The sequence below is a fragment of the Cricetulus griseus genome, chromosome 5, assembly GCF_003668045.3.
Source record: "Cricetulus griseus strain 17A/GY chromosome 5, alternate assembly CriGri-PICRH-1.0, whole genome shotgun sequence".
Lineage (NCBI taxonomy): Eukaryota > Metazoa > Chordata > Mammalia > Rodentia > Cricetidae > Cricetulus > Cricetulus griseus.
The window spans coordinates 124,886,313-125,463,028 of NC_048598.1; the positions used below are offsets into that span (position 1 = coordinate 124,886,313).

Here is a 576,716-nt window from a genome sequence, read left to right on the forward strand (position 1 = left end):
TTCAAGACTCTACAATTTTATCATTATCTTTGAAACCCTTAACCATGGACATTATGTCTTATTTTTGTGCTAGTAAAAGAGGTTTCATAAATCAATTAGTTGCCTAAGAGCTTTTTTCTTTTACTGAAACAGGCTCTTGATATATAGCCAAGGCTGGCCTTGAACCTGCAATCCTTAACTTTCCCTAGTGTTAAAAAAAAGAAAAATAACATGTGCCACCACAACTGACTTTTGCTTACTCATCTTTAATTGTATGAACTATATATAATATAATTTAAAAGCAGAATGCTCACCGAGTAAGAGAAGTTGTAAAACCACAAATCCATTTCTAAGCTAAGAATATTAAATGGTTGCTATCATATAGAATGAAAAGTTCCACTGTCTGTAACTAGCATCATTTCATCCAGTTTAGGTCAGTATCTTTCAACTAATTGTCCTTAATAAATATTTACTCCTTAGTAAAAAGTACAGTGAGCACTCCTATGTAATAAGCATTGTGCTATAGGGATAGAAACAGCTGCTAGTATATCCTGGAGCAATCCACAGTAGGTGGGGAGAGTGACAAGGTATACACTACAGTAAGAAAGCAAGGCAGATGAAATCAAGGGATCAGAAAGATAAGGTCCCTGTCTAGAGGAGCTTTGCTAAGTAGCTGGGGGGGAAGGGTGGGGACACAGAATAAACAGCAGTCAGAATACCTACAATAATGGGAAAGTAGGTAGGAATTTACAGTTTGTTAGACTGGAGGAATAAGTTCAAGAGATTTATTGTACAAAATAGTGACTATAATTAATCATCTATGGTATACTTGAAAACAGTACATTTTAAGTTTCTCACCACAAAAAAAAGCATCTGAGGAAATGCTAATTAGCTCAGTTTATCCATTCTGTAAATGTATACATATTTGAAAACATGTTATATATCTCAGTTATATGCCATTTTCATCAATTAAATTTAAAGTAAAAATTAGACATTGCATTAATCACTTTTTACCACTGTCTTATAGTTTCAGTCCATGGCTACTTATTGCGCTGGTTTGGGGGTCCATACTCATGGATGTGGGAACATGTAGTGAAGCAAAGCAGCTCATGTCATGTAGGACAGGAGACAGAATAAGAGAAGGTAAACAAGGGGATGTCTTTTAAATGTGCACACCCTACCTCCTAATAGCCTGTTCAACTGTGATGTCTGCTCGATCCATTAATCCATTGATGAAGTTGATCTCTTCTGGGGGGGGGGGTGTTAGGATTTGAGAGGGACACTGAGGAAGAATGTTCTTTCATGTAAGAGGTTTATTAGAGCTGTTAACGCTATGGACAGACAGCAATGCCATGACAGAGTCTCTGAGATGTCAGACTCAAGCCACAGGTGAGGCAAATGGCATGACAGCAGCTCTGATGAGAGTTTGGGAGGGAAGGGGGCGAGGCACAATGGGGGTCAGAGGAAGGAGGAGGATTCATAGCACTGTTTGCAGTTACAATGTTTTTGATTCTCAGGTGGCTGGGAGGGGAGGGAGCCTGCATTCCAGGGATGGAATTAGTGACTGTGCTTATGTAGGGGAAGTGAGATTCCAGTAGCTCTCTGATGCCTGGCAGCCTGAGCCTTTAAAACTTCTTTGAGGAAGTGGGAATTGAATTAGGATGTCTGCTTTTCTCCAGGACTCAGGGCACCTGGGGAGTCTATTAGGGAGTTAGGGATTCACAGACAGACCAGGAGGGGAGGCCGGGGAGGGGGTAAGAAAAGAAGCTACTGCAGGACCTGATTAGCCCTTAGCTCAAAACCTAACACCTCCTAGATCCAACCATCTCTTAATTGTACCCAACCAGCTGGGGTCAACACAAGACCGTTTTTGGGAGGGACAGTTCAGATTTAAAACACAACAGACATTAGCCCTTTGTCTAAATTTGAATGACAAGTACACGGACAATAGAAGTCTGGGTTTATTATAAGAACAAAGATGAGAAATAACCCCAGGATAAGGTGTTCAATATTTAGAATATAAGTCATTCATCACACTTTCATTTAGACATTTCTTAGTGGCCCTGTGCAAGCTGAGGACATTTAGCTAAATAAAGCATGTCCCGTGAGAAATTTTATTCTGGAGAGAGGAAGTAGGTAAATTTGGAACTTTGAAATTTTTCTGATGAAGCTATCTACATTCAAGACTAAATTTCAAAACAGCAAGTCAAGTCTGTTCTTAAAAGAGATTTGCAAAATTACATATTTTCCTCATAAATTTCTCAATCAAATGTGTTTCATTTGCAAGAAAAATATCAGCTACTGCTTTAGCTCATGTTAATATGTGAATGTCTGTGATTAGATCTAAGTAATATATGACGTGAACCCTCTTTTATTTGTGAACTCATTTTTGATTGAAATTTAATTCCATAACTGCTTCAAACAGCTTTTGTGTCTGGGGTAGTGGTGTGGCCTAGGATCACAGCTATTTGGGAAGTCAAGGAGAGGAGATCACTTGAACCCAGAAGTTAACACCAGCCTGGGTAAGGCAGACAAGCAAAACCCCAAACAATGCCCAGCTAGTTGCTGACTGAAAGCTTTCTTAGTTAGTGTGAGACTCTCCTGTCCTATCCCCAGCAGTAGGACTGTGATAAGAGAGTTGGGACAAAAAAAGCTACATGTGACAGAAAGCAGTTTTCTGAAGATCATACCCCATCCTTAGCCTGACATCATCTATGAATAGGGTTTATGTGAAACAAAGCCCCAAAATGCAAACAAGAGGAAGCAGGACAACAAAAAGACAGGCTCTGGTCAGATGCTTTCCAGGCCCTTTCCTCTGCTCACTAGCCCACCTCATTTGTAGGAATGCTTTTTGCTTTCTTAGTAAACCTATTTCTGTTCCACACCTAACTAGAAAGGCAGGATTTTTTCTCTGACTGCTTTTGGTGGCTACAAGGATTGCCACCTAACCAGTGCTATGCTTTTCCCTTAAATCCAAACAAAATTCTCCTTGAGCTCCCTTTGAGTCAATTTCTAAATTCTTTCATTAATGAGACTAAGAATCCCAAAAGGGAGCCCTGTTTCCCTGGTAATAATAACAACAAAAACAAAACCCATTATTTGTCCATGCTTTATCAATATTTCCAATCTTAGCTACTTTGTTAGACAATGGGTATGTTTGGAACTTCATCTGAGATTGACATTTTCTCTATTTTCTTCTTTGAGTTTTGTTTTGTTTTGTTTTTTTACTATTTTATGACTGATCATTAAGATCTTCAAGATGAACTGGATGCTATAATAGCTGGATGCATTGTTCCTTCACAGACCCCAGGTCTAACTCTGTGACATGTGTTTTTTAGGTGTCTCATTTGCCTGGCCCAGGTAGTATTTTGTCCTAGCCTTGACATTCCAGCAATACTTCCTCTGGAGCTTGGCTGGGTAGCCACATTTGCATGTTGGCTTTTGAAGGTGGTAGGCCTTAAAGCCACAATGGCAGCATGTAGTGCATCTGATTGCCACGTTTTCCAAATGATGACGTTGTCCATTCCTCTTCTTGCTTCTGCAGCTAAGAACAGGAATTCTCTGCACTCATTAAACAGTTGTTCTCTTCCTGTCTCATGGGCACATTGTCTTCTCCAATGATAAGTTTTGGGGTGTCCTAGAGTTCTGACATTGAACAGTTCACTTCTCTCTGGTTTTGAATTACAGCTATACTATTCACCATCCAATCAGAAGAAAGTCATTTAATTTCTCTGAGATAAAATGAATGTGTAAAAAAAAAATGGACTCTTCTATACTGGTTATGAAGATTAAGTGAATTTATGTAACCAGTCTTTCTCTGTCCTACCTGCCAGCTCCCAGCTCCCAAATAACCCCAGAGACTTCTTATCATGAAAGTTTGACCTTAGCTTAGGCTTGTTCCTAACTAATTCTTATAACTTAAGTTAACCCATATCTTTTAATCTATGTTTTTATATGGCTCGGTTACCTTTACTCTGTATTTCCCATCCTGATTCCTCTGGATCCAGCTGGTGACTCTGCCTTTCTTCTTTCTGAAGATCTCTCTGGCCCCAGAAGCCCTGCCTAACCTCTTGTTGTCTAGCTATTGGCCATTCGGCTCTTTATTAAACCAATCACAGTGACACATCTTCACACAGTGTAAAGGAATATTCCAAAACAAATTTATATATGTCAAATGCTTAGAGCAGTGCCCAGATGCTGTGCATTATTTGTTTTTGTTGTTAGTATCGTGTTCTGTGTGTTACTGAGGATCAAAAGACAAGGCTGTGTGCATAGGCAATTGCTCTACCACTGAGCTACATCCCTGGCTTTACCATCATGTTATTATTTACTCCCTCGATGTCATCTAATCTCATTCTATCTAAACACACTAAACTTGTAAACTTAAAATATACCTGTAGCCTGGAATTCTACTTTAAGCTGCGATCATATATTCAATTGACAGCTCAGTATCTGCAGTTGAATTCTAACTAGCATTGAAGATTTAATGTGAAAATTATCATCTTGCCTTGTGTCCATTTGTTCAGGCATTCTTTCACATGTACATAAAATCAGTCATGAGATTTTGTTATATCTACCTTCAGAAGATACTCACCCCAAACTAGGAAGATGGCTCAGGGGTAAAGGTGTTTACCACCAACCTTGACACCCCGAGTTTGACCTCTGGAATATATATGGTAGGAGGAGAGGACCAGCTACCACAAAGTTGTCCCCCAACCTCCACATGTTCAGTGTCACATATATGCAAGAGCAGCATGCACATACACAAATAAATATGTAAGTAAATACATTTTAAAAAAGCTGTCCAACCCTGGTGTTTCCAGTGTACTCCAAGCTGTCATCCTTTGCTTGGATTACTACAGTAGCCTCCTTCCCATTGGTATTTTCTCTTCTAGTATAGCTGCCAGTAAGGCAAATAATGAAGTCAAGTCACTCTGCTGCTCAGCACTCTCTGGGTCAATATGATCTTTATTTTCCTGACCTCAGCTCAGCTGTTACTACCGGTTCCCTTTCTCATTCCACATCAAACACAGCCCCCAATGCTCCTCCTGTTCCAACAGCTTCTGTTTCAAAGCTTTTGCATTTGATGTTTCTTGTGCTTGAAGTAGTCTCCACAAGGCTGCTTTACTTCATTTAGGTCTCATTTCAGACATTCTCAGTGGGGTCTGTTACATACTAGATAAACAATCTCCTAGGTAGGACTTTCTTTTTAGTAACCCCACTACTCTGTTTTTCACACTAATTCACCACCTGACGGAGTATATATATTATCTCATCTCTTCAAACTAGACTAGTAGCCTCTATAAAGACAAAGACTTTATTTTATTATTATCTAGTTTTAGATTTCTATATGTCTATTACAGTATCTGATACATAGATAGTACTTAACAAATATTTGCTGAGTAGATATGAATGAATGACTTGGATATGAGTAGGTAGAGTAGAGATGATGACTCAGAGGCAAACTTCAGTTTTGTCATGTGTTTAGCTTATGATTATCTCATTTCATAAGAAAACTCTGCATGAGGGTCTCCTGCTTCTTCCATTCAAGTGGCAGGAGGTAGATAGGGTAGACAGTGGCAGATAAAGAAAACTATGTGTACTTTCCTACCTCATTACTATGCTTCATGGGTTACTATAGCTACTATAATTCCCTATTTATAGTAATTTATAATTCCCAAGAATTAGAAACCAAAAAGTCCCTTCCAAAGACAGAATAGATGACTAATTACTTGCACTTAGCTTTAGTTCCAGAACTTCTGCAAGTTTCTGACAAACTAAGATATCTTGTTTCTAATATATAACAGCTCTTAAGGCTTACAGTGTAAAGGTTCAACAGTCTGCTGTCATGAAACAGACTAAGGGAAGTCAGGCTAACAGTGAATTTTGGTGGAAATTACAGCCCAGGTATAAGAAGTCAATCTACCTAGAACTCATTAAAATCTGTCAGTGGATGCTGATAGCAGACTTTATAAACTTCTCACAGGAAGGCCTAACCTTCCCATGTGAGAGACCCTAGAAGGATTGTAGTAGGTATTGGCCCTCCCCAGGTTTTTATAAGTGAGTTGGTGGAGTGGGAGACCAGAAACATCCAAGTGGTTCCCTGTAGAGCTATTCCTAGAGCCACTCAGAAAAAAAAGGACACCCTTTCCTCTTTCCAGACTAAATTTTAGAGGAATGTTTCAAAGCATACTTGGTATGTTAAACTATTCAAATCAAATAGATGTAAACAATGTGTAGCTCCTGCTGGGGCTTAACTAAACAAGTACTTAGAGAAAGCTTTTAGGCCTCATGGGTCCTGGGTAACATTTTAAGCAAACACAGGAAAGCAGACAGTCTCTCAGCCCATTCTTTCATCTCAGGTCAGGGCATCCAAGAGCAGAAAACAATTTGGCAACAGCAGTGAAAATACATTAACCACCCGTCTCTGTTCCTTTTAGATTATATATGTGTGTATATATGACTACACACAAAATCTTGGTAAAAATGGATGAATTTGCTTTAATGAAGACATGGACAGTCAGCATTATTTCATAAAGCATCTGAAGTGCCCTGTGTACAAAATACAGACAGCACAAGGCATGGCAGTAAAATTAGGGGTAAAATTTAGTAAAATTAGATTTTGTGACTCATTATTTTAGTCAAATGTAATCTGTTTGTGTGGGTCAGGAAACTGGAAGCAAGTTTACTGGGTGGCTCTGGTTTATGGCCTCTCCTGAGGTTGTAAGTCAGGGTGGCAGCTGAGACAGTAGTCATCTGGAGGCATGGCTGAGACTTATGGGAGTCTTTCAAGAAGGCTCACTCTCATGGCTGTTTACTATGGGCACCATTTCCTAGTCACTTGGCTCTCTCTTTGGGTGGAAACACCTGTCTCACTCCAAAACAAAGGATCCAGGGGAGTGACTAGAGCAGAAACCATGGACCCTTTTATGATTTAGTCTCCTAAGCCAGTCATTAAATCTTGCCCATAGTCAAGAGAAAAGGATAGACCCTGTCATTGAGGAAATATCAAGTATTTGTGACCATATTTGGGGCTTGTGGTTGGTTGGTCATCTGGTTTGACTTGTTTTTATATTTTGTACTTGCTAGACAAAATTTACCACTAAGCTGCATCCCCAGTCCTGAGGAATATTATTTTATCTGTGACCTTGGAACATTTTACTCCCCTCTGAGCAAGTAACCACTTGGGATTATATAGATAAGATCAAATGATAGCAGGCCATTATCACAGCCCATATTCATGTAAATAACTTATATGTTTCTATTCCAAACTCCACCCAACTGTTGACTATGAGTCTTGCAGAAAATCCTTATCATTCCTTTCTCATGAGTAATATAGGAAAATGCACACTCCCATGACAGGATTACTTTACACCCATTGCTAAGCATTTTTGATATGGCACTTTCTCAAGAGGTATCATAAGTCCAAGTAACATTTAAACCTGAAAATTCAAAATTCAGTTGCCTCTGTCTTCAGATTTCATCTCCAGATTGCTTCAGTGGGCTTGTTTGGCCCCAGTTTTCCTTCCAGAAGTTGTTTCTTGTTTTGTTTTGTTTTTTTAGCTGTAGAGACTGTTTTCTAAACTATGCATTTCTGATGTTGTGATATGTTTAAAGGAATAAGGGTCCCCCCAAGTAAATCTCTCCTTTGAGACAGAATATTTTTTTTCTGGTCTGATAAGGTCTATTTTAACTTTGAAAGTTAAAACACAATCTTGTGAAAATATAAAACATGTAAGTTCATATATTAACAAATGGTTATATTATGAAGAATAATAGTAAATGAAAGAAAAACATATCAAAGAAGTGACTAAAAATAAAGACCAATGAGACAGAATATTTCTATACTGTGTTGATACATTCCTAGACTCAAGTGATCTAAATGCTAGGATTTTGATAATATGTATATGAGGCTTTTGCCTACATGTCTGTCTGTGCACCACATGTGTGCTTGTTGCCTGCAGAGGCCCTAAGAGTTATTGGATCTCCCCTGGGACTAGATTATGGATAGCTTTGAATCACCATGTGGATTCTGAGAACTAAACCTGTGTTTCCTAGAAGAGCAGCAAGTGCTCTTAACTGTTGAGCCATTTCCCTATTCCCTCTGATAAAAATTCTTATGCTAATTCAAAAATAAAAATAAAAACAGCAAAAATGCATTGATTACATAGTACATAGCTTCTGTAGCTCTTCATTGGCAGGCTATTGGGGAAAAGCTGAAACCTGAGACTGGGAACTGACCCATTCCTCCCTGCATGCTAGCAGTATTTCCAGGAGTGGACTGGATAAGCAAGCACTCTTTCTGTGTCACAGACACTTGTGACAGTACAGTGAGATGTATTATTAAGAGCAAGAAGATTTGGGTACAGGTGTATTTTTGTCTTTTAAGCCTAATAAAACTGTAGACACAAATTTCTGTTCTGCACAGTCCTGGAGCCATTTAGTTCCAAATAAACACACAGAGGCTTATACTAATTACAAACTGTTTGGCCATTGGCTCGGGCTTCTTATTGGATAACTCTCTTTTAATTATTATCTCAATTCTATTAATCTGTGTATCGCTACACGGTCTTACCAGTGATGCCTGGGCTTCTTGCTTTCTCAGCAGCTACATGGCATCTCCCTTGAGACTCTCTCTCTGCATTTCTCTCCCTAGCATTCTCTTAGTCTGGTAACCTCACCTGTACTTCCTGCCTGGCTACATCCTGCTTTCTTTATACAGCTTTGTTTATCAACCAATAAGAGAAACATATATTCACAGCATACAGAAGGACATCACCCATTATAAAAGTATGTTAGCTTTCTATTTAGTGATTCTGGGGATTGGACTTAGTGCCTCGGGCATGCAAGACTCTACCACTGATTTTATATGTGTGTGTGTGCACTTTTGTTTTAGTCACTATAACAAAATAAATGAAAACACAAACTCTTTGGCTCATGGTTTCAGCCTATAGATCAGGCTAGCCTCGAACTCACAGGATCTGCCTGCCTCTGCCTCCTGAGTGCTGGAACTAAAAGGTGTGTGTCACCACCACCCTGCTCTAAAATATTTTTATTGAAAAATATATACATGGATATAACAGCCACTTCAGTCAAAAGGTAGGATAGTTCTGTGTCTTCCAAAACTTCCCTGTATATCTTTCCAGTCATTTCCCTCCTAGTCAACTGTGCCCCAGATAGCTACTGACCTATCTCTAAATGAGTTGTTTCCAAATCTTTTAAATCACACTGTGTATTCTTTTACTATCTGGCTTCTTTCATTTAACATTACTGTGTTGAAGTATTTATTACTAGTTTATTTCTTTTGGTTGCCAAGTGGTATTGCTGTATGGACATACCACAATTTGTTTAACTACTCATCTGTTGATGGGTAATTGGGTTGTTTCCAAGTTTTTTCTATTATGAATGCACCACTGTGATGATCATTTGTTATATAGGCCTTGATTTAACCTTATGTTATGAACATGCTTTTCATTTTTCTTTGCTCATCTGATAAGAATGTCTTGGCTTTGTAAGACTCTTCTGAACCTTTTTCTAATGTGTCTGTACACCAGTCTTTTGAAGGACTCTCATTAGTTAGTAATAACCAGTCATAGTTGAGACTGTCTTCCCTAGTTTGTCACATACCATCTATATCACATAAAATGCAAAAAAAGAAAACGCTTATAAAGAAGTCATTTCCACATTGCAAAGTGTTTATGTGTACTTTAGATTTTAGCACATCCCCAGTAGTAGTCTCTTCTTGATTTCATGGAAGTCTTTTTCCTTATGTGGAGGTGAGAAAGAAATTCTTCCCATCTTTGGAGCATCAGGTAAAGGAAGACAAATCCCCTGGGCTGTGAGCCAAGAAAATAGGTAAAGGATTTTTCTCTAGAGGATGACTGTTAAATGGAAACGTACATGAGTTTGTGAATTACAATTTTCTTTTAGCTTGGCTACAGACCTCTTCTTGTTCAAATGCTGTTTCCACTATTTTCTGGGTATACCTTGAGCACATATCTTCCAAGCTTCATTTCACCATCTGTAACCAAGGGAAACAAGAGTGCTCAATGGATTCCTGTGCAGATTAACTGAGTTAGTGCACAAAAATCATGCTGTAGTGTGACCAGCAGGTTTTAGAACATAATTAAGTGGTAACTGTATTGTGTAAGAGTGTTTTGCTTGCATGTATGTATATGTATGTGTGTTGCATGCATGTCTGGTGTCCATGGAGGCGAGAGGGGTGTCAGATCTCCTGGAACTGAAGTTATAAATGGCTATGAGTTTCTGTGTGGGTGCAAGAACTCAGCAAGTACCCTGAACTGCAGAGCCATGTGTCCAGCCCCTAAGTGGAAACTTTAAAAAATACAAACCATTCTTCAGATCTGCTTCTCCTCTTTGGCTTTGGGGTTGTGGACATTATAGTGAGGGTCTGCAATGCCAGGATGGGCAAGCGCTCTACCACTGACCTCCATGCCCAGCCTTATAGTTTCCTTTAAATGGGATTTCTTAAAAATCAGGTTGAAAATTACACTCAGTAAATTGTCACTTAGTATCATGTATTGCCAAATTATGAATTCAATAAATACTATCTAGCACCAAGTATTCAACTAGATCACAAATATGTATAGAACACAGTCTTCACTATCAGTGATACCAAAACACCCAACATAGAGGGGCTAGTATAATAGTGATAAAAGTAAAACCACAGTAGAACAACTTTTCCTAACAAGCTTGTAAACTGAGTTTATAAATTGAAATCCTTATCATTTGCATAGCTCTTTATTTAATGCTTTTTGAACTTCTTTTAAAATACATATCCACAAACAAGAAGAAAAATACACATCTAAAATAGCATTTTAGAAATTAGATTGGCAGAGAGGGAGGTTTGATGAGCAAAGGGGTTAAGACCAGGCTGGAGAAACCCACAGAAACAGCTGACCTAAACAAGGTGGAGCTCATGGACCCCAGACTGGGAAACCAGCATTGGACTAACCCAGACCCCCTGAATGTGGGTGTCAGGAGGCCTGGGCAATCTATGGGGCCTCTGGGAGTGGATCAGGACTTTGGGAGCCCATTCCCCATGGGGGGATACTCTCTCAGCCTAGACACACGGCGGGGGGCGGTAAGAGGGGGCCTTGGTGGGCTCCAAATGATATGACACTTTGAAGATCCCTCATAGAAGGCCTTACCCCACCCTGAGGAGCAGAAAGGGGATGGGATAGGGGGTTGGTGGGAGGCAAGGGAGGAGGAGAGGGAGAGGGAACTGGGATTGACATGTAAAACAAGCGTGTTTCTAATTTAAATTTTAAAAAAGGGGAAAAAAAGAAATTAGATAGGCATGGCTTTGCATTCTGAGTGATTAGTATAGCCTTTATTGCTGTTTTCCTCTTGAAGAGATTTTTCTGACTTGGGCTTTGCTTTTAGTTTAGTAGTGTGTCCTGATCTGACAAAAACCACAAGTCAGTTTATTTCAAAGGTCTGAAATGCAAAATGTATACTTACATAAAATGCCCTAAATAGTTTTACTCTTAAGTGAAAGGTTAAAAATTAATTCAAAGAAAATTAATTCAAAGAAACAATTAAAAGATAAAATTAGAACTGTAAATACAACTTAGTTGTTGAGAGCAATTGCTGCTCTCCCACAGGACCTGAGTTCAGTTCCTGGCACCCACATGGTGACTTCTAATTATACATTATATATTATATAGTACTCTACTTCCAGGGACTCTGATGACTCTATCCAACCTCCAAAGGCATGTACATAGTGCACATACATGCGGCCAAAACACTCACACACATAATAAGTAAGTCTAAAAAAATATTAAAATGAAAAATAAAACTAAGGGCTTGGGATATAGATGAGTAGTAGAGGACTTATGAGTAAGGCCCTGGGCTCGTCTCCAAGTGCCACTAAAAGTAAATCAGTGTTTATAATGAAGCTTTTCTTCATAACACAAAAAAGGAAAGGTGTCTGCATAGACAAGATGGCTCAGGTAGAGGTGCCTGCTGGCAAGCCTGACAACCTGAGTTCTGTCCCTGGGACCTGTACAGGGTAAAGAGAGAAACAGCTTCCAAGTAGCAGCAGCAGTGTGTAATTCTCTCCAGTGCTTCCCCCAAAGCCCCCTCTGCTCTGCCTCCTGTGGCTGCTGCCATCAGGCCTATGGTAAGAGTCTGGAGAAGAAGCCACAACAAACCCCTCCCTCCACATTTCTGTTCTCTCTTTATTGGCAACTTCACCTCTTTTGTTACAATAGACATAATGAGATTCATGTTAAGAGTCAACTTATTAAGATTTTCGGAAAGTGTCATGTCTGCCACTTAAATCTACATAGTCTTATCATATTAAAAACTCACCTCTGAGACATATAACAGGCCCTTCCACTGATTGTGACTTTGTCTGTTTTACTTGGCTTATGTACACTCCCCCTGAGAAAGGGGGAGACAGATGAGGTACAGGTTGAAGAAATTAGAAGAGGATTTGATATGAAGGCAGAGAGCCAGAGGGGAAGAGGAGCAGGAGTGAGGGAAAGTAGAAGAGATATCATCAGAGGAAACGTGGGAAAGAAGGAAGCCAAAGATGAGAGAGAGAAGGGCACACAAGGAGAAAACTTAATTTGGGTCTCAAATTCAAACGATGTCCTAACCACCTTGCCAAGTGTCTATGTTCTCTCCAGTGGAGCTCACTGTTGGGTCACAAACCTGGTCCCTTCTGGGGCTTTCCCTCCCTTTTCCTTTTTCGTTCAGGTTTCACAAGCAGTGGCCGCTTAGAACTTGATTTGTAATATTGAACAGGAAGATGGAAAAGTAGTAGGCGGTGTGGGAAGGAAACAGGATTTCATATATGATTTCCCTCTCATGTCTCCAACCTTTATCTTTGATCTCACTTTTTTTTTTTTTTTCATGTAGGAAAAAATACTGTGGCTCCAGAGAAAAGCCTGCCATCTGGGCTCACTACAAAGGAATCAGAAAAAGTTGAGGAGAAGGGAGCCTTGAAAGGTAAGAAATGAAAAGTCAAGAAAGGAGAGATGGACTCAGGTCCAGAGCGACAGGTCTAGCTTGAGGTCTGCCTTGTCTGTCATTCCACGGCCTTGTGTATAGAAACGGTGCATTCCAAGTGCCACGTTGCATCAAACATTGTGAAGAAGAGAAGGTAACCCTTCAGCTGCAGAGGCATGTGGGAGATGAATCGGGTGTCTGTCCTCGCCTACCTCTGCCTGGGAGCTGGGAACGAGAATCAGACAAGTTCAAATGGGATTTATTTTCCTTCTTTGGACAGCATTATTATTCTGGCTTTATCTAGAAATTAGAATTACAGATACGTTTTTAGCCTTTGTTCAGCCTGAATTTAATAGAATGAGGGTTTGGGATGCGGTTGTCTTTGCTTTCTTGAGGTACAGAGTATTATTAACAAATGGTAAGAGTGTGTGTGGAAGGGGAAAACATGAGTTAGAGGAGAGTGAAAAGGGGGAAAGAAATGCTAATCAGGGGGAAAACTGAAAAACTATATAAGCCTGAGGAAGAAAAATGGGAAGACATGGGAGAGGAGAGAAGAAAGCAGTGGGAAAGCACGTGAGAGAAAACAAACAGGAAAACAGTTAATGTTCTGCAGCGACCTGCATGCCATACTGTAAACTGTGCCATGCTGTGACTCAGCAAGCTCCAGGGGGGGACTTTTGATACTCCTTTGTGGGATCTGTGGTTAGATCCTGGTGTCCCAGACACCCACTTCAAGCTGCCTGCTAGCTCTACAGAAATGGGCCATCAGCAGCACAAAATTATCAGCTTTTAGAAAAATAACCTTCACAATGCCCTCCTCAGCCCAACGGCCCAACCATACACACAGAGATAGATAAATGGCATATTCAGGTAATGGAGAAAGTACTAGATAAAGCCTGGGGGTTCTGACTCAACATCAGCATTCAATTGCCTTTCTTCAGCGCTTCTCTCCGTATTCCCTGTGGCTCCCTCTCCCAGATTGTTTCATGGATTTACATGTCCTTGCCATGCTGTCTCCCAAATTGTCATTCTTGTTCTTTGTCTCTTTTGTTCACATATGTAGACTGAGAATAATTCTCTCTTCGTGAGCACATACGTGGGTGGTGGGTGTACATGTATCTGCATGTATGTGAGCACCTGTGTACATGTGGAGACCAGAGGACAACCTCAGGTGTCTCCTCACGACCTGTGTATCTTGATTTTTGAGACATGGTTTCTCAGGGCCTGGGGCTTTCAGATTCAGCTAAGCTGATCAGTGCCCCCCCCCCCCTCAGGATCCTCATGCTCTATGTGGTGCTATACTATATCAGGCTACAGAGGTAGCTCTCTGGTTAAGAACACCGACTGCTCTTCTCAGAGGACCTGCCTTCAGTTCCCAGCACTTGATGGATCATAACTGGAACTCCAGTTACCCTCTTCTGACATTGCCTAGTATCAGGCACACATACATGGTGCACATATACGCATGCAAACAAAACATTCATACACATAAAATAAAATAAGCAAATTTTCTTTTAAAAAGTTGTATCTACCATATAATCTTCTTTTCTTTCCTTTTTTGGTAGAACAGACTCAAGTATGACCATAAATGTCTTTAAATATTTTTTTAAGTATTTTTCCTCTCCACTTAAATCGAGTTAAATAGTCCTCTGTGTTCTTTCCATAATATTCTTTATGAGTGTAATGTAGCTGAGGCTTAGTTCAGCTCACAGGTTAGAGAATGGCTTAGAGGTGAGTCCCCAAAGCGCAAAGTTTCCATATCGGCCTATATGACAACTGCCTTGTCAAATGCTTGTTGTTGAAAGTTAAAGATTCCTTAAGACATGGGAATGTGTTAAGAAAAAATTCCCAAGAATTCAATAATGTCACTCCACAGTAAGTGTTAGGCTGAAGACATAAATGGGAAGAGCAGAGGAACAAGTGATTTTTAATTTACCAAAAATGATCCCCATACAGATCTGCAAGGATGTGAGGTCATGTTACTGCTGTGGGTTGGACTCCATCCGTAGGGCTCTCCTCAGAGTGGTTCATGCCTGATCAGACTCAGGGAACTAGGGAGTCAGAGTGACCGGCACACCTGGGAGAGTCTCTCCAGGGTGGAGTGTTTAGAACGGGCAGGCATCAGAAAGTCCAGCTGGAACCCTTTGTTCTACTGTTCTAAGAACCTGGGTGACTCCTCTACTGAAGATCACAATAAAACATGTCTTGGAATTTGTTCCTTACCTGAAGTGTCTGAATCAGTGCTTGTGCTCCTGTAAAAATAAACAACACATTTCAAGGAGCTGCCACCGTGACCACAAATATTGACACAAGAATGGCCGGGTCTGAGATCACTAGTCATTTTCCAAATGCTTCAGGAGTAGCAATGAACCTCCCTTAGCAAACCTAGACTGTTAGTGATTATACCGGAGTAAGATTGTTTATTTACATTCTATTCAATTCAAAAAGCCACAAGATCGAATTGTATGTAATAGCATAAAGTCTTCTGGCATCTCCACTGGCCGCTGCTCAGCCTTCTCTTGGAGTGTGAGAGATTTCCCTACCCACGGAATTGTAGAGGCGGTTATGACTCATGCGAGGGGTCAGGCAAATGCATTCACTTCAGGCTCTACAATGGATCTTTCAGTAATAATTCTCTGGAGTTTGCCAAAATAGGTCTGGTGCCAATAGGTCTGGTGATTTAAAGGCTGAGGTTAACGATTAAAAACTGCCAAGAGACTGGACAATACGAAGAGAATGTGCCTTACAAAACAGGTACAAATTAAAATGAGGCCAATGATCCTGGTCAAAGCAAAGGGTCACAGCATCACTGTTTTCTCTGTAACAAGGTAAATTTGTGACAGTGGAGAAAAGCCTAGTTCCCTCATCCTTATCCCATATGGATTTAAATTACTTACTTTGCATTTTAAACAGTAGTGACCAGAGAGGCACAATACTCAGCAAGGTCATGTGTGGCTTTTTAACATTTTTGTATTCCAAAGCAAACAATTTTATAAAGTGTCCCTGAAATTAATGGTCTTAGGAAAGAAAAATAACACATAGAATATATTCATCAACCTCACCTTCCTGGCTAAAATCTAAAAATACCCCTGGAATACAGGATAGATGACTTCCATCCTGTTCTTAAAATCTTACATCTTTCTTTTGTAATTAACATTCTTGATGGCCAACGCCTTTAATCCCAGTACTCGGGAGGCAGAGGCAGGCGGATCTCTGTGAGTTCGAGGCCAGCCTGGTCTCCAGAGTGAGTGCCAGGATAGGCTCCAAAGCTACACAGAGAAACCCTGTCTCGAAAAACCAAAAAGAAAAAAAAAATAAAATCTCGAAATAGAGGCTAGCTACTAATTATGTTCCCAGTGCAAAACACCATGGTATACCAAAAATATTCCCCATACAAATATGTCCCCATGGCACAGACCTCAAGAGGATTACTTAGAATAGCAATTTAGTTTTGTTTTTATTTTCTTATTTATTTCTTCCTAGTAGTTAGTATATTAATGGTATCGGGAGCTAAGTGTAAAGCCTTAAAGAATTTAATTTGCCAAATTACAATATGCTTGTATCGTTATTTTGCTGCTTATGTATGAATTCATATCATTTCTAATGATCATATAGTGAAACTAACATAGCCTAGCACCTATTAAGTGCATTTCTTCCTGTTACCTTTGTAGATTTTATTAAAAACAATAACAACAAAAAGCCAAGAGGGCTGGTGAGATGTTCAAAGGGTAAAGGCACCTGCTTCTGAGCCTGAAAACCTGAATTTGATCTCCAGATCCCACATGGCAGAAGGAGAGAACCAATTCTCACAAGTTGTCCTCTGACCTCCACACAAGCATCCTGACACATTCATTTCACACCCCACCCCCACTAAATGAATAAATAAAATGCAAAAATCATCTAAAAATAAAAATAATGCTGGGTGTGGTGACACAGGTCCTCGATCCAGCACTTGAGAGACAGAGGTAGGTGGATCTCTCTTGAGTTCAGAGCTGCATGGTTTACATAGCAAGCCACAAGCTAGCTAGGTGTCTTATATGTTGCTGTGAAAAGACATCATGATTACAGCAACTCTTACATAAAAAAAAGTCAGGCGTTGGTGGCACATGCCTTTAATCCCAGCACTTGGGAGGCAGAGGCAGGCAGATCTCTGAGTTCGAGGCCAGCCTGGTCTCCAGAGCGAGTGCCAGGATAGGCTCCAAAGCTACACAGAGAAACCCTGTCTTGAAAAAAAAAAGCATTTAATTGGGGTGGCAGCTTAGAGTTTCAGAGATTCAGTCCATTATCCATTATCATCATGGGAGCGTGGTGATATAAAGGCAGATGTGGTGCTTGCTATATTTTGACTTGCAGGCAACAGGAAGTGGACTGAGACACTGGGAGGTAACCTGGGCATAGGAAACCTCAAAGCCCACCTCCACAGCGAAACACTTCCTCTAACAAGGCCATACCTACTCCCAACAAAGCCACACCTCCTAGAAATACGTCTCCTCCCTATGAGATTATGAGGGCCAATTATATTCAAACCACCACACCAGCGTTACATAGTGAGACCCTGTCTCAAGCCAGCAAACAAACAAAACTACCAGAACAAAACAATTAAGAGTTGGGGATGCTTGAATTTGTTGTGAGTTCGAGGCCAGCCTGGTCTCTAGATCAAGTGCCAGGATAGGCTCCAAAGCTACACAGAAAAACCCTGCCTCGAAAAAAAAAAAAAAAAAGTTGGGGATGCACTTCAAGGTAGAGCCCTTCCCTAACATGTACAAGGCCTTAGTTTCAATTCCTTGAACTGAAGAGAAAAAGCACTTAAGAGCTAATAGCTAATATAGGGAACTAGAGAATTGGCTCAGCAGTGTATATTACTCTTCCTGAGGTCCTGAGTTCAGCTCATAACACTCCAAGGGACCCAGTACCTTCTGCTGGTCTCCATGGCATCCATGGCAACTGCACTCACTTGTACACAAACCCACACACATACATGCCCAGAATCTAATGCTGGGGGAGCTTTTAGAGAAATGAAATGATTATGAACATACATTCATCAAAACCTATAGAACTTTATATTATGAAGTATGAACCTCTATGTTATAAACTGTAAACTACAGCCACTTAATAACAACACATCAGCATTGGCACATTGATTATAACATGCCAAGTAACTGAGGAAACTGGAGTGTGCAAGGGAAGTGACTGTGGTTGTAGCTGCTAATTCATTCTATACACTGAAAGCTGCACTACCAAGTAAAGCCTGTCAATCAATTGTTCTAGACATGCAACAGTTTCATGGCAAAAAGGCAAATGAAGAGATGCTGGCCTAACAGCCTCACGAGGTTAGAGTTTAATTTATGGTTTCTGTAGATTAGTGCCTGGGAATAGCTGTGTTGTCAGAGTGGAATAAAATAGAAGGGTGACATTAGAGTGCCTGGGCCTGACCAATAATTATTTAGGACAAATCTGCTAAATTGGATGGATTCGTTTATATCATTGAAGGAAGGCATCCTAGGTTTTCTGTTAAGCCCACACTGGTGTATAGGGGTGGATGCTCTGTTCCCCACTGGCTGGCACTGCTTCTATCCTGCATCTTGTATTCCTGTCTTCCTTCTCTGTTTCTGTTTTTTTTTTTTTTTTTCTGAGACAGGGTTTCTCTGTATTGCTTTGGAGGCCATACTGGAACTAGCTCTTGTAGACCAAGCTGGTCTCAAACTCAGAGAGATCCGCCTGCCTCTGCCTCCCGAGGGCTGGGATTAAAGGCGTGCCCTACCACCACCTGGCTCCTTCCCTGTATATGATGGATAGTTTCTGTTTCTCTCTCCTTTATTACCTCTTCCTCCTGTTTATTGTTTATTGTTTATTTTGTTTTGCTTTAAGCTTTTCCCCTTTTTCCTCTAGCACATCAGGTTTGCCAGTAGCCTTTCAGCAGTAAATTCCAGGCTGACCTGAGTTGCATATTGACATTTTGTGAAAAAAAAAACAAAAACAAAAACAAAAAAAAACAAAAACAAACCATTGTTTTTAAGGGTAAAGTTGTAGCTTAGTGGCTTGCCTAGCAAGGAGACCCTATAATCAGTCCCCATTACCTAGGTGGTAGGACACACACATCAGTAGTCTAGGGACATTTATCTGTTTTAGTTGCTTTTCCACCTCTGATACTAAGTAGAAAATTTCCTGTGGATGATAATAGCAATAGCCAAAGTAAGCCGTTAAGTATGTACAGCTAGCTCCTAGCTTTGGAGAATTCCTACAAAGAGATTCCTGAGTTTGAGTTGACAGTTTTTCCTTTGGGTATAAAATACACATACATACCCCCACCCACACACTAAACAAATGCAATTAAAGAAATTAAAAACTCAAATAATTAGTAAAGTTGCTAAGAGACCTATACCCATGAACATGGAATTATGAAGTCTTCAAGATGGGAAGCATTCTTCAGTGGTAGTGTCCTGTTAGTGTGTATGTGAACCTCTTGGTTCAATCCACAGCACTCCTTCCCACAAATTAGCATTACAGTGTTTAACATTTGTAACAGATTCAAACTGATCTGAATTCAAAAAAGCATGGAGAGGCAAAAAGAAGTGTTAGTCAAAGGTCTACTCTGTACCAACAAAAATCAGATGGAAAAATAAATTATTTTTAACACTAAAATAAGCTAGAAGAAAAGGAAATTATATCATTGCCCCAGTTATACAAGAGAGTTCCTTTTTTGTTGTTGTTGTTCTTGGAACAACAAAAATAATTTTCAGTGTCAAAGTATGATTCATTTGCTTTGTGATATTTATCAGGCACCTTTTATACATTAAGAACAAGAGATAAACAGTGAAAAATAATCAAGTCCCTGTCATTTGAAGTGCTTTATTCCAGTGGAGGAGATAGATTATAAACAAACAAAATATACTATGCCAGCTAGGTTGTGCTGTGATTAAATCTGGGATGATGAGAGCTACAGAGGGAGACAAAGTAGTGATTTGAGGAAGGCGAAAAAGAAAAAGCGTGGAGGGCGGTACATTAGAGCAGACAACTAAAGTATAAAGCCCTGAGAGAACAGAGTTCCAAGCTGCCTAATAATTACAAATATCTGTCTGCCAAATAAACCATTTTAAACACACACACACATAGTATGCATATATACATACATAAGAACAAAATGGGAAAAGAAAAATGGATTATCTTTCTAAGTAACTGAAATTCACAAAATTTCCAATTGAATTATCAAGACAGAAACAGTAAGTTGACTCCAGGAGACAGTCACAAGCTTCAAAAGTATGTTTTGGGCCTGCAAGATGGCTTAGTCCTATTACAGCCCTTGCTACCAACGCTGATGACTTCAGTTTGATCCTTGGGACCTACAAGATGGAAGGAGAGAACTTGTAAAAGTATCCTCTGACTTCTGTGCATGTGCATACAAACACAGGACAGCCGGGCGTTGGTGGCACACGCCTTTAATCCCAGCACTCGGGAGGCAGAGGCAGGTGGATCTCTGAGTTCGAGGCCAGCCTGGTCTTCAGAGCAAGTGTCGGGACAGGCTCCAAAGCTTCACAGAGAAACCCTGTCTCGAAAACCAAAACCAGAACCAGAACTAAAACCAAAACCAAAACAAACAAAAAAACCCACAGGACAAATAAACAAATGCGAAAAACAACTGGAAAACGGTGTTAAGTAGTCTCCAGTTTCTTCTCATCCATGTCTGTCACACTCATGCTGTCTTCATATGTGGTGGGGAACTTTACTGCAACCAGATAATGAACCAACTGACTGACCATCTACACAACAAATCATTATCCCTTCACTTGTAGAAATACATGCCAAAGTAACAACCCAAAGAGGGGAAGTAATTTATTGGAACATAGTGTTTCATAGTTAAAACCTACAGGTAATCCACTTGACCACGGAAGAAGGGCTAATCAGGAAGCAGTCTGCTTTAGTACACAAGAGATGCTCACCAGGAAAGGCAAGCACACAGAACTAAGGAGGACTTACAAGCTAAAAGAGAAAATCCAAAGACGAATACACAGCAGGGTTTTATTTTACAGCAGGAAGCCACAGTTTGAACATAACTGATCATTATAGGAATTGGTATTTGCTATAGCTATTGATAAGTATTTATTTTCTTTTTTAAAGATTTGTTTATTTTCCTAATTATGTATATGTGGGGAGGGGGTGAGGGTTTGTACACATGTGAATGCAGCTATCCTCAGAGTCTAGGAGAGGGCATTGGACAAGGTCTCACTACGTAGCCCTGGCTAGCTTGTATAGACCAGGCTGGCTACTAACTCACAAAGATTTGCCTGTGTTTATTCCCACATGCAGGGATAAAAAGTGTGTACCACCGTCTCTGGCAATTAAACATGCTATTACTGTTTTTTGTTTGCTTGTTTCTTTTTTTGAGATAGGGTTTCTCTGTAGCTTTGGAGCCTGTCCTGGAACTCACTCTGCAGACTAGGCTGGACTCTAACTCACAGGGATTCGCCTGACTCTGTCTCTTGAGTGCTGGGATTAAAGGTGTGTGCCACCACTGCCTGGAGCTATTATATTTTTTATATTTTTTTGTTTTATTACAATTGATAGAACTTCTTATAAAGTATACAGATATATTAATGGAAGCATTCTTAATTTGATTTAAATTTTAAGCAGAACACATTTAGAATTAACTTTTTAAATTAAGTTTTATTATTACTATTGTGTGTATATATGTTGTGTGTATGAGAGTCTATATGATGTATGTGTGAGTGTGGGTACACTTGTGCCATTGTGCATGCGTGCGTGCGTGCGTGTGTGTGTGTGTGTGTGTGTGTGACTATGTGAGTAGATCAGAGATCATTTTCAGGTCTCTCTTTGCTTCAGGAAATCTGACTTGTGCTATCAGGCTTGTATAGCAAGCACTTTTATTTGCTGAGCCATCTCGCTGACCCTAGAATTTCTTTATTAAAAAAAATTGTTAGGTATAGTGGTGTTGTTTGTGCTCCTAATACAAATTGGCTATGGTTTGAAGTAAATAACTTTATCATGATCCCGGGACACTCACTATTAAATAGGTGTTTTCTGTTATCAAGAATATAAATTTTTCAGTGTGGCCAAATGTCATGACCATTCTTTCTGTATTTGTGTGACTAATATTAAGTTTCCGCAGGTTTACGTTAAACTTGCTACATTTTGCCTACCAAGATTCCAAGACATGAGAAATCTTAGATCTTTATTATCACAAGTAGAATTAATTTGGAATAATATGTATTATGTTGTTTTTGTCTGGCTTAGAAAAAGCGAACTACAGTTTTAAGAAATAATTTTTTTATAATTCTATAAGAAAAATGGCATAAACCAAAGATAATTCATAGTTAAAAATAAAACTGTCTAGTAAAATTTAGAAAGTGCCTTTTTTCTTTAATGAGAACTTTGATAACTCGTATTTCTTCAAGTTCTTAATTTCAGATCACTTAAGTTCACCACTTTACATTTTTATTAACAGTCATCAATTTATTGTCTCCAAGTTTTGTTTTGTTTTGTTGAGATAGGGTTTTGTAGACATTTCCAAGTTTTAAAAAAATTATTTAATAATTTTAGTTTTTCAAGACAGTGTTTCTCTGTGTAGCCTTAGCTGTCCTGGAACTCACTCTGTAGACCAGGCTGGCCTCGAATTCCCAGAGATCTGCCTGCCTCTGCCTCTCAAGTGCTGGGATTAAAGCGTGCACCACTACTGCAGGGCTGTGATACTTTTAAGTTTTCAGTTTATTTCTTTTCCAAAAAGTAGCCATTCCAATAGTTTACTACTTTGTTCTTTTTGAAAAATGATAAATCTCTAATACTTCAAATTACTTAATAAATTCTAGTTGATTTCATTCCTAAGTTCATTTTTCTTTTCCTGTGTATGTGTGTATAGTATATACAATTTCTTCCCCCACCCTGTGCTGAGGATCAAACCTAGGGTCTCGTGTGTGCTAAGTAAGTAGTCCACCACCACTGGGCTTCCCTCCCAATTCTTCTTTTAATATATTTATTTAATAGGTAGACAGAATTGCATTCCTCATTTTTATTTTTACTAATGTAAGTTATTTGTTTAAGGCAGAGTCTAACTATGCTCCCCAGGCTGGTCTGGAACTCGTGAGCTGAAGAGGCTCTCTTGCCTTAGCCTCAGGAGTAGCTGGGATTACGGGCATGGGCTGCCAGCTAATGAAGCTGTTAGCTAAATCTTTTGAAGTGTTACCCTAGAATGACTGTATTAACTTGTACCTTTGTACCACTGTACACTTGTACCTTTGCTGTACAAGTATTAAAGCAATGAAAATAGTTTTCTCATAGTATTAGAAGTACAGAGATGTGTAAGGGATATATAGAACCTCTGTAGAAGAAAATGTAGCTAAGTATAGAGATGAAAATACCCGCAGTCTTTCTAGAAGTAAACACTCCTGCTCTAGAATGTGGACCCTGTGCTTCTCTTCATTTTCTAAAATGCATGCTTTTGGCATTTGGCCAACAGCCGGAATACAGGCCACACAACCTAAGAAGCTGGTGTGGAAATTAAAATAAACCAAGGCTGTCTCAAATATGGTTGGCTAAGAGGTGCCTGTGTCATCATCCCGTCAGTTTGCATTGGTCTGAGAGTCTTCAGAGACAAATGCCTGAGTTACAGGGAAGCAAACACACATTTGTATACGTAGTGAACACCCTCCAATGCCCACAGTATTTCCCCATGCTACTGACCTGGATTCTGTAGCCTTGAGACTGTAGTTTGGAAGGTCAGTCATCGTTTCTTTTGTGCTTTCATGACTCATTACTTTGCTTATGCTTTCCTCACTTTTTATAGGAGTCAAAGTAGTCTGAAAACATTTTTCACCTTGGAAAGTGAGTGTTAAGTTTGAGATGGTGACACGTTTGGGAGATTCTCTGAACTCGTTCTTACTTTTCATGTCTCGTAGACACCCATGCTTCAGGATGTTTTCCTTGAGAAATGACAAGCAAGAGCAAATCAGATAGCAGAAGGACACTGTGTAGAAGCAGATTGTGTATGGAGCAGTTTCTAGTCACTTCATCCATACTTACTGAGTGTTCACAGGGAACCATGGCAGGCTCCACTGCATCCTAATGCAGAACATTCAGTTCAGAGTGCTACACACCATTATCACCTCACACAACATGATTAGTGTCTAGTCACAACACTCATCTTTGAATTACTGGGTAGGGAAGGAAGGTTTTCTAGAAATACCTTGATATCTACTCTTCAGTCAGGCTGCTCTTTGGAGCATCTAGTAGGTGATGCGGACTTGGGGCTCGTAATAATAATAATAATAATACTGTTTTTTTAAGAACTACAACCTAGTCTAAAATGCAATTCTCTAAAATCTCTCCTCTGCTTTTAATGGCCATCCTGTCACATACCACGTTCTCCAGTGACCTTACCAGAATGTCTCATGTGGGCCTCAGTGCCATCAGTCAACGAACTCTATACCTGTGTCTCAACGTTCTTCATATCTGTTCTTCCTTCATGGTCACCACCTGGTCCATTCTAGTACTGTTGAGTCTAGTGACACATGCCTGCACTTCCAGCACAGGGAAAACTGAGGCCGGCAGATTGCAAATTCAAGGACAGCCTTGGCTACTATAGCAAGATCATGTCTCAAAAAACAAAAATCAAACAAAGCACAACCCAAAGCATTTCCTTGAGAATAATGCAGTGACCTTAGTTCCTAAAGAGAAAGCTTCACTTTTTTCTTACAATAAAAGCAATGTGTATCTATTCTAGACTAAGATCCTATAAGGAGAATCTGGCTAAGAATGCCAGCTGCTCCTCCAAGAGGACACAGGTTCAATTCCCAGCACCCACATGTAGTTCACAGCCATCTGTAATTCCAATCCCTGGAGATCCAATGCTTTCTTCTGCCTCTGCAGGTACTGCTCACATGTGGTGTATGGATATACATGCAAGTAAAACATCCATACACATAAAAAAAATCCTCTGAGGAACAGAGTGAAAGTGAGGAAATGTTTCCTTGTGTGGTGACCCTGCCCAGATACAATGTTTCCTCTGGCACACTTAATCCCCATCCTACCATAATGATATATTTTATATAGATCTGCTTTGAGGTCATTTTGAAGTTGTCACTTACATTTCTAGTCTAACATTTTATCTTTTATTGTTATTATTATAGCACTAAGGATTGCATTTCAGGTCATATGCACACTGTTCTTTGCTTTACCACTGAATTGTATTCCTACTTTTCATTTTGACATAAAGTCTCACCAAGTTCTCAGGCTGGCCTGGAACTCATTCTGTGGTTCACACAGACCTTGGACTCCTGTCAGGTGCTTTTGCCATCAGGCCTGGCTGATTATCATCAATTTTCTACCTGTCATTAAAAACTGAAAAATTGAATATATCCTATTTTAAAAGTACGTACCTATAGCAGAGGAAACAGAATTCAGAAGAGTAAGTAAGGTATAAACTGCACGTATTTTCTCAACAGAGACAAACTGTTATTCATAGTACGTGTTGTTTCTTTTGTATGTATGTGCGGTGCATGTGTGTTTAAGTACATGTCCATGTATGTGAACATGTGCACACATGTGCTTGTGGAGGCCAGAAGTCCACATGGGCATCTTGCCTCTCTCCATCTTATGCTTTGAGGCATCGTTTCTCTATGGGACTTGAAGTACTGACTAGCCTGGACTGGCTCCTCAGGGCTGGCATTTCAGGTGTGTGCCAGCATGCCAGCTTTTGATGTAGGTACTGGGGATGAGATCCAGGTCCTCATGCTTGTGCTGCAAGTGATTTACTATCTGAGCATCTCCCCAGCCCCATTTTCCTTTAGAGTGTTAACTGTGAACTTTCACTTCTAAGAGATTATTACCCCCTCTTTTTACTCAATTGTATAAAGTGAATATCTTTTAGGTCAAGAAACATTTTTGGGACAATTTTAACAAGCACACAACACTAATTCGTCTAGTAGAGTTTTGCCATGAGCTTGACATACTTTGGGAGCCCCTAAACAAGATGAATATGACACTTGCTTTTTGTAGTTATAACTTTGCTTGGCTGTTCTTGGCAGGAGTTTCCAGTGGTTCTCAACCTGTGGGTTGTGACCCCTCAGGGTCAAACAAATCCTTTCACTGGGGTCACATGAGATAGCCTACATATCAGATATTTACAATTCATAACAGGAGCAAAATTACAGTTATGAAATAGCAACAAAAATAACTTTATGGTTTGGGGTCAGCACTACATGAGGAACTGTATTAAAGGGTTGCAATGTAGGAAGGTTGAGAACCGCTGGGTTAGACTGTTCTCATACTTTCATTACTTTGTTATTATAGGCATGAGGTGGATATGGGGTGATTAACATCTTTGTGTGTGTAGGGCTGTGGGTTGAACCCAAGGCCTTATGTGCACCAAGCACATATGGACGGATGGTATTACCCATGATTCGCATCTTTGTAGCTAAACTCTTCATTCCTGTTAGAGGGTGCCTGTGGAGGCTTAAAGGGTATCACATCCCCTGGAGGTGGAGATGTAGGCAGTTGTGAGCTTAGGATGTGGGTGCTGGGAACTGAACTAGGGTCCTGTGGAAGAGCAGGAAGTGCTCTCTATTGCTGAGCCATTTAGTTAGCTGGCTATATCGTCAATGTGTAAAACACTCAGTCCTTAATTCAGTTTGCTAAGTCCCCACTTCCTCATGTGGCTGTATAGTTCTGTGTTCTTTTTTTCTTTTTGTAGTCCATGACTTTTTCTAAAGTCAATAACTTTTTTATTTTCTGATTTCTGTCCTCAGATTTTCTTATTGAAGCTTCAGCCCATCCTCATATTCAAATCATAAAATAGCCATTATATTATATTAATATTCTCATTTTAGGTTGTTGTGTAGGTTTAGCAATTTAGCCAGTCATATATAGAATACCCAGAAGGTTAAGATTCTAACCCAGGACTTCTGATTCTAACCCTGAGGTTCTTTCCGTCACACCACTGCTTTCTGATACTGGAGTAAGTTTGATGTAAGGATGGTCATTATTTCAGGTAATATTTTATGACATACCAGGCTCAGGGGTTGAGTCCTTTGTTAAAATAGTGTTACTCAGAATTGGCTCCACAGCATTTTTATCATCACTGTTAACTGAGAACTTGGTTACAGTTCCCATGCTTGATCATTGAATAATTAAAGTCTCATCTGGCAGTGGTGATGCAGGCCTTTAATCCTAGTACTTGGGATGCAGCAGCAGGTGGATCTCTGAGTTTGAGGCCATCCAGATCTACAAAATGGGTTCCAGGACAGGCTCCAAAGCTACACATAAACCCTGTCTTGAGAAACAAAACAAACAAGCAATCAAAAAGGATGAAAGTCTCCTACAGCACATACCTTTTCCTCTCGCTTGGCCTTTATTATGTCGTCGTTTTCAAATACTACTGTGACCCCTGAGATGTTTGTGGCCTCTTTGTCTTCCATGAGTTCTGTGACTTCTGTGACAATTTTTATATCTGGAACATCTGTGTCCTCATATTCTGGACTATCAGTGACATCAGTGACATCTGTGATATCGGTGACATCTGTAAATTCTGACAATTCTGTGCTTTCAGCGATGCTAGCAGAATATATGCGAGTGTTTGGGTTTATGGCCTGTAGCTCTTCGAAAGCTGTGATGTCCATGATGTCCATCGAGCCTGTGATGTCTGTGCTGTTTGTGATTTCTGAGAGGCTCGAAACCTCTGACACTTTGGAAGTTCTTGTTTTCTCCCGATTCAAGAGGGTGATGAGGTCCACCCACTGAGAAAATACGATATCCTGTTTATATACAGGAGCACAGAGCTGTAAATAGTAGGCTCGGCCACTTATCAGCTTTACTTTGAGTCTCAAGTTCTTAGCACTGTGCACAGAAAGAGTCACAAACTGCAGTGGAAGAAACCTACAAATAAATGGAAATGTAATGTCATCTGAAGACCTAGCTGGAGACCTATAAAAAGACTTTTCCAGTTTGGAGAAAGAGTCTTGCATCCCAGATTGTTGTGGGTGGGAGCTCCTGAGAGACATCTCATCTTACTAAATGATCAGAACATCATTTTACTAAATGTTCAGAACATCATTTATCATGAGAAACTGCCCATCCTAATGATAATTAATCCTGAAAAGTTAAGGCTTAGGGCTGGCAAGATGGCTTGCCAGGCAAAGGTGCCCACAGCCAAGTTTGATGACCTAAGTTCAATCCCTGGGACCCATATGTAAAGGACAGACTGATTTCACAAACTTGTCTTCCAACATTGGGCTTGCAGATGTGTGCATGCACACACACACACACACACACACACACACACACACACACACACACACACAAATAAAAAATGTAATCAAAGTTGAGTTTTAGACATCTAGGAATTGAAATGAAAACTACATTGAGATTTCATATTATCCCAGTCAGAATGGTTACTAGCATGAAGATAACAGGTGCTGCAATGATGTAGGAAGAAAATGGAAAGCATTATATAGTATTGGTAGGAGTGTAAGTTAGTATAGCTACTATGGAAATCAGCATGGAGGTTCCTTAAAGAAGCTAAAACTATAACTGTCATGCTGCAGCAACATCACTCCTAGTTGTGTACATCCAAAGGAATCTAAGTGGTCATGCAAGAGGGATACTTGCTTACTCATGGTTTTCAGGGCACTGGTCATGACAGGCAAGTTACGGAATCGGACCGGGGACCATGAACATTAGGTAGAAAAAGAAAAAAAAACATACACATAATAGAGCATTACTCATCCATAAAGAATAATGAAATGTTACTTGCATGAAAATGTCTAAAGCTAGAGATCATGTTCAGTGAAATAAGCCAGAATCAGAATGACAAATATAACATGTCTTCTCTCATGAGGAATCTGGATGTTTACAAAGAAGGTGACGAGATAAAGCACTTACTGTGTAAGCCTGATGGCCTGCTTTTCCACTTTTAGAATTCAGTACAAGAATCTGTAATCCTAGCTTGTCCTTACTGGGGAGGAGGTGAAGACAGGAAAATTTCTGGAAGCTCCTGGATTAGCTAATCTGGAGTACACAGCAGTGAACAAGAGAGACCATGTTTCTAGCAAGGTAGAATGTTGATGACTGACACCTGAGGTGGTCTGCTGACCTCCTCATGTATGCCATGACACACATGCACACACACACATGCACAAGTAACAAGTATGCATGCACACACACACACAATTACACAAATATAAAAGACAAGAAAGTAAAAGGAGAGTATATGCGATGAAGCCCAATGGGATGGGGTTGGGGGACAAAGGAGGGTAAAGAAGGATGAATATGGTCAATGTACTTAATACACATATATGAAAATATCATACAATAAATATATAGTGATAAAAGTATCTAAAAGTGAGATGGAAAGCTACTTGATCAAGATCATAGACCAAGTTAGTGGATGAGATGAGGCCAGAACAAATCCTGATAAAGGGAGGCTGCTGTGGGGCAAACTTTAGAGAGACTCTGCTGAGTCTTCAGTCCTCGTTACTGTAGTCTTTTTTCCCCATCTTAATTGTTAGTTGTCATAAACCATTTTTCTCTTGATGCTCTTAGAGACACTCCTGCATCACTTGTGAAAGTAATGCACTTGAAATGCTCCTTTGGAACCCTGGCCATCAGCATTTCCACTTCCAGCTGTGTGGGGATATGGTGCTCTCTCCTGTCCTTGTGACTTACCTAGTGAGCACCAGATTCTCTGTAGAGGAAGATGCCAGGAGGCTTTTAAAGATGGGTTCTGATTCTTTTCGAGCCTCTGGTGTCAGATGTGCCAACAGCATCACATTCGGGGTCTTGAGGATGGGATTGGAAGAACAGATGCCTACTGTCACCCAGTTTGCTCGGTTATGCAGATAAATAGATTCACCTTTCCTATTGACCTGAATGCAGAGAACAGGAAAGAAGTCTCTTGATAAAAGGCATGGCTCTAGCACCTTTGCTTGCCAGAGCAGTATAAGGGAGGCCAGAGGACAAGAGGGGAGTGAGTCATGGTGCCTCCATTCCATGACTTGTTCATGATTTGGAGATAGCACAATGACTAGCCACAGTCTCTGGTTTGTGGGGTCTCCTAGGGAGGACCAGTGCTAGCAACTGAGGTAACTATCAGTACTTCAGGGTACTGTGGAGCTGTGGCTTGGGGATTGACTTAGGAACGTAGCTGGTCATGTGCTCGCTTGCACACATTTAGCAGTTAGTTCAAGTGAGCAAGCACTCTGGGTGCTCTCTAAGATGCTCTTCTCCCCACTCACTTGGAACTCCAGAATCAGGAAATCATGTAAGATTAATTTCAATTCTTAGCACTTTCCAGGTTGTTGTTTATTTATGTGGGCACTAGAGAATGAACCCAGGGCATTGTGCATGTTACCCAAGGGCTCTACCATTGATCTCATCTCCTGCCTCAGATGCTTGTCTTTATAATATAGGTCTAGGAGCTACAGAGAGCTCAGTTGTTAAGAACCTGCTGCTTTCGTAGAGAATCTGGGTTCAGTTACCAGCATCTACAAGGTGGCTCACAACTGTCTGTAGGCACATACATGGTGCACAAACACCTGCAGGCAAGCCACTCATATACATAAAATATACAATTTTTAAAATTAAAGCAAAACTCTAAGAAATTATCTGAATACCTACTGTGATGGTATGTTCTAAAAATCATTTTGTTTAACAAGATTATGTTAGCATGACAATTATGGTAGAATTTGCACAGAATTCTTGCCTTCGAGTTTGTTGGGAACATCTGAAGTGAATTTTCCTGTAACACTAATTTTCCCCCTTAATATCACAGTGTCCCCTTAGCACATTAAAAATTCTCCTCTCAACCTTTCACTGTCTGAGAAAATGAAATATGGAAGCTTCTAGAACTTAATTGAGAGTGCAAGTGCTATTTACCTGAATAAAATTGCTCTCCAGTATGGGAGGAGATATAAAAGGGGCATACTCTCCTCCATCCAGTATATTCTTAAGATGCCCTAGACCATGAGACTGTGGGATCCAGAGAGGTTCTTGCTCTTCCACTGCCTTCCTGTTCTTCTTCATCATGCTGACATGAAACGTCAGAGACGTGAGATAATGGAAAACAAACTGATGAATACACAAAGAAGGTCATATTTACACAGCCTCTTTTCGTTATTACTGAGTTGGTTTTTATCAAAACCCGTAATAGGCTTGACTCCACTCCAGGCATTGTAGGCACATGTACATCAGCAGCTTATACTTTAGGGGTGATTGACAGTAAACAAACAGAAAAGTTGTCTGCTAGTACAGACACCAGTCATAGAACAGGATGGGTGTGTGGCTGGCAATCCTTACTAGGGTGGGAAGGAAGGTAAGGAGACTTCAACATATGCCTTCTACCCCAAACTATTATTTCCTATCTTCCCAATTATTTAATCATGGAGGGATTTCATGTCCTTTTGTGTAAAGGTATAAAAACTGCATTAAACACCTCACCATGACTGAGCTTTAGCTTTTGTTAGGGGGCAAATGGGATACCTATCTAATTCTTGACAGTTCATTCTCAGTTACATAACTCAGGTTTACCTTCTCTGAAGATAGCTTCAACAGAAAACAGTGATGCTATGCCTCTGATTTCACCCTTTGTCTATCAAAAATGATTGTAGGAAGGGAAGAAACAGAACCCCCAAATTTGTGTACATACATTCAAGAGATTATTCTTTCTACCAAATATGCTTTCTGTATGGAATACAGAAATACATGCAGAAGGTCAAAAGCTAAAAGATACTAACCATTGCTGGTCATAAAGCAAATATAAGTCACAAGTACAGTCATTTCTCAGAGACCCCTTTCTTCAGAGTCCAAGAAGAATGGTAAATCCTAAGTCTGTCTCCAAACTTTCCGTCTGGGCTGGGCCTCTCATAAGCACATGGCCTTGGGCACGGCAAACTTTGCAACTCCATTTTTTAGGATAGTTTTCCCTGTCAGAATTTCTACTGTTAACTCAGTGGGCTCCTTTTGTAGTTTCTTAAAGTATGTTCACAGAGAGGATAAAATCAGTCAAGATGAACAAGAGAGTGAAGATACTGAAAGACTGAAATAGCCCAGCGACATTAGCTCCTGAGATATGGCCCCAGCGCATCAGTCCATAGAAGCTAAACTATAAAAAACAATGAGACTCTCAAAAAAGTATATTCACAAAAGAAAAAAAAAAGCAGACAGCCACCATCATCACTCAAAACAGAGATGATGAGAAATAATCATTTAAAATTAGTGCGCCTATGGCTAGGCAATAAAGATTTTGCATGCCCTGTATCATTTAATTATTTATTTTGTATTATAATCATAGACCACACAGCTAAGGCTTAGAAATGGATAGTAAATTTGCCATCATCACACAGTTTGTACCTAATAAACTAGGATTCAGACCCTCATATCCTGACTAGAGGTGCTCATGGCTGTTGCCCCGAGTCAACCCTGTTCTTCTGTGCTTGGGAAGTTATGTGTGGGAGTTGGAAAGAGTGAGAGACCTTGGGATAATGGGTAGAAAGGAGAACAGGAACAAAAGGCATAGAAAACATCTCTTTTCCTTCCGATTCCTTCTCTTCCTAAACAGCTTGGTCCAGATGCATTGGTGGGGCAGAGAGAGGTCAGAGAAGAGGTGGGCATGCACCCCAAATAAAGCCCAAGGAAAGCAGCACAGTTCCCTATGTTCACTGTCCCCACCTGTCAGCGCAGGCTGTCATATCATTTCATATGTCTCCTATCTAGAAAAGTTGGTCAAGGTTCTGGTGAGTCAGCTCAGCGGGTAAAGGCATGGCAACCTGAGTTTCAGAACCCACACGGTAGAAGGAGAGAACCAATTCCTACTAGTTGTCCTCTGCCTTCCATCATATAAATAAATAATAAAAATTTTAAACTTTATCACTGTAGATTTATCTTGTCACATGGAACCTCAGAAGAAAGGGAGAAGAGAGCTTGGAGAGAGTAGTAGGTGGAAGAAGATGGGGAGAGAACAGGAGGAGGGAAGGTCAAGAGCAATGTGACCATGCAACCGTCCATGATCTCATCTGTCTTACCTCAAGGCCAAGCCAACTCCTGTGTTGGAAATGAAGTTTGTAGCTCACTTCAGTTTGAACTTCCTCCTTTTCATGATGCTTTTGTCAGAGAAACAAATACAGAAAATAAAACACACAGAGGAAGCTAATTTCATTTCTTTTTTAAAAAGGATTTATTTATTTTTATGTACATTGGTGTTGTGCTTGAATGTATGTCTGTATGAGGGTGCCAGATCCCTTGGAACTGGAGTTACAGACAGTTGGTAGCTACCATGTGGGTGCTGTGAATTGAACCCAGGTCCTTTGGAAGAGTAGCAAGTGCTCTTAACCGAGGAGCCATCTCTCCAGCCTGCTAATTTCATTTCTCTACCTTCAATTTCATATGTTGAGGTCTAAGCTTTAGAGTCTCGTAACTGCCAGATGGATTTTTATGGTTTGGATGTTAAGTGCCCTCAATGGGATCATGTGATACAGGCTTAAAAATTGGACCATGAGAGAGCTTCAGTGTAATCAGTGGGTCAATCTGCCAGTAGATTTATAATTTGATGTCATCACTGTGAAGTCATGGCAATTTTCAGAAGTTGGGCCAACTAGATGGAGTAGATCACAGGGGATATGTTAGGGAGCTATAGCTTGTCTTGGGGATCATTTGTCTTTTTTCTCTTTTTCTTGTTCTTTTTTCTTCTCCAACCACCATGAAAGGGGAGTATCTTCACTGTTATTACTGCCCTGTCTGGGTGTCATCAGAATGTTCTGTTTGAATCCAGCAGCTGCTGCTGTTTCTAATTCTAATGTCTTCTTTGCATGTGTGTGCATATGTGTTATACACTTATGTATGTGTTCATGTATGCATGAGAAGATATGTACATATAACAGGGTTTCTCACTGAAGGTGAAGCTCATTGACTCAGCTACACCATCCGGCCAACAAGCATTAGGATCTTCCTGTCTGGCTCCCTGGGATAACAGGTACATGGCACTCACTGCACCTGGCTTTTTACATGTGTTCTGGGGATCTGAACTCAGGTCTTCATGCTTGTGTGGCAGGTACTTTACTGACTAATTCATATTCCTGGCCACCTCATCATGGTCTTATGCAATTGGAACCCAAACTAATAATTGGTTTGAAACTGCTTCTATGGCCAAAGAAGCTATAAAGTAACAAGACAAAGGAAGTAATACAGACTATGCTATTAGGTTGTACTTAGCTGCTATTGAAATTGTGTTGCTGTGCTTACTTGAAGTTTTTTTTTTTTATTGACAACTTCTATTAAGATTAAGAAAGCCCAGTACAAAAGTAGAAGAACTTATCTCAGACTTGGAAGGGCTCAGAGTAAGTGAGGTAGCTTATCTGTTATAGAGGCTGATGACCTACCTGAGTTGATTCCTTCGACCCTTCCACATGGTAGAAGGCAAGAGTAGACACTCAAAAGTTATCTTCTGACTCTTACATGCACACCATGTATGTGTGCCCACGATGTACCACATACACACATGCAACACACATTAAATAAATAAAACATAAATAAATAAAACATTTGGATAGCACAGAAGAGCAACAAATATATATGTGGTAGGAAAATTAAAAGTAAGCATTGGATTGTGTAAGTACATTTTTCTTTTTTTCTTTTAGTGGCTCATAGTATTTTATAGTATCTTAAACTTGAAATTAAGTACTCAATTCTTGCTCATTTAGAGCTGGATGACAGAGTACACATCTTTGAAACAAAGTAATTTCAAGGAAGTAAAAGCATCACTGGTTAGAGGTATGTCTTATGTTTGTAGATACTTAATCAGTAGATACCACCTTGCCACTAGGACTAGGAATGTCCCTTCCCAGTGCAGTCACTGTGGCCTCTAGGATGACCTTAATTTAAGAAGAGAAGCTGTGTAGATGGCTTGATGGGTAAGTGTCCTTGCTGTACAATCCCTAGCACCTGTGTTAAAGCTGGCCATGGTGTATAATTATAACCTGAGACAGAAGAGTCCCAGAGATTTCTGGCTAACCAGCCTAGACACAATGGCAAGCTTCTGATTCAGTGAAAAACCCTGTCTTACAGGACAAGGCAAAAAGAACTAGAGGAAGACACCTGACTCCCCTCTAACTTCTGCATGTGCATACATAGGCATAGGCATCGCTACACCCATGTGCATCTAACACACACACACACACACACACACACACACACACACACACACACACACACCTAAAGCAAAAGTGCAAAATAACTTAAGAGCAATCCCACGTGAGAAATGGGTATATCTGGGAATTCAGGCCATAGAGAGAGAAGAGAGGAAAGAAGGATGGGGAGGCAGCCATGAGTGAACCTTGCCTTCCTTCATCTTTCTTGAATCTTCAAACAAATGTGAGGTCAGCTAAAGAGCAGGAAATGTGCCAGCCTCTTTTATCATCTTTAATGTGAAGTATTTTGTTTTTTGTGAAAGTTTGTGCTGAAATTACTTTGACACTTTTGGGTTAGTTATTGAATTTTGAGTAGATTTAAAAATCTTTATTTTATTCTTATTTGTTTGTTTTTGTTTTGATTTTTGAGACAGGGTTTCTCTGTGTAACAGCCCTAGCTGTCCTGGAACTCCCTTTGTAGACCAGGTTAGCCTTGAATTTACAGAGATCAACCTACCTGTCTTCCAAGTTCTGGGATTAAAGGTGTGTGCTACTACCACCTGGCTTATTCTTAATTAAAATGTAATTATATGATTTCCTCCTCCCCCCCCAATCCCTCCCATAGGCCCTCACTCTCAAATTAGTATCCTTTCTTCTTCTTTTTTTAAAATCTTTTTTCTTTTGGTTTTTTGTTTTTTGAGACAGGGTTTCTTTGTGTAGCTTTGTAGACCAGGCTGGGCTTGAACTCACAGAGATCCACCTGCCTCTGCCTCCTGAGTGATGGGATTAAAGGCATGTGCCACCACCTCCTGGCCTAGTATCCTTTCTTTATTATTGTTACACAGATATGAACTACAAATATATGAGTAAATAAATTTATCAAGTTGAGTCCATTTAAGTGTTACTTGTATATACATGTTTATTGTATATGGCTGACCACATGGTATTGGATATCCAATTAGATTATCCAATAGTCTGGGGAAGACTGTCTCTCTCTCTCTCTCAGCCATCATTAATGGCCTGCAGCTCTTTGTGTAGGAGTGGGGCTCCATGAGATTTCCTACAGCCAGATTGGCATGTCCACTAATATTGTCATTGTTCGGTCTTGTTTAGAAGAAAGGCATGCTGTTGAGATTTCATGGGTGTAGCTTCCCCGTCATATCCAGAAGACACAATTTCATAGCTGCTATGACATAGCAGCTTTCCTGGTCTTCTGGTTCTTATATTCTTTCTACTCCCTCTTCCATGATGCTTCCTGAACATTAGGTGTAAGGGTTGTGCTGTACATGTATCAACTGAGGTGGGGATGGGCACCCCATGGCCAGTTGTGCTGCCCATTTTGACCAGTTGTGGTTTCCTGTAATGGAAGCTGCTGAAAAACAGCAACTTCCTGGATGAGGTGTGAGAGATACACTGATCTGAGGATAGAAGGATAAGCATTTACAATGTGGTTAAGAATTATGCTCATTTAGGAAAGTGGCAGTAGCAGGTTCTCCTTGGAGATTTACTAGCCCTGGGTAATTTGCTATGTTTCCAATACCAGCCATGATTTCCTTCCTGTTGATTAGGCCTTAAAGTCTAATTAGACAGCTAGCTGTTAATTTCCACCTAGATATTAGTGCCTCTATTGTAACTTTAGGGATATCTTGCCATGCTGGTCATTGTTGTGGCTCATAGGCACCATAAGCTGTGTAATACTATTGTTTTCCTCCCTTGGAAGGTTACATATATAGTACCTACTGGCCCTATGAAAATTAGTCCTGGGGCGGGGTGGGGGTTGGATCAGGTCCAGCTCGAATTCCCTGAGTCCTGTATCTGAAGTGCTTGGTGTCTTCAGCAATAGGGACTTACTTCAACTTTTGGGAGGCAACCAAGGCAATAGCAACAGTCTACATTATTTTAGGAGATTCTTGGATTCCCCAGACCAACAACTGGTAAGGAGATTATCATATCCAGTACTGGGGTTTTTGTTAGTCCATAGTGCATTATTATCCTTCAAGACATGACTTCATAATACAAACACACACACACACACACACACACACACACACACACACACACCGTGTATTGTGTGTATTTTATGTAAATATGATCCCGCTACATAATTTTCAAACATCCCTAGTATTTTTAATTAAATTTTAATTAAAAGTTTTAATTAAATTTTAATTAAAATTTAGATTTTATGTATATGAGTGTTTTGCCTACATGCATGCATATGTACCATGTACATGTCTGATGCCTATAAAAGTGAGAAGAGGGCATTGGATCTCCTGGACCTGGGGTTCTGAGGCACAGTGTTGAGTCCTGGCAAATGAACCCAGGTCTTCTGCAAGAGCAATAAGAGCTCTTAACTACCAAATCATTTCTCCAGTTAATATTTTGACTAGTGTTACTGCTAACTGTGATTTGATATTATCTGCAACCTGTATTCTCCAACCTCTTCAGTGAATCTAATAAGATGACAGAGGATGGTCTGTGAAGGCAGTCTTGGCCCTCTCTCCAATACTAGTGAACACTATCAATGGTTCATTAAACCACTAAATGGATTATTTAATAGCTTCTCTCAATACCAGGAAATGTATCGAGATTTTGGCCTCTAGTTTTACATATAGGTCTTTACTTAATTACACATATATAATGAAATTTCCCTATAACATTAAACAATAAAAAGTAGCAGTTACCAATCACAGTGTGGAGCTGTTTGGAGCATCATAATCTCTTTTAAGATGGTCCCAATATAATGGTACCTATTGGTTAAAATGATGACTAAGAAGTGATTTTTTCTTAAAGAGTAGCAAATGGGTTCAGGGTACCACTCCCATAAATTCCCTGTACTCTGTTCTGCTTCCTTGTAGTGGGGTTACCTTGAAAAAAAAAAAAAAAAGCCTGACAGCTTAGCTATAGCTCTTTTCAAGTGTTAATTGATTTGGGTGATTCAAAATAATTTTTTTTTTTTTGTAGTTGGCTATGGTGGTGTGATCCTGGTACTACTGAGAGGGTGCAGAGGGAACATGAGTACCTGGTCAGCCTGGACTTCAGTGAGACTTTGTTAAAACTACTAAAAAGTCCCGATTTTTTGGGGTTAAATGTTTATGACAGTTTTGTTTTCATAATTATTTTTATTTTATTATTGTTTTTGAGGTATGGTCTCACCACATTGCTAATCTCCTGAACTGATTAATGTATATATATATAATGTAACTCTAATATATTTGTGTTAAGTAATGTGTAACTAAAACAGAAACACAGCAGGTGACCAGAGGTCATTGTGGGTGCTTCATGGATGTGCAGATGCATTTGTTGTTCTAGGGTTGTGTCTACTATGTGTGGTGGTGCATGTCTGTAGCCCCAGTACTTGGAAGGTGGAGGTAGGAGAATCAGAAATGTAATGTCACCCTCAACCATACAACAAGTTTGAGGTCAGCCTGGGCTACATGAAACTGCCTCAAAAACCCCTAACTCTACTCAAAACAAAAGCACAACAGAATTGTGTATTTTTTCAATTATAGTTTATATCTTTCTGACAATTTATGGCTTTTCCTAAGCCTACCTAATGTCCTGCGCATTGCCTTAATCATCAAGAGGCAGAGAAGTATTGCAGGCCAGGGCTTCTGCAGCATTGCAGCAACATGAAGGAATCCAGTCCCTAACTGTTCTGTCACTATTACATCCTCTACATGAGTGGTTCTCAACATTCCTAATGCTGCGACCTTTTAATACAGTTCTTCATGACGTGGTGACCCCGCCATAAAATTATTTTTGTTGCTACTTCATAACTGTAATTTTGCTGCTATTATGAATTGTAAAGTGAGTATCTTTGGAGAGAGAGCTGCAGAGGGGTTTCGACCACTCACATTTCTGTCTTCCAGTTCCAGTTGAATGGAGATCCCTTCAACAGCTCTGTTCATCGGCCTGTACTTTTCTACACAACTGCAGTATCATTTTCAGCTGAAAAGCATTGCTGGATATATTTGGTAAAAGAGTTTCCATGTTGAATCCAGTCACAGGCCAGAAACCATTGGCAGTCATGTAAGTGGAACGGCAGTGTGTCTTGGCACCAGCCAGGATGGAGCTGCTTCAGCTTTGTATTACAGGGATTCACTATCAAGGATGACCAAGCCCAGAAGGGCTAAGGACAGTATGAACAGGGGTATGTTCACGCTGTGCTGATGCTGTTTTCCTAGGAGTGAATGCAATCAGCTGGAACATTTGGAAATGTGGCAGCGTGGGTGTTAATGGAACAGTGCAGAGGGAGTGTGAGAGGCTTAGGGACCAGAATGGAAGTATGTTTCGGTTGGGTTTTCTGACTGCATAATACACTAAGATGCCCACACATATTTGATATTGTCTGTAAACACTCTTTGCTCACCATTCCCAATACCATCTTTTCCCTCCAATATTTAAAAATCATCATCAAACATAGCAAAGTTTAAAGAATTCTATAGACCTGGCTTTTTTCTTTTATTGTACTATTTCTTATATTTAATTACACAGTAGTTCTTTTTATTTTGTTTTTGTTTTTCAAGACAGGGTTTAGGGTTCCTCTGTGGCTTTGGAGGCTGTCCTGGAACTAGCTCTTGTAGACCATGCTGGTCTCAAACTCACAGAGATCCGCCTACCTCTGCCTCCCGAGTGCTGAGATTATAGGCATGAGCCACTGCTGCCCCACCACACAGTAGTTCTTCAATGGTAGCCTTTGTCTATTACTCATTAAAACTGCTCTTTGGTACACCTGATGGCTCTGGACTCCTGACGGTCCCACTCCAGCCCCCCGAGTATCTGGGACTATATGTGTGCATCACCAAACTCAGCCCCTGTCATTTTTAATGCACTACTAGGCATATTTTTTAGGCCAGGCCCATCACAGTTCTAGTTTGCAGTTTGGGTTGCAGCTCCAAGAAGTTCTGACTGCAGTAGCCTCTTCTTTTCTCTGTGGTGCTGCCCTCTCTGCTTTTCAGCTTCAAAAGCCAGATCCTGTATTATGGATCTCCTCTTCCACTCCAGTAATTACAAGTGAGTCTTCTAATGAACTTACTCTATTCTAGTCTCAGTCACCAATGGAAGGAAGTTGGAATGGTGTTTGAAAAACTCAAATTTAAAAGCACGCTTTCATTTCAAATGTAAGGTCAATGAGGGTCGTGTGCATTTACGTGTATGCAAGTACATGTGCAAGTGTGCACAACTGCATGAGAGCGTGTGTGTGTGTGTGTGTGTGTGTGTGTGTGTGTGTGTGTGTGTGTGTGTGTGTGTGTGCGCGCGCGCGCGCGCATGTGCATGCATGTGCATGTATAGTCCAGAGGACAATCTTGGGTGTTCTTCAGATGCCATCCGCTTTTTTTTTTGTGGGGATAAAGCCTCTCATTGGCTCAGAACTTGTCAAGCAGGTGAGGCTGCTGATCAGTTAGCCCCAGGGTTCCACTTCCCAGTGCTAGGATTACAAACAGGCACTGCTGCATCCATCTGATTAAGATGTGGGCTCCAGGGATTGGACTCAACTCCTACTGTATCGACTGAGCTATCTCCACAGGCCCAGTGAGTTCATTTTAAGTTCAGTCACCAGCTATTAGGTCTCTAAGGTTTTGTTTTTATTTTTGGTTTTTTTTTTTTGTTCTAGTTAAGGTACAAAAAAAAAAAAAAAAAAAAAAAAAAAAAAAAAGAAACCAAGGAAAAGAGGAAGATGGAAAGAAAGACCCTCCAGCCTCAGATAGCCAGTATTAATCAAACTACACATTGCTCTCTTCTTGAGGCTCACATGGAGGTTGCTGTAACCAGCACACACTTACGTAGAAGCAAGGTTGAAATAGGTCTCCGGAAACCTCCTGGCTGTGGAACAGGAGACTTGTTTCCGAGCAGCACGTCTCTGCTTCTCTTCTCACATTTCTTCAGCAGAAGGTGTTTCTGTGTGCTGGACAGGCCACCAGTCACTTGGTGAAAGGCTGCCGGGCATTGTTCTGCCCCTCCTGCATCACAATGTGCTGACATGGCTCTGAAGTAAGAAGGGCGCTGGGGAGCAGCCAAAAGATCAACCAGCCAGCCCTGAGATGATGACCAAGAAGCCATCCCGATGATAGTGGGACTGGAAAAGATACAATAAAAATCAAAAAGACATCATTTATCATTCAGCTGCCCTATATTCGGGTTTTCAGAAACCTCAAAGGCATTTTGAGTCTCAATGAAGAGAAAGCTTCAAGTTGTGGTTCATACCTGTAATTCCAGTGCTTATGAGGCAGAGGCAGGAGGATTGCTAGGAGTCTGAAGCAAGCCTAGGCTACACAGTAAGTTTGAAGCCTGCCTGTACTATAGTGAGATCCCATCAAAAACAAAAACAAAAAACAAACAAAAAAACCCCAAATAAAACAAAAGCAATATAAAACAAACCAAGCCAGGCGTTGGTGGCGCATGCCTTTAATCCCAGCACTCGGGAGGCAGAGGCAGAGGCAGGTGGATCTCTGTGAGTTCGAGGCCAGCCTGGTCTCCAGAGCGAGTGCCAGGATAGGCTCCAAAGCTACACAGAAAAACCCTGTCTTGAAAAACCAAAAACCAAAACAAACCAAAACAAAACCATGAAACAAACAAACAAAAGCAAGCGACTCCTATCCCCACCAAAGCAAAACCAAGAAACAAAAACTCCACAGCTTCACAAAAGGTAACATTTCTCCACGGCAACAGTGCTTAGAAGCAGCTGAGGATCAGGTGTACAGCCTGGTTATTTTACCTTTTTTCTCCATCTGCTGTATTCTGGGCACACCATCAGTGGGCACTCAGTAGTTGTTACTACTAAGTAGTAGAGTTACTAACAGAAATAAACACCATCTCCCTTTGTCTAGAGAACATGGTGAAGTTGTTTGTCTTTGCCCTCTGTTTGGGAGATTCTCTACATCCTGTCACACTTTAATGTTTGGTCATGTGCTGGGTATATACACCTTCTTGGTACCTTCTTTGTTGCTCATGAAGATGCCAGCTGAATATACATGCTAAGAGAGGAGCCGCTACCTGGGCAAATTTACTTCACTCGGTCCCTATGTCCCATGTTTAAGATCCAAGTGCTTAATTTTGGCAGGGTCCAAACATTTATTTGGCAGAATAAACATGAAGTGTCTGAGTGATACTAAGATGAGCCAGTAACTGGCTCTGGAGACCAGGGGTGGATGTGCTGGCATCAGGAAGCCTCTCCAAAAGCAGAGATGAGGGCCATCCTTTGTTAGGATGTGTAAGGGCACAGGCTCTGGGAGCAGGGGATCATCTAACTAGTAGTTTTCACAGAAAAGCAGTCTCTATGGAGGCCCAAACAGGTGCCCTGTTATTTTTGCCTTGAATGCTCTGTTGCATTTTTTTTTAATGCTGTGTCATTTTCAGATGGATAATTGTCTTTTCAATAGGATCTTGCTATGGAGTCCAGGTGGGCCTCATACTTGCAGCAATTTGTTGCCTCAGCCTCCAGAGTGCTGGGATTACAGGGAGCTGCTGCCATGTCTGGCTCCAATGGAAACACTTTCCCTCCATTCATAGCTCTAGTATGCCACCCATTCCTCACACAGCCTACTCATTTCATGATCACCACTTACCAATGATCCTGTTCTGGATCATTTTTTGCATATATCTGATTTCCTTGTTGTTGATGACATTAATTTTGAAGGAGCTGGATGAAGTCCTTTGTTATTACTTTCATATTTTTTGAGGTTAAAATATATCAAGAGAAAAATATAATTTAATGGTATGATTTGAATATTTACCTATAGCTATAATGTTTTAACATGCACAAAATGTATTTATGACTCTGTATAAGTCTGGATTTGAAGCACCTGGTCAAAGAAAGATGTATGACCTCCTAGTTCTCTGCCTTTGCCCTTCCTCTGCCTGGAGTCCTCTCAACTGTGTTCTCAGCTTGGCACAGGAAAATTTCTTCCTATGTTCTGACCCTGGCTCCTGGAGAAGCTGTGTATCACTAGTTCCATTGGTCAATTTAGGGTTGAGCACCTGCTCCTGACAGGGCCAACTCATTCTAGGCTACAAGATGAACAGATTGACTCAATGTGATGCAGCCATAGAATGGTGCCTGGAGGACTCGGGGAGCATGGGTGAGAGGCACTTTGTTCAGTGTGATGCTTTCGGGAAAGGGCAATGCCTGAGCTAGAACTTGCTTATTTCCCTTTGCTTTTCCCATTTTCTCTTTTTTGTGGTGCAGGAGGGCAAACCCAGGGCCTTGTGCATGGCAGACAAGGGCTCTGCCACTGAGACACATCTCTAATCCCCACAAGAAACATTGAAAGAGTAATCAGTCTGGACAAAGGCAGGAGGCATCAAATGACTTGGGATTTGAGGGAGCAACTGCTTGCAGAATAGCTTGGTGTGTCAGAGAAAAACCCTGAAGCTGGGGAAGTGTTGCAGAGAGTTTTGAATGCTCTAAACGGATCCTGGGGTCATCAGCTATAGAGGTCTTCCTGAAAGGTAGTCTATGTAGGGACATGTAGTGGGGTTTGGTCACTCCAATAGCAATGTAAAAGGAAGGTCTGAGGAGAGCAGTTCTGCAAGCTGAGACCTAGGTACTGGTGGAGGGAAAGAAAAGGAGGGGTTAATTTGGGAACTGTGAGGAGCATCAGAATTTGGTGACTCACTGAAGGTGTGGGGGCTGAGAAAGAAGCAAGATGACTCAAGTTTCAGCTCTGCAATACAGGGTTCGCGTTGGTGCCTTTAACCAGGGAACAAAATGTGAGTAGAGGAACAGGCATGGGTCAGAACGCACGGTTTGTCTGCAATAACCTTTGCTCAGTTTGAGGCCTGCATTCAGCTGGTGTTTCCTTTTAACTGGCAGGGTCTTCAGGTGCCACAGGCAGGAGATGGATTGAGTACGAGCCCCAAATCCTCACACTGTGGTGGCAGTCAGTGCCATGTGGTGCCGATCTGTATTTCAAAATACTCCCCCATCCCTCTTGCATTGAGGGCTTCCTTCCTGAAGCTGTATTCATTTTGTCCTTTCCTGTCTGAGCTCTCCTCCCCCACCTTCTCACGTGGGGCTTAATGTTATTTTCCAGAAATCTCAAATGTCACCTGTCTGGAGAATTCTTTGTCTGTCACTAGGTGAACAAGGCCCTCTCAGCTCCAAATCTGTCTTGGCTACTCCCTGTGGTGTGCTGGAGCTCTCTGCAAACTCCACTGCTTTCTCCAGCTGGTTTTGTTAGACTCCACAATAGGTGACATTAGACTAGAAGGAACTTGGGAATCAGTAGGAGGGAGAAGGGACTCGTGTTCCTTCCTGTTGCCTTCTGTCAGTGTCACCATGACAACGGCAATGGCCTGTACTATGTGATATATTATTTTATTCTGACTTCTTGCACTGTCCAAACCTGCAGCTGTGGTAAATTCTCTCCCTGGTGTACTGAGCCCTGTAGAGTCGTCTAAGGTCTGAGTTTCTAGATCTAATCAGCTTAAGCCCTTAGAAGCTACCCCCAGCTCTAGTTTTTGTAGTTATTTCCTCTTGCCATTAGCTCTGATATCTGTTTCTTTTGTGCTTTCCCAGGTAACCAACATACAGTTTTTGCTCTCCTACTGTCTCCCTGCGGGATTACCAACTGTGGCTTCTGCCTTTTGTAAAATGTCTGCATCTTGACTGTCCTACAGAACCTGATGTAGGACTACATTCACTTTTCTAACCAACTACTGCATTGTCTATTCTTTTGTCTGTCTCATACTTTGCCTTTGTTACAGGTTATCAGGAAGGTCTCTTTAATTCTCATATCCGTGGTGCCTACCACGAGCTTGACATCTTATATGAATTTAGCTGATGTTTCTTAAATGAACTGAGTTATTATAAAAGATTACATACATGAGCCAGGTATGGTGGCACACACTTGTAATCCTAGTGCTCAGAGGCAGGAAGAAGCAGGAGCAATACCTCAAGCCTGAGGCTAGCCTGGTCTAATAGTAAGTTCCCAGCCAGGCAGGGCTACACAGGAAGACTGTGTTTTAAAAACAAATGGACAAAACAAAGGAAAACAAAGAAAAAGGCCAGATTTGAGCAATTCTTTTTTAAATCTTTCAGCTTTAGGCTAATTTATCAGTGAACTCTATAGCAATGTAATTTCTCAAGAGACTTACCAAATGAAAAAAAGAAATAAAAAGGCCAGGAAAGGACTTGACTGCTCCTAGGTATGGAGGAGAGAAAGATAAGAGGGAGAACATAGCTAGGGGCAGGGGCATCTGGGAGAGTCCAGAGTGGACATGACCAGGCTTGGCTGTGCCATGTGGGAGAGAATGGGAGGTTCCGGGAGACGGGAAAGAGGGAACCAGGTGCTGCAGCCAGGAGGCCCAATGGTACAAAGAAGCACCAAATGTCTGAATTACATAGGGAAGACTAGGCAGGTCCCCTAGACTGGACAGTTTAGGGTAAAGGGCAGGGTATGCCAGCCTCCTGGGCCCTGTAACAGGCAGGGACTGAGGGATTGCCTGTAGAACATGGAGGCCAGGTCTACTTTGGTATGTTAAATAGGCACCTCAGTCATTTGTCCCAGGTTTGAAACCTAACACTTAATTCTAAGCAGGTTAGAATACAGTATTTTGTTTAGTTCTAGAATGATCATCAGTGGAATAACAGGGCAGTTTGCTTTGATTCTGTATGGACATGGACCACTATGTTCTATAACTGACGGTGAGAACGCTTACCTTGGTAATGTTTCTTGAAGATCACGGGCTGCAAAGTTTGTTTGTTAGCCAAGAATTTAAAGAATGGAAGTCATCCAAAGAATCCACTTGCAACATTACTTAACAACATTTACTTGGAAAACAATCTGTTTATGTTCTATTTTCCATTGTGTGCCATGGTTTACAAAACCAAAGCATAGAGCCCCCAAGTCTGGCTAACTTCTGTACAGCTATAAGAAACTGAAAGTATTATCTAGCCTTTTATTTAAGTTTAGATTACTAGGAAAAAGAAAAGTTAAATATGGTGTATATGCTTAATTCTTAGATAGTTTTGGTAAAATAAATGTGAATAGATTAAATGACAGTGATCAATAGATTAAACAGAGTAAAACAGAACTGTTTCATTGCTCCATAACTTTCAAACTTCCCTGTAGCCAGTCCAAATGTCATATCTTCCCCATTGTCTAATTGAAAAAAAAAAAGCTTTTCTTTTCCAGTTTGTTTTGGCTACAAGGGTCCTTCAACTCAGCCCTTCTTTCATTTTCTTCCTCCATTTTGAAACCTGTTAGGTTTTTACATGTTCACAGCTGATGTTTTTCTTTACTTAAAACCCACTTTCAGTGTCATCAGTTTGAAGTATCATGTCTTCTCACACATAGGTTCCAAAGCATTTATATTCAATTTGTTTTTTATTGACTATTGTTTTCAATGTCACTTTGAAATTCTGTTCTTACAGCTCATAAATGACTATTTAGTTAATAAGTATTCTATTTTTTTCAGTTTCATTCATATTCTTGGTACTTCATTTTTGTTATTTCTTTTGCACCTGACAGTCAGTTCTCTTCCCTTGAGATTCTGTCTTGGTTCAAGAGACGCTGCTTCCCTCCTGATATCTTCTACAAATATTTTTCACTCCAGTCTTCCTCCAATTCCCTGTGGCCCTGTCTGCTGACTTATTGTCAATTCATCCTCGTGGGTGGTTTATATGAATGAGTTCCGGAGTTGTATCCAGCCTGTATGTTTTTGAACTCCTAACCAGAACTTCTAAATGCTCCTCCACAAAATGTACTTTTCTGATTTTCTCATTAGTTGTTTAACATTTTTCGACTGAAGACTTGGTTTCATTTCTCCTTTCTCTGGCTTCCTCTTCAGCCCCTCTGGCCAGCAGTGCCTCATCTCATCCAAACTGGGCTCTTCTATCTCCCTCTAGTTGAACCAGATCTTGGACCTTCCACCTAAAAGTTCAGTTCATATCATATGTCCTTGATCAAGATTCTCTAACAGCTTTGCCCCTAGAATAAATCCAGATGCTTTCACTTGGTATTCAAGAACTGTAGTCTGAGTCTTAGATGTTACACCCCCATTTGCCCCTATCTCATACCAACCCGTTTCCATATTTCAGTGGACTTGAGTCATGGTTGCAGTTTTGAACCTTGTTCTTTTAGGTGCTAGCTGTGTGACTATGGACACATATCTGCCCTGGTCTCTCTATCTGGAATAAGAATCACAGGGGTGTTGTGAAAGACAACAGGAAGGCTTTCAACAATACCCGGCATACAGTAAGTGCTACTTGATGTTTTACTGCACATATTTAGTAAGGCCTACACATGGGGGCCTCCATATGCCATAAACTCTAAGGATTGGGGACTTGGAACGAGCTCTGGAGCTCTTTAACTAAGACTAAGTATGGTGTTTGTCAGTTTGCACACTCTATCATGCATTATGAAACACACAATATAGTTCCTTGCATAGCTTTTGTTTTCTCCCTGATGGGAGTACAGGTGCAGTTGTGTCATTTGATTTGTTTCTGTGAGTAGTAGTATGGTATATTTTGTAGCTACACACATAGTAGTGCTTATTTCTGAGATGAACTATGTGTATTCATTGAACCTTTTAACTCTTTTCTTCAGCTGTACACATAGAAAAAAAAACAGAATATTTTACTTTAATGCCCAATATAAAATGTCATTAAAAGTATACATTGAAAAGTTTCTGCACTCCGATAAGCCTCTTTGCCAATGCAGCAATCCAAATCAGACCAAATCAAAACAAATTAGAAAAAGCTCCCGATGGCTTTCCAGTCCCCCAGAGAGGAGACAGGAAAGAGAGACCAGAAAAATACCCATCTATTTTCTGGGCTTTCTGAGATGCAGCAGGGTTTGGATGGAAATAGGGGAGAGGAGTTGGGGTGAAGCTTCCACCATAATACACATTTTGCCATTGTGCTGTGCTACTTTGTTTCTTAGTCTATTTTACTAAGCATACTCTACAGAACATAGTCTTCCTGTTAATATCAATTGAAAAAATACCTTGAAGATTTTGTTAAAAGAAACATCCTAGCCAGGTAGTGGTGGTACACACATTGAATTCCAGTACTCAGGAGGCAGAAGCAGGCATATCTCTGAGTTTGAGGCTAGCCTGATCTACAGAGAGAGGTCTAGGCCTGCCAGGGCTACACAGAGAAACCCTGTCTGGAAAAACCAAACCAAACCAAACCAAACCAAACCAAACCAAACCAAACCAAACCAAACCAAACCAAACCAAACCAAACCAAAGAAAAAGTGAAGGGGAGCCATCCTAGAGCGTGTTTCCAAGGGGCACCACACCTCCACATTTCTGTTTTCTTTCAAACATGATTTAAAAATTTCTAACATCAGCTGTGGTGTCGCACACACTCTCAATCCCGTCACTTGGTTGGCAGAGGCAGGTGAATCTTGTTCCAGGACAACCAGGGCTATAGAGTGAGACCCAGCCACAAGAAACAAAACAAACACAAAAATTCCAGGCACTCATCTGAAGGTTTGATTTATAACTTATTTTTTCCCTTCTTTTCAAAGAGCTGTACATATCCAAAGTTGGTACCCAAAAGAAGAATATTCTACTAAGTAATAAAGTATCTTTCCTTTAGCTAAGCTTACTGTTTATCCAGCCATCACCAGTAAAAACAGCAGTTGGGAAGTTCTCTTACTTACTAACAGACCCCAATGCTATTTTTTTTTTTTTAAACAGTACAGTAAGATGCAATGTTTTACCAACCCACAATGTAAGCCTCTGTACTGTGAGCTATCTTAAGTATTCTTTTACCGAGGCAGAGTTCTGTCAGGGTGGAGTATGGAGTAACTATCTTCTCTTTCTAAATAACAAGGCCAGCACAATACATTTTAAATAATGACCAAGGATTTTTTTTTTATTCATTAAGTTTCAGTATCATTACAGAAAATGTTATGGTACAGAGTTGTTTAACATTATTTTGTTTTTGCTTTTGATTTCCACATGAATGCTGGTAACACTAATATCTGTACAAGATCAGTCTTTGATTTTATTTTATTTTTGTTCTGTACAATTTTAAATGTGTTGGTTAAAAAGGCTGTCAGCACTTAAGGAAGCATTTTCCCCCAGTTTGTTTGTTCAAATAAAAGGTATCCAGTTACTGCCTGCGAGTACTGTGCCACGAGGCTGCTAGGGTGAGAACTTCCCTGGGTGCTCAGCAGGGATGGTTCTTGCGGCAGGGCAGGGCCTCCGCGCAGTCACTCCTCTTTTGGCACTGTGCACATAAACACGAGATACATGATAAAGAACAAGCAAAAGCTCTCTGTAAAGCAGTTATGAAGCATACTAAGAAGGGAAATCCAAGTGTTGCCTACACTAGTATAAATAAGCAGACAGCCTTGATTAAGAGCATAAGTAGTTGTATTTAAAGATGAGAAAAACACAAGTTCTGCAGGCACCTACCGCTGTCTACTAAAAGCTATCGCTATCAGACCTAGCATTGAACACACAAAGCAATTTGCAAGAAAGGAAAATTTTGCTTTGATATAATCAGAATAGAGTTGTCTGTTAAGATTTATTCTTAGGTGTTTTTTTTTTCTTTAAAAGGTATTTAAATTCATTTGAAATATAGTTCAAGATGTTGACTATACAGATCAACTTTTATCCAGATCAGAAAAACTAGCTGTGCCGTTGCATATTACAGGATACAGTCAATGATATGTGGACATGCATCAAAGCTTTCTCCTGTTGGTGACCATCATAGCCGTCCAATGACCATGACATCCACCACCTCGCCCTTGTGGAGTTCCACGTACTGTTCTGTCTTTGGAGGTAGCATCAATAATCCATTGGCGCTGCGCATGCTCATCAGACGGCTGCTCATCTGATTACCTGGAATGAAATACTCTCATTACTGCAGCACAGGCATCAGGAACTACACGTGGAGAGGCCAGCAAATGGAGCGCAGGGCTCCAAGGAAGAGATGACCAGTCTTCCCAGCACCTTTTCCAGGTGAAATGCACGTCCTAGATCCTCCACCTTCTCATCAAAACTTTAAAAACAAATGTTAGATATTTTTTAAAGAATAAAATAGTGCTTTATAGCCATTCAAAATGCCACAAAAATTCTCACTTCAGGGTGAATTTATATTTGTATAAAAATAAAGCCTTTTAGAAACTTAAGGATAACAATAATAGCAGCTACCATTAGGTGCTTTATGGTCATTTTATGAACTCTTACAAGATGCAAAAGCTCTGAGGTGCGCTGCCTAGGGTCTTGCTAATTAGGCAGGTGGCCAGCTTGTATGCAGAACTCTGTGATGACAAAGGCTCATGAACTGAATCACTGTTCACAGTGGATGTTTGCAGTTGATACAGAGTCTTTTTTTTTTTTTAAAAAAAGGTAACAGTTTTTGTGGAACTGCATCAAAATTTGGGCAAAATATGACAAGAAAAGTTGGGGACAAAGGTTTAAAGTTGAAAGCTCTCTAACTTCAGAGTTAGACCTCTGAATTATCAACATGGCTTTGTCCTTGAAGTTTACCAGTACCTAGGATGTAGTAGGTTCCATAAAGATCAGACTGTAAATTTGGTTTTCTCCTCACATTTCAGGATAACACAGCTATTGTGCACGTCTTTCCTAACCACCAGTCATGTTCAGAGGGCTGCTTGAACTAATCAAAATATGTAGTTCTATTTGTATATTTCAAATGCTTATCTAGAAAATATGGCTCATTGAGATAAAGAAACATTAAGAATAACTTATTTCATCTAACCCCTCAAAAAGAGAAGTGCACAACTATTCATTCCATTATGGCCAAGGAAAAGACATGATTGACATAGTTGTTACTGTGGTTTGTTTTCGAAGTGCACAGGCCCCTGTGTGGGTGTACAGATATGAATGACTGACCTGTACTCTGGGCCCAGGGCAGTGGTTCTTGGTGATGCCAAGTCAGTATACACCGGTGGTATTCTGGGCGAGGGTCCAGTTTTACATCACACGACAACTACAGCATAAAGAGGCAAAGAAATTTAACTTGGTTATCTAATCAGTTCTCAGGACTACAGAGCATATAGTGAGCCTGGATAGATAATATCCTTGTCATTCTACTATTTCTCTCATTGCCATCTTGTTTTTTAATACAGAAAGTCCAGAGGCTGACTGTTATTGTAAAGAAGTAAGAATGCTAGGAAGTCAGTGTTCATATGGGGGAAAGGACAGATGGAAAAGGTAAAGTCTATTATTATGGGTTGTAATGATCCTAGACATATGAAATGAGAAATTGAAGCAATTATTTTACTATTGAAAGGAAAAGAGGTAGATTTAATAAACAAATTCAATAACTAACCATCCACCAGTATTCACTGTCGATTTAATATGTGCTAGGCATTATTCAACTACCCATTTATAGAACTATTTTCAGTGTATAAGGAATAGGCTTTTTTATGTTGCTGATATTTTCTTTGCTGGTAGCATAGCTTCCTATTGCTCCTAAATTGTTTTGTGCTTTCCTCTTAGTTTTTCTCTCTGTGTGTGGTCTCCAGTGCTAAAATGCAGGAGCCACTTATATGGCTGCTTTGCAGCCAATTTTAAAAAAAGAGATGGTAGATGTTAAAGTGAAATAAATGTAAGGATTCCTACAAGCTTTGCAGTGTTGGATAAGCATGTGTCTCTTGGAACAATATGGATTTTTCCTGCTTCCTCAGGTTACAAGTGTGAATACAGTAAATTCTCCATTACTGGGTTGGCTGTGTAAATCTGTATGGACTTTGACTTTTTGATCTGATCATAATTTGTTTTCATTCACGGTGGCCTTCCTGCCCCTTCTTCCTTCCTCTCCCTCCATCTCTCTGTTTCTTACTTTGCCTACAATTCTGTGATTACTGAAAGGAAGCTCCATTTGGGGGAGGGGAGGACACTATGCCTGGCCAGGTGATTTTAAGTGATATTTTAGGGAAATAAGATGCTTTTATCTTCTTTCATTCACAAATCTCCAGTACTAACAGTATCAGTGTTAGGACTGCTGATGGACTAGATTTTCAAAAAAATTTTTATTTTACATATATGTGTCTGTGTGCACATGCAAGTGCCACAGCATTCATGTTGGGGTCAGAGGTCAACTTTCAGGAAGCCAGGTTTATCCCACCAAATGGGTCCTAGGGGTTGAACTCAGGTTGTGAGGCGTGGCAGCATGAGCCTTTAACCTGCTGAGCTATCTTGTCAGTTGTTTTAGGTGTTCTTTGTTTGTGTTGTTTTTTTGAGACAGGGTTTCTCTGTGTAGCCCTGGCTGTCCTGGAACTCACTCTGTAGACCAGGCAGCCTTAAACTCAGAGATCTGCCTGCCTTTGCCTCCTGAGTGCTGGAATTAATGGTGTGTGCTGGCATTTTAGATGTTTTTACACTATGCATCCTGAATAATATTTTATCACTATTTCTTCTTTTGTGTTTTTTCATTTTTAAAAATAATTTATTTTTATTTCATGCACATTCGTGTTTTGTCTGTGTGAAAGTGTCAGATCTTCTGAAACTAGAAGTACAGGCAGTTAGAGCTGTCATGTGAATGCTGGGAATTGAATCTGTGTCCTCTGGAAGAACAACCACTTGCTCTTAACCACAGAGCCATTTCTCCAACCCCTCTTCTGTGTTTTATGTTCCTTTGGTCAACTAATCATAGAACTGTGTCATAGGTAAATTACTTTAAAACTTTTGAAAAGTAATAGCTTGGTTCTATAGGTTATGATGTCAAGAAAGTCAATCGTTAGTAACACAGAAAAATGTATAACTGGTTGAGCAGTAAGTTAAATCTGTAGTAGAGAAAGGGACTCTTACTGTAGTGTTTAGCCCTTGTCTGACTAATGCTGTTCTAAACAGCACATTCGCCTTCTCCTCCTCAAGTGCCACAGTCTTTTAGTACTTTGATTGCCCCTCTTGAATTTTTTGAAGAGCCAGCACATACAAGCAAGCAGGTTAACTTCTGTCCTCAATGGACTTCACTGGGGAAACAATCTCACCTCTTACTCCATACAGGTCTAGTGTGTGGTACAGGCTGTTTTCTGTTTGCTGGTTTGTTCTTAGGACCCACTAGATATTTGAAGACTTGCTCTCTGGATTCTTTTAAATACTTTTAAAGTTTAAAACATTTTATTTATTTTTATGTGTATGAGTGCTTTGCCTGTGTATGTCTGTATGCCATGTATATACAATGCCTGAGGAGAAGGCCAGAAGAGGGCATCAGATCCCCTAGGACTTAAGTGACAGAAAGTTGTGAGCTGCATGTGGGTGCTGGAAATTGAATCTTGGTCCTCTGGTAGAGCAGCTAGTACTTCTGAGCCATCCTCTTTATATTTGAGGGACATAAGAGTGAATGTTCCCTTCTACTTTCCATCACAAAGGAGAGAATATTAATACATTTATGAGAAAACAAATCTAAAATTATAGGCATCTATTTTGGGCAGTTAGTAATTGTTATCAGGCTTCCATTTTGGTTTCTGGTGATTAGAAACCAAATAGGAAACATTACCCTGGCTTTGATGATAGTTGGCCGAGGATCCAAGATACCCTGCATCTTTCTCAGTGCAGGTACAACAAAGAGGTTGCAGGTGACCACAGCTGATACAGGATTCCCTGAAAGTCAACCAAATAGTTATTTATATTACACCGTGTAAAGATGTGTTAGACAATTACATCTGTCTATACAGTCAGGTATGACAGGACGTGATAGAAGTGAATGATCATTTATCTACTTCTGAATCACACTGAACCTAGAAGAATGACAGAACAGAGGGATGGTTAACCACATCTACAGAGGGTAAGAACTGAACCTTCTGGTCTTCATGAAAACACAAAGAGGTCTGATATTCAGCTTTTAGAAACCATTTATACTTTCCTGAGAGCCTTGCACTGAAACCTTGATGTGCATGTGTGTGCGTCTGTGTGGGCAAAGAGGCAAACACACATACTTTTACACTGAGCACCAACTCAATTTTAATAAGTTAAAATATAGACATGGAACTTTATCCATAGCCATCTTTATTCAGACACACCAAATGACTCAAGCTGTAAAAACTTTAAGATGAATAAGATGGTGTGAACTGTAACTTTAACTCCCACAAGAAAGCTCTGTGCTCAGTGTACCTGAGGAACAGGGCCTTGTTGACTAAAGCTGAGTGAGGACACAGGATTAGGTCCTAATGGAATAGAACCACTGTCCTTGTAGAAAGCAGAAGAGGCAGCAGAAGTATGCATGTCAGAGGCAAGGCCATGGGACTCACAGGCAGATGACTGCAGAGCAGAGAAGGCAGCAGAGAGCAGCATTGTTGCCACCTTGAGTTTTGGATTTCTGGGCCTTACAACTGTGAGGAAACTGTGTGCATCAACCTTTGGTGCATATCTGTTTATAATCATTATATTTTATTCATGGATTGTTCTCTTTATTCACATGTACTAATTTCCTTTATCTTTTGTCTTTTTAAAATTTAAATTTATGTTATTCTATGTGCTTTTAAGTACCAGAGGAGGTCATCACAGGGCACTGGATCACCTGACAAGGGTGCTAGCTACTGCATCCAGGTTCTTTGGGAGAGCAGCAAGAGATCTTAACTGCTGAGCCACCTCTCTAGACTAGGACCTTGTTTTTTGTTTTGTTTTTTCTAGACAGGGTTTGTCTGGGTAGCCCTGCCTTTCCTGGAACTCTCACTGTAGACCAGGCTAGCCTTGAACTCATAGAGATCCACTTGTCTTTGTCTCCTGAGTACTGGGATTAAAGGCGTGAACCACCACCACCTGGCTCAAAGGTTTAATTTTTAATTTAATTTGTTTTTAGTGTGTGTGTGTGTGTGTGTGTGTGTGTGTGTGTGTGTGTGTGTGTGTGTGTGTGTGTGTATGTATGTCCCATAGCACACAAGTGAAGTTTACAGGACTACTTGTGGGAGTTGGTTCTCTCTCTCCATTATGTGTATCCAGGGAATTCAATTCAGGTACCTTAATGGAGTGAGCCATTTTGTCAGTCCCAATTTCCATGTTTTTATAGTGAATGTGTAACTTTAAAAAGTTAAAAATTGTTATATGTGAAATTAATACATTGGTTATAAGATTGGTGAAAATCTTTAAGTACATGATCTTTAAGAAAGCATAAATACACTCTAGAAATTGAAAATCCTTGGAAGAGGAAGACCTTTGCTATAGGGAAGGTCTGGACATGTGAGTTTGAAAGGATTTTTACTTTTCTGAAGAATTGCTGTTAACAAAATGGGGATTTCAGCAGAACTATTTACAGGATTCTATTTTCTAAGACTAGGTCTTTATAGCCAAGGCTGACCTTGAACCTGTGGTGATCCTCCTGCCTCAGCCCCACCAGAGTTAAAATTGCAGGTATACTTAAAGGAAGTTGTTAAAAAAATAACAAGCAGGTACATAAAATTCTAAACTGCTTTAAAATTTATCAAAATTCACAAAGACTTAAGATGCATGGCTGTAAGTAATAAAAACTGAATTAATGAATTCTCAGAAACTGGACCACCTTGATTTTTCTACAGTTTAACACTCAGGTTTCTGCTTGAATGGGAGTTAGGTGGTAATGCTGATGTCAGACAGGTGACATGTGGATGCTGGCTGAGGTATACCAGGATGCTGGCTGAGGTATACCAGGATCAGTAACTCTACCTCCCTTCCCCAGGCCTTAATCATCCCAAGACCAGAAGCACAGCCGTGCTTGTTTGCATCTAGACAAGGTCTTGTTATGTAGCCCAGGCTGGCCTCATTTCATGATCTTCCTACCTCAGCCACTTGAGTGCTGGAATTACAGATGTGTATTGCCATACCTGGCTATATGTGACCTAGTAGTTTCATGTTTCTAGTTGTGAGGTCTAATTAGACTGCCCACTTATATTTGGCTATCATCTTAGGCTAAGGACTGTGTCCTGGAAGAATATTCTGGTTTGACTAGGTATCAGTCCTGTTTTATAGGTGAAGAACTAGCCTCAGAGTAGGTAAGTGATTTGTCAATTAGTAAGGCTATTTAGATTATAAATCAAGTAATGCTGATTAGAGACTCACCATCTGAGAAGCCTATTTTTTTTTTTTTTTGGTCATTTTTCTAGAAAAAGGAGAAAACAATTTTAATGATTCTTACCTGGTAGTGCAAAAATAATTTTTCTTACACCATCAATATCCAAAGTTGCAAATGTTGTTGGCAAGCTGAAAACAAAGAAGAGTGTACGTGTTTGTGATTGCTATGTAACCGAAGAGGTAAATCTAGTGCTCTCATTTTCTTGTTGAGTGATTCACTTACCACATAAAACTCTTTTCTTGATTTGCCTCTAAACCTTCTTACTCTGAAATCAACTGCTTTAGTATCATCTGTTTTCAAGCATCCAAACTTTCCAATTTTCTGTACCTTACATTTCTTTCTTTTTCTCAGTGCCATAGGAACATATTTCACATTCTGATGTTTTTAAATGTCCACACCCCTCTACTCAATGATGTTTCTAGTGTTTTTGTTGGAAATTTAAAAGTCCTCTTATCAGAAGACTGACTGATGAAGTATTTCTAAGTATCTTTGTTCAAGATGAATATCTCTAACATGAATTATTTTTTAAAGATCTACTATTTTATTTTTTTTGTGTGTTCTTGTGTTTTGCTTACGTATGTAGGCACACAATATGCATACAGTGACTGAGGAGGCACTAGATCCTCTGGAACTGAAATTATGTACGGCTGGGAGCCACCATGTGGGTGCTGGCAACATAACCTGTGTCCCCGTGCTTTAAACAACAGAGGCATCTCTACAGCCCCTCTTATCTTAAAAATGACACTCAGCAATAGACATTTTAAAAAATGCCCTATTTATCAAAGATGCTTTTGAATTATAAATAAACAAAATTCTATGGATAGAACAAAGCTAAAGCAACCTTTCTCAAGATTCTGACATCAACTTTCATGGAAGATTTGAGAGGGGTGCATGGTATGAAGTAGGCAGTTGAGAATAGTGTCTCTCCCTGCCCCCCACAGTCACATAAAATTTTGGCTATGAAATTTGTATATTAATCAAACCTGAGAACACTAAAACTTTCCAAGAGTAAATAATGATGGCTTTTTTTTTTACTGCCAATTTTATAGGTTGACCTTTAATTATTTTTTGTTTTTTCACTTATTTACTGTGGGAGTGTGTGTCACAACTCATGTTTGGAGGTCAGAGGACCGCTTATGGGAGTGCGTTCTCTCCCTCACCCACATGGGTCATGGGGATCAAATTTAGGGTTGGGAGCAAGTGCCTTTACCTGCTGACTCACCTCACTAATTTCTTGGCTTGATCTTTAAAAACAATCATTCAGCCAGGCACTGGTGGTGCACTCCTTAAAGCCCAGTACTCAGGAGGCAGAGGCAGGTGGAACTCTGAGTTTGAGGCCAGCCTGGTCTACAGAGCAAGTTCCAGGACAGCCAGTCTGTTACACAGAGAAACCCTGTCTCAAAAGACCAAAAAACAAGAAACAACAACAACAAAAAAAACCAAAAAAAAAAAGAAAAAAGAAAAGAAAAAAACCCAAACAAAAACCAAAAAAAATCCCAAACCAAAACACAAACAAAACTATCAAAACAAACAAAAAACACAAAACAAAAACAAAAAACAAAACAAATCCCTGCTCATTTACTCACTACTGTTTACTATGATATAGTAACAGTAGCATTCTGGATGACTTATAGCTATATTAATCTGTTATAATACAGTGATGCCATATTTGGGTCATAAGGACACTGGGTTGTTTTATAAAGTCTAATTTCAAGTTGCTATGTTCTCATGCTTCTCACCTCTGATCTTCCATACTTGTAGAGTTCTATCATCAATAATGACAGTATCATTTATTATTATTTAAGGGTAATATATATGTATCACACTCATTATTTCATTTAAGTCTCATAGCAATAGCAATAGATGACATTTGCCATTGTATCTAGTAGATAAGAAAACTGAAACTAAGAGATATTAAAAATTTGGCTCAATCTTACATAGCTACTAAGATTCTGTAAAAATAAAGATTTTTTTTGAACCAAGATCATTTTAACTTAAAGGTTCATGTTGGAAAAAGTCAGCATGGGATAATCTATAATAGAGTTAGTACTTAGACTTTGGGACCTCCTTTTTTTCCTGATTCTTTGCTGTGTCCTAGAACAAGATTAGGTAGGCATGGTTTTTACTGTTTGACAATAACCATGGCAGATCTGAATAATGTTTGACTAAGTATTTTTTCCTTTGTATTTTTTTTAAAGATTTATTTATTATGTATACATTGTTCCTCCTGCATGTATCCCTGCAGGCCAGAAGTGGGCACCAGATCTCATTGTAGATGGTTGTGAGCCACCATGTGGGTTCTGGGAATTGAACTCAGGACCTCTGGAAGAGCAACCAGTGCTCTTAAACTCTGAGCCATCTCTCCTGCCCCTCCTTTGTATTTTTAAGATATCCCTCCTCCGTGTGTGTGTGTGTGTGTGTGTGTGTGTGTGTGTGTGTGTGTGTGTGTGTTGTGTGTGTGTGTGTGCATGTGGAGGCCAGAGGTTGGCAGTAACTGTCTTCTTCTAAGCTCTCCATCTAGTTTTTGAGGAAGTAGCTGACTAATTGGCATCCTTCTGTCTCTACTTCCCGCCAACATTTGGTGTGTTGCTAGGGATCTCAGGTCAGGTCGTCATGCCCTGTGGCAAGCACTTTATTGACTGAGCAGCTCCTCAGTTGCCTAAGTATACTCTTCTTTAAAATCAAAGACATAATTGTATTTGGAATGTACTATATGTGGAAAAGGCAAAGGTAACTTATTTGATTTTGTGTTTCTTTTTGTTCATCAAGAAGTAGAACAAATTACCTAGAAGTTCTTTTTACATTTAGTTAAGTATAAGAATTTGGCCAGTTAAAGGAAGATCACTTAAATTTCCAAGCCACTCTGTTGTAGCAAAGTAGCTCATGGATAATTGTATTTAAAGCCAAAATCAAGTATAAGGGCCCTTTAAATTTTCTTTTACACCCTAAGAGGTAATTTCTCCAAAGGAACTCACTTAAAAAAGATCGTATTTAAGCCAGGCGGTGGTGGTGCATGCCTTTAATCCCAGCACTCAGGAAGCAGAGGCAGGTGGATCTCTGTGAGTTTGAGGCCAGCCTGGTCTCCAGAGAGAGTACCAGGACAGGCTTCCAAACAATATAGAGAAACCCTGTCTCAGAATAACCAAAAAAAAAAAAAAAAATCGTATTTACAACAGAACATTTTACTCTTAGGCTTTACTATCACAAGGATCTTGTTGTTGGCAGTGTGTTAGCTCTGGAAAGCCATTTTCTTGGAATCCAACACATACTGATTATTCTGAAATCAGAATTAACAGAATTTATATATTGACTGAGGACTTTACAGGGAGAAGAAGAAACATGAGGAACTGAAGCACTCCTAAAGTTGAGAGTTGTAAACACAGAACTAAAGAGTATAAAAATCACCACCACAAGCTGTGTTTAACACCACAGATAACACACAAATATATGTCTGTGCACCATGTGCCTGCCTTGTGTCTGTAGAGGCCAGAAGAAGGTGTTGGGTTCTCCTAGAGCCAGAGTTAGATGCTTGTGAACTGCCATGTAGGTGTTGGGAACCTGCATGAACAGTGTGTGCCCTTAACGGCTGAGGCATTCTTCTAGCCCCTTCAGGGCTTAATCTTAGCTTTGTACTAAATGAGGCTAAACTATGAAGGCAAAGCCTAATCCTTGTCTTAGAACTGAAACCAATACTGAAAAAACCTTGGGGATGTCAGAAGAGCAGGCTGATATTTGGGGAACTGGTTCAAAAATGTGCTTTATTTCCCACAGCTTACAACAATGTTAAGCTCCTATGCCACTCTTTCTTGTGATTCATACAAGTCCCTATCAGAATATAATCTTGAACTAAAGCATTGTTACTGTTTTCTGTGACATCTTGGACATGTGCCATAACACTCTTCTATACACTGAGGTATGAACAGGTATTCAGACGTACTGAGTGTAAGGGATGTAAGAGGACAGCTGTCCTGCTTGAAGACCAAATGTGTTTTATTAACACTACTATTGGACATTCTTTGAAGATTTACAGTCGTCTAGGACCTTCTCCCACCAGTCCCTTCTTGAGGGTTATTAGTGTTTAGGAAATGTGAAAATCTTCCTGTATGGTTATTTTACTTTCTTCTTGGAAAGGATGGGAGTTACTGTTAAATACCATTATGAAGTAATTATGTAAAGCAATTGAGTCTGGACATAGGTCTCTACAGGTAGCAGATAGAAAAACATGTTTAGTAATAACCCAAGGAAGAATCGTTCTATCTACTAGACAAGGAAAAGTAACGTAGTTTCTCCAACAAGTCAATGGCAGAAATCAAAACCAAAACCAAAACCCACCAAGGCCGGGCATTGGTGGAGCACGCCTTTAATCCCAGCACTGGGGAGGCAGAAGCAGGTGGATCTCTGTGAGTTAGAGGCCAGCCTGGTCTACAGAGGGAGTTCCAGGACAGCCTCCAAAGCCACAGAGAAACCCCGTCTCAAAAAAAGAAAAAACAAACCAAAAAACCCACAACAATAACAACAACAACGAAAAACCAACCAAATCACTCCCCATCCCACAAATCTAAAAACAAAAAGTTTAGAGATTTAATAACTAAGTGTGAAATGAGTGTACTTTAATCCTAAATTAGAACATTTATTAAAAAGCATTCTTTCTCTTGACATTTGGGAGACTTTGGTATTGATTAGGATATTAGGTAATATGAAAAATTATTTTTGTTAGATATGACAATATTGTTGTATTTATATAGGTCAATGTTCTTGTTCTTCTGATTTAAGAAAATGACATGATGTCTAGAATTAGCTTTAAAACAATCTGGCTCCGCCAGGCAGTGGTAGCGCACACCTTTAATCCCAGCACTCGGGAGGCAGAGTCAGGTGGATCTCTGTAGTTCGAGACCAGCCTGGTCTACAAGAGCTAGTTCCAGGACAGCCTCCAAAGCCACAGAGAAACCCTGTCTCAGAAAACCAAAAAATAAAAAAATGAAAAAATAATTTTTTTTTTTTTTAAAAAAGGGCATTGGTGGCGCATGCCTTTAATCCCAGCACTTGGGAGGCAGAGTCAGGTGGATCTCTGTGAGTTAGAGGCCAGCCTGGTCTCCAGAGAGAGTGCCAGGTTAGCTTCCAAAGCTACACAGAGAAACCCTGTCTCGAAAACAAACAAGCAAACAAAAACAAAACAAAAAACAAAACAAAACAAAACAAAAACCCCAATCTGGCTCCACCCCGCCCCCCCCAAGAGGTTGGGGAATTGACAAAGCAGATAGATATAAATGCATGCTGGTAGTTACTGACTTCAGTAATGGACATGTGTATGGGTTCATTGTTTTCTACTTCCATGTATATTTGAGAAATTTCATGCTAAACTATTTTTACAAACAGTGAAGGTGTAGGGAGAGAGAGAAAAGAACTAGACATGGTAATTAAAAAGGAAACAAAGTTAGAAAATTGCTTTGCTTTGTTTATAACAAACTCATTGATTCATAAGATGAAATCTTATTTCATAACATATAATAAGTATTCTAGTACTAAAATATTTTCTTTATTAAAATGAGTAACCCATACTAAAAAGTATAAAAGCAAAGCATTTAAAACTTGACTAGTTAAAGCAACCCAAATAACCTAATATATTAGATAAAATTATTTTCATACCCTGGCTTCATAAAAACCCTGCCAAAATGGATCTGAGCATGAAGATCAATGTCCAGCACCTGCTTGAGATAGTCCTGCAAATATTAAAAACAGTCACTTTATTTTCAAGCATTTTAGTATCAGACTTAACACATTAATGAAAATAAAATTGATTTATAGTTGAAAAGAACATCTTTGCTATTTTAATGAAGTTGATATGCTTAATTCAACTAACATTCCTTATTCATTCATTTACTCATTTACTAATTATTTTTTGTGTGCTCTATGTATGCATAGTATCAGTTGAGGCTCAAGGGGATATAACCCAAATAAAAGAGACACTTTCCCTGCCTTGTTAGAAGGTACATTGTAGAGCCAGAGGTGGTGCCATAATACCTATAATCCCAGCATTTGAGAGAAGGAGGAAGCAGGAAGGAGGATTAAGGCCAGCCTGGGCTAGGTAGCAACATGGTCTTAAACACACACACACACACACACACACACACACACACACAAACACTTATAATCTAGTAGAGGAAGCAAGATAATGTAATAACTAGAATAACCATAGTAATGTTTTTATAGTAATGTTTTTACTTGATAGGATTTTGTCTCTGAGATAAAATTTTATGATCAAGAAAGACCATTAATAAGGATGTTTTAATTAGTTATGTTTGGTGTGGCAAGAAGATATGCCCATGGTTATAACAGTGGTACAAATGTTACGGGGTAACCAATTGCTTTCTGATTAGATTTAAGTCATGTTTCATTGGAGGAAACAAATTTTTGGCACTATAAATCTGGCTAACAACCCATGGTTGGGGAACTTACAGGCCCCAAGGTGAACCTACTATTATCTTTCTGCTAAATGAACATAGTATAAAACTGTCCTCTAACTCCACATTACCCACAGATTGGTGCAACCACCAGGCCTCATTAGAGGAGTTTCTTTGTGCATTGAACAGTAGTTAACACAGACACTTGAAACTGGTCAGGGTGCGCTGCAACAGATGGATCATCTGTGTCATACCCACTTCATAAGGCACAGGGACCACTGCACAAGTGGGGGTAGAAAGCTGGTGAAGAGCCAGACATCAGGAAGGACAGTGCCATACAGTGCCTTCTGTACATGACAGGACGGATGCGCTCATGAACTCACAGGTGTTGTGGTAGCCTGCATAAGACCTGAACTCTTAAGATCAAGCCAATCAACAGTATATCACAGAGTGGGGGGTGGATTCATGAGCTCACCTGTAACTGAGAAACTATGGACAACTGATGGTTTCTTGGGGAAGTTGAGTCACCTCCTGGTAGGTCGACTACACTCCCCGAAAGAGTGAGATCCTTTGAGACATGTCAGACCGACTCATCTTCTTTCTGTCTTCCTTCCATCCATTCTTTTTTTTTTTTTTTTTTTTTTAAAGGGGGGATGTGTGTGTCTACAGACGGGTTTCTCTGTGTAGCCCTGGATATCATAAAACTTGTTCTGAAGACCAGGCTGGCCTCCAACTCACAGAGATCAGCCTGCTCTGCCTCCTGAGTGCTGGGATTAAAGATGTGAGCCACCACCACCCAGTTCTAGCTTACTTTCTGAAACTTCAGCATATTTTTGGTTTTTAGGAGAAAGCCTTGATTTTTATTAGTAAACATCATATCTAAGAGTCCTGCATCTTCTAGCACTCTCTTACAGTCCTTTGTCTCCTCAGTCAGTCTTCATACCTACATGGTAAACACTGACTGATGAGGCATCTCTTTCCCTTACCTTAATTTTCAAAGGGATATTTTTCTGGATTTAAGTTCTCTACTGACAGTACATTTTTTTGAACTTGGGAAATGCTATGCAAGTTACTGTTTTCTGGGTTCTATCATTTATGTTTACTTTTGATTAGTAGAGCTCCTGTCTTTTTTTTTTTTAACTAATTTTGAAATATCTTTGACAGGGCTAGGGAGATGGTTCAGGCAGTGAATTAATTGGCAGCTATTGGAGCTTGAGGAACTGAGTTTGTATTCCCAGAACCCACCTAGAAAGCCATGCTTAGTGACACATGCTTCTAATTCTAGCTCTGGTGAGGCAGAGACAGGTAGATCCTTGGAGCTGCTGGCCAGTCAACCTAGTTAAACTGGTAAGCTCCAGGTTCAGTGAGATACCTTACCTAAAAACAAACAAACAAAAGAGATAGAGTGCAAGTGTGCACACACTCAAACACATATACACTTCTGCATTCTCTAAAATACAATTTATGCTCATTTTGTCTTAACTTTATTTATAAATGCTAAGACTCTTTACCATATGTATTTCACCCTGTTCCATATTTTCTATTGTTTTCTTAAACTGTTTTATGGATTACAATTTCTAAAGTTATCATTTTTGTTATTTTTTCTTTAATATGTAACAGCTTTTTAAAGATCCACGTGAGACAATATAAATGTCAGCATCACTTCAATGGCTCCTTTATAAAACTTTCTTCTCTCAACTTTAAGACATTTTGCCAGAAATCTCTGGATAATGATATATTCCTCCAGAAAAGATTTGTTTTCTTTTAGCAACCAGTTGAGGTAAATTCAATTATCCTACTAATCTAGGGGCTGAAATAGTTTTATATTGGGTTTCAGTTTCTCTAAAGGCTGATTCTTTGTTCTTGTTTTTAGAGCACTGCCTTCAAGGTTTTAAAATAAAGCCTGAGATACTTTCCAGATACCCTCTTCCAGGGAAAACCTGGAATGCTTTGCTTTCTTTCTTTCTTTCTTTCTTTCTTTCTTTCTTTCTTTCTTTCTTTCTTTCTTTCTTTCTTCCTCTCTTTCTTTTCCTTCCTTCCTTCCTTCCTTCCTTCCTTCCTTCCTTCCTTCCTTCCTTCCTTCCTTCCTTCCTTCCTTTCCTTTCCTTTCCTTTCCTTCATCCCTCTGTCCCTCACTCCCTTCCTTCCTTTTTTTAAGATAGGATCTCACCATGTAAGCCTGGCTGTTTTGGAACTTGCTGTACAAACCAGGCTCACCCGAAATTTGGAGATACACCTCCTCTGCTACCCAAGTGCTGGGTTAAAGCTGTGCATTGCCATGGCCAACTAAACATTGGCTTCTTAAGAATTATGGAAAACTTGCTTGCTAAATTAGCTTCTCGGTTACTCTTTTATGCTTGGTTTCTGGTCTTTTGTGCCACACCTCCTGTTCCAACACCTTGGGTGATTTGTGTTTTGTTTTGCATTTTTTTTTTTTTTTTTGAGACAAGGTCCTGTTTGTTATCTATTTATATAGTCCGGTTTGGCTTTGAATTCAAGATCCTGTCTCAGCCTCCCCAGTGGTGGAATCACAGGCAGCTGCTACTATATTCAGCTTCAGCAAATGTTCCCAAATGCTTAGTAAGTATCAAGAATTCTGTGTGCTGAGGATATAATGGCCAGACATGGCCTTGAAACAAGGAAACCATATGACATATTTTTACTAGATGAAAACAATCCTTTGCAAACAGATTAACAAAATAAATGCCATTTGTGGTACATGCTACAATGGAACAACCAGGTACTGTGAGAGACTAGGAAGGTGGGCTAGAGAATTAGGAAAGGCCATTGTAGAAGGGGTGGTGATGTACTAACTTAAGATCTGCACAACAAGAGGGATTCAGGCATGCAAAATATTGAGGAAGGAGAGTGAATTAGGTCATTTTGAAAGTAATTTTTCAGGGTTACTAAATAAGCTGAATTCTTCAACAGTTAGTAAGTTAACTAGTAAATAATTGTCAGATACTTAGATAATTGCTATGTAAGATGTAATACTAAATCACTGATTGCTAACTATAGTTTTAAGTTTACAATTTTTTAAATTTTTTTAAAACTTTTTTTAAGACTTTATTTATTTATTATGTATACAACATTCTGCTTCCATGTGTATCTGCACACCAGAAGAGGGTACCAGATCTCATAACGGATGGTTGTGAGCCACCATGTGGTTGCTGGGAATTGAACTCAGGACCTCTGGAAGAGCAGCTGGTGCTCTTAACCTCTGAGCCATCTCTCCAGCCCAGTTAACAAATTTTTAAGAATGTAATTTGCTTATTTTTATATGCTATGGAGAAGTCAAAACTTGACAAGTGAGTTTCATTTACCTTTTTTCATAAAAACCATGCCCAAAGAAAGCCTTACATATAATATCATTTCAGAGTAGAGGGTTGGAAAAAGATTTTCCAATCAAATGGACCAAAGAAGCAAGCTGATACAGCTATCCTAATATATAACAAAATAGACTTTAAACCAAAATTAATCAAAAGAGGTGAAGGATACTTCATACTCATCAAAGGAAAAACCCAACCAAGATGATATCTCAGTTCTGAACATCTATGTCCCAAATACAAGGTCACCCACATTTGTAAAAGAAACATTACAAAACTTAAATCACACATTGAACCCCACACATTAATAGTAGGAGACGTCAATACCCCATTCACACCGATGGATGGGTGATCCAGACAGCAACTAAACAGAAATAATGGAACTAACAGATGTTATGACTTAAATTGACATAACAGGACCTAACTCAAATGGATCTACAGAGTTTTTTACCCAAATACCAAAGAATATAACTTCTCAGCACCTTGTGGAACCTTCTTCAAAACTGACCACCTACTTGGTCATAAAACAAGTCTTTACAGATTAAAAAAAAATGGATAACTCTGTATTTTATCAGAATGCCATAGATAAAAGTTGGAGTTCAACAACAAAACAAAATAAAAAAAGCCTACAAACTAATGGAAACTGAACAACTCTCAACTGAATCACCACTGGGTCAAGGAAGAAATAAAGAAATTAAAGACTTCCTAGAATTCATTGAAAATGAATGCACAACATACCCAAACTTATGGGACACAATGAAAGTGGTACCAAGAGGAAAGTTCATAGCACTAAGTGCCTATATAAAGAATTTGGAGAAATTTCACACAAATAACAGTACACCTGAAAACCCTAGAACAAAAAGAAGCAAATTCAAACTAAAAGAACAGACAGTATGAAATAATCAAACTGAGGGCTGAAATCAATAAAATAGAAAAAAAAAGGCACAATACAAAGAATCAATGAAACAAAGAGTTGGCTCTTTGAAAAAAATAAATAAAATGGACAAACCCTTACCCAAACTAACTAAAAGGCACAGAGAGAATATTCAAAGTAACAAAATCAGAAACAAAAATGGGGACATAACAACAAACACTGAGGAAATGCAGACAATCATTAGGTCACACTTCAAAAACCTGTACTCCACAAAATTGGAAAATCTAAAAGAAATGTAAACATTTCTTGATACCACAGACCAAAATTAAATCAAGATCAGATAAATAATTTAAACAGACCTATAACCCCTAAGGAAATAGAAGCAATCATTAAAAGTCTCCCAACCAAGAAAATCTCAGGGTCAGATAATTTCAGTGAAGAATTCTACCAGACTTTCAAAGAAGAGCTAATACCAGTTATTCCTCAAATTATTCCATGAAATAGAAACAGAAGGAACATTGCCAAATCCTTTTTATGAAGCCACAGTTTCCCTGATAACCAAACCTCATAAAGTCTCAACAAAGAAAGAATTATAAATCAATTTCCCTCATGAACATTGATGCAAAAATACTCAACCACCATGATCAAGTGGGCTTTATCCCAGAGCCCAGAGATGGTTCAATATATGAAAATCTGTCAATGTAATCTGCCAAATAAACAAACTGAAAGAAAAAAGAAAGCACATCTCAAAAAAAAAAAAAAAGCACATCTCATTACATGCTGAAAAAGCTTTTGACAAAATCCAAAACACGTTCATGATAAGTGTTGGAGAGATCATGGATACAAGGAACATACCTAAATATAATAAAAGCAATATACAGCAAGCTGATAGCCAACATCAAATTAAATGGAGAGAAACTCAAAGCAATTCCACTAAAACAAGACAAGGCTGTCCACTCACTCTGTATCTATTCATTATAGTACTCAAAGTTCTAGCTAGAGCAATAGACAACAAAAGGAGATCCAGGGGATAAAAATTAGAAAGGAAGAAGTCAAACTCTTGGTATTTGCAGATGATATGATAGTATAGGTAAGAGACTTCAAAAATTTTTACCAGGGAAACCCTACAGCTGATAAACACCTTTAGCAAAGTGGCTTGGCGTAAGACTAACATCAAAACAACAACAAAACCAACCATTAGCTCTCTTATATATAAATGATAAATAGGCTGAGAAAGAAATCATGGAAACAACACTCTTATGATAGCCACAAACATTATAAAATATCTTGGGGTAACTCTAACCAAACAAGTGAAAAACTTGTATGACAAGAACTTGAAGTCTTTGAAGAAAGAAACTGGAGAAATTATCAGAAGATGGAAAGATCTCCCATGCTCTTGGGTAGGTAGGATTAACATAGTAAAAATGGCCATCTTACCAAAAACAATCTACAGATTCAGTGCAATACCCATCAAAATCAAAGAAAAATTCTTTACAAACCTTGAAAGGATAATACTCAACTTCATATGGGAAAACAAAATAAAACAGGCTAGCCAAAACAATCTTGTACAATAAATGAACTTCCAGAGGCATCCCCATACCTAACTTCCAACTCTACTATAGAATTCCAGTAATGAGAACAGCTTGGCATAATAACAGACAGGTGGACCAATTTTTATCAAATCAAAGACCCTGATATTAACCCACACACCTATGAACACCTGATTTTTGACAAAGAAGCTAAAATTATAAAATGGAAAAAAGAAAGCATCTTCAACAAATGGTGCTGGCATAACTAGATGTCGACATGTAGACGAATCCAAATAGACCCATATCTATCACCATGCACAAAACTCAAGTCCAAATGAATCAGAGACCTCAACATAAAACCAACTACACTGAACCTCACAGAAGAGCAAGTGGAAAGTAACCTTAAATGCATTGGCATAGGAGACCACTTCTTGAATATAATACCAGTTGGACAGACACTGAGAGCAACAATTAATAAATGGGACCTCCTGAAACTGAAAAGCTTCTGTAAAGCAAAGGACCTGATCAACAAGACAAAATGTCAGCTAAAGAATGGCAAAAGATCTTTACCAACCCCACACATGACAGAGGACTGATTTCCAAAATACACAAAGAACTCAAGAAACTAGACATCAAAAGACCAAATAGTCCAAATGAATTCGAGATCAGCCTAGTCTACAAGAGCTAGTTCCAGGACAGCCTCCAAAGCCAAAGAGAAATCCTGTCTTGAACACACGTACACACACACACACACACACACACACACACACACACACACACACACACACACACACAGGGGTAAAGACCTAAACAGAAAACTCTCAAATGGCCAAAAGACACGTAAGGACTTAAGGAAATGCTCAACATCCTTAGCCATCAGAGACATGCAAATCAAAAACAAACAACTCTGACATACCATCTGACACCTGTCAGAATGGCTAAGATCAAAAACTCTAATGACAGCTTATGCTGGAGAGGATGTGGAGTAAGGGGAACACTTCTTCATTGCTGGTGGGAGTGTAAACTTGTACAGCCATTTTTGAAATCAGCGTGGTGTTTTCTCTGAAAATTGGGAATCAATCTACATCAAGACCCAGCAATACTACTATTGGGCATATACCCAAAGGATGCATACTCACACCACAAGGACCTTTGCTCAACTATGTTCATAGCAGCATTATTTGTAATAGCCAGAACCTGGAAACAACCTAGATGCCCCTCAACTGAAGAATGGATAAGGAAAATGTGGCACATTTACACAATGGAGTACTACTCAGTGGTAAAAAAACAGTGACATCTTGAAATTTGCAAGCAAATGGATATAATTAGAAAAAGCCAAAAGCCATTAGACATAAGGCAAAGGACAACTAGCCTACAGGCCACAACCCCAGAGAACAAAGAGGACCCAAAGAGAGACATACATGGATCTGCCTAGGAAGGGGAAAAAGACAAAACCTCCTGAGTAAATTGGGAGCATGGGGGACAGGGAGAAAGATAGAAGGGGAGAGGGAAGGAGGGAAGGGGAGTGGGGAAAAAATGTATAGTTCAATAAAAAAAATTACAAAAAAAACCCCCATACCAAATTAAACCAAACCAAAAGATTAACTCAAAAAAATCAGTAGCCTTCTTATATACAAATGATAAATAAGCTGAGAAAGAAATCAGGGAATCAATACTTTTATGATAGCCCACAAACAATATAAAATATCTTGGGATAACTCTAACCAAGCAAGTGAAAGACCTATATGACAAGAATTTGAAGTCTCTGAAGAAAGAAGCTGGAGAAGAAATCAGAAGATGGAAAGATCTTCCATGCTCATGGATAGGTAGGATTAACATAGTAAAAACGGCCATCTTACTGAAAGCAATCTACAGATCAATACAATCCCCATCAAAATTCCAACACAATTCTTTATAGACTTTTAAAGAATAATATTCAACTTCATATGGGAAAAACAAAAATCCAGGATAGCTAAAACACTCCTGTACAATAAAAGGACTACTGGAGGTATCACTATCTCTGATCTCAAGATCTACTACAGAGCTATAGTAATAAGTCATAGGGGTCAGGGACATTTCAGGAAAACCCACAGAAACTCCTAGCCTGGCTAGGAACTCAGAGTCTGAACCAACAACCAGGGGGCCTGCATGGCCATCTACATTTATGTGACAGTTGTATAGCTTGGTCTATGTTTGGGATGCCTGGCAATCGAAACAGGGAATGTCTTTAATGCTTTGGCTGGCTCTTAGGAACCTATTCCTAAGATAGATTGACTTGCCCAGCCTGAATACAGAGGCAAGTGCTTGGTCTTATGGCAGCTTCATATGTCATCCTTTGCTGATACCCATGGGAGACCTGCCCCGTTCTGAGCAAATACAGAGGAAGAGGGGTGAACTGGGGGCAGGTGGGATTAAGGGAGGTAGGGGAAAGGAGTGGGAGGAGAGGCTTTGGTTGGGATATAAGATAAATTAATAAAAATAAAAGAAAATATGGTTGGTGAGATGGTTTCATCTGGGAGGTCATATTCAAACTGAAGAAAGATGGATCTTTATCTTGGGCATAAATGTAACATATAAAGGAAGTCCTAATGTTGTAAAAGTCAGTGAAAAACAAATGTCTTCAAGGAAAGAGAAAAAAAGCAGTCTACTATTTGGGGGCTTTTCCAGGCTACTCCTGATGTAAGCACCCTGACTGAGCTTTTTTTTTTTTAAAACCCAGCACTTTCTAAAGACTTCATGCTTTCAGCTTTGAGGGGTTCTGAATATGAATGCTAGATGCTTCCCTATTCTAGTTAGCATTAACTGTCACCTTGACACAGCCTCAAATCACCTGGAAAATGAGACTCAGCTGTCTTTCTCAGGTTGATCTGTGAGCATTTCTGTGAGGGACTGTCTTAATTATTAATTGATGTAGGAGGGCCCACCCACAAGGTGGTACTATTCTCTGGATAGGTGATCCTGGGTCTGCAAGCAAGCCAGCAAGCAGCATTCCTTCATGGTTTCTGCTTCAAACTCCTACTTGAGTTCCTGACCCCACTTCCTTGAATGATGGACCCAGAAGTGTAAGCCATTAAATTATTTCTTTCTCTATGTTGCTTTGGGTCAGAGTGTTCTATGACAGTAGCAGAAATCAAATCAAAACACCAAAGCATAGTAGTGGACCACAGTGAAAACATTAAAGTGACCAAATCTCATGAGCCATACCTTTTCCCCCATCGATACCCCTCCTGAGGTGATGATGACATCAGCACGGCTGATACCCTCATTCAAGGCATTGAGTAAGTCATCTGGGCTGTGAAAATAAAGACACATATGTTAACATAAAAAGGAAATAAGCAGCATTAACTGAAACCTAAATGGTGTATAAATCCGAGTTACATTAGTGTGAGTACAATAATGTGCTGTGTGTTAAGTGGGAATCAAATGGGCCTCTAAAATTAGGAGTGTATTACCGTGGAAAAAGGACCTTTGTAAGATGCTGAAGTAGTGGCTACTGGTGCTTAACAGGGCTCATTGTTCAAACAATGCAGTTTAGTGAAGAGTTAATTTCAAAATTCTATAAGATAGGCAGAATAGGAGGGAGTACTGAGGTTGACAGGCATACTGAGATATTCAAGGTTACCATTTTTGAGCTATTTTTCTAAGCGACCATAATATTTATATTGTGAAAGACACATTGTTTGCTGCCATTATTTAAATATATAAATCTTATTTGGATATGCCAAATATTGAACGGTCAAGTGTGATGCCTTATGCCTGTAATCCCAGCACATGGGAGGGAGGCTGAAGCAGGAGGATTGTGTCAAGTTCTAGGCTACTCTGAGATAGAGTGAAGTCCTGTTTCATCTTCCACCCCATTCTCCAAATGCAGATGAAAGGAAAAAATTATATTTAAAGCATGTGAAATATTTTCTCACCATTGTCACTATAGTGACTGTTTATTAAGAAGATTAATTTTCCAATTTCCCGTTGCTTAAACAGACACTTTTTTTTTTTTTTTTTTTCAAGACAGGATTTCTCTGTGTGCACTGGCTGTCCTGGAACTTGCTCTGTAGACCAGGCTCACCTCAAAATCAGAGATCCACCTGCTTCTGCCTCCCAAGTGCTGGGATTAAAGGTGTGCACCACCACTGCCTGGTCCCAGACACATATTTTAAAAGGGCTATCTTCCTTCCTGAACAACTGTATTTTCAATTCAATTTGTATGATAATTACTTACCCTTTAAGGATAATCCTAAATACTCATTTTGATTTGCTCACTTTCTACCCGTTTTCTCTCAAATTATTGAGTACCTATCCACTGTTCTTTTAGACCATTAATGTTACATGAAAACATTACAAAAAGAGTTACATTGTACCAGGTGACCGAAATTAGAGCCATTAACTGAAAGCCTATTATCTTGAAGTCTAGAACCCAGTTTTAGATAAAAATTCATTACATTAAATGAACCTAAAAAAACACAAAACAAAACTTGTGTATGTGTGTGTGTGGGCATGTTCCACATTCTATCTGTAAAATGAGGACAATGACCTTAATTCTTTCCATCATTCAGATTCATTCACACTGCTTCTAAGTACTTGAGGCTAGCTAGGATCCAGTTCAGGTGTAAAATATACCACTCTTTTTTTTTTTCCCTTTATTTTCCTTTATTTTATTTTATTAGTTCTAGTTAGGGACAAGCTTATTTCAAGTCCCTTCTCCCTCTCCCTCCCCTCACCCCCAACCCTCCTCCCCCACCCCCAGCCTACCCCCCACCCCATCCACCCACCACTCCCCAGGCAGGGTAGGGCCCTCAACGGGGGCTCTGCAAAGTCCACCAAGTCTTCCTATGCTGGTCCTGGGCCCTTCCCCATGTGTCCAGGGCCAGAGTGTAACCCTTCACGTGGGATGGGCTCTCAAAGTCCCTTCTTGCACCAGGGAAAAATACTAATCCACCACCAGAGGCTCCCTGGAGTGCAGAGGCCTCCTTATTGACATCCATGTTCAGGGGTCTGGATCAGTCTTGTACTGGCCTCCCTGACAGCATCTGGGGTCGATGTGCTCTCCCTTGTTCAGGTCAACTGTTCCTGTGGGTTTCTCCAACCTGGTACAGACCCCTTCGTTCTTCATTCCTCCCTCTCTTCAACTAAATTCCCGATTTCGGCTCAGTGTATATCTGTGGATGTCTGTCTCTGCTTCCTTCAGCCACTGGGTGAGGGCTCTAGGATGGCATAAAGAGAAGTCATCAATCTCATTTTAGGGGAAGGGCTTTTGGGCTATCTTTTCCACCATTGCCTGGATTGTCAGATCGTGTCATCCTTGTAGGTCTCTGGAGATCTCCCTGGTTCCAGATCTCTTCTCGGACCTATAGTGGCTCCCTCTGATATGGTATCTATCATCCTGTTCTCTTTCCTCTATTCTTCCCCCAACTCAATGTTTCTGCCCCTCCATTTCCTCTCCTCTTCTCCTCTTCTCTTGCTCTTATTGTAGCAGCTCCTTCCCCCCCTCATGCCCCCAATTAGTTCGGGAGTTCATGCCACTTCCATTCCTGGGGACCATTTATCCCTTAGAGTCCTTCATGTTTCCTAGTTTCTTTGGTGAAGAGCATTATAGACTGGTAATCCTTTGCTCTATGTCTAAAATTCATATATCAGTGAGTACATACCATGTTTGTCTTTTTGTGACTGGGTTACCTCACTCAGGATGGTTTCCTCTAGTTCCATCCATTTGCCTGCGAATTTCAAGTTTCCATTGCTTTTTTCTGCTGAGTAGTACTCCATTGTATAGATGTACCACATTTTCTCAATCCATTCTTCAGTTGAGGGGCATCTAGGTTGTTTCCAGGTTCTGGCTATTACAAACAATGCTGCTATGAACATGGTTGAACATATGTCCTTGTTGTATGTACATGCCCTATTTGGGTATATACCCAAGAGAGGAATGGCTGGATCTTGAGGTAGACTGATTCCCATTTTTCTGAGCAACCGCCATACTGATTTCCAGAGTGGTCTTACAAGTTTGCACTCCCACCAGCAATGGAGGAGTGTTCCTTTTTCTCCACATCCTCTCCAGCATAGATTGTCATTGGTATTTTTTATTTTAGCCATTCTGACAGGTGTGAGGTGGTATCTCAGAGTTGTTTTGAGTTGCATTTCTCTGATGGCCAATGATTTTGAGCACTTTCTTAAGTGTCTTTCAGCCATTTCAGATTCCTCTGTTGAGAATTCCCTATTTAGTTCTGCACCCCACTATTTAATTTCATTATTTGGTGTTTTGGTGGCTAGCTTCTTGAGCTCCTTATATATTTTGGAAATCAGTCCTCTGTCATATGTAGGATCAGTGAAGATCTTTTCCCATTCTGTGGGTGGTCGTTTTGTCCTACTGACTGTTTCCTTTGCCTTGCAGAAGCTTCTCAGTTTCAGGAGGTCCCATTTATTAATTGCAGACCTCAGTGTCTGTGCTACTGGCGTAATGTTCAGGAACTGGTCTCCTGTGCCAATTTGTTCAAGGGTAATTCCCACTTTCTCTTCTAGAAGATTCAGTGTGGCTGGATTTATGCTGAGATCTTTGATCCATTTGCACTTAAGTTTTGTGCATGGTGACAGGTATGGATCTATCTGAAATTTTCTGCATGTCCGAATCCAATTGTACCAGCACCATTTGTTGAAGATGCTATCTTTTTTCCATTGTATAGATTTAGCACCTTTGTCAAAAATAAGGTATCCATAGGTGCGTGGGTCAATATCAGGGTTTTCAATTCGATTCCATTGGTCTATCAGTCTATTTTTGTGCCAATACCAAGCTGTTTTCAGAACTATGGCTCTATAGTAGAGCTTGAAGTCAGGGATGGTGATGCCTCCAGAAGATCCTTTATTGTAAAGAGTTGTTTTGGCTATCCTGGGCTTTTTATTTTTCCATATAAAGTTGAGTATTGTTCTTTCAATGTCTGTGAAAAACTGTGTTGGGATTTTGATGGGGATTGCATTGAATCTGTAGATTGCTTTTGGCAGGATTGCCATTTTTACTATGTTAATTCTACCTATCCAAGAGCATGGGAGATCTTTCCATTTTCTGGTATCTTCTTTAATTTCTTTCTTTAAAGTCTCAAAGTTCTTATTGTACAGATCTTTCACTTTTTTGGTTAGTGTTAACCCAAGATATTTTATGTTGCTTGTGGATATTGTGAAAGGTGATGTTTCCCTGATTTCTTTCTCATTGGATTTATCATCTGTATATAGTAGGGCTACTGATTTTTTTGAGTTAATTTTGTATCCTGCTACCTTGCTGAAGGTGTTTATCAGTCGTAGGAGTTCCCTGGTAGAGTTTTTCGGGTCACTAATGTAGACTATCATGTCGTCTGCAAATAGTGAAAGTTTGACTTCATCCTTTCCAATTTGTATCCCTTTGATCCCCTTTTCTTGTCTTACTGCTATAGCCAGAACTTCAAGTACAATATTGAAGAGATATGGAGAGAGTGGACAGCCTTGATTTTAGAGGAAACGCTTTGAGTTTCTCTCCATTTACTTTGATGTTGGCTATTGGTTTGGTGTATATTGCGTTTATCATGTTTAGATATGTTCCTGTTATTCCTGTTCTCTCCAAGATCTTTATCATGAAGGGATGTTGGATTTTGTCAAAGGCTTTTTCAGCATCTAGTGAGATGATCATGTGGTTTTTCTTTTTCAGTTTGTTTATATAGTGGATTACATTGATGGATTTTCGTATGTTGAACCATCCTTGCATCCCTGGGATGAAGCCTACTTGATCATGGTGGATGATTTTTCTGATATGTTCTTGGATTCAGTTGGCCAATATTTTATTGAGTATTTTAGCATCGATGTTCATGAGGAATATCGGTCTGTAGTTCTCTTTCTTAGTCATATCTTTGTGTGGCTTGGGTATGAAAGTGATTGTAGCCTCGTAGAAAGAGTTTGGCAATATCCCATCTGCTTCTATTGTGCAGAACAGTTTGAGTAGTACTGGAATTAGCTCTTTTTTGAATTTCTGGTAGAATTCTACAGTGAAGCCATCTGGCCCTGGGCTTTTTTTGGTTGGGAGGCTTTTGATTATTGCTTCTATCTCATTAGGGGTTATAGGTCGATTTAAACTGTTTATCTGATCTTGATTTAATTTTGGTAAATGATATTTATCCAGAAAGCTGTCCATTTCCTTTAGATTTTCCAATTTTGTGGAATATAGGTTTTCAAAGTATGACCTAAAGATTCTCTGGATTTCCTCAGTGTCCATTGTTATATCCCCCTTTTCATTTCTGATTTTGTTAATTAGCATGCTCTCTCTCTGCCTTTTGGTTAGTTTGGCTAGAGGTTTGTCTATCTTGTTGATCTTCTCAAAGAACCAACTCTTTGTTTCATTGATTCTTTGTACTGTTTTCCTAGTTTCTACTTTGTTGATTTCGGCTCTCAGGTTGATTATTTCCTGGCGTCTACTCCTCCTTGATGTGTTTGCTTCTTTTTGCTCTAAAGCTTTCAGTTGTTCTGTCAATTCTCTAATGTGACTTTCCTCCAGTTTCTTCATGTGAGCACTTAGTGCTATGAACTTCCCTCTTAGCACTGCTTTCAGGGTGTCCCATAAGTTCGGGTATGTTGTGTCTACATTCTCATTAAATTCTAGGAAGTCTTTAATTTCTTTTTTTTATTTCTTCCTCAACCCAGGAATGGTGCAATTGGGTGTTATTCATTTTCCACGCAAATGTAGGTTTTCTGCAATTCGTATTGCTGTTGAATTCTAGCTTTAATGCATGGTGGTCTGATAAGATACAGGGGGTTATTTCAATTCTTTTGTAACTGTGGAGGTTTGCTTTGCTGCCAACTATGTGGTCAATTTTTGAGAAGGTTCCATGTGGCGCTGAGAAGAAGGTATATTCTTTTGTGTTTGGATGAATGTTCTATAGATATCTGTTAAACCCAGTTGTGTCATAACTTCTGTCAGATCCTTTGTTTCTTTGTTAAGTTTCTGTCTAGTGGTTCTGTCCAATGGTGTAAGGAGGGAGTTGAAGTCTCCTACTATAAGTGTGTGTGGTTTGAGCTTTAGTAATGTTTCTTTTACAAATGTGCGTGCTTTTGTATTAGGGGCATAGATGTTCAGGATTGAGACTTCATCATGATGGATTTTTTCTGTGATGAGTATGAAATGCCCTTCTTCATCTCTTTTGATTGCTTTCAATTTAAAGTCTAATTTGTTAGATATTAGGATTGCTACCCTAGCTTGTTTCTTGAGCCCATTTGATTGGAAAATTTTTTCCCATCCTTTTACTCTGAGGTATCGCCTGTCTTTGAAGTTGAGGTGTGTTTCTTGTAAACAGCAGAAGGATGGATTCTGTCTTCGTATCCATTCTGTTAGCCTATATCTTTTTATGGGTAAGTTAAGACCATTGACATTTAGGGATATTAATGTCCATTGTTCATTGGTTCTTCTTTGTTTTGGATTTATTGTTGGTGGTATCATTGCGTGTGGATTTTGCCCTCCTGTTTCTTTTTGTGTTTGGTAAAATTAGATTATCTATTGCCAGTGTTTTTGTGAGTGTAGTTATGTTCGTTGGGTTGGAGTTTTCCTTCCAGAGCCTTCTGTAGTGCTGGATTTGTGGATATGTATTGTTTAAATCTGTTTTTGTCATGGAATATCTTGTTTTCTCCATCTATAGTGATTGAAAGTTTTGCTGGGTACAGTAGTCTGGGTTGACATCCATGCTTCCTTAGTGCTAGTAGGGTATCTATCCAAGACCTTCTGGCTTTCAGAGTTTCCATTGAGAAGTCGGGTGTGATTCTGATTGGTTTGCCTTTATATTTTACTTGGTCTTTTTCCTTTGCTGCTCTTAATATTTTCTCTTTATTCTGTAGATTTGGTGTTTTGATTATTATGTGTGTGTGGGGGGGCGGACTTCTTTTTTGGTCCAGTCTGTTTGGTGTCCTGTAAGCTTCTTGTACTTTCATAGGCATATCCTTCTGTAGGTTGGGGAAGTTTTCTTCTATGATTTTGTTGAATATGTTTTCTGTACCTTTGAGCAGTGTTTCTTCACCTTCTTCTACACCTATTATTCTTAGGTTTGGCCTTTTTACAGTGTCCCATATTTCCTGGATATTTTGTGTTAGGGATTTGTTGGACTTGAGGTTTTCTTTGGTTGATGAATGTATATCCTCTAGCGAGTCTTCAGTAGCTGAGATTCTCTCTTCCATCTCTTGAATTCTGTTGGATATACTTACATCTTTAGTTCCTGATTGTTTATCCAGCCTTTCCATTTCCAGCATGGTCTCATTCTGTGTTTTCTTTATTGTGTCTATTTCAGCTTTCATGCTTTGAACTGTTTCAAGAGCTTCCTTCACTTGCTTGGATGTTTTTTCTTGGCTTTCTTTATATTCGTTAAGAGATTTATTTATTTCTTGAATTTTTTGGTTTGTCTTTTCCTCCAATTTGTTTAATTTTTTGTTTGCTGTTTCTTCTATTTCTTTAAGGGATTTTCTTGTTTCCTCTTTAAAGGTCTCTATCAACTTGCTGAGATAATTTTTGAGGTCCATCTCATCTTCATGCTCAGTGTTGGGCTTTTCAGATCTTGCTGGAGTGGAGTCCCTAGATTCTGGTGGTGTCATATTGGTCTTTCTGTTGTTGAGTGAAATCTTATTCTGTCTTCTCCCCATATCTTCTTTTAGTGGGTGCAACCCACTAAAAGTAGTCTGCAAGTAGTCTGGGATGTCAACCCAGACTACTGTACCCAGCAAAACTTTCAATCACTATAGATGGAGAAAACAAGATATTCCATGACAAAAACAGATTTAAACAATACATATCCACAAATCCAGCACTACAGAAGGCTCTGGAGGGAAAACTCCAACCCTCTTGTGACCCAGTGGTGTGTGGGGGCCAGGAATTCAATGTCCACAACTCTGCATGGTCTTGACGCTCCTGGTAGTCTCCTCACTAGTTCCTAGTTCCTAGGTCGGTCGGCGGAATGGAAGAGTGGGGTGCTAGCAGATTCGGGGTGCAGGAAGCTCCTCCCTGCCTGGGCGAGTCTGGCCCAAGCCCACAGGCTTAGGCGGGGGTGGCGGGTGGGGGTGGTCGGGGTGTATGCTGTTTTGGCCTGGAGTCGGGAGCGGGCAGAGACTCACTCACCTAGTTCCTGGGTCGGTTGGTGGCGGAATGCAAAATGTACCACTCTTAAATTTATACAGGTATCTACTTAAAATATTAAGACTTCCCTAACTCAAAAGGCTGGGGACAACCACCCTTCATAGCTCATAGTCCAGGAAACACAGTCTTTCAATATAGAAGACTGGTACAGCTTGCTACTGGTGCTCTGCTAATTCAAGTTTTCAGGTTTCTTTGTCTGTGTCACTTGTGATCCTCTTTTCTACTATCATTCCATGTCTATCAGTTCCAAATTGCTCTAGAAATTTCTTGTGTCCTGATTGTGAAGAGGACCCTAAGAAGGGCAAAGGCAAATACCAAGAATAGAAATACCAAATGTAATAAAGTCACAAAATAGGTGGCAGATAAGTGCAACATTGAAAACAGTTCCCAGGGAAATAAAAATGCCATGAGACTAGAAAGAGTTAATAGTAACAGCAACAGTGGTGACATTATACAAAATATACAAATTGGTATTTAATTACAACAATGAAAAGGTGTTCTAAAACAATAAACATGGCTGGGAAGTGTAGTTCAGTAGTAGAGCACTTGCCTATTATGTAAGGCCTAGCACTGCAAGAAAGCAAACAAAACTCCCAAACCAAACTGAGTAAAGCCAATGAAATAACCAGGATTGGTGGTATATGCCTATAATCTCACTACTAGGGAGGCTAAGATAGGACCATTGAGAGATCTAGGCTACTTTGAGCTACATAATGAATTTCAAGCCAGTATTGGTAACACACTGAGATCTTCCCATAAGAACAATTTTACAACCAAACATACAAATCCTATGGTTTTTAAAATGTAAAATATAGAGATGAACATGAGAATACTTTTGTTTAAAGACTCAGTTTGTGGTCTAGAAGATTAAGCGGTAGAAATAGTTAAAGGCATTGTATAAATGTATATGAAGAAAGAAGTCATGGAAGAAATAACAAGGAAGAGAACAGAACAAGATGCTGACACAAAGACAAAAGGAATCTTATTGAGGAAGGAACAGACACAGAGGAGGAAGACTTAATTTATTTGAAAATGATGGACATAAATTTAAAAGGCTTTCAAAATCCATTTAGAATTGATGAAAAAACATACACCTAAGCAAGTTCTATTGAAAATTTGGTAATTTCAAGGACAATTTTAAAATCTAACAAGTATTCACACAGAAAGAATTAATTACTAACAAAGGAAAAATACTTTAGGTTTAGACTTATTTTCTATAATACTCTAAAATAGAAAACATTAAATAACCATTACAATATCTCTGAGAAAAAGGTATGCAATGCTGGAGCCTACATCAAGTCTGATGTCATTGACTGGTTGGGATGCAAAAAAAAAAAAAAAAGGTGAAAACACATATACTCAGATAACAAACCATTAGTAATATTCTCGAAAAGTGTGACAGTAAATGCAAGAGTGAAGTAGAAGAGAGGCTTCGGGGAGAAGAAGCTAGAATAGAATTGAGTAGTGAATGCATATCTATCTATTCATACATATTCTGAAAATACATAGCTAAACTGAAATGGATAATGGCCGAATAAACTTGCAAGTTAAGTTTTGTTAAATATGAACTTAAATTATAGAAATTTACTGTAAAGAAAATTTAGTAAATCTAGAAAATTTACAGCATTTAATAAAACATGCCAGCATTACCTAAAGACTGAGGAGTCAGGAGAATGGGAGAAGTAAAAGTATTCTAAAGCTCCCATCTGATTGGTGTAGGTATGCATGGAGGAAATGAGAATGTTTGTAGGAGGAATTCAGTGTTTCCTTTTATATAATAGTGAGTAAAAATATATTGACTATGAGGATCACTATCTGGAAGGGAAACAGCAAAGGGCACTAAATGGCTTGGCTTCCAAAATAGTAAAGGATTAAAAAAACCAGCAAATGGTATCTGGAGCCAAGCAATAACAGAGCCAGGAAAAGACAATAAAGTTGTATAAATAGTAACAAAGTTGAGATGGAAGCAAAAAAAAAATCCTGGTAATCATTTATGTAAACTTTATACAAAGCAAACAATAATCCAAGCATATGCAAGATAGAACTTTAAGTTTGAACCTCAAATTCTATTTTATTGTTAATTATAAGGAAAATACTTCAAGAGATCAAAGACTGAAAATAACTGGCAGACAATACTTCAGTAAATAAGCAAAATTGCAGGCAGAGAAATGCTAACATCAAAGTTAAAACAAGAAAAGAACAGGAGAGGCCACAAGTTACAGTAAGAGATGGATGGAGAAAGCTGTCAGTGTATATAACTCACTGCCCGATCACAAGTTCTTGTTTTATCCAGGCTGAGCGACTACCTAGTCAAATCTGTGCACATGGTAGGCCCTCAGTAAATGTGCCAGATTAATCTCGGTTTTTAAATCAATCTTGCTACAATAGCTTTGGGAATAAACAATTATAATGATATTATAGCAAATAATAGGATCCAAGAATGAAAGAGAACATACCAGTTAATATTTTTATGATGATAAATGACACTTTGAGAGGGAAATAAGTAATGTGAAATAGGATTGTACAATAGAATATCTGGAAGGCCATTATATAAAAGATGGAAGCAGCTTATTTTAGAAGAAAGTGAGATTTGGCTCAGTGTCATGGAAATTCATCCACACTGCAATAATAATAGCATCTAAAAAGAAAATGTGCTGCCTCATAAGATTTTTCTTACTAAAATAATCAAAACAAAAACATATGACTAACTGGAAGAGGTTTTCCTTGATTCTCCATTGAGTGACAGGACTGGATAACATTAGGGGTTTCTTTTAGATCTAAGATATTCTGAGTCAGCCTAGTGTGGTGGCACATGCCTTTAATCCTACCACTTAGGAGGCAGAGGCAGGTGAATCTCTGAGTTTGAGGTTGGCTTGGTCTACAGAGTGAGTTCCAGGACAGCCAGGGCTACATAAAGAAAGCCTGTCTCAAACAACAACAACAAGAACAAGAACAACAAAAAACCAAAAAAACCCACAAACAAGCAAACAAAAACCACCTCCTAAAACAAACCACACACCACACACACACACACACACCCACACCCACACCCACACAGAGAGAGAGAGAGAGAAAGAGAGAGAGAGAGAGAGAGAGAGATTTTGAGTCCATGAGATCACTGAAAATTGCATAAACAATGACTATTTTCTCATATAATATTTACCAGGATGCTTGTGTAGATGTTCCTGTTTTCAAGTGTGTGGGAGTATGCATGTGCACACGAGTGCATGTTGAGTGTGGAGACCTTAAGTTGATGTAGGGTTCTCCCTCTATCACTCTCATTTTTTATATGGAGGAAGGTTCTCTCAATTAAAACCAGAGCTCACTGAATGCCTAGTCTATATCTTCTCTTGAAGATAGCATGCTGGGATTACAAGTGGTCACCAGGTTTTATCGGTTTCTTTAGCTATGACTTCCAGTATTCATGCTTGTGTGGCAAGCACTTCACCCTTGAGCCATGTCCCCAGCCTCCTCTCACTTGGTGAACATCAGAATCATTCACATATTTGACCTAAATGGAGGGGGAGGATTTTAACCTTTTACCTACAGCCATGACATTCATCTTCAACCTTGGAGATGGCAAGCAATATCAATACCACTCTTTCAGTTCTAAATCTCTTCTTAAAGAAGCATAAAAATCAGGCTTTCCTTTACTTAGTTCCATCTTTAAAAATGTGCTATTTATAGTCATAAAATATCATGTGGTATTTTCTCAGACTACAGTAATTGCTATAATATCAGTATAATTGTTTAATTCTAAAGCTACTATGGAGACACTGATTTAAAAGCATAGGTGGAAAAAAGGTACAAGAGAACTATATCTCAAAATAAACCTATCAGTGAATTAATTTGACTTTCTAAAGATTATGTACTAGTCAGTGAAAGGTTCAGGCATTATGCTGGCCTGCCTCTGTTACCTGGCGGAATCCACTCAGGCAGTACCCTGGTCAGCCCAGGGTTCCATGGCAACTAAGTCTACATAAAGGTGTAGAGGACCCCTTTAAAAGACAGATCCCTGCCCACTTACGCTCCTCTCTGTTCTTCCCCTCTTCTCTTCTCCTCTCTCTGCCCCTCAGTCTCTTCTCTCTCCCTTTCTCTCTATGGTGACCGGCCATGGCGGTCAGCCATTAACTCTGTTCCTCTTCTCTCTTAGTCTCTCTACTCGGCCGGGCCTATAATAAACTGGTTAATATGTCTCTTAGTCTCATCTTGCGCCTTTTCAGTCATTTCTAATTTAAGCAAAAGATTAACTGTCAGTTTTTGTGAAGGAAGAATATGCTGTCTAGAGAATATGCCAAGGTTTTGTTCTGCTAACCAACAAATATGATCTCAGTGGGTGCCTGTTTCATTAAAATGCCTTTGCTTCTGAAAGGTTGTCTTTACTACAAGTGATTATAGTCTTGAGTAGCAGAAAATTATTTTTGATTTTCTATGTAGTCTGTTGTAAAATTCAAGACCAAGACAGAGCCATTACCCAAGTTTAGGGTTTATAATTTTCAAGAGCTCAGAATGGGAAAGGGGGTACCCAGAGGGACAGGAAGAGAGGTAAATACAGAAGAAGGTGGGAGGTGGGTAAATGTGGCTAACAGTATCCAAGAGATCTGGTAGGGGAAATGGAAAGAAGGGGAGAAAAGAGTAAAATAATAACAAGGAGGTCTGGAAAAGTCACAAGGAATCATACTATTAACTACCTTAAAAAACAAAACAAAACAAAAACAACAAAAAGCCATGCCAGGCAGTGTGGGGCATGCTTTTAATCCCAGTATGTGGGAGATAGAGGAGGGTGATCTCTGTGAGTTCGAGGGCCAGCCTGGTCTGTAGAGTGAGTTCCAGGATAGCCAGGGCTGTTACACAGAGAAACCCTGTCTTGAAAAGCCAAATACAAATGAAAAACCCAAACAGCAACAAAAAACCTCACTGTAATATACATAATTCTGTATATAAATATGCATATACAGCTTTAACGAGCTTTCTTCATCGGGGCTGAGGGTGATTCCTCCAAGATCCAAAGACTACCCAATGAAACCCTAATACCAGGCACGAGAAGCCCTCTTTTGAGTTGTTGATCAGGACTGTCTGAGAGACTCCCAAAATGTACAGGCTATTGATGCTGCCTGTGGCCCCAGAGGTGGAACATATAGTCCCTATTGTTTAAGATACCATGCACTCCATAACTAGGATCCAGAGACCCCTGTTTGGGAACTGAGCTGAATGCCTCCTTCCTGAGGACTAGCTTTCATGGCAGAACATTACAGAAAACCAAAACCAATCAAAATTACTAATGCATCAAGCAATGTTCCAAAGGAAGGGGGTAACCAACAGACCTGTCTACTTATGACATCTATGAAACACATCAATGACCAGCATGGCTTGATAACCCTATGAAGGCAAGAATGACACATACCTTGACTGTAACCAACAGCTCTCTAATTGGACTTAAGACCCATTCAATAAGAGGAAAACCATGCCTGGTATTAGAAAACTAGCTAAAATACTCAGTGCTACTGAATGCATTTTTATTGGAGGAGAATCTACAATGACTAATTTACTAAACCATTAAAATCCCTAACAATTCATAAACACTTGTCCTTATACCCACAGATAAGTGTAGTCTTTACCCCTCATTAAGGAAACTTCTCTTTGCAGCTGATGGAGACCATTACTGAGAACCAAAACTAATCAAAATACAGAGTTGTGCTAATTTTCAAAGTGGCTGTATGAGTTTGCACTCCCACCAGCAGTAGAGGAGTGTTCCCCTTTCTCCATGTCCTCTCCAGCATAAACTGTCATTGGTGATTTTGATTTTAGCCATTCCGACAGGAGCAAGATGGTATCTCAGAGTTGTTTTGATTTGCATTTCCCTGATGGCTAAGGGCATTGAGCACTTTCTTGAGTGTCTACCAGCCATTTTAGATTTCTTTATTGAGAATCCTCTATTTAGTTCTGTACCCCACTTTTTAATTGGATTATTTGGTGTTTTGGTGACTAGCTTCTTGAGTTCTTTGTATATTTTGGGAATCAGCCCTCTGTCAGATGTGGGGTTTGTGAGTATCTTTTCCCATTCTGTGAGCTGCTGTTTTGTCTTGTTGACTGTGTCCTTTGCCTTACAAAGCTTCTCAGGTTTAGGAGGTCCTATTTATTAATTGTTGATCTTAGTGTCTGTTCTACTGCTGTTATGTTCAGGAAGCGGTCTCCTGTACCAATTTGTTCAAGGGTACCTCACATTTTTTCTTCTAAGAGGTTCAGTGTGACTAGGTTTATATTGAGGTCTTTGATCCATTTGAACTTAAGTTTTTTGCATGGCAATAGATATGGATCTATCGGTAATCAGCATCCAGTTTTGCCAGCACCATTTGTTGAAGATGCTTTCTTTTTTTCCAATGTATAATTTTACCTTCTTTGTCAACAATCAGGTGCCCATAGATGTGTGGGTTCATATCAGGGTTTTCAGTTAGATTCCATCGGTCTACCTGTCTATTTCAGTATGGTCGTTCGTCAGGAAAATGGGAATCAGTCTACCTCAAGATCCAGCAATTCCACTCTTAGGCATATACCCAAAGGTTGCACATTCATACAACAAGGACATCTGTCCAACAACATTCATAGCAGCATTATTTGTAATAGCCAGAACCTGGAAGCAACCTAGATGCCCCTCAATTGAAGAATGGATAAAGAAAATGTGGAACATTTACACAATGGAGTACTACTCAGTGGAAAAAAAAACAATTTAATATTGAAATTCACAGGCAAATGGATGGAACTGGAAGAAACCATCCTGAGTGAGGTAACCCAGTCACAAAAAGACAAACATTGTGTGTACTCTCTTATATATGGATTTTGGACATAGAGCAAAGAATTGACCAGCTTACAATCTACACTGCCAGAGAAGCTAGGAAGCAAGGAGGACCCTAAGAGAGACATACATGATCCCCCGGAGAAGGGAAAAGGAACAAGAACTCCTGAGCAAATTGGGAGCATGGGGGATGGGAAAGGGAGCTAGGAGAAAGAGAGGAGAGAAGAAGAGGGGAAAGGATGCCATGAGGGAGCAGGAAGGTTGTATAGGGGGAAGAATAGAGGAGAGCAAGATAAGAGATATCAAAATAGAGGGAGCCATTATAGGTTTAAAGAGAAATCTGGCACTAGGGAAATGTCCAGAGATCTACAAGGATGACACCAACTAACAATCTAAGCAATAGTAGAGAGGCTACCTTAAGTGAACTTCCCCTATAATGTGATTGATGACTGACTTAAATGCCATCCTAGAGCCTTCATGCAGTAGCTGATGGAAGCAGAAGCAGACACCCACAGCTAAACACTGAGCTGAACTCCTGGAATCCAGTTGCACAGAGGGAGGAGTGATGTGCAAAGGGGTCAAGACCAGGCTGATGAAACCCACAGAAACAGCTGACCTGAACAAGGGGGAGCTCATGGACCCCAGACTGATAACTGGGAAACCAGCATAGGACTGACTTAGACCTACTACCTGACACCCACCACCTGAATGTGGGTGTCATTTAGGAGGCCTTGGAAATCTATGGGGCCTCTGGCAGTGGATCAGTCCTTATACCTAGAATAAAAATGGACTTTGGGAGCCCATTCCACATAGAGGGATACTCTCTCAGCCTAGACATACTGGGAGGGCCTAGGGCCTGCTCCAAATGATATGACAGACTTTGAAGATCCCCATGGAAGGCCTTACCCACCCTGAGGCGCAGAAAGGGGATGGGATAGGGAGTTACTGGGGGGCAGGGGAGGAGGGGAGGGAGAGGGAACTGGGACTGACATGTAAAACAAGCTTATTTCTAATTTAAATTAAAAAATAGAAAAAAAGAGATACCATAATAGGGGGAGCCATTATAGTTTTAAAGAGAAATCTGGCACTCTCTAGTCTAGAGATCTACAAAGATGGCCCCAAATAAGAATCTAACCAATAGTGGAGAGGCTACCTTAAATGCCCTTCCCCTATAATGAGAATGATGACCACCTTAAATGCCATCCTAGGGCCTTCATCCAGTGGCTGATGGAAATAGAAGCAGACACCCATAGCTAAACACTGAGCTGAACTCCTGGAATCCAGTAGTAGAGAGGGAGGAGTGATGAGCAAAGGGGTCAAGACAAGGCTGGAGAAACCCACAGAAACAGCTAACTTGAACAAAGGGGAGCTCATGGACCCCAGACTGATAGCTGGGAAACCAGCATTGGATCAACTTAGACCCCCTGAATGTGGGTGTCAATTAGGAGGCCTGGGCAGTCTATGGGGCCTCTGATAGTATATCAGTATTTATCTCTAGTGTACAAATGGACTTTAGGAGTCCATTCCACATAGAAGGATACTCTCAGCCTAGACACATGGGGAGGGCCTAGGGCCTGCTCCAAATGATATGACAGACTTTGAAGATCCCCCATGGAAGGCCTCACCCTCCCTGAGGAGCAGAAAGGGAATGGGATAGGGGGTTTGGGGGGCAGAGGAGGAGGAAAGGAGGAGAGAAGTGGGATTGACATGTAAAATAAAAGTGTTCTAATTTAAATAAAAAAAAAGAGTTGTGAAGCCCAGTCCTATAAGATATATCTATACAACACCCCCACACCTATGGTTCATGGAACATTGTGGAAGAGGGGGCAGAAAGATTGTAAGAACCAGAAAACCAGGGATTTTGCTGTGACATTGTATCTCCTAGCAATATCAGAAGCTACACCCATCAAGTCTCACCAAAGTGATTGCCCAAATGTGAGCTGAACAAGGATGACACCAAGGAACATGCCAAAATTATTATCATCCAGACAAATGCAAACCTGGCCCTGCCCCTTGGGGACCTGGCAGAGGGGTCACCCCTGCACTCAATGTAGGCAGTACCCTGTCTCTCTACAAAGGTGCAAAGGTCCCTTTAAGAGACAAGCTCTGCCTACTCCCACCTTCTCTTTGTTTTTCTGAGGAGGCAGGTCTCAGTCTCTCCCTCTGTCTTTTTCTCTCTTCTCTCTCCCCTTTCTCCCTTCCTTTCTCTTACTCCCTATCCCTTCCCCCAATAAACTTTCTACATAAGTCCTGCCTGATGACATTGTGTATTTGTTCCTCGCCTTCCACAGAACCCTTCCAAGGTGCCCAATAAACCTTATATCATAAAAAAAGTGAATGGAGAAAAGTTCACAAGGGTTCAACCTTAAGGAACTACAGGCAACTGCACAAAGCTGAGAGTAGAAGAGATGGTCTTCCCCAGGAAATGGTACAATTGGTTGTTCAGTGCCAGTCAGCCCTGAAAACACACATACAAGGAACCTTGTACAGGCCAAGCAGATTATATTTAGGAATATATGCATGTATACATATATGCATGCAATAACCTCTAATGAAAAAAGGGACCATGAATTTGAAGGAGAGCAGAGAGGAAGTAGATTGGAGGGTCTGGAGGAATGAAAAGGAACAGAGATGCTGTAATCATAATATCAATCCTCCCCCAACTTAAAAGGGATCAGTAAGCAAATTAGTTAATATTTAAAAACATTTACTATAAAAATAGAAGAACATCTAATTAGTTATTTTTGTTTGTTAAATCAATAGCAAGTTTTATCATTTTAAGATGAATGAAGATGGCAGATGTAGGAAGTTCTAGGTTTTGTGGATAAAGAATAAACATAGTTAATAAATACCTGAACAACAAAAACAGTTTGGGGCATTACTAATTTCTTCCAAGAGCAAGGATAACTACAAGCATTTTCTGGGCATTAGTTCATATATGGCATAACACATGTACTATGCATAGCTGTTATTTCCACTTTATTTAGTTCCACTAGGTATTTTGGCACTATGGTGTTATAAAGAGAAAAGAAAACATGGCCCAACTTTTAAGTTAACCAGCTACTGCAAACAGCATCTTAAAAATTAAGAAAACACTAGGTGTTGAGGTGCAGGCCTTTAGTCTCAGCACTTTGGGGATATGTAGATAGATCTTTGTGAGTTTTAGGCTAGCCTAGTCTATAGACACAACCTAGTTTATCTTGATAACTTCTGCAAAATGGTGTCAGTTTTATAAGAAATCAATCTACTAATAACCCAATAGTCCAGTGTATACACAGTAAGATTCCATCAAAAAATTAAGAAAATAAGTGAAATAAGTAGTGATAATATTACTGAATGAATCCATATATATTGATTAAAATGAAAATATATATAAGAAATGAAATATATGAGTGAGACATAATCAGAACTGGGTCGAGGGTCATTCGGAAAGTTAGGGTAGTATCAGGTCCAGAAGAACCAGAGCAAATGGCTAACTGTGGTGCCTATTAGCATACTAAAGTGCATGCTGGCCTCCAGGCTCCCTCAGCTTCTCAAATACCTATTACAGAGTCCATGCTGGCATTCTGTCTCTTTCCACTCCACCCCACCCCTAAACATCTCCAGCTCATGGGCTTCCCTTCCCCCAGCTTCTCATTCCCATATAACCCTGCCATTTTGGCAATGTGCTATTTGCACTCACTCTGTCTCCCTCTCCTCTCATGGCAGGATCCTATATCTAGCCATGTTTAGTCTATTACTTTCTCTTTCTGATCCAGCCTCTTCCAGGTGCCTCTGGCTGTACTCTCCCTCATATCTACAATAAAAGCCATCTCATCAACTATACCTTGAAATGGTCATGTTCTCACTCTATGTAGGTAGGAAATTTCTACAGGTATCCATCCTTGAAACAAAACAGCAACTACAACAAGGCTTAAGGACTCAGAAAGGGAGAGGCAATGGCCACTAAAGAAGTCTCCCATCGAGAGTGAGAGGACTATCTTTTAATTAAAAGTATGTTCCTTAAAATGTGAAGAATAATCTTTGTTAGTGAAGAGAAAAATGAAGTTTTTCAATAATGATAAAAATGTGATTCAAAATTTAAAACCATATTTTGAGCAGAAAAGAGTTCATTTCATAAGAAGTAGGCAGTTAATAAGAAGAACCAATTAAACTGAAATCCAAACTCTCCTCGTTGATTAGAAAAGTCCCACTTTAAGGACATTAGGGAAGCATTAAGAAGTTACAAGTGTTTGGTTCACAAATTGGAAGCTGTAAGACACTGGGCTTTGCCCAACTAATCCCAGCACTATTAAGTCTGTCTTGATAGTTTCTGTGGAATGTGCCAGTTTTACAAGAACCCAATTTGCTATCTCAGTACTTGTTAATCTTCCACTTTGTGCTTTGATGTGAAGACACAGCTTTATAAATTGGTGGCTGCAAGGTTGAAATCCAAACAGCAGTCTACAACAGAGCCAAGCAAGCCAGCAGGATTTGAGTGGGGCAGGCTTCTATGAAGCCTTCTTTTCCATAATGGGGGGCATTCTACTTAATTACAGGGATGAATTTCAAGAAGCTGTGTAACTGGGTTGTGTCTTAAACTGAGGTACACACAGTAGAATAGTTAAAATCAGTTTTAAGAATGATATGAACTCGATTAATACTGAACTTTATTCTTTAAATTTAAAGTGATTTGTTTATATGTATGAATGGTTATACTTACATTCGTATCTTCAATAAAAACCTTTCTTCCCCAGAGGCAGACATCCACAGATATACACAGAACTGAACTCTGGAACTTAGTTGCAGAGAGGGACTAATGAAGAGCAAAGGCTGGTGAAACCCACAGAAACAGCTGGCCTGAACGAGGGGGAACACATCAACCCCAGATGCTGTCTGGGAGGCCAGTACAGGACTGATCCAGACCCCTGAACATGGATGTCAATAAGGAGGCCTCTGCACTCTAGGGGGCCCCTGGTGGTGGATTAGTATTTTTCCCTGGTGTAAGAAGGGACTTTGAGAGCCCATCCCACGTGAAGGGATGCACTCTTGCCCTGGACACATGGGGAAGGGCCTAGGCCCAGTCCAGAATGATGTGGTGGACTTTGAGGAGCCCCTGTGGAGGGCCCTCCCCTGCCTGGGGAGTGGAGGGTGGACTGGGTGGGGGGTAGATTGAGGGTGGGGGGAGGGGAGGGAGAGGGAGAAGGGATTGACATGTGAAACAAGCTTGTTCCTAATTTGAACTAATAAAAAAAAAAAAAGAAAAAAAAACCTTTCTTCCCATCATACCTTGGGGCAGTCACGTCCTCACTTTAGAAAGGTGATTCATTAAGATCAGGTAGCTTATATCCATATACAATGCATATTTCCTGGTGACTGAACAGTCTCCCTCAGTCATTAGCTATCTGATATACCGAAGTCATTTTTTTTTCTAAAATAATAACTTACTATATAACTTCTGCTGAAAAAAAAAAGCGCAAGCTTCAACTTCAACTGATTTGGGCAACTCTACCTTGATAGAAAAGCCTTTTAAAACCAAATCTCAAATATTTACCAAATTTATGTGTATTCTTTCTACCCCAGCCTTTGGTTCTAATCAGTCTGGCCAGTTATTGCAAATTTTATGCTTCTTATTTGGATTAACATATCATCTTTTCCTATCCAGATCCTACTCACCCTAAAAATTCTTTATAAAACTTGCTCTGACTACCTAAGCTTAGAGTTGCTACAGCTCTTCTGATATATTTTTATCACATCTTCAAAATTATAGCAAAGAGTTGTGCATTATAAATCTCAAGAAATTTAGATTTCATTTCTGCCTCTGCACTAACTAGCTTTATAATGTCAGGTAAATTTTTTAATATCTCTGGGTTTCAATATTAGACTTTTTAAAGAACAAAACAAAAACTCTAGAAACTCCAATGTATTGGGTTCTATACTATGTGAGAAAAATAGGAAATATATTTTAATATAAACTTATTATTTCTAAATGAACATTCAGAAATAAAGTTACCTCTCAGGTATTTGAAGTCTTTTTTAATTCTCACTTATTAACTCACTATATATATATATATATATATATATATATATATATATAAAATAAAAGGTACACAAAACGAAGGCAAACTTTATAGGCTGAAAAAAATGGCTCCACAGTTAAGAGCACTGGCTGCTCTTCCAGAGGATCCCAGTTTTGTTCCCAGCACCCACACTTCAGCTCACAACTGTCTGTAATTCCAGTCCTCGGGTCTGATGCTCTCTTTAGCTTCCACAGCACTAGGCACACATGCTGTACAAACATACGTGTAGGCTAAACACCCATGCAGATATAAACTAAATAAATAAATGGCAAACTTTAGCTCAATTCAATTTGAACAGTTATTACAACTTACTCTTCTAGATTATATTGATTGTAAAAATCAAGGTAAATAACAAGAGCTGAAAAGTATAATAATACAGAAGGTAAAAATCACACTCAAGCCTTTTTTAATGACAAGAATATAAAGATTACTTTCTACCCTTATCTATATAGCTTAGCATGGTTTTGTGCTTGAAAGCATCCCTGAGCTGTTTCTCACCCAGGGTTCCTCCCATGCCCACTTGTTTCCTTGCTGAGATTCTCTCAGAGGCTTCTATATAACAATATTTGCTTTCATTAGAAAAGGGAATACATAGCAAAAAGAATGAAGAGGCAACCTACACAGAATATCAATAGCTGTACAGTAATGTACCTTGTTTCCCGTGCTAAATTCCTGGGGCAGATTTCCATTAGAATAGCTGTGAATTCTTTCCTCCCACATTCCACCTCTGAGTTCTAAACCATTCATTCTGGGCTTTTTTAATACAGCACTCTAAGACTGAAAAAGTCTGTATTAGCAAAACTCAAACAGCAACCCTGTTCTCAGTTTTATATAAGGTATTGCTACCAAATAGAAGGATATACACTAGGAAGTGGCACATTTCTCTGAATTGCCAATACTGGTTTTATAGTTTGTTGTTTTCAATGTATGCTTTGAGGTTAAATTTAAAATCAACATTACATTACCAGGAAATATCTATCACAAATTTAGTAATGACTCTGCACAATTAAATATCAGCGTTAGGTTGTGGACCCTCTCCGTCTCCCCTCTCCCATCTCAGTCTCTCCTGCTCCTACAACTTTCTCTGAGGCAGAGTTGATAAAGCCCAAGGTGTTCTGTAATGTTTTTGTAGTCTCCCTCCTTGCAACAGGAAGCAAACTCAAATTATAACTTTACTTTCAGTGCCTTGTAACTTCTGGCACGTAGACTAGGTTACCATGATATGGAACTTTATCCTCCCACTCAGAAAATTCTCTTTGTTCTTGGGATCTGAAGGAAAAGTCGTGTCCCTTGAGGGCCCTATCATGGCTTTGATGTTATCTTTCCTAATTGCTCTCCCCCTTCAGGATCTCATCAGCCAGGAGCCTGTAAGTCTCCTAACAAGGGATAATTCATTCATTTCCCACAAACATGCTTTTTAAAAAGTTATTATCTATTAGCACACCAACATAAGAGCCTTTTAAAGGTGTTTTAGCTTTTAAAGTAAGATAATGCCAGAAATATAGTATACCAAGTACCTAAGTACCTTAAAAAATAAAAAATAAAACCAAAACGAAAGCCAAAAGACCCAAAGCTGGCTGCTGTGGGCCAGACACTTGGGATGTTGAGGTAGGATTGGGAATGGGAAGTTTGTGCTACATAGTGTGTGGGGCACACACACGCACGCACACATGCACGTGCACGCTCGATTTCAGGAAAGAACTTTAAAAAGTTCCCCATACAATGTTGATGTCTAAGGTTTGGACTGTGCCCACCTTCCATCTGGGGTGGGTTGATAGTATACCTGCTAGAACACACCTTGTAAAATGATAGAGCAGAGCCTCTTCAAAAGCACACATCTTAAAGAAAGGATCAATGCATGATGGGCTTTCTTCAATGACAAGGTAGTGATAAGGGAGACAGTGATACTGGTGACAGATCCATGGTATCCATCATTCCAGTGGGTTTTATCTTCCCAGGTCAATGTTTAATTATTAAAGCAGTGACAGTTCTGCAGCACAGGAATTCGTGCCTTGTGAAAAGGGCTAAGTAGTAGTGTTGTTTAGTAGTGGGATACTCAGAAAAGAGACTTTTTTTTTTAAATGAGACACATCACTGGAAACCAACAGAAAACATTTACTGAAGATCTGATCTCAATTGACTTGGTAGGCATGGGCAATGTGTTTTAAAGATTGGCAGGTATAGTTAATGTGCCTCCTTTGTAATTAAACAGGTGAAGCTGGAAGAAATATGGGTTACACAAGGATACAAAATTAATGTACAAACCCATGGAAAACAACTGTGCTTAAATGTCAAACAATTAGCTGGGATACCAGCATGGGACTGATCCAGTCCCCAGGAACGTGGGTTTCAGTGAGGAGACCTGGGAAATCTATGGGACCTCCTGTAGAAGTTCAGCACTTATCTCTAGCATAGGTGTGGACTTTGGGAGCCCATTCCACATAGAGGGATATTCCCTGAGCCAAGACACATGGGGGTGGGCCCAGGCCCTATCCCAAAGGATATGATAGACTCTGATGACACCCTATGGAAGGCCTCACCCTCCCTGGGAAGCAGAAAGGATATGTGATAGGTCGAGTGCTAGTTGGGGGAGGGGTGGTAAGGGAGGAGGGGAGGGAGAGGGAACTGGGAATGACATGTAAAACAATCTTGTTTCTAATTAAAATAAAAAAAATCTGAAAAAAAATGTCAAACACTCAGGTAATACTAGTTTTGATAGTCTCTCCTAGGCTTCTCACCTGTATTTCCAATGTCTTGAAATAAAAGTGTGAAAAACAATGACATCAACACCCTTATTTCTACTTGGATAAAGCCAATTACATGAAAAACATATCTCAATTTAACACACCATATCAAGGTAAAATATTTTCCTTTTATAATACCTATTCTAAGAAAATGTTTATTCCTGAAGTTCATATGTACCTCTACAATCCTTAGGCTTCTAAAGAATGTGACCGACGAAAATCACGTTGTTCAATCTATCTCTTTAGCATCAACTCCATCTACTCCAGTAATCTAAAATTTCCTATTTCAGAATAAATAACTTTTTTCAAAAAAAATTGCTATACTTACTTGTCTCCTACAATTCCCAGGTTGATTGTGGGGTAACCATGTTCCTGAATTGTTGCTAGAAGTGTTGACCGATTGCTGTCTCGAATCTTTCCTGGTAAGAGGTCATCTTCAGGATTTAGCAGCTACAAAGTCAAAAAACCATCACTAATTATTTTCTTAGGTCATGTTGCCTATTCTAATGGAAGAAACTAGATGTGAATAAGTTTAGCATTTGGGCATCTATGACAGCACCTGGCATGTAGAGGTTATATGCTCAAAGGAAATTTGAATAAATATTGTAAGTAAAGGAGAATGGTAGTTGAACAGTGGGCCAAATTTAATACTAGCTTTAGCTATAATTTGGCAATAATGTCAAGGATGAACTGGGCTTTCCTAGATACTGATTATTATAAAACTATCTATGTTCTGGCAATACTTATTTTACAATTCATCTTAAAATATTTTTTATGTGTATGGGTGTTTTTGACTGCATGTATGTCTATATGCCATTCGTGTCCTTGGTGACCACTGAGGCCAGAAAAGAGCACTGGATTCCCTGGAACTGGACTTAAGGTGTTTGTGAGCTGCTATGTGGGTACTGGGAGTCAAACCTGAGTCCTCAGGAAGAGCAGCCAGTGCTTTAGTCACCAAGTCATTTCTCCAACCCTCTCCCAATTTATCTGATCATGAGAACATCTGATATTCCCAAGTCTGAAGAGAATAACCATTTGCCTTTTCTCTTTCAAGCTTCCTGGTATGTTTTCTGAAGTATAATCAACAACATTAAAGAAAAACTTCTTAAAGGAACAAATATTTTGTGTTTGAAACACAAACTTAAACAAGGAATACTTAGCTATACCCATCCACAATTCCATTTCTCTGAGTTAATATTTACCAGTGATGTCTATGAAGGAAATTTGTTTTATGTTAGGATGTTTCATTAAGGCTTAGAACAGTAGGAACACCTTTGGATTCAGATTAAATGCAAATTACTCAAATTTTCTCATTTGTAAAATGACTTCATTACAGCCACCTTATAATGTACTTGTCAGAATTCAAGTAACAGTATATGCACATAAATGAAACTATTATATTATTGGTTATATATCAATAATATTAATATATTATCAATACTATAGTATACCATTACCATATAACATTTATTAATAATATTAATTCTTTATATTATGTTTTTTAAAAAAGATTTTATTTATTTATTATGTATACAACATTCTGCTTCCATGGATATCTGCACACCAGAAGAGGGCACCAGATCTCATAATGGATGGTTGCGAGCCACCATGTGGTTGCTGGGAATTGAACTCAGGACCTCTGGAAGAGCAGTCCTATATTATGTTATTAATGCTTCAATAAATGTGATTTTTCTTTCCTCATGATAAGAGTATCTACTTTCCTTTTGGTTCTCAGATTATTACTCTTAGGGGCAATTCACACCAAACCTACTTACAGTGTAAACACAGACTCAGGACCACAAAATACTCATGAAAAGGAGCCCTTAACCCAATACACACACACTGAAGATTAGGTGTAAGTTATATTTTGAGGGCCAGCAAGATGGCTCTCGGTGGGTAAAGGTACTTGCTCAAAGTCTGACAGTCTGAGTTTGATCCTTGGAAGTCATGTACAGGCACAGAAGCGATAGAACTACATGAAGTTGATTTTTACCTTCACAAATACACCATGGCATGCATGTATGTGCTTCAACCCTCCCCAATAATAATAAATAAAGTTAAAAAAAGAGAGGGATACTTCAGTTTCAGAAATATTATAAAAGTTAAAACTTGCTCTATAGACCAGCCTGGCCTCAAACTCACAGAGATCCACCTGCCTCTGCCTCCCAAGCACTGGGTTTAAAGGTGTTTGCCACTACTGCCCAACTAAATTTTTTTTATTCACCACTACTTTCCTCCAATTTCCTCTCATCCTCTTGCTTCTTTTTTCCACCACTGCCCAGCTGAGTGTTTTATTTTTAAGGTACTGAGGATCAAACTCAGGGTCCCCTGTGCTACAGTACTGAGCTTCAACCTCAGACCCAAAGCACTACTTGGTAGTAGACTAAGAAGGAGGCAGACAGCAAGACCACCATCTCAGATACTTTGTCTGTTAATGTGGAACAGCCAGGGCAATAACCACAGTTCCCCTTTAATCTTTCTGATTCATTAGTGATATTATGTACCCAGAGTTTTGATTTTATGTTAAAAAGTAGTGGCTTTGAAGCAATCTCATTACAAAGAGGCTGGAAAAACTCTCTGCCATGTCACCCGGAAGTCTTCCCTTAAACAGTGTACTAATTTACCTTTATCATATGCTATAGGACACTGTAACCCATGTCTACACTTAGTCACTGGCAGAAACTGAGACTGCTATTGCAGTGCTGATATAGATGAATTATCTGATCTCAAGTAGCAAAAGTATTACATTTGTAATTCTATAGAGGCCAAGAACTGCAACTCTTTAACTCTGTTAGTCAGACAAGTTGCTTTAAAAAGAAAACTGCAGGTTTATATTATTATTATTATATTATGGTGTTTTTTATGACTGTTGTATTTTTGAAAACAGTTCCAGAAATAAGAGAATAGTTAGCGATAACTGGAGAACCAGTAGTTTGTAAAATTGACATAATGAAATAATAGCTGGTTAAATGGGGGCAGGGGGATAGATTTGCAGTTCATTTTAAATATTTTTAAAGAAGCATACCAAATTAAATGGAAAGCTAAATATATGAGAATAAACCCACAATTTTCTTCTTTACAATTTAATCCCATCTATCACGTAAATTCCCATTTCATGCTTTTGGTTTCATCAATGATGCTACTAACTCCTTAGCTTTTCAATACTCAACTTTTGGATGTTGATTTTTTCCCTTTAATCTATTCTCTTCCCAAAGACCTCAATGATTAAAACCTTCATTTTTCCTTTTCTTCTTTTCTTTTTCTTTCTTTTTTAAGACAGAGTCTCACTATGTAGTCCAGCTGGGAACTTGCTATGTGGACTAGGCTGTACCTGGCTCTGCCTCTCAAGTGCTAGGATGTATGCCACCACACATGGCTCCATTCTGTTTTATCTCGTTTTCATTCAGTCTACGACTAGCATCTTTACAATTTCATATCAACAGCCCAAGTGTCCACTTCTAGGCATTCAGTATATTCTATCTGAGGTATTTTTAAGCTTTATAAGTTTAAAAATTAGCCTTGCTAATAAACTTTGCTTTTGAGAAATGAAGCAGAAACATGAACTTGTAATACTCTACTATTTCGTGTGTAATAGTTAAACTGTACCAAACCTTGGTGTGCAACTCAAACTATCATAAGTGACAATTTTTTTCTTCTTAGAAGATTTACTCATTTATTTTATGTGAGTGCTCCTCTGCATGTACACCTGCATGCCAGAACAGGACATCAGGTCTCACTATAGATGGCTGTGAGACACCATGTGGTTGCTGGGAATTGAACTCAGGTCCTCTTGAAGAGCCGGTGCTCCAAACCACTGAGCCATTTCTCCAGCCCCAAAAGTGATGGTTGTAAAACACACATTTAGATCTCTGTACTCTGACATAGGATCATGGACAAACTGATTTAATTGTAGCTCTAAGTGGGCTAAAAAGGTGAAAGTTTGTTCCAGCAAGTTACCTGCTTTACAAATTCTTGCCAGTCTCTTCTTGAGCTGTTCTTACTAACATCTCTTTGAGAACCAGCCAACAACCAATTCCAGTTCTCAAAATCATGTATGTACACTGTTGTAGCTGCTTCCTTAGGGATACTGCTGAGATTTTGTAGTAAGTAGAGAAATGTCACCTCAACATTCCCTATTTTGCTATAAAGATGATTTTTGATCTGAAGGCAACTATGAAGCACCAAGTATAAGAGCTCTTTTAGACTAGGTGTGGTGGTGCATACCTGCATTGCAGTGCTTGAGAGCTGGAGGCAGGATGATTAGGAGTTCAAGGTTATCCTCAGCCACATAGAGATTAACTACATGAGATCTTGTCATATAGCTACATTAGCTGGTAATATAGCTAATATGCCCAACCCCAAACACACACACACAAACATGATACGTTAAAAGGAAGGATTTAGGTAAGAAGTCTTGCCACTAAGGTTCTCTTATCGATTATGCTGCACTTCACTCAATTCTCTTAGCCTCACTGCTCAGGGGATATAATCGTTTAAATGCTAAATGTCTCCTCATCGTCTCATATACATTTGGTTCATAGTTGGTAGCACTGTTTGGGGGCATCATGGAACCCTTTCAGAGGCTCAACCTTGCTGGAGGAAGTAAATCACTGGGGGCCAGCTTTGAGGCTTTATAGCTATGCTCCACTTCCTATTTTTTTTTCTGTTTGCTGTGGGTGGATGGAAATGTGATGAGCCAGCTTCTTGTTCCTAGGAATTGCTGGTAAGCCTTTCTTGCCATTATAGACCCTAGCCCTCTAGAACTGTAGGCTAAAAGAAACCTTTTCTTTCTCAAATTCCCTTTGGTCATGATATTTCATGACAGCAATAGAAAAGTAACTAATACAGAGGATTTCCCTATGATGATCGGTTCACTTATTTGGAGTTATATTTATTGGCTGAGCTCCCAAAGTTAGTTATTTTTTTTAATCATCAAATAAAGTTATTGGGGGCATTTTGGTTATTTGATCAAACATGTACCAAAGTTTTCTCTTGGTGAAGAGCTGCTAGGGTATTTATTTGATACTAATAAGCATCTTATCTACAAAATGGCTACATTCATGTCTCTAAGGTTTTTAAAATTAGTTTATAAACCATATATTTTATCTGAGGAACAGGACTGGAGGGAGATTTCCTCTTTATCCATGTGACTGTGAAATTTTAGAGTCCAATGTTGAAAGTTCAATTTGTCTGTTTATATAATGAATTCATGCATTCATCAAACAATGAACTACCTCTAGATGTAACTCTACCTTGTTTGGTCTTGTATTTATCTTTATAAAAGGGATTCTTTCATCAAGGACAAATGCAGTACTTGGAGTACTTTTAACATGACTATAATATTCACACAAAAATACTTTAAGAACAAAGGGGGAAACAATTTTAGATATTCAATGATTAGCATTTTTATTGTTATGCAAAGCTTCAAGAGGAAATCTTGAAAGAAAGGAAAAGTTCTTTTGTTAAATTCTCATGAAGAGAATATCTGTCTTAATTTGTCTAAACGACAAATCCACTTAGTTTATCATTAGAGACCTCCCTCAAATTCTGTTCTTCAGAGATTTAATACTATGGCCTTAATGATTTCATCATGCGCCTAAGAGTCACTTTCTCATACACTGAAATGATTTTGCCTGCTTCTAAGACTTCTGTGTAAGAGGAAGACTATCACTTTTTGAAGTGGTCAGTAACTATTTTCATCTTCCCTGAAAGCAGCAGCTCTTTTATACACCTTCACTTTTCTTTCTCCATTTTCTAGAAAATATATTAGTTCCTCAAACTCTAATTTGATGATACATGAATACTCTAGACTATCCACATCATCCAGATCAACAGATTTCTCTCTCTCTCTCTCTCTCTCTCTCTCTCTCTCTCTCTCTCTCTCTCTCTCTCTCTCTCTCACACACACACACACACAGAGTCAGATTATAAACTCTAATAGAATATATTTTTATTAAAATAGCTTTTACTTATTGCTCTGAAAAAATGTAAAGTTAAGCTAACTCTCTTGGCTACTTGGTTATAAGGTAAGATAAGACAATAAAGAGAAACATTTATAGCTTTTAAACATAATTTAAGGAGTTTAAAATTGATATAATGACTTGGTAAAGTGCCTGAGTGGATCCCTAGCACCCACATTAAACAAACAAACAAACAATCAAACATGTCCCCTCAGCAAAGTTTATAATCCCAGTGCCGGTTGAGCTCTAGTTTCAAAAAGAGAATACACTTAAAACACTTTTTTTTTTTTTTTTGAGAGTGAGAGAGAAAGGGAAAGGGAGAGAATAAGGAGTTGGGTGGGTAGGAAGGCAGGGAGGTATAGCACAAGTTCTTTTCAGTCTTAATAATAAAAACTCGGAGCCAGCTATCAGGGGGTAAAAGTTGAAGGATCAGAGAAGCAGAGCAGCCAACCACTAGAGTTCTTATCTCTACCAATGCTTAGACCAATGGGGGCGATCCTGTCCCAGACTGACATCTCCTCAGACTGCACTGCTCTAGGAATCTCAGACTGCATCTCTCTTTTGTCTCCTCCGGCCTTATAGTCCTCTCTCTGCCCAGCCACATCACCCCTGTCTCCTCCTCTCTAGTGCTGGGATTAAAGGTGTGTGATCACCTTTGTATGAGCACTGTTTCTCTTTTAGACAGATTCAATATCGTGTAGCCCAGGGTGGCCTTAAACTCACAGAGATCTGTTTGCCTCTGTCTCCCAAGTGCTGGGATTAAAGGTGTTTGCCACCACTGCCTGGCCTGCACTCTGAGTTTCAGTCAAGCTTGATTTGTTAGATCATAAACAAATGAGGGAGGGATCTGGGAGGAGCTGGTTGAGGGTAAAGAATATGATCAAAATATATTGTACAAGGAAAATCCACTTCTGGCAGTAACAATGTGAGCAGCCAGGTGTGATGGTCCACAGCTTTAATTATAGCACTTGGGGGTGGGGGTAGGGAGAGAGGCAGATCTCTGAGTTCCTAGGCCAGTCTAATCTACATAGTGAGTTCTAGGCCACCTAGGGCTACATAGTGAGACCCAGTTTCAAAAACAAAACAAAACAAAACAGAACACACAAACAACAACAAACCACAAGTAAAAAAAGTATTTATATTTAATATTGTTTAAAATGCTTAAGATGGTGAATTGTATTTTGAATGTTTCACTACAATTTTCAGTTCAAAAAACACCGATGACATGGGTAAAAAGTAGTTTCATGGAATAGTGACAGCATTGTCAGGAGAGGCAAGTTAGGAGGAGGCATTTTTCATTGGGAAGGCAAAGTTGGAAATATCCAAAGGAAGCTGAAGAGGGAGGCTTGATCTATTTATGTGCAGAGAAATGGGATCACCAAGAGCCCAAATCAGAAGATAAAGGCTGGAAAGGGGTGGGGATCAGCTGCCCTGAGTGTAAAAGTGACATCCCATCTCCTGGACTCCTGCTTTCTAATTTTATGATCTTACATTCTATAGTTATGCTGGAAACTTTCAATGTATATCTGCATATCAAATATTTAATATCACATTTCTAGTAGGATTTCTTTTTTTCCCCCCACAGGTATATAAACTATTAACAGTGAAGGCCCAGGGACTCATTTCTTCTTGGATACACACACAGTACGGCCCCGGCGGCCAGTGGTCTTGGTGTGCTGACCTCAGACACAAAGGCCCCACAAGTGGCACAGCCCCCTGTGGGCTCTAATCTTCTTCAGTTGCTCCAGGTCCTCACACAGTTTGTTGTCTAGCCCATTGGCCAGAACCTGGCTGTACTTCCTGTCCTTCACATCCTTCTGTCTGTTCAAGAACCAGTCTGGGATCTTGTACTGTTGTGGGTTCTGCATGATGGTGATCATGCGTTCCACCTCGTCCTCCATGAGCTCTCCAGCCCTCTTGGTGAGGTCAGTGTTCGCCTTCCTCAACACCACATGAGAACATCTCTGCCCCACACCCTTCATGGCAGCGATGGCAAAGGCTATTTTCTGCCACCCATCAATGTTGGTGTTGAGTACTCTCAAATGTGCTGGAACTTCCCAGGGATCACTAGAGACATGGCGGCGGCACAATCGGTGGCGTGTAGGCCTCCTGTGGAACCTCTAGTGGGATTTCTAATAGATACCTTAATTGTAACATGTTCAAAATACAAGTCCTGGTTTCTACTGCCTAGCCTTTACTAGGTAAACAGCTATCCTTAGGCTTGCTTAGGTAAAAACTTGACTCCCTATATTTTCTGATATTCTACTTTAAATTTCTTATCAAGATATGCCAGGTTTATCTTCAAAATATACTATGGGTCTGGCATGTCTCACCAACTCTCCAATGCACTTCTTTGAAATTTTCTCAGTACATCTCATAGCCTACCTTTTATCCCTTGTCCCTCCTACAGGCTACACCATGTAACAGAACACAGTCAATGCCTTAAGACTCATTCTATTTACTAATATTCTATGCTATTTTTCTACTGTTCCAAGTTGGGCATTGAGATTAAAATGGTGTATGTGCTATCACCTTTCCAACCTCATTTTTCTTTTATACACCTTTTACTTTTCTTACTGCCACATGGACCTTGCTATTCCTCAGATATGATAAATGTGTAACCCACCTCAGGGTCTTCCTTCTGTTGTTCATCTGTTTAGAATAAACCTCTCTCACGTGGCAAGTACTGTAGATACCAAATTTCACTTCAGCAGTCAACCCTAATCACCCTTTCTATAACAGAAGACTTAACCAATCAGGTACAGACAAGAAAATAAAACTCATCTAGGTATTTCAAATAAAAAAGGTGGGAGAAGACTTTTAAATACAAGGGACTGTATTAATAAAAGGTTATAAATGTGCTGCAAAACTTGGAGGCATTATTAAAGACTAGTGACTGCAGAAAGCTGCCTTTGTGTTCAAGGCTGCTGCAAAGTGATGGGCTAAGAGCTGGGCTTCTGCTTCTGCTTTAACCTTCTTTCTATCATCAATGGCCACGTAAATGCACCCAATTAGCAAAACGTAAGTAGAGGCTTAGTGTGGCACAAGCATGAAATCCCAGTGCTCAGGAGACTGAGGCAGGAGGGCTATGAATTTGAGACCAGTATGAACTATATAGTGAGACTCTATCTCAAATATCCAAAAAGCTAGTAACTAGACAGCAGCTGTCAAGAGAGCCCGAGACATTTACTTTACAGACTTTCACAATAATTGTAATAGTTAGGGCTGGTGTTGGATAAGTTTCAACAGACAATAGTGTCTATGGCCATTCTTTATCATTTTTACCCTCTATTTCTATTTGTGCCATTATACTATTTGCTTATTGACTACTTACAGTTAGAATCTCAACTGTGTATGAATATGGAGTTTATCTTTCTTGCCTATCACAGACCTGCTGTATCAGAACACTGCCTGGTACTAGTAGCATAGTAAGTAGGGATGGGTTTGGGAGTAGTGCAAGGCAGTGGAGACAGGTATTTTAAAATTTATTTCAATGTTTTCTTACAGGAATATTATGTATGTTGGACATATATTCTCTCCACCAATAGACTGTTTTATAATTGACATTGTTTAAAATAGCCACTTCAGGGTGATTAATAAAAAGCAAACTGACATTCAGTCCATTTTATTATTGTTTTCATATTTTCTATAGACAGTGCATTCTCTAGTTCTGTTCCCATGGATATTTGTTAAAGATTAAATGTCAGTTTGTTACCAGGCAACATTTCTTCTGTAGTTGCTCTTTGTTTTTGAAACAGGGTCTCATGCAGTCCAGGGTAGTCTCACTCTTCCATGAAAAGTGATTTCTGATACCATGCATGTGGACTGGAAAGTACCAGACATACCTAGTGGGAAGTCTTAACTTTAGGTTCCTCTGTATGGTGACACTTGTACTATTTATTTACTTTATAGACATCTTGGAAACTGCCCAAGCTTATTATAAAAAAATGCTGATTCCTTCATAGAACATGACGTTTCTAGGCAAGGGTATCTCCTGCATTTCTTAGTATGAGTCTTATTTTCTTGTACCTGAGCTTCACTTGCAGAATAAACAGTGTAGCTACAGAAGGTTACTGGGATTGCTATGAGCCATTCTTCTTAGTAGAAAGCTATCAACAACTGGTGGTGCCCTGACTGATGCTGTTTCTTGTTCAATATATTTCTAAGAAAACTGGCTCAAGATTTTTTTTTCCTAAGAATTATTCTTAAATTTAAGAGAGATTCTTACTGGCTGTCCTGAAACTCATTTCATAAACCTGGCCAGCCTCAAACTTGTGTCAGTTCTCCTGCCTCTGCCGCCACACATGGTCTGGATGTCCATGGGATTCATACTTCATACATGCAAGACAAATGCTCTACCAGTTAGCAATACCTCTCAGCCCTGGAATCTGAGTGTATAACACACACACACACACACACACACACACACACACACCTCTCAGCCCTGGAATCTGAGTGTATAACACACACACACACAGACACACACACACACACACACGAACACACAATGTCAGAGGTTAAGAATGTATACTTATACTCACTCATATGTGGATTTTAGACATAGAGTAAAGGATTACCAGCCTACAATCCACACTGCCAGAGAAACTAGTAAACAAGGAGGACCCGAAAAGATACAAACATTGTCCCCCGGAGAAGGGGAAAGGGTCACGGTCCCCTGAGCAAACTGAGAGCATGGGAAGAGGGGGGAGGGAGCTACGAGAATGAGAAGGGAAGAAGAGGAAGGATGCAGAGGTCATGAGGGAGCAGAAAGGTTGAGTCAGGTGAAGAATAGAAGAAAGGGTATGTGATAGGTAGGGTTTTAGTTGGGGGGTGGGTGGTAGGGAAGGACAGGAGGGAGAAGGGAACTGGGATTGTCATGTAAATCAATCTTGTTTCTAATTCAAATAAAAAATGATTAAAAAAAGAATATATACTTATAATCACTTAATAGTACTGCCTAAATTTTAACATGTACATTTTTTGAAATAAATGACAGTTAATAATTCTATTTATTTCATTCTGTCATAATTCCTGCATCCTTAATAAGGTTATAGCTTCATAAAACACTGGGCAGGTTTTAAATAGATGCACAGATATTTTGTGTGACATTCTTAAATTTATTTATTTTTTATTTTATATGTGTGGGTGTTTTGTCTTCATGTATATCTGTGAGCCATGTGCATGCAGTGCAATGCTCGTGGAGGCCAGAAGAGGGCACTGCATCCCCTTGAACTGGAGTTATAAACAGTCCTCAGCTACTGTGCAGCTTCTGGGAAATAAACCTGGGTCTAAGGTGGCAATCTCTCCAGCCTCTTGTATGATATTCTTTAGGATGCCAAAGCAACTGTCTTGCTTGTCTCTGAAGGCATCCATATTGTATCACATTAGATTCAAGAAGAGTACAAAGAGAAATGCAAATTTTAATGATCATGAGACTCCATTTCACCCCAGTCTGACTGGAACCATCACGAAAACAAATGTCGACAACTGCTGGCAAAAGATGTAGGGAAAGAACAAACTATTCATTGTTTCTTGGATGGTAACTGGTGAAGCCACCATGGAAATCAGTTTCAAAAAACTGAAAATAGAACTATGTAATCCAGCTCTACCATTTACCTGAAGGACCAAATCAGCACACCACAGACATACTTGCATAGCCATTTGTTGTTGTTGCTGTACTATTCATAATAGCTAAGAATTGGAGACAGCCTACATTTCCATCAATAAAGAAAATGTGGTACACAGACAAATTAGATCTTTTTCAGACATAAATATGTTTATGTTGGTGGTAATAAAAAATAGTAAAGGCCAAGAAACTATGAAGAGGCCCATGAGAATGGGAAAAAAAAAAGCTTTTAGAAGAGAAGGAGAAGAACATAAGAGAGAAAAGCAGGAGGAGGAAGAATAAAATGAATACAGCGGGGAAAGGAGGGCTAGGGAATCACCCGAAATGTAAAATGAATGAAAACAGTATATGAGAACAAGTTCCTTTGTAAGCTAATTTAAAAACATCTGCACAAAAAAGCAATCCTGATATCTGTATAAAGTGGATGGGACAGGGAATATTATGTAAAGTAAAACAAAATTCAAGTCCAGAAAGAAAAATACTGAATATTTATCTCATATGTGGAGAATATTTGCATGTACACACACACGCGCGCGTGTGTGTGTGTGTGTGTGTGTGTGTGTGTGTGTGTGTGTGTGTGTGTGTGTGATTTTTGTAGAACACGGACCATGATAAGGGAGGAAAAGATCTTAAGTAGGGTTAGGGAAATGAAATATATTTGACATAAAAGCAGAACAGCTGACTTGAACAAGAGGGAGCTCATGGACCCCAGACTGATAGCAGGGAAACCAGCATTGGACCGACTTAGACTCCCTGAATGTGGATGTCAGGAGGCCTGGTTAATCTATGGGGCCTCTGGTAGTGGATCAGTATTTATCCCTAGTATACAAATGGACTTTGGGAGCCCCCTCCTCACAGAGGGATTCTCTCTCAGCCTAGGCACACGGGGGAGGGTCTAGGCCCTGCTCCAAATGATATGACAGACTCTGATGATCCCTCATGGAAGACCTCACCTTCCCTGGGGCGCAGAGAGAAAATGGGATAGGGATAGGGAGGTTGGTGAGGGGCAGGGGAGGAAGGGAGGGAGAGGGAACTGGGATTGACATGTAAAAGAAGCTTGTTTCTAATTTAAGGTTGGTCTAATTACAATTATAAAAATAAAAAAAAAGAAGACAGTAAGACCCCCACAAGGATTGACATGACATGAGGATCCATTTTGAATAGCATACCACTAGAGATGCTTCACTTGAGACCCAAACAAACCCTCAAACCAAACCAAATCAAAAAAGGGTTATCAAACCCTCTAATGATCAAAATTCACACAGAACTTTAAGAAGACAGGAAAGCCATGATACCTATTTCATTCATTTACTTCCTAGGATGGTGGCCTACCATTTGATAACAAGATACAGTTTGTTATCTACAGTTTGCAGCTAACCTTTATTTATATAAGAATGGGGAAGTCTCTATTTTTTTTTTTTTTACCTCATTCCCTGTTGACATGACAGCGACCACAGGAAACTTATTAACTTCAACCTCTGTGACACCCACAGTTGCAAGGAGACCAATCTCTGAAGGGCCCATATGGGTTCCTTTGGCCAAAACGCACTCCCCTCTTTTAATGTCATGGCCGATAGGTCTGAAAGTCAAAGCAGAACCATAAGCATTATGGTTAAGATGAACATTTTCTCAACTCAGGGGGAAACTTTAGTATCAGAGAGAGGAGACAATCAGGGGAGAAAAAAGTTCAGAAATGAGTCAGGAGCCCAATAATGAAGAGGTTCTAAGAAGTTATATCACACTACATAAGACAGAATAGGAATTATATTTATGATTGCTAAACAAGAATATGTTACATCTGAAAGTTACATTATATTTTTTATATTTTTCTTTTTATTGTAGTTATAGTTAAAATTACCAATTTCAAACATCTTTGATAACAAGGCAAAGATTTGTATGAAAATATCTAGCAGCATTAACAGAGATTCATAGCTGGTTAGCTCTGTGATAAGAATGGTGTTAATAAGGTTAGTTAGAGTGATTTCCACGTAGACACCTTAGATTGGTCCAGATCTGAGATCACTTTCCTTGGTATACACACCTTAGCCTCCTGCCATAAAGCTGCTGGAAGCATAGCTTTGCTACAATGGGATGCTAGGCAAATTAGTATTGATGGAATTTTGGTAAACATTTTCTACTGTAACAAAAATAACTCAAACTATGCATAATATTTTTTGTAGGAGAGAAACTTCATCTTTACATGCAAGAAATAGCAAATTATTATATTACTAAGGATGGTTGAGGAGGGTGTTACTATTAACTACTTGTATAAATACCCTATCATCTCTATTCCAATTTCTGGATAATCTAGGAGTTGGGACTGAGTAATTTTGGATCAGCTAGAGGTAGAGTTAACTGTGGGTATATGTACATATAACTTAATTTTTTTCTTATTTTGATAGTTTTATTCAACTTTACTATTTTCATTTAAATTGCACATGGGATATAAAATTCAGAAAATTCATTTTGTTTCTTGTTAAAGCTTGAGAAACAATGGCTAGTTGACAAAGCTTTGGTTTTATAATAATCATGTTCTCCTGAGTTTATGATCATGTAGAAACACAGTAGGCTGTACATTGTGTATATCTGAACTTACCGGATATCTTGACCTGGCCGAGCCTGCACCAAAATTCGCACTTCAAGTTCTTCAGTACCCTATAATTAGAACAGGTCATGCAACTTCAAATAATACAGTCTAATAGAATTTCTAGTCAATAGGAATGAGCTTCTCAGATACTTTATCATCAGACAGGCCCAGAATATATACAAATACAGAAGAACAGAAAACCACTTGCTAACTCTCTGAAAAATTAGGTTTTGTGCCAATAAATAAATATTTCCTCCAATTTTCATGGTTTGAAAACTATATCCTAATTTCAGTGAAGGACTTATAGCATAGAAGCAGATTTCTGTAACTTCATGGTAACCATCAATTTTACATTCATGGGCTGTAAATAATATTGTGACACTGGAATTGTGTCTTGTCATCTTATAGTTGGAGGATGTGTGTGTTCTGGATTTCAATGCAGGCATCCCTGATGCTAATAATAAATCTCTGCTTGGACAGTTTTAAAAGCAGGCAATGTGATCTTTATGCCAAAAATTGAATTTTATACATGAGGGAAGATAATCTCCAGACCAAGAAAGGTGGTCATCTCAGCTTGGTTGTATTTTACTATTTACTTAATCTATAAGAATATATATTATTTTTTGCTGGGTGGTGGTGGCACATGCCTTTAATCCCAGTACTCGGGAGGCAGAGGCAGGTGGATCTCTTTGTTAGAGGATAGCCTAGTCTACAGAGGACAGTAGGACTATAAAGAGAAACCCTATTGTAAACAAAGACAAAAAACCCAAAACAAAACCACGCAAACAAATCAAAAAGGAAAAAAATAATATGTGTTATTTTTAATCTCTACTTCAGAGTATAATTCCTAGAGCTTCACAAAATGGGTATAATTACCATTCAATAAAACTATAAAAAATTGTAACTTTCTTAGTTTTATTCATGACTAATAGTCTGTTTTAAAAGAAAATTATGTGTAGGAGTTCTTTGTCTGGATGTATGTATCTGTACCACGTGGGCCTGGTGCTCACGCTCAGAACAGGGTGTTGGATGCCCTGAACCTGGAGTTACTGACAATTGTGAGCCACCATGTGTGTGCTGGAAAACAAACTTGAGTACTCTGCAAGAACAAGAAGTACTCTTACTTACTGAACTATTTCCAGCCTATGCTGCTTATATTTCTGCCAACTTGACCTAAGCTAGGGTCAGTCACCTGGGAAGAGAAAAACCTCAACTAAGAAAATGCTTCCACCTGTAGGCAAGCTTGTGAGGCATTTTCTTGCTGAATAATTGATGTAGGAGGGCCCAGCTTACTGTGGGTGGTGCCAGCCCTGGGCATGTGGAGCAAGCAGGCAGAGCAAGCCATGAGAAGCAAGCCAGCACACAGAGTTCCTCCATGGCCTCTGCTTTAGTTCCTGCTTCCAGGTTCCTGCTTTGAGTGCTGCCCTGGTACAGTAGGACTGTGATCTGTAAGCTGAGATAAACCCTTTCTTCTTCAAGCTGCTTCTGCATGGTGTTTATCACAGCAATAGAAACATAGCCAAGGCAAGCCCCAGTAGTCTGGTTTTAATAACTGCTATTAGTTTCATTGAGAAAACAATCTAGTTAGGTCCTGCAAATGTCCTTTATTTGAGCCAATGCAGATGGAATCGACACAAATTCAACATTTCTAGACTTCTGTTTGAAGAAACAGCTTTTCCCTGAACAGAAAACCAGTGGTAAAAGGTCATTTGGTTCAAGAACTTGCCCAAATATTCTCTGCTAAAGTCCTATATATTTAATTTATATTCTAAGAACACCTTCACACTTTATCAGAAGTTATTTTCAATGGCAAGAATTCAATGCCAACTATTAATATCACTGTTCTTTTACCGTGAATAATTTCTTTGTTTGCATGTGAAAATTCTCATGTTTAGCATGGTTCAAATTCTACTGTAATAATAGCATAAAAGTCCCTCCATGTCAAAATATTTTCATTCTTTAAGGCAGTTTATTTACTGGAGACCTGCATATTACGATGTAAGATCCCCATACCAAAATAACATCATTAATACCCCCTCCCCAAATCCCAGGTTAATCTTATGAACACTGAAGACACTGAGTATGATCTCTAACCCTGCCACAGGAATCTGTTAGTGACTTACATCATCTGATTCCCTGATTAGTTCGGTATCTTCCACTTGCACTACTGCATCAGCACCACAGGGGATTGGAGCACCTGTTGTAACCCGCATCACTTGTCCTGGCATTACTGTCTGAGTTGGCTGGAAATACAAACATAAATGACAGTTGGTTATTTAGTTGCTGCACAGGAAAATACTCAGAGGATATATTAGTCTTATAGTTTTTTGTTTGTTTGTTTGTTTTGTTTTTCAAGACAGGAATTCTCGGGGCTGGAGAGATGGCTCAGAGGTTAAGAGCACTCACTGCCTGCTCTTCCAAAGGTCCTGAGTTCAATTCCCAGCAACCACATGGTGGCTCACAACCATCTGTAATGAGATTTGGTGCTGAACACTGTTCACATAATAAATAAATCTTTAAGAAAAAAAAAAGACAGGAATTCTCTGTGTAGCCTTGGTTGTCCTGGATCAAGACTGGCCTTGAACTCACAGAGATGCTCCTGAGTGCTGGGATTAAAGGGGTACGTCGCCATTGCCCAGCTGAAAACTGTTAAGAGTTTTTCTCAGGGCCATACCCATAATGCAGCTGTTCACAAACAACTGAATCACAACTAAGTCTGCAACTTGATTTAAGCTGACTTTATTTATACTTCAAAGTACTTACTTGGAGTCCTGTTTTGAAGAACTGCCACTTATATTTTCCTTATTGCTTCTCATTCAAATAATATGAATGTCAATGTAAAGTTATTTTAAAGTCTGAAAAAATTCTAGGTCACAGGAGATTGTGAATGACAAATATGAAAACCCATCATTTTAGTAATTGGATGAAGTTCTGTTGTTTAACAAATATGATACTTCACTAAGTAAAGTTTTTGGTCAAATCAAGGTGATTAGGAAAGCCATCTTAATTATTTCACTTGAAAAATTTCCTAGAACTCAGTATTTCACTTATCAGTTAATAAAAGTCTAAAATGTAGACTTAAACGACTTAAAAACATCTCAAGCATCCCAGTGCTTGTAATAATCTGGATAAAATATTGTTTTTAAATTCAAAAAAGAAATTTTAATTTCTGAAGCTTAAAATTTTTAAAATTACATCTACTTATTTTATATTTGCATGTCCACCATAATATATGTGTACAAATAAGAGGACAACTAGTGAAGTTGATCTTATTGTCTAAATCCTTGTACAGATGGTGTGTACAAGAGAGACCTGACTGGGAAATGATGCAGAATGCAGAAAGTATGTCTCTGCCTTATCCGTCTGATAGGCTGAACAGGCTTCAAGAGTCACCTGTCAGAGGCCATGATTTAGGGCAGAATAGAAGAAAGAAGGCATCACATTACCTTTACAAGAAAATCCTGAGATAACATAAAAACTGTTTAAGAATATTTTAGATTTATTGATTTTATGTATATGAGTGTTTTGCCTGTATGTATGTATGTATGTATGTATGTATGTATGTATGTATGTATGTATGTATGTATGTATGTATGTATGTATGTATGTTCACCATGAGAGGAGCTGTTGTTCCTAAAGGTTAGAAGAGGGCATTTGATACCTTGGAATTAGAATTACAGTTGGTTGTAAGCCTCTGTGGGTGCAGAGAACTAAGCCTGGGTCCTCTGTAAGAACAGTAAGTGCTCTTAATTGCTGAGCCATCCCTGTAGTCCCATGTCATGTGCTTCTTAACACACACACACACACACACACACACACACACACACACACACACACACACACACACCATGCATATGCAAACCTTAGACAAAGATTAAGGAAAACTATCCCACTACCAGAAGTATAAAGTACTTTATAATAAGATCAGTAAGAAGTTAGACTAAAAGGGGAATTGTAGGGGAAGCTTGTAGCCAGCCCCTAAGAAGGCGTGGCTACAGCTTCCCCTACAAGAAGTTATAGTAAGAACATGTCTAAATGTTCTATATTAGACTGTATAGTAAGAAAAGCCTTAAAAAGTCTGTATTATTATCATCACAAAAATACTACAAAGTAGCTAATATTTTTTGAACTCTTAAATTCTCTCTAGATAAAATATTAATTATATATTCTGGAATTTATGTTCAACCAAGGCAAAAATTTATTTACTTGGTTTGCCTCTGCAGATCACACCATTGTTTTGTAAACTCTGCTCCTGCCCAGAAGGCTGACCTCTGTGAACTATTTTAATCAGGTTCCCATCACTTTGGTGGCTGGATAAGGTTTAGCCAGTGGAACTAGTCCACAAGAGATTAGATAGTAGGAGGGGAAGAGAAACAGGGTTGTCATTCCCTTTGATCTTATGGCAGGTTGGTGGTGGTTAGGGCATCATTACTAACAGAAGTCCACATCTCCTTTGGGATCCTGTATCATAGCTATGAATCTCTCCAAGCTGAGGTACTATTGTCTCCTTTTTCTCCTTTCAACATAGAGGTAGTAATGGAATGTCACTGTAGCTATCTAGCTTCTTGGTGCCTTACATCCTTTTTGTGGTTCCTCTTTACTCTGCCCATAATGTGGAAACAATTCCACATTAATCTTTACAACCTCTCCTTTCTAGACATATTCTCTATTATCCCAAGGTCTAGGAAGTGATTGACATACAGTTGGTGGTCTAATAAATATTTCTAGAACAGAGAAATGAATATGTGTTATAATAAGAATTTGATGAACTATGCATTGTTTATTGGTGTATACCTTCAGTGTTCTCCCTGTCACTAAAGAGATAACTATGATAACATCTAGCCCAAGTTACATGCTTTAAATCCCTTTACTCTAATTTCAATAAGACATTCTAATATTGTTCAGAATTGTTACATATTCATGTAACTTTCTACCAAAATAATGCATAGGACTTAAAGTGAAAAGTTAGGGCTACTGTCTTTTAAAAGCTGTTTTTCAATTCTAGATACTACTTTTAATCTGGGCCATCTTTTTATTAATTCTTTGAGAATTTTGTACAATATATTTATCATATTCATTCTCCCCCCAACTCAAGTCTTCCCACATCCTTCCCCAGCTTTCTACCCATTCAACTTGATTTCACACTTCCCCATCAAATATAGTTTGTGTTACTTGACTACTCAGGGTAAGGGGTTTACCTTGAGTCATCTGATATACCAGGATCACATCACTGAAGAAAACTGACTTGACTTTCTCTGTTCCAGCAGCACTCAGATACCAACAGCTCCTCAGGTAGGGGTGAAACTTCACCTCCCTACCCCCATTGGGATTTTTATTAGTCTTGAACTTGTGCAGGGGTTTTCATGGTGTCATAACTGCTTTGAGTTTGTATGTGCACCTGTCTTGTAGTGTCTGGAGAATGCTGTTTCCAGAGGTCCTCCACTACCTGTGCCTTTTATAATCTTTCCACTCCTCTTCTACCTAGATCTCAGAGATTCAAGAAGTGTAACATAGAAATTATGAGACAGGTCTTGGTACATTATATATGAGTATTTAATAGCATATTCATTTTTGATAAAACTGTTTTCATGTGAGATATGTGTATTTTGTAAGAGGGGTTAGTGCCCAAACTATCTTCTGGGCCTGAGGAACACCAATATTTCAAATAGGTCTACAGAGAATTCCTTGCTATAAAATTTACAGTAGAAAATAAATTCTAATATAAATTGCAGGGCTCTTGCTTCTTTTAAAATTTATTATTTTATTCTAAGTGTATGGGTATTTGCTTGCAAAGGCCAGAAGGCAGATACCCCAGACCTGAAGGTACAGACAGTGGAGAACTGCTGTCTGGGTGCTGGGAATCAAATCCAAGTCCTCTGGAAGAATAGGCAGTGCTCTTAACCTGTGAGCCATCTCTCTAACCTACTCTAACCTACTCTCTAAGCTATTGAATCTGAAACTTAACTGTGTTAACCTTAGTTTACTTGGGCTCTATGCACTACATCAGTAAACTTACTTTAAGTTCTATTGCAATTGAATCTCTAATTTTCTTTATTATTATCATGTGTATATGATGTGTATGTGTGTGAATCAGAGGACAACTTTCAGGAGTTGGTTCTCTCTTTTGTTGTAGATTCTGGAGATCAAATTCAGTTTGTCATGCTTGTGTGACAAGTGTTGTTACCAGCTAAGTCATCTGGGTGGCCCTCTAATTTTCTTTTATTTTTGGCTTAAATGAAGATATATATGCATGTATTATGTGTGCATAAAATTTTATTTATTTAATTAATTTTTTTGAGATAGAGTTTCTTGTATGGCCCTGGCTGTCCTGGAACTCACTCTGTAGACCAGGCTGGCCTCGAACTCACAGATCTGACTGTCTCTGCCTCCCAAGTGCTGGGATTAAAGGTGTGTGCCATCACTGCCTGGCTAACTCAAGATATTTTTAATGTTGTTATTAAGTAGCTTTTAAAATACTGTTTTTATTTATTTATTTTATTTATTTATTTATTTTTTTGATTTAGAAAATTGTTGTATAGCCCAGGCTAACCTAGATCTTACAGTGCTCCTGTATAGTCTCGGTGCATGCTGGGATTGTAGGAGTGCCACCAGCCCTGTCAAAAATTTGGCTGTTCTCTAAGATCATAAATTCTAAATGGCAGGAAAAAGATTCTTTTTTTCTCCATTTTTTATTTAAATTAGAAACAAGATTGTTTCACATGTCAATCTCAGTTCCCTCTGCCTTTTCTCCTCCCCTGCCTCCCACTAACACCCTACCTATCCCATAACCTTTCTGCTCCCCAGGAAAGGTAAGGCCTTCCATGGGGGATCTTCAGAGTCTGCCATATCCTTTTCGATAGGGCCTAGGCCCTCCCCTGTGTGTCTAGGCTCAGGGAGTATTCCTCTATGTGGAATGGGCTCCCAACGTCCATTCCTATGCTAGGGATAAGTACTGATCTATTACAAGAGGCCCCAAAGATTCCCAAGGCCTCCTCACTGACTTCCACGTTCATGGGGTCTTGATCAGTCCCATGCTGGTATCCCAGCTATCAGTCTGGGGTCTATGAGCTCCCGGTTGTTCAGGTCATCTGTTTCTGTGGGTTTCTCCAGCCTGGTCTTGACCCCTTTGCTCATCACTCCTCCCTCTCTGCAAATGGATTCCAGTTCAGTTCAGTGTTTATCTGTGGGTGTCTGCTTCTGCTTCCACCAGCTGCTGGATGAAAGCTCTAGGATGCCATATAAGGCAGTCATCAATCTCATTATCAGGGAGGGCATTTAAGGTAGCCTCTTCACTGTTGCTTAGATTGTTAGTTGGGGTCATCCTTGTAGCTTTCTGGACATTTCCCTAGTGCCAGATTTCTCTTTAAACCTATAATGGCTCCCTCTACTATGGTATCTCTTATCTTGCTCTCCTCTATTCTTAGGAAAAAAGATTCTTATCAGCTTACATTGTATTAAACCCAATGTTAAAGATATGATTGGATATATAGAAACATATATCTACTTAGATCAGACAATAAAAGTGACATGTGAAGAAGTCAACTACAACGGTACATTCTAGTGATGTGTGACATGTTTTCTTTAGTTTCTAAAGGTGAGCAGGTATTCTTTCTTACTTAAATTGAAACTTCCTAGGTGCTTCCTATATATACAGTAAAAACAGTTAAAATCTTGGCTTTTTATTACTGGAGTTACTGAGTTCTCATTCTTTGGAAATCTAATGACAATATTTTATAACACAGTATTTTCTCTGAAAGCATCCAGTGCTAATTGTTGGGAGAAACTATTAGTGATTTAAAGTTACATATTTTAAAGCACTAAGAAGTGATCTTATAAATCACTAACAAATAGGGTGAAAGAGGTTTAGAGACCCTTAATCTTCTATGTTGTAGCTAACAAAAACCATCTGTGGGTCTCTGAGTAAATAGTTCATGCCTTTTTTTTTTTTTTTGTATATATAGTTGTGGCTGGTTTGGAATTTACTATGCTGTCCAGGCTGACCTTGAGCTTGCAGTGATTCTCCTAGGTGCTGGAATTATAGGCATAAATGGCCAGGCCAGGCACCTCTGGATTTTTGACCTATACTGCTCTCTGCCTAGAAAGTTTCAATGTTATTCTCCTAAGCATCTACTGTTAAAATGTTCAATTTTCTTCTGCACTCCAGCATGTTTGACTGATACCATTAGTTTAATAACTAATATACTGTATGCTATTTAGTTGTTTATATTGCCTCCTCAAGAGAAGAAATTATGTCTTAATGTAAGTTATATGCTAGACTGTAGCACCTGCTAATCATGTCTGTGCTGGATAAAGGAATGCTGAGTAGACTCAATTGAAGATCAGTCAAATATTTCTTGAACACTCATTTTGTGGCTTTACTATAAAAATGGATGTTTTATATATTTATATCTAATAGAAATATGTGCTAAGTGATCAAATAAAGTAATAAAAGAGTCAAAGGGAGATGACTCATTGGGTAAAGTGCTTAATGTACAAGTATGAGACCCCGAGTTTGAATTCACAGAACCTATGAAAAAGCTAGCACAGTAGCATGTACTTGTAATCCCAGTGCTCTATGGTGAGATGGGAAGTGATATAACAGAATTCCCAAAGGTTCAAAGACTAGCTATCTGTGCACACATAGCCGTGAGTAACAAAGAGACTGTCTGAACAATGTGGAAGGTGAGGTTGTCTTCTGACTTGACTATGCACTGTGGCATTATGTATGTACCTACACACCCACATCCACACCCACACCCACACCCACTCATCCACACAGGCCTACCTGTTTTTTTTTTTCCTAAGTAGTATGTGAAACTAAAATAGCAATAAATAATTTTTAAAAAGGTGTCAGTTTTGGTAAAAACTATTGCTATGTCTTCTTTTCTTTCTTGGCTTATCATGCCATTTTAGAAGTACCTAAAATAGACAGGGGTTAAGGTAATATATAGAAGAATGATGCCAACAGTAGCACCCTGGCTTCCTTATTTAAACATCCAAACATTGAGGTACATGTAGTTCTAGCCAGAAAATCAAAATTTGTAGGAAGAATAATCACTCAATCATAGGGCTAGAGAATGCCTATAAGGTATGCCTGTGGAGGATATAACAAAATTATTCATTATACCACATGGATGTAAATTCTTTAAGTAATGGTTCACATAGGACCTTTCTTTTATCCCTTTGATAGTCTTCTGACTAATCCTTCTTTAAGACTTCCACAATGCTGATATTGGAAACTTAGAATTGGATGCCCAAAGTCTGTAAAGCAGAAATCTGCAGTGTCTTTCAGGTTTATGAATCTCACCTGTTCACCAGCTTGGGATTCCCCAATGATGAAACGATCTCCTGGACCATCAGCAGCTGTGAGATGAACAGAGTCAAGAATAAATATCAGCATGGACTTAACGCAAGGAGCAAGAACCTAGTACTGAGCTTCTAAGACTTCATTAAATTATGTTCTGGAAAGTAGAATGTATTTATGATGGCCTTCTTACTACTGGTTTGATCTTTGGTATCCAATAGATTCCAAGCATCAGCAGAAGTGGATCTATTTGCACCCTTTTTGACATCACTGGAGAAGGTCTTCGTGTGATGCCATCCTTTCCACACTTAGGCTTTCTAACATGAGGCTCATTTGTCTTATCCTTTCAGATGGCATGATCCTACCCATGTACTTATTCATAATAATAAGTGAACATTCATGGATATATGAACACATCACTTTGCATATTCAAACTTCTCCAATCTTTTGTAACCATTTTTACTTAATATTTTCTTACTTATTTAAAATAAAATCAGAAGATCAACAGATGAGAAATAATGCATCATAGTTTCCACTTAGTATCTTCAGTGCTGGAACCAGGGACTTGCCATGCCAGGCAAGTGCTTGAATACTGAGTTACACTCCCATTTCTGGCTACTTATTTTTTACTTTTAGAGTATTTATTTATTTATTTATTTATTTATTTTCTGACAGGATCTCACTGTTTGGCCCTAGATGGGCGGAGATGTGCTATGCAGACCAGCAATGCTCCTATATCTGCCTTCCACTTACTGGGATTATAGACATGTACCACATGCCAGGCAAAATTACTTAAAAAAATCGTTTGAGTATGTATGTGCATTTGTGTGTGCAAATGCAAGCATATGTGTGCCATAGTGAAAATGTGGATGTCAGAGGACAACCTTTCCTACTCCCTTATTTAAGAGTGTCTCTGTCATTTTCTTGCTATATATGGTGGACTAGCTGGTCCTTGAGCTTCTGTTTCCTCCTCCTATCCTCTTGTGGAAGCTTTGGGATTATAGATACTCATGTTTGATTTCTGAGGATTTGAGCTCAGGTTCTCAAGTGTACTTGGCAAGCATGTTTACCTACTGAGCTTTTTTCCTAGTTTTTAAAGCCATTTATTCTTAAATTGGAAAAAATTTTTCCAAGATTAGGACTTAAAAACACACACACAGACACACACACACAAAACCCCAAAGCTTTTCATCCGGGTGGCGGTGGCACATGCCTGTAGTCTCAGCACTCAGGAGGCAGAGTCAGGCAGACCTATCTATGGATTCAAGGTCAGCCTGGTCTCTGGAGTGAGTTCCAGGACAGCCAGAGCTACACAGAGAAACCCTGTCTCAAAAATCCAAATGAACCAACTTGTCTTGTTTAGTCTCATACATTCCTTCTTTAGTGCCTGACACATATACACATATACACGTATAGTAAGGTAATGAATGGGAAAAAAAATTCTTTTTTTTTTTTTTTCCAGACAGGGGTTCTCTGTGGCTTTGGAGGCTGACCTGGAACTAGTTCTCATAGACCTGGCTGGTCTCGAACTCACAGAGATCCACCTGCCTCTGCCTCCCGAGTGCTGGGATTAAAGGTGTGCTTCACCACCACCCGGTGGAAAAAAATTCTTAAGCTATGCCACTTTTTCTTGATACATTATTTGGGTTTCAGGTTAATACTACTGGCAATGAGTTTTATGACTACTACTGTTACTTTCATGTCATTGATATAGCAAGGGGGTTTGAGGCCTATGCATGGAAAAAGATAATATATTTTATATGAATATTCAATTATATTTGTAATTAACAGTGATAACATTTTCCATTTTAAAGGAGAAATAGAGACTCATTTTAGTCTTTCCTTCCTTCTCTCCATGTTGCCCATCCTTTATAAGAACTCACTCTGTAGTATAAGCTGGCCTGTAATTCAGCATGTAGTGTGGTGATATCTTGCTTGTACAAATAAAGCCTTCTCAGGGTCAGAGAATGGAGCTTGCCACTAGCTAACCATAGAGGTCTGGAGGTGTGTAGAGACAGACAGGAAGTGAGATAGCTGGGTGGAAACAGGAGATAAGCAGGGAGAAACAGGAATTTGTTCTCTTGTCTGTTGAGATGCTAAGGAGGTAATGTGTGACCTTTTTTATTAGTCTATTTTTCATTTTTATCTTTTAATTTTGTTTTTTTTTTTTGATACAGGATTTCTATGTAAATTTGGCTGTCCTCATACTCACTCTGATAACCAGGCTGGTCTTGAAATCACAGAGATGCGCCTGCCTCCGTCTCGCCTCTCAAGTGCTGGGATTAAAAGTGTGTGCCACCATGCCCAGCTATTCTATTTCTTTTTTAAGCACTTTCTCTATCCTTTTATTCTCTCCCTACGTATATTTTTAGACACACTACAAACTGTTTAGAGGTTTCTTTCCTCTGAATTTGTCTTTACTGTATATTTCTATCTTTTTCTGACCACATGAATTTTTAATCTGCTAAACTGTTTGGCTAGGATTAAATTGGAGGTTGTGGCTGCTGGCTGCACCAAGTTAAGCTTTCCAACATGGTGGGGGTACATTTACCACCAGCTCTGGGAGCTGTGCTCACTGCTTCAACTCTGGTCTATGCGACAATCAACCAGCTTGTAGCATACTGCCATAAACTGTTTTTGTCTGTATGAGTGAATGCTAAATCACCCACGCAGCATGCTGTGAGGCTTAGAGATGGCCTCTGTGTACTGACTGTGGTGGGAATCCGTTATGCTGTGCTCAAGCCTGTGCTCTGTACCGTGGCCTGCATGAGACTGAAACTAGGAAGCTCACTGAAGCACCATTTTATGTGGAAATTCTTGCCAAACGGCTGGGTTCCACAGCCGTTCAGTCCCAAGTAAACACAAAGGCTTATATTAATTATAAACTATTTGACCAATGGCTCAGGCTTCTTATTGGCTAGCTCTTTCTTAATTATTAACCCATTTCTATTAATTTGTGTATCTCCACATGGTCTTGGCTTACTGGTGATGCCCAGACCTCTCATTCCCTTGGCAGCTACATTAAGTCTCCCTCACAACTCACCCTCTGTCTTATATTCCCAGAATTCTCCTAGTCTGGTAGCCCCATGTATTCTTCCTGTGTGGCTACATCCTGCTTGTCCATTGGCCAAAACAGCTTTATTCATCAACCAATAAGAGAAACATATTCACAGCATACAGAAGGACATCCCCCATCATCTCCGCTTTTCTGTCTAAATAAAAAGGAAGGCATTAACTTTAATATAGTAAAATTATATATAACAAAACAGTTATCAAGCAAGATCTATAGTTAACAATATTTAGTCCACTACCATTTGGCAAAATTTAAAGAAAATATACTATCTTTGTGAGTCTAAAAGTTTCATATGTAACTTTATCTTTTATCATAACTAAGGAAAACCATAACCATAACTATCTCTCTTCAACTCCATCAAAGTCCCCAGAAGGATAATATATAAACTCTAAAATTGGCAGAGACATCTCATTGCCTGGAAAGTCATCCAAAAGACTAGCTTAGTTGGTACAGAATGAGACGATTAATCTCAGGGTAATGGGTTCGAGCCCCACATTGAGTGCCAAAATGTAAAAGGAGTTCTCAATTGGTCTAAGTAATAAAAAAAAAAAAACACAGAGTCAGATATAGAGGAAAATGCTGAGAGATCACAGAGAAAGAGCAAGCCATGGCCACACCTTACCTCTTTAGCATCTCAACAGACAAGAGAGCAAGTTCCTGTTTCTCCCTGCTTATCTCCTGTTTCTGCTCAGCTATCTCATTTCCTTTCTGTCTGTATAGACCTCCAGATTCCAATGGTTAGCTAGTGGCAAGCTCCATTCTCTGACCCTCAGACAGGCTTTATTTGTATAGGCAAGATACCACCACAATGTAGCCCACAGAGTTCTTGAGCTTGTAATGGTCCCATCTCTACCTTCAGAGTGCTTAGACTACAATCATGTATTATCATGCTTATTTGTTTCTTTAAGTACAAGGTAGTATTTTTTTCTAAAGACTTACACAAAATATTGTTTGAGTCACTTTCTTTTACAGTTGACTTTGTTACTTTGATGTAGAGATGGACAAAAATTAACACTGGATCCTCTTTTTAGTCCATGTTGTGTCTTGTCCATTATAAATATTATCTCAGTGAATAAATTCATGTACTTTTGTATTTTTTTGGAAACCCACAATATGAAATTAGAAAAGTTTTCCAGAAATGATATTTTCATAATGACACTTTTATAAATTAATTAAAAAACCTTTTAACACCAGGAAATTTGAAGGCAAATGGATAGAACTAGAAAAAAAAATCTTGCTGAGTGAGGTAGCCCAGACCAAGAAAGACAAACTAGGTATGTACTCACTTATAAATGGATACTAGCTATAAAATAATGGATAACCATGTTGCAATCCCCAGACACAGAGAGGCTAGGTAACAATGAGAGTTAATGAGGGGACACCTGGATCTCCCTGGGAAGGGGAAATAAACGAGATTTTGTGAGTGGACTGAGAGAAGGTGAGGATGGGAACTTGAGGGATGGGGTTGGAGGGTAGATGGAAGAGGAAAAGTACTTAAAGGGGTTACATTTTGGCATCAGGGAGAAACCTGGCCGAAGGGAATCTCCAAGTATTACCCCAGCTGGGAATCTTAATTCCTAGCAATAGTGGATATCTAGCCTGAACTGGACATCTCCTGTGACCAGGCAATACTTCAAGTGGAGGGGGTGGGAAACCAAACCAGCCATATAACCTTCTATCTACAGTCTGTCCTGTCTACAAGATATGCTGGGGTAAGGTTGGCCTAGAGATTGAGGGAGTGGCCAACCAATGACTGGTCTAGCCTGCAACCCATGCCACCCCTGACACTGCCTGGAGCACCAGGTCCTACAGTCTGGATGACACAGAAACCTAGGATAGAACCAAACATGATTGGAGGAAAAAAATCAATGTAATGATGTCTGTTATTCTACTATACACATCGATTGATGCCTAGCCTAACTGTCAAAAGAGAGGCTTATTCCAGCAACTGATGGGGATAAGCTTTCCAGAGCCAAACATTAGGTGGAGCTCAGGAAATCCTTCATAACAGGGAGGAAGGATTGTAGGAGCTAGAGGGGTCAAGGACATCACAAGAAAACTCACAGAATCAACCTGGGCTCATAGGGGTTCAACAGAGACTGAACCGACAACCTGGGAGTCTGTATGGGATTGAACTAGGCATATATGCTACAGTTGTGTAGCTTGGTCCTCTTATGGGACTCCTAACAGTGGGAACAGGGGCTGTCTCCAACTCTTTTACTAGCTTATGAGGCCCTTCTTCCTTCTATTGGGTCACCTTGCCCAGCCTTAATACATGGGGAGGTTCTTAAGTCTTACTGTAACTTGATAAACCATGTTTTTGTTGATACTCAAGGGAAACCTGCCCTTTAGAACTGAGTAGTAGATTGGGGGTTTGGGAACAGAAGGGATGTAGAGGGGAGGAACTGGGAGGAGACGAGGGTGAGGAAACTGACAGGGCTGCAAAATAAATAATAAAAATAATATGCATACCAAACCCCTTTTAAACAATTTAACAAACAAGCAAAAATCATTAATTCAAGAATTATCAACATTTTACTAATATTGTTAAATACCTTAAACAACTTATTTTTGCAGTATTTTAAAGCAAATTATTTTTTATTGAAAAACTGATGTAAGCATGAGGACTAGAGTTCAGATCTCAGGACTCACAGAAATGCTAGATGGTGTGGCAGGCAGCTCACCTGTAATTCCAGTACTTAGTTGGAGATGGAGGTCCCCAAAGTAAGCTGGATTCACTTAACCTATCTTTTTAATGGATGGATGTCCTCAAGTAAAATGTCTTCATGTTCAATAGACTTTTCTGTCTCCCAAAGAAACAGTAAGCCTTGATATTGAATGTGCAGTGAAGTTGTTTGTGATTCATTAGTTTTTATTCCTTAAGTTTTCTCTCACTCTGAAATTTTTTTTTTATATTCATTTGCTCTACCATCATAGTCCCTCAAAAGGAGCATTCCCCAGACCAGAACTGATGGCACATCCTATAGATGCACTGCTTCAGAATCTGGTTATACATGTCGTTTAGATGCACAGGAAGGTTTTGGAAACACTGTTATAAGGAAAGAAGTAAGGCTGACTCCTGTTGATACCAAGAACTCTCCATATCATTGGTTAACTGAGTCCTCCTTGGCTGACATTATATTTACTTATCAGATAGAAAGATGGGGAACATAGTTTAAGTCAATGCATCTTGCATGATAAGAGATCTTGCTAATTAGAGTCACATAAGAACTCTGTAGATGCTTTTCTGACACTGAGCAGCTTGCCTTTAGTTATTCCAGATGATTATCAGTCTCTCATTGTTCAGTGACTTGGAGTGTTAATACAGAACAATGAGGTAGGCCTTTTGAGTGTATGGAGGTGGTGGGGTAGTAGAGGGTGTGTAACGATAAATCTTTCTGCTTAGCTGCCCAAGCCCCGCCACCACGTGGGCTGCCAAAACAACACACAGAGACTTATATTAGGTACAATGCTGCTAGCCAATGACTAGGATTTCTCATTTGCTAGCTCAGTCTCAATTATCAACCATAACTATTAATCTTTATATTTTATAAGACTTATCAAGGATGCTGGCCTTGCGTCCTGTCTTCCTGGTGGTAACATGGCAATTCCTCCTCTACTACATTTCCCAGAATCCTCCTTGACTTCTAATCCCACTTAACTTATTTTTCTATTGGCCAACAGTACTTTATTCAACAACCAATAACATAAGCATACACAGAAGAACTTGCCCTATCAGAGGGGTGTCAATAAAAGGTGGAAAATTGAAGAGCAGTGTCTCCAAAATGAATTCTTGGCTTGTTCAAGAATAGTTCCAAATCAAGTTCTAAGGGGATAAGCTTTCCAGATTAATTTTTCTAGAATGTTAAACTTGAGATTCTGAGATATTGTTTGTTTGTTTGTTTTTTTACATGTTAGAAGGAGTTGTGTAGTACCTCTACATGAAAGTCATGAATACTCCAAGAGAATGCTTAGCTTGATTTGGAAGAGGAGAAAAATAAAATTTCAAAAACACAGGGACCTGGAGAGCTGGCTCAGTCACAAAAAGCACTGGCTGCTCTTCCAGTGGACCACGGTTTGATTTCCAGAACTCACAACCTCTCTAACTCTAGTTCTAGGGAACCCAATGCCCTCTTCAGGTCTTCTCCAGCATGCATATGGTACATGGCAGCCAAAACACCAACACATATAATTAAACCCATACACATATAAACTCATTAGAAATGGAGAATAAAAATATTGCATTGATCTCAGTTGCTAGAATGCCATATTCATGTTCTTTTCTCTTTTTAAAATCTTTCATTTTCTTTTTGAGTTTATAACAAAATGCCAGCCCACAGAATGGGAAAAGATATTCACCAACCCCACATCTGACAGAGGGCTGATCTCCAAAATAAACAATGAATACAAGAAGCTAGCCACCAAAACACCAAACAATGCAATTAAAAGATGGAGTGCAGAACTTCATAGAAAATTCTCAACAGAGGAATCCAAAATGGCTGAAAGACACTTGAGAAAGTGCTCTACATCCTTAGCCATCAGGGGAATGCAACTCAAAACCACTCTGAGATACCATCTTACTCCTGTCAGAATGGCTAAAATCAATAACACCAATGACAATCTATGCTGAAGAGGATGTGGAGAAAGAGGAACTCTCCTCCATTGCTGGTGGGAGTGCAAATTTGTACAGCCACTTTGGAAAGCAGTATGGTGGTTTCTCAGGAAAATGGGAATCAGTCTACCTCAAGATCCAGCAATCCCTCTCTTGGGCGTATACCCAAAGAATACACACTCATACAATAAGGACATATGTTCAACTATGTTCACAGCAGCATTATTTGTAATAGCCAGAACCTGGAAACAACCTAGATGCCCCTCAACTGAAGAATGGATAGAGAAAATGTGGTATATTTACACAATGGAGCACTACTCAGTGGAAAAAAAAAAACAATGGAATCTTGAAATTTGCAGGCAAATGGATGGAACTAGAAGAAACCATCCTCAGTGAGGTAACCCAATCACAAAAAGATAAACATGGTATGTACTCACTCATTTTTGATTTTTAGACATAGAGCAAAGGATCACTAGCCTACATTCCACACTGCCAGAGGAGCTAGGAAACAAGGAGGACCCCAAGAGAAGATTGCATAGTCCCTCAAAGAAGGGGATGGGGACAAGGTCCCCTGACCAAATTGGAGCCCGGGGGCATGGAGAGGAAGAAGAGTCTATTCAAAGCAGACACAGACACCCATAGCTAAGCACTGAACCATACTATTGGAATTCAGTTATGGAGAGGGAGGAGGGTTGAGCAAAGGAGCCAAGATGGAGATGGAGAGACTGGCAGAAACAGTGGACCTGACCTACTGATAGAATGGAGACCCTAGTCATAAAGCTGGGGAAACAGCATTGGACCAAACCAAACTCTCTGAATGTGGCTACCAGCTAGGAGCCCAAGACAATCTATGGCCCCTCTGAAAGTGGAGCCAGTCTTTATCCCTAGAGCTAAATGGACTTTGGGAGCCCATTCCCTATGGAGGGATACTATTGCAGCCCAGATACAGCAAGGAGGGTCTAGACCCTCCCTCAAACAATATGACAGACTCTGAAGATCCTTGGTAGAGGGCCTCACTATGCCTGGAGAGGAGTGGGGGGGGGTGGGTGGGTTGGGTGGAGAACATGGGAGGAGGGGAGGATGAGGGAATGGGGGATGGATATGTAAATATGAGTAATTAAAAATAATACAAAAATTTAAAAAAATCTTTCAAATTCTTTTCTTCCCAAAAGTAGTTTTAGGTTTATAAAGTTATACATATTCCTATCTTGCCTTTTTTTTTTTTTTTTTTTTGGTTTTTGAGACAGTTTCTGGAACTTGCTCTGTAGACCAGGCTGGCCTGGAACTCACAGAGCTCTGCCTGCCCCTGCCTGCCTACTGCTGGGATTAAACTCGGCTTTTCTTGTTTTCTGTAATGTTTATGCTCTCACACTTTTCTTCCTTTCTAAAAGTTTTTGACACATGGTCTTGCTATGTAGCTCTGGCTGGTTTCTTATCGACCGTGAATCCAGACTGTCTTTGAACTCATGGTTATGGTAATCTTCCTGCTGTATCCTCCTGGTGCCAGTGAACCACCACCACCAGCTTCTACTTCTTGCTTTCTTAGTCTTTTTATCTTGATTTTTCAACCCACATACCTAAATGTAAGTGTTCCTCCAGCTGCTTTGGAGTTTTATTCCATGTTTCTGAGGAAATTTAGAAATCTAGAACAAGCAAAAAAACGTCTTTACTCTTATAGAGTTAGCAGTTCCCACAAGAGCCACTGGTTTTTACTGCTTGAGGCAGAAGCAGAGAAGAAAAAGGGCAAAATAAAGGGAACGAGCAGAGTGGAACTCAGTAGAAAGGGTTAGAAAGCCACAACAACTGCCTCAAGGATAAGGGTGTGTGCGTGTCTAATTTTTCTGAATTACAAAGTCAGGGTATGCAAACTGAAAAATTTAGCATGGTTGTAAGAACAAGCCTCTTTGTCTTCTGGGAGACGGTTTTTGCTTCCATTAGAATGTATTTCAGCCATCCTCCTTTGAGATTAACGACACACAATGGCTGCATTATGTCTTTTTATATATCATAGAGAACCAGCAGCAACAGTTTGTCAGCAGGAATAACATGACTCAGCAGTTGCTAGGTAATTTCTTGGATGTTTTATTCTGTGGGATATCATCTGGGGTTTTTCTTGGTGAAATAACTAAGAAAGCAATCTTAAACAAAAGAATAAATAGGACACACAATTGTGATTTTATGTAAATAGCTTGAATAGATTCTACATCAGTAGAAAGGCTCTTTTATGGATCATGTGGGCTAGCTAAATTTTTGGCAGAAACAACAACAAAAAAAGTTGTGAGCAGTAATTTCTTTTTACTCAGCTGTGCTACCTCATGTAAACATCGCAGAGAAACATTCTTCCTTAGAATAGTTCTGCTTCGGATAATTTCTCTCTCCTACTTTATACCCAAGAATGTAAAAAACACCCTTTTGTTGTTAATATTTCACCTCTTGTAGTTCTGTTTTACTCCACAAATAAAAGTCTTCTGTCATTTTATAGTAATTCTGGATGGTTTTAAAGAGACCGAAACAGAATTTACCTTTTAGATAGGAATAAGTAATAAGAACCCATGTTATGATCATAAAGATAAATAATTTTCTTTCTGGACAATATTCATTTCCATATACAGTACACAAAGATAAACTTGGAAGAAAAATACAGGCACCAAAAAGGTTTGTTATTTACGCTTTACTAATTTCAAAGACAGTCTAACCTAGTGAGAAAAATTAAAGATAGATTTCTTAAGACTCTGTTAGTGTGAAACATAATGCCAAGCTTCACAATTTTATTTTATTTACACAGATGTAAAAATAACAATTCAGACAGATGTTAACCCACCCTTCCTTCCTTCCTTCCTTCCTTCCTTCCTTCCTTCCTTCCTTCCTTCCTTCCTTCCTTCCTTCCATATTTTGGAGACAAGGTATTTTCTGTAGCCCACAGTAGCCTCACACCAATGATCTTGCTTCAACCTCCCAAGTGCTGGATTACAGGCATGTATCACTGTGACCAGCTCTGACTGCCATCCTTTTGTCAGAGATAGTCTGGGAAAATGTTTACAATAATGATAATAATGGTAATGTTAATAATAATGATGATAGTAATATTTATCATTAAACATTCATGGAACAGTTTCTAAGAGTTCTTCTTTTGGTATGTTTTGGGTACTTTATTAAGGCTTTCCATAGCCTAATTTGATTTTCACAACAATCTGTAATGTCACAGATTTGCATTTCACAGATGAGAAAACAGGATAAAAAGCTTTTGAGTAATTTACTCAAAGTCATATAGAGGAAGGCAGTCCTGAAATTTAGATCACTTGGACTCTGTTCAAAGCCCATATATATAGCTTTAACCATTTTTGATGATAACTCTAATGTAAGAGATGGCACTGGGACATGGCAGAGATTAGTGAATGTATTTAATTACAAAGAAAAGAAATATTATTTTAATGGACAGAAGTAAAGAAACAAAAACAAAAAAATCCACAACTCACCATTTAAAAAAAATTACTGGCTGTGTCCACATGTAATTCCCAGAGGGAAATATGAATTTTAAATTAATTTTTTCATTGTTTAACTATTCTTGTAGGATGTAGTTCTTTGTAAGCACTACTAAACTTGGTGTATTTTATTCTTTAAACATGAATGCTAGCTATCCATTGTGAAAACTGCTAGAAATATTTTAAAAATAATATATTCAAAACTAATAGAGTCTGTAATTCTCATACACTTAATATATTCATTTCGAACACAGCATGCATTGTCACACAGGACATTTATTTCTAAATGCTTTTCTCATTATGTTATAGTGAAACTCCATATGGAATTTCTGAAATTGTTATTCATGTGTATCTGTTGTGTCTACTTTTAGAGAAATTTAGATAATATTAATGCTGATTTTTACTTTTTCTGTTTACTTCATCGTCAAAATATTCTTATAGCTTCACACAATAATAATTTCAAAATTTTTGAGAATTCCTGGAATACTGATTTATTGTCCCTTAATCTCAAAAATCATGTTGGCAAAAGGTGAAAGATTTACAGGATATGAAGGGATGTCTTCATCAAAACTTTCTCCTCAGGGCTCAGGGAGCTATGCAGAACAGGTGGCAGAACAACTGTAAGAGCCAGAGGTGATGGACATCTCCCGGGAAACTATCTTCCGAAGACAACAGGGCGATGCACATATGAACTCACAGAGACTGCACAAATCTTACACAAGTTCAAGCCAGATAGGATACCAGCACACAAGGATGTGAACACAAACTCTCATCCCAAGCCAAGAAGATATTTGCAACTAATATCCATTGACAAAGGAGTATCGGTTTTCTCCAATGGAGTGTCACTGGGTATGTCAACTATACTACAGGGAAAACCCTCTGCCCAGAGTAGTTGGCCAATAAACAACAAACTCAATGGCTTTTTTGTGGCCTTTTGTTTTTACCATTTTGTGTTTTACAGGTCTTTTGGTTTTTTGTTTTGATTTTTGTTGAATTTTTGTTTTGAAAGAGAGAGCAAAAGAATACTAAGTTGGGTGGGTAGGGAGGTGAGGAAGATCTGGGAGGAGCTGGTGTAGGGGTAAACATGATCAGTAAATATTGTATGGAAAAAATAAAAAAGAACTGCATTTTTAAAGAACCCTGAAAAAAGCTGGGAAATATTTTTAGACTATTTTTTATTTGAGTTAGTAACCAATAACAAAAATAATGTTTTGGTTTTATAGGTTTTTTTTTTTTTGAGACAGAGTTTCTCTGTGTAACAGCCCTGACTGTCCTGGAACTCACTTTATAGACCACACTGGTTTTGAACTCACAGAGATCAGCCTGCCTCTGCCTCCCTCCCAAGTGCTGGCGTTAAAGGTGTGTGCCACCACTGCCTAGCTAATGTATTGTTTTTTGGAAATTGCTAAGAAAATAGATTTTGAGAATTTTCATCACAAGAAGTAATTATGTGAGATAATTCATATGCTAACTATCTCAATGGAATCATATCACAGTGTATTCCTACTTTAAAATATATTATACACAGAAAAACAAAGTAAAAACATCAAATAAGATTTTAAAAGCAATTTAGCTACATTTTTATCCTGGGTTATTAGATCAGATTTTAGACAGGCAACTGTTACTTAGTATTTGCTTTTAAGTTTTAGACAATTTTAAGCAATTCTGAGGGAGTGAGCTGTTAGTAACATCTGGGGTTCTGGAGCTCTGAAATATGGCTTCTTCTGGAGAGATTAAAGGTTTCACTCACGCTTTCATTTCATCAAATCCTCTACTGAAGTTTAACTTTGAAACAACAGGACACACTTTCACATTTAATCCCTGTTTTTAATCTGTTCATTTTTTCCTGAGACCATTTAGATGTTTTCAACTAGAAAACATGGAAGAATTCCAGAACCAGGTGTCTGCTTTCTGGTGTGTGAAGAAGCTAAAGGTATAAGCTATAGTAACAGTATTTTTTGTTTTTGTGTATCAGAGAACCTAGGACCTTGAACATGCTAGGTAGTTTCTCTGAGTCACATCTCTAGACAATTAATAGTGTTTTTTTTTTTTTCTTTTTAACTTGACCTCTATGTATATATTTGTGATAAAGAATTTTCATAGGACTCTATAATACTTTGACTGCAGAGAACTAGTCAAGATTGTGTCAAAAATATACAGGTATAGATTGCTGGTGAGTGAAGTAATTTTGACAATTAATTGGGAATAGATATAATAGTAATCAGCTATGTGAACTGAGACAAAAATGTGGAAAAAACACAATATGATTCTGAAGACACTAAAGAAAACTAACAGTTACCTCGAACAGCATAGCCATCTTTTACTGATGCTGGGAATGGGGGTAGGTTGTCTTTTGCATATACATCTTGAGCAAGGACTCGCCCCATTCCATCTGAAAGAAAAGAAAGAAATATGAATAATGGAGGCAGTGGGAAAGCAATCAGTCATAAATAAGATGGGTACAAGTGCATGCACCATATCTTAGAAATGGGCCTAGCCTGACTTTCTGATTGTTCAAGGAATAGTGTACAGAAAGAAGAGTTGTATCCTAGTACCTAAAAAAAAAAAAAAAAACACAGATGGTCAACACTTCTAATAATGGTTATAGTAATTAAAGATGAATTGCTACACAGCCAGAAAAAATGTGTTCAGAAGATATGTCATTAACTCTCTCGAAATGCAAATATAATATTCCTCAAAAGGAAAGCCAAATTTAAACATTTTCATTGACCCAGAAATTTCTCTTCTAGTATTGTATCATAAAAATTAAATTTATATTCATGTAGATCTTTATTTCAGAGTTGCTTATGTTAGTAAATATAGAAAGATAAATAATATATTTAAATAAATAGTGGCATTATTCTTATGAGTGCATTTATAAAGAATATTTATGGACAAACAAAATATGATTAAAAAGATATATTTTAAAATATGCAAAATTGTATGTGCACTATAATTTAACTACATTAACATACAAACATATATCAATAGAATGATGTACATGAAACTATAAAGGCTGTTATTTTAAAATGTTAGTTACATCTTTTAGTCACTGTTATAGGTTTTTTTTTTTTTTTTGAAACAGTTCCAAGTTGTAGCTTTAATACAATAAACATGCCACTCTTACAAGCATAAACTTTATTTTCTGTCCTGAAAGGAGAAAGGTAAGAAAAGAAAGAAGCTTCCCAATCACTTCATTTAAAGTTTAACCTTTGATTTTGGCTTCATTAACTCAAGTGATTTAATGACAAGAAGTGTATCAATGGTGTAATTCAAATGGATTCATGACCAACTCCCTAAATTGTTCTTTTTTTTTTGAAACAGGATTTCTCCATGTAGCCCTGGCTGGCCTCAAACTCAGAGATCTGCCTGCCTCTGCCTCTCTATTGCTGGGATTACAGTCACGCAGTGCTACCACCCAGCTCCCCGAATTATTTAGCGAGAATCTACCTTTAGAATCAAGACAAGTAACAGGAATTGACTGGTAAGATGCATTCTCATACTTTATAACATTCCCTTGTTCTTTCTATTGGGGGTTGACTTTAGCCACAAAGGCCTATTGATGGGGGAGTTCCTTCTGTGTATATGTTTATCTTATTGGTTGTTGAATAAAGTATTGTTAGCCAATAGGGAAGCAAGATAGGTGGGACTAGGAATCGAGGAGGATTCTGGGAAATGTAGTAAACAGAAGTCTTGTGATCCAAACAGGAAGAAACATAGTAGGCGGACTCAGAATATAAGCAGGGAGAAGCAGGAAATTGCTCTCTTCCTCCTCCTCTCTTCTAGGAGGAGCCACCATGTGATCCCAGCAAGAGAAGACACCTGCCGCTGGCATCCGATAAGTCTTTATAAAATATATAGATTAATGATTATGGTTGATACTTAAGACAGAGCAAGCAAATAAGAAATCCTTGTCATTGGCCAGCAGCATTGTATCTAATAGAAGTCTCTGTGTGTTATTTTGGGCGCCCACGTGACGGCCGGGCTCTGGTGGTTGGCGGGAAGATTTACCATTACAGTCTATTGCTTTCCAGATTTAGGACCTGGAAGTATAGAGGGTTTTTTTTTTAATTTTTGAACCCCAATTCATAGAGATACTGAGTCTTCCTTTAGAGCCCTGAACCTTGAATCTGAAGGGAGAACTTGATAGATTTTAGCTTCATATATTTCCAGGAGATTGATTCTCTTCTGGATCTATACTTTCCAAGAAAAGGAAAGTGCTGAGACCGTAGCTTTGATTCCTATTCATGAATACTCTTTTTCTTTTACAGAGGGGTAGGGGTGGGGAATAAGGAGGTACAGTGTCTTCTTATGTAGCCCAGGATGGACTTGAACTCACTTTCCCTTGCTTCATCTCTGAATGGTAGGATTACAGTCATGAGCCACTAAATCTTGCTATGACATCAGTTCCTAAGTGAACCAGAAGATATAAGGTAGTCATTAAAATTGAGCCAGGATCACAATTGGCCTCCAGGAGTAGCTCCTAAAATATAACTGATTTAGCTTGTGATAGGTAGGTAAAAATACAAGCTCTATACCAATTTATATACTAAGATAATGTCTTTGCTGGCATCTTAAATATTAATGAATAGTGGCCAATAATCAAAGTTAGCACAAATGCTCCAACTCTCTGGCAGCTGGCCCTTTAGCAGGCTCATTGGTATCTAATAAATGTTTGCTATCATTTTTAAGTTACTAAGTAGTATCATGTACAAATTATCACTTAATCCCCCCCAAAATCCAGTAATATGTATTGGTCAAAGTACAGAGATTAAGTGTCTGTACTCAACCATAAATGGGGCATCTATCTCACACCTCCTCCCCATAAGCTTAGGGGATATCATGGAAGAGGAAGTGGAGCAAAAAGTTAGAGGCTACAAAGATTCGGGAAGATGAACTCCCAGCAGCTGTGGCAGCTTGCATCGACATGCACAAGATGAAGTCAGTCAACATTTCTAGCATGGAATAGGTAGGGATTCACAAGTCCCTACCCATAGTCCTAGAAGTCGGGGACTTAGCACTTACTAGACTGAAAGACTACTGGTACAGACATCTGCAGATCTCATAGTTGTTTAACATGTAAATGAGGAGCTGGAGAGATGGCTCAGCTGTTGAGAGTACTGGCTGTTCTTCCAGAAGTTTTGAGTTTAATATCCACCACCAACCACGTGGTGCCTCATAACCATCTATAATGGGATCTGATGCCCTTTTCTGGCCTTCAGGCATACAGGCAGGCAAAGCAGGCATGCATAAAAAATTAAACCAAATCAAAAACCCACCACCACCAACTACAAAAAAATGTAAGTGAACAATTTAACACAAAGCTCTAACAATCTGCTTTCTAGGATATGCTCACTTGTGCTGTAAAAAGACAAAGGCAGGGTGACAGGTCAAAAACAGAGTAGTCTTTTTAGGTTTTAACAGGAAACTCATATTTGATTCAGCTTCTCATCTGATAACTGATTAACAAATTTCCTAGTAGTACTAGTGTTTTATTTTTTATACATTTTAAAGATTCACTTATTTTACTTTATGTGGATGAAAGGTTTGCTTCCATGAACATATGTTTACCATGAACATGCCTGTTGGATCACCTGGGACTGGGGATATGGATTGTTGTGAGCCACCACCTGGGTGATGGGAATCCAAACCTACTCCTCTGCAAGAGCAACAAGAACTCTTGGCCACCAGACCCCTCCCGTCCTCTAGTAAGTATTAGTGCTTCTAAGCTGGGATGACTGTTCTAAGTCTTTATAGATTAAAATGGCTGAAAAGGGATGGATGTGTGTGGAAAATCCAAAAATTTCAAGCCTGACTGTAAGCATAGCACTCAAGTTTGTTTTCTAAAGGTTTGTAAAAGCTTAATTATCTTAGTGGGAAGCTTATTAAAACATGAAGTCTACAGGGAGGTGTTCTTTGGGTAATGTTATTAAGTTCAGGAAGAAAACAACTCAAAAGCTTTAGGAAGACCTTGAAACTGACCAGATAAACTTCTCCCTCATTCATTAAGCTGCATATAAGCAGAAGGGTTGCTGAGTGTCTTAGACCAATGAGACGGAGACCAACCAAGCTGCCTAGAAGAGACTCAGGCCAGTTGAGGGTTTGGAAGAAGCAGAGATCAGCCAACTTCCTGAAAGATATTCTCCAACATGTGAGCTGCCTCCCAATTGTGCAGTGCTCTCCAGGTTCCCAGCTTTGTGAGCTGTTACCTATGCTGAGCTGGGCTTTTGATGATGCAGTTATCTTTAAGTCATTTCTGTTCCTGCATGTGACCTCTTACCCGTATTCCTCTAAGTAAGCACCATAAAACTTTGGTGGTATCCCCATTTTGGTTTGTCTTTGGTTCCCCATATATGGGATGAGCAGATATTTGTTCATATGTCCCCAGAAACAATGTCATACAACATTTTCCAACAGGGTATTTAATGTCGAACACACTTTGAGAACTTAGAGATTGTATATATAAATCGTAATTCTGTGTTTGTTTTCATCACTTCTAATGAAATTAGGACATATACCCCTGATTAAAGTATTAGCCACACCACAGTGTACAAGCTGGGGATTCTTGGTAGTGTGAGTGAAGATGCCCAGCCCAGTTGTGGTCAACAGAGACTCTGTACACATTAATAACGGAAACTTCTAAAGGGAAGATAGCTCTTAGGAACATCTGACCCTTGACTAGGTCCAGTAATAGCCTAAATGGAATAACAGATAATCTGAAATTCAAAATTTTACCCTCTACTTGGAAGATTCTAACATTAGGAGACCTAGAAAGAAGTCAATCCAAAACTTGGTCTTTCTCTTGCCCTTCATGTCCCCATGTATTTCCCTATCTTAAATGAACTTTATTTTACTTTATGTGTATAGATTTTTTTTTGTATGTCTGTATGCCACTTCTATTCCTGGTAACAGAGGGTATCAGGTCTCCTGTATCTGGAGTTAAAGACTGTTATGAACTGCCACTTAAGCGTTGGGTCATCTGGAAGAGCACTGCTCTTTTCCCTTTCTATTTCTTTTCTGTCTCTTTATTTCATTAATTTTTGCTTTTACATTTATTCTAATGCATTTTAACTTCAAAGCATACTTTAAATTAATTTTGCTGTTCTTATTTATTTTATTTTTGAGATAATATACACTTCCCCCTTCCATTTCCTCCCTCCAAACCTTCCCATTTATCCCTTCTTGCTCTATTTCAAATTCAAAGATAATGATGCGGGCTGGAGAGATGGCTCAGCAGTTAAAAACACTGGCTGCTCTTCCAGAGGACCTGGGTTCAATTCTCAGCACCCACATGGCAGCTCATAACTGTCTGTAACTCCAGTTCCAGGGGGTCTGACACATTCCACATCAATGCATATAAAATAAATTTAAATAAATTATAAAAAAGATAATGATGCACCTTAAGATCTTAGAAGAACAAGAACCCTGTAAACATGAAAGCAGTAGACAGACAGAAATAGTAAGAATCAGGGCATGAATTAATTACATAGAGAATAAAGGGACTATACAAGGAAACAATAAAACAGTTGATTCCTTGAAAAAACAAATAAACAAGAGAGACAAACCATAGTCAAACTAATAAAAATAAAAAGAAAGACTCACATCAATAAGATTGGGCATAAGAAGAGAACATTTCAACAAGTAGCAATGAAAACAAAAGGATCACCAGGAAATTCTTTGAAAATCTATATTCTAAAGAGATGTTAAATCAAGAAGAAATAGATAAATACATAGACACATGAACAACTTGAACAGACCTATAAGAAGGGAGGAGATTGAAGCAGATAGTACTAAAGAATCTTCCCACAGAAAAACACTCAGAACAAGACAGATGAAAGGCTGAATCCTGTAATACCTTTAAAGAAGAAGTAACACCAATGACATTCAAACTATTGAGTAAAATAAAAAGGAAGAAACACTGTGGTGATTATTTATTATTTAAAAAGCCTTTGGAGATAAAAAAGCAATGCAGCCAAGCCACTAGCTCTTACCTCTACTTCAGACTGAAATGACAATCCTGACTCCATGAATCCTCCTTGTGCAATGCAGACTGCACTGCTCTCTACCACGTCTCAGACGGCAATGCTTCCCTGTCTGGAAACTAAATCTCACATGAGACCCTTTGCTTCTTCCTTTTATACCTCCCTAATGCTGGGATTAAAGGTGTGAGCTCTATTATTCTTTTGCATTGATTTATTCTTTTGTAGTCCAGGGTGGTCTTGGACTCACAGGGATTCATCTGCCTCTGTCTCCTGAGTGCTGGGACTAAAGGTGTATACCACCACTACCTGGTCTCTATGTCTAGCTAGTATGGCTGTTGGGATTAAAGTTGTGTATCACCACTGCCTGGCTCTATGTTGCTAGCTTTGCATTTTGATCTCTAATGGCTTTATTAAATGATAAACAATATATCACCAGAAAACACTACAAACTAATTCTGTGAAGTCAGTATTACTTTGATACCTATACCAGGCAAGGGTAGAACAAAAATCAAACAAACAAAAAAAACCAAAGAAGAAAACTATGAGTCATCTTCTCTAATGTATGTATACAGATGCAAAAAAATTCTCAATAAGAACAATACTTGTAACTGACTCAACAACATTTTTAAAAGACAACCAAGGCCAATTTAATTTTCATCTATGGATAAAATTACAGTTCAATATTTCTGAATTAATAAATTAATAAATAAACTTCCTGAGGAAGTGCAGTATAGACATACAAAGGTTTGGAAATAGTTATAATAATCATTCATTCATGATTAAAAACCTGAAGAAATTAGGAACAGAAGGAACATACCTCAACACTTTCCTCTAAATTCAGGAATGAGATAAGGGTATTTACTTTCAACATTTTATTCAATATAGTGCTCAAGACTAAGCTAGAGTAATAAAGCAAGAAAAGGAAATATCAGGGATTCAAAAAGGGAAGTAGGAAGTAAAAACATCCAAATTTTCAGATGATATGACTCTAAACTTAAAGGTGTTATAGATTCTGCCAGAAAACTACAAGATCTGATAAACATCTTAGCATAGGAGTAAGATACAAAACAATCAATGTTAAAAAGTATTTTTCTCTACCAATAATCAACTTGCTAACAAAAAAATTAAGGAATATTGTCTATACTCTAGCATAAAATTCCTAGAAATAAAACTATCCAAGAGTTGGAGGGCTTCCACAAGGAAAAATTTAAAACAGTGAATATAGAAATTGAAGAAGACTCTTCAGCTCAGACTAGAAAATGAATGTATTGCAGATTCAATGCAATCTCCATCTTTACCAATGTTATTCTTCATAAAAATAGAAAAACAATTCTAAAGTCCATGAAAGTACACACACACACAAACACACACACACACACACACACACACACACACACACACACACACACACACACCCAAAACCAACCCTCTAAAATAAACCCCAAACAAAACCAAAACTACCAGCACTTCAACTACAACAACAAACTCCAAATAGACAAAGCATGTTAGGTAAAAAGAACAGTGCTAGAGGCCGCACAATACCTGATTTCAAATTATACTACAGAGCTTTAGTTGCAAAACCAATATTGTACTGGTGCAAAGACAGATATACAACTGATGGAAAAGAATAGAGGACTTAAAATAAACTTATAAATAGCTATAGCCAACTTCCCTGTTTTGACAAAGTTGCCAAAAACCTACAGTGGAATAAAAACAGCCTCTTCACATAAATAGTACCAGGAAAACTGGATATCTATATTTAGAGTAACAAAATTGTATTGTTGTCTCTCACCATGTCTAAAAATCAATTCAAAGTAGATCAAAGACCTTAATGAAAGCCTTGAACCTTCAAAACTGCTAGAAGAAATCGAGGAAAATATTTTGAGATAAAGATAAGTCTTTCGGGTAAGACTCCAAATTTAGAAATAACAGAAAGAACTCACACACAGGACTGCACAAAATTATTTTATTTTTATTTCTGTGAATGCATGTATATTAGTGTGAGTATATGCCACTTGTGTTCAGGTGCTTGTGTAGGCCCTCAGAGGGCATTGGATGCTCTGGAACTATAGTTACAGGAGGTTGTGAGCTGTCTGATGTGTGTGGTGGGAATTAAACTTTGGTTCTGTGGAAGAGCAGCAAGCATTCTCAACTACTGAGTAATCTGTCCTGATTACTGAGTAATCTTGTCCTGGGGCTGCATAAAATTAAAAGCCTCTGCAAAGGAAAGGAAACATCAACAGACTAAAGAGATGGTCTATACAATGGAAGAAAATCTTTGACAGCTATATATCTGACATGAGATCAGTGCATAGAACAGAGAACTACAAAAATACTAAATACCAAAATAAGCAATTCATCAATAAATAGGCAAGAAAAATGATCAGAAAACTAGAACTACTCTGAGGTTCTATCTCACCTCAGTTAGAATGTCCATCATCAGGAAAACAACGAACAAATGTTGGTAAGAATAAGGGGTGCAGATGGAGCAACTATGGAAATCAGCATTAAGGTTTCTTAAAATCAAACATGTCATCCAGCTTTGTTTCTCCTAGGTACACCCAAAGGAATTAAAGTGAGCATATCAGCAGGGATACTTACATACCAAAATTTACTGAAGAACTATTCACAGTAGCCACAATATGGAACCAGCTTAGATGTTCATTAACAGGCAAATACATAAAGAAAATATGGTGTATATGGGGGTGGGCCTAGGCCCTATTCCAAAGGATATGACAGACTCTGAAGACCCCCTATGGAAGGCTTCACCCTCGCTGGGGAGCAGAAAGAGTATGGGATAGGTAAGGTGTTAGTTGGGGGGAAGGGGAGAAGGGGAGGGAGAGGGAACTGGGAGTGACATGTAAAATAATCTTGTTTCTAATTCAAATAAAAAATGGAGAAAAAAAAGAAAATATGGTGTATAAACAAAATGGAGTTTTGTTAAGATGAAAAAAAAAAGAAATTACATCATTTTCAGGAAAACTGATAGAACTGGATACCAACAGGTTAAGTGAGCTATTTTAAATATCCGGACACAGAAAGACAAATATTGCATATTTTTTCTGGCATGTAGAATCCAGATTAAAAATACTACCATCCTCAATGCATTTATTTTATGAAAATAAAATAGTCACTATCTGAAAGGAGGTAAGAGTTTAAAGGTTAAGAAAGAGGTAAGAAGACGACAAGAGAATGCAGTGGTGGGTAGAGACCAATTATCATATGCTTTCTCTTATATGTGGACTCTAGACTGAGGAGTATATATCTAAAATATATGAAAGCTCAGGGAAACTGGGAACAGTTAGATGAGGCCAGTGGGCAGTGGGCAAAGGATGGTTGATGGGAGGAATCTTAGCAAAATATATAGAATCCATTATTCACTTTAGGATACTATAGTGGCAAAGGCATAGTGTTTAATTTTTTTATACATTTATGTAGTTTGTGTTATTGTGCATATTTGATACATTGCATGAGTGCTTTTGGATGTCAGGGTAACCTGTAGGACTTGGTTACACATATAGGTTCTGGGGATCAAACTCAGGTCCTCAGGCTTGGCAGCAAGACTCCCTATTTGTTGCACCATTTCACTGACCCCAAAAGATATAAGGAATTTTGATGCTGCTCCTTTTTAAATATATTTCTTTTCAATTGCAATATTTTTCCATTTCTTATGCTCTGAATCTTAACACTATTAACATAGATTATTTAACTTCAAGATAGTGAATAAAAAGACTGCTAAATGATCTATAACAAATAAAGCATAATGAGGTACCTAAAAAGATTGGGAAAACTGGAATCATATTTAAAGGCTGTGCCTTTAAAAATTATAAATATACTTGATGAAACTTAGGTGTATTAGTTAAAATCTTATTAAGACCAATTATTTCTTTTTTTTCTTCTAAGACAGGGTCTTGCTCTGTTGCCTAGCTAGGCCTTGAAGTCATGACCCTCTTGCCTTATTCTCCTGAGTGTGGGATTCCAGAAAATACCTAGCAACACTTATTTTTTGATCACTAATGTATTTTATCAGAACTGCTTAAATGAGACTTATAATATGCTTTTATTTATCTCTCTTTCTTTGTGTGTGTGTATACTATAGTAAAAGTACAGTTGTGGGGGCATCTGAAAACATATAGAAAGCTGACTGGTGATACATAATTTTTGGAGGTTAAGAACATCACAATTATTTTCAGGTGAGATTGTACACATTTACAGATTACAGACATAACAGAGAGTATTCCCCACTTCCATGCAGTTTTGCTTTTTATAGTGAGTTGTTCCTCATCTGTTGCTGATTTAAAACATTAAAGTTTAAAATTTATGCTATTTCTGAGTACTATGATGACATTTCATGCCAACTCAGTTTGTCCTCCTAAGACATGAACCGCACATCTTTTCTGAATATTCACAGTGCTATGTTCATAGAAGAGGAATGCAGAAATAAGAATAAAGATAATGATGTCTTAGGATGCAGAAACCCAAGAATACAGTAAGCTGTACACATTTTAGAGGTAATGAGGTTCATGGATTAAAATCATAGATGCACCTAAAAGGAATGATTTCAGTTGACCACATTTATAGGGGGAAAAACAAAACAAAACAGAAAAAGTTACAATAAAGACCAGACAAACAGCCATGCAAGGAATTATTTGTAAGTAGGTAGCATTGCTTTAAGTGAAAACTTAATATACTGGTGATTGAGACTTATACATGTTTCTTTTCTAGTGTGCCCAGGGTTCCTTGGAAAATGGAACCTTTAGTTCCTACGATCTTCAGGGTGGTACTGGGTCCGACTTCTTAGGTTACTTCAGGCTCCAGACTATACTGCTGTTGTCCAAGAGGTTACTTTGCACTGTAGTTCTGACTTCAGTTGGTCTGATGTTTGTTATCCTGTTTCAAGCAGGTTCATTGAATTGAAAGGGGTAGACTAAGGGTTTTACTTCATTTGGTTGCCTTGGTGCTTAGTGTGCAGCCCTGTCCTTGGTGTTGATGGCACACAGTCAAGACAAGACCACTTTAATGACCCCATTTGACTATCAACACCAAATTTCACCAGTGCCCACTTCTGAGATTCATGCAGATATATTTCCAGAGAACAAAATATCCCAACAGACTCAGAAGGGAAGTCAAAATGAAAAGACAAATCCCCTCCAACAGACATGTAAAACACAAAAACAAAAACACAAAGACTATGACATAGCCACAACCCATGACCCATCCACACCTGGCCAATTCTCCTATAAGTAACCAGAACTATAGAGATAGCTGCAAAGCCTGAGAAAGAATTCAGAGTTTTACTTTTTAAAAGAATCAATGATCATATAGAACATGCAAACAAAACAATGCATGGATGAATGAAATCTATCCAAACCATTAACAGAACATTATTCAAAGTGAATGTACAGTAAAATGGAAGCAAACTTCAACAAACCCTCAAAACTCATATGGAAAATAGCTATAAGCAAATAGAAAACATAAACAAGCAGGCTTAGCTAGATCTATACTGATAAAGCAGACTTCAAACCAAGATTAATTAGAAGAAATTTAAAAAGAACCCCTAATTTCATACAACAAACACTGTATGGCATAAAAGACCACATAGGTTCTGACACAATAACAGCAGGGGTTTTCAATTCTTCATTCTCATATAGGTCTACAAACGAAAAGCAAAGAAACTTCAGAGCTAAAATATATTAGGGACCAACTAGACTTGATAAAGCAGAATGTTCCAACCAATACACAGAGAATGCACATTTTTCTCAGCAGTACTGGGAATGTTCTCTAATCATATAATAGACCACAAATCAAGTTTCAACAACATCATCATCATAATGAAATGAAATTTGAAATCAACAATAACAAAAACTGCAGATAGCACAAAATTCTTGGAGACTAAATAATACATATTTGAGTGAACAGTAGATCATCTAAGATATCAGAAGGGAAATAAAAAAAATCCTAGAGAAAAATTATAATGATTTGTAAAGAAGGGAAGATGGCCCGGGTAGGAGGAAAAGTAACCAGAATGCATTTTATACACTCATGAAATGGTGAAATAACAAAATTTATTCAAGAAAAAGAAATGGATCAGTAAGGTTGACAAGGTGGATGTTTAAAAGAAACAAACAGGAATTCTATGTAGGGAATTTTAAAAACACAATCTCCACTTGAACAGATTATTCTCATCAAGCTGAAGAACAGATTGGGGGGGGTGTGAACTTGAAGGAACTTCTTACAATAATCCAAAAAAGTTTCGGGCAATAGTGATGCTTGCCTTTAATACCAGCACTTGGGAGGCAGAGGCAGGTGGATCTCTTTTGAATCTGAGGCCAGCCTGGTCTACAAATTGAGGTCTAGGACAGCCAGAGTTGTTACAAAGAGAAACCCTGTCTTGAAACAAACAAACAAACAAACAAACAAAAACAATAATCCAGAAAGTTAGTAAAGACCTAAATAAAAACAGTGGCAGTGAGATGGAGATCAGGAATGTATTAAAGAGGCTGTAGAGGAAAAAGCATTGCTGTAGAGGTAGGAGAAATAAACTTATATTTGTCACGAAGCCCTATTAGCAGGAATTTGTAGCTTAAATAAGGTCTAGGCAGTGACAACAGATGACAAAATAACTTTACAGATAGCACCCGATTACTAACATACATAAAATCTTGTGAAATAAATATATAAAATATGAAGAGGGGCAAATAATGATTATAAATGACTGACAAAAGAAGGCAAGCTTACAAAAGGTCCAATAAAGGAGAAGAGTAGCTCTGCTGACCTGACTCTATCCTGCCCTAGACAGTGAGGGCAGTTCTACTTTTAGTCATCTTTCTTTACATATGACTTTACTTAGTACTCAACTTCATAGATGTTTAGTCAACATTTGCTGAAGAAACTAAACTAACACCTTTATATACGTTTTCTAAATACCTAAGTAAAATGTTTAGGTCTAATTATAATACTCTTGGGCATTCAAAATGATTGTCTTTGACCCAGCTGAATGTTAACTTTGTTATTTTCATCATCACCTCTGGAAACACTAATGCAATTTATTGATTGTTGCTGACCTGCCCTGGTTAACAAATAAAGAAGGGAAAGCACATGAGGGAAAGTACTTTTTTCCTGGTGGAAAACTAAATGGTCATTTCCAAATCTTCTTTTCTAAAATTTCTGTGTAAATATGACTTGGAATACATAATTTCATTTCTCTGAGAAACCAACAAGGACCATATCTAAACATAATAAAAGCAATTTACAGCAAGCAGACAGCAAACATCAAATTAAATGGAGAGAAACTCAAAGCGATTCCACTAAAATCAGGAACAAGACAAGACTGTCCACTCTCTCCATATCTATTCAATATAGTACTTGAAGTTCTACTTAGAGCAATAAGACAACAAAAGGAGATCAAGTAAGTGAAAATTGGAAAGGAAAAAGTCAAACTATCAAACTATCATTATTCACAGATATAACGGTATACATAAGTGACCCCAAAAACTCTTCTTGGAAACTCCTACAGTTGATAAACACCTACAGTAGTGTAGCAGGATACAAGAATAACTCAAAAAACAAAGTCAGTAGCCATCCTATATACAAATGATAAGTGGGCCAAGAAAGAAATTAGAGAAACATCACCCTTTACAATAGCCACAAATATAAAATATTTTGGGGTAACTCTAACCAAACAAATGAAAGACCTGTCTGACAAGAACTTTAAGTCTCTAAAGAAAGAAACTGAAGAAGATATCAGAAAATGGAAAGATCTCCCATGCTTTTGGATAGGTTGGGTCAACATAATAAAAATGGCAATCTTACTGAAAGAAATCTACAGATTCAATGCAATCCTCATCAAAATTCCTATTCTTCACAGACCCGAAAAGAACAATACTCTATTTCACATGGAAAAACAAACAAACAAACAAACAAACAAACAAAACCCAGAATAGGTAAAACAATCCTGTACAATAAAGGAACTTCTGGAGGCATCACCATCCCGAGTTCACACTCTACTATAGGGCTATAATAATAAAAAGAGCTTGGTACTACCATAAAAACAGACATGTGGATAATGGAATAGAATTGAAGACCCTGACATTAATCAACACACCTATGAACACCTGATTTTTGATAAAGAACCCAAAATGGTACAATTGAAAAAGGAAAGCATCTCTAACAAATGGTGCCGGCATAGTTGGATGTCAAAATGTAGAAGATTGCAAATAGATCCATTATCTATCACCATGCACAAAACTCAAGTTCAAGTGGATCAAGGACCAAAACATAAATCCAGTTTCATTGAACCTGACAGAAAAGAAGTGGGAAGTAGCCTTGAACGCATTGACACAGGAGACCACCTCCTAAGTATAATACCAGTAGAGCAACAATCAATAAATGAGACCTCCTGAAACTGAAAAGCTTCTGTAAGGCAAAGGACAAGATAAATAAGACAAATGACAGCCTATAGAATGGGAAAAGATCTTCACCAACCCCACATGTGACAGAGGGGTGACCTCGAAAGTATATAAATAACTCAAGAAACTAGACATCAAAATACAAAATAATCCAATTAAAAATGGGGTACAGAGCTAAGCAGAGAATTCTCACCATAAGAATCTCAAATGGCCAAAAGACATTTAAGGAATTGTTCAACATCCTTAATTATCAGGGAAATGAAAATCAAAATGACTCTGAGATACCATCTTACATCTGCCAGAATGGCTAAGATCAAAAACACCAAGAACAGCTTATGTTGGAGAAGATGTGGAGTCAGGGGAACACTCTTCCATTGCTGGTGGGAGTGCAAACTTATATGGCCACTTTGGAAATCCATGTGTTGGTTTCTCAGAAAATTGGGAATCAATATACCTCAAGGCCCAGTGATACCACTCTTGGGCATATAGCCAAAATATGCCTAATCATACCACAAGGACACTTGCTCAACAATGTTTTTAGCAGCACTATTTGTAATAGCCAGAACCTGGAAACAAACCTAGATGCCCCTCAACTGAAGAACAAATAAAGAAAATGTGGTACATTTACATAACGGAGTATTACTCAGCTGTAAGAAACAATGACATCATGACATTTTCAGGCAAATGATAGAAGTAGAAAAAACCATACTGAGTGAGGTAATCCAGATTCAGAAAGACAAACATGGTATGCACTCACTCATAAGTGGATATCAGATGTAAAGCAAAGGATAACCAGACTATAATCAACAGCTCCAGAGAAGCTAGGGACACATAGATCCCCCTGGGAAGGGAAATTAGATGAGATCTCCTGGAACCTTCATCCAGATATCTGTCTGTCTGTCTGTCTGTCTGTCTGTCTGTCTGTCTGTCTGTCTATCTGTCTATATCCAGATACAGAGATCCACATCCAAGCACCAGACCAAGCTCTGGGAATCCAGTCAAAAAGAGAGCAAGGGAGGTCAAGATCATGACGGAGAAATCCACAGAAAGAGCTGAACCAAGCTTGTGAAAACTCATGAACTCTAGACCAACAGCAGTAAAGCTCCCATGGGACAGAACTATGTCCTCCTAATGTGGGAGACTGTTGTGAAGCTTGGACTAACTGAGGGGCCTCTGGCAGTAGGACCAGTATCTATGCCTGGTTCATGAGCTAGTTTGTTTGAGCCCATTTCCTATGGTGGGATGCCATGCTTAGCCTTAATACAAGTGGGAGGGACTTGGTCCTGCCAGATTTTGTTGACTTCTTATGGGATCCCTTACCCATTGGGAGGCTGTGGTGGGGGTGGGAGATCTGTAGTTGGAATGTAAAATGAAATAAATACATAAATTAATTAATTAATTAAATAATAAACCAAAGTTAAGGGAAAGACCACTAAAATTACAAGAGACCAGGACTGATTCTTTTTAAAAATTTATTAAAAATTTTAATAATTTAAATTTACATTTGTATTTCCTAAATATATCTTGGTTTGCATTGGAATCAATAAATGATGGAATATTCTGCATTTAATAGTAAACAATTTCATGAATGCTGATTTCTGAATTACATAATTTCTGACAATTTCCTTACTCCAGTGAATTTCTTATTTTATTTCCGTTAGTAGAGAATAAAACAAAAACATCAGAAAATGTTTAAGCCTAAAAGAATGTGAATCAAAGATGTAGGATAAGTGGAAGCAGTATAAAACCTATTGTTGTCTAATGAGGGCCAGGACAAAGGAGCTAAAACATGGCACCTACTATTTCACTAATTTTAGGCCTTTAACATCATCTGTTATGCCAGCTACCATTTATTAAAAATATTTTAATGCTGGATCAGGAGACTATTATGTAACAAAAAAAGAATGTAAGTCTTAACACTTTATTCCTATTCCTTTTCTGCTTTTGAGTCTGAATTTTGGGGCAGAAATATTAGGATATTGTATAGTTATTTTCTATGTTCATTTCAGTTTAATTACGTCAGTTTTAAGATTCCAGGAATAAAACTCTTTACTTGGACAATTATTCTGTGTGTGAATGTGCACGTGTGTCTGGAGGCATGAGGATAACCTTAGGTGATATTCCTTAGATGCCATCCATGTTGTTTTTGAGACAAGGTTGCTCATGAGGACATGAAGTTCACCAAATAGGGTAAGGTAGATGGCAAGTGAGTCTCAGGGATCCAAGAGTCTCCATCTCCCCAACACTGGGTTTACAAGCACATGCTAACATGCTTGACTTCTTATGTGAGTGCTGGGAATTGAATGCATACCCTCATGCTTGTACAGTAAGCACTTTACTGATGGAGCTATCACCCAAAACCTAAATTAATTATTTTGTGTTGTTTCTATCTTCATAACAATAACTAAGAACTATATTTCATTTATAATATGTCAAGTACAACTTTTGGGGAGGTAGGGTTTGATCACAAGTATTATTAACTAGAAGTGCTCAGGAGCTTACTGTGCTGGAACTCAATGTCAAAATACAAATTCTCAGGTTATTAAAAATGGAGATTGATTAAAAAATTATTACAGTGGGGAAGCAATACTGCTTTAGTGTTAATGCTGAGTGTTTCCAAAAGGTCCAAGTGAACCCAGGGTGGCACTGCCTTCCAGGGCAGAGGCCTTGCAGGTTACTTCAGTCACTGGGGAGGGTATTTTCATGAGGGGATTGTAGGACTCTGGTCTCTTCCTTTTCTTCCTACTTTTTGTTTACTGGATCATGAGGTAAGTTGTTCTGTCATTAACTCTTGCCATGAGATGATGCCTCATTAAAGGCTCAAGGTCACAGGACCACTTACTTGATTATGAACTAGAATTTCTTACAGAAAGATAGCTGGGGCATGCTGGTGCATACCTTTAATCCCAGCACTCAGGAAGCAGAGGCAGGTGCTCTCTGTGAGTTCAAGGTCAGCCTGGTCTCCAAAGTGAGTTCCAGTCCAGCCAGGTATACACAGTGAGACCCTGTTTCAAAAAACCACCACTATGACCAATAACACAACAATGACAAAAAACAAAAAAACACCAAGTAGACATTTTTAATTATGTCAGGTATTATAGTGACCAAAAGCTAAAACAATTACATTTCCATTATCTTTCAAACTTTTCTGAATACACTAGTAGATTAAGAGCAAAAACAACAACAACAAAAAAATCAAGAAGCAAGGTAGAACACAAAAGATCAGAGTGATATTTAATAACCCAAGGACAAATTAGGTTATTTTTAGCTACAGATATTTCTTAACTTACGCTATATCCTAATAAACATTGTAAGTTGAAAATATCATTAACTGAAAAGATGCATTTAAATGGGGCATGGTAGCATATGCCTGTAATATTGTCACCTGGGGGGCTACTGCTGGAGAATCCCAATTGACAGGCAGCCTAGGACACATAGTGAGATCTTATGAAAGAAAGACAGGAGTGGGGGGGGGGGACAGGGAGACAGATACACACACACACACACACACACACACACACACACACACACGGGGGGGGGGAGAGAATTTTATATGTAATCTAATCCAGTCTAGTGTACATATAGCTCAGTCATATGATAAATGGTTACCCTTGCTTTGTGGCTGACTAGGAACTACAGCTTGCTTCTACACTCAGCATTATAAGGCAATGCCATATCACATATCAAAATGTACAATGTAAAATGAAGTTTTCTGGACATGTGTGGTACTTTTGTACCTTTATAAAGCTGGAAAATCAAGTCATAAATGGCCTGTATAAATTTTCTACAATACATGGTTACATGATATTAGTTATTTCCAACTCCTAACAGAAAAGTCATCAGAAGGACTCAGAATTGTCTTATTTATTTATTTTTTTGATTCAGTGCGATAGCACCATCTTTAGGGTAGAATTATGACATTTAGAATACAAAACAGACAGTCCTTTCCCATTTTTATGAAGTGAAAGCTATCTAGTATTTTATTCTGATTATTAAGTCAAGCATAGTTTAATAGAAAATAGGAACAGAAAGGAAGATGCTGATGCTGACAATCGTGAGTAAGCATCCTCCCTTAGGAAATGGTGCATTCATGTTGTATGAGTCTTTCTTGGAAGACAAAGACCACTAGACAGACATGACAGTACCTCGGTAATTGATGATTTCTGTACCAAGCACCGGAGTCATCTCCAGGACTGTGATGAAGGCTTTGTCCATAGATGTCAGAGGAAAAGGAGACATGCGATGTCTTCTAGCCACCTTGGTAATATCTACAGCACTGTGACCTAAACAGGAGACAATTAACTGAGAATAAGACACTGAAACACTAACAAGTAAGAATGACTTTAATATCAAACTTCCAGTCTCTGTGTACTGGTGAGACAGTATTTCTCCTGTTTCTGACACATGCCAAAACTCTGTGAAATTTAATGATAATGGCTGATCACTGAATGTTTACTGTGGGTCAAGTGACTATCATAGGTGAACTCATGCCATAGAAAGGTTCTATCACTATTTCTACAACTGAGGAAAGAAGCTTAGACAGGCCTTATATCTTTGCCCAAGTCACACAGCTGTTAACAAAAGAGCCAGGATTAAACCTAGGTAGTTTTGTACTGCTCTCTAGATATTTAATGAATTAGTTAGCAAAATGAATTTATTTAAGATTCACTGGAATTGTTCTTTTTCCTGTAAAAAGTCATGGAAGATCATAGATAGCTATCTACTCTTATGTAATCTTATTTAGTCCTTTGGCATTAATATCATAATACAGAAAAACTATTGATTTTCTATCTCTGATCTCAACTTCTACCCTCAACTTGATATTTGTATATTATATAAGACCTGGTAGATAATGTAGTTTTTCAGGCTAGTGATTATCTAGCATTTCTTGAATATGCAATCGACAACTCAAACCTAAAATTTGAAAAGTTAAGCTCTTAAACCTCCGACCTCCTTTACCACTCTTAGGATGCTTCAATTCTCTTGCAACCCTCAACTCAGCCATTTATTTTTACCAGTTTAATAACTGAGCAAAACAATGGAGACATCCTTGAGTCTTCTCCTTTTGTCAGAACTATAACTAAAGTGCCTTTAAAATTCATCTAGAATTTGATTGTTACTTACCACTTCTACTGCTACCAGAACAGCTGGAATATCACTTATGTCCTGGTAAACTGTTAAGCCTCTTGACTGTTCTGATTCTATCCTTCTATCCTTGTTTCATTGCAGCTGATTTACCACAGTTGTGTGATCCTAAGTTGCAACATACTAATCTATGCTTACAGCTCCCAAAGACTTTAAATTTCACTTATATTAAAATCTTTGTCACATAAAATCCAACATAACATCACCCTCACCATTCTTGTCTTCTATTTTTGGGTTTATTGTGCCCTAGTCACACTGTTTTCTTTCTTTTCAGTGATCATGCCAGGTGTCTCCCTCTTTGAGGCCTTTGTGCTTGCTGTTTTCTCTCTTGGACCATTTCCTCCAATATTACACTGGTACCTAGGCCTCATTACTTTCAGATTTTTGCTTGTGTCAACTCATCAGAGAAGATTTTGTGAATATTCTCTATAATAATATATGCCATCATTCTTTATTCCTATTTCTCTACTTTACTTCACACATAGCACATAGCTAACAATAGCTGTGTATCTACAGTACATAAAAGTAAATATTTGTTGAGCTAACAAAATGAATCACTTCATGATGGAGAATGTATGTATGTATGTATGTGTGTATGTATGTATGTATTTTCATGTGTGTTCGGATTTATACAGGTAGGTAAGCATGCACATAAGTATGTATGGAGACTAGAGGAGAACCTCAAGTGTTAGTCCTTAGGAGCTATCCATTTTGTTATTTGTTTTTGAGGCAGGATCTTTCATTAGCCTGAGGATCACTAGCAAGCTCCAGCGATTTGCCTGTCTCTGTTTCTCCAGCACTGAAATTAAAAAGGCAACACTGGACCCAGCTTTTACATATGGGTTCTAGGCATCAAACTTAGGTTTGCACAAAAATCTCTTTATCAACTGAACTATCTACTTAGATCCAAAGGCAGACTTCTTGATCACTACATCTTCATGCATGAATAATTTAACCTTACCCTTGAAGTGCCAAAATGTATGTAGAACAAAAATAAACAGAAAAGAGAAATTACACGCCCTACTTCTTGGGTCTCCTAACTGGGCTCATAGTCCCCTTCTTTCTTACCCAAGTCTTGGCTGTGATGTAATTCTGGACAGCATGATGTCAGAAGAAATCACTGGGAGAAGTTATTTAATTACTAATACTAAGATTAAAATAGACAGATACAGATCCTTCCAAAAGGAAGGATATGTTTTCTATCTAGAACAAGATTGGATACTTGGAGGTATTGTGACCATTTTCAACCATGGGGATGTAACTCTGATGACAATGTTAAGCTGCTAGATAAACCTTGCATTGCTTGTCTCTGGACTTCCAATATGTGAAATAAATAAACTCTCATTTCTCTAAACCACTTTGTAATAATTATATATGTCCATCCCTCAGAAGAGTACAGTTTCTGGTTGTTTTATCTTACTAAATTTAGTGCTTCCACCACAACCCAGCAACTCCTCCAAATATGCTCACTGGACTGAATGAAAGGTACTGAATTTCCAACCTATGATTCAAAAGAGTCCCCCCCCCCCCAAACATATAAAATTGCTTATATACCATATACAATTTCACCTCATGGACAATAAAAAAAAATCACAGAAATTTAAAGCTCGAAGAAGTTAGCAATTACTTAGTGATAAATCTGAATAATATGTCATTCACTATTATAGTTCAAGACTTAATATGATTTATCACTCACAGTGGAAATGTAAATTTATTAATAAATCACTTTCATTGAGGTCTGAGCTTAGTCAATCAAATGCCATAAAACCTATTGCCGTAATCAGTATAATTGAAAAAAAAAACAAGAGATAGTGACTTTCTACTTATTCAATCATAGAGATAAGAAGATTTTAATTTTGATCTTTTTATGATACTTTATGGTACATATTATGTATAAACCTATAAAAAGTTGTCCTAAAAAGTTTAGGTTTTAAGAAACTTATTATTTGGTTGTATAGGATTATTTGTTCAACAGAATAAAAATGTTTTAGACAGCAACTCCCATTTATCAAGTGTCCTTTACAAACCAGATACAAGCAAGGAGTTGGGATATACAAAGTAATATGTACCCGGCCATGAAGACATTGTAGCTCAGCAGAAAGGGAAAGTATACAGTTAAGTAAAAGGGTAGTGAACTATACAAAGGGTCTTTACAGAGGTTGGTAGCTTGCGCTCTCTCTCTCTCTCTCTCTCTCTCTCTCTCTCTCTTTCTCTCTCTCTCTCTCTCTCGTAAGTTACTACCACCCATGAGAATTTTTTCCAATTTTGAAAATACTTTTGTATCTTGTTTATAACTTCTGGCACTTACCCTTCTCCATCTTATGCTACATGTATTTAATATCTGCCTTACCATTGTTAGATTATAAACATGAAAGCAATGCTTATCTTATTAATTTCTATATCTTTTGTCACTTTTAGAGTAGTGCATCTATTTAGATACTTTAGATAAGAATGAAAGCCAAATCTTTAAACAAAATTCAAACTTGGCTACAAAGAGAAACACAGTGTCTTCTGCTGATGTTTTACTTCTCTAAATATTGGATATTTAAAAAATGGTTCCAGACATACATGGTCCCCTGGAGAAGGGGAGAGGGTCAAGATCTGCTGAGCAAATTGGGAGCACGGGAAGAGGGGGGAGGGAGCTAGGAGAATGAGAAGGGGAGAAGAAGAGGGATGCAGAGGACATGAGGGAGCAGAAAGGTTGAGTCAGGGGAAGAATAGATGATAACAACAATGGAGATATCATAATAGAGGGAGACATTTTTGGTTTACAGAGAAATCAGGCACTAGGGAAATATCTGGAGATCTACAAAGATGACACCAGCTAACAATCTAAGCAACAGAGGAGAGGCTACCTTAAATGCCCTCCCCTGATGAGATTGATGACTGACTTATACGCCACGGGATAGCCCTCATCCAGCAGCTGGTGGAAGTAGAAGCAGACACTCACAACTAAACACCAAACTGAACTGGAACCCAGATGCAGAGGATGAGTGAAAAGCATAGGGGTCCAGACCAGGCTGGTGAAACCCACAGAAACAGCTGACCTGGACATCGGGGAACTCTTGCTCCCCAGACTGATAGCTGGGATACCAGCATGGGACTGATCCAGACCCCAGAACATGGGTTTCTGTGAGGAAACCTCAGAAATCTACAGGATCTCCTGTAGAAGTTCAGTACTTATCCCTAGCATAGGTGTGGACTTTGGGAGCCCATTCCACATAGAGGGATACTCCCTGAGCCAAGACACACGGGGGTAGGCCTAGGCCATATCCCAAAGGATATGATAGACACTGATGACACCCTATGGAAGGTCTCACCATCCAGGGGGAGCAGAAAGGATATGTGATGTGTAGGGTTTTAGTTGTGGGAACAGTAGGGGAGGACGGGTGGGAGAAGGGAATTGGGATTGTCATGTAAAACGATCCTGTTTCTAATTCAAATAAAAAAAGTTGAAAAAAAAATGGTTCCAGGCTCATGGCCTGCAAGCCCTCTTTGTGACTGAGCCACCTTTCCTGGATAAGTGTAGTTACCGCCTGTCTTGGGGTGTATATTGCTGTGACAAAACACCGTGACCACAAGACATGCGGGGGGGGGGTGTTATTTGGCTTACACTTCCATAATTGCTGTTAATCTCTGGAAGAAGCCAGGACAGGAATTCAAACAGGGCAGGATCCTGAAGGCATGAGCTAATGCAGAGGCCATGGAGGGGAACTGCTTACTGGCTTGTTTCCCATGGCTTGCTCAGTCCACTTTATTATAGAACCCAGGATCAGCAGCCCAGGGCCACCATGGCCTGGGCTCTCCCCCACTGACCACTAAATGAGAAAATCACTTACATCTGGATCTCAAGGAGGCATTTCCTCAGCTGAGGCTCCTTCTTCTGATAACTAGCTTGTGCCAAGTTGACACACAAAATCACCTAGTACACTACCCCTCATCAAAGAAGCCTCTTTTTACAGCAAATGGAGACTATTACAGAAAACAACAACTGAACACAATGCAGACACAAACATCACCAGGAACCCAGACACAATGGACAGATTCTGTATCTAGGAGAACATCACAGAAGAGGGGTGAAAAGATTATGAGTCAGAATACCAGAAAGTCTTCGGTGAAATAGTCATTCTAAAATGGTTGCATAAACAAGACAGGAACAATGGCAATATCAATGGGGATATTAATATGGAAGAGAGAAAATTTAATGGAGGTTCCACCCCAGACAAAAACCCCAGGCAACTAGTGACTACTGGGAGAATACTTAACTTCTCCCAAGGATAAGTCCCCTTGTTGGTCACTCCTTACAAAGGGGTCTGCCTTGAAATCACACACACACACACAGACACCCCCCCCAAATATTGACTCAGCAGGTTGTATTTATATATTTGTGCACACACAATTTTACTTTTAACTAGGGAATTCACTCACAGCCAGGGAAGGAAAGCAGAGACCCTGGCTTGATGGCTCCCTGTTAAGCTCATGCTCATATAGCTCCCTTATACTTCCCAGAAACATGGTCCCACCGAATGGTCAGTGGGCTAGGCCCTTTGATGTCAATTAATAATCAAGAAAACCCTGTACAGACATACCCACAGGCCAATACAACCCTCAATTTAGGCTCTCCTAGTAGGTGTTTTCTATGACAGAGTTAACAAAGACAAACAGAAAAAATAATCTTCTATAAACAAATATTATGGTCTCAAGTGAATTCTGATAGCTACCTTACAAATGAATATTTGTAATTTGGTCTGAAAGAGAATCTCTGAGAAGCTATATTGAATTAATCCCTACTACAAAACAAAATAGACACGAAAAAATACTAGTCTTACTAAAGAAAAAGTATTCAAAAGAATATTTATTGAACTTACCATAGTAAAAGTACTTGGGAATATATCATTATCACTGACAATTTGTAGGTTGGTTAGCTAATTTAGAAAAAGGAAACTACAAAGTACCTTAGGAACTAAGGACAAAACTGGAGGGGAGAGTCTAGACATTCTCTGTACTAGTAGCATCCTGAAGTGAGCTGAGAGTGAGACCTTCAATTGATAAATTGATAAAATTCCTCAGCAATGTGTATAATTTTCTGAAGCAGAGCTACAGGACTCAATTTATTCTAAGGTGGCCACAATTGATGCTATATTTTCTCTAAGAAATCTACTTTTAGATAGGTAAAGTTTAACTGATTTATCCTTTTGTATTTTTAAGTTCTGGCTGGATAAGATATTGATGTTAATTAAGAATTGTTCCTGGGCATTGGTGGCACACACCTTTAATCCCAGCACTTGGGAGGCAAAGGCAAGGAATGAGTCTCAAGAAGAACCAGTCATTGGTTGGACACTCCCATAGTTTTTGCACTACCTTTACCCCAGCATATCTCATAGGCAGGGCAAATTGTAGGTCAAAGGTTACATAGCTTGGCTTGAGGTCCCAATCCTTCCACTGGAAGTCTAGAAAACACAAATTGAGGAATTCTGGAAATTGAGAATCTGGGTACATGAACGGGTAATGCAGGGCATTTAAAAATGTGATTATAAATTCTTAAGCTGTCTTGAATTTCATGGTTGTATAAGTTTCTACAGGTATATTCAGGATAATGTGTATTCCAGCATTACTGACATAACTTAGAAAGCATGGGTGAAAAGGCTGCTTATTTTCTAGGGCTGAATAATAAATACTAAAGGAAAACAATCCTGGGAGGTCTGAGCATCAATATTATAACACCATTGCCATAAAATGTCAGCTCTGTAACTTATATCAATGATTCTCTATCATTCTTAGGATACAGTTTCAATTCTTTATGATAGTATATAAATTCTTCCTTTCTTCTTCCCACTAATTGCTGCATTGCTTATAAAATTGGCAATATTGTGGGTAACACATAGTATCATTTTATATTTTCTTGCTGTAGTATATAATGTTCTGTCTGCCTAGAATAATTTTTTCTCATTATTTTGTTTATTTGTTTCTCTGGGAAATTACTATTTTTCCTCACAACCCTTTTTTTGTAAAGTATTTAAATAGTGATGAGAACATTGGAAAAAGATCTTAGAGCAAGCCTGAAAGCCTCTTTTTACTAAACTTTGTACAAATTTATGGCAAAATAAACAAATTTATTTAATAAAATGAAAATAATTAATGAAAAGACAGTAACATAATGAAAAAATTGCTTAAAAGCTCTTCCTTATAACAATTCCAACTGATAAAATAAGGAATGAGGAAAGCCTACATTAACAATCATTATGCTAATAACCGGTTCAGACAAAAGTCATCAACAGATACTAAAACTAGAAGGGAAAGCCTCAAGAAAAGTAAGGTATTTATACATGCTAAAACATATCTCCATAACGTAGTTATTAAATACAAAGCCAAAATATTATTTCTTAGTGAAAAAATTACTATATACCACCTCTGCCAAGTGATCCTAAGTAGCATCACCAGTAATAGAACAAATTTATATCATGGCCTCACTGACATGATTGCTGTATCGACAAGGACACAACACCTTATTTGAAGTATTGCTAACAAATTGAATAGCAATTAAATCACTAGGAAATATCGGAAAAATTAAATTTGAAGGCCATTATATAAAATAACTGACCTATGTTCTTCAAAAATATTGAGGCCATGAAAGACAAAGAAAAACATGAATAATTTATTGTTCTAGATTAAAGGAGTCTAAGGGGATCTCACTGTTAAATATGATGCATGAATCTGGGTTGAATCCCAGATCAGAACAAAAGAATTATTCTTTTCCCCATTCGATATAAAGAACATTATTCGAAAAACTGGCAAAATTTAATTGGAATCAGATTATATAATAGTATTATGGTACTGTTAATTTTGTGATTTCCATAATTGTTCTGTTATGCAAGAGAATATCTTATTTCTTCCCATTAACCTCATTTTACCCCTAAGTCAAATGCACACTGAAATAGGTATTAAAGAGGCATCATGTCTGCATTTTATTCACAAGCAATTTAGTAAAGCATGTAGATACTATCATGCACAGAAAAATGTACAGTATTTAATTGTGGCAAAATACTGATATCTGGGGAGTCTGGATGAAAAGCACACAGAAATTTTTGACAATATTCTTGTAACATTTTCTTGAGTAGTGCCTCTGTTATGAAGCCAAACATGCCCACACATTTCCTCTGCACTTAGGTACTATAATACATTCTGTTAGTATTTTCTTGGCATATTGCATTAAGCACATATCTCCATTTTATATTTATTTACATGTCTCTTTTCCTAACTAGATTCTCAGGTAGAAAAACTGTCTTAATATCAAGGACAAAAGATGCTGAGCACATAATATAGTTTAGGACCAAAGATGCTGTGCAGCTAGCATAGTCTAGAGTATATCGACTAACAAAAGGATTGCTATATAAACACTATATACAACTTCAAACACTATTGTATTCAATAAATTTGTTGTTCTTTTTTTTTTAACCAGAATTACATAATTTGATTTTTAAAAGTCAGTTGCACTGGGTGTGATGTAATTCTCTCTCTCTCTCTCTCTCTCTCTTTCTCCCCCCCCCTCCCTCTCTCTTCTCTCTCTCTCTCTCTGTGTGTGTGTGTGTGTGTGTGTGTGTGTGTGTGTGTGTGTATGTATGTATGTATGTATGTATGTATGTATGTATGTATGTATATGCAGCCAGTCTGGGCTACATACCATAACTAATTTTGTCTTAAAAAACAACCAACAAGCAACCAACCAACTTAATAATAATAAAATACCAAAAAGCTAACAAAGATTTGCTAACAATAGTCTCAAAACTAGGCTTCTTCTACTCTTATATCTCCTGGATTTTGGTTTTGATAATACATATGACATTTTGATAAGTTTATTCATTAATATATTTTATAGTTATATCTTGTGTTTTTATGTTCAAATTTTTTTGGCCAAAATAAAGTCACTTTAAAAATGTTTTCGTGTACTAGTGTTTTGCCAGCCTGCATGTCTGTGTACCATGTGTGTACCTTGTACTCATAGAGGCCTGAAGATGTCAGATCTCCTGGAACTAGAGTTAATAATGTTTTGGGTTGCCATGTGAATGCTGAGAACTGAGCCTAGGTCCTCTGGAAAGCAGCTAGTGCTCTTAACCACTTAGTCATCTCCATAATCCCCAAGTTAAAAGTGCTTGTAACTCCATCATTAAAGTACTACAGCATTCAATATTAGCCAATATATTAACCTGCGCCCACTAATTATATTTCCATGTATTTTTGGGTTTCTATTTCTGTATGCTTTCATGTTGCAATCTAGTGTCATTTTATTTCAACTTGATGTACTTTCTTTACCATTTCTTGTAAGATCTAGTGTTGCTGACCTCCCTCAACTTTTGTTTATCTGGGGGTCGTCATTTCTCTTTCATTTTTGGAGGACAGATTTACTGGGTAAAATATTCTTGGCTGAAAGATTTTCTTTTTTTTTATGTCACTTTAAAAATAACATGTGAACATGTTCTAGTCTGTAAATCTGTAAAGATCTTCTAACACAACTAAGGACATTCTTTTTTCATCTTTTTTATTTATTTATTTTTTTCTTTTTTTTCCTTCTTTTTTTTTTTTAAAATTTGAATTAGAAACAAGATTGTTTTACATGTCACCCCCAGTTCCCCCTCCCTCCCCTCCTCCCTACCACTCCCTCCAACTAAAACCCTACCTATCACACATCCTTTCTGCTAACTAAGGGCATTCTTATGGGAGCACCTTTGAATGTGACAAATTGTCTATCTGCCTATCAATCGATCTGTCTATCATCTATCATCTATCGATCTATCATTTTTATCAATCTATCAATCGATTTGTCTATATATCTATCATCTATCCATCTTATTCCTTCTCAGATTTTGTGCTGCTTTTGGCTGTGACAATTTGAAAATAGCATGTCTTGATGTGTGCATCTTTGGATTTATCCTACCTGCAGCCCTTTGAGCTTAAGGTATTTGAATGTACATTTCTTTCTTTCTTTTTTTCTTTCTTTCTTTTTTTTTGCTATGCACATTAAATTATTTTATTTGTATAAAACAATAAGAGTAACATTATAGTAATCAATTGCCAAAAATGGAAACATGAGTTGTTTGAAAAGTAATGAAATTGATAGTTTGGAGGAAGTTTAGTGAGCTAAAGGAAAATGCATATAGATAGTGAAATAAAAAAACAATACATAAGCAAATTGAGAAGTGTAACAAGGAAATAGAAATCATAGAAAAAAACTAAGTATGAATTCTGGAACTGAAAAATATAATGAACATAAAACATTCAATAAAGAGAATCAATAAGCAGATTTGATAGAAAAGAGGAATGTTTGAACTACTGATCTTACACATTGTTTACATGTATTTGAGTGTCATACCCCGTTGTTTTGTGTAATTATTATGCATTAAATAAAAGCATGTTAATAAAAATAAGATGTAGTTTTTAGTTAGTTAATTAATTTTTATGTTTTGGTGGTGGTGCTGGGCTCAAACCCAGGACTGTTTATTTTGCTACTGAACAGTATCTTCAAACCTCAAGAATAATTGCTGAACTTTATTTTTTTTTTATTTCTGAACTTTAAGACATGTCATTTGAAAATATCAAAGTTTATACTTCAGTATATTTAAACTGTTATTTCCAAATCCTTGTGCTAGTGTCAACTTGGGCAGAGCACTGGGACAGCACTCCATCTCAGAAAGCAAAGTACACTATGGTAACGGGCTGCCCTGAAATTTGAGGTAGAAAATCATACTAGATTCATCTAACATAATTATGTTGTTTTCATAAGAGTATGTTAGACACATTTGTGTGATCAAAAGCAAATGTCTCAGTGTTATGAAATCCAACTTCCTTCCTGAGCGAAGTAATACTCAAATTCACACAGAACGGCAAGGGCCTCAATAGGCAATGTATTAAAATATTTTAAAATGCATTTATGCTTACATTAAAATATACTCATATATATTTACCTGCACATCCATCAACATGCAAGCACCCATATATATACAACCAGTTTTTTTCCTTGTGACTTATTACAAAGTGACAGAATCTAAACAGGATAGTATTAGCATAAGGATAGACATACCACCCATTAGATATATGCTAAAAATAACTGAAACAAATGTCTTATCCACATCATTATTTTCAAATAGCCCTAAATTGGAAACAACCCAAATGTATATCAATTGATCAATAAATAACCAAAATGTGGTATAAAGTAGAATATTATATAACAATGAATAGAATATATATATTTATATGTTAGCTACAGCATTGATGAAGCTTAAATGAAGATAAGTAAAAATGTCCATATTTGACTCAGAAGAAAAAAAAAACACATTCTCTTTCACATGTGGATTCTAACTTCTGTTTTTTATATATGTGTGAGTATGAGTGTGTAAATCCAGGAAAGTAGGAAAAGGCCCTTGAAAGAGGAAAAGTCTTTTGGGAGTTAAGGACAGTAAAACACAGGTCATGTGAAAGTGAAATGGAGAGTACTAGGGAAGGAAAGATTTGAGTGGGGATGGAGGCATGGAGACGGAGAAGAGGAGCTGGTGTGAGGAGGGCCAACCTAACTAAGAATGCATGGTAAAACTATAAAAACCTGGTATTTTGTAAGCTATCTAAAACAATGCAATAAAAATGAGTTTAAACAGAAGTACTGACTGTATGTGGGATTTACAGCTCTCAGAAGCCATAGATTAAGTGAAAATACCAGTGCAAGGGTTGGATTGCCACCTTAATGAGTTGTTGGTCAAGGAGATCCAACTAAGCTATTGCCACTGCTCTTAACTGCTCTCTAGAACTGGATGATAAGGTCCTATTGCTTAAGACACCGCAGAATTTCCTTATAGGACATGGAGAAATCAGCTTAGAATTGAGCTGGAAGCTTTGTCTCTGATTACTAACTTTTATAGTACCCAAAAATGCTATGAAAGCTACTTGGCAGAAGAAAGTAATCAATAGTCTTAATCAGTTGTGCAACCTTCATACTACTGTTAATATGGAAGGCAAAATATACCCACTTGTGTGATAGTGGCATGACTGTTAAGGAGGGCAGCCAACTGTTTCTGATCAGATTTGAGGCATGTCCCACAGGAAGAAATTCATGCCTGCTACTGTAAGCCTTGTTAAAAGCCCAGGGCCTTGAGGTCATAGTTTTTAGTGAGGAAGCTACTACTGTTGTTTTGCTAAGTGGATATGTTGTGCCTATTAATTTCCTTCTAAATATTTATGTTTATCCTCAAAGATTAGTGCTGCTGTCAGCTTTGATCAGAGAGGCTTCCTTCTGTAGTAGGTGGCAGTTACTGCAGAGATTCTTTGCTGGTCAAAGTGCAAAGAATAAGTGACTGTTGAATGCTCAGACCTAAAATGAATATCTATATTATTTACTCAAAGGCTGAAGGTAAATCTCTGAATACAGGGGGGATGGTAGGGGAGGATGATAGGGAGAAGGGAACTGGGATTGTCATGTAAAACAATCCTGTTTCTAATTCAAATAAAAAAAATCTGAAAAAAAGTAAAATCTGGAAGAATGTATAGAATACTATCTTTTGAGCATGGTATGGCAATTGTACTCATGAACCCATAGCAGATATGATTATTTATACAAGATTTGCACAAGATTGGCCTCATAACATGCTGACACAGGGTGGGAGTGAAAGACTCCTAAAGTCCTATAGTTCTCTGAAGATCTATGGGCAGTTAATGGTTGCTGGAGAGGAAGAATCATTTTCTTTAGGGGCATAGCCACTTATAGTTGCTCATACTCCTGTAAATAACCCCTCATCCATGTTCTTGTAAAACAGCCTAATTAAATTCAATGCCTACTCTGCTCCTACAAAAGACATAGAAGGATGATTAGTTGGAAGAGGAAGAGGATCAGTAGGAGTGTGAGGGGCAAGAAAGGGTGAGGGGGTGTATGTGATTAAATTATATATACATATGAAGATATTATATGAAAGATAACATATGCTAATAAGAATTCAGACAGAAAACACCATGAACACCATGATTTCATATATACAAAATATTCAGAAATAGAGATTGAAATTCCTAGAGATTTAAAGCATATAGTGGCTTCTGGGGACTGATGATAGGGAGAACAGCAAAGAGAAACTGCTTAAAGAATATTAGGTATCCTTTTGGGGTGATAAAAACATTCTTTAGTGTAGAAAACAATGATTGTTGAGAAACGCTGTAAGTTTAAAAAAATTGCTCATTTATTTAATGGAGATAATTTTATATTATGTGAATTTTATATTAAAAGTAAAAGATAAATTTTTACTTTTTTAGAGCCAGCTTTTACTGATCATGGTGTGATAGTACATACCTGTAATCCCAGCAATTGGAAGGCTGAGGCACAAGGAGCACAGGTTCCAGGCAGGCCTGGATTACTTTGTGAGGTCTTGTCTCAAATGAAAAGGGGAACAAAACAATGATCAAAGGAAATGACATGGTTTTCTGGTTGTGTGTGAACTTGGGGAGCCAAAAGAGGTTCATTTGAATCATTACTTAAAGATTTCATTCTTGGGATAGGATGTGGTAGTTGATGCCAAAGGAATTTAGATGGGGGATGGAGAGAGAGAGAGAGAGAGAGAGAGAGAGAGAGAGAGAGAGAGAGAGAGAGAGAGAGAGAGAGAGAGATAAATTGCCTTTTAATTTCAGACTTGGATTGACAATTGCTTATCCTCGTTGAGTTGGTTTGGTTTTTGTTACTTGTAAGCCTTAATTATCTCATGGATACTCATGATGAGTGACACTTAAAGACAGTACCAAAATAAAGTAAAACACAAACAAACCCAAACCAAACCTACAAACCTTCCCCAAATCCACATAAACAAAACTAAAATAAGCCAATCTTAAATACACTGTCTTTATTCTTGGAGATTCCTATATGATCTTCCAGAGTTAGTACCAGCTCTTTGCTCAATCTGACTTCTGCTCAGGTTTTTAAATTTGCTTACATGAAAATCTCATTCTATAGAGCAGAATGGAATAAATAATTAAAAAGAAAGAAAGGAAGGTAGGAAGGAAGAAAGAAAGTCTACTCCTGTAGGAACAATATTTGCCTTGTTATGTCTACAGTTCCTAAGCCATGATATCATAATTTCAAGTATTTCTCAAGCTTGGCTCTGGAAACCAAGATTTTTCAGGCAGGTTTCATCATTGACTGATTTTCTCTGAATAAACCTTGCCCTAAATTATTCTTCAATCTACAAGCTCCCTCCCCCTTCTGAGACAGGATCTTGTAACAGTCTAGGATGGTCTCAAACAAGATCCTCCTGTTTTGGCCTCTTGAAAGCTGATATTACAGACAGATGGCATCATGTACCACTTTTATTTCTTGTTCTTATTTTGTGTGGTTATTAAAAGACTGGCAACATGAGAGTTCTTTAAATCTTTTCACACTAAAGGACTGTAATTTGATGGCCCAGCCAATTAGATTGACTGATAAGTTATATACATAAGAAACATTTAGATCAGCTATTTCTGGGAATATCGTTGGGAAGATAAGACTACTTTTTTTTCTCCTCTTTTTTTTTAAATTTAAATTAGAAAAAAGCTTGTTTTACATGTCAATCCCAGTTTACTCTCCTTCCCCTCCTCCCCTGCCCCCCACCAACCTCCCTATCCCATCTCTTTTCTGTTCCCCAGGGAGGGTGAAACCTTCCATGGAGGATCTTCAAAGTCTGTTACATCATTTGGAGCAGGGCCTAGGCCCTCCCCCGTGGAGACTCCTATTTCTTAAAAATACATATGCTTAACTGAAATCTGTGGATCCTTGAAATTAAATTGCAAAATTTTACCAAGAATAACTGAGAATTACAATGGCCACATATGAAACATTTTGATACAAACAAATATACTTGAGAGACACCTTAGAGCAAAAAGGAAACAAATTCCAAAATATAATGTGCTGGAAGTTTTCTTTTTAATTGCTCTGAAGAAATATCTTAAATAAATTTGTATTACTGGGTGCTATGCTCCATATGTTTACTGCAATACTCTTCTACTCCTTAACAGCCTTCAGTCAGGATCCAAAGGCTTCTATGCTTCCCTGTGATTCTACTCTAGTATTATGGATAATTTGTTGTGGGTTAAAGATGGGATAACTCTTAGATTGAGTCCATATATTTATTGTTTCCCCTTTTTTTTATTTTAGTGTTTGTATGATGTGTGTACGGTATATACACATGGGTGTTCAGTGGTGTGAGTCCATTTACACACATGTGATGCCATAAGAGAACTTTAGGTAACTTTCTCTCTATTGTTACTTGTATCATTTCTTAAAGACAGGGACTATTCACTGGACTAGAAGCTTCCTGTTTTGTCCAGGCTAGCTAGCCAGCCAACCATGGATCTGCCCCCCCCCCCAAATTGAGGGCCATGGCCAGCTTTTTTTTTTTTCTTTAAGGTGGGTGCTGAGTACTTAGACTTAGGTCCTCATGCATGCACAGCAAGTACTCCAATCCACTCATCCACTGTCTCAAAACTCTCCACTGCACTAATACAGTATAAAGTTTTGGTATCACGGTTATAAAATATATAACAAAAGCAACTTGAAGGGAGAAAGATTTATGCTGGCTCCTGGTTTAAGAAGCTATAGTCTATCTTGATAGAGAAGGGACTGTGGCTGGGGAGCCATCCATGGCAATGGGAACTTGCAGCATAGTTTGTTATATCATGGTGTATCAAGAAACAGAGAAAGCTAGGGCTAGAAGCAGTCTTAGCTATAGCCTTTTTAGCTCTTCCCACATCTAGGCCCCACTTCTTAAATGCTTCACAAACAGTGGAATCAAAATACCAGCTGATATATATTCAGATATATCAGCCCACAGGGACATTTCAGACTCAAACAGTTTCCAAAGAGAAGTTATGATTTTGTCTTAAGTAAAATTTATTACCTTATCAAGATTCATTTCAGGGAAGGAAATCTCCCATTACCAATAGACTTTTAAAAAGTTTTAAATCTTTTTCCTGGTAGTAACTGAGAGATAATTAACACAATTCCTGGTTTTAGTAGCTATTGCAGGAAGTAGGGTCACAGATTTGTGAAATTGCCGTTGTCCCACATGACTTAGACAGTTCGTGTGTGACAGGGCAAGACAGTGCAAAGGTTCCTTCATCTTGTTTTCTTGCTGAGGCCATTTTACATTTAACTAGAATTTGATTTCCTTGATGGAGACTACCATGAAAAATCACCCAACTCTATTCTAGGAACCAAAGGTCAAGTTGTCATAGCTAACTTACCTTAGCTTCTGTCAAATTGCCTATTTATATAGAACCTTTCCAGTTAATTGCTCATTTTAGCTTCTGTTAAAACTGCTTAGTTCTGTGAATTTTCCCCCACCCCCTGCAGCCTACCCAGTTGCCTGGATATAATCTGTACTGTTGGCTATTTAATAGCACTAAACTTTTGTTGCAAAACTTTTACAAGAATTATTCATTGCCATTGCTTTGATTGAATGTGTGTCTCTTCTATAATCCACATTAAAATTTAATTACCAAAATAGCAGTATTAACAAGATGGGGGGTATTTTTGGAGGTAAATAAGCAATGAGGTGTTCACTCTCTGGAAACCTAGGATTAGTGCTATGCATATGAGTTGAGCTTTGCCAAGTAAGGTCACAGTGCAAGCAGGTTCACAACAGTTCTGTTGGAAGTAGAGACCAGGCACTCACTAGACACCAAATTTGCCTATAACTTGACCTTGGATTTTCACATTTCCCAAAATGTAACAAATAAATCTTTCCTTTTTGTAAATTATCCATTTATGGTTGTTGGACTTTTAGGGAAGCAGATGAGAGGAGGTTAGGTCTGAGAGAAGCTGAGATAAATTTTCGTTCAGGTGAGAATTTTTACCAGGAAGTCATAACACCTGAGCACACAGTCAGGCGGGGCTTCTCAAGTAAGAGAGGTTTCAGTTTTGTCAGACAGGTTGAAATGTATTAACAGTTTCTGAGGGAGAGGGGGAGATCCCAAGATAGCAGGCTTAATCAGTAGTCTATTTTATGTGCTTCTACTTAGGTTTTATGTGAGTGGGGTAGAGGGTGACCAGGGAAGGGGGAGGATTTAGCCCTTTGTGACTCTGTCACACCGAAGGTAGATTGTTAGCGACGTTAGGAATATGTCAAAGGGAGATTGAGGCTTCAGAGTGTGTATTTGTGGCCTGTCATCTAATAGGTATTTTATTATAGCAGAACAAATGTATTAGGAAATCTGCTGTTTTAATTTTTTTTTTAAGCTTGACCCTTCTGGGAAGAAGGAACTTCAACTAGAAAACGCCATCAGATTGGGCACTGGAAAGTCTACAGCACATGTTCTTTACTAATGGTTGATTAGGGGTACACAAGAAGGATTAGTCACCCAACTAAGGGAAACTCAGATGTGTCACAGAAGAATCCCAGCAAATGGTAGATGGCTTATGCCACATGGTAGGTTGTTTATGCATGGAGGAAGATGTAAACAGAGGCAGTATTTAGTATCGGAGAATGAGTAACCATTAATAGCTTCTATATAATTGCAATATGGTACTACGAGGTAAATAAGAAGATTAGGGAGATAAAAAATAGTCTAAATAAGGAATGGGGATATTGTACTTAAGTTCAGAGAAACAGGCCATCACGATGGCTCAATGGGTAAAGGTGCTTGCTGTCAAGATGGCTGACCTGAGTTTGATCCTTGGGATTGACAAGATGGAACAAGGGAACTGACTCCTGAGAGTTGTTTTCTGACCTCCATACCTGTGCCATGGCATTTATGTTCACACACAGACATGGACAGACATGGACACACACACCCCTTATAATGAAAAATTGAGTCTAGAGGAGGAAGAACAGTACTGAACTTTGGGTCAGGCAATAGGTATGAACATGAGTTATTAGCATGGTATTAAGATGAAATGACATAAACTAACAGAAATCACAAAACTATGAAGTTATAATGTTGCTTGAGCTCCATATAGATCTTAAGAGCCACAAGGCCCATCTATATAACTATTTTATGCAAAGGAAGCTATAAAGAATACTTGGACTACTATGGTGTCTATCTAAACCAATAAGAAGCCACTAATACAGTAAGATAGATAGTAAGTAACTGAAATGTAACACTAATGTCTGTGGTATATAGTAAACAAAGTTCAAGGGCATTTGTCTTCAAAAAGTAACTTTTTTTTTTGTTTCTAATCACCATAATTACTCCCAGTGGTCTATAATTTCAGGACTAGAAATTGGTGGAAATGATGCACTATAGATCATAAAATACAATTTTAAAGTTCATTTGTCTATTTTGTCTTATTTTAGTGAACATTCAACTATTATGTCTCATGCATGGGTTTCTAAAACTTAGATCTTAGTGTTTATAAGATTTTATATCTAATTACTTAAAAAGCTCTCGATGTCACATATTATGGAAAGTTGTGAAGGTATGAAATCTACACATGTCTGTTTAAATTTATTTTTATTTAAAATGTTTTTGACTTTTCTTTTTAAAATTGTTATTTTCATCTTATGCGTACATTATCTATGTGAGGGTGCCAGATTTCCTGCAATGGAGTTAAAAACAGTTGTGAGCTGCTATGTGGGTGCTGGGAATTGAGCCTGGGTACACTGGAAGAGCAGCCAGTGCTCTTAACTGCTGAGCCATCTCTCTAGTTCCCTGTTTAAATGCATTAACTAATTTATTTTGCAGTGCTGGAGACTGAACCTGGGCCTTATGAACACTAGAGAAGCATTCTATCACTGAGCTACAATCTAGCCCTGCATTAAATTTTCATAGTATTGTCTAAAGATCTCTATCAAAACAATACTCAAGGGGTTTGAGTAAAGTTAACAAATTCATAATGTAGACACACACATATTAACTATTTGAAGTTCTTAAATATGCCCTACCCCCCTTTTCAGATTCTACACCCTAGGTTGATTTCTAATTCTCAATTCTTCTGCCTCAGTTTCCCTAGTGCTAGCCTTAATGTTGAACAACTATGGCTTTGTGTATGTGGTGGAGTATATATGTGTGTGTAGCGGTGTGTTCATCCATGTGTGCGCAGAGGTCATTGGTAGACAGTGGGTGTCTTGCTTTAACACTCTCTCTACCTTATTCCCTTGAAACAGGTTCTTTCGTTGAACCTGGTGCTTGCCTTCCTCCCACCTTTTGGCTAGTCTGGGTAGGCACTTGAGCAAGCTCCAGCAATCCTCTAGTCTCCATTCCCCAAATGCTGGGTATAGCTGTGCACATGGCTATGACTCACCCCCCCCCAACCCTGCCTCCCCACTGGGCTGTCTCTCTAGGCCCCCAAGTAGCTTTGATTGTTAAATAACACCGACAGTCTACTAGAGTGTAAACTATCTCATTTACTAAAACTCCCATTATTGTGAGTGTCTAGTCAACCTACTTTATTCTGGTCAACCTGTACATTTATTGAAAACCATTAGGGAGAAGACTGGGTGATGGCATTCAATTATTAAGAGACAGAAAAATAATGTAACAATTGGCCTAAATGGGAAAACTTCCAATAGGATTTCACTTTCATGACACACACACACACACACACACACACACACACACACACACACACACACACACACTAAACCTATTCACAGTTTCATTTTTATAAAATAAGAAAATGAAGTTCATGACTTTCAAGTTAATATTGTAGTGCTCAAACCAAAGGAGAGCATTAAGGATTTTCCATTCTTGGGACCAGAGAACAATGTTCTATAACATTTTGCCTGACAAGGCAAAAAATCTTTTGGAATTTGTATTTACAAAATTATCGTTTATTACCTACCCACCCAACTTCTTTTTGAGACATGGTCTCATGATGTAGCACAGACCGGCAGAAAATTTAAGCTCTTCCTGCTTCATCCTTAAGTGGTGGGACTGCAATCATGCATTACAGATTGCTTGTCTCTCCCTCTCCACCTCCTGCTTTCATGGATTTATATTAGAATTATTTTCATGTAGTCTGTCATTAGATCACTTTTGGCAATGAGACTATTAATGGGGCAGACTCCTCACCTTAAGGTCATAGAGGAGCTCACTTATACCCTAAGTTGAATGCATCAAATTCCACTCAGCTTGTAAAAATAATTAGATTCAGGGAAACATTTATCTGTATTGATAAGAAAATTTTCAAATGGTGGGTTATATAAAATTCATATTCTTGATGTAAACTCATCATTGCTCATCTTCACTCTTTTCATCACATTGCCGTTCTTTAGCTCTCTACTCTGTTGAGCCACAATGGCTATAGTCTGGAAGCCTACCTGAAATGGTGACTACTTACTGGCTCTGAGAATGTTCTCCTTGCTGCTGCACCTGGACTGGACCTGCAGAAAGAGCACAAACTCAGTAATTTAGGGCTTATAACATGGACTGCCAGGTAAGTATGTTTAATGGGCAAGCTCCTGAGGGTTAGGAGAAAAGGTTTTATTTATCTTGGCTATCACAACATGTTAGTTAGTAAAAGTCTATTACATTTCCAGATATATTTAATTCATTTTACTCAAAAAAGAGTGAGTTCCAGAAAAATATTTCAGGTACAATATTATAAATTGGACAAAGATAATACCCAAAGCAATTTATGTGTATTTGAGATCAGTCCAGGTAGCCCTCCATGTCTGTGGGTCTCATATCTGCAGATTCAACACACTGTGGATCAGAAAAGAGGAGGAAAAGAAAAAAAGGAGGAGAAAACCAGCAACACAAAACACCAGCACTAACACCTGTATCTGTACTGCACATGTGATCTTTATTTCCTTGTCATTATCCCTTATGGAATACAATACAGCAATTATTTGCATAGCATTCACATTGCATTAGGTTATACAATAGAGATGAGGGTTGTAAATATAGCTCAATGGTAGAGCACTTGTCTATTAAGCTAGATACAACATAAAGTAAAGTATATGGTTGGATGTATTTAGGCTGCATGTAAGTAGCATATACTATTGTATAATATGAGACTTGAATTTCTTTGGATTTTGTTATCTATGGTGGCTTTGGAATGAACTTGTTACAGATAATGAAGGATGATTATGCATGGAAAAATTCAATACTGTACATTCACTTAGATCCTTAATCTAAAGGTATTTTGTATATGTCTTGACTAGAATAAAAAACAAGTAAAATTAAAATAGAATATTCTATTGTGGTTATTTTTATCATATATATGTTAACAAGGAGAAAAAAAATTTATCTGTAGCATTTACCTTTGATGGTAGTAGCTTTTGTAATTCTGACTGTAATAATTTCTTACAGTACTGGCTATGAAAGATGTTTCTATTGGAAATGAGCTAAATATAACTCCTTTATTAACCAGTTTTAGGTATGGGTATAATTTGTCAATTATGGACTCTTTACGTTCTGATTGAAAAATTTAGGGTAAAGTGGCATATTTCTTTTGAATTTTGCCAAATGGTTATATTCAATAGTCATGCTGAATGGTACTGTTATTAATTTCAGATATAACTTAAAGGTCCACACCTCTTCCTCCCACTCCACAGCAGCTTGCCCCAAATGGATATATACACAACAAAGAACTTTCTGCAGCTTAACACAGTCTAATAATATATGAAACAATTTATGAAAGAAATGTTTTAACTTAGGGTAGGTTATGGCTGTCCTTCCCTGAAAAAAACAAACAAACTGTTAATGTTTAAAGAAATAATAATAAAAATGCCATGAGCAGACAAGGGCAAACAAACAGCAAAACCCAAAGCAAATAAATTGAAAGATGTGCACTCACAGACACATACACACAATACACACAACACACACAACACACACACAACACACACACACACACACACACACACACACACACACACACACACACACACAGAAAAACAAACAAACAATTACAAATGTTAGTTATTCTCTTTTGGCCCAGTTTGCTTAATTAGTTTTAGGTATAATACAATGACACTAATCCATAATAAAAAATTCTTATTTTATTTACAAGTCTTATTGAAGAACAATTCTGGACCAAATGAGAAAGAAATTAGTAACTTAAATAAAATAAGACAAAGAAGAAAGCATGATATCAAAGAAAAGAAAAAGCAAGGAGAGAGAGAGAGAGAGAGAGAGAGAGAGAGAGAAAGAGAGAAAGAGAGAGAGAGAGCAAGAGAGAGACACTGAGGAATTACATCTGGTGGATAAAAAAAGAAAGCATGGGCTTACAGAAGGGGGCAGTGTAAAAATGGAGAATGTCCTATTTCTTATTGAAAATTCATACTCAAGAAGGTAAGTGTAACTAATGAACTTTCTGTAAAATAAGTAATCAATTTGCATACCATGAAATGAAAACAAGTGTAACTCTACCACTACAGTCTTAGCAGAGAAAAGAAACACACACCAACAGAAAAATTAATAGACAAGCTTAATAAAGAGAGAAACAACATCTGAAAAAGTGACTCAAAGAACACATGTGAACACTAAAAGCATGAGAAGAAAATCTGGGAGAAAGAAGGAAAAGAAAGAAAATGTTGAAAGACAAAACAGCTCAAAGAAGTCAAATGGAAGTCAAGAAAGTCTTCAACAAGATGTGAAACAAGATGTGAAGGAGCCAAACCCATCGCGCAAAGCAATGTTTGCGAGTGGAAAGTAGCTCCTTTGGTCAGTAATAGTTACTCTTAAGTCGTAGCCTCTATTCCTCCAGAGTTCATCTTTAAGCCCTTCCAATCTAGAGTGGAGCTAGTGTATGGATAGAAACAAGAAATTTACAATGAACAGTGCAGTTCAGATGAGTAGTTCAAATCGTCTCATAATGTTCCAACAAATTTACACAATGTCTATTATATACATTTGATAATGTATATAATGGGAATGGTAGTAAAGAACTCCCTGGTATTTTCTAACCAAACAAAAGCAAACAAAAACATCCTGCTTTTCTAAATGGCTTAAAAATTAACAAAATCCCCACAATTGTTTATAATACAGATTAAAGAAACCCACATTGCTTTTTTATACCTCAGTATGGAGCCACATATTTCAAACAGCTCCAGAGGAGACATTTGGAGAATGAAAACAATTCTCTGAAATAGGACCATTGCCAAAAGTGGTGTAATTAATGTTTCCCATTTATGTTACATTGGCTGTTGAACCAGATTTGAGAGAAATTATTTTTTGAACCAGTGATTATAAGACTTTATTTAGTGTGTGTATAACTAACAAAAAAAAAAAAAACCCAAGGAAGACAATTTTTAAAACTTTACCGTTAATGTATGTATGGAATGACTCCATTCCATATTTATAGAATTTATTTACTTTCATAAAAATCTTAACATAGAGGCTTTTGCATAACATAACGGAATTTGATTTTAAAGGGTAAGTTAAGAGTATCAAGTTTTATTTCATTTTTTATTTTGTTATTTGTTTAAATGGTGGGGAAAAAGGAACATGTGAAAAACTAAGTAATCTAAGATTATGAGATTACATTAAATTTCTAAGGGAAGAAAATGAATGGTTAAATGAAAGGTATATTAATTAGAATCCCTATTAATTTATTCTGTTGTACCATGTGATTTTATTGCAGTTAACAGCTGACTAATTTTATAGCATAAATGATTCTTCCTTCCACAGGGATCAAAACTAAACCTAAACCAATGCAAGAACAGTGTACTTTATTAAAGTAAGTGGAGGAAATGAAAAAAAAAAAGGACTTGCTGAAAACACAGGTATTCATTTATTAATCAAGATACGAGACTTCAGATAATTTATTTAGACATGTGTTTACATGTGAAATAGAATTTTTGCTTAAGATCACATTGCTAATTAATAAATCTTAAGATATGAAACAGAAACAAAAGGACAACACATAATAAATGGCAAGGAGCAAAAGTAAAAATGTCTTTTAAAAAAGCTGAGATATTTTAAGAAGCAGCCATGATCTTTAGAGACAGATAAATTACTTACCTTATGCTTAGGTCATAACAAGAATAGCACAGTGTTTAAAGTCAGCTCTTCATTATAGGAGGGACAATTGAAAGCCATAGGTTATAATAACATGAAATGCTACATAGAAATGAAGACTCTTCCAGCCCAACATGAAAAGCTAACTCTTTTGGGAGAAAAATTTAACTTGCATTTAATGAAACATGAACAACTGAACATGTAAATGTCAAAACATATCAATAACATACAAAACTCACACCAAAAAGGAAGAAACAGAAACAGGTCAATCACCCAGGACACAGAAGTTAAATATGATTATAATTTGTGATACATAAGGGAAGGCACATCACTCTAACGATGAAAGATGCATGCATAATATATAACCATTCATTTATGTCCCCAGGCCCAAGCCCACTCATCCAGACAAAAAAAGGTCCACTAACAACACGAGGAAAGAATGTAGTGCCAAGCTGTTATGAAGAAAGCAGGACACACGGAAGCACAGCAGTGGTCATGTGATTTGAGAGGTGTTCTTCCCTTAAACCATCCCATCACCATGCTCATTTTAAAGAAGCCAGGAAAAGATTCCCTTTCAATGCTGCAGTAGCTACGAGCCCCCAGCTTGAAGCTAGAGTGTGGAATTTTGATCACCGTTCCCTGCGATGTCAGGGGCTCTCCCATGGAAGCCAGATGTGTACAGCTAATAGTTAGAGGGAGTATAAGTAAACACAAACAACAAACATATCTTTCCTTCTGCATTTCACAGAAGGGAGGACTGAAACAAATCAAACCAAGCCCATGCTAAGGATAGGTTTGTAACAATATTAGGATGCAAAATATTAAAATAGGGATCATATTTGATTGTAGGTGTACACTAATTCAATTTCAAAAAACTACTTCTGTTTTGCTGCTCACTAGGCTCATTCATGCTCTTTCTCTTAGAAATGCTACAAAATATTGTTCACGTGGAAAAAGTCTGAGCAGCTGGTCAGATGGAGTAAAAATCAAGAAGAAACTAAGTCATTTTTCTCTGATGTACATCAAGAAAATTATTTAAAATTTTAGCATGACCAATAACTGGACAGTAAACACACTTTACTGTGTTTTTTTGTTTAAACACAATTAAAATTGTGCATATTTGCTTAGTTATATAATCTGAGAAATTGTCTGGTTTGGAAAGACACAATTTAATTTTTATATTGTTTAAATGCAAAGTTTATTCATTTAAAAATTAAATTTCCTATGGACTTTGCTCTCAATAAATATTACTTAAAATACAAGCTATTCTTGTCAGTAGTAGGGTCACATCAACTCATCAGAAAAAAACCCAAATCCCCCTGTTTTTCTATTATTAATGACATTATTTAACTTCATCTGGTTTGTTCTTTTGGTGTGACGTGAATTTTTAAATCATGGATGACATCCCAACTTAGTCAGCAGAGCTATGACTTCTGAAAGATCATGTACCATACTTTTTCATTTTATTAACAGGCCAGAATAGCTTGACTTTTCCTGCAGCATAGCTATAGCATTTTACGTGGTGGGTTCTCCCACATTCTTAGTTCTCTTTTGGGAAATATAAAGATTTTTGGGGGGCGCAAAGGAAATAAAGAATGTATCGCTAATTTGAAGCTGTAAGAGGGGAATGACTATCAATAGTTGTTATGGTAGTGGATTCACGGACAATTGTAACATGTTCTATGACTATATACCCTTTTTAATTACACTTTCCTCACTAGCTCAGAATGGAAGCAAGTTGTTACTTTTGATCCCTAAAAGTAGGAGGTGGGGGAGAACCAAACAAATAAACCTCTAACAAACATGTACTGTTTTAAGATTTTCAGTAGGGAAGGGCCAGAACTTTCCCCAAGTGTCATAGCCATATGGCCACATGTAAAAATGAGGCCAGATAATCAGGCCTAGGATACTTTGTACATAGTTCTGGGAAACGCTTTGCACTTTTGTCTTTTCAACATGAGACGTGCTTATGATCTAAACTCTCTTCATCCTCTAAACTCTATTCAGTTTAGATTACATCAGCTGTGAAAATATTTCCCAAGTAAGTTCTTTAATTACAAATAATATTTTCTTCCTTTAAATTCCTAACAAAGCTGAGATATAATTTACCTAATAGCAATTACCAAATTCAGCTATATAAAATATATAGCTTGATGATTTTTAATAAATTTATATGATTGTACTGTTATTACCATAATCTAGACTTAGGCTTTCCTAAACTGAAATATCTCCTGATTCTTTATCATAGGATTTAACATAGTTCTTCCTATTGAAAGGAATCCACAAATAAACTATATTGTTGGAGGAACAGGATCATGACTACTTTTTAAATATTTTCCATAATGTCAAATACAGTGTTTTGTACAAAGTCAAAACTTGCAAAATCTGAATGTTTAGTTTGTGGCAATTATTGTTCTTTTCAAACTCAGCAGACAAGGTTTTTTTTTTTTTTTTCCTAGCTTAAGTACAATCACAGTCATATCTGTAGGAGGTAAAACTATTTTATCAGCTTATAAGGCACTTTCACTCTTTTGGTCAGATAGAATTAATAGCAATGATATGAAAATAAGTAGATTCTGGGTTCCCCATGGCATGGTCTCAATAATTTAAAAACTCATTACTATTGAGGTTAATCAAATAATGACATGTATGCACAGTGCAATAAAAGTTCTCTATACTGGGGTGTCAGTCAGATTATGTAGATTTCTTATTTTCTAAGAGAGGAGGATATTCTATTATATCAAGCGGTCTAGTAACTAGAAGAGCAAAAATGGTATTTCTGACATGCTACAGACCTTTTAAACCCTAATTATTAAACTTCCTTAAGAGTAATGTCTCTCTGGAAGTATTGACTTCTTTGAAGACCATTTACTCATAAGAATAACCTTTAAGAGAAAGAGGACATGGCCTATTTGTAGTGACTCAGACTGTGTACTTCTTTAGCTTACCCAGAAACAAAAAGAAAGTTTTGGTTTACATAGCATTAATTTGACAACTTTACATCATTAGAGTCCTAAGTCCTGTTGTCTTCTTAGTTCTTACATAAACATGGAATATTGATCAAAAATGTGGTTTTTCTTCCAAGGTGGCATTCTATTTATTACTTTATTGGAATAAATGAGAACATAAGAATCTTGCTTAACTGAGACTAGTGATTACTTATGTTTAATTAGATTTGTGGAACTATAATACATATAGTTAACTGAAGAACACAAAGTCTTTTTGGTTTGCTTAGGACACTGGAGGCAGCAAAATAAAGAGAAACATTATTGAAATTTAGAGGTTCCTTTCTCAGCTCTTTGACATTGGACATGACATTTATCATTTAGAGCTTTTAACTTCCTAACACGCAAAATGAAAAAAACTAATTAGAATAATGTGTGTAAACATGAAAAGAGAAGCACAAATCAGGTACTGTTCTTATCCATATTTTCAGTTTATAGCTTATATGTAGGCAGAATCTAAGACACATGAGAATTAAAAATTTCCAACAGTTCATGCCATTATCCAAGTGACAAGAGATTGTAAGTTTTTTTTTTAAATTAAAACTTTATAAAAGGTTGAATGAAAGTCTGAGATTAGTTGTGCAAGAATTAATCTAGTTCTCTGTTGGATGTCTTTAGTCAATATCTCCTCTCTATAGGTCTTGATTTCTTTATCTATAAAATTAATATGATTCCAGAGGTTTTAAGTGAAAGCAATGCGATTTTTAAAGAACTCTAAAACATCTTAAAAAGCTAGGGGGTCCACTCCCTGGGATAAAGAAATTATAAATCTTTCTGTTTAGTAACCTCTATCTACTGTTTCCCTTCATTATGAACTCAGGCAACAACCACAAAACATTAAAATAAACTCTTACTTCCTCATAGTGTGGCATCTTAAAATACCATCAATGTTCAAAATAATTTCAAATTATGGCAGTTACTAATTCAACGAACTTAAAGAGGCATTATTATATAACACTTGTTTTAAGAAATATTTTAAGATTTCCATTTATTTGGTCTTCTTTACTATTCTAAATACATTTTTTTTTTTTGCAATGAAATCTGTATGCTTTAACAAGGGAGATGATGACAGAAGCAGGGCAAAACACTAGTGTAGGTAATTTTAAAGCCTTCTTTTATCGGTAAGAGTTTTTGGCTCTAAGAAAATTTCCCACTGTCATTATGTTTAAAGATTTAAAAAACTTATTTATGTGTATATGTGTGTTTGTGGTGTGTATAGTCAATGTGTGCTGTGCCCACAAAAGCCTGGGGAGGCATTGGATGCCCTATAGTGGAGTTACAGTTGGTTGTGAGCCACTGGATGAAGGTGCTGCAAACCAAATTCAGGTCCTCTGGAAGAGCACCAAGTGCTCTTAACTTCTGAGCCAACTTTCCAGTCCCCATTCTTTGCTCCTTATCAGATACTATATTTAACAAAATGTACACACACACATACACACATACATACACACAGGCATGCATGCACATACACAATTGGTCATTGAATTAACCAATTGCCCATTTAACATTCCTAACAAGAAACAAAAAAGAAAACGTTTAAGAAGCTATGAAAAAGTCTCAAAATTAAAAATTTCTGCTTCACATTTTTCTTTCTAATTTAAATGATGAATTAAATGGTATACTCATTTAGCACTCCTCACACTTAAAATTATCTAATCACAGGCAAATCTCTCTCTCTCTCTCTCTCTCTCTCTCTCTCTCTCTCTCTCTCTCTCACACACACACACACACACACACACACACAAATGCAAACATGTGTGTGTACATGCACATGTACAAACTCACATGCATTCATAACTAAGTCCTTGAAGTTTAAGTCCTTTGTTGATTACAGATGAAAAGCAAGAATACTATCTATCAGCAATGTATAACGTAAGTTTCTGTAGCACAGAGTAATTTTTATATGTAAAAATATTTATACGTGCTTTTCAGGGGGCAACCTGTAAATTTCCCAATTTAATATCAATTTTTATCATCTTAAATTCCATTGAAATTGCTTATGTCTCAGGCTTGAATGAAGAGTTTTTTCTTTCAGTATTGACTTCTAAATGAAGCTGGACCTGCTGCAGGCTCCACAATGAAGCGAATTATAATCACCACAGAAAGCCAAAGCTTATTTATATTTGTCGATAAAAATGTGATAAGTTCAAAAAGAACACAACAGTATTACAGCACATATAGAACATCCTTAAGAAGAAAAACTGAATAAGAGAAAGTACACTACTTAAGGAAATATGTATTTAATTAATGGGGAATATTTTAAAGTCTTTCCTAGACACAGCTTTAATTCTAAACTCAAGTATTCTCAATGACTTCTAGAATTTGCAAATCTCAAACTGGTCTTACCTTGCTATCAACATTTATGAACTGTTGTTCTGAGAAATGTATTTCATTTTAATCTTGATATATGTGTGTACATGTTACATAGTGTGCTAAAGAATGTCAGAGGAAAACCTAAGGTGTTGGTCTTTGATTTCCATCTTGTTAGACAGGGTCTCTTGTTGTTTGCTGCTATATATGCCAGGCTAGCTGGCTTGCAACATCTGTCTCTGCCTTCCATGTTGATGTAGGAGTTCTGGAATTAGAGACTTGACAAAGGCTCTGGGGATATGTTTTCCGTTATCCCACAGGTATTTATCCACTGATTTATCTCCAAAGTTTTATTCTTACAATTTAAATGTTGATCATAGTATATAAAAATACTACGTAATTACATCATGCATTATGGCACCATTGAAATTTTTTTAATATATTCTTTTTTTGAAAATTATTGACTACAGATTTCTGAGTATTCATGACATTGTATCTCAATGTTCAGCTTAATAATTATTTTGTAGAGTAACTTGTTTTTATTCTAGTGGTTCAAAGAAGGTATTAGTATTAGTTTGAGGTTACATGATAAAGTAGTAACTGAACTCAGTCCTCTTGACTTCAAAACCCAACAGTATGTACACTAGTAGTTGACCCTTTTTCCAACTTAACAAGGGCAATCATTGCATTTCTAATCAGACCTCCTCAGGTTGCCCTGGCTAGGTTATTCTTAAAATATTTTACTTAGTTATGTGTGTGTGTGTGTGTGTGTGTGTGTGTGTGTGTGTGTGTACCCCGGCACAAATGCATACACATGCCTATGGAGGTCAGAGGGCACCTCCTGGGTATTGGTTCTCTCTTTTGATCATGAAGGATCTGAGGAGTGAACTTAAGTTAGAAAGTGTTTTAAACTACTGAGGCATCTTGCCAGTCTTGCCTCTTTGTTCCTGGCTATTTTTCTTAACAATGAGAACAACAGAAAATAGGAGTGTGTACAGAAGAATGAAAAAAAAAAGTCTAAAAAGCAGTTTAAAGAGAAGCATTATGGGGCCAAATTGATTGCATTTGAATATTGACTTTTTCAATTAAACAACTGACATGACATAAGTCACAATCCCTCTTGGTTTATGTTTTGTCATATATAAAATGATTAGCAATAATAAGATCCATTTATACTCATAGAACACTTATGAAGAACATGATAAATGTATGTAAAACCCTTACTTAGAAAATTTGTTTCAGAGTGAACACTATGCAAGTGTTAGGCATTATTGTGTTGTTACCTACTGTTTGGATGCTATTCTGGATGTATAATAAAAATGTAGATTAATTCTTTTGTGATTTTTGACAGCTTTTGAAATATCAAGTAAGGTTAATTTAAGCAAGTTTAGAGAAAGAAAATGAAAATTAACAAAATCAGGAATGAAAAGGGGGACACTGAGGAAATCCCGAGAATCATCAGGTCATACTTTGAAAATGTGTACTCCACAAAATTGGAAAACTTAAAGGAAATGGACAATTTTCTGGATAAATATCACTTAACCAAAACTAAACCAAGAACAGATAAGCAATTTAAATAAACCTATAAACCCTAATGAAATAGAAGTAGTCATCAAGTCTCCCCACCCCCTCATCCAACATGATCAAGTAGGCTTCATCACAGGGATGCAGAGATGGTTCAACATACGAAAACCCATCAAAGTAATCCACCATATAAACAAACTGAAAAAGAAAAACCCACATGACCATTTCACTAGATGTTGAAAAAAACCTTCGGAAAAAATCCAACACCCCTTCATGATAAAGGTCTTGGAGAGATGAGGGATAACAAGAACATACCTAAACATGATAAAGGCAGTATACAGTAAGCCAACAGCCTACACCAAAATAAATGGAGAAAATTCAAGGCGATTCCTTTCAAATCAGGAACAAGACAAGGTTGTCCACTCTCTCCATATCTCTTCAATATTGTCCTTGAAGTTCCAGATGGAGCAATAAGACAACAAAAGGAGATTAAGGGGAAACAAATTGGAAAGGAAGAAGTCAAACTTTCACTATTTGCAGATGATATGATAGTTTATATAAGTAACCTGAAAAATTCTACCAGGGAACTCCTACAGCTGATAAACACCTTCAGCAAAGTGGCAAAATACAAGATTAACTAAAAACAAAACAAAACAAAACAAAAAACCAGTAGCCCTACGATATATAGACTATAAATGGGCTGAGAAAGAAATCAGAGAAACATTACCCTTAACAATAGCCACAAACAACAGAAAATACCTTGAGGTAACTCTAACCAAACAAGTGCAAGACCTATATGAGAAGAATTTTGAGTCTTTAAAAAAAGAAATTAAAGAAGATACCAGAAAATGGAAAGATCTCCCATACTCTTGGATAGGTAGGATCAACACAGTCAAAATGGCAATCTTGGCAAAAGCTATCTACAGATTCAATGCAATCCCCATCAAAATTCCAGGACAATTCTTCACAGACCATGAAAGAATAATACTCAACTTTATATGGAAAACAACAAACCCAGGATAGCCTGTACAATAATGACCCTGTACAATAAAGGAACTTCAGGAGGCATCACCATCCCTGACTTCAAGCTCTACTCTAGAGCTATAGTAATGAAAACAGCTTGGTATTGCACAAAAAAACGGACAGGTAGACCAATGGAATTGAACTGAAAACCCTGAAATTAATCCACACACCTACAAACATCTGATTTCTGACAAAGAAGCTAAACTTATACAATGGAAAAAAGAAAGCTTTTTCAACATATGGTGGTGGCATAACTGGATGCTGGCATGTAGAAGACTGCAGATAGATCCTTTATTTATCACCATGCATAAAACTTAAGTCCAATGGATCAAAGACCTCAACATAAAAAGTGGGAGGTACCCTTGAACAAATTGGTACAGAAGACCACTTCCTGAACATAAGGCCAGTAGCACAGACACTGAGATTGACAATTAATAAATGGGACCTCCTGAAACTGAGAAGCTTTTGTAAGGCAAAGGACACAGTCAACAAGACAAAATGGTAGCCCACAGAATAGGAAAAGATATTCACCAACCCCACATTTGACAGAGGGCTAATTTCCAAAATATACAAAGAACTCAAAGAAGCTGGTCACTAAAACACCAAATAATTCAATTAAAAAGTGGGATATAGAACTAAATAGAGAATTTTCAATAGAGGAATCTAAAATGGCTGAAAGACACATAAGAAAGTGTTCAACATCCTTAGCCATCAGGAAAATGCAAATCAAAACAACTCTGAGATATCATGTTACTCCTGTCAGAACGGCTAAAATCAAAAACACCAATGACAGTTTATGTTGGAGAGGATGTGGAGAAAGGGAAACACTCCTTCACTGCTGGTGGGAGAGCAAACTTGTGCGACCACTTTGGAAATCAGTATGGCAGTTTCTCAGGAAAATGGGAATCAGTCTACCTCAAGATCCAGCAATTCCACTCTTGGGCATAAACTCAAAAGAAGCACATTCCTACAACAAAGACATCTGTTCAACTATGTTCATAGCAGCGTTGTTTGTAATAGCTAGAACCTGGAAGCAACCTAGATGCCCCTCAACTGAAAAATGGATGAAGAAAATGTGGTACATTTACACAATGGAGTATTATTCAGCAGGAAAAAAAACAATGAAATCTTGAAATTTGTAGGCAAATGGATGGAACTAGAAGAAACCATCCTGAGTGAGGTAACCCAGTCACAGAAAGACGAGCATGGTTTGTACTCACTGATATATGGATATTAGACATGGAGCAAAGGATTACCAGCATACAATCCACACATCCAGAGAAGCTAGGAAATGAGAGACAAGAGAGACATACACAGTTCCCTGAAGAAGGGGAAATGGACAAGAGTGTCTGAGCAAATTTGGAGCATGGGGGAAGGGGAGAGGGAGCTAGAAGAAAGATAGGGGGAGAAGAGGAGTGGGGAGGAGAACATGAGGAATCAGGAAGACTGAGTCAGGGGAAGAAAAGATGATAGCAAGAAAAGAGATACCTTAATAAAGGGAGTCATGATAGGTTTAAAGAGAAATCTGGCACTAGGGAAAAAACCAGAGATCCACAAGGATGACCCCAACTAAGAATCTAAGCAATAGTGGAGAGGCTACCTTAAATGCCCTACAGTATAATGATATTGATGACTACCTTAATGCCTTCCTAGAGCCTTTATCTAGTAGCTGATGAAAGTACAAGCAGACACCCACAGCTAAGCAATGAGCCATACTCTTGGAATTTAGTTGTAGAGAGGGAGGAGGGATGAGCAAAGCGGTGAAGACTGTCCTGGAGAAACCCACAGAAACAGCTGACCTGACCAAGTGAGAGAACATGGACCCCAGTTGCAAAGCTGGAGAACCAGCATTGGACCGAACCACGCCCTCTGAATGTGGGTGCCATATAGGATGCTTGGGCAGACTATGGGACCTCCGACAGTGGAACCACTATTTAACCCTAGTGCACAAATGGACGTTGGGAGCCCATTCCCCATGGAGGGATACTCTATCAGCCCAGATACACGGAGGAGGGACTAGGTCCTCCCCCAAATGATATGAGACTTTGATGAATCCCCCATAGAAGGCCTCACCCTGGGGAGTGGATGGAGGGGTGGAATGTGGGTTGATGGAGGCCATGGGAGTATAGGAGGGACAGGGAACTGGGATTGATATGTAAAATAAGACTGTTTCTAACTTAAAAAAAAGAAATGGATTTTAAAGAGAGATATAGTCAGAAAGGTAAAAACCTCAATTATTGAGCATAAAATCATTATACATTTTCTGGCACTTCTGGAAGAAAGTCATATATGTTTTCATTAAATATGAATTTTAAGATATTCAATTTCTGTTTGGATTTGATATACTTAGTTTCCATTTTTAAGAACTCTTTCATATAACTTATTAATTCATAGAATGGACTAATATACCATGAAAGCTTTTCCCACCAAAGAAATAAGAAGACTATTTCTCCCACCCTTATCATTCCTTTTGTAATTTTCTTTTTTATTCAAGTTCTTTGAAAATTCACTTTGAATAATTAACCATAGCTTAATAAGATTCAGTGAAGGCAAAGTCAGAATGAAAATGAGAATAAATTTCTTATGGGAAATATAAATATGTCCGGCATAATCCAGATATTACACTTTTGGGTGAAGCTTCATTTTAGACATCCTATGTTAGAAAAGGAAAAACTAAATGATCACAAGAAAAGGAACATTCCTTTATAGTATCGTTAAATAAATACAGGTTTGTATGAAGTTTGAGATGTTTCAGCACACTTCTGTTCATTATTTTGCAGAATTGGCATTTATTTCATTTACACTGCTGGTTTTATTCTTATGATTTTGAGAGTTCACATTTATAACTTATTCTCAAGATGAGCAAGATTAGATTATTTTAGATGTAAGTGAATTTCATCTTAGTATTCACTGTTGTTCCAAAGAAATATGCTAATATGACCAGCCTAAGATCTAAATTATAACTTTTAAAGCATTAGTTCACATGGATAATATTCATTTATTGAAAAATATTTTTTGGCAAGGAGTAAAACATGACTAAGACCCATAAAGACCTTGTTATGTTGGAACTTACATCCTATTGAAAGCAAAGAGATCAGAACACTGTAGATGATATAGGCTCACAAATTTGAGTGTTTGGTCACCAGGGAGTGGCACTCTTAGGGTGTGGCTTTCTGGAGTAAGTGTGTCACTGGGGGTGGGCTTTGGGGTTCAGAAGCCCAAGTCAGGCACAGAGTTTCTTGCTCTCTTCCTGCTACCTGCCAGTATAAATGTAGAATTCTCAGCTACCTCTCTGTCCTACCATGATGATACCTCTGAAACTGCAAGCTAGCCCCAACTAAATGTTTTCCTTTATAAGAGTTGCCATGGTCATGGTGTCTTTTCATATGAATAGAACATTTAGTAAGACAGTGGACAAGGATGAGTTTTGAATAAGCATCACTTCAGAGATGAGGCAGTCAGATGAGTATCTAGGGTAAGAACTAACAAGACAGAGGGAACTGCTAGTGTCATATAAGGATCAAGGAGTGTCTTGAATTACCATCTCATGAGATTATTCTGAGAGCTAAACAAACTAAATGAGGCAAAACAGTTGGTACTATCCTTGACATTTAGTAAAGGATAAATATGCATTGTTTTGATGCGCATAACTGGGATAATGATGATGATAGCTATAATATAGTATACCAACTACTAAAATTGAGGCACTAGCACTATACTCAATTCATTCTGGACTAGAACTGTTTATAACCTCTTCCAGGCCAAGTAAGACTTGTAATTGGTCAGAAAGGCCAAAGAGTGGTAACAGAAAGAGGCACAGGTGACAAGAGTTAAAAGTTCCAGCAACGTAAGATTAAACATGTCTCATGGAAAATACTTGGTATTTCAAGAAGATCAAAGAAGAAATTTCTGATAAAAAGGGATATAAGGTCAGATATTAAGTTCAGTTGTAGAGCATAGCATGCAATAAGCTATGAGTTCTACCCTAGTATTGAAGAAATCTAGATGATTATATGGGTGTTTTGTCATATCTGTTCTTTCCATGTATCTAAAATATTTCATTGAAAATGGGAACAGAAAAGGAAGGGGCCAATGAAAGGACATTTAAATAGATTGCCACTATCAATAAACCTTTTAGCTTATATTTTTCTAACAGAATTTGATACCATCTAAATATCTATATATATAGTCTTTATCCTAAGAACAAACACAATGCCAATGTATTCAGCTCATAACTATAAACACCACTGTTAAGTGGTAGTAATAACTGAATAAATAATCTCAGATTATTTTAGTTTGTCTTTGTACCTTGAACTTTTGAAACAGATTTAAACTGATAAGTTGGTGAGATTTGGGGAAATTTAAAATAATCAAGGATATAGAAATAACTGTGAGCTTCTACTCTGTAGTATTTTCTGCTTGTTTCATCAAAGATTGAGGGAACTAAGAGGTATATAGTTTAATAATTACTACACATACCTCGATTTTCTTTAAAACATTTTCTTTTTGGTAAAAATTAAGAATAGCTTAGTAGCTCACAGTCTAGAATAATGATTCAGGTTTACAAAAATTAGCCCTCTAATTCCAAACTATTTTCTTGCTACCCATGTTTTCAAAATTAAAATTACTGTGAAAGAGCAAATAAAAGGTAAGATTTTTTTCCCTTTTCACCTGAAAAAAACGAAATTTGATTTATTTCCTAGTAAGATGAGGTAAGATGAATACTCAATAGAGCTCTAAAGGATGCTAATCATTTGACCATAAGAACAACACTCCTAATAAATGTTTATAATATTGAGGGCAATTATGAGGTTTATTAATTACTTTGGAACTGTCCTGAGTACAGAGTTATATGTTTGATGCATTTTTAATTGTATGGTTTTGATGCAAAATATTAAGGTAATGCAACTAAAATCAGCCTTAATTTGATTCTAATGACTTCAACCAAATATGCCAGTGTATAAATGATTACTGACCCAATGTTTCCTTAGAAACTACTAGCAAGTCTCACTAGTATCTCCTTTTCTCTCTCCTACTCTTCAGCATAAATATATTATTTGACGGAAGGTCTATTTATCACAAACAAATAGTACCAGGGACAAACTTGGCAGTGTCTACCCTTAGATTATTTGTAATGATTTTATTCTTTGAAAATTTCCTTTTTCATCAAGCAGTATAGAAAAACATAATCTGCAGTTCAGTACAAAGTTAAGGGGTTGTATTACTACAGTGTTCTTTACTTTCAGTTCATGTGTACACAGAAGCATCTTTAAAAAGCCATGCTTTAGTCATGTTATACTTTCTCAGCAAGAACCCTTAAACATAGTAGCCCCCTCCCCCCAAAAAAAACACACTTAGGCTTAACTGTTGTTAGTAGCAAGTTGTTAAAGAGAGAAAAAAAATAGCAAGCTGGCCTTAGGCAATACTAAATGTAAACCGGCACGGAAAAATACCAGAAATAATCCTCTTTCTTTCTTTTTTTCCTTCCTTCCTTCCTTCCTTCCTTCCTTCCTTCCTTCCTTCCTTCCTTCCTTCCTTCCTCCCTCCCTCCCTCCCTCCTCCCTCCTCCTCCCTCCCTTCCTTGCTTGCTTCCTTTTTGGTTTTTCCAGACAGGGTTTCTCTGTATTGCTTTGGAGCCTGTCCTGGAACTCACTCTGTAGACCAGGCTAGCCTCAAACTCACAGAGATCTGCCTGCCTCTGCCTCCCGAGTGCTGGGATTAAAGGCATGTACCATCAATGCCCTGCCTTTTTTTGTTTTGATTTGTTTTTTCCAGATAGGGTTTCTCTGTGGCTTTGGAGGCTTCCCTGGAACTAGCTCTTGTAGACCAGGCTGGTCTCAAACTCACAGAGATCCTCCTGCTTCTGCCTCCAGAATCCTTTGTTTTTGTCCTGAGGTAGACTAAGAGAAACAATGAGGAAAATTATTAATATTATTGAAAACTATGGCTTTAAAAAGTTCATATGAGTCTGGATTCCATTCAGCATTTCATGGAATGTCAGTCTATGAATGCCATTAAGGTCTTTTAAAATTCACCCTTGTTCCAGAATTTATCGCTTCTGATTTTTAACTGTGTAAATGTGAGTTTGAACAAGAGACATATTCAAGGATTGAAGCAGTAAAAGGAATAAAAGCTACAGCTAGTTTCCTTCCTTTAATATTTCCATTATATATCCTTTCTTCTTTCTTTTTACAATACTTTCCTTCCCTCATCTTTTTCATTCTTCTTTTCCCCTTGAAATGCAAAACAACTGACGTCAGCATACATAGGGGTTCTCTCTCCTCCAAGTTATATGTGTATGCATATATATTCTTCTCAAGTATAATTTAAATGCAACATTTTATTCATTATAATTTCATATAACTCTTACTACACTAAATAACTTTTTGCTTTCTCTAATGATTGTTACTGCAGTTTAAAAGATAGATTTATAAATGATACTTCAAAGAGTATATATGGTTTCAATATTTTGACCAATTCATAATTACTTATATGGCATTGAAAAGTAGTAAGAGTTTGGTTTACCAAATTACCTAGGCTGAGAAGTGAGTACAATGAAAAAAACACATCCATGAGTTACTCTGGCATCATATACATGTATGATTTCTATGGTAGATTTCTTTCAAAGTTAATGTTTCAGTCATCATCGTACATTTTGTATGCTTATTTCTCCTCTAGTTTGTTTGTGATGAAGATTACTATGTAGAAAAACCTCTTATCTTTCTATTATGGTTTATTAAAGTGAAAAATAAAAATCTAAAATCTTTCCTCAAGTAGATTAACAGCAAATCTTGAATAACAGATAAACTTAGGGATATTAAGACTATGGTATTTAAAATTAAGCCACAGAGGTGAAAGGCACAGTTGTAAAGGACAGTAAGCATTTGTTAGGTTAACAGAAGGGTCTAGGGAAAGATTAAGTATGGTTAAAATGGACCCTCCAGGATCCCAAATATGTACTTAAGATTCAAATGTGTAGACTTTACAAAAAGACAAAATCCATTTTCAAAACTGTATCTCCTGTGCATATGTGAATAATTCTAACTTATGATGCTCTGTGTACTCCCCTCCCCTTTCTTTGGGGTCTCTTATGCTACTCAAATGTATGAAACAGTAATTAAGTGAAATTAAGGAAAGATTACAAAGGCCAAACAGTTGCATTTTCAGTAAGTACTTTTTAAAAAAAGAGTAATAACATGCTTTGCCTTTATCTCTTTTCAAAGCTGTTTATATTTGAAAAATTAATTAAATAAGCATCATTAGTATCTTTTGAAAAACAGATACTTTCTAGATACTATAGATACTATACTAAATAGAAATATGTGCCTTAAAGAAGTATCATGAAATTTTAAGAGTTATACAATAAGCTGAAAACTTTAATCTGTTCCAGGAAAATCTGCATTTAGCAAATACTTTTTTGGGGGTTGAACAATATTTTGATGAATTTTTAAAATATATCCCTCATAACTATTTTATCAACACAAGATCCACAAATGGAGAAGTTTTTACAGACATTAAGGCATATATATTTATTTCATTTTTAATTATGTGTATCTATATGTTAGTATGTTCATGCTACTACAAGTGCCTAGTGGTTAGAGGCATTGGATTTCCCGGAGCTGAAGTTACTGGTGGTTGGGAGTTGCCTAGTAAGGGTGGTGGTAACCAAACCTAGGTCCTCTGGAAGGGCAGCAAGCACTGTTAACTGAGCCATCTCCCCATCACTGAGTTTTAATTTGTTTTTACTCTAACTCAAAGTATGGTTTTTAAAATGACAATAATTTGGAACATTCTTAGGTGGCATTCCATATTTTATCTTTTTGGAGACAAGGTAGCCCTGGCTGTCCTGGAACTCACTCTGTAGAGCAGGCTGACCTTGAATTCACAGAGACTTATCTCTGCTTCCCAAGTGCTGGGGTTAAAGGCATGCACCACCACATCTGGCTCTGTATTCAATTTTTATAACATTCTCTACATATTTAATGGAACAATATCTAAATTATAGGTAATATAATTAATAAATATTTCTGGTTTGTCAATAGCTTTAGCACAACTCAAAGCATAAACAACCAAGTAAAAATGACAATTTTTAGTTTAATGTTCATTTATGAAATAAAAAATCAATTAAGACTTTTAAGCTCAAAATGTTTTTTTTTTCTTTTTGGTTACAGCTTAAAAAATACACCAAAATTTGACACTTTGACATGCTAAGTATTTGGAATTAAATGAAATTGGAATACTTTAGATGCTGCTTTAAAATCAAGGTTTTTCTAATCCTCTCATTTGCCACCCTTAGTGTGGGGCAGAACTTTGACTCTGCAATTCCATACCAGACTGAAAGGTTGTTTTCCAAAACATATAAGCATCGGACCACCCCACACCTCACCCAAACCTCAGTAACTAAGGAGAAATAACTAAGGAAGAAGACTGAAAGTTCTCCAGCTACTTATACTAAGTATACCATCTGAAGAGTGACATCAGATACTTTGTATAAAACAACCTTTATTATTACTTTGCAGTTACTCTCCCCACCTTTACAAATTGTTGCTACTTTCCCTAAGGGCCCAGAGAATCCTGTCCTAGACTTGTTGCTTAGGTGCTAATTATTTACTATTGTCTAAAATTATTTGTAGTTTCCTTCTCCATCACCCCCTGAAGTATATGTAAGATTCAGACATTGGCTGTCTTCCATATTTGTATGTTCCTGTAAATGTTAATAAAATTCTATGCTCTTTCTCCTATTAATCTTTCTTTTGTCAGTTTGATTAAGAGCACTTAAATAATTTCTTGAGTTGGGGAAAGAATTCTGTTTACCACCATATTTTTATCTACATCTGACCCTCTTTTTTTATTTTTTTTGTATGAAGTCTACACAGATGAAAATCATGATCCAACTATTTTGAGTTTTTACCATAATGTTTTAACAAGATTAAAAATCCTGCTTACCATATGAATAATTAATTGATTTTGACATGCATCCCTTCTACTTTCAGTAATTTCATGAGAATAACCTATCTGTATAACTTACAAGTCAGTTCATTTCAATTTTAGAGATGGATAAAAGGGGGCAAAAACAAAGGAAGATATGTTTGACTACATGCTTACAGGACTGGCAGAAATCAGTACTACTTTAAACTGGTCATGTATTTGTTACACTTTTCTCAGCTGACTCCAAGGCTTAAATAAGTCTTGTTTACAAGATACTAATGATATTAGGTATTTAATAAGTAGTACTTGATAAAAGAATACAAAAGGATTTAGAAGAATGAGCATGTACTATGAAGAAACATCAAGAAGTATTATAGGACTAGAATAATGCCACACTATAGAGGCATATTATTAATTATAGGCATAAACTCAATCCAGTTCCTATTTCATCTAACAAAAACTAGTTTGTGTTATGATGGTAGAAATCCTCATTTCATGTTTGGTTTCCTTCTCTCTTTACCTTCTACAATGAATACTGTAAGGACAAGAGAGCTGTCAGAGAAAAAAAAAATATCTATCGTATCACCATTTAAAACTTGAGCAGGCTAGATTCTATAGAAGTTAAAACACATTTCCCCAAGAAATAGCATACAGGTTCCTGCATCAAGTCATGTCCATTTAACCCTTGATTCAGATAAACTATGAGAACATTTCAACTTCCTAAGAGGTATATGAACTTAAAAATAAAACAGTATATGTTATTTATATAAAATAATGGGTTTCAATGACAATACCAGGTGACACGCCATTGTGAATGGGGAAAATCCCACAAGGCTGCACTCATAGATCATGAGCTATAGACAATGATTGCTGAGAAAGGGAGAATCAACATTCCACAGGATGAGCCCTGTAATTGATTATCCAATACCAGGGGGGTCAGTCCTAAAACATAAACATATGAACAACACTAAAAGTACTCAGCATGATGTTTCATATAAATAAATATATATGTATGTATACATGTAATGATGAAAATTAAAGAGATAAAAAGGACATTTAGTTGGTTGTAGGTGGTGTGGTGTGCAGTGACTCTGGGAGAAATTGTGATGAAAATGATCAAAATATATTTTAAGAAATTATCAAAGAATCAATAAAAATATTATATGAAAACTTAAAACCAAGTTTACTCATGACAATTTCACAATACACTTCAATCATAAGCATCCCTCCTCATCAAGAATTGTATAAACTGTTGAAAAGCAGCTTAGAATCTGGTACTATTTTAAAAGTCATCTTCATGACAAACTGTCTTGCTTTATTTATGGTGACTCCCCACAAAGTCTCACATACAATGACATTCAAAGGCAACATAATAATGATAATGAATAGCTCTATTCATATTAGTCATTGTTTGGAAGAAGTTATGTATACATAAATAACCTAAACACTATACCTGAGAGAAATTTTTGGAAAAAAGATAAAAGAGAAAAAACAGATAAGATAGTTAAATGGCAGGATGAAAAGAAAGCCTAGTATTGTAAATAGATGTTCACATATTCATATTTCATTAACAAGTACTGACAATGTTATGCCAGGTTAAGTTGATGAAGCTGAGAACACTTGGTCTTTTCAAATAAACTGAGGGGGGAAAGGGAGCAAAGTGGGATAGAGGCAGAGAGAGAGAGAGAGAGAGAGAGAGAGAGAGAGAGAGAGAGAGAGAGAGAGAGAGAGAGAGAGAGAGAGAGTCCTGTAGCCCAGATTGGTCTCAAATTTGCTATCTAGACAAGGATGGCCTTATGGCCTTATACTTTTGATCTTCCCACCATATTTCATGAGTGCTGGAACTACAGGCACCTCAACACATCTTATTAGGACTGAACTACTCAGGATTTGCAAGATAGGCAAACATTCTACTGACTGAGCTATATCCCCAGACTAACACTTGATCTTTCAATCAGATTCTATTTAATATATATGCATATATTCTAGTTACTATATATAAAACATATTTCACTGTGTGACAAATTATCAGGCAACAAATTTGAATTAATTCATTTGAGTTAAAAATAACTTTAACTTTGTGCCCTTACTATAAATAGATAAGAATGGTTAATTATTGATTAAATTTGAATATTAGTTAACACAGAGAAGTATTAAGCTGTGTTTTAAGTATTAAGGGTTGTTAGATGAGGCTTTCTAAAAGAAGATGAACTTGAGCTATAAAGTGGAGGAGGGCATTTTTGGTATCCAAGTAGTAAAAATTATACAAAAAAAAAAAAAAAGCCAAGAGAGGAACATAAAGATAAGAAGGTTCACCTTCGTTGGAGTAAAAACAAGGAGTAAATGGCTGATTGTTCTGGTTTGACCAGGATTGAAAGAATTCTTCTAAGACATTCAGTATTAAAACTGGATAGTCCAATATCCTATTCAAATGGAGAAGAGTTGGTACTAGAGAACATTAGAAAAATAAATTAGGCAAAGCATGAGTTTGAAGAGGAGCACAGGCATTGACAGTATCACTCTCCCTCATAAGATAAGATAGCTTCAACCATACTTAGAACCTTCCAGTTGCTAGGGCTACTAACATCTGCCCCTTTCTCTAATATCAATTTATATTTCCTAACAAAATTATAGGCCATTAAAATCTTGATTATAATGCTTTACAGCTTTTTTGGTCAAAAGAACTGAGGGTAATTGAAGAAGTGCTCCAAGAGATTAGTTGGCATGAGAAAAAGGTGCTATGACAAGGAAAACTAATTATTTGCTTTGATAACCCAAACCTATTATGATTAGAGCTTAAGCCATCTATTTTAGAGAAGAAACTTATGTTTACTTAATACTTACTAGGTTTCAGGTCATATAGGTAATTTTACATGAATTAAAATTCTCTAAAACATAGGTCAGAAAATTGATATAGTTGTTGATATACATCTTTATTTCTCAAATATTTTTTAGTGTCTCTTAAGTATGGTATGTTTACTATATTACTTGTCTCACCAAAGTCATGAATTGAAATTTACCAAAAAGTAAGACATTTCCTCATTTTCTTTGTTCTCTGGTTATTTGAAGTTCATACTTTTCTTATTTTGACGGAAACAATAAATATCAATTTACTTCCAAAAATTTAAAAGAGAGATAAAATCTATTTAAAGTATTTATGTTCAGAGTAAGAAAAGAAAAAGAAAACAATGACTTACTCAGCTGATTGCTAATTCCTTTAGTTATTGAACAATTACAGATTTCCTCCATTCAATTTGATAAGCCAGTGTAAGTGCTTAAAGCAGAAGGACTTTTGATCATTTTATGTATGTTTTAATAATATGAATTAAAATGATGGAAAAATTAAAATTATAAAATATCAAAGAAACTTTTATAGTACTATGTTTAGTATTTTCAAAAGATAGATACTATTTAAAAGATTCCTTCACAACATATCATACTATCTAGCTTCATTCATTACTATTGGGTAAAAATGTCATAAAAATAATACATCTAAGAATCAACAAGCAGAATACCACAGACTACTGTACTAAAACACATGGGTAAATAAAAATCAATTATAAGATATTTCTTCTAAAAATATCTTATTTATTATAATTGTGTGTTCGTGTGTGTGTGTGTGTGTGTGCATGTATGTGTGTGTGTGTGCGTGAGAGAGAGAGAGAGAGAGAGAGAGAGAGAGAGAGAGAGAGAGAGAGGGAGAGAGAGAGAGAGAGAAAGAGAGAGAGAGAGAGTGCATATGTGCATGCACAGCTGGCAATAAGATGACTTTTAGTCCTACCCCTCTTACTCTCTGAGTTTTGCAGAAGAAACTCAAGTTGTAAGGTTTATAACACAAATGTTTTCACATACTGAGTCATCTCACCCAGACCCATGTAAGATTTTTATGGAGTAGAAAAATCTGAGGCTCTCCACTTGTAGAATACAAACTTTACTTTATGGCTACAGTTCTCTTTACTCTAGAGACAGTTTTTGGTTCTGTGATGATTACAAAATGGTCCTTTAAAATTTTTCTCAAGGAAATACTATAGTATTTAAATAAGAACAGTCTTTTCCACCTTCTACAAAAATTTACTATTTAAGTGTAATTTAACTGAAACTTGTTTGCAAAACCTCACAAACGTTATCCAGTCAAGGTTTAGATCATAACTGTTTTTCTGGGCCATATGGTAGAATTCAAAGAGCAACTGTCATGTTAGGATTTATTTACATAGCTGAAAGTTCTTAAGCATTAAATAGACACATCATTAAATGTCAGTCTTTGTCTACTCAACAAGAAGAAATAACTGAGCTTCAAAGTTTCCAATAAACTAAATCAACTTTGCTATAGACAAATCTGGTACCTTATAGAGGTACCATTCAAATAAGTTGAATGTTTATTTTATTTTTTAGATACTGTGTTATTATGATACAATCATATTATAATTACATCTCTTATATATTCCTTTTTTTGAGATAGCATCTTACTGTGTAGCCCTGGATGTCTTAGAACTCATTATGCAGACTAGGTTGGCTTTGAACTCACAGAAATCCTCTTCCTTCTGACTTCTGAATGCTGGTATTAAAGATGTAAGCCACCACACCTGGTATATTACTGTTTCTTAAATAGAGCGTAATGAATACCATTTCCACCATGAGACTGTTTATTTGGCTTTTGTTTAACATAAGGAAATTCTGAAACAGTATTTTTAAAAATTTTACTATTTTTTTTTTTGTGTGTGTGTGTGTGTGTGTGTGTGTGTGTGTGTGTGTGTGTGTGTGTTGGAAGAAGGTGTTAGATTCTCTGTAGCTTGAGGTACAGGTGGTCTAAATAGTCCAATATAGGTGCTTAGAATCAAATTTATGTCCTCTGAAAGAGTAGCAAGTGCTCTTAACTGTTGAGCTACATCCCTAGATCTGAAGCAATCTTTAAAAAAGTAAAAACTACAAAAGCAATGCTGAAAATTTTGAGTATCAGTTGTAAATTTGGAAGTGAGTTATTCCTTTTTTCGGGTATATTTTATTTGTCTACTTTAAACAAAAAGGTCATGGGGTCATATTTGTAGAGCAGCCTCAGCCACATGAGGTTATGGATTATCTTGTTCTTTACAACTCAGGAATAGGTTCATTTGAGTGACATTTAATATTTTAATCTTATGAACAGCATACAAGATAGCGATATACAACTGGTAAAGTCAATGCGTCATATTAGGAGTTAGAAACTATTTCTTCAGAAGGTGAAGATGAGCTATGGAAGGTCTGGCAACATAGATAATTCTGCTATAATATCCAGTTTACAGTAGTCCTAAAAGAGGCTTCCATTTAAAAATTGAGACATGAGAGTATTCCTTAAAAGTTTAATTAAGGTTTATGAAACAGCTTCCAATTTTAGATTAAAGAAAACAATTATAGAAGATACTTTCTGTACAGATGATTATCATAAATATTAGATCCCTATTTGTTCTTAAATTTATTGGATTGGCTATAAACAAAACCTAGAGAGATTACAGAAGGATGGCAGAGAAGACTAGAGAAACTCTATTACAAATGACAAGTGAGAAACACACTTTATGACAACTAAGGAGAGCCCACATGTCACAATAAAAGAAAAACAAACCCACATGAAGTTCATGTTCCTGTAAGAGCTGAATGTCATGGAGCAAATGCCATTGCATACACAAGTCCCCAAAGCCAGTTCTACATTCAAACCAGAGCCCTCCTGCATACATGCTGTCACAGAGAAAGTTATACCCTGATGGATGCTGTAGGCTGTGATTGGAGATGATGCCAATGGTAGCCTTCTTATACACTCATGAGAAATGGAGAGTTGCCTAGATGAAGTGGTAGAAAGAAATGTGTTATATATTTGTTATACTGGGAATCCTGCCAGTGGTATTAAAAGGGCCTATGAAAATTTAATGATGGTATGATATACACCTATGTTTTCAAAAAGTCCTTGCTGATACCATAAACACTTAATTTGTCTTTCAGTAATTAGTTTTCCATAATGATTTTTCAAAGAGGAACATATTGTTTTTCATCTTCATGGAAGTAAATAATCAAGATTCCCAATAAGGACATCATTTCTGAGATAACGTTGTGGGTCTAAATCTTCCATATATACTGACATGAATGTTTGCTTATAAGAGGTATTTTATATTGCTTGAAGATCTTGATTAAAATTATTGAAGCTTTTGGTGAAACCTCACTTATGATGATGATAGTGTCATAATACATGGCCACAATGTTTATGCTAAAAGTGTCATATTATTTTTCAAGAATTATTTACTCATTAAAAAACTAAAATAACAAAGAAAATGTCAAATGAAGAATATAAATGGCCCTGTAGTTTAGTTGTTCAGCAATCTTTCTTATTGGGAGTTTCAAAGCTTTGCATTATTTTCATGGCACTTTCCCTGAGTTCTTTAAGAGTTATTTATATTCTATTTGCTATATTACAGTATGCTTTTAATATAATTAGGCTTGTGAATAATAGAAGAAATACTTTTTTGGCTGACAAAAATTATCTCTCTACAAAGTCAGTTATAAGAGAAAAAAGTCATTGACAGTTATTACTTAGGAAATAAAAATTGAACAGAATGTTTGTACTTTATCAACCCAATAAATTCAACATTATTAGGATATAGATTTAGTCACATATCTTTTGAAGCTTTCTAAAATTTGAAACCTAAAGATGCTAATTTTTTATTTTTCTGCACAAATTGGTATTTTAGATAGTGCTACTTTTAAAGCAATGGCATCATGTATAATATTTTTGTGATCATAATTATACTGACAATATTGGTCTGCAAATATTTATAGCAACTATATAAAGTAAATATGTTATGATATAAAAACTGATAACTTAAATGTCACATGCTATTAATGTCCCTTTCTTTAGAGTTATATATTTTCTTTACATCTAATCAACCTTTCTCCTGCTTTGGAATCCAGACTTAGCACATTGTATAATCAAAGAATGTCAATAATATTTTTGGGAATTTACACAAATGAGAAAATACACTATGCTGTTGTTTAACACAGCAGGAAGGGGAAATCAAACCTAAGAAGACAAGATCATAGGTCTAATTTTATATTATATATTTTATTAAAAGAACATGATCTTTATAATTAATATAATCTTCTGTAAGATAAGAATCTTAAGAAAAGCACAAGTAACAAAGAAACTAAGTAATCTTATTTTTCTTTTTGTTTTCAAGACAGGGTTTCTCTGTGTAACCCTGGCTGTCCTGGAACTTGCTTTGCAGATGAGCCTGGCCTTGAACTTAAAGATATGCCTGCCTCTGCCTCCTGAATGCTGGGATTAAAGGCATGTGGCACCTACCACCTGGCTAAGTATTTTTAAAGATTTTAAAGAGGGAACAAAGCTTTCATTTTAAATATACATAAATGCAGCAGTTTTCTTTTTCTCAACTTTTCCCCCTTTAATAGTCAATTCTGAAAGGATTTCTATGTGTTTGCATAATGGGAAGGGATCCTCACTAACTGAATTCAAATCTTCAGTATCAGTTACAGACACATATATGGTCACAGTAGCATCTTTTTCTTTAGACAACATAAGCTTAAAAATAAATTACCTGGTTCAGAGAAGTTATTATGGAGTCTGGTAGTAATAACAATTAAGTTAGTGATTTGGTGTTAGCTATTTCAGTGTGATACATGAGTGCTGGAAGCCAAGTCATTTTGATAAGAGTGTCGTACAGAAATTTCCCTTGAAACTGGTGACTTTCCCCCTCTGGTACCCTCATCCCTTTCAGCCAAGGGCAAAGTGCAAGGCAAAATAAATTAAGGCAAAAAAAAAAGAAAAAGAAAAAGAAAAAGGGGTGAGTGCGAGCATGTTATTGACCATGTAAAAAGACACGTGCAAAATATACCTCAGATACACTATAGGTAGATGAGCACGACGGAAGCCGAGCCTGGTTTTGCAGTGGAGAAAAGAAAACACTGTTAAAGAGGAAATGATAGAATAGTAAGGGTCTCAGAAGCTTTACATGGCTTTTATCAACAACAAATTTGCCATATAAATAATAAAACAGCCTGACAAGGGGACGCATCTCAAGACTCAGTTACTTGAAAGAGAACCTCATGATTAAAAAAAAAAAAAAAAAAAAAAGAATCCTCAAAATCCACCCCAGCTAATTTTCTTTTCTTTTCTTTCTTTCTTTTTTTTTTTTTAAAGTACACTTGTAGAGATGGTACCCCCATTCAGACAGGTTGTGATATTAACTTGCTAAGAAGGTGCTCAATTAAGGGAAAAAGCAGAAAACCAAACATTTTTTCCTATGGTGCCACACTGATCTTCAATGGCCTGTGTATCTACTTTATTTACTGTATATCTTTATCTACTGTACATCTTTATATTATTCTGTAAAGAGGGCAGGAAAGCCAGTTTAAGTAATCTGGTATATGTTCTTCTTGTTTGATTTTCAGTATTAACTAACAACTCCCTTCTCTCATAATACATGTCGGCAACATCATAAAAGTCAAATATATACATACACATATTTTTTCTCCATATTTACTTTTAATCACTGTTTTTACTCACTGATTCCTGTGTGTGTGTGTGTGTGTGTGTGTGTGTCTGTGTGTGTGTCTGTGTAGTGTGTTTGTGTTTCTCCCCCTCCCTTATGTTTTGGGATGGAGTCTACCTATCTGGTTCAGTCTGGGCTAGAACTGACTATGTAACCCAGGCTGGCTTCTACATGTAGTTCTTCTTCACCCATGCTAGGATTTCAGGTATGTGCCACCACATATAGTTCAGAAACTTTTTGTAATAGCTATTTTATACCTAAAGCTATGTTTAACCTTCATGATTTCACTGATCAAACCCTGTCCATGGCTGTCACTGAGCTCCAGTGATCTTGCTTCAGGCCAAGTGGCTAATGCTACAGCACTATCATCACTCCAGGCTGACCGTTATGCCTTTGAAGTGGTGATGCTTTGTCTTGCTCTTAACATGTGATGCCAACATGCCAAATTTCGTGGCATTAATTTTCACTATGCCATGTGAGCTGAAACAGTTACCAATGCATTTTCTAGTCACAAATTCTATGTGAAGTTTCAGAATAAAAAGTGAAGAATAGGGGATTGGAAAGGATGACAAAGTGGACAAACCAGAAACAACCTTATCAGATTTGCTATTAACATATTTCTAGCACCACTAACAGCAGAATAGAGTAGGTGTTCACTAAGTATTAAATGAATTAAAGAATACATGAATTCTTTCCACCTATCATTAAAAAACTAAAGTAATTTTCTGAACCTTGTAAGCTTATTCTCTTAAAGATTTAGGATAAAAGGACCATTGTCACTTATGCTTTGAGGTAGTTTCTAACACACAGTTTTATGAAATGAAACATCTTTTCAACTTTGTGCATTAACATTTCCTTAACAAAGAGACAGTTCTAAGGAGATCATGCTTTGCACACTTAATCTATTTAAAACAACTTGAGAATCTCGACTCTTTTTTTTTTTTAACTCAGTTCCTATTTGCTATTACAAAGAAAACTTATTTATCAAGCAGAGGTATCTTATTTTTGTATTAAAGTCAATTTGTTTTTGCCTTTGTTTTTCAAGATGGGGTTTCTCTGTGTATTCCTGGCTGTCCTGCAACTCAGAGATTCACCTGCCTCTGCTTCCCAAGTGCTGTGATTAGAGGCATGTGCCTGTACCACCTGGCTTAAATTTTGAGAGGGGCCATTCTATGATGAGCATTAAAGACCTCACTTCTATTTCAAATGCTTTAGGAATTATAATATTTAAAGTGTTTATCTTTTTATTTAACACAGGATAAATTAGAGCTTTCTTATTTTCTTACAAATGAAATCTCAGGAATAAGTTTTTCACATCAAGAGAATTCTAATAATGTGAAAATGAGTAAATGTGGCCCATTTTGGATAGTATTCCCAAGACTAAATAACTGTCATCATTACTAAAGGCTAGCCATATTTATGACAGATCATCTACCACAAAAGCCAGGATTTTACTATAATTTAATTCCTATAAAAATGCAAAATATTAATGTAAATGTCAGCTTATCAGGCAGCCCAAACAATGTTTTATATAAGGACAGACCCTGATATGTGCCTGAAGAAAGTAACTATATAAACAAATTGTCTAATTAGTAAGGTCTACTGATTGTTTATTCATCTAAGGATTAATGCTCCAGCACTGTGTCCCTGCTCAGTATCAGTTAATTAATCCAATGCAGACTTTTTTTTTTTTTTACTACTAAGAGCTACATATTAAATTATAGTATATTGTCTTATCATATCAGGGTACCTTTCTCATTGATTTAAATTTCATTTCAGATTTTAGGTGAGTACAGAGACTCAACTCAATATAATCTAAAAGGTGATCATATTATCTTTATTAAGATATAATGAGGTAATAAACATAAAAAATACAATGTTTGCAATGAAACACTGTGAAATATGTTTTTTAGAAGTTTAGGAGAAGAATGGACTATAGAACTATATTCCAAATCCTTATACACCCTCAACACAAATTTGCAATCAATACTTTCTATGACAGTTCCCATTATTTGAAGGCTTAACATTAATTCTGTGGGCTTATGTGTGTGCATGTGTATGTGTTGGATATATGTGGAAAGGGTAATTAAATAATGTAAGATTAAGAACAAAAATATAATGATAGGTCATGTCAGGTTACACTGTTTTCCTAAACAATTTTATTTTAATTATCTTTAATCATGTATATGTGCTCATGTGTGGTATGTGAACATGAGTATGGGTATCCATGAAGATGAGTGGCATCCGATTCCAAGGAAATGTAGTTAAAGTTAATTGTGAGAAGCTTAGTGTGAGTTCTGGGAACTTATATGGGTCCTCTGTGAGAGCAATACTAATCTTAACCTCTGAGCCATGACTCCAGTCCCCTCTTTTATTATTTTTTTTTTGGTTTTTGCGAAAATTTTTATTTGGTTACAAATCTTTGAATGTGTTTCCACGCACAATGATCTGAAAACACTCTTTCAGAAATTAAGCAGTTCTTCTTGTCGCAACTCTAAAGTAGTAGAATACATTATAGACACACTATATCTATGCAATTATGACACACTAGCCATTTGCAGAAGGACTCAGCAAGCTTTGGCTGTAAAATGTCTGAGAGTAAACACTAGTTCTTCTGAGTCACATAATCTGCATTTCAACCACTTAAATCTCTGTTGTAGCTCAGAAACAACTGAAGACCATATTCAAATGAATAGCAATTTCAATAAATACTTATTTTAGAACATATTTACTCATGTAATTTTCACAGGAAATTTTAATCGAACCCTCACATTAAAAAATAAGAAATAAAATCCTTAGTGTGTGGCCCTATAAAAAAGTAGGATTTGACCCACAGGATGTGGGTCACAGAACTCAATGGATGTATATGTATAAAATCTACCAATGATAATAGATAATAGTTCATAAAAATATAATAAACTAATTCAGAACTAAGCTGGAATGGAAATACCACAGTAAAAAGCAGAAGAAAATACAGGATTTCAATTCATTACTTATATTGGCTTATTTAATACTAGCTCTATTTAGAATGCAAGCAATTAGATTATTAAAAATTCAAAAATTACTATTTAAAAAGTTTTTTTATGATTTAATTCTGATTTTAAAAATATGTACCAAAACGACTTTCAGTTTTAGTGACATTCTTATGCCTTGACTGATTTTTTTCACTTTAAATATCACTTCTTTATTTACATTAGCATACTAAACAATTACTATCATTATATTCCTTTTATTTTTGACATCTTTATCTTAGTTAATTTATATTCTAATAATCTTTCTTTATGAGTCATATTCCATGTTACTGTTTTCCAAAACCTTTAAAAATGAACGAATTTAGTTGAACACTTATCATGATCCTATACTGAGTATATACTAGGTAAAAACACACAATTCTGGATGATGAGAATATTAGTATTTATTTCCTTGTTTCTTTTCCATATTTTTGTTTCATAACCATGTCTCTACTATTCTTTCTGAATACTTTAATATTCAGATTCACCTTGATTTGACTATTTTTTAACAAAATAAGTTCATTGTAAATTTACTTGGATTTATATTATGTACACAAAGCATAGCTTTTAGTTATTATATCCTGTGTTTTTATTTGCAAAACTGTCTGGCCAGGTGGTGGTGGTGGTGGTGCATACCTTTAGTCCTAGTACTCAAGAGGCAGAGGCAGGCAGATTTCTATGAGTTCGAGGCCAGTCTGTCTACAGAGTGAGTTCCAGGATAGCCAGTTTCCACAGAGAAACCCTGTCTTGGAAAAACAAAAACCAAAACTAAACTAAACCAAACCAAAGCAAACCAAAGCAAACCAAACCAACCAACCAACCAACCAACCAACCAACCAACCAAACAAACAAACAAACAAAAAACCCAAACTGTCTGTACTGGGGTTCAATCTTGGAATATTACTTTTAATACTGTCCATACTAGATTCACACATTTGATTAACTGCAAATTAATTTTTCCTCATGTAGTTTTATTTATTCATTTTTTGGTCACTATTCTCAGTACATTATAAATCTAAGGATATATAGCATATTTTGCAATGATTTAACTAAGAAAGTTCTAATTTCATTTTAATAGTAGTTGTACTATTTCAATTGTTAAAAACCCATTTTAGAGTTTGTAATGCTACTGCTTCATTCAATGTATTAACAATACATTCTGCTTCTTCTAAGGAACAGTTAATATAATGGAGGAAAAGAACAGACATTCACTTAAGAGATAAATAAAATTTAGTATTACTTGAAAAATTCCAGGCTTTATACAGGGGTCTACTCTTCTGTATGTGTCATGATTATTGTAGCATCTATGATTTAATTGTATCCCTAACCTACATTTCTTAAATACATGTCACCAACCTTTCAGCTACCAAATAAATACATATTTGGAAACGAAAATCATTAGCCTTTCACTTTACTTAAATATTCTTCATGTGTTTCAGAGAATTAAAAGGTTTCAAATTTAAACCATATTCTGGTGCACACTTGTAATAAATTTGCACAAAACGGAATGGTCTTTGTTTGCCAATTCAGTTTAGGACCAAAATCTGTTTAACTTTATCTGATGTTTTAAGTGACAATTTGTTATTTGTAAGGCATATTTTATGATGTGCATAGACAATTGGTATTAAAGGGGATGCAGAGAACAGGAATACACAGCTAAACATTTCATCTGCATATTTTATCCATTGAATTTACTATAAAAGGTACTATTTGCTTTTACTAGTTTTTTTCCTTTAGGCAACTGGAATTTAATAGTTCTTTATCTTTAAAAAATTATCTGGTAGTTTATAATCTTTCAAATATGTAAACTATATTTAAAAAATAGGTAATCAGGACAATGTGTTTTAAAGTAAAATTATAAAAAAATGAAGACAGTGAAATTAATGATTATGCAGCAGTGTAATGTTGAAAATAGAAAAGTGACATGATGTAAAACAATTTGGAATGTACCAAACTTTATTTAATCATGTACTTACAATTAATTCCTTAGTATATATATAGATCTTAACAAATTTCAACTTTTTAGAGTTAGTTTGGTTGAAAGAAAAATATTTTTCATGATTGATATGCAAAGAATATGACACTAAATATATACTATTTAATATTCATTATTTTGTTAATAATATATTTAGTATGGTTTCTATTATTCAGTAATGTTCAGATTGGTATAAGCATAAAAGTTATACTGATATTTTTATGTTAGTGATATTATTTTGGATTCTAGGAGTGACTATAGAAGAGCTTTTTAATTCTGATAATACACATAGAAAAGAAGGTCTTGCTCAAAGAAAGAAGAAGAACAATGAGACATTGTATTAATTTTTTCTGCTTAGTTTTCAAAACTTAGTGAATGCTATTAATAAAATGCTTTTTACTTTAATAATCAGAAATGTAATACACATATGTATATAGCACACTACTAAAAGTAAGCTGAGATAAGTTAATTAACTTTTAATCTATTTTTATGACAAAATAAACACAGCAGTATGAATTAAATGAAAGGCAACAATCTCAAGAGAAATAAATTCAAGGCCTAGAGTCCTGGAACCTTTTTAGAAGCTCTAGGAATGAGAAGCCAGAGATAAGCATAAGTTATGTAGCACAATAATTTAATTTTATTGTCATATTTATGTATTTGTTTTAGAATTACCTTTTGAAAATATGTATTTAGAGGGAAGGCCAAGTATTGTAAAACTTTGAACCATGTTACAAAAATAGTTGCTATTTACTAGCTATAATGCACATACGATGTGGAGTGGCTCTAAGTTGGTGTTCTCTTCCAAAAAATGTCCTGTATAATTGGCTTTTACACAAGCATTTAAAAGACATTACATGAAACCATTCTTGGTAAAGCTGCTTGCTGATAAACTTCTTTCTAATCAAATATGACATAATTATTCCCAAAGTATCTGAATTTAGAGAAGTCTATTAACTCTGAACATGTGTATCTATTGGTCAGATTATCTATAACCATTTAACTTTCATAATTTTCCTGGAAAACTAAAATTGAATAAACATGTCTTTTCTCCTTTAGGCCTGGTCAGTAATTTATAATCTTCCTGACACATTCCATAAGAGCAAAAATACAAAGTCAAGTGGATAAGCACTAAATGGATGTCACACGAAGAGATCTTTAGAAAATTACATCATTATATTTGTATTGATTTTTGAAAAGTTCTTTATTTATATCAGGGAAAATGTTACTAAACATTTAATTTAGCTGTAATGTTAGCTGTGTGACTTACAGGTCTTTTATACTTGCAATTTAATCTTTATTTTATAAACTTGAGCATGAAGCCACAGCTAAAAAAGAAAGGGGTAAGAGACAGGAGAAAAGTTGGAGATGAGAGGACAAACCAGTCGGATTTGGAGTACCTGTCAGCAGAAATATTGAGGGGAAACAACAAGGGAAATCATGCATTTACTGAGAGAGCACCCTGTCCCACTGACGACTAGGTGATTTCTGAGCTCCTCCAGCTTCTGATGGAGCTACATGTAAATGTCAGAACATGAATTGAAAAGGCAACTTGTTTTCTTTTCAGTTTTCCTTTTAAAAGTAAGATTATGCATTATATTTTTTTCACTGCCTTTGGCAAACATTTCAAAACACTACAGATTTTCTATAACATAAGAATATAACATTTTCAACAAACTTTGACTAGGAAGCAAACATTATATTTCTTAAAACACATTTTTCAACCAAAACTAGTTAAGTGCATACTACAACTATTTTTATAATGTCCTGGAGATTCATTCTAAGGATTTTCTACTTGACAGATAGATAGCATAAACATATTTAAAAACCAGGAAATTTATCTTTTTCTCCAAGCACAGTGTTGTTCAATCTAAGGCTGCATCCATATTGGAACAAACTAACTGAACTATAAAGTAAGTGTTTTATTCTTAAGCATGTATCAAAAGTTTTAAAGATACATACAGTATAACTTTAAACTCTATATAACCCAAAACTGAACTTCAGTTACACACACATTCACTCATACATGCAAATTATTTTATAACAGGTATTACAGTTATAGATGCCATTTTTAAGTTCAGTTAACTATCAGTTATTTTTAGAACTTTATATTGTGTTGTATCTTCTTAGCTGAACCTGTGTCATAATCAACTGTGTAAACCACAATAGAATTATTGTCTCTTTAAGACAAAGGTAAAGTTTGATAAAGTGAGGAATGCTATTGGCATATCACTACATTTTATTGACTGAATACTACTAAGTATCCTAATTTTGATATAGGCATACATCACCATGTCCCATCCTTTACAGAGGTAACTTTTAAATGTAAAATCTATCTACTATTAGGCAATGTTAAGGAACAGAGAGGATGGCTTTTCTTAATAAAAAACACAGACATACAAACACAGGTTCATCCATGTGCATTCATGTTTGCACATACTCACAAACAACAAAAAGGTAAAACTAAGAAGGCAGAAGAATCAAGGGGGAGGAAAGAGTACAGAAATTTGTCTTATTTAAACTGTTAAGTGGAAGTAAATTAAAATCATGGAAAGATTAGAAATGACTGAATTAATTAGACTTTAATATACTTAGTGAATTTTGTGACATTCCCAAGTGCACTGAATTATCTGGCATTTTCACTAATTTAATAGTTGCTACTGCTGTGAGGATATTTGGGATTAAGATATAAAACAATGGTTAACTTTAATTTTGCCTATTTTTATAGTTAACAATTTTCTAATTTGTATTTATGGTGGCATCGTTAAAAGTAGTCAGTGATAATTTTGTTTTTTAGCTTTTCAATGTGATTAAATAAATGATAAGAGTATCAAGAGTCCAATATATATGGACCAAGAGGCATTCTGCAATTAACAAATAGGATCATAAATTAGAACCTTAACTGTATATTAGTAGATTATGTAGAAATTGGGAAATATTTAGATATATGTTTTTGCCTAATAATACATTGACTTTTAAAGTTAAATAAAAAAAATCAAAGGTACTAAGAGTGTTTTAACACTAAAAGCTGTATATGGGTCTCTTATACTGGCATCATAAAGCATTCCTTTCTAGTTCTTAACATGATGTATAGCCAATATATGTTATTAATTCACAATAATTTTTATTCTGGAATGAATTAAGCTGGTATTGACACTAAAATAAAATTCAATGACCTTTATAAAATAGGCTAAAGGGGGAGGTGACATTCTGAAAACTTATTAGTTTTCTGTTGAGGAGGAATTTTAACACATAACCGGTGACATCAGTCAGAGGAACGGTTTACTCTAGAGCCCCAAATTGCAGGCACATGTAATGAATGAGGCAGTTGCCCTTTCTCGTTTGTGGTGCCTTTCAAAGCTAGTTATTTGGCAGCTTGCCTTCAGCTGGTTGCTCTATGTGTAGCTGAAAACAAAACAACAAAAAAAATATGACCCAACAGCCAATAAAAATATTCAAATAAAAAATGGGATGGTGAAAAATGGAAAAAGCCCCCTTCCCCCCTCCACCCTCCAAAAAGGAAGAAGTGTAGGCTATAGACAAAATCTTGCCAAAAAATGTTAGAAACATATTTACTTTGAGGGATCCAACTCTACTAGCAACTCCTTTGCTTTCATCCGGCCGTCTAATTTGCTACAATGAGGGAAGATGGGTAAAAAAGACAGAATAAAGAAAAAGTGAACTTAAATTTTTTTCTACACATTAGTAAGCAGTACATGCAATACATCAATTGACTTAGGCTCCTCTTATAAGATAAAGGAGTTAACTAACCCAGATGCTATATGACATGCTCTGCAAATAGATCTCTAGAATTCAGTTTCTGGTACGGCACTATTCCTGAGAGGAGGAAATTGGCACTTACTTTTGGTTATCTTGGGGACTTCTGATGAAGCAGTATCTGGAGTAGTGTTACATTTGCATTTAGCTTACAAAAAACAAAGAATTACAAATATACCTATGCATGTTTTCTCTTTCAGTGTTTAAATGTCTATTCTATTGTAATATCAGAAAACATCAATGGTATGACAAGAAACATGAGTGTTCTTTAAGTGGAAAGATCAGTCCCAACAAGCATCATTCTTACTGGTGACAGTGAGGTTCCTCTGCTTGCCAACTCAAGCATGGAGGTTGTTCACCTGTCATTATGATTCTCAATTAAACATTTATGCTGCCAATCAGAAAATTTTAATGCCAGACCAATGCTAGATATATTTACTACTTCAAAGCTTTTTCTTATTTCATCTGAATTTTTCTTTCAGATAAAACATGAGAAATAAAGCCTGGTGTGGTGGTGTGTACATATAATCCTAGTTCTAAGGAGTTTGTGGTAAGCAAGATAATCTCAAATTCAAGGTCTCCTCTCTCTCTCTCTCTCTCTCTCTCTCTCTCTCTCTCTCTCTCTCTCTCTCTCTCTCCCTCCCTCCCTCCCTCCCTCCCTCCCTCCTTCTCTCTGTCTCTTTGTAAGCAAGATTCAGACCAACTGATTTTATACTTAGTCCTGTACCTCACTTGGAAGTAGTCTCAATTCTAATCAGCATGGGTCAAGTTAATTGTGAGGCTCATCTCTGTGTTGGCAGATAGTATGAGGTGCATGATGACATATCCCAGGTGTTAAAGTTCTTAGAAAAATAATATACCTGACTATACTACAAATTTTATTCCCTGGAAGTAGGGTATAGATTCTTATTAAGGTGTCTCAGAATATTATATGTAGGTTACTGGGAAATACTGAGATAATGAAATTCCTAGTTTGAAAAAACAAAAATAGGCAAACCCCCACAAAACCCAAAACAAACCTACAAGCATCTTTATACACAAGAATTATATCAACATTTGAAATGAATAGTTTTTACAAATTATTCAGCTTCATCTGTTTTGGTAAAAAGATAATCAAGTCTCACTTTTCTTTGTGAAAGATAATTGGAAAATTTAGAAACAACTGAAAAGAACTCCCAATGGAGAATGAATTCAGTTCTCAACATCTCCTCATTCTCTTATTTCCCTTCTTTCACCTTGAAGAACATCTTACACCAAAGGCTGTTTTCCACATCAAATGGAAATTAACAGTAACTGGATTATAAAGATACTTTTTGTAGTATCCTGTAAAAATATAGAACATAATGACTTATATTGCTTTCTAGAGACATTTAGAAGCTCAAGTGATTACAATTTTCTTTATTGTCTCTTTTTGTCTAAAAATATTAAAATTACATTAAGTCAAATAACATGAGGTGTCTTCAAGGTTCCAGTAGTTCTTGATTGTTGTTGGTTGATAGCTTAAAGTTATAGTCCCTTAATAGGCCTGGAAGGAAATACAGAGAACTGGAAAAAGATGCTTATAAAAGAATGGATATGTATGAGTTTATATATCTTCCTATTTATGATATGATTGCTTGAGACAGAATCCAGTTGTGTAACCCAGTTTGGGTTGGAACCTCCTGTATAGCCTACTCTGGTTTTCAACATACAACTCTTCCTGCATCAACTTCCTGAATGCTAGCATTATAGGTATATGATATGACACCCTGCTTTATGGAACAAACCTTACCTTCTACTATATTTATAGTAGTGGCATTGCCATTGTAATATACTGACAACAACAATTTAAAACAATAATGAGCCTGATGGCAATATTTGCATTGCCTCAAGTTTTTAGATTTCTAGTGAGGATACGCTTTTTGTTTTGTTAGATTTCTAGTGAGGATATGTGTCTTTACTGCATGAATTTGTTTTTGAAATGTCTCTTCTTGATTTTCAGTCACCTTATTTTCTTTTGCATGATTAGAAAGGCTCTAGCAAAAATATTAAACATGTTTGTTGTGAAAGTTTTATTTTCAAATCATCTGTATTATCGCTATATCTCCAGCTTGAAATGTGGTGAATGATACATGACATGCACTAAAATTTTCAGTGAATGAATTTCACAATGAATCTGTGTCTTCTCTTCAATTAAAATAGAATGAATAGTTAATAATTCTGAAATTTGGGCCAGAAAATATCCAATTTTAGAATATCTATCATTTTATTATATGAAGTTCTAAGAATGGTTTCACTGAGATACACTATATTAAAATAACCAATGGAACCTGGTATTGATTCACAATGAACTGCAATATTAGTGCTGCACAGGCCATTTTAAATTCTATGTTTTCTGACAATATGCATGTACCACAATGCCTAATTGTATGGAACAATTTTTGTTACTGTATTCAAAATTCCATTGAGCAAATACAAACTTAACCTAAACGAAAAAGAACTTAAGTGAAGCAAATATATTTTCAGTTAAAAATCTGAAATTTTGTTATTAGTATAGAGAACAAAAGTTTAAATAAATAAACCTAAGTTTCATTATATTACCTGGAAATTAAGAAGAATTAAAAGAGTATTAGCACTTTTATTCAGTTGGAATAAGAACTAGGCTGAAGGAATATGATCAACAGATGAGGAGGACCTGAAAAGGCAATCCCATTTAAAATCTTCATGCTAAAGATACAGAAATTGCACTCTACTAATTCTCAGAAAGATAGTTTCAGACTATGATTTACTTCTAATATTTGGTGTCTCAGTGCAATCATTTTGCATATTCAATATTATCTTTTCATACAACATTGAGTCCATAATTTTTAAATGGTGTTAATGACTCATTTAAATGCAAATACTAAATAAACAGCTTTTCTAATATTTCATTAAACTGAATTCATAAAGATGTAATGAACTATTCTGGGCATCAGTGTGAATTATTGGAATCATGTTTAAAGGTTCTGCATATTCTTTCAATATACCTAGAACTAGTCAAGTTCCTAAGTTAAATTAAGAGAAATCTTGAAACAATTTTCAGGAGATTACACAGAACATTTTTTTTATATAATTGGAAAATCAAAAACAAATGAAATATCTAAAGTAGAGACTGGTAAAAAACTGTGTTACATATATTAATTAAAATATGAACCAATAATCAAAATTGTATATAATATGTATCATAAACTATTCACGACAGAAATATGTTCACATTACTAAGTGAACAACATGTTATAGTTTATTAATAAAAGCTAGCATATTTCAAACATTGTGCTAAGAATTTTATATTCAGTTTTAAAGTTCATTCTTCAAATGATCTTATGAGGCAAATATCATTATAAGACTCATTTTATATATTATGAAAGTTGCAGAAATTAAGCAATTTCTGAAGACTATATGCATGACTATGGAGAAAAAAAATCTGGTACTAAGATACCAGGAAAGGAGCTAAGGTCAAGACCTCACCCATTAAAGGCTCCACTGCATAGAAATATGAACTCATTCAAATCCTTCATTTTAAAGTGACATGCAAGAGTTGATATTGGCCACTTAAGGTATGTCAGATTCCAGAATTTGTACTATTCATACCTATATAAGATATTTTATAAGAATTATTTTTCTATGAATTTCCCATTTTCTAAAGTGAACATGAATATTACTTTATTTGCTTGTTTGTTTACAGAGACAGTCTTACCATGTAGGTCAGAAACTAGGTAGCTGTATTGCAATTACTTATATAATTCAGGTTGGTCTCAAACTCAGGGTACTCATGTGTTTGTCTCCCAAATATTGGGATTTTATGTATGGGCCACAATAACCACCATATATTCCTTCTTTAAAGCTAAAAAGAAAGGCAGACAGTGACATTTATTCCCTTATACTATGAGTCAGAACAAACCCTTTGTTAGTTAAATGGCTTCCATCTGGTGTTTGGTACTGTGGACCAGAGGCCACAGCTATGATAAACACACCCATGTTGTTTATATGACTTTGAAACTGTTGCAGGAGGTAGCATGGTTGGAGTAGATGGAACTGTGAGACAGAGAACTCTTGAATGCTATAAACAAAACTCAATAGGCCATTCTGGTGGAAAACAGGATGACCAGAATACCAACAGAAATGTGGACAGTGACACTAGGCTCATGAAGTATCAAAGGAACAAAGCTTCCATAGGAAATTTTGTTAGAATCCATTTAATCTGGTATTATAAAAACAGGAAAGGTGCCCTACCTTTAAAACACAACCCATCAAAGGCTCCAGTGTGTAAATGTGTAAATTTCTTTAAAAATTCATTTCAAAGACAAGTCCTTGAGAAGACAGAGCATCCAAAGTATTATGCATAAATGGAATCATATGGGAAAAAAATCTCAGGTTCAGCTATGCCAGTGCTCTGAAGCCACTGCTGCTGTGACAAGAGGGTGACTGATGCCACCTTTCACATTTTCAGCAGAACTTGACATTGGTGATTCAATATTGGTTTTGCAGAGATTAAGCATGTTAAGAGTTATGGCGTTCTAGAATGCTGTTTCAACATTCCAAAAACAGGCTGATGAGAGCTGATAATGTGTAGCACAGTTGGAATCCCTACACAGAGGCCCTGAGGGGCCAATACAATAAGCTGGGAATGTGAGGCATAATTCAGTGAAGTTCCCGTGTTTCTAGAGATGCTAGGGACTGTCAGGCATTTTATCACAGTGAAAAGAAAACCGACATGTGTGGAAGTATACAACACACAATTAAAACATCTAGGGATTGAGGAAGGAGGACCTCAATTTCAAGCCCAGCCTGGGATGCCTGGCAAGATCTTGTTCAAAACAAAACAAAACTAAAAACAATTTGAAAATACGCCTGTCAGCTGAGCTTGGATTGGTATTTAGTATGATTGATACTAGGCTTTAGCGATAAGTGTAGTTCTATGAGCATTAAATATTACAAGGAAATGCAAGGTACTGTCAAGCTGACAATTAAGAATAACTATCAGAGAGGATATTTCATTTCATTATAATCACATATAAAGTATAGCAGAAGTTGAAATGAAGAAATAAATTAATGTAAAATTCTGTGAAACAGAAGATCTGAAAATGACACAAACAAAAAAAGATAAAATATATTATTTATTACAGCCAGGCATGGTATCTCATGCCTCTAATCCCAGCACTCAGGAGTAGAGGCAGGTGGATCTCTTGAGTTTGAGGCTAACCTGGTGTACAGTCTGGTCTAGGGTTACACAGAGAAACCCCGTCTTGGAAAAACAAAACACACACACACACACACACACACACACACACACACACACACACAGAGTTATTTATATGTAACATATGTATGTATATGTATGCTACATTGTTAACTGACTTATCAAAGCATACCTAAATCTACTAACTGGATAATGTCTAACTTATTAGAAAGATAATAAGAGACCATCTTTCAAATCTCAAAATTCTGCTTTGCTATAAAACCAGAGTAAATAGCAAAAACAAATCAAAGTAAACAACAACAATAACAATGAAAAACTTAACAAAAATAAAATAAAAAGAACCAACCTATGTCTTTACAAAGATGGAAAAGCTGGGCAATAAGAAACCAAAAAATTAACTACAATCATATCCAGAGAGGGGGCTGGAGAGACTGCTCGGTGGTTAAGAGCACTTGTCGCTTTTCCAGAGGACCTGGGTTTAGTACTCAGCACTATGTGGTGGCTCCTAAATGCCCATGATTCCAGATCCAGGGAACCTGATATACTCTTCTGACCTCTGTGGGCACCAGGCAATAAGGTGCAATACATATATACATACATCATACATACATACATACATTCAGGCAAAACATGCACACATATAAATTAAAAATAAGTCTTAAAATGTCTACAGATATCAGGCATCTAATATGAATTATTAAAATAGTCTGGAGTATTAAAGACTATCAGCTGAACAATGATATGCATATGTGATAGTCCAGCAATATTAATATGATTTATTTTGTAAGAAATTTTGCATTTTTTATTTGAAGTTTCTCAATATTTTTCTTTTGCCCTTTTCCTTCCCTCATTTTGATTCTTTTCAATCTGTAGTGCGAGGGAGTCAACCTGTGCTTGCTAAGTGTTCAATAACTGAGCTATACACTTCAGTCATGAAACCATTTGAGACTTGAATGTTCCAAACTAATTTTAAAAAGAAGCCATCTCCAGTCAAGCCATAATAATATTATTTAACTACTGTTAGGTTATTACTTAAAAGAGGGTTTGGTGGATGCCAATAAATTTTCAGGATATCTTGGGAAGCACTATTTATTTTTTTTACTCAATTGCTGTAGTAGTATCACACTAAAAATAAAAGAACTGCTGTTTTTTGAAAATTATTATTGGGGTTATTATCTTTAAAAGTTATGAAGTCTGCTCTCATTTTGAATTACAGAGAAGTAATTGTTCCTTGCCCAATAATCAGCCTAAAATTCAGTCAGGTTGAATTATTTTACAGAAGTAAGCACTTATAGTCATTTACAAAAAAGTACAAAAATTAGAACTCTTTGGGTGAGGATACCACTGTAGTATTGTCTCAATGAAAAATATGGAAGAAATAATACTCAACATACATCATTTCACCCCAGAGTATTTTCTAACAACATGCCAATTTAGCTGTTAGACTATACCATTGCTACAACTAGTATGGATCCAAGGAGATTTCCTGAAATCCTTTTAGTAGTTCACAAGGCCAATTTTACTAACAATATTAAAACATTATTTGCCTTCCCCACTACAATGCCATTTTCATTGATGGTATAAAAGCAATGAAGGATTAACAGTATAAACTTTGCAAATGAATCCAAATAGGCTAGTCATTGCATATCATTTACTAATATGTGCAGCGTTTCCAAAGCTAGTTTCATTAAATATTGTCCTCAATGAAACAGCTAATATTAATTTACTTAAATAAATTAAGCCCTCATTCTTGATTTTGATAAAATGGGAGGTACAAATGAAATGCTTTTGTTATATAGCAAAGGATGCTGTTGTCTCAAAACAAAACACCCAAACAAAGAAACAAGATCACAACCAGCTATTTTTAACAGAGAACATAATTTTTTACTAGAAAGGATCAAGGGGCATTTGACGAAGTAATATTATTCAGATTTTGAAATTTAATACTTATTTACAAATGTAACAGTAAACCTTGGAAATATTTGCTGCCTTCCCCTCTTTTTGTAAACAGAATCCAGAATTTCAGAAAATTGTATTTCTGCAATTCTGAGCTAGAGATCTTCAGTTGCTTCTAAGACTTTAGGATGAGCTGAGTGGTCATATTAACAAAGATAACTTCTTGATAATGATGAACTATATCAACCTTCGGAAGAATGTATAACCAAATGACCAATGCACATGTTTCTAAATTATTCCTAGGTAAAAGATCTATTCAAGTTGCAAGACACACAAATGTATCAGGATATGGAATGGTAACAAACATGGTTTTAGAGTTTTACATTTCAAGAGACCTTTAAAAATTATATGGTATAATTTTTTCATTATATATGAAATTCTTATGCAGTACCATGTATCTGTACACTACATGGTTATAGTATATATTTTAAAAATGAGATCTGCTAAGAATCAGCATGTTTGTTGATTTCTCTTTCTTTAGAATATTTTTTGAAACTTCTAATATCATGTATACAGCAATCTGAGATAGGCTAGCAATTCTTTCTGCTTTAAATCCAGCAAGTGAAATTTCTACAATTTAATCAAACCCCTAAATTTTTGGTGTGATATTTTAAAAATCCAGAATTATCAGATATACTAATATTGTAATTTTTTCTTTTTTCTTTTTTTTTTTTTGAGACAGGGTTTTTCTATGTTGCTTTGGAGCCTATCCTGGCATACTGTAATTCTTTTACTAACTACATAGTTGTATGAGTTGGATTTGCTCCTTCATATTCTTCAACTAAATTAACATTACAACAGAGTGAATACACTCTAAGAATTCATGTCTTCTATTTAGCCAGCCATCAGTGGTAATTTGAAAAAAGTATATAATGCCAAACATTTTATGTCTGAAGTATATATATTGGTTTCTGAAAATTTTTTTCTCATAAAAATGATTTATGTTAACATGTAAATGATTATTTTGATTTCACAGCCATTAAGAAAAAAGTACAAAAAAAGTCTTAGTTTTAACTTCTAGGAGAGTAAATACCGCTAGTCACAGAACATATTAGCAATATTTATTTGGAGTTTTCACTAATTTTTAAAAATAGTATGAGATCAATAAGGTTAGAGAACTGCTGCATTTGAGCAGTCATGTGAGAATGTTCTGTTTAATATCTCTCAAGTGGGTAGGAAACTATCAACCTAAAAACTATTTTGTTGTTTAGGTGACATTTTAAAAATCTAATTAATTCAGTAGTTTTCAGTCTTTGGGCTGTTTGTTGATTCTACATATAGACCCCAAATTTGTTTGTCACAAATGGCTAAACAAATATTAATACACTAATGTTGCAATAATTTCAGACAAAAATTAAGTAAAACTGGTGGTGTAGGAGAATTTTCTGATTTATTTGGGCTCTTAAAAACAAGAACTTTTTTGGCGCCAATCAGTGTTGATTTAGACTAGCATGTAAGCAAGTAAGTAAGATCAAACATACTTCTCATTCTTAGATTTTATTAGCTGGCTAGCTATAACACATAACCAACTGTAATTCAAAGAAAAAAATGGTAACAAATATGGAAGAATGTATAAAAAAATAACATTACCAGGGACAATCTCACAGGGAATAAAATACAGTATTGGATTAATATTTTAATTTTTATAGGTTAACAAGATCACTCGGCCTCTCAGACTAATATAATGGAGACCCTGAGTAATACAAATTGTGTGTGGTGCATACAAGGGCATGCACACATATGTGGCATGCGTATAGAGCTTTGATGGACTTTCAATTTATACTGAAATAAGAATGCTCACTTGAACCCAGAGCTCATTGATTCAGCTAGTCTAGTCTGCAGGCCATTCTGGAGATCCCGTGTCTGTTTCCTGTATGCTGGGATTAGAGGTGGGCTGCTATACCCTCCAGGTTTTATTTGGATGCTAGGATGTGAGAAATCAGAACTTTTCTGCTAATGATTGCAAGGAAATCACTTTACCCAGTGAGCCATCTCCCTAGCTTGGCTAATGTAAATTATTTTGCTCAAATAACAGAAATGGGGGGGAGGCCCTAGGCCCTATCCCAAAGGATATGACAGACTCTGAAGACTCCCCCCATGGAAGACCTCACTCTCCCTGGGAAGCAGAAATGGTATGGGATAGGTAGGGTGTTAGTAGGGGGCAGGGGAGGAGGGGAGGGAGAGGGAACTGGGTATGGCATGTAAAACAATCTTGTTTCTAATTTAAATAAAAAAATGGAGGAAAAAAATAACAGAAATGATGGGGATGTCCTTCTGTATGCTGTGAATATATGTTTCTCTTATTGTTTGATGAAAAATGCTGATTAGCCACTAGCCAGGCAGAATATATGGGTGCGCCTACCAGACTAGGAGAATTCTGGGAAGAGGAAGGGAAGGAAGCAGACCAGAGGGAGATGCCATGTAGCTACGGGGAAGGTAGGACACCCAAGCATTCTCTGATAAGATAAGGTTATATGAAGATACACAGATTAATAATTATGGGTTAATAATTAAAAGAGAGCTAGCCAATAAGAAGCCTGAGCCATTCATTGGCCAAACAATTTATAATTAATATGAGCCTCTGTGTGTTTATTTGGGACTAAACAGCTGCGGGACCAGGGAGGATAGCAACTAAGTCTACACATGGCACCCAAACGTTTGGCAAGAATTTCCACATAAAATAGAGCCACTAGTCTTGCAGTCTCATGCAGGCCATGGAGCAGAGAGGCTGTGATATTTGGGCTTGAGCACAGCATAGTGGATTCCCACCTATATTAGTCTTGGAGACAGAGGCCGTCTCCAAGCCGCACAGTATGCTGCATGGCAGATTTAGCTTTTACTCATACGGATAAAAAGGTTTATGGCCAATGTGCTGCAAGCTGCTTGATGGTGGCATAGATCAGATTCGAGGCAGTGAGCACAGTTCCCAGAGCTGGCTATAAACAGTTTAAAAATATATGTAGGCTTGGGAAAGAAAAGAAAAAGGATAAAGTCCTTTAAAAAAATAGAATAGTTGGGCATGGTGACACATGTCTTTAATTCCAGCACTTGGGAGGCAGAGGCAGGCAGATCTCTGTGAGTTCAAGGCCAGCCTGGTCTACAGAGTGAGTTCCAGGCAGGCCAAAGATACACAGAGAAACCCTGTCTCAAAAAACCAAAAAATAAAAGTAAAAGAAAGAGAGTAAACAGCCTACAATACACACTGCCAGAGAAACTAGTAAAGAAGGAGGACCCTAAAAGAGATAAACTTTGTCCCCTGGAGAAGGGGAAAGGGTCACGATCCCCTGAGCAAACTGAGAGCATGGGAAGAGCGCAGAGCGAGCTATGAGAATGAGAAGGGAAGAAGAGGAAGGATGCAGAGGGCATGAGGGAGCAGAAAGGTTGAATCAGGTATAGATTAGAAGAAAGGATATTTGATAGGTAGGGTTTTAGTTGGGGGGGATGGTAGGGGAGGAGGAGAGGGAGAAGTGAACTGGGATTGTCATGTAATTCAATCATGTTTGTAACTCAAAAAAATTAAAAAAATAAAATCCAACTATGCTAAAAAAATAAATAGGTATAAAAAATAAAAAAAGAAAGAGAGTAAAAAACAAAACTAAACAAAAAGCCATGTGAAGATAGAAAATACACAGAGAGTCTGGATATTGTGTGTTACTGTGTTTTCTTTGAATTGTTTGACTCTTGAGAAAGGAGCAACAGCTGCTAAAAGACATTTGATGATAAATGCTGCTGATTAATCCTACCTATATATTTTGAAAATGCCTTGACTTCAAAATTTAAGTATAAGGACATGTTACTTTGGAAAAGAGGTTCTGCTTTTGTTTCCACAGAAGATGAAAAGCTGTGGATTTCTTCCAGACTAATATGAATTGAAGAGGCAAGACCCCCTGAAGCAGTGGCCCAGGTGATCCAACATCCAAAACAGCTGGGATGATGCAGCCTTGCAGACTAATACAGCCAGGATTTGGCCAGGTTTCTGGGTATTCTCAGGGTCCCCTTGGGATTGACAGTGCTCCCACACAGCAGGAGGCAGTTTGGAGAGAAGTACACCCACATTCCCAAATACTGTTTATAAAGGTTTGCTTTAATTTAAACGGGGTTGGCTAGAAACAGTTAATAATCACGGTCAATTTCTTTCTAAAGAAAAAGGATTATGATATAGAAATATATATTTTGCATTAGTATGGATTTTGGTTTATTGATACAAATTTAACATCAATTTTTTATATGTATATTTCTACTCTTGTTTAGGCACTGTATTTATACAGCTCTTTTAAAAATGTAATCTATAATTAAATATAGATTAGTCACCTATAATAATCAAAACTTATGTTAGTTAGATTTCCTAGATATACAGAGATGTATTTCAAATGGATAGATATTCTTCAAAACCTTTCAAAGACCTACAGAATATGGTATTTAAAATAGTTTATTATGGTTTTTCATGACAATGAGACACAACTGCTCTTTATAACACCAATTATGTCAGAGATGAAGATGGGCATTGAAGAAACTCAATATAGAGTTTGCTTTCAACATGACAAGACTAGCCATTTGGGGAAGAAACTGCTCTTGCCTGGACTGTTTGACTGTGTGCTATTCAAGCTGGACATGCAGGACCCATAGGAAAGTGACTGCTGAACTTGCCAAAACAAGATGGGACAGTCCTTCAGGGTTCTTGCTTCATGAAAGAGTCTGCCCAACATTTTGCCAGGAAACAGAGAAAAATGACTGACAAACTGCCAATACAGTTTCAAATTTCCTGCTTTGCTGAGAAGTCTGCCCAACACTGTAGGCCTATAGGATGAAGACAATGCCACAACGTTTCAGAAAAACTTTGGGTGTCTGTCCAGGCAGTGAGATGTCTCTTTCAGTTCTAGAGTTTACATATTATCCTTCTGAGGTCTTTGATGGAGTTGAAGACAGATAATTATGGTTATGGTTTTTCTTAGTTATGATAGAAGATAAGTTACATATAAAACTTTAGACTCACAAAGATAGGATAGATGACAGAATATATTCTTTATATTATGCCAAATGTTAATGGACTAAATATTGTTAACTATAGTTTTTGCTTGATAACTGTTTTGTATATATATAATTTTACTATGTTAAATTTAAAACCTCCCTTTTATTTAGACAAAAAAGAGATGACGGGGGATATCTTTCTGTATGCTGTGAATGTATTTCTCTTATTGGTTGATGAATAAATGCTGATTGGCAAGCCAGGCAGGATATATAAGCAGGGCTACCAGACTAGGAGAGTTCTGGGAAGAGGAAAGGCAGGAAGAAGACAAGAGGGAGATGCCATGTAGCCACCAGGAAGGTAGGACTGATACTAAGTCTACACAGAAACCTAAAAGAAGTCCTAATTCTGCATTTTGTTTGAATGTAAGTTTAGGTACTAATATATTAAAATAAGGGCTTTTGCAAAAAGATTTCAATAATATTCTTTTAAACAACTGCATAAATTATTCAGTTAGATATTAAGGATTTACATTTTACTTCTAAGCATAATAAAACAATTAACTGATAAATTTATGTATAAATTTTTTCTTCCTATGAGTCATAAAATTATCTTTTAATTTTTATGGCACAGGGAATAGGTGACCTACCATCTACATTACCTTGTAAAAATGTTAAAATTCAGATGCTTGGAAAAACAAAAGATAACAAAATCAGTCCTTAAAATACTCTCTTGTGAACACATTGCATTTTTTGATTTTCCCCAACTTTTAGTTTTGTCATTATTTTCTACTTCATCCATTTTTTTTCTTCTTCTTTTGGTTTCTACAGACTTTGCTGTTTGTCATAACTAAAAATAAACAATTAGCTTAGTTATAAATCATGTTCATTTAAGAAGAAAAGTTCTCTGCTACAGACTTATTCTTTTATTAAACCCTTTTTGGAAGACCATCATCATGGTAGAACTTGACTGCTCTGTACATTGGACATATTTCTTTAGAATCAATTTACCATTTCATTTCTTTGACTTATGTACTAATTTATTTATGGGCAATAAAAGACAAAAACTCCAAATTGTTATTAAAATTTCTGCATTAACACAAAATAAAAGGAGTGGCATTCATTCCAGTAAGAATTCATTGTAAGAAAATATATGATACAAAAGAAAATATTTTCCTGATGAAAATAAAATATTAAGCTGGGCGGTGGTGGCACACGCCTTTAATCCCAGTACTCGAGAGGCAAAGGCAGGCAAACTCACAGATCTCTGTGAGTTCAAGGCTAGCCTGGTCAACAAGGCTACACAGAAAAACCCTGTCTCGAAAAAATATTTAAATTTTCCACTCAATAAATATCTGCTAGAGGGTATTACACTCAATGAACAATTGTTATATTTTAATATTTGACTGTCATCATTAGATTGTGAAGAGTGAACAACTATAACAAAAACAAAACAGTATATTTTACCTAATAAATTTGTTCTTATAGATGGAAGAACCCTAAAGGATCAAAACTCAGACAAAGATATAATTAATATGCAACACACACACACATACACACACACACACACACAATGTTAAACTTTGATACTGCCATTACTTAGGGAAATGAGTGTTCCTATAACTGGACAGAAAGAATTTCATCTTAAATATTATTCAGTATTAAAATTTAGAGAAACAACCCAAAACCCCACAGAATAAAATCATTAGGTTTCTGTTGTTCATTGCCATTTTTATTTTTATTTAATATTTTGAGATGGTATTGCTATGTAGCCTAGGTTGGTCTTGAACTCAAAATCCTCCTGTCATACCCCCTTAGTATGGATTACAGATATGTGTACTACGGCCTTTTTTTTTTTTTTAAATCTGGTGCTGGGGGTGGACCTGAAAGTCTTGAACATCTTAGGCAAATTTACCTCTGAGGTTTATCCCAAATCTTTCATTTAGTTTCCATAAACAATCACTTGAATGAATCTGAAGATACTTCTCCTCCAATTATTTTATACTCCTGTTAAGGAATCATAACATTTAATTGCACTTTATTATAATTTGTAGTAGCCGCTTTTGTTTTCAAAGGCAGTAAATACTGCCTACTGGCTCATTCCTTTCTTACAACTAGGCAAAGCCAGTATCAAATAGACATAAAACTCACAAATATTAAGCATCTTGCTTAATGTTAGTGAGACTGTTAAAGAGACAAGTACGTATTGGAATCCGTATCTCTTACCAGAGTCAAATGCTCTTTCTAAAGATCATTCAAGATTATATGGTATTTCTGATACAAAGAAAATTCATTTGCACACACATTTTTTATATGACACATTTCATGCTTAGTCTGAAACATAGAAAGGTGATTTCTAGAGTTGACTAATACACACAAAATTATAAAAGGCAGTATATAACAAAATTATAAAACACAGGAATGGCAAATTTAAAATGTACTTTCAGTTCTACACAGAATAGCACTCCTTGCATACTTCACAAATACCTCTTATTGAACACATCAAATCAAAATGTAATATCTTTCCTTAAAAACCTTGAAAATTAGTTATTTTTCTTTTATGTCCTAATACAGTTAATACTACCATGCACCCTATACCTTAAATTAAAAACTTGAGAATCAATCTTTTTTCACCTTCCTTTCTGTATTAGATTATTATGATGCAGAATTAAAAGAAATACTTCATTTAAAACAGAGTTAAGTGCTAAAATCTATCTATGATCTTGAAACTTAACTCAGGGTAAAAGAGGATAAATATTGGGAACCCATGCTTAAGAATCAGCATGTTTGAAAACAGATGCTGAATACCAAATTAAGGAAACTCATGTAATAATGAAAACATTTACAGAGAGTTGTGGATGGTGACAAATGCTGTTAAATTGGTCATTATTGATGAACATGACTTTTAGAATGCCTATGCAAGAAAAAAATTAGTTTTTGGCTTTCACTCATTCTTCATGTCCCTATTGAAATATTAGTCTTAGGGAGCTCTTATTAGAATCTTTATTCTTTTTCAATATTAACATCCCAAATAGTTTATTATATTAGTATTTTAGCCCCACATTTGAATTTTATTTAAAAAATTAGACAAAGGCAAAATTTTATTTTCTGATTTCCTTCCTTCTGCCTCTTCCCTCTGGCTCACCTCTACCCCCTGTGTTTTTGAGACATGTTCTCACGTTGTATCCCAGGTTGTTATAGAACTTACTATATATAGCCCATATTAGCTTCAAACTCCTGTGATCCTCCTGCCTCATCTCTTGAGTGCTGGCATTACAGGCAAAAGATACTAGGCCAAGCTAATAAATGAAACTTTAAGGCATGTATTCTAGTACTGGGAAAATTTTATAAAACAGTATCTTTTTCTCAGATTGAAAAGATAGTGCTTTATTTGAATTGATGATCAGTTTGAACATGTAAACATCAACTAATAATATCAAAAGAAGCCACTTGCTTTATTAAAGTCTTTGAATAAGCATATTCATTTCATAAATTAAATACATAATTTGAATTTTACTTTGGTGAAATTAGAAGTATAAGTGATTATTAAAATTATATTTGCTATCCTATTTGTAGAAAAATGTTTTGAGGCTTAAGAAAAATTTCATGTAAATATATTTAGCCTAGACTATTTTTCAAACATATTTATGGTATAATGCATTTATAATAATAGAAAAAATATTGTGTCTTTAGTAGTTTTGTATATTTAGCTGTTAGGTCTTAATATGTGATAGATCAAAACATCTTACAGCCAACCTAAATTTTAATTTTATATACTTTCTGGAATTTACAAAAAATTCTAGCTTCTACACTGAGAATTTAATGTAGTCAAAATCATACATTATTTTATTTAGTTAATATAATAAAATGAATAAGATTTTTTTATATAAAATTCAGGTCTAACTTCATGTGTACATGAAGTTTATTATGTGGCTGGTACTCAAGTGCACTAATATATATTTTATGTCTAGAATGTTTTCATAGTTTTTTTCTTTTAAGATTTACAACCTCAATTTTTAAATAACATTATTTGTCATTTTTTGACACCTATCTAAATACAATGCTATACACATGATGAAGATTTTCCTCAGAGTATTCTATCATCTGCTGTAAGATGTTAAAAAAACATACATTATAACATCAATAATTTTGAGATAATCTCTAGTCAAATAAAATTATAACTCATAAAAGTGATAGAAAAGTTGTACTTGAGGGAGAAAGTATACTTGCTTTTAAATCTGATGATGAGGAAAAATGCCAGTTTGAAAAATTATCACATCCTTAGGACAAATTTAGTATATGGCTTGATATCTAACAATGTCTCATTAAGTAAGAAAGTAATCTTTGATAACAATATTGGTTTCTTCCCAAATGGAAGTTGAAAGAACAAGTGAGTGATTTTTCCACAGAGGAGATATTCTAGACGGTAGGCAAACAGTACTCAAGCTTGCTCATTACTTTATCTTACACACAAAATATGAGGCAGCAAATAGTGCTTACTTTCTTCCACCACAATTCAGGGACAGACTATAAAAAATAAAAACTAAGAAACTCCCACCCTCTCTCAAAAGGTTGGCATTAAAACTTTCTTTCTAACAAATTTAGTTTTGTTTCCAAATAAGAGGCAGCAACATTCCAAGTTGAGTCTGTTTGAAAATTTTTTCGGAATGATATTAGAGCACGTAGGTATCCAAGCCTGAAGTTAAAAGAAAGAAAAAAAAGATCCCATTTGTCATAGTATTTTGTTAATATTGCTGATTATTGGCCAAAAATACATTCATCTTCAGAATAATATATTTTTATACCCACATTGATAATTTTCCTAAAAAATAATCAGTCTATCACAAAAAAATAACTTATAGAAAGTGGTATCTTTACCTGTGATGTAGGAGCAGGCATACTGCATATGTCTACTATCCTAATAATATAATCTATAAAACAATGGGTGGTAGCTATCATATATCCCATTCATTTTTTACCACGATTTGCATGCAATCCAACCTTGAACCTTGACAAGCAGGGGAACATTTGTTAGTTTTCTCAGAATTCATAATAGAGAAACATAAGATGCAAGGATCTGCACTTACTTTTGGTGTTGGACAAGAAGCTGTAGAGAGGCGAGATGTAGCCTGAGCACGGGGCGATTCTGAAGGAGTAGTGCTGAGGGAGGCTGTGTCTCGTGGGAGCACCTGAACACCACGAGAAATGATGGAATCTGGAATCTAAACAACAATGACTATAGTTTAACATTATGAAAAGGCCACAGCACATAAAATTAGCAGTCACATCTTCGTTTTTGATTTTTTTTGTCATTCTTTGCTGTTAAGCTCTCATACAGTTGGTGTCACTTATATATAAGCAGATGTAATATTTGATTCAGACATTTTTAGCTTTGCAATGTTTTTTTCTGACAAATAATATATTATGAAACACTTTAGTGACAAGTAGTCCAGCACTGTGGTTAGGAAGAAATATATGTTACTCAATAACTGATTTTGCCATTTAGTAGTTTGAATTCTAGATTTTTAAATTTCATTTTCTCTGCTTCTAACTGACCTTTCTTGACATCATCAACTAGCTATTTTGTGCTCCTTGACTTCCAGTTGGGTTATTCCAGATGCCAGGGCCTGGCATGAGACCAGGGGTTAGAGGAGAATAAGGTTTGGTATTTATTTCCATCACTTCATCTCAGTTCATCAGAGGTTAGTTGTGTCTCTCAACTACTGACCCTAGTTCTGCTCTTACATATGTCGATCTTTCTTTTTATGGCAATAGAGTTCCTGGAATTCTCAGGTTCCCTTTTTATCAAAATTCATCTCATAACCGTAAGGGTTCTTTTGCTTATTAATCCCACAGAAATTCACATTGCCTTCCTGCTTCTCTCTACATTCAGTATAAATATGTTTGCCTTTATTAAAAACCTCAACTACTTATTTAAAGTGCTATCTCAGTTTTGCTAGGATAATGATGAATATATTATTCCCAGCAACATTTTCTTCATCTGAAAAATGAGGATAATTATAGCATCTGGCTTCTTGGGCTATTTTGATGGTTAAGTAAAATAATGTACATTAGTTACTTAGAAGTTTGAAATAGTAAATGTTTAATAAAGGTTTTGGATATTAGGTTATATCTATGAATTCATATGTTGAAGACTGATGACTTATCACTATTCTAAAAAATATAAACAAAATGAGAAACAGTGTAGATAATTTTAAATATAAATATTTGTTTTATTAAATTTATTACTTTAGACTATGAATAATATAGTTATCTTGTGCTAGAGTATTAGAGATAGATTACCAGTTTAAGAATGGAAACTTGAGGCTGTAAATATCTAGAAATGCTTTCTACCTGGGATCTTGATAGGCCACACCAGGCTGTTAGTCAGGCAGTCAGTTTTCACTATCCTTCCTGCCCTTCATTAGGTCCCTCTACTACCAGCTTGTTTTCATATGCCCCTCCTCTAACCACACCTCCATTCCCTGGGCACTCCTTCCTCTTAGTGGGTATCCAGCTTAGCTCTTTCCTTTGAACTCTCTCAACCCTCTATTCTAGCCCATCTCTATTCCTTGGTGTCAGCTGTTGACACCTAGAAACACTCTCTCACAGGGTCATCTGGTGGCAACACCTGACTGGGATTCAGGTAGGCAATTCTTACTTTCCTTTCTGTCTTCCATTATGATCTCTTCATCTACCCTGCTTGCATGTGCCCTTCCTCCTACTTCAACACCATTCAATAGAGACTCTAACTTTTGGTACAGATCCAAGATCTACCCAGTGCTTTTATTGCAGTCTCTCCAGATGCATCCTTTACCCTACTGCACATCTCTATTCCATGTCATCCAACAACTTGCAGAAGTACTTTATACCAGGGACCACACAGACAACACATGTGTAAGATCCTGAGAGAACAACAGCAAACAAAGAACAAAACACCCACACAATAAAGACAAAAGCAGATAATAGCATCAGAAACACCCCAATCACCATTACACCAGATTCCTAGACACTAGTGCAAAAATGCACATTAACATGATTTGGTCAAACATGATTTGACCAGAGACCAGTAACCACATTACAGTAGGCCCTGAAATATAGCTGAAGCATAAGACAATTGTTTCAAATTAGTACTAGAGAGGAATATAAGGTGGGAGGATACAGGAGCTCAGTGCAGTCTGCAGTCACTCTGAGGACAGAATCGCACCCCTTTAGTCTGATCACTGGTAGAGGTAAGAACTCTCTAGTGGTTTGGCTGCTTGCTTTTCTGACCTTCAGCTTGAACCTCAATATCTGTCTCTGGACTTATATTATTTGTGCTACAATTATCCTTTAATAAATTCAAACATTATATGAAATAAGAAAGAAAAAAAGAGGTCAGGGATTTTAAGTTTGAAGGGGAGCAAGTGGTGGGAGTGCATGCGAGCGTTTGCAGGGAGGACAAAGTAAATATAATCTGAAAAAAAAAATTTAGAAGAATAATGTAAGTCCCCAGCAGGAGAGTTTTGGCTAAGATACAAATGTTGTAAAGTAGAAAAGCAGAAGTCTGTAGGATCAACAGCTGCAAACAACAAAACCATTAGATAAGAGGAGGAGTTGAACAAATTAGGTATCGATCTAACTCAAGGCATGGAAGACTTCAGGAAAGTAATTTAAAGACCTCCCACGTTATGGATTAATGTAATTAATTTTAAAATGGTTATATTACCAAAAGCAAACTTAAGTGAAATCTCCACCAAAATTCTTAAAACATTCTTCCTGGAGAGTGAAAAAAATAATCAGAAGTTTAGATGGAAAACAAAAGACTCAGACTAGCAATAGTAAAAGCATCAAAATACTTAACTCATTATTATAGAGCCATAGTCATGAAACAATCTGGTATTCTCTCAAAAACAGACACACTGACCAAAGCAAGAGGAAAAGCCACCTGATTCTACACAAGTCTGGCAAAAACACACTGGAGAAACAGCATTCTCTTTAACAAGTAAAGCAGGATGCTATATGGGGTGAAACTAGATTTCTGTCTCATCTTGCACAAAAACCAAAACAAAATATATTAGGGATCTTAAGGTATAAACTGAAACTGTGAAATTATTAGGAAAAAATATTTCAAGATATAAACATAGGAAATGACTTTCGGAATAGGACAACTCAGGAAATAAGAGAAACAAATAAGGAGCTTCTTCATAGTACTGAAGATAATTACCAGAAAAAGCTTACAGAATGGAAGAACAATTTTGCCAGCTACTTACCTGGCATAGGGTTAATATACATTAGATAGAACAAAAAGATAAAACATTAAAGGGTCAAATAAAAAGTACAGATAAAATGAATACTTTTCTAAAAGGGAATACAGATGGCCAACAAATCCATGAAAATATGCATAATATGTTTAGTCATCAGAGAAATGCAAGCCAAACTATAATGAGATTTTATTTCACTACAGTCAGAATGATATCAGAGAGAAAATAAACAAACCCCACAAATGTAATTAAGAATGAAAGAAGCCCTTATACACTGCTCATGGGAATATATATTAGTCCAAATTAGTGTGTAAGTTTCTCAAAAATTAAAAATGTAACTATCATATGATCAAGCTATATAACTCTGGCTCGCTACCTACAAGAATCAGAAAATATCTCTGTTACAAACACTCATGTTTCCATGTTTATCATGGCAGTGTCCACAGCAGCCACTTCCTGGGTGCCCATCAGCAGATGTAATGATAAATTAAATGAGGTACTTACATACATACATATACAATATATATAGTCAAGTTTGTTAAGACATAGAGCCCATCATGTCATTTGCAAGAAAATGGATGGAAAAGCAGATTAGTGTATTAAGTAAATTGTTTCAAGACTAAAAAAAATGAATCAAACAAGCATCATATTTTCTACAAATGTAGAATTCAAGATATAAATGTAAAAGGTATAGAAAGATACAGGGGGTAGCAGAGACTGTGATAAGAGATGCAGGTGGGGTAAATATTCTCAAAGTACATCATCCATATTCATGAAAATGTCTCTAAACCTAAGAACTTCTACAGGTAACATACCCTAATAGCAAAACAAAATGAAACATAAAAAATCATACTCATTGCCTAACTCTTTTTCACTTTCTATTCTAGTTTTCAACAGAAACCCTTCCTTTTTAATTTATACTCCCCTATCTAAATTATATGGAAATTATTCCCCTATAACATGTTTCCTTAATATCCTTCATATGTATTTATTTTCTGTCCTGATGTATATATTTGTTTTTGTGTACATGTAGCCTCAGATAAATTAAGAGAGTTTAGAGGCATCATCATTTTTCTGAACTTCTCTAGAAGATTTAATTTTCACTAGTGAGATGAAATTTCCTCTTATATATCTCCAAGGAAATTTTCCTTTTTTGTTGTAAAATCATAGCTTACTTGTCCTTATAAATTAGACTATCAAACCTATCAGATATTTTTCAGTATATAACACAAGCTATCATCTCTGGGTTGAACATAGAAGAGCAGGATTTAATTACTTTTGTTTCTCCCCTATTTCACATTCCTTACACTCTAGCCTCTTGAATCAGGGTTCTCACCAAAGTGTGAAACTTTAGGGAATCCTACTACATATACTTTAGCCAATAAAAAAATAATTTTATCTTTGTTTCATTTTCATTTTTATTATTTTTAAAATTTTATCTTAAGCTGGGCGTTGGTGGCATATGCCTTTAATTTCAGCACTCTGGAGGCAGATTTCTGTGAGTTCAAGCGAGTGCCAGGATAGGCTTCAAAGCTACATAGAGAAACCCTGTCTCAAAACCCCCTCTCCCCCAAAAAACCTTATTTTAATGAGATTTTTACATTACTGTATATTGATAAAAATTTCTTTTTGGTTATAGAGAATAGTATTTCACCTTTACTTCAACTGGTTTTAAGAAAAATTAACTTATCTAATAAAATTGAGAGGTACCTATGGTTTAAAAGGATGACATAAGGGAGTGGTAAAAATAATATGGTGAGAACCTGATATCTCTATCTTCAATTTTTTTATAATTTATTCTTTACATTCCATTTCATTATGGCAGGACTTGTTTTCATATTCCCAAGATGGCACTTCTCGGGATATATGTTGCTGCATTCATATTCATATTTAAAGAGAATTTGTGCCCCAACACTTCAAATAAAGTCAGAGCTGAGAACCATGAGCTCTGATAGGCTGGATTTATGAGTTATCTGAAGTAATAACTGTGGTCAGATAAAATTAAAATGGTGATTATATTAAGCCAGCCACTCAAACTATGTGATGGGAATGTATGTGGTGCAGTATTACGAAGAGGAAGTGGGAAATGCCTGCTGGGCAGGCAGCCAAAAAATTTTGGCAGTAAACAGTAATCAGATCACTAGTAACTGCTGAAAAGTCAGTACATTTCATTGATCAAGTTTCTCTTTTTGGTTGGTGATAAGAACAACATTACTTGGGAAAGGAAAGTAGTGCAACTCTACCTAGGTTTCAAATTCTTTATGGTCTGGAACAGTCTATTGGTGTTTGTATAAAGAAGCACCAAGAACACTAAAGGTGTTTTATTGACTGCTACCTCTTTCTTCCTTTTTCCACTCTTTCCTATGGAGGCTTAGTATAAAGAAGAACATTAGATACTTTGATAAATGACTCATCATTTAGCAAAGGAATAAAAATTAAGTCTAGCTAAAAAAATAAGTATCTGTTAAAATGACAAAATGACTAATACTACTACTACTTACAAAGGAATATTAAATCCTAGCCAATATATAAGTTTCTGGGTCCTATCATGATGACATGCACTTATAGCATTTTGAAACTATTTTCAAAGTAGTTTCTCTAGAAAATTAAGTCACAATAACTTACATCTATTGTATGTGATAATTATCTTCTCTTATATGTACCTGAAATGATAGTAATATGTAAATCATTGGGAGAACTGAAGATAGATGTTATTCAAATAATTCTTAAGAGATTGTATTTTATTATCTTTTAAAGATTTATTTTTATTATTTTTTCACTTCATGTATGTTTGTATCTGTTTCTAGACATGTGCACATGAGTTTAAGTGCCCACAGGGGTCAGAAGACTTGGATCCACCTGGAGCTGGAGTTAAAGGATGTTGTAACCTACCTAACGTTGGTATTGGGAATCAAACTTGGGCACCCTGGAAGGGCAGCACATGCTCTTAACTGCTTATCCATTTCTACAGTCTTCAAATAATTTTTGAGGGTTTAATCTGGTATTATTATAATATAATAATAGCCTATAATCTTGGTTATTAATGCAGAATGTTGCAATCACTTTAAAAGCTCAGAATGTTTTCTAAAATGGTTATAACAGCATTGTAAGATGTGAATACAAAAAAACCATTCACTAATATATATATTAACCACAATTTAAACTTGCTATTTGTCTTTTGACTAACCCAATTTTATTTTCAACCAGATATGCATTATGGAATGTAAGTGTTAAATTATACATTTGATAGTGTTATCTTCCAAAAACTATTATATACATATATGTAATTCCTAAGTACATAAAGCCTAATTTACCTGATGAATTAGTTTTTTCTCTTTTTATTTCATTTTATTTCATATGCACAGAATGGATTGAAATGGATTTTTGTTTATATCCATGGTGTAAATTATTATTATAAAATGATTTATATTTAAGAATTTTAATTTTAAATCTACCTTTTTTTTTTTGCTTTTCATGAGTAAAAAAGTTAATATGTATCCTTAGGTGCCTGTTTCTAAAGATTAATGATCATTTAAGTTGCAGATTGAGCTCTCAGTGGTTGAAATGAAAACACACTGAAGGAAAACAAAATGAGATGCAAGCTCATGAAAGTAAAAAGTCTTTATGAATTATTAGTTTGATTAAACTTTCTAGGTATTAAGACACAATGTAATCCTCCTAAGATACTATCTTAATTAAGTGAGGCAATTTAAAGGTATTCAATAAAAATGTAAAACGAACAAAGAAAAACCAAAAAACTCCAGACTTCTTGAGCAATGAACTTCCTGAAAGTCATGTGATGAAAGTTCACTGCTATAAATGACAGAATTTTAATGATTGCAGCAAAATTTAGGTACAAAAGATAGTATTAAATTCCTTGATATGATATGTTCAATAACCTTGAAGATCTTTTACAATAAAATAACTCATCTCCTATATGTTATAGCCTACCTTTCCAAATAAAGGAAGTATGATATATATTTGCAAAATTATTATTCAAAACTCATTGTCTTACCCGTTTATCTGCACTGCCTGTTCCATGATGGGAATAACTGATGATACCAGGGATGGGCTGTCCATGTGCCATGAAAACAGGACTGGTGTAGAATGGATGCTTCTAACATATAACATATAACAATTATGAATACAATGAGAGCAGAGCATGAAATTACAACATAAGCAAAGTGACTAAAAGAAAAAAGTAAACACAAATGGAATGATGAAATGACAAATTTTTCTAAATTCAAAGTGACAGAATCAGCTTTGATCTTATATATTGTATTTTCCTTTACAACCAAAATTGATGTTGTAAAGAAACATCAATTACTTATAATTAAAAGGGCTTCCCCTTTTAATTAAGGGAAAAATGAAACGACGTACAATGATTTTAAAATGAACCTACATTATTAACTTGTTCCAATAAAAAAAAAAACTTTAGTACTTAATAGTATGGTTAGGATTTAATGGATTATTGAATGGTATACAGACAGAATCGGGTAGTGTTTAATGAGGGAACTATGTACTGATTAGCTAATGGACCTGAAAAGGACTTCTATGTGATTCTAATCTGTTTATTTTCAATAAGGAATTCAGAACTAAGCCATATGAAAAGTCTTTATAGACTTGGAAACTGCTATTGGTAGCATTTACTAATATATCTATAAAGCAGTGTCAAGAAATAATGTAGCTGAAAAAGATTTGATTAAATATTTTCAGACCTTGACTTTATCAAAGTTCCCACAGCACTATAACTCCAGATTATTGTTCAGAACTATTGAAAAACTTTATTTCCTGAAATGCTAGCAAAATAGAAACAAGGTAATGCATTGTCTTATACTGTTCTTTTAATCAAAGAAAAATAATTTTTAAAAATTAAAAAAAAAGATTTTCCTATGGCCATTACTCTAATAGCTCATGGTACTATATTTATTTCTAGATCCATCTGAAGAAAATTTGTAAACTTTGATGTTATCCTAACATTTAAATTACTTTATTAAATTCAAAGGAAAACATATTAATTTCTTCTCTATACCATTAAGATAAATTGTGTTTGGCAATAAGTAAATAAACATTTTTTTGTATGGTAATGTGATCCTCTTGTCCCTGGAATAGTTAGGGTTTCCTATACCTTTACCCCACGCCAAAAAAAAAAAAAAAAAAAAAAAAAAAATGTTAACAAACATTCAGCCTTCATTAGTAATTAGAATAAGTTTTAAAAGACATGAGATATCATTTTTTTTAACATAGAAAAGGCTGGCAGATATCTTAAATACTGATACATCATTGGACATGATAAAATAATATAGGCCTTCTGAAATCAATCAACATCCATATGAACATCCCAACCTTTCACCCAGGAAGCTCAGCCATACAGGATCCATTCATTCACCCATTCATTCATTCATTCATTCATTCACTCACTCACTCATTCATTCACTAATCCATTCATCTATCCTCTCATCTGCCTGCCAACCGCTCAATGACTCTGCCACTCATATCTATCTGCCCTTCCACACACACCCAGCAAACAACCATATACATCCTACAAGAAATACAGGTCAGCCCCACAAGCTCCTTGCCCTGAATGGGTTCACAGTTTAGCAGAAGGATGCAACGTGAAAAGACAGAGGCCATGGTAAGAACTACGTGTAGGAAAGTTCTTGGAAAGGCTGGAAAAGCTGGTCATGCAAAGCCATTAGTTGTGATGTCATTTGTAATATTAAGAAAAAAAAGATGACCATGCACCAGCAATAGTCAGATGGGTAGACCATGATGTCATAGCCATTTGGTGGACCCCCAAGCAGGGAGGTGAGAGAGACTATGGTGCAAAGAAAACATGGACAACAAGATGTTCATTGTAACAGACAGGAAACAACTAAAAAGTAAGTAATGCCAATGAGGCTTTTAAAAATTGATGTTCAAAAATTTTTTAAGTTACTCTTTTCCAACTAATTTCAAGAGTCATCTGAGGCCTTTTTAGCTTTTGTTTTCTGTTTATTTTAAAACCTGTGGAGTTTTGATGTTCTAAATATATAATCATTATAAATTTAATAAAAATGACAACTTTAAAGAGTTCTTAAATATCACATTATTTATCACTATAGCTATAACTTCATTAGGTCCTTGGCATATCATTACCTAATTACAAACTAACTTCATTGCTTACAAAGAATCTGTAGCAGGACAGAGAACACAGTGACAGAATTTAATAGATGTTCCAGTTCAATTTCAAGATGCTATCAAGAAGTATTCTAAACTCATGAAGGATGAAGTGCAAAGAGGGATGAAATCAGTAATTTCCCCATGGGTGCTTCAGAACTCTGTCTCTCTTGGCAGACTTACCTTTGCAGCAATAGCTGCTGCAGTTATATGTGACGAGGAACTATCTTCTGTTGAAGCTACACCACTGTCTTTCTTTTCTTCTTCCTCTTCTTCACACTGAACCCCTTTGTCTTCTGTCTGTTTATGGGGGCTAGTTGTAGGAGGTGGAGAAAGAGGAGGTGGTGGTGAAGGTAAATCTTCAAGTTCATCATGCACCTCCTTTACTTTTACAATGGCATCACGTAAAAGATCGATGGCATGAGGTAGAGCTGGCAGTATGAACTGAAAGCATTCCTGCCCGCAAAGACAAAAAACAAATACAAGTTAAGCTTTTTAATAGACATAAAATAGTGGCAGTCAAATTGATTCTAGTTTTGGACTTGTATTTCCAGCCATTTCAAGAATGAGTCATATTTGATACACCTTTTTAATGTGAAATATGAAACAATCACAGCATATGGTATTTTCTATATGTTAGAGGTTATGGTCCAGAGTGAATGTACACTATGATTTTAAAGTACAATTTTGGCACAACTTTGGATTTATTTATGCCTTATATAGAAAGGATACAAAAGGCAGAAGTTTTCAAAATGTTTGTTAACGCAAGAATTGGATCTTAAAAAGCCACATTATGGATCAGGTTTCTGTTGTTGTTCAGATTGGAAATTCTATCACCATAAAGTATACCAGTATAGATATCACAAAACCACTAAGGAATAAGTAAAAGTAGAAATAAAATTGAAGAAAGTTCTAAATAGAAGTCAATATAATATTTTCTTCACATGCCATTATTATCTATAATGCATCCTCAAAAGACAAGAGGTAAGAACTTATAACCAAATACAGAGATAATTATGTCCGAGGAATAGACTAAAGTCTTTTTTTTTTTTTTTTAAGTTAAAGCAGCACCTCAATGAAGTCTAAGAGGTGAAGAAATATCTTTTAAAAATTAGCAGCATTAATGGCATAATTTGAAGAATGCCTAATCTTTGACACTTTTAGTAGGGCTCAACTGTTTATTGTTTAAACAGTATATTAAAGAATGCAATCTTGATGAAAGGTTTGATATTTTCCTTTGACTTCTGGGAGGTTAGAACCACACATTAGGATGTCATGCCTGATAAAAATGTCTTTATTTGTTAAGATCTTTGACTACTAGATGACCTGAAAAACTATGGATATCAAAGGCTCAGGTTGGCACTCTTCATTGGCAATGGTCTGCATATATATTGTCACGTGTCTAGGAGAGGATGGTAACATGTACATGGTCCAAAGTGAGAGAAGGCAATAAAAGCTTTTTGTTTGGTAGGTACCTCTTATATTCTGCCCTATGCACTTTTCCCTTCTTAATTTTAATCCTTATCACCTTCCTATGTAAATAATAACCATAACACCTATCAGTGAGTTCTGTGACTCCTAGTGAACTACTATGTAGTTTTAGGAATTACCTTAAGTTGTCACTAGTGAAGCTCATCTTTTGGAACACTCCAACTTTGCTGGTGACCAAAGAAGATGAAAACAAGTAATTTGTATGTTTGGACTACATGATTTTCCTAGGGCCTTTGATTTGAGCACAACCTATACCTCTATGCTGTATCTCAGCTATATTTACATATTTATTTTTCTAACTCAGGGGTAGTGTTAAATGTCATATGGCTACATGTTGAGGAAAAAAAGTTATGTAAAACTGATCTATTGAGGATATAGATACACAGGGCATATTGAAATCATTCTGGGAACTTAAGGGCGTGTATTAAAGTAAAATATGTCAATGTCCATCCAAAGAACTTCCTCCTAGGATTAGAAATTGACTGGACTCACATCCATTTGGCTGCTTAAATTGACTGCATGAGTCCAAGAGGTAAGTGCACACTAGATAACTGCCGCAAAGCAAGATGGGCTGAGTAAAGTTATATTCATCTTGTGCCCTCTGAGGCATAAAATGTCAACAATAACTGTCTATCTGCCAACAACTAAGTCAGAAACCACAGAAAGCTATGGGAATATTCTGAGTAGGAAAAGTTCTGCATATAATTGTCAAATTAAAATTGATGCTGATAATTCCTGAGGATACAAAGAAGTTTTTAGCATTCTCATCCTTGGAGAATAAAATGGGTGCTTCAAACTTGTCTTCACATAGGGGAAAAAATGTATGAAGGGCTCTTATGTGCCTTCATGAGTGTCTCATCACATTCAATAGAGGCAGGCAGATGAAGAAGGAAGGTTCCTACTAGTTGGATTTCTTCACTTTCCAGGAAAGGGACACTTGGACACAGATATTCATAACTTAATTTTTTTTACAAGTGTACCCTTTCTCCTATAACACTTAAACTTTTTTTTTCTTTCCAATCAGAAACCGTGGCCACAGCAATAATACAACTGTGGGTGCCAAAATAGGGAGCAATTTCTAAGAAGATGTTAAATATATCTTTAATTTTTTTTTTGTCAGAATTCCTGATGTTTGCTTTTGCCCTTACCACAACTGGGTAAGTTAGATTTGGCAGTGAATGATACTATATTGCCTAACTGGGAGGGCAGTTCACTAGCTCTGTACCTGTGTAACCATAACATATGACTTGGGAATGGACTCAATGGGAGATTCTATGAGGCACTTAACCTATGACCTGCAAGCCCTATACAGTTGAGGATAGCTATATATGTAGCTAAATACAAAGCCAAAACAACCTGAAAAAAATTTTTTAAAGTATTTAGGTAGTTCTTGAACATGAATTTTGTAGATGACAATCTCCTGTTGAAAAAGAAACGGTCATCCCGATACTACTAATGGCAATGTGAATCAGCATAGTGGTTGGACTTCATATCTCTTTAAAGTTGGGAGAGGCTCAAACAGGACAGGCAATGACTCATAACACAAGTATAATGAACGCCTGACTTTCTTTCTTTCTTTCTTTCTTTCTTTCTTTCTTTCTTTCTTTCTTTCTTTCTTTCTTTCTTTCTGGTTTTTTGACACAAGGTTTCTCTGTGTAGCTTTAGAACCTGTCCTGGAACTCACTCTGCAGACCAGGCTGGCTTTGAACTCACAGAGATCCTCCTGCCTCTGCCTCCCAAGTGCTGGGATTAAAGGCGTGTGACATCACCACCTGGATGCCTGGCTTCATTTTAATGTACTATCTTTGGATTTTATTTTTTTCAGTTGTACTATTCCTACATATAGATATGTTGTAATATTGGCATTGTTATTACTATAGTAGTAGTGATATTGTTGGCCAGATATATTTGGAAAGTGAATTCAAGCCTCCTTAAAGTGTAATACAGATAGAAAATGATTGTCCAGCAAATGACTGGGAATTGTTTCAGCTAATTTCTGTTACACAGTACTACATGAATATATCACACACTACAAAGAACAAGAAATCAAGGTTGGGAATTCTAAATTACAATTAAAATATGAAACAATACATAGTGTCTTTAAAGGGGAGATTACTTGTTTCTCTAAATCTAACCATATTTCATGCTGCTGCTTGCAAATGAGGGATATTCTCACTGGTGATATTGCTGTGTATGGATATAAGTTAAAGCGAACATAATTCTTTGAGTAATGTTAATTGTTTGGTACATACCATACCATATGTAGTGCAGAATTAATTACCACACAGGAAGAGTATAGACTTGCCTTTAGCTACTAGAAGGGGGACTTCTAGGACACTAGACTGCCATGACTGAGAGTGTTCTTGTTTGTCAGAGGGCTTTGGCAACCAGATCGCCTAACAATGTGAATTACAATGCAGGCTTGGACCTACTTTGGTATTGCTTTGCCTCTGAAAGATACTGGAGATTAAAGGGGTAAGAACTAAAGCCATTTGGACATGGTATGATGAGCTAGAATGAACAAACAAACAGAAACACAACAAACATAGCAGCTCAAATGAGATTCTCTGATTGGCAATGTTCCAAGTAGATTGTCACAATGCCAGGAGAGTAGCAAATTCATGAGGACACAGTAACAGGACAATGGAAGCTCTGCGTCTGGTATGTCTACTGGACTCTGATGTGTATCTCTTGGCTCACCTTAATCCATATTTTTTCCTTCTAAAACAATAATTGTAAATACATAAAGTAAGAGTGAATTCTCTGATTCTTCCTAATGAATTACGGAATTTGAGAGTACTTTTTGGGAATCTCTTGAACTTCAGATTAGTGTCAGCAGTGAGGAACTTTGGTGTGTTCAGCTTGTGGATTGTCTATTCTCATAGTTGGTTAAAATTGCATTTATTGAATCATATAAAGAATAATTACCTGAGATCCTTTCTTGCTACCAGGCAGGTTGATTATCAGAGTCTTCCCCCTTATTCCACACACTGGTCTGAAAACAAAGAGAAAATTCATTGAATAATGAATTCCAACAAATAGTCAATGAAGGCCAATCATACTGTTTTACCCGAGAACATCTATTATAGGAATAAAATGCTACAGTAAGAAAACACCAAGTTTTATATAAATTGGATATTCTGACTGATGTTTTAATAATTGTGGTTAATACAGTGGATTAGAAAAATGGAATGAAAATGGAATCAGAATAAACTAGCTGTTTTAAAGTAAGCTGAACCTTATACAATGGAGTTTTTGTTTAATTTTAGGTTTTAGAAATTGTAAGGGTTCAAGGACATAGAACCTTAATATATCTAATGTAGTAATAGTGATGTTCAAAAGTCTAAATTAGAAAGCATTCAAGAGTTGAGTGAAGGTTAGGTTTGTGTTTTAACTTTCAACAATGTAGAAATTAAAGCAAATCAGGGATTTATAAAAATGAATTGTTGTGAGGGAAAAGGCAAAAGAGCTTACTTATAAAAAGAATCATTGACAGTTACAGGTGTTTTAATATAGAAAGGTCTTTGAGATATCCTTGTCAATTTCTTTTTAAAAATATTTATTTTTGGTATTATAGTTTAATGATAATACTTCTCCCTTCCTTCCCTTCCCTCTAGTCTTTTCTCCATACCCCCCTCCCCACTCTTCTTCAAATTCATGGTCCCTGTTTTCCTCGGTCAACTTCAATTCCATGTATAAATCAGCTGGCTAGAAACAATATTTAAAAATAGAAGGCACTAGAAAAATTGAGCCAAGAATGGAAGGCCTGAGTTATTTTTTTCTTTTAAAAGTTTTCTTTAAAATTGTTCATACATGTACGGAGTATATTTTAATTACTATAAGAATTACAATTCTGCTATCTCACTAATTGCATTTTTGATGTAGTCACATTTTATTTTATAATTGAAAAAGAAATTATGCTATTTAAAAACATTTATAAGTAAGAATATTTGTCACAGGACAAATGTTCTTGTGATGGAGTTTATTCTGTGACACTGATTTTTTTTTAAAAAAACAACCTACAAATGTCCAACAATCTGAATGGAAAAATTTATTAGCATCTATTTAAAGCCTTCCATATATTTAAAAATGTTTGCTAATCATCCTTTAATTATCTTCATTTTGGGATTCATTCTTTTATTAAAAACTGTATTTCCTAAAAAAAAAAAACTGTATTTCCTAACCTTTGCATTAGTTCTTTGAGATTTCTTACAATGTACTTTGATCACAAATACATGCCAATACTTCCAAAACCCATTTCCCCATCCAACTTTGTGTCCTTTTAAAGACAAAACAAAACTCTTCAAGACTCCATATTTGGATGTATGGTCTTCCAATGGAGCATATACAACTTACTAGGGGATAAACGTAAAAGGAATAAAAGAAATCCTTCCTTAAGATCCTATTGCTGCTGGGTGAGATGGCAAACATCTTTAATTCCAGCAGTGGGGCTCAAAGGCACAGGAGTATCTCTTTGAATTCAAGGTGGACCTGGCCTCAAAAGTACAAAATAAAAGCATAGCATCGTTAAGTGAGGGCATAAGTAAAAAAATTTATAGAAGAAACAGACTTGAGTGGTTTTTAATGAAGGAAATATTTCAACAGATAAAAAGGGTTTGGGGAAGAGGCAAGAAAAAGAGCAGTTTAGTGGGAAATAGGAACCAACACAGGAAAATTTTAGTTTGAAGATCAGTATTTTTCAATGTGTAGTCTCTGGACCAGCATTATATATGTCATTTGGGTACTTAGAAATGCAAACTCTCACCTACAAGGATGACATGATCTGACAATCCAGGCAATGGTGGAGAGGATAACCTAAAAGCCCTTCACCTAAAATGAGATTGATGACTACTCTTTATGCCATCCTAGAGCCCTCATTCAGTGGCTGATGGAAGCAGAGACAGACATCTACAGATACACACTGAGTTGAAATGGAGAATTTAGTTGAAGAGAGGGAGGAATGAAGAGCGAAGGGGTCTGTACCAGGTTGGAGAAACCCACAGGAACAATTGGCCTGAACAAGGGAGAGCACATCGACCCCAGATGCTGTCGGGGAGGCCAGTACAAGACTGATCCAGACCCCTGAACATGGATGTCAATAAGGAGGCCTCTGCACTCCAGGGAGCCTCTGGTGGTGGATTAGTATTTTTCCCTGGTGCAAGAAGGGACTTTGAGAGCCCATCCCATGTGAAGGGTTACACTCTGGCCCTGGACACATGGGGAAGGGCCCAGGACCAGCACAGGAAGATTTAGTGGACTTTGCAGAGCCCCCATTGAGGGCCCTACCCTGCCTGGGGAGTGGTGGGTGGATGGGATGGTGGGTAGGCTGGGGGTGGGGGAGGAGGGATGGGGGTGAGGAGAAGGAGAAGGGACTTACATGTGAAACAAGCTTGTTCCCTAACTAGAACAAAAACAAAACAAACAAACAAACAAAAAAAAACCAGAAATGCAAACTCTCCCAAGTGTCCCTTCCCTCATTCACTGATTTAAGAAATGATGGGGATTGGATCCAGTAGTCTGGATGTTTATGAGTGTTAATGGATTTGGATGAGGATTCCTGGAGACAGGATCACCCATTTGGTATGAGATAGAGGTAGAACTAGTGGCTGGATGCTTTGCTTCTCTGATCTTTCAGCTCTCCCCCACCCTAATATCTGACTCTGAGTTTTTTTTTATTAAGACTAAAGAGAATTCGTTCTACAGGCACATGTGTGTACAGGTGAATGTGGAGGCCCAAAGTTAAAGTCACATCACTTCCTTGATTGTTTTCCATTTTATTTATTGATAGTTTCATAAACTATATACTTCTAGTACACATACGTGTATAGATATGATTAAATACACATATATTCATCTCTTCATACCATGTACAAAGACATGACAGTGTGTGGTGTGCACACTCAGGATTACAGTATAAAGTGTTTTTCTTACTACTAAGTATACCTTAGAAGTTCAAAAACTGATCAATATATATATCATTATATATTATATATATTGACTGTTCATCAATATATATCATTATATCAGTATATATATATATATATATATATATATATATATATACCCAATTGAAACATAAGAAAAAGACCTTGAAATCAATTTTATGAACATTATAGAGATCCTTAAAGAAGTGAATAAAACTCTTAAACTGAGGAAAAGACTAACAAAAAATTGGAGAAAATGAGTAAATCCATTAAAGAAAGCCAAGAAAACCAAGGGAGGAAAATCCAATGAACAATTAAAAGAAACAAATAAAAATGTTCAAGACCTAAAAATTGGAAATAGAAGCAATACAAAAAACACAAACTGAGGAAATTCTGGAAATGGAAAATCTAGGTAAGTGAACAGAAACTATAGACACAAGCATCACCAACATAATACTAGAGATGGAAGAGAGAATCTCAAGTGTTTAAGATACTATAGCAGAAAAAGATACCTAGGTCAAAGAAAAATATTAAGTCTAAAAAATTCCTGACATAAAACATCCATGAAATCTGAGACACTGTGAAAAGATCAAACCTAAGAATAATAGGTAAATAAGACAAAATGATAGCCTACAGAATGGAAAAAAGATCTTTACCAACCCCACATCTGACAGAGTACTGATCTCCAAAATTTATAAAGAACTCAAGAAACTAGACATCAAAATCAAAATGACCCAATTGAAGAATGGAGTACAGAGCTAAACTGAGAATTCTCACCAAAAGAATCTCAAATGGCTAAAAGACATTTAAGGAAGTGCTCAACAGCCTTAATCATCAGGGAAATGCAAATCAAAATGACTCTGACATACCATCTTACAACTGCCAAAATGGCTAATATCAAAGATACTGAGGATGACTTATGTTGGAGAGAATATGGAATCAGAGGAGCACTCCTCTATTGCTGGTGGGGGTGCAAACTTGTACAGCCATTTTGGAAATCAGTATGTTGGTTTCTCAGAAAATTGGGAATCAATCTACCTCAAGAACCACTCTTGGGCATTTACCCAAAGGATGCTCAATCATACCACACGGATATATGCTCAACAATGTTCGTTGCAGCATTATTCATAATAGCCAGAACCTTGAAACAACCTAGATATCCCTCAACCAAAGAATGGACAAGGAAAATGTGTTAATGTTTACACAATGGAGTATTACTTAGCAGTAAAAAAATGATGACCTCATGAAATTTACAGGCAAACGGATGGAAATAGGAAAAAAACACTGAGTGAGCTAACCCAAACTCAGAAAGACAAACATGGTATATACTCACCTATAAGTGATATTAGATGTAAAGCAAAGGATAACCAGATAACAATCCACAGGTAACAAAGGGGGACTCTAGAGGGACACATGGATCCCCCTGGGAAGGGAAGTTAGATGAGATCTATGGGGCAAAGTGGGGTAAAGGGGATGGTAAAGGGGATGGGGATGAGAACAAGAGGGAATGAGATGGCCAAGGCAGGGAGGGATACAGTGGAAGAGCAATGAAAGAGATTATCTTAATAGAGAGACACTATGGGCTTAGGGAGAAACCTGGTTCTAATGTAACTCCCAAGAAACTACAAGGAGTACCCCAGCTAAGACTCCTATCAATAGCAGAGAGGAAGCCTGAACTGGCCTACCCTGTAATCTGATTGATGAATACCCTTAACTATCATCTTAGAGCCCTTATCCAGTAATTGATGGAACCAGATGCAGAGATCCACAACCAAGAACCAGGTCAAGCTCCAGGAACCTAGGTGAAGAGAGGGAGGAGGGAATATATGAGGAAGAAAGGTCAGGATCATGATGGAGAAATCTCCAGAGACAGCTGAACCAAGCTCGTGGAGACTCATGAACCTACAGTTTTGGAGACTTCAGGGGACTGAACTAGGCCCTCGTTATGTGGGAGACAGCTGTGAAGCTTGGACTAGGTGAGGGGCCCCTAGCAGTAGGACCACTATTCAAACCTGGTACATGAGCTAGCTTGTTGGAGCCCAGTCCCTGTGGTGGGGTGCCATGCTCAGTCTTAATGCATGGGAGAGGGGCCTGACCCTGCCTAACCTATTGTGACAGATTATGTTAATTCCTCATTGGAGCCCTAACCCATGAGGAGAAATGGTCTGGGAGTGGGCTAGGGGGCGTTTTGGGAGTGGGAGGATGTGAGGGTGCTGGGAGGAGGAATGGGAGAGAGAACTGTGGTTGGAATGCAAAATGAAATAAGAAAATAAGACAAAATGGAAAAAGAGACCCAGACTATTATAACCCAGCAAAACTTTTCAATCACCATAGATGGAGAAAAAAGATATTCTATGATAATGTCAAATCACACACACACACACACACACACACACACACACACACACACACACACACACACACACACACACACATACAGCCCTATAGAAGGTACTAGAAGGAAGATTCCAATCCAAGGAGGTTAAATATATCCACAAAAAAAGGCAATAATCTCTTACCAGCAAAACTATAATAAGGGAAATACCACCACCAACACAAATGTAGTAACAGGAATTACCAATCATTGGTCATTGATATCTCTCAGTACCAATGGACTCAATTACCTAATAAAAAGATACAGACTAACAGAATGGATGTGAAAACAAGATCCTTCCTTCAGTTGTATACAAGAAAACAAACAAACAACAAAAAAAAACAAAAAACAAACCTCAATGTCAGATAGACATTATCTCAAAGTAAAGGTTGGGAAAAGATTTTCCAAGAAAATGGACCCAAGAAACAAGCTGGTGTAGCCATTCTAATATCTAACAAAATAGTCTTTAAACCAAAATTAATCAAAAGAGACGGGGAGGGACACTTAGTACTCAAAAAAGAAAAAAAAAAATTCTTAACATCTATATGCCAAAAGCAAGGACACCCACATTTGCAAAAGTAACATTACTGATGCTTAAACCACATGTCACACCTCACATATGAATAGTGGGAGGCTTCAATACTTCCCTCTCACTAATGGCATCCTGTCAGACCACCACAGATTAAACCTGGATTTCGACAACAATAATAACAACAACAACAACAAAAAAAAAAAAACATAGAAAGTCTATAATCTCATGGAATCTGAATGACTCTCTACAAAATGAACACTGGATCAAGACAGAAATAAAGAAAGCAATTAAAGCTTTCCTAGAATTCAACAAAAATGATTGCACAGCATACTCAAACTTATGGGACACAATGAAAGTAACGCTAAGAGGATAGTTCATGGCACGAAGTTCCTACATAAAAAAAACAAAACAAAAAAAACTGGAGAGATCCCATACTAGCATCTTAACAGCATACCCAAAAGATCAAGACAAAAAGAAGCAAGTACACCCACGAAGAGTAGATGGCAGGAAATAATCGAACTGAGGGTTGAAATCAATCAACTAGAAACAAACAAAGAACAATATAAGAATCAATGAAGCAAAGAGTTGGTTCTTGAGAAAAATCAACAAGATAGACAAACTCTTATCCAAACTAACTAAACAATGGAGAAAGAATATCAAAATAAACAAACCAGAAATGAAAATGGGGACACAACACCAGACACGCCAAAGAATCATTAGGTCATACTTCAAAAATGTAAGAGCAGCAGTTCTAAGGGAGAGGGGAGGTGGTTAGGGGGATTCTGAAGAAGGGAGGCTGTGATTAGGATGCATTGTATGAGATTAAAAAAAAGTCAACAAACTAAACAGATGCATAACAAATGAAGGTACTGAAACAGCAACAAAAAAGCCTTCTAGCTAAAAAAAAATCCAGGATCAGACAGAGTCACAGCAGAATTCTACCAGACATTCAAAGGTCTATAGCCAGTCATTCTTAAACTATTTAAAAAAAGATAAATAAAAACAAAGTCAGTACCACTCTAATACCCAAACCAGTGTATTAGACACAGAGAAAACTACAGAGCAAATAACCAATGAATACACACTCAAAAATACTCAATAGAATACTTGCAAATAGAAAAGACACACATAAAAAAGATTATACATCATGACCAAGTTGGTTTTATCCATGAAATGCAGGGTTGGTTTCACTACACAAGTCAATAAATATAATGAACCTCATAAATGCACATAAAAATCACATAATTATCAGGATACGGAATCAATATGCACAAATCAATAGCTTTTCTATACACTACCAACAAACACACAGAGGAGAAGATCATGGATACACTCTAATTAACAATAGTCTCCAGAAAAAAAAATCTAGGAATAAACCAAACCAAGGAACTGAAGGACCTCTAAAATGAAAACTCTATGCCTCTAAAGAAAGAGATAGACACTAGGCTACTATTAATAAAACTTTATAAGCATCAATATGCGGATTATACAAGGACATGTTTTCTAATTGACAGATAAATATACAGGATTTCCTTGTACAATTCAGATAAATGACATCTTTATGTATGAAATACAACAATTAGAAAGTAAAACAAAAGGATATAGAACTCAGCATCATGACCTCTTAAGTGAAGCAAGTGGGCATCAATGAAATACTCCACTGTGAAGAAATCATTCTAATCCAAGGCATATGGCATAGTCACCAAGAAAAAATCTACACTGGACCACAATGACTTCAAAAGACTCATGTGTTTCTCTTATTATGGTGAAATCAACTTATAAGTTAAAAGCAGAAACACATAGGTAAATTCCTATATACTGGGAAACTAAACAACAAATTTAAGGATAATTCATAAATCAAAGAGTAAAGCTCAAAGGAAACAAAGACATAAAAACATAAAACCAAAATAACAGGCTAAATGATGTTTTTCATGTTTACATCAGAAAACTCTAAAATCAATATAAACTTCCACTTCAAGAATACAAATGGAGAACAAAGCAAACCCAAACCAAGAAGAAAGGAAATAGTATAAAATCAAAATAAAACTTTAAGTTTTAAAACAGAAAAACAGATAAAAGTTAAAAATTCTGGTTTTTTAAACCATCAAACTGAAAAAGTAAGGCTGGAAAATATAGAAACTACCAATATCAAGAGTATAAGCAGAGGCTAGAACAACGGCTCAGTTGGTAACAAACATGGGGATCTGGGTCCAAATCCCAACAAACTACATAAAAAGAAAGAAAGAAAGAAGTCCAGCATGGCAGCATGCACTTGTGCAATGCCAAGGCTGGGGAGAATAAGATAGATTCTGTGGCTTGCTAGTTCCAGGCCAGTAACAGATCATATCTCACCAAAAAGATTACAATGCCTGAGGAACGACAATTATGGTTATCATCTGGCTTCCACATATGAACTTGTGCACACACACACACACACACACACACACACACACACACACACACACACACACACAGGATATTAGTACTGATCTTGATCTTGAAGACAAAATAAAGAATACTTCACAAGCATAAATCAGAAAACTCAGATGAACTGTACAAATTTCTGTGAATTACAAATGTCATAATTACAAGAAATAAGGGTATACACTCCTAAAAGTTTCCAGAAAGCCTATGGCCTGCCTAGTTAATTACTAACTTGCAAAAGTCAGAGTTATTTGGGAAGAGGGATTATCCACTGAGAAAATGCCTCCAGACAAATCTATATTACATTTCCTTAATTAGTGATTGATGTGAGAGGGCAATGCAACTCCTGGGCAGGTGGTCCTGCATTCTAGAAGAACACACGCAGAGCAAGTTACTGGTAGCGACCCAATAAACTGCACTCCTCTGTGGTCTCCATATCAATTTCTGCCTTGAGTTTCTGTTCTGATTTCCTTCAGCAATGAAGTCTGACACGAGTTGTTTTTTTTTTTATTTATAGAATACTTTATTAGTTTTTGTAATCAAACCCACGTAGATAAGACCTTACATATTTAATATAGTGCATTACTCTTGTACAAATATAAAAAATTAAGTTCAACATTTCCAGACCAATATGGCTGTTAATTTCTGTACAATGCTGACCCAAGAGTTGTAAGGTTAAATAAACCCTTTGCTTCCTACTTGTTTTTGGTCATGGTGTTTTACCTTAGTAACAGAAACCCTAACTAAGATAGTATGATTCTATGACAGTTCTATGATTCTAAGAGGCTGGAGAGATAGATAACTCTGTGGTTAAGATCATTTACTGGTCTTCTAGAAATCCCAAACTCAGTTCCTAGTAGTTTTAAAAAATTTAACATGTGGTTAACATAAAGTCATGCAGGTCACTGAAAAGGAAAGAATATCTCACAATTCAGTTTAGAAAGTCAGCGTTAATTTGACATTAAAATCAGATAAATATTATAAAAATGAAAATCAAATATACATTTTTTATGAATACAAATATACAAATATTTATTGTGTATAAATTTATCACATCTTCTTCACTGTCCTCCCCTTCTTAACTAGTCATCTATTCCACTTTCAGGTCTTTTTCAGGAGGGAGAAGGAAGGCTCCTTTCAGCATTTAATTGCTATCATAAGCATGTATAGGGATGTTATTTACTTACTTACGTAGAGACAACTTATGAATTGCTATGCCACTAAGAAATATGACTCTCCTTCTTGCAGCAAGTTAATTGCTTCTAACTCCTCATGTAGTGCTGGGAATTCATGAAAACATTCCCATCAATGATGGAATTATACCCTTTTTCTGAATGCCATAGGTCTGGTGTGTGTTAAAATTTTTAAAATGAAAAATTTTCCTGTTTTATTTATTTTTAAATTTCCCTTACAACTTTCTACTTTTTGTATTTTGCTGTTGGGTCCAATATTCTACTGATATGCATTGTATCTAGTTGGTCTGTTGTGTTTCTCAATGTGTATAATTCTTTGTTATTTCCTGGTTGTTCTTTCTGTAATTGAATGTGTGGTATGAATTTTTGACTAGTTTTGCAGAAATATTCCTTCAAGTTTTTCAATTTTTATTCATTTACTTAGATGGTCAGTTATTAAGTAAATAATGGTTTTTTGATTTTAGTTTTAATTACGTATCCATTGGACGCAAGGAGAAGGAGAAGGCGTCAGATCCCCTGGAGCTGAAGTCACAAGCAGCTATAAGCCAGCTGACACTGGGAACTGAATTCAGGTACTCTGAATGAGCAGCAACTGTTCTTAACCCCATCTTTCCAGCTTCCTGAATTTTTTAGTCTATCACAGAATCAGGTTACATAGAAAATTTCAGTAACATACAGTTGTTTCTTGTAAAAATTTCTGGATATATGTATAAGTGTTTTACTTTAACTTTTTGAAAATTCTTATTAAAAAAAAGAAACACAAAACACAGACTTTTTTCAGTTGAGTATGTGGCATGTTGCATTTTCCAGTTTGTTTCATGGTTTAAAGCTCAAGGATGCCTCACTTTGAATTGTACACAGGCCTGAAGCATCCTGGCTTTTGGCAAGCAAGGAGGAGACTCAACAACAACAACAAAATCAAAATAGGAACAAAGCACTAAATGTAGAGCACATCTGTACTATACATTTGACAATTACAATATCAGTAAAAGTGGTACAGTTTACAGGTGAAATGAAACTTTTGGGGATACTCTAATGATGCTGCCTCCGGGCTGGCTGTAGGTGTACCTGGCCACGCCCCCTAGGGCGTGGTCAGGGTGACATGAGGGAGGTTTAAGAGTGAGGGGCACACACTCTGGAGCCCCTTCTTCCCTTTCATGATCGGCTTGCTCTACTTACCTTGTTCCGTTCTGGCTGGCTAAGTTGCTCTGAGTAAGTAAGGCACTCCCTAATAAATTTCCTAATATCTTTACCTGACTCTGTATTGGTATTTCACCTTTTAGAGACTATCTGAAACTGGCCTACTACAAGTTTCTGAACCTGAACTGATACAATAAGGTATGTATGTATGTATGTATGTATGTATGTATGTCCTTAAAAAAAGAAGAAAATCCCTGTCAGTATTATTGTCTTTTTTAGTATTCAGTTGTTTCTTTTCAAAGAAGCATTTAAAATCCCTTCTCACTCTCTTTTATGTATGTTCTACAGACATTTCCTAAGTGATTACTATGGGAATTCCATTCAATATCCTAAAGATATAATGTTATAATTTGTTTATATAACCTTATTTTCAATAACATGCAAAGACTTTGCCACAATCTTTTTCAGTTAGGGAGTTCATAAATTGTATTTTAATTTACTATGTACCCCAATAGGATTAATATTTTATACATATCTAAGAAGAATTGATACATAATCCTATCCTTGCTCTTCATAGGTAGTTGTTTTTCTAATCCCCCCCCCCCCGAGAGTTTTTTCAGTTTTGTTTTTCTTTAGTGCGTGTGCTTGGGTGGTGTGGGAAGGGTGAACCTAGATGACTGGTTCAGAATGGCCTGCAGTGAATCTCCAGGAATTTCTCAGTTCCACTTCATGCTCTACTAGCCTGATCAAAGCCCTCACTGTGGGTTGTTTCTGAGTCTTTGCTCCAGTCTGAAAAGACTCCCAGTGTAAGCTTTTTCAGTCTGAAGTTCTAAATGAGCTTTCTTTTTTTATTGTTCACTTCAATAGTGTATTTTCATTCACTCATATTCTTTAAAATTTATTTATCATTAATGTATGTGTAGGGGGACACATATAAATGACATGTGTGTGAATGTCAGGATAACTCTTGGAATTTGCTTTGTCCTTCCACTTGGGTTGTGGTGACTAAGCTCAGGTTAGGCTTCAGGTCAAGTGCTTCACTTCATGTGCCATGTGATGGACTGAAAATTTAAATTAAACAATCAGTTTTTTTAGGGGGGGTTTGAGACAATTAAACAATCAGTTTTTTAGGGGGGTTTCTTTGTGTGGCTTTGGAGCCTGTTATGGCACTTGCTCTGTAGACCAGGATTGCTGTGAAATCACAAAGATCCACATGCCTCTGCCTCCTGTGCTGGAACTAAAAGCATGCGCCACCACTGCCTGGCTTATCCTTTCATTATTTTTGAAGGAGCATCACTTACCTTCACTGGGGAGCAGGTATGGTAACAATATGTTTTCTTTGCTTTTGTTTATCTGAGACTGTGTGGAGTTTTCTGTCATCTTGGAAGCAGTTTTTAAATTTAACTCTTCTCTTTTATTATTATTTCTTTTTCTCTCTGGGCCTGCGCCTGCTGGGGGTAGACACGCCCAGGCAGGGAGGAGCTCCCTAAATCTGGAAACACCCCACTCTTTCTTCCTGTTCCGCCGACCTAATCTATAACGAGGTGAGTGACCCTCTGCTCTTACCCAATTCTCATCCAAAGCCCCATTCACCCGACCTCTCTGGTCCTGGGCCCGCTTGGAGTAGACCTGCCCAGGTAGGGAGGAACTCCCTGAGTCTGGACACACCAAACTCTTCCTTCCACATTCCACCGACCTGACCCCTACAGAGGCCTAACTCCTTCAGAGTGAGGAGACTGCCAGGAGAGGCAAGACAATCCAGAGCTGTGGACATTGAATCCCTGGCCCACACACACCACTGGGTCACAAGAGGAGATAGAGAGACCCCACCTGCACCCACTGGAAGAAGATAATGTAAGAAGGCAGAATAAGAACCCACTCAACAACAGAAAGACCAATATGACACCACCAGAATCTAGGGACTCCACACTAACAAGATCTGAAAAGCCCAACACAGAGCATGAGGAAGAGATGAACCTCAAAAATAATCTCGGCAAGTTGATAGAGACCTTTAAAGAGGAAACAAGAAAATCCCTTAAAGAAATAGAAGAAAAAGCAAGCAAAAAATTACATGAAATGGAGGAAAAGACAAACCAAAAAATTCAAGAAATAAACAAATCTCTTAAAGAATTTAAAGAAACCCAAGAAAAAAACAACCAAACAAGTGAAGGAAGCTCTTGAAACAGTTCAAACCATGAAAACTGAAATAGACACAATAAAGAAAACACAGAATGAGGCGATGCTGGAAATGGAAAGGCTGGATAAATGAGTAGGAACTAAAGATGTGAGTATAACTAATAGAATTCAAGAGATGGAAGACAGAATCTTAGTTATTGAAGACTCGCTAGAGGATATACATTCATTGACTAAAGAAAATCTCAACTCCAACAAATCCCTAACACAAAATATCCAGGAAATATGGGACACCGTGAAAAGACCAAACCTAAGAATAATAGGCATAGAAGGTGAAGAAACACTGCTCAATGGTACAGAAAACATATTCAACAAAATCACAGAAGAAAACTTCCCCAACCTACAGAAGGATATGCCTATGAAAGTACAAGAAGCTTACAGAACACCAAACAGACTGGACCTCAGAAAGAAGTTCCCCTGACACATAATAATCAAAACACCAAATCTACAGGATAAAGAGAAAATATAAAGAGCAGAAAAGGAAAAAGGCCAAGTAATATATAAAGGCAAACCAATCAGAATCACACCCAACTTCTCAATGGAAACTCTGAAAGCCAGAAGGTCTTGCATAGATAACCTACAAGCACTAAGGGAGCATGGATGTCAACCCAGACTACTGTACTCAGCAATACTTTCAATGACTATAGATGGAGAAAACAAGATATTGCATGACAAAAACAGATTTAAACAATACATATCCACAAATCCAGCACTACAGAAGGTTCTGGAAGGAAAACTCCAACCCAACAAACATAACAACACTCACAAAAACACAGGCAATAGATAATCTAATTTTACTAAACACAAAAAGAAACAGGAGGGCGAAATCCAAACACAATGACACCACCAACAATAAATCCAAAACAAACATGAACCAACAAACAGTGGACATTAATATCCCTAAATGTCAATGGACTTAACTTACCCATAAAAAGATATAGGCTAACAGAATGGATACGAAGACAGAATCCATCCTTCTGCTGTTTACAAGAAACACACCCCAACTTCAAAGACAGGCGTTACCTCAGAGTAAAAGGATGGGAAAAGATTTTCCAATCAAATGTGCCCAAGAAACAAGCTGGTGTAGCAATCCTAATATCCAACAAATTAGACTTCAAACTAAAATCAATCAAAAGAGATGAAGAAGGGCATTTCATACTCATCACAGGAAAAGTCCATCAAGATGACGTCTCAATCCTGAACATCTATGCCCAAATACAAAGGCACCCACATTTGTTAAAGAAACATTACTAAAGCTCAAAACACACATAAAACCACACAAACTTATAGTAGAAGACTTCAACACCCCCCTTACACCACTAGACAGGACCACCAGACAGAAACTTAACAAAGAAACAAAGGATCTGACAAAAGTTATGACCCTACTGGGTTTATTAGATATCTATAGAACATTCCATCCAAACACAAAAGAATATACCTTCTTCTCAGTACCACATGGAACCTTCTCTAAAATTGACCACATAGTTGGCAGCAAAGCAAACCTCCACAGTTATAAAAGAATTGAAATAACTCCCTGTATCTTATGAGATCACCATGCATTAAAGCTAGAATTCAACAGCAATAAGAATTGCAGAAAACCTACATTTGCGTGGAAAATGAATAACACCCAATTGCACCATTCCTGGGTTGAGGAAGAAATAAAAAAAGAAATTAAAGACTTCCTAGAATTTAATGAGAATGTAGACACAACATACCCGAACTTATGGGACACCCTGAAAGCAGTGCTAAGAGGGAAGTTCATAGCACTAAGTGCTCACATGAAGAAACTGGAGGAAAGTCACATTAGAGAATTGACAGAACAACTGAAAGCTTTAGAGCAAAAAGAAGCAAACACATCAAGGAGGAGTAGACGCCAGGAAATAATCAACCTGAGAGCCGAAATCAACAAAGTAGAAACTAGGAAAACAGTACAAAGAATCAATGAAACAAAGTTGGTTCTTTGAGAAGATCAACAAGATAGACAAACCTCTAGCCAAACTAACCAAAAGGCAGAGAGAGAGCATGCTAATTAACAAAATCAGAAATGAAAAGGGGGCTATAACAACAGACACTGAGGAAATCCAGAGAATCTTTAGGTCATACTTTGAAAACCTGTATTCCACAAAATTGGAAAATCTAAAGGAAATGGACAGCTTTCTGGATAAATATCATTTACCAAAATTAAATCAAGATCAGATAAACAGTTTAAATCGACCTATAACACCTAATGAGATAGAAGCAGTAATCAAAAGCCTCCCAACCAAAAAAAGCCCAGGGCCAGATGGCTTCACTGTAGAATTCTACCAGAAATTCAAAAAAGAGCTAATTCCAGTACTACTCAAACTGTTCTGCACAATAGAAGCAGATGGGATTTTGCCAAACTCTTTCTACAATCACTTTGATACCCAAGCCACACAAAGATATGACTAAGAAAGAGAACTATAGACCGATATCCCTCATGAACATCGATGCTAAAATACTCAATAAAATATTGGCCAACTGAATCCAAGAACATATCAGAAAAATTATCCACCATGATCAAGTAGGCTTCATCCCAGGGATGCAAGGATGGTTCAACATACGAAAATCCATCAATGTAATCCACCATATAAACAAACTGAAAAAGAAAAACCACATGATCATCTCACTGGATACTGAAAAAGCCTTTGACAAAATCCAACATCCCTGCATGATAAAGATCTTGGAGAGAACAGGAATAACAGGAACATATCTAAACAGGAACATATCTAAACATATCTAAACGCAATATACACCAAACCAATAGCCAACATCAAAGTAAATGGAGAGAAACTCAAAGCATTTCCTCTAAAATCAGAAACAAGACAAGGCTGTCCACTCTCTCCATATCTCTTCAATATTGTACTTGAAGTTCTGGCTATAGCAATAAGACAAGAAAAGGGGATCAAAGGGATACAAATTGGAAAGGAAGAAGTCAAACTTTCACTATTTGCAGATGACATGATAGTCTACATTAGTGACCCGAAAAAGTCTACCAGGGAACTCCTATAGTAGATAAACACCTTCAGCAAGGTAGCAGGATACAAAATTAACTCAAAAAAATCAGTAGCCCTACTATATACAGATGATAAATCCAATGAGAAAGAAATCAGGGAAACATCACCTTTCACAATATCCACAAGCAACATAAAATATCTTGGGGTAACATTAACCAAAAAAGTGAAAGACCTGTACAATAAGAACTTTGAGACTTTAAAAAACGTAATTAAAGAAGATACCAGAAAATGGAAAGATCTCCCATGCTCTTGGATAGGCAGATTTAACATAGTAAAAATGGCAATCCTGCCAAAAGTAATCTACAAATTCAACGCAATCCCCATCAAATTCCAACACAGTTTTTCACAGACATTGAAAGACCAATACTCAACTTTATATGGAAAAATAAAAAAAAAAACAGGATAGCCAAAACAACTCTTTACAATAAAGGACCTTCTGGAGGCATTGCCATCCCCTTGGTATTGGCACAAAAATAGACAGATAGACTGATGGAATCCAATTGAAAACCCTGATATTAACCCAAGCACCTACGAACACCTTATTTTTGACAAAGATGCTAAATCTATACAATGGAAAAAAGATAGCATCTTCAACAAATGGTGCTGGCACAATTGGATTCGGACATGCAGAAGATTGCAGATAGATCCATACCTGTCACCATGCACAAAACTTAAGTGCAAATGGATCAAAGATCTCATCATAAATCCAGCCACACTGAATCTTCTAGAAGAGAAAGTGGGAATTACCCTTGAACAAATTGGCACAGGAGACAGGTTCCTGATCATTACACTAGTAGTAGACATTAAGGTCTGCAATTAATAAATGGGACCTCCTGAAATTGAGAAGCTTCTGCAAGTCAAAGGACACAGTCAGTAAGACAAAACAACCACCCACAGAATGGGAAAAGATCTTCACCGATCCCACATCTGACAGAGGACTGATTTCCAAAATATATAAGGAGCTCAAGAAGCTAGCCACCAAAACACCAAACAATGAAATTAAAAAGTGGGGTGCAGAACTAAATAGAGAATTCTCAACAGAGGAATCTGAAATGGCTGAAAGACACTTAAGAAAGTGCTCAAAATCCTTGGCCATCAGAGAAATGCAACTCAAAACAACTCTGAGATACCACCTCACACCTGTCAGAATGGCTAAAATCAAAAATAACAATGACAATCTATGCCGGAGAGGATGTGGAGAAAAAGGAACACTTCTCCATTGCTAGTGGGAGTGCAAACTTGTAAGACCACTCTGGAAATCAGTATGGCGGTTGCTCAGAAAAATGGGAATCAGTCTACCTCAAGATCCAGCCATTCCTCTCTTGGGTATATACCCAAATAGGGCATGTACATACAACAAGGACATATGTTCAACCATGTTCATAGCAGCATTGTTTGCAATAGCCAGAACCTGGAAACAACCTAGATGCCCCTCAACTGAAGAATGGATAGAGAAAATGTGGGTACATTTATACAATGGAGTACTACTCAGCAGAAAAAGGCAATGGAATCTTGAAATTCACATGCAAATGGATGGAACTAGAAGAAACCATCCTGAGTGAGGTAACCCAGTCACAAAGAGACAAACATGGTGTATGTACTCACCCATATATGAATTTTAGACATAGAACAAAGGATTACCAGCCTATAATCCTCTTCACCAAAGAAACTAGGAAACATGAAGGACTCTAAGGGATAAATGGACCCCAGGAATGGGAAGTGGCATGAACTCCTGAGCTAATTGGGAGCATGAGGGTAGGGAAGAGGGAGCTGCCACAATAAGAGCAGGAGAAGAGGAGTAGAGGAGAGGAAATGGAGTAGCAGAAATATTGAGTCAGGGGAAGAATAGAGGAGAGAGAGCAGGATGAGTGATACCATATTAGAGGGAGCCACTATAGGTCTGAGAAGAGATCAGGAACTACGGAGATCTCTAGAGACCTACAAGGATGGCATGATCTGACAATCCAGGCAATGGTGGAGAGGATAACCTAAAAGCCCTTCCCCTAAAATGAGATTGATGACTACTCTTTATGCCATCCTAGAGCCCTCATCCAGTGGCTGATGAAAGCAGAGACAGACATCTACAGATATACACTGAGCTGAAATTTGGAATTTAATTGAAGAGAGGGAGGAATGAAGATCGAAGGGTTCTGTACCAGGTTGGAGAAACCCACAGAAATAGTTGGCCTGAACAAGGAAGGAGGAGCACATCGACCCCAGATGCTGTCAGGGAGGCCAGTACAAGACTGATCCAGACCCCTGAACATGGATGTCAATAAGGAGGCCTCTGCACTCCAGGGGAGCCTCTAGTAGTGGATTAGTATTTTTTCCTGGTGTAAGAAGGGACTTTGAACGCCCATCCCACGTGAAGGGATACACTCTGGCCCTGGACACATGGGGAAGGGCCCAGGCCCAGCACAGGAAGATTTGGTGGACTTTGCAGAGCCCCCATTGAGGGCCTTACCCTGCCTGGGGAGTGGTGGGTGGATGGGGTGGGGGAGGTATGGGGTGAGGGGAGGGATGAGGGTGAGGGGAGGGAGAGGGAGAAGGGACTTACATGTGAAACAAGCTTGTTCCCTAACTTGAACTAAAAAAAAAAAAAAAAAAACCTAAAGACTTAAATGCTACAATGTGGTAATTTTAGAAATAAGAGAATCATCTCTTTCCTCAAGATTGCTATTTTAAAAATATATTATAAGGCAGTTTCTATGCTGAAGAACAGCCTAAGGTACAAGCAAGGGTTGTTCAGTCCATCTCTGAGCTTACATTTTCCTCTGGGTTTACATGGTGATTTCACGAACAAGGCGTGTACAGTTGCTTTTGAAAATTTCAATACTAAAACACCTGGCTCCCAAAAGGTCAATAAAAGAAAAACATCAAGGAAAACACAGCTTCCGTCATTATAAACCTCTTGAAGGCATAACAGTCAATTTGAGTTGTGGCTTTGGGAAGTCAATGTTTGTACCTATACTTCTATTATCTAAAGCAGTAATTCATAAGCAGTATATAGAACAACAAATATTTGGAGGCTTAAGTATTATTGCTTACTTCTACAACCTGTTCTAGTATGTAGGTAATCAAAATTAGTTATAACCTTTATCAGTTAAAACTTACTGATAGCTGCAAACTTTTGAAAAGGCTTATAAATTACAAAGCAGTTCTATCAGCGTCTGCTACCTTTTGCTTCCTTTATACTGCTTTTTATAAGCTAAATATATATAGTTTAGTTAAGAGAAAATTAAAGCTCTTCAAGATGGTAGTACTAGTAATGTAAATTACTTAAAATGCCCCATGCTACTTTAATATTATAAAAGGGATATTAAGGCAATTTGATTCACTGATATGAAAATGTTAAGTTTAGTTCATTTTATCGACTTTTTTTTGTGTTCTGTTTTTTGAGACAGGGTTTTTCTATGTAGCCCTGGGAGTCCAGTCTGTAGAACAGGATGGTCTCAAAGTCACAGAGATCAGCCTGTCTCTACCTCCCAAGTACTGGGACTAAAGGTTTATGCCTTCAATAAACAAGTTCCAATCATGAAGAAAAGAGTCAGCAATTTTTTTGGCTAGTGAAAACAGAAAAGGACTCCATTCAGGTTGAAGAGTTGAAGTGGGAACAATATCTTGTCCTTAAATCTTTTGCTCCATTGCCCCAAGAGTTGTAAAAAAAACACATAAAGCAAAGAGAATTAACACTTTGTAAGAAATGTACTTTTCTTTCACATATGTTTAATTGGGAATGAGGGCCCCTGAAAATTGGAGACTGGAAAAACTCCTCAAACACATAGCTGGAGAAAGTGTAATGTTTAATAATATGTATGAACTAGAAGAATTCTGGGTTCAACTGTACACTGTAAATCTCTCTCTCTCTTTCTCTCTCTCTCCCCCCCCCCCACACACACGGCTTGAAGAAGTATATTAGACTTTTAAAACATAAGTACGATGTAGATGTTCACACACACACACACACACAAATACCTCTGCTTGAACATTATGCTAATTCATGAGGACTTCTGGCAGAACTTGACAGTATAAGTCTTAGTTATTTTCCCATCACAACTGTAATAAATAATGCATCATGAGCAGGCAAGTTATATAAAAAAAAAGGATTTATTTGGATTGATGGTTCCAGAGAAGTAAGCGTCAGTCCATCACCATCATGGTATGAAAGTGTGGCACCAGGCAGGTATGACAACTGGAGTAAGACCCCACATGACAACTGAACTCTCCCACAGTCTCCCCTTCCTTGCCATGTGCCTACCCCTACAAGGGCAGACATCCATTGCTCAGGTGCAGACCATGCTGGTCAGAACAGGTAAGAGTCCCACCTGCCCTTGGAATACGCCCCTGCTCCCTCAGTTCAGAGATGAAAGATCCAAGTTGCTGACACCCACCACTACCTGCACCCACTGCCTTGCCACTGCCCCTACGTGGGGGTGAGGTGGAGGCTACTCATTGCTCAAGTGCAGGCCATACCAGTTAGAAGAACAGAAATTCCCCTGCTGGACCAAAGGCCACACTAGCTACCAGAAGCACAGCCCCCAATTCTGGCAGACTACCAGTAGGACCAGAGGTCACGCAGGCTGCCAGAAATATAGGCCACAAAGACCAAAAGACAAAAGAGGAAACAGAAACCAAAGAATAAAACACCCATCCAACAACAACAACAAACCCTCAGAATTTGGCTTCTAGATCTATATTCATTCCTAACCCAGATGCCTAGATGGCAGTGTAAGAACACAATCAACAACAACCAGGGCAAAATGGCAACACCACAGCCCAACTATCCTACTAGAGCAAGCGTGAATATTCCAATACAGTTGAAGCACAAAGAAACTACCATAAGAAGTTTTAAGAAGACAACAGAGGTCCTTAAACAGGAAATGAATAAAGCAGAAAGGGACTAAAGAGATGGCACAGTGGTTCAGAGCACTGGCTGCTCTTCCAGAGGTCCCAGCTCACAGCTCTCTTTAGCTCCAGTTCCAGGGGATCCCATACCCTCACACAGACATACAGGCAGGCAAAACACCAATGGACAATGAAGAGATAGATAGATAGATAGATAGATAGATAGATAGATAGACAGACAGACAGAGACACTGAGAGAGAGGAGAAATCCAGGAAAACACAAACAAACAATGGGAGGAAATAAATTCCTTAAAATCAAACAGGTGAAAGAAATGACTAAAACTATTTAAGAACTGAAAATGGAAATAGAAGCAATAAGGAAAACACAAGCTGAGGAAAACCTGGAGATGGAAAATCTAGGTAAGAGAAGAGAACTACAGACCCAAGCATTACCAACAGAATACAAGAGATGGAAGAAAGAATCTCAGGTGGAAAAGACAGCATAAACTTCAATAGTTCACCCATAGTCCCATACTTCCTCCAACAAGTCACATCTTCTAAATTTCCCCAGACAGTGCTATCTGAGAATCATGTATTTAAATGCCCAAGAATATGGAGGACATTTTATTCAAAACACCACAGTATAGCAAAGCCATCTGGATTAATACTCAAACAGGTTAGTTGTTAAAACTAAAAAACATTATCCAGACATTTAAACTGAGATAAATATTTACTTAGAATACAATTTTCAGGGCTAGTGAGATGCCTCAGCAGTTAAGAGCACTGGCTGATGTAGCAGAGGTTCTGAGTTCAATACCCAGCAAGTACATGGTGGCTCACAACCATCTACAATGAGATCTGGTGCCCTCTTCTGGTGTGCAGGCATGCATGCAGGGAAATCACTGTATACATAATAAATAAATAAGTCTTAAAAAAAGGAATACAATATTCAAAATGCCCAGGATACTATCCAAAATAATGAAGCATTGGAAGAACCAGAAAAATGTATTTATTTTTTGTGGGAAAAAATCAGAACTGTTAGAAAAAATAATTTTTACATAGCTAATATAATCACCCTCAAATGACATTAATAAAATAGTAAAAAAAAGGTCAAGAAACACAAACCATGAAAAGATCTACATAGAAACTTTACAATTAAAAGATAAAAGATTTGAAATGATAACATCGCTGAAAAAGATCAAAGGCAGAATGGAACTGAAAGAGGGTAACCTCCATTAATATAATGATGTGTCATAGAAATATTATGAGAAATAGATTAAGAATAGATCCTAAGGAACCTTGGAATATTAATTATTAACAGATTAAATTTTCATGTCTGAAGTCATAATGGAGAAGAGATTGAAAATGGTACAAGGAAAACAATCCCTAAAATAATAGCTAACAGATTCCAATCAGACTAGCCTAAATTTGGAGGTTCAAGAACCTCAGTGAACCTAAAAAGAAAATCCTGACAAAACTACATGCAGGTACAGTATATCAAATAGTGAAAACTAAAAATAAAGAAAAAAATCTTTAAAGTAAGCAGAGAAAGGAAGTAGCTATTACATATAAGGGACAAATAACACTAAATAGTTTTTAAAAATATGGGCACCTATGACTGTAGAAGTTACCCTATAATGGTGGATGAGACTAACATAAAAATTCAAATCCCAGGGATGGGATACTTTTTTTGGAGTTATTGGCCAGTGAGGTCACAAAGACTCCCAAGTATCACAGACCATTGCCATAACCATATTCATGGTTACTTCCAGAACTTGATCATATATACCCCTACTGTTGAAGATATCACATGCTATTCATGGTTACTTCCAGAACTTGATCATATATACCCCTACTGTTGAAGATATCACATGCTTGAGTCACAGAACATGATGAAATCAAGCTGGCACAGACCTGGAAGCTTCAGTACTACTAAATAGTTTTTATAGTGCTAGGTGGTGCTATACAAGCTACTGGAGGAGAGAAGTAACCATCAATTTTCTTGAGCTGTGACCCCTATGATCTACAATAATGCCTGCCAGAAAAACTACTGCCCACTTCTGCAACAGTGGCATGAATGTCATGGGAGTAACTAACCACTTTCTGATAGGATTTAAGGCCTGATACACAAGATAAAATGATCGGGATGTTCTTCTGTATATATGTTTCTCTTATTGGTTGATGAATAAAACACTGATTGGCCAGTAGTAAGGCAGGCAGTTTAGGCAGGGCTACCAGATGAGGAATGCTGGAGAGAGGAAGGTAGAGAGAAGCTGCCAGGGAGACACCATGTAGCCGATGAAGGAGTACCATACCAGATTACAAGTAAGCCACAGCCGCGTTGCAATAAATAGATTAATAGAAATGGATTAATAATTAAGAGAGAGCTATCTAATAAGAAGCCTGAGATATTGGTCAAACAGTTTACAATTAATATAAGTCTCTTTGTTTATTTGGGGCTAAACAGCCGTGGGACCAGGAGGGAAAGAAACTCCGGCTCTAATAAAATCCATACCTGGCCAAGAACCTATAGCAAGATAGATGACAAAATGCTAGGAGAGAAACTACTGGATTGATTTGTTAAGTGGACATAGTATTAAACTAACTCGAAATGATATATCATTATATCCATAGGTTAAGGAATCTCTCAAACTTCATCATGTATATTTTCAATGGATGATGATCAACACAGATCCACAACTGGCCAAAAAGCAGAGAACAAGAGACAGAAGACTGTTCAGCCTGCTCAGGGATCATTGACAAAGACAGAATGGAGAGAATGTTCAAGGCAGAGGCAGTGGATAACTACAAGGAAACAGTGTCTTCTGGACAGAGCAGGGCATCTTGCACATATAAACTCATGGTAGTAAGACAGCTCCAGAATACCTGTAAAAATCTGAGCCAAACCAAACCCAAATGTGGAAAGAGGAGTTGGACATGAAATTTCAACCCTAGTTGAAGAGCTATTTGCACTTTTTGGATATTGGAAAGGGAATATTTCGCTTTTTTTCCTAAGAATGTAACCCCTGATAAATCTAGACTGTTCCAGTGGTAGTCCATATACCTAAGAATATTTATGCAGTATACATTGGCCTGGATGAGGGTGAAAAAAAGGATCCAAGGTCTGGAGGGAAGAGTTGGTGGAAAGGAGAATATGATCAAAGCATGAATAAAATTCTCAAAGAATTTTATATATATAAAATCTCTCATATTATTTTAATTTCCTTTTCATGTATTAAACATTATAATACTGAGTAAAACATACATACACACATATATATACACACATATATATATATATCAAAAAAGAAAATATAGTAATCATTGATTCATTCATAGCTATATCTCCAATGACTGCCAATAATGAAATAAAAATGTAATCCAAGTAACAGAAAAGCCATTTTGAATAACACTTACATATAAACTAAATAGACCCCTTAGCTTTTATATTCATATTTCACACAGAATATCAGTGGCTATGCTGATTACAAAGTTATGAACTTACAAAATTGTATATTATGAGATTAAATGTCTATTATTCAAAGGTCACTAAAAGAGATCCTGACAAAATTAAGTTTTATTTTAAATAATGTATACTATTTTCATTTATAGGATTATAAATAATTTATAGGCTAAAATAGTAAGAAACCACCAGATTAAATATAGACGCCACCATGTATGCCAATAAAAATATAGTTTTAAGACACTAATTTAATATAATATACTGATTTAATAGTGCAATTTAAATATACTAAATTATTCAGAGATTATCTCTTTTTATGACTACACATAAACATGCCTCTTTATAAATTCAAATCAAAGTTTCTACATATGAGAATAAGTGATTTTAATAAATTTTGCTGGTTCATTGCATTAAACTAGCATCTAGTTATATTTAATGAACATCAATTGGTGATTATAAACAATCACAAAAAGAAAACTTTACATTTTGATGAACTCACCTCTTATGCATTAGTACTTATGGCTTTTAGCAGTGATAAATTAGTCTCTAAAAGTTAATATAAACAAAAACAAAACTAAGAAGAAAAAAAAGTGGGGACTGGTTAAGATTTAGCTACAGTGGGCACTAAGACACTTGACTCTGGATAAAAAGGGATGAACTTAAGCCTTGTGACAAAACTCTCTTAGAGTTGTTCTTAGATTTACTGTTCTTGTTATTGATTTGTAGTCAGGAGTGCACTTTCTTTGCAACTTGTGGGTGGCTTTCTTACCTAGAGAGCATGCCCAGAGGTGTAACATTAAGTGATCCCATCAGCATAGCCAGGGCCATCCCTGGCGCTTCCCGTTCTATTACTTCTTTTGTGGCCTGTAATTAAAGATTAAATAGCAGACTGAGTGAATTAGCCAAAAAAGAAGAAGGCAGAGTAGTAAATTTCACTTCAAGATAAACGATATTTTGTAGTTCCTTAATCATTTTGATTTTTAAAGTCAGCCAGCTCAGTTTTTCAGGATCACTGAACATAAGCTAATGATTAGGAAAATCCAAGAGAATGTTACCAGTTCCATCTTTTCCTCGAAGTTTCAAAGTATTTGATAGAAAACTCATCTTATCTGATAACCTGAATTTGAAAAAAATGAAACCTCAGATTGCTGTGGCAGTTCAAAAGACTTCAGAGGTGTAAGAAAGCTGGGCATTAGTTTTGGTGGCTCTTAGGGTTTTTATTTTGTGGTATTAAGGGTGGAAGTTAAGGCCCTGTGCATGCTCAGTAAGAGCTCCAGTGTGAGCTATGGCACTGTGCTATATCCACAGTTTGCCAATTGTTATTGAAATAAAAATGGTTTCTAAAATATATTCCTCCTAGTTCTATGATATTATAACATGGTTAAAGGAACAAAAAAATCAACTTCCCCATAAATTAGAAGAAAAAATTTACATTTTCTAGTTTCAGTACAAATTAGTCATTGGATTTGATAAAAGAATAAAGTGATAAGATTTGCTATACTAAGAGTTATGATCCAACATTCTTATGATGAAGGGTTGTTTAACCAGGACTAAGTTAATGAAGGAGAGAGAAAAAGCACATTTTCTAATGGTCAGAGTATAAGCATACCTTGCAGGTATTCCAGGTTTAGTTTTAGACCACTGTTAAACCAATAAAACAATAAAGCATATCATATGAACTTTTTGGTTTCTGAATGCATATTATCCTGTAGTGTATTAAGCATATCATATCATTGTATCTAAAAAGTTACAATAGTGAAATACAGTGTTGCAAACGTATGATAGTGTTCATCTGAACCTTCAGGCAGTCATAACTGCATTCCAAGTGGAAGCTCTAGCCTTGAGCTTGTTTCCTGTTGACTGATCAACAGAAATAAAAATAATGAGTAATTTTAGACCATTGGGAGATTTACCAAATGCAACATAGAGCTATGAGGTGAACATGGAATTAATATTCTTGGTTTGCACAGGGTTGCCTCAAACCTTTAATTTGTAAAACATTGGTATTTGTGAAGGGCTATACACTGAAATTATAGAATATGAGCTTTGATTGTACATTGTATTTAATGGTACAGGTAAATTTTAGGTTAAAATTAGGAACAAAACCCATGACTTAATACATTTCTAGCAATGTTCCTATAAATGAAGGAAGTTACAATACCTAGAAGTGACCAAGAAGTAAAATTTGCAAAATACAGTATTCCAATATGAGGAAAAGCAAGGAAAATATAAACAATGATAGAATACAGAGACAGGTTTTGCTGCACAAGTTCAACAGCAGTGAGTGATAGCTATAAATAAGGCTGCATCTATTGCTAATTGTCCTCAGATAAAAGTTGAAGACAAAACAGTTAAAGAAAATCAAGTATGTATCAGATGCTGATCATGTAATTCTTAGGATATATATAAATGGTCAATTTGTCCCTAATAGGTATACAAAATACAGGATTCCTGGAACTGATAAATCTCCTGGTCCACTGTGCCCAGTATAGTGTAATCTTTAACAACAACAATTGCTTCTTAATGAACTACTTTAATCAGAGGGCACCACAGGCAAGTAGAAAAGAAAATCTTAACTTGAAAGTTTTTAAATGAGTCGCTACTATTTAAGTACCAAGTTGAAAAATGATGTGCTGTCAACTTCACTCTTCATCATCTGAAGCCAACATATCCAATTTAAGCTTGAGGCCTCATGATATTAGACATTACTTCAGCCATAAACTTCCCAGGAAACTAAAAATCTGAATCCTAATAGTCAAACAAAGGGAAGGTGAGCATAATATAAAATATATAAAATATAATATAAAAATTCATAATATAATATGAATTAACACTTCATAACCCGCTTTAAACAGTCACCATATAAGCAGTACTTAACATTAATGGATTTGAACACAGTTTATCTCGAAAAGATTCAGGCCAGTAGCTTGGACCTTGGTGTGGCCATGTTAAAAGGATGAGTTGTTATCACTACAAGTTTTAATGTTGGTCTTCTGGACTCAGTTCCCGAGGGAACAAATTATGTAAAGAGTGAACTTTGCCAAATGATGTCTTCTGTATATAGCTATTTTCCTTTCTGCCTCTCTTCTATGTTGTGGATGCACCTCCAGGACCCTTGCTAGAGGCCAACACATAGAATCCCTCTATTTTGGATTTTCAGTTCCCAAAACTGAAATAAATAAACTTCCTTTTCTTTAAAAATATTCAATCACCAGTATTTACTTCTAGCAACTGAAAAAAAATGAGGGGATACACATAAAGATTATGTACCCCAAGAAGAATAGTACATTTTAAGGACAAGTAGAGAAGTACCAATGAATAGCCAAGAGGGCAAATTTAATCTAAAATAGAGAAACGAAAGTATAATACTTATCTACTTGAAAAAAATTACTTATTAGGAGTCCTCAAGGTGTTTGGCAGTATTAAAAGGATAAGATGATCCAGTTATGAATTAAATAAACAGTGTAAAAGCTGTGACCTAGAGTTTACAAAAAATATAAAAATTGCATGGGAGAGATAAAGTCCATCATTTTTTCTAGATTCTCTAAAATGTATCATGAATTGTTGCCAGAACATTGGATTCTAACTGAAATGTCTCACTTCAGCTTCCAGAGAATTATCTTATTAGAAATTGCTTTTGTGGTCCACCATTAAACATAAACAAAACTCAATGAAATTTCCTATATGATGGGGGATCTGAGATATGTTTTCATTATATTGTGGTTTTCTTTAAGAGATCCTGCAGGGGAAATTTCTGATCTTAAGTAAGAATGGATATTTCTGCATTGTTAGTTTGTTTTTACATTATTATGGTATGAAACATGGTGAGTTGGTAGGAGGCTGGGAGCAGACCATGGGATTCTTATGGGTCAAGACATGATGATGTGTTTCTAGTAGGGCATTCTTAAACAAATCACTAACATAATCTTTCTTACATCTGTAACTGACGCATTTTTTCATTAAATGCTATAATCTATTTTGAGTTATTTTTCTCTTATTAAAATGAATGGTATGGAAAACATTACTACCTGTGAAATTAGACTGGAAGCTATACTGTCCAAGAGAAGATCTACTGCATCACATGGTACAGTGGGTAACACCTAGCATATGCTGAATAGATGTTAGTGGAAAGCAGAAATAAATACATGCACTTATCTAGACTTGTGAATAAAATACTTAAGCTTTCTGAGATGCGGTGTATTCAAGAATAAAACATACCTAGATCTCATAAGAGGATGGTGAGAAGGTACAAATACATTATCTAATATACAAGAGGTACTCAAGAAAAGTAATTGTTTTCTATTTTCCAGTTGAACTTGTACCCTTATAGTTTTGATTGTATCAGATAAATTAACAGAGATAATAGAAAAACATACAAACTTATAAGTGGTAGTTGAGAAGCAGAGATAAAAATAGACAATTTATAACAATAACCCAAATGTAAGAGCATTGGCTAGTGAAGAAAGGGAGAATGCTGAAATTCTCTTATCTTTAGAGAGCAAAAAGCCAAGCAAGGTGAGGATTGGAAAGACAAAATATAAGGAAAGAGCTGAGTACAAAGCTTTATAGCCTTAAATGGAAAAGTACAACAAAAATGCATAAAGTAAAAGAATAAAAACTAACAGAATAAAACAAGACAAAGTACTCTAAGCCATTGGAAAACCCAAATAGAAGAGTAGTTGTAAGAAAACACCTTTGTCACTTTAATCACATGTATTAGTAAAACACAGATAAGAACCATCTGTACCGCTAATTGTATATATAAAATGTTCTTAGTGCTAAAAATATGTCATTAAAATTTTGGCTTTGTTTTACATAATTACATTATGGGACTATTTCAAACTTTGGTAACCATATCCTCTTATTTGATTAGCAAATTCCTTTCCCTTGAAAGAAACATACGTATATAAGTTTGATTTGTAAATATTTTATATTTTCTTTTGTTTGAATGGTTTTAGACAAGGTTTTGTTATGTAGCTCAGGTTAGCTTGGAACACACTATATGATCCAAGCAGGTCTTAAAATCTAATCATCTGCCACAGCCTTGTAAGTGCTGGGCTGTAGGCATGTGGCATCATGTTCAGCCTCTAAATACATTCTTAATGCTGAAATTTTAACTTCCCATAAAAAACTGACCATTTCCTTTATTCTTTATGTGTTGGTGGTACAGTAGAGAGCATAGCTGCATTCCTTTATTCTTTGACGACAACAATAAAGTCAAAGACACCTTTCTCAGATTGCTGTTTTTTATAAGCTGAGAAACTGTGTCATAAACAATTGAGAGTTCTTAATGAAATTCATGCTAACTTTTAAACTTCACTGTAAAAGTACCTTAAAAAGTTATTGATAAAAAATATGACTTTTAATATTATTACAATAGTACATAATACCTAAATCCAAATTTGTGCAAATGTAAAGCGACTCCATGAAAAATCTCCTAGTTTAGTGCTTTTAGTGGTTTATGTAAACACACTTTTATTAAAAGTGTGAAAGAATTTTATTGGTATTCACACCCTTTTTACTTGACTAGGTAGATTTAGTACAATTTCCTGCTAACAATTACTACAATGCCATGTGGTGAGTAAATAACCATAAACAACAAAGAAACACCAGATAATGACTGCTGATAACTCTGTTATGTTATCAAGGCAAGGTATGGTTAGGACAACAGTTCTCAAACTTTAATGTACATCAGATCCTTCCAGAAACCTTACTATACTATAGATTTCTTGGGCATCACTCTCATATACTTCAATTCATAATGTCTGGATAGGGCATCAGAACTGCTACTTCAAACAATTTTCAGATGATCGTATAAAACTTAGGGAGCATATTTGAAGATCACTGTTGATAAAAGGATTGTGTGATACCCTGATTTGATTGACCACATCATATTTAACTTTATAAATAATATCAATGTGAGAATCCTTCATTAGAATTAAATATAAACCTAGTGAGGAGATAAACTAGGTAAAAATAGGTAGTTTAATAATAAACCAGGTATATTTTCCTGATGCCTCCACATTGAGACAAATATACTATTTGGATTTCTAATGTTTAAAGTTGGTCATAATGAAAGGACAGTTCTGTGGCTGCCAGCCTAACTATCTGGTGGCATACTAAAGATCTGACTTAGCAATATGATTTTGTCTCAAGTAAAACTGGGGTGATATTGTTTGTATCTTCTCTTTCTAGCTGCAGTTTTGAAACTTTCAGTCACTATATACACTGGTAGAGTAATAATTGATGAAAGAGAATACAGAAGCTAACATAAACATAACAAAATCTAAAAATGAATGTTTTTAATGAATTAGGAGTAATTCAACACTATTGTTAAAATGATCTGCTATTTCTTGAATGACAGAAGAACAGCTCTATTCCTTTACTATCCCTAAAGGATGACTTTTTATAGTTTTTAAAAATTTGTAATTTATTGATCCCCCTCCCTCCTCTCTTTCTGTCCCCCCCCCACTTCTCCCCCACTCCACCTCCTGTCTGCTCCTCAGAGAGGGTAAGGCCTCCCTTAGGAAGTTTACTAAGTCTGTCCCATCATTTCTTTGAGGCAGGACCAAGGCATCATCCCCCTTCCCCAAGCCTGCGTCTATGCTGAGCAAGGTATTTCTGCATATAGGATGGACTCTATTAAGTCAGTTTGTGCATTACAGTTAGATCTTGGACCCACTGCCAGTGGCCTCATATATTGCGCCAGCTGCACCTTTGCTACCTATATTTAGGGAGTCTAGTTCAGTCTTATACAGGTTGCCCAGTTGTCAGAGTGGAGTCAGTGATCTCTCACTAGCTCAGTCCAGCTGATTCTGTGGGTTTCCCCACCATGGTCTTGACTCCTTTGTTCATATTATCGCTCCTCCCTCACTTCAATTGTACTCCAGGAGCTTGGCCCAATGGTTAGTTGTGGATTTCTTCATCTGCTTCCATCTGTTTCTGGAAGAGAGTTCTAGCTTCTCTGAGGTAGTGGATTGTAGACTGGGTATCCTTTGCTTTATGTTTGGTATCCACTTATAAGTGAATACATACTATATTTGTCTTCCTGGCTAAAATAAAATCACCAACAACAGTTTATGCTGGAGAGGATGTGGAGAAAGGGGAATACTCCTCCATTGCTGGTTAGAGTGCAAACTTGTATAGCCATTTTGGAAATCAGTATGGCAATTTCTCAGGAAAATGGGAATCAGTCTACCTCAAGATCCAGGAATTCCACTCTTGGGCATATACCCAAAGGATCACATTCATACCACAAGGACATCTGTTCAACTATGTTCACAGCAACATTATTTGTAATAGCCAGAACCTGGAAGCAACCTAGATGCTCCTCAACTGAAGAATAGATAAAGAAAATGTGATACATTTATACAACAGAGTACTATTCACCCGGAAAAAAAAAAAAACAATGAAATCTTGAAATTCAAAGGAAAATGGGTGGAACTAGAAGAAACCACACTGAGTAAGGTAACCCAGATCCAGAAAGACAAACATGGTATGTACCCACTCATAAGTGGATATTAGACATACAGCAAAGGATTACCAGCCTACAATTTACAACCCCAAAGAATCTAGGAAGCAAGGAGGACCCTAAGAGAGACAGATACACATCAACACATGGAGAGGGGGAAAGAGACAAGATCTCCTGAGCAAATTAGGAGCATGGGGAGAGGAGGGACGGAAGTAGAAGGGAGGAGAGGGGAGAAGAGGAGGGGGGAGGAGAACATGAAGGATCAGGAAGAGAGAGGCAAGGGAACAATGGAGAAAGAGAGAAAAAAAAGAGATACCTTAATAGAGGGAGCCATTATAAGTTTAAAGAGAAATCTGGCATTAGGGAAATGTTCAGGGATCCACAAGGATGACCCCAACTAAGAATCTAGGCAATAGTGGAGAGGCTACCTCAAATGCCCTTCCTCTATAATGAGATTGATGATTACTTTAAATGCCATCCTAGAGCCTTCACCCAGTAGCTGATGGAAGCAGAAACAGAGATCTACAGCTAAACACACTGAGCTGAACTCCTGGAATCCAGTTGTAGAGAGGGAGAAGTGATGAGCAAAGGGGTCAAGACCATGCTGGGGAAACCCACAATAACAGGTGACATGAGCAAGTGGGAGACCACAGACACCAGTCTGACATCTGGAGAACAAACATAGGTCCCAACTAGGCTCCCTGAAGATGGGTGTCAGTTGGGAGACCAGGGATGTCTATGGGACCTCAGGCAGTGGAACCAGTATTTATCCCTAGTGCATAAATTTGGGAGCCTATTTCCTATGGAGGTGTACTCTCTCAGCCTAGATGTACGGGGGAGCGCCTAGGCCCTGCACTAAATGATGTAATAGACTTTGATGATCCTCCATGGGAGGCCTCACCCTCCCTGAAGAGTAGGTGGGGGGTGGGATAGGGCTTGGTGGGGGGGGCATGGGAGGACAGACGGGAGAAGGAACTGGGATTGCTATGTACAATAAGATGTTTTTTAATTTGAATAAAAAATGATTTTAATTTGTCACTATTGGGGGGTAAGTGTGGTTGAGGAGAGTATGCTATTACAACACACACATGGAGGTCAGAGAATAGCTTGAGAGTCTCTAAACATTGGAACAATTTACAGTTAAATCACATTTAATACCTATTTCACAATGAGAACTGTGTAATGTGTAAGATGCTGTGCCCCTTGCATGAAAAAAAGAAAAAGAAAAAGAAAAGAAGTAAAAGGAGGACATGATGACTGCTCCTAAGGGCTTGACTTTTAATATATATATATATATATATATATATATATATATATATAATATATTATATATTATGATATATATTATATATATATGAATACAGACAGAAACAAAGACATGTCCAGAGTGAACATGCCCAGCAAACTGAGTCGAGCCATGTGAGGATAGGGAAAGGGCAGAATGGACAACCTGGAATGGTGCCCATAGACCAAAGGACCACATAACCAACATGATTGGGTTATATGCATATCAGAAAAGCCAGGGGAATGGAAGGCCCAGCGCAGTCCTTGGGATAGAGTTTGGGGTCGGCATGAGAGACAGGAGGACACTGTAACAGGTAGGGATCGAGGGTAAGAGGCCTGACAGAGTCTGCTTTGATAAGTTGAGGCACCTCACTTAGCCTTTTGTCCTGGGTTTGAGATCTAACACCCCTAATACTCTGATATCAACACAGAAATAAATTTAACAACAGACTTGTTTATAAAATAGGAGTTTCCTACAGGTGGTCAGTCACTTTTTTAACTTTGTGGTTAACTAATATTTTTGAGAAGCAGGATATCTAAATGATTTGTACCTCTCTAACAAAATGTCTTAATTTTGATCAGAAGGCAGTACAGGGGGAAAAAAAAACAGAGGAAAATCTCTTTTAGTTTCATAGGATCTTTTAAAGAAGACTGCTCCCTCTAATGTGTAAGTACTTATGCATGCAATACAGCATATGGCTCTTAACCAACCAGAGAAAATTTGATTACAGAGCATTTGAAGAATCAGATTTCAGGAGTGTTGGTTATAGCTGACATTAACAGAAAATAATCATAATTTCTTTATAAGTATTCAATATTATATTATATCAAAAAGCATTCTAGAGAGAGGTGGGGGAGTCATTGTCATCTTGTACCCACTGGCAAGGTCACCAACCCATGGTCACACAAATGGCACTGGTTAAATGTAGTGGATCACAAAGCAAAACAAAACAAGAATGTGAGACAGGGATCTAAACTGATGAGAGGGGTTGGTAGGGTAAGGAGGGATATAAGGTGGGTGTTGAAAATATTAGAAGGCATTATATACTCTGTGAAATTATAATTACAAACTTAATTACTAAAACAGCATTCTAAAGCAAAATAAAGTTTGGTGTTACCTTGCATTTATAAATAACCCAATACCTTTGGAGCAAACTTGCATCAATTTAAAACCTGCTAAATATAAATACAGTAGCCTTGTGTCAATTCTTCAATTTGAGGAAATTGACTATCTTTTAAAAGTTATTATTCCATTCACTTGTGCACACATTTCATGGCATCCACGGACAACTTTTGGGAGCGGATTCTTTCCTTCCATTATGTCATTCCCCAGAACCCTGGGATCACAAGCTTGGTGGCAAATATCTTTATCTGCTGAGACATCTTGCTGTCCTGATTTACTATCTTTTAATGGTCTATTACCAACCTGATTTTTTTTTTTTTTTTGCCACAGTTACTTCAAAAGAGAATGGCCAAACTTGTAATATGAATGTTCATGGAAGGAAGGCTACATTGTAATCATACAGTCTGCAAAATACTGAATATCCTGAAATACACTGGGTAGAGAAATGGGGAGGGTGAAAAATTAGATAATAACTAGTTTGTCTGAGAATAGTTATTTATAAAGAATATCCCAATTTTAAAGAAATTTAGAGGATTATTTTGAAATTATAAAAGGATTTGATACTTTATAAGGAGTAGATATTAGCATAGACTGACTATCACACAAAGAAAACATACAACTGTGTTTTCAGTTTCTTTGAAAGTAAAATATGAGTTAAAAGGACACAAGGAAACAGGATATTCATTACAAATAAAATTGTTAGTCCTTTATCTTAGATCTCTACATTATCTATATAACCTCTCTGTGTCTTTTTTGTAAAATAATTTTTCAGAGTGAATACAAGAGTAATCTTTTAAACTAATACATTAATATTAAAATATGCCAACTATGAATATAAGTTCTATTTAGTGTTTTTCTCTTGACAAGGAAACTCTGATCTCTCCATACCTATATTACTACAATAAAACATTAGTAGAACAATCAGGAAGAGGAAAAAAACAAGCTATTAAAAATTACCCTACTGGAATTTTAAAAGAATCAGGACTCAAGTTTGAGTACAAATTAATACAGAGAGGAGAAATAAATTCCAAATTCAGATGACTGGTTTATTAAATATATAATAAAAGCTAATGAATATGTCTGAACTTTTTCACATCGGAAATTCAAATAAGTTTTAAATGATAAGAGAAACTCTTGAAAAGTATCACCAAATAACACCAAAGTAAAAACTTTCTTATTGTGTTTGCAATTATATTTAAACACAAATTCCTGAACATTTGTTATCCATTTTTCTACTAATTATTCTTCCACTATCCAGTTAATGTCTCACTTCAATATGTCACTGAATTTAGTAGGCTTTATAATTTAAGAAACTTCCTCTAGGCAGTGGTGGCATACATCTTTAATCCCAGGACTCTAGAGACAAAGGTAGGTAAGTGGATCTCTATGAGTTCAAGGCCAGTCTGATCTACAAAGTGAGTTAGTTCCAGGACAGCCAGAGCTGTTACACAGACAAACTATGTCACAATAAACCAAAGAGAGAGGGAAATAAACGCACACACACACACACACACACACACACACACACACACACACACACACACACGGGAAGGAGGGAGAGAAGGAGAGAGGGAGGGAGAGAATTAAAGACTTCCAAAGTATCTTTATTTGCAGGTGATATGATAATATACATAAGTGAACCTAAAAATTCTAGCTTGAAACTTCTATAGCTGATAAACACTTTAAGCAAACTGTCACATTACAAAATTAATAATCAGGGCATATTTTTATTTTTTATTCTTACAGATCCTTTGAGTAAATGTTATGGCTTCTTGCTTTGTGATTTTATGGGATTCTTGTATATGTGAACCTGTATATCTTTGTGTCTAATATGTGCTTCTCCTGCCTTTTCTTTGGCTCTTGTTCATCTGTTTGCTTGTTTTCACCTATTCTGAGTTTTGATTCTGTTTTATCTTATCTAATTTTATTTTATTCCTCAGGTATCTGTTTGTTTTCTAAGGAGAGACAGAAAGGATGTGAATCCAGATAGAGGGGAGATGGGCAGGAACTGGGAGGAATTGGACAATAGGAAACTGTAATCAGAATAAAGTACATGAACAAAAAGGTCAACTGTTAATAAAAGAAAAAATTAAATTAAACAGACTTCAAACAGAATGCAAATTACTGTTACTATCCGAAGGCTGGTATGAGCTTTAATTAAGAGGACATTCTTTTGAAATGTATGTGCATATAGTATATGAATGCATGTACATATATGTGGGTAGGCTTACCTATATGAGCAAGGTCTCTTACTGAACCTGCAACATTCCCTTTAGGATAGACTGGCTAGCCAGCAAGCCACAGTTGTCAACAGCTCTGGCCCCTCATCACTGGGACAATAGTAAAACAGCATTTATTACATCAAGCTTTTATGTAGGTGTTGATGATTCAAATTCACGTCCTTTGCCTACTGATCCATCTCCTCAGCCCAGAAGGCATTCATTTTTCTGAATCAGTGAGGCTGAGAGAAGTGAAATGATTATATGCAAACATTTTGACTTTGAACATTTCTCTTCAAGAATCAGAATTAGTAGAAAAAATTCAAAATATGGTAGATGATACTAAAAATGCATTTAGTTGTTGTTAAATTTTATTCCTCCCCTGGATTCCAATCTGTGTTCTGTGTTAGTTTAGTAAGAAGACTCAGTTGATAAAGAGTAGATAGAGTAAACAAAATTCACACCAACAAAGGCTGAATATGGGTGAAACATATTATTGTGTATTCAATAATTCAAAGTATTTTTATCCTTATCAATTATTATTTTAAATATTTCAGTTCTAAACATTTGGAAACAAAAACTATCCCTAACTTCATTTCTTTAAATCTTGGCAGTGTGGTATAAAATTAGATTTAGCAGCAACAGAATTAACACACATAAGAATTCATAGAGACTGAGGCAGCATGTTCAGAGTATGCACAGGGCTACTGCAGGTCCTAGAGCTGAAAGGAAAAGTGGACACATGCCCCCATCTTTAACCCAGAATTAATCTCTGATTGACACCCACTTGCAGATGAAAATTTACTTCAAGGGAGTCTCAATGGGGAAACAAACTGCTCCTAAGGAAAGGCTACATGCCCAGCAGCAGTTGAGGGCTGACAGAAAACAAACTCAATGGGATCATGGAAGATTCCTTGTCTCATAATGTCACATGGATCTCTGCATCTTATCTGTTACTTGTGCCTTTTCTTGGGTTCCTTTCCTTCTGTTTGTTTTGTCCTATTCCAATGTGTTAGTTTTGTTCTACCTTATTTAATTTTATTATTATCTTTTAGAAGCATGTTTGTTTTCTAGTAACAGACAGAATGGGGGCAGATCCAGATGGTAGGGAAGGCGGGGAGAAACTGAGAGAAGTAGAGGGAGGGGAAATTGTAATCAAGATATATTATGTTTGAAAAAATATTTTCAATAAAAGAAAAAAATTATATTTTCCTCACACTGTGAGATATATATATATATATATATATTGTTGAAATCCATAGTCGTAGAACCTGTTTTAGGAGAGTCTTTGTAAGTACACTTGGTGCCCAGGATGAAAGACCATTGAATCAAAATGATGGGTCCTCTAAATACTACTGTGTTTCAAATCTTAGTCACCTTCACTGAAACCTTGCCTTTCAAATACCTCTCTTCTCTTAAATGTTTATTTGATTTGAAAGAAACCATTCTCTTCTTTAAAAATTTTTAAATTGTCTTGAGAATTGTTTTGCTGTATCTAAAACATTCAAGACCTGTGCAACTTCATCCTTTCATTGACAGAATATAAAATCTTTAAAAACTTAAAAGTTAGTCTTTTATAACTTGTCCAAAAGTTTATTATTTTTTCTTTTCATGCTATAGCATCTTGGACTTATCTACTTTTCATGCTTGTTACACAATTTCCCTGAACTCTTTGCTATTAATTAATTCCGACACATACTTCTGTTGGTAGAGCCAAAGGAACTGAGTAAAAAATAGCTGTACACCAATATTCACAGAAGCACTGCTGCTAGTAGTCAGAAGGCAGAAACAACTCAAGTGCTTACTCAACAATTGAACAGTATACAAAGGATGGAAAAGTGGAATGGACTTCTGATACATGCTACTTCATGGAAGCTTAAGAACCTTATGTTAAGTGAAACAAGACAGAAGACAAAACGATTTGTGTTTCCATTTTGAAGTACTTAGAATAGGCAAATTGATAAAACAGAAAATAAAATTTGCCAGGGGCTAGAGATGGAATATCAGAAATATATATCTTATTTTGTGTGATTCTGTAACAGTGGTAATGATTATATAAATGCAACTGAAAATACTAATACTAATGATTTTTATACTTAAATGGTAAATTTCAAGCAATACATTTCTTCCCTGCCCCCCTTTCTGAGACAGGTTCTCATTGTGTAGCTCTCTCTTGGCCTGGTCTAGAACTCAGTATGTAGACCAGACTGACTTCAAACACAGATAATCTGCCTCTGCCTCCCAAAAGCTAGGATTAAGGACATGCACCAGAAGGCTAGGAAATTATTTTGGCATTCCTAATATAACCTTTTTCTTCATACTAATTTTCTTTATTATGACAGAATTCTTAAAAATATCCTGTCAATACTTATTCCCAACAGTTTCAAGGTTTTTCCCTATCTCACTTGCTTTAATGGCATAAAATAAAATTGAATATGGATACTTATCATTTGTCACATTTCAAGCAAAAAGATATTGTAAATGTAAAGGACATTTAAAATTTATACATACACATGTGCATGCACTTGTAAACATCCCACTTTACATATTTTCTTAGACTTGCAAATTCTACAAAATTCTCTGCTTCTCCTATTTGGTTTTTCTTGTCAACATAAGACTACAAACTATTTTCAAATAGTTCAAAATATTTTTTAGATGCCAAGCATTCTGTAAACAATTGAAAACGTAAATTTCAAAACTCTACTCAAAGAAAAGGTATAAAGGAGGGAAAGATGGATACATCAAAAGGATCTCTAAATTGCTGGTTCTAAGTAGGTTTTGGGGAGGCTAAGAAATTATATTCTCCAAGGAAAAAGTGGAGCAGAGCTGAAAGCTACTCTAATCTGAACTATAAAGAAACAGAAAATAATACATTTAATATTTTTAAAGTTTTAAAAAATTCTTCTGACCTAACTTAAAAGATAAAATTGAAATGTTATGTTGCAATCTTTGAGAAATTAAGCAAAATAAATTAAATAAATTTTGAATATGGAAAATTACTGAAAGATCCCACACACAAGAAAACAATATGTCTAACATGTGATGTTGAAAGGTAACTGAGGCAAGGATGATGCATGTTTTAAAAATATCTTTAAAAAAGAGACAAATGATGATTCTATTAAAAAGAAAAAATAACAGGTGGTAGTTGAGTTTTGAATCAGTTTAGGAGTAAACTGAACTGGGCTGTTAAATAACAAAGCATTTTCCTATTTTTAAGACATGTTTGGACAATACATAGGCAAAATTTTCCTTGGAAGTAACATCTGATCAGGGTTAGAGATAACAGGAGAACAATGGCAGTGATTCATTAGATGCAGAGAAATATAAAGGAGGCAGTATGAGCAAACCAGCAAGTCACAAATTCACTGGAGATGAAAGCCATGACTCAAATAAAATAATGGTACAGCCAATGGGAGAAAATAGGAAGATGAGGCAATAGTCAGGCAAAGTAATCAGCAGTCCAATCCAGTGGCACAAGGCAATTGGAGTAGAAGTTCTAAAAAAAAAAAAAAAATTGTACCTAAGTAACAATATTATAAGCATACTGAAAAGGGTAAAACAGGCAGGCAGATGGAGAACTTAGTAGGCCACTGTATAAGGAAACGGGGAAACGGCAGGGGGGCAGATAGACAATGCTGGGCAGTCTAAAATGCTAAAATAGCAGATGGATATGAAGGTACCAGGGCATTTGCTGATGAGTAAAGCACCAATGACTGAAGAACACAAATTGTTCAGCAGATGAAATTAGGCAAAAAGTAGAGAAAATCCAAAGGCAATCAAGCAGGAAGACAGGACAGAAGAGAAGCAATGGCAGACCATCAGAAGCAATAGAGTAAGGTAATGACAAGCTGTCAGCAGGGGAACAAAACACCATTCAGGAAAAGATGCAACCTAGGAGTGAAAACAGTCCCTGAATTGGGTGTCTTCCATCTAGGAAATAATTCATAAACTGCGTATGAGAATCCACAAGAGAATAGCACACAAATGGAAACAGCAGATGGATCTGAACTTTATTGCCAGGGATACAGAATGACCCTAGAACATAGATACATAACAATCCACAAGGAAATTAAATAGATGGGAAAAATGGGTCCAAGCATTTTTTTATGATGGTAAAATAAACCAAAACACTAAAAAGTATTAATCTGGAAATGATTGGCTGGGATTGAAGTCTTCGCTTACCCCTTTCTGGAGCCCACAAAATGGGAATGTTGGGAATTTCTGCAGCAGAAAAACAGAAGAGAAAAGGGATTTCTGATTCCCAGTTTGAGGAAAGCAGGTCAAATTTAGGGCTCTATGAACTGGTTCAGGGAAAGAAGAACCAGCCTGAACCTTCTCTTCCTCAGAATCAAACCATTTCTGAGGTCTGAGAAAGGTTTAGGAAGCCCTCACCCCATCATTCCCCACAACCTCCCCTTTCACACTTACCTCCAGTGCAAACAGTTTCCAGCAAGGAGGTACTTGGGAAAATTCACATCAAGGCAAAATTTGAGGATGATGAACTAATAGTATTTTCCTGTTCAAGATTCTGACTCAGTGGGATTCCTTCCATTCTTTCTGAGTAAGCAGAGGGGATAATTTCTAGAAACTACCTACCTTTTAAAAAGTGGATTAGGAAAAAATAACATCAGGGGGCAGTAATATGAATAATACACATTGATTCTAGCTAATACCTTGGTTATCTCACCAATTGTCATGGATTTTAATTTATATCAAAGATTCAAAAATTTTGCAGACATTTGCTTTGAGCTCCAAGGCAGTTCATATTTCTGTGACTGAAGTAAAGGCCCAATTTAATTCCCCAGATCTACCTTTCCTTCAATGTACTTCATTTGAATTGTGAAATTAAATGGAATTTCACAATTCATTCCTCAAAACATGAAAGTCAAATTCTGCCTCTTCCTCTTGACTTCTCTCACTCTTACTCCATTTGTTACTTCTTTCAAAGTATATCAACTAGCTCAGCATGGTGGCTGATGCTTTTAATTCTAGCACTTGAGAGGGAGGCCAAGGCAGGAGAATCATGTGTTTATGGAGAGTCAGGGCAACACTTGTCTCAAAACTAACTCCTCTCTCATCCTCTCCCCTCTTTTCCTCTCCTCTCCAGTCCTTTGATACCTTTCTTCTTCCTTCCTTTTTACTACAATTTGAACCATTCTCATTTTTTCACCTACACTATGTTAATTGCCTCCCAAGTGGTTTCTTGTTAACATACAAGGGAGTCATCCTATACCTCTATTCTATTACACTAAAGAGACATAATCATTTTACATGTTTCATTCCTCTTTCCTTCTTTAGGTCACTGCTTAAACATCATCTTCCTTAATGAATGGTCTATTTTAATTACAATGATTTTTCCTGTCCAGACTAACAATCATCTTTCCTGGGTTTATTTTGAACTATAGAACTTATCTCTAATATTATACACTACTTATTTTCTTAGGTTTACGCTTCATCTTTAAGAGTCTTTATATAAGATATTTTGATAAATTTATTGTAAAATTTTTGTATCTTTATGGTAAATTTCATGGAGAACTTTAACCAACTTTAAAATATTTATTTATGTTGGATGTGTGTGTGTGTGTGTGTGTGTGTGTGTGTGTGTGTGTGTGTGTGTGTGTGTACATGTGTGCCTTTTCCCTCTGAGCCACTTAACTGGCCCAACATAGAGAACATCTGTTCTGGATCCTCAACATCTTGAACAGCACATGAATATATAATGTATATTATACACTCAAGTTGAAGAAGCATAAATTACTTGGAGGGTTGTTTTTCTTTGTTTTATTTTGTTTGAGACAGTGTGTCTCTGTGTAACAGCCCTGGATAGCCTTGAACTCACAGAGATCCTCCTGCCTCTGCCTCCCCAGTGCTGGGATTCAAGGTGTATGATACCATTGCCCAGCAGGATTCTTTTTCTTTAATCTCAAAATCTGAGAGTATTCTGAAAGCTCACACATATTTTGAGCTTGTAGATTAGCAGATAAGGATACTAGTACCAACTAAGATAGGACAGCTCTAACATAAGCCTAGTAAATTATAGTCCAAAACCCAGACTCTGCCTATTGTCTGTTTTCTCAGATTATTGGCAATCTGAGAATCATCTTTAGATTTTGATATGATTCATACAAACCAATAGAACAGGCTTTCAGTCAAGTAAAATTTATACATGGAAGTTCAATTTTAGTGTTTACAGTAATTTTTTTTAACAATAGCCTCAATCAGTCATTTGTAAACATCTTTTGATTAGCTGTTCTCAAATTGTTCTTTTATTTCATGTGCCATCTTGGGGTTATTTTTCTGACCCAAGTTTTACTTTCAGTAGTCTCTGTAAAGTTAGATTAGTGATCACAAATTACTTAAACTGTTTTTGTCATGTAAAATGTTTCTTTCTCCTTTGCTTAGAACTGGTATCCTTTCTTGGTACAGTAGTTTGGTCTGGCATCTGTGCCCTTTCTGAATTTGTAGAACATCAGTTCTCATAGGTCTGCCTTTATGTGTGACTTGACCTTACTCTGCTGCAGCTTTCAAGATCCTTTGTTGTTGTTTTGTACATTTAGTATTTTGATTATCATGTGACATGGGACGTTCCTTTCTGGTCTGGTGTATTTGGTGTTCTGCATGCCTCTTGTACCTGGATAAATATCTCTTGCCTTAGATTTGGGGATTTTCAATCATTTATAATGCCTATGGATGTTTTTGTGCTAGAGAGATGTCAGAACTGGGCAGTTATGATGTAAACTATATAGTTTCTGCAAATGTTTTCCATCTGTTTCTTAAAAAGTAAGTTTGATATCTAAAGATATTTTATATTTATAAGACAAAAGATAATAACATAATCTGAGTAAAGATACATGAAATTGTTAATGATGTCAGTGATTCACCTCTGAGTGAAGTTATATTTAGACAAGATTTGCTTTGATTATTATATAAAAGAAGCCTCTCATTCTTCTAAATATTACTTATTTCTTATGGTGATATTCATTTTCCACAAAGAAGAATCTCACCTTAAGGAAGTACAGTATCAGTAAGCTTTAAAAATGGCCAAAGTCAGTAATGAAAAGGAGTAAATAGGACCTATACAGGTTCACATGTGTTACATGATTACGCAAACTTCTAACTATACTGTTAAAGAATAATGTATGTGATGTGAATCTCTTTTAAATATCACCAGTGGGGTTGTTATTAAACGATCCCATTATAAAAGGGCTAACTATAAAATGGAGTCCTGAATAGCAAGTAAGAGATACATTACAGTAAGAATGATACATTTTAATAATGCTAAAAATTAACAACTGTTTTTTATATAATTTACAATTTTTGGAACCTATTTCACCTGAGTTCAAATACTTAAACTTCATGCCCAAGTATTCCATTCTTTGCAAAACTCTGTATAGAATCACTTCTTAATAGTGGCCTATCTTATTCCTCCATAGTCTCATCCTGAGGATTATTACATGCAAGATTATTATGTTATTTGAGGCAAACTGATGGAAGGAAGTGAAGAATATAAGGGGCAGACAAAGAAATTGTGACATCCACCACTACAATGTCTTCATTCTTTTAAGATAATTTATTTTTTATGTAAATTAGATTCCTAAATCATTAACTGATTTTTGTGTACTTTTGTTTTTATATTTGGCTAATCATTCCCAGTGAAATTAAACAGATAACAGTATACTACCACAGTTTATTGCTTTCTTCTAAGCATCCTTTGAACCAATATCCCTCTTTTTTTTTTTTTTTTTTTTTTTTTTTTTTGAGACAGGGTTTCTCTGTGTAGCTTTGGAGCCTATCCTGGCACTTGCTCTGGAGGCCAGGCTGCCCTTGAACTCACAGAGATCCACCTGCCTCTGCTTCTGCCTCGGCCTCCCATGTGCTGGGATTAAAGGCGTGCGCCACCAACGCCCGGCCTGGCAATTCTTAACTATGTGACATTAATAGTATTGGAAATTGAAAATTCTAGCATATTGGATAACTTCATTTTTATAAAGATTTATTTTAATTTTAGTTATGTGTATGTATGTGTGTCTGTGCACAAGAGTGCAGGTGCCAGTAGTAGTGGCCAGATGTACCTGATTCTCCTGGAGTTGGAGTCACAGGCAGCTGTGACTGGCCCAATATGGAAAGAACTAAACATGGGCCCTTTGCAAGAGCACTGAGCCATTTCTCTAGCCCTCTCCTTCATATTTAATAGCGGTTATGTTTTGCCATATTCTATTATAAGGAAATAACACTGACTAAATTATCAGAATCATCCCAAATAATATTGTCTTTGAATCCATTTGATTAATTTCTATCAGGTTTCTATTATGTAATAAAAAAATCACAAATACACTGTCACTTTAAAAAAGTGATACTATTTGAGTTCATGGTAATATATGTGTATATATATTTGTTGAAACTCTAATAAGCATTGTGTAAAAAGCAGTATCTAATATCTATCTAATATAGAGATTAATTCACATTATTGATTTCAGTTTGTAATGAAGAAAAGAATAATCTCAAATCTTTATACTCTAGTATATGTCTCTAGTCAAATCTGTGTTTAGTATTAATATCAATAAAAAGTTTATTGCTATTTTGTTTTCAATTATACTAACATGTATCTTTTGAGACTATTTGGTTATTATAGCCTGTGTTCATTAGTAACAACATACATGCAAGTATCAGTTGGAAAGTAATTTCATCCACTAGTAAACTCTAATAAATTCAAATAAAATGAGCATTTAACAGGTTCACTCTGTTGTTTCCTTTGCCTCTTCTACAACTACACTATTGTGTTTAGCATGCTTACTCCCCACTCCCCCACCCCCCACCCCTGCTCCACAGGGAAATCTTTTCAGTATTTAACAAACCAATATTCACTTATGTTTTAAGCTAAAGATTTGTTTTTAGTGAATGATATTAAAAGGAATGTATACATGCAGACATGTATAGTTGTACATGTCTGCAGTCCAAGTGGGAGGCTAAAAGAGGAAGATTGATTTAGCTGAAGAGTCTTAAGCCAGTTTGCATGACACAGTGAAGGAAACACTACTTTGGGAGCTGTTGTTTAGATATGGTTTCTTCTCCCAAGAGTTCATATGTTATAGGCTTTTCACCAGTGGGTGACAATGGGTAATGATATGAAACTTCAAAAAAGTGGACCTAGTTGGTGAGGTCCTTAGACTACGGATGTAGCTGCCCATGGAAGGGCTTAAAAATGCCTGTATATCCTTTTGGGTTCTCCCAAGATCATGTTGTTCAATAAGCGTAAATTGCTTCCTGCCAGGTAATATGAACTCTTAATCTCATTTACATTCCTGCAAAGATTGTATCCATCATTAGACCCACATTAGAGGCCAAACCAATAAGGATACCCAACATTTACTTTCAGCCTTGTACACTGAATATTTAAATGAGTTAAATATTTCTTTAATAAGTTACAAAATCCAGGTGTTCTTTTTATATTAGCAAAATATGAATGAAAATGGCTTGTTTATATTAACTAGCATAATCATTCTATGAGTTAAACATTCAGAGTTCATCTTGAACATAATAAAGCTAGGTATAAAAGTATATTTTGCATAAACTGTGTAAAGTCACATACTAGTAAAAAGTGACTCTAAGACTTAAACCCAGAAAGTCTGTTTTGTTCACATTGTTTTATAAATAGCTACAAGGGCAACACTACAATTCTAGTAAGAAGTCCAATTAGAAAGCAAGCATCCCATAATTTGCATGATCTTTCTTCCCTATGAGGGCATTATGAAAGCTTAAAACACATTCTCCCAAAGAAAAGGTATGCCATTTAATCATGTATTTAGGAAAACTGAAGATATTATTTTATTTGTGGATTGTTTAACATATAAAATGAGATTACCTCATTTTTAAAATTCTGATGGAAGAGGCAATGCATATTTTCATTTTAAATTATATGTATGAACCAGTATATTTTAAACATGTTCTCTTCCAATTTGTCTAACTCCTCCCAGATCCACTCCCACCTCTACCTTCTGTCCCTCCCAACTTTAAGTCTCTTTATTAAATTCAATAACCTAACAAATCCAATTTATGTTGTTCACATACTTCTAGGTGTTTCCCATTCACTAAAGCATCAACTTATCAAGGTCCATACCCTTAAAGACAACTAGTTCCCCTCTCTCAGAAGCCATTAAGTGTCCATATTTCCTTAGTTAAGGACTGGGACTCATGAACCCCTCCCTAAACCATGCTACAATGTTAATAAGCTTGATTTTGTACAGGTCTTGTGAAGAGAATCATATACACCTGCTGCAGATTCATAGGTGCAGTATTCCTGTCATTTTTGGAAGATACTGTCTAGAAATAATGTATTTTTCTATCTTTAATGCTGTTAAGTAGAATAGAAGCCTTTCATTTTCATGTTTTTAAATGGAAACTCACCTCTAATTAATGTATTTAAGTGATTCTATGCCTTTAAAGGTACAGAATTAAAGGAAAATTCTATGCCTTTAATTTTTCCACTGGCCTTATTTTCCAATTGCGTTTTTCCTTTTGATGTATAGGCCGAGGAAAGGGCATCAATTTAGTGAAAGTTTGTGGCTGGAGGGAAAGATTAATGAAAAATTACAAAAGTATGAAGACTTAGGGACAGAAAATGTAGTATTCGTCAACCTATGCCATTGTACAAAATTATTTTTTCTCATGCATAGTCAAGAGAGGAAAAAAAAAACTAGTGGGTAAGTCATAATGTAGCAAATTTATCTTAATATGTTTGGGCTTTCAATCAACTAGGATTGTTCCAGCAGTGAAAGTTTAGGAAGAAATACTGATTGAGATGTCCAAGTAAAAGTTGGGGAATGACAGAATGAACACACTCAGCCTTTAAAACCAAAGGCCCTTAGTTTCCTGAAACTATGATGCTGTGATTTCTTCATAATTACAAACAGCAATTTTATAGAAAATGGTAGATATATAGAAGTCTGAAAAAAATCAGTATTTATTGATTGTCTTGATTCTGAAAAGTACTGGCTGAAGTTCACAAACAAATCAACAAAATTGAAATGTACTTCCCAGCAGCTTAAATTTTGTACACTAATAATTGCAAGAACAGTTACTAGGCTGTTGGACTAAATCAGGACTCTTCTTTCTTCTTTCCTTACCTCTTTGTCCATCTGTCCCTCCCCGCTGTGTCAGAACTCATGCTTAGGCCTTCATTCACACTAGGCAAGCACTTTACTTCTGAGTTACAATCACACACATGTGCCCCTGGCCTTAAAATGAGGGCATAAAACTCTGTCTCTAAAATAAACAATTAGACTTATTTGTTTATATAAACTTGAGAAATGCGAAATTAGACAGGTCTATGTTGTGTGTACATGTGTGGTATTTGCATGTGCATGAGTGCATGGAGTTCAATGTTTGGTATCAATCCCTACTGCTCTCCACCTTATTTTACAAGAATGGCTTCTCAACGAATCTTGGCTTTGTTGACTGAGGAAGAGTTTCTAGATGGCCAGCACATGCTAGAGATCCTGTTTGTGCCTTAACAGATTAGGATTTCGAGTGTGAGCCATTATAACTAGCTCTTTATGGGGTTCTGGAGATCTTAACTCAGGCTGTCATGCTTTATGAAGCAAGAACTTTACCAATTAGGCCATCTCTGCATCTCCAAAGGTACATTTTAAGTTTTGATGGCATGATTTTAATGTCTTACTTGGTGATAGTGCATTTACAAGTTGTTGTTTCTAAGGAATCTCTCAATTATAACCACTGTGCTACTGTAAGCATTCTAAAACACCTAAGTCTAGAATATCCATCCTTGTACATAATGGTATATCCTATCCTCTAAGCAAGATTTTAAATTTATATCCATAGACAGTCCTCATAAATTTAACTTCTTCCTTACTCACATCCCTCTCTCCACATTTGAAACCAATTTCTCTTCTATCACTTTAAATTATAAAATACTCAACTGTTTGGCTTGAATTGGGAGCATATTTCTGGCATTGATTTATATTGTTATGATTTGTCATGTGACCATATACTTTAGCAATACACATAGTTTAGCACTAAGCTCAGCAGTGCTCAAGGTGTTTCATAAATACTTGTTAAGTTCACGAAAGTCAAGGAATGAAGTTGTTAGCAGTGTGGAAGCTCATAAATACGTTTGTGTTCTGAAATAGATGCTGTTTTTCAAAATTAATTAGCAACTCTAACCAATAAAGAGGGCCACTACTGTTTATGCCAGTGTAAGATAGTTATGCATCAATACATCATATGTTATGTAATACTCATGCATAATTTTTGACTTGTGTATATGTGTACATATATGCATTATGTATGCTCATGAATATGGGTACACTAGCCAAGGAATGCACATGTGGAGGCCAAAGGTCAGTATCAGGTATCTTCCTCTATTGCTCTCCACCTCATTTTTTTGAGACACACTTTCAGTGAAACTGGAGCTACTCATTTAGGCTACACTGCCTAACTAGTGGGCTCCCAATATCTGGCTGTCTACACCACTGCCAACCCCAATGCTGAGTTTATAGGAACACACTGTTGTATCCATCTTTTATACAGATGCTAGGGATCTGAACTCAGGTCCTCATGCTTCAGCATCAAGTTCATCATTCACTGAGTCTTTTACCCAGCCCAGTGTTTGTGTTTTCATATAATAGTCAATGATATATTTAATTTAGTTGGTAGCTATTGCTAAAAAGCTATCTTTTTAAACACCTGAGCCATATCAAACCAAGCTATAGAAACTTAGACTAATAATGGAGTTAAAGACCTAAGAAAAATAGGTGAAACTAAAATAAATAAATAAATAAATAAATAAATAAATAACTTTGTAAACTTTAGAGGCAGGTTATCAGAAGCTAGCTAAACCAGGTACACAAATAACTCTCACATTGTGTAGAATATTGTTTTTCTGTGCCATGCCTTAAAACACTATGTGGGAAATGTCAACTGACATCCGTATTTTGTAGACATACTCAAAAGAGTCTATCATGGACTATTTTCATTATTTATTGTTACAAGCAACAAATTTGAGAGAAAGACATTAGTGAAGTCAGTAGAAAGGAAAATTTAGGCTTAAATAGCTTAACTTGTCTTAAATTTTTATACAAAGTAGGAGAGACAGTGCTCAAATCCGGGTATTTCTGACAACAATATAAAAGATTTTACCTGCACTGTATTGTTTCTTCACATGCTTAGTAAAAAATTAGGCATGGGAACATATTTTGTAAGTCTCAAGCCATTGCATGAAAATTATAGGATAGCTCCTTAAAATGATCTCAACTGTAGCTACCAAATCTCTACACAGAGATTTTCAGATCAGTTTAAAATATTTCAAGGTTAAAGTTTTTGAGTATTTTGCTTTGTAGACATTTTCATATTGTTACACGATTCTACATAAAAAGAACAGATTTGAGGTATTCCTTATGGTTGCTTTTAATTTTACTATGTTTAACAGTTATTTATGTTTATTTTTTACTAAATATAATCAGTAGTATAAAAGAATATTCATAGCATGTATATTTTTATTGTGTGTCTGTGTGTATGTGGGGGAGGCCAGGGATCATAACATATATTAGAGGTTGAATATCCTAAAGTTCCAATACATGATAGATGCAGTGAAATAATCAGTGTCTTCTATAGAAAAACTGATATGCAGCTAAAAGTAAATGAATATTTCAAACAATTTATGTTAAAAATAAAATTATCTTTATAAGACAAATTAATTAAGATGTTAGCTTCCCTATGCTTTTACCTTAAAAAAAAGTGTTTCTGTCTTTAAAATGATAGATGTTAACTTTCAGGTGAAATTATTAAATACAAATTCTTACATTCAATAGAATATTGAATCATTAAAAGGCAATTAGTAACTAAAGTCAATTTTGTCTTCTTTACAATAACTCACTGTATTCTTGTTTTCTAAGAATTATGAGAAAGGAGATTAATGATTGAATAAGAAAAACATGGCTTATAGTATACATGATTACAATTTGAAAAATATGAACTTCAAGATTTTGAGACAAAACAAATGCTTATATAATAAATAGCACTAATTTTTGATTTACAAAGTGGATATTTCATGGAAAAGATACCTAACTACCTGAGTTGAACAAACTGTAGAAGCTTAGATAATAATCTTTTCCAAAGAAATGTAAAGTAGGCTGTAAATATGTTTTTTTTTTTTGGAAATTCACATTACTTTGACCTAAACTTTGAGTTTCTTTTGTATTAGATCTGAATATTCTACTTCATTCAACATTAGTCATGTTGGGAGATTCTTCTTTACTGTCAAAATAAACTGTTGGTCAAAAGAACACATTCCATCATACACAAATGTATTGTCCATTTGTACTTCAAATACTATGTAAAAAATGGTTAAGTTTAGATTTAGGTTATAGCTACTCAAAATTATACTGAAAGCTTAACTATTTGTCCTTTCTAATGATTACTTCATCATGATTAATACACTGTTTCAAGAGACTTTGCAAAAAATATTAGTGTTTTTAAAGTAAGATTTTATATAATGATTAAGAAGTCTATTTCATCAAGTTTAAAATTTAAAAATCTTATTATTTAGAACACAAGACATGTTTTTCTTTATAGATTTTGTATTGGTACAATAAATGATTACAGACATTTCAAAGGGGCAGAAAAAAGTTTGTTACTTATAAATGACAAAATATAGAAAGGAAACCTAAAAGATTCAGGTTAATACACAGCATAGATGAAAGTCATGAACACTTGAAAGCTGGGCATGATTTATGTCATTTAGCAGGCTAGGGGTTGACAAGTTTGTGTAAGAGATGGGTGGTAGTGGTACATTTGGGAGACAGAGGCAGGCGGATCTCAGTGACCTCAAGACCAGCCTGGTCTACAAAGTGAGTTCCAAGACAGCCAGGGTTACACAAAGAAATCCTATCTGGGGGGAGAGGCGAGAGGCGGAGAGAGAGAGAGGGGGAGAAGGGAGAGAGAGAGAGAGACAGAAAGACAGACAGCACAGAGAGAGACAGAGACAGAGAGAGAGACAGACAGATAAAGAGAGAATTTCACTCAGGCTTACAAACTATACAGTTTCAGTTACAACTACTCAATTCATCCATTGCAGTCATAGATGGCATGTGAATTAAGTTGTGTGTTCCAAATATGTGGATAATAAAAATTTAAATTCTAAATTACAAACACATGTCAAATAATACCTTTAAATTTTTTTCACTCATGTGAAGATGTTATTCCCTTTTGTACTTAACACCATATGCAAAGATGTGCCAGGCAGTACTTAGCCTATGTCAGATTTTGAGTCCTGTGATAGATCATCAACTTTTTGAATACAGACATCATGTTTTAATAATTTTTAAAATCTGGAACACAGCGTGGCATTGGGTACATAAAGAATTCTAAAAATACAAACTTGAAGAATATAGATGTACATAAATCATAGGTGTAACTAGTGGATTATGATCAAAGTTATAAATCTGCGTATAAACTTTAATTCTATTTTAGCCTAACCTCAAAAAGTTCTGAGAGATGATTTTTTGAGAATTAAGCAGCTTAATATTTTTTAACTTGATAAAAATATTATCAAATACTTTAATAATTATAAAGATACTCTTTGTATACTTCTGAATCTTTTAGTCTGGGCTAGAATCAAGCATCTATAATTAAACTAGTTTCTAAGGATAACATAAGATTCTTTTTGGACACACATGATTAAAGCAATAAGTGAACATAAAGAGTTAAGAAATAGCAGTGATGCCTTATGTCCATAAAATTTTATAATTCTTAGCATTTTATAGTGCAAATTAATTACCCAACCATGAGATCAAAGAAACACAATACATCTGAAAATATAAAAATTTCATGTTAAAATAAGGCTAATAAGTGAAATACATTGACCATGCTATCATATATAAGTAGAAACAAAGCCATAGTTTAGAGAAAATAAATGCTGACAGCCTTAAGGCTGCAACATAAACAACCTTATAGACTTTTCTGTTTATACTTTCCTTTTGAAACAGAATTAGAAAGAAATCTAAGCTGATTAGAATTTATTTGATTTACAATTCATAACCATTGGTAATGTTTGGTTTGCTTTATTTCCTTTATTGTATTTACCATTTTGACTTTTCATGTGTTTTCTGTGAGAGAGCAAACATCTGACCAAAAATTGTCCCTTGTGTTTGTATACCAAACTAATTGACAATTAATAATTATAAAATAGTAGTCCCATAGAAGAGGAACTGTGCATTATTTTTTAATTGTCAAATGAGTAATTGTATCAGGTAAGCTCTAGCACTATTTAAAAAGTTTGTTACATTTGTATATAGATAAATGTGCCTACCAACACACTATACTCTGTTGGGTATAAATACATAAGACAATGATTATATAAACAAATAGTTGCATAGTTTAAGTCCAAAATTAAATTTAATTTTTATTGAACATGCTGCTACATTTTAAATAGTATACAAATTGTGCCCTTAACGGTATAAAGAAAAAATCAATTGCTTTAGAGGCCCCATTATGTAAAAAAGGCTTATTTATTAAAGCTTTTAAACAGCTTTTGTCATAGATATTCATATCAGAATAAAATGCTGTTCAATTCTGATATGTGAAACATAAAAAGTCATAGCACGAGTCCTATAAATAAATAGTAGCAAATAAGAAAATAAAAATAAAATATAAAAGTATTAGAATAGCATAAATATCAGAAGTAAAAGATGGGAGAGGATCAAATATGATGACTAGATAGAAATCAACCAATTTCTCAAGATTTTGAAGATTTCATGGGTGGACTCTGAATTAGTTATTAAGACTATAAATTTGTTTGTTTAATTACATTAAAAATAAATCCTCCTCAACAACTCGGGAATTATATAGCAAATAAAAGAAAATTTTGAGGCACTTTAAGCAAACTCATACAAAATATTAAGAGTGGTTTCCACCAAATGCACACGGCTTAAGTTTTAAATACGTATAATTATGTGAAAGTGAGTATGGACATAGTTCATCAACACAGAATAGAGTGGGGGACGAATTGAAGTAAAAGGGATGAATAGGATAAGAGAAAATAACTCAATGCATAAACTGTAAAGGGGACCACTTGAGGCAGGCGGTTGGGGGCAGATGAGATGGGAGTGCAAATAATAGAGGATAAACAAAAACAAAGTATTATCAAAATTCCATAATGAAACCTGTCACCTTTTATGTTAATTTTTAAAAAGTTAAATGAAAGCTGGGAATAGAGACATGACTTATGGCTGGTCCCAACACCCATATCACATATCTCACAACCACCGGTAACTCTAGATCCAGGAGATCTATAGCCTCTCCTGAATTCTGTGCGCAACTGCACTAATATTTGTATGTATACATACATGTATATACATATGTGTATATATGCATATAAGTATATATACATATACAAGTGAAATATACACATACTGCCATAAGTATACATGCATGTAAATAGACGTATACTTACTGAAGTATATGTATATATATTTATATACATGTATATATGCACACATATATACTTAAATACTTATGTGTATCCCACCCCCACATATCTATCTACACATAAATATTAAAAAAAAAACTTTAAAAATGAATGTCACAGAACCCCAGGAGCATGTATAATTCCATCTCATTGATTTTAAGGAAACTAAACAAGAGAGTGATTAAATGACTAACCCCTGCTTCTATATCCAGAATCCCCCAAACTCCTGAAATAACCTTAGCAATAGGAGTGAGTACCTTTTGCTGTCATTACAAAGAGGATCGCCATAGCCTCTGGAGAGTGTTGGTCATCAGAAACACTGAATACTAAGATGTTGAAACTTTCCATCTCACTCATAGATGGGGTGGAGTTTGAGTGCTATGAAATCCATTGAGCATCAAGATTCCCATTGCCCAAAAATTGGTGAATGCATTTGGGTGTTGTAAATGTACTACATCTGAACAAAGCATGGGATTTCTGTTATTGGTCCCTCCTACATACTGAATTATGCCTCCCTTCAAAAAAGCTGCTTCTGAGTTGTCTACCTATAAATAAACTTTGTGTGACATTATAGCTAATAATCTTTTGGCCGGGAAAAAGTGAGTGACTCTACAGACTTTTAAGAAAAACAAGATAAAGAATACATAATCTGGGGAACTCAAGATTTATTGATGACATTAGATGTAAAGACAGTCTTGTGGTACTGAGCTTTAAACTTGGACAGTCCGAACAACTTCAAGTCAAAACTGAATTTAATTGAAATGAAAGGCAACCAGTGTATAAAGAACTGAAGAACTAATTAGTGTGAGAAAATAACTTCCACACATGTATCATTAACGTAAATGAATGCAGCACATTTATGGTTACCTTGATGGTCAGTGGAAGAGAGAGAATTAATGGATAACAAGATTATAGTAAACAAGATACTTAATGGTATAAACTATTTCCTTTTAATTAAAATAACACCATATTTGGTTATGAATGAATTTTATGGTATTTTTCTGATGTAAAAATAAATAGTAAAGTGAACATAACAAACCATCATACAAAAACTATGGGTTCATTATAGAAGCTTAATATGATTTAAATAATATCCAAATTCTAAAAAATCAGTAACTTCATATAAAATGTAACCACAACTCTGCAAAGACAGTTTCCAGGTCAATTGCATTCTTTTCAGTTAGTCTCATATTATAAATTGGTCAGATGACCACTTTATGTTAGGTGTCAAGTTATGACACAGAAACTAAATAGATTCATAAGGATGACCTTTTGATTTATACAGTTGAAGTTAACACTATGACAAAACAACTCTTCAGAATGCTTTAAAATGTATTTTATTTATAATCCCAATTATACTACCAATATCAAAAAGGATATTAAAATAGGAAAGCAGTCAATTAAAATATTTTAGGACTTGTTTTAGAAAATTACATTTTCAAAAAGTATACAGTAGTTTTCAGAATTTAGAAATATAGTCTATGGATTAGAAACTTGGCCAAATAAGGATTTGTTTGAAAAATTCTGGGGATATACTGAAGACAAAGCAGCAGCCCACTTTCAATTAGCAACTGTAGAGGAGGGCCCCAGCAATCTGTATTTGTGCAGGGATTCTTGTGTACTCTATTGTGGACCAAAATTTAAAAATGTATAGAGACAATAATGAATGAAGAAAAGAAAAACCCTGAAAATAATAAGGTAATAGATACAACAGTATACTGGTTTGGAAATAGATGTACATAGTTAATATGAAATACAAATTGAGCCAGAAACATTTATTTGAAAAGGAAAGGAAACCAACTCATAATGATAATATAAGTTTCCACTATATGAGAGCAGTAACTTACATTTGCATTTTTTTAAAACAAATTAAAGGCCCTTTCCCTGTATTCCTCTTGTATTATTTCCCTATTTTTTTTCTGCCTGTGTTAAAGATACTTCTGAGCCATAAACCATGACTATTTCTTACATTGTTTAGATAATTAAATTCTGCATTAAATTTGTCCACATTTAAAATATGGAAAATATGGTGCCTTTTCATCAATTTAGTATAAATATATAGTAATTATTTACTGTACTTTGAGACAAATGACAAAGGTACTTCAAGAAGAGGGAAACAAATCCAATTTTGAGTTGCAATGGCAACAATTTGCTATAACCTCCTGAAGTGTAGCTGCCACCAAACAAATGAAGTACTATTTTCTAGAGCAGAAAAAAGTTCCTCATATTCACCAATTTCAAGATTAAATTTTTTAAAAAGTCAAGAAATATTTTTCAAAAGGTTCTTCTACAACCAAATATTGGTACTGTCATAGCCATGAGTAATAGTTTTGCTTAGAAAAGGCAAAGAAATAATATGAAAATAGTAAACAGAATATAAAATAATGTAACCAGTTTATTCCTTGAATATGAAAAAGACACTCTATCTCACCTCTGGAGTGACATCTCGTGGTGCAAACCCTGTTCCTCCAGTTGTTAATATCAAATTAAGTTCCTTCTCATCACACCAGTCTATGAGAGTTTCCTAAAAGAAAAAAAACACACACACACACACAAAAGAACTTACTTGCTTGCTCAAAAACCTAAGTAATCATTACACAGACAGCATGAAAACAGGTAAAGACTTTTAAAGGACAATTTCTGAAAAGTTTCATACTTGATCAATACACAATTCAGTTGGGGATATTTATTTTGTTAATTATAGAAAAGTCGGACACAAGCACCAATCTGACGATAAAGTATCATCAGCAAGGAGTGGCATAGTTTATAATTTGTGTTTGTTATGTACTCATATGGATTAGCTAAAGGTCTTTTTGACATTACACAATATTTTCAAGTTTAAAAGGTTGATAACTATATGCTAATCACAAAATCTTATTACTTGACAACATGAATCCTAGCACCTAAATATTCATACCTTAATTAAAAATTCAAGAAAATAGTCTCATACTTTTTTCTATTATGAATTCAAAGAGAGGAAAAATGTTCATAGGTTCATGAACTAGAAAGAAAAGAACTGGAATTCAAATTACACTTTGTAGAATCTCAATTATGTTTATATTCTACCCATTAAAGAACAAATATTTTATGGTCAATTGGAGGTAAGAAAAGTTTTGCACTTTTCAATATTAATTTTACAAGAATTTCTTAAAAAGTAGAGATTAAATAATACTTGGGTCTCACTTCTAGAGTACAATATGTGTTAGAATAAACCCAGGACAGGAAAAAAATCCTGAATAATAAAAGAACTATTGGATACATTACCATCCCTGACTTCAAATTGTACTACAGAGCTATAGTAATAAAAACAGCATGGTAATGGCACAAAGACAGACATATTGACCAAGAGAACAGAGTTAAGAAGAAGCAGATACGAAACCACAAACCTATTGTTTCATGGAATGCATTTGTTCAGTCTCATCACTAGAAAACAGTGCAAAGACTTAAATAAAAGTCTTTGTCTAAAATGTCTATTCAAAATGGATAACCTATAAGTATGTTGTTTTCTAGAATTACTATTGAAAGTATCATTGTAATATTTGTATGACTATGATCTGGGATCTTGTTTGGAATAAAGAATTTCTCTGTTCTTTACAAATTCCTATGGAATTAGAACTTTTAGAGATTCCTTAAAGTGTTGTATATGTCTACTTAAGTATATGAAGTATACCTTCCGACTATATATTACCATATATTTTCAGTTACTTTTCTATCATGCTTAAGAATAAATTTAAGTAATCATTTATCTTAACAATTTATCATATTTAACTTAGTAATTTGTGGTATCTTAGAAAGTAATTTATCCTGCTACATTCTCTTTTTGCACCTGTAAAATACCTTTCATTCTTAAACAGGCATTAGTAATTTGATGTTTCAAATTTTCAATTTTTATTCCTGAAGTTATAAGAAGAAAGCAGATAGCCTCTTCTTTTTTTCTTCTCATTCCATTTTATTTCAGCGGTTTTACTCTCTGAACTATTTGGTCACTCAGTATAAAACATAGATCAATTTACATAATACAGTGGGAATTGGAAGTAGCTAATGCAAAAAAAGAATGTAATAATGCAAACTATGAAATAATTGTACATGTATTCAATTGATGCATTTATGTATACCAGAAAACCTACTGGATAAGAAAACAAAGCAATAACACCAAAAACAGTGACTTATTATGTCTCACAAACTTTTTGTTTTCTGGCTCAGCCTGGTACGTTTGCCTTAGAATTGGGGGGGGGGTCACCTCTGTGACTGAAATAATACAGGTTGAACTGCAGCAGAAGGAGTTTAGGTAGTCTGAACTAAATGTCTGAGGGTTTGGTGTAAATCCCTAGGCTTTTTATCTCCATGTGGTTTCTGACAATTCTTTACCTAGCCTATATTTCCTAACATTATGGTACAAGGTTTTGAAAAAAGAGAAAACTGATACCTAGCCATTGGAACTTACATTTTATGAATTTCTGCTTCATTCTACTAGATAAAGGAAGATATAATGGTAAGGTTCTGAGAACAGAGTTTACCTGTTAATTGGAGTAGTTATTGAGAGTTTATGGTTATTTAAGCTGCCATACCATATATATTTTGCATATATATATATATATATAATATATATATATATATATATATATCAAACATTTTTCTGAACTTTCTGAATATGAAGAGGAAAGAAGAATTAAACTACTCACTATCAAAAGAATACAGTATGAACACCAAACACTTTGTTGCTTAAAATCTACTTACTTTTTAAAAACAATACCTATAAATTATAAAGAAATGAAACAATAAAAAATAATGAAAAGGAGAAAGGGGAAAGACCACAAGGCCTAAACCCTACAAAAAGAACTACAGGAAATACAGGAATGCTGAGAATGGGAGAAAGAGTCATTTCCAAGAAAGAATACACTAAATGTTTATCCAATACCAAATGGTCAGCCATGAAAACTAATACACGAGTGATATATTATACTGACTGAGCAGGTTATATTTAGGGATATCCATGCAGTAACAGTTAATGACAAAAACATAGGTCATGAATTTGAAAGAAAGCAAGGAGGGATACATGGTTAGTTTGGAAGGAGGAAGGGGAAGAAGGAGGGGAGAAGTGATATAATTATATTATAGTCTCAAAAATAAAATTAAAACTCTCCTATTTTGTTCTCTATGCCTAAGTAATCTGTCAGTGTTTGATACTAGTTTTTCTCTTCTAACAGTCTTTTGTTTTACTCAAAATACCTTTATGTTTTTGTTAGATAATTCTTATCATTTACTTATTTAATTTGTGTGGGTGTTTTGTCAACATGTATACTTTAGTAAAATGGGTTTTGTTTGTTGTAGTGGTATAGTTTCAAATACTTATTGCTTTGGGTATCATATGTTTTAAGACACTGAAAAGTTCAAAACCACAAAAAGCCAATAGATAATAATTGGAAACTAATCAGTATTAAAGTGACAATATCTTTACTATTAGTGTGACAATATCTTACTCTACTTAAAATAGGATCTTGATCTCTCTTCTGGGACACTAGTAGAGTGGGAATGTTAATTATTCTATTGTACTATTTTTCTTATATATGCTCAGAAAAAATTCAAGTTTATTTTGCATCAATTATGTCATACCACTACTCTTATTATTAAAGTCCTAAAATGACTTTCAAGTCAATCAAACAGTAATGATTAAAATAGACAATATTTTTTAGTTTTTATATTTCCATGGATAGTATTTTCTAGTAATACTTCCTATATTGTGAAAATTCTACCCAATAAATTATTTCCTATAGCTTAGGGCATTATTTAAGATTATTACTAAATATATTAAGAAAAATTTGTTTACTATTCTTCAAGTTCAACAAGTAAATTACTTTAGTAACCTTCTCCTATTGTTACAGCTAGAATTAACAATTCTCTTATGCAACTAGAACAGGTATCTTAGATTTCTTCACTATCATATATTATGTTGTAATATCATATCAGAAGCTCTGTGAGAAAAGAAACACCCAGTAGACTATTTTATGTATTCTAAGGCTTCTGTCTTACATGCATAGTAAATATCTCAAGGGGGGGGAGCAGGCTCACTGCAAGTAATACAGACTGAGAGGACCAAGACACACCTTCTGGTTTGGGGCAAGGGAAGTCAATATGGGACTGACTATTAATGTTTCTTGTTTTTAATGTTTCCATTTCCCACATTGAGTCCAAATTTTTAACCATACTATAGGCACTCTTATGGAATTTATTATGCTCCACACAATAAATTTCTTCTGAGAAAACAAAAGGAGAATCACAAAAAGAGAGTTAGGAGTTCTGTATCAAGAACTGTAATCAAAGAGCAAAACAAAACATTTCCCCAGAACCCCTATATATAAGGATTTTAGACTGCTATGCCAAGGGCCTAGGCATAGAATTGGCCTCTCTCTGTGTCTCTCAGTTCTTCTAATTATGTATTTGTATGTATCCTACAATATAACGATATCATAATTTTTGTCTCAATATACAGGTTAAACAAAGTGGCATTTGCTTTACTACATTCCTAGCTCCCAGCAAGATACATAGCACAAAGTAATCATAGACTTTAAATAGTTGCGTCAAAGAAGCCAAGATTAATAAATAGTTATTGAAAAAGTCAATATGCCATAAAAAGACATTAATTTCAACAGTTGGACTCTGAAACAGAAATGGAAGAGACTCTGAGGTAGCTTTTCCTATCAGTGGGAAAATAAAGATAAAACTTAAAAATGATGCTGGGGCAATTGGAAAAAAATGCTAAAATTATATCTTTAATTTGCCTAGCAGAAAATACACAAATGAACAAAAGTTTAAATGAAAAAAGTGAAAATGCTATGAAAACAAAAATTTTAATATAATGTTTAAATAGTAGTTGGTAAGTATTTCTGCTCTTTGAGTAGCACACCCTCCTGAATTTACTACTTACTCTATTGTAAAAATTATGAACATTACTAATTTCCTTTTGTAACAGGCATTACTTCAAAGAATACATAGAATTTGATTAAGTATAGCACCACTACCTAATGTCATTGTATCACAGTATTATTGTTTTAAATAACATACTCTACCAAAAAGAAATTTCCTAAGATAAAATACTTTACTAAGGTTTTTCCCTTATACTCAAAGATGATTATCCAGATTTATGAATTCACAGGATTTCCTCTAAAAAGTACTTAATACAAAAATTGTATTACTTGATGCAATACGATTTTCTCTTCATCTTGACAACTGAACTCTTTTAGAATCATTCATTCAAGTGAGAAATATTTATCTACTAACTGTAACTAAGAGTTAAAGGGTTAACTCATTAAAATTAGGAATGTTGCTCAGTAAAGACACTTTTCAGAGAGTAAAAAAGGAAGGACGGTGGAGATACATTTGTATAGTACATGTATCAGAGGACTTGTATTCAGGACTAGGTACACCTGCTAATAAATGAGGACAGGACAGATAAATCTATTGTTTATGAAAAGCACTAAACACAGGTACATCACAAATGAAGATAAGTAAATGGCCAAGAAGAATTATACAATGATACTCAACAGGCTTACTCACTACTGTTAGAATGTAAAGCAAACTAAAATTGCAAGAAAAGATTTAAGAGAATACAAATTGTAGTATTCACCTGGGAAAATTCAGGTTCCAGTAAGTAAATTCATTTGTTTGAAATATCCCTTTACACTGTGTGAATATATGTCACTATCCATTGGTTTAATAAAGAAGCCGACTGGCCAATAGCTGAACAGGATAAATTAGGGAGGGGAGCCAAAGTAGGGCTTCTTATGGGAAGAAGATGGGAAGAGTCAGAGGAGTCACTAACACACGCAGAGAGAAGCAAGATGAGCATGTCATACTGAGAAAAAGTACCAAGGCACATGTCTAATCACAGATAAGAAATATGGGTTAATCCAGAATGTGAGAATTAGACACTAACAAGCCTAAGCTATTGTGTGAACATTTGTAATTAATATATGCCTCAGTGTGTTTATTTGGGAGCAGCTGTCTAGATCGAGTTTCTTGTTCTACAACTTTGAGGCATGTTTTTTTGTTGCAGGGTATTGTAGTCCAAACAGCAAGCAAACTTCTGGCCAATTCTCCTGAGTCTGTCTCTCATTATACTGTGTATGGGCCTAGATTATAGATTTGCACTACTACATCTGGCTTTTTAAACTCAGGCTTGCATAGGAAGCATCTTTACTATTAAGCCATCCCACTGGCCATATCACTTTGCTTAGTAACTGCCCTTCTGATGATTATTAGCCTTGATTTCTATCTCAGCCTCTTTATTGGTATACAGGCAGGTTACTAATTTTGTGTACTAATACAAGCGTGCTAATTTTGTGATCTCAGTCTTTATTAATCATGTTTATCAGTACGAGGAGTTTCCTGGTGGAGTCTTAGAAACTCATATACATAATAATATCATCTGGAAATAAAAATACTTTGACCTTTTTCCTTTCCTATTTATATCCTTTTTATTTCATTGATATTTTTCTTCCTTCTACTTCCAATCTGTTGAACCCTTGTTAGTGAACCTTCTATTTCAGTTATACTTTCTATACCTGCAGTGAATTTTTATTTTTCAAATTAAAATTATTTTCAAACCGATATTCTCTATTTGTAGGAGTTCAAACACCTAATCAATTACAAAATCTCTCTTCTCCATGGCCCTCACTTAAGCTTAGACATCAGTCTTCTCCATTTGGACATTTGGGTTTGAGGCCATGGAATCTTGCAACTTAAAGCAGCAATTACTGGTTTTCAAGTATTTCAAGTGTGAGTTATGTCATCAGCTCTATTGTTCTTAGACTTTTGGCCCTAGATTGATGGATTTTTTTTTCTCTGTCTTTCAACATCAGATTGTATAACACGTGAATTCCTGGTTTTCATTATCACATGAATTCCTTCTCAAAAGAAATCTCCTTTTATGTATCTATAAGTCTCCTATTGATTCTGTCTCTAGAGAATTAAGACTAACATAACATTTGATGATATGTGGTCATAAAGAGTTTTGAGTTTTCGAAACTATTTCCTATATTTTTCATCTGAATATATTTAGATGGGCTGCCATCAGCAGTTTCACTTTCATGCTTTTTTCTGTTTGTGTCATATTCTCCTACTCTATTAATGTACATTTTGTCAAAAACTATATGGTTTATATAAAACACTGAAGCAACTATGCATATTGACTCCACTTCCCCATCCCCAAGGCTTCTTGTGAATGTTCCTTATTGGCTTATTGAAGTCACTAGGCTAATTCAGTAAACTTTACATCTACTTGTGGTAAAGCTTCTGATATCTAACTTGTTGGGGAAAGGGGTTCAGCTTGGACATGCACACAGATTATCATGGGAAGACTGGTAGAGTTGCCTTTATTTCTTGTCTTTGTATAACAACTCTGTTTAGCTATTTGTCTACTTCTCACACACCAACATAGGTTTTTAGACTTCTCTAATTTGCAAGGAACTGAACTATTTTTAATTTATTTCTATTGTTTTTTTTTTTTTAAAGGCTATGTGACAAAGTTGTGGAGGGAGACATGGAGCCCAGGAGAGGGTATCACATCCTCTACAGGCAGTTGTGAGCACTGTACTTGGGTGCTATGAACTGAATTTTGGTCCTCTGTAAGAAGAATAAGTGCTCTGACAAGTGAGCCATCTCTCTGTCTGAACTATCCTTGCCATAGGACAAAAATTACTCTTACCGTCTGATACAATTCAAGTAGGGCTAGTTTATCAGTCATGTTTGTGAGATTTGTTCAAATTCCAAGGGGATTCTTTTTAGTTACTTGTATTTTAGGTTCTTTCCAGTAAGCCGGCTGGTTTAATTTCTTGTGTAAATAAAATGATAATCAACATCCTTTTGTTTGATTATGACCAAAACCACCATTGTTTCAGCGAATATGCTCAGACTTGATTTCTCCAATATTCAAGATGTCAGTTCTGTGCCAAGACCATTGGAGCAAGACATAGTAATGGACTGTTTCTCTATCTGGACAAACACCTTTCTTCTCTCCTAAATACTAATTAGGGACCGAAGTTCTTTGTCTTCTGGGCTAACCTTTTTTTTTTTTTTTTTTTTTTTTTTTTTTTTTTTTTTATCTTGATGCTCTTACCCTGTGAAAAGGCTGTTTTAGGTGTGACTGGGGAATGTAAGATTGTAGCATTACTATTTCAAAACCAGGGCTATAATCTTATGAATGAGGGATATGTAGAGGAAGAGAAACTTCTTTTTTATTATCACACTAATCAGAAATATAGCCACCAAATGATAGAGTTGAAGACACAAGAATCTATGAAAGAACGTCTACCTTAGAAAAATAAATAACCTTCAAATGGAGAGAGAAATTCCCATACTCATTAGACTGAATCAGGGCGAGTGAAGGGTTAGGCTGTAGTTGAAGTGTTAGAAAGTCTGTTTTATCTTATATATAGTTCCTTTACATGAATATAATTATTATTTTGCAATACTCTTAAGGTAATAAGGAGATACTTGAAATCGTTCTTTTTGAATAACTTACATCAATTATGATTATTTTTGAGGAATGAATAGTTTCTGAGAGTTCCTCATGTTTCAATTGCTAAAAAAACATTATTAGTAATTCATTTTAAATTATCTTACACTTCTACTATATTAAATAAAGAGAATATAAATTAGAGAGAAATCTGTGCATATAAATAAAAGCTATTCCATTTATTGCAGGAAACTAAAATAGGCAATGACTAAAAACATTTATAAAAGAAATTAGAAAGAACAAGAAAAATTAAATGGTTTTATGAACAAATGACATTTCTAAAGGTAAACTTATTAACAATGATTTTTGTTTCTCAAATTATATATAAATTTAATGTATGGTTATATGAATTTGAGATTAAGTATTAAAACTATTTCAGGCAGTTATAGATGTTCAGGTAATTATAAAAAATAGAGAAACCACATATGTACCTTTCACCCAGTGTACATAATTTGTATAATTCTAATAGGCAATAACAAACAAAAGTAAATAATTATATATTCTACCAACTTTATATAGACCATATTGATTTTTATGTATATGTGTATTTACTTCTATACTAGATTGGAGTGACCATAACCACAGTCAAGATATGTAACAGTTACACAAAAAATTTTTGTCATACTATTTTAGAAACAATTTTGTGTTTTTGTATATCAGTGTGTGGGTATGTGTATATGAATGCAAATGCCTGATGAGGTCAAAAGAGGTCATTGAGTTCCATGGGCCATAAGTTAAAAATGGTTGTAAATGTTGGTGTTGGGAAACAAACTTGGGTCTTTTGCAAGACCAATTCACTATATCCAGTCACTTTTGCAAGACATTACATACACAGTAACCCCCTTTCCTTCTCCTATTCGTGCTGTTCTATCTCAAGACTAGACTTTTTTCATTTCATGAATTTCAAACACAACTTGTGAAACAAAGTTATCCTCCACCACCCATTCAGTTTGATTCTTGAGATCAATTCTTCAGTAGTTCATTATTTCTCCTTTGGATATGTCAATATTATTTCACAGTATGAATATAAAAATAGTTTTCTTAGTTATTCACCTATTAAAGAGCATTTCCTTTCCTGTTTTGGACTTTTGCAAAGAAAGACACTGGAAAAAAATCACGTACAACTTATGCATGAGCATAGGGTTTCATTCCGTGGGATAAATGCCAAATAAACAATGCAACATGATAGTTCAGAACATAGTGACTTTGGAAGGAAATGATCCATAATTTAAATAGCAGTTCCACAATTATATTACCTAACAATATCTGAGTGTCTGGTTTAATCCAATCCTTCCCAGTAAGAAGTGCTATCATTTTATGATATTCATCTACCAAAAAATATATGTTTTTATGTATTTTGACTACTTTCTAACTATTTTGTTAATTCAGAATTTAAGAGTTTGTTTATTCTGGTAAAAAAAAAACTATACTAAGATGTGGTTTACAAATAATTTCTTCAGGGATGCATCTTATCTTTCCATTTTCTCACAGGTTCTTTGTAGAAAAGAATTTAACTATAGATGCTTTTCAATGTATAAAATTTTCACTTTGTGGATACTTTGGGTGCTGAGTCCAAGAAAACTTCATTTAGGCCTAGCTATTAATGGTTCTTTTCTGTCTGGATGACACTTTTTATAGGCACATATTTAAGTCAATTGTGTATTTTGAGTTCATTTTGTTGTAAAGTTTAAAGTCAGGATAAATATTTGGTTTTATGATGTGTTGGTCATGGTTATCCAATGACTCAATTTTCCTTTTTTAAGAAAAAATTTAATTATTATACAAAGTGTTATGTTTCATTATAGTATATTTAAGTATTGTTTTTGTTAATCCTCTTCTCTAAATCTGCTACCCTATCTATCCCTCTGATGCCTTGTAGCCTTGCACCTCCAATAGCTTCATTTCTGTTTATATGTCATATGTATCCTACTGTCCCCTCCCACTACCTCCACACCTTTTTCCTTTTCATGGTCCTGTAATTTGATGCAAGCATCACTTATTAATAAAAACATTTAAAAATATTTTATTTTTATTAGTGTTCGTGTGTGTGTGTGTGTGTGTGTGTGTGTGTGTGTGTGTGTGTGTGACACATGTGCCTATGGAGGCCAGAAGAGGTCAATGATCGCCCAGAACTAGAGTTGAATGTTGTAGTAGGCCAACTGACACTGGGGCTGGAAACTGAACTCAGGTCTTCTTCATGAGCAGCAAGAATTCTGAAGTGCTAAGCTATTTCTCCAGGCTCAAAATACTTTGCTGAATTTGAAGAACCAATTATTAAGATCATGGATATCAGTTATAACTTACAGATTATGAGTATAGTTTTTCTACTTATGGCCTAGTATACCCCCTCAAAATAACTCCAAAAACTCAGATTGTCATAGTATATTTCAAATGAAGCTTACACAAAATGAAGTGAACACAATAAGTCTCTTCATGGATTCTCTATTCTACTCTTTGATCTACATGCCTAGTATTATTTTAACTTTATAATCTTGGATACTGTACTTACACAGTATATATCATTGGGTAAAGGTAGTCAGCTCAATTCATTTTTCCCAAAAGTTCTATCCCTTTACATATAATTTTACAAAGAATTCATATAATTTTAAAACCATGCTAAAAATTCTAAAGAAAATATGTGAAAGATATAAGTTGAAAGTTTTAGGAAATTAACATTACTATGTTGAATCTTTCCGTCTCTAGACATGGTATATCTTTTTATATGTATTTATTTTTATTTCGTGGGAATGAGTGTTTTGCCTTTATGTGTGACTGTGTACCATGTGCTTTCCTGTTGTGCACAGAGGCCAGAAGAGGACATCAGATTCCCTGAAACTGGAGTTAAAGATTATAGATGCTTGAGCCTCCTCATGAGTGCTGGTAACTGAACATGGGTCCTCTGCAAGAACAATACATGCTGTTAATGACTGAGTCATCTCTCCTGCCCCTATTAGCTCTCCATTTCTTTAAATACGCTGTGAATTTAGCATTTTGTGGTTTTCAGCATATGTGTAATCTTAAGTAAACACTAGCCATTTTATTCTCTGGGGAAATTGTAGTTTGTTCTGTTTTCAATATCAAATTTCAACATTTGTTGCTGGAACTACATGCAAGATAATCCCTTTTATCCTCTGGTGCTACTGTTCACAAATGGACTAAAATTATTTATTAGTACACTTTTATATACACACAGTTGAGTAATATGCAAACAGGGACTACTTTTCTTCTTAATGTCTAATATATCAGCCTTTTAATTCTTCTTCTTGCCTTACCATGCTATCTTAGAGTTTCTAGTATTGAACTGAATAAAGATAATAAGAGATGAAATGCTTGCTTTATTCCTAACCAAAGGATAAAAATAGTCATCCTTTCACAATAAAATGGTACCTAAAGATTCGTGGTTTGTCTCCTTCCTCTTTCTCTCTTTGTACTCTCTTAATAGGTGAAGAAATTTCTCTGTGTACCTAATTTGCTTAGAGTTCTCATCCAGAAAGTGTTTGGGATTAGGTCAAGTACTTTGTCTTCAAAAACTCTGTGACTTAATTTTGTCAGTTACAGCTTGCTGGTACGGCAGATTATATAGTTATTATTTTTCTAAAGGTAGTTTAGCATACTTCAAACTTAAGTGGTATTGGTGTATAAATGTTTTCATACATTGTTAGATTTTATTAATAAACTTTTATCAATGAATTTTAAGGAGAGATAGTAGTGATCTACTTTATTTGTTTTATGTTTATTTCTCTGGCTTTATCAGCAATATAGTAGATTTATAACATGGAATGAGAACTGTTTTCATTTGATATCTCTTTGATATAATTTGAGGGTGTTTCCAATGGGTTCAGTTGTTGGTGTCTTGCTCCTCAGTATGGTGAACATTCAAGATGTAGGGTACTGGGGATAATCATTAGGTAATAGGATGTATTGGCCATAAAGGGGTTTAAAGTAGTTCTCAGGGGATTAAATAGGACATGGACACTAAAAGAAAAATCTACTATTATTATTCTTCTAAAGGAACATAGCAATAAAATGACCCCTAATGCCACACTGATAAACCAATAGGACAGGCCTTGTGGGAGAAGCTTCTTCTTGCAGTAGACAGTGATTAATACAGACCTACAATTGGACATTATGCAGAGAATGAGAGACTCTGAAGCATTCAAGCCTAAATGGAATGAATGTCTTTACTAAACTCCTCCACTAAAGGCTCAGGTATTTATGAGGAAGAAGAGATAGAAAGATTGTAAGAGCTAGAAAGTGGATGACTCCAAGGCAAGAGGGAGATAACATGAAGTCAAAGAGACTATGACAACACACAGAAGACCTATACAAGTTCAAACCAGACAAATTCCCATCATGGAGGAATAAATGGACATAAAGTCCCACCCACAACCAGGACACTATTTACAATTGATACCTGCTGAGAAAGGAAAACATGATGTTTCTCCAAAGGAGTGTTACTGGATATATCAATCACATTCCAGAGTAGGCCCAATGCCAGCGTGGCATGGACCAACACAAAACAGACTCCCATGGTTGTATGTTTGTGAGCACATTCACCTTTTGTATTATTTTGTTATTTTATTTTATTGGTTTTTATTTTTATTTTTTGTTCCAGAGAGTGAAGGTAAGGAGAATGTATATAAAGTTGAGTGCATAGTGAGGCGAAGAGGATATCACAATATCATCAAAATATTCTTTTTCTAATTTATTTTTTATATCCCAACCCCAGTTCCTCCTCCCTCTTCTCCTCCCACTCCCCCCCCACCTCCCTTCTGCTCCACAGACAGGGTAAGGCTTACCCTAAGAAGTCAGTAGCAGAGTGTTTATACAATTGTTTATAAAAAAAAGTTATTAGGGGATATGAGTTATTTTTTACAAGAGTCAGTCTATTAGGTCTGTCAATGCCAGCAGGATTTTTTAAGAAACAAGCATTTTATTTCGTGGATTTGTCTCTACTGTTTTCAGTTTTTAACTTATTACTTGATTTCTTCCGCTTTATTTAAATATATCTTGTTCTCTACTTTTATTGTTTCTAGAAAGAGGAACTTGGGTTATTGATATGAGAACTTTTTTTTTCTGTTTTTTTTTTTTGGTTTTCGAGACAGGGTTTCTCTGTGTAGCTTTGGAGCCTATTCTGGCACTTGCTCTGGAGACCAGGCTGGCCTCGAACTCACAGAGATCCACCTGCCTCCCAAGTGCCTGGCAAAGATATTTCTTTTTTAAGTGCATGAGTGCTTTGAATGCATTATGTATGTGGATCACACATTTGCCTGGTGACTGAGAAAGCCAAAAGAGGTTGCAGATCCTCTGGAACTAGAGTTAGAAATAGTTGTTGGCTATCATATTAATGCTATGAACCAAACCCAGGTCGTCTGAAAAAGTGGTACATTATCTGAACTGCAGTACCATCTCTTTAGTCCCTTTCTTCTTCTTCATGTAATCATTTAGGATTATAGATTGTCTTCTCATGGCCAGGTTGGTGGTACAGGCCTGAGATTCCAGCTACTAGAGAGGCTGACTTAGAAGTATCTCTAGTATAAAGCCATCCCTGATAACTTAGTGAGACTTTGTCGAAAACAAAAACATTCTCATTCATGGCAAATACACACTAACATAGATACAAATAAAACTAAAATTTGTAACTTGTCCTCTCAGTCATTCTTTAGCTACCTTACAGATTTCACTGTAATGATTATCTAAAATTTCCTTTGAGTTATCCACTTTGATATATGGTTTATTTAAAAGTGTCTTTTAATCCCCATATGTTGACATTTTCCTTTATTTTTATTATTCATTTCAATGTTTATTCTATTAGGATGTAAGGACATATGCTGTATATTTCTGTGCCTCAATGCTCAAACTCCATTCAGTTATAACTCATACACTTTAAGGAATCTCCTAATAAACCTCATAATTCTAAAATCAGATAAAATGAAATAAACACCTCAAAAAATTAAAACCCCTTACAAGAAGAGTCAACATTTCTGTAAATTAGTTAAATACAAATCTATGGCTTCTAGTGCATATCTGCTCTAGGATATTTAGCCCACTTAATGTTATTGCCTGCTAGAACTTTTCAAGTTGATTCTATTCACTAGCATGGCCTCAAATAACTGCTATGTGATTACAAATCCTAATGTCAATCATAGGATTCTTCTTTCTGAAGATTTTAGGATGACTTATCCAATGAATCATGACACTCTTGAAATTCTTCTTTCTTTTTTGTTTTGGTTTTTGAGACAGTGTTTCTCTATGTTACAGTCCTGTCTGTCATGGAACTCACTTTGAAGACCAGGATGACCTGGAACTCATAGAGATTCTCCTGCCTCTGCCTCCTAAGTGCTGGGATTAAAGGTGTACAACCATCACACACAGCTAAATCTTTCTTGTTCTTTCTCCCCCATTGAGATGGTCAGATCTCATTATATAGTCCAGTTGGCTTAGAACTTGATGTGTAGACCAGGCTGGCCCCAAAGCGTGATGATCCTCTTGACTCTAATTGCTAATACTGAGATTACAGGCTTGCCTCGATTACCATATCAGTTTTATGTGGTGGTACAGACTGGATCTAGGTCTTTGTGCATGATAGGCAAGCACTCTCCAAAGTGAACTCCATCCAAGCCTTCTTTTTCCTTTTTAATGCTATAATATAAGTATAGCATTATTTCCTGAAGAGATCATACAGCAGAAAAGATGACACATTGAAATGAATAGTTTTGCACATAATAATGAGTTTAAATGTTTTAAAATAAACAAATTAAAGAATTATTTAGAAAAATTTCAATTTATTGAATTTGATATTGAAAAGTTTAATCAAATTAAGCATTATAATTTGAGATATTTATATATCAGACACAAGACTGGTAAATACTTACAGAGAGAAGAATATTAAAAAGATAAACCATCATATATACTAAAGCTTAAAAACAATACAGTCTTATATTTTCAGTAAATCACATAAAGATTTTTTATATTTTTTACTTAAAATTTTCAGAGAGTGTATTACAAACAGTTGATAAAATTTGATGGTGATTCTGTAATATGCATGTATTTTTAACTTGAGAAACTAAGAATTTAATCATGTATTAACATATCGAAAGATTCAATGACATTTAAGAAGTAACAATTTTCCCTCAGTTCCTAAATAAAATTAAAATCTCTGCAGGCATGAAAATTTCATACTATACCTTGATTTCTTCTATTTCATCTGGTACTATCTTGTATGCTGATATAGTCCCACCCAACCTGAAATTAGAAGAAAATATTTTTAAAACCAGCAACAGTGTAAAAGCATATGAATGATATATGCCATTAGCATTAGAGTGCCACCAGAAATCTCCCAAAACCTACCTCAATAGCCATGGGGGAAAACATTTTGTTTCATTTTCCAATGTATTAGTTTAGAAGAGACAGACAATAAATGACTCCCAAAGACAAAATCATTATATTGGATTTTTATTCTGAATTAAACTTTCATTATTGATGGTTTCAATAATGCTGAAGCTGCCACGTTTATTGCTAGATTCTGTCACAACATATATCAAGAACCAAGAGGAAACCTGTTTTTATTTGTTTAATTAATAAACTTGATTTCTTGGAATAGTTTAAGGTTTCTGAAAACTGAACACAAAGTGAAGTTAACATATCTAGCTCTAAGAGCATTTCCTAGTTTCCCAATAATTATCATCTCATACTTGTGTAGTGCAATTGTCACAATTAATGAACCAATATTGATTTTGCTTAATCTTTGCTAAAAACACAGAGTCTGAGAGATGAGTATGTCCAGCACTATCAAAGAGAAAGCGAAAATGAATTGTGAGTTATAGTTTGAGTCCTAATATTTAATTTTAAATTATTTCAAAACAGAAAGTTTTAAAAGCATTAGCATTATAAAAGTAGATTTTTACCGTTTTTTCCTTGTTAACAACTCTTTATAGTTAAATAGTTAGTTAAAATTAACATATGAGACAATTATTATATAATTGGGATAGAATAAAGAAACAGTTCCAATTTGTTATAAATGGATTCAAAGATGCCATGGTGAAAATAGTTGATAAGGGAAGAAAAATAAAAAGCTTCATTGTAATCAATCTGAATCCTATATTCAAAAACAATTCATTTTTCTCATGATTACTGTTAAAAGCACCTTAGGTACCTCAATCTGCTCTTAGAAAGATAGAGGAAGGTAACTTTCCAGATAAGTATATATGTAACTTCAAACCAAGGGGAATGGTTTTGATCATTAAAAAGGTGACATGGCTGTCACAGTCTGTTCTACAAAGTAAGTGCCAGGTCAGTCAGGTACGTGAGACAGAGAAAATGTGTCTCAAAAAAGCAAATTAATAAATAATAATAATAATAATAATAATAATAATAGAATAAAAAAGAAGCAATTCAGAAAACCCAAGTAAACAACTAAGTAATAAGCAACTCTTTCTGAGGGAAAAATAGTCAAAACTTACAATTATGTTAGTTAGGTTTTCTAGATACACAGAGATATATTTGAGATGGAATGTCTTCAAAACTTTCAAAGACCTACAGAATGTGGCATTTAAAATGATTTAGCGTTTTTCATAACAGTGAGACACAACTGCTCTTGGCAACACCAATTACTTCAGAGAGGAAGATGGGCAGTGAAGAAACTTGTTATGGAGTTTGCCTTCATACTAGCCATTTGGGCAAGAAACCACTCTTGCCTGGACTGTTTGACTATGTGCTGTCCAAACTGGACATACAGGACCCACAGAAAAGTGATTGCTGGATTTGCCAAAACAAGATGGGTTTCTGCTTCATGGAAGAGTCTGCCAGATATTCTGCAAGACACAGAGAAAAATGACTGACAAACTGCCAATACAGGCAGAACAGTTTAAAATTTCCTACTTCAATGAGAAGTCTGCCAGACACACTATGGCCTATCAACTGAAGATGGATGCTCCAACATTACAGAGGAACTTTGGGTGACTGTTCAGGCAGCAAGATGTCTCTGTCAATTCTAGAGTTTATATATTATCCTTCTGAGGTCGCTGATGAAGTTGAAGACAGATAGTTATGGTTATGGTTTTCCTTACTTAAAAGATAACATTACATATAAAATTTTGGACCCACAAAGATAGGATAGATGATAGAATACTTTCTTTAAATTTTGCCAAATGTTAACGACTAAATATTGTTAACTATAGATCTTACTTGATAATTGTTTTGTTATATATAATTTTACTATGTTAAAGTTAAAACCCTTCTTTTTCTTTAGACAGAAAAGAGGGGATGTATTTCTGTATATATGTTTCTTGTATTGGTTGATGAATAAAACACTGATTGGCCAATAGCTGTGCAGAAAGCACAGGTGGGGCTATGAGACCAGGAGAAGCCTGGTGACAGGAAGGCAGAGAGAGGCAGTGCGGGAGACACACCATGATCCCCAAGGAGTAACATGCTGGATTACGGGTAAGCCACATCCTTGTGGCAATACATAGATTAATAGAAATGGGTTAATAAGTAAGACAGAGATTGTCAGTAAGAAGCCCTAGCCATAGGCTAACAGTTTAATAATTAATATGTCTCTGTGTGCTTATTTGGGGCTGAAGGGTGGCAGGTCCTGGTGGGGCAGAAACTTGCATCTTCAAAGGATAAACTTACTTCAACTATTCCCCCCCTCCATTTTTTGAATACAAACAAAAATAGTGGTTTTAATTTCTGCATTAATTTCTGAAAATGGCATTTTCATGGCATCATTAAACACAGATACAGTCTAAATACCCACAGCTTTAACATGTTATCAATATAAGTTTCTTTACTGAGACCAGGTTGTAAAATGACTTACTTCAGATTTTATTACACAAACTGTCCACATTACTGATGAAGAAAGAATAAACTCTGGAATAAGTATGTAAAAAGTATTATACATTGGCAATCACACTGATAATAGCTTCAATACTACATGCAGTACAGAAGTCTCCCTTATCTGGAGTATACAAAACTACAAGGATTTCAGCTGTCTTCTTTTTGGATGTTGTAATATTCCATATATATAACTTACAGATGGGACCCAATTCTAAACAAAATAATTGATATTAAAAGTACATTTATTTATTTATAGGGGTATGCGTCACCATGGACCAAAGGGCATATAGAGGTCAAAGGACAAGTTGCCAGTGTCAGTTCTATTCTTCCAGTATGTGGGTTCCAAGGTGAAACTTGGGTTGTCAGACATGGTGGCAAATACCTTTACTAGCTGAGTCATTTCACTGATCCTGTGATTTATACACACGGCCTTTGGGTGATTTTTTAAAACACATGTTTAGTGTGCCTGCAAGAAGTCATGTGGAATTTTCACTTAAGGCATCATGTTGATGTTCAAATCGCTTCAGATTTTATAGCATATCAGGTTTCAGGATTTCAGATTAGAAATGCTCAACTTGTATTCATTTAAAATGTGCAAAGCATTATATAATAGTTTAAATGTATTTCATCATTTAATTCTTAGTATTTACAGTTGCTATAATTAAAGCAATATTTTTTCACAAACTTAATTTGAGCATGTAAAATAATGGGTTTCATCATGAAATTGTCATATATGAACATACAGATATAAAATAATAAGCTGCATTGCCATATATTAAATTTATTATAATTAGGTGACCCACTGCCTATTGGGCCCCCATTCCCTGGGATCACTTCCTGTTTGCAAAGAGCACCTCTTCTATTTTCATGCCTTATTGCTTTATATCTAGATTCTCCATGGCAGAAAACAGACTTAAACAACTCTCTCTTGCTTCTGCCTCTCTTGTGGGTTGTAGGATTTCCCTACACCCCATCTCCACAGGCTGCCACTCTCAGCTCATGGCTACACACAAGCAGCTGCAGGTGTCCACATTCAGGCCTGTGTTCTCCGATCAGATGTGGTACACAGTCTTAAGCCCCACCATCTTTGTTGGCAGATTTGGTGAGACAATGTGGGAATTCTTAAAGGGGGGAAAATAGTTTAAAAATATGAGTTTTTCCCACATTAAAACATGGGAAACACTATTACAATAGAGAGATTTAGGTCTCTGTATGATAATATGCTGGACAGTTTGAAAATGGAACAATTAAATGAGAAGACAATGAAATTTCAATTAAAAACTACCAGTAATATCATTTATGTTTTACCACTAAGAAAGCTGGTTAATATGAATGCTAAGATACAAATTTTAGAAAAACATAATAAAACAGATCATAGAGATATTCAGGCCCAAACAGAGGAATTTAATGGATAACCAATTTCAGCATGGCATTATAGACAGGAATAGTCTAAGGCTTTCAACCAACTTTAATATATATAGTCACTTTACAGGAACAACTGTCAAATGACAAACATTCCCAAGGCTGTACAAGTGTTAAATGGGACTCCTATGGAAATGTCAGATTTAAGGAGATTCAAGGAAGCAATAGTCTCATGTGGCATGCATTCATCTTTTGTGAAGCAGATGTTAAACTCGTGGTTAACTTGTAACAGAATAATCCCTAGAGACTGGAGATACTTAAAGCAGTCTTAGAGCCTCGTCCTCAATTACAATGGAAGACCTGGTAGAAAGCCTCATCCTCAATTACAATGGAAGACCTGGTAGAAAGACGAGGCTAAGACCAATGAACATCAAAGTAGGGCTATGGATATTATCTCTAAAAACCAACTTCTTGCAGAGGAAGATCATGTTGACGTACAAAGGCAATCTCTATATGATGACCATACTTTGGCTTTATGTTACACAGCAGCTTTGAATGCTTGGGGCAGAATTGAGAACATACATAAGAAAATTTCCTAAAGTTATACAGTGTCCAAAGGAAGCCTTCAAGAACTGCTTACACAGACTGATATGATATATATAGTAGAATGATATGAAACTGAGAAGCAAAACAAATATAATTGAACCTCTGTCTTTTGAAAATGCTAAGGCACAATAGAAAAGGGTAATCATTGGGCTGTTAAAGGCAAGATCAGCCCCTTGGTGTAATGGATCAAAGATACAACTAATATTGAATTTCATTACCATGATATTCATGGATAGGTGATTTTGAGGGGTTTGAAGAAAAGCAGAAATAGCAAGGGCACAACAGCCCTACCTTTAAAATAGAGAAAATTTTGCCTTCACAATGCCTACTTATAATAATTCCCAGTCTGCTAACAGATGTCAATGGAAGGTTCTCACACAGGGAATATTAAATAGCCCCACTTGTGGCAATATTTTGTATGGTAGCTGTTGGAAATAATCTGTAAGCAATTTCCACTACATGGATAACATTTTACTATCAGATTCAAATGTAAATGCTTTAGAAAGAATGTTTGAAGAAGAAAAGAAAAATTTGTCTTGTTGGGGATTACAAATTGCTCCAGAAAAAATACAAAGGGGGAGAGTCTATTAATTGTTTCATCTATAAAATAGGTTTACAAAAAATATACCCAAAACATGCAAATAACGAGAGATTGATTGTAGACTATTAATAACTTTCAAAGATTGCCAGGAGACATTGCCCATCTGTGGCACACAACTGGGATAAAACCTGATGAAGTCATTAATTTAAACAAAACCTTAGATGGTGGCAAGGACTTAAATAGTCCCAGGGAGTTATCAGCTGAAGATGAGAGAGAATTGGATTTGGTGGAAGAGAAAATACAGATTGCACCATGTGGCTCTGAAGCTTAACTGCATTCTAGTTATAATACTCTCTAAGCATTCCCCTACAGAAATTTTAATGCAGAGGGAAGATATTATCATAGAATGGAACTTTTTACCATATAAACTGAGTAAAAACATAATAATTTATGTGGAAAAGGTCTGTGAGTTGATTCTAAAAAGAAAACTGAGACTTCTCAATTAACAGGAATAGACCCAGCAGAAATTATAGTACCTTTTACTAATGATGAAGTTGACAAATTATGGGTAGAAAGTGAATCCTGGCAAAGAGCTTCTAATAATTTTTTTGGGAGAGGTTAACAATTATTCCAAAAGCAAGAGAATGCAACTTATAAAGAAAACTGGATACTTCCTCGCATTGTACAAGAATCACCAATAACTGGAGCTCCGACAATCTACATGATGCAAATAAATGAGGAAAGGCAGGCTACAAATCAGAAAACTTAAATTGATCTAAGTCTTATAATTCTGTCCAAAAGTCATAACTATAGGCCATTCTCATGGTGTTAATGGATTTCAACATAGTTACTAATTTGCAATATTGCAGAATGAGTTGTTTTAATATTGAAACCACTGAATTTATGCCAGATGCCACAAAATTGCCTTTATTATTTATTCAGTTACAAGACATAATCAGAAATAGGAATCATCCCATATTTATAACACACATCTGATCCCATATGGGTCTGCCAGGTCCTCTAGCACAAGATAATGATAAAATTGATGAAATATTGATAGGAAATGTGTTGGAGGCCTCAGAATTTCATTTAAAAAAAGTCAGTAGCAAAGATTTGAAAAAGATTTTTCCATTACTTGGCAACAAACCAAGGAAATTGTAAGGAAATGTCCTACATGTTCATTATACAACCAAACCCCACTACTGGCAGAAATAACTCAAAGGAATAAAACCTGGCAGAAGAATGTGTTCCATTTTGTAGAATTAGGAAAATTAAAATATGTACACCACAACATTGATACCTATTCAGGATTTCAATGGGCAATTACTTTGAGTGGTGAAAAGGCTGATTCTGTAATAACACATTTGTTAAAAGTAATGGCCATCATGGGAAGACCTGTACAAATTAAGACTGACAATGCTCCAGCATATGTCTCTGGTAAAATGAAACAGTTTTTTGTTTACTAAAATATAAAGCATATTACAGGTATGCCACATAATCCTACAGGGCAAGCAGTTATAGAAAGACTAAATTGAACTCTAAAGGATATGCTAAATAAACAGAAACGGGATAATAAAGACCACAGAAATAGACTGCATAATGCTTTATTAACTTTGAATTTTCTGAATGCTAATGAGAAAGGAACAGTAGCTGCAGAGTGACACTGGATAATGGGGAAAAAAAAACTACGGAATTAAATCAGCCTGTATAGTTTAAAAATGTGCTGACCTTTGAATGAAAACCAGAATATGTGTTATGCTGGGGAAGGGGTTTTGCTTTTGTTTCCACAGGAGAAGAAAAGATATAGATACCATCAAAATTGATAAAGAATAGATTTAAACAAGAAACAACAGTCGTGATAGTTAATCAAACAGCATGGCCATTCAATCTAAACTAACTTGAAAACTAACAAATGTTTTTCATTTGATCAAATATAACTTGCCATAAGGGAACCTTCCCAAAATTAGGGTTGGGGAAGGGCTTTGCTTTTTATCTTTTCAGAAGAATGAAGGCATCCAGTTAAGGAATCAAAAGACTACTAGACAAGTAAGACACGTGAAGAAAAGGGACATATTCAGAAAAATGCCTCAAAGAAAGAGGAATTTGGCCTATTTAGTATATCACATCTCCAACTGGATATAATTTCATATACCATCACAAATATTCATTTCTGCTTTATTATGCAGACATATAGTATAATTGGTCTTTTTGTAGTCCCAGTTCAACCAAGAATTACAGCTGGATTTGTAATTGGAGTGTGGTCTTCTCCTTCTCTAAGCCCAAGCATGTTTGTTAAAGTAAAATCCAAAATCTCTGTCTCGTGTCAGAAGAGCCACCTGATACGGGACAGAAGAAAAACAAAAATTAAGGGACTATTTTTGTTGCCACAATCCTCAGAATCATTTGGTTCTATTTTGAGTCTTTGAAGCTTTTCTTGAGTTATAGATATTATCTAAAAATTTATAAGAATTATATATATTAAAATTTTGTCATGATATTAATGATCATATAGACTATTAACTAATTCTAGCTTCCTGTACATGATTTCTGAATTGAATCTCTATTGTGTAACAAGGAATTAAGTTTTTGTACTCTGGATGTACATAACAAATATTCATCCTTTAACCACTTTGAGATCTGCTACATATGCTATTTAAAATGTTTAAATTTTCTGCAGTAAACCATGACCACATCTAACAGGAACCTTTGAAATCTCCAAAAGAATAATGGGACCCCACAACACTGATTCTACGAGGACTATAATACCACTAAACTGAAAAACACCGATGAAAGATAAGTTTTGGTCCATAAACTGCTCAGGGCAGTTCTGACGTGGCTAGCTGAGATGATTCAGCCTCACAGACTACTCTAGCCAGTACTTGAGACAAGCTCTGTATTTTCCCATTACGCAGAGACTGGACAACAAATAATATAGCTATGTTTCCCAGGACTTGATAATTAATCTAAAGTTTTCATTCCAGGATCCCCTAAAGATGCTGTCGCCCCCAGACAGCGGGAAGGAAATTTAAAAATACTATGCCCATTCCCAAGAGGTGAGGTAGGCAGTTTTTGGCCATTCCATGGGTTATGGATGTCTGTCATTGTTTAGAGGAGTTGCTTATAAGTTGTTATTGGTAATGGTCAGAAAAAAACTTGAACAAAGAAAATTAGAGTCAGAGTTCTTGTTTTGAAAAGAAAAAGGGAGCTATAAGGGAAGAATCTTGAATCTACTCTGAAAAGAAAAAAAAAACAGGGATATAGAAATAGGATAAAAAGGTAGATAATTGAATTTACTTTTTTTTTGAGTGTGAGTGGTTTTTTTTATTAGTTCAAATTAGGAACAAGCTTGCTTCACATGTCAATCCCCTCTCCCACTCCCCCCCCCAGCCTCCCACTGCCCACCACCCCATCCACCCTTCACTCCCCAGGCAGCGTAGGGCCTTCGATGGGAGTTTCCCAGAGTCCATCCACCACATCATCCTGGGCCTGGCCTAGGCCTTCCCCATGTGTCCAGGGCAAGAATGCATCCCTTCACATGGGATGGGCTCTCAAAGCCCCTTCTTACACCAGGGAAAAATACTAATCCACTACCAGGGGCCTCCTAGAGTGTGAAGGCCTCCTAATTGACATCCATGTTCATGGGTCTGGATCAGTTCTGTGTTGACCCCCCAGATAACAGTCTAGGGTCCATGTGCTCCCCCTTGTTCAGGCCAGCTGTTTCTGTGGGTTTTACCAGCCTGGTACCGACCCCTTTGATCTTCATACCTCCCTCTCTGCAACTAGGTTCCAGAATTCAGTTCAGTGTATATCTGTGGGAGTCTGCCTCTGCTTCTATCAGGCACTGGATGAGGGCTCTAGGATGGCATAAAAGGTAGTCATCAGTCTCATTATAGGGGAAGGGCATTTAGGTTATCCTCTCCACCACTGCCTAGATTATCAGTTCGTGTCATCCTTTTAGACCTCTGGAAATCTCCCTAGTGCCAGATCTCTCCTCAGACCTATAATGGCTCCCTCTAACATGGTATCTTTCATCCTACTTTTAAGCAAAAACAGCAACTATTAGTTTTAAATAATTTACATTGGCTTGGATTTCTTATATATTGATAACAAGTAGAGATTAATTTTGTTAGACCATACCGTACATACATTTCTAATGTTCAAGGTATGGTACCTATGCAACTCATTTAACAATGCAATGCAAATTTTTAGCCCTTGAAAGTTATTATTACCAACTATTTAGTGTAATAAGGAAATGCAGATTAGCAATTAGTGACCTACTACAAACTTGTAGTCATAGTAGATATGTTTTCAAGGTGAAACATATTTTAGATAGGTCATCTTCAAACACCTCAGAGATCTGCAGAATATGGCATTTAAGATGTAATAATAACATAGGTTCTTTTTTTAAAAAAATTACAATGAGACATAACTGTTCCTGGCAGTGCAAATCTACTTTAGAGAAGATGGTGGGCATAAAAAAAAAAAAAAAAAAACTCCACATGGAGTTTACTTTCTTTGTGGCAAAAGTTAGCCACTGGGCAAGAAAGTGCTCTTGCCTCAACTAACAGTATGATACCAAATTGGACTAGCAGGACACAAAAGAAAGAAGTGCCCAACATAGACAAGACAAGGTAGGGTAGCCTTTCAGAATATCCTGCTTTACAGAAAAGTCTGTCAGACCTGTAGGCCAAAGATGGATGTCCCAATGTTACAGAGGAACATTTTGTGACTGTCCAGGCAGCCAGCTATTTCTGTCATTTCTCACATTTTTGGGGAGTCACTTGCTTGCACTTCCTGCCTACTTAGGTGATATTATTTCCTTCTCAGGTCTCTGATGAGGTTGAAGACTTTATAGATATAGTTTTCCTTTTTACCAGATTCAGAAAAGAAATTCACTAAAGAAATGTAAAGTTGAGAGACATTAAAAAATAGTGATGGTAATAAAAGAAGAAAATGAATTAGGTGGAACATTTTGGACTCATTAAGATAGGATAGATATGGAGTATTTTCTCTGAATTTGCAAATTGTTAACAGACTAGACATTGTTGATGCATTTATTGCCTATATATTGTATATAGTTATTGTACTTACTGTATATAGTTTTTCTTATATTAGTTATAAACTTTTATTTTTAGACAAAAAAGGGGAAATGTGGTGATATTTTGTTTGCACTCTAACAAATAAAGTTTGTCTGAAGATCAGAAGGTGAAGCTAGCCTCTAGCTAGCTGGAGGTCTGCTCAGACAGACAGGAAGTGGCAGATAGGAATATAGGTGGGAGGAGACAGGAACTCAGTCTCTTCAGTCTAAGGATTTCATACAGGTAAGAGCTCTAGTGGCTGGCTGCTCTGCTTCTTTGACCTTTCAGCTTTCACCCCCTAATATCTGTCTCTGGGCTTTTAATATTAAGACCTATTAGAACCCGTGTTACATCGCCTGTCTGCACTAGTCCACATTCCTTCTAAACTAATGAAGTGCTTAGTTTCCTGCATTCTTTCCAACTGTGGCTTCTTTTTTTTTTGTTTCATAAATGTAGTTTGAACATATTCACATTCACCTCTCGCCAACTCCTCTGATTGGCACCCTTTACACAACTCACTCCATTCCCCAAAATTCTGAGTTTTCTTCTCTCTACCTTCCTTCCTGCCAAGTTCTTGATGACTGCCACTCTAACCAGATCAATATGAAGCATCAAGATACTTTTGTCTGGTTGTTTTTTTGGACTTTTTGAGAAAGGGTCTCACACTGGCCCTGAATTTTTGTCAATCTGTCTGTGTCAGATGGGATTATAAACTTGAGGCACCAAAGTCTGGTTCTCCTTCTGGTTTTGTTTGCATTTCTTTGACTGCAAGATACTGATCGCTTTTTCATGTATTTACTCACATTTGTACTCCTCTTTTGAAACTACAGTCTTCAGTTCATTTGTCAACTTACTGATTAGAGGATTTGTTCTTTTGCTATTTGATTTTTGAGTTCTTTATATGTTCTGAATATTAATACCCAGTCAGGTGACAATATTTTCTTCCATTTTGTAGGCTGTTTCTTACTCTGGCTATTCTCTCCTTTACTGTGTAGAAGCTTGGTGACCTGATTCAATACCATCTGTCAATTTTGGAGTAAATGATTTTTCAATGGGCTCATAACTGGAATAACAGCTAGAATTAAGAATTTAATTCCAAAAACTATGGAAGGGGGTCATAAAAATTCATAACGAAACTTATAGGTACAGAACAGACAAACAATCCTAAAAAAATATTTGGGAGTTCTACTTTGTTTTTTTATAAAAGTGGAGTAATCAACACAATGTGATACTATTATTTCCTGCACTATGACTCTAATAGTTCCAATTTCTATGGATTTACCAATGTTACTAAGCAGAAAGTGTTCAAGGTTCACATAGGATAGCAGTATGTAGCAGAACTTTATTTTGCTTTTATGGCTGAATTTTATGTTTAAATCACACTTGTTTACTTATCTGTTTATAGATGGCTTGAGTTTGCTTTCTCCTGAAAAAAATGGCTGAATTATATTATAAAGAACAGGAAAATTCAAGTTTCTATTTAAGTCATTCCTTCCAAATATTTTCGGTAGATTGCTTGGCTAGAGTTGTTTGATCATTCTATGATAAGAGCCAGGCCTTGAGGAAATCCTGATGTATGGAAAAGGAATGTAGTATCCTGTTTAAAATAGGAACATGCTTAACAAAGCCAGTTTATAGCCTAGGGTCAGGGCTGGGGAGAGAACCCCGACCAAAAACACACAAGAACCTGATATGTGGAAAAGGAACATTATGCTTGGTAAGGCCAGGAATGGCTTGGGACCAGGACCTTGGGAGAGCTGGGACTTCAGATCCTGAGAAGTCAACAATTTCCCCCTACAGGGCTATGGCTATCAGTCCCAGGGACAGTCATCATTCTGTGATGCCCTTATGATAACCTGTGCTCTCTTTTTGTAACTTTCCTTGATTAGCTTCCTGCTGGATTTCATCCCACTGTATGATACCTTTCTACTGATTCTGTCTCATTTCCCCTTGCAAATTATATATAGTAGATGCTGTAGTATATAAACTTGCTTGGTATGAGCCATCAGCTTCTGCAAAACCTCGATTCCAAACTTTCCTGTCTTTTTACTATTTTCTCAACTTTTGGTCCACCCTCTCAGGAACCTATTACTGAAGAACAACTGACTGGTGCAGGCCAGTTCTTTATTTAACCAAACCATTCTTGATAATGACTAGCCCCTTACATATTTTTTACCAAAAAAATGTTGAGGAATTATAATTTAAATAAGGAAAACTTTACAAAGATGTTTAAATACAGATCTAAAAGAGGCAGCAGTATCCACATTGACTTGGAAATAATCATTCCAAGCAAAAACTATGAACTGAAGTTCTGAGAAAGAAGTTGTACCTACAAGGAGCATTCTTCAAAAGGTAATTGACTAATTAGAATTTTGATGGTTGTAGAAAAATTGGAGCTGCAGTTTCAGAGGAAGGTAGTCTTGTACTATTTTACCACCTCTATGTGTGACCAAACATCCAGGTGATTGGTAAATCCTGTAAGAATGCTTGAAAAGAACCCAAACTTTCACCTACCCAAAATTTAAAACACCTCATGCCTACAGGAGAGGTTTCTTAACTTTGCTAAAATCATCTGCTTAAGATATTCACTAATGTATTTTAAAAGAGTATTGCTTCATTACTTTTTTTGTTGTTACTATAAAAACTTTATGAAGGTAATACCATGTTGGAACACTGATTTTAGGGTATCTCAAATCTGTCTGGGCCTTGGTCACTCACATTTGGCTCCAGAATAAACTATCGTTTGAGGTGTTTTACACACTGACAACAGTAGAGTAAGTAAAAAGGTACTAACAAACAAATGTGCCTGGTATGCTTGAGAAACAACAAAAGAGCCAAGGCATAATGAAGAAGGGGCAGAATTCTAAGGAACAGCAGGACCTAAGAACACAAAAGGACTTTAAGCCATGATGATAATCATGATTATTAATTACACTATGCTATGAGAAACAGACTAGTGGATTTTGAGCATACATACTTTGATTTTTCATCTATTTCAAAAGGTTATGGTGGTGCATGATGTTAGGATTTGCTGAAGGAGGCAGAGGCAGGCAGATCTCTGAGTTCGAGGCCAGACTGATCTACAGAGTGAGTTCCAGATCAGCCAGGACTACACAGAGAAACCCTGTCACAGCCCCCCCCCCACCCCAAGGAAGGAAGAAAGGGAGGAAGGAAGGAAGGAAGGAAGGAAGGAAGGAAGGAAGGAAGGAAGGAAGGAAGGACAAACAGACCAATCAAGTAGGCCAGGTTATAGCAGACAATTAGTAAGTTACTATAAAAGGCAATACAAGAAATTATGGTAGCCTAATATCTGATAGCACTAGACATGGTGAAAAATTAATTCTAAACACAGAATACAAAGTTAAAAAAGATTTTCTGGCATAATAAATATGAGTACAGAAAAAGATGATTTCAAGATGTTTCACCTAAACAACTGATTTGATAATATTTTAATCAACTGAGAAAATCAAGTGGATTTAGAAGAATAAAAGGAGAGACTTTATTTAGAAATGTGTAATTTGGGGTTGACATTATATATCCAAGACATAGCAAATAAGTTACTGGGTATATAAATGTAGAGTTCATTGGAACAGCAAATTTGAGAGGAATTTCTATATAGGTAAAATTTAAAGCAATTAACAATGAAATAAAAGAGAGGGGGCGGGGAACAAGTGGTGGGAGGGGAGAAGGAGAGAAGGGGGGAACCTAAATAAGAAGACCAGAGTACTTGAATATTCAGAAAAACTATAAATAGGCCTGAATGCAACCAGTAAGATAGGAATTATTCTAGCTGAGTATGGTGGTTTAAATCTATAATCTCAGCACACAGAAGACAGAGGTATGAGAATATCAAGAGTTGAAGCCCAGATTGTACCAGACCAATTGGGGCTACAAATTGACAGTGATAAGTCAGGTAAGAACAACAGTTTTGGTGGAATGATGGGAACTTGACTATAGTTTGATGCAGATCTAAAAAGAATATGAGTTCTCCAAATGAGGCAAAATAATGAATAGTCACTAGGGACAAGACATCATTGCCTCTAGACATAAATACACACTTCACAACTAAAAGACAAAAAAAAAAAAAAAATCAAGGCTAAATCTCATTAACTATACAGCAAATAGAAGACTCTGATAAAGGTGTTATACATGTTGGCAAGCAGTAAATTTCAGAAAGAAATTCAACAATGAAAAAAAAAAAGGCCAAGTATTTTCAGCAAATACATTTTAAGATTGGAAAAAACATCAAAGTAAACTAAAACTGAAGAGACTAGCCAGCCCAAGCATAGCAAACACAGCTCTGTTAGGCCTTGCCCTTCTCCACCATTCCTTCTGCCTTGATAAAAACCATTGGTTTACATTCCTAAATCTAGTCACCAAGGTCTATTCCCTTATTCTGCCACTTTCTCCTCCTGAGGCTGACTATCATGGTCCAGCTATCAAAGCATTGAAGTCTAGCAATCAAAAGCACCCTTCTGCTGTAATAATTAACATGCCAATCAAAATTAAACACCTACTCCTAACATGAGGTTTCAAAATGCCATTTAACTATGGGCTATGTCTGTCTCCTCTCTATCCAAAAGCAGTTCTTTGTCCCTTCAGTGACAATTATCCTTACCCCTGCTCCCTTGTCTTCTTTCCCTTCTCCCTTGTTCTCTATCTCTTGTCTTTGTCTATTATTCCCAGCCCTGTCTCTCTGGGGCAAATAAATTTCCTTTGTGCTGAAAACTTGGGCTTGGAGTATCTTATACCCACACAGGTCTCTTCAAAAACAAAGAACTGCATGATAGTATTAAGCAAAAGAAGCTAGATTTAAGAACAATAAAGGGACAAAACAGAAGTTGGGGAATTAGCTCAGTCATGTCACAATTGCCTGGTAACTTCAAGGCTCTGAGTTCCGACACTAACACTTAAGAAAAAAGGGGGGGGGGAGAGTTTCAGGGTAGGGAGGAAAACAGTAACAATTCAAATATAAACAATGTCTAACAAAGCAATATTAAAACCACCAGTTGGGGAAATAGGTCAGGTGGTATAGTGCTTACCTAACAAGAATGAAGCCATGGGTTTAATCTGTAGGCAGGAAGTTTGATCCCTAGATCCAATGAATACAAATGTGATAGAGCACAGCTATACTCCAATCTTCATTTAGAATTCAAGGTTTGTCTAGGATACATGATATTCAGGAGAACAAAACAGGAAAGCTTGAGAAACTGAATATTAATTGGACATCTGATATTAAAAAATATGAGATCAGCAAAATGGTTCAGCAGATAAATGCCTTTTGTAAAAGCCTAGCAATTGAGTTCTGTCTTCAGGACCCTTGTAGAGATAAAAGAACAGAATTGACAACACAAAGTTGTCAAGTTTGAGCTCTACAGCACAACATGGCATACATACCCACATACATTATATGTATACACACACACACACACACACACACACACACACACACACACACACACACACACACTATAGGTGGAGGGAACAACTGGTGGGACAGAAACTTCTGCCTACACACACCATAAGTAAATGTAAAGTGCTAATTTTAAGTATACAATGCTAATGAATACTTGTCTAGAAAGCCAAGGCCACTCCAACTTTTACACTGAAGTGTCTGTGAATAAAATTACATGGTGCCAAATGTGTGCTAGAAAATAATCTGGAGACATATTTGGAAAGAATGAGAATTGCCCAAGAATTACAAATTGTTGTTGGGTGGTGGTGGTGCACGCCTTTAATCCCAGCACTCGGGAGGCAGAGGCAGGCGGATCTCTGTGAGTTCAAGACCAGCCTGGCCTACAAGAGCTAGTTCCAGGACAGCCTCCAAAGCCACAGAGAAACCTGGTCTTGAAAAAACGAAGGAGGAGGAGGAGGAGAGGAGAGGAGGAAGGAGGAGGAGGAGGAGGAGGAGGAAGGAAGAAGAAGGAAGAAGAAGAAGAAGAAGGAAGAAGAAGAAGAAGAAGAAAGAAGAAGGAAGAAGAAGAAAGAAGGAAGAAGAAGGAAGAAGGAAGAAGAAAGAAGGAAGAAGAAGAAGAAGAAGAAGAAGAAGAAGAAGAAGAAGAAGAAAGAAAGAAAGAAAGAAAGAAAGAAAGAAAGAAAGAAAGAAACTTAATACTATTATCCTGACTTTTATATATGCTTGAAGTTTTGTATTAAACAATGAAAATGGTAGAAGAATATTTAGGTAGAGAGAATAGACCTTATTGTGCTACCAGGTCAATCCCTTCAGAATTGGAACATTCTGTTGTTTCCTTATTTAAATCCATAGATAGATAGATAGATAGATAGATAGATAGATATCATAAATACTGAAAAAAAAAGTCAACTTGACTTCAGAATCTCATACTGGAAGAGAAATTTTGTGACCTAGTAAAAATTACAGTGATAATAGATTATTTCATACCCTTCCTCTTAGGGTTACATACTTATGCTGAATAGCTCAATAAAATAAATAATGTAAATAGATTCAACAAACATCTATCTTGATTTTCCATAGCTGCCTATAATATGAAAGATTACATCATAAATGAAATTGTCTTAAAACATTTTTTACGAAATAGATACATTTGTATCTGATAACTATTTATTCCACCCTAAAATTCAGAAGCTTAAAACAAATATAACATTATTTATCTTAAACTTGCAGACTGTTGAAGAAACATGCACTAGGCTGGACTTCTTAGACCCCACATTAATCTGTAAGCCCTACTGATGTAATACAGAATAAAAGAAGAATTTGGGGACTGTCTTTGTCTTTTCTTGGATCTTTCTCTCAAGGTGTACACCCTTTCATAATTGTTATGCTCTCATGGTTGCATTCCCTAGCATGTGTACATACACAAGCAAACATTTCTCTGCTAACTGTTCATGTTTGAGTCCCACACAGCCAATGAAGACCTGCCTGACAGCAATCCCTGGACACCCTGGAAAGAAAATGGGCCACAGCTCCTCGACTGCACTGGATCCAACTTGCTCCATTTCAGCTGACACTCCGGCCAGAGGTTCGGGTACTGACTTCAATCAAGTTGAGGATTTCAAGCGAGATCTTCAATCAAGTGAATCCCATCTAACATGGACTGGATACTAACATTTTCTTTCTACAGGACCCCACATGACTATCATCGTCCCATTTCAGCAGGAAGTAACTTGGAAAATGCTACGCCCCCTTTCCCCATTGTTGTCACTTAGGATAGTGTATATACCTAGTTAGGAATAGCTTCCTATTGTTTATGACTTTAGGGTTTATTTAAAATAGATAGTTATCTTCTTATATTTTACCTTTATACTGTTAAGTTTTAATCCTCTTTTAGACTAAAAGGGGAATTGTAGGGGAAGCAAGCCAGCCCCTAAGAAGGCGTGGCTACAGCTTCCCCTACACTCTACCAAGTAGTTTCCTGGGATTCTGGGAGTTGTAGTTATTGAAAAAAAATAATTCTTCAAGCACCAAGCAACTTACTGGAATTCTTGGAAGGACAGTTTTGGAAAATAACAACAAATACTCATGGAAAACTATGGTAGCCTATATATTTTGTCCATATATGCCCTGTCATCATGTGTCTGGAGGTCACAAAACTAGAATGTTTCCAGGTGGCGGTCCTGACCAAATTCCATCTTGGTCAGTATTTAAAATTTTTATAAAAGTTTGCTTAAATTTGGCCAAAATGATGGAACTGGTTTTTCTGGTGAATTTCAGGATGAACAGACTTAATTGGATTCACTCACGAATACCAAGCTCTATTAGTTTCAACTCTTTCTAGCCATTATTCATTTTGTTATCAGAGTAAATTTCCAAAACTGGGATATTTTGCCAGTTCTTTTTAATCATGTGACCTCCTTTACAAGCAAATACAAGATTCATCTCTCTCTAGAGATATGTTTATGGATCTTAATTTCATTAAGATATTAAATTTCTAGCAAAATTAAATTATTTTCAGAAAACAAATGACTGTGTTCAAACACTTAGGAAATGGTACAGAAGTGATTTACATGTAGATCTTGGTTTGCTCCAAAACAATGTCTTTCAATATATAGGCAAGGTAGAGCCATAACATTTGATGAATTAAAAGGGCATTTGGTACTGGATTGAAAAATACTGGACAATGAAGAACAGTTCCATCATTCATGTAAATATTGAATAAATGGTAAAATAATGATAATGATCAAAATTTTTACCATTCATATTACTTATATTTAATATCTAGAATACTTTTCATCATGTTGTAAAATCTGAAAATTCACACTCCTGTTTCAAGAGTCATGCCAACTGTTATCTCTTTTAGCAAACTTCCTGTCTACAGAAATCCTCAGGTGTACTTAGGTACTCCTCTATATATCACTGTACTTTATACATACCTTTTTTTTCCTGCACAGTGAATAATGGTTATTTATATGCTACTAATGAAGGTGTCTAAAACAACTGACAAAGGTAGCAATTCTGAGTTTTCATTACCAAGACACAGTATCATAAAATGGGCTCTCCCTCAATGAACAAATCCAAGCTTTGAAGGAGTATAGTCAACTCAAATCACAGTTATTGCTATTAGCCCTGAGTAACCATGGGGAGTTTTTGCTACATGCCTTCCAAACAAATCATAAATAGATAAAACCATTAAAGTTTACTTAGGGTTTTATAAACAGGACCTGACCACTAAGATATATCAGCCAGGTATATTCTAGCCTAAAGAAAGTTATTTTATACTGATAAATGAATAGTTTCTTGTTATATAAATTATGTGGATCTAACTGATGCTGCTGATACCTGGTACCAACCTTGTCTAAGTATCCAATATATTGTATTTTGTATGATCCTAAATATGCTCGTTCTCTCTCTTTTTAGCTTAGGGCACTTTGGAGAAGATCATAAACTTGAACTAGCTTGTTTTCATACACTGAACAAATCAAACTTAGGTTACTACTTGGTAAGGATATAACAAAAATAATATCCATAATCTGGCATGTTCTCTTTGGAAAGAATTAAAAGTTCATAATGGAAAGAAATTAAGAAGCAATTGAATAATTTAAGACAAAAAGAAAAGTAAAAAATTAAAACATACAAATGAGATGATACTTAAGAGTACAAGTTACTGAAACTCAAGGAAAGATGGGTCATTCATATGTTAACTCATTTGATTTGTGTATATATAGTATATTTTTTAAGATAATGCAGTTAAACCATTATGACACTCAAGGAATGAGAATTTTTTTTTCAGTAGTTATGGCTTTGTGGGCACAAAGACATGATGGTGCTTGGTGATTCTAATTACAAAACCCAATTATTTTGGGTGCTAACTAAAAATTACTTTTAAAATTATAATTATTGCTAAGTAGTAAAAATGTTTTAAAAACTAAAATACACACCAACCTCCATTAGAAAGGGAATCCACTGAACCTCAGAGCAAATCCACCTTTGCTACTTCTCATGGACCCTCTCAGCCCTATGCTATTCCTTTGTGTTATCTTCTGATACCTAGAAACAAGATGTCCCTGAGAACCCCAGTGACCAAACCAGCTGGAACTCAGATAAGCATTCACACCATGCTTCCTGACTTCCATTATGACATTTCCATTCTCATCCTCAGCCATATAGAAAGCAGCCTGCAGATGCCCCACTTCCCACCCCAAATCAGTAACCTTCTATACACAACAAACTAAACAAGAACCAGGAGTACATTATCTTTTGCTGTGGCCTCAAAACAAACAAACAAACAAACAAACAAACAAGATAAAAATGTGGCAATTTACACAATGGAATATCATTCGCCTACTAAAAATGAAATTTGAAAATAAATAGATGAAGCTAGAAAAAAATCACAGAGGTAACTAAGACAAATATTGTATGTTTTCTCTTACATATGTCATCTATTAAGCCTTGGACAGGAGTGCTACAATTCATATAACTACAGAGGTTAGGTGTAGAGTAAGGGTCTAGGCAGGAGAGGAGATCCCAAGGAAAACAGAATATGTACTTATGGAAAGTCATGCAGGATACTAGTATGGTAGGATTAAAGAAGGAAGAGGTTGGAGGAGGTAGCAAAGGAAGAGAACACAGGGAGCAAAACCTAAGACTAAGGGCCTTTGAGGGTCATATGGAAACCTACTATTATAGAAGTTTCTAAAAATATATACACATACAAAAGAACCTAAATGCAGTCACCAAATAATATGGGAGATAATGTTCTAAGTTGCCACCAAGTGAAATCTTCATGGCCAGTAATGGGTTACATCTGGTTGAGATAGGCCAAAGGTACCCCCTAAAACTCATGCAATGCTAAGTCTACTGCCTATTCTTCACAAACTAACAGTAAAGACCTATTGCTGAAGATTACTCTTATATATCTCATTGCACATGGAAAAGTGGAGCAGGTGGCAAACTAGAGCCTTGTCCACTACTGACTAGTGTTCCTGGTATGGTTAGGTACTCTGAACACCACCAAAGGAGAAACTAACTACCAACCCAGCTACAAATCCTGCAATCTAAAGAGAGAGAAAGAAAGGACATGTATTCGGGTGAGTATCCAAGTGGGGAGAACATGGAAGCAGTTGGTGGAAGAGAAATAATCAGAATATTTTTATAAATACAATTTTTTAATAAAATTATTTAAAAACCCTAAAACACAGTAATATGGACTTACTACTTTTAAAAGGTGTGTAGGCTTCAGATAATGTTTTAGAACTATGTATACAATGTTAAATAAACTCTTTCAAAACTGCTAAGTTTAATAATGTCAACTTATATCTTCCCTAATCTAGAGGTCAACAGACTGAAAATATCCAAGTTTTACACTTTATAAAATTTCCAGTTTTATTATTCATCTCCTTTAAAAAGTACACAAAGAATCTACAAGTTCTATAAACTAGCTTTATAAAAGCATCAGGTAGACTGGGAATTTGAGAGATGGCTCAGTGTTTAAGAGCACTGAGTGCTTTTCCAGAGGACCTAGGTTTAGTTCCCAACACCCACAGAGCAGCTCCCAACTGTCTGCAACTCCTGTTCCAGGGGATCCAACACACTCATACAGACATACATGCAGGCAAAACAACAATGTGTGTTAAATAAAAGTAAATTATTTTAAAAATCTCATAGTCAACTATCAAAAAGAGAGCACAGACAGTTCTAGTTGTGAGTTGGGGGCAGGCTCTAGCTGTGTAGCACAGGCAAGATGTGACTTGTGAGCCCTGGGACCCTGTCAATGACTTCTTCATAGCTGCTGACACTATAGGTATGAAACCATACCTGACAGTGATATCTGAGCTAACAATTTAAAATGATTGATACATTCTGGTAATAGGATCTCTTTAAAGTCTAAAGAATTGACATATTTTATTTTACCAACAGACATAGTAAATAGTTTAGCTTTATTCTCACTTAGAGTAGTAATTGGCCATTTGAATCAACTCATTTTATTCAGAGTATTTTGTCTAAGAGGGTTTAAAACTCTTGTTTTTAAATGAACCTAATGCAATATTTCACAAACAAGAATCTGTATCATTCTATTTTTGCTAAAAGGAAGACACATACTGTTTAAAAAATCAAGAGTCAGTTATGCTAAGACTTTCAAGTATTTCCATTTTTAAGATTTCAGGCTAGAATTCTTCTGGTTACTTAGCTGAGCAGATGGCTCAGAAGGATAAATATTTGTAGCTTAACATTTTAAATAAAGACTATATCCTTTATAGTAGACTTACTTTACGGGGAAAAAAAGTCTCCTGTGACAACAAACTGTTCTTATGTAACTATTTTAGGAACAGAAGTCTGTTTTAGTTTAACACATTAAACTGAAACAAACAAAAAAAGATATGTTTGAATTAACAGTGCTTTACTTTCTAATTTGAATTTTGGGTTACTCTTTGGGATAATATTAAAGAATGAATTTTAAAAACTTAACAATTATTTTCCAATCACTCATGATTTGACTCATGATTTGCTATTATTGTCTTATAATAATCAGCCTTATGTTTTAGGAAATTTTCACCATTTTAAATGTGTCCTAGAATACTAGTAGTCATTTGGAAGTGGTCTGAATAGCCAAAGAGTTCTAACTCCACTTTAGGCAAATAACAGCCAATGTATAGAAGACTTCTGTGATAGTCAGTGTTGTCATTTGACAGAATATAGAATCACCAGGAAATGGGCCCAAGGACATACTCAAGAGACTATCTTGAATATGTTCATATGTTAATTAATGTAGGAAGATTCATCTTCACTGTAGGTGGAGCCACTCATTGGATAGGGAATCATGGTCTACATTAAATGAAAACTGGAGAAAGCAAACAGCACTAGCATGGATTCATTGCTGCCTTAACTTCTCCACCATGAACTATGAACTAAATAAAACTACAACCTACCTACTTTCCTTCCTTCCTTTAATTGTTTTTGTCAGGATATTTTATCATAGTAAGGAGAAACTAATTAACACAATTTCTCTGGTTTATAACTTGCTTCTGACTATTCTACACAAACACCTGCCAAAATCTTACAGAGAAATAGCTCAATTATTGTTTACACACAAGGATATCTGATTAACAGTCCTATTATTGCATCTAGGGGTGTGTGTGTGGGGGGTATGCATGCACATACACAAATATGTTTTTGAGACAAGCTGCAGATGACCTGAACATCCAATCCTCCTGTCTCCACTCTCAGTGCTGGGATTACAGACCATAATACCCACTTTATGGTTATCAGAATTGAAGCTTGTGTGTCTTGCATGCTATACCAACAGAACTATATCCCCAGCTCTATTTTGGTTTATTTATGCCTCCATTATACTCAGTTCAAACCCTAAAAACTCAACTACTTTTGGCTATTATTCTCTTAGTACACACAGAACTCTTCTCAGAGTGCTGATGAAGACCAGATATCCAGGAAATACCATAAAACTGAAATTATCTTTAAAAAAATACTTTAATGATTTATGAAAAGTTTCCCATCTTTACAACTTCAAAGTATTTCATAGTGCCCCTAAATCTAGAGATGCTATGGATAGTTCTATCTACTAAGTTTATATTCTAATAACTAAGTAATTGCTTGAACAAAAGATCAACATTCAATTTCAAAGAATTATTATTATTTTATTGTATTCCTAGCCACAATCAGTAATGAGATGGACATACCTCCTGGACTACATACAGATCTAAAAGTTTGGAATCACATTGGACACCACAACTACTCATTCACTGATTTTCTTACATTACTTGCTTTTTTGTTTTATGTCAGTTTACTATGGGAAATCCAGATTCACAAAGATATTGTGTCATCATGTGGTGCAATACAATGTCAAAACTTAATTAACATAGGCCACAGCTTTGTCTGATAGTTGTGATGATTTTCCTCATAAACTACACTGTGCTGCCCATGGTAATATTTTAAGGTTTGGTAGGCTGGATACCACTGTGCGGGAAATGTGGCTCTAAATGATGGTTTCTTGTAGAAAACTGCTAAAATTAGCTTTATAAAATGAGTTTCATGCAATTTCTACTCCATTTCATTTCATTCATGGATCATACTAGAAATAGATTGAAAACTGTTACTATTCTTTAATTTAGATTGCTTGAATAATGTATCACCAAATGCACTCACTCAGTAAACACTGAGTAACTGAGATATATTAGTGACAACTTTAGACATTAACAGGTATATTAATTTATACCTTTTATATTGTCCACAAATTAAAGTTTTGTTCATTTATAATCTAAAATGTTGACATATTTAGAACTATGGAATGTAATTTTTTAAAATCATCAGTTATCAATATATTTCACCATTTGATATGCTTGTAATCCTGAAGTAACAGCTCAGAAAACTGGGAAAATGTTCATATCAAGCATAAATTTATAGTAGGTAAGTATCAAGTATTTTATTATCTGAGGCAAATAATAAATTAACAACTTTCACAGCACTTAGGAAGATTAAAAACTACACAGCAATGAATAATACTATAATTAAGGCCAACCACACAGTTATAGAGATAGGCCATAATACAGGAAGTGTAATTACAGAAGACCTACTGGAATAGGTAGATGGAGACACATAAACTCAGTCATATGAAAAGGTTGAAAGAAAAAATATTCCAGGTATAGGAGGCAAAATTCAATAAATAAATGCTAATTAAAAAAGATAGAATAGATTTGGCTTCATTAATTCAGTAGAAGGAAGCTAATGTAACTTGTATAAATAGAATGAAAGAAAAATGTTAGTAAGATTGCAGAGAAGGTAACAAACCATGTACTAACTAGTCTAGCGTTAATAAATTAGAAAATTACTAAATGGTTTAAAAAATAAATGTCATGGTTTGATTTCCTGTTAATAAAGGTTTCTCTGGCTGTGCTATATGAAGACTAGCTTAGCAGATAATAACAGAAAGAAATATTTAGTTCTATAACAGTTTAAGCTAGAGGTGATGGTTATCTGAACCAAGGAAGTAGTAGATGACATGATGTAGGTAAGTGCAATATAATTTTGGAGATGCATCTGATATGATTTGGTAATGTTTTCTACTGAGTAGTTACGATAGTAAAAGAAAGAGACTAAGAATATTTTTATAGGTTTGAATTTGAGTTTTTGAGAATGTTGTTTTTCCATTGTTTTTAATTCTGTAAGCTATGGAGAAAGATCTAGTAAATACCTAGGACTGAAGAAATCACTGTTGTTAAATAATCAAAAGAAACTGAAAAATGTAACTGTCTACTTGAAAATAATTTAATATACACTTTAACATATTTTTTAAAGTATACTCATTGTTTACAAAGATGTTGCTATACTATTTTTGGTATTTGTGTTAAACTATGTCTATTATATACTTGAGAATTAATTGACTTCAGCATTAATGAAAGTTAATTTTAATACACTTATCTATTTTAATAGAAACTACCATTATTATTTAATTAATATATGATTTTTCCCATTACTACCTAGGCTATAAGAGATGAAGAATCATGTTATTCTTTGATCACTAAAATGCTCAAGATCTTTAGTAAATGTCTTAGTTAAGGATTCTACGGCCGAGATTAAACATCATTACCAAAAAACTTAAGGAAGTAAAGGTTTACTTCATCTTAAAACTCTCAGATCACACTCCATCACTGAGGGAAGTCAGAGCAGGAACTCAAGGAAGGATCCTGGAGGCAGGAACTGAAACAGAGGCCATGGAGGAATGCCTTTTACTGGCTTGTTCCTTGTGGCTTGCTCAGCTGCTTTCTTGTACCATCCAGGTCGACCTGTCCTGGAATAGAACTATTCACCAATGACCTGGGCCTTCCCACAAAAATTACTAATCAAAAAAAAAAAAAAAAAAAAAAGCCCTGAAGATATGCCTAAAGGCCAGTCAGCATTTCCTCAATTAAAATACTCTCTTCCTGTCTTAATACAAGGAAAGATGTTAGTCTTACTGCAACTTGATATACCATGTTTTGTTGATATCCTTGGGAGGCATGGCCTTTTCTGAACAGACATGGGGGAGGAGTAGGGAGGGGGATAGGAGTAGAAGAGGGAGGTGAAACTGCAGTCAGGATGTAAAATAAATAGCTTTCATAATAATTTAAAAATTTACTTCTTCTCAGGTATGTCTAGGTTTTCAACAAGTTGACAAATATTAACCAGCAAAAAAAAAATTAAATGAATAAAAATCAGTAACATGAAAAAGACTGATATAATAACCATTTTTAAATCAGTAAAAATTAGCACTTAAAAATCACATATTTATTATTAAATAAGTATTAGTTCTTTTGTTACCTGAAAATATCTGTTAAACATGGGGAAGAAAAATATTAATTCTATCAAGAAATACCAGTTGTCTAAATGTGGAAACGTTTATTAAATATATTGCTATTGAACATTCAGTATATATAAGAAAATATGCAGGGTGCTCAAAATTAAATCAGTAAATATTCCTCTCAAGGAGCTTACAATGAATGGAGGAGTACTTTACTGAATACATATGAATAAGTACTATTTATACAGGGTAATTCAAAGGCATTTCTTAACACACAACAAAAAGCTCTAAAATTAATTCTTTAAAATATTTATAGTAATTTTAACACTGTTTTCTTCATTTATTTAAATTTTATAGCCTTTCAATTCTTCCAAATAAATACTGGCACATTAACTTTTTTTGCCTACTGATATATCACTCTACCCCATTTTATTTAGTAGACATATAATGCTAGAAATATTAATAACAAGTTTGAATGATGGTACACAAATAATTTAAGAGAATTTATTGTTGCAAAACTGAATCAGATATTTTAGAGAAATACATGTCTTTGTACCACAAATTCTAGTTGATCTTAATAATATAAACTCAGAGTCAGATATCCAGGTTAATGCTGAAGATCAGAGAAGCAAAGAAGTCAGCCACTAGGGAGTTTTTACCTCTACCAATGCTCACACCAAAGGGGCCATCCTATCCTCAGACTGTTCTGCTTCTCAGACTGCATATTCAGACTGCATCTGTCTTCACCAAACCTCAGACTGCACTAAGCTCCTGTCTCCTCCTGCCTTATATTCCTCTCTAGTTCTAGAATTAAAGGTGTAGGATCCCAAGTGCTGAGATCGCCTTTGTGTGAGCTCAGTTTCACTTTTAGACTGGATCAATTTAGTGTACCTCAGGGTGGCCTTGAACTCACAGAGATCTGCCTGCCTCTGTCTCCCAAGTGCTGGGATTAAAGGTGTGTGCCACCATTGCCTGGCCTCTATAGCTAACTGGTATGGCTAGATTTGCACTCCAATTTTCAGGCAAGCTTTATTTGGTAGATCATAAACAAAATATCACCACACACCTTTTATTTTCCTTCCTTCCTTCCTTCCTTCCTTCCTTCCTTCCTTCCTTCCTTCCTTCCTCCCTCCCTCCCTCTCTCCCTCCCTCCAATATAGGGTCTCACTTTGTAGCACAGATTAGGGATTACATGTATGACCCATCAAAACCTGCTTCATATTCTTTTCTGTAATTCATGGAGAACATGTGTCACTGCTTATGGTTAAAAAGATTCACTTTTGACCTCTTCTGTCTTGTGATAAAAGCAACAGCATATATGTGACTAATGTAAATAAGATGCTAATTATAAACAGACACTGAACAAGTATGTGTTACTCCATGTTCAAAACTTACTTTAAATGAGACTAATTTATAAGTTAAGAGAGGAAAGATAAGTATCTAATGAAGATTATAAGATTCAGCTTTCTGTAAGAAATTGTGTGATGTGTTATGTTTAGTTGCATCCAGGAACTCTGTAGTTCTGTTTTGTTTTTAACAACACTGAGAAGTAACATTCTACGAATCCACAATCCAGGGAAATCTTACACTAAGCTATATTCCTTGGCACTTGGCATCTGTGCAAAGTACCCCCCCACCCCCGTGCCCCAACAGGGTTTTTCTATATAACACTGGCTGTCCTGGAACTAACTCACTTTGTAGAGCAGGCTGGCCTGGAACTCACTGAAATTCTCCTGCCTCTGCCTCCCAAGTGCTGGGATTAAAGGTATGCACCACTACCACCCAGCCTCTTTTTATCACTAATTCAATACAGCAAATAAAAAAATATTTTTAGAATTAAGTACTATAGATTTACATAAATCTGTCATTTTTACACACAGTGAATATGATTTAACTTGTTTTTAAGTCCGGAAAATAGCATTATTCCTCATCTATCAGTTTTCACTGAAAATGACAATCAGATACCAGTTAAGAATTAAGATCCTTTTATCTTTTGCCAAAATCACCCATAATCTGAGAAAACTGCTTGTAATTTTCAACTTTTAATACAAATGTGAAGCACAATCAAAGACAAAGACTATATTATGATCAAGATGTAGTAACATTGCAGCTGTGTGTGTGTGTAAAGACTTTTTACATTTTCTTTCTAGTAAGTTCCTTTCCCTAGATAACTACCAATAGGTTGCTGAAGTCAAAAATTAGGGTTATAGCCTCCCTGCCCTCCACTCTCATCTTTCTAGGCTTACTCTAAGTCTTGTAGGTAGCAGCCTGCTTACAGGTACCTATCCTCAGACTGCACCTCCATTCCCTGGGGGCTCAGCCTCTTAAAGTAACACCAATATTCCTCAAACTTTTCTACAAAATATAAACTAAAGGAACATTTCCTAGTTCTTTTTACAAACATACTATTATTCTAATACAGAAAACCTCAAAGATCCAACAACAAAAAATGATTCCTTTTAAACATAGATATAAAATTTCCCCCAAAAAAAGATTACCAACAATGATCAAGTTGGCTTCATTCCAGGGATGCTGGGATGGTTCAACATGTTTAATCAATTAAGTACAATCCACTACATAAACAGAATGAAAGACAAAAACCACTTAATCATCTCACTAGGTGTGGAAAAAAAAAAAGCCTTTGACAAAATCCAGTATCTCTTCATGATAAACTTTTTAGAGAGCCTAAGGGTACAGGGGACATTTTTCAACAAGCCAGAGCCAACATCAACCTTAATATAGAGAAAGTCCAAGCATATCCACTAAAATCAGGAAATAAGACAAAGATGTTCACTATCTCCAGACCTATTCAATGAGTCAACTGAATGAGGTCAGGGGATACATATAGGAAGAAGTTAAAATATCTTTGTTTGCAGATGGTATAATTTTATATATAAAAGACCCTAAAAATCCACTAAGAAACTTCTACAAGTGATAAACACTTCAGGAAAAGAAGCAGAATACATAATTACCATTGTTAAAAAAAATAAAAACAGCAACCTTTCAATAGACAAATGACAAACAGCCTAAAATAGAACAAAACCTTTCACAGTAATTTCAAAAAAAAGAAAAATGAATCTATCATGGGATAATTTTAGTCACCCAAGTGAAAGGTCTGTAAAATAAAACCTTTACCACACTGAAGAAAGAAACTGAAGAAAACACCAGAACATCTAAAGAGCTCTCATGCTCATGAATCAATATAATTAATAGTATAAAATGGACATCCTACCAAAAACAATCTACATATTCAATACACATCAAAATTTCAACATAATTGCAGTGGAATAATCTTTCTTTACGCCATGACTATGTACTCTCATTAGTTAATAAAAAGCTGACAGGCTGGTAGCAAAGCAGCAAGTATAGGTGAGACAGCCAAACACAAGGACTCTGTGGGGAGGAAAGGTGGAGTCAGGGGAGGCACCAGCCACTTGCTGAAGAAGCAGGACATGTAGAAGATGAGCCACATGGCAGTGTGTAAATAAGAAATCTGGGTTAATTTAAGTGTAAGAGTTAGCTTGTAACAAGCCTGAGCTATTGGCCAAACATTTATGAGTAATATTAAGCATCTGTGTTGGTTATTTGGGACTGGTGGCTGGGATTGGGAAAAAAATATCTGACTATACATGATTATTCACAAAAATTGAAAACACGATTTTCAGCTTCATATGGAAACACAAAAAAACCTGGATAGATAAAACAATCCTGAATAATAAAAGAACTACTGGAATCACTACCATCTCTAATCACAATTTGTACTACAAAGCTACAATAATAAAAAAGCATGGCATTATCATAAAAACAGAAATGTTGGTTAACAGAATCTAATTGAAGACCCAGGCATAAGTCCACAAACTAAGTATCAAGACAATAAATAATCCAATTATAAATGGGCTACATATCTAAACAGAATTCTAACAGAGGAAGTTCAAATGGCAAGAAACATTTAAAGAAATGTTCAACGTTCTTAGCCATGAGGAAAATGAAAATCAAAATTACTTTGAGATTTCATCTTAAACCCGTTATAATGGCTTATATAAAATTAAAACAACTCATGACAGTTCATTCTGGCACAAATGTGAAGTAAGGGAAACACTCATCCACTGCTGCTAGGAGTACAAATTTGTATAGTCACTACAGAAATCAGTGTGGTGGTTCCTCAGGAAGATGAGAATTGATCTATCTCAAGATTCAGCTATACTACTTTTGGACATAAACCCAAAGAATGCTTCATCCTACCACAAAGACACTTGCTCAACCATGTTCACTGCTGCTCTATTCATAATAGCCAGAAATTGGAAACAGCCTAGATACCAAGCAATTGATGAGAATAGATTATGAACATGTGATATATTTACACAACAGGACATTAATCAACTGTTAAGAAAAAATATGAAATATGCAGGTAAATGGATGGAGCTAGAAAAATTATTCTGAGTAGGATAACACAGACTCCCCAACAAAAAAAAATTTTATATATTTTCTCTAATATGTGGATGTTAGCTTTCAAGCCAATGATAGGCATAAAATCTGTATATCTGCTGAGGTTAAGTACCTAGTAAGGGACTACTGGGGAGAAGGGGTTCTCACAAAGACTAGAAAAAAAGATTGTATTGATATGGGCAGACAAAGCAGAAACTAGAATAGGTGGACTAAAAAGGGAGGGGGTTTGAGAGAATGTAAAGGAGGGAATATGGAGAGGGACAACTAATACTAAAGATCATTTGAAAAACCATTAGGAAACTTAATACTGTCAAAACTTCCCAAAATACATACATAATAAAAGGAATGCAAATGGAGTCAACAAATAATACAGGAGACAGTGTCACCAAGTAAAACCTCCAGTGCCAGGAATGGACTACATTTTAGTGAGTCGTTGAACAAGGGGTCCCATGGAAACTCCAAGCACCACAGACTATTTTCCAAGAGTATTAGTCAATCTCCACAACCTGATGGTAAGGCCCTACTGCAAGCAAAAACAATTGTATATGCTATCAAACACAGAGAAATTGAGCTGGTACCTAAATAGAAGTGTCACCCCAGCTGACTAGAGTTCATGAAGATACTCTGCACACTACTGGAGGAGAAAGTTAAACCTCAATATCTCCCACCTACAAACCCTGTGCCCTACAACAGTGACCTGCCTGAAAAAGATATTAGTAGCATAAACGTTGTGAGAGTAACTAACCACTTTCTGACTGGATTTAAGGCCCAGTCCATGAGCTGGAGGAACCCATACCTGACACTGTTGAGACGCATACTCACAAGACTGAGACTAAATAGGTTATAGGCATAGGAAAATACCTAATTCTGTAGCAGCATGCACAAGACATGCACAGATTCAAGCCAGATGGGGCCCTCATACTGAGATAGGGGTATGTATGAACATGGGAACCAACCACTAACCAAAAAGCTGTCTGCAGTTGATACCCATCAGCAAAGGAAAAAAATCAGTTTTCTCCAATAGTGTGTCAGCTGGAAATAGAACCACATTTCAGGACAGCACTCACACCCAGGAGTAGTTGGCCAACACAATGATACTTGCATGGATGTTTTCTATCACTTTGCTTTGTTAGGGTATTTTGTGTCTCACTAGCCTTTTGTTTGTTCCATTTTCATTGCCAGTGTTATGGTTGCACACTAGAGCATTTCTTAGGGTTTTGTTTCTCTTACTCTCCTTTTTTTTTTTCAAAGACAGAGAAAAAGAACATAAAGTTAGGTAAATAGGGAGATAGGGAGGAACTGGGAGGATTTGGTGCTGGAAAAAAACAATCGAAATACATCATATGAAAAACGTCTGGAGAGCTACAAAGATGACACCAACTAACAATCTAAGCAACAGAGGAGAGGCTGCCTTAAATGCCCTCCCCTGATAATGAGATTGATGCCTGACTTATATGCCATCCTAAAGCCTTCATCCAGCAGCTGGTGGAAATAGAAGCAGATACCCACAGCTAAACAGTGAAATGAACTGGAATCCAGTTGCAGAGAAGGAGGAGTGTTGAGCAAAGGGGTCCAGACTAGGCTGGTGAAACCCCCAGAAACAGCTGACCTGAACAAGGGGGAGCTCTTGGTCCCCAGACTGATAGCTGGGAAACAAACATGGGACTGATCCAGACCCCAGGAATGTGGGTGTCAGTGAGGAGACCTCGGAAATCCATGGGGCCTCCTGTAGTCGTAGATCAGTACTTATCCCTAGCATAGGTAGCCCATTCCACATAGAGGGATACTCCCTCAGCCATGGGGATGGGCCTGGGACCTATCCCAAAGGATATGACAGACTCTGAAGACCCCCTGTGGAAGGCCTCAACCCTCCCTGGGGAGCAGATAGGTAGGATTTAGTTGGCTGGGTGGCAGAGGAGGAGGGGAAGAAGAGGGAACTGAGACTGACATGTAAAACAATCTTGTTTCTAATTCAAATAAAAAATGGAAAAAAAAGTAAAAGAACAATTATGTTTTAGGGGTTATAGCTTTAGCATACCGTAACAACTGTGGTATGTCATATTAGACTATATCATTACAATATAGATACTATAGACCAATGAGCATATAATCCATCAAGCAGGGCAAAAAGTGAAAATGATGATATTAGTTTCTTACAAATTAGCTACTTACAAAAAAAGCTATAAAAAGTATTTTAGAATTAGTAAAACCATGGGTAGCAACCTAAAAACACAGTAATATTCTATGCTGCTGCTAGAAAAATAAATATTAATACTAAATGAAATTTTTCTACAGTGAAAACAAAACCTCTATTTTATGTAACAAAGACTTCAAGATACTCTAAAATTGAAATGTTACAAATACTCAATTAAATATGTTAACTACATTTTAACCTTTCTGAACATGCTATATGACAATGTACAGCTTTATAAGAGATAACCACTTGAGAAGGAAATGTTTATCCTCTGCTGACTGGCATTTTTAAGAAATTCAATTCACCATAGCAACCTGTCTTAACACCAGCAGATAAGCAAAGTCTATATTTAGAAATGATTGCTTTCCAGACAGCAATCCTGTCTTCCCTTCATATTTAATGTCATGATCCAAGGGACCAAAATATCATTTAATCAGTGAGGCTACAGTGTGATGACAAGTATACCCAGGGGAATAAGGCAGTGTTCTAGAAATATCAAAAGCCACACTTTCGATCCAAACCAGTAAAATTTGTGAATACGTGAGCAAATACCATTTTTCATGTATATATAGACACAACTATTTTATCTAATTTTTGTTCTTCAACATAAACATTTCATTACTAATCACTTGTGACTTATATATCGAAATATAAACCCATTAATAGAATGTTGTTTCTTCATCAATAATGATGTATAAAAATCAAATACATTTCTATTAGCAGACTGTTGCTTTTCAGTTTTAAACATTATAAACTGGTATCTGTATTTGAACTATAATCTATACAAGTATACATCTTTTTATGTGATGATTATAAGGAGTATTATACAAAATAGGGAAAATGAATTTATTAAAATGTATTTTTTGGGGGGTGGGTTTTGAAACAGGGTTTCTCTGTGGCTTTGGAGTCTGTCCTGGAACTAGCTCTTGTAGACCAGGCTGGTCTAGAACTCACAGAGAACCGCCTGCCTCTGCGTCCTGAGTGCTGGGATTAAAGGTGTGCGCCACCACCACCCAGTTACAGGCTTTATTTGTATTTTAATCTTGGTAATGACAATAAAGAGAATTTATAAGTTTGCTAAGATGGTCTCATACTGTATGTTTTAAATATTAGTAGTCAAACACAGTAGACACTTTAAACAATTTCTAGAAGAATCATTTTAAATTCAATAGTGAAGACAAGATGTAAAGAATTCATGATCTGTAATTAAAAATATCAGGAAACTCCCTCAGGATGTTGGATAAATACCTTATATCAATAAGGAAATTAACTATAAAATACAAAATCCTAGTAAGTGTTGGCAAAGATGTAAGTAAGTTGCTTTTGGTTTTAAATCATGTCTTTGTGTGGGGAAACATACATATATTGAAGAAACTAGCATATATTGCTAGTAAAAATGTAAAATAGTACAATGCTCTGGAAACAGTATTATGTCTTCAAAAGTTAAAAATACAGCACAATATAATCCAGCAATTCCATTCCTGGGAATATAACTAACCCAGTAAGTTTTAAATTTACATTCATTGGATCATTAGACACAAAAGCCAAAAGGTAGAAGCTATCCAAAGATCCACTGATAGAAGTATAGATAAGCAAAAATGTGGTATATACATACAAATGTTTCCAATTTAAATTAAACAAAACTACTAATAGCCTGTATTATGAATTACACTTCTAGTATTCTAGAATTACCATAATTCTCCCATTAACTGAGCAATTCTTTCTCAATGTTAAACAACACATACTAGTATAGTACATAATAAAGTTTTGAAAATACTTGGAAATTAAATGAGCCACAGCATACACTCCACACCCAACACTCAGTCAACAGCAGGGTGAATAGTACCAACACTTTTCTAAAGGGCTTTTGAGTGTTAAACAGCTTTTAACATTTATAACTGAGTCTAAGTTCAAATAATCTTGCTACTTAAAAATAAGCAATAAAAAATCTAAAACATGAGGCTGGAGAGAATGCTCAGTGGTTAAGAGCATTGGCTGCTCTTCTAGAGGAGCTGAGTCTGATTCCCAGCACAACACAGTGGCTCACAACCATCTGTAACTTCAGTCCCAGTACATATGACACCCTTTTCTGACCTCCACAGATACTACAAACGCATGGTACACATACATACACACAGGCAAAACCTAAGATAGAAATAAAACAAAAACAAAATAAAAAAAAAACCACAAATGCTTTTGAAGGTTTATAAAAGAAATTCAAAACACAAAGGTGTTGACTTTTTGTCTCACCCATAGCACACAGTTAGAACTACTTTGAAAGTAAAGAGAATTAGCTTTTTAAAGAAGGTAACTGGACAGGCAGTGGTGGTGCACACCTTTTATCCCAGTACTCAAGAGGCAGAGACAGGCAGATCTCTGAATTATGAGGCCACCTTGAGCTACAGATCAAGTTCTAGGACCACCAGGACTGATACACAAAGAAATCCTGTCTTAAAAAAAACAATAAACAAACAAAAAAACAAAAACAAAAAAACAACTATAGCTTAAATATTTATATCACAACCATTTCTCCAGAAGAGTTTAATTTTTATAACTTAAACTATCTACTTTAACATGAAAGAAGTTAAATTATATTGTGTGAGGAATAATTTCTTATATGACCGAAAATAATGTGCATACAAATATGTTATTAATCTAGATATAACATTAAACTAAAGACTTTTCACTGCATTGAGATAACAAAATGAAAAAGGTTTAAAAATACAAAAGAAATTGACAAATTATACATACACAGAGGATACAACCTTTTAATTTTCATGAGAAATAGAAAAGAAGCTATTAAAATGGTTATTTATTTAGAAATTTAGTATGCATACAAAATGGCAGTTCAAACCAACAGACACATTAGCCAGCTAAAATGAGTATCAAACTCTACCTGTTTTTGTTCTTAAAAACTATGGAGACAGACACAAAGCACTCAGAAAAAATATAGATTATTAGATATCTCCTCATCTTGCTCATGTTAAATTTTGCTCCCATTATTACAAGTTAGTAAAAAGACAAAATAATCCTGCAAGATTTGTGACTTTCTCATATTTCTTTTCTACTGTGGCATCCCTCCTTGACCATGTTCAAACAATAGCTTATCCAGTTCACAGCATTCCATTAATTTGTTACAGTGAAATGGAAGTAAAATTGTGGCAATGATAATTACAGGATACCTATCACATTTATAGTGTGAAACAGTCACTTTGGGTTCCACCTTTTGAAGCTAGCTTTCAATTAATATGAAATTTCAAAAATTATGGAAATTATTAAATAGTAATACTATACTAGAATATGTGCTTATAAAGAATGGGATTGATCTGAGGAGCAAACAACAAAATAAACAATTTAAAGAACAAGGAGGAGCCTGGTGGCACATGCTTGCTAACAATCACACTTGAGGGGCAGAGGCAGGAGAATCATGACTTGGGAGTCAGCCAAAGCTATAGAATGAGTTCTAAGCCAGGTTGGGCTTAGACAAGCAAAAACAAATAGATAGACAGACAGATGACAGACAGACAGATAATGCTGAAAGCTACAAAACTCCAAACTTTCTATGGTGTGTAGTTTTCTGATATGGAACATAAAATAGAGTCTAATACATTTAAGGATATATAGTTATTACAAAGTTTTTTATTTCTAATTTTAAGAATAAATAATTATTGCAAATAAGATATTCAAAGAAAGTTTAAATGATATAAGCAAATTTATTCTCATTTCCCCAAACAAATCAACCAGTAATTCCCTTGACTACTATCTACTGCCACACTGGAGTCACCAGATACTAATGCTTTGAAAGTCAATCTTTCATGATGACACCATCTCTTCTAATGTTTTTCCGTTGTATAAAAAGAAATTGTTCCATCAGACTTAACTAAATGTAACAAATTCTCAGAAAGTGTAAAATGAGCTGTTAAAAGTATTTTTAAGTTAATGCAAAAATTAAAGTTTTAAATTATACTTAGTGATAAAAACAAATACTCACAAAGAAGGATCTTGGACAAGATCTTTAAGATTTATCCCACTACGGTCTTCTGCAAGATTCCTGAAGCAGCTATCACTCACTAAACAAGAAAAAGGGGAAAGAAAAGAAAATTAATTTTTGTTTGTATTTTACTATAGATAGTGCTGCACAAAAGTAATTTTAAATGAAATTTATCCTTTATATTTCTTTTCTAAATATCAGCAGTAACTATTTTTCACTGCTAAATTGAGGGAAAAATTGGTAATGGTAAACAACAAAGCCAACATTTCAATGACAAGCAGCTAGTTAAAACACACTAACCTTCTATAAATGCAATATATAAAGCAATTAAAATATGGAAATTTTGTTTTGACTTCTAGAAGATTAATTTACTAATACATAGTTGGCAAGCCCTTGATCCCATAACACCTAAAGTAAAAGAGATAAACAACACTGCTATCCCTGCCATAGCATTTGTTTGCAACAGCAAAGACCAATAAAAATAAAAGTATCATTGTACTAAGTTAGTACAATGATAATAGCTTCTTAGGTAATTTTAGCCTGCTAGTTTTTTGTTTTTATTTCTGGGAATATTTGCCATTCATATGGACTAAGGATCAAAAGAGATTATTTGGGAAAAGGAAAATCACCATAGCTCTTGATATTTGCAGGCCAGCAGGACAGACAAGAAATCAGCACAGTTTAAAACAAGAGTTTTGGAGGACAACTGGATCCTCCCTCCTGTTAATTCAGAATTAAAGAAAAAGAATTTTTATGTCCATGTTTACTGTTCTACCTGATGGGCAATACTTGTAAACAATAACTTACAAATATGAGATAGAGCACAAAGTATAAACAGTGAACAAGATAAAAAAGAATACAAAAAACTACAGCTGATAGTTTAAAATTTTTAAGAAAACTAACATGACACAAACAAAAATCCTTACTAGTAGTCTAAAAAGGAAAAGTTAACAAAGAATTACAATCTACCAAAGAGAATTAGATAATTTTAGAAATGATATGCATAATATGTGTAATTAAGAAGCTGATAGGTTTCACATCCAACTCAGCATAGCAGAATCTAAGACTACTGAACTTCCCCACCCCACCCCTGCCCCAGCAGCAGCCCACAGAGGCACAAGCACCACCTGCACCAACTGGAAGAAGTGACAGATTTCTCCAGGCTAAACTACCACAATCCTCAGGCCCTAAGCCCTAGGGCATATCCCATGCCCTTCCCTTCCCATCTCAGCCCCAGGAGGCAGCCAGCAGGTAAGAGCAGTCTCCCCACGAACAGCCCTCTCCAGCAACATCAGTAGACCCTACAGGCACAAGTGCAACCCACACCAGCTAGAAGAACAGACTTCAGTGGCACTAGTAAAGCCCACACCAGCCAGAAGAACTGGACCATACACTGGATCTAAGCACCCAAACCCCACAGCAGAAACAACCCTACACATCTGACAACCAGACAATTACCAGAACCCTTGACCATTCAGGCCAAAAGATAATAAAGAAAACAAACAATAAAGGAACAAAAAAATCCATCCAACAAAGACATCACAAGAATCAACACCCATAGCAATAGTTATCCAAAACCCAGATGGGTGAAGAGCAGAGTAAGAATTCATTCAACAACATAAAGCACTATATGGTAGAATACAACAGCAAGACCTGAACATCCCAAGACAGATGAAGTAGAAGAAAATAACCTTAAAAATAATTTTAAGAAGATGATAGGGGTCCTTAAAGAGGAAATGAAAATTTCCCTTAAAGAAATAGAGGAAAAGACAAACAAAAAATTGGAAATCACATCCCTTAAAGAAAACCAAGAAAAATCAAACAAGTGAAGGAAAATCTTACTTAAAAATTCAAAAAGAGGCAATAAAGAAAAAACAAACTGAGGGAATTCTGGAAATGAAAAATCTGGGTAAAGGAAGAGGAACTACAGATGCAAAGCATAACCAACAGATGCAAGAGACGGAAAAGAGAATCTCAGACATTGAAGATACGATAGAGTAAATAGATTGATCGGTCAAAGAAGAACATGTTAAATCCAACAAATACTTAATGCAAAACATGCAGGAAACCATGAAAAGACAAAACCTAAGAATAATAGGGATAGAAGAAGAAGAGTTCCAGCTCAAAGGCACAGAAAATATATTTAACAAAATCATAGGAGAAAACACTGACCAACCTAAAAAAGGACATGCCTATGAAGATACAAAGAGCTTACATAATACAAAATAGACTGGACCAGAAGAAAAAGAAAAATAATCCCCCCACTGTAAAATAATCAAAACACCAAAAATACAGACTAAATAAAGAATATTAAGAGCTGCAAAGGGAAAAAAGTCCAAGTAACATGTAAAGGCAGATCTATCAGAATTACACCCGATTTCTCAATGGAGACTCTGAAATCCAAAAGGTCCTGGACAGACATTTTTTTTGTCCTTATAATTTTTTTATTTAGATTAAAAACAATCTTATTTTACATACCACTCCCAGTTCCCTCTCCCTCCAGCCCTCCCATACCTTTCTCCAACCCCCCCCCATCCCACTCCCTATCCCCTCCCAAGGGAGGGTGAGGCTGTCACATCAAAGTCTGTCACATCATTTGGGCAAGACCTAGGCCCTACCTGTGTATCTAGACTGAGAGAGTATTCCTCCATAGGGAATTCCTCCATAGGCTCCCAAAGCCCATTTGTGCACCAGGGACAAATACTGGTTCCACTGCCAGAGACCCCATAGACTTGCCCAGGCTTCCCAACTGATACCTATGTTCAGGGGGCCTGGTTCTGTCCTATGGTGGTTGCCCAGCTGTCAGACTGGGTTTTATGTGCTCCCACTTGCTCAGGTCAGCTGTTTCTGTGGTTTTCCCAGCATGGTCTTGACCGCTTTGCTCATCACTCCTCCCTCTCTACAACTGGATTCCAGAAGTTCGGCTCAGTTCTTAGCTGTGCGTCTCTGCTTCTGTTTCCATCAGCTACTGGGTGAAGGCTCTAGGATGGCATTTAAGGTAGTCATTAATCTCACTATAGGATAAGGACATTTAAGGTAGCCTCTCTACTATTGCTTAGATTCTTAGTTGGAGTCATCCTTGTGGATCCCTGGACATTTTTCCCTAGTGCCAGATTTCTCTTTAAACCTATTAATGGCTCCCTCTATTAAGGTATTTCTTTTCTTGCTCTTCTTTTCTATTCTTCCCTTGCCTCAATCTTCCTGATCCCTCATGTTCTCCTACCCTCTCCCCTTCTTCCTCCCTCCCTCCCCCTCCCCCCCATGCTCTAATTTTCTCAGGAGATCTTGCTGGACAGACATTTTGCAGACACTAAGAGACCATAGATGCTAGCTCAGACTACTATACCCAGCAAAACTTTAGATTACCATGACAAGAAAAAAGCTATTCCATGACAAAACCAGATTTAAACAATACCTATCTGCAAACCTAGTGCTACAGGAAGTACTAGATGGAGAACTCCAACTCAAGGAAGTTGCTGCTCCCAAAAAAACACAGTCAATAGATAATCTCACACCAGCAAATCCCAAAGAAGGGAAATACACACTACCACCACCAACATCAAAACCAAACAATAACAGGAATTAACTATCACTGGTCATTAATATCTCTTAATATCAATAGACTCAACTCACCTATAAAAACACACAGTCTACTAGAATGCATATGAAAACAAGATCCATCCTGCTGCTGCATGCAAGAAACACACCTCAACTTCTAATACTGACATTACTTCAGAGTAAAGGGTTGGGAAATGATTTTCCAATCAAATGGACCTTAGACACAAGCTGGTGTAGCTATCCTAATATCTAACAAAATACTTTGTGGTGATATACTGTTTATGATTTATTAAAGACACTTAAGATCAAAATAACAAGGCAGCCGTAACAGTTAGCCATAGAAACCAAGCAGTGGTAGTACACAACGTTAATCCCAGGACTCAGGAAACAAAGGCAGATGGATCTCTCTGAGTTCAAGGCCACCCAGGGCTACATAAGATTGAATCAGTCAGAAAAGAGTAACAGAGCTCATGCCTTTAATCCCAGGACTCATGAGAGGTATTTATGACAGGAACAGGTTCTCAGGGCTGTCATTCACTCTCCAGCTACACTGAGGATAGGAAGTCATTCATTCTCCTGGCACATTACGGATAAGCAGGCATTCATTCTCTAGCGACACTGAGGATAGGAAGGCATTGATTCTCTTCAGACACATTGGGGAGAGGCAGCAGTCTGAGGCTTGGTGAGAGCTCCTGGAGACAGGATCAGCCCTTTCAGCCTGAGGTAGTAAGAACTAGTGGCTTGGCTGCTTTGCTTTTCTGATCGTCAGCTTGAAGCTTGAACCCCAATATCAGTCTCTGGGTCTTTTATTTGTTTTGCAACAAGACTTCAAACTAAAATTAATCAAAAGAAGAGGAAAGGGATATTTCATATTGATCACAAGAAAAATCCATCAGGATGAAGTCTCAATTCTGAACATTTATGCCCCAAATACATTTGAAAAAAAAAAAAGAAGAAGAAGAAGTAGAAGAAGAAGAAGAAGAAGAAGAAACATTACTAAAGCTTAAATCACACATCAAACCCCACACACTAATAGTGGGAGACTTCAACACTCAACTCTCATCAATGGACAGGTATGCCAGACAGAAACTTAAAAGAGAAATAAGGGAAATAACAGATGTTATGACTCAAATGAACTTAACAGACATCTATAGAACATTTCATCCAAACATAAAAGAATTTGACTTCTTCTCAGCTGGGCTGGAGAGATGGCTCAGCGGTTAAGTGCACTGAGTGTTCTTCCAGAGGTCCTGAGTTCAATTCCCAGCAACCACATGGTGGCTAACAACCACCTTGAATGAGATATGGTGCCCTCTGCTGGCATGCAGGCTGAAGACTGTATACTAAATAAATAAAATCTTTAAAAAAAAAAAAAAAGAAGAAGAAGAATATGCCTTCTTCTCAGCACTTCATGGAACCTTCTCTAAAACTGACCACACTCAAATCACAAAGAAAATCTCAACAGATATGAAAAAATTAGAATAATTTCGGTCACCATTACTTAACTTAGAATTCAACAACAACACAAATTACAGAAAGCCTACAACTCATGGAAACTGAACAACACTCAACTGAATCACCACTGGGTCAAGGAAGAAATAAAGCAATTAAAGACTTCCTAGAATTCCATAAAAATGAATGCACAACATGCCCAAACTTATACAAAACTATGAAAGCAGTGCTAAGAGGGAAGTTCACAGCACTAAATCCCTACATAAAGAATTTGGAGAGGGACTTAATAGCTACTGGTAAGACCTAGAACAAAAAGAAGTAAACTCACCCAGGAGGAATAGATGGCAAGAAATAATCAAACAGAGGGCTGAAATCAATAAAATAGAAACAAAGAGAACAATGAAATCAAAGAATCAATGAAACAAAGAGTTGTGTTTTGAGAAAATCAACAAGATAGACAAACACTTATCCAAACTAACCAAAAGGCAGAGAAAGAATATCCAAATTAACAAAAATCAGAAATGAAGGTAGAACATAACAACAGACACTGAGGAAATCCAGAGAATCATTAGGTCATACTTCAAAAACCTGTACACCACAAAATTGGAAGATCTAAAAGAAATGGGCAATTTTCTGAGTAGCTACCATATGCCAAAATTAAATCAAGACCAGATAAACAATTTAAATAGACCGGCCTATAATCCCTTAGGAAAAATGCCCCAGGCTAGATAGTCTCAGTGTAAACTTCTACCAGAATTTCAAAGAAGACCTAATATTAATACTCCTCAAATTGTTCCACACAATAGAAAAACAGAAGGAACATTGTCAAACTCTTCTGATGAGACTACAGTTACCCTGATAAACAAACCACACAAAGATGCAGCAAAGAGAATTATAATCTCCCTCATGAACATGAACATGAACATGAACATGGACATGGACACACACACACACACACACACACACACACACACACACACACACACACACACACATAAAATATTGGCAAACCAAATCCAAGAATACATCAAAAAATGAAAATCATCCATCATGATCAAGTAGGCTTCATCCCAGAGATGGGGGATGGTTCAACATACAAAAATCTGTCAGTGTAATCTACCATATAAATAAAATAAAAGAAAAAAAACATATGATCATCTCATTAGATGCTGAAAAAGCCCTCAACAAAATCCTACACCCTTTCATGATGGTATTGGAGAGGTCAGGGATACAAAGAACATACCTACATATAATAAAAGCAATATACAGCAAGCTGACAGCCAACATCAAACTAAATGGAGAGAAACTGAAAGCAATTCCAGTAAAATCAAGAACAAGACAAGGCTGTCCACTCTCTCCATATTTATTCAATATAGTGCTTGAAGTTCTAGTTAGAGCAATAAGACAACAAAAGGAGATCAAGGGGATACAAATTGGAAAAGAAGTCAAAGTTTCACTATTTGAAGATGTTATGATAGTATACGTGAGTGACCCTAAAAATTCTACCAGGGAACTCCTGTAGATGATAAACACCTTCAGTAATATGGCAGTATTCAGAATTTACTCAAAAAATCAGTAGCCCTCCTATATACAACTGATAAATGGGCTGAGGAAGATATCAGAGAAACAATACCCTTTACAATAGCTTCAAATAATATAAAATATCTTGGGGTAACTAGCCAAACAAGTGAAAGACCTGTATGACAAGAACTTCAAGTCTTTGAAGAAAGAAATCGAAGAAGATTTCTGAAAATGGACAGATCTCCCATGCTTTTGGGTAGGTAGGGTTAACAATGGCAATCTTGCCAAAAGCAATCTACAGATTCAATGCAATCCCTATTAAAATCCCAACACAATTCTTCATAGCCCTCAAAATGCAAATCAAAAGGATTCTGAGATACCATTTACACCTATCAGAATGGCTAAGATCAAAAACATTGATGACAACTTATTCTGGAGAGGATTGCAGTAAGGGAAACACTCCTCCACTGCTGGTAGGAGTGCAAACATGTACAGCCCGTTTGGAAATCAGATAATTGGGAACCAATCTACCTCAAGACTCAGCGTTAACACTCTTGGGCATATACTCAAAGGATGCACACTCAGACCACAAGGACATTTATTTGCTCAACTATGTTCATAGCAGCGTTATTCATAATAGCCAGAACCTGTAGACAACTTAAATGCCCCTCAATTGAAGAATGGATAAAGAAAATGTGGTACATTTATACAAGAGTATTATTCAACCATTAAAAAAAAGGCATCATAAAATTTGCAAGCAAATGGATGAAACAAGAATAAAATCATCCTGAGTGAGGTCACTCAGACCCAGAAAGATAAACACGATATGTATGCACTCATAAGTGGATACTAGATGAAAAGTAAAGCATAACCAGGCCCCAAAGAAGCTAGGTAACAAGGAGGATGCTAAGAGAGACAAGCATGGATTGCCTTGGAGAGGGGAAATAGATGGGATCTCCTGGGTAAACTGGGGCAGGAGTGGTAGAGGGAAGGGGATGGGAATATGAGGTATTGGGATAGCTGAGTTGGGGTAGGAGAGCAATAGAAGAGATATCTTGATGGGGGGGGGTAGGAAAACACCTGGTGCCAGGGAAACTCCCAGGAATCCACAAGAATGAACCCAGCTAAGACTCCTAGAAATAGTGAAGAGGGTTGCCTGAACTGGCATTTTCCTGTAACTACACTAATTGTCATCATAGCACCTTTATCTAGTAATGATGGAAGCAGATGGAGAGATCCACAGCCAAGAACAGGGCAGACTCCAGGAGTCCAGCTGAAGAGAGGTAGGACAGTATTATATGGGGGTGAGGGGTGCTCAAGATCATGATGGGGAAACCCACAGAGACAGTTGACCCAAACTCAGGGAAGCAGAGGGACTCTAGACTGGCAGCTAGGGAGCCTGCATGAAACTAACCTAGGCCCTCTGCATGTGGGTGACAGTTATGTAGTTTGGTCTGTTTGTGGGACCCTTAGCAGTGGGACCAGAATCTGTCCCTGGTATATGAGCTGGCTTGTTGGAACCTATTCCCTATGGTGGAGTGCCTTGTTCAGTCTTGATGCAGGAGGCAGGATCTTGGCCCTGCCTCAACTTGATATGCCATGCTTTGTCCTCTTGCATGGGAGGCTTTACTCTTTCTGAGGAGGGTGTAGGGTGGGGAAGAAAGGAGGTTGGGGGGCGGGACAGGAGGTGAGGAGGGAGGGGAAGCTGGTTGGTCTGTAAAATTTTAAAAATATATAATAAAAGAAAAACAGCTGACAAATGTCTGAAATGAAAAAGAACAAAGAACAGTGAGTGAGTTATATAGGAATCAAACAGTGAGACAGATTAAACTGAAGAGAAGGGAAGAGAAAACAATACTTTTAAGAATAATTAGAAACTTGTGAAAATACCTAAAAATTGATTCAAAAGACTAAGGAGAGTTAGAAAGAGTAGCAAATGCCACACTAAAAAGAAGTGAGAGAGATTTTCAATGAGCAGTCAAAATGCTGTGGGTGATGTGACCAGGTGGGTGACAAAGGGATACTTATGAATTGCAAAAGAAAGGATAACTTCACAATGAAGAAATTAGATCAACGACATCTTGATTGCTTGCTTGTTGTTTTCCATGACAGGGTTTCTCTTTGCTGTCCTGGAACTCTATAGACCAGGCTGATCTCAAACACAGGCGATTCACCTGCCTCTGACTCCCAAGCGCTGGGATTAAAAGGAATGTGCCACCACCGACTTGCCCATAAACAACATCTTAAATAAGTAAACAGATTTACATCAGGTGTGTGCATTATGCTTGGTTATATTTTTTCATACACCCAGTTTTAACTGTGGTAAGATGATATTTCATTTGCATTTCTATGTGGTTTCTGGTACCAAGCATTTTCCATGAATCTATTGGTGCTACTATTTCTCCTTTTGAGAAATGCCTATTCATATTATTTTCCATCTTTTATATTATTTGTTTTGTATGGGTGGGGTGGGGGAGGCACATGTCATGGCATATATGAGCAGGTCAAAGAATAACTTGTCAGAACAGTTTCTCTTCCTCTACTATCTAAGTTCTAGAAATCAAAAGGTCATCAGACATGATAGTGCCTTTGTGCACTGAGGCATCTCAATAGCCCATCTCACTGGTTAGTTACTAAATCGATTACCTCAGAGAAATGTCATTGTCACATTAAGTACCTTTTATGTTCTAAACATTTTCTGAATAATTAAAAATAGTTACTACAAGGGAACATCAAATTGGGTGAGTTAGATAGATATTTATACACATTTGAAATCTTTGAGTATGTGTATCTATGTATCTATGTGGTAAATGTATGTGTTTGTGAGTATGTATACATATGTACATATACACACAAGCATTTAGAGACTAGAGGATCTGTGTCTTCCTTAAACACTCTCGACCTTACCTTTTGAGAGTCTCCACTGAACTTGGAGTCCATCAATCCAGCTAGACTAGTGGGCAAGCACTTGTCTCTGCATCAAAGGAGCTAGGATTATAGGTACAAGTAACCATGCCTTGCTTTTTAAGTGGGCTACTGGGAATACAAAAGCAGGTTCCCATTCATGTGCAGAAAAAAACTTTTAACAACTGTCTTAGGGTTTCTACTGCTGTGATAAAACACCAAGACAAAAAGCAGCTCAGGGAGGAAAGGGTTTATTTCAGCTTATTGCGCTACAACACAGACCATCACAGGGAAATCAGGGAAGGAGCCTGAAGCAAGAGCTGATGCAGAGGCCATGAAGCTACTTACTGGCTTATTCCCTAAGGCTTGCTCAACCTGCTTTCTTATAACACCCAGAGCATATGCATCACAGGCTTGCTCATAGGCCAATCTGGAAGGGGCATTTTCTCAGTTAGGTTCCCTCTTCTCAAATGACTCTAGCTTTAGTCAAGCAGCATTAAACTAGCCAGCAGATCAACTGTGTCTTCATCCCAGACCCAATATTATTAATCCATTTTTAAAAAAAGTATTTCTGGTTTAATATTAAATGTGTTGATGTCTCTGGAAAATTATCTTATGTTTTGTAGGTTGTCTTTCACTCCAATAATTGCTTACTTGGAAGTTTGTTTTTTTGTTTTGTTTTGTTTTGTTTTTCCCCAGCCTGATACTATGCCATCTGCCAATTTTTGCTTTTGTTTTTTGTACTTTGGGAGTCCTATCCAGGAAATCATTGCCTGTACAAATATCATATAAGTGTTCACCCCCCCAAAAAAGTCCAGCATTTCAAGTCTTATATGTTGACCTTTAATCCACCTTGCTAGACTTTTTAAAAGGTGAAAGATGGGGGTCAAGTTTCAGTTTTCTGCTGGCTATCCAGTTTCCCAAGCAGGATTCACTGAAAATGCTACATTTTCTCTAATGAATGTTTTTGGCACCTTTGTTAAGAATCAGTTGAGTATACAGGCATTTCTGAGACCTATAGATGAATTTTGCTTAATATCCCATATAAGAATTATACCTTATCTAAAAAGAAAAGGTCCTTTCAGTGTCAGTTAACCTATGCATGCATAATTTTTGCTGTTGACATTCGTTTCTTCCATCACTATTATGGGTCATCTATGTGCTCTATGAGCTACTGACAAATATATCAGAAATTCCACCATTTGATGAGAAAATTGTTTTGTTAGCTTCTGTTTATATAAATTTTTATACATTTTAAAACATTCTTACGTGACACAGATTTAACTGAAATAAATTCCTGGCACACCATTATTACAAAAATCCAACTTTCATATCTAGTCTTTAAATGGACTGCTTTGTTGAACAATAATATAGGTTTACTAGCTTTCACTTAAGTGATTGCATGGTGCAAAGAGAACACAAGAAGGGAAAAGGGTGGCTATGGGAAGGCACTTGTCCACTTCATGCTGTGCTGACGACGGCAGGCAGGGATTTACGTTTGCTCTCTACCAACTGAGCTGCTTTCTTCACCCATTTGGAGCTTTTACCTTTTATGTACTAGGCATGAGCAGACTCTGTCCAGTGATGGGTCTATACTAGGCATGCACATAGCAGCACAATTGCCTACCTACCTTCTTTTTTATTTTATTTTATTTTATTAGTTCAAATTAGGAACAAGCTTGCTTCAGATGTCAATCCCTTCTCCCTCTCCCTTCTCCCCCCCCCCAACATCCCACCTGCCCCTAGCCATCCCCCCTCCACTCCCCAGGCAGGGTAAGGCCCTCAAAAGGGGCTCCCCAAAGTCTACCACATCATCCTGGGCCAGGCCTAGGCCCTTCCCCATGTGTCCAGGTCAGGAGAGCATCCCTTCACATGTGATGGGCTCTCAAAATCCCTTCTTTTTTTTTTTAAGACCTTACATATTTAATACAGTGCATTACCCCTGTACAAATGGAAAAAAATTAAGTTCAACATTTCTAGACCAATATGGCTGTTAATTTTTGTACAGTGCCAACTCAACACAGTAAACTGGGATACTTTTTTCCAAAGTTGACAGAACAGCTAAAGTTTCCAAAAATTCAAATTATATATGTGTATATATATATATATATATATATATATATATATATATATATATATATAGAGAGAGAGAGAGAGAGAGAGAGAGAGAGAGAGAGACCAATAATGGCAGTATGTTATGCATCAAAAGCAGCAACAACTTTTCCAGGTTCTGCAGTCATTTGAACAAAATTGTAGAGACATCTAGCACTCTCCATTTAAAAAAAAAAAGTAAAAAACAAAATCCCAGAAAAACAGCACAGTTCTGTTACTCTTGTGGTACCTGGCACCATTTTTTTTTTTTTAAAATTAGCTTCTCAATCATCATCTGGAAGGAAACCATTCTGAGCAACATCATTAAAAACAGCTCTGATAAAGCACAGTCACTACTATGTATCATAAAGCAGGTCCACATATGAGTGAGTACATACCATGTTTGTCATTTTGTGATTGGGTTACCTCGCTCAGAATGGTTTCTTCGAGTTCCATCCATTTTCCTGCAAATTTCAAGATTCCATTTTTTTTTCCCTCTGAGTAGTACTCCCTTGTGTAAATATACAACATTTTCTCTATCCATTCTTCAGTTGAGGGGCATCTGGGCTGCTTCCAGTTTCTGGCTATTACAAATAGTGCTGCTATGAACATCGTTGAACAGATGTCCTTGTTGTATGAATGTGCTTCTTTTGGGTATATGCTGGATCTTGTGGTAGACTGATTCCCATTTTCTTGAGGAGTCACTATACTGATTTCCAAAGCACCACCCAGCTTCTTACTGTTTTTCTTCAAAACTAACATAACTTCAAAATACTTCTTTTCAGTACTTTATTTCAAATGTATATACCATTAGCACTTCTGTTGAATTTTAGTTCTTCCATGAATACTTTCATTATAATGATAATCATGGCAATACAAGCATTGATTAGTAACTTGATTCTAGTCAGTCTCATCAGAAAACAAGCCCTAAGCATCAATATGATTGGCTCAGAACTTTTTAGTGGCAGGTCCTATGTCTTCATAGCTTGCAGTCTTTTACAAGGTTGTGTCTGTAAATAAATCTGCTATTCTCACTTAATTCAGGTTATTATCCATAGCCCAAACTAAAGGAGAATATAACATGCTGAAAACCTTGGGGATATTGTCTAAAGTAGGAGCTGGCAAACAATTTCTTCTGAAAAGGAGAGATATATTAGTGTATATTTTCTCATCCCTCCCAACCTGACACTTTTTAAAAAATAATATATTAATTGAAACAGTTACATTATTTCCCCCCTTAACCCATACAAAACACTCCCCCATTCAACCCCTCCCATGCCTCTATCCTACTCTATTGGCACAAAGGCTGTCAGCCAACTCCTGGTAAAGAAGACAAGCTTCCTATTCAGCAAATTGTGCTGATCACCCTTAACCAGCTGGTCCTTCAGATTTGTCCTTGGATCTAGTAGATGGCTGCCACCCAGTGGACATCATCAGTTTTTCACTTATCTGAATCACTCATGAAACATATTTAAACACTTATGCTGAGCTCTGTATAGAACTAGTCCAAGGGTTTTATTCACAAATTTAAATGAACATTAAACTCATTAAATCCATCAGTTGAATTTGGATTTTACTCACAACGAAACATTAATCAAACTACCTCACATGCATATGTCAGCAATGACAATAACAACCATAAAATGGCAACAAAGTTGGGGAATAGCAAATAGCATAACATAGAAATGGCATCAATACCACGATCAGTGGCTTTTTTCTCTCCTTTGGCTGTTTGCTCCACATTGGTTACCAGACCCACAACTGTTCCTCTTTATGTAGTTTCTGACATTTGGAAAGCACACCAGCTCAGGGGGCCAACATCAAACTGAGGTGTTTCCCCTCAGACTTCAGCACTTTTAGCCAGGAATAAGTGGCACACACCTTTAATCCCAGCACTTAGGAGGCAGAATTATGTAGATCTCTTGACTTCCAGGCCAGCCTAGTCTACATAGTGAGTTCCAGGACAGACAGGACTACAAAATGAGACCCTCAAAACAAAATAAAAATAAAAATATAAAAGAGACTTGAGCATTTAAGTCATTCCTATAGCCCAGCTTCCCCTCCATACATGGGATCAGAAAATAGTGACAACAACTGAATTTATTTAACATCATAAAAGTTCAAGTCTCTTCTCTCCTGTACTTCTTTTATCCCACTATACCAATGTACTCCAACTTTAGCTGCTTCTAGGGGGATAAAACACATGGAGAATCATAGGACTTTATTATAAAAGTATAACCATCAAAATGATGTTATACTGTAATAAAAATAGATAAATTGATCAGTGGAAAAAGAAAATAGAAAATTTGCTCTAAGACAATGGTACAAAAGCAATTAAATAGAAAAAGAAACACAGGTCTTTATCATATAGTGTTGGGAAATTAAGCAAGCATAAGAAAAAATGATTTTAATATAAGCCTCCATCTATATGCAAAACAACCCTTAATATGCATCACAGACCTAAAACTTAGAATTGTTTAACTTCTACAAATACACATATTAGAAAACTCATTGAGATTTTTACTTAAAAACTTGGGAATTTCTTAGAATAAACAACTTTTGAGAGAAAAAATTGATGAGAATATAACCTTAGACAGTAGAATAATCCACAGAATCACAAAAAGAAAAAACAACTGTAGAATTCACCCTGCTTTCACCAGCTGTGAGATAATTATTTATTACACTATCAGAACTAGGGAAACATCATGTTTAATATATGTACACTACTGTTAACTAGCATACAAACTTTTCTCAGTTTTCCCCCAATATTTTTACATGTATGTGTTGACTTAGTGAGCCAAATGCAATTTTATATCATGTTTAACCACTAAGATACATAACAGTTTCAAAACCATAAAACAACCCCAAGCTAGAAATAATCCCCTCATTATTACTTCTCTGTATTCAATGGAGTCACATGCTGTCTAAATTCCTGAAGTTAATTTTCTTCATTGTATGTCTACCCTGTCCTTTATATCTATTATTTATTTATTTAAATTAGAAACAAGCTTATTTTACATATCAATCTCTGTTCCCTCTCCCTTCCCTCCTCCCCTGTCCCCCACTGACCCTCCTATCCCATCCCCTTTCTGCTCCCCACGGTGAGGAAGGGTGAGGCCTTCCGTGGGGGATCTTCAAAGTTTATCATATCATTTGGAGCAGGGCCTAGACCCTCCCTAGTGTGTCTAGGCTGAGAGAGTATCCCTCTATGTGGAGAGGGCTCCCAAAATTCATTTGTGCACTAGGGGTAAATACTGATCCACTACCAGTGGCCCCATAGATTGTCCAGACCTCCAAACTCACTTCCTCCTTCAGGGGTTCTGGAACAGTCCTATGCTGGTTTCCCAGTTATCAGTCTGGGGTCCATGAGCAACCTCTTGTTCATGTCAGCTGTTTCTGTGGGTTTCTCCAGCCTGGTCTTGACTCCTTTGCTCATCACTCCTCCCTCTCTGCAACTGGATTCCAGAGTTCAGCTCAGTGTTTAGCTGTGGGTGTATACATCTGCTTCCATAAGCTACTGGATGAAGGCCCTAGGATGGCACATAAGGTAATCATCATATATCTATTATTAAAAAGGTACAACAGTCTCCAAGCAAGGGAAGCCAGTAGGTAAACTGCAGATCTTCAACTCTCCCTCAGCTATTCCAAAACCAATCACCCAGTCTCATGCCCAGTGCTACAGGAAACCACCAGCTGCAGCTCCCTCAACCCAATTCCAGTGAATCACATAGAGCTTCTGCTCCAAACATCCCTCCCCCTATTCATTCATTGCTTTATCCTAGGCACCAAACCCAGCAGACATTCCTTGGGAACCCACAGGCCATCTCAGCCAGAGAAGCAGATAGGCAACTGCAGACCGTCACCCCTTCCTCAATTCTCCAGCTTTGTGGCAGACTACCTGCCGCAGCCTCTCCATACTCTCTGCACCCATTCTCAGGGAACTAAGTAGACACTGGTGGAACACCCTGCTTTCAGCTCCTCTGTAGTCTATCCCCATACCTAAGTGTCAGCTCCCAATACCTAGAAACACATTTTACCTGGAACCATGAGTGACCACACCTATCAGGATCCCAGAAAAAATTCCTACCAGGCAACAGACATCAATCACTGTCTCCTAAGAACCAGAGAGAAACAGAAACCAAGAAACAAAAAAACACCCATCCAACAAAGACAAGACTGTAATTGTATGATTTTTTACTCTTTTGGCTTTTTTGTTTGTTTGTTTGTTTGTTTTTTGAGGGGCTCACCACCCAGCTCCCAAATACACAGTCTGATTATTCCTTATGAATGCCCAGCCTTAGCTTGGCTTCTTGCTTGCCAGCTTTTCTTAATTATTCCACCTACCTTTTCCTTCTGGGATTTTATCTTTCTTGCTTCTGCATATCTTACTTTCCTTCTTAATCCATGACAGGCTTGGTGGCTAGTAGCTGGGTGGCTGACCTCTGATGTCCTCCTCTCCTTGTTCTCTCCTTGTTCCTCCTTCCTCGTTTCTCCTTCTATTTATACTCTGCCTGCCAGCCACACCTATCCTTGCTCCTGCCTCACTATTGGCCATTAAGCTCTTTATCAGGACCACCAGGTGTTTTAGACAATCACAAATACAGCATGAACAAAAGTCGCACAACTTAAAATATTCTACCACACAAGACCCTATAACAGCACCTTGAATTACAATCTTCCCAAACATAGATGCCTAGATGCCAGCATAAAAACACAATAACAAGAAAATATATTCGTTCCTTAGAGCTCAACAACTCTATCACAGCAGGTCTTGAATATTCTAACAAAGCTGAAGCACAAGAAAAAAAAAAAAACTATTTTCAATAAAAGGAAAATTAAAAAGTTAAAAAATAAAGGTACAACAATAAAAAATAAAGCACAAGAAAAAGACCTTAAAATAGTCTTTATGGATATGACAGAAGTCCTTAAATAAGGAATGAATAAATCTCTGAAATGAAAATGCAAACAAGCAAACCTTTCTTGTATAACTCGGGCCCAACTACCCATGCATGGTAGGATCTACAATGGATTTGGCTTTCCTAATCAATACCAATCAAGAAATTGTCCCCACATACATGTTCACAAACCAATCTGATGTAAGCAACTCCTCAATTGAGAGTTCCTCTTCCAATGTATGTCAAGGTTTGTGTCAAAACTAAATAGTACATCCAGGAACTACAAAAGAGACGTCAGGAAAAGCTCAAGTTCAAGGCCAACAGCTGAGCTACAGAACAAATGCTGGGCCATCCTCCACTACAAGTTGAGATCTTGCTCAAAAGGAAACAAGAGTACATAGTTTGTGATCATTCTCCATTTCTACATGTTCACTCCTCAAGATAAAATAGTCTAAATTTAGAGGTATATATTATGAGAATAGATATGTAGAGTTGAGCATACATAAAGAAACCAAGAATATTTTCCTCAGGAACTATTAACATTAGTGATGAGACTGCGTTCAAATTTTTAGAAATAATACAAATCTTAAAAAAAAAAAAACTCTTCAGATTTGAGAACATACAAGATTATCTAATTATAACCTTAACTAACTCACTGAAAAACAGTAATGAGAGCTACTACAGAACCTATAGGAGGTAGGACCAAGTAGGATTTTATCAAAGTGTGTTTTCAAAAGGAAGTTTTCTTGAAACCTATTAACTTTTCATGATGGTTGTTAAAAACAGAGCAAATCTCCCCACCTAGCCACCTTCAGATGTGTTTGCTATTTGTTCTACATATAGTCATTTGCTAGTAGATTGCCTCCTGATAATTTCATGTATTTTCATGTTACTAATTATTTTGTTTTTCTTTTAGCTTGAAAAGTGATTATGTTTTATATAACACTCTGGTTGTGGTAAACACAATTAGCATTATTTGTCTAGAAAATTTTATTCTTCACTTCTGAGGGGCCATTTGTCAGGTATAATATTCTTACTGAATATTTTTCCTTCTCCACATTAAGTTTATCATTCCATTGACTGCAGTCCCATCAGGTTTCTGCTGTGGCATCCAGTGACAGTCTCACTGAAGCCCTTTTATATCTGACATTCTTTTCCTTTTCAGAATTCAAGATCTCTCTATCTTTGATTCTTGACAATTTAATTATAATGTCTTGGTGTAGATTGTTTAGACTGAAGATAATTAGAGATCTATAACCTTATTTTATCTGAATATTTCATTTTCCCAATTTAGAAACTTTGTAAAACTTGCTAATTAATATAAAGGGAAAGTTACACAGGAATAATAAAAAAACAATACTGCCTGTTTTATCATATATATTGAAAAAACAAACAAAAATAACTGGGCTACATAAAGGAGCTCAGGTCTAGAACTTGCCTGTTCATAAATATAATTTCTTCCAAATAAAAGAATGATCAGAAAACTGAAATAAAATTATGAATCTAGCAAAATAAGAGTTAATATAGTAACACATTAATACAGGAAAAAATGAGTAATTACAACACAGAAAAAAGTGTGTTAAAGTCTAAGTCTTTTGACTAAAACATCAAAGTAGGAATAGAAGAGACATTGACAGAGCAAGAAATGACAGTTAAAAAATAAACAAAAACACAATTAAGGGGCTAGTGAGATGGCTTACAGGGTAAAGTGCTTGCCATAATCATGAGGACCTAAATTCAATTCCTAGAACATGTAAAAAGAACCAACTGCTGAGAAGGTAGAGAGAGGCTCCCTGGGACTATTGGCCAGCTAGTCTCACTACTGGTTCAGTGAGAGATCCTGTCTCAAAAAATATAGTGAAGAGCAATTGAAGTAAACCCTCAATGTTTACCCGTAGTCTTCCAAATAAAAGAATGATTTACATCAGAAAACTGAAATAAAATTATGAATCTAGCAAAATAAGAGTTAATATAGTAACACATTAATAGAGGAAAAAAATGAGTAATTACAACACACACTCTCCTATACATAGGCACATGCACTTGAACACATATGCACACATGCATCCTGATAGAATGTACTCATGTTTCAGCCTGCATCAATGCCTGCTATAATGCAGACTGGGGTATATCTCATATATAGCATGCAATCCTATGCCCATGCTACTTCCATGCTAGAACAACAAAATCTCATAAAGAGAGGATCCAAACAGTTCCTGTCCCCACAAAGCCTCTAGACCTACCCTGATGAAAGAAACGAACTGTGCCAGTAAATTGGATTTCTATTCTGGCCAACATCATCTATGAGTGATTTCTGTGGTTGAAAACCATTAGGTATACAACTGCAGCCAGTAGCTCCTAGAAGCATGGGCCTTGTTCTTTCCACTGTGCTACTGTGCTGTACTAGTGTTAGTAGCTGTGGTCTCCAGATACAATCCAACATTGGGAGGTGGGCAACAAGATGATGCATGCCTGGGATGGTCAGAGCAGAACAGGGAAGAATGCAACTGTGCTTGACTACAAGCAGATGACTGTAGATAACACCCTGAGCCTACTACAACCCCAAGTGGAAGTTTGCAATAAAGATTAGATTTTGAAGACATTTAATTATTAACAATATCTCAACTGTGGATTTCGGACATACTTGGGCTTGGGTCTCCTAGTGCTGAGACTGTAACACTACATCAGACATGGGTTTACAACAAACCTGTCGTTGGTGCACCATCTAGTGGTAAAATATCAAATAATTATTGGGCCAGAAAAAAGCATCTGCTCATTAGAATTTTTGGAAACTCACATTATGAAGGCTGGTATAAATATCAAATCTAGTGTACAGATAACTATGGACAACAACAAGTATCAAGAACACTGAGAAAAATCACCTTACGTAACAGACAAAATAAGGCACAGGAAACTGACCATAAAATAATCAATATATAAATTCTTACTCACACACACACCATCATTAACTACAATGGAAACATAGATTATAACTACAATTAAAACATTACCTCACACCTGTAAGAGGCTATTATCAAAAGGATGGAAGTTAAGTGTTGCTGTGGATGTGGTGAAAACAAGCCTTTCACTTTACTGGTAGTAAATTGATTTAGTACAACCAATTATGGGAAATACTATGGAGATTTCCTCAAAACATTAGATTAAAACCACAATGTGACCAAAGTAACTCCAATATTATGCATATATTCAGAGGATGTAAAATCTGTACATTGAGTATTTGTACCTGTATTGGACATTTATATTCTCATTTACACTCCATTAGTCACAATAGATTAGGTAACAGATTAACACTGATTTCATCAGACAAATGGAGTAATAAAATGTAAACATGTGAACATGTATATACACATATATATGTGTGTTCACCATGGGGAAAGTTTGAGTTAGGATGAATAAATTCTTTATATTATATGGCAATGATGACACTAGCATATAAAAATGCATTGTAAACTTCAGAACTGCTAAGAAAGTAGAGGTTGAATATATTCCCAAAGGTCAAAATAAGTACATGAGGTACTATACTAATATATTGATTTATTTTACAATATATATAATGAAACACCATGGATATATGAAATTTGTTTGTGAAAAAACACATTTAAACTGGAAATGAGAATTTAACTCATAAGTTACCCATTTTTTTTGTAAACTGTAAATGATTTCAAAGTTTTAATTTGTTTCTAAATTTTAGAATCACATAATGAGTGTTATGATTTGAATATAAAGTCCCCCACCCAATCTCATTTGTTTGATTGCCAGCTGTGCTATCAATCATTGAGAAGTGACCGGGTCATTAAAGCTCTCATTGACTAATCCCCTTATGAACTGATAATTTAATGGCATTTGGGGGAGGTGAAGAAATCTTCTGGGCCTACTTGGAGGAATTAGATCACTGGGGGTGTATTCCGGGAAGTTCTATCATGTCTGGATCATCTCTCTATTTGTCTGTTTCCTGTCTGCAATGAAGTAAACTATATTGTTCTAATTTACCAGAGATCCATGGCAATGGAGCAAGCTGGTCATGAACTGAAAACTGTAACTGCAAGCCAAAATAAACCTATCCCCACCTTAAATTCTCAAAATTATTTGTCACAGCAATAAAAGGGTTAATAATACAAGTGAAAGATGGCTGTCACTCAAGTCCTGATGGAGAAGTCATGCCTGCTACTAGAAACCTAAGCAACTACCCAGAGTTAGTGAAATCATGGATTTTGAAGGAAAATGTAGAACCACAGAACTATGGGAATCACAAGACCTCACTCACTCAACCTTACACACACAAAAAAAAACTGTAGGCAACTAAGAAATGCCGAGAACAGGACAATAGACTTCCCTAGGGAAGAGCACACCAATTGATTGTCCAATACCTAATAGCCCTGAATTAGTAACATTATACAGAATATATGTATGTAACAATTAACGAAAAGAGGAGCCAAGAATTTGAAAGAGAGCAAGTAGTTTAATGGGACAGTTTGGAGTCAAAAAGGGGAAGGGGTAAATGATATAAAGGTCAAAGGGTCAAAATATAAAGGAAATAGCTTTTGAAAAACAGATATAAAGTTGGGAAGGGAACATATTTGAAGGGTCACAGGAATTGGAGGAGGGAAATGGGGGCAGATATGACGGTGTGTACATGTATATCATTGTGTACATATATGAAATTATCAAAAATATAAAAAGATAAAGTACAGGACAAAAACCAAGTGCTTAGTTTTAAGGACTCAATTCTGGCTAATGAATTATGTTGTTATCACAGATGTGGATTTGTAGAGTAATTATTCGGCCCCCATCTGGCTTTCTCTTACACTTGGGATTCCTTCAGTACATTATGATAAAGCAAGGAGGCCTTCAGCAGATGCTAGCCCCTCAATCTTAGGACTTTTATATGTTCAGAAGTATGAAGCATATAACTTTCTGTTTATTATTACTGTGGCATTCTATTCTAGTAAGACAAAATGGATTGAAATACCCCTCTAATGCTATGACAACCCCTGAGGATTCTATGTTCAGGCCTAGTCCCTAGATCCAGGCTCCAACACTTGAAGCCCTAGTACTGGGCTTGAAGTACTTGAAGCCCTAGTACTGGGCTTCAAGACCACTCCAGTGAGCTCAAGTATCAGGCTCATCCCAGTATACCCTGGTAACATACTAGTTCTGTAGACTCAGGATCCAGTACTAGGCCTCTAGAATAGAAGCTAACATCTTTGCTAATTATATATTTGACAGGGAATTGATATCCAGAATATTTTTTAAATCATCCAATCAATAAGTGGACAGATGACTTTGTTTTCAAAACAAGTACAAATGGCCAATAATTATATAAAAAACATGGTCACTACCCTTATCTAGCAGGGAAATTCAAATCTAAATTATACTGAGAGTCTATGTCACTCCTATCAAAATGGCTATAATCAAGAAAACAAACAAAAACCAAATGGCAAAGACTATAGAATGAGAGGAAACCCTAACACAGACATCATAGGTTAATGTAGTCACTATGGAAACCACTATTAAAGTTCCTTGAAAACTAAAACTATCATATGTTAAAGCTGTATCACTTCGAGGTATATGCCCAAAATTTAAATCATGTTATCATATACACCTGCACATCCATGTTATTGTGACACATTCATAATGATCGTGATACTGAATCAGTCTAGATGCCCATCAATAGATGTGTGGATAAGTAAAACATGGCACACATACAAATGAAGTTTTTATTTAGTTATAAGGGAATGAAATTATGTCACATGCAGGAAAATGGATGGAATAAGAGATTGTGTTAAAAGAGATGAACCGCCTCAAGACAAATATCGAATGCCTTCTCAAATGAAATATCAAGATTATCTACATTTTTTAAATATACACACATACACACAAACAGTCACACACACCCACATGCACACACACAACATGAAATTTATCTTTCCCTATTCTCCTTTCCTGCAATGGTATCTGCCAACCAAGAATACTATACCTGACATGGCTGTCTTTCAAAATGGAGGGAAAGATAAGCACTCTAAGACATAGCCAGTTTGAGGCCTACTTCTGCTTCATGAACACTCCAGAAAGAAAAGTTCAAGAAATGAAAGAGAGGGAAAAGAAAAATAGGGAAAGATAAATTAATTAGAGAAAAGAAGAGAGAAAATTATAAATCTATACACATCAAACATAGAGGACTTAAAAATATGACCAGATGTTATCAGAACTGAAAGGATAAAGAGATAACTATGCAATAATAGTAGGAGAAATAAATGCTGTTTTCAGCAATACAAAGATCATCAAGTCAGAAAAATCAGTAAGAATCAGCAGATTCAGTAGCACTATAAACCTAAATAACCTAATAGACAAAGTTTGTTCTCAACCTAAGGGAGTTTCACTTAAGACTTTTCAAATTTACAACTGTACAATTTTAACAGATTTATTAGAAACTACACTTCAAATTTTGTGTTTATATATTTTCCCAGGCTAGCAATGTTATTCAGTACTGTCTCACAGTGTTGGGCAACAACAAAAAGCCACAGCTCCCAATCAGTGACATAATCATGAGAGCAAACAGCCAATACTTTGATGCTCAGAAAAAAAAAAAAAAAAAGTGTATTATTAAACCTATTTTTGTGTTTTGACAATTTCAACTTATAATATGTATATTGGGATATAGCCCTGTAATTAAGTCAAAAAGTACTTACCACAGAACACTCCACCTACAGCAGCAGAATATATATTTATTTTTTATCTTTTTTATTTGAATTACAAACAAGACTGTTTTACATGACAATCCCAGTTCCCTTCTCCCTCCCTTCCTCCCCTACCACACCCCCAACTAAAACCCTACCTATTACATACCCTTTCTTCTATTCACCTGACTCAACCTTTCTGCTCCCTCATGACCTCTACATCCTTCCTCTTCTTCCCTTCTCATTCTCATAGCTCCCTCCCCCCTCTTCCCATGCTCTCAATTTGCTCAGGAGATCATGACCCTTTTCCCTTCTCCAGAGGACAATGTATGTCTCTTTTAGGGTCCTCCTTGTTTACTAGTTTCTCTGTCAGTGTGGATTGTGGGCTGGTAATCCTTTACTCTATGTCTAAAATCCACATATGAGTGAGTACATATCATGTTTGCCTTTTTGTGATTGGGTTACCTCGCTCAGAATGGTTTCTTCAAGTTCTGCCAATTTCAAGATTAACCCCCCCCCCACCCCGAGTAGTACTCCATTGTGTAAATGTACCACATTTTCTTTATCCATTCTTCAGTAGAGGGGCATCTAGGTTGCTTCCAGTTTCTGGCTATTACAAATAGTGCTGTTATGAGCATCACTGAACAGATGTCCTTGTTGTATGAATGTGCTTCTTTTGGCTATATGCCTAGAAGTGGAATTGCTGGATCTTGTGGTAGACTGATTCCCATTTTCTTGAGGAGTCGCCATACTGATTTCCACAGTGGCTGTACAAGTTGGCACTCCCACCAGCAGTGGAGAAGTGTTCCCCTTTCTCCACATCCTCTTCAGCATAAACTGTCATTGGTGTTTTTGATTTTAGCCATTCTAACAGGAGTAAGATGGTATCTCAGAGTTGTTTTTATTTGCATTTCCCTGACGGCTAAGGATGTTGAACACTTTCCAATGTGTCTTTCAGCCATTTTAGATTCCTCTATTGAGAATTCTCTATTTAGTTCTATATCCCACTTTTTAATTGGATTGTTTGGTGTTTTGGAGACTAGCTTCTTGAGTTCTTTGTATATTTTGGAGATCAGCCCTCTGTCAGATGTGGGGTTGGTAAATATCTTTTCCCAGTCTGTGGGCTGTTGTTTTGTCTTGCTGACTGTGTCCTTTGCCTTACAGAAGCTTCTCCATTTCAGGAGGTCGCATTTATCAATTGTTGATCTCAGTGTTTGTGCTACTGGTGTTATGTTCAGGAAGCAGTCTCCTGTACCAATTAATTCAAGGGTATTTCCCACTTTATCTTCTAATAGGTTCAGTGTGGCTGTGTTTATGTTGAGGTCTTTGATCCATTTTGACTTAAGTTTTGTGCAGGGTGAAAGGCTTGGGTCTATCTGTAGTCTTCTACATGTCTGCACCCAGTTATGCCAGCACCATTTGTTGAAGATGTTCTCTTTGTTCCAGCGTATAAATTTGGATTGCTTATCAAAAAATCAGGTGTTAGTAGGTGTGTGGGTTAATATCAGGGTTTTCAATTCTATTCCATTGGTCTACCTGTCTATTTTTGTGCCAATACCAAGCTGTTTTCAGGTATTTTCAGGTATATAGCTCTGATATATATATTTATATTTTCTTTAAAGTACCAAACATTCTCCAGGACAGACCTTACTATAGCCTATAAAACAATTCTTAATAACTTCAAGAAAATTCTGTCAAGAATCTTCAACAACAGTATAAAATTAGAAATCAATTACAGAAGAAATTTGAGGAAATGTGTAGAGATATATGACAATTAAAAAGCATGTTTTTAAACAATAAAGGATCAAAGAGAAATTAAAAAGAAAGTGAAGCAGTTTAAGAAGGGGCAGACCAAGGGCCAGGGAGATGGTTCAATAGGTAAAGGCAACTATCACTAAACCTGATGACCTGAGTTCAGTCCCTGGGGTTCATGAAAGAAGGGTTAAACTGACTCCTCTCACAAGCTGTGGTGCACAAACCTCTCTCTCTCTCTTTCTCTCTCTCTCTCTCTCTCCCTCTCTCTCTTTCCCTCTCTCCCTCTCTCTCTTTTTCCCTCTCTCTCTTCCCCCCCTCTCTCCCCCCCTCTCTCTCTCTCTCCCCCCCTCTCTCTCTCTCTCACACACACACATGCACGCAGTGAGAGAGAAAATGCAACAAAAAAGGGCAGACCAAAGCACAATAAAGGTTGATATAAAAAGGCCACAGCTAACAACCTCAACAGCAGAAATTTGAAAGCCTTACTTTGTAAAAAAATTAAAAAAAAAAAAAGCAATGGGTGCCTATGCTCATCATTTTTGTACAACACAATAATGGAAGTCGTTGTAAAAGCAACTAAGAAAGAAAGAAAAAGCATCTTAGACAGCAATAAGTTAAACTGTGGTGCTGGAGGATAGCTCAGTCGGTAAAGCACTTGCTATGAAAGTATAAGGATCTAAGTTCAGATCCCCAACAACCATGTAAAAAGTTAGGTATGATGGCAGACATCTGCAACTCCAGTGCTGGGTATGTGGACACAGTAGATCCCTGAAGCTTATTGGCCAGCCAGCATAGCCAAATCAATGAGATCTAAGTGAGGTGAGAAACCCTGTATCAAAATGTAAGGTGGAAAGCAATGAAGAAAGGCACCCAGTATCAACCTTTGTCCTATGCATGAGCATAGATACACACTAATTCCCAAATCATATATATATTACATGTATATATGTATACATGTACATACAACACACAAACACACAGAAGTTAAACTTTCTCTACATATAACAAGATCTTACATATTAAAGACAACCAAAAACTGCTAGAACTAATCTATAAATTCAGTACAGTTGCAGACTTTTATATACTAACAATAATGTCTGAAAAGAAATAAAAAAACAAATTTTACAATAACTACATGAAATAAATAAAAACTCAGGACTATATTAACAAAAGATATGAAACATTAGACCACTGAAATGTATAAAAACAAATGTAAGAAGAGAAAAATAGAAACTCATCCCATGAATTGGCTTAATTAATATTGTTAAAATCATTATATCACTCAAGGTGATCCATAAAGTCAATGATTCATATAAAAAGAATGAACAATCACAAAATTCAAAAAGAACTCTTAGCTTTCAGTTGCTGTAATAAAAAAAAAAAAAAAAAAAAAAAAAAAAAAAAAACATGACCAAAAGTAACTTGTGGAGGGAAGGATTTATTTTGCTTTCACTTCTGCATCACAGTCCATCATCAAAAGAAGTTAGGGCAGGAACCGATGAAGAAGCGCTACTTACTGGTTTGCTCCCATGGCTTGCTCAGCAACTTTTTTTTACATAACCCAGAACCACCTGCCTAAATGTGGCCCCACCCACACTGGGCTGGGTCCTCTTACACCAATCATTAATCAAGAAAATGCCCCACAAGCTTGCTCTCAGGCCAATTTGGTGGAGGCGTTTCTCAGTTGAGGTTCCCTCTTCCCAAATGTGTCAAGTGGACAACACTAGCTAGCCTAGGTCCAAATAAGATCCCAAGTAGCCAAAATGAAAGTAGAAGGTATCACATTTGAATTAAAAATCTACTTCATATCTATAATAATCAAAACAGCAAGGTATTAACATAAAAACAAAAACACAGACCAATGAAACCTAATAGCCAAAAATAAATAGAAACATTTATAGACAACTGAATTTCAACTAAAATGTCACGAACACTTGATAAAGAAAGGACAAATTGCTACTGGGAAAACAGGACTTAAAAGTGCAGAAAAATGAAATGGCTCATATCATATACAAAACTAATTCAAAAATAATTTAGAACTTAAATATAGGGCTGAATACTACAAAAATCCATTAAGTTAAAGCCTAATGAAACAATTCAACAACATTTATTTTATCAGTGACTTTCTGATTATAATCCTTTCCTCCAAAGCAAAAAAGCAACAAAATTAAGAACAGTCAAAGGATAATATTAAACTAAAAAGCATCTACAAAGTAAGAATCATAATCAATAGGAGCAAACCTACAGAATGGGAGCAAATCCTTGAAAAACCATACATGGGATATGGTTCAAAGTCTATAAAGTATTAACACAACTGAAGAACAAGAAAACAAAATACCTGATTTTCAAATTGATCAAAAGTATTTGAAGAGGCAATTCTTAAAAGAAGATAAGATATCCACTGTAAGATGGATCAGCAGTTAGGAGTACTTGCTGCAAAATCATGAGAAGCAGAATCTGGATCCTAGCACCCACTGAACAATCGGGCATACTGCACTCACCTATCTACCTGTAGCTCTAAGTTGGTTATAGGAGGATTGCTAGAGTTTGCTAACTTCCAGCTTAGCTGAGAAAAGATGAGTCCAAGGTACAGGGAGAGACTATGTCTCAAAGGAATAGATAGTGTGATGGAAGAATACACTCAATTCCCTCTTCTGATGTCTGCACGCTCATTAAGGCACACATACACTGACATGCACACAGATGAGCAGACAGACTCTCTCTCTCTGTCTCTGTCTGTCTGTCTGTCTCTCTCTCTCTCTCTCTTTCTCTCTCTCTCTCTCTCTCTCTCTCTCTCTCTCTCTCTCTCTCTCTCACACACACACACACACACACACACACATTGCAAAGAAGAGAAAGAGGCAAAAGAGGAAGGGAAATCCAATGGTTCATGGGGGGAAAAAAGTTCACAACACTGTCTGCCATAGTTTGGAAATTTTTGTGTATTTTTTTTCCTTTAAGTACAATGGGGATGGGAGCAGAAGATAGTTCTTATGAGGGTACAAACATATGCTGCATAAGCATAAGAACCTGTGTTTAGTATTAGCATTCATTTTAAAAGCTTGGCAAGACTGCACACACACCTGTAAATTCATGTAAAAAAAAATAGGGGCAGAAGATCTCTGGGACTTGTTAGTTGCCATCCTAGCTATGTTTTCAGCCAGAGACACTGCCTCAAAGAAATAAAAAGGAAAGAGAACAGGATAGCTGACACTCTCCCCTGGTCTCTGTGTATAAACACACAAATGCACATGCACCACACATACATAAACCACAGTCAAACACAATACAGAAATAAAATTTAGAGTGAATGTGCAAAATCTGTTAAATACCAAACACTGCCTTTAGACTGATTTTAATAAAAAAGACATAAGATAATAAAAAGGGACAAAGTTATGAAGAAATAGGAACCACTTCACATTGCTAGTGAGAATGCAATTAGCATAACCACTACTAAAAACATTATGGAGTTTTCTTAAAACTTTAAAAATAGAACTACCATATGATCCAGAAATGCCACTTCTATGTATATAGCCATAATCTATAAAATCAATGTTAAAGAGATAGCTTTCACATCCATGTTCATTTCTATGATATTGTAACATATGAACTGAAAAATGAAATTTGGTATATATCAACAATAGAGTACAATAGAGTACTACTCAGCCTTTTATAAAAAGAAAAAAAACAAAAAGAAAATCCTGTCTGATGATTATACAATAAGTTACAGGACAATGAGATCTGTGAAATAAGACAAGCACAGAGAAAAACACAACACAATTTCAAATATATATGTAAATACACACACACACACACACACACACACACACACACACACACACACACACACACACACACACGGGGGTAAGAGTGTGTATGTGTGTAGAATACTGCTTCCCTAGCCTAGAGATGGGGTGTAAGACAGGAGATGGTGACCAAAAGATATAAAACCTGTATTAGAAAAGAAAAATAAACTCAAGTGGCATTATTTAAATCATGGTAACTGGAGTTAGTAACAGTATGTTGGATATAACAATATTCAAAAATTGCTAAGAGTTTTCACTGCAGTCTAAGCTTGTTGATTAGCTCAATATAGTTAATATATAATGCATCTATATTTCAAAGCATTTTGTATACTGTAGATAACTTTTAATTTTTCAACTTCAAAGTTCATGAAAAGGATATTGGGAAGTGTATAAGGAGTAAGGCAGATTTAAATGGCAACAGACTGAACAAAGAAAAATAATGTCACATTGATGGAAATATTTTCCCTTTCAATTGTATATACCCAATACCACAGGACACTGAAAGGTTTATCAATGCATGGGACAACAGATCTGGCTATTTCTTGAGAATAAAAAACAACTTTTCATTAGTAAAGGTTTTTTTCTGTTATTGAAAATAGATTTCTTTCAAATTAGGATTCACCTCCCCGAGTTTTTAACTATTAACTGACTATTTATAATACCAGAGTAACAAAGTTTTAAACTATAAGCACTAAAATAAATTCAATACTATTTCATGTGTTCAACATGGTATGAATGTTGTTATAGCATACAACATATTTTATTTATATATTTTATTCAACAAGTTTTTTTTATTTTTGGAAATATATATTTAAATGTTCTATTATTATTATTAGTGTTACTATGGGTATTAGTATTTTATATGTATGAATGTTTTGCCTGTATATTTGTCTGCATACCACATGTGTGTCTGGGTGGCTGAGGAAGTCAGAAGACAGCAATGGATCCCCTAGAACTAGTTACAGACAGTTATGAGCTACCATATGAGTGCTGGGAACTTAACCCAGGTCCTCTGTAAGAGTAGACAGTAGACTCTTAACTGCTAAGCCATCTTTCCAGTTGCAGAAATATATTTACACTATCTTTTTTTATGTTTGTGTGTATTTCAAAGTGTATATTTGCGTGCCTGAGTGAAGTATGTATACAATATATACATGATCCTTAGGAAATCAGAAGAGGGTGTGAAATCCTCTGGAACTGGAGTTATGCATGGATGTGAGCCACCATATGGATATTGGAACCTAACCTGCAATAGTAATAAGAGCTCCTAATCTCTAAACCACCTGTCCAGCCCTAAGATGTTTTTTCAGGGTAAATGGTAAATGTATGTTTGTACATTTGCTATGCTCTAAAGTATTAATGATGGAATATAAGCATAATTTTAACGATCTATTTTGTTATCTCACTGAATTGAAAAGACAAGAATTCAATTTCTTGACTCAGGAAACAGAAATCATGGTTCAAGACCGAGAACATAAAAGTAGGAAAACACTGAATGATAATAGATAAAGTGATGTACACTATAAGTAATGCAAGCAAGCTTTTGATAGAATTCAATTTGTTTAATGTACTAGAAAGAGAATATATTTAAAGCTCAAATTCAATTGCTATTTCCAACCAAGGAAATTTTTAGAATCAAAACACCTGCTTACTCACATTATTTCATTTCTTTTGAAATCAAATAAGGCACAATTAAATTTAAACATAAGTAATAAAAATAACTGAATAAATATACTTCTCTCTATTCTCTGGAAATAATATGTGATATATCATGCTGGTGACTCAGTAGATGGCACTGTTCCCATGAAATCAAAATGGATCGAATAATCTAGCTTGAAATGCTGTAATAGGAAATAGGGCACACAAGATGAACCAAAAACACTAATGTGCTTTTAAAAACATAAAACAATATTCTGAATATTAAATTAATACTCCATATAAACCTATAAATCTTAAATATGATGAATTATTCTGCTATAGTACATTTATTTTCTTTCTAGTGTAACTTGACTGAAATTCTGTATTTTTTGGAAATACTAATAATCTATAATATCTACAAAGAAAAGAAAATAGGTTGTAACCCTATAATTAAATGTGAAATAACAGTAGTCCTTATTTCTTTTTAACAGTGCTTTATTAAAAACAGGAAAGTTTTAGAGGATTTCAAAACAGTAACTAAGACACTCTTAATTTTTAATTTAATGTTTATTTATTTAGGAGTAGTAGTAGTCACCATCGTGTGTGTGTGTGTGTGTGTGTGTGTGTGTGTGTGTGTGTGTGTGTGTGTGTGTGTGTGTGTGTGTCTCATGCACATGTGACATGAAGCCTGAATGGAGGTCAGAGGGCAACTCTGTAGAGCCTGTCCTCTCCTTCCACCATATGTGTGTTCCAGGGGGCCAGGTCCCTGTGGTGAATGGACAGTTGGAAAGACTTCTTAAACATCATTTGTCTCTTTTTACTCACCAGCACAGCTACCTAACTTTATCTTCTCCTTTAAAATACAGAATGTTTTTTCTCACATAATATATCCTGATATGGTTTTCCCCTGCCTCTACTTCTCCCAGCTTCTACCTAGCTCCCCTTCTATCAGGATTTACCCCCTTTCTGTCTCATTAGAAAATAGTCTTCTAAAAGATAATAAGATATAATTATTTTTTAATAAAGTAACACATCGGAATAGGACAAAACATAAGGAAAAGAGCACAAGAAACATATATAGACACACAGTGATCCACTTGTTCACACACTTAGGGAATCCCATAAAAATACTAAACCAGAAGCCATGATACAGGCACAAAGGACATGTAGGGTAGAAAGATTACACACACACACACACACACACACACACACACACACACACACACACACAATAATGCACATAAAAATATGTAATATTAAAATTACATGTTTATAATAAAGCTAAAACAAGATAAACTATTTTTTTTAAATGAAGAGTCATTTTGTGACAAAAAAACCTTCAAAGATGCCACTGAGTTTGTTTTCTATTAGTCATCTATGCTGGGCATGTAGCCTACCCTCTCTCTACCATCTGGCTACCCTAACTTGAGATCACCAGTAGCAGAAGTACATTTTATACTTTTTTCATTATCCCATAAGACATTTTATAGATTCCACCATGCATATGTGTACTTAATAATGTCTCAAAAATACCTACTTAACAATGGCACAAAGTAAAGTCAACCACAGCAAAGTGTATTCAATAAATATCTGCTTATTAAGTGGGGTTGACACATCAGTAAACCAAAGCAACAAAAGTAGTACCAATTAAATCTATAATCCAGATAGTAATTTAATTTGCCAATTTTATATCCATAACCTTAAGTTTGAAGATTATTATGACCATAAAGGAAGTAATTAATATAATTTAAATTGGGTTGTATGGCCATAAACAATCTAGTCAATTTCTCATTCATTCATTCATTCATTCATTCATTCATTCATTCAAAGTATTCATTGAGAACTTACAATGAATTACATGGCTTCATGCTTATAAATTAAAAAAAAATTAAGGCATTTAAAGGAAATCAAGGCATTCATTTCTACACCTACCAGCTTACATCAGACTCTTTTTTTTTTTTTATGAAGTTCAGATGGAATGGTCAGACACTTGAAGACTTTGTTTGAAAGTGACAGGGTATTAAATAGCTTTACTTACTAATCTTGGCATTAGTATTCATCCAGATCTAGCACTGACATTTGAGAGAAGTGATCACTTCTCTCAGTGCTACACTACTATCCCAAGCCCCTTGGACTGCTAACATGACTGAAAGAGGATATCAAATCAATGCTCTAATATGGTTGCACAGCAGTGGTTCTCAACCTTCCTAATGCTGATACCCTTTAATATAGTTCCTCATGTTGTGGTGACCCCAAACCATATTACTTCATAATTTTGCTACTGTTATGAACCAAAATATAAATATCTGATAGCATGATATCTGATATGCGACCCCTGTGAAAGAATCGCTAAGCCCTAAAGGTGTGGTGATCCACAGGTTGAGAATCACTGCTCTTGAATCTCAGCTTATTCTAATTTTGTGTGGTCAAGATTCTACAATTGAGATTTGTACTGATATTTGTTAATTTTTCTTGCCAGTCCTATATCTGAGGATCCCTAGAAATCTGTTACATAGCAGAATTCTGCTGTAAAATGATAATTATATTTTTGTGATAATATACTTACATTAAATCTTCTTGAATGTCCTGTCCATCTGTTTGGAGCTAGGTACATTTGAAAATTCTGTGGTGATATTTTGTTTATGATCTAATAAAGCTTGCCTGAAAGTCAGAGTGCAAAGCTGGCCACACTAGTTAGCCATAGAGGTCAGGTAATGGTGATACACACCTTTAATCCCAGCACTCGGGAGACAGAGGCAGATGCATATATGTTAGTTCAAGGTCATCCTGGGCTACATGAAATCCATCCAGTCTAAAAGAGAAATAGAGCCCACACAAAGGTGATCCTAGCACTTGGAGTGGCATGCCTTTAATCCCAAAACTATGGAGGTGCAGACGGGAATGATATGGCTGGGTGGAGAGAGGAATATAAGGCAGTTGGAGACAAGAGCTCATGGCAGTCTGAGGCAGCAGTCTGAATCAGGCAGTCAGTCTGAAGCAGTCTGAGGAAGCAGTCTGAGGAAAGGATCCCCCCCTTGGTATGAGCATTGGTAGAGGTAAGAACTCTAGTGGCTGGCCACTTTGCTTCTCTGATCCTTCAGCTTTTACCCTCTAATAGCTAATGAGGTTTTATTATTAATATCAATTAGAATTTGTGCTACAAAATTCAATGTCAAAAAGACTATTTTAAAGACAATCTAGCTTGCAACATCTTTAACTACCCTCACATACTCAGTTTAATTATCAAAGTCTATATTTATAAACTGATGATATAACAAAAAATAGAAGATCTTAAATGAATAGCAAAAAGACAAATATATATTCCAAAGTACCTACAGTTTAAAAGAAGCTAAGTCCAAAGCTTCTTAACAACTGACAACCACTGTTTCATAAACCTTAAGTTGTACCATCCTCTGCTTCATTCTGGAAAATACTTAAGAGGTCTACAAACACAGTTTCTAAGACTCATTATATCTTCAGTTTCCTATTGGGAAAAACTGTTTAAAGAACCAATGAAAAGGTTAGGCTATGGGGTTAAAAGACTCAAAGTAAGTTAACATAGCTTGTAAATAATATAACCAAGGTAAGGAAAAAAATGAAGCGATTTAGAAAGGGAAAAAACTTTCCCAAATATTTCTTATGTATCAGAGATACAACCAATATGTATGTTTTTAGTATTTTCACTCTTTCATAATAGAATAGAGTTACCTTTGAAGTCACTGTGGACAGTTTTCATTAAATTTGTAACTGAAGATCTGAGACTCTTATATGACTACTGATTTGATTAAAAAGGACCATCTTTCCAATGAAAGCTATTAAATGTTGAATGGTTAAAATGAATTGGTAGAATATTTCTATAAAAATCTTAAAGTGGGTTATTAGCCACTCAAATGTCAAAGCTGCATTAATTTTTTTTAAAAAAAGAAGATAAACTAACTAAAGTCCTAGCAATGTACAATGCAAAGGCAGGAGGGTGAGAGAGTGAAACCAGCAAAACGTATGAATCTAGTAGGTACAGTTATTATCACCTCTACTGAAAACAAAAGCACTTCAAGAATCTTTAGAATTGATAAATTGATTTACAAAAACTATGAGTTTTTTAAAATAAATATTACAAAGGAAAATTTCCTTTTGCTTGTTTTGGTTTTGCTCTTATTCTCATTTTTCTAAAATCTTGAAAATAAAATCAGAAAATATCTTTTAGTTTCACATCTTCAATATATCCTTACCTATCTTAAACATTATTTAGGTTAAATATAAAATCAGTATCTGCTACTTTACATATACTACATATTCTTCTTACAGGCCTTTTTATTTCAAAATAGTTTATTATAAGAAATTAGAAAAGTAATAACCTTAATTGGGATAGTAATAATCACTAACATTTTGTACCATCCTCTGTATATTATTAAATAATATAATGCTAACATTTAAGGTTAAAAAGTTATAATCAAACTATATATATATATATATATATATATATATATATATGTATATGTTAAATATATGTATTTAAAATGTTTAGTTATCTACTCCAAAATCAGACTTGGCTAACAGAAAGATTTAGAATAGCCTCTGAAAGTCTTTATAAGTCCTTATATTTTATGACTACACTGTTTATTTCAAATCCTTGCTTGATATTAGTAATAAAAAACAGTATATTAGAGCCAAGTGTATAGTACTTTCCTTACAAAGAGAATATTCTCTTTGTAGTATTTAACTAAAATAAATTTATTTTTGACTAAGAGTGAATTTGACTAAGAGTGACTAAGCAATGGATAGAAAAGATCAGAAACTAACACAAAACCTCTCTAATTTTCTACTTAAACAAATTAGATTCTTAATTTCCTAGTTAAACACTTCAAAAGATGATAACTTAACTCTATATAAATAAATACCAAAGCATTAGAGGAAAGAACATGGCACTGTGTCTAAAGCAAAGCAACACATACATTATATTTTGAAATATGTCACTTCTTAACTATAATGCTTTTAACCTATCATACTACTTAACAATTCACCTCAGTGCTCTGTCTTCTTAGACTACCTAATTTTAGTCAGCTTATCTTACCCAGAAATTACATAATTTTAATTGTGTGTTTAAGAAAGCATTTCCAGTGGGGCGGTAGTGGTACATCTCTTTAATCCCAGCACTCAGGAGGCAGAGGCAGCATCTCTGAAAGTTCAAGGCCAGACTGGTCTACAAAGCTATACAGAGAAACCCTGTCTCAAAAAACAAAAACAAAAGAAAACATCTTAAGAATCTGAACAAAATTATTCTCTAAAATATTTTTAAAACATGTTAACTCTCTATGTCATCTAAGAAATAGTACTTTTGCCTTAAGTCATCCTTAGTCAAAAGACATTTATTAATTTCCAGTAGCCTCTGAATTGCTATAAAAATTAATTTATCCACTTTAAAAGTTCCAAAACAATATAAATTTATAACTTTATACTTCCATTTTTCATACATATTACATATAAACTACTAAATTTATCTTCAAAATACCTTTTCTAGTAGATTTATTATCTCAGTTTTGCTGATGAGAAAATCCAAGACTAAAAGACAATGCATGTTTTTCTGAAAGCATCTGAATTCTGAAGTTAAATGCAGGTCAAGTGTATAAATACTTGCCTCACTATATATACTCAGCAATCTCCAGTTACATGCATGCATCATTATAATAAAGAAAAAGCTTCCCATGTTCAAAATACACCACAGTGTAGTATCGTGTATTCTTGTAAATAGCAACTTAACATTTTTTTAATTCATATACTCTTTCCTACAATTTGAATTACATATTGTTCCTGATGGGAAATTAGTAACTTCTTCAAATTCCTGTTTAAATACCTGTTTCTAGAGATTCGTGCATGAAAAGCTTGAGTGTTAACACCACCAACAGATAAAATCATTGGTAAGTTCATAGCAGAGTAGGTTATTGGGAGGTAGAACATGCTTGGAGGAGGTATGTCAGTGGGAATGACATAACATTTTTTCCCCTTTTAAACACCAACTCTTTATTGGCAAAGTGGACTTTCTCTCTTCTCCTCTACTCCCATCTCTTCCCATCTTTACAATCTTTGCTTCTTTATAATATGCCTTTGAAAGGTGAATCTTGCCCCTGGCCCCTTGCTTTCTTTTCCCTCTGCTTCCTGGTTGTCACAAAGTGAGTAGCTTTGTTCTATCATGTGCTTCCACCCATGATTATCCTACCTCACTAGAATATAAATGTAATGGAACCAGCCAACCATGGACTGAAACCTCTGATGTCGTAGGCCAAAGTAGTTTTTTTTTTTTTTTCCTTTGAGTTTATGTCTTTAGGTATATCATCACAGTGGTAGAAAACTGAATAATACACCTACTTTCACAAATAGGAGGATGTTATCAAACACCACCATTTCTACCACAGAAAAAGTAACATGGAGGATCAGAACATTTCTCACTTTTAGTGGGGTAATAATTTACTAGTAGATATGAACGGACAGATATAAACTAGAAGCAAAACACTCTTTTTTGTGTAATTTACAATTTTTATCTAACAGTTAATTCTGAGTGCAAAGACACTTTGTGGTAATTGGTTATTTCCATTCTTAAATGAATATATTTAAACAATACATTCACATTTTGCATTCTACAAAATAAGCAGACAGGAGTACAAAGCAATTCTGATAGTCTGTTTCCTGGTGCATAAAAATTTTCTTGTGGCTGGGCATTGGTGATGCACACCTTTAGTCCCAGCACTCAGGAGGCAGAGGCAGGTGGATCTCTGTGAGTTCGAGGTCAGCCTGGTCTCCAGGATAGGCTCCAAAGCTACACAGAAAAACCCTGTCTTGAAAAAAAAAAAAATTCTTGTGATCAAAAGATTCAAAGTACATCCAATCTAATCCAGAGAAAGTTTGCTCCTGTTTCTCTAAAACTGGCATTCCCTAAAACAAATGTTTCATATTGGTCCACAGAACAAAGAAGCTAAAAGTTCAAAAACTAACTTAGTAGTTAAAACAAACTTGGAATAAAATTATTAATTAACTAATGGTTAAGCACAACATCCATAACAAATGCCCTAGAGGTTTTGCAAGTTGAACTTCTGGTAGGTAAATTGATTGGTTTGTCATTTTCATTTTATATTAAAAAATAAGAATAAAGAAATTAACTCCAAGTGTAAATTTCTGTTCTTCCATAGTTCTGTCCAATTTTCTATTTATCTTAATTATATATTAAAATACTTACCCATCAGTCATCTATGCCAGCTTTTACAACAACCTATTCCGGGCACCTGCACAAGTGCTTCAAAGTCTCCAGTCTTGTGCATTATATGTGTGTTCATGTTTGTGTGCAGTGTACATGTATGTATGGGGTGAGTATGCATACAGAAGCCAGAGTCAAGTGCATCTCTGTGAGTTCAAAGCCAGACGGATCTACACAGCAAGTTCTACAGAAGCCAGTAGCCAGGGCTACATAGTAAGACCTTGTCTTTAAGAATTGTAAACTGTGTGGTGGTGGTGCATGACTTTAACGCACTTGGAAGGCAGAGGCAGGTGTATCTCTGTGAGTTCAAGGCCAGCTAGTTCCAGAATAGCCAAGACTACCTATCTCAATAAACAGAGATGATTGATAGATGAGTGTGTGTGTCTGTGTGTCTGTGTGTGTGTGTGTGTGTGTGTGAGAGAGAGAGAAAGAAAGAGAGAGAGAGAGAGAGAGAGAGAGTTTAACAACATAAAGGGCACAAAGAATTTGCTTCTCAAGGATATAGCAGGAATTCTAATCGTTCTTAATAATAAAAAACCCAGAGACAGATATTGGGGTTAAAGCTCAAGATAAAAGCAAAGTGGCCAGCCACTAGAGAGTTCTCATCTCTACCAATGCTCAGACTAAAATCTTGTCCTCAGATTGCATCTCCAGACTGCATCTGTCTCCCCCAAACCTCAGACTGCACTGAGTTCCTGTCCCCTCCTGTCTTATATTCCTCTGTAGTGCTGGAATTAAAGGTATAAGATCCCAAGTGCTGAGATTGCCTTTGTGTGAGCTCTGTTTCTCTTTTAGACTGGATCAATTTCATGTAGCTCAGGGTGGCCTTGAATTAACACAGATCTGTCTGCCTCTACCTCCCGATTGCTGAAATTAAAGTTGTTTACCACCACTGTCTGGCCTCTATGGCTAACTAGTGTGGCTAGCTTTGCACTCTGATCTTCAGGAAAGCTTTATTAGATCATAAACAAAATATCACCACACAAGGAGATATGGATGCAGACAGAACTTAGGAGAGTGGAAACAGATGGAACTTGCAGAACAGATCACATACATAAGTTATAATTTTGTAAGGTCAGCATACTTTTAAATTTATATTTCATAAATCATAAACTGTTATATAACATAAAAGTCCTGACCAGCCAGAGAAGGAACAGATAAAACACTGAAAATTATATTAAAATGAAGTTCTTTTCAATAACAAAGAAAATGAGATCATTTATTCAGTGTTGTTAAAAAGCCTAATTTCTTGACTTTACAAAACTTTTTAATTTAGTTTCATTTAATTTACCTTTCAATTTATTTTTTAAGTTCAAATGTTTCCTTATGATATAATAATGATATGTGATAATGTTGGGTGTAATTACATAAGTACTTAAAACAAAAATTGACACTTCTTTGTCCATTTTAAAACTTTTTAATGAGCCGGGTGTTGGTGGCACACGCCTTTAATCCCAGCACTCGGGAGGCAGAGGCAGGTGGATCTCTGTGAGTTCCAGGCCAGCCTGGTCTCCAGAGCTAGTGCCAGGATAGGCTCCAAAGCTACACAGAAAAACCCTGTCTCAAAAAACCAAAAAAAAAAAAACAAAACTTTTTAATGATACTCCATGAGATCCAAAAATCTAAGAGCTCCTAGAGTAGATGCTAAGGACATTAATTTTTGTTTAAATTTTCCCTGTAACAAAAAAAAAACAAACAAAAAAAACCCACAACTTATCTACTTTACCAGAGGTACAAAGATGAATAGAAACTTCAAATATCATTAGGAAGTAAAGAATACATGCCCATGCCCTCTAGAACTTTCAAATCAAACAGGCAATTAATGTATTCAACAAGTACTTACTGTGTACCTATCATGAGAACAAAGCAAAACATTACTATAAAAACTTGCTAATATCTCATTTAGACTAGGAGTTACCAGAAGAAAAGGTCTGTCAGTATGAAAAGCCACACTAAATAATGACCAGCACTTAAAAGAAAAAGAAAAGCAAATGTCCAGTGAATCAAAATGTAAGCAATCAGAATTTAAAAAAATTAAGTTGGCAGAAAAAAAAATCAAAAGAATCAAGACAGGTGGTGGTGGCGAATGCCTTTAATCCCAGGACTTGGGAGGCAGAGGCAGGAAGATTTCTGTGAGTTCAAGGCCAGCCTGGTCTACAGAGCAAGTTCCAGGACAGGATACACAGAGAAATCCTGTCTTGAAAAATCAAGAAAACAAAACAATATTTAACCATGTTGTCTAAGTTTTAGGAGCAGAAGTCTTTTCTATTAAAAAAAGATAATGATGAATCAGACAACATGTCTAACACTGAATGCAAATTATAGTTAAGAGTTTACTAGAAATCAAGAAAGACTTTAGAATTGGAATACCAAATGAAACTACAGCAAACACTTTGGTGTAGTTTCATTTGTAAGGGAGCTTAGGCTCCCTTACATTTTTTTTTTTTAAGGTAAAGTATTTGCCCTAAGTTATATTCCATCTGAATTACACTTCAATGTTCAAAACAATGGCATAATCCTAGGTGATAACTTTAGACCTAAAAGCAAAAGAAGAGGCCAGGTAAGGTAGGCATATACCTCTAACATCAGGAATTAGAAAGATAAGGCAGGCAGGTTACAAGTTTGTAGCCAAAAACCAATCTAGCTACATAGCAAGTTCTAAGTCAACCAGGAATATACAACAAGATACTGTGTTAATAAAAAAAATAAGCAAACAAACAAAAGGGAATAGAGGCATTAGAATGAAATCTAGTGTTTAGGAAAATGTACAAATAATTCTTCACTCTTACTTACTGACCAGAAATATAACTATGCAAATTTACCATGTAGCAAGCCCTATATATATAATATAAAGTAGAAGAAGCCCAGTTATTTCATATCAAAATCAGTTATTTAATACAGAAACATGCACCCTAACATGCTGTCTGGTTTTTGTTTGTTTCATTGGGTTATTTTTTTGGCATTTTTTCATTTCTATTTCATTTCGGCCCTAATTTAGATTGTATCTTGCTATCTACATTTTGATTAAAATTTTTTCATATATGTTGATCACATTTTCCCTTCCCCCAACTCCTCCCAGGTTTGTTCCTCCCTACCTCCCTAATCACCCTCTTTACAAACACACACATCAAAACAGAAAGACCAATATATGACAAAAAAATGCTGTACATTTGTACAAAACAAAGTACACAATAAATAAATAAAACATCAAAAATTAGTTTCATTTTGTTTTGGCCAACTATTCCTGAGCATGGCATCTGCCCTTGAGTGTGGTTGTATACCCACTGGAGAAAACTGATTTCTCCCTTTGCCAGTGGGTATTCAATTGTAAACAGATTCTTAGGAATGGGACCCCATGTTTACTTCCCCTTCAAAGTGCAAGGACCTCATGCAGGTCTGTTGTGGAATATTACTTTAACTATATAAAGATGTGTTACATTTGTTTATGCTATGGAATAATATTTTAACTGTGTAAAGGTATATTATATTTGTTTCTGCTGTCTTTGTTTAGTTATGTAAAGATGTGTTGCATTTGTTCTACCTTGCCTATCTAAGGCACCTGATTGGTCTAATAAAAAGCTGAATGGCCAACAGCTAGACAAAGAAAGGATAGGTGGGGCTGGCAGGCAGAGAGAATAAATAGGAGAAATATAGGCTCAAAAAGAACAAGAGAAGGAGAATGGGGGTAGGGGGGAAAAAGGAGACATCCAGGGACAGCCAGCCAGGCAGCCCCCAGCCAGCTACACAGAACAAACAGAAAGGTTAAAGGCCCTGAAGCAAAATGTAGATGAAGACAAACAAGATAAGTTATAAGAGCTAGCAAGAAACAAGCCTAAGGACTATCATTCATAACTAATAAGTCTCTGTGTTATGATTTGGGAGCTGGTTGGTGGCCTAAAAGAAAACCTAGTACACGGGTCTTTCTCCTTCTGCCACAGTCCCTATGAGTTCATATGTGCATCAGTCCTGTTGTGTCTGAAAACACTGTTTCCTTGAAGTCATCCATCACCTCTGGCTCTTAACAATATTTCAGTCTCCTCTTCTGTCTATATAGCTCCCTGAGCAGTGTGGGAAAGATTTTACAAAGATATTCCATTTAGAAATTCTGAGTCTCTGTCTCTCTGCACATTGTCCATCTGTGGGCCTCTGCATTAACTTTCCATCTACTGCAAGAAGCAGATTCTCTGATGTGAGTTAAGCAAAGCACTGATTTATGAATGGCTATAGTAGTATGTCAATACCAGTCATTTTATTGCTATGTTCCATTAGCAGAATAGTAGTAGGTATTCTCCTAGGCCAATGACCTATCTAATCTCAGGTTCTTGGCTACTTTAGCAGTCAGATATTGGTTCCATCTCATGAAATGGGCCTCAAATCCAGTTAAAAAGTGGCTGGTTGCTCCCATACCAGTTGTACCACAATTGCATGAGTATGCTTTACATGTGGGTCACTGTTGAAGGGTACAGGGCTAGTAGCTGGGTAATAATGATGATTACCTTTCTCCTCAGGTTGCATGCAGAGTGCCTTTCAGCACCATGAATGCTAGTTGGTATGGGTTAAGCTTGTAATTACGCACCAGCTTGACTTCTGTGTTCAATGAAATAGTGTTGTCTTTAGCAACAGAGTCTTACTATCAAACTGTGAAGAGCAACCAATAGCATACTGACTATTTTATAGATCCTTGGTTACCAGCAGACTCTAGGAGAAACTTTATTGTGTTATTCCCTTTGGTTGCTTAAAGATACGTTGCCTAAAAAGCATAACAACTATCTTAGATCTATTCCTCAATATTTTACAATCCAAACTCTTTATCAATAGAAAAATGAGGGTGTAACAAAAAGTGTTTGTTTCCCAGGTTCATGCATTCTTTCAAAGAAAATCATTCATAATTTATGTACAGAAATATCCTGAAAAGGCAGACTGACAGATTAGAACTGAATGTGAAGAGCTGGGATGTCATACTGCAGATCGAGAGCCAAGATCATCTTTGGCTATCTTTCATCTACTTAATAGCTATTTATCACCCATTCTTTATCTGACCTAAAATCCTTCTGATTGTCAGGTACAACCTTTGGAGTGTATTCTTAGCAGAACACTAGCTTCTACAACTAAAAGCTAAGAATGTCATCAGATAGCAGGGTTTCCCCTACTTTGCTATAACTGCCTACCTGATGTCTTCATCAACATATTTGATACGCTCACTTATGACCTTATTTTGTTCTGTGTCTATAAAAAGTTTATTCAGCCACATCCATGTATTTCATAATACATTGAACCATTCAGAGTAATTAAAATCTATGTTCCCAGGCCATGAACACTCATATTAGCTCAGAATAAACTATTTCTTATTGCCTTTGGTTCAAGAGATATGTTTTTGCATTTACAAACTTCAGTCTGTCCTTTTAAACCAATCATTTTTCCTAAAAAGTCACCCATTACCTTACAAATCGCCTTCATTTTCTCACTTTCCTGTTTCCTATTTAGAATATATAACTATGTGAACCTCACTAGATTACTGATTACACCCTTAAGCATAAAAAATGTGTACATCTTCCTCCTAAATAATCATTGCCTCCTCATTCCAGCACTTTCAGCAATTAAAATTGTTATATTAATATATGTTAAATAGAAGCCACAATAGTGTTATACCCCTTGTTATTCTTTAAAATCATTTATCTAGCATTCAAAACACTATCTAATATCTTATAATTAAAACACTATTCCTTAAAGAGATCTATAGATTTAAAACTAAGTTTTTTCACAGATTATATATTTATATCAATAATATCCCTTAAAGAAAACAAATGGTGGGGCTGTTGAGATGGCTCAGCAGTTAAGAGCACTGGCTATTCTTCCAGAGGACCTGGGTTCAAATCCCAGCACTCACAAGGCAGCTCACAACTGTCTGTAACTGCAGTTCCAGGGGATCTGACACCTTCATACAGACATACATGTAAGCAAATAACCAATGCACACAAAAAATAAGCATAAACCATAAAAATAAATAAAAACAAAACCCCATATTCATTTAAAAAAGAAAATAAATGGACTCTATATGGAAATATTTTAAACAAAACTGTAAATTTCCTAATCCCCAGGTATCTGTGAATGCTATTTTACATGTGGAGTTTAAAATATCCCATCTCAATATATACCCCTTTAATATCAGAATTATTTTGAGTTTAGGGCAAAGTGAGGGAAAAATAGAGACTACACACAGATATAATCTCTCTACCCCACCCCCACTAGAAAGATCAAGAGAATTTTTAAATTATTTTTAGTAACCAGAAAAGTTCTTAGCAATCCAAAGCAGACAATACCAAAACAAACTACACAATATGTTGTGATGGTTAATTTTCATTGTTAGCTTGAATGGAGTGTGTGTGTGTGTGTGTGTGTGTGTGTGTGTGTGTGTGTGTGTGTGTGTGTTGAGAAGGGAAGATTAATCCAGAATATGAACAGCAACGTCTCATGGGGTAAAGTGAGTTGAGTGCCATTACTCATTTATCTTTCTCTCCTTCCCAGCTGCAGAGGCAACATAACCAGCACCTCAGAATCCTATCATGATGTACTCCTAGATCCTCTAAATCTAAGCCAAAAATAAATCTTCCTTCTTCAAGCTGCTTTTGCCAGGCATTTTGTCATAGCAATGAGACAAGTAATTAATATATAAACCTTACTAACTAGCCTTTATTTTCTGTGGCCTTCCATTACACAGTTTCCTTCCCCAAATTTGTGCCCTCCCACCAACTCCTAGAAAAACAACTCATGTGGATGAAATAATAGCATACACATTTTAAGAGAATGAAAATGAAATTATCAGGCTTATTTCTAAACTTTATTCTAATATTGAAAATGTGTAATTCTGGCTATATAATTAATAGCATAAAAATAAAATATTGGCAAAATGTAATTACCTACTGAACTTGTTTACAATGAAAGTCTATATTGACCCATAGTTCTTTGTTACATTGCCTATTCTATAGAATCCAGCTTTAGTCTTATTACTCTACCCAATCTCTGCCCTTGATTGCACATTAACTGTAACTCTTTAATTTTCATATTAAAAAATTCAAAGACATTTTGAGAAATTAAAAAGGCCTAAAATGCAAAGTTTTAGATAAGTAGTCAAATATTTTAATACATAGTAAATCATATCACCTCATAATCAAGATGAAAACAAGTCAAAGAACTATTCCATCATTGCTTTAGCTGAGAAATTAACAAAATGTAAGCTACAAAACAGAGTCAAATGGAATTTAAGTACAATATTTGAACTTAAAACTAGTGAGGGCTTTAACAATACATTGGAAATGGTAGAAGATAGTGAAGCTGAAGACTACTCAACATCAAAATTTTCCAAACAGAGAAAAACAAAAAAAAAAAAAAAAAAAACTAAAGAAAAAGGAATAACATTCAAGGGACCGGTGAGACAATTTCAGAAAATCTAAATCATAGAATTATGATCCAAGAGGAGAAAAGAGTATAAGATGAAGAAATATTTGAGAAATAGTGGTTAAAAGGTTCATTCTCACATATAAAGAAAAACATTCTTTCAAGGTTAGCCAGCCCCAGGCAGAATGAACATAAACATAACCACACGTAAGTACATCACAGGGATGAAAGCAGGGTGAGGAAACTGCAGAGACAGTTAAGGGTAAAAAAGAACCCAAAGAAAAGTAGCCAGCTCCTTTATTTCTTGACTAAAGTCAGAAATGTCTTTGGGAGATACCACAAGTGTCTGAGGGCTCTAATCTCATCTAGTCTCCAAATGACTTTACAATTACCTCTTCAGAGCTCGAAAGCATGTTGGAGCAGGGCAGGGCTTGGGGGATGAACATGTCAAAATAGCAGTAAAAGCCTACTAAGGAAAAAACTCCTTCTGATCAAGAAACTAAAATCTCTGCTGTGGGTGGAGACCTAACATTCCAGTTGGGCAAGGTCAGTGCCCAGCCAAGGGACAACCCCTAGGAAGGCAGGCTCACTTTAAGCCATGCTAAAGACATAGGAACAGTTTTCTTTCCTTCAATGAGACACTATGTTTTTCCTTCCAGAATCTTCCAGCCTCCAAACCCAGCACAATCCCTACAAACCACTATGGCATTTGTCTGACCAAGTTAGAAAGTTGGAAGGGTACAACTTTCTTTCGACCTCTCTCCCTTGAGATAGGTCTTACTAAAGTAACTTTGGCTGGTCTAGAAACCACTACAGAGACCTGGCTGCTCTAGGGCTCACAGAGATCTGCCTGTCTCTTCCCAAGGACATTTTCTGACACTTTGGGCTTTCTTACTCTTTCCCTAAAGCCTTCTTTCCCACCATATGGCTGCTTGTCTGTCACGTGTCCAACTTCCATGATAGCTTAAATAGCATGTTACTTCTCTCATTCTCTACAGGCAGCTGCTGAGATTATCACCTTATCTGCCCTGGGAGTTTTTGTCTGAAACTTATTAAAATTGACCTCAGACTTCTATTTGAATCCATTCTTCAATTCTTTTATATAATGAGACTAAGAGCCCCAAGAGAAGACATCAATTTCTCTGATATCCATAGCCAAACTAATAAATACCAAAAACAAAGATAAATTTTGTAAGTAGCCAAACAATGTAGGAAATGGTGGTGGGACAGAGAAGACATACCAAGTACAAAAGAAACAAGGCTAAACAGAACAATATCTTTAAAGTACTAAAAGGAAAAGTCTCAACTTAGAATTCTACAACCATCAGTAACAGCCTTTAAAAACTGGAGTAAAAATAAAAACACTTTCAGCAAAACCAAAGCCAATAGAATAGCACTAGCATGAAAGCAGATTGCAGACAGTGGACAGAAGAGAGCAGAAATAATCCAGATAACATGTAACTGGTTATCAGCAAGAGAGCCAAGAACAAACATTGGGGGAAAGGACAAAAGTCAAATAGAGGACAGCCATGATGGCTCAAAAGGGAAAGACACTTGCAGCCAAGCCTGAGCACCAGAGTACCTCAATTCAATGTCCAGGACCTACAAGATAGACTGACTTCTACAAACTGTCCTCTGACCCTAACATGCACAACACACATGCCCCCCCCAACAACAAACACACAAAATAAATGCAAATGCTGTACATTTTCACATAGAAAAGCTTAAAAAGTTAATCTCAAAAAAGTAGAAAAGAGAGTATCATCTGCCGGAGACTGGAAAGAGTAAGAAGAGGGATGTTAAGTAGATTATTAACATGAGCATCCCTGGGTAGGAACAATAACTTCTAATGCTCTATAGCACATTAATGTAACTCTGACTAATAATGTTGAATTGTATATTTCAATTAGTTAACAGAAAAGATTTTGAATATTCCCCAGAGAAAAAATTGATAAAAAGATCTGTAAATTGTTCTGACCTGATCATGACACACTGTATAAATGTACCAATATGCCCCATTAATATGTACAATTAATATGAGTCATTCCATTTTTAAACAACTGAAAAACAGAATGCATGCTATAGATCAGTACTACAGAAAAACGAGTAATGGTAAAGGATGCCCCTAACCCCCATGCCCCCAAACTGTATCAGATGACTACAGGAAGAAATAAACAGCATCAAAAATAATTGGTGAATATGACATAAAATTCATCATCCTTTTGAAAATCAGATGTTTAAAGCAAAATAAAACAATACTATAAGGTAGGGTTTATAACATGCATATATTTAAAAGATAAAAATCACAAAAAGGGAAAATATTTTAAAAAGAAAGAAGTGAATAAATATCACCAAGGAAGTAAAATGGAGTTCTGTAGTTTTAAGGTCTTAAAATGGAAATTACAAAAGGGTGTAGAATAGGCCAGGTAAAAAGTGAGATGGAAACAAAGTGATGTACAAAGTTTCAAGATAACTTACTGATGAAATATCAAGATAACTTACTGATGAAATAACTCATGGTGATAGCTATGTGGAAAGAAACAGAAATTAAATGGTTTTCCAGACAGTCTTGAGAAGTAAACAGATGTGAAAAAAGATAGATGTCTAAAACTTCTTTCAAATTTTGTAGACCATGGTTCTAGAAGTTTCCAGTAGTCACACTGAGAACCAAAAAGTAAATGAATTTCAAGGAGCAAAGCTAAGCTCTATTTGGGGCATGCAGAAGTATATAGAACAGTGGTTCTCAACCTGTGGTTTGTGGCCCCCTTTGGGAGGACATCAAATGACCCTTCTACAGGGGTTGTCTAAGAACATCAGAAAACACAGATATTTATATTATGATTCATAACAGAAGAAAAATTACAGATATAAAGTAGCAATGAAAATGATTGTATGTTGGAGGTCACCACAACATGAGGAGCTGTGTTAAAGGCTCACAGCATTAGGAAGGCTGATTTATAGGATCAACTGAAAAGAAAGCACGAATGGGAATCTGAGTATCTGAAGGGCAACAACTTTATCAAGATTATATACAGATGGTGGAAACAGAAAAATGGCCAGTAAAGTAACAAGTATAGGAAAAGTTATCTAAAAATGGTACCTAGGATAAAAAAAGATAAACACTAGGGACAAAGGTACATTAACATACATCCTCTGTATTAAAAAGATAATACATAGCCATGAAAATAGAAATACAGAGTTCATAATTTCTTAGTTGACAAATAATTTGATTAGAGCCAAACTCTAAGCAAGAAGTCAGTAATTTGGTTTGATACATATTAAATGTATTAGTTAGACATAAATGGCTACATAGAGTCAGTATAGACATGTGTTTATACCTGTATAATTCAGAGGAGGAGCCTTACATGGATATACAATTTAACAGTCAGCATTCAGTTATTAAGAGCTCTGACAAAGGGAGTGAATATATAGAGAGAAAAGGACCAAAGATGAATACTCAACTCTTAAGAGACTAGGGAGGAAAATTGATAAAAAGAAAGCAAAAAATGTTAAAGTTATTATGTTTTAGAAACCAAATGAAGAAGCTGTTGGGAAAAGGGATTTTGAAGAGCATCAAATGTTATTGCTAAGTCAAGGGAAATTATGAATATTAAAAAATCTATGTCAGATTTAGCAATATGAAATTCAATGGTAACTTTACCAAGGGTATTTTCAATGAGGAGATAACAAAAGTCTAATTGTATTGAATTTAAGAAAAAGCAGAAAATAAGCAATTGGAGACTGAGAATATAGACAGTTCTTTCAAGGAGTTTGCTACAACAGGGAAGCAAATAAACACCACATAGTAAGGAGGGATCAAATAAATGATACTGAAGATAGAAATATTCTATTTGTCCCTTTTTTTTCTGTTTTTTCAAGACAAGGTTTCTTTCTGTAGCCCTGGCTGTCCTGGAACTCAATCTGTAGACCAGGATGGTCTGGAACTCACAGAGATCCGTCTGCTTCTGCCTCCTGAGTGTAGAGATTAAAGGCTTGTGCCACCACTGCCGGGAATGTTTGCCTTCTTATGGCAGTGATATGGAATATTGAGAAAATATCACCTAGGAATGGGACTAGAAACTGTTGGGGCCAAGTTCTTAATCAGGCACATGGAAAAAGAATCAAATACATAAATATATGGAAAGTAAAACAAGCTATATAGATAAAGACACTGGTAGGTGGGTAAATTTGATAAAAGGAGCTATGAAAATTTGGTTTTGTATCAATTTTCTCAGTAAGGTAGGGATCCAAATTATCAACAGAAACAAAGATTGGGGATGAGATGTTAGAGGATAAGGAAAAAACATGAAATATTACATAAGAAAATAGAAGATCTAGGGAAATATGAGTTGATTGACAGTGTAACAAAGATTTGCCTTATACTGTGACCATGAATTTAAGCAAAACTAAACATGATTTTTTTTCTAGATACATAGGACTACGTAAGTACTCTAAGTTGAAAGAAGACTGCACAGGTATACTGAATTGAAAGAAGACTGGTTAAAAGCAGTAGTTTTTCCAAATTAGCATGAACTATTAAAAGTAATACAAGAAAACACAAGATATATACATGAGAGTTAACAGTGCATCTTGCAGACAAAGAAGCACCACACACTTTAAGTTGGAAATAAGAGAAAGTGATTATTCAAGAGTCTGGGGCACAATTAAAAGATGGTAGTGTTGATAAGGTAATTATTATCCCGATTTCAAAAAAAGACTCAATGCCATGCAAACATAAGGGCCAGAATTCCAATCTTCTGTCCCTACATAAAAGCTGGGCAAGTGTGGTAGTCAGCTTCTAATCACAGCACTCAAGTAGTGGGCAAACTGGCTAACTAGACTAGCCAAACCTAGAGAACTGGGTTCAGCAAAGGATTCTGTCTTAGTAAATAAAGTGGAAAGAGATGAAAGATGAAAGAGATGAAGGAAGATACCCAACATGAACTTCTGGCGTCTATACTCACCAAACACACACACACACACACACACACACACACACACACACACACACACACACACACACACAAGTCACCCAAACAAATGAAACAGAATTCAAATCCAGATGTGCCTCATTCAAGTCTTTCTGTTTATAACATTACTAAGCTGTCTTGTAAATTTGATTTTCATTTATATGTCAATTTCCAAACTCTCATATGATACTGTCTTGTCCTCTCCTAATACGTACAGAATTTATGCACAGTATACCCTATAGATGAGGCTCCTTCCTGAAACTTTGGTCCTATAATAACTGTTCTGAACAGACAAAGATTCTGCATATTACTGATAGTTGAATTCTCTTAGTGAACATTTTCATTCTACAGATAAGTCTGGTTAACCCATTTTAATATATTAAAATATATTAAGTAGAAATAATTGAGCTGGTAAATTTTATTATAATTTGTAAATATTCAATCCATCCTTCAAATGGATAATAATTTCTACCAGTTCTCATGTTACCTTGAGTATTTCTGTAGAAGTAAACATCTTTGCCCTATTGACTTTGGCCCTGGCTACTGATTTGCTTTGGCCAGTAACAGAAAAACAAATATCCAAGCAGAAGTTTTAAGAGCCACTGTGTACATCTGCCAATTTTCTTCTTTTCCTCCTCTGTTACAAGAACAGCATGGCCCAAATAGGAGTTGTTCTCCAGCCTGGATCTGAGAATTAGAAGATATGTGGAACAATAGAAAAGAGCCAATGCCAACCTTCTGTTAGCATGTAGCAAGAGGAGAATGAACTATTGTTGCAAGCTGCTGAAATATTGAGGTCATTCGTTACACAGAAAAACTGAGCAAAAGTTAATACAATGTATATTACTTCATATCAGAAAAACAGACTTCACTGCTTTAATCTTTAAGAATAGTAATTACAAACACTTTGACAGAAACTAGAGAAAAAACGAGTTTCTGTCACATTTTTGTTGTGGTGCTGGTTTTTTGTTTTTTGGGTTTTTTTTTTTTTGCTTTTATAAACTTTTTATTTAAATTAGAAACAATCTTACTTTACATATCAATTCCAGTTCCCTCTCCCTCCCATCCTTCCAACAACCCCCCTTCCCTGTCCTAAAACTCCCCATCCATTCCCCAGCAAGAGTGAGGCCTTCCATGGGGGATCATTATAGTCTGTCACATCATTTGGGGGAGGGCCTAGGATGAAAGAGTAACCCTCCATGGGGGAATGGGCTCCCAAAGTTCATTCATACACGAGGAATAAATACTGGTTCCACCTCAAGAGGCCCCATAGACTGTCCAGGCTTCCTAACTGTCACCCAACCTCAGGGGCCCTCATTCCATACTATGCTGGTTCCCCAGCTGTATGGCTGGGGTCCATGAGCTCCCCACTTGCTCAGGTCAGCTGTTTCTGTGGGTTTCCTCAGAATGGTCTTGACCCGTTTGTTCATCACTCCTCCCTCTCCACAACTGGATTCCAGGAGTTCGGCTCAGTGCTTAGCTGTGAGTGTCTGCTTTGGATTCCATCAGCTACTGGATGAAGACTCTAGGATGGCATATAAGGTCATCAGTCTCATTATAGGGGAAGAGCATTTAAGGTATCCCCCTCCCTATTGCTTAGTTCTTAGTTGGGGCAATACTTGTGGATTTTTGGACATTTCCCTAGTGCCAGATTTCTCTTTAAAGCTATAATGGCTCCCTCTATTAAGGTATCTCTTTTCTTGCTGTCCTCTATTCATTTCCCAACTCAACCTTCCTGATCGCTCATGTTCTCCTCTCCCCTCTACTTCTCCCCTCCTCTTTCAACAATTTCCCTTCCCTCTCCCCCTCCCCCATGCTCCCAATTTATTGAGAGCTCTTGTCCATTTCCCCTTCTCTGGGGGACCATGTATATCTCTCTTAGGGTCCTCCTTGTTTCTTAGCTTCTCTAGAGGTGTGGATTGTAAGCTGGTAATCCTTTGCTCTATGTCTAATATTCAAATATGAGTGAGTACACACCATGCTTGTCTTCCTGTAACTGGGTTACCTCACTCAGGATGGTTTCTTCTAGTTCCATCCCTTTGCCTGTGAATTTCAAGATTCCATTTTTCCCCCCTGAGTAGTACTCCATTGTGTAAATGTACCACATTCTATCTATCTATTCTTCGGTTGAAGGGCATCTAGGTTACTTCCAGGTTCTGGCTATTACAAATAATGCTGCTATGAACATAGTTGAACAGATGTCCTTGTTGTACGAATGTGCATCTTTTGGGTAAATGCCTAAGAGTGGACTTTCTGGATCTTAAAGTAACTGATACCCATTTTCCTAAGAAATAACCATACTGATTTCTAAAGTGTCTATTCAATTTTGTACTCCCACCAGCAATTGAGGAGTGTTCCCCTTTCTCTACATCCTCTCCAGCATAAACTGTCATTGGTGTTTTTGATTTTAGCCATTCTAACAGATGTGAGATGGTATCTAAGAGTTGTTTTGATTTGCATTTCCCTGATGGCTAAGGTTGAACAATTTAAGTGTCTTTCAGCCATTTTAGATTCCTCTATTGAGAATTCTCTATTTAGTTCTGTATCCCACTTTTTAATTGGATTATTTGGTGTTTTGGTGACCAGCTTCTTGAGTTCTTTGCATATTTTGGGAATCAGTCCTCTGTCAGATATGGGCTTGGTACTGGCACAAAAACAGACAGGTAGACCAGTGGAATCAAACTGAAAACCCTGATATTAATTCACATACCTATGAACACCTGATTTTTGACAAAGAAGCTAAACTTATAAAATGGAGAAAAGAAAGCATCTTCAACAAATGGTGCTGGCATAACTGGATGCTGACATGTAGAAGACTGCAGATAGATCCATATGTATGCCATGCACAAAACTTAAGTTGGATTAAATGGATCAAAGACCTCAACATAAATCCAGCCACACTAAACCTCCTATATGAGAAAGTGGGAGCTACCTTTGAACAAAATGGTACAGTATGTTCAGGAAGTGGACTTCTTCCTGAACATACTGCCAGTAGCACAGACACAGATCGACAATTAATAAATGGGACCTCCTGAAACTGAGAAGCTTCTGTAAGGCAAAGGACACAGTCAACAAGACAAAATGGCAGCCCACATCTAACAGAGGGCTGAGGTTCTGTCACATTTTTAAGACATCAGAATCCTTATAAAGTAATACACAATAGATGAACTGAGAGTCCTAGAGAAATAAGAGCCTTTTCCTAGGTAACAATAACCTAACATTTTCTTTCCTAGGAGAATTAGAAAGATTCTAAGATAGACTGGGTATTTAGGTTTGTCTGGGGCCAATGTACTCTACTGGTGAAAATAGAAAGCAATGGAACAGCTTTTTAGCATAGTGGTCCAAACATAAGGCTAAGAGAAATGTTTTCTGAATTCTAAGCTGTGGTAGAATATAGTTTTAAGGTGTGTGACTTTTATTCATGCTGCATTTGTTTAACTCTGTGAAGCTGTGACTCTTTGCCTGTCTAGAACACCTGATGGGCTAATAAAGAGCTGAACGACCAATAGCAAGGCAGGAGTAAGGCTAGGTGGGGCTGGTAAACAGAGAGTATAAATAGAAGGAGAAAGGAGAAAGAAGAAAGAAGAGGACATCAGGGGCCAGCCACCCAGCCACAGAGTAAGAATGAAAGTAAGACATACAGAAATAAGAAAGATAAAAGCCCAGAGGCAAAAAGTAGATAGAATAATTTAAGAAAAGCTGGCAAGCAACAAGTCAAGGTAAGGCTGGGCATTCAGAACTAAGAATAAGCCTCTGTGTGTGATTTATTTAGGAGCTGGATGGTGGGACCCCCAAAAATCCAAAAGCACAAAAATAACAAACTACACTAAGTAATGCTGGAGGGTACAAGACTAAGTTCCCAGAGAAAAAGAAGACAGAGAGATGCCTCCCTTACTCTCCTATTGCTTAGAAGGAAAAAAAAAAAAATCTTTGGAGAAAAAAAAAAAAGTTTTGCTAGAAAAATAGGACCTAGCCTAAACCGACAGGTAGCTCTTAAACATTTGCCTGAATATACAACAGTTTGAACGAGAGATCAGAGGGCTCATCTTAAAACCGCCAAAGAGCAGAAAGGAGACTCACCATCGTTCAGGACTGTAGAGAAGAAATATGGAAGTTTTTCAATTAAAAAACCTAGTAGAGACAATGAAGGCAACCAGGGAAAGACTAATGCTGGCTTAAACTTCAATCCAATGACCCTAACAAAATCCAGCACAAATGCTAATTACCCGGGATGGGGCAATGTTTCATTCACTCACCTGGCCAGAGTTGAAAGGTGTGGTTCATCTTAATAAAAATATCATTGTCAGCTCAATCATACAGTTCAATTATAGATAATGCTTAATATAAAAGTAAAAATTATAACATGTGAAGAAAAAAGTGTGACCTAAAATCAAGACCAAAAGCAGAAAACAAAATCAGAAATTACGTAGAATTTGGGCAGAGGTTTAAATTAGCAAATATTAACATATCAATAAAGCAGAAAAAGTAGATAAAATTTATGGAAGGACAAAGGTAGCCAAAAAAGGAAAAACTGGTTTTAAAAGAATTAGACTTTCGACAGGAAGTGGTGGCGCACACCTTTAATCCCAGCACTTGGGAGGCAGAAGCAGGTAGATCTCTGTGACTGTGAGGCAGCCAGGTCTACAGAGCTAGGTCCGGGACAGCCAGAGCTGTTACAGAGAAACCCTGTCTTGAATAACACCCTCCCCCACAAAAAAGAATTAGACTTTCAAGAACTGAAAATAAAAATGTTAATACTAAACTTGTGAATATGGAGGCTCACACCTCTAACTGCAGAACTTAGTGGGCTAAAGTAGGAAGATCAGAAGTTCAAGGTCTGTCTGGGCTACATGATGAGTTTGATGCAATCCTCAGCAACATGAATACCTGCACTGGCTAATATTAAATATCTGGTATATTTATATTAGGCTAGCATAAGATAAAACAAAATTAGTTAAGTTTAAAGAAGAGAATGTACCCAAGTGAATAACAAACAGAAAAGAGAAGAAAAAGAGACATATGTGATAATCAAACATCTAACATTATTGATTGAACAGAGAAACTGAAATAAAAGTAAAATTTAAAGATACAAAAAAATCCAAAGCTTCTGGATAACACCAAACCAGCAAATACCCAAAAAGTGTAAGTCCAAAGAAAATCAGGCTTAAGTACCACAGAGTCAACCCATTATAAACTTAAAACAAAAAAACTTAAAAGCAGACAAAATCTATAAACTTCTTTACAGGATCAACAATAAATCTAATGACTAATTTTTCAAAAGAAACTATGGCAGTGAGAAGTAGGAATTAAATATTTGAAGTGCTGACAGAATTAAAATTGCCAACTCAGAAATCTGTACCAAGTTTTTTCTTTCAAAAAGAAGATAAAAGTATTTTCAAACACACAAAAACCGAGAATATTTGCCTTTAACACTGACACTCCCAGAAAAACAAATTAATTTTATAGGGCTAAATAAAAATCCCAGGTGACAGAAAATAATTGTTTTAAAAAATTAATGAAGAACACTATAATCATCATGTATAAGTGGATAACATAGAAAATACTGATGTTTTTGCCAAAAACTTTTACAATCAATATCCACATTGCTTCTGGCATTACAAGAACACTCAATAGACTGATAGATAGATAGATAGATAGACAGACAGACAGAGAGATAGTCAGTCACTGTTTTTTGTTTTTTGTTTTTAAAGTGGGGCTGGAGAGATGGCTCATTGGTTAAAAGTGCTTCCTAATCTTATAGAGGACAAAAGCTCACTTCCTAGCACCCACATCAGATGGCTAACAATGACCTGTAACTCCATCTCCATACATTCTTCCAGACTCGATGGGAATCAATGCAATACCCACACACAATTATACAAAGGGCAGGAGGTAATAAATAAGTTAAATGTCTTGGTTTAAGATGCACTAGCAAATCAAGAGTGTTTATTAAAATACATAGGATTCCTAAACATTATACCTGTAGAAGAATATAAACTGAAAAACTAATGTAGAAAATGAACATAGAAAACTTGAAAATTAGAAAAATAGAAAGAAGGAATTTTCTTAAGAACAAATGGGATAAAAGTAAACAGTGAGTGAACAGATTATACCTAGCTATGCCAGTAATTATATTAAATGTAAATAGAATAAACATCGCAAATAAAACACAAAGATTTTTAAAACTAAGTAGTATGAGTAAGATCCAACTACATAGTTCCAGGAGATAGGCATTAAATACAAAATACTAATCGGTTGAAATAAAAGGAAGGAAAAAATATAGCATGGAAATATTAATGAAAAGATATAGTTTGTATTAATAGAAACAGACTTCAAAACAAAAAGTGGTACTAGAAATAAAGGTCACTTCACAACAGCAAAAAGATAATTTCCACTGTAAGTTACAATAATCCCTTCCATATACATCTAATGAGAGTTTCAAAATATATAAAATTTTAAGGAGAAATTGACAAATCTACAATCATAGACAATGATTTTAACAATAATTTAATAATTTGAGCAACATGATTAAGCAAATCAACTTTACTGACAGACCACAAACATCAACAAAGGCAGAATAACCAATATTTTTATGTACACATAAAATGTATCAATCTTTAAAAAAAATAAAAGTGAGAAATTTTTTTTTCAATTTTCTTTAGAGGGCCAACAAACCTTGATTCCAAAACCTATTACATGATAAATGATAAAACTATTACAAGAAAGAAGAATACAGGCCAATATTTCTCACAAATAGATAGATGTAAACTGTCAACAAATTTAACTCAAATAAATCTTTTCCTGGGAGTATAAAATTGGTCTAGCATTGAAAATCAATTAGTGTAATTCACCACATTACAGATTTAAGAATAAAGACCATGTAACTTATCACAATAGAAGTAGAAAAACAAAACGTTTGATAAAATTTAACAACCATTCATGATTTTGAAAATTCTCAGAATAGCAGAAATAGGTAAGAATTTCTTTAATCTGATAAAGAACACTGGCAAAAACCTATAGCTAACATCATAATTAATGGTTTATTCATAGTAAAGATGTTGAATTTTATTCTATAGGGCTCTCAAATAAGACTATCATTATTTCTACTGAACATTGTTCTGGAATTCTTGAAAAACAAAGAAATAATTACAAATACTGAGAAAGAATACACTAGTCATACCAAATAGTTCTCATATTCACTGAATATATTTAAAAAATCTATAAACTATTTACTATTAAAAATAGGCAAATTTGGGATCAGCAAGATGGATCAATAATTAAAGATGCTTACCACACAAGTCTAGTGACATGAAATTGATCCTCAGAACCCACTTAAAAGTGGAAGAGAAGCTGGGCAGTGGTGGTGTATACTTTTAATCCCAGCATTCAAGAGGCAGAGGCAAGAAGATCTCTGTGAGTTTGAGGCCATCCTGGTCTACAAAGCTAAGAGAGAAAGAAACCCTGTCTCGAAAAGAAAAAAAAAAGGCGGAAGAGGACCCAACTTTTACAAGTTCTACCACATTTCAATGTTTCCACTACTGACCAAATTGACAGTACATTAACCTTTGTGAGAAGAGCAATACCCAAAGATAACAAGATGTGTAACATTAATTACTCACTTTAACTGCATCTTAGTTTCTTTACCTACTAGAATGAATTAGTATATATAAAATCCTTAAAGTACTTTCTTAGTCCAAAACTCTGTTTTCAAAATGAACTATTTAATTAAAAACTTGGATTCTCAACCACCTAAGGCTGAAACGTAGCAAAACTGCATTACCTCTACTTTGAGAAAGTTAAAATCACATAACTGCCTGCTCCTGTTTATCCCTAGTTCCTTAAATCTATATTTAAGTTAATCTACTTTAGCCTAGACACTCTGGTGCCACCCCTTCAGCAGCCAAGAAATCTGACAACTAGATTATCTTTTCCTTTCTTTTCTAAGGATGAGTTATTCATTCTTCCAGGCCTTGCTCAAACATTACCTTCTTTAAAATGTCATACCTCCTACAGTCATTCAGTCAAACTTAATTGTTCCTTCCTCTGCACCCACAGCATGTTGCTTGTACTCCTGTTATAGCTCTTATTTCATTCTGTATTTACAGTACTTGCTTTCATGTAAGTCCTTTTCCAAAGAAAGAATACATTCTGGGAGCTAGATCAGCCAAAACAACCCTAGTAATCAATGGGCAACAGCATACTAACATCACCTTCATATCTGATTGTATGTCAATAGTAGTAAAGTGAGATTCTAAAGACTGACAATGCCCCTAACTCAAAACAGAAAGAGAGCAAATGTTCAAGATAATAAACCAAACACAGACCTTCAGACACTTGAATAAAGAAGCAATTAAGTCTACAATGTAGAAATTACTTAGTAAATTATTTTATGTAAATAAATACATGACTAGAGAAGATCCAAGTAGACTATTTAGGGACTACACATTCAGCAATCATCTTGTTCTTAACTTAGTCAGCAATTTGTTCCTGTGGTTGGTACAATATGCATTTACTTCCATTATCCTGTTAGTCAAAATAGACCATGCCAATTTCAGGCCTTCTTGGAAATCAGCTATCACACCATGAGATTAATGAACTAACAGTCATATAGAAACCCATATGTAGGAAAGCCAAACCCTGGCCAAGAGGTTCCCAGTCAAACCTCCAAATGATTATAGCTACATCAGAACACCAATCAACAGCACCTGTAGTAAAAGCACAACTTAATTTACAGAAACATAAGAGCTATTAAATTTTAAATAACAAAGTTTTGTAGAATTTTTAAATGTAAATTATAACTAATATAGTTCAATTTTCCTAATATATACTATGACTTAGAGAGAGAACTGGAAAACTATAGCATTAAGCTAATGCTGCCCTGCCATTTGTTTTTCATAAATGAAATTTTACTGGGGAAAATCATACTCATTGGCTTACATATTGTCTATGTCTGCTTTCACTCTACAAGGGCAAGTTAAGCAGCCATAAGATAAATGTTACAGCTCACAAAGCCTAAAAACTCTACTATCTAGCATTTTATAGGGGAAAAAAAAGGCCTGGCAAACTCTCATTCAGTATTTGGCAAGTATTTTAATGCAAAAATTACTTAAGGGCCAGACACAATAGAGCATGCCTGCAATCATTGCATTTGGGAGGATTTTAGTTAGAGGCCAAACCTGGGCCATGAAACAAGAACCTATCTCAAACAAAACAAAAAAAAACAAAAACAAAAACAAAAATTTCACAATGCACACCAATTGTAGGGGATGGAGACACAGATCAGACTGAAGTTCTTGCCTTACAAATAGGATCATATATTGAAATATATATACATTTGGATCCAGGAAAAAAAAATTGCCAGGTGTAATGACACATACTTAAAATACCAGGGTTAGGGAAGCAGAGACAGAAGGATCCCTGGGACTCCCTGGCAAGCCAGTCAAACCTACTTGTCTTAAAGAAAAAGTGAATGGTACCTGAAGAACATCTGAAGTTGTCTCCTGACCTTCAAAAACCAGTGTGTGTGAGGACACACACACACACACACACACACACACACACACACACACACACACACATACACACACACACACAATGCATACCAACTTTGCAATCAAATTCTCATATTTAAGCTTTATAAGTATTTAGTACTTTACAACTAAGTTGGAGTTTTTGCTAACAAATGGAACTAAAGTCAGAGTAATACATTACTCATGATCAGAAAAATAATAGAATGATAAAATGGGTATACCGATATTTAACTGCTTAAAAGTTTCTATTATATAAGTGGGAAATCTCCATTATTCATCTATGAGTCTACCATGTATTATACATGACCTACTTTCAAGTAGCAGTGAGAATCAGAAAGCAATGAATGTTTTATGATGCATAATTGACAATTTTTAAATTAATATATCACAAACCCATTTGCAAAAGAAAACTGATAAACCCAAGTTCCACATTAACCTCTGTTAATGATTACCAAACTTTTCTACCAAAGTGTCTTTAGCAACGCTCTAAATTTTATTCTCTTTTGGACTAGACATATTATGAATACTCTCTTATGCTTTATATGTGTTATTTTTTTTCTTGTAGTAAGTCCATTTTTATTCAATTTCAACCAAGTACAGTTCAAGATATAGCTTCTTATTAATGGAATTTGTTATTTCCCACTACCAATTAAAAATTATTCTGCTATAAATCAACAGTCCTCAACATAGTTTTACTTTGCTATTTTTCCCACCCTAACAAACATACCATTGATATTAAATGTAAAACTTTCAAAACACTTTCTTGACTCTAGTTCTTAGTCCTCTATAACTAAAATATTCATATATTTACATAAGCAGGCAGCTTTCTTCACAAGCCTTAACCAGTTTTAGAGAATATCACAAACAATTTTTCATATATTACTTTAGATCTAGTCTATATCTCAAAAAATTTCCATGTTTCTATGGTGAGTCTAAATCCGCCCCCAAGCTGACAATCATACCCATATAATATAACAGAAGCAACAACAGTCAATTTCCAGGCTTTGCTTTCTTAGACCTCCTGTGGAAGGGGTATAATGTCTCACATTTAATCCCCGTACTTAGGAAGCTAACACAAGAAAATTGGTGTGCGTTGTAGCCAGTCTGGGCTACATAGTGAATTTTTGGTCAGCCTAGGCTAGAGAGTAAGATCCAATCTCAAAAACAAAGAAATAAACAAAATGAAAAATAAAATAAGAAAATATCCACCTAACATTTTTATATTAAAGACTTTAGAATGAGAGGTGGGACTGGAGAGTTTGTTCAGTGATTAAGAACACTTGTTGCTCTAACAAAGAACCTATGTTCAATTCCTAGGACCCACATGTTGGCTCACAACTATCTGTAACTCCAGTCTCAAGGGATCTAACATCTTCTTCTGATCTCTGCAGGTACCAGGCATGCATACAGCACACATAGATACATGTGAGCAAAACATTAACATACATAAAACAATAAATCTAAAAAAATTTAATGAGAGGTGAAGTTTGGAAAGTATTTTAAATGTAAAGCCAGGGTAAATAATTTTCACAGCAGAGATTGATTAAGGAAAACTTCTATTTCTACAGCAAAAGTATTAAAGAACAAATATAGAGGTCTTATGTAGACTTCCAAAAGATTGAACAATCCAGGCAGTGATGGCACACACCTTTAATCCCAGCACTCGGGAGGCAGAGGCAGGTGGATATCTGTGACTCTGAGGCCAGCCTGGTTTATAGGGTGAGTCCCAAGACAACCAGGGTTGTTACACAGAGAAACCCTGCCTCACAAAACCAAAATGATTGATAGACAGATAGATAGACAGACAGACAGACAGACAGACAGTCAGACAGATGAGAATTGAACAGAACGGTAGTGTACCTTGAAAAACTGTTTTCAAATGTTTGGAATACACTAGACTAAAAAAAACTAAGAGAATCTACAAATATTCATCACTTACATCTTCAATATGTTAATATGCTTTACCATGCTATGAATCTCCAAAAAGATGGATACACTAGGCAGCATGTTCCAAATTTACTTGATGATGCAGAAACTTTTTTATTGCATACTCGTCTCAAGTTTTTGAAGAACAACTCTTAGAAAATGGATTGTAAAGTAATATTTATAGAAAAAAGACCAAAGATCTATAGCTTATTGTAAACTCAAAGTAAAGCAACATAAAGGGGCTTCTTTAAAAATCTTACATGTGTACTACTTTTCTATAATGTCCCTGAATATGAAAAAGTGGAAGCCAATCACTGTGAGTGCTACTGATACATAAATAAAATACTATATCAGAGGGCTTTAGATTCATTACTAATTATCATACCCTAACTTAACTGAACATGTTCACAGAAAAAGAGAAAATGGGGCAAATATAATAAACTGGTTATACAGAAGAAAGAGGAGGAGGAAGAGGAAGAGGGGAAAGGAGGAGGGAAAGGGGAGAAGGAGGGGAGGAAGGAGAAGCAGCAGCAGCAGCAGCAGCAAGATTTTAGGGAACCTCTAGTAAAAGAGCTGTTCAGCATACATTTACCCTTCGAGAAGTAAAAATACCTTCTGAAAACTTCTATTGTAGTGTATGGCCTACTATGGTCTGAATACATTTGCTCCTTCAAATTCATATGCTGAAATACAACCCTCAAGGTGACATACTTAAGAAATGAAACCTTTGGTACTCCAGAATGGGATTAGTGACCCTCCAAGAGTTAATGGAAAGCCACGTAAGGACATACATATAGAACACTTCTCATAAAGAACAAGTCTTCTTCAACAAACACCAAATTTTCCAACTTCCGTATTTGTGCTCAACTAACTTCCCACACTCCAGAACTATACAGAATTAATTCCCATAGCTTAAAAATTATCCAGTGTAATGTACATTGTTAATACAGCCTGAACAGAGTGGCACACCAGGTGATCTAGTAAAGCTACCTGCTTAATGACTCTCTGTCAAGGATACACATATGACATAGACCTGAGATCAATCAAGGTCCTCAACTCTAGCAATGACAGACAAAAATGGGCATAAGCCAAGTGAAGGAGTATCACAGTATTACATGCAAAGATATCATGAGGAAGAAGCTTTCCTTTGGACTCTCTAGTTAGGAAGATGAAACTTGAAATTGCCCATTACTATAACTTCTCAAACTACACCTCTCTTCCCAATTTTGAATGTAAGAAAGATAACCTGTAATATACTAAAAAGATAAACATGAAATGAAGAAAAGGTTCCCATGATTACTGTAATTCAAAGATCACTTAATTTGACTACTTAAAGTCTGCACCTCCTCTAAGCTCTGTGGTTATTTAAATTGTGTTCCCTTTTATACCAAAGGTAACTTTTAAGTTCAGTATCTCTCATTAGCAATAAAACAATATTCTAATCTGCCCATAAAATTCAAGAAATACACCTTAAAAGAATTTATAGTTATTAAAAAGCTAACATTCAAATAAAGGTGAGACTATTCATTAGTATGACCTGTTTAGAAGGCAAGTTGGTAATACTATCAAAAGTTTAAAATTGTTATTCTTAACCTAAAAATTCTACTTAATTTTATATTACAAAACTGAAATCATGCAATAATAAATGTGCAATAGCTTCGTCTATAATATTTAACACAGTGAAAGATTTTAAAAGGAACCTCAATGATCACTGGTTGGGTACTGATTTAATAAAGTATAGTCTATGATGCAATACCACAGAGCCATAAAAAGAAAACTGTATATGAACATCTTTAAAGACCTACATAAAATCATTTGTACAGGCCAAGAGGTAAGATAATATAATGGGCAAGCGCACATATAGTCTCATGACAGACTATATGATTCAACTTGCAGATTGGTTTCTTATCATAGTAACTTGCACATAGTAACTTGCACAAGTCAGTTTAATCACTCTCATTACATTTGCCTCAGTTGTATACCAGTGATAGTACTAAGTAGTAGGCTCTGTAACAGGCTCTACAAAGTATCTTATATTTGGTAAGCTCCCAAAGAAGTTAACTACTATTATTTTCACTACTAGGAAAAGATACCCAAAACATGCTATAAAAAGGAAGAGGGAAAGGGAGGTACAGAATAAGGATCACAAATCTAAATGCTCATTAGGCTCAAGATATAAATAGGCAAATTGAGAAATAAAGGAAACTAGAGAATGCATGCCCTATCTCAAGGGGGCAGTCAATCTAAAAGCTGTCATGTGGGGAAAAATTTAAGTGCATGTGCAATACATAACTTTTTAGTTTTAAAAACTAATACTTTCTCTAAAATACTGTTATATGAATCTAATAAAACATATAGGTGTTAATTTTGACCAGTTGTCCACTGATATATAAGCTTTCATGTGTTATATTAAGTGCATGTATACAAATTCAAATGCATAAAGAATAGATAAAAAACAAAATTTAAAGTGGTAGCACTAGAGAGACTATAGGAGAAAGGCCATGATGTTTAATTTCATATTTTACCATGCCATTATTACATTTTTATAAATAAAGGTACTGGAATAGTTTTTTTCATTTAAGAGCACGAAAGAATTGAGGAGCTTTTCTACTTGCAATTTAATTAATTCAAATGCTACTTGTACAATGTGGGTATTCATTTTATGAACACACAGTTTTTAAAGTTTGCACTGAAACAAAAATATTCAGCACCAACTTTTAAGTAGATGGACAAGGGGCTTATATCATTGAAATGTTTCATCTTTTTTTGATACTTAAAAAATAGTAATTTTGGTATTCAAGTTCTTATTTCCAAGACATTCAATTATTCTTACCTGAATAGATTCTAAAAGTAACTTAAGTGACTTTTTTCTTAATGTTAAAAAAAATAGGAAAGTTTTAAAGCTTAATTTCTACTAAGCACTCAGAATGAATTTATTTGCTATTAGCAATATTTAATTAACATTTCTATATCAGGCTGATCCTGAAGACAACTAATCATGGTCCTGAAATTGCCAGTGTAAGGAAAAACCAATTATAATAGTGATATTCAACTTCTGATTCTCTAAACTCAAAGGCAAAATGTTTTGTTTTGTCTTGTTTTGTTTTAGATCTTCACATCAAGTCTAAGTAAATGTCATTTCATATATAATTCTTTTTTTAAATTTATTTACATATATAATTCTTAGCAAGGATTTTTATTTATTTATTAGAAAGAAAATTATTTTACATGGCAATCCCAGGTCCCTCTCCCTCCCTTCCTCCCCTGCCCTCCCCAACTAACACCCTACCTATCCAATACCCTTTCTACTCCCCAGGGAGGGTGAGGCCTTCCATGGGGGGGGGATCTTCAAAAATCTGTCATATCATAGCAAGGCGTTTTAATACTTCCCAAGCATATAATAGGCTAGGATCTATGTAAAAGTCATAACTGAAAAGTTAATATTATTATAGATTCATGTTATTGCAGTCCATAATAACAAATATTCAGAATGGATTAAAAATATAATTATAGTCAAACCTGTGCTTGAATCTTGATATTGCCACTAGCGATTCTAAGTTACTTAACCTCTCTACTCTTCAGGCAATATGAAAGGCATAAGATAGTACCTTTAAAGTTTTAAAGATTAAATAACATATCCAAAGCACTTAATATAAACAGAACATATAAGTGCCCAATAAATGTCTTTCAAACCTTATTCAGCAAAAACTCATGCTCAGTTTCTTACCTTAGCAGAAAAGGAATAGAAACCTAAAATTTTATATCAAAAATTGCTAAATGTGAAAGAAGATCAAGCTCTGGAGTTATACTTAAGTAATATAACTAAAAAGTAAAATATAGCAGCACTGTATTCCCTACAGTGTAACATAAATAAACTATAAATGGTCTCAAGTTAGTGTTGGATATAAACTCCAAGGGCAAAAGACTGTAACTAAGAAATTACTAACATAAGAGGGCCTGATATTTTAGTAATTCTGGAATACATCATTTTATTTGCTTCTCATGCTAATCTTACACAGAAAGCATAATCATATACATTTAAAGCCAAGGACACTAAAGAAAAAAAACTGCCTCAGATGTCTTTAATAAATGACAGAGGAGGCATATCTTTTGATGCATGTCAGTGTTGTACTGCTCACAAGAGAACTAACTTTCAAACTAACAGAATTTCAACTTTTTATCTATAGTTCCAGATTTTCAAGGTAATTTCTAAACAATTATTTTTCATGTGTGTGTGTGTGTGTGTGTGTGTGTGTATGTGTGTGTATGTGTGTGTGTGTGTGTGTGTGTGTGTGTGTGATGTGTGTTAAAGTGCCCACAGAGACTAGAAGGCATCAAATCCCAAGAGCTGGAGTTACAAGTGGTTGTGAGCCACCTGGTATGGGTACTGGGAACCACACTCAGGTCCTCTGCAAGAGTAGGAAGTACCCTTAACTTTTGAGTCATCTCTTCAGCCCCCTCAAAATTTCAGTTTTTATAAAGACATCAAATTCCACTAGTCTAAAATAATCATCAGGCAAAGTATGGTCATCAATTAAAGCACTGCCTGAAAATTTGATATAAAACACAGAATTACGTCTTTATTACAAGGATAGAACTTTTAATAACTTAACTCCATCTATCTGAACTGTCAGTCTAATAATAACAGCCAAGTTCTGGTTTATCTAAATGCTTTCTAAGGTAGTGTATACATTTCACATCACCTGCTTTTTAAAAATTTAATTACCTTCTATTCAATTATTTCATTAGTAGGTAATAAAACAAAGAAGCAAGAAATGCAAATACCAGTTTTAAGTGTTCTAAAACTTAGTTTTAATAATAAGATGTATACACATGGAAACTGCTAGAAAACTACTTAAACACAACATAAAATGAAAAGGAAAGGAATTAGATATACAAGCTAGGTATTGCACATGCATAACGGCCACACTTAAAAGTTTATAATGAAGAAGTGCATTACCAGTATAATTCTTGAGAAGGAAACAAATTCAGAAAGGTTAAATAACTTCCCCAAATAAAGGATATATGTATTAATGTTTCTAATACTGCCATAAAACACAACAACCAAGAAAATTTATAAAAGGAAGCATTTAACTGGGCTTACGGTTTCAGGAAGTTAGAGTCCATGATGGTGTGTTGTGGGATATTTGTGCACTATGTGAAGATGTATTGCTGGGATTGGTGTAATAAAAAGCTGAACAGCCAATAGCTAGGAAGGAAAGTATAGTTGGGACTTCAGGGCAGAGAGAGAGCACTCTGGGAAGAAGTAAGGCAGAGTCGCCAGCCAAATAGGGAGGAAGCAGGATGGGCAGTACAGAGATGAGATAATGAGCCATGCGGAAGAACACAGATTTAAAAATATGTGTTAACTTAAGTTATAAGAACTAGTTAGGAACAAGCCTAAGCTAAGGCCCTGCTTTTATAATTAATAAGTCTCCATATCATTATTTGGGACTGGTAGTCCTGACAAAAAGGTCCAACTACACTGGCAGAATAAGACATGACAGCAAGAAAAGATAAGAGCTCACATCTTGTTCCAAAAACAAAAGCAAAAATGATGCATGAGAATGGTCCAAGTCTTTTGAAACTTCAAAGCCTGGTCCAGGTAACACACTTCCTTCAATAAGTTCATAAACCTTAATCCTTCTCAAACAGTTCTACCACTGGGGACCAAGTATTCAAACATATGTGTCTGTAGGGCCAGTCTCATTCAAACCACACAGTATGACATCTGAGTTTGTCTGGCTCCAAAGTCTTTTCTGTTTTATAAAAAGAAAAGTTATACCAGGAAGCCTCTCAAATATGTATGATTACAAGACATATGTTATAATAAATCTTTCCACCAAAAGCAGCCCGAGCCCTACCGCCACCTGGGCGGTCTCTGCCAGCTGCCTGAGTTCTTCCCGCTGCGTAGATGAACAAAATAATACAGAGACATATTAGGTACAAGGCTGCTTGGCCAATGACTAGGATTTCTCATCTGTTAGCTCAGTCTTAATTATCATAAATCTATATATTTTATAAGACTTATCTTATAGAGGATGCCTTCAGCTGGCACCCTCTCTTGCCTCTAGTTCACATTGCACAGCTGGAGGAAGAGCGGAGGGGACAAGGGGACACTTCCTGTTTCTCCTTTCTTAAATATGAGTCTCCTTGTTATGTCACTTCCTGCCTGGAACACCACTTCTCTACTGCATTTCCCAGAATCCTCTTTGACTCCTAGTCCTGCCTAACTTGCTGTTTCATTGGCCAAACAGTATTTTATTCAATAATCAATAAGATGAACATACACAGTACATTCCCCATCAGACATAGGCATTTGTAAGATTGTTTCCCCACAGAAAAGCAAGAAACACATTAAGTAACAATAATTTCTAGGAAAGATTTTATTAAAGAAATGAGGTTTAAGCTGAATCTAAAACTAAGTGTAAGACAAAAACTACTATTAATGCCACAAAAATTCTTTCAGTCTAGACATTTTAATATAAACTTTTCCTTAGTTCATAATTACAGAAAATCTCAAACATTTTTAACCTGTCCTTTTTTACTCTCTTGCATTTTTATGTATATTCTGTCTTCCCTCCATAATCTAATTATTGTAGCATGAATTCTAATTGTTCTTAATAATAAAAATTCAGAGTCAGCTATCTACCTCAGACCAAAGGGGTGATCCTGTCCCCAGACTGCCTCTTCGGACTGACTGCTTCAGATTAACTGCCTCCTCAGACTGGTGCCTCAGACTGTCATGAGTTCCTGTCTCCTCCCACCTTACACCCTCTCTCTGTCCAGCTATTTCCCTTCCTGTCTCCACCACCATAATGCTGGGATCACCTTTGTGTGAGCTCTGTTTCTCTGTTAGACTGGATTAATTTTGTGTAGCTCAGGGTGGCCTTGAAATAACAGAGATCCATCTACCTCTGTCTCCCACGTGCTTGGAGTTGTGTGCCACCACTGCCTGGCCTCTATGGCTAACTAGTAGTGTGGCTAGCTTTACACTTTGATCTTCAGGCAAGCTTTATTTGTTAGATCATAAACAAAATATCACCACAAATTATAAGGACAGGAAACATTAATCTAATATCCTATATTTCTCTAAAGGACAGAAATTTTGTCTTAAGAGCCTTCGTGATCTTACAAAATAATCTTCCATTACAGTGCTGAGAAATACTAAAAGAAAGAATTTAATATGTTTAAGGGTATAAAACTTAGCCAAACAAAGGAAAAAATATGGATCCTTCTAACATTTTACACCACCACACTCTTTAATTTTTTACTATAGTATCTTAATAGTAGACAAGAACTTAAAAGATCTCAGAATGGAAGCTTCAAAAGATGGTTCAGCTGTTAAAAACACTTAATGCGCTATCAGAGGACCCAAGGTTCAGTTCCCAGCACCCATATCAGATACAAATTCAACCACCTATAAGTTCAGCTCCAAAGGATCCAAAGCCCTCTTCTGCCCTCCCTTGGCAACTGAATATACATAGTACACATACAGACAAGGTGCAAGGACACACATACACAAAAATAAAAATATTGTTTTAAAAGAAAGACTGCGTACCATATAACGTATTAACTTTAAATTTCTCTGAAGTTTCTGATTTTATTTTAAAAGGACACATGTATTCCACATGCTATGCCTGGTTCACTTATGTTTATCTTAATAGTAATTTAATTTACAAATGCCCAATTAAAATTGCTACTGCAAAAAATATTGTTTGTTCCCCTAACTTAGACTCTTTAAGAATCAGATTATTCCTTGATGCAATGCCATATGCCCAAAAATACAAATGATGGAAATATTTTTTCCCATCTCTTCTTCTAACTCCTTTTTTCTTTTCTTTTTTATAATTTTTTATTTGAATTAGAAAGATTATTTTACATGTCAATCCCAGTTCCCTCTCCCTACACTCCTCCCCTGCCCCCCTCCCCCAACTAACACCCTACCTATCCCATACCCTTTCTGCTCACCAGGGAGGGTGAGGCCTTCCATACGGGGTCTTCAGAGTCTGTCATATCCTTTGGGATAGGGCCTAGGCCCACTCCCTTGTGTCTAGGCTAAGGGAGTATTCCTCCATGTGGGATGGGCTCCCAAAGTCCATTCCTATGCTAGGGATAAGTACTGAAATCTAAGGGGCCTCATAGATTTCCGAGGTCTCCTCACTGACACCCAGGATCCTGGGGTCTGGATCAGTCCCATGCTGGTTTCCCAGCTATCAGTCTGGGGACCAAGAGCTCTCCCTTGTTCAGTTCAGCTGTTTCTGTGGGTTTCACCAGCCTTGTCTGTACCCCTTTGCTCATTACTCCTCCTCCTCTGCAACTGGATTCCAGTTCAGTTCAAGGTTTAGCTGTGGGTGTCTGCTTCTACTTCCACCAGCTACTGGATGAAGGCTATAGAATAGCATATAAGTTAGTCATCAATCTCATTATTAGGGGAGGGCTTTTAAGGTAGCCTTTCTTCTGTTGCTTAGATTGTTAGTTGGTGTCATCCTTGTAGATCTCTGGACATTTCCCTAGTGCCTGATTTCTCTGTAAACCTATAATGTCTCCCTCTATTATAGTATCTCTTACCTTGTTCTCTTCTGTTCTTCCCCCAACTCAACCTCCCTGCCCCATCATGTTCTTCTCACCCCTCTTCTTCTCCCCTTCTCATTCTCCTAGTTCCCTCTCCCCTCCTCCCATGCTCCCAATTTGCTCAGGCTAACTCCTTTTTTCAAAGTAACACTTTTCTTATGTACAACAGATTTAATCCTTCTTTTTCAGAACATATAAATACTGGTAAGCTACTGTGAAAGTTATTGAATGAAGTTAAATTATGAAAATTTTTAAAAGTTCTATTTTATCAATTAAACACAAAATAGCTAAATAATTCATTAGACAACCTGTATAGAATATCTATTTCACATTAAACATTTATTTTTGAGATCACTCAAAAATTGCTTTAATAAATATACATTTAATCAAATAAAGTAATCTTTTTTTCTTCCTTGGTATTTTCTTCTCTGCCCAGATCCAAAGCAAGAAAACTTTTGTGGACTGCAGTGCTTTCTTTTTCCAAGATTTCTTTTTTAACACCTCAAATTCCAAATATAGTTCATTGTCCTTCAATCCTATTTACAGATGCAAAGTATATATTTTATCTACTTAACTGACATCCAAAAAAGTACCCTGTTCAACTTATTCAGCAATCTATCACCAGTGAAAGTAAAAATAGACTCTTATTCATCACATCTTCCACAGTACCATACTGTTGATTCTCCACTAGATATTCTGAGGTCAAGTAGTCAATTTTTTATTTATTTTCATTTTACGAGTGTTTTGCCTGCATGGATGTATGTGTAGTACATGCATGCTTGATGCTCAAGGAAGACAAAATTTCAGATGGTGTAAGCTTCCATATGGTTTCTAGAAACAAAGTCCTCTCCAAGATAGCTCCAATGAGCTATCTCTCCAGCCCCCATATGTGTTTTGAATATATTTGAAACTTACTATGTACCAACTAATAGCTTATAAAGTCTTTGGCAAGTAATGTTAGTAATAAATAAGTTGATCAGAAGTTAAACTATAGCCAGGAGGTGGTGACGCACACCCTTGATCCCAGAACTAAGGAGGCAGAGGCAAGTAGATCTCTGAGTTTAAGGCCAAGCTTGTCTACAGAGGGAGTTCCAGGACAGCCAAAGCTACACAGAGAAACCCTGTCTCACTAGATAGATAGATAGATAGATAGATAGATAGATAGATAGATAGATAGATAGATAGATAGGATAGATTAGACAGACAGACAGACAGACAGACAGATAGATAGAAGTTTTTAAACTGGAGGAGGCTGGGATGAAGTTTTATTGGTAAAGTGATTGCCTAGCATGCACAAAGCCTGGGTTTAATCCTAGTACCAGGTAAAATTGGTCATTGTAAAACATGCCTATAATCCCATCACTTGGGAGGTGGAAGCAGGAGGAACAGAAGTTCAAATTGGTCCTTGGCTAGGCAGTGCAAGGCCAATGGCTTTTTCCTACTTCGAAAAAAATCACTAATTTTCTCTAATATATTGCTTATATTCATGAATTCATAAAACAACATAGTTGGGATGTAGACATCTTTTTAACTCAACTCTACCCTACAAGAAGATAAAATTGCCATAACACACACAATTCCTTAGGTAGAATTTAGGTTTTATTTTCAATAGTGACTTACCCACTTAATATTATTTTTAAAATAAAGATATATTTATATATTATTAACAGTAAGGGGCTTTCAGAAAATAATATAGCTGGGAATGCATCTCAGTGGTAGTGCTTGCCTAGAATGCAAAAGGGCCCTGAGTTCAATCTCCAGAACTATAAGGAAAGAGGGAAAGAGGAGGGGAGGGAGGGAGGGAGAGAGAGAGAGAGACAGAGAGAGAAGAGAAGGAATATCCTATGACTTTGAAAAGTAAAATAAATGTTTGGATAATGCCAGAGTTGAAGAATAGCATCTCCTCAGCTGAGAATTTTGCATTTTGATATTGTGAACAACTATTTCTGAATGACTGAAATACTAAATGGTCATGTAACTGTAGTATCTTTGTGTTCTAGCTTTTATTTAATTCCTACTGCTACTCTTATTTTATTCATATATCTCTTAGTGATTTCAAATCTACAATTTGATATAGAAGTATATAATTATTAGAGCAAAAAAATGCCTTTTTCCTTGCTAAGTGTGAAGATACACACCTATGATCATAACACTCAGTGCAGAGGCAAGAGATCCCAAGTTCAAGACCAATCTAGCATACATCAAGATTCCATCATAAAAAGTAAAAATTTTAAAAAGCCCTTTACCAAGGAAAAAAAAGGTTATCTTTTCCTAACATGTATTACTCTTAGTGAAAATTTAGGTAATGAATTATCATCTTTAAGTACCTTAGTACCAAACATTATCAGTGTTACTAAGATACTGAATCCACACTGGAGCATAATCTCCATGACTCTCCATTGTTGCATGCATTCATTATTTCCCTGGCGATATTGTTCTAAAGTAATAGAACTACCTATTGCCTTGATAAACAGCTTCTTTCCAAATAGGAAAAAGGAAGTGAAACTTGACACATACAAATATATTGTCTGCTATGTAATTGCTAAGACTGACTCCAAGTATAAATACTACTAAAGCTGTTAAAAAGATTCTACATCTGCCCTACATCTGTTCTCCAATTTTGAGGTAACAGGTATTTGTTTATCTGTCTTACATTAATCATTATCAAATTATCAATAGTCTCTGGTATAAATAGTAACACAATTAGGGAACATTAGAAAAAAAATTAAATACCAAACTTAGGTCACCAAAACTATATAATTTTCCTTTCCTACAAATCTACACCAGATAATGACAAGTAATTTATTTATTCTGAGGTACATAATCTTCAACATAAAATGTTTCAATGTAGGGCTGGAGAGGACTCAGTGGGTAAAGATGGTCCTGCCAAGCCTGGCAGGATCCCCAAGACTCACGTGGTAGAGGAAGAGAACTGACTTTTGAAAATTGTCCTCTGACCTCTACATCTGCTCCATTACAACACACACACACACACACACAGAGAGAGAGAGAGAGAGAGAGAGAGAGAGAGAGAGAGAGAGAGAGAGAATAAAATTTAAAGATGTACAATCTAGTTTCATGTACATAGTATATATACATTTTTATTTTCCTGATGAATAAGCAGTATTAACTAAAATAACAATATTACTTTATCACAAGTAATGATTTAAGCAAAAAAGAAATACCATTGTTAAGGCATTTCCCTTTCTTATAAAATTCCAAGAAAGTTAATTCAAATGATAAGCTTCACAGACTGTACTGTATTTGCTAAATTCATAACTGAAACAAAGATCAGAAAAGCATCCAGGGAATGGAGAGTTTCAGAGAACAAATATTGTCTTTCAACAGACAACAACAATGTCATAAAGAAGTCAATTAAAAATTTTAGAATTGACAATATAGTATTATTCAGACACACTGTAAAATGTTTATAGGGGTAGACCACATTTCACATTTCCCACTACCTTTGTAAAGCAGATTTAGATAAAATACTTAAAATTACTATTGTGAAATGCTAAGAGACTTTTTTCTACTCCAGCCTTGAAATTGAGGTCCTTCTTTTGCCTCAGTCTGACCAGTGCTGAAGTTATGGACACACACGACACCATGTCCGGCACCAAGGCATTTTCGAAAACATTCCTTCTACCTTCAAGAAAGCCACAAATTGCCCATCGAATGCCTTTAATCCTGTGCTCCACAGGTAGAAGCAAGCAGGTCTCTGAGTTTGAGGCCACCCTGTTCTACAGAGTGAGTTAGTTCCAGGATGGCCAGGGCTACACAGACAAACTCTGTACCAAACTGAGGCCCCCATGAAAAAAAAAAAAAAAAAAGAAAACCACAAACTAGCTGGATGTGACAGCACACCTGTAGTGCAGCACTTGTGATAAGAAATAAGGCAGGTTAAAGTGTTTAAGACTAGTTGGGCTACATAGTGCTGTCTAAAGAAAAAGCAAAAAAAAAAAAAAAAAAAAAAAAAAAAGAGCCAGAAATTATAACTTGCAAGAATCACAGTTTCAAATTTTGCCTTTTTTAAATTCTAGAATTCAGGAAGAACAGTAAAATTTTTCTAAAATCCATGAACTTGAACAACATAGATTCACTTTTGGAGGATTGTTTTTTCTGATGTTCAAGATTACAAGAAATGTCAACCCATAGAATTAAGCTGTAATAAAACGAACTATTCACAGATTGGCAGCTAGTGCTATTTCTACTGATTTTTCTCTTATGTTTTTAGGTTCTGTCATAGTAAGTAACACTGTATTTATATCAGCAACTCTTCATGAAAAATCCCTAGTTATTTCCGATTTCAAATATCCATTTTCTCATCAAACCTTATTGTCCTACTACCACTTCATCTAAATCTGCAGCTTTTTTTCATTCTTCAGCTACACCCTTGTGGCTGGCATTAGACTTTTCCTCCCAGACTACTGTACTCTTCACTCTCATGAAATAGCTCCTCTAAATTGTCATTAACTCCATTGCCAACCTTACCCTCTTTCCTTGACAAAATGCCACCTACCTTTTCCACCTGGGCTTTGCAAAGGCCTTTATGCTGCATTTTTATTCTGCTCGAGAGCCTCGTCTCCAATCACATATTTATTTATAAGGTTGCTGCCACTGACTTTCAACTCCCCTTTAAAATACCAGTTTCTTCTTGACCCTATTAAATGTACTAAATTTTTCCTTCAGGTAATCACATTTTCTGCTAATCCATTTAAACACAGAATCCCTTTAGCTTCTAAGACCCAAATTCATGGGTGATAGATACATCTAGACAACTTTTATACATCCTTTCAACTGTTTAACTTATCAATGTTACTACTATCAGAGCATAGACAAGGGTTGTATGTTTCAAAGCACTCTGTGCAACACTTATGCACCATCGCTTGACCAAATTAAGATAATTAGATAATTAGATAAAACAAATCCTACAGCTTAACTTTTTAACTTCTAGGGCCGTTCAATTTCCACAGACAGCTGACATATTTTGGTTTCTATAAAATTTCACATTCACTCGACTTAAGCATGGCAAACATTAAAAGCTGATGGACGATAACGGGTATGCATTTCCCCATCACAGTGTCAGATTCTTTTAAAAATCAGCAAGATCAACTCTAAGAAGTGTGAGCTACAACTGATTTTTCATACAAGGAAACAGTGGCAGCAGGAAGAGATCCACACTGTCTGCATATTCAGATGGGGGGAGCATGTCCTTCCCTACAACTGAGTTGGATTAGTTTCTTTACTCCAGAGGCTTTGACTCGGGAAGATTCAATAAACTGCTCTCAACAAAGATATCATGGGAAGGATACCCCGGCTACTAAAAGGGAGAAACCAGAGCAGTGGGTATCCTCTTTTCACAAAAGTCAGCAGCTAAATTAAGCACTGTAGTCGCTATCTGCCAGCAGAATCAAAGCTTTGTTTCTACCCAATAATAAAATCAAGTTTCATTCCATTTAGTTCCTTCCCGAGCATCATCTCAACCTGTCAGAATTCGACGAGGAGAAAAAAATTTAAATGAAGTAGGGAAGACACTAGGATTCCCATCTACATTTCTTTTTCCGAAATCACATCACTAAGTCTTGGATTTCCTTTACTCCAAACTAAGCCTCAGACTCCAAATATAATTCTTTAACCCCCGCTTCTCCATTCAATCACACTTAAAACCATGCCAACTACAGAACCACGGCTGAAACCCCTACAAATAGGCTTGCCATTCATCTTGGAAGTCATGCCCTGCAGCAACTGCCTATCTCCAAACTCAGGGATATCACCCAAATACAACGCAATGGAATCAGACATGCAAAGCACACACGACTTCTGCGAGGGAGGGAAACGGGAAAAGTGCACTCTTCTCCAGCCTCAGGACCATCCACCAGGGCATGGGGATGGGGTGTGGGGGTAAGGGTCCCAAAAGGGAGGTGGAAGAGGAACTCGAGTACTGGGGGAATCCTTCCTTCTCAAGGGAAAAAAAAAAAAAAAAAAAAAAAAAAAAAAAAAAAAAGAGGCTGGATTTCCCGGTCAGGGGAAGCAGTCAGTCCTAGCTAAGAAGAGGCAGACAGAAAGGGAGGGCCCTCTGCTAGGAAAAGCAGAAGGAAGGCACTTTCCAGGGTCCCGGACTAGAGCCTATCACCTGGCTCCCGGGGAAGATGAGGAGTGTCCCATGGGCTGCTGAGGGGCCACCCTGGCCTGCTAAGGGACAGTAGAGGCGGAGCAGAGTTTCCCCTGACGAACCCCGAGTCGTGTCGGGCAGATGCTGTGGGGCCGCTGGGTGGGGGGAGGGGAGCAAAGGGGGTGGAGATGGGATTCCCCCCTCTCCGAAGAGCTTTAGTGGAGGAGGCGCCCGGCCAACCCCCAGCAGCATGCTTCAGACTGCGGAGCCGGGATCCCGCCGCCCGCACCGGCAGCGCGGAGCCCCGCAGCGCCCGCCGCACCGGCCCCTCGGTCCCCGGGGGCCAGAGACTTTGGCTGCGAGGACTATGGGGCCTGACACCCGTGGGGCCTGGTCCAGCTCCCCCGGGAACACACGGGAACACCCGAATCGCCAGCGGCTCTCCGCGGTTGTAAAATACACCCCCTGGTTCCCCTCCTCAGCCTGCCCTCTTCCCGAGGCCGCAGAGCAGGACCACCGAGAGCGAGAAGCCCCCCGGCAAGTCGAGGACAGTGGCTGTGGCGGACCCCCCACCCCCGCAGGACCTCCTCCCCGGGTTACCTGTGAGGACCCCGACACGGATTTGATGGTCGTGGTTCGTGAGGATCATTCCCTCGGTCGCCATGTTTCCCAGCGCAGTCACCGCACTGACAGGAGCCGGGAGAAGCCGGAGCCCGGAGCGCGCGCGGGCCGGGAGCGCGCTTGCCTCGGAGAGCGCGAGAGAGGAGCGCGAGGCGAGCGGGAAGGAGGGGGCCGAGCGCCCGGTGGCCTGCGGGGTGGGGAGGGAGGGGGGGACAGGAGAGGCCGCGCCAGGAGTGCGCGGGTCCGCGGAGGGGGCGGAGTCGGTCCGCGCGACCCCGAGTCCGGAGGGGAAGGCGCGAGCCTAGGGTGGGAGAAGCGGTGGCCTCGCGGGGAGAGCGCGCGGAGGCGGCGGGGCAAGGCCGGCGAGTCCCCGGAGGCTCTGCGGAGTGAGACCCGAGACGCCTGGATGGCAAGAGACTGAGGGGAAAGGGAGCACACGCTCTGGAGGTTGCGGGGGCGGGCTCGGGGACAGGGGCGGAGCTACACCCCGAGGCGTGCAACTCGTGGAGAGTGAGGGGAGGAGGAGTGAGAGCGAGCTCGGCTGTGGAGTGCCCGGAGCGGGAAGAAGAAGAAGCCGGCCCAGCCTGAGTGGAAGCGAGCAACGCTCCTGGGCGCGCGAGTAGCGCGGGATTGGCTGGGCGGACGCGGTGCGGGGACGCGCGAGGCAAGAACGCAGCCTCGGCGGGCCCCAGACAGAAGCAATCCCCCGCCGAGCCTGCAGCCTCGTCAGTTATCCGCCGGCTCGCTCGCCCGCCCGTCCGCCGGGGAGCCGCTCTGGGCCAGGTGCCGTAGCGAGGTGGGCTCAGCTCCTTGGAAGGCGCGGGTGAACCTAGAGGTGGCGTAGGAAGCTACATGGGTGGCAGGACGGTGGCCGATGTGACGAGTGTCTCCCGTGGGCAGAGGCGGGTTGCCCTGTGGCGCCTCAGCTGTGACCCGCAGTCAGCTCTCCCTGACAGGATTTCGGTCTCACTTCGCTTTAGTTCCTCTCAGAGACCCGCCTACCAGATCTCGCAGAGGAAGCCTCGGCGTCTGCGACAGGGCTTGTGGAGTGGAGATAGTTGCAATCTCTTTCTACCATCCCCCGTTGTGGCCCTGAGCATCCTAGCCACGACCTATGCTTTTGGGTGAAATGCATCCATCTATTTAGAATGAGGGCACGTGTCTGTCACACACTTTGAAACCACAATCAGTTACCATGGCATTTAAGTTTCATTTCAGTATTTGTGGAATATGAAATTACCATGAAAACGTGGCCATTTAGTTCCGTGTCCTTTTCAAAAAAAAAAAAAGTTACCAATCACCTCTCTTTTATGTAGGTTTGCCCTTTATTGGCTCTTTAATTTTTTTAAGCGTGTTTCTGTGTTTTCTCATTTGCTGACATAGGACCATAGTAAAACCTAGAAGCATAAGTGTCAAAAATGTTTAATAATCCACACTCAGACACAAAATCTCAGGGTTCATTTGATGGTTCTTTGGGGTTTGTATTGTTCCGGTTGGAACATATTATTACTCATCCTATTCACCGAAAATTCACATTGTGTCTTTAAATAATAGAGTACAAAAGAAATGGATGGAATTGAGGTAGAATAAAATAATGAAGTTTTTGAAGATATGTATGGCTAGCTTTCTGACAGTGGATTAAATTTTTAAGACAGATTATGAACTCACCTCCCATAATTATTGCCAAAGACCCTGGCGGCAAAAGAAGTCCTAATGGGTTTCAAAAGAGGGAGATAGATGAGAACGTATGTCCAAATGAATCATTCAAACCAAAGATGAAATAAAGTAGTTGACTACATCATAAACTTTCAAGCCTTTTTTATTCTCTGTGGTACTTGTAAATTCTATATGACTCAAAAAATAATATTTAGAAGTAACTTCTAAGCCTGCCCACTGACAGTCTCCTTCAAACTTTAAAGAAGGTAATAAAATGAGCACTCCCTCCAACTTAGAATATATTGTAGTTATTCATGGGAAAGTTAACTAGTACTTTCACAAATCAACAACAGAACAAGGGCCGTTCTGTATCTATAGAAGCAGTAATGGTGAATTACAGTAATTACTTTTCTGTACTGTGGCTTGCACTTGGAGCCTCATACACGCTAAGCAAGCATTCTACCACTGAACTGTGTCTCTTATGTAATTCATTAAATTGTAACTGAGTATGGTGAATATGAAGTGAGTATTCAGATTACATAGATTATTATATTTTTACTATTAGTACTCAAATTATTGAAAATAATGAAGTTTAGTAATTATAGTAGATGACTTGTCTTCCAATTATTTTGTTCAATATGTATATTCCTCTCCCAAATTCCATAAGCTTTATCGATTAGAATTTACACAGAAATACTGTCCCCAGCTCCCACAATTTTGCTTTCCATGGTTTCAATTCTCCACATATCTAGAGTTCAAAAATATGAAATAGAAAACTCAAGTTAGAGAGTATACAATGTATCATATCTTATTGTATAATGAGATATGTATAGTCCTATCTCATTATACAGAATATGATTGTATACATTGTATACATGTATCATATTCTGTATAAATAAAATTAAACAAAATGCCTCAAGCTACATCATTCAAAAGTTTAAAATGCATACATTCTTAGAATGCAATCACATGTAATTCCATTTGGTCCTGCCTGTACTTTGAATTATCCACCTGTCCAACCTACCTAAGCAAACCCATTCCTTAGTCACTGAGCATTCATCTTGGTCATTGGAGCAGCTGTTCCAGTACCAAGTGTTTAATGGTAAATAAATTATTCCAAAGAGAAGCTGTAAAGTGTGTCCAACAGTGAAGAGGTGAAAGCTGAGATTACGAAGATGTACAGTAAAAACTAATAAAATCTATGTATGATTTAATACCGTGGAATTTCAGGTATACATTGGGAGTCTTGGAATGATAAGTGGAGTTGCTGTATTATAGTTTGTAGATTTTCACTACTATTACAGTATAGAAGCATCTCAAAATTCACTCTGAAATCAAATATCAAGGAAATTTTTTTCTGGATGGGAGAAGAAAAGTAGCAGTTTCAAATATTAGCAGTTTGTCTCAGGAAATTCATAGGACCGGGTTGAAAAGAGAATGGATGTGAAGCTAGTTCCTTGATAACTTGGTTAGGCGGACTCTTCTTCCAGACCCCCTAAATTAGCTACATTTCTCATTGCAGAAACAAAATAACAGACAAAAGCAACGTAGGAACTTGCAGTCCATCATGGTAAAGTAGTAGTAGTGTTTGGGAGCTTGTGGCAGCAGGTTACATTGCACCCTCAGTCAAGAAACAGTGATAAATGGTGGTACTCAGCTAGCTTTCTTCCTTTTCAGTCCAGGACCCTACCCCAGCAAATGGTACTACCAAGTTACAATGGGTCTTCCCTCCTCAGTTACCCTAATTAGAGAATTTCTCAGAGAGCTGCCTTAGGGCTTTGCTTCCATGCTGATTCTCAATCTCATCAACTTGACAATTAAGATTGATCATCACATCCCCCAACTCTCTACTATATGGTAAAGAGTTCATTCTTTCTTGAGGGTCCCAATACATACCACCACCCACATAATCTCTTGGTAGTCAGAAGGTAGAGAAGTTCTCAGGTGTGTACTGAAGACTCACAAATGTAGAAAGTCATGATTTATTTACATGGTTGCTTATTTGATATCAAAGAAACCAGAAACAACCACAAAAAAAGGGTTACTGATTTGTAAAATATGGAATTTTCTCCTTAATATATGAAAAATCCAAACCTATCAAATGATATGCATTTAAAAAGAAAAAAGTGCTACTAGATAAGGGAAGTGCAAGTTTTGTTTAAAAAATAATATTAAGTTATTTGATGTTCATTTAAAAATGGACACAATTATTGTTTATATATAATCTGCTATTGATAATATAGAATTGTATAATGATAAGGTTAGAATTAACATATCTATCACTTCAAAAATTTACCATTTCTTTGTGCTAAGAGCATTCTAAATCTACTTTTCCAAGTATTTTCAAGTATACATTATTGTTAGCTATAGTCAGTTACTGTGATGTACAATTGAAGCAAACCTTTTGCCTATCTAGTTGTAATTGTGCATCTGTTTACTCAACTCTCATCTCTTCCATTTCCCCTCAACAGTGTGTGTTAGCCATTGTTCTAACTTACATGAGAACATGTTTAGATTCTGCATACTTTTGAGTGAGATCATATGGAATTTGTCTTTCTGTATCTAACATCTCATTTTATGTAGTATCTTTCAGGTTCATCATGGCAACTCAACTGCAGGACTTTCTTTTTATCACTAAATATTTTATTGTGCTTGTATTTCACATCTTCATCTATTCATCTGTTGTTGGACACCTAGCTTGTTCTCTGCCTTGGCTATTGTGATTAGTTATGGAATGAACATGTAAGTTCAGATGTCTCATCAACATACTGATTTCATGTCCTCTTTTTTTTTAATCTTCCTGGTTTGGTTTTGTTTTTTTAACATTTATTCTCCCCCACACCATGTTATGGGAGTGTGTGTGTGTGTGTGTGTGTGTGTGTGTCTGTCTGTCTGTCTGTCTGTCTGTCTGTCTGTCTGTCTGTCTGTCAAGGGAGGGAGGGGCTGAGGGGGCAAATGATGGGAATTCTACCTTGTGCATTCCAAAGATCAAACTCAAGTCATCAATCTTGGTAGCAAGCAGTCTAACCTGCTGAGGCATCTCAACAGCTCTAATCTTTTTGTTTTAAGGAACAGTATAGTTTCTACAGTAATAGATCTACTAGTTTTCATTCCTACTAATACTGAATTCTACCAGAATTTACCTTTTTTAGCCTGAGTTCTAATGTGTCTTAATAATAAAACTCAAGTCAGCTATCGGGGAGACAGCTGAAAGATCAGAGAAGCAAAGCAGCCAGCCACTAGCTTTTAACCTCTACCTCAGACCAAAGGGCGAGCCTGTCCTCAGACTGCATTCTCAAACTGCTTTTGACTGCACTGCTGCTCATACTGAACTCCTGTCTCCTCCCACCTTATATTCCTCTCTCAGCCCAGCCATATCACTCCTGTCTCCATCTCCTTAGTGCTGGAATTAAAGGCATGTCCCTCCAAGTGCTAGGATCACCTTTGTATGAACTCTGTTTCTCTTTTAGACTAGATCAGTTTCGTGTTGCTTAGGGTGGCCTTCAATTAACAGAGAGCCTTCTACCTCGGTCTCCCAAGTGCTGGGATTAAAGGCATGCACCACCACTGCCAGGCCTCTGTGGCAGCTGGGATTAAAGGTGTGTGCCACCACTCCCTGACCTCTATGCTAACTAGTGTGGCTAGGTTTGCATTCTCAAAGCTTTGTTAAATCATAAACAAAATATCTCCACAGTCTTTTGTCTTTTGATAACTACCAGTCTTTTTCGGTGAGGTAGATCTTACTATGGTTTTAATTTTCATTCGTCTGCCCTATTACATATCTGTTGCCCATTTTCATATCTTCTTTTGAATATCTAACCAAGTCTTTTGCCATATTTCTAACCGGATTATTTGGGTCTTGCTATTGAATTGAGTTTCTTATATGATCTGGATGTTTAATCTCGTCAGATGTACAGTAATCACATATTTCTTCTGTTCTATAACTTTTTCTTCTATTATCCAAAAGTCCTTGCCTAGTATACTGTTACAAAATGTTTCCTCTATCTTTTCTCCTGTAGTAATTTCATAGTTCATATCTTACTTCTTATTTAATGATTTTTTTCAAATACTTAGTTTCATTTGTCTGCATCAGTTTTTCATTACAGTGTGTGTGTGTGTGTGTGTGTGTGTGTGTGTGTGTGTGTGTGTGTGTGTGTGTTGCATGTGCATATGTGCCACAGTGTGTAGAGATCAGAGGACAGTGTCAGGAATTGTGCTCTCCTTTCACTCAGATCCTTAGGTTTGGCAGCAGACACTTCTACCCACTGAGCCATCACCAGCCCCCCCCCATGTCAGTTATTGAAGAGACTGTTCTTTCCCCCAATGTATGTCCTTAACAGTGTTATTAAAAGTGAGGTGACTGTAAATGTATAGATTTATTTCTGGGATCTTATTCTGTTCTGCTAGTCTATGTGGCTGTTTTTATATCAGGATCATGCTGTTTTAGTTACTATGGATTTGTAGTATTTTAAAGTTGTATAGTGTAATACCTTCAGTGTTATTCTTTTGGAGTTTTGATGATTTGGGGTCTTGTATGATACCAAATTTTAGCCTTTTTCTCTATGTGAAAAATAGACATCATTGTTTCTTTGATAACAGTTTCATTTAGTCCTTAGATCTCTTTGGGTAATAGGGATATTTAACAATATTTTAATTCTTCCAGCTATAAACAAGGGATATCTTCTCATTTATTTGAATTATCTTTAGTTTTATAATCAAATCAATATTTTATACGTGTCAGCATAAAAATCTTCATCTCCTTGGTTATATTTATTCCTGAGTATATTTGTAGCTATTTATAAATAGTATTATTTTCATTTAAACATTTTTAAGTGTTTACTTTTTTGTTTATGTGTGTGTGGGGGCCTGTTTGTTCATGTGTGTATCCCATTGTATTTTCAGCCAAAAGACCCCCCTCCAGGAACTGAATGTATAAGTCATTGTGAATTGTCTAATGTAAATGCTGGAAATCAAACCTGGGTTTTCTACAAGAGCAGCAAATAATACTCTTAACCACAGAGCTATCTCTCCAGTCCCAGGATTGTTTTCTTAATTTCCTTTTTAGATAGTTCATTTTTAGTATATAGAAACACTATTTTGTGTACTTCCAAATGGATAAAATGAAAAATTATGTTGATTTGTATCTTGTAACTTCACTAAATTAGTTCTAACATTTGGGGGGTTGCATCTTCAGAGTTTTCTATGTGTATGATCATATCATTTGCTAATAGAAAAGGTTGGACTGACTTCTTTCCAGTTTGAATATTCTTTAGTTCTTTCTCTTGACTAATTGCTCCAGCTAGAATTTTCAGTATTACAATGAACAGGTGTAATGGAAAAGAGCATCCATATCTTATTCCGGATTTTTAAAAAGCTTTCTATATTTGTCTTCAATTCATGTGATGTTACTTGTGGGTTTATCATACCCTATTATCTTGAAATCTATGTCTTCTAGACATTCTGATTTTTTAGAATTTTTGTCATGAGGAGTTGTTGAATTTTGTCAACTACTTTTCCTGCCTCTAGTTTTTGTCTTGTATTACTGTACTGTGTATTATTGTTTTACAGAGAGTAAACAACCTTTGCATCCATGAGATGAGTATCACTTGGTTGCAATGAGTGTATTTTTAATGGGCTGTGGCATTCAGTTTGCTACTGATAAGAACTTTTGCAAATATTTTCATCCAGGATATTGACTTGCACTGTTTTTGTCTTGCTGTTGCTTTGTCTTTGTTGGACTTTGGTCTCAGGGGAATGCTGGTCCCACAGATTCATTCCCATAATTTTCAATTCTCTTGAGTAGTTTGAGAAGTATTCATTATTTTTAAATCATTGTAGAATTCATCCATGAAGCCATCAGGTCCCAAGGCTACTTTTTGTTTCAGATACTTTATCTTGGCATGTTGTACATATACAGAAATCTATTCATTTACTCAGACTAGCCAATCTTAGCACATAACTCTTCTTTTGTGGCATTGGTTGTCATGTCTACCTTTACATCTGATTTTGACTCTTTTTTCACTTCATCTAATGATTTCTTAGTTTTTAATCCTTTCAAATAGCTCTTAGCTTCATTAATATTTTCTATACTTTAAGAATATTATCTGCTTTTTAACTAATTATTTTAAATTCAATACTTGATTGCATTATTGTTATCTTTTTTCCTTTTCTGTTATAGCTATTTATTGGCATAAACTTCCCTCTTAGAGTTGCTTTTGTTATGTACCATAGGTTTGGGTATATGGTATTTCTATCTCTATTTATTCCCCCAAGTTTTTAAAAGTTAATTTCTCTAATTGTTTCCCCTGATGCAGTAACTGTTTAGTAATGTCTTGTTTAATTTCCATGTATTCGTAATTTCTGAAGTTCCTTCTATTGTTTTCTGTATACACCATTGTCATCAGAAAAGATACTTGAAATGATTCTGGTATCTAAAACATGTTAAGGCTTTTTTGTAGACTAACATATGACCTAATCGGGAAGACTTATACTGAGGGGCAGGGGGATGTGTGCACTGTAGCCTTAAGGTGGAATGTTGTAAACATCTCTTAGGTCCATTTGGTTTAGAGTGTACTTTAAAGCCCAAGTTCATTTTCTGTCGAATAATCCACCTTTACTGTGAGTAGAATGTTGAAACTGTTACTGGATTACAATGTCTCTTCTTTAGAGGTAATAATTTCTGTATAGATGATGTGTTCCAGTGCTAGTTGTGTATATGTCCTTCGTAGAATTGATCCTTTTATTATTATACAGTGATTATCTTTTTATGATCTTTTACTTAAAGCCTGTTATATCAGATATAAATAAATATATCATTAATGCTTTTCTTTTACATTTTCATGGAATATTTTTCTTCACTTTTCAGTCTGTGTGTCTTTATAGATAAAGTCAGTTTCTTGTAGGCAGCATATTGTTGGATTATGTGTTTCTATCCATTCATTCATCTATTTTATAGCTTTACATTTTTTATTTACTCTCTCTGTGTGTGTGTGTGTGTGTGTGTGTGTGTGTGTGTGTGTGTGTGTTTGTGTACACGTATATACAGGGATTTGGGGGACCATATATATGTTACAGCATGTGTGTGGAGGTCAAAGGACAAGTTTTGGGAGTTCATCATCATGAGATCAAACTCAGGTTCCCAATCTGGCTTGTATGGCAAGAGCTTTTACCCTCTGAGCCATCTCACTGGACCTTTTGATCTTTCAATTGCAGAGTTTATTCTATTTACATTCAAAATTGTCATTGACACATAAGAACTTACTATTTTCTATCTATAATTGTTGTAGATCTTTTGCTCCTTTTATTGGTTACCATTGTTTATTATTTGTTGCTGTTATTTATTATTTGCTGCTGTTGTTTTCCTAGTGATAAGCTTTATCTCTCTTTCTCGATCCTACATATTCTGTAATTCTTTCCTTTGTGGCTACTTTGACATTTTGATATGTCATCTAAAATGTATTTAGCTGCATTCATGTTCATCCTAGGATGCAGATAGCCTAGGGGCTGCAAGTTGGACACCCCCACCTAAAACTTATTTGTAACGTAGTAATTGTGGGTGGAGAGATGGATCAAGAGTTAAGAGCACTTATTCTTGCAAATGACCTGGGTTCAGTTCCCAAAACCCTCATGACTGTTCACAACTGTGCATAACTCCAGTTTCAGGGAATTGGGTGTTCTCTTCTGACCTCCACAGGCACCAAGCACATACATGGCACATAGACTTATATATGTGCACAAAATACCCATACACATAAAATAAATAAACTTTTTTTAAAAGTTATAGTTGGATAGCTTGGTATGGTGGCACACATCTTCATTCCCAGCATTTAGGAGGCAGAGAGGCAGGTGGATCTCTAAGTTTGAAGGCAGGCTGGTCTACAAATAAATGAAATAGTTGGAGCCTGAAAAGATAGCTGTAGTTAAGGATAGTGACTGCTCAAAAAGGGACCCATTTTCAGTTCCCAAAATCTAAATGGTAATTCTGTAACTCCAGTCTCAGGGAATCCAACTATTTTTTAATGGCATTTGTGGGCACCAGGCACAATATGGTTCTCATAACCACTTTCCAGCCCCTCCTATCTTTTTAAAATGACACTCAGCAATACCCATTAAAAAACAAACAAAGCAAAGACCCCTCTCACTTTTCAAAGATGCACTTGTTCTTGCAGAGGACCCAGGTTCAGTTCCCAGCATCCACATGGTGGTTTACAACCATCTGTAACTCCAGTTCCAGGGGGCCTCTTCTGCCCTTCTCAGGTACCAGGCACATAAATGATACACATACATACATGGTGGCAAACACACATATACATAAATTGTTTTAAAAAACTACTTAGATACCACACACACACACACACACACACACACACACACACACACACACACACAGTTTATAATTTTATGGCCTTACTCTTGATCTATATATTTTGTATTCTTAATGACTTTATAGATACAATTACCATTGATAACTTTCACTTTTAAACTTACTACTGGGTATTTCAAAGGTTATATTCCACTCTTAGTGTAATGTGTTACTATGAATTTGATTATTAGTTTATATCCATTTGTACTTTCAGATGTTTTTATCTTAATAAAAATACTTCTGTTTCTTGTTGAAGCACCTCCAATTTTTTTTAATTGCTAGGCTAGTAGCGTTTGCTTGTTGGAGATAATACTCATTAAAAAAAGAAAAACACTAAGATTACTTTTCAGGGCATAATATTCTTGGCTGTTTTTTTTTTTTTCTTCAATACTCCGAATATGTAATTCTGTTCTCTTCTAGCCTGAAAGATTTCATCTGAAAAATATACTAGGACTCTCATGATTATTTCCTTATATGTAACTTTATGTTTTACTCTTCTTTCAGAAATTCCCCTTTGGTTTTTGAAGTTTTTGTTATAATGTGCATCAGAAAATGGTTTGGGGTTGAATCTATATAGAGTCTTCGAGCTTCAAGGATATGGATATCCTTCTCTTCCCTATGACTTGGGAATCTCTCCACTATTATTTATTAAATAAGTCTTCTGCATCTTTGTCTTTTCTCCCTCTGGAATTTCCATAACAAAGATTTGTTTGCTTAATTATATCCCTTAAGTCTTATAGGCTTTATTACACTATTTATTTGCATTCATTGTTTTAGATTATTTCAAAAGACCAATCTGACCTATCTTAACTTTTAGAAATTTTTGTTTGATTTTGCTCAAAATCATCTCAATTACATGTATATTAAATTAATTGAGTTCTTCAGTTCTAATATTTTTACATGGTTCTGTTCTATGATGCCTCTTTGTTGCATTTGTTACTCAGATAAGAATTGTTTTTCTGATTTCATTAACCTGTCTATATTCTAGTGTATCCCTCAGAGTTTCCTTAGGGTCATTATTTTGAACTCACTCTCAGGAAATTCATAAATTTTTCATTTCTTTGCATTTGTTAGAGAGAAAACTGTTAAGTTTTGGGGGTGGGGGGGCGGGAATGGTGTCATGTTTTCTTGCTTTTCAACTTTCTTGTGCCCAAGTGTTGTTGTTATCTAGTAGTATGTTCACCTCCTCTAGTTTTGTAGAGTAGTTTTCATAGGTGAAGACAACACACCTGTAGGTGTGTTTTAGTGCTGGGAGCCTTGCTCCAGACAGGTTCAATGACCTGGGATGGATGTGTGAAGTCGGTGCCATAAAGAAATTATGATCACCAGTTGTTGTTCAAACAAGTGGCCCCAAATAGCCTGGGCTGTTCTTATTTATACAGTTTCAATCATTTTCGAGAACAGTTTTGTAATCAGCTTGTACTTCTAAAAATGACTACAATAATTACCAGTTTGTTCCTTCCTTCTTTTCCCTACCATCCCCCAACTTTCCCACCACTATCCATTGCATTTTTTTAATCTATATCTCTACTGGCAGAAGCATAAGCAGTCTTGAAAGCTATAAAGGAAGTTTTCTAACTAGATACACCACAAGTAGAGCAATGTGCCTAGTTGACAGCATTTGGAGTTACAGTGTCATGCAGGATGAGAGAGAGACAGTTTTATATCTAAGGGTAAATATATATATATGGTAGGGTCTGGGTTCTCACAATCAACTCAACAGCCAAAGCTGGATCAATTCATTCTACTTTCTGTACTACTCCATTTGCTCTGGGGATATACTAGGTTTTCCCATTTATCCTATAAGCAACATAACTTGAAAACGTAATAGTTGACTGGTCATCCAACCATTCTTATGTCCTTCTCCCTTAAGTTTTTGGGGTATTGGCAAAGTTATTAGAAATGAGAGAACTGTGGATTTCTATGATTCTACTTCATTTCAAGGCTCTAGACTATTCCTATTAACTGCTGATATTATCTATTTATTAGCATTTCTCCATTGTTGTTAAACTCATTCTTTCCAGAACAGTTATGCAAATATGCAATATTAAACTTTATGATCTACTATGACTCATTCACAATAGGCTAACATGGTGAAAGCAAGGAGAACAGGTAGCACATATGCTCCCAGGGTCATGCCCAGAATTATGCAGCAAACTGTCCATAGGTCTTTGCTGAATGGGTCAGGGTCTCCAGGGCCTGCTATTCTCAGGCCTTGTGCTCCAAAGAAGTCACATGACTCCCGCCATTTGGGGGATATCAATTAAGTAGTGTGTGCTGGCATTGGTTTGAAGTATGTGCAGCAGAGTAGTCTCTATGCAGCATTTTTCAGCTATGTTGAACATTAAATGTTTGTGAAAATGCTGTAGTGGTCTAAGCTGTGGAAATTTGTCATACTCGTTTGCCAGCTCTGGGTGAGTTTTCCTTGGAAGTAGTGAACTTGACTGTTAGGTATGCCCATTTTGTGTGTGGCTAGTCTGGATTCAGTTCTTCTGCTGCTCATGACTGCCAAGAACTAGTTTCTTTTGGACACAGTACAATGTGAACCAGTGCTGGAGTGCTGGACCTGGGCTACGACAGGCCATGGTTGGTGGAGTGCCTCCTAAACAGTTTGTTCCAGGGGGTAGGGATATATATTGGGTCTTTAGTGAGAAAGGTATTTTAACATGTGTGAAGTTTAATTTGGTATAATGGAAGGTAGACAGTAAGTACTGGTTGTCAGAAAAATATGCTAAACTGATGCATTCAGTGTCAAGATGGTGGGTTAAGAAGCAAAAGTATGGTAGCAGTGGCAGAAAACCTAGATTCCTTCTTGGGTAATGTAAGTTCCAGGCACCTCTCTAAATAGGGCCCAGGACCTGTCAAAACTATAAGATTTCTCCAACAGTACAGACTATAGGTGTCTACTACGGTGTTAATGGGGTGCCATTATGGGCTTCCTAGATACCTCGTTTGTATTGGAAGTCTCTCTTCATAGAATACAATATGGCAGAGAAAGGATATTTCATTCTATCCTATAGGATCATCCTTAGTCTTCCTGTTCCATTATGTACCCACCTAAATACTGAAAACTGCTAGAATTCAGTACTTTACCTTGCATATTCTATCCTCTAAATTGTTGTTTATGCTGTGGTCCTTTTTTGGTGGGGAGCAAAGGCATTAGGAACCTGCAGTTAGCCATCTTGCTGATGTCCAGTTATTTCTGATTTCTTAAAGGGTTCTGTCTATAATGCCTTCATTTATTGAGGATTCAATCTATATATAAGTTTGTTTTTTTTTTAAAAAAAAAAAAGCACAGTTCTAAGTGTGAAAACTTTCATGGGTCATGTTCAAGCTAACTTTCTTCAATTCAAAAGTATCATGCTTTCCTTACATCATTCATTAGTTTCCTAACAGACAGCTTTACATCTAATGTTATGGAAAAAGATATTTCTCTATAAAACTCTTGCCTCAAAAGAAGTAGATCAGTGCTTAAGAACACTGGCTGCTCTTTCAGAGGACCCAGGTTCAATTCCGGCACCCACATAGCAGCTCACAAACATCTATACCTCCAGTTCCAAGAGATATGGTGTCCTCTTTGGCCCCTGCCTGTGCACAGATATGCATATGGTATACAAACATGCATGTAGGCAAGCACATACACATGAAAATAAAAATTTAGAGTTAAAAAGTGATGTATAAAAATATTTTAGTCTAATCTTATTTTCTACCCAGTGATTGATAACTGGAGGAAATGTGGTTTATAGAATGTCTATATTGTGCTTTTTTTTTCTTAAAAATGAAGCTTAAGAAAAGGATTTTGTTTTGTTTTGTTTTGTTTCCTGGAGGAGGGTTCTAGATAAGGTTTCACTGTGTAGCCTAGGCTATATGTACTGGAACTATCTCTGTAGACCAGGCTGACCTCTTAACTCACAGAGATCTACCTGCCTCACCCCCCCCCCAAGATGCTGGGATTAAAGACGTGCACTATCACCACCTGGCAAGAAAAAGTTTTAAAAGTTAGGGAGCATAGCTGAATTTGTAAAAGAAGCAAAGAAGATGGATATTTCAGTTGTTTTAAAATTTTCATTTTACAAGTATGGTAGCTAATCTTACTGTCACTTTGATTGCATCAAGAAGTACCTAGGAAAATGTAAAACACCTCTGGATGAGTTCCAGCATTTCCATAGATTTCCTAAGGGAGGTAAGGCCCCACTCTAAATGTGAGCTACACCATCTCTATCTCATAGGCGGACAGAGGCCAGGATAGTAATAAGGGAGAAAAGCAACTAGCACGGTCATTCTGTTTCCAGGCCTTCGTGAGGTGAGAGGCTCTGCCCACCCCACCTTCCCATAAAAGAACAGTCAAATAAAAATTGTGTTTTTATCTGCCTGCATGTCTTCTTGATGTATAATTGATTGGTTGTAGGGCAAGTCTTCTTTTCAAACCCAGAACTTTGTTTTCTTTCCATTCCCTAATCTTTGATAACAAATAAAGGGCATATGAAGCAATAGGGACTTTGAATTGGAAGCAATTCAGGCTCCTCCTAAGGTGCCAGAGAGGCTGTTAGATGTTTGCCTGGGATGCAACAGATTACAAATTCTTACCTTTGAAATGAGATGTGGGTCACAGTGGTTATAATTTACTTAATGCTGAAAGTAGAGTTTATGCCTAGATATGAGTGAAAAAAATTAAATGTTATACACTGTCACCTTCCCTCTGATGATTGTAGTTCTATTTTTGGCCTTGTTTCATGTAGGAAAGTGGGGTAAACATTACTAGTCACTTTATGGTCATTGCAAAAGGCAATTTGGGAGGTGAAATGTTAGCAAATATAGGAAGTCAAGACACTAAAAATGAGATATTAGGTGAATAGTATCTCCTGAAGAGGTGCTTCATAAATGTATTGCTGATAGAACAGGTTTTTCCTCAGCTGGCCTTGAAATTAAAAAAAAAAAAAAAAAAAAGCTCTTGGGGCTGGAGATGACTCAGCAGTTAAGAACACTACTGAAGTCTTAAATTTGGTTTTCAGCACCTACATCAGGCAAACACCTGTAGCTCCATTTCTAGGGTATCCCACAACCCCTTCTACCCTCTGTGGGCACACATGTAGCATACACATGCACAAATAAAAAATTTTGAAGTATTTTTAAATTAAGTACAGTCAAGGGTATTAGGATTTTATTATCAAAGAAACGTAAATTGGGTACAAATAAGACTAATGATATTTCAATTTTAAAGTATTTTTAAATTAAGTACAGTCAAGGGTATTAGGAGTTTATTATCAAAGAAACATTATAAATTGGGTACAAATAAGACTAATCATATTTCAAACAAATACTCCCCTGCATACCAATTCAGTTCCCCATAATCTGAATAAGAGATAAGAATACCTTAAGTATAGATGGACTCTAACTCAGTTGGAGGATATACCTCTCTGTGGTTTTACTGTTTATTTTCTTTTGAGTGGTATATATCCCAGGCTGGCCTCAAACTCACTGTGTAGTTGAGGATGACCTTGAACTTCTGATCCTCCACCCTCTACTTCCTGAGTGCTGGAATTACAGTGTTTATCTTCTCTGTATTTTAAGTTGATATTTGGTTTATCATTTAATCTCAAGAGTTTTAGTAGCTTGAATAAGTTGATAATCTTTTGGGTAGGTTAACCAAACAAATTTACTTGTGTCCATAAAGCTGAGAACCTTGTCCTTGATTTATCAAAGTGTTGACACTATTTGGTAAGCAGCCAGTCAGTCTAGGAGATGATTTTATATTGCCATGGGAAAGTCAGAGGCCAATGTGAATTTTTTTCAATGAAGTAGAATAAAAGACAAACTGAAAAGAAAATGAAATTTTGGGGTCATTTAAAGGAAAGTTGATGTGTCTGAGTGATAATGAACTTGTAAGTTCACTACTTTGGGGATAATGAGACAGGGTCTCAGTATAGCTCAGGTTAACTTTGAACTCATGACCCTCTTGCTTCTGTATCCTTAAGTAGTTCTGGGTCTAACAGGTGTGTACCACCATACCCAGCAGAGCAGGACTTACTTCTTTCTCTTTTTTTTTCTTTTTTTTTTTTTGTTTTTTTTCCCAAGAATGGCACTTAATTCTAATGAAAATGAAAACCTCTGCTAGCAAACAAAACAGATTATTTCATACTTTAATTAACAAAACAGTAGGCATTCATAATCTCAATCCATTATAGTAGTAAAAATAATTTTTAAAGGTACTCAAAGAGTACTCTTTTAATACTGTTAAAATTAGGAGTATAAGGCTCTTAGTTTAAATGAAAAGTTGAGGGTAGTCAGTAGTAATTAAATTTTATATTATTGTCTTTTGTTCTCATTGCTCTGTCTAATGAAATTGGTTTCGAAAATCTCGGGTCTGCCAGAGTCTCTCAGGGTCTAAGTTAAAACATGGTTTTTCTTAAAACAGAATGTGGATTATATACTCAGCTAACTCAGTTGGCAGAAAATGAAACTAATTGTCTTAGGGCTTTGGAGACTTGTTTTTACAGTCAGAGGGGAAAGATGAGAGTTAGGCTGAAGTATGAGCTGGCAGTAATGATATTTACACCTGGTAACCAGCTCTGGCTTGATTAACAATAGGTCTTTGGACACCGTTTCAATGTACATGAAGTTCAGTTTTTTTTTAAAGTGAAGGTACTTTATACTTAAAGTGCTAATATTCTATAAAATTCATAAAACTTTTCCAGTATACTTTTTCAAAAAATCTCCCAGGGTTCAGTGAGATGGCTTGGCACTTGCTCCCAAACCTGACAACCAGAGTTTGGTCCCAAAGACACATGGTGGGAAAAGAGAACTGTAACTGACCTCTTCAACACACCACACATCCGAAATTGTTTTTAAGAAAATCTACCTTTCTTCCGTCATCAGGCTGTCTTCTTTACCCCAGTAATTGTTTCCTTTGCTGTGTAGAAGCTTTTTTTATTTGATTGAATCCCATTTGTCAATTCTTTCTATTTTGTCCTGAGTTATTGAAACCTATTCCAAAAGCCTTTGCCTTTGTTTCTGTCTTGTGTTTTCCATATAATTTCTTCTAGCATGTTAATCTTTCATCTTTCATTAAGAACTTTGACACACTTTGAATTGATTTTTATACAGAGAATAGAGAGGAAAGGGTCTAGTTTCAGTCTTCTACATGTGGATAGCTTGTCTTCATAGTCCCTTTTGTGAGAGTGTCTTCTGTCTAGTGTATGCTATTGTTAAGAATCAGTGACTGTAGTTATTTGGGTTTCTTTCTGAGTCCTCTGGTCTGTTCTATTGGTCTCCGTGACTATTTCTGTGACTGTACAATATTGTTTTGTTACTATGGCTTCAAAAATCAGATATGGTGTTACTTCCAGCATTGCTCCTTTTGCTCAGAAGTGCTTTGGTGATTCAGAGTCTTTTGTGTTTTTACTTGAATTTCATGATTTTTTTTCTAGTTTTGTGAAGAATTTGTCTGGAATTTTGATGGTATTTGATATGATATCAATATTCAGAAATGCAAAGAACTCAAAAAGTTAAGCACTAAAATTAATTTTAAAATCTATTTTCGATAAAAGGAAAAAGATAATTCAATCAGTATGTGAGTGAATTTAAAAAAATAGTTCTCAAAATAAGTACAAGTAGCCAATAAGTATATAGTGGTGGAGGAAACACCTCAATTCCTTGACTATAAATGAAATCAGATTAAAACCACACTGAGATTCCATCTCAGTCCAGTCAGAATAACTTTCATTAAGAAAACAAATGCTGCCAATAAGGGGAAAATACAACCCTTATGTGTAGGGAAGTAAATTGTCAGCCACTTTGGAAACAATATGGAAATTCCACAAAAAAAAAAAAAACCTAAGCATAAAGTTAAGTAAGATGACTCAGCAAGTAAAATCGGTTTTCATGTGTTTGATGGCCAGAGTTCCACCCTGGGAACCCACCTAAAGGTAGAAGGAGAGACCCCTGTTCCATTAAGCTTTTCCTTTGACCTTCACACATGTGCCATGGCCTACATTCCCTCCCCTCACTTATCATCCATACACACACTAAACAATAGCTTTTTATTTAACTAAGAATAAGGCTACCACATGATCCTATTATATACTACTCCTGACTATATGCAGAGGACTCAGAATCAATATAGAGTAGAAATACCTGCACATTTATGTCTATTACAACACTATAATAGCTAAATTATAAAATCAGCCTAGAGGCCCAGTGGTGGACAAATGGGTAAAGAACATGTGTATATATGTGGAGGATTATTCAATCATAAAAAATTAAGTTGTCATTTGAAGGAAAGTAGATATAACAATAGATCTAGATCACTTTTAAGTGAAATAAGCTGGACTGTAAAGGATAAGAATTTTGTTGAGGGGGTTAATATGATCAAAGTACTTTGTATTGATGTATGAACATGCTGTGATAAAACCCATCACTGTGCAAATATGTACTAATATTTTTAAATTTTATTTTTAAAATTAATTTTAACATGTTTTTAATTGACATAGAATTATGTCAATTTTCTGCCTTCCTTTCCTCACTCTAGCCCCTTCAAGTACCTATCTTCTAGCCCCTCCATGTATCCCCCATTCTTAATCTGATAGTCGTTTTTCTTTGATTATCATTGTTTAATACATATGTGTGTATGCACAAATACATAAATATAACTTGCTGAGTCTGCTTTTGTTGTTTTTGTATATGTGGTTTCAAGGCTGACCCCTCTTCATTAACATCCAATAAGTGTGCTTGTCCCTGAGAGAGACTAATTTTCCTTTTCCCAGCAGTCATTAGTTATCTGTAACATTTTAAAGGCAGTTGGAGAGAGGTACTGAGTGTATACAACTCTTCCAGAGGGTACCTAAGTTCTGGTTCCAAACACCCACATCAGATGGTTCATAATCACTTGTAACTCCAACACACACACACACACACACACACACACACACACACACACACACACACACACGATACATATTTAAAGTAATAAAAATCATCTTAAAAAAATAAAAATTTCCCAGAACCCATGAAAAGCCAGATGTGGTAGTGTGTATCTCTGTTCCAAGCACTCCTACAGCAAAGTGAAAAGTGGAAAAAGGAGAATTGCCCAGAAGCTCTCAGACCAATTAGTCTTGTTTCTGCATCAGTGGTGAATAGAGCCTTCTCAAACAAGATGGAAGGTTGACCTCTGACCTCTACATGTATACCACAGCACATGTGCACACTCACACAGAGATACAAGAAAAATGGGGAATTGTCAAGAAGAGAAAGAGAAAAGAATCTTTTCAGTTTTGTACCTAGAAGTCATGATCCATGGGGGAAACTGGAAATAGTTCTGTAGAGCTTACTCTAAGATTGTGAGGAAAGGAAAACTGTGAAAGATGAGATTGGAGAGCTAGGCAGGAGGCAGATCAATTGTGTGTGAAGGATTTGGACTTCATAACAAAAGTGGTGGGGAGTGACCTCTCATCTCTCTTTCAGAAAAAAAAAAGTTTCTGTGGTATTGTGAAGGATGGATTAGAGAGCCTGGAAACAGGAAAGCCAATTAATAGACTATGGTAACTCAGGCAGAAAAGGAGGCCTAAACTAAAAACATAATACTGGAGAGTACAAGATATGCAAAGACTAGGTAACAAGGAAACAGAACCCACAAAGCAGTATGTGAGACAGTAAGAGCCAAGTAGGGAATATAGTTTATTTTTCATCTAAAACTTACTTGTCAGCAATGAATTAAATACTTCAAAAGTAGAAAATGTCTTTCTATGAACTTAGCTATAACCAATGTGATTTAAATCCAGTCATTTTGTCCAAAATTTACCAACATTATTAGAGGCTATTTGCAATACCTAAATGACTGAAGTCCCAACATGCTTAGGGCCAAAATGTGCAACATACCCCACACCTTCGTGGTAGAGTGGGGAAACAGAACTAAAATAAAGGTTTGAGAGATTTTAATTAACAGAAATGGCTGTACCTAGTCTTTAAGTCTGTCCAAAGCAAATGGAGCGAATGCCTTCTAATCCTTCAGAGCTTCATCTGACATTGACCTCAGAAAAAAGAGCCTCTCTCCTACATCATCAGACTGACTTTCTCTACTTCCTTCTTGTTGTTCTGTGCAGTTCTTTGATCTTGGGATACTCTTTAAAATAGAGGAACGAGAAGAGGAAAAAAGCTAAAATGAGTGTTTTGAAAATCTAAAAAAATAATAAATTAGAATGCATTTTAAATGCATTGCAGGGCTGGCCTTATGATCGAGCTCTTGGCTATCATACACACAGCCATGGGTTGGATTCTCAGCATGGCAAAAGTAGATCAATAAATGTATAAATAAAGAAATGTACCACAAAAAATCTATACCCATTATCCAAGCCTTTTAAAATTTGAACTTTTTTTTTTTTTTTTTTTTTGGAAAGCTGTTCTCTCACCATGTTGGTTTCATTTCTGTTGGTTGTTGCTCTCTCCATAGTTGTACCCATTTTACCTGATAGAAAACAATTGGAAAACTAGGGTTACTAACATTCATTGTGGCATTACTTAATTGTATAACTGTAGGACTAATAATAGCATTAATATGAATTTTCAAGTTGTGTAGCATGAGTAATAAAAACCCAGAGACGGATATTGGGGCTAAAGCTGAAGATCAGAGAAGCAAAGCGGCCAGCCACTAGAGAGTTCTCATCTCTACCAATGCTCAGACCTAAAGGGTGATCCTGTCCTCAGATTGCATCTCTAGACTGCACTGCTCCTCAGACTGCATATCCAGACTGCATCTGTCTCCACCAAACCTCAGATTGCACTGAGCTCCTGTCTCCTCCCACCTTATATTCCTTGTTCGTGCTGGGATTAAAGGCTTAGAATCCCAACTGCTGAGATCACCTTTGTGTGACCTCTGTTTCTCTTTTAGATTGGATCACTTTTGTGTAGCTCAGGGTGGCCTTGAACTAACAGAGATCTGTCTGCCTGTCTCTCAAGTGCTGGGATTAAAGGTACGTGCCAGCACTACCTGGCCTATATGGCTAGCTAGTGCATCGAGCTTTGCACTCTGATCTTCAGGAAAGCTTTATTTTGTCATTAACAAAAATATCACAAAATTGTTGTTTTAGAAAATGATATTTTAAAGTTGGGGTAGTAGGCCTTTTCTCTATTGAAAGCTTATGTTCTATAGTAAGAAAACTCATTTGAGAATTACTTGTAAACAAAAAATTGAGAGTCTACAAAAATGAACCTCTAACATTTAAAAGAAGTGAGATGATAAACCAAGCCCATGTACATATATACACTATGATAACCCAGACATGTATTCCACAAGAATACTAGTATGGTAAAGAACAAGCAAAGTATAAAAGTGGGGGTTTAGAAAGAGAAGAAGCAGGGGGAGTGATAGATGCAGGCTGAAATGGTAGGTAGGAAAGAGAAATGGAGGGTGCTCTATAGTAAGCATGTCTAGGCTAGGTGTAAACTGGAGGAACCCTGATAAGTTTGAATATTGCTAAATATTCCATACAAAAGTTGAGACACTGATAATAATTATTCATTGCTTAGCTGAATTCAAATCTATCTCTTTAAAAAAAAAACGAAAACATCCTGTTCCTCTCCCGAGCAACCTGTGAACATATTGAGTCATTGTCACCCATTAAAACTGTCTTGATAAGGGTGCAGTTTACTTTTTAAATTTTTTTTCTAAATTCATGTTTAGAAAATACTGACTCTATTCTCCCTGTCTGAACTTCTGTAAAATTTTATGGTAGACAAAAGAAATTACAAATAAGTTTCATCACCTTTTAACACCACAAACACAGCTTTAAAAGGTTCAGGTTGCCTCAAAGCTTATAGAATATTTAAGAGGTGCTTTTTTGTGAAAGATCTAGATTTGAGCTAGTTGTGGTTTCTGCCTCTGCCCGAAATTTTAGCCATCATAATGAGAAATTAGTGAAGTCAAGGTTAAAGGTGAGAGCAAGAACTTGCTTTCAGAACAGAGGGCTAGTAAGTAAATAAGTTCTCAGGCATATTCATTTTCCACTTCACTGGGCTTCATGTCAATTTACAAACGTAGAACAATATCTACATCCAGTCTTCAGGTTCTTCTACTAAGGAGAACCTTCTATTTCTTCTCAGAAAGCTCAAAGAAATGCTAAGAGCTTAGGATGTGGGAGAAGACTGTCAAACTCAAATAGCTTATCACAGTTATGTTATCACTGAAGACAAATCCTCAATTCTTTAAACACCAGCGGGTGTGATGGGAAATTCATGTGAATTTATAGATTTCTCGGTGCCCGTGCTTTCTAAGACAGGTGATTAGCAAAAGCCACAAGCTGCAGTTTTGACATAGTACAAGTCAGGGAGTGAGGGATGACACAAACCTGAGCCAAATTATAAGAAACAAACTCCTTGGATTTTGACCTATCTCGGGGGTGTGGGGGAGATTTATCCCTTAGTGAAAACAGAATCATTTTCTTATAGAAGATAAGATGACATCCAGAGCTAAGACTCTGGTGATTCTGAGTCCCAGGCTTTAGGGCATTCCCCAAATAGGGATTGCTTGAATTGTATCAAAATCTCTAGTATGTGCCAACAAATTAGAAGGCACCATTAACTCATCCAGACTGCACAATGAACAGGGGAGGAGGGATTCTTGACCAAGACCATTGGAGCAAAACTTCCTTCTACTTGGAAATATCTGAAAAGGAAGGACCCATGTTTGCCTGGTAAACCTAGGAGGTGTGTCGAAAAATGACATGCCACCCTTCCTCTACACAAGTTTAAGCAATTCAATTCTTTTGAAACTGGAGGAACCAGAATTCCATCCAAGAGGGCTATTAAGTACTTAACCTTCAAATAGTCCTTGTGTAATAGCCCAACCCATTTTTACTTCATTGCCCTAATTGCCTGATTTATTTGTGGCAGAGAGAAAAAGTGTTAGACAAGAATTATGGAGGAAGTAGGCAATTGCTTTTGTTTCTTGTTTCTTTTTTAGAATGGGGTGAACTATAGTTCAGGGAGGGGCGTAATAATAGTTAAGAGTTCTACAACAGAACACCGAGTTTAATGTTTAACCAAGGCTGCCAGTAATACATCTTGGTGCCACATAGCATGACACAAAACATCAATAGGTTCTTTTCTTCGTTTTTCATTTGGTTTATAAATGTGGCACATTTTGTCCTAAGGGTAATAGAAAGCCAGTCCTCCTACAGCATTTCAGGTTTCCTAAATTACCATTTCTTATGGACTTGGCTTAGGTGTGATTGGTGCCACCTACCGGACTAAATACATAATTACAGGCCTCCCAGCCCATTTGTAAACACACTAAAAACAACCTTAGGGAATATGATTCTTCATTGGGAGGATGATGCTATAAATAGCTAACTTTGTATTCCAATCACAGTTTTTAGGACTGGAAGAGGAATAAGAAATCAAACTTTAACACTGCCATTGTATTGTTCAGTCCAGAACCCCGGCTTTACCTAGGGACACAGAAGCCTGACTTCCCTGAGTTTGCTTCTTGTTCCATATTTCAGATCTTACAGAATCATTATAAGGACTACACAGAGTGAGAAGTTTTAAATGTTTCCTGTTACATGTGATGGTTGTAAATATTAGATACAGAAAAGTTGAAATGAAAACTTGTCCATGTCTTGTAAGGGAACACATATCTATATGACCCTAGAGCCATGGCTTTTCACATTAAATTAAAACTTGTCAAAGTTTGGTAGTGAATTAATTTTAGGTGAACCTGTAATAAATTTAAGAGGTGTTATAACATTCTTTAAATCCTGTAACTCACAGTGGGGAAAAATATTTTTGAAACAAATTCTCTACCCAGGTTGGCCTTGCCCTCTTGTGCCTTATGCCCCTGTGTCCTACATGCTGGGATTATAAACAGGTGCTTCTGCACCAGCTCAGTTATTCCCTTTCCAGTGCACCAAGGAGAAAGTTCAAAGTTGATCCTGCTTTCTCTTAAACCATCTGTCTTGTTAGTTTTACTTTCCAATAATGATAAAGTAGACCCCAGGCTTGACTATCTTTCTAGAATTAATTTTTTTGTTTCATTATTAAATGTACTTGTGAAAACTATACTGTTTTGTCATTTAGTAATATGAATATTGCGCCTAATCATGGAAGCTCATGCCTGTAATAGTGGCTCTTAGGAGGCTGAAGTAGAAGGATCACTGTAAGTCTGAGGTCAGTATGGGCTACACAGTAAGTTCCAGGACAGCTTGAGCTACAGAGTGAGATCCTGTTTTGTTTTGTTTTTGACCTTTTTTTTTTCTTCAAGAAATGCATGTATGAAAATGAAATCAACCTCAGTAGTAAAAATGAATAAATAATAAGCAACAGACTAAAGAAGCTGAGAAACAATAATACCACCACACTACTCCCCCACTGTTGATAATAGTATGTTTATTTTAACAATTCTCCCATTTTAGTTTGTTTTTCTGTTGTTGTGAGAAAACCTTCTAACCAAAAGCAACTTGGGGAAGAAAGGGTTTATTTGGCTTGCAAGTCCATCATGAAGGGAAATCAGGGCAGGAGTTCAGGGCAGGTTCTTAGAGCCGGGAATGAAAGCAGAGACCATGGAAGGCTGTTGCTTACTGGCTTGCTCAGTTCACTTTCTAATATAACCCAAGACTCTGCCCCGGGGTAGCACTACCCACAGAGAATTGGGCCTTCCCAACTCAATTGTTAATCAAGAAAATGCCCCAAAAGACTTGTCCAATCTAATGGAGACATTTTTCTCAGTTGAAGTTTCCTTCTCCCTGATGACTCTATCTTGTGTCAAGTTGACAAAAAAACTAACCATCACGCCCACCACAAGAACTAGCACTTCTGAGTTTTTTTTAATAATAAAAAATAGAGCTTATAAATAACCAAAATCTATGACTGTTAGGTTTCAGATCCATTTTGGCTCAAATAAACCAAGAATTTTGAATATGTGTAGGCATGTACTCTTTGCTCAGTAAATGCACAGTTAGTAAAACATGGGACCGATGGATGGCTCCTGCCTGTGCCTACAATAATAAGTAGTGACTGAGCACTATAGAACCCTGTAATGTCATTTGCTAGAAGTGAAAGAGAAGAGAAAGCATGGATCTTTGGGCTGCCCCAGTTCAAACTGATTAAGTGTTCTGTTAGTGTGTACAGAAGAGTCTCCTGAGGCACTCAGGTTGAATGGAATCACTAATGGGGGATTGACTTAAATCTGGAATTTAAAGAACTGTTTCCTTACTCTGTGGATCCCTTGAGATGATCTTTGGCTAATTTCCAATGTCAAAAACACAGCTGTCTGTTTTCCTCAAACGACTTCTTTGTCTTTAAATTTCTGAATTAGTGACTTACTGCCTCCAGGCTCTTTCTTTCCAATTTCCTGCTGTCCAGTTCTTCTCAAATTATTAGTAGAAAGAAAAATATGTGGGGAATTCTGCCTGGGGACATGTAGTCCATCCAGTTTTCTAGATTTCCCAAATTTTACCTATTGAAGACAATAGAGTGCTATGTGCCTGGACCAAAACATGCTAAGTTGCTTCATCCAATTAAAAACTGTCACAATAATGACTTGTTAACATGTTGTATTGAGGAACAGATAAGACACAGTCTGGGGAATTTAGGTTCTGGATTCATTTTGGGAATATTATTGAGGATGTCAACATTTCATAGTACAGTCTTGTCCTCTTTATGAAGGTCTGCAGGAAAAATCACTCTCAGGCTTCAGTAACATGAAAATCCTAATCAACCCATTTGTTGTCACCTTATGAACATTGACAATCTATGTTTGCTGGCAAATTCAGAACCAAATTTATTTATTTATTTATTTATTCATTCATTCATTTGTTTTGTTTTTTTCGAGACAGGGTTTCACTGTGACTTTGGAGCCTGTCCTGGCACTCGCTCTGGAGACCAGGCTGGCCTCAAACTCACAGAGATCTGCCTGCTTCTGCCTCCCAAGTGCTGGCATTAAAGGCGTGCGCCACCAATGCCTGGCCAGAACCAAATTTATAACCTACCTCTAACTACCATTTCTATCATACATTATCATGTTTTGACAGAACTTCCCTTTCTTTTCACTTGCCCATCTATTTATTTAATCATATTGTGGAATTTTTATCAGATATTCAAGCCATTTATGGACTAAGTCTGAGAAAAAATATATGCAGATAGATAGATAGATAGATAGATAGATAGATAGATAGATAGATGTAAAGCATTGCCACTCTTGAGGTAGGATCTCTCATGGCATGTCTCTTCTTAAAAATAAGACCAGATTAATAGATCCTTGAAACTTTAAGAAATTTAAAAGTTTCCCTACCCATCATAGCTATCATTTTACTTCTATGAAATACTATTATTTCCTATGATGCCATACTGTCTTTAGGGGAAATCACTGACATTCCCAGAAATACATCTGAATTATTGAACTTGGAGCCCTTGCCAATTATCTCCTACACCTTCAGCTTTGAAGTAACAGTCTATCCAATATGATTTATGAGACCAGTTCTAGTTCTTAAGATGGGGTAAAAGTGAAAATAAAGTAAATTGTTTTGAACGTCAACTGTTATTGTCTACATATACCAAAGATATGGTATATTTATCTTTATAAAGGAAACCTTAATTTCTCCCACAGAGAATCCTTATCTTAATACAATAGCTACTGAATCTACTATTAATGATGATAGTGAAAAAATGTATCTACGCCACATTTAATTAACACCGTGTTCCAGGCACTGTGATGCTCATTGTTAATAATCAGTGTAACAGACAAAAATAAAACCTCCAACTATTTACCTCTGATACTGTACCTACCTTGAGGCCTCAGAAGATTGAAAACTCCTTGTTTTGGCTCAAAATTGTGCTGTAGGTACAGTGATAATTTTAAGTCATTGGCCTTCTGGTAGTTCCTCAAGGATTCAATTCTCAGCTCAATCACTTTGCCATGAAAGCCATTCTGAAAGAGGACATTTTTCAAAAACATTCACATAATACTGACTTTTCAAAATTTACTATTACCTGTGTTCCTTTTCTTTCTTTCTTTTTTGTTTTTGTTTTTTCATGATAGGGTTTCTCTGTCTAGTTTTGGAACTTGTCTGGGAACTTGCTGTGTAGACCAGGCTGGCTTCAAACTCACAGAGATTCCCCCTGCCTGTTTCCTGAGTGCTGGGATTAAAGGTGTTCACCACCACAGTCTGGCTACTTGTGTTTCTTTATACAGGTGTTAAGAAATAAAGCACTCATGTTTTGTCTTTTAGAGTTAGGAAGATAATATTTGTTATTTTCCCCCAATTTTAAGTAGTACAAAATCAAAAACATGGGAAGAAGTATTTATTCCAAATTATTCAAGGTAAATGGAGAGATAGGTGACTTCATTTCGCTCCCAAAACCCAGTTCTTTTAACAGGCAGTGGGGGATATGGAAATTGGCCTTAGCAAATATGAACTTAAAAACTTTGACATTGTACAAATATATATATACCATGTTCAGCCTTGGAAAACCTTAGTACCTGAAGGATGTTGGGATGTTCCTCATATTTGACCCATTCTATTTTCCTCTGTTGCTTTTCCTGGTGGAAGAAAGACCTTCTGGGTGACAAAGTAAATTGAGATAAAAATCAGTTTTCTCAATATCCTGCAACAATCTTATAGCAAAATTATAGTATCATAGATTCACTGTTAGGTTGGTTTTTATTTCTTAAGTTGACCTCCCTATGTAATGCATTCTCTAAAAGCTAAGAGATGAGTGAACAGTTCATTTTCTATTAATGATTTGTTTTGGGAAGATGAGATACAGATGTATTATTATCTCTAAATAAATTTCCACAATAAATTAACAAGTGCTTTGTGTATATGGACTTGTCATTGTTGATATAGATTTTCTCATTTTAGGAAAGCTAACGTGATTTTCTAGAAACCTGTGGTGCTGACATAAATATAGCATCTTTTATTTCTTATAAAATTTGCATCAGTGTAGGAGTATACCACACCTTAAGCAGAGTATTGATTAATTTATCAGTCACAAAAGCCACTACTGTTCAGACTGGTTGTGCTCCTAGCCTCCTCATATCCTCCACTTCCTCTGCATCTGATATCTCTAGCTCACTCTTAGCCTTCATAAAGGGGATTTCAGAGCCTGATAAGAAACACAAGAGCTAAAGGAATAGAGAGAGCTAAAGGAATAAACCATTCCAGATGGGAAAATGCAGTGTCTTTGCAGACCAGAAATCAAATGTACCCTAAAAGTACTGATCCCCAAATTAACCCTGTTTATTAAGGGGTAGTTTCCAACTGTGGCATCAACTTTTATGACATTCTAAGTCCACTCACCTTTCCATCTTTCAAGTCTGCCTTGGGCTTTGTTGGTAATGCTTTCTGTTGATCTTGGAGCTCTTGTGACTCAAATGTCTGTGGAAAGACGTTTTGGCAAAGCTTTATATTAGTGGTAATTATGAAGTCAAGGCTTTTGGTTCCTGCCAGACAGCAACTTCTTAGGGCTCAAAATGGAAATTGTATACCTACCACAGGGATTCAAAATGGTCCCTTAATCTTCCTTTTAATAATAACAACTACTAAGTGAACCCTTATAATATAGCACTGACAGCTAAGCTTCTCATTTCATTACTTACTTTCACTACTACATCACAGTCCTCCTTCTTTAATCTTCACAACTCTGGGGGCTATTTTTGTTTCCTTTTCATCACTGATGAAATTGAGATTTGAAAGGTTAAACCACTTGTTAATCGCCATATGAGGTGATATATTGATATTGTTTATTATTTATTAAAGCCACTGGAGATCAAAATAGCAAATTAGCCATACTAGTTACTATAGAAGCTGGGCAATGGTGGCACACACCTTTAATCCCAGGACTCAGGATTAAGAGGTATACAGATCTCTTGTTAGTTCAAGGCCACCCTGGCTACACGAAGTTGAACCAGCCCTAAAAGAAACAGCTCACACAAAGGTGATCTCAGCACCTGGGATCACACACCTTTAATCCCAAGCACTAGAGAGATATAAAAGATAGGAGCAGGGTCTTCAGTAGTCAGCCTCAGGATTGTCTCCAGCCACGCTGAGGAGAGGCAGCAGTCTGAGGCTTGGTGAGAGCTTGTGGAGACAGGATTGCTATTTCAGCTGAGGTAGAGGTAAGAGATAGTGGCATGGCTGCTTTGCTTCTCTGATCTTCAGCTTGAAGCTTGAACCCTAATATATGTCTCTGGGTCTTTATTTTTGTGCAACAGTCTAGGGAAGCACATGGAGCTGGAGTTAAAAACCAAGTCATTTCTGACTCAGAAGCCCATGTTATAGACATTGTGGACAATTTGAAATGTGAAAAAATTTTTAATAAAAATGTATGTCACAGGTTAAGAAAGGAAGAGAAAGAAGGGGAGGATTTTTAAGAGAGGAGGCTGGAAAAGTGGGTACAGACCAATTAAGTCACAGTAGGGTGAATGAAACACTTTAAATGTTTTTAAAAGATCACTTTGTTGTGCAAATGGAACATGGCTGGAAGCAGAGACATGAAAAACTGAGGAGCAGTGAGAGGTTCTTTGCATTATCTGTAGGACAATACTTTTGAGAGATCCTTAGATGCACACCTTGTTCCATAGCATCTCCATTTCCTTCCGAAGCATCTTGTTTTTCTTTTCCTATTAGAAGAGGAAGAACCAAACAAACAGATGTGTTTGTCCGACTGTTAAAGTTAGAAAAAGCAGCTGTTTAATTAATGGTAGGAAAGAGATTCGTGGACACAGTAAACCACAGAGGAAGACAATAAATGGACCTAGCATTTCATACAGAAACATAAAAGATGATTTTGATGATGATGACAATGATGATGACGGTGGTGGTGGTGGTTAAAAAGTTGTTTCAGTACCAGGCGGTGGTGGCACATGCCTTTAATCCCAGCATTTGGGAGGCGGAGGCAGGTGGATCTCTGTGATTTCGAGACCAGCCTGGTCTACAATCGCTAGTTCCAGGACAGGCTCCAAGGCTACATCAGAAAAACCCTGTCTCTGGAGAAAAAAAAAAGTAGAAAAAGCTATTTTTTAAGCAATTACCTTTTATGGTTGTTGTGTCATGTATCAGAAATAAATTCTTAAGGTTTAAGATGTTCTCATACAACAGTCACTTGAGGGCTTAGAACATTAACTTTTAATTTTTAAAGAAGTTTATTGACTTCAAAAAGATCCAAGACTATTTCAAAACAAACTTTATTCTTGTAATTTGATAGATATTCTAATCCTTTAGAAATGATAAGAGTTAATATGCTTATATTCACTAATCACTAAATGAAACTTTTTTTTTAGGTCAAAAAAGTAGAATCTTGCTAGCTAGCCCTTGCTCTTTCCAAAATCCAGCCTGACTTCCTTAGCATCAACATGGATTTCCTAGATCAAAGAGATACACATGTTTGGAGCATGAGAGGCTAGAGATGAGCAGTTGTTATTTCCATAGGTGACAACAGTGATTTCTTCAGGAAGCTATGTCCTGTAGTATCTACTAACAACCTCTCACCAGGTTCTGTTTCATATCCTCTGCTTCCTTAATAAGTTCCATGACTGAAGATTCATCACATCCCTTCCCTGACATGATCTGTCTCATGATCTGCAGACTAGAAGAAAAAAAGAGAAATCATAAAATATACATGCCCTTTAAAACAAAACTTAATACCCGAAATCAGCCAGGAAGTGTTCTTCTATTCAAGTTCAATAGGGGCTAAAATCCTAGGAATTAGAGCGGTCCTTAATGTTGAAAGTCTCTGTCACTTGCATGATTCCATTCCTCATTGACATTAGGTCTAGGTAAGTGATCAGTAGTGAGTTTTGTGCTCTTTAATATTCAAAATGTAGGTCTCCAACAGCCAGTGAAACTACTTTCCATTCTCTAAAAAGAATGTTTTACTGTATAACTTGAGGGAAGAAGAACTTCTGCCTCTCTATAGAAGGAATTGAAAACCTTGACATCTTTCAAATTAATTCTAGAATTATTCCCCATCTCACAGATAGGATAAATCTACTTCCTTCTACCCCTGTGAGTATACAGCTCTGATTCAGTATCAAGTCTGACTATAAGAAGGATACTGTTTAAAGACAATCATTAATTTCTGTCTGTGTTATTGTCCTTTTTCTCTCTGGATATGAGTAGAATGCCATGTGTAACATGCTCCTTTGCCCCAACAGAGGTCTATATTGCTGATTTACTAACAGCTGGTGTTTGACCACTTCTTGTTGGTTTTTGTTCTCCTAAAGTCTGAGTTCCTTAAGGGCTTGTGATAAGGGTAGAAAGAAGGCAGATCAACTGAAGTGGTATTTCCTATGATTAAAAAGGAAACAGAGACTTAGTAGTTCCTAAGAACAATGGCTATTCTAACAATGATTTAAGGTCTCAGATGCCTAGGAATGTCTCCCTAGCATAAAGAGTACCCAGGCTCAGAAAAAGTCATCACTCTTCTGCTTGGTATAGAAGGAACAAGTGTTTATCCTAAAATAATTCTACCAACATAAATAATCATTTACCTGTGTCTTGCTTGGGTGGGCACTGGAAGGGTAACTAGCTTCTTGAGATGGGGACCAAATCATACTTATTTTAAAAACTAAAGGATTCCTATGTGCCTTGCTTTTGTAGTGATGAATTCTTATATATTCTACTGGAACTGAATGTCCAAATTTAAAAAGAAAAACAAATCAGTGGTTTGTTTATTTTTAACTATTTTATTACTAATCTATGGTGGTTGCATTCTCCAGCCTTTCTATCTTTAGGATACTGAGTAGGGACCCATACCTTCTTTGTTTTTCCTCCAAGTTACCCATTAGCTTCTGGAATAAGAGAGTGTTCTTATCTTCTAAAGGTTTTAGCATCTCTAGAAGTTCCTGCTTTCTTAACTGTAAGTCTTCATTCAATTCCCTCAAGTAGTTGTCATCTATTTTAGAATTTCTGTGGGAAAAGATAAAATAATCTATCTTTAGCTTGGGTAAATAAAGACCCTTTTCCCCTCCTAGGTAGCTGCCATTTGGCTTTCCCCATCAAAGACTCACTTTTTTGATGAAAAGCAAGACCCCGAAGAGTTTGTGCCACTTGTCATCTTGAAGGGAAATTCCTAATGATAGAGGCCTTGAAAATCTGTACCTTCTTTTTCCAACCAGTTAAGACATCATTTTGTGTTGCTGTTCTTGAAGCTCCTGTTGCATTGACTGATTTTAGCTACATCTTGAGGTCACAATAGCGCCAAGACCACAAAGTCAGCAGATATTTTAAGTAGCATCAGTAGCTGCTTTATGACTGAAAATACTGAACTACAAGATTAATTCTTGTTTTAGGTCTAGCCAAATCCAAATCCCAAGTTTTATTCGGAAATCTTTGAATGAATAAGATAGAATCACAGCAAGTATACCTGCATTATAAAACTACCAATGGATTAGAAAATAGTGACTTATCAAAAAGAACTCAACACCATGGTAACAAACATCGGTGGAAAGCCTGTCTGCTCAAAATGCTGGATTCTGTGAGTGAGGAAAAGATAGAAAGATACCAGCACCTATTTCTGGGAATTTAGCAAAGGAAAAGATACTTCTAACCAACATTTAAAAATGTACAGAGGTTAAACGGGTAAAACTATGAATGCAATGGAGTAATAGATGAACCATTGTCATTTTTCCCAGTCTTTAAAACTATTATGTCAACTGGGTGTTGTGAATCACACCTATAATCCCAGCACTGGGGAGGGGGCCAGAGAAAAAAGATATTGGAAATTCAAGTCAGCATTGTGCTATGTAGCAAGACTGTCCTTCAAAACAAACCCAAGTCAATGCAGAACAAAACTTTGATCTAATGTCAAGGGATAAGAATTGTGGGCACATAGGGAGATGATAGAGTTTGGAAAGATCCACACTATCAGAAGTCTTCCCCAGCCAGATTCTAATCTGGAAGGCTATACTTCCTAAGCTCATCTCAACAGACTGATTTTGACTCTGTTATTTTACATGAATAAGAGCCACATATCTTTTGGACTCTTAAGATCAACTTTCTTATCTATGTCATTTAGGAAGTAGAAGATAGTCCAAAGGATTATATATTTTTGAATGTGCCCTTTGAAAACAGTTTTGTGGATTCGCTTTTTTTGGCTATATCAGATGTGAATTAAGACATGCCTTTTCAAATACCAGTTGACCATTTCTAGCCTTTTTCTAGGCATTTTCTCCAAAGTAATTTCAGTCCTTTATCTTTGGAGAAGTTTGAAAGGCAAACTATTTCATTAAAAAAATACAAAAACTTGGTTTGGGTCTCAGTTTCGCTGTGAGCAGTGGGCCACCTGTGAGCAAGTTTCTAAATTCTCTCAGCCTGATGAGGTTTCCACTTTTATGAAATATTGACCTGATAAACTTGTGAGATTGAAATATATAATGTGTCTGGCTCATGGCATGTGTTCATTCACATTTAGTGAGATTTTGTTCAGTTCTGTTTGCTTAATGCCCCAATTAAGTGGCCAGATATTTTTTAAAGCTGGTATGTGTGAAGCTTAATCACAAGAGCCTTTCACTTTCAAGAAGTAAAGAGACTTCTCCCAAATCATCAGAGTGCCACAAATTATGGATCTGCCCTGGGTTAGATAGGATACTAGCCTTCCCTAAGTATCTTCTACATCAAAGTTTCTCTTAAGACAATCTTTACAAATACTTTTCCTAAAGTTTTCACGTGTCACTTGAAGGTTGTGTGTGACAGAAATGTGATATTAAATTAGAAAAGCCACAGCATGTTAATTCATGCTGGTTGCCCTAGGACTATCCACAAAAATTTTCAATGGAGTGAAGGTGAGTAAAAATGCTCACTGTTAAAAGGAGGTGGTGGGTGAACTAATTATTAATAGCGTCTTAGACTACATATGTGGCAGGTGGTAGCAAATAGTAAAGGACAAAAATGACATTGCTCAGTGAAGCATAGCCTCTTTAAATTTCATGTTGTGACATTTGGCAGGCAGAACTGTGATAGAATATTAAAACATTTAATGGGCAGGCAGCATCCCAACTCACCTTCCTCTCTGTCCTTGCTTGTGAATGTTTCCAAGATGAAGAACACTTGCTATTCTGATGTAGTCTTTTCTACAGCCAATCAGCGGTGTTCATTTCCTAACATTCTGATATTCATGTCTTCAACCTGGAGTATGAATTCCAAGGAGTATCCTTGCCTTTTAACAATGTGTTTGGATATTATAGTGAGAAGCTTTTTAACATAAAATAATCCTCCAAACCAGAAGCCATGTAGTATTGAGGGGGGTTAGTTGATGTTCTGTATCAGAATCTAGTACAGGAAAAAGGGAAGGTGATGTGTTAGATGATCGTTAAACGCAGAGGAACTTGAAGTAATTTTTCCTGAAGTAGAAATCGAGGTCATCTGATGATTGGAAATGTTTGATGGGAAAAGCCTGGGAGAGTGATGGCATGAGAGTTGGAATTGTACATGAGCAGTGAGTGGGAAAAGAAAGCCAACCAGGCAAGAGTATAAAATACTGCTTTATAGTACTAAAGGTCAAGGGGCATTTGGAAGCAGTGATAAGTTTTACCCATCAGTAACTGGCAAACTGAAAGCTACAGTTGAGAAAAATGTGGTGGATTCTGGGCTGGACCTGGCAGAACCAATAAGCAGAAATTCAAGGAAGAAGGGTTTGAGAATATTGATGAGAGTGTCCATCAAAAGATTCACCTAAGTCTTTGGGTATTCAGGATACAAAAAAAAAAAAAAAGATAACATTGGCAGAGAGAGAACAAAGAAAGGAGTTGAGATTGAAGAGTGTGGAGTAGAAGAATAGAGGGTCAAGTCAATGGATGTACATTTTATGAAATAACTTGTGGAACTTTATCACCAGTTAGATAATCGTAGTAGCAATCATGTCTTCTGCAGTAACTTTGTACCTCTTGCTTCCTGTCGCTGCATAATCACTGAAATTCATGTGGTATCTCAAAATAGGCCTACAAGAGGTTATTCACAATGACCTCATCCAATGTTATAGCATTTGGTTTTAGTATCTGTTAAGAAAAAGCGTGATTGCTCTATAATTAGAGAACTCTGAACCTTTTTAGTGTTAGTTTTGCCAGCGGAAAGTCAAATTAGTCTAATTAAGTCAGGTCTCCAAAAGTAGAAGCAATTATTTTCATATTAATGCTAGAGATTAGGGGGATAGGAGGAGGGAGAGAGGAAGAGTGGAAGGGAATTACATTTATCTGTTGTTTGTTACAATCATTTTGTTGGCTCCTTTCCCTTAACTCATTTAAAAAAATATTGGGGTTTTTGTTTGTTTTTGTCTTGTTTTGATTTGTGTAGCTTGCCTGGCCTGGAACTCAATAAGTTGACTTTGAATGACCAAGAACTCACAGAGATCCACCTATCTCTGCCTCTCAACTGCTGGAATTATATGCACCACCACACTTTCATTTTTATTTCTAACTGTATGTGTATGTGTGGGTATGTGCACATAAGTGTGGTATCTGAAGAGGCCAGAAGAGGGCATTGGATTCTTTGGAGGACATTGGATCCCTTGGAGCTAGAGTTACAGGTGGTGATTAGCTTCCTGACCTGGATGTTGGGAACTAACTTGGGTTCTCTGAAACAGTAGTTTTCATTGTTAGCCACTAAGCTAGCTCTTCAGTGCCCCCAACCCCTTGCTTGGCTCTTTTTTTATAGTTGTCCCAACCTAGTCTGTACCTACATTTAGAAAGAACCCAAACACTTGAGACAGATGAGATAAATTTCTGTTATTCTTGAGACTTCTTGGTTGTTTTTTTTTTTTTTTTTGAAAGAAATACTTTGTCTTAATGTTTCCAGATTCTTGGTATAATGGTCATCAAACAAGTGCATGAATTTTCACAAAGACTATTCAAGAAAAGTATAATCAAGGGCTGGGAAATGGCTCAGCATGAAGACCTGAGTTCAGATCTCAGAATCCATGTGAACATGGCCATGTGTGTACCTGTAACCCCAACAACTGTAAGATATGGAGACAAGAGGATTGATGATGCTTACTGGTTTCCAGACAATTCCAGGTTCATTGAGAGATCCTGTCCTAAGGGAATAAGGCAAAGAGTAATAGAGCAGGACACGGAGCATTCTCCCCTGGCCTCCAGTGCACAGACCTGTGCACCTGCAACCCCCTCCCCAACACACACAAAGGAAGAAAGAAAAACAGAGAAAAAAAGAATATTTTTCTGAGAATTATTTCTGGATCCTCAATTTCTGCAAGAATTCTCCAGTAATATGGATGGACCTTGGAGTGCTTCTTAGTCTCATTCCCACTTCCCTTTCCAATGTTTTTTGCTCACTTAATGGAATGCATTGTAACAATCTTGAACCTTATTTCAGTGACTTGCTTTGAGAGTGTAAAATTCTTAAAGGCATTCAAAATTAACAATTCAAAATGTTGGTGTCAAGGCTAATAAAAGTAAAGGACAATTAATGACCAGGAAGTCTGGTTCCAGTTCTTTGCTTTCAGCAAAAAGAAGGGATATTTAACTGAATTACCAGCTTAGGTTTATTGGAATTAAACTTTGATAATGAATTACTATTTGAATGTTGGCTGAAAATTCAGGAGTTTCAAACATTTGAAAGATTGCTATAGTAAATACCTTCCATCTCCATCTATTTGTTTATATGAAAGAGTTTTTCTCAGTGAGGATTACATGTAATATAAACAATATAAATGGAAGTGATTATGAAAGGCTATCTTATAAGTAAGTATAAATACATAGACTAACTAGAGGGAAAATGCTATCATATTAATAGAACTGTTTTACTTAGAAACTGTTTTTGAAATAAACAAAACTTTTGTCACAAATGTGTTACGTCAGAAGTAGACAAATAGATTTGTGTCTTTCTACAATGTCAGAATTTATTGAATAATAATAAATTCTCAAGTTACTTCTGTTTCCTTGACTGCAGTTTTCCAAGTAGTCTCAATTTCACTTGGTAGTCAAGGAATACACAATTCTTTGATTCCAATCTTAACTATCAGTGCCAACTCTCAGATCATATTTTATGTGTTGCCCAGAAAACATACTTCTCTATATGTGGAGATGTAAGCTAAAGGATGGCTGCAAAGGAGCTAAAGAGGCTGCCATAGAGTTCAAGGAGTTCCAGAGAGGTGGCCTTTCTGTAAAGAGAAGCAGGTTGATACAGCTATGAAGAGACTCATTGCCAATGGTTAGATAAGTCAACAAACCCAGTTAGAGGGCTGGTCACTGGGCCAGAGTTGAGCAGTCTGAGAATCCGGTAGAGCTGTCTAACAGTGGGACCATGGAGACCGTAGGGTCACGGTACAAGAGTGGATCCAGACAAATAAATGGGCAAGTAGGCTGTATCAGCTGTGAGGACTGAGCTGATGCCTCTCAGATAGTTTTGAGTCCTCTGTCTGTTGGTCCCTCAATGCACACATCATATTGGGTTGGTAGGGACTCACCTTCTTTATGGGTTCAGGTGAGTGTGTTAGACACTTTCCTCAGTCTGATATGTTTGATACTAAAAATGGAGTAAAATGCTGCTTGTAACATGGGAGTTACTCGCGGTGAGCCTGAAAAACCACTGTATGAATGGAGTATGTTAGAGCACCAAACAGTCTGATTTCAACAATTTTTTGACTGCTGGATGAGAGTCTATTATATTTAGGTATTGTCAGATATGAGCAAATAAAATGTATTAAATATGAGTGATTATAAGAATGATTTATTCATCTGTGAGTTTGAGACAACCCTGGTCTACATAGTTCTAGGCCAACCAGAACTAGGTAGTAAGATCCTGTATCAAAAAAGAAAAGAAAGATCTATTTGAAAATATCAATATTATAACACTCCAGAAATTGTATTTTTGTGCCTATTTAAAATTAGAGGGAGGACATGTAATTTTTTTGCTGTCAGTGTATGGTTGGGGGAATATACCACAGAGTATATGTGGAGGTCAAATAACGACTTTGTGGAATCAGTTCCTTTCACCCACCTTTAGGTGGGATCTAGGAATTGATCTCAGGTTGTCAGGCTTTTGTGGCAAAAAAAACTTTTTACTTGTAGAGTCATCTTGCCAGCCCTAAAATCAAACCTTTTAGGTGTCAACTTAGAAACATGTGAAATGGTACCTACTTTTCAAAAAAAATTTCCATCGTGCATAAGCAAACTATCTTAGAGACCACTGCTCTAGGGCAGACGTTTGTCTCCAATGGGATTTAAGAATGCCCTGGGGGGAACCTGTGAAAGCTGCAAATTTTCAGGCTCAGGCCACAGAGATTCTCACCGGAGGCTGTGGCTGTAACAAGCGCTCCCTGGTGGTTCTGACAGGAATCCAGTGGACCTGTCTTCAGGAAATACTGCCTCAGGTTTTCTTGTTCAGTCACAGTGAATCCGTGCAAAAGTAGTGTAACCTCGGTAAGGTTTGGAATGTGCGTCTGAGTTTGTGGTGTGTCACACTTCCACCCTTCAGAGCTCTGCTGCAGAGACACATGTCTTTCTGAATACGTGAAGAAATGTTTTTGTGGGGTGGAGGAGCACTGGGCAGATCAGTGTGCCACGTTTGTTTTTATTTCTTTCCATTTCAATAGGGAGCTAAGAGGAAACTTGGAATATTTCAGCTCTATCTCCTGCTTAGGACCTAAACTAATTTCTTGGTCTTGATTTTTTTAAATTAGTTTCTTAAATTAGTTTTTTCATGTTTTCATAAACCACCTGATCCTTTAAGTAATTATATAGAAAAAAATACATTTACCTCTGTGTATATTTTTAAATATGTGGATACATAGATTAGACCGAAAGGTTCTTTGGTTTGGTTTGGTTTGTTTGCTTTGGCTTTTTGTTGGTGCTGGTGGTGTGGTGGTGGTTGACTCGTGTGTGCCTATCAAGAAACTTCGCTTTGCTTATAGAAGAATGGACTGATGAACTTTAGTGTAATATTTTGAGGCATATTGGGATTTCAGGACCACGTTCAGGTAGAGGGAAGTAGGAGATCAAATGAGTTTGAAAGAGATGGAAGTTAGGTGCCCAGAGTTCAGCTCCATGGAGGAACTAACTGTACAACTGTAGTGAATAGCAAGTGGGAAAAGAAAGTGGAATCTTTCTTCAAGATGGGGTAGTTCAGTCAGTCAGTAAGAGTTCATAGGTGCATGAAATTCACCTGAAAGGAGATCTAGAAGATTCTTAACAGGATGGTAACTTTGAAAGTGCCAGTATTTCTCCAAATACATTTTAAATCTTTTAAGTCTCCTTGACAATTTTTTTTGTAGAAGATAAAGGCTAGAAATGAACTCAAGAAACATTTGTCCTACAGTTTTATTGTTTATTCTTTGACAATTTCATCCATGTATATAATGTAGTCTGATTACTCTCCCCACACACTCACATCTTGCATTTCTTAGAATACAATTATATAGACTTGCCTAGCTTTAAGTTTCTTTCTTTCTTTTTGGTTCTTTTTTTTTTTTTTTTTTTTTTTGGTTTTTCAAGACAGGGTTTCTCTGTGTAGTTTTGGAGCCTATCCTGGGACTCTCTGGAGACCAGGCTGGCCTGGAACTCAAAGAAATCCGCCTGCCTCTGCCTCTGCCTCCTGAGTGCTGCGATTAAAGGTGTGTGCCACCAACGCCCGGCTTAGCTTTAAGTTTATACAGAAAAATGAGACGAAACAATATGTTCTTAGGGTTTGCCAGGTTTCGATCAGAGTCCTGCAAAGGATGGTAGTCTCCTTTTATTAGTATGAAAGTGATGTTCTTCATAGTCAGTAAGGCACCTTAGGAGCAAGGCCTGGGGAGGGAAAGGGGGGGTGAAGACAGCTAGCTCTCTCTTGCCCCTTAATGGGAATCGGTGAATCAGCTACACCGCCATTCACAGGTTAAACACCTTACATGTGAGAAGAGAGGTTCTCATGTAACACGGGGATCTCACAGGATTAGAGGACAGCAGAGGCCTTGTCTACAGTGAGGTATGAGGATGGGGCTTCAGCACCACTGAAAATGTGACTCAGTTCTGTCAATTCTTAATCATTTTCAAGAGAAGATAGGCATAGTAATATCCATTGATAGGCATGATCCTATGATAGGCATTACAGGGAGACCACAGACTAAGCATGCATTAAGCAGATAAAATGTAACAGTTGTCAAGGCTTAAAGATAGATAATGGACCTCAAATTCAACAATCTAGTCATATCACAGGATGAAATAAAATGTAGGTTCGATAGTTGAACCAGATGAAAGAATTCTCTAAATCTGGTTTAGCTGTGTCTTTGTGTTCATATGCCACTTCAACAGAAATGGTTGGATAGACTAGGGATTTTTGCTGCTAGTTTTATTTTTAATTTAGTAATAACCATCTGTAATTTCTTAAATAGATAATTATGTGCCTTTATATTGCTTCAACATCAAATGCTAAAAGAAAGCTGGCATTTGTCATAGTTAAGACTTTCTTCTGTACATCAGCATTTTCCTGGATGTTTTCATTTGCATTTTCAAATAAATAATTAAGACACTCTAAATAATAATTAGGAATATACATAGAAGCAGTGTCAGAGCAGAGATTTTGTTTTTTCTGACTTTATAGTTCTGATGACAAGTTCAAGAATCTTCTGGGTTTATACACTGCTTTTTTACATACACACACACACACACACACACACACACACACACACACACACACCAATTATTCAGTCTTATTTAAGACACTAAGTCATTTTGAAAGACCCCCGCCCTTAGCTTTTTCTTGTAAGTTTGCCTCCTTCTCCGGTCGGCAGCTGGCAGAGCGCGCGGGGGAATACATCCTCCCCTGCACTCCCCGACCCTTGATCCCCACAACTGCCGGCTCTCACTTCCCCGCCGCAGCGCAAGGCCGCCCCCGGCCCCCGCCGGATCGCTCCGTCACAAGGTCAGCCATCTGGACGCAGCCGTTTCGCCTGACTATTACTGTGCCTTTTTTCCCTATAAAAGGACTCCCCTTCCGGGGCTCGGGGCTTGGCCTAACAGAAGCTAAGCTCCCGGGTACGCGAGCCATCAATAAAACCTCTTGCTTTTGCATCCAAACTTCGTGGTTTCGCTGATTCCTGGGTGCGGGTCTCCTTCTACGAAAGTACCACTTCGCGGGTCTTTCAATTTGCTTTACAATTTAGTTTAGGTTTGTTATGGCAAAGTCCAAATATTATTTTAAAAAGCTAACAGAACATTTTAAGTAAGTGAAATTTTATTTCTTGGCTACATATATTATAACCCTAATCTATAAACTAAGCAGTTTTTACTAATATATTAAAGCACATTGCATAGTAACAAATCATGATAATGAAAGATCTGAATTAGAGTAGAAACTCAAATTTTTGTAATTCATTAAGAACTATTCACTGCTAGGTGGTGGCACATGCCTTTAATCCCAGCACTCAGGAGGTAGAGGCAGGTGGATCTCTGTGAGTTCGAAGCCAGTCTGGTCTACAGAGTGAGTTAGTTCTAGGACAGCAAGCACTGTTTCACAAACAAACCCTGTCTTGAAACCCTGCCAGGCAAAAAAGAACTATTTACTCCTGTATCCATATGGTCACAAAGCTTCACTTAAGAGGCTTAAGTTAATTAAATAAATTTTCTTTGGAAATTATGGTATAGATAAACATTTAAAAATATGTCTGTCCTGGGGATGGAGAAATAGCTCTGTGGTTAAGAGCACTTGTTCTTGCAGAGGACCCAGGTTTGATTACCAGCACCTACATGGTAGCTTATGATTGTCTATAGTTCCAGTCCCAAGGAATCTGATGTCCTCTTCTGGCCTCCACAGGCACTAGCCACACACATGGTGCTCAGACATGTATGATGATGGAACAGTCACACACATAAAATGAAATAATAAAATTAAAAAAATGTCTGCCCTAGAAACAGAGACATTTTAAAAGGTGAAGTATGTTAATAGCTATGTTGAGAAGTTTCCTGTGAACTCTTTCACGGGCATAGATCCTAAGAGAGATGCGTTCTTTTCTTTGGTTCATGGACACACTCAGTGGTCATTAAATCAAATTAAGTTGAGAGTTGAAAGTATCAGCATTTTTTTTTTTCAGCTGAAAACTTTTCTCACGTTATGTACAGCAATCATTAATATACAACCTTGCTACTTCATTTCATTTTCTTATTGTCTAGCCCCAGAGTTAGACTTACAGCTGGTTTGAGTCAGTTGTAGCAGTACAGGCTTTGTTTCCCAGTGGTAAAGAGGTCTAAGGATATATGGATGATTCCATACTGGCTGATGAAACACAAAAGGAAGACTGTTGGTGTTCCTAGGTAAGAATTTTTCTCTTTAATAGAAAGAGAAGGAAAAACAAAAGGAAAGAAAGAAAAAGGAGAGAAACCTAAAGAGAACATGCATTTGTTCTCTGCTTTCTTCCTACTTTTGATACTGTCCTAGAAGGACAGAAAGTAGGGAGCTACAGTAGTCATTTGGCCAACAGTGAGATAGAATGCCAAAAGAATTCCAAAGAACCCAACAAAACACCTTGTAATGAAGAAACTTTGAGATGCTGAAACAACCTTCGAACCACTAGGTCTAAGTTTCTTATGACATAATTAGATGCTATTGTTTGATTAATGGCTAGTTGAATTTCTTTTTACTTGTAGCTAAATGTATTCTGCCTGCAATACCATATAAATGTATGGCCAGCATTGTGCCAGAGATGGCTTATACTACCTTGTAAAATAATGACACACTCACACAATTCCATATCCAGTGACTTCAAGGTGGTAGCTTTATCTGTGGTGGGAGTTTTTACATTATGGAACAGGACCAAAAGTACAAATTGATGTTTGGTTTTGTTTCTTCAGAGAGCAGGTTGCTTGTCCCGACCTGTGGGATGCCAACCTGGGGCAAGAGAGTCAGGGATAGGGAATGGGGACAAGAGAAACAGAAAGAACAACCGCAAGACAGGATTCTGATCAAGTGGCAAACTTTATTTTTCTCAGTCTAGCTTATATAGTCAGTAGAGCAGGATATGGGGAGGGGTAGGTTGTGTTGTTTGTGCACCAGGTGTTAGTGTAGGCAGGATATTAGGAAGCAACAAAGAGGATGTTTGGCAGGGTAAAGAGTTCATGAGTAAGAGGTCCAGGAAGGGTTGCCTAGGTGACTGAGCCTGAGGGTGGAGGACTGGGTCAAGTTGTTTCTTTTCTTGAGCTGAGGTTCTAAGGAGCTGCTACGTAAAGGTTAATACACAACTATGTGGCCGGCCAAGCATGGCCTACCATCTCATGCCAAGCCCTGAGATCTTTGGCTCCCAAGAGTTGTTAATCATTATCAGCACTATATTCCTATGGAAAGTATATCTACCTTGCCACATGTAATTGTTTTTAAAATCACATCTATCAGGGGCTGGAGAGATTGCTCAATGGTTGCAGACTTGACAGTGTCTTTACCTGATGAGCCATCTTACCAGTCCCCTATCATCTTTTAAAGTGAATTTAAATTAAATTTTTTTGAAAATTTCATACATGACTCTGAAGTTATAAATAACAAATGGGTAATGAGTATGTCAAAACATTTTAAGTTACAGTATTTCAGAAATAAAGAAACTAGTAAATTTAAGGGAAGCAAAATAAAGTCTCAAATTATTTTAAAACTAACCCAATATTATGTGTAACTAATTAATAGCAGAGTCAAATTTACAATTTGACTCTTACTTTCAAAAACTTTTTGTGATATATCAGAATCCAGGGCCTCACATATGTTAGGCAAGCAGCCCATCTTTAGCTAGCCACAAAAATTTGATTCTTTATTCTCATTTTAGTGAATTTAGCAGTATACTACATAGTCACTATATAATTTATATAACAGTGATAATAACAATAATTCATTGCTTGCCACATCTAGCCTCAAATTAAAGTAGTAAGTTGGGGATGCATGACTTTCTATAAATGTATCAGCTTAGTTTTATAATGCATATAATCTGCATTTAATTAGATAGCCCAAAATTTGGTCTATTCAGCAAAGATGCAGCCCTTGAAGAAGGCTGACATATGGGAAGTGTGAACGTGAGATTACAAGCTGCCAACAACCTTTAATCATCATTATTCACAGTAAGTCCTGATGAGTAACCGGATGATCAGAAGGAGCTTTGAGTGCCCAAGTACATCAAGGATCCTCTCACAGAGGGAATGAGCTGCCCACAGTCCTTCTCCAATGGCTGAAGAATTGTCAGCCCAAGTCTACTCAAGTACGGATCATCAGACAGACGGTCTTGAAAAATAGAACTCCTGGGACCATATAAGGTTGACAACTCATTTGAAAGAGTTGGCCACATCTGCCGGCAAAGATCAGATATTGAAAATACCCAAAATTTCTCAAAACTTCCCAGTGCTGGTGAAAGTTAAAACTGGAACATTTCTGGGGAACCTAATTAGGTGACACACTACATATGAAAACCCTACAAATGAATGTGTTGCAAAATCTTGATGTATTAACTGGGAGAATATGTATAAACTAATTTACTGTATTTCTATTTGAGGAGACAGTTCTATTTGCAAAATGTAAAGAAATGTTAATGGAGAGATTGCATAGCAGGTAAAAGTACGTGTTGCGCAAGCATGAGGTTCAGAGTTCAGTTCCCTAGAGCCTACATAAAAAGGGTATGGCCATGTATACACACACACACACACACACACACACACACACACACACACACACACGAAGGGTTTATTTTAAAGTTTTATTTATTTTGCATGTATGTTGTTTTAGTATATATATAAATGTGTGTGTGTGTGTGTGTGTGTGTGTGTGTGTGTGTGTGTGTGTGTACATGTTCTTGTGGGTGTGTATACTAGTATATACAGGGGCACATGGATGTGGAGGCTGGAGATGGATGTCAGGTTTCTCCCCTATTGATCTCCACTTTACTTGTCCAGACAAGGTCTCTCACTGATCCTGCGCTCAGTGATGCTAGGCCTGCTGGCCAAAGAGCTCCAGGGATCTGCTCATCTCAGCCTTCCCAGTGCTTAGGGTTATAGGCAGGCACCACTCAGCTTGGCTTTATATGTCAGTGATGGAGACACAAACTCAGGTCCTCCTGCTTGCATGGCAGACACTTTACTAATTGACCTATATTACCAGCCCACTTTGTGCTCATCTCAGAAATGGTAATCTTGGTGACTAATTTCACAGAAGTTTGACAGATGAAAAGATTAATGAATATTAATTATAGATTTGTGAAAATTGGAAACAACTTAAATGTCTAAGAACTGTGAGATAAATGAATAAATTGTGATGTATACATGCAATGACATTTAATGGAGCCATTAGAATATATTAGGGGTATTTAAAAAAGAAAATGCTAAAAATACAGTGTCAAGAAAAAATAATACAAGATGTTAGACTCCATTTGTGTATGTTTGGAAGTCTGAAAAATGCTTTAAAAATCGTTTTTTTTTTAAATAAGTATGTCATTCCTCCATTTTTCCCAAATTTTTCAAGTTTCTTTAATAAGCATGTATAGACCTTTAAAATAAAACTTTGTTCTTATAAAATCAATCATACTAATTTTATATGTAGAAAGTATAGTTAGTAAGCTTTTCAAACATGCTACTAAAGGGAACCCCATGATCACCAAGTGAGCATTTATGGCTTGTACAAAGCAGAATGGGCCAAAAGTTCAGTATTGTGAAATTGTTTTTTAAATGAAGTATCTTAAAATTGAAAAGAAAAGTATAGTGTAAAAGAAATAAAATATGGAAACATATTTATAAAAATAATATGAAATTAAAAACAAAATTCTTCAAGTCAAGTCACTTGGAAAAAAATTCTGACAACAAAGGACAACTATCTCAATTAACATTAAAATCTAAAACAAGAAAACTGTGTTCCCTCTTCACATCCCCATGCAACAAAGTGGATTGACTGATAGTTATATCATAGAGGTGGGGGAAGAAGAAAGAGAGTCCTGGATGGTTGTGGGGTAGTGTTTTGCAGGCCTTAGGAATTGAGAAAGGGATTTAGAAATGGTTCAGCTGCTAGGCATGTTTGCACACAATCATGAAGATGGGAGTTTGGATCTCACCATCCTTGGAACAAGAAGAATATCCTACAAAATGTTTATAATTTCAGCTCCAAGAAATATGATGCTCTCTTCTGGCCCCTCTCTCTCCCTTCCTCCTTCCCCCTCTCTCTCTCACACACACATAAATAAAATATTTTAAAAATTAAATAGAGTTGAAAGAGTGTTTCAGGAATAGCTACTGTTGTGGAGACAGTGATAGGAGAAGGACTAAAACATTAATGTTCTGTATCCAGAGTGCATTCTTTTCTTTAGAGTTGTTATCAAGAATTCAAAACAGTAAAGAGTAAAGAGAGTACTAATGATTACTTTGTGACTCCCCAGCCATGTGTCTTTGAATATGAGAATGGGCCAAGTGAGGCTTAACCCAAATTATCTGAGTTATAGCACGATCCCCAAACTCAATACCTTGGTTGCCCCAGATAGGTAGTTATGTAGCTTTAGAAATCTGGACACTGTTTTCACATGACCTTAAAAACCCTCGTCTAGACTAGTGGTTGTCAACGTTTTTCTCTCTCTGGCCATACCTGAGACAGATAACATTCTCATATGCTTATACCCATGATATTTGCAGTATTGACATGTCTCTAATTCTTTCTCACCAAGTTAAGAAATTAATACTAGTGAATGTAGTGTTTGTTGTAAAGAAATCTTTACTGCACTTTGATCTACTTTTAAAAATGGTGATTCATTCATAAATTTTGGCTCTTTAACAGGCTCATTTTGGGCAGGACAACTAAGGCAATTTCCCTGAAGCTCAGACTAAGAAGCAGGGCTGTGTAGGTGTTGTATCTTATTCTAAATGTAATTAAAACCACTTTCAAGATTTCTGTCTATAATGATATCCAAGGCAGCTGACAGTGCAATCTCCTTTCAAGTGGGATTATCTTGGGCAGGCAAGGGCTGAGGAGCCTGAGGTTTACAGTTGCCTGGGTGTGGCCTTGTACCTTTAACTTTTCTCCAGATCATGTTACCAATAGCTTGCAAGAAGGCTGTTTTCATTTAAAATGGGCTCCTTTGTTTTGAAATCACAGTCAGATGAAAGAATGATGCCTGATAATCTTTATTCATTTATCAACAAATTAAGCACTCACAATAGGTAAGCACTGCTCTAGCTCTAGGAATTGAGCAGTGTAGAAGGGAGACCTACAAGATTCATCTCTGTGCTGGGGAAGAGATCAGGGGTAGGGCACTTGTCTAGTATGTGTGAGGCCTTGGAGTTCAATCTGATCCCTCCAAAGCAAATACAAAACCAAAAGCAGAACCAAAGTCTTTCAAGAAACTAACAGCGAAGACAGATCTCTACTTTCACTCCAGTGGGTGGAGACAGGCATCAGACAAGAAACAAACCTGATATATTATTGTCTTATTCATTCTCATTTCATTCATCCACTTGTTACCCAGCATATACTGAAAGCACCTAATGTGTCCTAAGTATTTTAAATGTCTTTGCATGAATTATCCCTTTAAATCTAACCCCGAGTAAGAGTATATTCTGATTGTTGTTTTTTCTTTTACAAATCCACAAATAGCCAAATAGTGTAATTCACTGTAACAGTCAAAAGTTAGGAAGGAATCAGCATATCCAATATAGGAAACTTACTACATTAATTATAAGAATTCATTATAAAATGACAAATTAAATAACTAGTATAAGGACTCCTGCGTACTGATATGAAGCACTACCTAAGAGAAAGTGTTGTATTTTTTTTAATTTCATACATTTTATTATAGAAAACAAAAACTTGCAATCAGGGCATAGTGAAGCAGACCTGTGATCCTCGCACACAGGAGGCAGAGGCAGAAAGATCTCCATGAGTCAAGGTCATCTTGGTCTACAGAGGAAGTTTGAGGACAACCGTAGCTACATAGGTTCTGTCTCAAAAACATCCCCAAAATAAAATAAATCCTTGCAAATAATTGAAAATGCCACACACAAAAGATAACTAGATTCTTAAGTTTATGCAACTCAGTGAAATTCTATACAGTGAAATTCTGTACAGTTCTAAAAAGCACAGTTAAAATAGGCATGGAACTTCACATTCAGTTTTGTAGTTTCAGCATTGAATATATTTTATGGACTTATCTACCACCAAAACCAAAAATTCACAACAGAATTATAACTAGAACAATTACCTTTATTTTTCTTTCGTAACTCATATCCATTACCTGCATTCAGTCCTTCCTCATTGCCTTATTCTTAGCTCATCTTGGTCTCTTTTGTGTTATACTATAGCCCCACACACATTTGTTTACATATATACACATATTATTGGCTAGATTTCATATATGATAAAGAACATGAAGTTCTTTTCTTTTTGATTGTAGGACCTCACATTCTAAATGTATCAATTTTCTGCAAATTTGCCTTCATTTTATTTATATAAAGCAGCATTCTTTATATGAGCAGCATTCTATTATATATACTGAATTTTCGTTATCCCTCTGTTGATGGACAACTATGTTGATTCCAATTTTCTACAGTGGGAAAAGCAACAATAAACGTGGCAGTACAGATATCTGTATAGTAGGTTATGCCATTCTCTGGGTATATGCCCAAAGACTACATGAGGATCAAGTTTCTGTACAGCAAAGGAAACAATCAGCAGAGCACACAGACAGCTCACAAAATGGGAGAAAATCTTTACCAGCTACACTTCAAACTAGGGGCTGATACCGGAATTTACAAAGAAATGCAGAAATTAAACACCAAGGAAATAAAACTGCCAATCAACAAATGGGCAAATGGAATGAAAAACAAAAGTTTTTAAAAGAAGAAATACAAATGGCTAATAACCATTTTAAAAGATGTTCAGTACTCCTAGCCATCAAGGAAATAAAGATTAAAACTACGTTGAGATTTCACCTTACCCTGGCATAAATGACCATCATCATTAAATCTGACAACAAATGTTGGAGAGAAACTTATTCACTACTGGTGGGGGTGAAAATTAATTGTGGAAGTCAGTTTGGTGATTGCTCAAAAACTAAAACCACAACTACCACATGATTCAGAAAAGGTGTTGTTACTAGAAGGGCAAAATTTAAAACAAGGTTTAAAATCAGAGCTTTTACATATTTGTATTTTAAAAGTACAGAAAAGGCTATATAAATAATTCAACTGATTACTTTGGGAGAGCAGACTGGTGATTTGAAAAACACATGGCTTTGTTTGTATAGCCATTCTTTTGTAAACCAAAGTGTTAACTACATACATTATTATGAGTTAAAATTCTTATTGATGCTTTTTTTTTCATAAAAGGTTTGGCCTTCTAGGAGCTTGATTTGGGTTATGATTGGCTTGCTCAAAAACAATGAAATTTAACTTCTATGTTCTCATCTTAGGAACAAAGGCAGGTAAGCCTCATGTTAAAGAAAAACATAATTAGTTTTATGCTTATAGGTAAGCGAGGAGATTAGGCAGAAGGGTAGCTGGACCCCTGAGGAGCCCAAGGTGAAGAGAAGGTTTAGGAAAGATGTTAATGTCTCCTTTCTTTGTATGCTTAAGTACAATTAATATTTGTTCAAAGTATGCAGGATTGTCTGAAGGTGTTAGAAATGAGAGTGCAAGGCAGGTTATCTGAATAAGTAAAAGGCGTTTTCCGGGTTTATAATATGGTTTGGTCATCCCATCTGGATGAAGAAGCAAGAGAAAATGTGGTCCTGAATATCAATTACTCAGTTCCTTGCCATCACCAGTTGGAAGACACATCCCCCAGGTCTGCTGATTTGGAAAATCCTTCCTTTTGCAAGGACTGAATTCCCTTGCTTGCTCTTTATCAGCATTTTGCTGACAAGTATTGTTCTTTCTCTGTCCTAAGATCCCCTCCTCACCTTTTTTCTTCCTTATTAAACTATCCTAAAAACAAACAAAAACAGCTCAGAGCCCAACATTTAAAGAAGAAAAAACTTGTCTGTCATTTATTAATGGGCTTATTTCCTCTCCAGTGTTTCCTATACTTCGAACATATTAGATGAAACGTTAGGTCTCTGGGGCTGTTATTACATCACCAGTTCTTTCTACTGGCCTAAAAGAAAAAAATCAGACTCAAACTTCAGTAATTCTAGATACCACCGTCCACAGTCCTACTTTTTCACTTATTTTTTTTTTCCCTTTCAGATGTAGTGCTCTGAATGGTCCCTAGTAACTCCAGCCAGATGTATATGTGTTTTGAGGAGATTATCAGATGAGTTATAATTTTCACTAATTGTTTCATGGTTATTTGAGCATAATCTGGCTTTTTGTCAAGCTAACAATTCCTTGTATATGAGAACATTAGAGTCCACAAAGAAGCAGCTTGTTTTGTGGAGATTTCATTCTTTCCTCTAATTTTGACTTGCTATTGGTTTCTTTTTAAAAATGGGCTTATTTGGAACTTTAAAAAAAAATCTTGACTTCTAAGTGTTCCTCCTGCTCACATTCAATTCCAAGGGCCATTTTAATGTTCTCTCTTTGCTTTTCAGTATTCGCTTGGTACCATTGAATAGCAGACTAAAGAAAAGGGGGGAAAAAAAAGAAACGCTTTGCTATCAGGAGGATAGTAGAAAGAGCATGAGGCACAGAGTCAGGAGTCTGTTAAGCTTTCTGTCTCAAATTTTATTTTATTTTTATTAGCTCTTTTTTTGATTCAAGCTTTTCCTACCCTTCCTTTTCCATCTAGAATCAATCATCTCCTCTCTTTTCTTATCTAATATTGAGAAAATGGATTGAGAAATCTTACAAAAACCTATGAATGCCTGTGAAAAGGGCATTATGGAAATGTCCACTATCATTATGCTGGAATTTTGCCATTATTCTGTATGCAAAAAGGTACAGTTTAGAAGAATATCAATCAGCTCCTTTCACCCTAGAGTCCAAAGAGGTTCAGTTAGCAGCTACTTGGAGTGTTATGTAGCAGGTTCACTAAAGATATACAAGCCTCTAGATGCATGCCTTTTTTGTGTGATTACTGTCATTATTATTACACTGACCCTTTTGGGGGAGTTATGGCAATGGAGGAAAGTGAGGGTAGGATATTCTGCCATTACTTATTTTACTGTGATGAAGGAAAAGACAACAGAAAAGTGAATTCTGCCCACTGTCCAAATGGTCTAAATAATTTAAATTCAAGAGGAAGAAAAGTGGCACAGTGATGTATAATGCACATGAAATGTATCTAAATCCTGACACTGTGTATATGGAAGACATAAGGGTACAAGCTGACTCTAGAGTCACTGGGAAGAATAAGTTAATACTAGGCATTTTTACACTTAAGGGAGTCCACATCCCACCTTGGGCAATTTAGGAGCACAGAAAAGCCCAGTCTCAAAATATCTCTTTCTTTCTCAGTACTACAGTGTAAAATGTACATCATGAGAGCACCCCCCACCCTGAATTGTATTTGCAGCCTACTGTTCTTCTAGGAACCTGCATAAAACTATGAGCCCCTGCATAAAGACTAAATTTTTGTCTTTAATGCAGCTGGCAGCTAACTAGGAAGTATGCCTAGGATTGATCCTCAAACCTTTGTAGAAAAGGTGACTTGAATGAGATGTTGAAGAAAGAGTAAGGGTCACACATCTGGAGAACCCTGCGCTGTTAGCCTAAGTGAGCCAGACACATTTCAATAGGTGCTCAATTGCTTTTGTTCCTGGATAAGAGTCATATCTACCTTATTACTTATTACTAACCTAATGACATGGCCAAATAAAGCATACTTAATGCCCTGTAGAACTATCTTAAACCATCATTGTGAGACCCTTGACTTAAATGGAGGAATAGTGAGGTAACACAGATTGAAAGAGTAATAGAGGGAAGAGGTGACCTGCCTGCTACTTAAGAGAATCCTATTACTAGTGATGGATTTATCACAGAGATTGGCAGTTTTTCAGTAGGGGTGTAAGAAGTGACATTGAAAAGATAAAAACTGGTTGAACAAGATTAGATTGTCTACTATGAGCAGAGAGCATCTTGATGGTGTAAGAGTTAAAAAAATATTGCCTATAAATATTTCACTATTTATGCTAAATTATTCTTTAAAATTCGAGTGTCAATCAGAAAAATGTAAAACATCACCTTGGATAACCTAGCTGAGATTAACCCCAAAAGGGAATAGAACATTCTATGGGGAACAAGAGGGGAAAAGTTTAGAACATGAGGCTTGGGTAGAAGTCAAAACCGTAGGTGGGTGTGAGTGCTCTGTCAGGCTGATGATGAAGCCTGCAGGTAGAGGGGGTGGGTATTGCAGGAGAGGGAGGAGGCAAGCTTTGCCTACTGTGCAGTTTTGCCTAGGGCAGCTAATTGCTTGTGCCCAGAAAATTGCCTCTGGAAGCCTTGGGCAATATGCAGTAGGTTTTCCCTGAAGCCTACTTTATCAGGTTAAGTTGAAATTTGGTGGGAGAATAGAAGGAAAGAGGAGCTAAAAGATTTCCTGAGCTGAAGAGAAAAAAAATAAGAGGGAGAGAAACCCGGAAAGGTCACCAGCTATCTCAGCAATGTGTCTCTAATAATGAGAGGTGATTTTGAACTCTCAAGGATCTGAGGTCTTTTTATTTTATTTATTTATTTCAATATAAAGTGATTTTTAAATTACCTCACATTACTTACCAATCTCCAAATAAAATCTTGTAAGGCTCTCCCTCCCCCAGCAAATCAAATAACTTGACCAAGATATATAGAACTAGGGAGGGATAAAGGCAGAATAAGAATTAAGGTCTGATCATCCAGCCCTGTTTCAGAAATGTATTAAGCAGGAGAGGAGGTAAGTGCAAGATGGCGAAAACAGGGCGAAACTTGGGAGAGGGTGTTAAAGGGGAAGGTAGAATAGGAGGTCACCTGAGCATCATTTTCCCTTAGGATTGACACTGGTGTAGGAAGTGCACATAAAGTAACGGGAAGCCACTAACACTAATGGCATTTCTATTTTGTGCCCAAACCTTGTGTATTGTATTTATTGTAATTACATCAGTTTTATATCAACTGTAAGGCAGCTGCTTAGTATGCTCAAGGCTCTGGGTTCAATCTTCCAGACTACGACTGTAGACCAAGTTATCGCCATCGTAAACAAATCCTGAGATTAACAAACTGGCTTATGTTTGCTCAGGTGGTAAATCAGAATTTTAAACCAGGAGGACCTGACCAGGCTGCACAGCTTCTTTTCCAAAGGTAATGATTAAATGTCTACTGTATGCAAGGTGCTGTGCTAGGTACTCTAAGTATATATAAAAAAGGAGCTGATTCATGATGTAAATAAGGAGCCCTTAATTATCTTGTTTTTGGAGTATATAATGTAAAGAATGAACTGTCCTTAATTAATTAACTGGCCAACTGAGCTTTCTGTTTAATGTCCCAATATGATAAAGAAGCAAGTGAGATCAGCCACAACCATATAAATTGGAAGATAGTCTCAGTGTTCATAAAATCCTTTTTAAAAAATCAAGTGATGCCAGTTGGTGGTGGCGCATGCCGTTAGTCCCAGCACTCGGAAGGCAGAGACAGGTGGATCTCTGTGAGTTCGAGACCAGCCTGGTCTACAAGACCTAGTTCCAGGACAGCCTCCAAAGCCACAGAGAAACCCTGTCTCAAAAAATCAAAAAAAAAAAAATTAAGTGACATGCCACACATGCCTAAGGCTCATTTTATTATTCCTTTATAGCTTTGTGTGGCATATAGAGCAATGCTCCCAAACTGTCCTCTTATTTATGGGTTCAACAAAAATAAATCACAAACCTAGTATTAGCAACATTTTCTTCAGAAGAGCATATGAAGTATATTTAAGAAAAAATTCAAACACATTTATCCTATTATTATTATGTAAAAGTCCATCTTTATTAAGTGGTAGGCAACACTCAGAGCAAAGCAAGATACATATGCTACTGGAAGGATAAATGACTAGTAATCAATTTGTTAGTTTATTCTAATCTTTGATGTGCATATACTAGTCTGTGATCTTTAGCCTTTATGGTGCATAATTTTGGTATAGAATAAACTTTGATTATATTTAACAATGGCAATGCTTTCTTTGACACTGTTTTTTATTGCCCACTTTAATTTAGATGTGTATTGTATTTCATGAGCTCACACTGGCATTCCATTGCCACATTATAATGTATTTCAGGATCAAACATGTTGGGGAATATGCATCTGGAACTTGTCACTGTGTTCCGACTGCCAGTTTCCTGAAGGATGTGCTGATCTGGAGTTTGTTTCTATGGTTTGAACTTTTGAGGCACCCTTAGACAGTGCCAGTCATCTACAATGCTAAGTGCACATGTGCTTAATATTTTCCTTGCATGCTTGATAATAAATATACAACCAGAATGGTTAAAGAAGGCAGCTATATGTCTATTTTACTACATTAATATGTGGGGGGTACATAAAAAAGAACATAAATTTATGAATGACAAAAGCAATAGTCTTGTTATCATAACTGTACACAAAATAATAATAATATTTCCAAAGTGGCTGTATGAGTTGGCACTCCCACCAGCAGTGGAGGAGTGTTCCCCTTTCTCCACATCCTCTCCAGCATATACTATCATTGGTGTTTTGATTTTAGCCATTCTGACAGGAGTAAGATGGTATCTCAGAGTTGTTTTGATTTGCATTTCCCTGATGGCTAAGGATGTTGAGCATTTTCTTATGAGTCTTTCAGCCATTTTAGATTCCTCTATTGAGAATTGTCTTTTTAGTTCTGTACCCAACTTTTTAATTGCATTGTTTGGTGATTTGGAGACTAGCTTCTTGAGTTCTTTGTATATTTTGGAAATCAGCCCTCTATCAGATATGGGGTTGGTGAATATCTTTTCCCAGTCTGTGGGCTGCCATTTTGTCTTGCTGACTGTACCCTTTTCCTTACAGAAGCTTCTCAGTTTCAGGAGGTCCCATTTATCAATTGTTGATCTCAATGTCTTCGCTACTGGTGTAATGTTCAGGAAGTGGTCTCCTGTACCAATTAATTCAAGGGTATTTCTCACTTTGTCTTCTAATAGGTTCAGTGTGGTTGGATTTATGTTGAGGTCTTTGATCCAGTTGGACTTAAGTTTTGTGCATGGTGATAGACATGGATCTTTCTGCAGTCTTCTATCTACATGCCAGCATTCAGTTAGGCCAGCACCATTTGTTGAAGATGCTTTCTTTATTCCATCATATAAATTTAGCTTCTTTGTAAAACATCAGGTGTTCGTAGGCGTGTGGGTTAATATCAGGGTTGTCAACTCGATTCTATTGGTCTACCTGTCTATTTTTGTGCCAATACCAAGCTGTTTTCAGGACTATATCTTTGTAATAGAGCTTGAAATCAGTATGGCGACTCCTCAGGAAAATGGGAATCAGTCTACCACAAGATCCAGCAATTCCACTCTTAGGCATATACCCAAAAGAAGCACATTCATACAACAAGGACATCTGTTCAACGATGTTCATAGCAGCATTATTTGTAATAGCCAGAACCTGGAAGCAACCTAGATGCCCCTTAACTGAAGAATGAATAGAGAAAATGTGGTACACTTACACAATGGAGTACTACTCAGCAGAAAAAAAACAACAACAACAACAATAGAATCTTGAAATTTGCAGGCAAATAGGTGGAACTGGAAGAAACCATTCTGAGCGAGGTAACCCAATCACAAAAAGACAAACAGGGTATGTACTCACTCATAGATGGATTTTAGACAAGAGCAATGGATTACCAGCTTACAATCCACACCCCAGAGAAGCTAGGAAACAAGGAGGACTCTAGGGAGACATACATGATTCCCTGGAGAAAGGGAAAGGGACAAGATTTCCTGAGCAAATTGGGAGCATGGAGGGAGGGGAGAGGGAGCTAGGAGAATGAGAAGGGGAGAGGAGGAGGGGTGAGGAGGATATGGAGGAACAGGAAGGTTGAGTCTGGGGAAGAATAGAGGAAAGCAAAATAAGAGATACCATAGTAGAGGGAGACATTATAGGTTTAAAGAAAAATCAGGCACTAGGGAAATGTCTGGAGATCTACAAATATGACACCAATTAACAATCTATGCAACAGAGGAGAGGCTACCTTAAATGCCCTCCCCTAATAATGAGATTAATGACTGACTTATATGCCATCCTATAGCCTTCATCTAGCCACTGGTGGAAGTAGAAGCAGACACCTACAGCTAATCACCGAACTGAACTGGAATCCAGTTGCAGAGGAGGAGTGATAAGCAAAGGGGTCCAGACCAGGCTGGTGAAACACACAGAAACATCTGACCTGAGCAAGGGGGAGCTCATGGTCCCCAGACTGATAGCTGGGAAACGAGCATGGGACTGATCCAGACCCCAGAAACCTGGGTATCACTGAGGAGGCCGCAGAAATCATGGGGCCTTCTGTAGTAGATAGGTACTTATCCCTAGCATAGGGGTGGACTTTGGTAGCCCATTCCACATAGAGGGATACTCCCTGAGCCAAAACACATGGGAGTGGGCATAGGCCCCTACCCCAAAGGACATGACAGACTCTGAAGACCCCGTATGGAAGGCCTCACCCTCCCTGGGGAGCAGAAAGGGTATGTGATAGGTAGGGTTTTAGTCGGGGGCTGTTAGGGGAGGAGGGGAAGGAGAGGGAACTGGGATTGACATGTAAAACAATCTTGTTTCTAATTCAAATAATAAATGAAAAAAATAATATTTTATCATTGGTGTAAGAAAAAAATAACCAGGAATTAAATGTTCCCTAAAATCTGAAAAAGAAACATAATTATAGGAATATTTATATAAAACTAAGTAAAAAGCCAGGGCATAATTTTCGACTTCTTCACTGGCATCTTCTCAGCACTTAACATAATATAGGATGCACAATTTGTAGTCAAAAAATATTTTTGAATGGGTGATAAGATTCTTTCCACACTGGGCTTTTTTCCTAGTTGCCTGTTGGACCTGTTTGCTTCCTACGGTGAATCACATAGCATAATCTTAGAACATGATGGAATCACACTAGTTCAATATAAAGCTCTTGGTAAATAGCAGATGAAAATTATGTCAGCTGTGGCATGTAACAGACATATCTAGGTTTTTTTAAAATTATAAACATTTAAAAAATAATTTATATACTTCCATTTCTCTAGTGGGGTGACTCAAAAAATTGCTAATTTTTATATGTTAAAATGGATGGTTTCACAAGGTGGAATCTTAGCCTATAAATTCTTTGCTAGTGCTGGCCTCCAGTTTCAACTTATGGAACCATTGAAACTTGGAGAAAATGTGCTTTGGTGTTCATTAAAAGGGCTCTTCTTTGCTTCTAAATGCCAGAGAACGAAAAGTGATCCCAGAAATCAGAACAAATATTATAGCACCTTCATTAAAACACATGAAGCTGACACATTTACTACTGGCTTTTATGGTTAATCACAAATCTCCACAGAGGCTGTGGAATGACCATCTGAATATATTGTAAGAAGACTTAATGGCCCTAAATATTGATTACCTTAACACACAGCACTCAGTCTCTTCCATTTCTGACATTGAAACAGCACTCCCAATTACTGTGGTTAAAAATGTAATAATAAAATAGATCTATAATTTGTTTAAAATATTTCCAATAATGATAAGAGGCATGGAAATTAATTGATCACTCCACTACTTGAATAATTTTAAATGCCTAAATGACTATAATCACTTGAATGGTCCAAGAGTGGTATCAGTGACCATGGACAAAGTTCAACACAGAAAATAACACTCTGCTTCTATAATCAGCTCCATCTTTAGCTGCTTATGGCACAACCACAAGAGAGTCTTCAGGGGCAGGGAAAACAAAAACAGAAATAAAATAACCTTCAAACTGGAAAGAACATAGGGTAGAACCAGAGAATTACAGACTGTTGGAACTTGTATTAGAGTTCTCCCAAGGAACAGAGCTGATAGGATGAGTAGAATTAAAGGGGGATTTATTAGATTGGCTTATGGAATATCGTCTGGCTAGTCCAACCATGGCTGACTCACACCTAAGAGACCAAGAATCTGTGAGTTTCTCAGTCCATGAGGCTGGATGTCTTGCCATTCTCAATCTGGTGCTGTAGGGCTGGAATTTTCTTGGAAGCTGCAGGCTTTCAGCCTATATTGAAGACCAGAAAATCTGGTCCTGCTAAGGGGGAAGAAATGCAGCAGTGCTAGCAACAGAATAGATGAGCTTGCCAGTGAGAGTGAAGTCAAGTACTTATCTTTGAGATGATTCCAGATCCAGTTAAATTGATATCCTAGATTTAGCCATCACAGTACTCCTGATTATTATTAGCCTTCCCACTTCTCTTTTTCCAATAACTGCTTATCAGGGAAGGATTGAAACAGAGATTACAGGACAGTAGTTATTTACATCTAGTATGTCCATCCCAGTCATCCTAGAGGGTCAAGTGGCTGATGTTGACATAGCCTGTGTGCATAGATATAGATATAGATATAGATATAGATATAGATATAGATATAGATATAGATATAGATATAGATATAGATATATAGTGCTGGTTTGAGTCAGAGTTTATATATTTGAATGTTTAGGGAGTGGCACTTTTTGAAAGGATTAGGAGGTGTGGCCTTGTTGGAGGAAGCTTGTCACTGGGGATGGAGCTTTGAGGTTTCAGAAGCCCAAACCAGGCCCGGTGGCTCTCTCTCTTCCTGCTGTCTGTTGTAGAACTCTCAGCTACTACTCCAGCACCATGTTTGCCTACATGCTGCCATGCTGTCTGCCTTGATGACAATGCACTAAACCTATGGAATTCTAAGGAAGCCCCAATTAAAATGCTTTCCTTTATTAGTGTTGCTGTGGTTACTGTATCTCTTCACAATAATAGAACATTGACTAAAACATACATGAAATAAAATCACATGGCACATCTTATACAGGAGCCTAATTTTTAAAATTAAAAAAGAACTTCCTTTCTCAACACTATTTTTATAAAACCTTTTTTTTTAGAGTTTCTCGACATTGTACTATACATGTGATATTTGGCCAACCATGCTTCTATTGATGGGCACCAAGTTTTTCTTTATTCATTTATTTACAGTTATTAGTAACATAATCACAGCTAAATCTGATCAACAATCTGCAATATTTCCTTTAGAGTGGATGTTGCTGCTTGGCAATGGTGCTGTTGAATGGGTCAGAGGAAACACATGGATCTCAAGAGCAGAGATATGAATGTAATCATTAGCAGAGAGCAGACTGTGGGGAGTGGATAAGCTATGAGTGAATGTATGTTGTTGACATGGGCACAGCCAATGACACTCAGACAATACAAGTAGCGTAGCCTTCTCTGAATGAGATTCAGAGTGATGGCAAAGCTTTGGTCTGGTCTGAGTGCAAATGTGATAGTACATGTAGTAATTATCAACTGCAGCTTCCTTCCTCTTGGAATAACTGCAGCCTGAGACTACTATCCTGCAGAGACCTCCTATGGGAGATTAGCTAAAGCTGCCTCTTTGTTCAACTGTGTACCAAAAGCCCACCTCCTCAATTCAGATGGACACAGTAAACACACTGAAGTTCCAGGGTAGTGATTTGTCTCATCAGAGAGTACACATGCCCCCCCACACACACACAGTTCAGCTTTTCTGTATACCCATACAGGTGTCTGTTTCTCCTTTCTTCATTCCCTCTTCACCCCAGTATGGTCAGTCTCCAAAGCTGTGCAGAACTCTTCAGCAGACATTCCACACTGAGACAGCTTCTGAACACTGCCTAACCTAAAGCAGTTTCCAAGCATGAACTGTAGATTTTCCATTTTGTCCTCAGGTAATTATTTCTAAGAAAAGAGGTAGTGTAAGAAAAATCTGAAAATGGGTAACATTTTCTGCATATTTATCCTACCATAATGGCAAGAAGTAATGGAGATAAGAAAAACTCAACAGCTTTCCCAAGACCCCACAGGTAGTATACATGAGAGGTCAGGGCTCTTCACGCTTTTAACACATATGCATTGCTGCCTTGCATCCAGCACATGGCACTATTTAAGGAAACAATCAAGGAATGTGAATGTAACAGAATAAAAGCTTATGGAGCATATGGCATCTTTCTAAAATACCATATTTTTGAAGAGTTTTAATTCTCTATCAATGGTCGCTATTTGTCATTACCCATATACAAGTAATCTTATAAATAGATCTATATTAATTATAAGATACTGTGTTAGATACATTTGTGTCACGCTGATAAAAACTTGGCAGGATGATATATTTTGGCTCAAAGTTTAGGGGGTTATGTTCATTCATGATCATTTGATTCTGCTCTTATACTGGAAAGGGAATATGTGAAAGAAGAACTGTTCACTTCATGATAGATACAAAGGGGAGAGAAGAAGAAAGGACGGGAGAAGGGGGAGGGGAAGGCAGGAAGGAAGAAGGGAGGGAAAAGGAAGAAAGGGGGAAGGGGAGGGAGGAACAGATAGGCAGATAGACTGGCTGACTGACTGGTAAGAGAATAGATATGCCAGAGACAAAATATCACAAAGAACCTACTTCTGGCCAGATCTCACCTCCCAAAATTTCTAGAACCTCCCCAAATAGTCCAGTCATCCAAGCCCAAGCGTTCAGCACACAAGCATAGGGAGTATTTTATAATCAAACCATAATATTCGACTCCTGGCTTCCAAAGGCTCATTTCCATCCTGTTATACAAATGAATTCAGTCCATCTCCAAGTGTATCAAAAGTCCTAACAACCTTCCTTGAAAACCCATGTTCAATGTCTAAGACTCAAGTTAACTCTAAGCTGTGGGATGCAATAAAAAAAATTATATACCTACATTACACAATTATACAGAGTAAATATTCCCATTACAAAAGAGTAGAGAAGGAGGAAGGAAGGATCAGATAAAAACAAGACTGAAATTCAGTAAGATGTGTCCAGCAGCTAAGGCATGTATTGGCATGTGTTGGCATGATGTGTACTTCAATGCCTTTGAACTGCTCCTCCATGGCCTTGCTATTTGCAGCCCAGGTGGTATCTTTTCAGGCCTGACTCATCAGCAGACATTCCTGGCCCTGACATCTCTAACATCCTGGGGGCTCCCCTATAACTTAACTCCACCCTCACCTTTCTTTGAAATCTTGGAGTAGTCTTCATGATTCTACAAGTCTTGCATCCTGCATGTCTGCCTGTAAAATCAACTGTATATGGAGAGGTCAAGGTCTGTCACCAGCTTGATCAGTAGCCAGCCACACTCACCCACCCAAGACTACATCATCTGAAGTGGTCTCTGAATGCCTGGGTGACTGAGCTTGGGGAAATACATCCTTAGATGGTACTGTGTATTGAGGGCACCCTGTAGCTGCCTTTTCAAAGCAGAGTCTTTCTTTCTTTCTTTCTTTCTTTCTTTCTTTCTTTCTTTCTTTCTTTCTTTCTTTTTTGGTTTTTCGTGACAGGGTTTCTTTGTGCATCTTTGGAGCCTATCCTGGCACTCGCTCTGGAGACCAGGCTGGCCTCGAACTCACAGAGATCCACCTGCCTCTGCCTCCCAAGTGCTGGGATTAAAGGTGTGAGCCCAGCCAAAGCAGAGTCTTTCAAATGAGTTAAAACCTTTAAACCCTTCATTCCACAATGACTTCGATCTGGACAATTCCTGAGATAATATAATGTCAACTTTTCTTTTGTCCCAGTGCAAAGTACTTTAAAAAAAAAAAAAACTGACACTAGTTTCATTAATGGTCTCATCTTCTTGGCCCATAACTTTCAACTCACTCATTCCTGGTCACAGTGTTCAAAATCTTTCTGCCTTTTTTTAATCCCCCCCCCAATTTCTCACTATGGACTTGACTAAAAGTAGCCATACACTGCTAAAGGAACATAGCAATAAAATGGCTTTCATATCCTATTTCTATACACATAGATTAGAGCCTTGCTCAGCCCTCATGGGAGTAGCTTCTTGAAATAGATAATTAACACAATTGAGTAACCTGTGGAGTTGGGGCACTCAGTTCTAAATAGGATGTTTTCATTAAACTTTGCCCCTTAAGGTTCAGTATCTGTGCAGAAAAGGAAGCAGAAAGACTGTTAGGAGCCAGAGGTGATAGATGTCTCCAAGGAAACAACATCTTCCAGCCACAGTAGGACTGATGCATATTTGAACTCACAGAGACAGTGACAGAACATACAAGACCTGTACAGGTTCAAATTAAACGAAATCCCACCACTGGAAAAGAGAGGTGGACACAAAGTTCCACTCTAATCCAGAAACTGTTTGCAATTGATACCTGCCAGGAAAAAGGGAACCAGTTTTCTTCAGTGGAGTGCCACCAGGGAAGGCCCACACACCCAGAAGTAGCTAGCCAACACAAAACAGATTCCATGAGTTTCTTGTATGGTTTTTGTTATTGTTGTTGTTTGGTATTTTTATGTCTTACCTCTTTTTTTTCCAACTTGTTTTCTACATTTTTGCTTTTGAGAGAGAAAGAACATAGAGTTGTGTGGGTAAGGAGGCAGGGAATGAATTTGATAAGGATATATAGTATGTGAAGTTTAACAAAAAATACATTTTTAAAAGAAAAGAAATACCTCTACCTGAATCCTATGCCATCTTTAAATTTATGCCACCAAATAATTAGGCCCTTGCTTTAAAATTCAACCTTACTGAAAGTCTAGGGACACAGGCAAACTATACGTTATTTGCTAGAGTCTGATGTAATACATTATAGTCCAGTTCACAACAGAGCCTTCATTTCCAACCAGAACCTAACTTATGCGTTTCTTTCAGTCTCTGGTCACAAGAGCCTCTACCACAATCGTACACTAAGTTCTATGCCTACAGCATTATAGAGTTTCTGGAGCCTGCATCTTCAAGTGTTTCCAATTTCCTCCTACAACCTGTTCCAAATGCTTTGATATTCAAACCAAAACCACATGGTCAGGATTAGTGACAATGGTGACCTCACTTCTCTGACACAGAGATTTTTTTTTATCTCTGTAACCAAAATAGCTTATATAATAAATTGAAGAAAGATTTATTTTGGCTTATGGTTTCAGAGATTTTAGTCCATAAACCTTGGCTCTGTTGATTCTAGGTCAGTGGTGAGGCAGGTTATTATAGTATTGAAGGCACATGGCAGAAACTACTTACCTAATGATAGACAGGAAGCAGAGAGGGAGGGAGGGATGCAGGGGGTGTGGACAAGATGCCACCCAGGATCCACAACTAATTATCTTTCTTTCAGCTAAGTCCCACCTCCTGTTTCCAGGCCTCGAAAAATAGTGCAAACAATTCAGACTGACTCAGTCAACACAGGAGCCTGTGGAAGGCATTTGATATTCAAACCAAAACATGTACTATGTACTTGGTGGCTGTATGCAACATTCAACCTGACACAAACTGTAGAGTCATCAGAGGAAGGAGCCTCAGCTGAGGAAATGCCTCTTTGAGATCCATCTGTAGGGCATTTTCTCATTTCCTGATCAATGGGGGAGGGCCCTGCCCATGGTCGGTGATGTCATCACTGGGCTGGTGGTCCCTCCATAAGAAAGCAGGCTGAACAAGCCACAGGAAGCAAGCCAGTAAGTGGCTCCCCACCATGGCCTCTGTATCAGTTCCTGATTTCGGGATCCTGCCCTGCTTGAGTTCCTGTCTTGACTTCCTTCAATGATGAACAACAATGCAAAAGTGTAAGCCTAATAAGCCATTTCCTCTGTGACTTGCTTTTTGGTCATGGTGTTTCATCACAGCAATAGAAACCCTAACTAAGACATGTGTCAACTGTTGTTGCAATGTAGTTACTAAAATCTGATGGTGAAAGTTAACAATTCATATGATTATTCTTAGTCAGTACATTGACAAATTATCATTGTATAAGTGTATTATGTCCTAATTAACCTGAAACTCAGTCAAAGATACACAGACACAATGGGGAGGATTGTGGTAATTGTATTTTCTAGGGGAAGTTTTGGACAGATTGTTTGGGGTTTTTTGTTTGTTTGTTTGTTTGTTTATTTTGGTTTTTCAAAGGTCCATCTGCCCCTGCCTCCCAAGTGCTGGCATTAAAGGCATGCACCATTACCACCTGGTTTTGGACAGGTTTTGATTTTTCGAGTAGCTTATATAAACTTTTATGATAAATAAATAGCTGGAAGTGCCAAAATAAGCATATTCTTCACAACACTGTTTCTTTCTTTATATGGATAAAGGTATGCATTGGTATTGAAAGCGTTCTTAAAATATGCTTGACTATATGAAGATTGCACAGAAGTCAAATGGAACAGATTTTCTTGCCACTGTCATTACTATTTTCCCTCTCCTTCAAATCTCTTAGCTTCTTTAAAATTTATTTTAATTTTTATTTCTACTTTTATGTGTATGGATGTTTTGCCCAAATGTTTGTATGTGCACCATGTACATGCCTTGAGCCCATGGAAGCCAGAAAAGGGCATCAGATCCCATAGAACTGAACTTATAGACAGTTGGGGGCTACCATGTGGATGCTGGGAACTGAACCTGGGTCCACTGCACCAAGTGTTCATAACCACCGAGCCTTCTCTTCAGTTCCTCCTTTTAAATTTTAATGAGCATCACAGCATGGTGACTAGATGCATGGTTCTGTAGTCAGGCCACCCAAGTTCCAATTCCCCCTCTGCCATTTACAAGTTATAGGGCCTGAGCAGCTTTTCTGAATTTTAGTTTCTTCTGTTGTTATTATTTCCCTAACACTTGGTCCCCTTTTATTGAGAATGACTTTTAAAATATAAATAATACTAATCATTCCTTCTTCCAACCCACTAGTGGCATCTTGTGATGCACAGAATAAAAGCCAAATATTCTGGACCTCTGAATATAACCTTGTTTGGAAATAGAATTTTACAAATATAATTATAATGAGGCATATCAGATTAAGATATATCCTAAATCAAGTGACAGGTGTCCTTATAAAAAGAGGAAAGGATGTTGGATATGGCGGTACACACCTACAGTCCCAGCGTTTGGGAGGTAAGAGGCAGGAGGATCAGAAATTCAAGTCATCCTCAGCTACATAGTGGGCTTGAGACCAGCCTGGTATATATGTGAACCTATCTCAAAACAAAAAGAGTCAAACAAACCCCAAAGAACAAAAACCACAACAGAACTTTCACCAAGTTCTCTAGATAGATTCTTTGTTCAAAAATGCTCTCAAGAGTTAAAGCATCAAGTAGCATCCAGAGAAGTTTCAGTGAGTGACAGATAAAGAGCATCATTTAAGAACCATCATGTAGTTACAGAGAAGAGGTACCACCGTCAAAGAAAGGAGAGGATACATGGAGATGGGAAAATAGAAAATGAGGCCATGTGAAGACGAAAGTAATGCTTGGAGTGTGGCACCTACATGACAAGAAATCATGCTTCCAAGAGTGGCCAGAAGCTTGAAGAGTCTGAACCTCAAATCTCTGGGGAAAGTGGTCCTGCTGACGCTTTATCTTCAGACCTCCAGCCTCCACAACTGCCAAAGACTGTGTCCATGTCTGAAGCCAGCAGATGCGTGTTTAGTTGCAGTGGCTTTCTGCAGCTGATCTAGTGGCAGATGTAATCCCACTTGTCTCCCTTTGTTCTCCACCCCCTGGAACCCTCCGTTCTCTTATCACTGATATTATAATATGAAATTTGTTCACAATTCGGGCTGTTTACTAGCTGTTCCCTTCACTTGAGTGGCTTATTGCTGTGTCATTGCAGGGATTCTTGTTGCTCAGATCTCATTGAGTTAAGTCACTCTTACAGAGACTTTTCCAGCTACCTTCCTTCTAAAGCAGCCTTCAGTGTCTATCGCATCACCCTGTTTTAGTTTCTCCTTTGCACCTGTTTTAATTTTCCCTTTACAATATGACTCTTCTTACTCATGCATGTTTTTAGAGTATATCGCTAATTCCTCAAAATCTATGTTCGCACACAGGTATATATGCATCCCATATTCTTGTGTTTATCCCATGCCGTAATGTTCAATGTGGCAGACACTAGCTATATACAGTTATTTAAATATAAACTTAAGCTAATTAAAAGTTTAAAATACAGGTTTCCAACTCTAGCAGCCATATTTCCAATGCTTAGTTGCTACAGTAGCTAGTAGCTAATCGACTGCATAGGTGTAGAATATCCCCATCATCGAAAGGGACTCATTATATAATGCTGCTATAGAATATAATCACAAAAAAGAACTCTATATCCTCAGCACTATGAATTAATCTATAACTTAATAGATATCAAGTAAATGTTTTTGAATAAAGAATGAACAAGCTTTCAAGAAAAAAAAATGGTAGATGATGATGGGAATGGATTCTCTTAACAGTAAACAGCCATCACTGCTGCACAAAAACAAACTCAGCTCCAGGGAGAGGATTCTCTTCCCCTGAGTGATGGCTTCTTTGGTTTATAAATCAAAACTTCAGTAGGGATCCACTGAGAAGTGGGAAGAGATCAGGTAGGGGGTGCTGGTTGGATATGCACACTGCAACATTTGCTTTGGGTGTCTAGAGAGACAGTGTTATTAATCTCATATCTTTAGTAATACTTTCTCTGCATTTTGATTAATGTGGGTGTAAAATGTGTCTGAGGTAGCAGTGTGTGTCTGAAACATTCTGAGGCAAAAGAAATAAAAAAGCAATTTTAATTTGAAAAAAATTGGCTACAAAGGAATGAGACCACTTAATTAGTAAAATATCATTTTACTGCATTAGAAGAAAGATCATAGCAATATATCTTCACCATACATGCAGGGCAAACATAGCCAATACAATTAAAAGATCATTAAATCTCTGCCCATATACTGCCTATTCTGTTTTTAAATCCTCAGTATGAGGTGAAGCGTACAACTTGTGAGTGCCTATACTGCACCTTGCAGAGGAAGATGGTGATTCTGATTTCTTTTCTCCATCTCATTTCTCTAACTAATTATTTATGTATTTATAGAGGTCAGAGGTCAATGTCTACTGTCATTCCTCAGAAACCCACTCTTTAGGTTAGGCTGGCTGGCCAGTGAGTATCAGGGATCTGTTTGTCTTTGCTACCTTGGTGCTGGGATTACAAGTGTATGCTAACCCAAAGGGCAAATGGCTTTTTCTTTTGAGAGTTTATTTAAAACCATTTCACAATTTTACACACACACACACACACACACACACACACACACACACACACACACACACTTGTGTGCGAGTGCACACAGTACTTTGATTATCTCCATTATCTTTTTATCTCCTTCCTTTCAAACTTCTTCTTTCCAACAAGTGTCCCTCCTACCTTTGTGTGTGTGTGTGTGTGTGTGTGTGTGTGTGTGTGTGTGTGTGTGTGTGTGTGTGTCCCACTGCATTTAATTAGAATTGCTTGCTTGAGCAGGTGTGTATGTATAGGGGTGGGGGGCTCATATACTCGATCCAGGACAGCTTACCAGTGACTGCTACATTGAAGACCATAACTACCCATCTTGCAGCTACTGTTAAATGCCCATAGCTCCTTAGGGTAATAGGGCTTCATGAACTCCCTCATTCATGATGGAATGTTGATGGGCCCAGGGCAGGTCATGTTCAGATTACCACTGCTGTTTTCAGTTCCTGGTTATAACAGCTATTGTCATGCCCAGGAAATAACATTTCTCCACACTTCTTTCCATCCTCCTATATTTTTTTCTGCAATGTCCCCTGAACCTTGGAAGGGGAGTTACAGATGTCCCACTTAGAAATGAGTAGTCAAGAGTCACATATTCTCAGTGCTTTGACCAAATATGAGTCTCTGCATTAACCACTGTCCACTGCAAAAGAAGATTCTCTGACCCAGAATGAGAGTGACACTAATCTATGAGTATAAACATAAACCTTTAGAAGGAAGATTGACACTGTGTCTGTTTAGCAAAACAACAGCAGTGGATTCCCAGCTAGGACCTATCACTTTTCACACCATGGACTTTTATGGTACTAGGGATGGATTCTCCCCCTCCTTGCTTGAAGCAGGCCTTAAGTCCAGTCAGAAAGCAGTTGGCAATCCAGAGTTTCACCAATATTGTACCCATGGGGACATTTTGCCTGGCGGGCAAGAGTTGGGTAGCTCACCGAGTTGGATAAGGCTGTTGATGACTTCTCTCCCAGAAGCCTGCATAGCACCTTCTAACACTGACTGCTAGCCATACGGAGGAAGTCACGAGCTCAGCTCCAGCTCAATTTCTCTGTCTTACAACCAAAGTGTGTGATATCTTCCAAACAATAAGGTCTTATCTTATGATTCCAGTGGGCAATCAAGAGCAATGACAATAGCCTATATTTGGGGAGGGGGTGTCTCTGGGTCCTTCCTGAACAAGATATCATAGGGAGCTATTTTATCTCAAGCACTGGAACCCATACCTAGCTTTTAACATAAGTGCTAGGGAGCTAACTCAGGTCTTCTTATTGTAGGAAGTACTTTATACTGATTAAGCTATGTCTCCAGCCCCATTCCTCTCTCTCTCTCTAAAATTTCTCTGTGTATATAAAAACTCAAGCAATGAAGTTCATTGATCAACCAATAGAGAATTATTGGCTATGTAATGGAAAATTATTACTTCAAGATCATCTTGATCAAAAAGCTAGGGACTAACAAGGAATCTAGCAATCAGCTATGAATTTAAAGAATATTTAATAGCATTTACTCATTTCCTGCTATAAAATGAATCACAGAATGTGGTTAAGATACTGTGAAAATGCAATAATGGTAACTTGGTCTGAAATGGGTTGTTCTATACCCCGTTGCAATTACTACAGTATTTCCAAATAAAAGTATTTATGGTCTTGGTACTATTACTTATGTTTCTATATGTGATGGAAATAGGACAAAATACAAGAAACTAGAGTAGGAATTCTTTGCTGCAAAAATAGAAAATGTGTGTATGTGGGAGGGGCATGAATTTTGGAAATCAAGAAAGTAGAACATTTAAAAAGATTTAGAAAGCTTGGTACAGAGTCTCAATGATCTCCTCTGTCTCTCATACAGTAACACATCTCCTTTTTGCTGTGTTGTGTGAAGTAGCCAGAAGCCCATTCCTGATTGATAAAGCTATTGTTATATGTTGGTAAGGCTCACTATCCACTGAATTTCTGATGAGAGGCAAGAAAGAAAAGTTAGGGTTGCACCACAAAGATTCTTGGAATCTTAGTGACTCAGGTTAGATCTACCATTGTAGGGAAGAAGGGAGTCCTTGGCCATGCACAAAAGTGATAATGAAAGAAACATCCTAGTTGGGAATTTTTCTGTGCAGTCCATTTTCAGAAAGTATATCTGCTTCATTTCAGTCAATATTCTTCTGGGAAATACTATTTTACTTGGCTTTGTGTGTTTCTCTCCCTTAATTGGGAGACCGTGAAGAACTTCCTTTTCTCCTTTGCATATTCAAAGGGGCTTGGTTCTGTCTTCAGGGGAGCTATAATGGAGGATTCAGAGAGGGGGAAGTGGAGTGGAGTAGGGAGAAGATGGAGATTTCTACTGTGGAATCTGCCTGGGCATCTGCCTAGATTCTAGAGGCAGCTGCAAAACTGAGCCCATGTTTTGGTGTGACCCCATGACTTTCCTCCTAGACTTGACAGTAGGTTGAGTTCTGAGCAGAGTCTGCCACCTTAGAGATCTCATTTTACCTCCACCCATTTTTCTTCCTATTTACTTTTCTCTCCTTTTTTCTTCACAACTTTCTTTAGCAGATTAAGTATAGAGTGGCAGGTTGCCACAGCAGCTCTTGTCTTGATTCTTTCTCTTTGACCTTGAGCTTATCCCAGGAAAAGCTCTAAGTACCCACAGGATTCCTTGCCCATTTCATCTATGCTGGGCGGGTGCTCACTGTGCCTGGAAATTGAAGGAAGGAGAAGGATTAATGGTATTGCTTTGCTGACTCGGATTTAACTCAACCTTGAACCAAAACACAGGTAGGAAGATGGTGAAGAACCAAAGGCTGGGCAAATAAACAACAGCTCTGCTTTTTAAAAGTATCTTTTCATGGACAAATAGGTTTAGCAGTGTATATCGAATAGCCCATATGTTGCCACAAGTCCAACAAATCAAAGAAGAGATCGAAAAATCTCTAAGTGCTATATTATTCTATGATAAAGAAATAGCTGTGATGTGGCTGTTGCAGAAATTGGAAGCATTACATCAGAAGAGCCAATATGTTGATGGCCCAATTTCTGCATCCTGAGATCTAGTCATTTTGCCATTACTAGAACTGCTATCCTTTAAACATCCTTTATCACAATGGTTTCCTACTCTGGGTATTTCTGACTCTATGTATTTCAAGTATTTTCCAGCTTCTTACATACTTTCTGCTAAACTGACATTCTGGCAAAGTTTTCACTGTGTTTCCCAAGTCCACCACTACTTTCCCACCTTCTGCCTTTAAGGCATCAATCAGTTCCAGGAAAAGCATCTGCCCACTTGTTTTGCTCATTGTCTTACTTAGGTATCTTCCCATCCTCCATAAAGTGCTAACTCTTCAGCTTTACTTTCTCCACAGTAGCTCAACACCCAGGCCAAGTCTTCTAGCTTGAGTGTATCAGAATTATTATTTCTCCACTCTAATCTTAAGCAGCCCTTAAAAGACTGTAGTTCAGCTTCTGATGATATACATTTGCTCACTATTAAATAGTGTACACAACAGGTAAAGTCCCTGACAACCAACAAAGCCTGTGCCTGGAGTATAGTTACTATCCAACGAATATTCATCCATTCACTCATCCTTTCCTTCTTTCTGAATACTGTTTTTTTTTCTGAAAAGAAAAAGAAAGAAAAGAAAAAGGCAGCTAATTGAAGAAAGTGATCACTCTGTTTCCTCTTCTGTCTGCCTCCAGCAGGGCCTGGCACCCTGGAGAGCACTCAGTAGATAATCAATAAGTACTTATTGACTAACCGATTGACTAATGTGTTTTGCATTTAGATTCTAAGTAAAGAAGTCCTTGGGGTTGCTCTCATTTCCCTGCAAATGATTTCAAACTGACCTCTAATTCATGGCAAAAAAAATCACTGATCTTTTGCAGATGGAGAAGATGAAATACAAAGGAAGGATTAAAGTACTCTCAAGGTCAAGCAGGGATTAACTAAAGACACAAATGGAATTAAAAACCAAACATCCTGACTGCTGGATCATTGAATTTAGTCATTGAAGTATCGTTTTTTTCTGACGTAGATAACTTCCTCCCTGACCCCACCTGTTTATCTCTGATAGAAAGTCAGAACATGTTGCTATGTGTCCATGAGGCCACTTCTCCCCACCTCTCTCAACCTCTGTTCCGTCTTTTTCTGACAGGGTCGTGCTATTTAGCTGAGGCTGACTTTGAACTTGTTATCTTCCTTCCCTCTCTGGTCACCAAATGATTGTTTTATATGATTTTTAGTTGACTCTTACATGTCAAAATTACAATTATCTACCTTATTATCTACCACAGTGGCTGTTTTATTGTTTTTTGTTTGATTGTTCTGTTTCCTAGTGGATTTTTTTTAAGGTCTAGAACTATACCTTATGTGTCTCTACAGTTTTGGTATCTAGCATAGTAATTACCATAAAATAGATGCCCAATGGATATTTCTTGAATGGATGAGTATTATCAGCTAAAAGTGATCTTTTCATTAGCTCTGGCTTCCCATTATGATGCCAAGGATCAAACCCAGACTTTTACACATGCTAAGCATGTGTTGTTCTACTGAACTATACCTGAAAGTCCAGGTATTTCTAGAGTACTGATCAATTAACATGCCCATGTCCTCTGTATAGTGTTAAGCAGAGTTAAGTATCTAAATTGCTGCTTTAATCCACAGCAACTTACTGTTTATTTATCGTGTGTGTGTGTGTGTGTGTGTGTGTGTGTGTGTGTGTGTGTGTGTGTGTGTGTGTGTGTGTATTATTGGGAAGAGGGCTCTGCCATGGCTTCTGTGGAGGTCAGAGGACAACTAGTGAGAATTGGTTTTTCCTTCCACCATGTGGGTTCTGGAGATTGAACTCAGGCTGCCAAGCTTGGTGGCAAGTGCTCTTGTCTTCTGAGCAATCTTACTGGCTCACAGCAACTTATTGTTAATGTCAAGTCATAGCTCTTTTGCCTAGTTACTGTCCCTTGGAGATTAAATAAGGAACTGAAGCAATTATAGCATTATCCTTGGTTTGATTCGGAAACTCTAAGTTAAACTAGGCTTTAATTTCCATAGGTGAGAGTGTAACACATATTTAAGGAAAGAAAATAACTTCCCCCAACTGAAATAAGAGGTAATTTCAGGAGACAGAATTATTGGCCCCAAGTTAGCAAAGAATGTTTTAAACTTGACTCATTTGTGCCTTATGGATTTCATAACTGATGATTAGCTTCTCTTAATCAGTTGAACATCCATTTACAGGACAAATTGATTAGCTCCTTGCATAATTAACAGAACATTAAGTACCATCACTTTGAGTTGAAAAAATTGTTTTGATTAACAGCAGATATGCACAGTTTAACATTAAGACATTTAATGGCATTTTCCTCTATTGTTATTCATCTGGTTTTTTTTTCAATCTTCTAGATGTTGAAGGAGATATTTGCATCCATCTCAGTGGCCTATGTTTGCAATTCCCAAAATATTTAATGGGGGAGGGGCTGGCACTAAATTTAATATACCTTTTCCATATGTGACCAAACTTACAATGTGTGATAACTCTTTACTTAGTGAAGTGGTAAGCAACCCACTTCTGAAGTATAGAACAAGGAAACTGATTCAATATTAAGCTTTTACAAATAGTTTTTAAAGACAATTAGTAAGGAATTGGAGGAGGATTGACAAGAATGTCAAAATGGAGAGAATGTCTATAAGTACCAAGGGCTGTATCATATAAAAAAGATTCATCAACAGGGAAATTTTGCAGAGCTGAAAAATGTGTAGATATAAAGAGTGGAAACAGACAAGACATTAGAGAAATGAAAAATGCAAAAGGCTCTGCTGAAGCCAGGTCCAAGGAGATATTCAAATGAGGAAGAACAACTGAACAATTGATCCACGGTTGGGGGGGTGTGGAAGGGTGGTGTGTGTCAACAATGCTGTTTAAAGGTGTATGATGTCAGTAGTCCATAGAAAATTTGCATCAGTCTACACAAATGCATAATTAAACCTAAACACTCAGAATGTTAGGTAGCTCTGGCCTGAGCCAGATGGTATTGGATTCTGACTACAACTTGGGCACCGAGGACCTAATTAGTCTTTGCAAAGTGTGCAGGTGTCAGTCAATTTGGAGTTTGTGCTGAGCAGGACAGGTTAATGGAGACACTGGGATGTTTGAAACTGATGAGGCCTGAGGCAACTCTCAACAAACTACCTGCAGGGGTTTAGGAACTTAGATAATGTGCAAGGAATATAGTTTAAGACTATTTTGAAGGTCTGAGCTCTATGTTCATCATTTTAATTCTTCATATAAAATCACTAGGCCCTATAAGGCTTTGACTCAGAGGACTGCTGTGTAGGCTCCAATAAATAGATACTGACTTAGGATTTTAAAATGACCACATTGTTGGAATATTATTACACACTGCCATTCACTAAGTAAGGTATGGGTGCATCAAAGCAAGTATCATAGTAGAGACTCCATAACTCCTCAACCTGTCAAATAGCTTGAGCTCCACTAGACTCATGGCTCAAATGTTAGTGTTCATAGCAATGTCTGGCTATCAAGTTGAAAATATAGACTCCCTTTATGATCCTCAGTGATTTGGATTTAGAAAGCTCACTGGCATTCTGATTCCTAGTGGCAAGGAAGTTGACAAAATTCCCCCAGATATAGAAAAGACCATCTTTTGAAAATAACAAACTAGCCAAGGAGTCCTTGAGAGTAAGACCAATTATCACGTATTTTTAAATAATTGCTTTAGCACCTTAAGGTGGTGATGTTTGGAGGTAGTGAGCATTGATTATTTTTGAATAATAAATACATGGGGGATAACTATGTCACATGATTATTCTTATAATCTATCTTATTCCCAACAATAGCATACTATTTCCAGATTGTGTATGTTTGCCTAGCAATTCTAGTTCTTCTTGCCTAGCCTATACACAAGGCCCTAAGGTTGATTCCCACACACGTATGTACACACACGCACACGCACACGTGCACGCGCACGTGTGCGCACACACACACACACACACACACACACACACGGGGTGAATAGGGGCAGGGAGTCTTAAATTTTTTCTTTCTTTCTTTCTTTTTTTTGATTGTTGTTGTTGTTGAGACAGGGTTTCTTTGTATAACCTACGGCTATCCTGGAACTCACTCTGTAGACCAGGCTAGCCTTGAACACAGAGATCTACCTGCCTCTGCCTCCTGAATGCTGGGGCTAAAAGTATGCACCACCTTGCCCAGTTTAAAAATTTCATTTTGAACAGAATTTTGTTTTGTAGTTGGGTATGTGTGCATCAGTCATTTAACATTTAAAAACCATCTGTCCAAATCATACTATTCACTAGGGTCTTCTCTAAACACCTGAAATGAAACAATGAAATAGACAAAGATGTCTCCCTCATGGGGTTTACATTCTAAAAATATGCATGCATCATACTTCTAAGCTTAAGATTTTAAACTATTTTCTGGGAATGTAATTGCCTCTTACAAGTTCTTTGCAAAAAAAAAAAAACAGTTTGAATTAACTGGAAAAAATTCATTTTGGAAACTTTCAAAGCTCACTGAGGAGAAAAGAGATTGGCTTAAAGCACTAGGGAGTTTTATTTTTTGCACATAAATATTTATGTGTGTAAAGGGGTGTGTGGTTAATTATAAGCGACGGGAGGAGAATGACAGATGCTTAGATCCTCTGTCCCCATGGAGAGACAGACCTTGCTTGTTGGAGTGTAGTGGCACATCGTGTGTTCTGTGTACTGAATCACTGATTTAAATATTGCAGCAGCTGGAGTGCAAAGTATATCAGCAAATACTACAGGAGGAGGAGCGCATGTGCCCTGAATGCAAAGTAAGAATGAACTAAGTTTGCACTATCACACTGAGCAAAGCTGCGCATGCCTCTTTATATACTTCAGTTTCAAGGGAGAGTTAGAGAAGAGTAACTGGGCAATCCAGGAGATTATAGGCAGAGAAATGAGTAGGATGAGTAGGGAGACCTGATTTTTTTTTTTAAATCCTGAATTTCTATGAGAGGGTTAAGGGAGGGAAGGGTCCCAGGGGAGGGGGGGCAGGGGAGGAACTAGGGAATAGAAAAGAGAGGAAAGGGAGCTAGAAAGACAGAGGGCAAAGAGAGTGGAGGGAGGGAGGAATTGAGAGAGGGAGAGGGGATGGGAGAGGGAAAGAGAGGAAGATTGAGATTGATTCTCTTATTCTGCCAGGGAAGCCTACTTAGAGAATTCATTTCGGTAATGAAGTCACTAAACCAAACAAGTACAGTCCCTACTGGAGTGCTCACAGAGAAAATGAGAAGCTAGAAGCTAGTTTTCTTTAGCCCCCTCATTTTATTGTCTCCAATTTTGCTGTGATCTGAAGTTCAAAGTCTTCATTAAAGTTTCCTTAAGTAAATTCTATCTACAGGCTTTCCTGGTTTACACAGATGCTCCCCCCACCCCATGGGTTTTCTCTAGTTTGTAGCTTAGGGTTCTGAGGCACAGAGTTCAAATGATACCACACAAAGATCACTCACTTAGTATGTAACAGATGAAAAAATGAAATTCAGATTCCCTGGTTGTAAAATCTGTCACTCCAGCATGCTGACCCACTTCACACTTCTTTTCTTAGTTGATGTTGTTGTCTCTCTTTTTTTTTTTCTCTTTATAATTCCAAAGTCAGAAATGACAGAAAAGCCAGGGGAGTGAGGCAGGATGGTGGAAGGCAAAGAAAATGGTTAATGATGATTGGTAGGACATTTCTACTTACAGACATGGTGTTGAAAAGGAGTAGGGAAAACCTAAAAAGGAAGCTTTAGAAGAAGTACAAACCCAAACAGTAAATGAACAGGCATAGTTTGTACACAGAACTAGAATTTAGCTAAGAAATGCTATCTAGTCTAGTACTCTACCATTTATACAAAATATTGCCCATCATCTGGTGAACTTCTTGGAGAGACAATACGACTAAAAGTAGCCTTGAATGTTAGGTGATACCACAAGAAGAGTCACTTCAGCCTCCACCAGAAGACACCTACCTAATGGTCATCAGAAACTATGCCCCAAGATCCCTTAACATTCAAAATTCTCTGAAGTCTGTCGCAGTCAAACATCCATGTTGACACCAGTAGGTTTTGCAATGCTCATGTGGAAACAGGAGGGGACAGTTGGCTGGATTCCATTCTGCTTCATGCTTCATCAGCCAGATGGTTGGCTGTATCAAAGCCAGTAATGCTGATGTCAGAGGCGAGAGAACACAGCTGGATTTTCAGGTTCAAGAGGGAGAAAGGGATTCTGTAATGCTTTTTGGTTGGAAATTACCTTTGGACTAGTAGATAGAGCCAACTAGAACTGTTGGAGAGTTTTTTAATGTTAAGTCAGAGCATCATAATTGAGTAAGTGAGTTTTGGGCTACAGTAGGATATGAATCCTCTTTTTCTCACACCTGCTAACAGGCCCACTGGTGCCAGTTAGCTAGCTATTATATGCTGAATCTAGGGACTTCAGCCTTGACATCTTAGATTCCCACCAACTCTTGGCTACCACTGCGTATCATTGTTTTCTGCTGCCATTTGATGGCTAGCTTGAACCCCAAACATTTAAGGATGGGAAATAATTTAGAAGATAAACTCCCAGATACTTTTGATGGTCTTAGTTTTACTAATATAAAAGTATAATTTTGTACTTTGGCTAGGTATTACATGTCTTTGGGGGGGAGGTGGTCTGGCTTATTAATGTGATGGCTAAAAGAAATCCTGATTGCAGACATATAGAACAAGGGGGCAGCTCTGAAGCAGATACCCTACCAGGCTTGGAGAATGCCAAATGCTTAAGAATGGGCCTGAGGTTTTTTATTCTATCATACTTGTTGCTAAAAATGCTCCTTATCTAAGCCTACTTAGTCTGTTAACATATGAATAGTTTTTTGTTTTTTTGTTTTTTGTTTTTTGTTTTTTGTTTTGAGACAGGGTTTCTCTGTGTAGCTTTGGAGCTTGTCCTGGTATTTGCTCTGGAGACCAGGCTGGCCTCGAACTCACAGAGATCCGCCTGCCTCTGCCTCCCGAGTGCTGGGATTAAAGGCGTGTGCCACCAACGCCCAGCCTATGAATAGTTTAATGCATCAAAGTGAGCCATAGCTGGAATGGCAATGAGAGCTGTTAATTACACATTACCATTCCATATGAGGGGTCTTAACACCCCTGAGCTCCTGAACAGGAGTAGGATTCAAGTTAGTCATATCTGAATTACAGCCCTCCAAACTCCTCCCATCATTCATTTCTCTCCTTTTCTTCAGATTTCAGGCGGTGAACTTCTTGCTTTGCAAGCACTAGTTCATTACCAAGTAAGGGTCTGAGGGTGAGGTTGGTGGAAGCAGAAGGAGTGTTGCCTTCAGGGTCTCTTCTGAAAAAAAAAAAAAAAAAAAAGAGCCAAGCTACTGCAATGATTTCCATGAGGGACCTGCTTATTCTTCTTGGAAGAGGGGTTATGGGAAGAAAATGTCCCTTTCCTTCCTTATATTCACCTACAGCAGCAAGAACAAAGTAAAATTAATATCTCAATGAATCATCTGCCACAGGGAAGTAAGGTGACTTGTAGGTTATTGAGGTTCAGCGAAGACGTGTGGGATAGGCACACTCTATCTGTGATTGAATCAAGTTTGGGGACGAAGGACCAGAGAATAATTGAGCAATGATTTGCAGACGTGTGCTTGATCCAGGAAGATTCAGGCAATATTTTACTGGGATAATAAATGTGACGTTTGGAGTCAGAAGAGTAACACATGGAGGGAGGGAGGGCTATTCAGACAGGAGCAATAAATAGCATTTCTGTTGCCAAGAGTTCCTGCATCTACGTGTGCATAAAATGCTTAAGCAGGAATCCCTGTGCGAAGCTGCAGAAAGGACTCTCCCACAGCTGCTGCAGCAAAGGGGGTGCTGTGGATTATAACCCCCAGGAATGAACCTATGTAAATGACTTCTGGGTAGCAGGGGAGGAGGTTTCTTTTCTTTTCAAAAAGCTCTCAGTCCAGAAGTAGCTCTTTTCTTGCCAACATCCTGGGTGATTTATCCAAGTGTTCCCACTGAAGGGTGCAGAGAGAGGAAATGTTGCAGCAGAATGTGATTGTGGAACTGGAGGCAAGAGATGGCCCCTGACAATTTAAAAAGTACACAGAAGCAGAGTGAAAAAGATCCGCTGGGCTAAGACAATGGCCCGTGTTTGAGCTTTAACCGTGTACTGATGAGACAGAGTTAACAGTTGACACCCCAGCTACACGGTTCTATAATGGCCCTTTGCTTATAAATAGAACAAAACGTATGCTTGTTACACTTGTGATATATTACAATAACCAGGTATTAAATATTAACAGTTTTGCTAAGTGCCTCTGGTAACTTCAAGCACATCTACATTTCTTTCCCCTATTACAGTATCTATACCACTGCTGGGTCCCTCTCTCACTGACTCTGGGCTAGGTCACCTGACTCATGCTGGATGAAAAGCAACTAACTGTGAGACAGGAAGACTTGAAAGATGTTTGATAGTGCAGTTGTTATGTTGCTGCTCTTAGAATCCTCAACACTCATGTGGAGAAGCCCAGGCTACCCTGGAGGGGGCTGAGAGATGCACAGCCCACCTACTCCCACCATTGGAGCCCACAATGAGCTGAACTCCAGAAGGAGGATGAGCTAGCTGATCAGTCGCCTACTGCAGATGTGTGAGTAAGCAGCACTGAGATTAGTGGCAGGACTTTCCAGAACAGCCCAACCAAAATGTGAGCTACCAAATTGCATACTGGAAAAAAAAATAGTTCTCCTTCTATGCCACTAACTTTTAGAATATTCTGTTTTGAAGGTTATTCAGCGTTACATGATAGATTAAACAACTGTGGGTTGTTTAATACTCGTTACACTCTTGTACACTACCATCACTCTCATTTTATAGATTAGAAGGCAAAGGAGGAGAAGGGATGGGAACACAGACCAGACTCACACAGCTTGTACCATGTAGGAATGAGACTGGGGCGGTCTTATTCTAGCATCTGCCCACTTAATTGCTACCTATGATCAAACACTACTTTAGGTCTTAGACAATGAAACACTTGACTTTAACACATGGTTCAATTATTTTTTAAAACACATTATTATGCAAGATCATTATGTAAGTATGAATTTGCATATAAAAGTATATATTTAGTCTATACAACTTGACGAGTTTAGAGCCCAGTCTACATCTGTGAAATCATCACCACAATCTGTGATATAAACAAAAGCATCACCTTCAACATGTTCCTTCTGCCCTCTTCATTTGTTGTTGCTATTATTGCTATCACTGTTATTCAATGATGAGAACACTCAACACTACTATTTTAGATGAATTTTAACATTCAGTACAATACTACTAGCTATAGGCAGGATGCTACACCAGAGCACTATGCCAGACCACAGATCTCTAGGACTTGCTCATCTCATTTGATGGGAGATGTCCTTCCATATGCTGTGAACATATGTATCTGTTATTGGTTGATGAATAAAGTTGTTTTGAACAGGCAGGATGTAGCCAGGGAGGAAATATAGGTGGGGCTACCAGACTAGGAGAATTCTGGGAAGAGGGTGAGTCACCAGAGAGACGTCATGTAGCTACTGGGAAGGTAGAATGCCCAGGCATTCTCTGGTAAGCCAAGACCATGTGGAGATACATAGATTAAGAGAAAGCTAGTAAAAAAGAATCCTGAGCCATTGGCCAAACAGTTTATAATTAATATATAAGCCTCTGTGTGTTTATTTGGAACAAAACAACTATGGAACTGGGTGGGACAGAAACTTCTGTCCACACCCATTTACTAAAACCTTGTACCCTTTTACTCATATCTTCTCATTTCTTCCTCCCCTTTGCTATTCTACTTCCAGCTTCTTTGAGTTCAACTCTTTTAGATTTTTCATGTAAGTCATATCATATAGTATTTTTTTGTATCTGGATTATTTCATTAGTATAATGTCCTCCAGATCCAGCCATGTTGTTTCAAGTGGCAAGATTTCCTTTTAAAAAGATAAATAATAGTCTACAGTGTATATACCATTTTCTTCACTTGGGCATGTATATACAGGTACACATGTGTGGCAGGTGCACACGTACATGTGTTCATATGTTTGCAGAGGGCAGAAGACAACTTTGGGTGCTGTTACTCAGGTGCTGCTCACCTTTATTCTTGAGACAATGTCTTTACCCAACCTAGAATTTTCCAGGTAGCCTGGGCTGGCTGACCAGTGAGTCTCAGGGATCTGCTTGTCTCAGCTTCCCCAGTGCTGGGATTACAGGAGTGCAGCACCTTGGGTTCTGGAAGTTGAACTCATGTCCTTTAATGACAGCCATCCCACCAGCACCCCCCCACACACACACCTCCTTTGCCATCTTCAATTAGATTTACTTGTCTTAACAATGTCTTGTACTAAAAGGAGCCCCTTAGGGAACATCCAGCTAAAAGAAGCAATAAGGAACACACTCATTGTTCTCAAACACAATGAAAACTAAACAATACGTATGAAATGGCAAGCTTGGGGCATTGGAAAATGCCCCATGGCCACTATTCCTGAGATAGGGAAAGCAGGCAGGAAAAACCCTATGGTTATAAGACATTGTTCCCTAGAAAGGCAAAAGTGAAGGGAACAGGAGTCCAGTGTGAATCAAACACTATGTAGAGCTGGAAAGATGTAACTGTCAGTGACTTTAGGAAGATAAAGCTTCCTAGAATTTTTAGTGTAAAATAAATATAGGAGCATGGGTGAGAGAGGGAGAGAAGGAAGGAGTGGGCATGGCTATTTTCAGTTTGCTGAAAAGAGAACCTTTGAATCTACAGCTGAGTAGTCATTTGATTATCTGCTCATGCAAGTGAAGATGTGGAGAAAAATCTGGAAAGAAGTACCCAGTCTGAGTAGGCCTGGGAACAGTCTGAGCAGTAGGGCACCTAACACCAAAGCCTAAAGTAGGATCCCCAGAAAGATAATCCTTGACAGTAGTGCCAAATCAACCCTAGATTAAATGTTACTTGAAATTATTGTAGTATACCTTGAAAACAAATCTTGAAGTGACTAAACTCATTCCAGTAACTTGAATGTCTCCAGGAACAAAACTTAACAACAACTAAGGGCATATGGTAAAGCCAGTACCCCACAACAGAAAATTTTCTGCACCCAGCAAAATCACCAACCAACCATCATCCTCCAAATCAGAAAAAGGTGGCCTTTAATAAAGAGAAACGGCCATAGAAATCTAGAAACAGTGGGAATGATGGAATTACCTGACAATTAAAATCTCATTTAGAGATGACTAAGAAGTGACAAATAGCATAAAAAACTGATGAGGTGAAGAAATAGGTGAAAAAATACCCTAACTGAGGGTGGTGTCACACACCTGAAACACTAGCCCTTGGGAGGCCGAGGTAAGAGGACTGTGAGACTAGTCTGATCTACACGATGAGACATTGAGTCACTAAATAAAGACCCTAGTTGAACTTATGCAAATTTATAAAAAAAGGTGTCAGAATTTAAAAACCAGTTGAATAGATAAGAAAGCAAGTGGGTCCATATAAAAGCCAGTCACATCAATGGTCCCATTAAATGTAAATCATTTAGATAATACAATAAAAGAAAAAGATTGGCAGACAGATTAAAATAGTTCTAACTCTATTCTCTTTATGAGTATCAAATTTTAACGCTAAAGATAGACAGATTAAAACAAAAACATATGTACCAGCAAGATGGCTCAGTGGGTACCAAGCCTGACCTTAGTTTGATCTCAGAAGCCACGTGGTGGAGGGAGAGAACTGACTTCAGCAATTTGTCCTCTGACCTTCACTTGTGTGCTATGTACACACAGGCAGACAAACACAAATGCAATTAAAATTTCTAAAAATAATTGACTATTCTTGCAATAAAGTTAGAAATTTAAATTTAAAGTACTCTTCTTAATAGAATCAAAAACTGTAACTTTTAGGACTATATTTAATAAAACATTATATATACATATATACATATATATTTCAGTATATGTATGTATGTATGTATGTATGTATGTGTACATATATACTGAAAACTACAAAAACTGTTTCTGAAAAGTAAATAAATACTGTATAAATAGAGAAATAACATGATAATCCATAAGACAACATTTTCAAGATAATATTTTCAGGTTATGTTATTTCCTGACATAAGCCGAGAAGTTAATTCTGTAATTTGTGTACAAACATGAGAGATCTGCAGCAAACAAAAGACATTCAGGTAAGAACAAAGTCAGAGGGTATAGAGTATCTGATTTTAACTTACCATGAAGCTTAACTTACCATTTTAACTTACCATTTAATATGGAATGATTTGGGAATAATGCAGACATAGATGAACATAACAGAACAGAGGGTCTAAAACAAAGACCTTCATACATATGGTCTACCAATGCTTGATGATTTCCAAGGCAATTCAGTTGGGAAATGTAATTTTCAACAAATGTACTATGAAAATGGAAAAATACATAAGAATCAAACCCCTCAGTTACAATTTAGTAAGAAATCATTTCTTGACTGGACAGCAGTTTGGGAAGCATTATGGGATGATGCCTGAAGATGATGCTCTCTGCTGTATTTCAATTTGGAGGTGCAATTTTGGTGCCTGAGTTCTGAAGTGCCTTATATTTTGGATGCTTAGGATTGTTAAATACGCAGTGTGTTTATACACTGTGAGTTCAAGCTGAAGAGTTGCCCTGCTGACACATCTCACCTCACCCACACATAGCTGCAGTACTTGAAGTGAAGAACACAGAAGAGATCTCCAACTATGTTTTGGAAATGTTTGACCTTTGACAAGAAGCCCATGGATAGAAAAGGAAAGTAGCTTGAAGGCACAAGTGATTTATTTACCTGGTAGATTCTGGATTTCTATTACTGCATTGGCTATAAACTTCAAATGCTTGAGAAATGGTATTTGGTATGTTTTTTATTTTGGCAAAAACACATATAACATAAAATTTACCAATTTTTTAAAGATGTGCAATTCAGTGGCATTGCTGTGATTTGAAATGCACCTCTGCTCACATCTGTCATCTCTTAGCCCCAGCTGTTGGCATGATTTAGAAGGGTGTAGAACACTTGAGATATTCGACCTAGCAAGAAGGTGTAGATAATAGGAGTGACCTTTCAAAGTTATAGTCTGGGTCTGCTATTAATCCCTTCTCTCCTTTTTGATTGGTTGAGATGTGAGACACTGTCAGCTCAGGCTCCTGATGCAATGAGTAGTGCCATTTAGCCCCATGCTTTCCCTTCCATGATGGACTGTAGCTCCAGAAACCATGAGCCAAGTTAACTCTCTTCCTTTATGTTTCTATTTGGTATTTTGTCACAGTGACAAGGAAGAAGCTAATACAGCTATTAATTAATATGCACAGTATCATGCAGCCACCACCACTATTTCCAAAACATTTTTCTTATCTCAGAAAAGAAACCCTATAGTCAGTAAGCACTAATTCCCACCCCCTTTTCATAGGCCCCTGATAGACTCCAGTTTATTTGTCTGAATTTGTTTTAGACATTTCATATAAATGGGATCGTATATTCGTCCTTTTGGGTCCAACTCATTGCCCTTGTTGTAGTGTCTTTCAAGTTCATCTACCAATACTATCTGTTGTATGTATGTAAAATACTTTGTTTATCCACTCATCGTCTGATGGATGCCTCAGTTCCCTTCTTGTGCATATGTGGAGTAATGCTGCAGTGAACTTCATATCTAGGTACCTGTTTCAGTCTCTGCCATCCATTCTTTTGGTATATACCTAACAGTGAAAATGGTTGGGTAATATGAGTGGGATTATTTTTCAACTATAATAAATGACTATTATGAAAGAATTAAGATGCAGAAGTATAAGCTGCTCTTTTCAGTCTTGCTCTGTGTTTCCTATATTGCATCCCTTAATACTTAAATATATATATGCAGTTGGGTTCATATGACAACTGAAGGTAGTTATCTTTAAGTCCTCCTTGGATGCTCAGAGGTAGGGATGACCACCTTTCTAAGTGTTACAGGAAAAGAAAGAAACTACAAGTAAGGCTTTAGAGTAGGGCAAACACCTCCTGGTTAGGCTAAAGACTTCCAGTTTTTGTATTGAAAATCCTATATTCAGGAAAACCTCTCATTCTCAAGGAAACATACCCTGCTTTAGGGTCATTCAGTAATTCCAGTTTTGTTGCTGCTGTAGGTGTTGACCATAGTAACTAAAAAGCTGTGTTGGAGCCGTAGTTTTCTCATTTGCAAAATGAGAAAAAAGCATCATGTTTTCTATAAACACTACATAAACACTTTGGGGAGACAAGTGTTCAGAGGGTTGTTTTTTGATGATAAAGCTATTAACATAATATGTGTTGGCAATAGTTTTGCTGTGTTAGAGGGGTATATTGTAGAAGCCCACATATATCCAAATATTATTTTTGCCAATAATTTTAATAGAGTGGTATTTATTTTATTATACATAGAAATTTTTTATAAATTTATTTAACTATTAAAATTTATTTTTAAATTACATTTGCTTGTCACACATATGTGTGTGTACAAGTATGTGACACTGGCATATATAGAGGTCAGAGGCCAACTTGAAGGAGCTGGTTTTCTCCTTCTACTGCAGAGGTTCTAGGGATTGATTTCAGGTCTATAGACTTGGCAGCAAGCACCTTTAACTACTGGACCTTCTCGATAGACTTTTAAATAAAACCTTTCCCATAAGTATTTTATTATTAGGCAGTCTTACTGATTTAATTTCGGCTCTTGTCTCTTTCCTAACTTCCTCTTTGGGGAGTCAAATGGCTAGAACCTAGATTCAGGAAGAGCTGCAAGGCAGAAATGCGCTTCATAAGAAGCTCATCAGTTATAAGTGAAGGTTGCCTTAGGCAAGGTACTGCACCAAGCTTTCTGTAGGAAAAGAACAGATGACAGATAAATCTCAGGATTTCCAGATATGATGTAAGATTACAATGTTTCCAGGCCACTGTCTGAGAAATACACAACTTGTGTATACTCTATATATTGCCAGTTGGCTCTGTAGCCTGCACATACGACCTGTAGTCCAGAGCATGATAACTAGGTAAGAACCATTACTAGTTACCCAAACATTCAGATCAAGTTTGTAGGCACACAAGCTACACAACCCCTTCAGCTTTGAGAGAACTGATTTATGATTGAAGGTGAGAGTGTTGATACATTTTTCATGGAATTGTGGTAGTATTGTTGGGTTAAACCATGGAATATTTAAAAAGAGTGACTTGAAGGAGCATCTTCCATAAGATGTCAATTTTCAGGAAATAGTACCATTAAGTAAACACTTATGGTCCCAACCTCCTATGTATTAATCTTTTTTTGTTACCTCATCAACAAGTGTCAGTATTACCTGTCAATATAGGCTTAGCCTCAGATAATCTCTAAGTAAAACAAGCAAGGATTTACACTCACTAATTGACACAGCAGGAAATCAGTGGAGGGGAGAAGTCTTTCCAAAGAGACAGAAATCTAAGTTTTCAGAAGTTCCCCCCAAATGGCCACACACAGCCGTGGGTGGAAAGACAACAATTGGCTGTCTAGTCTGAAATATTTTCCAGCTTTGCCATTCCTCTCCCTCAGCTTCCTCCTCCCTCTTAGACTCTGATGATAACAGCTAGCCATGTTAAGTGTCCACTGAAAGCCAGGAACATCATAACTTTTAATCCCCACATATCTCTAGGTGGGTACTTTAATTACCATTTAGCAAGGATGGGAACTAGTATTCTGATGGGCCCTCTACTTTACCCAGAATGCCCTAAAAAAGCTTACTAATATTTTAATACAGAACTGTTTTCCTTTTCAATACAGCCTTGAAGTTTTACTTTAAACCAAGTTCCTGCAAAAATTTAAATATAAACCTTGATATTAAGAGCCTACTATTCAATGTTATAAACTAACTCTTACTTTACACATGCATTTATTATTTTTTTTAAAGAGAAGGATCCTTTAAATTGTACTCTACTGGCACATTTTGTTTACTGACCATCACTTGATGAAGAGCCCTGGGAAACACTGCCAAAGGAGAAGCAATCAAGACTAGAAATAAAGATAGAATTTCTAAAATAGTGAAGTAAATCACGGAGAAAGCACAACTAAACTGGATCTTTTCTTTTCATAAGTACATGCATCTTAGCAGTGGTTTGATTTGGGCTGAGGAGATATTCTTCCTGTGTACTTAGGAGATGGATTTTAGAAGTTGTGCATTGAAAAGAACCCTGTCAGATGGCTTTAAGAGAGTCACCAGGCTGAGCTGAAAGCTGCAGACAGGGTTCCTATTTAAGAAATGGGCAAACCAGGTAAACAGTTTATCTTGGTGCTGTAACTTACGTTGCTCAGACCTAGTTGGAATGCTGCAACAGTTATTTTTAGTCTACTGGGACTGCCCTCCTTTTTAATTATTTCTGCTGCAGCTATCATACATAGAATACTTAAGTACTACTCAAGGGGCACACTGATTAGAGCCATAGAAAGTGATTTAGCATTATAGAACAAGAGGAGGGCTTAGTGGAGACAGAGTCCATAACAAGCATATTTTGAGTAAACAAAAATTAGCTTTCTTGAAGAGGTCTCTCCAGAATCAGAAAGCAAGCAGAAGAGATGAAAACGATGTGAAGGGGAAATTGAAAAAATAAGCCTCTGCTTTAATAGGCTCCTGTGATTAGATGACAAGATATTTGCATGATTAAGCAGTACCCAGCACGATGACATTACACTGACTCAGGAAAGCAGTGCTTCCTAAATACTCCATTTGAGATAATTTTCTAGCTTCTCTTCCCCAGCTTCATCAGCCCTTTATTTTGCATTGTGGCCCTGCTTTTCAAACCCAAGCATTTGATTTTGCCATTGGATTTATCTCAAGTACATCTCCCTATTACCTTTTCTTTTCTCCTTCCCCACGCCCAAGTTTTCACATTTTGACTGCTCTGCCTCTACAAGGCATTTCAGCTTTTTTTCACAATAATAGCAATGGCACTCTCCATTTGTGAGATTAATTTTTAAAGAGGATATATTAAATGTTCTATATAATTTACTGTTTTGCAATCTCCACATAACCTAATGAGGAAACTGAGGGTTAGACAGGTTATCTATGAGCCCTGAGATTCCATTTCATGGGGGAGGGGGTGCTCTCCACTGGACTTCAGGTTCTGTTGTTTAGCAACTTGGCAGTAACTATTGAACCCTTTATTTTATGTATGTCCTTGAATTTCTGATTAGAATTCAAAAAGCATTGGGATGTAGGTAGAAAGCTATTATTTTAAATATCAAAGTTAGGTCATGAAAGAGAACTAGTCAGGGATTCAGTGATTCATCAGAGGGATAGAATTCTAGGATGGCATCAGCCTCCTTTGGGTTGGGCATTGCAAGGGATAGGCAGCAAGCAAGGTAACTACTCTCATGTTGAGGGTCCTGATCCAGAGAGGTTCAGAATTAGAGCCCTTGGTTTCTCCCCTGTCACACAATGGTTTGTTTTCCACCACTAATCTATGTTCTGGGTTTGCATGAAATGCACTGACTGGGACTATCCTTGAAAGCCTGCTGTACATAGTAGTAAACTGAGGTTTCTGCAATGAAAGGAAAGAAAAGCACCAAAAACAAACAACTCATTATGTTAAATATGATTTTAATTCTTCTTTACAAAATAAAACAAGTGACACAATAGTTTGGCATATTTTTGACAGCACCCTCATTTTTGATTTGAAGAGCTATGTGATCCTAGTTGAGTTGTGTCCAAAAGAGGGCAGACAGATGGAAAGGGTTTACAAAGGGGGAAAAAAAATCCTGGTTAGCATGAGCCTGGAATTCCTAATTTGCTGTTATTTTTTCTCTTAAAAAGCAATAAATAGGTCCTAACAGATGGGCTAGCACTTGAATTAAAGCATCTTTGGGAAATGATGAGTAAGGCGTACCTTATACAGTTGCACAGAGTTCAAGTTCATGGGAATCATGGCTTGCCTCACATGGGGAGGCTATGGATTTGAACTCTCTGAGAAACATGAATTGACTCTAAGCTAAGACCCAGTCATCATCTGAGACCCTCTGGTGGATTTGCCCTCGTTTAATTCTCTGTTGCTGTGAAGAAACATGATCAAAGCAGCAGAGGATGTGTGAGGGTCATTTGACTTCTGGGGGGTGGGTATTTGGCTTCCAGGTTCATCAAAGAGAAGCTAGGGAGGAGCTCAAAGCAGGAACTTGGAAGCAGGAACTGAAGCAGAGAATGCTGTTTACTGGCTTGCTCCCCCTGGCTTGCTCAACTGCCTTTCTTACAGAGCCAGAGCACGATGGGGCTGGGTCCTCCCACATCAATCAGAAAACAGGAAAATACCCCAAAGACATGTTCATGGGCCAAACTGATGAAGGCAACCCCACAAACTGAGGTTCCTCTTCTTTCGCATCTCTAGTTTATATCAAGTTGACAAAAATGAATTATGACAATAGCTTTTTAAACTAGGAGTTGTGACCTATTAACAGAACCTGAAATCAATGCCAGTGGTTGTGAATAGAATTAAAAAACAGTAGTGGGGAAAAAGGAGACCTCCAACTCCAGTCAGGCCAGAGTCTACCAGGTATTTTAGCCTCTTATTTCTTCAGGCTTTATGGAAACAAGAACAAGAGTAAATGCTATCTCGTGATTCTTTGTTTCTGTTATACACTAAAAACTGAGTCACAATATATTTCTTCCTATATGTTGCAACTAGTGTGTCTGTCTGTCTATCATCTACCTCTCTACCATCTATCTCATCTCTATATATCTAAATATTCTAGTCAATCAGATGATTAATGGAGCTATATTCCAATGTATAATTTCATTCATGAATAACCACACTTTATTGTCTAACATTAACACTTGAGTTGTGCTTGTAAATATGCCAGTATAATCAAGGAAATTCTCGTTAGCTTGAGCAGGATTGGCTGGGGTAGTCTGTGAAAAGAGTATAGTTGCCAGATGTCCCTGGATCGGATGCCTGGGGCAGACTTAGATGCTTGTGTTTGTTGGCATAAAGTAAGCACCCAGAGAGCAGGTGAACAATTGCTTTTATTTTGTGAACCTAACTCAAAGAGATACTATTTTCAGACCTAAAAGAACAGCAAAATTAGAAACGTGGTAAGAAGTAAGGGATCTAGAAGCCAAACAGGGTGAAGAACCAAAAAGTAATAGCCTGTCTCCTTGTATATAATTCTTAATGAAAGTAAGAACAGGGAAGGAGAGCTGGCCAGTGTTCAGAGTTTTTTCTATTTTTCCAGAGGCCCCAAGTTGGTTTGGTTCCCACCATCCACATCAGGTGACTCACGGTAACCCGCAGCTCCAGTTCCAGGGAGCATAATCTGGTCTTTTGGCCTTTGAGGACACCTGCATTCATGTACACATACCTACACTCAGGGTAGGTATTAAAAGTAAATCTTAAAATAATGATAGCAGTCTAGTATTTATTAGTAGTTACATTATTATGTTAAGTGTTTTATGTGAATTATGACAATATTAGGAGGCAGGCACTGCAAATACATGCTTAGAGATGTAGGAAAATTTGTACACACACACACACACACACACACACACACACACACAATCAGCAGTGAAAACAGAATTTAAATTTAGAGTCAGTGAACCTTAGATTCTTCCTGGTTCTGTGTGCAGCTCTACAGCTTTGGTTGCTCTGAATTGCCATATCCCTTGCTTGGGCTTAAAAGTATTGCCTCTTACTAAGACAGATGTGGACTTAGCTTTATGAGTTATTCTCAGCCCTGCCCTCCCTTTGCCTCTCTACATCTAGTCCATTAGCACTCTGCCCAAAACAGGGGATAAGCCACATCCATCCACTTTCTCCAAGTTCTGCTGCTTTCACCCTAACCCAAAGCCATTCTCAGGTTTAATTTAGGCTGCAGAGTGCTCTCCCAGTTATTGTTGGTGCTGCTCCATCATTCTGTCTCTGTGCCACCGCTAAAGGAATTTTTAAAAACATAAATAAAAAAATCACTCTTCTACCCCACTCCCTGCACTTGTTTTCCTTTAAGCTTAGAGTAAGAGCAAACCTCTCAGCATTCAGACTGCATAGGCTTTCTGTAGCACTCTTTATTTGTAGCACTTAGTGACTCTTCGGAGAGTCTCTCTCTCTCCTTTCTATCCTTCCATCTTCCCTCCCTTCCTTTCCTTCTTCTGTAAGTCTAAACTTGATCTTACCAGGTTGGTCTGAAATTGCTGTGCAATTCAGGTTGGTCTGGAATTTGCATTCCTCCAGTCTCCAAGTCTAGAGTGCTTGGATTATAGGTCTGTACCACCACACTCAGCTTTGAACATTTCTTACTTGTTTGTTTATGATTTGCTTTCCCTAAGCACGAACTCTATGTTGCCCTTGCCTGTATCCTTGCATTTAGAACAAGACCAGCCTGGTAATAGTATATACTAAAAATACCTGTGAGCACATGAATGAATTATTTCAGAATTTTTCAAAGGTCTAAATTCTCCTCCCCCAACCCACAATTTTATATTTAATTGGCAACAATATACAATTGTGGGATACAATGTGATGATTTGATATTATTAAGATGATTACATGACACTAATGAACATACTTTTTCTTTAGTTATTTTGAGATATGCAGTGCATTTTTATTTTGAAAACATGTTCTTCCCATGTAAATGAAACTTGGTATCTTTGGTCAGCATTTCTCATCCCCAAGCCCAGTTTCTTGTAACATGCATTCTGCTACCTACTTTACACTTGATCTTCACAGATTCCACATGTATATGAGATCATGCAGTATTTACCTTCTTGGTCCTGGTTATTTCACTAAGCATAATGAGTTCTAGGTTCTTCCAGGTGGTCATAAATATCATGATTTCATTCATTAAGGATGCACATTTTTGATGGGCACTTAGGCAGATTCAGTATTTTGCCAAAGGCTCCCATCTTGAGGGTGTCAAACTAGGAGTAGAGTGAAGTTAGGATGTGCCCTTTATCCTGCATTTCAAGCTACTCATTCAAAGTTGTTCTGTGTGTAGCTTTGTTCTTTAACTTGGCTCTCTTTTCCCCAAATCTTCTGCCATGACCCAGACAGACTTGAAAACGCACTTAATGCACATTTCTGTGCACATTAAGCAAGTTCTGTGACCTCTCCAAATCTTGGTTTTTATATCTGCAAAGGTAACACTCAATGAGACTTGCAGGATATTTTAAGGCACGTATTACGAGGTAGATATGAATAACCAAGTTTTGGTTGCCCGAGATGGTGCATCCCTGAAATTCCAGAAGTGAACAGATTGAGACAGGAGGATCAAGGTGAGTTCGAGGCCAGTTTGGAGTAAGAGCTGGTTTTCGGAAGCATGTTTTGTTAATACCAAGCTTGGGGAAAGGCTTATATCCTCCAAATTGCTGCTTAGAAATCAGGTCGTCATCCTCACCACTGTGTTCACATCTTATCACCTACCAGTTTCTTCCTAAGGTGGAGTACCCCATTTCAGCCCCTTTACTATTTGAGTTCTAATTCAAAGTCTAAGGATGTGGCCTGATGAACTGATGACAGACAATGGGGTAGAGAGATTTAAAAATAATTCCATCTACTTATTTATTTTGTATGTATGTGTATGTGCATGCACACATGCCACAGCATGCATGTGGAGGTCAGAGGAAAATTTGCAGAGGTCAGCTCTCTATTTCTCCCAGGTAGGTCTCAAGGATCAAACTTGGGGTTGTGAGGCTTGGTGGCAGACACCTCTACCTACTGGGCCACCGTGTCTACCCCAGAGATATTTTTTCTAATATGTTTCCTTCTTATTCTAGAGAAAAATTCTATGGGTGCCTTTATTCAAGATACTTGTGTTTTTCAGTACCACATGTGCCCACCACTCCCGCCTGCCATGCTGTATAAACCAATGCTTTCTTGGGCTTGTCAATGTTCAGCCATTACCACTCTCTTGACTAGAGGTAGAAGGGAGGGACACCTCCTCCTCTGCTTCCTCTTCACCTTCCTTGTAGGACTGAAGTAGTTCTGGAATCATCTTAGGATCCCACCTAAGCAGTTTTCTTTTCCTGTAAATTTCCAGCTGGATGAAGTAACCACAAACTTTCACCAAACAGCTTCGCAAGCATGGAGTCTGCCTTCATGCTGTAAATGGGAAAGCGTTTGCATGTTCACTGGCTGGCTTTTCACTTTTGGTGGTAATATACCACGTTAGTTTGTTGTGATTTTTTTTAATAAACTTAATTTCCCCATTCTTTCTTCCCATCTCGTCATGACCAGCTGGGCTACTGTAATGACTGCTAAGTGATTTTCCTGCCTTTAATCTCACACCCCTCCTAACTTTCGGTTATTGTTATTATCTCATCCCCTTAAGACCATCTTCAGGCTTTCACAGTGACAATTAGACAGTCTGGGAAACAAATTAAAGCCAGAGCCCATGGAGTTGGTGAGGCATGACTCCTACCTTTCTTATCCACCTCTCGGGAGCTACTCTAAGTGTGCCAAGTGTAGACCTAATAAGAGAGTAGCGCCCCGGCAGAGCAATTCCGGGTCTGATTGTGTACTAAATTGCTGATTAACCTGGACAGTCACATCATGTCTCTGAGTCTTAGTGGGATGGTCTGATACAGCTACAATACGAATAGTCAAATTTTCTTCCAAATTTACTATGTGCCAAAAAGTGTTTGAAGCTTTGCATGAATCTACTTGTTTGTCTGTGGCCTTTGAGGCAAATATCACTAGTGTCTACATATTTTAGATGAGGTGTAGATTAAAAATAAAATTGGTCCAAAGGAACACAGCTAAGAAATACTAAGATGAATTCAAACTCAGGCTCTAAAGTCTGTGCTTAGATGCTGTAAAGAGGAGTTGATTTTGATGAGTTTCTGCAGTCCTTCTAGTTCTTAAAACATGTCCAGCTCATGTTCCAGAGAAGGCTGATGGTCCCCACAACAAACACGGAGCAAAGGAACAGAGCTGTGTCAAGGTGTGACACTGCAGCCAGTTCAGTTCATCCTCAGGCAGAGAACACTGTCTAAATATAGAACCTGCCTTACCATTGGAAGGTCTGACTAAAGTGGGTTAGTTGCCGGGCGAGGTGCTAGAGGCAGAGCAAGCAGAAAGGTGTGCCAGCTGCGCAGTAGCAGTGCATAGCAATGTAGGGCAAGATGCCTCCCCGAGCTCTGCCTCCCTGAGCTCTGCCTCCCTGAGCTCTGCCTCCTTGCCTCCCAGCTTGTACTGCATGCCCTTTTGCAGGATTACATAACGCTGATTAAAGTAGATTACTCTATGGATCAATCTGCTTCTTAGTGAAACAAGGGCATTCTGCCAAACCCTTTCCCACCAGGATGACAATTTCACGCCTTTAGGTAGAGTGTTCTTTGCTTGTTTTCAGTTTTAAGAAAACCTGGCATGTGTCTGATCCATGCATGACTAGCCTGTCTTTGGACATGCACACCTTCTAGCAATGCTAAGACTTCCATTTCTGACTTGCTTTTTAGAAGATGTTTCCACACCCTGTCATGAGTTGAACTGTATTTCTTCCTGCCTTCCTCCCCCAAGATGCCCAAGGCTTAGCCCCTAATATCTGCAAAAAGTGACTGTAATGGGCCTTTTGTAGAATGTAATCAAACTATGATGATGCCATACTACATTTGAGTTTGCCTTTGCCAAGCAACTGATGTCTTTATAAAAAGCAATTCGGATTTAAAACCTGACAGATGGGTTGGATGTCGTATAGTATTGTGGGTAGAGTTTGGAGTGACGCATCTGTAAGTTAAGGATTGTTAAGGATGGAGAGCAAACTCCAGGAGATAGAAAGAGGAACAGCAAGGTTTCTTTCCCCCCAGAAGCTTCAAAGGGAGCATGGCCCTGCTGACACCTTCATTTCAGACTTCTAGCCCACAACTATGCAAGAAGTGATGATGTGGAAGCTAAGCGAAGATGCTATTTCAAGAATGCTTCAAAACTTATTACACAGACGAGAGAAGGACAATTGCTAAAGCAATAAACTCCGTTCACATACTGCTGACTGGTGGAGTCAAGCGAGGACTGAGTTGCTACCCTTCAGTATAGCAATTTTGGGGTGATTAATAAGTAACCTTGATGAGAGCAGTTGAGGCGTAGGTGGGACAAAATCATGATTATAGTGGATTCAAAGGAAAATGTTAGCAGGCGAAGTGGAAATTCAGTACATACTCTTTGGTGGAATTTTTTTTCCTGAAAGGGGGCAGAAAAATAGCTGCAGGGTGATTTGTTGTTTATTTGTTTACTTATTAAAAGAGGGAAATATTGAAACATGTTGATGCTAACAACCTCTACAAAGAAGAAAATGATATAGGGGACAGATGAGAGACTTGCTGTGGCACTGTCCTTGAGTAGCTCTTGAGAGGAGAGCCAGTGAACAGGGGAGGGGCTGATCCTTAAAAAGCAGCCTTGAGTGGATTCCTTGTCACAAGAGGGAAGGCAGGATGTATGGGTTCAGACACAGCTAGGTTGTTTGTTATACAAGTGAGAGCTCATGGGATTTTTTCTCTGATTGCTATTTTTTTCTTCTATTTTCCCAGCTGTGTGGGAAGCAAGGTCATCAGCTAAGAGTGAGGAGGGGTAAGAAGTGGGACATGCGTCCTGAGGAGTGAGTGTAAGTGAACTGAACAAATGAAGTAGAAGCATATCTAGGCAGCAGCAGCATGGTATAAAAATGTAAGAGATAATTTGATGCAAAGAAAATAAAAGCTGGGGATTTCCTAAATCATTGGCAGCCCATCAGTGGCTGTGCTATAGGTTTTGGGATCCAAAGAATTCTGACTGCTGGGAGTTTTAAAATCAAGTATAACCAACAAATAATAAACACATGAAAGGTTTGAATAATAATTTAAGACAATAGAAGAGATATATGTGACAGGGATGCATATAAAACTGCTGAATATGTTTAAAGAGTTTGGAAGGAGGAGGAAGGTGATCTCAAAGTGATATGATGGTTGAGTCTGGTAGAAAAGATAAATTCAGAGAGAGACAAGTAAGGATAAAGGAAATAATAGGTACAAAGTCCAAAGCCTGGAGGGAAAGAGACACAAATTTATCATCACCAAGTAGGGTTGCCTGATAAAATATAGGACATCCCATTAAATTTGAATTACAGATAAATAACAAATAAACTTTAGTATATAAAAACTGGCTGTATACTTATCTGAAATCAACTTTAACTGGCATCCACAGCACAAAAGTTTTCAAGGAAAAACTAAAGGGATACTCCCTTCACCCGTGGGATGGAGAACTGGAGGAATGAAAAAGATATTCAACGGTGAAAGATGCTTAATAAAGCCATAAAAATGAGACCTTGTCCCCAAGATTCCATTGGTGATACTTGACACAGCAATGAAGATAGAAGTTCAAGCAATAGATATGGACTACTCTGTAAAGATGGTTGGTATTAAGAAAAGGAACCACATGGCCCCCCAGGCCCTGTTCTCACAGCTGCCGCCGTGTTGTGTGCACTTGGACAGTGTGTGAACAACAGAGATCCCATCTTTGAGCTACTCTGTAAAGGCAAAAGACTGACTAAACAATGAGGGATCAGCATTGCTAGCTTTGAAATCACCTATTCCTTGTTGAGGAAAAAGACAAGCAAAGGAGACAATTGCAAACAAAATAGGAAAGGAGGAAAAGAGGAAGAGAGGTGCCCTATTGTTGTGAAAGGTGTATTTTTTACATCAACTCACGGAAGCAGGATCTATGAGCACAAATAGGGACAAGACTGGGCTCATCAACATTCCATCTTGGATGGGACAGGACTTCATGAGGCCCCACCTCTCCCTAAGGAGCTATAGGCTGTTTATGGTCACTGTGAGAGGGGGAGTAATATTCCTTGGTGGTGCAGTCACTGGCAAGTTGCGCTTGATCAAGTAAATGAGCCCCACCCATGCCCATGCAGGCAACCGTAATTAGACATAATGGGACACACACACACACACACACACACACACACACGGAAGCTTATGGAGAATTTGTTGATAAGAAAAAGGGGCTGAGTAGGGAGAAGAAAGAAGTAAGAGGATAACTAATGAAGAGGAGAATTGATTACTATACATTATACATGTGCACAAATTTGAGAATTAGTAATTTTTAAAGTATATTGTTCAATAGTAAGCTCTCTGTTCAGAATCAGACTATGAACCTCAGACTATAAATCATTTCAGTGAAAACAGTCCTTTGTCCAAGGAAGCCTAGCCCATATTATGTTTATTCCATTGCAAATGAATAGATGAAAATGTCAAAGAGCTTCCAAGAGAGTCAGGTGACCACTGTGACAAAAATAATGGCAGAAATTTCCCTCCTGGGCCACTAAAGTCAGGGGCCTGGTGACTGAAGATGGCAAGTCCAAGAGCTGTAAACTACCCATGTGCAGAAGTGTTGGAATGACAGCAGCATGTCCAACTAGTGATTCTACAGCAATGGTTCATCCTTAGGGGCCTCAGTGTTCTATGGCGTCATTACAGAATATTTATTGTGGAGATGTCTGCCCCCAGGAAGAAAAGGTAACAGCTCTTGGAAGGGATGTTTTTATAATTAGGGTTAACAGAGTGAACTTTGACAATAACTGCTAATGGATTAGGATCAGGGACAGTGCAGTACTCACAGATCTTAAAAATATTGTCATCTCTCTTTCTCCCTGAACAGAGTATTCATTTTGCCAGTTCCTCTAGCTAATTAGATTGTTAACTCTGTCTATTTATAGCAACAAACACTTCCCTGGCATGTAGAAAATGCTGATTATTAATCAGGGTTCTCCACTGACTCAGGGTGGAATGAAATGTGATTATTCAAATTAGATTTAGGCTAAGGTCTAATGACCTTACAGATATAATCCTGATTTTGTAAGTACTCATCTTTAAAAGATGCAGAGATTTTGCTTTCTTGAAGCCTTGGGGTGAACAGTGATGCTGCATTTATTCATCCCTCCTTGTCCTTAAAAGGATTGTACTCTCTTCTATACAAGTACCTGTGCACCTGCCAGCTCATGACTTAAAATCAGCACCCCCAACTAAATCATTATACAAAGTAGTTATGGATGTAGAATTTTAATAGCAAATCAATGGAAGTTAATTTTCCCAGATGCTATTATGGAGGGTGTTCACCAGATCTGTCTCCTATCATATATCATATTACTTTATGCCTTGGGAGAAGATCTAGGCTCTTATGTGGGTGATTTTAACACAAGGCAGACATTGTAACGACCCAATCTTCTCTTCTAGACTTGGCCAGCATCCTGCCCAACATTTAACCATTTAGCCTAGAAGTTGAAAATAAGGTCAGGGTAGGTAGGGCAGGGGGAAGAAAACTTAAGAGGAATTTTCTGAAATAAGGTTTTCCTCAACTATTGAGAGAGGCGTTGGTGCAAGCCGGCAGCTGCTGTCCCCTCTATGCCTACTGCCACCTTGGACTAAACAGCTTACTTTAAGTTCCTGCCATGCCCAGGCCTCAGTAATCCTCAAGTGTAGGTATACTGCTGACTAAGTGAAGTAAGCTTGCTAGTTTTCTTCCTCCCTCTCCAGCCATCTCTTTTTGATACACGGTCTTGTTATGTAGTCCATGTGGAACTTGCCCTCCTTCACCTTAGCTTTCTCACTGCTGGGATTGTAGTCATGTACTACCACACCTTGTTTTGACCTTTCTTTTTTCCTCTTTAAGCAGCTTCAGAGATTCGATATTTAAACCTTTTTTTTTTCATGTACTTTAGAGATTCTGAATAACCTAGACATGCTTTCAACTTTCTGGTTGTGTGCTGGTTAATGGTGGTGTTTGTTTTGTGAACTTGACACAAAGCGGGATCAAATTGGAAGAGGGACCCTCAGATGAGAAAGTATTTCCATCAGATTGGTCTGTAGGCAAGCTTGTGGGACATTTTATTGATTAGTTATTGATATGGAATGAGCCAGCTCCCTGTAGGTGGTGTTACCACTAGGGAGGTGGCCCTGAGTTGTATAGGAAAGCAGGCAGAGGAAGCCAGTAAGCAGCATTCTCCTATGGACTCTGTTTCAGTTCCTGCCTTGAGTTTCTGCCCTGACTTCCCTTGATGATGGGCTGTAAGGTATAAGGTAAATAAATTCCCCCTCCTCCAGGTGTATTTGATCATGGGCTTTATCACAGCAATAGAAAGCAAATTAGGGCATGATATAATTATTTCTATTTATCTGATGTGTATCTAGGAATTATTTAATTCTAAGTAACAGAAATCAACCCCAGCAACCGTAAACAGATGAGGGGTCTCCAGAATGTGGAGCTGGAACTTGCAGAGATCCACACAGGGATGTTCTGTGCTCCTCTGTGAGCTGTGAGCTGTCTTGCTGCTCTCTTGATTATCTGCCTCGTTTCTGTTTCCTTGGCAGACTAACTCTGTCTGATTCACTTGTGTGTGGCTTATCACAGGTGCCTTTAAATGGTACTCCCAGTCTTTGAGTTTAAGACACTCATATTCTAGATCTCATAGGTACCTGACTTAATTCTTTTGATGATTTAAGAGGTCGGGGGAGATGGCTCTGTGAATGAGAGCATTGGCTGTGAAAGCAAGGTGTCCCGCGCGATAGTCTTGCCGGCAAGAACCACACAGGACATTCGGATCCTTCTGCAGTAAAGCTTTAATGCGTCTTGAGAGGAGAGCATAAGCTTACCAGAGCGGAGACCCCGAGCCAAGAATCCCGTCCCCTAATAAAGGCTGGCAACCGCCGCCTCGGACGTGTCACCCCATGATTGGCTGCAGCTCATCGGGCCATATGACGCCACGGAATAGGCAGAGATCAAGGAATGGAAAATTACCCAGCGCCTGCGCAATAATCTTGTTTACATTCGGTGCCTGCCGGATGCAGGCGCCATCTTGTAATGGAGAATGCAGGGATGGCTCCCTATAGCAAGGGGCACATCCATGTAAAAGCAGGGTAAGTAGGGTATTACATACTTATAAGTCCCCCATCATGAGGAGAGAGATGGGTTGTTATGAGAAGTTTGCTGCTGACTAGCCAGGCTAGCAGAAATGATAAACCTCGGGTTCAATGAGAGGCCCTACCATGTCTCAGAAGGTAAGATGAAGCATGACAGATGACATCAGACATCTGCCTCTGGCTTCTACATGCTCATATACATGGACATACATGTGTGCACAATTACGCACACACACACACACACACACACACACACACACACAATGTACACAGTGTAAACATGTTTCATATAAAACACCATTTTAAAATGTATAATTCTGTGGTTTTAACATATTTACTATGTTACCTAGCCATTACCACTAATTTCAGAATATTTTCATCACCCTGAAAGAATTATCAACTAGTCAAAATTATCCTTTGTTCTCATTCCCTGTACAACCACTAATCTGATTTCTGTCTCTATAGCTTTGCTTATTCTGGACATTAGACACAAAGGGCATACAGTATATATGTTCTTTTATGCCTTGCCTCTTTCATTTGGTATAATGTTTTCAAGATTCATTTATATTGTAACATAATATATAGCAAGACTCCATTACTTTTTAAGACTAAATAATATTCCATTTATGGATATATTGCATTTTGTTTATTTACCAGCTAAAGGATATATCTGTGTAATTTTACTTTGTGGCTATTATCAACAATGCTGCTATGAACTCTTTTTTTTAAAAAAAGAATTTTAAGTATCTGTTCATTATTGACAAAACCTACATATATTTATGTGTACAATATGATTTGTGTGTGCATGTTTGAGACAAAATTTGGCTAGGCAAAACCAAGGCTGGCCTTGAACTTGTAGCCTATGAGTCTCCACCTCACAAGTGCCAGAATTACAGGTGTATCCTATTACACCAACCAATATGATGTTTTTAAATGTGTCTATATTATGGAATGATTAAATCAAGTTAATTATCATATCTACAACCTCACATGTTTAATCATCTCTGTAATGAGGACATTTAAAATCTACTCTCTTGGCAGTTTTCAAGTGCCTTTTTCTTTATTGTTAATTACTGCCAGTTGCCATGTTGTACAGTAGACTTCTTCCTCTTTAATCGATAATCATACACTTTACCCAGTATCTCCCATCACTAACTCCCTTTCCCAAGTGCCTGTCAATCACTATTCTGTTATGCTTCTCTGGATACCCAGAAGCTTTTCCATGTAAGTAGGAGCACATGGGATTTGTCTTGCAGTATCTAGCTTATTCCACTTAATGTTCTTAAGTTTGTCCATGTTTGTGAAAACAGCAGTGTTTATTTTCTGTTCCTAAATGGTATTAATATGTTACAGAAATACATATGCCACATTTAAAAATTCCACCCATCTGCTAATGGACTCTTAGGTTATTCCCATGTCTTGGGATAATACTGCAGTGAGCCCAGGAGTGCAGACATTTCTTTGGAATGCTGATTTCAGCTCCTCTGGGTGTGTACTACATTATGTGGCAATTTGATTGTTCAATTTTTCAAAAACTTCTATAGTATCTTCCAACATGAGTGTATTATTTTCACCACCAATGCTGTAGGAGTGTTTTTTTTTCTCCACATCCTCAACAATTCTTATCTTTCATCTTTTTAATAAAGTTAATCTAATGAATGTGAGGGTAAGTCCACTAAAGTTTTGTTTTTCATTTCTCTAATAATTAGACTTTCTCTCCCCTATATAAATATTGGTTACCTGTGTGTCTCCCTTTGAGAACTATGCATTCAAGTCCTCTGTATTTCTTCAGGTGAACCATCAATTAAATTGATTTACATATGTGGAACTAGCCCTCCAGCTTAGAGACAAGTTCCATTTGATCCTGTGAATGGTTGTCTTTCAATCACTGTATTCTAAGTAGCTCACAAATAAAAATTATATAGCTTGTTTAAGGAAACCAACTACTCAATCCCTTGCCCAGTCTGAAACACTGAACATCCAGGTGAACTTCTGTAGAGCCAGAATGGCCATTCTGGAACAGTGGAGCTTCCCTTATGCTTGAAACTTTCACTAGCACTTGAATTTTTATTCACTATCCAACACACACACACACACACACACACACACACACGCGCGCGCGCGCGCGAGAGAGAGAGAGAGAGAGAGAGAGAGAGAGAGAGAGAGAGAGAGAGAGAGGAGAAAAAAGAGAGATTGAGTTGAAACTAGAAAACGCTAGTGTTATATGCCCTTTTGCCTGCATGCATTTCTTTGTCATCACCTAACATTATTCTTGGTCTCCTTCATAAATCTTATACTATTCCTAACACTTATAGCTATTTACTATATGCACATAGACATTTTAGCCTGGGAACCACATATAAAGAAGAATATGGAATTTTTCACTCTGAATTTAGGCCATCTTGATTAATATTATACATTCTAAGTTCAACCATTTTGTTTCAAAATTCATTATTTTTTAACAAAAGAATAATATTTCATTTTGTACATGTATCACATTTTCATTATCTAGTCTTCTGTTGAAGTGCATCTAGGTTGGTTGCATTTCCTTGCTATTGTAAATAGAACTGCAATTTATATGGATGTGCAAATATCTCTATGGGAGTATATGGAATTCTTTGGGTATATGCCTAGTAGTGGAATAGCTAGATCATAATGAATTATCATTTTGATATGCTGTGAAATTCAACTTGCTAGTGTTTCATTGAGGGTTTTTATGTCTATGTTCAGCAAAAATATTAGCCTACAATATTTTCTTTTTAAAATAAATTTTATTTAAATTAGAAACAATCTTATTTTACATATCAATCCCAGGTCCCTCTCCCTCCCATCCTCTCATGCCCCCCAGTGCCCCCCATCCACTCCCCAGGGAGGGAGAGGCCTTTCATGAGGGATCATCAAAATCTGTCAAGTCATTTGGGGCAGGCCTAGGCCCTCCCCTGTGTATCTATAGCCTACAATATTTTCTTGTGGTGTTCCTGTTTGGCTGTGGTATCAGGATTTGAAGTATTTTTTTGATAGGAGCCTATGTTTTCAGTTCTCTTGAACACATACATAATAAGGAAATCTCAAGGTCATATGATGATTCACTATTCAAAATTTTGATGAACCATTATATTCTTTTTCACCCTGTCTTATTTTTTAAACATTCCTAGCAAATTTTGTGATAAGGCACACTAATTCTTAATGATTTAGTTTTGTTAACTTCATTATGTATATTTCTGTGAGTGGGTGTGTGTACATAAGTTCAGTGCCTGTCGATGCCAGAGGCATCACTCTCCTGAAGCCAGAGTTACAGGCATTTGTAAACCACATGACCTGAGTGCTAGGAATTGAATTCAGGTCCCCTGCAAGAGTAGTACTTGCTCTTAACCGCTAAGCTGTTTCTCCAATGGATCTCCCCCAGCTTTTAAGTCAAAATTTCTAGGGGACAGAATCCGATTGCCCCACTGCAATCACAGTGGTGGGTTCCATTTGGGTAAGAGAGGTATCCAGTTCAATCCAGCTACATATAGGGGTGGATAATGGGCCATGTAAGAAGAACCCAATGTGCAACAGTTCTCAGAGAAGAGTGATCTAGGCATTGTTTCTCCCTTATAGGTTAACTTCCTTCTCTCCCCTAGTATATCAGCTTATATGTAATAGTTGTAAATATAGAAATGGTCAGTTGGTGACAGTGTTTTTTCCCATCAATACAGAGTTTCTCTGTGTAATCCTGGCTGTCCTGGAACTCACACTGTAGACCAGGCTGGCCCTGCCCCTGCCTCCTGAGTGCTGGGATTAAAGGCATGCATGGCCACCACTCAGCAACAGTGTGTTACTTTTAAAACTGGACTCTGCCTTGAACTTTTCTTTAGGACAAGGCAGAAGACTCCCTAGTGGCTAGTAAAACATAACATGTTTAGTATGGATAGATATTTCTTACATCGCATCAGTGAGGCAAATGAAAATTCCAACCCAATTTGGAGCTTGTTACTGACTGTGAGATCATAAAGGGAGCTGGTGATCATCCTGGAATTAGCACTTGGAACCTCAGTGCTTCTGACGGAACTCTCAGGCCACTTGTTGGATGAAACCTTCATTACCATCCTTTGTTATTTTTTGGATCCATTTTATTCACCCCTTTGTGGAGTTTTGTAGGTCAAACCACACATATACTTTCCGAAATGAGTAGCTTTAAAACAAAACAAAGCAAAGCAATTCAGAATGCAGTCAAACCCATCTGTTTCATTTTTACATTAACTTATTTGTTGCAGTAAAGCCCCCAACAATCCTCAAAGAGATGCAGTTATAGAAAAGAAAACTGATTATAAAGGGAAGATTTTAGGGTCATTGAGATTTATTCCCCCTAGATTCGGAGTCTGCCATGTAAAGTGTGCAATAGCTTGTGATCACCTGGGCATAAAGCATTGCTCACATTTCAGAAGCTAATCATGGAGTCTGCACATGAGGGGAATAGTAAGCAAAGGATTCCCACTACAGAAGGTAGTGGGAATCAGGAGCTTAAGATATGGAGGTGGAAATGAGGCTGGCTGCACAGCATTTTAACTATGCTGCATTACTCTGAAGCTTGCCTCCTAGGATTAAGACTCTCAAAAATTATTGATTTGAATCCAAATGTTGAAAAGGATTTATTAACATTTACCTTGTTTTCTGTGAAAGTCATGGTGAATATACATCTATAAACCTGAACCTGTGTATGTGTGTGTGTGTGGGGGGAACAGATTAAATAATAAATGTGGAGAACTGAGTATGGATGTTAATGAAGAACGATAAACTATAGATAATTCTTATTTACTTCATATTGCTTTTGATAATTTTGATTTAGTTCACATTATGGTACTAATTTACAGCCATGTGAGGTTAGGAAGCTAAATCCTCATGGCACAGCAGGTCAAATGTTAAGTGAGTCTGCTTCTGAGGTTATGGATTGTGGACTGTGTTGCTTCTTCCTCCCTTCTGTTTCAAGAGAGACTCCAGACATAGCAGGTGACACTGATGGATGGTCCTTACCTGGCTCTTTATTGAAACCTCACATTGTACACAGGAAGGGTAAGATAGTTGATGTCTCAGTCAAGAGTAGACAGCTAACAGGTCAATAGGAACTCAACCTGAAATTGCTGCCGCAGCAGCTTGTTACAGCTTTTGGCTCTGATGTACAGCTACACGGCTTTGTAATTCAGCAAGTGCGGTGCTTAGGGACTATTCCGTTAGGTGCGGCTGTAACCAGAAGTCAGGTGATCTGAGACCAGCTCCTGCTAGAGCTATGACCTTGGCACGATTTCTCAATGCTTCTAAGATTATTTCTTTATTTGTTAGGACAGTAGGGTGGGTGTGGGACTTTCCTAACCCAGGTTGGCCAGAAAGTCTTTAAGGAAGAAAATAAAATGTATTTTCAATAGAATAAAGCTGGGAAGATGAAAATTCTCCTGGGGGCATTTTTCTCTGGGGTGAGAGAAGTGGGGGATGAGGACTAACACAGATTGGAAGCAGGTATTACATATTTGGATTTGCTTGATGTCACTCAGACTGGTATTTTTTTCCATTTTGTGGATGAGTTAACAAGTTCAAAGATGAGTGTTACTGTTGGTTGGTACTCAGTACAGACAAGGCTTGAAGAACTATGTCTGGCTCCAGTTGTATCATCAGAAGTGATTTCCACCCCCAAAGTCCAGCCTACTCTGTTTTTTTCTACAAGAATAGCACATCTCCTCTTTCTTACTACTGCTGCTTTCTTGTTATGGGATGCTGGCCAAAGGAAGCCCTTAGCTTTACAGAGTCGTGAGGATTAAATGAGTTAGTCAGTGCTACTGCCTGTTCAGGTGTGGGCAAAGACATGGTGCCTCACCCATGCTGCTGACCCTATAGTGCTCCCCAAGTTCAAGCTGTGCCCGGAGGCTTCCCTTCTCCCTTCAGCGGGAAGAATAAGAAAATGTCACTGCATATTATCTTTCCATTTCTACTGACATTAAAACATTATTGGAAAACACCCTTAAATATCTTCCAAGCCATGTGCCTGAGCAAGTTCTCTGAGGGGAAGATTCCTCCCCAGTGAAGGGCAAGAATGCACTCTGAGCTTATGATCGGTGACAGATGACTCAGGGCAGGGCGTTCTGACATCACTGGTCATTTTATCTGCATTTTTTTTATAGCTGAAAGGCTCAGTGCCATTATTTTATTCTAGTGCCTGTTATCAATTGCACTTAATATACACCAGTTAATGAGATGTTAATAAAGTCTTCAAAATAATATTATTTTACTTTAAGAGGGTGATTTGAATCCACACACTTGGATCCCTTCCTTCTACTCAGCTCATTTGAAATGTTCAAGGACATATTAAATATGTTTCTGAATAACTTGAGAACAGAAAATGATGCCAATGTCAGGCCAGAAACTGGAAGAGCTTTGTTAAAAATACAGCTAAAATAAAAGATTTAGGGTCTCACCACATATATGGTAGTAAAAAGATACTATTTTTGAAATTTGTATGTAGAGTTTGTGTGTGTGTGTGTGTGTGTGTGTGTGTGTGTGTGTGTGTGTTGTATTATGTCAAAAAAGATATATTTAAATCTTTGCTCCCAGTATCTGTGCATATGACTTTATTTGGAATTAAGGTCTTTGTAGATTTAATCACACTGAAGTTTGGATTAGGGTAGGCTCTCAACCAGTAATAGGTGCCTGTGGCAATGCAATATTCTGAAAATATCTTATACAGTCTAAGAGACTGGAATTTTTGCTGGACCTCATAGCCAAAGTTAATAACATACCTAAAGTCACTTTTAGACTTAAGACTACTAGCCTACTCTGTACTCAAATCTGCCTTTAGGAAGATTTGGGAAGTCAGGTGGGTCATAAAAAAACATATGACCCACCTGACTTCCTTGGATTTCCCATGTAATCAACTTTTACAACCCAAGCTAATGCATGCTGTGTTCTTAAGTTATGTACTCTTCCATGCCCCTGACCCAGGGTAATGTCTGTATATCATTTGCCTAAAGCAGCAAATACAGACATTGAAAGTGTATAAATTGATGACATGACCACTCTAAAGTATAGTTGAGAGGGAGGTTTTTAATGTAGATAGATCTAAGGAGAGAACAGCCAGAGGCATCTGGGAGAGCCCAGAGCAGAGAGAGAAAGTAGTAGACTGAACATGGCCAGTAGACTCATCTTGGCCACAGGAGGTGACAGAGAAAGAGATGAGGCCAGCATATGCATTGGTGTGCTAATAGGCACCACAGATAGCCATTTGTTCCCAGCTTCTGACAGAAAGCAACTTCCTATCATCTACCATAAAGGTTAAAAACAATCATTTATGGATATTGGTTGGTAAGTACTGATGTTTGTTGTTGGGGTCACCTGGGATCAGTTGCAGCCAGTGACTTAATCACTTGTAACAGTCTGATAAAGATTTCTGTTAAGTATCCCATGCCTTCCACATATGATGCTTTCTATTGTTCAATAAATTCTAGGTGAAGTCTTTTGTTAGAGACAGACAGACAGACACAGTCATACCACCCACAAACAAACACACATTGGGCTAGACACACACAGATACACAATCAAACAGATTCACCAAATAGCCTTCAGGCAGGCACAGATTTAGACAGACAGAGGATGGAAGACACAAGGAACAAGTAGAGAATTCAAATCTGAACATGTTCTTGGTTAAATGACTCTAACGGACAGTGCTTTTATTTATTCCCTTAATGTAACATTTGCACTATTGGTAACAGACTTAATAACTAATGTGTCATTATTCACATAGGTGCTTTTATAAGAAATACAAAATTTAGAGATTAATATAGCTACAAGCTAAGAAATGCCAAGAACTCTTGGCAGCTACCAGGAGTTAGTTGGAAAAGGAAAGATTTTTTTTTCTTAGTGTTATCAAGGGAGTATGATGTCACAGAATCCTTCATTATGGACTGCCAGCCCCTGGAGTTTTGGTTCATGACCCCTTTTGGAGTTGAACAACCTTTTCACAGGGGTCATATATCAGATATCCTGCATATCAGATATTTGCATTACAATTCACATCATAGTAAAATTATAGTTATGAAGTAGCAATGAAAATAATTTTGTGGTTGGGGGTCACCATCAAATGAAGAACTGTATTAAAAGAGTGTCATAGCATTAAGAAGGTTGAGAACTACTGCTCTAGAACTATGGGAAAACATCATTTAAAATCACTGGGTTGTGGCAATTTTCGATGACAACTCTAGGAAACAAATACAAGTTTGACTGGAAAGGTCAGGAAGTAAGTTCAGGGAAGTATTGACCTACCTGCAGGTAGCAGAGCCCCAGATAATTCCCAAGCTTGTGTGGTGTGGGACAAATCTGAACCCTATAAATGACGAAAGGAAGTCAGATCTTGGCTGCACATGGAGCAGCTGGGTATGACCGGCAATGTCAAGTGAAATGGAGGCATTATCACAGCAGGGTCCCACTGAACCTGAAGAAGAAGGCTAATGCAGGAAATTGTATCACATGCAGGAAAGCTCAGGGGTTCACTTCAGTGCATAACTTTTCTCCCAACTTCAGGGTACAAACTAAACTGAAAATGTTGCAAAAATAAAACTATACAAATATGAAACACTCCTCTCTCCTTTGTCTGAAGCCTAACAGTTTAACTGGGGAGACTCACATGATTCTGTTAAGCCATTAAAACCTGAAATGGGAAAAATGTAGACATTAATTCACTAAAACTCACATTTTATTGAGTGCTTACTATGTGCTAGGGATCAGGCTTAGGTTAAAGATTTCATTCTGAGTTAATTGTGAGTTCACTTCTCCTGCTTGGGATTCTTCAGCTTGGGATATGTAATAGGTTTCAGCCAATATAGCAAAAACCCTGTCTTTAAAACCAAGCCAAATCAAACAACGAATCTTATTTAAAGTATTACAAGGGTCCAGTCCCTGAGGACTCTGCTCTTGGGGCAGACCCAGTTTAGCTCTTCCCTCTGACCTTCTCAACTTTCCCATCTAGCTATCTCCATTCCTTCCGGTCAGTCACCCACACCCACAAACACTTTCTACCAGGGACTCCCAGTGGACACACCGGACTGGAACTCAGGTAGGTGATTTTCATTATCCTTTCACTCCTCCATTACAATCTCTTTATTTTCATTCACAGTCATGCTTGCATGTGCCCCTCCTCACACCCAAATTCCACTCACTGGAGACTCTACCTCTTGGAACAAACCCAGGCTCTCTCCCCAGTGTTTTCATTCTTATCTCTCCAGACATGTTTATTATTTTTCCTACTGCAGCCTAATTTTAGGAGCCCTGTCCTCCCACTATACCTCCATTCCCTGAGGACCTCGACTCTTGGTGTGTACTGAATCCTTATAGCTCTTTGGCACAGTCCCTCTCAGCCTTTTCACCTAGCATGTCTCTGTTCCTCTCTCCATTCACCAACCTGCACAAGCACTCTACCAGGGACCATAGGCCAACACATGTTCGTGTAAGATCCTGATAGGGAAATGGCAAACAAAGAATGGGATGCCTAGCCAACAAAGACAAGACCAGATCTCAAAACATAGAAATACCCCAATCATCGTAACTCCAGATGCCTGCCCCCCAGTGTTAAAATACACACATAAACAACCAAGATAATTTGCCTCCACTAGAACTCAGTAACCCTTTCATAGTGAGCCTGAGAAATATATCTAATCTACAAGAAAAGGATTTTAAAATAGAAATTATGAATATGATCAAGGATCTCAGAGGATATGAAGACCATGAAAACACAAAGAAACAATTGGATGAGATAAAGAAAACAGTTAAGAACATGGAAGTAGAATTTATCAAAGAAATAGTCACTAAAGAACACACTAACTAAAATAAAACTAGAAATGAAAAACTTTAGGTTGTCAAAATTTCAGAGGTAAACTTCACCAACATATTACAAGATATAGAAGACAGAATCTCAGGTGCTGTCTGGTAGACAGGGTAGAAGAATTGGATTCCTCAATTCCTCAATGAAAGAAAATTTTAAATCTAAAAAATCCAGGCAATATATAGGAAATCAGGATACCATGAAAAGACTAAATCTGTGAATAATAGGGGTAGATGTAGGACAAGAAAGCCAGGTCAATGGCATAGAAAATATTTTAAACAAAATCATGGAAGAAAATTTCCCTGACCTGAGGAAGGAGGTGCCTATCTAGGTACAAACATATTGTCTTAGTGAGATTACTATTGCTTCGATAAAACAACATGACCAAAGCAACTGGGTGAAGAAAAGGTTTAATGGCTTATGCTTCCACATCACTGTCCATCATCAAAGAAAGTCAGGGCAGGAACTCAAACAGGACAGGAACCTGGAGGCAGGAGCTTGTGCAGAGGCCATGGAGTGCTGCTTACTGGCTTGCTCAGCCTGCCTTCTAAAAGAACCCAGGACTGCCAGCCCAGGAGTGGCCCTTCCACAATTTTCTGGGCCCTCCCACATCAATCACTAATTAAGATATACCTTTCAGGCTTGTCTACAGCCGGATCTCAGGGAGATATTTTTTTTCATTGAGGCTTCCTTCTCTCCAATGACTCTAGCTTTCATCAAGTTGCCATAAAACTAGCCAACACAAATACAGACACCAAATAGACAAGATCAGAAGACAAATTCCCCACAACACATAATAACCACAACACTAAATATAGAATAAAGAAAGGATATTAAAAGATGCAAGGGAAAAAATCAAATAAAATATAAAGGGAGACTCATCAGAGTAACACCTGACTTTTCAATGGAGACCCTGAAATCCAGAAAGGACTGGATAGATGTTTTTTCATCCATCCCAGACTGCTATACCTAGCAAAACTATCAATCATAGTAGGTGGATAAAGGAAAGCATTTCACAATAAAAACAAATTTAAGCAGTATTATATACCAATCCAGCTTTACAGAAGGCATTAAAACAAAAACTTCAGTCTGAATAGGTTAACCACACCCAAGAAGACACAAGGAACAAACTCCAGAATATTAAATCAAAAAAGGAGGAAAATAAAAACATGCCACAACAATAAAATAACAGGAATCAATAAACACTGCTCATTGATAACTCTAAATATAAGTGGTCTCAACTTCCCAATAAAAAAACACAAAAATAACAGATTAGAAAACTTGATCTATCTTTCTGCTGCATCCAAGAAACACACCTTTATATCAAGGATTGACATCACCTCACAGTAAAAGGATGAAAAGGTATTTCAAGCAAATGGATCCAAGAAGCAAGCAAGTGTAGGGATTTTAAGATCTGACAAAACAGACTTCAAGCCAAAACTAATCAGAAGAGATAGAGAAGGACACCACATACTCATCTAACTATGAGTGCACCAAATACAAGGGCACCCAACTTGGTAAAAGATACACTACTACAGCTAAAATCACATATTGACCCTCACACAGTAATAGTGGGTGACTTCAAAACCCCGTTCTTGCCAATAGACAGATCATCCAGACAAAAACTAAACATCTCTATGATGCTAGAGTTAAGCATCATAATAACATCATAAATCAGTGGACCTTGCTGAATGGTGAGAGAAGTAAAGGAGTCAGCCACATGAGAGACCTCTTAGCTCTACTGAATCCTCAGACCAAAGCAGTGATTCTGTCCCTACAAAGCCTCAGACTGAATGCCACAAACTCCTGTCTCCTCCCGCCTTATATTCCTCTCTCTACCCAGCCATATCACTTCTGTCTTCACCTCCCTGGTGCTGGGATTAAAGGTGTGAGCCACCACCACCTGGCTCTGTTTCTCATTTAGGCTGGCTCAATCATATGTAGTCTAGAGTGGCCTTGAACTCACAGAGATCGACTTGCCTCTGCCTCCCGAGTGCTAGGATTAAAGTTGTGTGACACCACTGCCTGGCCTCTATGGCTAACCAGTGGCTGGCTCTGCACTCTAGTCTTCAGGCAAGTTTTATTTGTTAAAGCACAAACAAAATATTACCACACCCAAACACGAAAGAATATATTTTCGTCTCAGCATCTGATGGAACTTTCTCCAAAATTGGACTCATACTTGGACACAAAGTAAATCTCAACAGATACAAGAAAATTGAAATGAAATGTGTTCTCTCTGACCACAACAGATTAAAACTGGTTATCAACAGCAGAAACAAAAGGTCTACAAATTCATGGAAACTAAACAACTCACTACTAAATGAAAAAAGGGTCAACAGAAGTTAAGAAGGGAATTAAAACTGTTTGGAAATGAATGAGAATGGAAACACAACATACCCAAACCTATGGAACACAATGAAGGCAGTTCTAATCAGCAAGTTCATGGTACTAAGTGACTATATTAAAATACAAAAGTGGAGAGATCACATATTAGCAGCATAATGGCACACCTGAAAGTTTTAGAACCACAAGAAATAATACTCAAAAGGAGTAGATGGATGGATTGCCAAAGGCCTTTACTGTATCTACTGAGATAATCCTGTAGTTTTAGTCTTTCATCCTGTTTATATGGTGGATTACATTTATCAATATAGGTATTTTGAACCATCCCTGTTTCTCTGCTTCAAGGCCACTTGATCATGATAGATAATCTTTTTGGTGTATTCTTGGATTCAGTTTGCTAGTATTTTATTGAGAATTTTTACCCAAATGGATAGATTTCTTGATATGTATAACCTACCAATGTTAAATCAAGATCAGGTAAGTAATATAAAGAGAACTATGACTCCTAAGTGGAATAGAAGCATAAATTAAATTCTCCCAACCAAAAGAGGGCAGGGCACTACAGATTCAGTGCAGAAATCTAACAGATTTTCAAATAATTAATGCCTTTACTCCTCAAATTATTCCACCTAAACCACACAAAAGTCCTTACAAAAAAAGAAAATTACAGACCACTATTTTGTTATCAACAAAATGTTAGCAAACCCAAGCCAAGACCACTCCAAAAGGTTGTCCACCATAATCAAGTGGGCTTGGTCGCAGAGATGCAGGGATGCTTCAAAATATGTATATCAATACATGCAATGTACCACATAAATAGGCTGGAAGACAAAAACAACATGATCATCTCAGTGGATACAATACAGGCCTTTGACAAAATTCAACATCCCTCCATGGTTAAGTTCCTGAAGAGACTGGGGATACAAGGTACATACTTCAAATAATAAGGCAATTTATAGCAAGCCCATAGCTAAATGGAGAGAAACTCAAAGAATTTCCACTAAAATCAGGAATAAGACAAGGATACCTACTGTCTCCATACTTACTCAATATGGCACTTAGGTAGAACAATAACTGAAAGACATCAAGGGGATGCAAAAAAGAAATGAAGAAGTCAAAGTATCCTTACCTGCAAATGATACAATTTTATGCACAAATGACCCTAAAAACTACACCTGGAAACTTCTACAGCTGATAAACACTTTCAGCAAAGTAGCAATATACAAAATTAACACACAAAAATCAGTAGCCCTCCTATATACAAATAACAAACAGACTGAGAAAGAAATCTGAAACAATAGCTTATACAGTATCATTAAAATAGTATCTTGGGGTAACTCTAGTCAAGCAAGTAAAAGACTTGTACATTAAAAACATTAAGCCATTGAAGAAAACAGCCAAAGATGGAAAGATTTCCCATGCTCATTGATCAGTAGAATTAATATAGTAAAAATGGCCATTCTACCAAAAGCAATCTATAGATTCAACACAATTCCCATCAAAATTCCAACCCAATTCTTCTCAGAAATTAAAAACACAATTTTCAACTTCAGATGGAGACAAAAAAACCCTCAGGAAAGCTACAAATAAACCTGAATTAAAAAGGAAATGCTGGAGGTGTCACTATCTAATATTTCAAGTTGTACTACAGAGCTATAGTAATAAAACAACATGGTATTGTCATAAAAACAGACATAGTGACAAATGGAAATGAATTGAAGATCAAGAAAAATCCACACACCTTTAGATACCTGCTTTTTGACAAAGAAGCAAAAAAATACATGCTGGAGGAAAAAATCCCAGCATCTTCAACAGATGATACTGGTTAAACTGGATGGCTGCATGTAGAATACAAATAAATCCACATTAATCTCCTTCACAAAACTCATCTCCAAAGGAGCAAGTGCCTACACATAAGGCTAGATACCCTGAATCTGATAAAAGAAAAAGTGGGGAATAACCTTTAACACATTGGCACAGGAAAAGACTTTCTAAAGAGGACACTGATAGCGCAGCCACTAAGATCAAAAGTTAATAAGTGGGACCTCATGAAACATAAAGGCTTCTGTATATAGCAAAGTACCCCATCATCTGGACCAGTGGTTCTCAACTTGTGGGTCTTGACCTTTTGGGGGGATGGAATGACCCTTTCATGGGGTCACATATCAGATAGCCTGCATATCAAATATTTACCTTATTATTCATAACAGTAGCAAAATTAGTCATGAAGTAGCAACAAAAATATGTTCATGGTTGAAGGTTACAACATGAGGAACTGTATTAAAGAGTCATGGAAGATTGAGAACCACTGATTTGAACAAAGCAGTGGGCTACAGAATGGGCAAAGATCTTTACCAATTACACATCTCTAAAATACATAAAAATGAAAAAAGAAAAAACCTGGACATTAAGAAAACAAATAGCCCAATTAAAAATGGGGTATAGATGTAAGCTGAGAGTTCTCAAAAGGTGAAACATAAATGGCTGAGAAACACTTAAAGAAATATTCAACATCCTCAGGGAAATGCAAATTAAAACTATGGTGAGATTTTATCTTACAGCAGTCAGTGTGTCCAAGATCAATAAAACAAACGGAAGCTCATACTGGTGAGGATTTGGGGAAAGAGTAACATTTATTGCTAGTGGGAGTGCGAACATGAATGGGCACCATGAAAATCAGTGTGGCAGTTCCTCAGGAAGTTGGGAATATGTACCACAAGATCTAGTTATACCATTCTTGGGCATATACCTGAAGGCCTTTACTTCCTACTATAGAGATGCTTACTCATCCATGTTCATTGCTGCTCATAATAATCATAATAATTCATAATAATCAGAAATTCATAATTCATAATAATCAGAAATCGGAACTAGCCTAAGTATCTATCACCTGATTAGATGGATAATAAAAATGTGATGCATTTACACAATGGAATATTATTCAGCTCTCTAAAAATATCCAAAATTATGAAATGTGCGAGTAAATGAATGGTTGTAGAAAAAAAATCATCCTAAGGTAACCTGGACCTCAAAAGACAAATATTGAAAATATTGAATGTTGTCTCTTATATATAGATGTTAGCATTTAAGCCTCTAATAGGTGTACTACAATCTATGTGGCCATAGAAGTTAGATATGGAGTAAGAGACTAGAGGGAGGGGGTGATCTCCTAAGGAAAGATAAACAGAATATATTGTTTTGAGGTGATGAGGAGACTGAGTGGGAAGACTAAATGAAGAGAGGGGAAGGAAGAAGGGAGAAGGGAAGGAATATGGGGAGGGACTACTAACATTAAAGGTAAATTGAGAGGCCATATGGAAAACTATCATTGTAGAAGCTTCCTAAAATGCATATATATAATACAATATATACATATATATACATATATATATATGAAAGAAATCTAAATGGCATAAAAAATAACAGGAGAGATAATACCCCAACTAGATACCTTATGCCACCAAGTAAAATCTCTAGTGCCAAGAATAAATTACATATAATTGACTTATTGACCAAAGGGGAACCAAGAAAGTCCCCAAACATCTCAGGATATCACCAAGGATGTTGGATTCTCTCCAGGAACTGATGGTAAGGTTCTATTGCTAAAAACAACATTTATATATTTCATCACATATGTAGGATTCAATTTGGTACCTAACTAGAGTCTTCATTCCCACTGACTAGCATTGATGGTACTGGAAGGTACTCAGCATGCTACCAGAGGGAGAAAGTAAACATTAAGCCAGTTTAAAACCATGTACTACCATGGTGCATCTATCTACAACATAAGCTGGTGCAATAGTGGAACAAAAAATTGTGAGAGTGATCAACCACATTCTGATTGATTTAAGGCCCACTCCACAAGACAAAACCCATGCCTGATACTGCTTGGGTGTCTATGAACCTGAGACCCAGTAGGCCATAGACCTAGGGGAAAACCAAGTACTACTGTTCTGCTAAAGGAACATAGCAATAAAATGTCTCCTAATACATTCAACTATACCTATAAATCAGTTCCTCATTCAACCATTATGAGAAAAGTGTCTTGCAGTAGATAGGGACTAGCACAGAGTTCTACAGATTGACAAATATGCAGAGTGAGAGATTTTGGAACACTCTTCTAAATGGGATGTCCTCAACAAACCCTCCCTTCAGAGATGAGGGAGCTATGCAGAAAAGAGGACAGAAATATTTTAAGAGTCATAGGGGATAGATGACTCCAAGGAAAATGTCTTCCAGACCCACATATGAACTTATAGAGACTGTGGCATCATGGATAGGGCCTACACAGGTCCAATCCAGGTGGGTTTCCAGAACTGAGATGGGGAAGTAGGCACAGGACCCCACCACTAATCAAGAAGCTATTTGCACTTAACACCTGATTACAAAGAAAAAAATTAGTTTTCTTTAATGGAATATCACTGGGTATTTTAACCACACTTCAGGGCAGGGTTCATGTCTTGGATTAGATGACCAGAACAAAATGAATTCAATTGTAGTTTTGTAGACATTGTGTCTCAAATTGCTTTGCTTGGGTATGTTTTTTTGTCTTATGGTTATTTTGTTGGTATATTTTCATTTCCATTTTTTTGTAGGGGTTTGTGTATATGCATGTGTTTGTATTAGTGTCTTGGGGTTTTTTGTTTGTTTGTTGAGTTTTTTGTTGTTTTGTGTTTTGTAAAGAGGGAGAGAAAGAAAGAATGTGGAGTTGTGTGGGAGGGGAGATGGGAGATTCTGGGAGGAGTTGGATGAGAGAAGCATGATAAGAATATACTGCATGGAAAATTTTTGGTAAAAATAGATTTTTTAAAAAAGGTACAATGATAGATCAGGAAAGATGGCTCAGCAGTGTTTAGAGCACTTGTTGCTCTTGTAGAGGACCTGTGTTCAGTTCCCTGCACCCACATAGTGTCTCACAGCCACCCATAACTCTAGTTCCAGGGAATCCAATGGCCTCTTCTGACCTTTGTGGGCACAAAGCACTCATGTGGTGTGCTTACATGCAGGCAAAATACTCATACACATAAAATAAAAGAAATAAAAGCTACAGGGATAGAAGGTTGCTTAATAGGGAAGAATCACTAAGCCTGGGAATTTTTCAATAAATATTTGAATAATTAAAAAAGGAAGTCAGAGCTTATAACTTCTGATATGAACTTACTCAAAGAACATAAAAAGAGAAACAGGAGGTTTACCAATTCTTTTTAATACTTCAATATGAGATTAGCGAGGACACTCAATTTATGAAAATAGAACATTCTGAGGGTGGGAAATATTGCCATAAGAACCAAAATAGAATCCTTAAATTAAAATTTTAAATAAAGGCTGCAAAGAGAAAATTGAATCCTGAAGTAAATTGAATTGGTGAATTAGAGGATGAGGTTGAAAAATTGTCCCAGAATACAGAAAAATATATGCCAACATGATCATATGTATGTGAAAAAAACACACATGGAGAATAAATCCAACTCATTTCACTGGCTTAGTAAAAGCTCCAAAAGGAGAGAACAGTGGCAGAGAAGGTAAAAATAATATTAAAAAAATGGGAAAAAAATGTCCTAAATTTCAAAACCCCTGATATCTACTAGCTATCAAGTAAAATTAGGGTAGACTCCCACACAGAGCTCAGTGCACTTTTCTTTCTGCACTTAGGCACGCCAAAAAGTAAACAAAACATTATCTAGAAAGGGGAGCAATAAGTGTTTCAGCCCACTGCCTTTTACCACACAAAGTGCTAGACGATAAGGGAATAGAGAGAAAAACTTGAGAGGAAAAATGCTACTCAAGAATTTATTTGGAATTTGGAGATGCAGCTCAGTTAGTAGGGTTACTAACCTAGCATTCGAGAGGCCTGGAGTTCAATGCTCAGCACTACACTGAGCAGGGTGGCACACCCCTGAAATTCTAGCACTTGGAGGTGGAAGAGGAGGCTTTGAGCTTGAAAGACATCATTGGCTACTTGGTGAATTTGAGGTCAACCTGGGATACAGGAGGTATCTATCCTCAGAAACTCAAGAACTCATGAAATTTTCCTCTTCTGGGGAAAAATTCCTTGTAGAAGCCTGATAATGGGCCAGGCATTGGTGGCACACGCCTTTAATCCCAGTAATCGGGAGGCAGAGGCAGGCAGATCTCTGTGAGTTCGAGGCCAGCCTGGTCTCTAGAGTGAGTGCCAGGATAGGCTTCAAAGCTACACAGAGGAACCCTGTCTCAAACAAACTAACAAACAAACAAAAAAGCAAAAAAAAAAAAAAAGAAAAGAAAAGAAAGAAAGAAAAGCCTGATAATGGTCAACAAGTATTCAATCAATCAATCAATCAATCATATAAATTAGAAAAGGCCAGAGCATTACAGAAGATTCTCAAAGGATGGACCCATAGCATTATTACTGTTCAAATAATTTATACTAACATTGTAAGTATTATAAAACTCAGCAAATGTTCAGTGATGTTCTTCTGTGTATATGTTTGTTTTGTTGGTTGATAAATAAAGTAGGGAAGCAAGTTAGGCGGGACTAGGAATTGAGAAGGATTCTGGGAAATATAGTAAAGAGAAGTCTTGTGATCCAGGCAGGAAGTGACATAGCAGGCTGACTCAGAATATAAGCAGGGACAAGCAGGAAATCACTCTTCCTCCTCCTCTCTTCTCTGGAGCCGCCATGTGATCCCAGCAAGAGAAGACACCTGCCACCAGTGTCCTCCGTAAGATAAGTCTTTATAAATAATACAGATTAATAGTTATGGTAGATAATTAAGAATGATCTAGCAGATAAGAAATCCTAGTCATTGGCCAGCCCACATGACAGCAGGGCTCAGACGGCTGGCAGAAAGACTTGTTACAGTTCAGCTACCATGAATAAGTCCTATATATTAGCAATAAAACTCTCTTATAAAAAGATGAAACAAAGATATACTTTAGAGACAATTTGAAGAAAGGCTAGATGGCAAAAGTAAAAGCATAGAAGATGTTAACCTAATTGATGATCATAAAATAGAAAATTAAAGATACACCAACTTGCATCTATCAACCTGAGTGCCGAAGATCACTGTGTGTGACATTGCCAAGGTATTAGTAGCTAAGGAAACAGAAACTCAGTCTATTAGTAGGACTTTAAATTAGTTTAATACTATGAGGAATTCAGTAATAATGGACCAATTTGAGGACTTCTGCTGAAATATACCTGAAAGGTACTTGCACATGTGCCCTAGAATTGGTTGCAAGAGCAAAAACATTAGAAATAAACCATATGTGTTCATCAGAAGACAAAGAAATAATGGTGAAGCTCACATTGCATGATATATATGTTACAATTAGTGAATTACATTCGTGATTCAAGCTTAGTAAATGTAGCATGAATAATAAAAACCCAGAGACAGATACTGGGGTTAAAGTCGAAGATCAGAAAAGCAAAGCTGCCAGCCACTAGAGTTTTCACCTCTACCAATGCTCAGACCCAAGGGGCAGTCCACCAAACCTCCGACTGCTTCCCACTGTATTGCTCCTCAGACTGCATCAGAATGTACATCTCTCTTGTCTCCTCCCACCTTATATTCCTCTCTTTGCCCAGTTATATCATTCCCATCTCCACCTCCCTAGTGCTGGGATTAAAGGTGTGTCACTCCAAGTGTTGGGATCACCTTTGTGTGAGCTTTGTCTCTCTTTTGGACAGATTCAATCTCGAGTAGCCGGGGGTGCCCTTGAACTCGCTGAGATACGTCTGCCTCTGTTTCCCAAGTGCTGGGATTAAAGGTGTGTTCCACCACTGCTTGACCTTTATGGCTAACTACTGTGGCTGCTGGGATTAAAGGTGTATACCACTACCTCCTGGCCTCTAGGGCTGTGGCTAGCTTTGCACTCTGATCTTCAAGCAAGCTTTATTTGCTATATCATAAACAAAATTTCACCACAAGTAAGAGGTCAACAGATTCTAGGATACACCATGCATCCATGTAGGGTTTACTAGCTCTCAAAGCCATACAAGCACATATGTGAGCTGCATGGATTTATATAAGCAGCTAATAATAGTGAAAAATGAGAGTTAAATGGAGATGTATGAAATTAGTAATAGCCATTGCTTCAGGGGGGATGAGCTGAAGAGCTTTGGTAAAGTACATTGTAACATGCCACCCCATTCTCATAGCATTTTGCCTCCTATATTAAAATCTAAATCACAAGAAATACTAACATTCATTAATTCTGGAGAGTGGGCATCTGGGTGTTTGTTTTGTCACTGTATTTTATTTAAAACCTTTCATACATACCCCAAAGTGGAATAAATATCTAACCTTGTGTTCCTATAGCAAGGCTTCTCCTGGAAGATTGACTGATGGGTTTCTAGAGGGAAGGCAGGAAGTCCATAAAACTTCTGATATGCTATTTTCAACTGGCTGTATTTGTGTTTTGTTTAGTGAGTGGATACAACTCTATCTCTTAAAAAAAAAAAAAAAAGCACTTAGCAGCGGTTTTGATTTGCTCAGTATTTGAAAGGTACTATTGGTAGTTAGCGACTGGGCCCAGAGATTCTGAATATACTGCAAATTGCACTCCCACCTCCACACAATAAATAGTTGACCAACTCCAAATGCCAATTACAAGGTAGGAATTGCATTCTATAGAGAATTATGTAAAAACTCACCAGTTGTTGTTTCAACACATAGACGTGCTCTTTTCTTTATATAACAGGAAGTCAGGAGGTTGTTGGCACTGGTTCAATGTCTCAAGGCTGTCAGGATCAAGTTCACCATGTTCCCGATGCCTTTTCCTCGGTCTCATAATGGATGCTGAAACTTCAAGGCATCAGCTCTAGTGTCCAAACAAATCAAAAGAAGGAAAAAGTAATTCTGTATTTCCAAAACTCTCTTCTAGAAACTCCCAGTAGACATTTACTCAGGTGTTTCTGCACCACAAAACCTTCCTTGACTGTTGCAAGAATTTAGTTTGGGCCTTTGTTTTCTTGATACCAGAAGAAAGTGAAGGGTTTCGGATGAGTGTTGAGTAAATCAACTCACATCACTCGCTGCAAAAGGGAATAGGTTAAATTTTTATATGAAAGTTTTTAAAGAGTGGGTGCATCAAGCAAGGTTCACATTAGGAAAACACCACTTAGCATTTAAATCAAAGGGGGTTTTAATGTAGGAAGTTGATTTTATATGCCAGAGGACTAGAGACACTAAATAGAACATAGGGAGGCAGCCTGGGTACTGTAGCCTTTTTAAGAGCCTATCTTGCTGGAAAGACAAAGGGAAAAGGTAGAGATATCAGGGTCACTTGGAAGCAGCTGGAACCAGGACAGGGTGAGAGCATCAGGAGCTAGAGCCAAGGAGGCGCTGTAGCAGAGGAGGGGAGCGAGGGGAGAAGGCTGGCTTCCCCTTTTCTTCATGGGTTTCTTCTACTGCTAAACTTCCACAGCTGATTCAGTCTGTAGGGGTCCCTCTCAGATGTAGAACTGACAAAAGGAGGATGAGGAATTAACAGGAGGGAGAACAGACCCATGGGCATGTCACTAGGTCAAAACCAAAGCATGTTTCTATGTAAGATGGAGAAGGCATGGACAATGACAGTAAAGTATGAGCAACAAAAGTAATATCAGGTGATGGCACAGAACTCAAGGTGGAGAGCATTCAACAAAATGAAAGGATTTTCATTTACTTCCTCCCTTCCTCCTCCTCTCCCTCGTCCCTCCCTCCCTACTCTTTTTTCCTCTCTTCTTTTCTTATAGCTATCAGGTACAATTCACAATGGAGAATTCATTTTTATTAACTATGAAGAGAAATTCAGTATCAACAGAGGTGGGTTTTTTTGTTTTGTTTTGTTTTTGTTTTTGTTTTTCGAGACAGGGTTTCTCTGTATTGTTTTGGAGGCTGTCCTGGAACTCACTCTGTAGACCAGGCTGGTCTTGAACTTACAGAGATCTGTCTGCCTCTGCCTCCTGAGTACTTCAGGATTAAAGACATGCACCACCAATGCCAGGCTCCAGAGGTGGCTTTGATCCCTTTGACAGACCAAGCCAACAAGAGTAAATAAAGACATGAAGCAATAATTCATATTAAGACATCCGAAAACAGTCAACCCTAGAGTCAGAGACATCCACACAACTGCGAGTGTTTCTGTTAGTCCACAAGAAAAATGGAAGGAGATGGAGTCTATTATGGCTTCCACTCAAGAATACATTAAAAACCAATGTAACTTTAGGAAAGCAAGAGGGAAGAATCAATAAAAATAAAAACAGAAATCAATATGTTTAAAAAAAAGAGGGGAACTGATAGATTTACCAAGGTCCCATTTCAAAAAGATCAATAAAAGACAAAAACTATAGGAAAATCTCAAAATTAAAAAAAAAATGAGTCAAAGGCCAGCAGGATGGTTTATCAGATAAACACACTTGGTGTCAACCCTGATAACCTAAGTTTGATCCTCAGAACCTCCGTGTTGGAAGGAAAGAACCAATTCTTGTAAGTTGCTCTGTAGCTCCCATATAGGTACTATGGTACATATGCTTATAAACACCACACACACACACACACACACACACACACACACACACACACACACACACACACACAGAGAGAGAGAGAGAGAGAGAGAGAGAGAGAGAGAGAGAGAGAGAGAGAGAGAGAGAGAGAGAGAACAGTTTTGAAAATGAAGTCCGAGACAGTTTGCAAAATCAAGGGGAAATAAAAAAAAAACCCAACCTAAATATATTAAGAAGTAAATGCTAGCTAAAAAATGGCTAAAGGCACTTTGCTGCCAAGCCTGACAGCCTGAGTTCCATCCATGGACTAGCATGGTAGAAAGGGGAAAACTGGCTCTTACAAACTGTGTTCTGACCTCCACATTCTTGCTGTGGCATTTGAGCTCACCCCCATAAATAAAATTCCAAATTTTTTTTTTTTGCAAAAGAACTAAATGGTAATATGGCCACAGATATTAGATCAAATCTACTGTAAAAACCATGCTATATGTGACTTAAATCATTTGAAAATATCCATTATGAGGATGACTTTTTGTAGTGAAAAAGAAAAAAATTATAAAATGGAAGAGGGCTTATTACAATTCATGAGGTCTGGAAATTACACTGTATCATGGAATCAATATTAATAACATATGAATCATTTCTCCTATATGGCATACATCTCATCTATCAGTAAATTTAATTTACCAATTTCTTTTCTCCATTACAATCTATACTTCCTGAGGGCAAGGACTGGTCTCTTGATGTCGCAACTCTAAAATATAGCTAAAGATATACCCCGAGTGCTCAAGGCGTGGTCATTGAAGTAAGAGCCTCTCCCTCTTTCTGCATGTCCTCCCATCTTTCCTTTCTTTCTTCAGCATTCCCCATAGAATAGTCAGAAGCAAGATACATTCAGCTTAGAATGGAGAGTGCCCTATTCTTCATTCTTGATGTCCTATCTATGATCTATTTCTCTACAGACACTGTAGTCTTGTGCAGGACACATGACTGGCAGGCTCCAGTGTGGCACCCACAGAGGGATCCTCTGCAAGCCACGCTGCTTATCAAGAGCTGCCCCAAGCTGGTGACTCACAGAATGGCCCAGCAGGCTCTGGCTGTTGCTAGGAAACCGTGGTTCCCGTGTGGAACTCAGCACCACACTTGCAGGTTGTCCCTGATAACTCAGAGGAAATGAAGAGCTGTCAGAAAAGGTAGAAGGAAAACAAAAGCTAATGAACACAGTAATGCCATCCATCTATGGGCATTCAAGATAAAAGTGGGGAAGACTTGTTGGCATCATTAACAAAAGCCATTTGTGTGCTTACCACTCCTGATGTAAAAATCAGCGAGAAACCAACCAAGAAGACACCTATTTGTAGAGTCTTGGAACTTTGGCCATGGAAGACTTTGGGAAATGACATAAAGTTCTCATGCTCTGGACCCCAGTCCACACTTTGACTTGGATCACTTTGGCTTCCTAGCCAATTGACTTTTGTAAGCTGATGTCTTCCATGGTCCCCAGCACACCTTTGACCCATTGCATTTCAGTGTGGGCCAGGTACACAAAGGACACAGCACAAGGAAACAATAGTGTGTTTCAGACTTGACTGTGTACAAAAATTAGCTGAGGTGTTTTTTGAATGCACACTTGAGCACTTTACCCTCAGAATTTCTGATTCACGAGGCATGGGTGGGGAGTAAAAGTGTATATTCCTAATTAGGTTTCCAGGTCACTGCTGTCCAGTGACCACACTTTTGGAGTCTGCCTAGGCCATTAAGACTTACAAGAAATTGTCAGATCACATAACTGGGGAAGAAAAAAAAAAAAAAAAAAAAACAGGTCCAAGGGATGGTAGTGGATCTCCTAAGGTCACTTAGCTACTGGTAGTGGGCTCAGACCCAGGCTCCCTGAATTGAATACCAGCACTTTTCCCACTACAAAATGCTCTCCAAGCAATTCCTCTTTAAAAATCCTCCAAGACACTCCAGATGGCTGCCAACAGGGGTGGTCCTACCCAGCGAATGCCAAGTTGCTAAATCCAACCCTGATAGCGACAGCTTAGAAAATGAAGCCAGAGACAGTTTGCAAAAGCCTTTGTGTTCTTCCCAGCGTCGTCTCTCATATTTCTAAATACTGTAGATGGAAAAGGAAGCATGTTGAGGATGAGCAGACACAGTGAAGCAGGGACCTGCCACATTTCCAAAGAGGCATGCCTCCAATTCGGTGCTGCAAGCCAGGGCTGCTGGCAGGAAGCCCCATCTGCTTTGGACTCAAACTATGAAGCAGTCCCCTCTTGTCCGCCCCCCGACTTCCAGCCTCATGAGTGCTGAGATGGCCTCAGAGATATATTTAAAATGTAAAATATACACATGCCTACCACTTTTGCTAGAAGATGGGCTTTATTAACTATTCCGGATCATTGTAAGCTTCAGGACATAGCTCTTTCTGTTCAAAAGCTGGGCATGGCATTGCATGCCAATAATTCTAGTACTTGGGAAGCTGGGGCAGGTGGATGGAATGTTCAAGACCACCCTGAGCTACATAGTGAGTTGTAGACTAGTTTATGTTACATAGTAAGCTCCAGGCCAGCCTGGCCTGCAGAATGAGACATTATTTCAAAACAAAACAAAAAGTCAGTCAAACATCATCTAAACAGCCTTTCATTCACAAGGTGTAGCTAAAAGCAAAAGGAGGGTACATACAGAGTTGTCTTGGGATCAACCAGTCACCTCTTTGACTCAGTCAAGACTGTCCAAGGTCCACTCTCCCTTTCTCTCCTTGATGAAATTACTCTTTATTGACCTCTGGCAATCTTAGCTAAGCTATGAGATGAGAGACCTGAGGGCTTGTTTGCCACAAGCCTTTTAGTTTTAATAAAAAGATGTTTGAAGATTAAAGAAACCTCTGATGCTTGAGAAATAAATTCTAATGAGGAAATGTGGGTGTTATGGGGTTGGGGGAAAGAATCACCAGTACCGAGGATCTTTCTTGGGAGTCTCTCGTCATACCTTACCGGTGGCCACACTTTTGTCTCCTGCTAAAGTTAAAGCTTGCCCTGTGCACTGTTAACACCGAAAGGCTGGGATTTTACAAGCCCACTTGTATCTGCAGTAGTCTCTTCTCACAGAGCTCTGTCCACTAGATGGCATTCAGATAGAGCTGGTGGGCCAGTTCTTAGTCTATAGCTCAAGATGCTGAGGAAAATGAACTCGGTTGGGGGAGGGTCTCCTACCTCCCAAGGTTTCAGATTTGTTAATATACTTGAAGAATGATCTCTCTCTCTCTCTCTCTCTCTCTCTCTCTCTCTCCTCTCTCTCCTCTCTCGTCTCTCTCTGTGTGTGTGTGTGTGTGTGTGTGTGTGTGACTACTGTTGACTTAGTGCAGAAATATGTGACATTTCACTTGCTTGTGCCACTTTGAAGTTCCCAATGTGCTTCGAATTATCCTCTTTAAGCCTTTTAATCCTTTCTTGGATTCATAGAAATTTTCATTTCCATTTACTTATGGCATAACAGAGGTTTAAATATATCAGTTAGAAAGTAGCTAAGTTAGAATTTGAAAGTAAGTCTTGATTTTGGATTCCAAGAACATATGTTATCAAAACCAGTAAACCAGGGAGGTAGCATAGAGGAAATAGAAGCTGACTGTTTAGGTGGGCAGAGAGGCATTTGGAGGACCAACTAGACTGGAAACTCAGTCTGGCCAGACTAGGGAAGTACGAGAAGGGGGAATACCATGATGTCAGTCCTCGCTCTGATGATGTCAGTGGATGCACCCATTTCTGTACTTCCCATCCAGCACTCTTGGCAGCTCAGGGTAGCCTGTGATGCTCAGGAAGGCAATAAATTTAGCCACTGTGGGGTTGGGCTGACAGAGAGGAAAGATGGTTATTTAAATGCAGTGGAGTATTTCCCTGGGAACCTTTGAGATTCTACTCATGCAGTCAAGACAACTCCTGAGAAGATGCTAGGTGGCTTTCAAACTACAGTCCTGCTGAGAATGCAAAAATGACTGTGGGAGCAAGGAAGGGCTTATGCTGAGCAAGATCTCCCAGGAATTATCTATGTGCGGTCTACTCATGCAGTGTTCGATATAAGTGTTATATGGTTGTGTTTTTCATTAATACTGTCTTGTCCTAGCATGCCTGTCCTATATTTCAGATGTTGCTAGGGATGCTAAGAAAAGAAAGTATGTTAACCAGCAATGATCTGTGCATTTAGTTACTCAAGAAATTAATGTGGTTAAGAGGAGGGGATTTTGGGAGTATGGGTTACCAGGGACAAGAATAGTTAGACAAGAAGGAGCTTCATCTATGGGGAAGAATGAAATCTCTTATCCTATCAAAATGAAGAATCTGGAGATAGTAAAATATAAGGTTAGGACAGATAGCTTGAGACTGGTTGATAAGGTCTGGTGTGCCATGCTGCCTTGGTTGTGGGTATCTAGGAACCATTAAAGGCTTTTTTTTTTTATTCCAGGAAAATTATTCTAGAATGTTCATGATAGAGAGACTAGAGGTGTGTGTGTGTGTGGGTGGGTGGGGGGGATGACACAAGATACTCAAATGATTTTTTGTTCAAAATTAAAAACCACTTTTATTATTATTACTGTATGTGTGTGTTTGTATGATGTCTATGTATGGGTAGATACATACGTGCCACAACATGCATGTGGATATCAGACAACTGTTGAGAAGGAGTTATCTCCTTCCATAGTGGGAGCTTAGCATTTCTTAGCAGTAACTTAGGTTTGCATACCAAGTCTTTTACTGCTGAACCATACTGCTGGCCCATTTTTTCCCTTTCAAAATGTGTGTGTGTGTGTGTGTGTGTGAGAGAGAGAGAGAGAGAGAGAGAGAGAGAGAGAAGAGAGAGAGAGAGAGAGAGAGGGAGGGAGAGAGAGAGAGAGAGAGGGCGAGAGCACACAGTGGGTACATGTAGAAGTCAGAGGAAAACTTTGGGTGTTGGTCCTCAGCTGTCTTCTACCTTTTGTTTGGACAGGGTTTCTTGTTGGCCTGGCACTTTGCCTGGTAAGCCTGGCTAGCTTGCCCTCAAGCTTCCAGGTAACCAGATATCCAGCTGACTCTCTGCCTCCTGTATGGCCATCCTTGGGATTACAGGCTTTCAATGTGGATTCTGAGGACCTGAACTAGGTCTTCACAGTTGTGAAGCAAAAGCTTTATGGACAGAGCCATCTCCCTAGCACTAGAATGGTTTTTATTTGAAGTATAGAGGAGTGACCTTGTATGGAAATAGAGAGGAAGAACAGATATGGAAGATGCTAACAGGAATCCCTTTTCCTTGCAAGTGCAAAACTCTATCTTTTTTGAATATATTGTTCCCACTGGGTCCTGTGGATACAAAGTTGAGTTTTCCTACATACTCTCTACCTTCACATTCTTGCTGCTTGTTTTTGCAATGTGATCTCCTGTTGTCTTAGCAGAGCAATAGAGCCCTGCTCATTAAATCTGTGTAGCATATTAGAAGTGTCATTCATTGTAAGTAACTGATTTTATAGCGTTTCAAACCTGCCAAGTTGACAAATGAGGCACTGTACTATTTTCTACAATCTGGAGTCTCAGATTTGGGGAATTTTAAAAATAAGCAAATCCTGTGGCAAATGGCAGCACCTGCTGGCAAATATGGTATCACACGCTAACACTGTGGTGTAGATGATGCAATGGCCCAGAGAAAGATGAACAAAAAGAAAGGAACTGCAGGGGCTGGGAAGCTTAGAGGGGACACCGAAGGTGTCAGAGAAATTAATGTATTCTAGGGAACAACAGGAAAACAATGATAACCAGAAAATCCTAAACTTGGGCAAATCATTTCCTGGAAGTTTTAAAGAACTAATAGGTGGCTATTACTGTACTAGGGGTTTTTGCACAATATAAACATGAAACAATATCAGACAGGGGTGTCTAACCTATGGGCTATTTAGAATGACATACTAGAAAGACCTCCATGTAACACAGTTCTTTTAGGATAACATTGTAATCAGTCTTTCCAGTATGATAACCCTCCCAGAAGCTTCCATTGGCAATAATTTTTAATTTAATGTGTGTGAAAATGACTGTTTTAAATTTTTTCCACGAGAAAATCCATTTTAAATATTGTACTAGGAATTGGTGTGAGGAGAAGGTCACAGATTCACTCTAACGTCTTGTTACTAGAATTCCTACATCCTATGGAGTCAGATTTCCAGCTTATGATCTTATGGTTTAAGGAAGATGACAAATTCTTTCTCTCTCTCTCTGTCTCTATCTCTGTCTCTATCTCTGTCTCTCTGTCTCTCTGTCTCTGTCTCTTTGTCTCTCTGTCTCTCTCTCTCTCTCTCTGTGTGTGTGTGTGTGTGTGTGTGTGTGTGTGTGTGTGTGTGTGTGTGTGTGTGTGTGTGTAATGCATTCCCGTGTGTGAGAAGGGGTGTATAGGTGCACAGTGGTGCACTTATGGAGGTCAGAAAACAACTTTAGACATTGGCCCTCATGTTCCACCTTACTTGAGACAATTTCTTGTTGTTTTGGATCTACTTATACCAATCTATCTGTCTAAGAACTTGGAATTCACCTGTAGAGACCTTCTATCTTGCTGTAGGAGTTCCAGAATTACATATGCATGCTAACATGCCCCACTCTATGTGGGTTTTAGGGTCCTCACACTAGTACAACAAGTGCTTTTACCAATGGAGCCACCTCTCCAGCCCCTATTCACAGATTTGTAGAAAGATTCTTATGCATGAAACCTCCAAAATATGTTTGTTTTTATCTCATCATTTTTCCCTCCCAGGAAGGATTTAAGACATGGTCAGCAAACCATGAGCAGCTAACATTCACAGTACTTTATACTAGCCTTGGGAAGGATGCAATGAGACATGAGATAAGAGCGGGTACTGTTAGGACTATGACTGGGGAGGAAGGAGTAGGTATAAATAGTTAATAATGACAGAGGATCAAAAATGTAATGAGTTAAGGATCAGTGTTCGGTGAAGATTGGATCAAAATCCTGGCTCTGAGTTTCCCTAGCTTGGTAACCTTGGGAAAATGACATAAAATCTCAGTGTTTGATCTTTAAAATAGGAATAATAATAGCACCTGCCTCATCAGTTGCTGTGGGTTTAAAAATAAGTTAAAATACGAAAGCAGTATATAGAGCCTGACATATAGTAAGTACTATATGTGTCAGCTACTATTATTATAGCAGGTGGTAAATGAGTAGCATTTCTTGCAGCTCTGCAAGAGCAGCTATAAATTCTCTCTGGAAATAGTGACATAAATGAACTTTCTTTCCTTCCTTCTTTCTGCTGGAGGTCGAACTCAAGGCATTGTGCATGTTGAGCCATACTTTTAAAACACTATTTAGAAGAAAAGAACATAGATAGACAAACTGGGAGTGTTCTGGGAAATTCTTGGTGTTTATATAAACAGTTTTAAAAAAGTGGATTTGTATCAGAGAAGAAGAATTCAGAGGCATAAATACATGAAGGTTCTTCCAGGGACAGGGAGAAAGGCTGGTCTTGTTAGGGTGGTGTGTGGTGGTTAGTTTTGGTTGTCAACTTGATAAAATTTAAAATTAGCATAGAAACAAACCTCTGGTCATATCTTCAAAGTTCCTAGATTAGGTTAATTGGAGTAAGAAGACCCACCCTGGATGTAGGCAGTACCATTTCATAGATGGGGTCCTGGACTAAATAAGAGGGAAATGGTCTAAACATCAATGTCCATTGCTCTATCCTTCCTAACTGGATGCAAGGACCAGCTGCCTCAAGTACCTGCCTCCATGACCTTCCTGCCTCAAAATATGAACCAAAATAAAGACTTCCTCCCTTAAGTTGCTTTTTTGTCAAGATTTTGACTCAGCCATAGTGGTATCAGAAACTATTAAGAGTAGTATCAGCAGCAGAGCAGTGGTGGCACACGCCTCCCAGCACTCGGAAGGCAGAGGCAGTTGGATCTCTGTGAGTTCAAGGCCAGCCTGGTCTACAAGAGCTAGTTCTAAGACATCTAGGGCCACACAGAGAACCCTGACTCAAAATGACAACAACACCCCTCCCAAAGGAGTAGTATCAGCATCACCGTATTTGGGTGTGACTGGATAACAAGTCAGTGAAAGGATTTTCACACCAGGCTGAGAAGGTAAAGACTTAGGAACCACAGATAAACACGATGGGATAAGATAGTGCATAAGGAAAATTAATCCATGGAGAGTGCAAGACTAGAGCACTGGCTGGGGTCAGTCAGGACAAGAAATGCACTGAGAGTCTAAACACAAGGAAGGGCAAATAGAAAAACAATGAGATAGACCTCATAAGCAAGACCTGGCAGCAATGAATGCAAAGTCCAAGGTGGCGAGTGGAAAAAACCTACAGCTTGAAGGTGGAGATGTTGGAATCATTGAGATTATCAAGTAAATCAGTCAGGATGTGTCTTGGGATGCCACAGCTGCTCAGTTGTGCTACAGGCTAAGGTTAAGGTGATGGAAAACATCACACTCAATGTCTGGGGGCAACTTCTGTTAAGGAGCCCAGACAGATGTTTTCAGCATTTCTATGTAGAGATGCTACTTGATTAAAGGGTAGTGCTCTAGTCAACAATTCCATTAATTTTATCAACTTTTTATTTTTCAGCATGTGTAATGTCATTATAAATTTGGTGACATTGCTGCTTTCAGACTAGGTCTGCGTAGCATTTATCCAGGCTCCTCAAAAGCACTAAAGCAATGTGCTGCTTTCTTCATTATCAGCGCCAAGGCTGGCCCATCCATCCTGGCTAATCCACAATGAGCCCATTTGTACTGACTTTCTGCCCCAGGACCGCAATGTCTCACCTTCCAATTTAGCATTAATATTAACAATGACTGCCAGAGCAGAAAAATCAGATCAGTGTGAGGAGACATGGATCTGCTCTCTAAGGAGTTGTCCAAATGCAAAGTTTACCTAAATGCAAAGGTCTGAAGCTGGGCTGTTTCTGTTCTTCAGGTGAAATCTTAGACATAGTGAGAACCACTTCCTTCAAGTCTAAATCTGACACCATTAGAGATGGTCTGCTTTTCGCAACTTCATTTGGTGATGCACTGAAGAGTGGTTCATTAAGCTGTAAGCAGCTGTGTAGTGGCACCAGAGACTTCCAAGGGCACTGGGCTGAGATGGTTGCTTCATTGTTTCAACTTCTAAGTTGGAGGCTATTTAGACCTCTGTAACAGAAGAGCAAGTTCAATGAAATTGAATATGGCCAGATTTGCCCTAACATTCAATTAAGGCTATATGTTGTGAGACCCAGGAATAGTGACCAGTACACATAAAACAAGATGGGGTGTATTGTGTAAGGGATCATTTGTTTTCCCATGTCAAAGCCTGAGTGGCCAGATGCAATGTGGGGTAGGAAGCAGAATAGAAATAAATATTTGAGTCTGTAGCTTGGCCCTGCTGCCAGATTGTGTTTAAATGCATTTCTGTATGTTTCAGGTTTTACCTTTTTAATTCATGGAATTATGCATGGGTTCGAGATTATCTTCAGGTTATGGAATTTCTCCAGTGTACAATCTGTTCACTCCTTCTCCTGCCATTTATAAGTCAGCAATGCCCCCAGTGGCAGTGAGCACAAATAGCTTTGAGTCATGCTTTCCATTTTTATAACTTTTCTTGTTTTATGGCCTAATTTTAGGCCTGACTTATTTTTTTCCTGTCTAAGTGCTATATTAATAAAATTCACAATGCCTCAACCGTAGCAGGGTCGAATATTCATCGGATGACGGTTTCATAATCATAGTAGTCAGGAAAGAGCTCAGGAGAAAGCTGTTCTAGGGCTTCAGTGATGCAGCAGTGTGAGCATCGGGAGGGCACACTCAGGCCCCAAGTCTGTGTGACTGCACACAGTTCTGAGTTCTCTGCTAAGTGCCAGTGTATGGCTTTCACAGAATGAAAACATGGCATATAAAAAGTCCCTACCAGAATAACCAGCATATTCACAGACCCCCAGAAATTCATTGTTGGAGAAATAAATAACTCCTGAAGGGAAATTATAGAAGACAAGGATAAATAGAGAAGAATTTCTTGTGTCATGTGGATGAGATAACAGCCTTTATATTGCTGACGACATGTTATTGTTGCATTCTTCTCTCTCTGTACATGTGTCAATGGTGAGATTTGTGTTGAAAGGGCACTTGAAAACCTTCTAAGATGTGAGAATTTTCTAAGCATGAATTTGAAGGCTTTGTTCTCAGCTTTTAATAATACAAGTCAAGAGCAAAACTGGGCTCTGTACAGTACACCTCAGCCCCCTTCACATGATGAACAAACAAAGAACAAATGTAAAGTCAGACATTTAAAAGTGGAGCCTGAACTACTGCTTCCTAAGAGCCCATGGTCTCATGGTCTTCCTAGGCCAATTGTAAATATTAGCATCTCTAACCACAGTGAAGAGTGACAGTAAAGGCTTAGGGAGATGATTTATCAGGTAAAGGTGCTCACCACTAAGCCTAATGACCTGAGTCCAATCCCCAGGACCCAAATGGTAGAAGAAGAGGACTGACTTCCATAACTTGTCATTTGAACACCATACCCCCCCAATGCAAATAAACCACACACCTTTGTGTCTTTGCACATGCCATCCCACCTCCAACACACTGAATAAACACACACATCTTTTTTAAAAAAGAAAGACAGTGAACCAATTTTTGTTTTAGGTTTAATTAATTTTCTTCATGAAGTAGTGAAGTAGCAGTCCTGGGGAAGAAGTAAATTTCCTGCTGAGAATACTAGAAGATAATTTGCCCTTTCCTATCAACTACCTGTAACTCGAGCAATCAGAGAAGGAAGACAGGCTCAGAATTAACGAGCAAACTCGTCAACAGGCCAATCAGGCAGAAATGAAAGCCCACAGGCTCCTTTCAACCAAATGTTCTCTAAATTTAATGTTGTCCATGGAAATTGAGCAGGTACCTCCTAGGGAGAGATTATTTCAATGGCTTCAAAGCCAGCAGGGCCACTCAAAATGTTATAAGTTGAACCTTCAGCCTCCACAAATTTTTAAAGTCTTGGCATAGTTTCCCCCACTTTGAACACTAATTTTTAGTTCACATTGCCTCCCAACGAGAGAAGGTTGACATCCCATGATATTAGGCAGACACTAAAAGCTGCTTGAGTAAGGAATGGCCTTGAGTTTTGATCAGAAATCACCTCCCTAGAAATCACTGTTTTCTAAACACAATTACAGATTCCTGGAAAGGGTTCGGAGGCTGCATCTGCAACTGTTTTCCAATATGACAGTGGGGAACTCCTGAAGATGGCAGCAGCACTTTAAGTTTTGCCAGCCTCCGAAGGGTGAGCTTGCTTCACAGGAGCAAAAACTAGAGGATGCCGGCAGGCTCGCCCTTACACCACACCAGCAAGCTCAGCTGCTGCATCAGATTTCAACTTCACTTCTTTGAGCTTTGCACAGCATAGAATATGGAGAGAACTTGGAGGTGGAAAAAAATGGGTGTAGGATCCCCCCCCTTTTTTTTTTAATCAAAGGAAAAGGAGAGTTTTGAAACCTTTCAACACCAGCAGCCCTAAATACTCTTCCCAGCATGCAGTCCCTTCATGAGTGTGAAGCTGAAGAAACACATGGAGATTGTAGGTCTGCACTGATTTTTAAAATGTTATTGCTCTCTACTGGCTAGTTGCCCTATTAGATGAAGAATGAACAAAGTACTCCTTCTGCTTTTATTTGTTGCCAAAAACACCCATTAAAGAAAATTAATGTTTATTCTGTAGTTGCAGGAAACAATAAAAGGCAATGCCTGTACAGAAGAGGTCTCCATGAATATAAATGAACCTTTCTCTTTTGATTTGAAAAGCTATGTTTTTCACATACTTTTCTATGTGGGGTTTAAAGCCTAAAATGTATTTTCTAGGCTGATTATTACATTTACATTTATAATTATGTTTAACGCAATTAAATATTTAAAGTGTAAAGGCAATACACATCTAAATAGAAATAAAATAATGCATATGTGCATATGTAGCTAATATTTTCCTCTTCTGTATCCTATTTCTTCAGGTCACTGTTAAATATGCTTAAAAAATTACCAAGAAGGGGGGCATACTTTACACATTATTGCAAATTTCTCTAGATCACTAGATACCAATTACACTAATAATTGCATATTTTCCCATAGTGTGACTGTAACACACATGGTTGAACTACAGCTACTGTGATGGGCATTTGGTTTTTAATTTCCAGTTTTGGTATCACTACATACCCTCTGTGATTTCACGTAAGCTTAGATACTGGTTCTTTTATTCCTATAGATAAGAGTTCCCAAGATGGAATGTTCCACAGAGGCACAGAGATTTTGTGTAACATGCAATTTAGAGAACACTGTGGGTTGCTTTCTAATGTGGCAATATGCATGAGTGTTCATCTGTTCACATCCTTCCAGAAATTCATGTTACCAATATTCAGCAGTGTTTAAGTCTTTATTTCTTGTTTGCTTTTGTCTTTGAACAAAAAAACGGTATCTTGTTTGAATTTTTATTTTGCTTGCAAGGTTGCCTGGATTGATATCTGAGCACACAGACTCAAGCCCAACTGTTTGAGTATACAGCTTATAGCTATGTGATCTTAATAAGTTAATATAGCTTCTCTGTGGCTCAGTCTCATCATTACCATTGAAAATGGGAAAATGATAGTACCTGTCTCATAGGATTATTATTGGGATTGATTGAGATCCCATTTTTAAAGACTTATAATGGTGCCTGGTGCTCAGAGCCGAGCCTGATCCATAATAAGCACTGTGTTAACTAAATGAATATATCCAGTAATACTGAAAGCTCCTGTATTAGTTATTCCTCTTATTTTGTGACAAAATAACTGACACAAATCAACTTAAGAGGATTAAGGTTTACTTTGGATCACAGTTCAAGGGGATACAATCCATCACGGTGGGGAAAGCATAGCTATAGGAATAGGAGACTACATAGATGGCTACAGTGCATCCACAGTCAGGAAGCAGAAAGTGAACAAGGCACAGACGATGAAACCTCAAAACCCAGCCTCCAGAGACATATTTCCTTTAGCATGGCTCCCCTCCTGGGGGTTCCTCAATCTCCCCAAATAGTACCACCAGCTGAAGACTAAGTGTTCAAATACATGAGCTGATGGAGGACATTTCACATTTAAATGGTAATGGCATCCTCCATGTGGTTATTAAATATTTGCATTTATTTTGTGAAATATAAATGTCAAAATGTTAATTAGTCCATTAAAAAAGTTTGGTGATTTTTATTTTCACTGGGAAGCACTGAAGTCCCAGTACCCACGGTCCTTCTCTGATAAGCCCCATGGTTTATAAATTCCAGATGTGTGAACTTTGCCAAAACATTTGAAGAGGAAGGAGGTTAATTGCCATGGGCAAAAAGCAATCATTTGGTATCTTGGGTTCAAGGGCAGCTTAGCCTTCTCTGTTGAGATTACTAACCGCACACCTCTCTTCTCCATAGGTTGTTTTTCACTTGGATTTGTCCTCAACAAGCACTCTTGTGTTATTTATCAGACACATAAATCTGAAAACATCTAGCATCAGGCTTCCTTGAATGTCAGAGACAACTACTTGTCTTCTTCCCCACAGCTTCTATTAGTGACGTGCCTTTCTTATGTGTTTTCTCCCCCACATCTTCTATACAACGTAGGACAGATAACCAGATTTTTATCTGTTTCAGTTAAATTAAAATTTAAGTCACTGTATTATATTTCAGACATATGGAAGGAGATACAGGTGCAGTGTGAGTGTGTGTGTGTGAGTGTGTGTGTGTGTGAGAGAGAGAGAGTGAATGCGTGTGAGTGTGTGTGTGTGTGAGAGAGAGAGAGTGAATGCGTGTGAGTGTGAGTGTGTGTGTGTGAGAGAGAGAGAGTGTGTGTGTGTGTGAATGAGTGTGAGTGTGTGTGTGTGAGAAAGAGAGTGTATTGTGTGAATGAGTGTGAGTGTGTGTGTGTGTGTGAGAGAGTGTGTGTGTGTGAATGAGTGTGAGTGTGTGTGTGTGAGAAAGAGAGTGTATGTGTGTGAATGAGTGTGAGTGTGTGTGTGTGTGTGTGTGTGTGTGTGTGTGTGTGTGTGTGTGTGGGAGAGGGAGAGGAGAATAGAATGGGAGAGGAAATAGAAGAGGTAGAAGGAAAGTGGGGTATCTTATTTATTTCCCTGTTATTGTGATAAAATATTCTGACAAAAGAAACTTAAGGGAGAAAGGGTTTTATTCTGGCTCACAGTTCAAAAGTGTTGGGGGTACAAGGTCCTGGCACACACAGATAAGCACTGGCAAAACTAGGAAAGTTAAATACGCATGCTTGGCTCTTCAAAGGCAGGAGATGTTTACTTGTTTTCTACTCAGAATGCTGGAAATAGATATAGTTTATGACCTGGTGATTTCTTGCTATGTGTATGGCCAGTTTTCATTCCAATCCCCCACACCCTGCTGAAAATTATGTTTGTTTATCCCAGACTTTTCTCTTGATCTGAGTGTGTCTTTTCTGTCAATAAAGCCCCTTCATATGAGAAATGTTATTTGTATTTTATAACAGCCTAGGTAACTTCTGTGTCACCTTAGGGTCAGGCCAAACCTGACTCCCATGCGCTGTTATGTTTACCTCAGCCATTCTCCTCAAGCCCTTATCTTGAGCATTGTTTCTGAGTCAATGGATTTGTCTTTTGGATGAGGCCATTTGCACTTTGTAAAGAGTTTCAACGTAAACATGTCTTAAGCTTTGTTGTACATGTCATCAGGAAACTTTCACCCCGCCAAAATTGTGCTGTTTGAGCATGGCTAAAATAAACTACCTGGTCTCAGACTCTAGAAGTTTGAACCAACACTGGCTAATGAGTTGTGCTGAACTGGATTTCCTTCTTGCATAGCTCATTACCCTGTCAGCCCTGCTGGTCAGAGGGACTCCCCCAGACAAAAGCACAGTCCACTATGGTCATGGCACCAGGAGCTTGGTGCACCTGGACACATCGCATCCATCCAGGAACAATGACTAATGCATACATGCTGCTGCTTAGTTCCCTTTCTCCATTTACATAGTCCAGGATCCCATCCAGGGAATGGTGCCACCCACAGTGGGCCAATCTTCCCACCTCAAGGCAATCAAGATAACTGCATAGGCATACCCAGAGGTTCATGTCTTGGGTGATTTTATTTTATTTTTTATTTGAATTAGAAACAAGATTGTTTAATATGTCAATCCCAGTTCCTTCTTCCCTCCCTCCTCCTCTACCACCCCTCTCCCCAACTAAAACCCTACCTATCACATATCCTTTCTGCTCCCTAGGGAGGGTGAGGCCTTCCATAGGGGGTCATCAGAGTCTATCATATCCTTTGGGATAGGGCCTAGGCCCACCCCCGTGTGTCTTGGCTCAGGGAGTATTCCTGTATGTGGATTGGGCTCCCAAAGTCCACACCTATGCTAGGGATAAGTAATGAACTACTACAGGAGGTCCCATAGATTTCTGAGGTCTCCTCACTGAAACCCATATTCAGGGGGTCTGGATTAGTCCTATGCTGGTTTCCCAGCTATCAGTCTGGGGACCAAGAGCTTCCCGTTGTTCAGGTCAGCTGTTTCTGTGGGTTTCACCAGCCTGGTATGGACCCCTTTGCTCATCACTCGTTCTTCTCTGCAACTGGATTCCAGTCCAGTTCAGTGATTGGTTGTGGGTGTCTGTTTCTACTTTCACCAGCTGCTGGATGAAGGCTCTAGAATGGCATATAAGTCAGTCATCAATCTCATTATCAGGGGAGGGCATTTAAGGTAGCCTCTCCTCTGTTGCTTAGATTGTTAGCTGGTGTCATATTTGTAGATCTCCAGACATTTCCCTAGTACCTGATTTTTCTGTAAACCTAAAATGTCTCCCTCTATTATGGTATCTCCTTTCTTGTTTTCTTCTATTCTTCCCCCAACTCAACCTTTCTGCTCCCTCATGTCCTCCTCACCCCTCCTCTTCTCCCCTTCTCACTCTCCTAGCTCCCTCCCCCCTCCTCCCTTGCTCTCAATTTGCTCAGGAGATCTTGTTCGGGTGATTTTAGATTCTGTCACATTGATAATTAACAGTAATCACCACAGAACACAAGATTTTCTGAACTACACTCATTCGCATGTATGTAATATTCTTAGGCAGTATTAAAACTAATTTTTTGACTCTTAGAAATAATGGCAAGTAATGAGAATGTTTAGGGAAATGTATACCCTTTGTCGTCTCAACATTCTGATTTCCTGCCATTATCTCCAACTTTTCCATTCCATTCTTTTTGGTACCCAGATGCCAGCAGTGCTTCCCCACCTCCAATTTCTTAATCCCTTTATATTTGCACTGATTATTGCTGCCTGCCATGTCCTTACTTCCCTCTTTAACAGACTGTCTTAGTCCAACTGGGCTGTTAAAACAAAAACACTTTACTCCGTCATTACCATCTGCATACAAGCAGGTTGCAATATACCATCTTTAAAGCAATTCAATATTGGTGTTGATTGTAAGCTTTATAAACACATGCATAAGGGGAAATGGTATGTGAACAGGTATAAAAGACAAAGTTGGCCCCTTTCCTATAGGAAAGTATAAAACATTTAAAATGTTCAAAGCCCAAATTGGTGATTCAATAAACAGACATTCTGTAAAATAGCAAAACAGACTGGTAATTGATATATTTAAAGCTGGATATACTCTAACACATGGAGAAAGGAGACATCACCAGGTTTCTGTGGAAGAACTGATAAAATGAACTTTGGCAGGCTACCAACTTCTCCTAAGTTTAAATTATTTAACTTCTGCACAGATAATATTAAAATTGATATTGGGGTGGGGTAGCTTGGAATTTTCATCTCCCAACAAAGTATCCAAAAGATAACATATGGATCCTTACATGTGAGAATATTTAAACCGTTAATAAAGCATGCACTTTGCCTCAGGATGCTGACCACTCCTATGTCTTCAACTTCCTGAGCTATGTTCTCAGCATTGATAGGAACTGCTGTCTGGGAGGGCACAGGGAACAGGTACATTACATTGAATGGTTCTGTCAGCCCAGGTCATGTTGGTGTCTCTCATCTGAAGCTGCTGGAGCACGCAGTCCATGATTCATAGACCTGTCTCACTGTCAGCCCTGCTGCTGATAACCTTTTGGACTCTGAGTTGTGTGCAATCACCCCTCTGCATAGGTTATGTTCTCTCTTCCTGCCACATCATACTCCAAGGACAGGCCTACAGTCCAGGGTTGTGTTTTTGAGACCCAAAGCACCTGAGCAGAAGAGACATGTGTAGTGTCATTTTCACGATGCCTGTTTCTTTCAAGAAACAAGGTCCTTGGCTGCTGAAAGGGCAATAGCCATTGCTTAAGTTGAAGGAGGTTGAAGGAGTAGCACTCTCGTCCTCAGACATATAGCTCACCAAATGCCTTCATGGCAAGGAACTCTATCTGCACTTCCCATCCCAGGCCCACAGTGCTCCCTGTATAAAGTCATCTTAGTTTTCACTGTACTTTGGATACTTTGCTCTGAGAGCCACCGTGGCTCCCCCATTCCTACCTGGCTGCTGTGTTTGTATGGTGAGAGAGAGCTGACTTCTTGGTGCTCAGTTCCACTACTCCAGGGACAAGATGCTATTTTAGCCATTTAGCTGATAACCACTATTCCAAGAAAAGGGGAAAAAACTCACCTCCTTTGACCCCAAATCACCCCCAGCTACTATTCCATGTGAATAGTAGCTTAACCTAGTAGCCCTGGAAGAATTGCATCTGTCTTGCTAATTTTCTCTGCTTTACCTGCCAGTTTCTTCCTAAACCTAGCCTTCCTGTTTTTCCTTCCCCTGTGCATTACACATCAGACAATGGTACCACCATCATCACTGTTATTGATGTGGCCATCTTTGCTGCTGTTTCTCTTTGTTGCTACAACATGCAGTACATTACAAACTCCCAAGACAGCATCTTTTCAATAGTCACAGTTGTTACCTTTGACACCTCAACAGGTCCCTCACTTAACTGAGCCGGTCACCTTTCCTCCTTTGGATTCATTAGCTTCTGGCTTGTTCTTCATGCTTCTACCCTCAATCCTATCCCCAATACACACTCCATAGAAAGATCCTTTAAAAATATAGATGAGCTTCTGTCACGCCTTTCCACAAACACTTAGACTCTCCTCTCACTATACAAATTCAAAACCTGTAGATTCTTACTGTTGCCTGTGAGGTTCCACACCATCTGGCCCTCTGCCACTTCCTTAATCTCAGGACCCCCATTTTCCCCTTCTCCCTCTTCTCCAAGCCCAGTGACTTCTTAGTTCTTCCTAGAACATATCAAATATCCTCCAGCCTCCTGGATTTTGTTCCCGTTTTATCTTTTGCTTGGGACCTGCTGTTCCTCCATATCTGAATGACTTGTGCTTCAGCTGAATTGCTATGTCATGAGAATGGCCCTCAAACCATGCTATATAGCACAGTAGCCTAGCTCACCTCCCTCATGCTGTGCTCCCAAGCCGGCCTTATTTTTCTTTATGCTAATAAGCATGGCTTGACACATTTATTTATTCCTTGTTCTTAGCCCTCCCCGAGCAGAATGAAAGTTCCACGAGAACAGGGCCATTGATTTTTTTCCCCCACTTCTAGTGGGGGCAGGGGCAGTGTCTGCCATCATAATGAACTGAAATTGAACCCAGGCATCCTGGTTCTCGAGTCTATAATTCCTTTACTTCTCTGCACAGCCTTACCCACGTCTCGGGAGTGGCTGGTTGATGACAGTCAGTTGTTGAGTCACTGATGAGTTAGATAACAGAGGCCAGGCACAAGTGAGGGAAATACACCCTTGAAGATGACAGTGGGATGGGTTACACAAAGGAAAGAAGGGCTTCCAGATGGGGTCAGGGTGTTATTTGTGCCACTTTTGGTTGGCTTGGGTTTTCTGTGTGGTTACTCATAGAACAGCCCAAAGTAGCGAGCTATTTACAGCTTGTTGTCTAGTCCCCGCTAGGCTAGAGGTACGTGAGTTGGTACTCATTTTCATGATTGCTGCTGAATTTCAGATAAGACATCTTTAATGAGTTACCATCTGAGTCAAAATGTTCACATTTTGTACCTGGCTAAAATCACCACAGGCTATTGGATGTTCTGATTTTGAAAAGGAAGCAGATGTTTACAGTGTCCTTTGCTCAAGAAAAGAACAAGTTAGTCCCAGGTCATTTCCAATTAGATTCCACAGCATTCTGAATCTTTCTGTACATAGATAAATTTTGTGGTCAGCATATTTCTAGTCAGAAACTTAGACAACCAGACCAGGAAACTGGCCATATGGTTCCTTTCATGTTTCCAAAACTGATTTAGGATTTGTTAAGGTTGACTATGTCAATGTCATCTGAAATCAAGGACTACAAGCAAAACATGATGCTTTTCTGAGTAGATAGCAAAGGTCTCACCGTTACTACCTTCATCCAACACATCAACAAGCCCTTGTTTGTAAGGTGTGCTATAGCTGATGAATTCTGACACCTGATTTCTTTTTCTTTTTTTTTTAATTTAATGGCTAAGCCTAAATTATTATAAGATGAAATCTTTTCTTTTGTCTGTTTTAAAACAGCATGATGGCTTTGAATCTTTCACTTGCCTAGGATAACTAAGCAGTGGTTATGACTTGGGCAGTCAAGACATGGATATGGCCTTTGAATATTAAGACTATAAACAACAAAATCAGGATTTCTAAGGCCGAGATATCAGTGGATAATTTCAAATGTATGCTTTTCTTATGTTAATGTTATTGTAAATCTCAACATTCATCTTAGAAGTACTTAGATGATTAAACAATGAATAAGGAGAAAGGTATCAAAAACAGAGTAAGTAGGTTCCTATAGATTTGGTCTGAGAATTTCCCACTAGGTAAGATCTGACTGATTCCCAAGAGTCTTGGCAACAATATGGTTAGCTATCTTATTTTCAGTTTTCAATTAAAAGGTATAGTCCTCAAATAATGCTTCTTGATTTGAGATGCCGGGTAAATGATTTTAACTTCTCAGTGTCTAATTTGCAAACTGATGTCTTTGGCCAGATATCTCAAGGAAGGTTACTTCTGAAACCAGCTGATGGCAATGCTTATAAAGTGCAGTGCTATGCAAATGTCAAAACCAGTGACCATGGAGAGTGGGAGGAGAGGGAAGCTGCCTTCTGCACCTAACAATGCTGTATGGAGTTTGACCTCCAGGAAAGTCGTCTGGTTTTCGTGTGTCTGAGCATTTGTGCATACATTGAAACTTTCATAGACTATAGACTTAATCGCTTCTCAAGTCAGCTTTTGTTTTTAGCTCAATATCTTCAGGAGTTTATAGCTGTCCAGTCAATAACATTCAAATTTGTGAGATGAAAGTGTTTCCTCCCCCACTTCATCTGGGTTTAGATACATAGAGAGATTGAAACATGAAGTTTTCCTTGTCATTAACCAACTTTAAAGGCAACTTCAGTGTAATAGGCTGTAGCTGAGTGCTCCCAGCTGGGCCAGTCTCTCTCTGCTTGAGTGCAGGCAAGAGTAATTCACTCTCAGCAGGAAGCAGAAAGGGCATGTGCTATTTTCCTAAGAAACCAAAGAAAAAGTGGTATCTGACAGGCAGTGACATCCCTCTCTGCACCTCTAGCGGTACTTTCATAGCGAGTCTGTTGAGGACATTTCTCAACTGTTGTGCTTAAGTGTGTGGATTCATCCCCTGGAGGGATCACTCCTGGAGGAGTCTTTCTGCTGTGGCTGTGCTCCCTGTAAGAGCTCATCCTAATTTTGCATTCAAGTGTTACTTCCTGGAAAAAAAAGGTCCCAAACCAATTAGGAAGCACAAAGCTAATTGTAGCCAAGTCCCAAATATTATAAGAAACGAGGATCCAGTTTCTTAATGAAAAGATATCACTTGAGAGAACTCAGTTCTCCTTTGAGAACCTAATTGGACTGTATGATTTTTTGGTTCGTTCTTTCAAATTCTGCTACATTTGATTTCATTCTATGCAAACCACTGGGAAACAGAGCTTCAGAAAGACATCCTATTTCTGCAATGTTTTCATAAGTAAGACAAGATTTCTCTGGCAAGGGCTTGGCAAAGTTTGGCAATGTCCATATTGCAAAATAGATCCGGACTCATAACCTTGAGTCTACAGAAGTCATCATCTGTTGTCGTACTAAGTTCTGTTTGAGACAAACATTTCATTTATCATTCCTTTCTGCCTGGCTCTCGGCCTTGGGGACTGCATGAAGAAAGATCTTTAACTGCACGCACCTTAATTGCAATGCCGAGTCTGCTCTGACTCTGTGCCTGGCCCCGTCCTTCATCGCATGCGTGATTTTCTAATGACAACTCTACATGGCTTTGTCCCTATGATGTTTCTGTCATCCATGGTCAGGAAAAAACACTCCTCTGTATTCACTTGCCATTCAAAAGTAGGCAAAGCAGAATCAAATTCTTCTCCTACTCTTCTTGGAACACCTACTACCCTCAAGGCAGTCTTTATATAAACCTCACTACTTTGCTACAGCTCTGTAGGAGAAAGTATTCTACAAGAAAATGTGTAAAATGACTGGCGAGTGCTTACTCCTGAGGCCTTCCTGTTTTTATCTCTTATTTATAGCTCTATGGTTCGTCACTTCTGAATGTGAGTGGAGATCAAATCTAATTATATATTGTGTAATATCATTGCTAGCATTCAATGTGTTGCCTTTTATAAGGAGTAAGAACAGTGAACCTATTTTTGGCACTAGTTGGAAACTTGTGATGAAAAAAAAAAAAAAACACAACGGAAGAAGGCAGGATTTGTCTTGAGTCCTGAAAGGCCATGAAGTACTCAGGGACTCAGGGTTTCCTCTCATTTACTGTGCTCCCCCTTCCTCCTTTGGGTGTTACTTGGTTTACTCCAAAAGCTGAGGGAAATTCTATTTCCATTTGTGTGGATTCTCCTGGGTGTGGCCAGAGGACATGGCTTCTAGCAGCTTAGATGAGCCATCCTTTAATGAGTTCTTTTTCAATTGTAAGGGATTTGTTTCCAGACACCCCAAAATAAGCACACTCGGCAGAAGCAGCCTTTAGACTTAATGTCTGTTCCACCCAGGGAAACCACCAACCATGCCCTTTCACCTCTTCCATCAAATCCAGATTCTGTCTCTGGCCTGAGCTTGATGAACTGATATTAGGCCTCTAAACTTGCTTACTTTTTGCTTTATTTAGTTTAGTTTAGTTATACCTCAGAGGAAGCAGCTGTTGCAAAAGTTTTGCTGAAGTTGGCTGAAACAAAATACAAATTCAGTAACTCTTAAGAGGCCTGTGGTGCTTGAGAGTGCGAAGGGCAAGGGGGCAGGATTTCTCACAAAACCTGGCTCTTCTTGCTGCCCACTTCTTCATTTCTCCAGTGTTGGCCACCACTAGAATGTGGAGGGTAATGGGTGTGACTAGGACAAGGACTGCCAGTCTGTGGCTGGTATGGCTGGGAGAGAGATGTGATCAATTGTGAGGCAGAGGAATAAATGCTCATTTATTTCAAAGTTCACCAATGAATAGCCTGGTAGCATGAAACTGCATCTGAGTTAAATTGAAAAGGAAAAGGAAAGTACAGATTGGAAATATCAAGTATAGTTATAAACATTTGACTTAAAATGATCTCTTTTGAACATCTTACTTGTGCTGCTAAGTAATGGGACATAATAATAGAGGGGTTTCTGTAGCAGGACATTTCCTAGAAAAGAAACAAACCAGGTCACACACTATCCAATCATTTTTTTTTAAAAACAGTAAGTTGGCAAAGGATTTTTGATGTAGATGGTAGAAGAATGATAGCATTTAAGCAGCGCAGAACCCTTGACAATGGTCTGACTGATACAGAGAATTCACACAAAGGTCTGGAAAGAGATGGCTGTGTAAAGGGTTGGCTGGGAGAGCATTCAGGAAGAGATAAGAGCTATCAGATGCTCATGTGGGCACTTCTACATAGACCATCTCTTGGGATTTCTGAAAGGGAGGCTTGGTTATCTCAAGTTATGGATTGTGCAACAGACCATTAGAGAAGAAAAGTGATTTTTTTTTCTTAAGACTTTCTTGTTCATCAGTGGAAGATTTGTACCATTCAATCAAATCCTTCCCTCTGTGCCTCTTTGTCTTCACTCAGGCTGGTCCAGGAAAATGGATGCAATTTATCTACAAAGTAGAGCAACATGGTAAGAGCTTTAGACCTGGGGAGGGTCGTGGCTGAGGAGAGGGGGAGATGACTAACATTCTTCAGCCCACCCTGCAGTAATGTCTGTGAAAAGGGGGCCAGCATAGACACGATAACCCAGTCGACATTCATAAGCCCAAGCCTCCTGACATGAAATTTAATGTTCTTTTCACTACACTTTAGCAATAAAATGTTTTATTCCACAGCTGGAATAAAAGATAATAGGTTTTAAAATGTGAAAGCATAACACATTGTGAATTAGTTTGTTAACGTGTGAGAGGACTGTGGTAGAGAAGAGCTTAAAGGCTAAGTCCTTAAGGTGCAGTGGGGGAAACTGAACACATTTATTCTGTTCCCTTCCCCAGGGTGTGTGCTCTCTCACACCCCCACCAGTCTGCACATGCATGCGTGCATATGTGCATTGGTACACAATTGGAGCCTTCTAGAGGGTATTTCTTGCCCTGTTCTCCAAAGTCAAAGCTAGTTGTTTTAGCTTTCTCTATCTCATCATTGGCAACATTATTTTCCATGTTTTACTCCTAAACAGTCTCCCCTCCCTACATCTCTCCTCTTCAGACTTACTAAGCCAGTTGTGGATGGGCTCCTACCAAAGGCAGACTTATGATGATTCTTGCTGAGATGACATGTGTCACCCTGTCTCACTTGATGTCTACTATTTCAGCTGTGTCTGATTCTGAGTCTCTCCCATTCCTAAGCCCTGGCTTACTTCCAAGGACTCTCTTCCATCTCTGAACAACCTGTAGCTCCCAGGAGCTTCCCAGGTGCAGCTGTTACAAAGGTCTAATGTTTCCTTCTTAATCCTCCTATACTTGGTCTGGGACACCGCTACTGCTTTGGCCTGGCCTAGTCATTCCTTCCTTCTGGTAACAACTTCTCCCATAGTGTAATGAAACTCCCAGCAAGACTTCCAACTAAAGGGACAGAAGCCTCTCCTAGTGCTCACATGTGCCAGGCTAATCAGTGATTCTCACCAGGAATATACATTTTATACAAATTGACACCAGGATGGAAAATGGTTGGAGAAATGACCTTCAGTGACTGTTCATTAGTCTTGCTTTGGAGATAGCTTGAGCTGACCTTGTTTCTGAATGCTTTAAGCTTAAAGCCTCATATTTTCTTCAACTCTGATGAAATACCCTCTTATGCTTTTGTAAGTTTTATGTTATTGTTTAAATGAACAATCGTCAGTTTTGATTGTAAAGAGACCTTAATCAATACAAAGCCTTATTTGAAACAATGGGGGTGGGGGGTCTAAGGCTGCTCAGGGAGTGCTGAGATGACATCATTTCCTTTGTGATCATTGGAGCCCAGATTGGCAGCTTTTCTTATGTTTGTACTAGTTTGAGTTCAAATTGTCCTTCCTTAGATGTTCCATGTCCAGGTCACCTTCCTGAGGTTGCCTCTGTTCTGCCACACGCCTCAGGAATAAAGCTTCGTTTTCCATCTCTGCTGATCACTTACTCTGCAAATTCTGCAGAGTGTCTAAGCATGGTTTCCAGTCTCCTACAAGGATCTGCCATTTTTAGAAATTCTTTCCTTCCTGGTCCCTAGCCCTCAGTTAGGGAAGAGTTTGGAATTGGGGTATATACTTGAGTATCTCCCTCCCACTACTTATGGTTGGCTTTGGACTGATTGTTAAATCTCTCTGAGTGAATTTCATTCAGAAATAAATGCTATTCACAGCTTCAAGACTTCAGGCTGTTGTCCATGTATTGATAACTGGTATACACTGAAAATAAAGGTTTCAGATAAAGTGTATGAATAACACACTAAAACCCATTAGCTTCTTGGGAAAATGATGCTTCAGGAACTCTAGAGGTGGTAGGTATACAGATACCAACTTGCACGTGTGATGTCACAAATAGGAAAACACAGACTCAGAAGTTCAGTCACTTGGCCATGAGAAGAGCTAATTAGTCACAGAAGCATATTTGAAACTCATTCCTGCTGTCCCAGTGCAGTGCCCTGAGAAGACCCATCATCAGAGCTATTCTGGAATCTGTGTTGGCATAATTTTTGACTTGGTGACTTTGGTTCTGCCATTGGGGAAACTCTGCCAGCTGTGATGGGGTGCTAGTAAAGAATTACATGCAAGGAAGGAGGGCGCTTTTCCCATCACAAAGAATATTATGGGGCACTGTTATAATATGGGGTTCAGTTTATTGAATCAGGAAAATACAGCTGTCAGTAGCTCACGGTTTGAGACCTTCTGTAGTATGGGAACTCCGTGGGCTGATGAAGGTCAAAAAACTAACTCCTCCTCTTTAGGATGAAGCTGAAAAATAACATAACTTTAAAGCAGGTAAAGACTCTTTGATTGTTCAGGCCTTCCAACTGTGGCCAGCAGGAATAATCTCTATAGTTAGTCTGTGTCTGGGCATGGAGTGGGCACCAGCACAAGTGATCTGCTCATTCTGGCCCTGCACTCTTGATTTAGCAAAAAGGTACATGCAGTCTTAAAGGGCCAGTCAGCTCCTTTCCCCGCACCAGTCTGGGCAGGCTTCCCAGGCAGGGAAAGGACTGCTGAGCTACATCAGACATAAATGAATCAATACAAACCAATTCCTTCACAAAAGCAAACCTAATTAGTCATACTGCTGCTGGAATCAACGACTTCTCTATCCTATTGGGCTACCGTATTCCAATTCCCTCATACAACTCATTCTGACTTCTATTAATGAAAAACACATGTCTACTTTGTTATTGTCAAGTTTCTAAGCCTTGCCAAGTTTGTTTTCTAAAGTCCAACCAGTAATGGGAACTTCATTGTGGTCTTAGAAGGGTTTCTGTGGTTTGGAGATAAGTCATGCTCTATGTTAGGAAATAGAATTCACAGAAGGTTATGATGAGATCAGAGGTAGTTTTGCTTGTCTTCGTTGCAGAAGGGAGGTGTAGGACTGGGTGATAGCAGCAAGGGGTAACTCCATGAAAACCCTGAGAAGTGGTGCAACCAATTGCACTCGAGTCAGAACACACAGTTCCCACATGCCTGTCCTCCTGTGTTGTATCACTGCAGGACACCAAGTGACACCTGTTGAGTGAGTTGTGAGCAGAGTATGGTTGGTGTTTCTACAGAGAGCTGAGTGCATGGGTTTACAGTCAAGCTGTCCAGGTTCAAATCCTTGTTCTGCCACTCACATGTGCATACGTGTGTGTGTGTGTGTGTGTGTGTGTGTGTGTGTGTGTGTGTGTGTGTGTACATGTTCATGTGTATATAAATATATATGTAGTGTGTACATGAACGTGAGAACAAGAACATTAGTCATCAATTTTGGATGCCTTCCTCAGTAGCTCTCTACCTTGTTTTCAGGCAGGGACTCTCACTGAACCTAGACTTTGCTGATTTTCCAAGCTGTCTGACCATCAGGCTTTAGAGATACTCCTGTCTCCAATTCTCAGAGCTGGAATTACAGTCACGCACCACTGCACCTCTCTTTTTACACCAGTGCTGAGGACACCAACTCAAGTCCTCAGGCTTGCACGCTAGGCACTTTATCTACTACGTCCCTCCCACCCCTACTTTACTTCTTCAAGCTTCCATTTTCTTAGCTGCAAAAATGCAGTTAGCTCTGTTTCCTTGGATCTAGAATGTCACCATTATTTTATGTACAACCAAGGTAGAAATATTGCTGACAATTAAAATAATAATGTTTGTTGCAAAACCAATCAATGTCAGAGATGTTATAATGTAAAAAACAAAACATACTGGGGCTGAGGGAACAGCACTCTCTGGTGCTCATATGAAGAGGTGGGGTAATTTGTACAGGTGCCTACCATTCTGTCTGCCACTCAGTAAATGCTAATAAATGATTACTACCATTTCTACTGGCAGAAGGTGGTGATTTGGGTAATTTCAGCAAATCGTTTAACCCTCTGTGGTTTATTTCCTTCATCTTTAAAATGAATGGGTAACCATATGGTCCTGCCACCCAGAATTAGGAGGAAAAACTAATTAAGGAACATTTTTAGGTTCTTTGCCATTCTAAATGGGAAGCACTACCGACTGCTTGTTATTCAGCTCCCGTGACGTCTGAGAACTGAGAAAGAACACATTCTGTGTGTTTCTTTTTATCTTGAAGAAGCATTTGTCTTTTTATTGTAATTATTGAAAAATATTTTAATTTTTGCTCTCTCCTCAATACAACTGTTTTTTTCATTAATTGTTTCCTTAAAATTTTATCTTAATATAATACTCTCCTTGTTGTGTAAGCCTGAAGTTGCAATGTTTTTCAGATGTGTGAATGACTACAAATTGTAAGAGACTGGTGGAGTTAATCTCTGTTGTATGAGTTACATGATAAAAAATAGGTTTCAGATTATTGTAAATGATTATTAAGTTCAGGGGAGCTGAATGTGGTGGCACACCCTGCAATCCTAGCACTTGGGATGCAGAAGCAGGAGTGAGTTCAAGCCCATCTTGAACTGTAAAGTAAGTAAATTTGGACCACATGAGACCTTATCTCAAAAAAACCCCAAAGTAAACAATTATGTGTGTGTGTGTGTGTGTGTGCGCGCGCGCGCGCGCGCACACACACACACACACACACACACACACACACGTATGTCCATGTAAGAGATCCATTTAAAGCCAGTCCTAGACACTGGTTGCATGGAGCCCCATGTTAGGTGCCACTTTGGATGGCAAAACCATTATGCTCAGAGAGATTGGTTTTATTTTAACTTTCAGTTATTCAGTCTTTAGAATGAAATTGCTTATAGAGATTCCAAGAAATTTAATATCAAAGTTTTGCCTTCCAAAAATGCATATTCCAACAAGAAATAACAACACATTGTTTACTATAAAGGTGACTTGGGAGTTACCTAGCCAGTTCTACCTGGCTAAGCAAAGGAAGGCTTTAAGGGTTGTGTTTTTAAAGCTGAGAGCCTGGGAAAATATATTGCCTGCAAAGAAAACCACATTTGCAAAGTTGCCTGATTTTTCACGAGGAATCATAACAATGGTACAGTGCCCAGTGTGTGTGTGTGTGTGTGTGTGTGTGTGTGTGTGTGTGTGTGTGTGTGTGATGAGATGGGGTCTGGTACACATTATTTATTGTCAACATTGCGATTTTAATTATTAAATTGTAAGTTATTTGTAACAGAAGTAGCTGCTTTTTCTATGTCAGTGACTTTGTTAAGTACCAAGGAGGCAGTTCTGAGTTCAGTGCTGGTCACATTGGCAACCCCACAAGCCAGTAAAGCCATGGACCGCAGCTAACCTCTGAAATGGCTTCCTTGTATTAAATGGGATATCTTTCTCCCCCAGATTCTGTGTGGGAGGCTTACACATTTGGTTTGGTAATGAGTTTGCCTTTTGAGCTAGAGAAGAGAGAATAAAGGAAGAGTGAAGGCATGAGAGGCAATGCTAGGAACTTGGAGGCTCAGATCCTCCAAAATGAAAACGAAGCCTTCGTTTCTGCAGAAACGAGAGAAACAACTAACAATCTCCAAGCTCATTATGATTTAACTTTGAGATAGCACAAAATGACAGTAATGTGACTGCAGAAGCCTGTTTGAGCCATCAGCAGGACAAAGGAGTAGAATCGGAGTGTATTGGAAGCAGCACAAAGATAACCTCCTCCATGGCAGGCTGTGCATACATTAGTGCATGAATGTACCACTAAATGCTACTCACTTTCGCTAAACTGGCCATTTTCCTTTCAGTGGCAAGTGATTGAAAAATCTTTGTTGTGTATTTACTTGAACAAAATTTCTTGGAACCTCTTAAGACACTGGCTTTCTGTGAAAGGATGCAAACTGGTGCTGATGGTGGCATCAGATGGGGAGTGGGGGGAGCGATGAGCTAAAAGAGCACACTGCCCTGCAAGGCTCAAAGCGTAAGTATGAGCTCATTGTGGTTTTTCTTCTGTGAAGACAACATTTCCTTTTGTTCAGGGCGTTGTAGACAAATGAAAACTGGGAGAATTTGCATGCCCCATTTTTCATCACTACAAGTCTGTTATTAAGATGATTGTTACTGCTATCTTTCTTTCAGTTTCCCATCTAAGTAAAAAAAAAATTACCCTAAGCATCACATTGTGAGACTAAAGTCTGAATGGAAGTGCCAGACATTGGCATTTATCTACATTATTTCACAAGTTGGGAGCATTATGGTTTGATATTGGTTATCAGAAGATGTTAGTGTCCAAAATCACCTCACCCAACTCTTTCAATATACACCATCTTGAGAAAGGAATTTTAAAGGCATCGGTGGTTCTGGAATTTTTAGAATTTTAAACCAACCAAATCAGCTCACTAAAAAGTCCTTCAAAATGACATCTAGAGTCAAGTGCAGAGTTTCGAAGCAGAGCCACAATCTACAAATGCCACATGGTTAGGTCAGGCAGACTTGAATTCAAATGAGGGCATGAAGCCCTAGAGGACATACAGAACAAAGAAGCTGCTCTTTCACTTTTCAAACTCATGAGCCAAGCATCTCTGTCCTTTGGTATTATGTATTCTCTCTCTCTCTCTCTCTCTCTCTCTCTCTCTCTCTCTCTCTCTCTCTCTCTCTCTCTGTGTGTGTGTGTGTGTGTGTGTGTGTGTGTGTGTGTGTGTGTGTGTGTGTAGACCAGAGGTCAACATTGTCTTCTTCAATTGTTCTCCATCTCAATTGAACTGGTGTTCACAATTTGGCTATATTTGCTGGCCAGTGAATTCTGGGTTCCATGTGTCTCTGCCTCCTAGTGTGGAAGTTACAGATACACATGACCATGATGGACTTTTTTTTTTCACAAGAGTACTGGGGATCTGGATGCCCAGGCTTGTGCATCAGGCACTTTATCAACAGGCAATCTCTGTTCTATGACTGTGAAGAGACACTATGACCAAGGCAACTTCTATAAAAGAAAGCAACTGGCTTACAGTTTCAGAGCCTTAGTCCATTATCATGATGCCAGGGAGCATGGTGGCAGACAGGCAGGGTGCTGGAGAAGTAGTTGAGAGCTACATCCTGATCTACAAGCAGAAGGAGAGAGGGGGAGGGAGAGGAGAGAGAGAGAGAAATGGGTCTAGCACAGGCTTTTGAAACCTCAAAGCTCACCCCTAGTGGTACATTTCCTCCAACAAGGCCACGCCTACTCCAACAAGGACACACCTCCTAATTCTTCATTTAATCCCATCAAAGAGCTCCACTGCTGGTGTCTAAGCATTCAAATATATGGGCCTATGGGGGGCCAGGCAATTCTTATTCAAACCACCACACCAACTGAGCCATCTCCTCTGCCCCAGTATCATGACTCCCATGTATCATAAGGTGAAAAGTGGTATGAATCAGTTGACCAGGGTTAGTGCCCCTCTGTGCCTCCTTATGATCCTGAGCAAATCACTTTAAATCCTTATGGGCTGAAATTTCCTTACTTGCAAAATGAGCATGCTAGAAAAGATACTGCCTATTATTTCTTCCAGTTCTAAAGTGTATGATTCAGAGTAAATGCAAATTAACACTGTGTGAACAAGATGATCTGTTCACTTAATCAGCAGCACCAAGAACATCCTAGGAGCTAAGCCCTATAGTGGGGCTGTGAAGGTAAAAGAGAGGAACACTTGGTGCTGCTTTCAAGAGACTAACAAGGGCAAAGCGAGGCTGATCAAGTAGCAATGGCAATGCTCTAGGCTTAGTGTGGGTGGACTTGAGGCATGAGGGCCCAGAAAGGGGCAGGGCTAGCTCAGGGCTTGGGCAAGGCAGCATAACAGATTGTGGTTGTGGTCTTTGCAACAGGGCCTCAAAAACTAGCAAAAGGTTGTTAAAGAAAGAAGGGTAGAGCTCCTGACACTAGTAAGGGGAAGGGGAACAGTGTGATGGAGACTCAAGGATGGAAGCATATACCCTGTGCTTGGTACTGGTTCTATCAATAGTGAAGTTTGTTTGAGACTTGACTGTGAAGATCCTAGGATGCTATGCTAAAGGCTTTGACTTTATGAGAAAGGCATCAGAGAATCATGAAGAATGGATGAAGTGATCAACTTTCTTCTAGAAAGTTCTTTCAGGTGGCACTGGTAAGTCTGACAAGAGGTAGGGTGGAAGGGAGAAGAAGTTTTTGGCAGACTTGTTTGGATGGGCCATGGGAGAGATTATAAAAAGGATGTGATGGCTGGTTTTATACTTGATACAACTTGATACAAGCTGAAGT

At 37.2% G+C, this 576,716-nt stretch overlaps 2 protein-coding genes, 1 long non-coding RNA gene and 1 pseudogene across 8 annotated transcripts; 1 reads left to right on the forward strand and 3 right to left on the reverse strand.

Moving 5' to 3' along the window:
- Positions 1 to 43,669: 43,669 nt before the first annotated feature.
- LOC103161595 lies at positions 43,670 to 53,512 on the forward strand. The gene is made up of 4 exons (XR_003485939.2): positions 43,670 to 43,787; positions 47,162 to 47,275; positions 49,690 to 49,997; positions 51,131 to 53,512. It is a non-coding gene; the product is annotated as an uncharacterized LOC103161595 (long non-coding RNA).
- Positions 48,876 to 423,951, reverse strand: LOC100762786 (gephyrin). 6 transcript variants are annotated; one of them, XM_027418334.2, is made up of 24 exons: positions 423,755 to 423,951; positions 347,084 to 347,162; positions 310,503 to 310,560; positions 295,234 to 295,326; positions 279,503 to 279,541; positions 263,993 to 264,087; positions 239,029 to 239,095; positions 234,793 to 235,065; positions 232,466 to 232,567; positions 225,295 to 225,429; positions 170,359 to 170,401; positions 150,080 to 150,217; positions 131,844 to 131,936; positions 118,381 to 118,436; positions 111,197 to 111,316; positions 109,083 to 109,141; positions 107,912 to 108,065; positions 95,229 to 95,350; positions 71,387 to 71,474; positions 61,699 to 61,772; positions 56,116 to 56,180; positions 53,506 to 53,609; positions 50,895 to 50,991; positions 48,876 to 49,877 (listed from the first exon to the last, which is right to left on the reverse strand). In XM_027418334.2, exons 1-24 carry the CDS (start codon positions 423,816 to 423,818, stop codon positions 49,744 to 49,746), a joined length of 2,352 nt encoding a protein of 783 aa, XP_027274135.1. In that variant the 5' UTR covers positions 423,819 to 423,951; the 3' UTR covers positions 48,876 to 49,743. The 6 variants fall into 6 exon arrangements, with proteins under 6 accessions (XP_027274135.1, XP_027274137.1, XP_035300739.1 ...); XM_027418336.2 differs by lacking the exon at positions 279,503 to 279,541; XM_035444848.1 differs by lacking the exon at positions 232,466 to 232,567.
- LOC113836008 lies at positions 101,907 to 105,456 on the reverse strand (annotated as a pseudogene).
- Positions 423,952 to 443,787: 19,836 nt separating the features above from the next.
- On the reverse strand, positions 443,788 to 455,837 carry Ccdc196 (coiled-coil domain containing 196). The gene is made up of 10 exons (XM_027418655.1): positions 455,791 to 455,837; positions 455,537 to 455,689; positions 454,271 to 454,367; positions 453,352 to 453,402; positions 452,077 to 452,158; positions 451,795 to 451,886; positions 451,261 to 451,320; positions 450,567 to 450,708; positions 444,197 to 444,252; positions 443,788 to 443,910 (listed from the first exon to the last, which is right to left on the reverse strand). The coding sequence occupies exons 1-10, from the start codon at positions 455,835 to 455,837 to the stop codon at positions 443,788 to 443,790; spliced, it is 903 nt and encodes a 300-aa protein (XP_027274456.1).
- Positions 455,838 to 576,716: the final 120,879 nt, after the last annotated feature.

What these genes read in the sequence shown, in the direction of transcription:
- Ccdc196 (XM_027418655.1), bottom strand. Translation starts at nt 455,837, where the DNA reads ATGACAAGTGGCACAAACTCTTCGGGGTCTTGCTTTTCATCAAAAAA. An exon ending in AGGATATGAAACAGAACCTG is followed by an intron (nt 453,403 to 454,270) that starts GTGAGAGGTTGT and finishes CTCTTCTAATAG; the next exon opens with GAAAAGAAAAACAAGATGCT. An exon ending in CAATCTTCTGAGGCCTCAAG is followed by an intron (nt 444,253 to 450,566) that starts GTAGGTACAGTA and finishes GTTTTCTATCAG; the next exon opens with GTAAAATGGGTACAACTATG.
- LOC100762786 (XM_027418334.2), bottom strand. Translation starts at nt 423,818, where the DNA reads ATGGCGACCGAGGGAATGATCCTCACGAACCACGACCATCAAATCCGT. An exon ending in TTTGTGGGCTCCAGAAAGGG is followed by an intron (nt 264,088 to 279,502) that starts GTAAGCGAAGAC and finishes CTTTAATTACAG; the next exon opens with GCCACAAAAGAAGTAATAGA. An exon ending in AGAAATCATCAATTACCGAG is followed by an intron (nt 131,937 to 150,079) that starts GTACTGTCATGT and finishes CTTTTCTTTCAG; the next exon opens with ATGGAATGGGGCGAGTCCTT.